At 42.0% G+C, this 530,393-nt stretch overlaps 1 protein-coding gene across 8 annotated transcripts; it reads right to left on the bottom strand.

Annotated features, from left to right (window-relative positions):
- Nucleotides 1-114,837: 114,837 nt before the first annotated feature.
- KDM4C (lysine demethylase 4C) lies at nucleotides 114,838-498,200 on the bottom strand. 8 transcript variants are annotated; one of them, XM_061629542.1, is made up of 23 exons: nucleotides 497,854-498,193; nucleotides 487,448-487,517; nucleotides 485,015-485,179; nucleotides 477,245-477,420; nucleotides 475,536-475,650; nucleotides 468,023-468,216; nucleotides 455,553-455,602; nucleotides 446,522-446,625; nucleotides 433,982-434,119; nucleotides 330,061-330,251; nucleotides 323,222-323,460; nucleotides 321,941-322,257; nucleotides 318,814-318,925; nucleotides 302,341-302,522; nucleotides 299,771-299,984; nucleotides 298,187-298,263; nucleotides 257,805-257,860; nucleotides 229,270-229,378; nucleotides 179,812-179,997; nucleotides 167,387-167,557; nucleotides 126,248-126,367; nucleotides 119,517-119,609; nucleotides 114,838-115,990 (listed from the first exon to the last, which is right to left on the bottom strand). In XM_061629542.1, exons 3-23 carry the CDS (start codon nucleotides 485,156-485,158, stop codon nucleotides 115,814-115,816), a joined length of 3,165 nt encoding a protein of 1,054 aa, XP_061485526.1. In that variant the 5' UTR covers nucleotides 485,159-485,179; nucleotides 487,448-487,517; nucleotides 497,854-498,193; the 3' UTR covers nucleotides 114,838-115,813. The 8 variants fall into 8 exon arrangements, with proteins under 8 accessions (XP_061485526.1, XP_061485515.1, XP_061485521.1 ...); XM_061629531.1 differs by having other exon boundaries at nucleotides 497,915-498,193; XM_061629537.1 differs by having other exon boundaries at nucleotides 485,015-485,176; nucleotides 497,915-498,193.
- Between the last annotated feature and the right edge of the window lie 32,193 nt (nucleotides 498,201-530,393).

Below are 530,393 nucleotides of genomic sequence, written 5' to 3'. Positions count from 1 at the left end.
AATGAATTCCCATGGCCGATTACTAATTTTTTAATGCTTCAGTGCCTGATTTGTATTTTGCTTCAAATGTCTTTCTTTTTGAACATTAGGCTTTTTTAAAGGGTCACTAATCAACGGGGCAGACAGAACATGCAACAAGCTCCACCAGCTGCGAGATACTGCCAACCGACTGATGTTTTCAAGACCTGGACCGTACATTGTCAGAAGATGAAAGCAGAAATACTGATTTAAGGAACACGTGAAAATAAGTTCTAGCTGTTCAGTTTAACCTCTTGAAAGTTCTACAGTCCAACTCTAGCCTCTAGTGGACATTCACTCACATCACAAAGCCCCAGCACAGCTTATGTTCAAAAGAGAACTTCGTAAGTAGTTAATCAGCTGCTGAATCTGTGTTGATATTCTGTGCATGAAAACAAGGCATCTACTTGAGTAATCCAGCATGACATGTTTTTCTCAATCATTTGTCTCTCACCTCAATCTCAGTATTACATGAAAAAAACAAAGTTATAATGGGATCTGAAGGATAAGCCATAAACACAGGCACTTTTGAGGTGGTCATATATACAGCCTGGCCCTTAGAATCTCTGCATCATTAAAATCAATCAACCAATTATTTTTTCTTAACCAAGGTTATTACTCTGCCTTTCCCTGTAAAATCTTCAGCACAATGTAACAAAATAAAATATAAACACAAAGATACACAAAGGTTTTAAAAAATGGCCGAGAAAACAATTCAGATTAAAATGCCAGAAATATTTTTTTTAATTGGCAGATCAAATGCCTGTCAAAAGAGAAAAGACTTCAGACAGAAATAGAAGACCTCAGAAAGAAAAGAGTTCCACAGTCTGGGCATGGCCTCATAAAGACCCCCACCTACATTCTGCCATTGATGGAACAGAAAGGAGAACCTCTAGGAACGTAGGAGGCTGCCTTCTACTGGATCCAACCAAGTGGTCCATCTAGCTTAGTACTGTCTACACTGACTGGCAGTGGCTCTTCAGGGTCTCCCAGTTCCATCTGGAGATGCTGAGGTCTAACCTGGGACCTTCTGCATGCAAAGTAGTTGCTTTAGTACTGAGCCACCGCCTTCTCCCCCTTCTCTTCCTCCAGGAGAACTTAATGGGTGAACAGGGTCTTAAAGACCTAAATGGTTTGGTCATCATCATCATTTTATTGTATTTGACTAAAAGCCACCACAACCTGAAAGAATATATATATATATACAAAAACAAAGTACAAACAAATTCAATTTAACGAGTCCCCTGTACACAGCGATTGCGTTCAAGGTATTTGCCCGAATATGTTTTGCTGCCTTAGCGAACAGGGCTGTTTTATATGTAACATACGGGTCGCAATCTGACAGTAACCAAGAAACTTTCACATAAGGAGTCTTGCCCTGTAAAGCTGTCAAAATCTGTCCCAGGAATCTCTCCCTAGGGGTCTGATATAGGTGGCAAAACAGTAGGTAATGAGGGATATCCTCTACCTCTCCCCCTCCACAGATACAGATCCGTAGGTTTCTTGGAATTCGACTATATCTTCCGTCCAAAATGGCCGAGGGCATAGTTTGTAGTTCTGTAAATGCAACTCTCAGGGAGGAGAAAGTGAGCATTTGTAGGTATTGGGCTCTTTCGTGGTTTGATTTCAACCAACAATGCCAGTGGGAGAAATTTGATAATTTAATTAGATCTAAATCCTGATTGTTATCCAGCCTGTATAACCAGTCTCTCAGTTTATTTTGGTAGTGGGATACTTAAAGGGCATCACCCAAAAATGAAGAGGAAGTCAAAGAAGCTATGGCAACTGACTCTTAGAAACAACTTGACTGCAGCCAGCTGAAATTTCCAGGCACTTTTTCACAGGCGTCCCCACACTGAGGACTCTCAGCAAGCTACTCCTGAATTCTTTATCTTGGATTTTAATAATATGAGCTGGAAAAGAATCCAGATCTTTCAGCCATCCATACCTTAAACCCTCATCAATGATCCTTCAGACTCCCTTCCCTCTCACCCATTTAAGTAGCAGCTGCTCCTCCAGTGCAAGCAAGGAGGAGAGGAGGACCAGGCAGAGCTAGGAGATGTAATTTCCCCCCAAGACTATTGTCAGTACTTAACCCTTGAGGCAATTATGTTTCCTGGTTTGATTCGTACCTGGTGTGCTGCTACCCAGCATAGATGAGGAGAAAAAGTCTTTCTTTCTTGCTACCTTCCATTGGACAGTGTTGCTGGAGCAGCAGCCAGATTAGCAGGCGGAGAGGGTCATAAGTATGGACTTGAGGGCTATATGTATATGTGTGGTGGCTAATGGGGGGCTTTCTTTCAGATATCACTTCAGGGTGAATCTGGTGACATAGGAAGGTGTCTTATACAAAGTCAGAGTATCAGTCCATTTCACTGATAGGTCCATCCATTGTCTACATCGGGTGGGGAAACTTTTTCAGCCCAAGGGCAGCATTCCTTTGGGAGCAAACTTCGGAGGGATGCATACTAGTGGTGGGAGATGCAAAAGTGGACAGAGCAATCGATGTGACTCTTACCTTTGTACAGGAGGTTACATTCCAGCTAGGTAAAAGTCTGAGGTTTCTACACACACATACCACACATCTCTCTATTCTTTTTCCAGGAAAGCAAGAGGGCATTATCACTGTTCACGGAGACATCCCAGCCAGGCAAAAACACTCAAGGGACTCATCTACACAGGAGCATTTCTTTGTAGCAAATACACTGCTTTTACCTTCGCTATTCATTTGCACTGTCTGCAGTTCCTGCTCAGTGATAGCTGCCAATTGTTTTTTCCTATTCACACAAGTAGGCATTCCTCTGGAAAGTTAGTCTTGCTGTTTCCTTGTGGTCCTGCCCTCCAATTATACATTTCCACTCCCTCTGGTTGCTAGGTGACCGAGCACGTTCAATCTGTTCTACCAGCTGCAGTAGGTTCCTCAAAAAAAAAACCAGAAGTACAAATATCTGTGTTTTCCCAGGCAATGGTTGGTAGAATACAGATGAAATACATATCTTTGTTTAAGCAGTGTTACGCTTTTGTGCACAAGTTAGGGGGAAAAGAAAATAAAGACACCATTTGCAGCAACATAAAAAGGCCAGCAGAATGCAGGAGAGCAACTGGACATTGGTTGTCAGCCCACAGGAAACAAAATGAAAGAAAGGAGGAGGAGATAGTGGGTATGGAGAGGGAACAATTGACACACCCACCTAAAAGCATCGGAGCAAAATGTCTGCAACCACTAGAGAAATGGAGTGGAGACTTTTCCCCTCCCCTTTTCATATTATCAGCTGGTTGGGTTAGTACAGATTTACAGAGGGGAAACTGCATGATAACTTCTGTTTGCCAGTAACATCATGTGAACCATGCAAATTTAAAGATGTGAATAGCACCAAACACACAGTAAACCACTGTGTAGATGAGCCCAAGGAGATTGTGTTCTATAGAAGGGTGCGTGGTCTGGAAGAGTTCCGAGGGCCAAACAGAAAGGCCTGGAGGGCTGCAATTGGGGTCCCATCCTGCACTTGTCTAGGGTTTTCAGGCAGGAATCTTGCCCAGTAAGGATTGAACCTGGAACCGTTCACATGCAAAGCATGTGATCTACCATTGAGTTATGGTGCTTCCCCAACAAATGTGTGAAACCCTCTGAGAAATGTTGCTAGTTGTCATCAGAGATCAGTTGGCTTCTCTCCAAATTTGGTACACTTTATCTGGGGAGAAACCTCCAAATTCACTTCAGGGCAAATTCCTATCACAGCTCTAACAAGACGAAAAGCCCTATGCAACTCTAAGAAGCATTTGCATGGGAGATGTGTTAGGCTCAAGACATATAGTGAAAAATGGGGTATAAATTTCTGAAACAGACAAATAACCAAAAGAATACTGGTAAGAGAATGTGTCTCATTATGTTCAAGAGAAAATGTCCATGCAAACACAGTGAACAGCTACACAATGACAGAAATGACAGATCTGATACATGTGGAGAAGCGATACAAGAGTCTTGCACTTGGAGGAGGGGAGAAGGAGAGCATGTACAGTGTCATCCAATATGAATCCACTCAGAAGTGATTTCTACTGAATTCAGTGGGGTTTACTCCCAACTGTTTATAGGTCTACAGCCCTACATAGATATGAACTAGGATGCAACAAACATTTGAAATGAAAGCAGATTGGTCTGGATCATATTTTATGTTAATAGGAAGTGTTTTCAGCTAAGCTTTGCTGATCCAGGGACGCAGAGAGTTGTGCTTGCAGAAAGGGAATGGAGGCTAAGCTTTACTTAGAACCTAACTCAGAAATGACAAGATTAAGGTGGAGAGTAACAGAAAAAACTAGACCTTAAATTTCCCTGGGGATTTTCGACAAAGGTAAGAATACAAGCAAACGATACTGGAGATCTTTTGTCATTTCAGGCAAATGGATCAATGAAGAGTAAGTTAGCAGCAGTAATGTCTGTCGGGTAATTTTGGAAGAAGTCTCTGTGTTGCAGAGGCATCATCATCAGCTCTACCCCTGGGCCCTACAAACATTAAGATGGCTGTAAAGAGGTATAAATAGAAACAGGAACACGGTAAGTGAAACCTACGAAGTGAATTTATGCAAGGGATTTAAGGCAGATAACCTCTAAGGCACAATGGTTCTTGAAGCACTGGCAGTCACTTAAAGAATTCATAGTCCACAAATTTTTAACCAATTTGTCTATTATATTTAAGTAAGTGTTCAGTTTATACAAACTTCAAAAACACAATTTATATTGAGATACTAAAGGATGTTTGAAATGCAATTTAACATAATTGATTACTCATTCTCAGAAGAAAAATGCCATATTTAATATTTTCTTGTTCATTCCCAGTTCCAGTAATGCCAAAAGAAAGAGGCAGAGTGATGTCACAGAGTGATGTCACACAGATGTCACTGCCAGATCTAGGCCAGAGAGACCCGAGTACTCCTCTTAATCCAAGAGGCTGAAACCAGAGCTATTACATCACACTAGCTTAATATAGGGCTGCCCTGTAGGGTTTTGACCACTTCCTGTTTTAATAGGAGACAATCTTAGTAAAGAGGACATGAATTGAATTGAATTGAAACTTTTTTTTACCCCGCCCTTTTTCCAAACTGGAACTCAGGGCGGCTTACAAATAGAACTACATGTAGTTAAAAACATAGAAAAACATACAATTAAAATACAATTAAACTATGCACAACCTTAAAACCGTAAAAGGCACTTAAAAATCTAAAAACAATTAAAAATAATACAAATAATAATATAAAACAATAAAACAAGCCTTGTAAAGCCCAATCCTAAACACCTTCTATCCCAAAAGCCTGTGGGGAAAAAAAGTCTTTACTTGCCAACGGAAGGATGGCAAGGAGGGGGCCATTCGTGCCTCCCTAGGAAGGGAGTTCCACAACCTAGGAGCAGCCACTGAGAAGGCCCTATCTCGCATCCCCACCAACTGCACTTGCGAGGGTTTTGGGACTGAGAGAAGGGCCTCTCCTGAAGATCTCAGGGCCCGGGCAGGCTCATATAGGGAGATACGGTCTGACAAATAGCTGGACCTGGGCCGTATAGGGCTTTAAAGGTAAAAACCAGCACTTTGAATTGTGACCGGAAACAAACTGGCAGCCAGTGGAGCTGTTGTAACAAGGGAGTTGTATGGTCCCTGTAACCAGCCCCTGTTAATACTCTGGCTGCAGCTGTACCAGTTTAAGTTTCCAAACAGTCTTCAAAGGCAGCCCCACGTAGAGCGCGTTACAGTAGTCTAAACAGGATGTAACTAAGGCATGCATCACCATAGTCAAATCAGGCATTTCCAGGAACGGGCGCAGCTGGCGCACTAGTCTTAACTGGGCAAAGGCACTCCTGGTCATGGCCAAGACCTGGGCCTCCAAGTTCAGAGCTGAGTCCAGGAGCACACCCAAACTGCGAACCTGTGTCTTCAGGGGGAGTGTAACCCCATCCAGCACAGGCTGAATCCCTATTCCCTGATCTGTCCTTTGACTGACCAGGAGCGCCTCTGTCTTGTCTGGATTTAGTTTCAATTTGTTCGCCCTCATCCAGTCCATCACTGATGCCAGGCACTGGTTCAGGACCAGGACAGCTTCCTTGGCTTTAGGTGGAAAGGAGAAATAGAGTTGGGTGTCATCTGCATACTGATGGCACCGAACACCAAACCCCCGGACAACCTCTCCCAGCGGTTTCATATAGATGTTAAATAACATGGGGGACAAAACTGAACCCTGAGGGACCCCATAGGTCAACGGCCAAGGAGTCGAACAGGAGTCCCCCAGCACCACCTTCTGAGTTCGTCCCTCCAGAATGGAATGGAGCCATCGTAACATGGTGCCCCCAAGTCCCATCCCAGCAAGGCGGTCCAGAAGGATACCATGGTCGATGGTATCGAAAGCCGCTGAGAGGTCCAGTAGAACTAACAGGGACACACTCCCCCTGTCCAGCTCTCTGCGAAGGTCATCCACCAAGGCGACCAAAGCTGTCTCTGTCCCATAACCAGGCCTGAAACCAGACTGAAATGGATCCAGATAATCCGTTTCATCCAAGAATCTCGAGCTGGGCGGCCACCACACACTCCATTACCTTGCTCAAAAATGGAATGTTGGAGACTGGCTGATAATTTCCCATTATGGAGGGATCCAGGGAGGGCTTTTTCAACAAAGGCCATACAACTGCCTCTTTTAGGCACGATGGAATTCTGCCTTGTTGTAAAGAGGCATTAACCACTCCCCTCACCCACTCGGCCAGTCCCCCTCTGGCACTTTTGATAAGCCAGGAAGGGCAAGGATCCAGCAGAAAAAAGTCCCAGGTAATAAAAGTTTGAGAAGCAATACAATAAGTTGAGGTTTCTCAAACTCTTATCACAGTGATGGTACTCAATTCAAGGGACCTTAGGAAGTTGCTCTATACCAAGTCAGACCATTGATCCATCTAGTTCAGTGTCATATTTGCCAGAGATGGGGAAACCTGTGGCCCTCTGGATGATGCTGGACTCCAGCTCTCATTGTCCACGAGCTAGAGGAAGCCCCAGCTGACGAAGCGTCAAGGCCCCAGCTGACAAAGCGTCAAGGCGAGTTAAGCAGCAGAGCGAAAGGAGGGTAAGTAGCTCCCATTTATTCCATTATTAAATTGAAGTAAAACAGCTCAGAGCAATAAGTAATAAGGGCAGCCCAAGGTCACCCTGAGCTAGGAGCCAAATCCTGAAAGAACCTATATCTTAGGAGACAGATCCTAGGAGAAGGAAGCCCATAGAAAGCTAGTTTTCAACACCACCCTAGCAGGAAAGCTTCAGGGGACACTGTAAACAAGGCTAAATTCCAGTCGGAGAGAAGGGGGAAAAGGAAACTCCACCGACACATACAGGGAGAGAGTCAGCTCAGTCCTTGCTAAAAAGGGCAGCTTCAGCCTTCCTGAAACACAACCACAAGCTCTGTTTCCCTAGGTTAAAGAAAGGTCAGGCTGTTCTAGATGGGAAAACAACAAACACAAAAGACTTGCCTGGAAGGCGCAGCCCCTTGATTAGATTAAAAGCAGCCAAAAGCTTAAACAGCCCCGCCCCTCGCTCAGGAAGGAAGGAAGCCTGAGAGAATACTAAAGAGTTAAGCCCCAGCTGATAGCCATCAGCCTCAAGTAACACATCATTGGCTGGCAGCAGTAGCTGGGAGGAACCAGCCACACATATAAAGTCAGAGCACCCTAGCGAGGGAGCCTGCTCCACGAGCTAGAGGGAGCCCCAGCTGACGAAGCGTCAAGGCGAGTTAAGCAGCAGAGTGAGTTCGGCAGCAGGGTGAGGAGGGCAGGGCCCCCCACTCTGCCCGTCTGTTCCCTGACCTCAACTAAACCGCAGTCTCCAACCCACTGACGTAATAAACCTTAAACAAAACTATGCAGGTAAGAAGCCAGCAGGGGTGTGGGGGCTTTCCAGTGTTTTGCACCGCCTGCAGCATGTACGACTATCTGCCTGTTGGACAGAAGTCGTGGGTGTGCTCTCGGTGCAATGAGCTCCTGGCTCTGCAGGAACGACTTCATTTCCTTGAGGCCAAGGTGGCGGACCTGGAAAAGCTGAGAGAGGCAGAGAGGTGTGTGGAGGAGGCCTTCAGGGACGTTATAGCTGTGTCCCACTCCAACGATGATAGCTCTCCTGCTATCATGGACAACGATGGTCTCGGGGAAGGAGAGCATCCAGCTGAGGAAGAGGGAAACGATCCCTTAGAAGGGACCCATTCCTTGGGGGATGAGCAGCTATCCTCTCGTGCCGAGGATATATCTCCAGGGGGTGGAAGGATCCTTGTAGTGGGTGATTCGATCATTAGGAACATAGACAGTGGGGTGTGTGATGGGCGTGTAGACCGCAAGGTGTTTTGCCTGCCTGGTGCGAAGGTTGCGGATATCGCCCGTCGTTTAGATAGTTTGGTAGACAGTGCTGGGAAGGAGTCAGTGGTCGTGGTGCACGTTGGCACCAACGACATGGGGAAATGCAGCCGTGAGGTCCTGGAAGCAAAATTTAGGTTGCTAGGTAGGATGCTGAAAGCCAGGACCTCCAAGGTGGCTTTCTCTGAAATGCTACCAGTTCCACGCGCAGGACCAGCCAGACAGGCCCAGCTTCGCAGTCTCAATGCGTGGATGAGACGATGGTGTCGGGTGGAAGGGTTCGGATTTGTTAGGCACTGGGGAACATTTTGGGACAAGCTGGGCCTGTACAAAAGGGACGGGCTCCACTTGAACCAGAACGGAACCAGACTGCTGGCACTTAAAATTAAAAAGGTAGCAGAGCAGCTTTTAAACTGACTGAGGGGGGAAACCTGACAGGAGCTGAGAAAGGTCCGGTTCGGAATAAACCTCCCCCCTGGGATAAAAACCAAAGAAATGATGAAATTTTAAAAGGGGTAGGCCTAGAAGTAGGCATTGTGAGAGCAGGGGCACAGGATATAAATTCAGAAGAGCAAAATTACCACAGGCCTAACCACAAATGCCAAAGACACTTGAAGAGAGACACTGCTTACAAGTGCCTGTACGCTAATGCTAGGAGCCTGCGAACCAAGATGGGAGAACTGGAGTGCTTGGTCTTAGAGAAGAGCATTGATATAGTGAGCATAACCGAGACCTGGTGGAATGGAGAAAACCAGTGGGATACGGTTATCCCTGGATATAAACTATATCGGAAGGACAGGGAAGGACGTATTGGTGGCGGAGTCGCTCTATACGTGAAAGAAGGCATTGAATCCAGCAAGCTCGAAACCCCAAAAGAGGCGGACTCCTCCACAGAATCGTTGTGGGTGGTGATACCATGCCCCAGGAGGGACTTAATACTGGGAACGATCTATCGTCCCCCTGATCAAAATGCTCAGGGAGACCTTGAGATGAGATATGAAATTGAGGAAGCATCCAAACTAGGAAATGTGGTAGTAATGCGTGACTTCAACTACCCGGACATAGACTGGCTGCATATGTGTTCCAGTCATGACAAAGAAGCAAAGTTTCTAGATATTCTAAATGACTATTCCCTAGACCAGTTGGTCATGGAACCGACCAGAGGGACGGCAACCCTGGACTTAATCCTCAGTGGGGACCGGGACCTGGTGCGAGATGTAAGTGTTGTTGAACCGATTGGGAGCAGTGACCACAGTGCTATTAAATTAAACATACATGTAACTGGCCAATTGCCACGAAAATCCAACACGGTCACATTTGACTTCAAAAGAGGAAACTTCACAAAAATGAGGGGATTGGTAAAAAGAAAGCTGAAAAACAAAGTCCAGAGGGTCACATCACTCGAAAATGCTTGGAAGTTGTTTAAAAACACTATATTAGAAGCTCAACTGGAGTGCATACCGCAGATCAGAAAAGGTACCGCCAGGGCCAAGAAGATGCCAGCATGGTTAACGAGCAAAGTCAAGGAAGCTCTTAGAGGCAAAAAGTCTTCCTTCAGAAAATGGAAGTCTTGTCCGAATGAAGAAAATAAAAAAGAACACAAACTCCGGCAAAAGAAATGCAAGAAGACAATAAGGGATGCTAAAAAAGAATTTGAGGAGCACATTGCTAAGAACATAAAAACCAACAACAAAAAATTCTATAAATACATTCAAAGCAGACCATCTAGGGAGACAATTGGACCCTTGGATGATAAGGGAGTCAAAGGTGTCCTAAAGAACGATAAGGAGATTGCAGAGAAGCTAAATGAATTCTTTGCATCTGTCTTCACAGTGGAAGATATAGGGCAGATCCCTGAACCTGAACTAACATTTGCAGGAAGGGATTCTGAGGAACTGAGACAAATAGTGGTAACGAGAGAGGAAGTTCTAAGCTTAATGGACAATATAAAAACTGACAAATCACCGGGCCCGGATGGCATCCACCCGAGAGTTCTCAAAGAACTCAAAGGTGAAATTGCTGATCTGCTAACTAAAATATGTAACTTGTCCCTCGGGTCCTCCTCCGTGCCTGAGGACTGGAAAGTGGCAAATGTAACACCAATCTTCAAAAAGGGATCCAGAGGGGATCCCGGAAATTACAGGCCAGTTAGCTTAACTTCTGTCCCTGGAAAACTGGTAGAAAGTATGATTAAAGCTAGATTAACTAAGCACATAGAAGAACAAGCCTTGCTGAAGCAGAGCCAGCATGGCTTCTGCAAGGGAAAGTCCTGTCTCAGTAACCTATTAGAATTCTTTGAGAGTGTCAACAAGCATATAGATAGAGGTGATCCAGTGGACATAGTGTACTTAGACTTTCAAAAAGCGTTTGACAAGGTACCTCACCAAAGGCTTCTGAGGAAGCTTAGCAGTCATGGAATAAGAGGAGAGGTCCTCTTGTGGATAAGGAATTGGTTAAGAAGCAGAAAGCAGAGAGTAGGAATAAACGGACAGTTCTCCCAATGGAGGGCTGTAGAAAGTGGAGTCCCTCAAGGATTGGTATTGGGACCTGTACTTTTCAACTTGTTCATTAATGACCTAGAATTAGGAGTGAGCAGTGAAGTGGCCAAGTTTGCTGACGACACTAAATTGTTCAGGGTTGTTAAAACAAAAAGGGATTGCGAAGAGCTCCAAAAAGACCTCTCCAAACTGAGTGAATGGGCGGGAAAATGGCAAATGCAATTCAATATAAACAAGTGTAAAATTATGCATATTGGAGCAAAAAATCTGAATTTCACATATACGCTCATGGGGTCTGAACTGGCAGTGACCGACCAGGAGAGAGACCTCGGGGTTGTAGTGGACAGCACAATGAAAATGTCAAGCCAGTGTGCGGCAGCTGTGAAAAAGGCAAATTCCATGCTAGCAATAATTAGGAAAGGTATTGAAAATAAAACAGCCGATATCATAATGCCGTTGTATAAATCTATGGTGCGGCCGCATTTGGAATACTGTGTACAGTTCTGGTCGCCTCATCTCAAAAAGGATATTATAGAGTTGGAAAAGGTTCAGAAGAGGGCAACCAGAATGATCAAGGGGATGGAGCGACTCCCTTACGAGGAAAGGTTGCAGCATTTGGGGCTTTTTAGTTTAGAGAAAAGGCGGGTCAGAGGAGACATGATAGAAGTGTATAAAATTATGCATGGCATTGAGAAAGTGGATAGAGAAAAGTTCTTCTCCCTCTCTCATAATACTAGAACTCGTGGACAAAGTACTTCTTTACTCAGCGCATAGTTAAACTATGGAATTTGCTCCCACAAGATGCAGTAATGGCCACCAGCTTGGATGGCTTTAAAAGAAGATTAGACAAATTCATGGAGGACAGGGCTATCAATGGCTACTAGCCATGATGGCTGTGCTGTGCCACCCTAGTCAGAGGCAGCATGCTTCTGAAAACCAGTTGCCGGAAGCCTCAGGAGGGGAGAGTGTTCTTGCACCCGGGTCCTACTTGCGGGCTTCCCCCAGGCACCTGGTTGGCCACTGTGAGAACAGGATGCTGGACTAGATGGGCCACTGGCCTGATCCAGCAGGCTCTTCTTATGTTCTTATCAGCCCTTACCATAATCTGTGCTGGCTAAGGCTGATGGGAGGTGGAGTCCAATAACATCTGCAGGGCCACAAGTTCCCGTCATTAATCTATACTGAAAAGCAGCAGCTCTTATGTTAATTTGCTCCAATGGTAGGGAAGCAACAAGTGTGAAGAGGAACAAAATCATGCACAGTGTGTGTAAAGAAATTTAAATTATCTGCCAGTGGATATTTATACAACAGATACTGGTTAGGATGGAAGAAAAGGGAGAGAATTAAAATTAAAATTAGATCTCATGTGGATGGCTGAGACTAATACTCTGGCAAAGTTGAAGACTTGCTAACTGTTCTGAAGTGTTTGACCAAAGCAGTGAAAAGTATATGAAGCAATTTGGCATGATGATGTTGATTATTCCACATCAATAGATGTGTCTCCAGAAAAGACAATTAAATGTTCCACTTTAAAAATGATTTCTGCCATCCACCCACTTGAAGATGGAAACTCAGCAAAGTCCAAGCAAAGGAGAAACATGCTTAATTGTTTTGTATAATGAATGTCTTTGGTTTTGCTCAGTGCTTAAGAAAAACAGTTGTGTTAATGCATATAATCTATCTAGCCTGCTAACTAGCTTAATCTGCTGCACAATATGTTTGTGGTTGTGGAGGAGTAATCTAGTAGTGACAAGTAGAGGGCTTATAGCATAAAACAGAACCACCAAAAACAGCCACAGTTGATTGATGATCTAAAACTATTTAGCTCTAGTAAAGATGGGGCCTGTCTAAATTTATTTAATGGCCAATCAAAGCAGAACAAATTAAGCAATTTGAAGCACTAAAGAGGATCTGGAGTGGTGGCCACAGTTATAAAAGCTGCAGAAAATACTGCCTTCTTTGAGACCATAAATGGAAAGTTTTATTTTATACTAACAAAACTCAGATGAAAGGGGGGAAATCAAATATAGAATGCTGTTCCGGCAGTACTGTGGTAGAGGGACCATACTATCATCTGTAATATTATAATCTGGATCAATATATTCATCCCAAATCTTAATGCAGAATAGGTGGCCAACATATTCCCTGATCTGTAAAACGTTTTTCGTTTCCCCAGATTTCATATAACAAACCATAACCAAAACCCAAAAATATACTGCCCGAGAACATGACTTTAGCTTAATTCAAGTTAGCTGATGTGGCGATGACCACTTGAAGCATAGTCACCAACTTCCCATGGTGATTCCAATTTAGTAAACCATTGTGCAAAGGTGGGGGCAATTTCAACCATGTTAATGCTTCAAAAAAATTTATTGGTTTGTATTTCTGTAGTTAAAATTGTCTAGAGTACATGTGGAAGTGCTTCATACAAACAGCTTTAGATATGGAATTGCCTTGACATGGTTGCAACTCAAGTGTTACCCACATAGCTGCCGACACATATGAATTGGACCTAAGAAATCATACAATCATAGAACTGTAGAGTTGGAAGGGGCCTATAAAGCGATTGAGTCCAACCCCCTGCTCAATGCAGGAATCCAACTTAAAGCATATCCAACAGGTGGCTGTCCAGCTGCCTCTTGAATGCCTCCAGTGTTGGAAAGCCCACCACCTCCCTAAGTAATCAGCTCCATTGTCATACTGCTCTAACAGTTAGGAAGTTTTTTCTGATGTTCAGCCGAAATCTGGCTTCCCGTAACTTAAAGCCCATTATTCCGTGTCCTGCATTCTGGGACGATTGAGAAGAGATCCTGGTCCTCCTCTGTGTGACAACCTTTCAAGTACTTGGACAGTGCTATCATATCTCCCCTCAGTCTTCTCAAGGCTAGACATGCCCAGTTCTTTCAGTCTCTCCTCATAGGGCTTTATTTCCAGTCTGGATCTTCCTCCTTGCCCTCCTCTGAACCTATTCCAGTTTGTCTGCATCCTTCTTAAAGTGTGGTGTCCAGAACTGGATGCAGTACTCAAGATGAGGCCTAACCAGTGCCGAATAGAAGGGAACCAATAGTTCACATGATTTGGAAACTGTACTTCAGGAAAATCTGAACCTAAAATTAGGTTAATGCAGCCTAAAATAGGATTTGCCAGCTATGTAACACTGTTGGCTCATATTCAGCTTGTGATCAACAATTCCAAGATCCTTCTTGTATGAAGTATTGCTGAGCCAAGTATCCCTCATCTTATAACAGCATTTGGTTTCTTATCAGTAATTGCTGATGAGACACATAACACTTCAGCTAACATTCAGATAGCATACAGACTTTAGGGCAAGGGCAGCCAACATGGTGCCCTCCAGATGTTGTTGGACTCCAACACCGATCAGCCCCAGCCAGCATGGCTAGTGTCAGGGATGATGACTTGTAGTCCAATGGCATCTGCAGGACACCATGTTAGTTATCCCTGGACTTTAGGGTGTTTCCTGAAATAATCAGACATTGATTATAGTGCATGGTCTGACAGTACATGAAGCCTTGCTGAAGCTAGGGAAGTTTGGGTCTAGTAAGTGTCTTGGTAGGAGACTGCCTGGAAACTCATGTATGGTCCTCCAAATTCCATTATCGAAGAAGGGGTGATTATCATTTTCAGTAATAACCATTCTGATATATTTCTTCTATGTTAAAGTTTTTTGTGAGGAACAGGGCCAAAGCATAACAAAAACAGTACCAGTGTCTGGATACCCATGAATAGAAAATGTGTGATCATATTAGCATAGGAAGGGCCCTGCTGGATCAGGCCAATGGCCCATCTAGTCCAGCATCCTGATCTCCCGGTGGCCAACCAGATGCTCATGGGAAGCCCACGAGCAGGACCTGAGCACAAGAGCACTCTCCTGTACTGTGGTTTCCAGCAACTGGTATTGGGAAGCATACTGCCTCCAACCGTGGAGGCAGGGCACGAAGTATCCACTGATAGCTTGATCCTCCATGAACGTGTCTAATCCTCTTTTGAAGCAATCATTGCCTCTTGTGGAAGCGAATTATATACTTCACGCGCTGCATGTAAAACTACTTTGTTCTGAATCTTCCAATAGCTTCACTGGAAATCCACAAGTTCTAGTGTTCTGGCAGAGGAAGAAAACCTTTTCTCTGTCTACTCTCTCCACGCCATGAATAATTTTATACACACTTCTATCTTGTCACTTCTTACTTGCTTTTTTTCTAAACAAAAAAACCCCAATGCTGCAACCTTTCCTCATAGGGGAGTCACTCCATCCCCTTGATCTTGGTTGCTCTTTTCTGAACCTTTTCCAGCTCTGCAATGTCCCTTTGAGGGGAGGCGGCCAGAACTGTACACAGTACTCCCAAATGCAGTCACACCATAGATTTGTACAATGGCGTCATGCTATCAGAGGTTATATTTTCAATTCCTTTCCTTTCCTAGCTGATGTGTTTTCCATTGACCACGTTAGCGAAACAAGACTCAAGAAGGGGAAGGATAATAAACGTTTTGGCCGCTTTGGCCGTGAGAGGAGTCAAGAAGAAGAGGTTCAGCGACTGCTGAGAGAGACGCGGGCAATTTTAAATATTGTATTGAGGGTGGGGGGCCTGCCTGATCGGCAGAGGGGAGGGGGACATATGCAGGCCAGAAGGGAATGTTGTGGGAGGGATGGGGAGCCATGACATTGTGAGGCTAGGCGGCAGATCCTGGAGAGGTGCAGGTGGCAGGCCATGCCAACTTAGGGGAACAAGGGATCGATGCATCATATCCATCCCCTGTTCCAGGCCTGTTCACAACCAGAAGATAACTGGGGGATGTAAGACTCCATCCAATCTTCGACTGCTGTTGTGTAACGCCAGGTCTGTAATTCAGAAAACATCACTCATCCATGATCTTATCCTGGATGAGAATGCAGACCTGGTGTGTATTACGGAGACCTGGCTGGATGAGGCCTCAGCTCCCATACTTGAGGCCATGTGCCCAGCAGGTTTCCAATACGCACAGCAGCCGAGGATTGGTAGGTGGGGAGGAGGAGTGGCAGTTATCTATCGAGAGTCCTTGGTATTCACCAGACCCCCTCTCCACGAGACCAAGTTTGTTGATTGTATGTACTGGAGGTTGGGACCAAAGGGCAGTTTAGGGATTCTGCTTGTGTACCGCCCACCCCGCTGCACTGCAGACTCCCTGACCGAGGTGCTCGAGGTGGTCTCGGGTGTACGGTTGCTTTCCCCCAACTTATTGGTTTTGGGGGACTTCAGTGTGCACGCTGAGACCACTCTCACTGGAGCCCCTTGGGATTTCATTGAAACCATGACTTCTTGGGACTTCCGGGAAGGGTGACTTCGCTTGTGCCTGCTTTTTGAGACGAGCTCTCGTCTCAGAAGAAGATTTTTCAGTTTTAAAATCAGTCAGAACGTTCTTTTTGACTGGTAAAGATTTTCTCCCGGGCAGGGAGAAACGTAGAGATTAACCACAAAAGCCTGTTTTTGTTGGGGGGACTGGATTTCATTAATTTATGAGAGAAGGTTCAGCCAGCAATGACGGACGGACTTCCAAACAAGCTCTAACTGATTTAGTGACACGTTTATCTTTCCTTCAAAGAAAAACGGACTTTAACAGGCAAGCATCCTTCTTTCTATTTTTTTTCACTTGGTTTAAACTGTTGCAGCAAAAAGAGATTTGTCAATGAATCAGCTATAAAGAATTTCTGGGTGAGTTATAACTCTTCTCTTTTATTCACAAAATTAAGGAGGAAAGAAATTGAAAAAGCTTATCTTTGTTTTTATTGCAAAAAGCTGTCCTGGAAGTGCATTCTAAAGATACAAACGGAAGAGGGATTTCTATTCCGAGGAGAAAAATAAAATAAATTTGATTTATGAACTTTGGAATATTATATGTCTGGGACTATTTTCTTTTTCGTCTATTTCATTTTGACGAATCTGCTTGTTCACGACGCCACTAACTGTTTTGATGCTGGGAACTAAATTTGTTTTGTATTCCTGAACATATAAGAGATAAGGCACGCTGTTCTGCCTACACTGTGATGTCATCAAGCCTGGAACATTAACCCAATTGTTGCTGAAATAAGAAGTGGTGTTTTTTTTTCGTGGTTTTAAGAATGGCAATCAAGAAAGTGGCTGAGAATCTGGAAGTAATTATGTTTCAGAAAATAATGGATGAGATTGAGATAACGAAACAAACCCTGAGACAGGGTAGAAAGGAGATGAACATTGAATTGGGCAAAATGACGCAGGAGCTTAAAGAAATAGGGGATCTTGTGAGAGAGGAGATTGATGAGATCAGAGATGAGAAAAGAAAAATTAAAGGGAAGATACAAGCCCTGGAGATTGGAATAAATGTGGAAGTGGAAAAAGATCTGGAGTTTATGGATATTAGAAACAAAGTTTACTGTCTGGAATTCAACGTTGTCTCTGGAGAAATTAATGAAGATATTAGAGATAAAGTTATCAATGTCTTGGATAATTTTCTGGACTGGAATGATGTGATGGAGCTTGACATAGAAAAAATCTATGGAATTAACTACAGATATGTGACAATGGAAAAACTCTCAAGAGATGAGCCAGTGCATTTTGTAAAAAAGAAGAACAGAGATATGACTTTACAACAATATTTCAGCAACATATTCAGAATTGATGGCAAGGAAATATTTGTGATAAAGGAAATTCCCATCAGACTCTTATTATATGACTATGGCTATGACAGCAAGATTAATATGGGATACTGATAATGGAAGAATGGATACTGAAATTACTGGACTTAACAGGACTATTGAAGATGGAAGATGGAATTAATATTGATAATGGAAGAATGGCTATTGAAATTATTGGACCTAACAGATTTGATGAGATGGATTAATCGATATGTTTATTTGGACTATGGCTATGACAACAAGATTATTATGGGATACTGATAATGGAAGAATGGCTACTGAAATTACTGGACTTAACAGGATTATTGAAGATGGAAGATGGAATTAACATTGGTAATGGAAGAATGGCTATTGAAATTATTGGACCTAACAGATTTGAACAAGATGGATTAATCGACATGCTTATTTGGAGAAAAATTGATAGATATATTTCTCAAAGAATTGAAACCTCTCTTTGACTTTTTGTGGAAAGAATAAAGTAATGTTTATGAGATTTGATGATTAATTAAGATAACTACTGGAGGAAAGTGATTTTATAATATAATTTAAGAGACAGGATTGTTATATATTGTAGACCTATAACTGATCTGCGACAAATCGGAAGTCAACATTTTATTTTACTGTTTAATTATTTTTGTTTTGTTTTGTTTTTTGTCTTTGAAAATTTGAATAAAAATTAATGATAAAAAAAAAAAGAAACCATGACTTCTTGGGAACTGCACCTAAGTAATATAGGTCCCACCCATGTGGGATATGATTGAACTTGTATTTGTCTCGGGAGAGGAGGGAAGTGTTCTGAAAATAGGGGCTGTTTCTTCTAACCCTGTGTCATGGTCAGATCACTATTTGGTGAATATGGACTTCTCAATGCCACATACGCAGGGGACAAGGACCTATTAGGATGGTCCGCCCCAGACGCCTGATGGAGCCTGAGGGATTCCTGAATGCGCTGGGTGATTTGGAGCTAACTGAAAGCCGCCCAGTCGAGACCCTGGTGATGGAGTGGAATAGGGAGATCACTAGGGCAATAGACCAGGTGGCTCCGAAACGTCCTCTCCCCCTGAATAGAGCTCAGACCGCACCCTGGTATACACCACAGTTGCGGGGTCTGAGACAGGAGGTGAGATGACTAGAACACCAGTGGCGGAAATCTTGCACTGAAGACGATCGAACACTGGTTAGAGCAGCAATAGCGGCCTACCAGCGGGCAACAAAGGCAGCAAAGAGGCGATTCTTTGCTGCCTTTATTGCGTCGGCAGAGTGCTGTCCCAGGAGGTTGTTCCAAGTGGTCCGAAGCCTGGTCGGTCCAGTTGCTCAGGAACCTATGGAGCACTCTAAAGCCTCCTGCGACGCATTTGCTAAACACTTTGCTGATAAAATCGAACGCCTGAAGAGCATGCTTCCGTACGCCGTGGTTACAGATAGTGGGCCAGAGTCGGCCAGTTGCATTCCGGTCTGTTGGGATCGGTTTCAGCCTCTTCCCTCTGAGGAAGTGGACAAGGTGCATTCTACCGTGAAGCCAACCACTTGTTTGCTTGATCCTTGCCCTTCATGGCTCATCATGAGTTGCAAAGAGAAACTAGGCGAAGGGATCAAGGCAGTGGTAAATGCGTCCTTAGAAGAGGGTGCAATGCCATTAGCCCTCAAGGAGGCAGTAATAAAGCCCATCTTAAAAAAGTCCTCCTTGGATCCCCAAGAATTGAACAACTTCCGTCCAGTCTCTAATCTACCATTCTTGGGCAAGGTGATTGAGCGAGTGGTGGCCAAACAGTTACAGACACACTTGGATGAAGCAGATTATTTAGATCCTTTCCAATCGGGCTTCAGGACTGGACACGGAACTGAAACTGCCTTGGTCGCTCTGGTGGATGATATGAGGAGGGCATTGGATAGGGGAGAACATACATTCCTTGTCCTCCTCGATCTCTCAGCGGCTTTCGATACCGTCGACCATGGTATCCTTTTAAACCGCCTGGAGGGATTGGGAATAGGGGGCACTGTTTTACAGTGGTTCCGTTCCTATCTCTCCGGCAGGTGTCAACAGGTAGCATTGGGGGAGGAGGTTTCAGACCCTTGGCCTCTCAATTGTGGAGTGCCACAGGGTTCTATCCTCTCCCCCATGCTATTCAACATCTATATGAAACCGCTGGGAGCTATCATCAGGAATTTTGGGCTGCAGTGTCACCAATATGCGGATGACACTCAGCTCTATCTCTCATTTAAGTCCTCACCAGAGGCGGCTTGAATACCTTGTCCAAATGCTTGGAGTCTGTAAGTGGATGGATGGGAGAGAACAGGCTGAAGCTGAACCCGGACAAGACCGAGGTATTGCTTGTGGGTGATAAGAGAAGGTTGGGAGACTTAGACTTGGTACTTAATGGAGTGAGATTACCCCTGAAAGACCAGGTCCGTAGCCTAGGGGTCATTCTTGACTCCCAGCTGTCCATGGAGGCTCAGGTTTCGGCAGTGAGCCGGGCAGCTTGGTATCAATTACATCTGATACAGAGGCTACAACCCTACCTTCCTGTACATCTGCTCCCACGAGTGATACATGCCCTGGTCTCCTCTTGCTTAGACTACTGTAATGCGCTCTATGTGGGGTTACCCTTGAAAACGGTCCAGAAATTGCAGCTGGTACAAAATGCGGCGGCACGCTTGATAAAGCACAGCCGTCGCCGGGATCATATCACCCCAGTGTTGATCGATCTACACTGGTTACCAGTTGTTATCAAGGTGTTGGTATTGACCTTTAAAACCCTATACAGTTTCGGCCCAGTTTATCTGAAGGACCGCCTGCAGTATCACCAATCATGCCGCCTAACGAGATCAGCCTCGCAAGACCTTCTCTCGGTCCCACCGGTGAAAACAGCTAGGCTGGTGCAGACCAGAGAGAGGGCATTTTCGATCATGGCCCCCACCCTCTGGAACTCGCTTCCTTTTGACCTCCGTCATGCCCCCTCCCTGATGAGTTTTCGCCGAGCCTTAAAGACCTGGCTATTCAGGCAGGCCTATCAGATTTCTGAGGGGGATTAGTTTTAATAGTATTTATTGAAGATGGTTTTAGTTGAATTGATGCTGATGTTGTGTTTTGTTGATTATGTTTTATTTTATACTGTACTGAATTGTTGTATTGTATTGTTGTACGTCGCCCAGAGTGTCCGTTTACTCGGACAGATGGGCGACTAATAAATAAAATTTTATTATTATTATTATTTATAATGAATCCTAGCATGGAATTTGCCTTTTTCACAGCTGCTTCACACTAGATCAGCATTTTCACTGAGGTATCCACCATGACCCCAGGGTCTTGCTCTTGGTCAGTCACTGCCATTTCAGATCTCATGAGCATATATGTGAAATTAAGAGGGTTTTTTACCCTGGCATGTATCACTTTACACTTGTTTACACTGAATTGCATTTGCCATTTTACGTTCAAAGACGTCCTTTTGAAGTTCTTTGCAATCTCTTTTTGTTTTAACAACCCTGAACAATTTAGTATCATCAGTGTTGGTGTAATGAAATTTGTTGCTGTATGATGCACACTTTTTGGTTCAGACTCCAGAATCTGAAAGTACACCATTTCATTTCCTTATCATGAATTACCTTTTTGTATACTCAGGACAGATCCTGATAGCAGAACATCTGGTGTATAAAGGAGCTTTATGGATCTCAGACAAATTCCCAGAAATTGCGAACTGACTCTTGCACTTCAGTGCCAGTAAACTACATTCAGAGATTCATAGCCAGTCGGATGCTAATTGACTTCAATAATAATTGCACATAGTAAATGCCCAGTGCCCAACAGCAAAAGCCAAATTGCTGCACAGATCAAGTAACGAAGAAGAATTTCATATCTGAAATGGGATATAAAAGCTATTATAGAATATAACCTGGTTCAGTGGAATATAAGATTTGCCATTCTGGATTATATTGCTGATGTGTCAGAAATGATATTCTGCCTCTAGCAGTTCTTTCTGTCTGACAAATCTTCATCATGTAGCACCAATAATAAGGGGAGGAGGGTTGTGCCAAGGGTAAACGCTTTGCTCTTGGAAGTGTTACTGTCTAGAGAAGGCCTTGCCATTTCACTCAGTAGTTAGAAACACTGCCTGAGTCCAAGGACCATCCCACTCCCTAGCATCTTGTTCTTTTGCAAATTCGCCATCACCAAGCTTGCCTGTTCTCTTTTTCAGCCTCTCCTCTTCTGAAGGACTTGTGCTGACAGCGCACAACATATTAAGTATTTTCATCCTAGGTTACTTGATCTTCAGAGTGTTTTCATTTAAAAGGCATCATGCATCTTCATTTAGATACTTCTGTTAAACTTTCTAATTAGAACATAATTAGGTGCGCTGACATCTAATTGCTTTCTCTTATGGCTTTAAATCAAGAAGGGCTTTGGAGTGTGGCTGGCCTTCAAAAACAAAACCTTCTCGAAAAGGACAGTTGCCTTTATGCATTCGTATTTAGCTGGGGCCAGCCCCTTTAAGAAAAAAAAAGAAGCAATCTAAATACATGCATAGCATGCTTTCTACAGCTGCTATGCGGACCATATCTTTTGTAGCAGGGACAGGGAACCTTTTTCATACCAAGAGTCACATTGCCTTCTGGGGGCCACATGCCAGTGGAGGGCGGAGAGAGACAAAGGCAACAGTAGGTGGAGCCAGGAATGTAAATGTCACCTGTGTGCACTAGGCTACTTTTAGACACATCAGAAGAGCCTGCTGGATCAGGCCAATGGCCTATCAAGTCCAGCATCCTGCTCCCACAGTGGCCAACCAGATGCCTTTGGGAAGCACACAAGGAGGGCCCAAGCGCCACAACCCTCTCCCCTCCTGCAGTTTCCATAGGCATACTGCCTCTTACTGGTCAGTCACAGCCAGTTCAGCCCCCATGGACGTATATGTGAAATTAAGGGTTTTTTGCCCCAATGTGTATCAATTTACACTTGTTTATGTTGAATTGTATTTGCCATTTTACTGCCCATTCACTCAGTTTGGAGAGATGCTTTTGGAGCTCTTCACAATCCCTTTTGTTTTAACCACCCTTAACTATTTAGTGTCATCAGCAAACTTGGCCACCTCACTGCTCACCCCTCACTCTAGATCATTGACGAACAAGTTGACAAGCACAGGTCCCAACACTGATCCTTGGGGGACTCCATGTTCTACATCCTTTCATTGGGAGAACTGTCCATTTATTCCTACTCTCTGCTTCTTGTTTCCTAACCAGTTCTTGATCCACAAGAGGACCTCTCCTCTTATCCCATGACTCCTGAGCTTACTCAGGAATCTTTGGTCAGGTTCACACTCACACAGTCTTCTGTATCCAAGCATGCAAGAGGCATGATCAGAGTTCAAGGTCACATTCTAGCCAGGCAAGCACACCCAAGGTACAAAGGGGAGTACTCAGCCAGCCTTCACCTACCCACCTTCTTACATACAACCAGCTCAAGGGGTGGCACTTCCTGACAGTTTCTTCCTTAGCTTCACTGTTGTCATTACAGAACTTAGCAGGGAGGAGAATGGGGACAAAACTAGAATTCGTTGGCTCTGCCTGTCATTGGCTCTGGCTCCACCTACTGTTGGTCTCCCTGCCTTCTGCTCTACCAGTCCCAATGGGCACCAGCCACCAGTGCTCTGACAGAAGAGGGGGTATAACCTAGGGAGAGTGCCAACAGCCAGATAGGAAGGCCTGGAGGGCCTCTTTTGGCCACCAGGCCTGAGGCTCCCCACCTCTGTTTTATGGTTGATCTCTCTGTTTAACAAAGTAGAATAAGCAGCTGTAATTTTAAACCTCCAGACATATCATTTTAATCAATTAATAACATTTATATCTCATCTTTCTTGCAAAGCATATACAAGTGGAACCCGCAACAAAGTGTTGCAGTGTGAAGTGTTCCGGGTCTGAGTTCCAGGCAGCCAGCCATGTCCTTTTCCTGGTTACTCTATCCCAGCCTCCCTTTTCCCATCTCAGCATTCTGTGGCAACTGAGCATGCTCAGTTCTCGCAGGACTATTTTCTCCCTTAATTTTTCCCTTTTAAATATTTTTGGTTCTCTTGCAAAACCTGGGATTTCCCAGAGCCTGCTGATACCTTCTTCTTGTATATGGATGGTGCCAGTTTGGCTACATAAGGATCCACACACACAAAATGGATTTTCTATTAGTGTATAGAATATCTGCTATTGTGGCAATAACATTTATAGTGTTAAGAGTAGAGAGACTATGTGCTGATCTGGGATAATTCACAGAGTTTTAGAAAAATAAATGGAGGCATGAGGAAAGGCACAAGGCTAAGGCTATACCTCTGTGCTGTGTTCCTTTTTCCAAGGTCATAGCAAAAAATATGAATCACATGCAGAAGGTACCAGGCTCATTTCCTGGCATTTCCAATCAAAAGGATTATAGGCAGCAGGGTTTACTTACTTAGGCTGCAATCCAATACATACTTACCTGGGAGTAAGTCCCATTAAACCCAATGGAGCTTACCTCTGAGTAGACATGTTTTGGATTGCAGCCTTATTTACTTGCAACAGCCTGTTAACAAAAAAAAAGTCTCTGGGCAGTTTACAGACCTCTGCCAGAGACCTTGGCAAGCTGCTGCCAGTCAGAAAAACAGACAGTCCTGGTATCAATGGACCAATAGTCTGAACTCAATATAAGAACCTAAGAGGAGCCCTGCTAGATCAGAATAAAGATGCCCTTGGGAAACCCACAAATAAGGGATAAAAGCAATAGCTTCCTTCCATCGTTTAGTTATTTATTTTATTTATTATTTTATTTATGTCCCGCCCTTCCTCCCAGCAGGAGCCCAGGGCGGCTCAAGAAGACAGCTCCCAAGTTCAATTCAGTTAAAAGGATCAAGTAGTATTTGATGAGAAAGACACCTACCTGTGACCTGTGGAGATGCTACCCATCAAGAGTACATAATACTGAGCTAGATGAACCAATGGCCTGATGCTATGGAATGTACCCTTGTTTGGTGTTTACTTCTACTCCATTAGGGAAGCACTGATGGATGGAGCTGTGATCACCATGAGCTATCACATTCATGGGCAGATCCTCCTTCCAAGTCCCCTGTCCCACCAGCACAAGTACATGGGAATGGAGATTATACAGATGTGGCTATTGGGTTTGTGTGCAGCTCAATTGCTTTCAAAACCCCATAATGCTGGCCATAATACATAGAAACCTTTATAAGTTAATTCAGGGAATGCCTGTCTACAAGTGGATGCTGCTGCTCCAGTACTTGAACCCGTGAAAGCTGGTAGTGATGTGGGTAACATCCACACCAGACATTTAAAGCACATTTATAGCATTTTAACAGTCATGGCTTCCCACAAAGAATCATAGGATAGTAGTTTCTCCTTCACAAAGCTACATTTCCCAGCACCCTTAACAAACTAAGAGTTCCCGGAATTCTTTGTGGGGAGCCATGTTTTTTAAATATGCTTTAAATGTATGATGGATGTGACCATGCTACTGGGACCTTGTTACTTAGGGGTCATATTTTGGTGTTTTATGCTGATGTTTTATGATTGGAGAAAGGGTGGAATGATCATTGTTTCTGTTGGTGTGAATGAGATTGTGCTTATTTATTGGGCTCATCCAGATGACTGTAAAATGTGTGACATGATCGCTTTGTGCATGTTCGGTCACTTTTTTATTTTTATTTTATTTTTCGGTCGCTTTTGCACATTTTCACACAGTTAAATCCACTCCTGCAATACCGCAAATCATGCAATTTGCGTTTTTAAACCGGGAATCATCCGCTGTACCTTCAGGCACTCGGATGCAATACTGTGGACTTTACAGCTGTGGGCATTTGATGGGCGGTTCTTGGGCGGTTCCCCATATCCCTTTCCTCATTCTCAGCCAATCATGTATTTCCACTGTTGCGCATGTGCGCAAATGTCCGGGGAAAGCCCAGGAAAAAGGAACCTATCAGAGCAATGGTGTGGCGTGCGGGGCCCCCCTGCAACTTCTACTGCGCAGATGCAAAAGAGCACATTTGCGCAGAAGCAGCAACAGCGGTTAATTTTTAGCCAGCCTGCAAACTGGGCAGCCGCTCAGGGTGAGATCTGCAATTGTGGTTGTTTGTAAACTTTTTCAAGGGAGAAAATGTTTATCTTTGCCTAACCTCCACCTCCCACCCCTCACCCCCCGCATCAAATGCCCTTCTTGAACGTATTGGTCTTTGCTTCCAGGCATCCAGAGTTGAGGAAGAGGGGGGGAGAAGAGAAATAGAGGCTTTCCTCTTGGATTACAGATACTCAGGCACCCTTAGTCAATTTTACTTTCCTGCCTGCAAGGCTACTCTCTTTGAGTCTTGTCAATTTCAACCACAGCCTGCAGGTTCTCTGCAGCCCAGCTGAACTGAAAAGCATACAGTTGCTTTTGCGAAATATCGCAAATACAAGCAAAAAACCCACAGGAACTATTGGCATATAAGTGGCTTGCTAGAGCGTCTCAGCCACCTGCAACCACAGAGACTGGTGGTCTACCTTCCTAGACATGACACATTGTTACTTGCTGTTCTGGAGAAATAAGTGGAATTGCAATCATGTGTATCTCCAGAAACGTTAAAGGTAGAAAAGCATACAGTTGGCTTTGCGAAATATCGCAAATATAAACAAACAAAAATACAGGAATTATAGGCATATAAATGGTTTGCATGTTTCTTTTATCAGAGGGAACACTGCAAAGCCTGTGCTGGTCGCTTCGGCCAGATAGGCGACACAAAAATTAAATTTATTATTATTATTATTATTCAGCACAGATTGACACAGCAGCACGCGGGGCTGTTTGCCCGCATTCCCTGCCCAAGCTAAGAGCAGCCACCCGTGGTGGTGGGACTGTTTGCTTCCCTCAGGGGCAACATTCCTGCCACTGAGCTGCATAACGGTCCGGGGCTGAACCCTGCAGTGAATGAGCCCAAGGGTTACGGGGGGATTCGCCCGGCGATTACAAGTGCTGATCCCTTGTGCTGCCCACAATCCCCCTGGATGGTCAGGGGCACCTGGAGACACCCCCCCCCCAGCCGGCGCTGCTCCAGAGTGATGAGCGACAAGGAACTCCATTACAGCCACTACTACCAAACCATCAGGAAATTCAAACTTTCGCGCTCATACGTTCAAGCGCATGCGCCTTGTTGTGCTTTGTTGCAAAGGGGAAGAGGAGCATACGTCATATTTTTGCGGACCAATTGGCTGATAGGGGGGAGTGTTATGGGCGGAGCTGGGAAAAAGCAAGAAGAAGTACGGGTCCTCTCGCTGCGTGTGTGGGCGCAAAAAAAGCAGGTTTTTTTATTGGGAAAGAGCGAACAAACAGGCGAAGTGAGGACTGTCAGATGACAAACCAGATATGGAAAACGTGGATTATCCCGCTCCGTTTGGATGAGCCCATTGCCCACTTTTCTCCCAAAATATGGGAACCCAAAGTAGCTTAAAAAGTAGCTTACAATTTATATTAAAAGCCACCACAATCATACAAAGACACAGTAGTGTAGTGGCAAATTCAAAAGTGCAGGGTCCCTTCATTATAGTCATGCCACACTCCTCAAGTCACATCCCCTTTCCACTTGCCTTCGTCTCCCTTGCTTTCCCTGTCACCTTGCCAGTCCACACTCCGCTACAACAGATATCCCTAGGAGCCAGTGAATATGAAAGAGGAGGCTGTGTGTTGGCTACTGATAAGAGTCTTCTCAGTGGCTGACTCACCTTATTTCACTCTGATTGGCTGCAATCAGCACAAAAGGATGACATTTCTCAGTGGCTTGCAAGCTCCCTGTTCATACTGATTAGCTCAAACATGGGGACCTGGCTGGAACCTTGCTTCCAAAAAAGTAACAGGTCTACAACTCCCTGCATCCCTGCACGACTACACCCCTGCAAATACATTGGGAAAACAAAAACATAACCATATAAACAAAACCTTCAAAAGCTCTGTCCAAGTTTTAGGGCCATAATCAAGTGATGCCATTGTTCCATTTTTAAAACTTGCTGAAATAAATCTGTTGTCATTTAAGTCCTAAAATTCTGAAGTGTCTGGCTGATACGGTCTGTTCTTATAAGGGAGATCTACACTTCACCGTGGTTTGATTCAAATCCAAGTTTTCCATTTTGTAACTCACACATCTCCAGAATAAGTATGCTTGCTAACTGGTTGTTAAAACAATGTAAAACATATTGGCTTGCAAGCGTATGGAGCAATTATAACTATCTAGGGGTATATCTTTTGTCATGCATGACTTTTGCATGACAGAATTATAATCTACTTGAAGCAAGGAGACCACTTCTCTCTCTCTCTCTCTCTCTCTCTCTCTCTCTCTCTCTCTCTCTCTCTCTCACTCTCTCCATATACAAGAATATGGCCAGGATTCAAAAAATCATGAAATGTGTTCCATAATGAGTCTGAGGGGGCTTTTAAGGTTGGCTCTCCACCCACCGCCATTGTTTGTTCTTTTACCTAGCAAAGCAAGTTTTGGCCTAGTTCAGACATAACTGTCATAATGAGGACGAACAGACTTTTGCCTCAGGCCTATGGGCCCTCTCCTTACTCTAGCATGGGGGAGAGAGGACTTAAAAAGTTTTCAGTCATGGTTTTGAACAAGCCACATATTCTGGTTCCACCCAACTATGAGAAATTGGTTTGTTCTAATCGCAGCTAGTTTGCAAAACAGGATCTGAAATCACATTTGAACCTGATTTGCTTGAGCAAACTGGTTAGAACAAACCACAATTTCCCATATTTCAATATAACAGGAAACTGTAGCTCTTTCAAACCCAAAACCAGAAATTGTAAGCTTCCCCCATTCAGGCAGAAAAGAAGAGGAAGGGGAGGAGCAATAGACAAGCCCAAGATGCAACCCTGCTCATCCTCATAAACTAACCTGTGATTTAACATTATGTATGAACTAGGCCTTTAATCCAAGCCTGCCTGAGGGTGAAAAATTAGTCTCAAGAGATAAAGGGTTGTATTCAACAGTATCCTCAAGCGAGCAGAATGGAGTTCTGCTCACTCAGCAGGACTTCCCCTTCCTCTCCTCTCTCCTCCCCCACACTTCACACATCCCAAAATCTGCTCTGGGCAGATTTGGGGAGAGTGGGGGGGAAGAGAGGAAGGGGCAGTCCTGTTGCACAAGCAGACACCCACTTGTGTGACATTGATTCAATTCTCTGTGTAGGGTTTATTTGCATGCTTGTTTGTATTAAATTCAGGTTTTAATTAAAACTGTCATATTTAATGTATACTTCCTATTGCTGAATTTTTAAAACACCGTTTTTAAAAGATTTGTATCCATCCTGATATACTCACTTTCAGTAGTGGTGTACGGTAGGGCCTAGTAGTCCTGCGAACACTGGTGCCACAGTTGCTTACCTGTACAGGGCTGGGGGGGTCAGCCCTCTAGCCAGGTTGGACAAATGGGTACACTGTTCCCTTCAGAGCTGGGCTTCCCCCCCCCCATTTATTTACTTGTTTATTTTGGAAAATTGTCTTTTAATTTGTGACGTGATGGACAATAGAGTTACCAGGTCTCCAGTTTTTGGCCAGAGTCTCTGTTTTTTGGGGGGCCCTCCAGCTCTCCGGCTACCACCCCTTAATCTCCAGACTCTCAGCTTCAATTTTTTAAAAAAATAAGTTTCTAGGTGGTCTGGTTCCCGAGATATACACCAAAACGTCAACTGCCCCCCCCGCGCGCAACTGTTTTTTACAGATCTCTAAAACAATTCCTTGCTCTAGCTACAACTCCCATCAACCCAATCCAGTGGCCATGCTGGCTGGGGCTGATGGGAGTTGTAATTTTAAAAAGTAACTTTTCAAAGCTCTGGCTGTAACCACACCCTTTCAGGATTGCAGCCAATGAAGCCAGGATTGTGACTTGTTGCTCCAGGCATGCCTAGGCTTAATTTCAATGTCAGAAAATGGTGGCTTTAAGATTTTTGCAGTTTGCGTAAGTAATATGGCTTAACGTTGTTTTTTCTCTTCTGTCCAAGAGTCAGACCCTGGGCTATGAAATATGAAAGTATTCAATCCAGTATCTGCTTTTCTGAGAGCAAAGCAATTCTAATCCCATGTACCTGGAGTAAACCCCATTGAACTCCCTTAGAACTTACTTTTGAGTAGACATGGTTAGGATTGTGCTGTAAATTAATGGGACTTTTGAGTAAACATAGCGCAGACTTGTGTTTGTGTTGTAAATCTTTCTCTCCCCCTCCAACCCTATTTTTAAAGAAATTAGACAGGGTTTGTCGCAGTTTTTATTATGTAGGAAACTAATACTGATTTTTTTAAAAAATATTCCTCAATGACCAACTGGTTTAACAATAAACTATTATATGGGGTGTATTTTTACACCTGCATATATATGTGTGTGTGTAGGGTTGGTGATTGGAGACCAAGGCAGCTCACAATAAGAAATAAATCACTTTAAAAACCAATAACCATAAAAAGTATAAACAGTTGGAAAACAGCTTAAAGTGGCATGATTCCAAATTTTGAGTTGGATGAATTAAGTTTATTTATTTATTTTTATTTATTTATAATTTGATTTATATCCCGCCCTTCCTCCCAGTAGGAGCTCCGGGCGGCAAACAAAAGCACTAAAAACACTTTAAAAATCATAAAAACAGACTTTAAAATATATTAAAACAAAACATCTTTAAAAACATTTTTAAAAGCTTTAAAAACATTTTTTTTTAAGGAAAAGGTTTAAAAACATATCAAAAAGCAGTTCCTGGAAGATTGGACACTGAAGGAAGATTGGACACTGAAATTACTGGACTTAACAGGACTATTGAAGATGGAAGATGGAATTAATATGGATAATGGAATAATGGCTATTGAAATTATTGGACCTAACAGATTTTGATGAGATGGATTAATCGATATGTTTATTTGGACTATGGTTATGACAATAAGATTATTATTATTATTAACGAGATGGATTAATTGACATGTTTATTTGGAGAAAAATTGATAGATATATTTCTTAAAGAACTGAAACCTCTCTTTGACTTTTTGTGGAAAGAATAAAGTAATGTTTATGAGATTTGATGATTAATTAAGATAACTACTGGAGGAAAGTGATTTTATAATATAATTTAAGAGACAGGATTGTTATATATTGTAGACCTATAACTGATTTGATCTGCGACAAATGGGAAGTCAACATTTTATTTTTTTGTTTAATCATTTTTGTTTTGTTTTGTTTTTTGTCTTTGAATGTTTTATGATTTTGTTTTGTATGTTTTATGAAAATTTGAATAAAAATTATTGTAAAAAAAAAAACATATTAAAAAGCAGTTCCAACACAGACTGGGATAAGGTCTCAACTTAAAAGACTTGCTAAAAGAACAAGTTCCTTATCACTTCAGGGTACAGTTTTCCCTGGTTGAGTAAGCCCCATTGAATACATTGGGACTTGCTTCTGAGTAAACAAACATAGGAATGCACTATAAATATCTTTACAGGTTGTATAAATAATAAACATATTTGATAGTCATGCTTATATGTCCAGCTGCCTCTTGAATGCCTCCAGTGTTGGAGAGCCCACTACCTCTCCAGTAATTGGTTCCATTGTCGTATGGCTCTAACAATTAGGAAGTTTTTCCTGATGTCCAGTCCAAATCTGGCTTACTGCAACTTGAGCCCATTATTCCGTGTCCTGCACTCTGGGACAATCGAGAAGAGATCCCGGCCCTCCTCTGTGTGGCAACCTTTCAAGTACTTGAACAGTGTTATCATATCTCCCCTCAGTCTTCTCTTCTCCAGGCTAAACATGCCCAGTTCTTTCAGTCTCTCCTCATAGGGCTTTGTTCCCAGTCCCCTGATCATCCTTGTTGCCCTCCTATGAACCTGTTCCAGTTTGTCTGCATCTTTGAAGTGCAGAGACCAGAACTGGACGCAGCACTCAAAATGAGGCCTAACCAGTGCTGAATAGAGGGGAACTAATACTTCATGCAATTTGGAAACTATACTTCTGTTAATGCAGCCTAATATAGCATTTGCCTTTTTTGCAGCCACATTACACTGTTGGCTCATATTCAGCTTGTGATCAACGACAATTCCAAGATCCTTCTCACATGTCGTATTGCTGAGCCAAGTATCCCCCATCTTATAACTGTGCATTTGGTTTCTTTTTCCTAAGTGTAGAACTTTGCATTTATCCCTGTTGAATTTCATTCTGTTGTTTTCAGCCCAATGCTACAGCCTATCAAGGTCCCTTTGAATTTTGTTTCTGTCTTCCACGGTATTAGCTATGCCCCCAAATTTGTATCATCTGCAAATTTGATAAGCATGCTCTGTACCTCCTCATCCAAGTTGTTAATAAAAATGTTGAAGAGCACTGGGCCTAGGACCGACCCCTGTGGTACCCCACTCATTACTTCCGCCCAGTTTTGTCATGCTGTGTCCCTATAAGTATCCAATTTCACACTATGGTTGTACAATGCTTCCTTTACATTTTAAGTATGCCTTGGGGTGGTCATGGTTCTCCATTGTTTTCATCCTGAGGGGCAGATAGGCTGAGAGATGGTGAGTAGCCCATGGTCACCCACTACACTTTATAGCTCATTTCCATTTTGAAAAATTAATTAAAACAATCTACATGAAGGCCAAATTTATTAAGTGGATTCACACAATACATTTAAAGCACATCCAACTCGCTTTTAAAGCGCCTGACTTCCCCTAAAGAATTCTGGGAAGTGTCACTTCCCCCTCACAGTTATAGTTCTCACCACTCTTAACAAACTGCAGTTCCCATGATTCTGTGGTGGGATTCATGTGCTTCAAATGGGTGTTGAATGTGCTTTAAATGAATGGTGTGGATCTGCACTAGGTATGATGTTCATTCAAGAGTGAATTGAAAAGAACAATTTTAAAAGATACTTCATACTCTTACTCATTTCTCAGACCTCTTTCTGAAGTAAAGGGTCAAATCTGTAAAAAAAGTTTGGAGCAGCCATGTTAAAAGATAAGGGCAGGTTATTCCAGGCAGGGGGTTGCCAACCCTGCTTGGATATGGATGTCTTTGCAGAAGAACACTAGTCAAGGTTTACCAACAGCACAATCCAAGCTATATCTACTTAGAAGTCAGTCCTGTTGAGTTCTATGGGGCTTAATACCTTAGTAAGTGTGTTTAGAATTGCAGCCTTCAGGAACATCCATCTTTACTCCCCAAAGCTCCCATCAAACATCTCATAATCAACAGGGGAACACACTGACTGACCGAGATGAAATAAAAGGAAGATGGAAGCAATACACTGAAGAACTCTATAAAAGAGATGGCAGGATGACAGATTCATTCACGGAGGAACCCTATGATGAAGAACCAGAAATTTTAGAATGTGAGGTAAAAGCTGCTCTTAAAATACTTGAAAGAAACAAATCACCAGGAACAGATAGCATACCAATAGATGTGCTACAAGCTACTCAGACTGAATCTGTCCAAAAATTTGTCAACAAATATGGAAAACTAAACAATGGCCCACAGACTGGAAGCATTCAATATATATCCCAATTCCAAAGAAAGGGGATCCCAGAGAATGCAGTATTATCGAACTATTGCCTTAATATCCCATGCAAGTAAAGTAATGCTCAAGATTCTACAACAAAGGCTCTTACCATATATGGAGCAAGAAATGCCAGACATCCAAGCTGGATTTAGAAAGGGAAGAGGCACCAGAGATCATATCACAAACATACGTTGGATAATGGAACGGAGCAAGGAATTTCAGAAGAAAATCACCCCGTGCTTTATAGATTACAGCAAAGCCTTTGACTGTGTAGATCATGAAAAACTATGGAATGCTTTACAAGAAATGGGGGTGCCACAGCATCTGATTGTCCTGATGTGCAACCTATACTCTGGACAAGAGGCTACTGTAAGGACAGAATATGGAGAAACCAATTGGTTCTCAATAGGAAAGGGTGTGAGACAGGGGTGTATTTTATCACCCTATTTGTTTAATCTGTACTCAGAACATATCATACGGAAAGTGGGATTGGACCAAGATGAAGGAGGTGTGAAAATTGGAGAGAGAAATATCAATAATTTAAGATACAGGTGGGCCCCGCTTATACGGCAGGTTCTGTTCCGGACTGCCGCCGTAAAGCGGAAATCGCCGTAAAGCAGAACCATTGAGGACAGGGTTATCCTAAAAAGATTATGCTCAGGATGCTTTTATGTGCTATAAATGCTTCCCATTCGGGGTGTGTGTGTGTTGAAATCCCCCATGTGACATGTCATAGCAATGAAAGGGGCTTTGCCCACACACGCACACACGAGCTCACGAGACACATCACAGACAATGTCCATGTGGAGAACAGGTTGGTGTCTTTGTGTCTTCTTAAAAATATATAAAAAGAGCTCTTTTGCTGGATCATAGCAAAAGCCTATCTAGTCCAGTGGCCAAACAGATATCTCCAGAAAGCCATAAGCAGTAGTCCACTCCTGTTCCTTGCCCTCTAGCAGGCGGAATTCAGTGGTAGGCTGCCTCTGAACCTGGAGGTTCTATATACCTATCATTTATAATAGCCATAGATAGACTATTTTTCCTTGCCTCTGTGAATTTGTGTAATCCCCTTCGCAACTCTCCAGGCTGGTAGTTCTCGTCATATCTTGTGCCTATTAATTATATAAAATAATGAAATGTTACATGAAGAAGCCCTTTCTGTGGTCTTTGCTGAATCTTACTCATCAATGATATTGGATGACCCAAAGTTCTAATATTAGATGAAAGAAACTCCCCCTCTATCCAGTTTCTCTCCAAGCCCTTGATCTTAGCTGCCTCTTTCTTGCTGCTTTCCCATGATGTCCTACAATTCAATTAACTGCACAGGTAATACATGAAGTTGTAGGGCTAACTCCCATCAGCCCCAGCCAGCATGGCCACTGGATTGGGCTGATGGGAGTTGCAGTTCAAACAAGTAACTTTTCTAAGCTCTGCCCAGAAGCCCATGCTTCTGGCCCATGTCTTTCGTCCACCAATCAGAGGAGCAGAAGACTTCCCCTGCTCCCTCTGTTAACAAACGGCTCGCAAAATTCTTGAAACTTTAACAATCGGCTCTTGCGAGCCCGTACGAGCCGGCTCCAGCACTCCACTGGACTGGACCCACTTCTGTGAAGATGGTCTTCACCATCAGGACCTACAAGAACTTTTTGAGTTCCTGCTTAGGGGACTTCTCTCAGAAGCCCCAGTTGTCAGGATCATCGTGCTGCAGCCTAAGTGTGTTGATGGCATCAGGGTTTGTTTCATCTTCAGAGTACTTTGAAGGGAGAAGCCACAGCCTGGCCTATGATTTGTCAGCAGAATCGCCCACCATACCCCCCCTTTGGGCCCTTCCCCTCTTGCTAGGCAAGCTGGACACATTGAACAGCATCATCCCACGCCTTTGGAGATAGACAAAGAGCCAGTGTTGCAACACACACACACACCGTAGCTACCAAAGGGAGAGCCTCCAATGGGGCTCGGTCACCTGGGAGGACATGGTCCTTTTAAAATGGTTGAGGACAGCAAGCAAGGGACCTCTCTCTGCTAGTTGAACTCCATGGTGGGTGGGTGGTGGCAGTCTGCCTCTTTGACGTAGACCAGCCCCCTGATTCTGAGATGCTGTTTCCTCCCACAAGACCTGAGATGTTACACAGGTATCAATAGTGAGGATGAAAGAAATCAGGCACCCAGCAGCATCAGTTCTCTTCTGGAATATGCATCAAGACTCCCCAACCTGAAGGATAGTATCTCACCTTTATTTATTTATTTATTTGGAATATTTATAGCCCCAAGAGGCTCTCAAAGCAGTTTATAAAAGACTCTCGCACAGGGGTAGTCGTCCAGGGTCTCAGGAGGTCTTAGACCTGTTTTGGGAACAGGGTAAGAGCAGTCCCTATGACTCTAGCATCTTGCAAGCCAGTCAGCATGAAAGGGGAGTGTGTTAGCCACTGAGAAGACCCTTCTAACATGCTTTCTTATCCTTTCCTGCTGACTGGAACCAATCAGAGTGAAAGGAGGTGAATCAGCCACTGAGAAGACTCTTCTCAGTAGCTAACACTTCTCTTTCATGCTCATTGGCTCCTAGGGACATCTGCTGTGGTGGTAGAAGGCATTAACAAGGATCTCATTCTTAACCCTGCAGCAAAAAAGGGGGAGGGGCGTGGTTGTGACTCTCATGAAGGGACACTGCACTACTGCTCTCGTGGTAGTAATCGTATTCAAGTATCAGGAATCAGAAAGACAAAGAATGTGGTGTGTCCCTATGGTGCTAGGGTTATTCAGATGCCATTTCTTTGGTGTTGCCTGACCTCTGCCTACTAGGCCACAGGGCTCATTGAGGTCTACTGGGGCAAGAGATTGGGGCTAAGCAGCTGGATCTTGCTCAGCCTATGATCCTTTAATTCTGAAAGAAGCATGATTCAAAGAGAAAGGAAAAGTCAAAAGGATAAATAATGCTAATGAGTATGGTCAGACAGCCAAAGGAAAACATAGGTATTATACTGATATTTACATTTACAAAGCAGTAGGATACCCGGAGTATCCAAACTACAAGGTAGAAGTGCTAGTAGTATTACAGAAATCATAAGAAGCCTGGAAAGACTGGCTTCTCCATAAAGGGTTCCTCCACCTGCATGCGTACATGCACACATGCGTGCACTCACACGCACGCGCGCACACACACACACATATATACACAGAAAGAAAGAGATAGACCTGCCCTGCTCCTTTGCTGTGCACACACAAAAAGGCCAGATTTTCCCCTCTCAAATAAAGAATCCAGACCCAGGAGTGGAGTGGAGAGATTTTTCCTTCTTTTCCACTCCCATGCCAGCAAAATATGATTTGGGGGGCAGTTTGCCACTATTCCTCTCCTTGAAAAAAATCAGTATATCAGTAATAAACCCAGACCAGTCACAGAGATTTACTGCTGCTTTCAAAGGCTGTCCATAGGAAAGAAAAGAAAAAATCATGCTTCCTGCAGCTTTAATTTGCTGCTTGCAAAAGGGAGGAAATAGCAAAGCAAACTCAAAGAACAGGAATAGGCAGGTTGCAAATGCTTGCATCTTAGCTCAGACTGAATACATGCATCTGATTGGTTTGGGAAGTCATTTATAATCCTGCTCAATGCATTTCTGAGGGACTCCTGATTGGTGCCTTTTCTATCCCTCTTTAGGCACCAGGCAAAGACCTTTCTTTTTACTCAGGCCTTTGGTACCCCAGCTGGCAGTTGAGGACAAGAGAGGGGCTGGCTTGTGCAGCTGTGGCAAGCTGAGCAGGCTCTAGTGAGCTGGGGAGGACTAGCCTCAGAGGGAGGCAGTGGTAAACCCCGTCAATACCGCTTACCATGAAAACCCTATTCATAGGGTCGCCATACGTCGGGATTGACTTGAAAGTAGTCCATTTCCATTTGGTATGCTGTCTTAGTCGTTTCTGGTTGGGTTTAAAATTTTGTATATTGTATGTTTTTCAATTTGTTTTATATTGTTGTTGTTGTTATGTGCCTTCAAGTTGACTACGACTTACGGCGACCCTATGAATCAGCGATCTCCAACAACATCTGTCGTGAACCACCCTGTTCAGATCTCATAAGTTCAGGTCTGTGGCTTCCTTTATGGAATCAATCCATCTCTTGTTTGGCCTTCCTCTTTTTCAACTCCCTTCTGTTTTTCCCAGCATTATTGTTTTATATTATATGTTTTTAAAATGTGTGTAAGTCGCCTAGAGACCACTGGGTATGGGTGACTAACAAATAAAATAAATATTAATAGTAGTAGTAGTAGTTTAATCCATTGGGGAAAGTAGAAAATAAATTCAAATTGGAGGTTCACAGGGGTCCACCACCCTCCATAAGCCACTCTTTTGGAATTTATTGTTTAAAAACTTTTTTTTACCCCTGGAGACATAGGGATGATTTTGATTTGCTGTGCTGCCCAGAGATGATTGGCGAGCATAGGAGATGGATAGAAACATGGCCAGAGTGTCTTTAAATGTGAAGTAATGCACTGAATATGATTGTATGGAACAGGAATTAGGCTATAGCTTGGGGGTTAGCAGTGCCCCACTTGCACTAAGTAAGGGGTCCCCACTGCAATGCATCTCTCCTTGACAGTTGCAGAACAATTATAACTTTGGCTGGTTTCCCTCCCCACCTCACCATCAGCCTTGAAGCGCGAGGGTGCCCTGTAGAACACAGCTAAATTCTGACGCTGTAAAAATGTTCCATGTATAGCCCAAGATGTACCTGTCCTCCATCTACGTATGAAAATATCATACAGCTAATAGAAAGGAGGGTGCAAGATGGGTAAGAACTGCTCCTTTACCTCTAATCAAATGAAGAAGTTTCCCTTTCAATTTCCGTACAGCCCTTCCATTTTCTAAAAAATGGAAAACTCTGTGAAACTTGTGAAGATATTTTTCAATCAGCACATAAAGGCAGCAAGCAGAGGGAATCTCCTATACACAGCATGGGACCATCTCTTGTTTTGGAATAGAAGTTCCAAGCGCATTCTCCATGGTCACTGCTGGAAGTTTCATCCATACAATGGCAGGCAAAGTAATTGGGAAAACGTGGCTGCACCCGACAGGCTTTGCATTTTCACAGCAGATTTGCATCAGATTGCCTTAATCTGGGAAACCCTTGATCACCAGTTGGAAAGACAGCTGGTGCACTTTGCTGAAGCTGAGTTTGGCCGCTAGGGAATGCCACATCATCAATGCATTTTAAGTGCACCCATCTATGCTGACATAAACTGAAGCATCAGCCACAAGGCAAGTTCCCTGAAGTTTATTGCATAGTTTCACCGCACAGTGGGAAAACAAATGGGACAAAGGGATAGGAATGGTTCTGGTTAATCCTTTTTTCCCCCTTTGCTTCCTCCCCCCCCCATATAGTTCAATTTAGTTTTGAGCTTTATAGCCTGCTGGTGCTGCTCTTGGGATTTACAGTGTTTTATATTCAACAGTCGGTTAAGCTGTGAAATTAGTTAAGATGCCTTTATGAGGTCCTCAGCACTCTGGTTCCCTTTCTGTATTTTTCATGTGCGAGTCAAAGTAAACAAAGCATCCTTCTGGGTGGCTGGGGAGGGAGAATTATGTGCATTCAATGGGGTGATGAAATGAACCCGCCTGCCACTATTGTTGTGGTTTCTGTCGGATTGCAGGTTGTACCAAAATCCACATAAAGAGCTTGATACCGCGTGTTAGCTTTAAAAAAATCTTACTGTCAGAAAGCTGCAGTTAAATCGTAGCAGTGACCTTTCATTCAAACGACAAGGCTTTTCCCCAGCAGCCATATCATTCCACATGCTGTATTCTAGCCACATACAATGTATTAACAGCTTTAATACTTTCAAAACACTTTACCCCCAGAGTAAGTCTCAATTGCCTTCTCCATAATATCCAAATTGACAGCATTATTGTTATGATACCTTGACGCATTCTAGGGAAATAAACAATATGCATCACCTAACAGCTTACAGTGCAAAATATTTGCAGTGTACAAAAGGATTCTTTCCAGAGTAGATTTCCACCCTGCTGCGCATGGGCAGAGCAATCCTATTTTTACATTATGCCAGAGGAGAAAATGACCCACTGCTGCTCTGGGAGAATAGCAAGCAAATCCAAAGCTCGCTCAGCACAGCAGGAGAGAGGGAAAATGTAGAGGACAACAATGATGGGAACTATTATTATGCATGACTCAGTATCCCTAGAAACACTGCCAGTGTGCCCACCAATCAGGGACTGTGCTGGCAATGGCACCCACATGCTGCCCACACACAGAGGGAGCCAATGAACTCACCACTATGGGGGAGTGCCACTAACACACACCCCTGCATCACCATACACGCAACAGCGCCACCACCGCGCTGTCAGCCCTGGGGGTACAGCCAATCCTCAGGCATCCCTACAGGCAGAGATGCAAATCCCCTTATGCTGCTCACAGCCACTGTTTTGGAGCACAACACAGAAAGGGGAGCAGATACACAACAAAACAGCCACATAGCTTCCTTGGTGGGATGCCTGAATGGAGCACAGATCATGCTCCAGTGACATGATGTACAAGACCCACTCTGGGAGGGGAAAGATTCTTCTGTCAAAAAGCCAAAGAGAGGAGCCAGGACATGCAAGAAGACAAATACTGACAACAGCAGCCTCCAGTGGCTCACTGCATAGGGCACAGATTTAGGAAGCAGAAGGGTGGCCCTCAAGACAATGAAATTTAGGAACCAGGTATGAAGAACCAGGAAAAGCTCTGCCTGTTTTATGTGTATGTCTGTAACCCTAACACTACTGTATATACAGGATTACTTACGCACAATGCAAAACTCTTAAGAATGAATCATACACAACACAAGCTTATATGAGGATTCATAATCCTGTCTACATGACAGCCACACATGACTTGTGCCACAAGCAGAATTTTACTGTGGATGAGTTCACTAGAGAAAGAACTTTCCTTCTGCTAGAGAATGCGGCTGAAATTGAATACATCTGTAATCCACTTTGGAATTATAAAGTGACAGTGACTCAAAATGAGAAAAAAATGTGTAGCAGCTCTAACTCCCCCTCCTTCTCCTTCTTTGGAAAAAAGGGATAATTATATGGCAGTGTTTCTTTGCCCTAATCTGTTTACAGAAAAATTGAGAATGCATTACACAAACTAAATAACTCCCCCATATTTTTGTACTCCAAAATTTGCAGTTAATTAAACTAATTTGTCTGTTTTTGTGGGTTGGGAACTCTTGCTGTCATCCTTTCCAATCACTACTTATTTAAATTTCATCCTTGGCCAGTTTCATGATAATGTTTATCTGCTCCAGAGGATTTGAAATGAGAGTAATACACTGCCTTCCCATTTAATTTCTTTCTTAAAGCTGAGAAAACCAAGCATCAACTGGCCAGTTAGATAACAAAATTTCCCTTGTAGGTTATTTGCTTAAGATAGCTGTGGGCTAATTTAATTCTTGAGTTACTTATTTACTGGTTCTGTTCGGGATTCCCTGCAGTTAAGAATGAACTGTGCATAGAAGGTTGTAAGGAGAGAGAAAAAGGACACTATCTGGAATTTTTGTCCAGGAGGATCAGGTTAAACAAAGAAAAGAGAAAAGAAAAGAGGTGGGGAGACAGTATCGAGGGGAATACATTGTTTATTTTCTTCCTAGCATACATTTAATCTTCCACCTACCTGAAAGAAAATGAATTCTGAATTATTTTGCATACTTAGCGTTTGGAAATATTTGTTTTGCATAATCAAGTCATAAAGAAAAGGGCACTTTTATGCCAAAGTGACACTTCACAAAAATAAGGATTCTAGACTACTGCTTTTCTGCTTCCTAATTATTCTTTTTCCTCTCTTGTTAGAGAATCCTAGCAAGAAACACAAATAGGAAAGAGGCATAGGAAACAAAGATGTGTGCTGTTCTGTTCTGTTTGTTTGTTTGTTTGTTTGTTTCAAGCAGCTTTACAGATGGCAATAAATTAATTCTCATTCTATTGCCTTAATACAAGAGGTGGGTTGTTGACCTCACCTGCTGTACAACAAACAAATAAAAACAGTTGAATGGGGCCCATATATTGATTTTGTGGCATATTTGATCATTAACAACACAATAAATAAACAGCAACAATACTTAGCACACAAAAAGTTGAGGAAGCCATGCTGATCCATTCGAAAAAAATCAAAATCACTTGGATCATACCTTCATTCAACACCAGTTTCAAGCCAGCATTCACTCCCCCTTCCACCTTCTGCTTTGCTTAACCTCTAGCCTAATGGAGAATTCTATGAACTCCAAAGCTCGCACACCATTTGTGGTTCCTCCTTCAGGGTCCCTGTTCTCTTCAATGGGCAATTCCCTGATTTTCTCGCCCTTTGCCCCTGCCCCAACAGGCTATGTCTACTAACCACCACCAGTTTCGCTGCCACCAGGACCTTTATCTTAGGCCCAAATACACCTTAGATATGCGAGGATGTATGTGTGAATACCACAGTTGCGTGACTTTATGTTCCCTTGGTAAAGTAACTAAGTCTCAGGCATGGGATGACAAAAACACAAACATTTATTAATACCATAAGTGAATATAATATTACAGAAGCTATTAATCTTACACTTCACTAACTAATTAAAATACCCACTACCTCACTATTACTAACACTAAGCCCTATACTCTATGGACTGCCTTCAAGTCGATCCCGACTTATGGCGACCCTATGAATAGGGTTTTCATGGTAAGTGGTATTCAGAGGGGGTTTACCATTGCCTCCCTCTGAGGCTAGTCCTCCCCAGCTGGCTGGGGCCTACTCAGCTTGCCACAGCTACACAAGCCAGCCCCTTCCTTGTCCGCAACTGCCAGCTGGGGGGCAACTGGGCTGCTTGGGACTATGCAGCTTGCCCACAGCTGCACAGGTGGCAGGGCACGTAACTCCTGAGCCACTCGGGTGATTTTTAGCTGGCCCTTGACACCCAGGAGACATGAGTAGGGATTTGAACTCACAGACTCTGGACTCCCAGCCAGGCTCTCCTCCCCACCTCCATCAAATCCCACCACTCATAAACAAACTATCACTTCAGAATGAAATCTCTATCTAAATGGCAAGCTGCCGAGCACTCAGATATGAAATCATCCCCCAGTCTCTCAGCCAATCACATGCAGTACTCACCAACATTCTAACTCCCTCCCTCCCATCACTCACTACTTACCATAAACACAGCAATAATTATACAGCCATGAGAGTGGCTGTATACTATATCCAGCGTGGATTTTTCACATTCTGCAGTGTTAAATTGAAAATACCCCCATGCCATTCTGATTCTTCCCATAAGCTTATTTCAAAACAAAACCTTTTGGTCCTGAACTCAGAAATGCTTGCTTAACAACCCTCTCAATTTTCATGGCGCTACACAAAACAGTCAGAGAGAATAGAGAGTTCAAAGTCTAAAAATAACGGGGGGAAACCCAGAGCCCTTTTGGACTTTTTTCTCTCGGAGTTCTCATAATCTGTTGAAATTCATTAAAAATCAGCCATATTCACAGAGTACCTGTGATCCTGTGAATGACCTTGCCCCATACTCTGACCTTCATCTTCTGCAGTTTAAAAGTTAAAAGAACGACTGGCTGATTTTTAATTAATTTAAGAATGTTTGGCTGGAACCCAATTATAATGTCAGGCATGCTCAGTAAGAACCAACTGTCAGTGTTCTAAAAGCCAGACTCACAGCTGCTGGGCTTGCCTAATCAGGGGGCAACACCCACACCAGACTTTGATTTCACTTGAGACAGTCATGGCTTCCCCCAGAGGATCATGGGAAATGTAGTTTGTGAAGGGTGCTGAGAGGAGACTCCTGTTCCACTGAGAGAGCTCCAGAGGCCAGAGTGGTTTAACAGTCAGCCACTCTGAAGGTCTGTGAGGAGAACAGGGCGTCTCCTAGCAACTCTCAGCACCCTTCACTAACTACACTTCCCAGGATTCTTTGAGAGAAGCCATGACTGTCCAAAGTGAACTAAAGGCCTGGTGTGGGTATGACCAGGGACAGCATTGGTTTAAATTTGGGTGGGAGGCTATATGTGCCTGCTGTAGAATAAAAAGGTGGGGGAAACACTGAAAAGCAATGATACTGTTCACAATCTTTTCCTTTCAGAAAGGAAAGGGGCTTCCCTTCTGCCTAGTGCCCACCCACCCAATCTCCTCCCCTCACCCTCCTCCTCCCTTCCCTGCTCCTCCCCTGGGTCAGTGTTGGAGACCAGGATTCGAATCCCCACACAGCCATGAAGCTCACTGGGTGACCTTGGGCCAGTCACTGCCTCTCAGCCTCAGAGGAAGGCAGTGGTAAAACCTCCTCTGAATACTGTTTACCATGAAAACACTGTTCAAAGGGTTGCCATAAGTTGGGGTCGAAGGCAGTCCATTTCCATTTTCAAACATGATTGCACAGAAATAAATCCCATTGAATTCAAAAAGTATGCAAATGATCAAACCCACCCTCCTCCTCCCTCCTATCCCCTCCCTCTTGCCCCTTCCCTCCCTCTTGCCCCTTCCCTCCCCCTTCCTTTGCCCCTCCCTACACATCCCCATCACCTTCCAATCCCCTCCTTCCCCCTCCCCTTCCACCTCCTCATGGTCAGTTTTACCTATCTTAAGCATGGTTGCACGGAAGTAAATACCACTCAACTCTATAAGCATGCAAATGATCAAACCTGCCCCCCTCCCCCTTCCTTTGCCCCCCTTCAATATGTCCCTTCCCTTTCCCCCTCATCCTCCCCCATGGTCAGTTTTTCCTATCCTAACCATGATTGCATGGGAGTAAATCCCATTGAACTCAATAAGCATGCAAATGATCAGACCTGCTTTCCCCCTCCTTCCCCTCTCCTCTCCCTTCCTCCTCCCCTCCCCTCTTCTCCCCTGACCACTGCAGCCCTCCCTCCCTGCCCCCCTGGTTGGTTTTACCTATCCTAAGCATGATGGCACAGGAGTAAATTGTACTAAACTCAATAAACATGCAAATGATCAAACCTGTCCTCCTCCCCTCCCCCTCCTGCCTGCTCCCATCCCAGTCCTGCCCTCTGCCTTTCCTCCCCTCCCTCCTCCTCCTCCTCTTTACCCCCTGTGGTCAGTTTCACCTATCTTAAGCATGATTGCAGGGGAGTAAATCCCACTGAACTCAATAAGCATGTGAATGACCAATCCATTCTCAGCAAACTTGGAGAGGAACCCATTTCTTACCTCCTGGATTAAAAAGCAGGGAAATTCACTAATAGGCAAAAAAATCCATCTGATTTTACATCTAACTGCAGTTTCAGATCCAACTGTAAATGCACCCAAAATAGAAATAGAACATAACCTCCAGTTTGAAACACAAAAGGCTGTCTTCACCATCATATGACACTGACCAATAAAAAGGCTTTGAAATTAATAAAAATAAATTTGACACAGATTTCTAAGATGAATAATGAGGGAAATAAAATTTTCTAGATTAGATTCTCTGTAGAAACAATAGTAACACAGGAATGAAGCAAAGTAAGAACACCAACAAACATACAAAAATGCAATTCTCCATCTTTGGAGATGGCACGTGTTGCCACCACTCACCATATGCTCAGAGGCATATGTTACCAAATTCTTCCAAGCTACACCAAGTGGATTGGACTGTGAAAGACCAACCCAAATTGTGTTTGCATTTTGACAGATTTGTAGGGCAGTCCAATATCTCAGAGAGGAGGTCAGGTCTCCTGCTCTCCTGGTGCATTCACTATAGCTGCCCAATTTCCCTGCTTTTTAAAGTTTGATAGAAATATCTGTGGGCTATAGGTATGTTCTTAAACCACAAGGTTTTTTGCCTATTAGTGAATTAAATAATTTAGATTGTATGCTAATGCAAAAGATTGTTGTTGATGTTGGTAGTGGTGGTGTGTGCGCGTGTTTGTTAAATAATTATTACCAAAAGGTCTTCAAGGAGATAATTACAAATGGGAAGTGATGAATTGAATAAAATTCCTCTTTCCTTTAATTACTGAAGACCTGTCTTGGCCACACATCCAGAATATCTTCAATGATGCATTATACTCAACTCAAACCAGCATGTGTTCACAGAAAGAGAAAGACATACATGACTAATGTGTTGAACAGATGTGACCCAACCACTATCAAAGTCTCTAGCCCAGGGGTAATCAATGCAGTGCCATCCAGAAGTTTTGGGTACAACTCCCATCAGCCCCACTCAGCCTGGCCAAGGGTCAAGGATGCTGAGAGTTGTAGTCCAAAACATCTGGAGGATACCTCATCTAAAGAGGCAGGGATAAGACTATTAAACTACCTTACATCACAAGGTAGATCGCCACAGTTTGTGGCCTATAGAAATGGAGAGAATATTACATTATGTGGCCTGACACTGAGCATTGGACAAGGAGGATTTTGCATATGTGACACCCATGACAAATGAGACGCTAACTAAAGCTCTACTTGAAAGCTCCAAATATTTTGGACTGCACAATTAAGGCAGGCTGCTGTGGTGATGTTAGGGACAATAGCGGACCCCATAAGCAGCAGTTTAATTCTGCCACATAGCCACGTTGGCCCTACATCAACAGATCTGCCCCCTTTCAGAGCTGTCAGTTCTTAAGAACTGCTTAAGACCCAGTATTGTTGTGCGCCTCCCCAATCTCTGACCGGTAAGATTTCCGGGGTCCCTGTGCTCCTCCAGGGTTTGGTTTCCTTTGGGAAGAAGGTCAGCGGAGACCACGGTGTCTTTATGAAATATGGTTTATTTACTTACACACATTCCATGAGCTTACGATGGAGGAGGTTCAAGTCATCAGCAGTCCAATATCCAGCTTTTCCATCTGGGTTGCAGGAGGCACCCCAAATGTCATGGTGCAGAGAGCCAGTCTCTCTGCCTGCCTTCAGTCACCAGCTTTTCTCTAGACACAACTAAAAACACAAAACTCTCCTAGGCTCCAGGAGGGTGGGGGCTCTCCTGAAGAGTTTCGATGACAAAAGGATCTTCCTGGCTCATTAATCAGTTGCTGGGCACCTAACAGGCCCATTAACTACCTGGCCACTCTATTTGTTTGACAAAAGAAATTCATCTGGCTAGCAGAGCCAGTCCCAAGGCACAGGATTCCAAATCAGAGGCTGGAAAGGGGACCCACAGGAACCATCCATTCCAACCCCCCCCCAACTCATAACAGTATCATCGACTCAGGCAAGATTTAGCCTTCTCTGCTGTGGTATTAGAAGAGCCTAGATGTCAATGTCCATGCTGAGGCTGCCTCTAGTGTTCTGGCTCGGGACTTCATGGCCTCCATGACAACCATGGGGCTGTCTTAAGTTGTCACTGGCCCGATGCATAGGGCAGGGCATACCCTTGACTTAGTTTTTGCTCCAGATGGAGGAAGGGGTGTTGTGGAGATGGGGGGGTGGATGTCACCCCATTGTCACGGTCAGACCACTTCCTAGTGACTTAGACTTATGGCTCCAATCCTCCCCTGCAGCAGTGATGGACAGTTTAAGATGGTCCACCCCCGGAGACTAATGGAATCCACTGGATTCCTGAATGGTGTTCAGGGTAGAGTGTCCAGTGGATAGAGCAGATGACCCTGTTGAAGCCCTTGTCACTCTGTGGAACAGTGAGGAGTGTTGGGCTCTTGACAAGGTTGCTCCTGAGCACCCTCTCCGGCATTATGGAGCCTGGTTTGCACCTTGGTACATCAGTGAGCTAAGGGCAATGAAACAGGCTAGAGTGCAGGTGGTGAAACACGTGCTGTGAAGCTGATCGGGCACAAGTAAAACATCATAACTGTGCCTACTGTGCAGCGGTGAGGGCTGCAAAGAAGGCCGTCTTCTCGTACCCTCAAGTAGCCGTCCAGTGGAGATTTTCCGTATTGTCAGGGGTCTGTTGACATCAACTCCAGGACATGGAGTTTTAGACCCTTTGGATGCCCACTGTGAATTGTTTGCAAGGCACTTTGAGAGTAAAGTTGCTCACCTCCATAGTAATCTTGATGCCTCATCTGCATCTACTGTAGTCCCCAGTGAGGCGTCCAGTGTAACGTCTGCTGCAACTTCTTGGGAATGGTTTCAGTTGATGCAGCTTGATGACATGTACAAGGTGCTTGTGATGATGCGGCCAGCAATGTGTCCTCTTGGCCCTTGCCCTTCTTGGTTTATTAAAGCTTGCTGAGAGGGTTTGGTTCCAGCCGCCCTGAAAGAGACAGTGACCCAACCACTCCTGAAAAAGCCCACCCTGGATCCATTGGTTTGCAACAACTACTGTCCGGTCGCAAATACCCCCTTCTTAGGGAACTTGATTGAGAGGGTTGTGGTGCTCTTGGATGAAACAGATTATCTTGACCCGTTCCAGTCTGGGTTCAGGCCTGGTTATGGGAATGAATCAGCCTTGACTGCCCTGATGGATGAGCTTTATCAGGAGAAGGACAGGGGGAGTGTGACCCTGTTATTCTTACTTGATCTCTCAGTGGCTTTTGATATCATTGACCATGGTATCCACCTGGGCTGACTTGGTGAGATGGCTATTGGAGGCACAGTGGTTCTGATCTTATTTCCAAGGTTGGTTTCAGAGAATAGTATTGGGTGATTGTCTTTCAGCCTCCTGGCAGTTGTGGTATGGGGTGCCACAGGGTACCATCTTGTCCTCCATGCTGTTTAACATCTATATGAAGCACTTAGAAGCTGTCATCAGAAGATGTGAAGTAAGGTGTCAGCAGTATGTTGACAATACTCAGCTCTATTTCTCTATAACATCTGAATCAGGAGAGGCCGTGCAAGCCCTGGACCACTGCCTGGGCTCAGTGGTGGGCTGGATGAGGGCCAATAAACTGAGTCTGAATCCTAACAAAATGGAGGTGCTGTGGGCTGGTGGTTCCTGAGTTTGGATAATTGGTCAATTGTCAGTTTGGATGGGGTCGTACTCTCTCTGAAAGAGCAGGTCCATAGTCATACCACCATATGCCTGCGCTTACAGGAAGTGACAGGAAAAGCCAAATGGGCATTCTTTATACAATTTGTCTAAGTTTGCTTGCCTTTTTTCTCCTCCATTCTCTAAAAGTCTGGAAGGATTGTGATGAATTATAGATCAAATGCATTACAAACTGCTGTCAGTTCTCTCAGGTGGTGCTCCTGGATCCATCTTTGTCACTAGAGGCCCAGGTGACCTCCGTGGCTAGGAATGCCTTTTGCCAGCTTTGTCTGGTAAGACAGCTGTGGCCTTATCTGGATCAGGATAGCCTGACCACTGTTGTCCATGCACTGGTAACCTTCAGGCTGGATTACTGTAATGCGCTCTATGTGCGGCTGCCCTTGAGGTTGGTCCGGACGTTGCAGCTGGTGCAAAATGCTGTGGCGAGACTGTTCACTGGGGCAGGGTATCACCAACATGTCACCCTGCTGCTGAAAGAATAGCACTGGCTACCTATTAGCTACTGGACTAAGTTCAAGGTTCTAGTTTTTGTGTACAAAGCCCTATACAGCTTGGGACCAGGATACCTGAAAGACCGTCTTATCCCTTATATAGCTAATCAATCACTACGCTCTGCAGGTGAGGGCCTCCTGCAGATACCATCTCCTCAGGAGGTCCGTTCTGCACATCATAGGAAATGGACCTTTAGTGTGGCGGCACCTACTCTTGGAATTCCCTCCCCTTAAATATTAGACAGGCACCATCTCTGTTATATTTTTGGCACCTACTGAAGACCTTCCTTCTTCAACAAGCCTTTTAATTAGAGACCTTATCCCAGTCTGCATATGTGTTGGAATTGCTTTTTAATGGTTTTAAACTTTCTTTTTTTAAAAAAAACAGATGTTTTAAAAGCTTTTAAAAATGTTTTAAATTTGTTTTGTTTTAATATGTTTTTGAAGTCTGGTTTTATGATGTTTTTAGTGCTTTTGTTTTCCGCTCTGGGCTCCTACTGGGAGAAAGGGCGGGATATACATCTAATAAATAAATAAATAAAACAAGATTTTGCCAGTGCATATTTTCCCTTCACTGCAACACTGTCATGGGAAAAACTGCATTTGCAAGACTTCTGGCTTCCTCAAAGTTCTTAAAGGGGCCAGAGGAAAAATTGAGTTAGCAAGTGTACAAGTAGGTATTGGCGATCTTCCAAGTCCCAAAACTAGCTGCCACAGAATCACAGTCAAGGTTGACTGTTGCTGGCCACGCCAGGCCTAACCTAGAAGCCTAGTTTATAGTGCTGCCAGATCAGGGGAAGTTAAGGGAGCCTGAGAGGACAATATAATGAAGGAACATCTGGCTTGCTGCAAGCCCTAGGTTGCTCATCACACAGGACAGGACAGGACAGCACAGATCTGAAAGTTCTTGGTTCTTGCACTGACTAATTCCATTGCTGCAGACAGAGCCAGCTCCAAAAGGCAGCCAGGTGGGGCTCTGGTCGAGGGGCCCTGGGGCTAAGGGCACCCCTGAGGGTCCCCAGCACTCCACTTCTGTGATTCACAGCAGAATCGCATGAGCACATCCCTGTTATCAGCCAAGGTGGTAGCAGAGGATTCAGCCCCTTAGGGAAACCTCAGCCGCCATCTTGGTTAAGGGCAGCACATGCAGCCGCACAACACAGCTGAGAAAGGTAGGTTGAGTGAGGGAATGGTGGGGGCTCTGAATCTTCCACCCTGTGATATGTGGCAGCGATCCTGCTGCAAATCGCGGAAGGGGAGTGCTGGGTCCCAGGACAGGCTTGTGTCCAAGGGCCCCAGCATGCCTTGGGCCTGCCCTGGCCACAGAGCTCTTGAAAGAAAACTGATCCTTTCAGTAAATAACAGAGTGGATTTGGGGTGTTTCTCTGGTGGGAATGCTGTGCCCGCGGAGACCACTCAAGAAACATTTCCACTCTTCTTCTGCCAAGAGGCACAACCTCCACGAGCTAGAGGGAGCCCCAGCTGACGAAGCGTCAAGGCCCCAGCTGACAAAGCGTCAAGGCGAGTTAAGCAGCAGAGCGAAAAGAGGGTAAGTAGCTCCCATTTATTCCATTATTTAATTGAAGTAAAACAGCTCAGAGCAATAAGTAATAAGGGCAGCCTAAGGTCACCCTGAGCTAGGAGCCAAATCCTGAAAGAACCTATATCTTAGGAGACAGATCCTAGGAGAAGGAAGCCCATAGAAAGCTAGTTTTCAACACCACCCTAGCAGGAAAGCTTCAGGGGACACTGTAAACAAGGCTAAATTCCAGTCGGAGAGAAGGGGGAAAAGGAAACTCCACCGACACATACAGGGAGAGAGTCAGCTCAGTCCTTGCTAAAAAGGGCAGCTTCAGCCTTCCTGAAACACATCCACAAGCTCTGTTTCCCTAGGTTAAAGAAAGGTCAGGCTGTTCTAGGTGGGAAAACAACAAACACAAAAGACTTGCCTGGAAGGCGCAGCCCCTTGATTAGATTAAAAGCAGCCAAAAGCTTAAACAGCCCCGCCCCTCGCTCAGGAAGGAAGCCTGTCTTCCTGCCTTCAAAGGAAGGAAGCCTGGAACTTCCGGGAAGGGTGACTTCGCTTGTGCCTGCTTTTGGGACGGGCTCCCGCCTCAAAAGAAGCTTATTCAGATATAAATCAGTCAGAACATTTTTTTTTTGACTGATGAAATTTCTCCCGGGCAGGGAGAAACGTAGAGATCAACCTCAAAAGCCTGTTTTTGTTGGGAGTACTGGATTTCATTAATTTATGAGATAAGGTCCAGCCAACAATGCCGGACGGACTTTCGAACAAGCTCTATCTGCTTAAGCGATACGTTAATCTTTTCTTTAAAGAGAGAACGGACTAACAGGCAAGCACCCTTCTTTCTATTATTTTTTTTACTTGGTTTAAATTGTTGCAGCAAAAGGAGATTTGTCAGATTGATCGGCTTTGGACAGCTTCTGGGTGAGCTATAACTCTTCTCTGTTATCCACGAAATTAACAGCTTATCTCTGTTTCTGTCGCAAAAAGCTGTCCTGGAAGTGCATTCTAAAGATATACACAGAAGAGGGATTTCTATTCCTGATTTCTATTCCAAGGAATATTATATTGTCTGGGACTATTCTCTTTTTGGTCTATTTTATTTTGACGAATCTGCTTCTTCACGACGCCACTAACTGTTTTGATGCTGGGAACTAAATTTGTTTTGCATTCTTGAACATAGAGAGATAAGGCAGGTTGCTCTGTTTATACTGTGATGTCATCAAGCCTGGAATATTAACCCAATTGTTGCTGAAATAAGAAGTGGTTTTTCTTTATTTTTGTTTTGCTTTGTTTTCGTGGTTTTAAAAATGGCAATCAAGAAAGTGGCTGAGAATCTGGAAGTAACTATGTTTCAGAAAATAATGGATGAGATTGAGATAACGAAACAAACCCTGCGACAGGGTAGTAAGGAGCTGAAAATTGAACTGAGCAAAATGACGCAGGAGTTTAAAGAAATAGGGGATCCTGTGAGAGAGGAGAATGAGATCAGAGATGAGAAAAGAAAAAATAAAGGGAAGATACAAGCCCTGGAGATTGGAACAAATGTGGAATTGGAAAAAGATCTGGAGTTTATGGATTTTAGAAATAAAATCTATTGTTTGGAATTTAACGTTATCTCTGAAGAAATTAATGAAGATATTAGAGATAAAGTTATCAATGGCTTGGATAATCTTCTGGACTGGAATGATGTCATGGAGCTTGATATAGAGAAAATCTATGGAATTAACTGCAGCCATGTGACAATGGAAAAACTCTTAAGAGATGAGCCAGTGCATTTTGTAAAAAAGAAGAACACAGATGTGACTTTACAACAGTATTTCAGCAACTTATTCAGAATGGATGGCAAGAAAATATTTGGGATAGAGGAAATTCCCATCAGACTCTTATTATATGACTATGGCTACAACAGCAAGATTATTATGGAATACTGATAATGGAAGATTGGACACTGAAATTACTGGACTTAACAGGACTATTGAAGATGGAAGATGGAACTAATAGGGATAATGGAATAATGGCTATTGAAATTATTGGACCTAACAGATTCTGATGAGATGGATTAATCAAAATGTTTATTTGGACTATGGTTATGACAATAAGATTATTATAATTATTAACGAGATGGATTAATTGACATGTTTATTTGGAGAAAAATTGATAGATATATTTCTTAAAGAATTGAAACCTCTCTTTGACTTTTTGTGGAAAGAATAAAGTAATGTTTATGAGATTTGATGATTAATTAAGATAACTACTGGAGGAAAGTGATTTTATAATATGATTTAAGAGACAGGATTGTTATATATTGTAGACCTATAACTGATTTGATATGTGACAAATGGGAAGTCAACATTTTATTTTTTTTTGTTTAATCATTTTTGTTTTGTTTTGTTTTTCGTCTTTGAATGTTTTATGATTTTGTTTTCTATGTTTTATGAAAATTTGAATAAAAATTATTGTAAAAAAAAAAACAAAGGAAGGAAGCCTGAGATAATCCTAAAGAGTTAAGCCCCAGCTGATAGTTGAGCCATCAGCCTCAAGTAAGACATCATTGGCTGGCAGCAGTAGCTGGGAGGAACCAGCCACACATATAAAGTCAGAGCACCCTAGCGAGGGAGCCTGCTCCACGAGCTAGAGGGAGCCCCAGATAACAAAGCATCAAGGCGAGTTAAGCAGCAGAGCAAGTTCGGCAGCAGGGTGAGGAGGCCAGGGCCCCCCACTCTGCCCGTCTGTTCCCTGACCTCAACTAAACCGCAGTCTCCAACCCATTGACGTAATAAACCTTAAACAAAACTATGCAGGTAAGAAGCCAGCAGGGGTGTGGGGGCTTTCCAGTGTTTTGCACCGCCTGCAGCATGTACGACTATCTGCCTGTTGGACAGAAGTCGTGGGTGTGCTCTCGGTGCAATGAGCTCCTGGCTCTCCGGGAACGACTTCATCTCCTTGAGGCCAAGGTGGCGGACCTGGAAAAGCTGAGAGAGGCAGAGAGGTGTGTGGAGGAGACCTTCAGGGACGTTATAGCTGTGTCCCACTCCAACGATGATAGCTCTCCTGCTATCATGGACAACGATGGTCTCGGGGAAGGAGAGCATCCAGCTGAGGAAGAGGGAAACGATCCCTTAGAAGGGACCCATTCCTTGGGGGATGAGCAGCTATCCTCTCGTGCTGAGGATATATCTCCAGGGGCTGGAGGGATCCTTGTAGTGGGTGATTCGATCATTAGGAACATAGACAGTGGGGTGTGTGATGGGCGTGTAGACCGCAAGGTGTTTTGCCTGCCTGGTGCGAAGGTTGCGGATATCGCCCGTCGTTTAGATAGTTTGGTAGACAGTGCTGGGAAGGAGTCAGTGGTCGTGGTGCACGTTGGCACCAACGACATGGGGAAATGCAGCCGTGAGGTCCTGGAAGCAAAATTTAGGTTGCTAGGTAGGATGATGAAAGCCAGGACCTCCAAGGTGGCTTTCTCTGAAATGCTACCAGTTCCAGGCGCAGGACCAGCCAGACAGGCCCAGCTTCGCAGTCTCAATGCGTGGATGAGACGATGGTGTCGGGTGGAAGGGTTTGGATTTGTTAGGCACTGGGGAACTTTTTGGGACAAGCCGGGCCTGTACAAAAGGGACGGGCTCCACTTGAACCAGAATGGAACCAGACTGCTGGCACTTAAAATTAAAAAGGTGGCAGAGCAGCTTTTAAACTGACTGAGGGGGGAAACCCGACAGGAGCTGAGAAAGGTCCGGTTCGGAATAAACCTCCCCCCTGGGATAAAAACCAAAGAAATGATGAAATTTTAAAAGGGGTAGGCCTAGAAGTAGGCATTGTGAGAGCAGGGGCACAGGATATAAATTCAGAAGAGCAAAATTACCATAGGCCTAACCACAAGTGCCAAAGACACTTGAAGAGAGACACTGCTTACAAGTGCCTGTACGCTAATGCTAGGAGCCTGCGAACCAAGATGGGAGAACTGGAGTGCTTGGTCTTAGAGGAGAGCATTGATATAGTGAGCATAACGGAGACCTGGTGGAATGGAGAAAACCAGTGGGATACGGTTATCCCTGGATATAAACTATATCGGAAGGACAGGGAAGGACGTATTGGTGGCGGAGTCGCTCTATACGTGAAAGAAGGCATTGAATCCAGCAAGCTGGAAACCCCAAAAGAGGCGGACTCCTCCACAGAATCGTTGTGGGTGGTGATACCATGCCCCAGGAGGGACTTAATACTGGGAACGATCTATCGTCCCCCTGATCAAAATGCTCAGGGAGACCTTGAGATGAGATATGAAATTGCTAAGAACACATTGCTAAGAACATAAAAACCAACAACAAAAAATTCTATAAATACATTCAAAGCAGGAGACCATCTAGGGAGACAATTGGACCCTTGGATGATAAGGGAGTCAAAGGTGTCCTAAAGAACGATAAGGAGATTGCAGAGAAGCTAAATGAATTCTTTGCATCTGTCTTCACAGTGGAAGATATAGGGCAGATCCCTGAACCTGAACTAACATTTGCAGGGAGGGATTCTGAGGAACTGAGACAAATAGTGGTAACGAGAGAGGAAGTTCTAAGCTTAATGGACAATATAAAAACTGACAAATCACCGGGCCCCGATGGCATCCACCCGAGAGTTCTCAAAGAACTCAAAGGTGAAATTGCTGATCTGCTAACTAAAATATGTAACTTGTCCCTCGGGTCCTCCTCCGTGCCTGAGGACTAGAAAGTGGCAAATGTAACGCCAATCTTCAAAAAGGGATCCAGAGGGGATCCCGGAAATTACAGGCCAGTTAGCTTAACTTCTGTCCCTGGAAAACTGGTAGAAAGTATGATTAAAGCTAGATTAACTAAGCACATAGAAGAACAAGCCTTGCTGAAGCAGAGCCAGCATGGCTTCTGCAAGGGAAAGTCCTGTCTCAGTAACCTATTAGAATTCTTTGAGAGTGTCAACAAGCATATAGATAGAGGTGATCCAGTGGACATAGTGTACTTAGACTTTCAAAAAGCGTTTGACAAGGTACCTCACCAAAGGCTTCTGAGGAAGCTTAGCAGTCATGGAATAAGAGGAGAGGTCCTCTTGTGGATAAGGAATTGGTTAAGAAGCAGAAAGCAGAGAGTAGGAATAAACGGACAGTTCTCCCAATGGAGGGCTGTAGAAAGTGGAGTCCCTCAAGGATCGGTATTGGGACCTGTACTTTTCAACTTGTTCATTAATGACCTAGAATTAGGAGTGAGCAGTGAAGTGGCCAAGTTTGCTGACGACACTAGATTGTTCAGGGTTGTTAAAACAAAAAGGGATTGCGAAGAGCTCCAAAAAGACCTCTCCAAACTGAGTGAATGGGCGGGAAAATGGCAAATGCAATTCAATATAAACAAGTGTAAAATTATGCATATTGCAGCAAAAAATCTGAATTTCACATATACGCTCATGGGGTCTGAACCGGCGGTGACCGACCAGGAGAGAGACCTCGGGGTTGTAGTGGACAGCACAATGAAAATGTCGACCCAGTGTGCGGCAGCTGTGAAAAAGGCAAATTCCATGCTAGCGATAATTAGGAAAGGTATTGAAAATAAAACAGCCGATATCATAATGCCGTTGTATAAATCTATGGTGCGGCCGCATTTGGAATACTGTGTACAGTTCTGGTCGCCTCATCTCAAAAAGGATATTATAGAGTTGGAAAAGGTTCAGAAGAGGGCAACCAGAATGATCAAGGGGATGGAGCGACTCCCTTACGAGGAAAGGTTGCAGCATTTGGGGCTTTTTAGTTTAGAGAAAAGGCGGGTCAGAGGAGACATGATAGAAGTGTATAAAATTATGCATGGCATTGAGAAAGTGGATAGAGAAAATTTCTTCTCCCTCTCTCATAATACTAGAACTCGTGGACATTCAAAGAAGCTGAATGTTGGAAGATTCAGGACAGACAAAAGGAAGTACTTCTTTACTCAGCGCATAGTTAAACTATGGAATTTGCTCCCACAAGATGCAGTAATGGCCACCAGCTTGGACGGCTTTAAAAGAAGATTAGACAAATTCATGGAGGACAGGGCTATCAATGGCTACTAGCCATGATGGCTGTGCTGTGCCACCCTAGTCAGAGGCAGCATGCTTCTGAAAACCAGTTGCCGGAAGCCTCAGGAGGGGAGAGTGTTCTTGCACTCGGGTCCTGCTTGCGGGCTTCCCCCAGGCACCTGGTTGGCCACTGTGAGAACAGGATGCTGGACTAGATGGGCCACTGGCCTGATCCAGCAGGCTCTTCTTATGTTCTTATGCTCTTAACCAAACCTTTTGCTCCAACCTTTTACTCTGTTTGGCTGATTTAAACAGCCACTGCTGTCTGCTGTTTTGCCTTTTGTGCTATTTTTTCCAAACCTGATGTTGCTTGCTGAATCTGTTGAATTTATCAGGAGTTGCCTTGATTATGGATTCTCTGCCCACTCCAACCCCGGTCAACAGGCACTAACAAATTAAAGAAATAATCCTCTCATGGTCATGCCACTGTTGTCATCATGAGGGAAGACTAGATTGGTCACTGCTGAGTTGCTTCACAGGAAAACATCACATTCTCTGTCCCTTCTGGTGCTGCTAAATTCCCCAGCGATCCTTATGTAGGGTGGAGCTTTTAAGGTACCAGACAACCTAGTCAGCTTTTTTTTTTTTTTACAATAATTTTTATTCAAATTTTCATAAAACATACAAAACAAAATCATAAAACATTCAAAGACAAAAAACAAAACAAAACAAAAATGATTAAACAAAAAAATAAAATGTTGACTTCCCATTTGTCGCAGATCAAATCAGTTGTAGGTCTACAATATATAACAATCCTGTCTCTTAAATTATATTATAAAATCACTTTCCTCCAGTAGTTATCTTAATTAATCATCAAATCTCATAAAGATTACTTTATTCTTTCCACAAAAAGTCAAAGAGAGGTTTCAATTCTTTAAGAAATATATCTATCAATTTTTCTCCAAATAAACATGTCGATTAATCCATCTCGTTAATAATAATAATAATCTTATTGTCATAACCATAGTCCAAATAAACATATCGATTAATCCATCTCATCAAAATCTGTTAGGTCCAATAATTTCAATAGCCATTATTCCATTATCCATATTAATTCCATCTTCCATCTTCAATAGTCCTGTTAAGTCCAGTAATTTCAGTGTCCAATCTTCCATTATCAGTATTCCATAATAATCTTGCTGTCATAGCCATAGTCATATAATAAGAGTCTGATGGGAATTTCCTCTATCCCAAATATTTTCTTGCCATCAATTCTGAATAAGTTGCTGAAATATTGTTGTAAAGTCATATCTGTGTTCTTCTTTTTTACAAAATGCACTGGCTCATCTCTTGAGAGTTTTTCCATTGTCACATGGCTGCAGTTAATTCCATAGATTTTCTCTATATCAAGTTCCATCACGTCATTCCAGTCCAGAAGATTATCCAAGCCATTGATAACTTTATCTCTAATATCCTCATTAATTTCTTCAGAGATAACGTTAAATTCCAAACAGTAGATTTTATTTCTAATATCCATAAACTCCAGATCTTTTTCCAATTCCACATTTGTTCCAATCTCCAGGGCTTGTATCTTCCCTTTATTTTTTCTTTTCTCATCTCTGATCTCATTCTCCTCTCTCACAGGATCCCCTATTTCTTTAAGCTCCTGCGTCATTTTGCTCAGTTCAATTTTCGGCTCCTTATTGCCCTGTCGCAGGGTTTGTTTCATTATCTCAATCTCATCCATTATTTTCTGAAACATAATTACTTCCAGATTCTCAGCCACTTTCTTGATTGCCATTTTTAAAACCACGAAAACAAAACAAAACAAAAATAAAGAAGAACCACTTCTTATTCCAGCAACAATTGGGTTAATATTCCAGGCTTGATGACATCACAGTATAAACAGAGCAGCCTGCCTTATCTCTCTATGTTCAAGAACACAAAACAAATTTAGTTCCCAGCATCAAAACAGTTAGTGGCGTCGTGAAGAAGCAGATTCGTCAAAATAAAATAGACCAAAAAGAGAATAGTCCCAGACAATATAATATTCCTTGGAATAGAAATCAGGAATAGAAATCCCTCTTCTGTGTATATCTTTAGAATGCACTTCCAGGACAGCTTTTTGCGACAGAAACAGAGATAAGCTGTTAATTTCGTGGATAACAGAGAAGAGTTATAGCTCACCCAGAAGCTGTCCAAAGCCGATCAATCTGACAAATCTCCTTTTGCTGCAACAATTTAAACCAAGTAAAAAAAATAATAGAAAGAAGGGTGCTTGCCTGTTAGTCCGTTTTCTCTTTGAAGAAAAGATAAACGTATCGCATTAATCAGATAGAGCTTGTTTGGAAGTCCGTCCGGCATTGCTGGCTGGACCTTTTCTCATAAATTAATGAAATCCAGTCCTCCCAACAAAAACAGGCTTTTGAGGTTGATCTCTACGTTTCTCCCTGCCCGGGAGAAATTTCATCAGTCAAAAAAAAAATGTTCTGAACAACCTAGTCAGCTTTGTGGCCTCCTTTTGTATTGTGTAGTCAGGATTTCTCCATGCCCAAGATACATGATTGCTGTCTTACACACCGTCCTTTGCTTGCTTGGCTTGGCTTCATGTATGATGATGCACTACTCTTGTATAAGATGTAAACCATCCTTTGTTTGTACTGCCTTCAAGTCGATTCCAACCTATGGGGACCCTGTGAATACGGTTTTCATGGTAAGCAGTATTCAGAGGTGGTTTACCATTGCCTCCCTCTGAGGTTGAGAGGCAGTGACTGGCCCAAGGTCACCCAGTGAGCTTCGTGGCTATATGGGGATTCGAATCCTGGTCTCCATCCTTACCTCTAATTTAAGAAAAATAAATTCTGCATGGTTCAAGTGACTTATTATGCAGCATTAGAGACACCCCTTTTGAATGAGTTTTGTTAAATTATTTCTGCATCATACTCTAATATGGAGTTGACTGCAAGGAGAGCACCGAAGGACAGGACTTCCTGGACACATGCCTCTCAGAGCCCCAGGTAATCTTTATTAGCCTCCCATATGTATGCTGCAAAGCAATCTGTCCTGTTGGGAGGAATCTTTGAACTCCACATCCTCCTTTTTTAAGATAAAACATTTATATATTTCTTTCAATTTATCCCCACCCCCTGCTAACAAACTTACTGAAGTAATACCACTGAGACATAAAAGTCTCCACAGTGGAACTAGGATTGCTGTCAAATGCAGAATTTCACATCAACTTAACCTTGAGATGCAGAGCACCTTCTGTAAAATGAAGTTATAGAGTGTTACATGGAATACACATATTATTTTCTACAGTCCAGAAAAAGCTCTGTCATCTAGAACAGGAGTGGGCAGAAGGTTGAACAGGATCTATTAGTAGATCTCTGATTTGCTGTGGAGTGGCACAGTTTCTGACTCTCATTTGTTTAACAACAACAAAATGACTTTCCTACCTAAATGTATTATTTATTTATTTATTTATTAAATTTATATCCCGCCCTTCCTCCCAGTAGGAGCCCAGGGTGGCAAACAAAAACACTAAAAACATTCTAAAACGTCATAAAACCATCATAAAAACAGACTTTAAAATACATTAAAACAAAATATCTTTAAAAACATTCTAAAACAACAAAACATATTTAACAAACATCTTTTTAAAAAAAGCTTTAAAAACATCTTTAAAAAGCAATTCCAGCACAGACGCAGAATGGGATAAGGTCCCTACTTAAAAGGCTTGTTGAAAGAGAGAAGTCTTCATTAGGTGCAGAAAAGATAAGAAAGTTGATGCCTGTCCAATATTTAAGGGGAGGGAATTCCAAAGGGTAGGTGCCGCCACATTGAAGGTCTACTTCCTATGTTGTGTGGAACAGACCTCCTGATAAGATGGTATCTGCAAGAGGCCCCCACCTGCAGAGCATAGTGATCAACTGGGTATATAAGGGGTAAGGTGATCTTTCAGGTATCCTGGTCACAAGCTCTATAGGGTTTTGTACACCAAAACCAGAACCTTGAACTTAGCCAGGGCTGCAAAAATGAATAAAGCTAACTAGGAGTGGACGTTTGTGTGAAAGGATTGTGAGCTCAGTTCAGTTCTAGCTCTAAAAACAATTTCCTGGGCTCAGAGGCACCCTGTTCTTATGTCTTTGGCACCTGGTTATGGTTGATAGATCTTGGGGTCCTAGTAAAAAACCAACTATATCCAACAAGCCTGAAGTCTGCCCATACCTGATCTAATAGGTGTGCTGGTTTTAATGTACATTTCATCGCTTCCGTTACCAGATTTAATGATTGATGCTATCGATTACACATCCACAAAATCAACATTATAAAGGCCAATCCTAGCCTTGCTCTCTGACCATTCAGTTAAGAGCAATTAGGTTGGCCTTCTCAGTGGTGGCCCCATGTCTCCCTCAAGAAATCTATTTGGTCCTTCTCACTACAGAGTTTTAGATAGGAAAAAAAGTGTTTTCTGTACTTCCATCATTCTGTGATGTTGGTACCTGATTTTATTTGTTTTATTTGCTGCTGTTTTTGTTTTGTTTTTAGCAATTATGATGTGGTTTCTACTGCATTTTAACTGATGGCACACCATATTAGGAGGGTTTGCCCTGAAAGGTGGGTTATAAATAACTTTTTTAAGATTATAAATTAGGGCACCCTATACAGAGCTACTACACTCTCAGCTGTATTCCTATGTCTTCACATATACCCATCACTCTCTGCCGTCATGCCAATCTTACCACCTTTTCTGAGGCTTTAATTTGATTTGTCTTCTCTCAAAACTGAAAATGATGGAGTATATTCTGTGAAACTATTTTGTTTAGTAAATGAATAGCCACATCAAAGCTAAGGATAAAGTAATACCATTGCAGACAGTAGCCCGGTCTCTGGTACCAGTTGAGCAACTCTTCCAACTGTCCAGCAGCCAATGTTCTGATAAAAATTGAACAGTTGTATTTGCAGTGTAATTGCAGCCAAAATTAAAACAGCTGCATTTGCAAGGCAGTCATTGTGCAACACTTTTTTTCTGGGTAGTAAAGAATCAGCCTGACTTTCATGACATGTGTGGACAGGGGTGTAATCATCCAGTGTCTTTACTTTTTTGGGAGCTGGGTCCTGGCCGGGTCCCTATGCCTCCAATGTCCTATGAGCTAATCAGCATGAAAGGGGAGTGTGTCAGCCACTGAGAAGAGTCTTCTAAAGCAATATTCAAGCCTGGCTAGTTAATTCTATAGTCTTAGAAGGGTGTGTGGCTGTGAGGAGCCATGGCCTGGCTATTATGGAGGGATCCTGCACTTCCAAATTTGCCACTACACTACTGTGTGTGGATGTCATTAAAGAAACACAAGACATTTGCTTAAGAGCAAAAGAAAAATAAGATTGAAAAAGATGGTCATAGGATTTTCTTCTTAGTTTTATCATTAAAATAGTATGTTTTTGGTGTAGAACTGCTGGCATGCTTTTATTTTCAATACGTACAAAGAAAGTGTACTAGAAATTCCTTGCGCAGAAGAATGAACAGTAGTTAATGAGCTCTGTCGATCCATAATGAAAACCGCAGAAGTAAGATTTCTGAAATTGCTGGTGAATAGATAGCGCTGAGTCCTGTGGTTCGAGGTCCCTGACCTGCAGCATGAGCCCAGTGAAGGAAATGCGGGAGCAACACTGTCTGAAATGGGTGCTGATGGGAAGGATGTCTATCATACTATTAACGGATATCGTGAAAAAAGAGTCAAGTGAATTTTAATCATTTGAAATTAAAATGCACCACACACCACAGCTTCCCCTGGAGTCTGTGAAGAAACTAGTTGGCTGCTCATTCACTTTGTATAGAACAGAGTGAAATTGAGGCAAAGTAGCCCAATGTGTGTTTTCAGGAAGTAGATCACAGGAAAAAGGTTTCCGCCCTTGTCATCTCATCTTCGAAGCTTCTTCCAGAGAACGTAGTCTGACCTGGTAGAATGGAGCTTCTGGTTTGTCCATCTAGCACAGGATTCTCTGCTCTGACTGACAGCAGATCACCATGGTCTCAGGTAGAGGTCTTTTACATCACCGTCTACCTGATCCTTTTAGCCAGATATGTCAGGGGTTGCACCTGGGACCTTGTGCGTGCAAAGCATGTGCTCTGCCAAACAGGTATGGCCCCTCCCCAAAGTTGTCCATCAAAGTAAGTGAGAACAGGGAGTGAGCAACAGAGAGATAAGCGCACCGACCTTCCCGATGGGGGATCTTAGATCTGGGGGTGAAATATGGCTCTCCAGCCCTTTCTAGCTATCTCTCAAGACTTCCTAGCCACTCACCCCCTCCGCAGACTATACCCTTCAGTACTCTGGCTGTAATGTCTCCTTGAACTCTGATAATGCCTCTTCCTTGTTTGAATGGAGGTACGTAGAAACGACTCCACTGTACAAAGAGAAAATGTACATGCATTGCTCTGCCCATTTTTCCCTATGGCCACCTATAGCTCTAACCCTGAAGGTTGTCCAGGAGGGAATGAGGCCCTCACACTGAAAAAGGTTCCTCACCCCGACTTACCTGCTGGATCTTCCTTTTATTATACTTATGCAAATGATTTGACACTTGAATTTATTTATTTGATTTGTAAAAAGATATCCTATCTTTCAGGGATTTTCTTAAATCTCCAGGTGGCTTGCAACTTTTAACAATGTTGTTGTGTGCCACCCCAATCTCTGAGCGGTGCAAGACTTCCAGAGGTTCCTGTGCTTACCCGGGGTTTTGCTTCCGTGGAAAGAATATAAGCAGAGACTATGGTGTCTTATAGGATATATGGTTTTTATTTATACACATTCCAACCTGAGCTTAAGATGGGGAGGTTCACAGCATTAACAGTCATCAGATCTTGCTCTCTATTGCCCATACCTTTGGGAGTCCAGACAGCAAGCAAGCCTCTCTGCCTGTCTCCAGTTCCCAGCCTTTTTTCTGGACTAGATTAAAAACACAAGCCTCTCCTTGGCACTAGGATGGGGTGGGGGGAAGGGCCTCTCTCCTGAAAAGATTTCCAGTAACAGGATCTCTCAGGCTCAAAATCTATTCACCTGTTCATGGGCACTTGACAAACTCATTAGCTCACCTGGCCATTCTATTAGATTAACAAAGATGACTAGCCTGACCAGAGGAGCAGATGCCTTCCTTTGCAGGCTGTATCTCTTACAGGCACACAATTATAAACTAGAAAGGGTCTCACAGATATCATCCAAACCCATCCCCATGATCCTATAATAATATAGTGTAATATCTACACCTCAACAAAATAAACAAACACTGCAGATTAAGGAAGAGGACATTGCAGATAAAACAGACGTAAAATCAAGGGATATGAATATATTAAAAATAAAAGGTGGGTGGGGGAGATAACCTCTTGGGAGGGAAGGGAAGATAGAAAAAAAGACCAATAACAATTCAGCCAGGATAATCTATGATAAAAATAATCTACAATAATAACAAAATAAATTATGCATATATATATTTGATATAAAACTCATGGGAAACTCAACACGCTATGCAGCAATAGTAATTTGTACTTTTAATTGGATTATCATGGCTTTTATCTTAATTTCTAAGCTGTCCCCCCCGTGCTCCTGGCAGGGGTTAGGATTCACTGGAGAGGCCTCAACCCCAGGCTTCTGCTGGCCTCTGTTGGTAGGTGACTCCACTGCTGCTGAAGCCCCCCACAGCACCTTCCAAAAGTGTGACAATGCACATATTACTGCTGGTCGTATTCCTGACGCAGTAGCTGGCATAAGGCCCGGAAACAGGGCATTATGGGGTAGAGGAAGGCTACCAATGGATCTTCTCCTGGCTCCTGCCTGATCCAGTCTCTTGTACTGCATCAGTCTAGAGGCAGTGAAGCAAAACTGGGGGGAGGGGACCACTGGATGGCACCTTCCACCTTGGTTGACAGAAACCAGCAGGGCTATGGATGCAGCACCCAATTCACTGCTCCGGAACACCACCATTACCATCCCAGCCCTGGTAAGGATTGCTCTGTCCTTCATGGGGTATACATCTTTTTAATAAATAATATTTTAAACAAAATGCCAATAGCAATAATTGATGTGGTTGTCTCCTTGGTAAAGGAAATAAAAACAATAATTGCTTGCACGAATTGAAAATTTGTGTTTTAAATGATATCAATAATGAAATCTTTTTAGGGCCCTGAGCATGAAAAACAGATGCCCACATGCCAATCAGTGTGCTGAATTTTGAAAAAGCAAAAGCCTTGTGAAATAGTTTATCGGGTATTATTTAGATTTATTATTAGATTTATTTGGCAAAGGAAACCAACCAGCTCGGCAATCTCACTCCTTTTGAGTTACCAGAAATGTTGCATAGCTACCTTAAAATTTAGCCATTTCACTTGGCCTTATTTACTTCCTTTTAGTTGCTTTAAGACACAGCTTCTCTTTCCCTTCCCAACTGAGATTTTGCTTCCCCTTGACGCATGTGGGATTATTGATAATTGAACTCTTTTTTTAGGCAATTGTGTTGTGATACGTTCCCAGGTGAGCAGTCTCAAGATGACTCATGCTGGTTCCACATCTGATGGCACCATAGTGTTTTCACCTGCCTGATTACACAGCACATCAGAGAAAGGCACTGATGCTCCCTAATTGGTAGAATTTATAGCAACTTTACCCTTTGAAGATTGTAGCCCTCACAGACATCGATTGAAGCTGAATCTTAAAAAAAGAAGAAGTGGTAGAACAACCCAACATCTTATCCTAATTTTAGGCTCCAGAAGCACAATGTGTGTTCCTGGTGGATTAGCCAGGAGCTTCTTACAGCAGTTTTCGTAGCTTATTAAGAGAGAAAACTCGTTACACCATCTCTGGCCTCTGCCACTGTTTCAGCATTCAGTATCTAGAGGTGCACTGCCAGCTGCACACTTAAACTGTTTCACTCGGACTGTACTTTATAATTTAGCTGAACAACTTTGCCAGACCAACTTTGCTTGCTTATGCTGGCAGCTAAAATCAGGGCAGGAAATTTGTTTATTTTTTAGAGTCATATTCCACCTTTCTTCCAAGGAGCTCAAGGTGGCAAACATGGCTTTTCTCCTCATTTCATTTTCCCAACACCCTCTGAGGTAGGTTAGCTAGTGATTGTCCCAAGGCTACCTTGTGAGCTTCATGGCTGAATGGGATTTGAACCCCGGTCTCCCAGGTCCTAGTCCGACACTCTAACCTCTACTCCATACTGACTCTCTATACACAAGCTCTTCAACAGAGCCAGTTACAGAAACAGAAGGAGTAATTCTAGACCCAGAGTGTGTATGGTTTGACTTATCTGCCATCCCATCCCTTCCACGGCCTCAGAATCTTTCCCATCTTTAACCCAGAATTAACTGAAGAAAGTAAAACAAGAACTAGTACAATGGCCCAGGAGAAAAAAAATCTCAGCATTTAATGCCAGCCCCCAGCCCTGGAAAGGACAATGCTGATGTAAATGGGGCTGCCGGTGTGCTGGAGGTTCAATAAAATATCTGTTGCCACATCCACCATTCATATCCCTGTGACTGCCCAGATGTCCAAAACATCTCAAAGAAACCAGCATTTTGCAGGGGGGAAATAGTAAACATACTCCACGTTTCACTGAAGATGCAGATTTATTCTTCTTTTGACATATAACCTCCTAGATCAGTGATTCTCAAATGGTGCTCCGCTGCACACTGGTGCGCCGCAAGAGGTGGCTAGGTGTGCCGCGAATATTATGAAAATATATTTTAAAAATGAGAAGAAACCCATTTGTATAGAGATTTATTACATCCATGATCAATTAATAGCTAGGCTAGGCCCTAAAATATATTAATATATTTTTAATTTTGTACACAAAGTGTGCCAGAAAATTTCTATATGTTTTACAGTGCGCTGCAAACCAAAAAAGTTTGAGAACCACTGTCCTAGATCAATGCATTCCTTTCCCCTTAGTTTAACAAACAACATGTAATGTATTTGCTCCTGAAATTTTAGGAACGATCAATGACCATTCAGTGTTGTGTTGACCCACTGCTGCTAAATTGACCTAGACAAACTTCTATTGAGCAGAAACATTTTCTTCCGGGCCTGGACAAATGGTCTGATTAATGATCTATTGAGTTGCTTCCCTTCTTTATTTGCCCCACTGAGAAAAGAAAAACCACTCTAAAATTACCTTTGTTAAGTGGGAGATCTAACTAGAATAGCCACTTTTGTCAGTTTCAGATTGAGTTTAATGCTCCTAGAGGCAGGGTTGCCCTTCAACTTAGCTGTTACTTTTTTGTCTCATAAGGACAACACAACCTGAACCCCTGGAAATCTTTGTGGGGACATCTTGCTCTTCTTCTTACATTTGGTTAAGTGGCTGGTTAACAATGGGCCAGGATCATTGATTGCTTTGGTCAGAAATGTCCGATCCTGTTTTGGAAATAAGCTTCTAATGTACAAAACTGCAATCTACAAAACACAGGTTTACTGTTCCTAAACTTGCTGTAGGATCTTAGGGCATCTGTAAATAACTGAATATGTTGTTTAAAGAAAAAGTCATGCGTTAGTGATAGAGCTTATATTTGGCATGCAAAAGGTCCCAGGTTCAATCCCTGGCCAATAAAACAGTTAACATATGATGAGAAAAACCTCAGCTGGAGACTCTGCAAGAGGTACTGCCAGTCAAAGTAGGCACTACTGGACTAGTTGGACTAATGATTTCACTCGGTGCAAGGCAGCTTCATATGTTGTTTTTCTTTTCCTCTAAATGGAATGGGGAACCCATGGCCTCCAGATGTTTTAGTCTCCAACTTTCATCAGTCCCAGCCAACATGGGGAATGGTTGGGGAGATGGGAGTGAGAGACCAGCAGTATCTGGAGGGCCACAGGTTCCCCACCCGTCATTTACATCAAGGTGCTTTTAGTTTTGCCTCCTTCCAGTCAAAAGTCTCAACAGCTGCCCTGGGCTCCTACTGGGAGGAAGGGCAGGATATAAATCTAATTAATAAACAAACTTTAAAAATAGCCACAGAATCCATACTGCACGCAACTCCATCACTTCACAATCTTGTTCCTTTGTTGCTGTTTTAAAATATGCAATAGAGATGGATAGAACATAAACCATAAGAAGCTGCCCTAGCTACTGAGGGCTTATCCACACAGGAACATTACTTAGTACTAAAGACACTGTTTTTACCTCCGTTTTCTATTTGCACCATCCACAGAAAGGGCTCAATGCCAGCTGCAAACGTGGTGTTTTCTATTCACATTGAGGGGAAGGATCAATCACGCAATTTCCTAATGACCATGCCCTCTAATTTAACATATCCACTCCCTCCAGTTGCTTCGCAACCAAGTATGCTCAATTTGTTCTACCAGCTGCAATAGGTTCCATTAAAAAAAAAAATAACCTGGAAGTGCTATTAGTTGTATTTTCACTGGTATGATTCAGCTGAAATACAAATCTTTGTTTGAGCAGTGTTATGCTTTTGTGCACAAGTTAGGGGGGGAAGAAAAATACAGGCACCATTTGCAGCAACGTTAAAAAGGGCCAGCAGAATGGAGGAGGCAAGTTGCTTGTCAGCCCACAGGAAACAAAATGAAAGAAGGGAGGAGGAGATAGTGGGTGTGGAGAGGGAAACAATTGACATACCCACTGAAAGCATCGGAGCAAAGCATCTGCAAGGAGGAGCACAGCACTGTGGAGACAGTTTTTTGTCCACTTTTCATATTATCAGTGGATTGGGTTAGTACGGATTTACAGGGGGGAAAATGAGTGATAGCTTCTGTTTGCCAGTAACATCATGTGAACCATGCAAATTAAAAGGAGATGTGAGTAGCACCAAACACATAGTAAACCACCATGTACATGAGCCCTGAGTCTGACCATTGGTCCATCTAGCTTAGTATTATCCACAACGACTGGCAGTAACTCTCCAGGATTTTGGAGTGGGGTCTTTCTCAGCGCTGCCTGGACATGCTGGGGACTGAACCTGGGACCTTCTGCACACAAAGCAAATGCTCTACCAGAGCTATGGCCCTTCCTCCACTGAGCTACAGCCCTTTCCTTGCCATCTTCCAAGTAATCAGTCACAGGCAGAGTTATGTATTTGATCTGAAGATGGTACTGAAAAAGTCAATTACATTTGCTCAGATGGATTAGAAAGAAGTTTGTTATGAAGGCACTGACATTGGTGCTCATGAAGAGTGCTACTAACAGAACAGGTAGCATAGTGAAGAGAATACATTTCAGAACCGGATCCTACAGCCGTTCTTGCCTCAGATCAGCTGTTGTTTTCAAGTTTCTTTAGAAGTTGCCCACTGTTTGTACTAATTAAATAGAATGATAAGGGAATGAGGCAAGTACTGTAATTCAGCAGATTATAGGCCAGAGTTATCATAAGAAGAATTAACTATAGTGTGGAGTACATCTCCTTCTCAGACGCATCACAATGCTGATTGGTCTTAAAAGTTGAGATTTCACTTAAACATCCGTTTCCCAAATGTTATTATTATTTATTACAATTATACCCTGCCTTTCTTTTCATGAAACCCAAGGTGGCTTACATATGGTTCCCAGGTGGTCTCCCATCCAGGCATCGACCAGACCTGCTTCAGCAGGGAGCTGGCCTTATGTGCCTTCAGACTAGAAACACTACACTACCCTTGATCTTAGCCTAAAATGTAGCCTAGAAACATTTGTTTCTAAAATGAACTTAGGGGGTTCTCATGGCCCTTGCTACACAAGCACATGCTGAAAGCCCAGGTGAAGAGATCTCAGGGTTGTACAGGCTAGCCCTGTCCTCCTACTGATGACACACATGAAAGCCACACCCCACAGCAGCTGTTGATTTGGTGGCCATGTCCAAGCACCCTAAGTGCATATGTCACATAAAACACATGCTCTCCTGAGCATGAGGGGGACATCTGGATTGTCTCAGAAGTCCCCCTTACTGGTGGAGCAGTCCATGCATAGGGCTCTTCACACAGCCACTGAATGAGTGGCTGCCACATGTAGCATTTGTTAATGAGGCTAGCTGGCACAATCCCATATCCCATGTGTGCTGGAAGTGTATGATGGCTGTTATGTGAATTCCCCTGTAGCAATTTCCTAAGCCAGCCTTCACCAACCTGCTATCTCCCAGATAATTTGGACTAAAGCTCCCAACAGCCCCAGATAGCATGGTTGTGCTTCCATTAGCCCCAGCCCGCATGGCTGTACTCCCATACTCATACAGCTGTGCTGACTGGGGCTGATGGGAGCTGTAGTCTAAAACATGTGGAGGGCACCAGCTTATCACCAGTTGTCCTAAGTTTTTCAGGTAGAAAATGCTGCTGTCAAGCCTGATCTCAAGCCTGTGGATGTCTGTGGCTTGTTGTCTCATGTGAGTTCCACAGACTGTGAGGCAGGGATGGGAAATTTGTGACCCACCAGACTCCAGCTCCCTTTGTCCCTGACCATTGGTCATGCTGGCTGTGGCTGATGGGAGGTGGAGTCTAACAACATATGGAGGACCACAGGTTCTCCATCCCTGCTGTGATGTATGCAAGGCATGATAGAACCATTCGGGAGAATTAGGCACTATTGATGAACCTGACATGAACCCATCCAGTTTTAACTTCCTGTGTCAAAGGGATCCCAAGGCAGAACCAATTTGAAGTACTGCAATATGCCTGATGAAGACAGCTTTTAGGAATAGAGTTGCTGAGCTGTTGGGAGATAATTTGTCATTGTAGAATCCAAGGCAATCAATCCATGTTCCATTTCCTGCCTGGACCTTATAAAGCCAAAACTGACTTATCAGGTGACCAAGTTAGTCAAGAGCGTAACTACTGTGGTAAGACAGATATAAATCAAGGTCTTTGTATCTGGTAGCAGTGTCACCCTTACCAACTTGTACTGGAAATAAGTGTAGTGCATTATACCCCCAAATCTAGATGCAAAAGTTTGCCTTTGCCAAATCCAGGCTAAAAATATAACTGAAGTGTTCCAAGTATGCGGTTCTGACAAACGCCTCCTTGATTTGTAGAACTTTGAGGACTGGTCTGTCTAATGTCCATTTTTTTTAATTGCCTCCCCCTGAACATGTTGAACACAGTACAATATATGAAATTGGGAGCTAAACTAAAAGGCCACCTTCATCCTGGTAAAAAAACACTACCATGAATATGTACCACCCAAGCGGACGAGTTCATCACTAATGTAAAGTAAAGAAGAAGAAGCCATTTACCTGTCATTTGGACTGCTACATTTCCAGATCCTGTTAAACACAATAATTAGACTGCAAATTGGCATTGAACAACAAATGTAGCAAAATTGCAGAGCCCGATTTTTTACGATGCTTTTTCTTTCCTGCAGATTTTGTCTTCCTTACAATCGGTTTCCAGGATAATTGTGCCTCCCTTTGTTGAAAATGATGACTGTACTTACCTAGTGCCCTGTAGAAAGTGAAACTGCATGCCTCAGTGAATTCTATCATCATTTCACCCCCTAATGAGAGAGATTGTTTGCAGGCAGATGAAATTAAATTGTAAGCTCTATTGACTTCAACAACAGGTGCCATTTGTGAAGACCCAAAGGGAACTATTGAATTGTCAAAAAAGATTTAACTCTTCCTGGCACAGAAGCATCAGCTAATATTTCCTTGGTGTTTGCACATCACACAGCATTAGCTCACGCAAACATCCACCGCTAATAGTTGAAACAATAGCTTCACTGGGAAAATGGCCAGAAAGAATTGAATTAACCAGGAATGGATTGCCTTTTGTTTCCTGATTTTCAAGTTGCAGCCATCAAGATAGAACAACAGGAGAAACAGAAGCTTAAAGCTGCAATCCTAACCTCACTTGCCTAGGAGTAAACCCCACTGAATTCAATAGGACTTACATCTGAGTAGACATGGTTAGGATTGCGCCACAATACTCACATGCACAAAAGACAAACTGACACTTAACTATGGCTTTGGGTTGAAGGAGGAGGGAGGGAGGAATCTTCATCAGCTAAGAAATTGTAAGGAAGCTCTTCAGAATTTTGATTCCACATATTGCCCATGTCAAAATTTATCTACTAGAGAAGTTAAAGATGAAATGAAAAGGACACTGAAAACACAGTACAACTTCACCTATTGACTACCATTGAAAAAGTTTGCCTCATATATTAGTTACTTAGTTATTTCCTTCCCTTCTTCCCAGAAGGAGCCCAGGGTAGCAAACAAAATACTAAAAATACTCTAAAATATCTTAAAAATAGACTTTAAAATATATTAAAACAAAACATTTTTAAAAACTTTTAAAAAGATGTTAAAAAGATATTAAAAGGTGTTAAAAAGTTTTTAAAATATCTTAAAAAGCAATTCCAACACAGGCACAGACTGGGATAAGGTCTCCACTTAAAAGGCTCATTGAAAGAGTAAGGTCTTCAGTAGGTGCTGGAAAGATAACAGAGATGGTGCCATAAATGTGCATATCTGTTCCCACCAGGTTACATAGATAGGAGGAACAGAAGATGAATTAAAAACATTAGATGGCTTTGTATGTTATGAGAAGTTCCAGATGAAGAAGAGTAAGATGTGTGTGGCACATGAAAAGTAACTAGCACTTTTGCCCCTCTGATAATGTACAAATTCTAGATGTAGGGATTAGGGCTGTGTACAACCACTTTGGAGGAATCCTGAATTCCGACCTGAATCGGGTCAATTTGGTCTGAAGCAGGAACAGTCCCAAACATGTCACAGCAGCTCCAGATCATTTTGAAATAGGACAGATCTATCTGGAGTACTTTGGACTAATCCAGAGGTCAAAACACCCTCTAAAACAGCCAGCCAGCCAGCCTTCTCCAAAGTGTTGCAAAACAACACCATATGAGGAGAATGCCAGGGTGGGGAGAGGGGGCGAAGGGGAATTGGCTCATTGACAGCTCTAGCCTCCAATCCAGGGCTCAAAACTCACCCACAACTCTTTAATCACAGTGCTTGGGGGAAGAATGATGAACTGTTCAAACCAGCAGCTCACTCTCACTGCCTTTCACTCTTTTGTATGAAGATCAGAAAGAGTTTGGTGGGTTTGGTGGCATGTCTTGTCCAATGTCATTGGATGAGTTTCAGTTGCTGGGGCCTGAAGATGGATACAAGGTACCTGGTCAGGTCCATGCAACCACCTGTGTCTTGGACCCTTGCCCTTCATGGCTGATAAAATCAGCCAGGGAGGTGACAGCTGGGTGGGCCAGGGAGATAATTAATGCTTCTCTCCAAGAAGGAGTGGTCCCAGACTGCCTAAAGGAGAGAGTGATAAGACCACTCCTGAAGAAACCTTCCCTGGACCCAGAACAACCTACTAACTTTAGACCAGTAAAAAATGTCCCCTTCTGGGCAAGTTTCTCGAGAGGGTGGTTGCCAACCAGATCCAAGTACTCTTGAAGGAGACAGATTTTCTAGATCCATTTCAATCGGGATTCAGGCCTGGGTTTGGTACAAGAACTGCCTTGGTTACCCTGTACAATGACCTGTGTCGGGACAGAGTTGTATATGGGGGGCACTGCATTGTGGTGGTTCCATTCTTATTTGAATGGCCAGCTCCAGAAGTTAGTTCTTGGGGAGCATTGCTCAGTTCTGTGGAGTCTTCAGTATGGGGTCCCACAGGGGTCGGTTCTGTCCCCCATGTTGTTTAACATTTACATAAAATGCTGAATAGGGTCATATGTTTTGGAGTGCATTGTTATCAGTATGTTGGTGACACAAAGCTCTATTTCTCCTTTTAATCTTCTGCAGGTGAGGCGGTGGATGTGCTGAATCAGTACTTGGTTGTGATAATGGATTGGATGAGGGCCAATAAACTGAAGCTTATTCCAGACAAGACTGAGGTGGGAGGTTCCTCTGACTGGCTGAGTGGTGTGCAGCCTGCTCTAGATGAGGATACACTCCCTCTGAAGGAGTGGGATCATAGTTTGGGGGTTCTCCTGGATCCACCGCTGTCGCTTGAGGCACAGGTGGCCTAAGTGGTGTGGAGTGGCTGATGGCCCAATGCCCCCCTATCTGGTAAGGGATAACCTGGCTACAGTTATCTATGCTCTCGTAACCTCAAGGTTCGATATTGCAGTGCGTTTTATGTGGGGCTGCCTTTGAAAATGGTTCGGAAGCTTCAATTAGTGCAGAATGCAGCTGCCCAACTGTTGACAGATTCAAGGTGAACACAGCATATAACACATATCCTGTTCCAATTGCATTGGCTGCCTATACACTTCTGAGCCCAATTCAAAGTGCTGGTTTTGACCTCTTTATGGCTCAAGACCCCAATATCTTCTGGAAAGCCTCTCCCAATGTAAACCTACCCGAACCCTGAGATCTTCCTCTGAAGCCCTCCTCCAGGTTCCCCTTTGAGGGAAGCTTGGAGGGTAGTTACAAGGGAGAGGGCCTTTTCAGGTGTGGCTCCCCATATGTGGAATATGCTCCCCGGTGAGGTCCGCCTGGCACTGTCATTGACATCTTTTCAGTGCCAGGTAAAGATGTATCTTTTCTCCCAGGCATTTGATAGATTGAGATGTTTCATTTTTAACATGCTGCCAAACCTTCCTGTGGCTGCAGGGGGGTTGCTATTGCTATTGTTTTGTTGATGTTGATTGTTATGTTTTTATAATCTGGTTTATTTCATTTGTTTTAACATTGGGTAAGTTGCTTGGGGACCTTCGGGTATCAACTGACTAATAAATATAATAAATAAATTGTTGTTGTAGTTTCTTCAGCTTGCCTTTTGTCCATATTTCAGTATCCTATCCAACCATTCATTCATTCGCGTGTGTGTCTGTGTGTGTGGTGCTACAGACTTTGAAGAAGCACGAATATAGGGTGAAAGGGACAAGTGAGCTAAGCGGAAGGAACGTCAAGCAAATCCTCCTCATCGCGACTGTCTTCCATCTGGAAACCTATGTCCTCACTGTGGGAGGCTGTGTGAATCTAGGATTGGCCTTCACAGTCACTTGCAGACCCACCTTTAAAGATCTTATCTTGGAAGACAATATTAGTCACAAATGATCCCTCTGTGTGTGTGTGTGTGTGTGTGTGAGTGTGTGTGTGTGTGTGTGAGAGAGAGAGAGAGAGAGAGAGAGATCTCCCTGTTTGTTTTGCATCCTTTCCCAATCAATCCAAGTCTCACCTTTATTTTTATTTGTTTTAAATGTTTGCTGTCTGTGTCTTGGCCTTACTAGTTATGTAGGGAGTATCACTTCCCTTCCCCCCCACTATAGGCCCAATTTTTTAGTTTAGGTTTGGATTTTATTTATAGTTTTGTTCTGTTTTTTGTGCCTGTTTTTATAACAAACTTAAGGTAGCTAATACCCCTTGATCTACCTATCAGAGATTTGGCAAGGTTAATCCCATCTTGGGCGGCTGCAAGGTCTCCAAATTCTATCCACCTAACTATCCAACAAAGTTACAGTCATTTTGATTTCCTAAAGCAAGTCAATGGGATGACCAAAGATTCAGGGTCTGAATCGGATTGGATCAGGCCTGCAAACCAAACTGGGAGAACGGGGCTTGCACAACCCTAATAGGGACAACTTTGTCAGGAAGTGTTGGGCTCGAACTAAGAACCTGTAAATCTATGTGCACTGCAGTTAGTCCATGTGATGAACTAGCATACTGTAGATTGGAGCACATCTCCCTATGCCAGAGACAGGAAGCCTGTGGCTACCTAGATGATGATGATACACACAGCCTTCCTTTCTTCACCCAACCGTAGGTACTAAAAGAAACAAAGTAAATATTGCAGTGCAGATGTTCCTGGGTCTTTTCCCTAGTCTTCTGTATGTTTTCTCACTGGTTCATTTCTGCCCTTGTCAGGTAGTGAGTCAATCACTGCAATCTTTCTGGAGAATCCTCTCCATCTGGAGCATAATTTGATATTTCAGTGATGTGAAGAACAATTAAATGCTTAAGCATTACATAACATAAAATGTCTCCTTGGAGATGAAATATATGTGAATAATCATGTCTTATGGTCATGGTTAAAATTATTTAATTTCAACTTGCAAGTAGAGAGATTTTGCAACAGCATGATATATTTGATCCAATGAAATAATGCAACCAGCATTGTATCACATTAGTGGCAATTTATTTCCCCTGCCAGAAGGGGAAGGATATTCCAGCTGTAATAAATGGATGTATGTCTCCCACAACTATTTCTTTCTCCTAAAATATTCCCCATTCATTTATTGATTGAAAGAATTTTACACTGCTCTTCTGCCAAAAGCAGTTTGAGAGTGGCTTACATGACTGCCCTCACCAATAGGCTTGCAATCTAAAAAACATGACACAAAAGGAAAAAGGGATGGGAAGGGAAGAGGGGAAAAAGAAAACTCATACACCTATCCTTAAAAAGTAATTCTTATAAGGATCAGCTGGAGATACTTCACAGTAACACTTTAGCCCTATACTTGTAGAACTCTCATGTGTGTTTGAAGTATAGGGCTACTGTGTTACTGTGAGGTCTTTCCAGCTGGTCTATATAAGAGTTACTTTTTATTATTTATTTATTTATTATTGCATTTATATCCCATTTTTCCTCCAAGGAGCTCAAAGTGGCATACATGGTTCTCCCTCTCCTAATTTAATCCCCTCAACAACCCTGTGAGGTAGGCCACCTCTCCAGTTTCATTTGTCTCTAGTTATTATAGCCGAAATAGTAGACCTGCATGCAGCTGAAGATGGAAGAACTTCCTGAAGGAGGCATGATTATATCTCTCATGGGCCCCCTTGAGGTATCCTCTTTCTTGTGCATTGATGATGATTTGTGCTCATGATGTTATCAGGGCAGTCATATGCAAGCCCATTTTCAATACTATTTGTACCTGCAAAGCTGTTGGACTGGTCATACTACTTTGTTTCCAATTGGTGCATGTCCTGTAACTTCCTGCTGAAATCCCATAACTGTTCATACCACAAATGTCTGGGGGGGTTGTCCTGCTTTTATCGTGCAATAGCCTTGCTAGACAGCAAGCATGTGGTAGCATTGGGGAAGATTACAGAACTACTAATAAAACAGAATAAATCCACCACTAATCACTATTATTATGCCTATAACATGTTGCAGAATACACCTGTCAAAAAAAAAAAAGCTAGTCTGAAGGGCTCATATTCTCTCTCTTCCTAATGGTCTGACAGGTAGGACATTTCAAAGGTAGGCAGATTTCCTGGTCCATCCCAATCTTACAAACATCCCAGTCTTTCAAAAACAGAGGTACTTAGGATTTAATTATCTCCTGAACACCCAATACAAAAGCGTAGCATTTTCACACTCTGAGTAGATGCAGACAGCGTCACCCTACCAATGCCCTAAACAGGACCATCTCCTACGCATGTTGTTATAGAACATAGTCTCTTTGCTGGAAAACAAAGCCTTATTTGCTTCCACGCTGCACGAACTTCCAAAGCCAGTTCAGACGCATAGGGCTGGTCTGTTATGTCACCTGGTATAAAGGAGCTTTGGAAACCTGCCCCATGCACCACAGCATGGATCAGGGCACCTGTGACCGGGGTGTACCAAGGCATGTACAATTCCCTGATACAGGTATGATCTATGTCCATGAAAGATGAATTGAGACCTGCTTTGTTTTCTCGCTGGGAAATCAAGGGAGCAGTATGGTGTTGGTTAAACTTAGGAGTCCTTTTCCTTTTTCTGTCAAGCAGCTGGGAAAGTCCTGTCTCTTTAAGTCCGGACACAAGCAGTTGCCCAAGTATGACTCACTCCTGGAAAGTAGCAAATAGATGTGTGTGTGCTGGTAACGAACAAAAGCTCTTTCTCCAGGAACTGATCCTCAGATTCACTCCATTATTCTTTGGCAGAAGGGTAGGGGGGAAAGGATAGAAAAATTTATTGCCTGCATTTGCACAAAAATCATGATTTCCTAATGCAGGTTTAAATAGACAACCAGCGGGTTTTCTGCATAACAAGTATTTTTGCCATTTTTCTGTAACACTGGTTGAGTATGTATGAGTGCACACAGGAAAGAGCAGCCCAGAGAGCCATGCTGGCATTCCTATTACAGGCATTGTCTGCTGCCTCCTGGGGACAGCCCAACCACCAAGTCACACTAGCAAATAGCAAGTGGGTTGCATGCTACCTGGTGAGATAATGCCTGTTTCATTCGGGTAAGAAGAAGGAAAATGTGTTAATAACATCTCTGACATTTAATGATGTTTCTTTCATTTTTAACACATCATTGCACAGATATTGAATCCATTCATTTTGGTAATGGACTTTAGTTCTGTAAAGCGTTCTCCTCTTAAAATAAATATATAAAGGCAAACAATAAGAAAGGGGGGACGCAAATTGCAACTTGGTACTCCCTGCCTTCCCCCATTCCAGTATAGTACATGGGTTTGCATGTTATAACCTTTGCTCTGTTACATTTGCTTCCCTCCATCTCTGAGAAATACCAATTCCGCCCCCTAGTCCTATTGTCTGGGGTCCTAATTTTCAAATGAAACTGCATATAGGTCAGACCTTTTATTTCAAAATAAACAGTAAACTGTTTCCCATTGTACCAATATATTTGAAGTCCAGGTGGAAACATCTTCAGCTTAACAATACTTCCTCTACTCCCAAGAAAAATTATTCCTCTCAGGGCGACGACGTTTTGTTTGTCTGTTTACACAATCTGTGTTTTGTCATCCTTCTATGACCAAAACTTCACAGGCTGTGTGGCGCATGTACTTGCTTTTCATTGTGAAATCATGTTCCATGCAAAACTCACCTGAAGACTTAAAGGTGCAGTAAGAACTGCAGAATACCTCTCTCTTAGACATTCACTGGTTCATTGTTAACTTGTTCCTTAGTAAAACACATAACTGAGCTCATAAAACATGCCTCTTGGGGATGAGAGAGAGGCCCCATCTGCACTATGCATTTAAAGCAATATCATACCACTTTAAACAGCCATAGTTCCCTCAAAGGATCCTGGGAATCCAGGATTCCCAGACATCTCTTTGGAATGCTGATACAATGCATATTTATCTGCATTTTCATCCATAATTTACACCTCCTTATGTTCCTTCAACTCTTTTTTCCCCACAATTTCCATGCAAACAACAAAAAGAAAACATCATTGTACGCTCATAAAAATCCCCAGCAAACATATTTTGCCCAACATGAAGATTTCACCAAAAGGAGATTCATGCGCGATTGTATATACAAAGCAGTCTTTAATTGGAAAATGAACTGTCTTCAAGTTGTTTCCGACTTATGGAGACCCTATGAATAGGATTTTTCATAGTAAGTGGTATTCAGAGGTGGTTTACCATTGCCGTCCTCTTTAATTAGACAGTGACTTTTCAGGGCTTATTTCTCTGGCTTTTTATTTGGCATAAACACCATCTCTTTCTGCGGGAGTGGGATAGGCAAGTTGATGGGCTCCATGACTGGGGATATAGACCATTCACTGTTATGGATATAGAGATTAGGGGTTGGAAGCATGGACCAGGGTTAAGGTTAAGGGCTGAGGCAGAATGTGTTTTGTCTTTTTCGCAGTCCATGGTATGCGCAAAGCTCTCCTCCAGCACCACATTTCAAATGAGTTGATTTTTCTCTTATTCACTTTTTTCACTGTCCAACTTTCACATCCATACATAGAGATTGGGAACACCACGGTCTGAATTATCCTGACTTTAGTGTTCAGTGATACATCTTTGCATTTGAGGACCTTTTCTAGTTCTGTCATAGCTGCCCTCACCAGTCCTAGCCTTCTTCTGATTTCTTGACTATGGTCTCCATTTTGGTTAATGACTGTGCCAAGATATTGATATTCCTTGACAAGTTCAATGTCTTCATTGTCAACTTCAAAGTTACATAAATCTTCTGTTGTCATTACTTTAGTCTTTTTGACATCCAGCTGTAGTCCTGCTTTTGTGCTTTCCTCTTTAACTTTCAATAGCATTCGTTTTAAATCATTACTGGTTTCTGCTAGTAGTATGGTATCGTCTGCATATCTTAAATTATTGATATTTCTCCCTCCAATTTTCACACCTCCGTCATCTTGGTCCAATTCCAATTTCTGTATTATATGTTTTGCGTATAGATTAGACAAATAGGATGATAAAATACAGCCCTGTCTGACACCCTTTCTGATTAGGAACCAATCGGTTTCTCCATATTCTGGCCTTACAATAGCCTCTTGTCCAGAGTATAGGTTGCACAACAGGACAATCAGATGCTGTGGCACCCCGATTTCTTTTAAAGCATTCCATAGTTTTTCATGATCTACACAGTCAAAGGCTTTGCTGTAATCTATAAAGCACAGGGTGATTTTCTTCTGAAATTCCTTGCTCCGTTCCATTATCCAACGTATGTTTGCTATATCTCTGGTACCTCTTCCCTTTCTAAATCCAGCTTGGACGTCTGACATTTCTCGCTGCATATATGGTAAGAGCCTTTGTTGTAGAATCTTGAGCATTACTTTACTTGCTTGGGATATTAATGGTTAGCTGACAAGAAATCTTGAAAGGAATCAGTGGAGTGGAATGATACTTCCTTTTGAAGTGCTGGTGCACGCCCCCCTCATGGCATTTGAATGAAATAAAAAAATCCAATATATTCTCCATTTCCATCAGTGCAAGATTTGCCACCCATAAATTAACAATGAAAAATACTTTAGCAATTTTGGTCAGACTGGTAGCGTCAGCTGCCTTCAGAACAATCTGAGTCTGACAATGAAAACTTGAGTGGGAGGAATGGTCTGTGGAATCTGAAAGCAATATAATTTGGAATTATGGCAAAAGCATTACCAATCTTATTTCAAAAGCCTGAATAGAATTTGATTGGACTGGGATTCCTAAACCAACTTCCTATATAGTTACCATATAAAGTACAATGGATTCCTGCATTGAGCAGGGGTTGGACTCGATGGCCTTATCCAACTCTATGATTCTACCATTCTATAGTAAACCAAACTGTGGAGTGGGATTGTGGAAGTGAACCCAGTGTGGTGTTGTGGGATCTTTTAATGCATTAATTGTTCTATGCAACAAGAGCTGGATCAGAGGTTAGAATCTTGAACTAAAGCAGGTTACCCAAAATGATGGTACCTCCAGAGGTTGTTGGGCTCCAACTCCCATCAGTCCCAGCCAGCATGGTCAATGGTCAAGGATGATGGGAGTTGAAGCCTAGCAACATCTGGATTCTGCTTACTGAGAAATAAGCACCAATGAGCATCTACACACCTTTGATGTCAGTAACTACTTTGGAATGAGGTTTGATTGGCAATGACCTCTTTGACCTCCTTCATCAGATGCATTACGTGGGCTGTTGATGATGGGGTGGGAGAAGGCATGTATCCAGAACAGAATGAGACATGCTGAAACCCCATCGGACCATAGGATGAGACACAAATGGGGATAACCAAGTTAATTTGTTGCGTCCTAAAGGTAACAGGGTTGCAAAAGATCACCTCATTACATAGACAGAAAACAATATGGGTCCCAGTTGACTTGTAGGGTGAAAGCTGCATATACTGCATATACAAGGCCTGAGAAACATCCAGATCTGTTCATTAATATCATTTCTTCAGCATCATAGCATGATTGTCATTTGAAGCTTCTTTGTTTATGAACTGTGTTGGGAGATTAAAACACCCCCTTGCTGACTGCTGACTGCTACTTCTTTTTGATATATCCAAGTTTATGTCCATTCATTTTTTCATGCAGGAACTATCCCACTTGACTCAAGGAGAAATACTGATGAGCATTTTTGGCAGGGGATGCCGCCTGACTGACTTCAGTGGTCATGAGGGTGAATGCGAAGGAGCTGAATGAGAATGTGATAGCACAAATAGTTGTTTGCTCCAGTGAGAACATTGCCAGAATTGGTAAAGTCAGTGGTGGCTGGTGCCTACTAGACCTGATGGGGCTGCTGAGATGTGTCAGGGGTGTGACCAGTGAGAGGTCATAGGGTGTGGCCAAATTATTCTGTTTTTTTCCCCATCCTCCCTTGCAAAGATGCTGTAGACACTTAAGCATCGCTGTTTTACAAACAGTTAGCAATGCAGCTGAAAAATGTCTTCTTTTGGTTCAGGAGGGGTCCCTGCTGTCATAGTTGCTTCTCTGTTGGGAGAAAAGTTGTGTGGCTTCCGCCTGTCCTGGTTCTCTCCCTATCCTCCTCCTTTGCAAATAAACAGTGGACACTTAAACATTGCAGTTTTATTAATATTTAGCACCTATGTTTCTTGGTTGAGAAGAGGTCCCTGCTTATCAAAATTTCTAGTGGAAATTCATGCCACAGTAACAGTACATTACTCAAAGGTCACCCCTCCACACTGAATTCCATAGGGATTGCTCCATGGTAAGTATGTACAGGATTGAAGCCTGAATTGGTCAGTCTGAAAGGTTCCACACAAGACTCTTAATAAGGGACCCCATACATTTCCAGATCTATGGGAAAATATTATCCCCACCCCATTCTACCAGCTTATTCATTTCTACATCTTTCCAGAATGTGTAATAAAAGGAAGTGGACCAGGACCTGGGAGTGTGTGTCCTAGGGCCAGTCACTGTCTCTCAGCCTAACCTACCTCACAGGGTTGTTATGAGGATAACATGGAGAAAATGAGATCTACGTATGCTACCTTGAGCTCCTTCGAAAAAAGGTGGAGTGGCTATAAAGGTAATACTGATAAATATTTTTTTAAAAAAATCTATTTCCAGCCTGCTTGTCCCTGATTTTCAGCTGGGGTGGGGGCTGTAGGTTTGGAATAATGAAAAAACCCAACCTAACAAACAAGCCCTGGTACAGGTTCCAAAATAGGGTGACCTTCTACTAGAAAGGAACACATGAAATAAAGTACCACAAAACACCTCTTGTGCCGTCTTCAAGACTAACACATTTATTCTGGTATAAACTTTCATTGGCTACAAAAGATACTCTGAGCATGTGCAGTTTAACATTTTAAACTGACAACTCGTTTTTGCTCACATCCTGCCTTGGGCCAGTTACCAACTCTCGGCCTTGTTTTTTTATATATAGGACCGCACTGCAATCTATTGATGCAGACAGAGATCTGAAGAGAACACCACAGTTTTTAGTTGGTCAAGTCACCCATTTATAGTGTAAAATACTCAGAAGTATGTCCAAAGGGATTTACTCCCAGGGAAATGGGATTAGGATTGCAGCTTTAGCAAAGGGAACAAAAACTGGACTGAAACAATGTTCCACTACCTCCTCCCAACTTTCCAATGGCTCTCATGGGTAAACAAATTTACAGGGGAGGAAGGCAGCCACAGCCCCTCCCCCTAAACAACTCATGGGCAAACAAACTTGCGATTGGGACCTGGGAATTCAGAGATTTATGGCCACATTTCCCCCCTTCCAACTTTCTAAGAGCCCCTGTGAGCAAACAAAACTAGCAGAACAAGGAGTTGGGTGGAACTTCAGGATATGTACTTACCGCAACCTCCTCCTAACTTTCCAAAAAGCCTTTGTGAGCAAACAAGCTTACAGAAGAGTCTTTAATTCAGTAAATCACCATTTTACAGTGAAATCCTAACTATGTCTACTTAGAACGAAGTCCTATTGAATTCAGTTGGGCTTGCTTCTATGTAAATGGGGTTCAGATTGCAACTTCACCGATAGGGCAAAAGCGGGATTGGAGCAACGATCCACCACCTCCTACCAACTTTCTGACAGCAATCTTGTGGGCTTTTAGAATAGAAAGGTGGGTGGAATATTAGGAGAGTGGAGAATTACCTCAGCCTTCTGCTCCCAACTTTTCAAAAGCCTTTGGGAGTAAACACACTTGCAGAAGAGGAGGACAACTGCCAAGCGCATGGGGGGCAAGCATGCAGGGAAATTGGAAAATAACTCTCCTTCACCAGCTACCCCTCTCCCAACACTCCATCAAATGAAGGGGCATAGACTACAGTCTACCATTTATCCCAATCCTTCTATAGTATCCCCCAGCCCATTCACAAAAATAAATGCAAATAGCTTAAGAAGTTTTTTAAAAAAGATAAATCTTTAGTGTAGAAAGGGACTCACATTGTCCACTGTTTTTCTCTCTCTCTATTAACAAATACTAATTAAAAAACTGTCACTCACTCCCCTTCCCCCAATCCTGCAAGAAAAACAAGCTGTTGCAGCAAAGCACACACAGAGTCAGGCTGACATTTCTCCTCCAAATTGTTTCCCCATCCATGCCCCAAAATGCATGCAAATAAAATAAAAATTCTCATATTTATTATAGAAAGAAAGACTAAGACTCACACTAGGTCCAGCGTTTCACTCTCACAGATCTGAGCATGCTCCGAACCTATGTATGATTCTGATATAGGCTAAGACCCCCAAATGGGACTGTTCTTGAAGCAGCCTAGACCCCTCTCTGGCTCCTCCCTAATTTCCCATAGTGCCGGTGTTAGATAGGTTTCATAACAACAGATGGAGTGGGAGCCTTCCTAGAAGGGCTGACAAGCATCCAGAGGCTCTTTGCCACAGTTGCACTTTTGGATTAGGATTGGCTGAGTGGTATACAGAGCTGATTGGCCAGAGAACAAGAAGCTGATTAACCAGAAGGCAGTAGATTGACAGAAATGTTTGCAGCTTCTCTGAGTTCAAACAGAAGTATAAAATGTTTGTGGAATAAGAAAGAGTGTGGGGCTTTGAAATTTTGGGTAATTATTTTTTTAAAAAATATGCTTGATATTCTCATTGGGAGGGCTATGCCCCTGTAGCTCAACCACTTTACCACTAGGTAAAATGACAAATGAAGGATTTATTTGCAAAGTTTTGTTCCTTGATGGGTGCTCTTTTTGTGTGTGGTGGTGGTAAGGCAGAGTGGTGAAGTGGTTAGAGTGTTGGACTATGACCTGGGAGAACAGAGTTCAAATCCCCACTCAGCCATGACTCTTGATGGGTGACCTTGGGCCAGTCACAGTCTCTCAACCCAAGCTTCACGGGGTTGTTGTTAAGATTAAATGGAGAGGGCAACTATGAATGCCACCTTTAGCTCCTTGGAGGAATAGTGGGATAGAAATGCAATAATAATAAATAAATCATAAATAAGGCATGGCCAGAGAGTAGCTGTTTCTGGTTTGCTACTAAGCTGGTGGGTTTTGCACACTGCTGGAGCTCAAGGATTCCAAGTGGAACATTTGGCTTCCTGTTCCAAACTCACATCCGTCTCAGAAGGAGAGGTGCTCGTCAGCACTTGCCCTCAATTTGGTATTATCATCCTCCCGCTGTCATCTTTGCACTATCAATAATTGATCTTACAGTATCAGATCATTTAGTGATTGCATTTTAACTCAGATTGCTAATCCAAAACACCTCCAAGCATTTAATTAAAATTTTCCCTTTTAAAGCAGTTGCTACATAGTGAGTTTTAATGATAGGCTCTTGCTTTTGATGAATACATATTACTCTGGTTAGTGGTAATGAGGGCTGCTTGAACGGAACAAGGAAGAGTTATTCCCATTGGATGTTGTTGCATTTAAATAAACAATCATCAAGGTATTTTCCCCTCTACTATATCTAGTCTGCTGGTTATTCATTTCTTGCATCTATCCAGACATTTTCAAGGGAGGGCAAAAGTGCCACAGGAGTGCACCTCATTAACTTTCAGGACTTCTGAGATAAATACACTTTAGCTGCTTCTCACACACAAACCCGTACAGCTAACTCCCCTCCTTTGTCCTTGGAAGTTTCTACAATCTGCCCGTGACTACCCTCCAGGGAGGATTCAGGAAGCCGAGATGCTGAGAAATAAGGGAAGAGGATGAAAAGAGTGGGGAAAGGAGAAGAAAAAGAGTTTCCCTTTTTACATTGTTGCTTAGTGCAGGAATGGCCAAGAGTGGTGCCTCAATGTATAGCAAGGATAGCCAAAGTAATGCCCGCCAGGTGTTCGTGGACTACAACTCCCATCATCCCTGGCCACAGGCCATTCTGGCTTGGGCTGATGGGAGCTGGAGTCCAACAACATCTGGATGGCACCATGTTGGCTAGGGATGGGTTAGAATTTTGAAACCATTCACGTTTTAAGCAGAATTTATCAACTTCACACTTTCCAAATCAATATGAGAACCGAAACACAGCAGTCCTTAGAAATTCACATTTATTAGAATTTTGTAATTCAGTTCGCCAACTAAACAATTATTACAAAAATGCATATATGAGGAGAAAGTGTGCATAAGAATGAATATATGAGTGAAAATAGCACGCAAAAATGCATTAGATAATGAGAAGTGGCTTGCAAAAAATGTGTACCTTTGTTAAAACTGCTTATAAAAATGTGTTTATTAGGAGCAATTAGCAGTAAAATTTTGAATTTTTTTCATGAGAATTTTGTTTTAAAAAATGCAAATCACTGCAGAAATGGGGAGAACTGAATTTAAGATTGGAAAAATGAGAAACTGAGAGAACTGTAACTGACAGGTCTTTCCATCCCTAATGTTGGCTACCTCTGATGTATAGGATTCCCTATTGTACTGTAAAGTATGATGGGGATGGGGGAGGTCTACTTACCTAACATCTGTTTAGTTGCAGATTTCCAGAGCAGCAAGGAAACTCTTCCCCAGACACCTTGCCACTATTCCTCTACATACTAATGAGGCCTGAAGATCATTTGGAAGCATGAGCTCTGCTCTGCCTCCATCCATAATCATCCATCTCTGTCTTCAGAATACTCACTCTGGTTATTGGATTCATAGGGTGGATGATTGAAAGACTGAGTAGGCATACGCAGAAAATGTTATATGTCAGACTATATTAAGCAAGCAGTATGATCCAAGCTGTAAAAGATGCACACATCATAGAGGGTTTGACTGGAGGAAATAAAGAGCCTGGAGCAGTGAGAATGGCAGCACCTTTAGCTTTTCAGGGAAAGCCTGGAGCAGGTGTGAAGAGCCTGTTGCTCTGCAGATGTTGTTGGGTTCTCAGCCCCAGCCAGCATGACCACCAACGGTCAAAGATTATGGGAGGTGGAGTCCAGTAACATCTGGAGAGCTACAGGTTCCCTAGCACTAGATTAGAGCAAAAGAAATGTATATTCTCTTGCATTTGGATTGGGACCAAGGTCTTTGCAATCCAGCAAACTTCAAGTTGTGTTCTCCTTTGTGGGATGAAGTGTGCTGTCTCTAATGATGTTGTAATTTACATTTCCAGGACCATGTAGGTTGGGAGTTCCATCAGTACTTCCACCAGGTGAGTAAAGAACAGAAAATGTTTGGCGGTTGTACCTCAAGAAGGATATTGTACACCAGGAAAAGGTGCTGAAAAGAGCAACCAAAATTATCAGAGGGCTGGAGCAACTCCTCTGTGAGGAAAGGCTACAATTTTGGCAGTTTTAATTTACTTTAGGGAACAAAGCAAGAAAGGGGGAAGTAATAGCAGATTAGAAAAATATTATGGTGTGGAGAAAGTGGACTTGAGTCCCAAGCCATCTAATGAAACTGACTGGATGAGAGATTTGGGACAGATAAAAGGAAGCATTAATTACTTACTATTTATTATTTATTTTATTAATTGCATTTGTCTGTCACCTCATAAAACAAGTTCTTTAGGCAGTACGTATGAAGCACTTTGCAAAGCACATGGTTCATCTATGGAATTTGCTACCACAAGATTAGTGATAACCGCCAACTCTGCTGGCTTTAAAAGAATGTTAGACAAATTTACGGAGAGTATCAGCAAGTACTAGTTATTATGGCTATGTGCTGCCTTCAGGTTCAAAGGCAGTGTGGGTTGCTGGGAAACACACGAGAGAGGACTAATGCCCTCATGTCCTGCTTGTGGTCTTTCCAGAGGCACTGTGGAAAACAAGGATGTTGCAGGGGGGTGAGGTTAGTCACTTATTGTGAGGCTTTGCAGCCAATTGAGAACATAAGAGCTCTGCTGGATGAGACCAAAATGCATACCTCCAGTGAGGTTTAATTAGAAAAGAGGGGGATGAGGGCTCAAGCATTCCTCTCTCCCCCTCCCATATTCCTCATGCATTTAATTGAAGGATTCACTCAAAAGGTTTTCATTTTATTTCTAAAGTGGAGTAATTCATCACAGCTACTCACTCTCCTCCCTTCTGGTGACAGAAGAAGGTTTTGTTTAAAAAAAAAACCCTGGAAGGTTTGATGTGAAAACTAAAATCCGCATGCAAGCCCCAGATAAATAAGTTCAGTGAATCAAACATTCCCAAAGTTTTTGAGATCTTGACAGAACTGTTATTTGCTGCAGAGAGGCCATAGCACCTCAACTAATGTGAGTCTGATCTGCATTTTGTTTATATATATGGAAGTACAACAAAATTCTGCAGTGTGGAATGCTCTTGTTCAGGGTTCCAGCTAGCCAGCCATGTACTTTTCCAGAATGGTACATTCCACACATACTCAGGTTTTACATTCACACACCCCCAAAGTCACTGAGCATTTTGTGCCCACTGAACATGCTCAGTCTTAATTGGACTGGTTTGATTACCCTCCCCATTAGATCCCTTCACTACTCAAGATTGGGTGTTGAGATCTCCCTCTTGTGTGCATGTAGATGGTGCTATTTTGGCTACATAGCGATCCACACTTAAATAATTTGTTGGTTATTTGCATATAGAGAGCTGGAGGAGGAGAGGTGTGCAGAAGCTGGAGAAAGAACTGTGAGTGGAGGAGTGTCTTATTTGCCACCCCCCCCCCGAAACTCACCAAACTGAAGCTACTGTAGCCTGAAACTGGGTGTGGGCAGTGCAGCTGAATGGGACACAGCTGTGGGCAACCTAGGAAAACTCTGTCCACCTTGGTGCCTGCCCATACAAGAGAAGCCAAGGGTGATGTCAGCAGTTTCCAGAAACTCTCTTTGTTGTTAGATGTTGGATGGGGGGTGAGCTGTGGCTGGGCCCTGGGGTGAGAGCCAGGGTGGATGCAGGGAGTCCTGGGTGAGAGCCAGGAGGCTGGAAGGGGAGGGGGTTTCAGAAGGAATTGATATTGGTTTATATTAGTAATTTGTATTCACATTGTATGCGTGTTTTTGTAACATTTGCTGTTTAAGTTGTCTGTGGGTTGTTTTGGTTTTTTTTATTCTGTAAACTGCTCAGATATATTTTTATATATTACACCCTACAGAAGTGACTACATATAAAATATATAAATAAATACTTACCCAAGAGTTGACTGGTGCCCTACAGAAGTTGAACACAGGTATCATGGGAGGTCTGTGTGACTCCAAGGCTGCGGGATGGGGGGGGGGAGACCAAAGGCAGTGGGTTGTATCCAATGTTAGTCATACTCAGAGTAGACACAGTGAAGTTAATAGACATGACCTTAGGTCCATTACTCTGAATTCTACTGACACTCCTCTGTCCTTTTCTGTCTTTGTTTTCTTATGTAAAACTATTTCCCTCCCATTGGGAAAAATGGGAGAGAAATAAAAGGGAATACATTATGCCAGCTCTAGGCCTTGCATAGTTTATTATCTGGCTTGGGTCATGTTGGGGGCCTCAGAAATCACTGGATCCTTTTGATCCAAACCTTTGCCTGATCCTCCACTAGCACATTCCCAAACTGCCCCTGACACACACATTCCATTTCAGCCCTGCCAATAGCAGAAATCTGACATCATCAGTAGGGCTAGCATCGCACGCAGTGGGGAGAGGAGGGAATCCAACACATCTCTTCTCTGAAGCGTGACCTCTCCCCCTGCCCTTGAAGATGGAGAGTTGAGGCTCCCTATAGCCTCCAAGGAGCATAAGATTACAAGGCCCACAGATGGATCCCTTCTAACTCTTGTTTATCAGTAGATTGCCAGTGCAAAAGAGTTTTTTTTTTAAGTAGTAATGTTTGTGCTACTTTTCTTCCCAATACCTTAAGTATTTTCCTGTTTCTGAAATGTAAGCAGACACAGAAGGTTTGCTCCCTTTCCCATTATGTGAGAAGATTAGGGACCAGGCAACAATGAGCATCATGTGTAAATGGAAGCATTTGATCAGTAGGCTGCCATTGAACAGTTCTAAAGATCTGCTCCAAAGGGCTGCTGGGTTATTTGTAGATTTCTTTTAAAATAGAGAAAAGATTTGGGTTTTCTTCAACTGACTGAGCCTCAAGATAGTCTCTGTTAGAGGACTTCAGTTTACAAAACCGGCATAAACATGCTGCTGGCCTGGATCTGAACTGTACTACAATTTCTCTTGCTCTTCTCTTGCTGGGATTGTGTCTCACCATGCCTTAGCATATCTGAAAGGCTGGTTCTCTCACCACTTTCTGAATCCCCTTCAAGTTCCCCAATCCTAACATTCAAGGTTTTTCTACTCCTGATTGTGTATATTCCCCTTTCATCTCTCCACATTTCCCTGATGATCTCGGCAAGGTTATTCATCAACTTTCAGCTGTCTTCCCACTCCTGTTTTCATGCCTTCTCTTCCTGGGCTACTGCCCATCTTCATTCAACCTTCCCAGAATCTCATATGTTCTGTGTCAGTTAATCCTCCTGTGCTCCTCACCCTCATCTTCTCTCTCTTTTCCTCCCTTTGAAGTAAATTAGCTGAATGCTGAAAGTTTAGTTAACTCACACCATATTTGAGGCCTGCCTAAAACCTCAGCAACATGTTTATGTGAGGTGTCAGCCTACAGGCCAAAAGAGAGGGGATTGTCCCCTGTCACATAGGCAAATTGATGCTAATGAATTGGGGGGGTGTCTGAGAGGCATTTCCTCTTCCTGTGAGTTAGGGATAGAAGGATCTGTCCATTTCGGTTCACTTCATTTCTCATTTTTTTCCCATTATAAATCCAGTTGTTCACATTTCTGCAGCCATTTGCACTTTTTAAAAATAAAACATCCTCATGAAAATTCGTCAGCATTTTAGTGCAGATTTCTCCCAACAGACACATTTTTATAGGCAGTTTTGACCAACATACACATTTTTGCAAATAATTGACCCTACTATAATCCACTTTTGTATGTTGTTTTCACTCATATATTATTAATTTTTGTGCACAATTTCCCATAACATATGCATTTTGGTAAACATTGGTTGGAGGACTGTGAATTTTGAAGGATGTCTGTGTTTCAGTTCTTATATTGTTTTGGAAAGTGCAAATTTGATAGATTTGCCTTTAAATGCCAACTGAATCAAATCCCCCCGCCCCATGAACCTCAGACTATAATCTGCAATCAAGGATTTGAAAAATGATCTAGTTGAGTTAATTGCATAAGAAACTTGCATTTTCATTTTTAAAATATTTTAGTTATGCAATTTATCTTTATTCCTATTGTTTTGTTTTTGTGCCATGTACTATTTGAATTGTTTAAATAAATTGTATTTTTATTTCCTTAATTAATTAATTTCTTTATAAGGCTGTATCCGTCTCCCTACTTGTGCTACAGCTCAGTGCATGATACTGAGGGGCTGAGCCTAAACAAGGCAGTCCTTATAATGAAAGTTTTGAACAGGCTACAATTATTTGGATCCTTTTGGGCCTCTTTACAGAAAGATTTCCAATGACATTTTCATCTACGACATATTTAATATGGTATGTTCTGTAAAAGTTGGGAGGGGGTGTCTCTGAAGCCCATCTTGATTCCTGTAACCATCACATCCTCCTCCTAGGGCAAATAATCATAATTATAATCATAAATAAATTTCTTACCTGCCCTTCAATATGAGATCCCAGCGTGGGTTTCAACAATTTAAAAATACAATATGAAAATCAGTTAAAACAAATTATAGTAAAAGGAATAGAGTGGTTCATAAAATATGCATCTCAGGTATCCAAGACTAGGATAAAGAGGTATTTCTTCAGCAAATGACACAAACTATGTAATGAATGTGCCAGATGCACCTCTGGGCAGAAGGAATTCCACAGCCTCAGGGCCGCCACAGAGAATGCCCTCTTCCAGACCGCCCCCCTCAAACATCTTAGGGTGGTGGAATTAGCAAGGGCTCCCCTCTGCAATCTTAATTCTAGGAGGATCTGTAGGGAATGAGGTGTTTTTTTTAGATATTTGGGGTCTAAGTCATTTGGATTTTGAACACTAATGTGAGCACCTTCAGTTGGGTCCAGAAATGGACTGGCAACCATAATAACTTTGGCACTGACTATGTATTTATGAATTCTAAAGGCCAAACTACATGTTACACTGGAGTCCCCATCTTCATACTGTGTGGAAACATGAACTGTGGCCCATTTCTACTGCAAAGTCCTTTGTTGCTTCTCTCTGTCCCCACTCTAATTTCTCTCAGCTTTCGGTCAGGGTAACTACAAAAGGCTACAGCAAAGAAATACACCTCCAAATGAATCTAAATAAATGAGCTATGCTACATGGTATGCTCCACCCACTGCCATCAGGTAAATATGACATCTTACAAATACAATCTAGATATGGAGAACACATGGCGTAGATCACAGCAGTGCCAAACTCCTCACAAGAAGAGCATTTCTCTTTCTCTCAGGAAACGCAAAATCTTTTCTAGGTAATGTTCTATTTGGTACATGTACTAGGGAACAGAAGACATAGGCATAAATTAATGCCTGTCCTTTGCTCATGTCCCTCAGGGCCCCTAATGACATAGCAATGATGCAGCAAAGCAAACAACATAATTTTTAGCATACCAATAACCGATTTGACTTTCTGAAAAATTAAATTGGGAAAACAACATGTTTCTGGTGGGTAACCAAAAGCCTCTGGCCTCTTGCTTCCTCCTACAAAGCATCAGCAGAGAAAGCTAATGATGTGTGTTCATGGTCTGTAGAACAGCTGGAGGAAACTTCTCATAAACCCCCGAGGTTCCAGCAAACACTATATCAAAACCAAGGTCTAACTGAGATACAGTGGAGACAGTTACAGTATATATATGCCATTGCCACTACTTTAGGCCCTGTTTATACATTACCCCTAGAGTGGCATGGTACTTTTAGCCATATCTATATCTTCTGCTAGTGTGGGCACTCATCAAAAAGACGAAGGATACTTTCTCCATTTTTTTAAAAAGGGGACAAAAAGAGGATAAAGATTTGCATGAAAACATATAAGCTGATTTTATATGTATAGATGCCAATTTAGAAACAATTACATCTCACCACGGTGGGGACAAGTGTGACCTGGTACTGACCTGGGTGCTTGTTCAGTCTGCTGTCCAGGTGTAAACTGTCAATGAGAAACTTCAAAGCCCCTGCTCTCCTCCTTATTTCCCTTTATCTTTAAACCGGACTTCAGCCAGTCAGCTCTTCAAACAGGGGACTGTCCAATGTACAGTAAAAGTAGGCCACCTGGCCACCCTATCTTCTGCCCACATGGCTAAAGTGGGTTGTGTGGCAGTTATGTACCCCACCAGCAACAGACCGGATGGGTGATGCTAGCAGGGTATGTAACCACATGATTTACCCTATCCACATGGATGGAAATACAGCGTTGTAGAAGAGGTATCAACCATGCTGTTTCAGATAACAATTGAATAGACCCTAAGATGGGTTTAAAAAAGGAAGTGAAGCAGGAGGGAGCAGAGAAAAGGAGAGCCATCTATCTAGCAACCAGTATATCATTAAGGGGCCCTTTGTTGAGAAGAGTGTCTGTGGTATATAATGAAAATGCCATTAAGGAATAAATTCATGTGTGTCTGTGACTCCAGGAACTGCCTGCCTGGGGGGAGAAGGATGTGGTAGAGAATCAGGCTACGGGAGATTCAGGCTACAGGTAAATCAAGTCAACTGCAATTACTACTACTTTCATTTTCTAAACCACTTAAGTAAGGGCCTAATTGCATAAAACAATTAATTTTGCTCTGCAGAGCTCAATTAAACTCCTCTGAAATCTAGGATAATAGCATTGTTGTAGTAGAGCCATATAAAAGATGACATATACTCCCTCCCAACTCTTTCTATCCCCCCTTCTTTCAACAGAAAGTAAGTTTTGTCTCTAACAAGCTGAGACGCAAAGCATCTTTTAGAACAGGGCAACAAAGGTTGCAGATTTATCAACAGCAGGAGGAGTTCTGTTGTAGTTGCTGTCACACAGTATTATAAATAGACATTTTCTTTGTTGGCCAAAGAAAAGAACTTTACAATGACTCCTCTGCATTACAGAAAATAGCTTCCTAATCATATCATAGTGGCATCTTTCACTGATGGATAACAGGAGGAGGGGAGGAGATTTATTTTAGCTTTCCTTTCCACAGATATAATTTTTTGCTGAAAAAGTGGTCCTGCAGAGCAGCTTTTCAAGTGCAGGAAATGTCCACTTGGCTTCTGTTGTTGGTCCATTTCTCCAGCCGCCTTACGCTTATAAAATAAAACATTATTTTAGGTGGATAACATTATGCATAGTCTGGAGAAAGTGGATAGGGAGTAGTTTCACTCTGACATAACACTATCCAGGGTCATCCAATGAAGCTGAATGTTGGAAGGTTCAGGACAAAGGACAGTTCACAGTTAAACTATGGAATGTGCTGCTAGAGGATATTGTGATGGCCACTAACTGACTTTAAAAGGGGGTTAGTTAGATACATTATGGAGGATAAATGGCTGCGTATAGGGCTGTGCATAGGCCTCCAGATCCGCCCTGTGGCCCAACCTGTGCCTCCCACCTACCTGCCCCACCCTGGATCCATCCCTGAAGCAATTTATTGGCAGTGCTAAAGGTTTTTAAAACTCTAATTTAAAGATATGGTTGGGAGGGGGCAGAGAAGAAGCGGTGTCTCCTTTTCCCCTGCTCCTGACTGAAAACAGGAGAGTTCGATCCTGCAAGTTGCGGCTTCTTCGCAAGTGGCTTCCCTGCTTGCTAGTGAAGCGGCACCAATCAGCACTGCGCAGGATCGAATCCTCTGCTTTCCATCTGGTAATCAGCAGAATTCAATCCTGTGCAGTGCTGCTTCAGAGAGGCAGGAAGGAGAAGTGGGAGGGAAATGCTCACTTGCTTGCTCACACGCATGCACATACACACACAGCTGTTTACTAGAGGCAAAAATGTGATTGTACACATCAGGGGCAGGAATGCTTCTTATATATATATATTTTATATATTTAAAATATTATTTCATATATATGTGTGTGTATGTGCGTGTGTGTGTAATAGTCACTTTCTCTTTTTACTCAACATAACTATTCTTTCCCTCTCACTCCCACACAGCCCGGTTCTCCCATTCCTGCTAGCCTCCGTTACAGTGATGGTTTTATTTCTGCCTTTCCGTCATTTGTCCAGCAGCGCAATGAATGGGTACATGATAGATGGTTAATCAAGTGAGGATTGATGTGAAGAAATAGTAATGTTGAGTCAGAGACTCAGGTGAGTAACAAGGGAAGTCAGAAAGCTTCCACCTTCAGTCCCCTGAACAATCATCCATCTCTGGCCAAGGTTGTCACTGGAATGAAGAAGAGAGTGCAGAGAACAAGGAACTACAGGGCACAGAATGAGAAAACATTTGAGGGAGATGCAGAAATCAGAGGACAACAGGCGCTGGGAAAAGCAGATCCCTGCAGAGGGAAAGACACCCCAACACAACACAATAGGAAGAAGAATGAAGCTTAAACTGCCTTTGAACCTCTTTTCTTACACCAACATGTGGCCGTTGTTGGCACAGAATAAAAAGGAGAAAGGCATTTCTACTTTGCACATGCCGACATAGCAGTGCGGGAGGGGCATTGCATCACATAACCATCGCTTAAAGCCTCACATGTGGAAACAGTGTCTATAAGTGCCTGACTAGTTTCAGTGTCAGCATTAATGAGAGGAAACAAGAAACGGGGGCGGGGGAGAGCTGGGCTAATGCCTTTCTTTATTTCCACCTTTGGATAATCCATATTCATGCTGTGTAAATGGCAAGCTTTATAAGATCCTTTAGAAACAAAACCAAACAGGCACCTAGCCTACATTGTCAATACTATCTTTTCCTGCCTTAAGCACAATTCTAACCATGTCTTCTCAGAAGTCCTATTGAATTCATTGGTGCTTACTCCCAGGTAAGTAGGGTGAAGACTGTGGCCTTAGCCACTTTTAAACTGTGGGAAGTTTATGTATCCAGGCGTTTGTCTAACTTGTCCATGGGCCTTCCCCCCCTCCCCGCTTCTGCATTTCCATTTCTGCTGTCATTAGCACTCTCCAGCGCAGCAGCCTCTAGGAAATGTCCCATTAACTAAAATGCATTGTGTGTTCTGAATTTCCTATTATATTCAGTCATTTCCACAGCAGTCAGTGTCTTGTTATATTAAGGCATGCAGGATAGCTGAGCTGGACTTTCAGGCAAAGAGCCTTTTTGGTGTTTTGAAGGGGAAAAAACCCACCCAACAATATCCAAAGCCTACGCATGGGATGCAGCTAGAGGAAATGTGGGTGACATTATAGAAAAGTCATTATTGTAAAATGTGACTGCAGAGTCACAGATCAAACTTTTAAAGGCAATTTGCCATATTTCAGGCTTGAAACTGTATAAAAATGGAGACAATCAGAAATTAGAGCAGAATTACTGCCCACATTTTTCAAGAAGAGATAATGTTTTAGGCTAAATGAAACACATTACCCTGAAGGAATCTGCTGACTAAAAAATTCTCACAAATGGAATGTATTGGCCATCCTTGGGAAAGATGGAAGGGGAGCTCAGGTGTTTGACATACTTGCATTAACACTTCAACAACAATTGTGCTATTGGATGGACACACAAGCACCTAAGCTCCTGGTCAAACGACAATACAGGTGGATCCGCAGTTGGCTACAGAATCGTACTCAAAGAGGGCTTATCAGTGGTTCCTTCTGAAACGGGGGGGAGGTAATGAGTGAAGTACTGCAGGGCTCAGTCCTGGGTTCAGTGCTCTTCAACATTTTTATTAATGACTTGGATGAGGATATGCAGGGAATGCTTATCAGATTTGCAGACGATAAAAAATTGGGAGAAGTAGCTAATACCTTTGAAGACAGAAACAAAATTCAAAGGGCTCTTGATAGGCTGGAGCACTGGGCCGAAGACAACAGAATGAAATTTAACAGAGATAAGTGCAAAGTTCTACATCTAGGAAAAAGAAACCAAATGCACAGTTATAAGACAGGAGATACACAGTTCAGCAATATTACATGCGAGAAGGATCTTGGGATTGTTATTGATCACAAGCTGAATATGAGCCAACAGTGTGATGTGGCTGCAAAAAAGGAAAATACTATTTTAGGCTGGATTAACAGAAGTATAGTTTCCAAATCATGTGACATACTGGTTCCCCTCTATTTGGCACTGGTAAGGCCTCATCTTGAGTACTGCATCCAGTTCTGGACACCACACTTTAAGAAGGATGCAGACAAACTGGAACAGGTTCAGAGGAGGGCAGCAAGGATGATCAAGGGACTGGAAACAAAGCCATATGAGGAGAGACTGAAAGAACTGGGCATGTTTAGCCTGGAGAAGAGGGGAGATATGATAGCACTGTTCAAATACCTGAAAGGCTGCCACACAGAGGAGGGCCAGAATCTCTTTTTGATTGTCCCAGCGTGCAGGACATGGAATAATGGGCTCAAGTTACAAGAAGCCAGATTTTGGCCCAACATCAGGAAAAACCTCCTGACTGTTAGAGCAGTATGACAATGGAACCAATTACCTAGGGAGGTGGTGGGCTCTCCAGCACTGGAGTCTTTCAAGAGGCAGCTGGACAATATGTTTTAATTTAGATTCCTGTGTTGAGCAGGGGGTTGCACTCAATGGCCTTATAGGCCCCTTTCAACTCTATGATTCTATTATTTAAAATATAAATAAATACAGGTTGCTGATGACAGCAAATTCAGGGTGGTAAGAATGAAAAGGGAATGCAAGAAGCTCCAAAAAGATCTCTCCAAGCTGGGTGAATGGGCATTAAACTAGAAAATGCTATGCAATGCAAGCAAGTCCAAAGTGATGCACATTGGGACAAAAAAACTGAACTGTACATATATGCTTATGGGGTCTGAACTAGTGGTGACTGACCAGAAAAGGGATCTTGGCGTGATGGTGAATAGCTAGATGAAAATATTAATCCAGTGTACGGCAGCTGTGAAAAGGTGAATTCCATACTAGAAATCATTAGGAAAGGAATTGAAAATAAAACTTCCAATACTATAACCACATCTACAAATATAATGTGCAAATGCACTTGGAATACTGTGTTTAGGTCTGGTCTACACACCTCAAAAAAAAAATTGTGGAGCTGGAAAAAGGCAATCAAATATCATGGGGCTGGAACAACTCTCCTAGGAGGAAAGGTTACCATGTTTGGGACTTTTTAGTTCAGAAAAAAGGTGTTAACAGAGGCATATATGATGGTGCAGAGAAACTGAATGGAGAGACCCAAAGGTCACCCAATGAAACTGAATGATTCAGGACAGACAAAAGGAAGTACTTCTTCACACAACATGTAGTTAAACTTTGGAATTTGCTATCACAAGATGTAATGGCGAACAACTTGGTTGACTTTAAAGGGGAATTAAACAAATTCATGGAAGATTAGGCTATCAATGGCTTCTAACCATGATGTCTGTGTAGCGCTCCTCTCACTGGAGAATATATGCCTCTTAACATCAGTTGCTGAGGAGCACAAGTGGGGAGAGTGCTGAAGACCTTTCTTTTCCAATTAGCCTTTTAAGTATGTTCTAATTTTAACGTTGGTTGTGTTGTGTACATGTGTGCATGGATTAGTGTGGTGTGAATGTTGTATGATTGGTTGTTTTGTGGTATGAAGGTATTGAATAATTGTTTATGTATATGTAGTCGCATGATTGGAAGGACTGACTAACCCTACTGGACCTGATTACCCATCCCTTAATATTTTTTACAACATCTTTGACCTTTTCAACTGGGCTTGTTGATTGATTGCGGAGGAGATAGGGGCATGTGTAAACCAGGGAGGGAAGAGGAGGGAGGGGTTGGGGGCCAAAGTATAACAAGATTGGGCGGCAGGCGCTGGAATGGTGCTGGGGGCAGACCATGTCAACAGAGAGGAACAAGGGATAGATACATAATATCCATCCCAGGTCTGTCCAGAACCAGAAGGAAGCTGGGGGACACAGGATTCCTACTGACCTTCCACTGCTGATGTGTAATGCCAGGTCTGTAGCACAAAAAACATCTATCATTCATGATTTGATCTTGGATGAATGTGCAGACCTGGCATGTATTACGGAGACCTGGTTGGACGAAGCCTCAGCTTCTATTCTTGAGGCTGTGTGCCCACCAGGCTTCCGTTACGCACAGCAGCCGAGGGTCAGAAGGCGGGGAGGGGGAGTGGCAGTTATTTATTGAGAGTCGTTGTTCTTTGCCAGACCTCCCCTTCGTGGGACTAGCTTTGTTGATTGTATGTACTGGAGGTTGGGCTCGAAGGGCAGTTTAGGGATCCTACTCGTGTACCGCCCGCCCCGCTGCACGGCAGACTCCTGGGCCGAGGTGCTCGAGGTGATCTCAGACGTGCGAATGTTGTCCCCGGAGCTGTTAGTTCTGGGTGACTTTAACATACACGCTGAGACCACTCTCACTGGAGCTCCTCGGGATTTCCTGGAAACCATGGCTTCCTGGGAACTGCGCCTTAGTAATACTGAGCCCACCCATGTAGCCGGTCATACTCTTGACCTTGTATTTGTCCCGGGAGGGGAGGGTAGTGTGCTGAAGTTAGGGGCTAATTCTTTTACCCCTGTGTCATGGTCAGACCACTATCTGGTAAAGATGGATTTCTCAATGCCGCATGCCCTCCGCAGGGGTAAAGGTCCTATTAGAATGGTCCGCCCCAGGCGCCTGATGGATCCAGATGGTTTCCTGACAGCGCTTGGGGAATTGGAACCTGCTGAAGGTCACCCGGTCGATGCCCTGGTGATGGAGTGGAATGAGAGGATCGCCGGGGCGTTAGACCGAGTGGCTCCGAAACGTCCTCTCCCCCTGAATAGAACTCAAGTAGCACCATGGTACACACCACGGTTGCGTACTTTGAGACAGGAGGTGAGACGACTAGAGCGCCGGTGGCGGAAGTCGCGCTCCGAAGATGCTCGGACACAGGTTAGAGCAGCAATAGCTGCCTACCAAGTGGCGGTAAGGGCAGCAAAGAGGGAATTCTTTGCTGCCTCTATTGCATCAGCTGAGTGCTGTCCCAGGAGGTTGTTCCAGGTGGTTCGAAGCCTGGTCAGTCCAGTTGCTCAGGAACCCTTGGAACAGTCTAAGGCCTCCTGTGACAAATTGGCAAAGCACTTTGCTGATAAAATCAAACACCTGAGGAGCTCGATTCCGTGCGCCGTGGATACAGTGAGTGAGCTAGAGTTAACCAGTTGCAAACCGGTCAAATGGGATCGATTCCGGCCTCTTCCTGCTGAGGATGTGGACAAGGTGCTCTCATCTGTAAAGCCTACCACTTGTCTAAATGACCCTTGCCCATCGTGGCTCCTTATGAGCTGCAAAGAGAGATTGGGTGAGGGGATCAAGGCAATGGTTAATGCATCCTTGCAAGAGGGTGTTATGCCACTAGCCCTCAAGGAGGCTATTATTAAACCCATCTTAAAGAAGTCCTCCTTGGATCCCCAGATTTTAAACAACTTCCGCCCAATTTCAAACTTACCATTCTTGGGCAAGGTCATTGAGAGAGTGGTGGCAAATCAGTTGCAGACACACTTGGATGAAACGGATTATCTAGACCCATACCAATCGGGTTTCAGGACTGGACATGGAACTGAAACAGCCTTGGTCGCTCTGGTAGATGATATGAGGAGGGCACTGGATAGGGGAGAATTCACCTTCCTTGTCCTCCTGGATCTCTCAGCGGCTTTTGATACCGTCGATCACGGTATCCTTTTAGATCGCCTGGAGAGTTTGGGATTGGGAGGCACGGTTTTTACGGTGGTTCCAGTCCTTTCTCTCTGATAGGCGCCAACAGGTAGCATTGGGTGACGAGGTTTCAGACCCTTGGCCTCTCAATTGTGGTGTGCCACAGGGTTCTATCCTCTCTCCCATGCTATTTAACATCTATGTAAAGCCGCTGGGAGAGATCATCAGGAGATTTGGGCTGCAGTGTCACCAATATGCGGATGACACTCAGCTCTATCTCTCATTTAAATCTTCACCAGAGAGGGCTGTGGAGACCATGTCCAAGTGCCTGGAATCCGTGAGTGGATGGATGGGCAGGAACAGGTTGAAGTTGAACCCCGATAAGACCGAGGTACTACTTGTGGGAGACAAGGGAGGGTTAGAAGATGTTGACCTGGTGTTTGGTGGGGTAAAGTTGCCCCTACAGGACCAGGTCCGCAGCCTCGGGGTTGTTCTTGATTCCAAGCTGTCCATGGAGGCTCAGATTTCGGCTGTGAGCCGGGCAGCTTGGTATCAATTACACCTTATACGTAGGCTGCAGCCCTACCTCCCTGTTCAACAGCTCCCGCTCGTGGTGCATGCCCTGGTCACCTCTCGATTGGACTACTGTAATGCGCTCTACGTGGGGTTACCCTTGAAAATGACCCGGAAATTACAGCTTATACAGAATGCGGCGGCGCGCTTACTTACCAATAGCCGCCGACGGGATCACATCACGCCAGTGTTGTTTGACCTACACTGGCTGCCGGTTGTTTTCCGGGCCCAATTCAAGGTGTTGGTGTTAACCTTTAAAACCCTGTACGGTTTCGGCCCAGCTTACCTCCACCGCCACCAATTATGCCGCCCAACTAGATCAGCCACACAAGGCCTTCTCTCAATCCCTCCAACCAAAACAGCTAGGTTGGTGGGTACTAGGGAGAAGGCCTTTTCTGTGGTGGCCCCCACTCTCTGGAACTCCCTCCCATATGATCTTCAACATGCCCCTTCCCTAGATGTATTCCGCAAGGCCCTGAAGACGTGGCTATTCTAGCAAGCCTTTGAGGTCATTGGGTAAATCACCATGATTCTGTCATTTATCGTATGTTGTTATTATAATTGCTTTTATATGTATTGATGACTGTCCAGTATTTTACCTATTGTTATTAATGTGATTACATCTGTTATTGTATTTTATCTCTTTTAATGTACGTTGCCTAGAGTGGCTAATTGCCAGATAGGCGACAAACAAATTAAATATTATTATTATTATTATTATTATTTTTCCCAGCATACATCTGTATTGGAATTGTGTTTATACCTGCAGCATAGAGAGTGTGGCTACTGTGAGACAAGATCCTTGACTAGGTGAGCCTTTGGTCTGATCCAGCAGCGCTCTTCTTATGTAGTTAATTTGCCAGGATTAAACTGCAATTCCCATCCTGTGCTCTCAGAAGAAATCATGACAAGAACTTGTAAAGAGTAGTATGGGCTGCTAGTTCAAAAGCTGCAGGTGTATCTATGATGCCTACACCGTGCACAACAGCAATGAGGAAGGACTAAAGACATCATCAATTGTTTTTAAATTTGTATATTTGTTTTCAATGTTTTTAATTGTTGTAAACTGCCCAGAGAGCTTCGGCTATGGGGCGGTATACAAATGTAATAAATCATCATCATCATCAATTCATGACTTCACTGGTGACTGTTGATTTCTGCTCTGGTGCTATATTGTGGCATATGATCCACATAGCCCAAGTTGTAGCATCCCTTTCTATGCCATCAGCTGATGGATGCAGAGTCCTACCAGTCAGTGGCCTACTGTTACAGGCTTCCCTGCTTCCTTTTCCATCGCCTCTGAGCGTGAACTTTCATCTCATCATAGCACAATGCTGTCTGTATGCAGTCAATGATGAGCTGAAAGCACTCTACATGTGCTCAGCTCTCACTCTAGCAGTCACAAACTCTTGCACAAGGCCTTTAAAAATCTGAAGCTGGCCCTGCCTAGAAGTCTATTCAAAATTAGCAACATTTCACAGTAATTTGTCCAGATCAAAGGCTAATAAGGCAATATATACATGTGCACACACATGCATTCTCTCTCCACCACCACCCCACACAAGGGGATGCTGCTCCAGCTCACTACCCTTTGCTTGCCTACCCTGCCACCTAACCCCCTCACCCAAACCACCCTTCCACTTAGAGCTCTCCAAAAGACTTTCGTAATTTCCCCTCACTTTTCCTCCCCACCGATGCCAGAGAGCCAAAGAAACGCGAACCCCACCTACCACTCCACCACCCTCACCACACCCTCTACTGCCCCCATGCCTTGCCAAACTCCCCCTTCCCTTACATCTGCCCAAGCCTCCCCGCCTTTAGACCTTCTTCCCAAGGAGAAGGGAATCAGAGGAGGGAGGTGGCCAGCTGAGGCGAGCCATGCAGGAACACTCAGGACAGGCTGGGGCAGCTCCTCATCAACCGTCTTGCTCTTCCTCCGCTTCCCTCCTCCTTGCCCTCCACTGCTGAGGCTGAAACAGCATCATCGGCGAGGTGAGCAGAGCAGTACAGTTGCTGAGGAGCTGCCCTGGCCTGTTGTGACTGTTCTACTGCCAGCTTCACTAGCTGCTGTGATGGCCCTGTAGCATTTAGAAGGCTGCCGTCATTTTGTAATTCACAGTGGGATGACAGCCTTAGAAAAACATTATATGTAACACACACAGAGAGACTACTCAGAAACAAAACTGGATCTGAGCAGTCCTCTGTCCCCAGATTGCACAGCGTACTAAGAACCGTGCATAAGACAAGTTGCCTGTATCAGACAGCCGCCGGTTATGTTCACTGTGGGGAAAAGCGAGGCCGTGAGATAAAGAGATCCAAGGAGAGAAATTGTGCTAGCTAACAGGGCCATCTGAAAGGTGTAAAGCATGAAATCCTGATAAAAAGAAATGCTGCAAAGTGGCAAATGATGTTCTTACTATACTGACTTCAGCCAAATGCACTGGGGAGAATGGATTACATGGTCTGACAAAAGCAAGGGCATCCCAGAGCAGAATGAAGGCAAAATATCAAAGGCTCAGTTCATACCTTCTCTGAGCATCCACTGGGCCAACCCTTGACTTTTGTTTACCTCAAATTATCAAATGTCATTCTAAGTAGATAGAATCTCAGAACTGGCTGAAAAGGTATGCAACTGTCATGTTACGTGCAGAATGTCGCCTTGTTTTTTTGGTGCAAAATAGGTAAGTGGCATTCTTTTTCTGGTTCGATGCAGAGGCTGGCTGTTCGGCATGTAGGCCTTCATGCACAAGGAAGGGATCTTTGCCGTAGGGCAACTTGGTCATTTGAGTGAATTAAAAAGGAAGGAAGGAAGGAAGGAAGGAAGGAAGGAAGGAAGGAAGGAAGGAAGGAAGGAAGGAAGGAAGGAAGGAAGGAAGGAAGGAAGGAGCGAGGCAGAATCAACTGTATACAAAATTGTTATTTGTGAAGGTTTTTTTTTTTAAAAAAAACACCACCATATGTTTAAATAGTATCCAGTCTCAAGCAAAATATAAACATAATGAACTGCTGTGCAGATTTCTTAAAAATATATTTGGGACATAATGGGTTGGATCTTAGCTTTGCCTCCTGTAGACAGAAAAGCTCCTTCTGTCCATGGAAGATGTTTGATCCAGTGTGGGGATTTCTCTGGCTGAGGAAGAGAACTTTTGCAGATTCCTCTTTTTTTCTGCAGCCTCCAGCACCACCACCCACACTCTTCTACAGAGTGCCCTAATCCTCCAGAACAGTGTGGGAAATGGGATTGAGGACTGCAGGGGGAGGGAGAAATCAACAAAAGCTGCCTCCCCTGAGTGGAGCTCTGCTTAGGGGATGTTCCTGCCCAAGGCAGCAAGGTCTGGATCTAGCCCAATGGATTCATCATCTGTACGGTCAAAAGAAATCAGAGGCTATACTACAGGGATTATTGGAGAGAATGCAATCAGCTAGGTGGGTGTTCTTGAATCTGGGATCATTGGGATCAGTTGCAGGTGGGAACTACAGCCAGAACAAGGGCAAAATAATGGAGCCTCAAGGGGTAGCAGATGGAAAATACTGCTCTGTTGACTAGGTGAAGTCAGAAAGCCAGGCTCCTAGTATTTATGGCAGTTTTGAACAATCAAGATATAACACAGTAGCTACCAATCACAGGGACTGATGTTGTACACCTCTAATCCGAAAGAAGGCTCTGAAGGAAGAACATGCACAGGTCCCAGGCAGCTCAGTAGCCTATGGCCCAGCTTCAGGCTACATAGTTTGTATTAAATCACTGACACCTTTTCTGTTTAAGAAAATAGTATATTGTTCTGCAGGTACCATAACAACATATTTTCCTCAGCAATTGTGAATAGAAAGAGATCAGAAGGATAGGGCCCACTGCATGGACGCTATACATTTCATAGTTTAAATATGCACTGTGTGAAGAAGTACTTTCTTTTGTCTGTCCTGAATCTTCCGACATTCAGCTTCACTGAATGTCAGAGTTCTAGTGTTACACGCATAAGAGAAAAATGTTTCTCTATCCACTTTCACCACGCCATGCACAATTTTATAGATCTCTGTCTTGTCACCTCTTACTTTTGCTCTAAACTAAAAAGCCCCCAATGTTGCAGCCTTTCCTCATAGGGGGGGTCACTCCATCCCCTTGATCATTTTGGTTGCTTTTTTCTGCATCTTTTCCAGCTCTACAATGTGCATTTTGACATGGAGTGACTGGAACTGTACACAGTACTCCAAGTGCAGTCGCACCATAGATTTGTAGAATGGTATCACGATATCAGCAGTTTTATTTTCAATTCCTTTCCTAATGAACCCTAGCACGGAATTTCCCTTTGTCACAGCTGCTGCACAGTAAGTTAACATCTTCATTGCGCTACCTACCATGACCCTAAGGTCTTGCTCCTGGTCAGTCACTGGCAGTTCAAGCCCCATGAGCATATATGTGAAATTAAGATTTTTTTTACCTTTGTATGCATCACTTTATACTTGTTTACATTGAATGGCATTTGCCATTTTACTGCCCGCTCACTTAGTTTGAAGAGGTCCTTTTGGAGCTCTCTGCAGCCCCTTTTGGTTCCCCTGAACAATTTAGTATCATCAATATTGCTGTAATGAACTTTGGTTCTATATGACACACACTTTTTGGATTCAGACTCCAGAATCTGAAAGTATATAGTTTCATATTCCTTATCATTCATTACCTTTTTCCATAAACAGGACAGATCCGCTTTCTCCACACCATACATAATTTTATATACCATACTTTGTCTCCTTTTCCTCACCTTTTCTCTAACGGGGAGTTGTCCCATCCCCTTGATCATTTAGGCTGCCCTTTTCTGAACCTTTTCCAATTCTACACTATCCTTTTTGGGGTGAGGAAACCAGAACAGTGCATAGTACTCCAAGTGCATCCACACCATAGATTTTTATAATGGCACTGTGATATTGGCTGTTTTATTTTCAGTTCCTTTCCTAATGATCCTTAGCATGGAATTTGCCTTTTTCACAGCTGCCATGTACTGTTGATGCCAGATACTCTACCATAAGAAACATATGTCATCCCTGATTCTTTTCTATACATTTTCTGTGCTTTCTAACATATCCTTCTATTTCTTTCAGTAGCTAAGAGCTCAGTATACAACAGATGCAGAAAGGGAAAGGCAGCCACCTACGTTTTAAAAAGTGTTGTAACCCATGGAGCAAAATCATCATCATAATTGCAAGTTTTAGTAAATTTAATTGGAAGATTAATCAACTGGTAGCACAACCCTATAATGTCTACTTAGAAGTAAATCCCATTGTGTTCAATGGAGCTTTACTCCTTGGAAAGTGCATGTGGGCTTGCACCCTAACTCATTATTGGTTTCATCAGTGGGAACCAAATTTAAAGTGCAATCATATAAACATCTACTTGAGGTCAATAAGGCTTACTAGGTAAGTGGATATAGAACTGAAGTCTTAATCAATGAGGACAAATTTTAAATCGGAAGGGATATGAGTTAAGGGCATGTATGTTTAATGCTGGAGCTATATCGGTTCTGGTGTTTGTAATAGTGAATGTTTTGAAAGTTAAAGTCTGAATGTTAGAAAATATGCTTTTCTAACGATTGCTGATGTTTATCTTAAATGCTTAAGCTAACGTACACTTCAATATCACAAAAAGGCATCAAGACTGAGGGTTGTTGAGGGTTTTTTTTGCAAATATGCAATTCATTTAATACATTAGTTAGATAAAGGGCAGACAATCAACTAAAATGTCAAATCAATGGAGAGTCCTAGTTATTGCTAGTTCAAAAGTATTTTTGATGTTATTCGTGACAATCAGTAACAGGGTTCTTATTTTCTCTCTTTGCCTTCCCCAAACTCACCATTTAGTAGCAGAGCATCAGCCTAGAAACCAGACAGAGTACTTCCTTTTCCAATTTAAATAAAGTAAAATAAATAAGAATGTCTGTATAGATGACATATGATCAATCACAGAGGAAACCCATGAACTTGTGGGTTTCTAATCTTCTCCTCCTGGGGGTTACTATGCCTATTCCCTGAACATTCATGAAGAAATTAATAGCTCATTTAGCTAATAATTACCCTTCTGTGGTTCCTCTCAATTGGTTTCTCGGGAGTTTTTAAAAAAACTTTAATAACGGCCATTAATTCCTTTCTACAGAAGGCGGTCTGTTCTTTTTACAATTTCAACAAAAACACCTGTTTGGCAAAAGAAAATTGACTACCCAATGGTTTACATCTATTTTCCAGAGAATGCTCATTGGCATGCATAATAAAGAAAACCCTATAGTCACGACTTTGGCGGGTGGGGGGGCAGGACAGACATTTCACCAAACCTATCTGCTTAGCATGAGTACATGTGCCCAGATTGTACCTGGAGAACTGATTTGAAACTGAAATCAATTATATCCTATTGTACATAAAACAGCCAAAAAGCCAACCCTTATTATTCATAATCTTCCTCAGAGTGAATGTGTGTACCTTTCTTTTGGTTATTTCCAGAGTGGAAGGAACAGGAAGAGTCCCTGAGTTATCTTGTACCTTGAAAACTAAGAACAGCGTAAAGTGAGATGACCTATACTAATGCCATCTCACCCTTTCTCCAGACAGCAATGGTATTATTGGAATGGCAATATGGAGTCGACTGAAATTGCTCTGGAATCCATGTTCAACTGTCCTGGGTAAAGACACCAATGTGGAAGCACCCTAGAGGATTGAAAAAAGGCTGTATGGGAACTCACCCCTTTCTGAAGAGAGGACATTTGCTTCCATTACTAAAAAGTCGGATGCAGCTAACAGGCATGTAAGATTTAGTAACAACTTACATTGGCCGTTGCCTTCCTAGAATAGTAGAGTTGGAAGGGGCCTATAAGGATATCAAGTCCACCCCCCTGCTCAATGCAGGAATCCAAATCAAAGCATTCCTGACAGATGGCTGTCCAGCTGCCTCTTGAATGCCTCCAGTGTCGGAGAGCCCACTACCTCTCTAGGGAATGGTTCTCTTGTTGTATGGCCTTGCTCCAAACCTTCACTGTCCCAGCACATATTACAAAAGACATATGTGTGTTCATAAATATATATGCACACAGCTGGGAAGCCCTCCTAACTACAGCTCCCTGATGCATATAATGACTAATTTTCCTTTTTTTGCAATGTAACATTTTCAAAATACGTGTTTATCTTCCTGCACATTACATTTTGTCTGAGCTATTTGGTCTAGCCAGAAAAAGACCGTATGTCCTGAAACTGTCCTGAGTTGTCCAGTACCAATTACGACAGCTGGGACATGCTGTAGGAGCTCTGTTATTCCCAGTATTTAGGTACCTGATATGGCCCAAACAGGATGTGCTGAATGCATACAGAGAGTGCTGCTGGAAGATGTGACAAAGGAAAAGTACTCATTTTGTAAAGTTGTCACAACTTGGCTTCTTAAGAGTAAACATAAATTGTCTCCATCCTAATGTAGTTCCTGGAAAGCTTGTCTTTTAAATCAAAGTGACAAGAGTCTCATCCGATCAGAAGGCAAATCTGCTAAGCTTGTCATTTTATGCCAGTAGCTAATATTTTCATTCACATTATACAGTCACAAGAGTCGCTGTACACTATAGTCAGCGTGGATTTTTCACATTCCACAATGTTAAAGTAAAAATACCTGCATGCCATTCTGATCCTTCCCATAAGCTCATTTCAAAACAAAACCTTACAAAACTTATAGTCCAGAACTCAGAAATCTTGCTTAACAACCCTCTAAGTTTTCATGGTGATACACAAAACACTCCGAGAGAATCAAGAGTTCAAAATGTAAAAAGAGAGGGGAAAAACCCAGACCCCTTTTGGACTTTTTTCTGTCAGAGTTGTCATAATCTGTTGAAATTCATTATAAATCAGCCATGTTCACAGAGTACCTGTAATCCTATTACTAACCTTGCCCCATACTCTGGCCTTCATTTTCTGCAGTTTAAAAGTTAAAGAAATGCCTGGCTAATTTTTAATTAATTTAAGAAACTTAGCATTGAACTGAATGATAAGGCCGGGCATGCTCAGTAAGAGCCAACTGTCAGTGTTCTAAAAACCAGACTCATAGCTGCTTGGCTTGCCTAATCAGGGGGCCACACCCATACCACTTATATTTCAATTTAGACAGTCATAGCTTCCCCCAAAGAGTCCTAGGAAGTGTAGTTTGTGAAGGGTGCTGAGAGGAAACTCCTATTCCCCTGACAGAGCTCCAGTGGCCAGAGGGGTTTGGCAGTCGGCTGCTCTGACTGAAGCTCTGTGAGGGGAACAGGGAGTCTCCTAGCAACTCTCAGCACCCTTCGCTAAGTACACTTCCCAGGATCCTTTGGGAGAAGCCATGACTGTCTAAAGTGGAATAAAGGTCTGGTGTGGATATGGCCAGGGACATTTTTGGTTTAAATTTGGGTAGGAGACAACATGTGCCTGCTGTCGAATAAAAAGGTGAGGGAAACCCTGAAAAAGCATACTATTCACAATGTTTCCCTTTTGGAAAGGGTCTTTCCCTCTGCCCAGTGTTGACCCACCCAATCTCCTCTTCCTTTCTCCCTCCCCTTCCCCTTCCTGCCCTCCTCCCCTCTCTATCTCTTCCCTGCCTCTCCTGAAGATTAGTTTCACCTATCCTAGGCATGACTGCACAGGGGCTAATGCCATTCAACTCAAAAAGCATGCAAATGATCAAACCTGCCCTCCCTCCTCCTCCTCTGCCCTCCCTTCCCCTCCCCTTCCAATCTTATCTTCCGCCCTCCCTTTCCCCATGGTCAGTTTTACCTATCCAAGACTACAACCTGGGAAACCAGGGTTCAAATCCCCACACAGCCATGAAGCTCACTGGGTGACCTTGAGCCAGTCACTGCCTCTCAGCCTCAGAGTGTTGCGCCCCAGGTGCAAGGGGAGTTAGATCAGGGAGAGGAGTCAGATGAGGATGAGGTCTCTGGGGGCATTGAAGGAGGGGGGACTGCCAGCTCGCAGACTTCCTTGGCCAGCACCGCCCCGTTTGTGAGCTGCCTGAGCTGTTGGGAAGCGACCCTTTGCACGCACCAACCCCACCCACACTGGAATCCCCGCCCGGCACTTCAAACGCTTCCCCGCCAACCAGCTTCCCGCTCCCTGAGGTCATGCCATCACCTAGCGAAACCCCACTGTTGGATGGGCCATCGGAGGCTCACCCCCCTCACCCTGCACAAGAAGGCGGACTTTCAGAGGGTGGAACTTCAGAGAAGCTGTCATTTACGGGTGAAGACCTTCTGTACTTAAACAGGTGACCACCCAGGCTCTAGTGCTGAGTCAACTGTCCCCACATGCTGCACAGACTGGTTAGGTAGACTAATTAGGGAAAGTAGTGAGTTAGAATAGACAGGTTTATGAAGTGCACTGCTTTGGATGTAACCATCACACTAATAAAATGAGAATTAAACCAAACCTCACCTCCGTCTCATGTCTCAGGCTCTGGGCAGGCCACAGAGGAAGGCAATGGTGAACCACCCTTGAATACAGCCAGAGCTTGGAAAAGTTACTTTTTTAAACTACAGCTCCCATCAGCCCCAGCCAGCATGGCCACTGGATTGGGCTGATGGGAGTTGTAGTTCAAAAAAGTAACTTTTCCAAGCTCTGAATACTGCTTACTGTGAAAATTCTATTCATAGGGTCGCCGTAAGTCAGAATTGACTTGAAGGCAGTCCATTTCATTTTCAAGCATGATTGCATGGGAGTAAATCCCATTGAACTCAATAAGCATGCAAATGATCAAACCTGCCCTCCCCCCTTGTTCCCTCCCATCACCTCCCTTTTGCCCAATCCCTCCCCCTCCCCTTCCCTCTCCCTCCCCTTCTAATCCCCTCCTTTCCCCTCCTCCTCCTCCTCCTCCCGCTACCCTCTCCCCCTTCTTCCTTCCCTCTACTCTCCCTTCCCCCTCCTCCATGGTCAGTTTTACGTATCCAAAGCATAACTGCAGAGGAGTAAATCCCATTGAACTCAAAAAGCATGCAAATGATCAAACCTGCCCTCCCCTCCTCCTCCTCCTCCCTCCTATGCCCTCCCTCTTGTCCCTTCCCTGCTGTAGAATAAAAAGGTGGGGGAAATGCTGAAAAACAATGATACTGTTCACAATGTTTTCCTTTTGGAAAGGAAAGGGGTTTCCCTTCTGCCCAGTGCTCACCCATCCAATCTCCTCCTTCTTCCTCCCCCTCCCCCTTCCTGCCCTCCTCCTCCCCCCTTCCCTGCCCCTCCCCCAGGTTAGTTTCACCTATCCTAAGCATGACTGCACAGGAGTTAATCCTATTGAACTCAAAAAGCATGCAAATGTCAAACCTGCCCTCCCTTTCTCCTTCCTATGCCCTCCCTCTCCCCTTCCTTTGCTCCTCCCCTCTCCTCCCCATCCCCTTACCCTCCTCCCCCCTGGTCAGTTTTATCTATCTTAAGCATGGGAGTAAATCCCATTGAACTCAATAAGCATGCAAAGTATCAAACCTGCTTTCCCACTACCTCCCTTTTGCCCCTTCCTTCACCCCTCTCCCTTGCCTTCTAATCCCCTCCTACCGCTCCCCTCTCCCATCCCTGGGGTACATGTTACCAAATTCTTCCAAGCTACACTGGAAGTAGATTGGACTGTGAAAGACCAACCCAAATGGTGTTTGCTTTTGTACAAATTTGTAGGGCAGTACAATATCACAGAGAGGTCAGGTCTCCTGCTCCCCTGGTGCATACACTATAGCTGCCCAATTTCCCGGCTTTTTAAAATTTGATAGAAATATCTGTTAGCTATAGGTACATTCTTAAACTGCAAGGGTTTTTTTTGCTTATTAGTGAATATTACTTCTAAGTTATAGCGGCACACCCCAATTTTTGCAATTTTCCTGTTTACTTCTAATGTTTTATCCCACTGTGTTTTGTGAAGCTCAAGGCAGTGTTCATAGGATTTGAAGGAGGTCTCCCATCTAGGCTTTGACCAGACTAGATCTGCTGAGCTTCAGCAAGGTTGCTTCACTTGCATGACTGGGACCATTTTTATATTCACATGTGAATGCCGATTATCCCAGAGAAATTTTGTGAATGCCCCCAAACAGATCTGTCTCTCTCTTGCTTTAATTTTATTAATTTACTAAATTTATATTCTGCCCTTCCTCCCAGACATTTTCCGACAAATACTAGTCCATGTTAACAATTATGTTTAGGTGACATTCACAATGTGAATGCTGACATTGGCTCAGTTTTTAACATTCACTGCATGGGTACGTACACACACATGAGAGTGTCATGATTTCTGAAATAATGTTAGGCAATTTGGATTCTAAACTTATGATCCCCAAAAGGAAATACAGCAATAAACCTAGCATGACTGCTCATCTGGAATTTATACTCAGATCAAAACTGAATTCAGAGAGTTTATGGAGACATTAAATTCGCCCAGACTCCTTGCGCTTCATGAAATCATATCCATGGCGGTAGCTCCAAAAATTGCCCTCGACGCTTTCCATCAACTGATCCTGTTTCTACAGAGAGATTTAATGCCCAAATTTCGGAATAAAGACCATCATCCCACAGGCAAATCCAAACCGTGGTTTGACAAAGAATGTCTGGCCTTAAAAAAAAAAGCTATCAGCCAAGTTTACTCTATATAGAACCAATAATTCTCAACTCCTGCTTGCTGACTGTTTGGAACTGAAGAAAGCCTATAAGCGTTTAACTGCACAAAAAAAGGCTCTTGCACAAAAGGAAAGCTGGCAATCTCTCTTAAAAGCCTGTAAACAAAGGGACTCGAGGGCTTTTTGGAAACTGGTTGCAAGAGGCTGGCCTAAACCCTCAACTAATTTGGACTTTTACATCTCCGTGAACATTTGGGAAGCACATTTCACTGAGATTTACGCCTGTGAGCATTCTGACCATCATCTACCTCTGATTGATTCACACGAATATCCTGAATGGCCACCAGTAACTGCTAAGGAAATCCTTTCCCTTATACATACTCTGAAACCAGGCAAAGCCCCGGGCTCAGACAACATCCCCGCTGAGGTATTTAAAGCCCTCCCAGAATGGTGGGCTCCATTATTGGCTGCCCTATTCACCTCCATTGACAGAACAGCCTGCATTCCGGAGGACTGGGGCCTTGCCAAATAATTCCTATCTACAAAAAAGGCTCCCGCAATGATCCATCCAATTATAGACCTATAAGCCTCCTTAATATCGTCAGCAAGCTCTATGCTTGACATCTTCTTGAGAAATTACAAGATTGGATAGTCCAAGACCATATCCTAGCTGAAGAACAGGCTGGCTTTAGAGCGAATCGCTCCACCATAGACCATTGTTTAGTCCTCCAATACATGACCAAAACCGGTGGTGCCTTATACTCAGCTTTTATTGATTTCAAATCTGCTTTTGACCTGGTTCCCAGAGACAGGCTTTGGGACAAACTGGAGTCCATGAATATTGCCAAGCGCCTCTTCCTACTTATTTGCACTTTATACAGCAACACCTTAGTGCGTATCAGATGCAATACTGCCGGCCAATTTTCCAGGCCTATCTCTACTTTCAAAGGTGTTAAACAAGGGTGCATTCTGGCTCCTACCTTGTTCAACTTATATATCAATTCCTTGACTGACTATCTTATTCCGCACTGCTCCCATCAGCCAAGACTATCTCAAAGGCCTCTCTCCATCATCATGTATGCTGATGATGTAGTTCTGCTATCGCTAACATTTATTGGTATAAGACGTCTACTGCGTGCTCTCCCTTTTGTCAGAATGAGCTCTTGTCAATTAATTACACCAAATCGAAGATTCAATTTTTTTCAAGGAAAAGGACTATCCACCGCTGGCAGATTAATGGCCATCAAGTTGAACAGGTGTCTACTTTTAGATACCTAGGGATAATGTTCCATTTGTCAGGCTCATGGCGCCACCAAGCAAGCAGAGCTATTTTAAATGCCCAAAAAAGCTCGAGAGCCCTCCACTCCTTTTTTTATTCAAAAGGCGGCCAGTATGTACCCTCAGCAATTCGCATCTTTGCAGCAAAAGTCATCACCCAGATGCTCTACAGTTCGCAAGTTTGCACCTATTCCACTTACGCCCCTTTTGAGTCAGTCCAAACCCGATTTCTATGCTTCCTTCTCAGTATACCGAGCTGTTCCTAACTACATTCTTCGTTTAGAAGTTGGGGCCCTCCAGATAGAAAAGCGTATTTGGATGAGCAAGATAACATTTTGGTTAAAAATGCTATTCGCGCCAGTCAGCCTTACCTCACTTATATTCATGGATTCTTTCCAGTCCAATTGGAAACGGTCTTTGCAAGACGAATTGCTCAGTCTAGGCTTTTCGATCTCGTCGATCTCTACCTTAGAACATCCCAAAGCAAAAGCCCTAATTTTCCAACAGCTTATGGATATCAATTTCCAAAATCACATAACGTAAGCTGCACCTCACTCCCATCTCAGGTTCAATTCAAAACCATTCAGCGCCACCTGCTATCTAACCACCTTGACAACACCAAAATTTAGGATAGCTTTTACCCGGGCTAAATTTAACGTTCTACCTTCGGCTTACTTGGAGGGGAATTTATAAAAAAATCAAGTTAAGGAGCGGCTCTGTCCTTGCGGTGAAGAGGCAATCGAGACAATTGACCATGTTCTTCTCCATTGTACCTTTTACCGCGATCTATGTTTTGCCGTTATTACCTCTATCCTGCAAAGTATCCCCGGCCGGGATGAGGGCTTTTATGTCCAATTTCTTTTATCGGACGCCACTTTAGAAGTGACCGCCAAGGTGGCAAGCTTCTGTGCGGCGGCCATACATTGCAGAAGGACTCTGACCACTGAGCACTAATATAGTACTGACTTCAACAGGAATTTACTTCCAGCACTACTTTGGGTTAATTGTTTTAACTGTTTTTACTATCAAAGCTTTTTCGTTTTTATCTTCTGATTTTGTATCTTTGTCTGCTGGTCTAAAAACCATAACAATAAATATTCATTCATTCAGAGAGTTTATCCCTGTTGTAGCTAGTTAGAAATTGTTGTTGGACTGACATTCATAGGAAACATTATTTTTTGGTAAAGCTAAAAGTCACCTAGGTTTGTAGAAATCCTAAAACACATCTTGCTAGACTGTGAAAATACACAAGCATATTCTGCGGTCTCTTGTGCAATCTGACAAGATTAACACTGCCAGGCAAAGGAAAAATGAAAAAACCAGAGATTGTGTTTCAGTGATCAGTAAAAGCTAGGTCTGTACTAAAGTCTGATTTAAATGCTATGCTGGGTATGTTTTGAACAGCCTTACCTATGTGTTTTTCCACACAGTCACTTCTGTGACTGACTCCCTAGCCTAGTGTCTATGTGTGCAGCATAACAGGGATTGATGGCCCAGGTATGCATTGCATTGGTGTGCTAATTGTATACACAAATATGTACAATTGGATGGTTATCTTTTATAAATATCAAGCCCATTTATTAAAAAAAAGGCCTCTTGTAACCCTCACGAGTAAGGTTTAAAAAACCCTAACACGCATGTCTGGCATCATGTTTAAACTGGACCTACGTTCCTTAGATTGAGCAAAAATGTGTAATCCCTATAGTCCAGATTACATTGCTACACCCCAACATTAGTAAGCAAAGGGACATCATTTATTTATTTCAAACACTATTACATTTTTAGACTATTATTTAAAAAGGGAAGACCATATTATATTACTATATTACATTCGTTCAAAACTAGTCTGCCAAGCAAAGATATGTAAACTCCAATTTTACAAACACAATGAAATACATTTTATTGTACAAATTGCCATTTCCTGCCCACCCCAAGAGCATCATGAAAAGAAGTTTAAAAATAGATGCCAAAAATTTCCCTCTTTAAATATACACCCACCATCCTTTCCTGAAGATTTCCTTCTTTAGAAGCACCTGCCCCATATCTTAACAGATAACCTCCCCCAATCCCATTTCAACAACTGAGTCATGGCCAGAGAGTACTGAAAGCAGGGAAGGCATAAAGAGTGCAGGAAGCACTGTACAAAGTTATGACAGTACAGCAGCATTTGTGGATCTCAATGCTGTTTATACTTGCATTTGTTTTGGAAAAGCTTTGAAATTATATAATATAAAAAAAGCTATTTCATAGCAACAAAAAAGGCTGAACCTATCTGTGGAAAATGTACAAGTCATTGCAAATTCTAGACTCTGGAGGCTGAAGGAAGATCCACATCTAGATAAGTATAACTTCTCTTGCAACTGTCAGTGGGAGGCAAGACTAAGAGCTCATCAATTTGTGATACTGTGGGTTCTTATGCATGTTATTGGCAGGGACTCTCATTCCCAATACGACACGGATCAATCCTTGATGTGAACCAGACATACAGTTCTTAACATATTAGCCCACCAAATTTGGGCCCTTTAGTTAAAAAGGGCTCTCTGTGTCTGTGTCAAACAGTATTTTTAACCACAAGCTAGATGGCTGACAGTAAGGATAGATCTTCAAAATGATGATGACTTCTATCCTTCTTTTACCCCACATTTAATAATTGCGTACCCTCCACACACAAAGAAAAAGAGCAAGGGAGCATGAGTTCACTTTTTCTTTTATAGTCCCTTCTGGCACTTCTTTTGGAATGAGGTTTTCAGGAAACTGCGATATCCAGGGTCATCCACATATTCGTTCTTAAATCTGGAGCTCAATACCCTCTGCCTCTTCTTTTCACCTTGTATAATGTCAGCTCCATAGAATGTGTCTTCAAACCTCATATCAGAAGCTGTAGACTAAAAAGAGACATTCACTATCGGGTATATTTCATTGACAGAGACTGCATAAAACAACACTATAAAATAGTTTTCTGACTTTGGTATAAAGACATCTCTTCAGATTAACATAAATCTCATTGACCTCTTCAAGAGCAAGAAAGTCCTTTCGATTTAGTGGTCATAATTGTCCTCAGTTCAAGTTCTATACATTCATACATTAATCCAGGCAATGTGTGGAGATTAACTGCAAAAGTCAATCAAGGTAATGCATATACAGATCTAATGTGGATTAGCTTTCTGGTACATTTACAAACCATGAATGTAATGGATCTACCAAGCGGGTGGATGTTTGAAAGCACCCTGAATCATATTGCTCAGCATGGAAACAAAGGGAGAAGCAACCATGCCGGGAAAGATATGCATAAAAGGTGTGCATGGGGTCAGGTCATTTTGACCTTGGCCAGAGAGATGTTTATTCAAACCCAGTTCCTTCTTATCCCATGGATGGCCACAGAGGTTCTTGACTTCTCCTTTTGTTTGCCTGGCTCCCTTGTCTTGTTTGCAGGTAAACCTTTACTTATATGCAGGCCTCTTTCAGGGTCAATGGAATGGCTGACAGGCTCCTGCTTCCAATAATAATTGCTGCTTCCCTCATGGCTCCTCTCTCTGCTCACTCTCTACCTTTTTCCTCCCTCTTGTTATGATCTCTGTTCTTGAATTTGGGGGCTACAGGAAGTGTTGGAAATTTTCGTTATTACCCAGCAACCAGATTGACTCTGGAACCACACTAGGATGAGATGGAATTCAGTGGGATCACCTATTGCAGGAACACTCATGATGCATGGATTCAGAGAAAAAGTTTAAGCACATTGCTTTCTGGCCAGATTAAAAGACATTCAGAAACAGGATTGAGAGGGGGCAAAGAATAGCTTGCACTCTCTACAGGTTGACTGTCAGGCTTCTTCAGAGAAGCTCACTCCCCACTGTGGCACAACAGTCCAGATAGCTGCAGGCAGGCTTCAAATAATTTAAGTTGCTTTGCTCAGTAACTGCATTTCTGAGAAGTCCTTTGTGTTTTAGAGGATGCAGTTTGCATTTAGGTGAAGTTAATTAGTTTTTTAAATATTGATATATACCTATGCCCTATTTTAATTCCAGTGTTTTCATGATTATTGATCTTGTAAATCAAGTAAATTAACATTAAACAACAACATGTGGCACCTTACAAAACTAACAATTTTATTATGGCATAAACTATTTATTTACAAGTACAACTCGGTCACACTGATGACAGAGGGTAGCAAAGAAGATAGCCACAAGATATCCTACACAGAGGACACCAGACATCAGGCTTGCAGGATGTTCTTCATTTTTTACTAGAACCTGGATTCACCAATGTCTGGTTCAGGACATACATTGAGAACTAAAGAATTCTGAGCCCAGGAAATTATTTTAAATACCAGAGTTGAATGGAGCTCACAATCCTTCCACACAAAAATCTTCTCCTTGTCAATAGTATTTTTTTCTCTAGGGGTTTAAGTTTAGGATGGGAGTAATTTTGGTGCCATTCTTAAACATTTGGGAATAAGAAATCCTTCTTCAAAGTGCTGCTGCCACCACTCTGACACACTCTCCATGTGGTAGTAATGGAGGTAGAAAGGGCCACCTTGCCAGTGTACTCAAGATCCACAGCTTCCCTCTCTCCCTTGGTAAAGTCAGAAAATAGCTCTCCATGGCAGTATGGTTTGCCAGGCTGAACTAGAAGAGAGACTTAATTGACTTATTGTCAAAATATTTTCATGATGAACATAACATTACCAAGGCCAGATGCAAGAGCCATGTCTGGATTCTGGGGTATTCCGGGATTTCAGGGAAAATTATAATAATTTAATTAACTCCCCTGAAAAGTTAACATTATTACAGATCAAAAGTATAAATCATCTATAAAGCTACCACAATTTCAAACAAACAGCAGAATGCCATTATATCTGCAGTGCTATTCTAAGTTAAATGCAACAATAAAACAGATTTACAGTACATCTAGTTAATTATAAATCCCATTATGAATACTCTATAAAACAATAGTTAGTAATGGGCCGTTTTCCTCAACATATAGAAAAGAATAATCTTTCTTATGCATACTACTAGGTACATACTGAGGTCCTACAAACTCCATTTCCAGATTCTGAAACTTGCAGACTAGAGATTTCTCCAGTTAATGCAAGATAGATACAATACCTATTTCCTGGTCTACGAGGTCATCTACCTGACAGTACCTTGTCTATAAGTGGACAATATGTTTAATAAGAGTCTTGTTGTTTTGGAAGGAAGTACAACATCCCATTCTTATTCAGCATATTGTTATAGGTTTCAGCTGTTTGATACCATGAATGAGTCTATAGTTATGGTTTTGCCAAAAGAGTTACTAAATGCAAGTAAGGTATTTAACTAAGGAAAATGTTCTTTCAATGGCTGTAGATGATTTTTGATTATTGGACAATTCACCTACAGGGACTTGTGCTCTACATGTTGGCCTGGTTCCCATGTCACTTTAAATCACAGTTAAACTAAACTATAGTTTAAATGCTAAAGCACACTGAAATTATGTGTTCTTCATTACTACTCTGCTCCTGTCACACTGCTGGGAATCAAGTCATGATCTGACTCAGCATTATGATAACAAGACTTGTTCTTGGCTTACTATTTATTGTTTATTTAGACAGAAACAAACCATGAGCCTTGATTCAGATGTAACGCTAAGCCACACGATGGTTTGTTTCCTGGCAGCAGTAGGAGCAGGGACAGGGACACAGCAAAGCACCTGTGATTTCAGCAGCAACAACATGCTGTATGTTCACATTTAAACCATTGCTTGGCCTAACTATGGTTTCAAGTGACATGCAAATGAGGCTGATGTGCATGTTTGAAAAGAAGGTAGTTTATAGTCTGCATGTAAACAAAAAGAGGGGGAGAGAGATTAGAGTTCAGCTGTAAAGTTATAAATTGAAGTGCAACCTTAGGGAGGCTACAACAGCTACTCTCGGGGAATCTGATTTGGGACTAAGGAAATTTGCTGCCTGATGTAGAAGTGTCTATTTGCTTCCACTATGCTATGCTTCTATATTTGCAGATAAAGCAAATATTGGAAAGACACTTTAAATCTCCGTTGCTCTCATATTCAAAGGAAATTAAACCCCATACAGCTATCCGTGGAACTTATCTGGGAAATGAAAAACACAGTCATAATATGGCAGAGGCAAGCATAAAATCCAGAAGGCTTTTCCTGGGCAGAAGTGTACATGTATAGAGTTCTTCCTGCTTTTACCAGAATGATTGGTTTGTGACAAGTTGCCATAAGGGAACATCATGAGATCTAGGGAGAAAGTGTTTGCAGCTTGACCTTCAACATCTAACCCTAAGCTATAGCACAAATTGAAAAGAAACACATAAGCACCACATCTTTATGAAAAGTGTGAGAGTTTCAAATATTAATTTGTAGTATTTTGCCCAAATTTCTAGCACAAACTGCTTTGCAGATACTTACAAATCGAGCTCTCACTCTTTTGGGCAGCTCTTCATCAAGAGTGTAGATTTCTTCCCTTTTTGTTGCTATCTGAGAACCATCTTCAAACTCTACCTAATTGTAAAAACAAAGGAATTCTTCAAACTATAATTATCTGCATTATTTGAGGTCCTATTATAAGTATGGGATAGCACAGATAATGAAATACTTTAGCTATCCAAGGTTCATCTACACATAATTAATATACATCTACGCCCCCACACCCTTCAACAAAAGAAATGACTCACTTTATGAGGTGGACCAAAGACTGCCTTTTAACCTTTTTCTTCTTTCTTCAGGTAAAAACTACTTGGAACAGCTGCTGCTGCATTTTTAAAAAAACCCTTTCCTTAAAAGAGTTAATAACTGTTAGTGAGTGTGACTGCTTCTGCACACTTTGAAAAGTGGAGCTGCAAATGTTCCTGGGTCATGCAATGGGGGTGATGACATGCCTTGCCTTTTCTCTGTACAATGCTACTCTGTGCTATATTTATATACTGCTCGGGTATTTTTTAAATGTAGAGTGGTTTATACATTTTGAAATAAATGAATGCAATACAGCAAGTCATCACTGCCATCACACAACCCAGGGCCCAACATACCCAAATAGTTAAGCAGCATGTTAAAACCGCTTAATACATTTGCTTCTAATTTTCCAAGTGATAAGAAGTAATCTTTCTGTTTTCAAGGTTGTGGAAGACTTATGTCAAAAGGAGGAAGGTATGAGTGATACTAAAGGAAATGCCAGTTAGCAGAATTATATTGAATCTGATGGAACTTCTTTTAAAATAGTCTGTTCAGAAGATGAAAAGCTTTATCATGCTTAGGTTTAGATCTAATCCAGCATGAACCCCTTTAGCAGAAAATGAGAAAGGAAATGGAGCTAGGTGTGGGGAATGCTAAATTATTCTGCTGCTGCACTAAGCTGTGCTTCCCAGAAGTTTTAAGTTACTTTTTTGACACCACTTTTCAATTCCTAGACATGGACATCTGGTAGTTCTACAATTGCTGTCTGTGCTCCTGACCAAATTTGTTAAAAAAATCAATTGCATGCTTTGGCAATACAATAAATTCAGAGAGATGAAACATTTGCATACATATAGTAGGAAGATCTATGCCTTATTCAAATGTGTGTAAAGCCTGCCTATGATGAAGACCTTCTTAGCAGTGCTGCATGCTGCTGAGATCCATCTTGCAGCTACCCAAGGTGGGGACTTTAGTGTTGTGGTACCTGCCACGTGGAATGCTCTGGCCTTAGAAATAAGGCATATGCTGACAATTTCATGTTTTGGAGTATGCTAAAAACTGTTTTGTTCACCCAAGCATTTTCAGAGTAGTTATATTAGTCATATATATTACTGGTCACTGACCAATGGTCAGAGATTATTGGAAATGTAGTCCAGCAACATCTGGAGGGCCACAGGTTCCCTATCCCTGATCATCTTATCTAACAGCAAGGCCTAAAGCAACATGACATAACTGACCTATAAGGCCTATGGCTTCAAAGACTGAAACATTTAGTCCGATTATATTATGTAAAATAGAGCATGAGTGAGCTCCTTTCTAAATGAAGGCATAATAGACCACACAAAAGCAGCCAAGGTAATCTGGAAGAAACCATCTTGCTATGCATTTTCAGCCTTTCCATTGAGGATTCAGTCATGTGTCTGCCACCCCAGTTAATTAGAAGTGAAATTCTATTCTGTGCTGGAAAGTATTCCCAAACTGTAGACATCTAATAAAAAGTAATGGTTCCTTCAAGTTATTCAATAGGGGTTTATGGCAGAGTGCGTCAATAGATTATCTCAAATGAGTTCAGATCTGAACTAGGTATTCATTGGCGTAATATAGACCAGTAAGTTTGTCAATCACTGTCCATATTAATTTATATTGGCCCCAAGAGATATACATACACAGTAATAAAAACCACTACTGCAATAATGTCTCAATAACATTTGGTATTTAGTTCTCTCCTTGTGAATCTCGTGCATTAGAGCATCATAAAATAGTGGTTTAATTGGAATTGCTGGAAAGCATTTGATTAGGTACACGGGTAATTTAGTTGTCTTCATAAGCTCACACATGCAAATTAAAAAGGAACACATAAGCAAAATTGTAAGACACAATGTTTAGGGCTCAAATTTTCATTCAAAAATACAGCCCTGATTTTGTACACAATTACCAATATATCTTCAAGTGATAAAGGGAGACAGGTTTACAAATGTCATGATAGTTGCTTAAACAGATCTTTTAATATCTTAGCAACTGTGTGTTATGCTGCTTTGTGAATGTACCTACGTCCTTAGATCTACTATGCTAAAACACTGACCATGTCATGATTTTCCATCATACTTCAGCATCTGAAAAAAGTAACATGGAATTGCTGACTAAACATAACTAGTTCAGACCAAAGCTCTATTTGGGTATTAACACTGATACATGAGCACGAAGTGGGGCGGTGCCAACTAGCTCCTCCTCTTGATGTCCATTAATAGAATGTAAGCCTTTGTGCATACAGGCTTCCACGCAATCTGGTCCCCAATTGCTCAAGGTTCCAGATTACAAATTATGTGGAAGCCTGTACATGCAAAGGCTCCTCCCTTCAGAAGTTTGCAATTCTATGTGCAGACACCAGGGGAGAGCACATAGGGGGAGAGATTACTTGGTGTTATGATATCTATAATTTGGGGCTTTTTCATTCTTTGATTCATCTCAGTGAACCAAAGCTTGAGAGAAGTTGCAATGAACCCTGGGATAACTGCTCCTTTCTGTAAACTTGAGCTGTTTGTAACCTTTCAGTTATGTTTAGCTTGCAGGAGTAAAAAACAGACATCCTGACTCTCACATAAACCAAAAGGTCCTGAGTTTCTATATCATCAGAGGAAAGACGCTTCTAGCAAACAATGGGACCATCTGGGTGCGGGTCGTGAGATCCTTTGACCTCAAAGGGTTAAGGCACTGATCATCCAAAACCAAGAATTTGCAGTAGTATTTCTCAGGAGACAAAGTCTTATCAGTAAACACATCTGGTACAGCCAGACCTTCACCTGCAACCCATGTCAGCACTTCCCCCCAGTTTACATGTTCTCAGTGTAATTCAGATATACATTTGATGGGTTCAGGCAGCACCTCCTCAGGGCTCCCACAATCCTGATACCTTACACTGCTCTCTAAGAACATCACATTGGGATGATCAGACCAAATAAAGGGTGAGAAACTCTTGCTATCTAGCTGTAGGTTGCAGAGTTTGGCTCCCGGGCTAAATACAGAAGTCTTATTCTTGACTTTGAGTTTATTTATTATTTATTTATTTATTATTCAATTTATATCCCGCTCTTCCTCCCAGCAGGAGCCCAGTTCTGACATTCTCCAGGAAAGGTATCCATCTATGCATTCCTTTCTATCTCTTGAATGTGAATTCATGTGTTTTTATGCCAGAAGTGTGTAGCAGGAACTTCTTTCTTAATCTTTCTCAGCTCTAGGGACTGTGTGTTGCTAGGTAAAACTCTGCCTGTAATCTCAACTGCAGATTCCGTATACAATTTTCCTGTTTCCTTTTCTAACAAACCAAGTTCTATTTTACTTTTCTGTGCTTTATTGAATGTTCTGAGGGTGGGTGAACACACAAACAGCGACATGAGATTTTAGCTCCTGCAAAAGGTTTCACTGCATATTTGGGCTGCATCTGAATTTCTAAGTAGGTGTACATGCATTTGGGGATTCTCACATACACATGTAATATTGGTGCAGCCCCACTTCCTGTTCACATTGTTATAATAACAATGAGAAGAATGTCCGAATATGGCTGTAGTTTTGTGTACATGAGAAGCAAACTACATGTTATACTGTAGCTACATGTAACAAAGCCCTGTGGATCCTCTTTAATCTTACAAAGCATCATTGAGAGAGTTGTACTACATCAGAAAAAGAACAAGAAGGAAAGGAGAGATTAACACTTTCCTTGCCATTTGTTTTCTCACTTAAACATCCCCAGTGTTGGTTGCTTCTATCTATGACAGCATCAAACCCATGTTTATCTCTCAGACAGGGGCCTGGAACAATGGTGGGGTAAAACCAGCTGAGAACAAGTTTGACAAAGAATGCAACTGGCAGGGGATGTGTTCAGCACTTCTGTTCCTCCTCCAAAGGGAATCATCCACTTTTCAAGACAGAAAATGGCACCAGGATACCTACAGCTGAAGTATTTTCCTCTGAGGAGACTGTAATACAAGGTGTCCTAAACAACATAAAAGTTTCTCCCATTCTTTAATTTCTCCATCTTCCATACAGAAATGTCTCCAGAACCCTACAGCAATATTATGGTTTACTAGTTTAAATTACTTTTTAAAAATGCCATGTTTTCTCCTATCATATAATCTTTCAACTTTTCCTTCTTTTTAGCATAATCTAATTGCTAGGTGATAGGACACACAGTCCCAGGAAATGGGTAATTATGGCTCTCGTGTGACCTTACAAAAGGCACTTAACCAGTCTATTTACCTTGCTCTTGCTAACAGGAAATAATTTCACTCATAATATGGCATGCCTGCTTACCATGAATAACTGTTTTTAGTGGCCACAGTTGTTAAGAACAATGGCTAATTTTACATCATCTAATTTTATATCTCTTAAAATGACTTTGCACCAACATTTCAAGTTATTTTCATTTCCCATCTGTTAAAGTATTCATACTTGATAGCATTTCTTCTATGAAATACAAATCTGAATGACACAATTCAGAAGTTTTTACCACAGCATATTGCAAGGCTAGTAATACCACTGTGAGGAATTGACCCCACCTGCTGCAATTTTATGACTAGGGTGGGCCAGCTGTAAGAGGCCAGGCACCAGAACAGACCAGGATAATTGGCCTAAATTTCACATTTCATGATGCTCTTGAAGAGCAGCTCTTCCAAGCTACTATTAATTTACAGTTGTTGAAGGGTATCTTAAGAACATGGGAGCCATGGAGAAAAGACCATTAAATTGGCCTTCTGGCCTATAAGCTTTGACTGAATACTCCCATTGTGAGCTGTAACTAAACGCTGATCCTGACAAGACTTCCTTCCTCCTCCTCCCCCATCCAAGGACTATGCAACTGACACAAACAGGAATTGGTGGTTGTTATTTTACTTTTACCTTTTCTGCTGCTTCTTTTCTTGGCCCTGGCTGGTGGCATGAATATTTACTGCTAAGTTTCCACATTTATAAAACCTTTACGGAAAGTGTCCAGTGTGAGCTAATCAAGAATTTCTTACAGCAGGCTCAATAGAGCTGACATCTCCTGTGTCTTCACCATTACTAAAGAAGAGGTGAAGACTAGAGCACTGCTATAAAGCTCCCTCCTTTTTCTTATGCATGTTGCTGTATTAACAATGATACCCTATGTTCTGCTATTACATTTCACCTGAGAAGAATCTTGTCAGGACCCTACCCCTGCAGAGGACTAGACACGTGATTCCTCTGACTTTCCCCATACACAGATACAGACACACACAGGATCATCCTCATCATTTGGAGTGGGAAATGGTGGGTGGGAAAATGGATTAAGTATCCCAATGCCCTTATTTTGTTGCCTATTAACTCCTGATTGTCACCATCAGAAGCAGCTCCTCCCAAAACATCTGTTGAGTTATCATTACAAACAACATCTGTGCAGCACATTAGTCTTCTTCAGGAATTTGAAAGAACACACAAGGGCCAAGCTGTGCAGGGGACACACACATGGGCTTTGGTCCCAACATTTCCATGCACATGTCCCTTGCCCGATCCTCTCCCAGCTTTGGTATGTTTAGCACAAAGGTTTGCAGGGAGATTCTAACCACTCAATGCTATTAGAATCTCCCTTCGATTGAGACCTTTGAACTAAATATGCAAGAGGAGAGGAGCTAGCATGTACAGAGATGCTGGAAGCATAGCTTGCATGTAACTTCTTCCCCACTTTAAGCTCACACCTGTTCTTTTGAACACCTAAAGAGGCTGTAAGTTGGGCCTCAGCTGCAGATTTTTCAGTCTGGCATTTGAGTATTCTAGTCCTCCTTCCAGCACGCTCAGCTAATGCACAGGATGCACACCATACTAGACAGGAAATACTAAATGGAAGTTGAGATGATCAGTGTTCACAAGGATACAGGGCCATGAAATGAAAATATATGGCTTCCCATTGTGTGTGTACCTGTGCACGCGCATGTCTGTGTGTGTGTGACAGAAGTTTACAGAAATGTGTCACCTCATAACAACATTATACCTATGAATTCTGAATGATTAACATTACCCTAGGCTGGCAAGTCTGAAACCACTTAGCTTTGAATATTCCAGTGAGCACACTGTGTTCAAACAGCTGGAGATCTGAGTTCACATTCTACTTTTACAGACACGGAATTGGGTAGAATTAGTGACTCTGGTTTACTGACCTTAGACATTTTCTGCATAACCAAGTCATTCCCCCACCTCTGAACCATTTGAAGCAAGACTGTCAAAGGCCCAAGCAGAGTGAAGCTAGGAAACAGTCTCAGCTGGAGATACACAGATAGAACCACATGAACTGGACAAAATCATCTTGGAGGCTGTCAGTTGGCTATCCCTGTCACAGAGCTTTCTATCTAGCACTGCCAACATAACACTAGGCATATAATGAGCACCTGGGGGTGGGGAGAGGAAATCCCACAACTGAATGAAGGTTTCTAATACACAGATCAGTAAAACAAACTTACATTGTACATATAAGCTATGTTGGTTCCTAGATATTTGGCTCCATAAAGTTTTCCATCTGGCCATTTCACTTGAACAACTTCTCCCTCTGCAGGTGGGCCTAGCTTCAGGCAGTCTCTGCTCTGTTTCAAAACAAAACAAAGATATATCCAGTCAGTAAGCAGGAAGTTAACATTTGGAACTATCAGGAAACGGCTCTGCCGCATTTCTCTTCATTTCTCATTTTCCCAATCTTAAATTCAGTACTCCACATTTCTGCAGCAATTTGCAATTTTGTAAAAACAAAACTCCTCATGAAAATACATTAGCATTTTAGTGCAAATTTCTCTTAATAAACATTTCTGTATGTAGTTTTGACTAATATGTACATTTTTGCAAGCAATTTCTCCTAATATAATGCATTTTTCTATGTTATTTTCACTAATATATTTCATTTTGATGCAAACGTTCCTCTTATATTTGTATTATTGTAAACATTGGTTGGTTGTAGAACTGCATCACAAAATTCAGATATTTGCAAATTTCAAAAAATGACTACATGTGGATTCTTACATTGTTTGGGAAAGTGCGAATTTGATAGATTCAGCTTTAAATGCAAACTGAATCAAATTTCTCCCCTGTCCCTACTATGAGATGAAGAGTGCCCCAAGCCTGCACTCCTAACAGTACATGAGAGCAAGGCCAACATAACATTATGTTTCAAAAAGCACAAGCTGATTCTGGTGATTATATGAGAAAATGTATCACAAAGAAGAGCCATGCTTTTTACCAACACTCTTCCATCACCGCTTAGAACACAAAAGAAGGGTAAGACTATAGGATTCCCCCCTCTATTTGTTCATTACCCAGAGGTCAATGTGTTTTATCTTTTTCAAGGCTAAAATATGTCATTGGGCTCTATTTCTGTGGAATATTCATACTTCCTGTTCCCCATATCTCTTTTTTAAAACAGTTTTCCCTCTCATGCTTTTGGAGTGTTGGAGTGGAGGGATTTAATATATTCTAAATTTAACTTTACAATAACCATGTGAAGTAGATTAGACCAGGGGAGAATCAAGTCTGCCTAAAGTCACCCTGTGAGCTTTACAGCTGAGCAAGGATTTCAAATCTCCTGTATCTCCAACATCCAGGCAAGGCTGCATGCCCTGACCACAGTCCTAAGGCGCTTCCAGACAGTCTGTTTATTGAGCATTCATCCTGATTTGTTTGTATGAGATTAAATGATGTTGCATCAAAGCAAGTGGTATCCCACGTTTTCCAATGCATTTTTCAGTTATTTTCTTTATAACAAGAAGTCCAATCTTGTAGGGAAGTAGGTTTACTGCACAAGATCTCCCAATCAACAATATTGGGCAACCTCAATTTGCTGGAATGTGGTTGAATACAGTGACACTCTACAACAACCCTTTCCTCAATGCATTGTTTCCTAACCCCAGTTGTGATGGAGTCAAGGAAGCTCACTCCCATATACACTGGCTTCCATGTGGTGGTGACATGAAGGCAAGGATGAAGAGAAGGCAAGATGAAATGAATCCATCAGCTTCGCCCTCATGAATTTCAACAGCAAGATTTCAAATGTTTGAAAATTCTGTTTAAAAAACCCTTGTTAGTAATGACATGATTACACAAAACAAATCCTATGTACTCTATTTCTCTGTGCAGTGAAATTTCAATGTAGAACAAATTACGTCAAGTAGTATTGAGAGCTTGCTTCCCTGATGCAATGTAGATGATGACTCGTAAAATAAAAAGATATATTTTCAAAGTATACAAGGCATGAGGTGACCTGGGAGTAACACTGTTTACTCTGTGTTTAAAAAAAAGAAGTTGCTCCCTCTTCACAGTACATATTTTTGAAACATAATTATTTCAGAAACAGCAGGCATAAAAACTAACTCACTCTCTTCTGGGTCCCAAAATAACATGGGTTGATATGTGAATACATTGCCTTTCAGTATCCACTGTAGAACTGGATTAATGAAAAATACTGTGATATGCTGTTCCACAGTCCTAATATTCAGTGCCTGCAAAAGTCTCCACAGCTGATGTGGTTCTTATGTTCAGTAGCTAAAGCAAGACCTTGGAGGGTGGGGAAAGTGAAAGTTTTAGGCTCTCTTATACTGACAAAGTTAGGAAATTGTGTTAGGGCAAGGGCCATGGCTCAGTGATAGAGCATCTGCTTTGCATGCAGAAGGTCCCAGGTTCAATCCCCGGCATCTCCAGGTAGGGCTGGGAGCAACCTCTGTTAAAAATCCTGGAGATAATACTGAACAAGATGGACCAATGTTCTGACTCAGTATACGGCAGCTTCCTGTGTTCCTGGATTTAAAAAAAAAACACAAATATCATCTTTGTAAAATATGAAAAACAGAGACTGGGTAAAGAGACTCCCTTTTACCAAAAGGTAACTTACTGTGGCATGCAAATTACCATTTCAACAAGCCTATGCAGTTGTTTACCATTTTCTTGAGTAGCCACTAGCAAGTTATTTTAATAATTGCTCTGCATTGCTTTTAATTTTTTATATTTTTATGTTTTTATATTGTTGTACACCGCCCAGGTATTTTATGTGAGAGCAGTAAATACCAATAAGTATGAACAAGCAAGCAAGCAAGCAAACAAACAATGTGTGATGTATAACTTGTGACCATATACCTTCCCAGCAGGTAGAATGTGAGGGATACCACAAATCAACAGCTTCCCATGTAGCTGTGTGTCCATCCGCATAGGTTACCAACTCATATGCAGTCTTCTCTATTTACCTAATAAAACTGCATTTTGGCCTTAAGCGTGCAATTATTCCTCTGTTCTCCAGGCAAATTGCATAATAGTGTAAACTGTTATGCAGATCAGCATACACCATGATTCTAAGTAGGAGATTTGTTTCCCCGGAGAGCCATTTCATATTTAATGAAATATATACAATCTGACCCACTCTCACTTCAGTTGGGAAGTGAATACAAGTATTATATAGAAAAATACAGCATGAAATCTCTATGTATATAGTATATCAGCTTTCATTTGTAGAAATTAAAAGACAAGACAAAAAACAAAAACCCTAAAAAAAACCTATGAATATTAGAAGGAAATAATAGCACAGATGTGTCCCTGGTAAGTTGTTGGCAATCTATGAAGAATTAAGAATGCCTTTCCCAGTTAAAACATAGGAAGACCATTGTCACTAAAGTATTGTTATAAATTTTATTTTAAATTTATTTTATTCTCTATTCTTCTAATACAAAGTGAAGACTCACACTCACAAGAGGGTAATGAAACAGGAGAGAAGCAAAATATTTAAATTTAAGTGCTGCATGATGATATATAAGTGTTGCCAGAATACGATCTCAATCTCAATGGGGAAAATGCCACCCCTAGCTTTATTCAAACTGCTGGAGAACAGCTTTCAGACACACAGTGTTAATGGTTCTCAAAGCTTTTGTAATCAGCCAGTATTCTATGTGTATATGTGTGTGTATGTGTTGTAAACCTCGCTCCCTCTGGTGGTAGATTCAACCAAGGCAAAATGAGTGCATGACTTACTTGGGCAAGAAGGATTCTAGGCGTCAATGACAATATTGTCATGTATATGGATGCTGCCACAGGTTTCCCAGACTAATAATCTTGCCTGAACAGCTGTTCTTTCCATCCCACTGATACTATTGGATGTGCATGCTGTGAAGCTCCTTATATCAAGATGAAGAAAATCAATTCCCATTTTGATAAGATTAGAACTCTTTTCTGCAGTTGATTGGTAAGCTCATTTCTACAAACTGCTCTGCTACAGTGGGGCTTTGAAATAGATGGGAAGGTTGACATGTTACTTTGCAAGAGAGCTACCTAGTGTTTGTCATTCTAGTGAGGCTGATCTACCAGCATGTATTGCTGATTAGTAGGGAAATGTGTGTGCGTGTGTGGGGCATCCTGGCCATCAAAAAAATACATACACAAAAACATGTACCTATCCAGGTAATATGGTGGTAAATATAACAGTGTTTTTTTGTACTGATTATGAGATGGAGAGAATAAGATGCTGAAGAAAAGCTTTTCTGTCATTGATATGATAAAATATGGCATTTGAGGCAATAGACAAACATTCTAGGCAGTCTTGGTAGTGAGTCACCTAGCCGTTGGCCATGGTGAGGGACTGGATATAGGTGATGCAACAGAGGGTGAATGGTTATGATGTAACGAGACTCTGTGATTGCAAAGAGAGGGAGGATAGGAATACACAACAGCTTTCCATGGTCTCTAAAGTTTAGATGGAAAGGTTGTGAAAGTGACCAGGGTACTTTTTGCTATCTTATTTTTACAAAGATTGCAATCTTTTCTATTTGACTGAGTCTAGCAACTACCCAGAGCTTGGAAGATTACTTTTAAAAAGTAATAAATTACAGTTACAATTACTTGACCAAAAAGTAGTAATTACAGTTACAATTACAATTGCTCTGAAAGTAACTGATTGCTTTACTTTTACTCAAAAGTAATCGCTAATTTCAGTTACTTTTTTAAAAAAAGCCTACAAGGTGCTGGCCTTGGCTGCTGCACATCTAAGTAGCCTAAAACAATATGAAAACTAAACACACACACATAGGGGGTAGTAGAAGGGTTCAAATCCCCACATAGCCATGAAGCTCACTGGGTGACCTTGGGCCAGTCACTGCCTCTCATGAAAACCCTATTCATAGGGTCACCATAAGTCGGAATCAACTTGAAGGCAGTACATTTATTTTTTATTTTGAAGATGATGATTATGATAATGCAGCATTTCAAATTAATTCTGTATGAAAAGCATTCTATGTCAAGCTTGGAAAACCAAGGAGGAGGTATAAAATGTAGACAAAAATACTTTTGACAAAATGCCGTTTATCCTTTATATCTATATCTATAATTAGCAATACAGCTGAATGATGTATGTAAAGTATTTTTTATCTTTCCCTTTTCTTTTTTATTAGTATTTTAGTACTACTGCTAAAGTTCTGATGAAAGAATTAAGCATTCATTAGCCAAATTCAAATGATTAGAACACATCACATAAATTCCACTGAAGTTGGAGTTTTTGCTATAGAAAAGGCAAAAAACACATACCCTAAGATAGCCCAATAGACAATCAGAACTAATATAAAACCCTATTGCTTCTCAATTGCAAATGTTGCAAGATCTAAGGTAACTCTAGATCATGTGAGTTCAGGTGATGCATGTTATGTAAATTTGTATAGATATTACCAGAGATTGTCAACAGTCTGAGATGTGTGTGCGCCAATGTGTGCGTTTACCTAAGTGGCAGGCTTTTACCCTGCACTGAGACCACTGAGACTTAAGACTTAGTAAAATAAGAAAAGCTATTTTATTTATAGAAATACATAGTAGATAGGAAAGGCATACCTAGTTCTAACTAACTAACTAACTAACTTGGAGGCGCAACACTCAGGTTTGGGAGTTGCCCTCATGGCTCAGGAGGGAGAGAGCAGAGACAAAGTTGTCTCCTCTCTCTTGGATTACTTTATTGCTTAACTGCATTCTTTGTTTGTCTCTGTAATTCTCACTTTTTTTTTACCCACTGTTTGAATGTCTTTTGGGAATGCCTATTGATATTTGTTATCATTTTGGGCTGATTACCTTCAGCTATTATCTCACCAAAGTTGCATACACATGATAGATTTAAAGCACATTTCCTCCACCACCCCAAAAAAGAATCCTGGGAACTGTAGTTTGTTACGGGTGCTGGGAATTGTCCCCAAGATTCTTAGGGAAAAGCCATGTGCTTACATGTATGGTGTCTACTGGGAGACTCTTACGGATTGATTCTATACTCCCAGAAGTAAATCCTATTGACTGCTATGGGAATTATTTCCAAGTAAGTATGCTTGGAATTGCAGCTTTTAGGTCATGCTTAATAGCCACCTTGTATCAAATTGAACAGAATACAGTTTCCAATCAGATTTAAACACTAACCACTTAAACTGGTCAGAGTGTCATTCCCTCTATTTCTGAAGCTCAGGCTGGAAGTGTTGTTGCTTATGTAGCCATGGTATCACCATCCATACCACACATAATAAGGAGTATTAGTGGGCAAGAGGGAACCCCAAGTGTTGCAGAATACAAAAAAGTGGGAGAGAAAACAGAAAGGGGATGACTCCCAAAACAGCCCAAATGAGTACTGAGCATGCTCTGTTACGGAATGCTCAGTGGCTCTGTGAGTGAGTGAGAGAGTGAGAGTGAGAGTGAGAGAGAGTGAGTGAGTGAGAGAGAGAGAGAGAGAGACAGAGAGAGAGAGAGATGTCTCAGCTAACAGAAAATTATAGAACAGGAGAGTTGGAAGGAACCTATAAGGTCATCAAGTCCACACCCCTGCTCAATGCAGGAATCCAGGTTAAAGCACACCTGACAGGTGGCTGTCCAGCTGCCTCTTGAATGCTTCCAATGTTGGAGAGCCCACCACTTCCCTAGGTAATTGGTTCCATTGTCATACTGCTCTAATGACTGACAGTCCTTTTTTGAGTGTTGAAAGGTGTTTCAAATAAAATTCTAACTTTTATAATAGTCCAGATTTTTTTAATGTCCATATGATTGATGGGCATGCTGGAAAGAAAAATGACTCACTAAGGCTACATCCACACCAGACATTTATTCCACTTTAAACAGTCATGATTTCCCAGAATCCTGGCAAGTGTAATTTGTGAAGGGTCCTGAGAGTTGTTAGGAGACCCCAATTCCCCTCACAGAACTCCAGTCACAGAATTGTCTGAGAAGAGGGGCTGACTGTTAAACCACTCTGGACATTGGAGCTCTGTCGGGAGGAGTCTCCTAATAACACTCAGCACCTGTCACAAACTACACTTGCCAGGATTCTTTGGGGGAAGTCATGACTGTTTAAAGTGGCATAAATGTTTGGCGTGGGTGTGGCCAAAAGGTAATCCAGCGAGTTCATGGCTTTGGTAAGATATGAACTCAGAATGTCCCAGCTGCACCCAGCATGGAACTACACTTTCAGCAGCAAACACCAGAAAACCAACTAAATGTGTGCTGTCAATGTGCAAAGCATTTGCTGGGGTGCATTTGGGGAGGTGAAGCAGGAGATAGATGGAAGGGGCTGTTTTCCATGCCTGCCACTTTACCAGTGCAATGCCCCATATTTTTTCTTATTGACCTCCATCAGCTAGGGGAAAGTGGCCAGGGAAGGGGTTGCAGATAAAAAGTTTCAGCAGCAAATTACCCCCTCTCATCACTTCTCCCTAACAAAATGCCCCCCACATCAGTAGCAGACACCAGCAGGGAAGTTCTTTTTTGAGTTGTAATTCAGCTCTCATTCTGTTAATTCCCAAACTACACCAGTGGTCATTTTGACCTACATACATAGGGAGAAAGACAGCGTAAAGGGTGTGCACAAGGGGGAGGGGATAACAAAGGATTTAGGACTTAAAGATTTAATATTCCATGAGTAGAAAAAAATACCCCATGCAAATGTCTATATTATTGCAGAAAAGTTCAGTTCTACATATGTTTGCCATCTTTTCCTCAAGCACAACTGTTTTTGAGATAATAGTCTTATTCTCTCTTGCCCTTCACCAAAAAGCCATGTTAGTTGTCCAGTATATGAAATGACTGAAAGCAGGCGCAGCCCAAGACATTTTGCTACTTGAAGCAGAACAGCAAATGGTGCCTTGCCCCCAAGTCAAGGTCATAGTACCATAGCTTGAAAAGTTATGTTGGCATTTGAGGCAGAAAATCTCAAAAGTACCTCTTCCTGACAGTAAATATACAACAACCAAAATTAAAATAGCTAATAATTTGTTGCATGGTGCCCCAAATTAGTTGCTTGGGGTAGTCATCTCTTGCTGCCTAGTGAGAGTCGCTCTATGAGAGGCACATAACTGAAGCAAAACACACAAACAGAAGTGTAAGACTGCACCTACCTCCTAGTCTCTTACCAGTTCCCAATTTTCACTTCAGAAACAAAACATTTTACTGCTCTTGTCCCAACGGATTCCAGATAATCCTTTCCTGTTTGAGCCTCGCCCCCTTCTTTTCCTGTTGGCTCACATCTAATCTGGACTGGACTGCTTATCTAACACAGCAAGCTGACCATTAACAGATGGGAATAAAACAGACTGACAAAAAACTAAAAACAGACTCAAAACTCCAACAATATTCCAGAGAGAGGGAGAGCCACGTGAGAAAACTTCTCAGGTAAAACGGGGGGGGGGGATGAGCGGCGGTGGCAGTAGGATGCTCCTGCAACCTCGCAGCGGGCATGAGGGGGAGACAGCAGCCACGTCAGGTGCAAGTACTGTGTGAAGAGGAATTATTTTTCAGGGGATCCGGCACCTTGGCCACCAGAGACACACAGAGAGAGGTACAGGATCTCAAGCCGCTGGGATGCTCCTGCAACCTTGCGGCAGGCGCAAGGGGGGACAGGCACAGGGGGACAGGCACGAGCAGGGGCGCCAAGACGAGCAGAGGGGGTGCAAGGACAAGTGGAGGGGATGCAGAGGGGGTGCAAGGACGAGCGGAGGGGATGCAGAGGGGGTGCAAGGACGAGCAGAGGGGGTGCAAGGACGAGCGGAGGCGGTGCAGAGGGGGTGCAAGGACGAGCGGAGGCGGTGCAGAGGGGGTGCAAGGACGAGCGGAGGGGGTGCGGAGGGGGTGCAAGGATGAGTGGAGGGGGTGCGGAGGGGGTGCAAGGACGAGCGGAGGGGGTGCAAGGATGAGTGGAGGGGGTGCAGAGGGAGTGCAAGGATGAGTGGAGGGGGTGCAGAGGGGGTGCAGAGGGGGTGCAAGGATGAGTGGAGGGGGTGCAGAGGGGGTGCAGAGGGGGTGCAAGGACGAGCGGAGGGGGTGCAAGGACGAGCGGAGGGGGTGCAAGGACGAGCGGAGGGGGTGCAGAGGGGGTGCAAGGACGAGCGGAGGGGGTGCAAGGACGAGCGGAGGGGGTGCAGAGGGGGTGCAAGGACGAGCGGAGGGGGTGCAGAGGGGGTGCAAGGACGAGCGGAGGGGGTGCAGAGGGGGTGCAGAGGGGGTGCAAGGACGAGCGGAGGGGGTGCAGAGGGGGTGCAAGGACGAGCGGAGGGAGTGCAGAGGGGGTGCAAGGATGAGCGGAGGGAGTGCAGAGGGGGTGCAAGGATGAGCGGAGGGGGTGCAGAGGGGGTGCAAGGACAAGTGGAGGGGGTGCAGAGGGGGTGCAAGGACAAGCGGAGGGGATGCAGAGGGGGTGCAAGGACAAGCGGAGGGGATGCAGAGGGGGTGCAAGGACAAGCAGAGGAGGTGCAGAGGGGGTGCAAGGACAAGCAGAGGGGGTGCAGAGGGGGTGCAGAGGGGGTGCAAGGACAAGCAGAGGGGATGCAGAGGGGGTGCAAGGACAAGCGGAGGGGGTGCAGAGGGGGTGCAAGGACAAGCGGAGGGGGTGCAAGGACAAGCAGAGGGGGTGCAAGGACAAGCGGAGGGGGTGCAAGGACAAGCGGAAGGGGGTGCAAGGACAAGCGGAGGGGATGCAAGGACAAGCGGAGGGGGTGCAGAGGGGGTGCAAGGACAAGCGGAGGGGGTGCAAGGACAAGCGGAGGGGGTGCAAGGACAAGCAGAGGGGGTGCAGAGGGGGTGCAAGGACAAGCGGAGGGGGTGCAAGGACAAGCGGAGGGGATGCAGAGGGGGTGCAAGGACAAGCGGAGGGGATGCAGAGGGGGTGCAAGGACAAGCGGAGGGGATGCAGAGGGGGTGCAAGGACAAGCGGAGGGGATGCAGAGGGGGTGCAAGGACAAGCGGAGGGGATGCAGAGGGGGTGCAAGGACAAGCGGAGGGGATGCAGAGGGGGTGCAAGGACAAGCGGAGGGGATGCAGAGGGGGTGCAAGGACAAGCGGAGGGGATGCAGAGGGGGTGCAAGGACAAGCGGAGGGGATGCAGAGGGGGTGCAAGGACAAGCGGAGGGGATGCAGAGGGGGTGCAAGGACAAGCGGAGGGGATGCAGAGGGGGTGCAAGGACAAGCGGAGGGGATGCAGAGGGGGTGCAAGGACAAGCGGAGGGGATGCAGAGGGGGTGCAAGGACAAGCGGAGGGGATGCAGAGGGGGTGCAAGGACAAGCGGAGGGGATGCAGAGGGGGTGCAAGGACAAGCGGAGGGGATGCAGAGGGGGTGCAAGGACAAGCGGAGGGGATGCAGAGGGGGTGCAAGGACAAGCGGAGGGGATGCAGAGGGGGTGCAAGGACAAGCGGAGGGGATGCAGAGGGGGTGCAAGGACAAGCGGAGGGGATGCAGAGGGGGTGCAAGGACAAGCAGAGGGGGTGCAAGGACAAGCGGAGGGGATGCAGAGGGGGTGCAAGGACAAGCGGAGGGGATGCAGAGGGGGTGCAAGGACAAGCGGAGGGGATGCAGAGGGGGTGCAAGGACAAGCGGAGGGGATGCAGAGGGGGTGCAAGGACAAGCGGAGGGGATGCAGAGGGGGTGCAAGGACAAGCGGAGGGGATGCAGAGGGGGTGCAAGGACAAGCGGAGGGGATGCAGAGGGGGTGCAAGGACAAGCGGAGGGGATGCAGAGGGGGTGCAAGGACAAGCGGAGGGGATGCAGAGGGGGTGCAAGGACAAGCGGAGGGGATGCAGAGGGGGTGCAAGGACAAGCGGAGGGGATGCAGAGGGGGTGCAAGGACAAGCGGAGGGGATGCAGAGGGGGTGCAAGGACAAGCGGAGGGGATGCAGAGGGGGTGCAAGGACAAGCGGAGGAGATGCAGAGGGGGTGCAAGGACAAGCGGAGGGGATGCAGAGGGGGTGCAAGGACAAGCGGAGGGGATGCAGAGGGGGTGCAAGGACAAGCAGAGGGGGTGCAAGGACAAGCGGAGGGGGTGCAGAGGGGGTGCAAGGACAAGCAGAGGGGGTGCAGAGGGGGTGCAAGGACGAGCAGAGGGGGTGCAGAGGGGGTGCAAGGATGAGCAGAGGGGGTGCAGAGGGGGTGCAAGGACAAGCAGAGGGGGTGCAGAGGGGGTGCAAGGACAAGCAGAGGGGGTGCAGAGGGGGTGCAAGGACAAGCAGAGGGGGTGCAGAGGGGGTGCAAGGACAAGCAGAGGGGGTGCAGAGGGGGTGCAAGGACAAGCAGAGGGGGTGCAGAGGGGGTGCAAGGACAAGCAGAGGGGGTGCAAGGCCAAGCAGAGGGGGTGCAAGGCCAAGCAGAGGGGGTGCAAGGCCAAGCAGAGGGGGTGCAAGGACAAGCAGAGGGGGTGCAAGGACAAGCAGAGGGGGTGCAAGGACAAGCAGAGGGGGTGCAAGGACAAGCAGAGGGGGTGCAGAGGGGGTGCAAGGACAAGCAGAGGGGGTGCAAGGACAAGGGGAGGAGATGCGAGGACAAGCAGGGGGCACCAGGACAAGCAGAGGGGGTGGGCGAGCAGGCTGAGGGAGGCAGGACAAGCGGGGGGGCAGGACGAGTAGGCCGGAAAGGGTAACACATACACTCATCTCCACAGCTCTTCACCTCCATTCTGCTGCTTCTGCCTTCTGTTCCTCCTTGCCCTCCAGCACTGTCTGGCTCTCCACTTCCTCCCTCGTGCCTCCTAACATAGAGCACAAGGGAAGAGCTACACTGCGCAGAAGCCCAGTTTGAGGCACATGTCTTTCCTCCACCATTCCACCAATCACAGCAGCAGATGATTTATATTTATTTATTTTATTTATTAAATTTCTATACCACCCCATAGCCGAAGCTCTCTGGGCGGTTCACAACAGTAAAACATCAATATACAATAAGCACAAAGAAAACTATTTAAACATATTAAACTACGAAAATACTAGCAATGCTGAATTAAAATGTTAAAATGCCTGGGAGAAGAGGAAGGTTTTAACCTGGCGCTGAAAAGATAGTAATGTTGGCGCCAGGCGTACCTCAACAGGGAGATTGTTCCACAGTTCGGGGGCCACCACTGAGAAGGCCCTTTTTCTTGTTGCCATCCTCCGAGCTTCCCTCTGAGTAGGCACCCGGAGGAGGGCCTTCGATGTTGAACGAAGTGTACGGGTAGGTTCATATCGGGAGAGGTGTTCCAACAGGTTTTGTGGTCCCAAGCCGTGTAAGGCTTTATAGGTTAAAACCAGCACCTTGAATCGAGCCCGGAAACATATAGGCAGCCAGTGCAAGCGGGCCAGAATCGGTGTTATATGTTCGGACCGCCTGGTCCCTGTTAACACTCTGGCCACTGCATTTTGCACGAGCTGCAGTTTCCGAACCGTCTTCAAAGGCAGCCCCACGTAGAGCGAATTACAGTAATCTAATTTAGAGGTTACCAGAGCATGAACAACTGAAGCGAGGTTGTCTCTGTCCAGATAGGGGCGCAGCTGGGCCACCAACCGAAGTTGGTAGAAAGCGTTCCGTGCCACCGAGGCTACCTGAGCCTCCAGTGACAGAGATGGATCTAAAAGGATACCCAAACTATGAACCTGCTCCTTCAGGGGGAGTGCAACCCCATCCAGGACAGGATAAACATCCACCATCTGGTCAGAAGAACCACCCACTAACAGCATTTCAGTCTTGTCTGGATTGAGCTTCAGTTTATTAGCTCTCATCCAGTCCATTGTCGCGACCAGGCACCGGTTCAGCACATTGACAGCCTCACCTGAAAAAGAGAAGTAGAGTTGCGTGTCATCAGCATACTGGTGACAACGCACTCCAAAACTCCTGATGACCGCACCCAGTGGCTTCATGTAGATGTTAAAAAGCATGGGGGATAGAACTGACCCCTGCGGAACTCCATACTGAAGAGCCCAGGGTGCCGAGCAATACTCCCCATGCACTACCCTCTGGAGACGACCCACTAAGTAGGAGCAGAACCACTGCCAAGCAGTACCTCCAACTCCCAAATCAGCAAGTCTCCCCAGAAGGATACCATGGTCGATGGTATCAAAGGCTGCTGATGAGTCAAGGAGAATCAACAGAGTTACACTCCCCGTCTTTCTCCCGTAAAAGGTCATCATACAGGGCGACCAAGGCTGTCTCTGTGCCAAACCCAGGCCTGAAACCCGATTGAAATGGATCCAGATAATCGGTCTCATCCAAGAGTGTCTGGAGCTGGTCCGCAACCACTCGTTCCAGGACGTTGCCCAGGAATGGAACATTTGCTGCCGGCCTATAGTTATTAAAATTTTCTGGATCCAGGGAACATTTCTTCAGAAGTGGTCTCACTACTGCCTCTTTTAGGCAGTCAGGGACCACTCCCTCTCGCAATGAGGCATTAATCACTTCCCTGGCCCAGCCGGCTGTTCCATCCCTGCTAGCTTTTATTAGCCAAGAACGGCAAGGATCCAATACAGAAGTGGTTGCAAGCACCTTGTCAACGTCCTCAAGCTGTACCAACTGAAATTCATCCAAAAAATCAGGACAAGACTGTGTTCTGGATACCTCATTTGATTCAACTGTGATAACATTTCCCCTGCTTCCCCCCCAGTAACGTCCAAATGTAATGCAAAAAAGTTACATTTGCAGCTCAAAAGTAATGAAATTACCACTCGTTCTGTTACATACAAAATGTAACGAAGTTACCCACTCATTATGCAAAATAGTAACGAATTACAAGTAACTCATTTCTAACGAGTTACTTCCAAGCTCTGCAACTACCAGCCATGACTTTTATTATTCAGGCAAAATGGCTCAGGCAAGCTATGTTGAACTGCCATTGATAACTCTCTGGAAACTTTATTGGCTGCAGAATACACAGTAGCCTACCTCCTGACAAACTGTAAAAAAACTCAGAAGTTTGAAAACCTTTTATTCCCTGAGGCCATTTTGCTTCTCCTTTCAGAACGCTGGTAGAACAGGGAGAGGGAGCTAGTTCTCTCTGCACATGTGGTACATAGTTATTGTCCATAATGTTAATTTTTAAATATTAATTAAAAATCAACCACTGGGTTTTTTAAACTTAAAAACACAAAAAGCCCCACCTCACATGATGGGGCTATCAAATGAAACTACAAGTGCTGTAGTTTCCATCTCTTTTTTAAAATGTGAGGGGGGAAATTCATGAGAACACCTGGAAAAAAGTTCAAACCACTTCCAGGGTTTTTTTAGTCCACTTTTTTTACTTTAATCTGTGTACTCTCCATGAGTTTTTTGAATATCACCATGAAAACTGGCAAGGAAGTGTTTCTGAGCAGAACGGAATAAGGTTTCTGCCTTTCCGTTGTCAATTTTCCTTATGTGAACCATGAGAAGGGCATGGGGGGTAATTACAGTTTAACATGGTAGAATGCAGTTTTTCGCATCAGCTATAGTAGACATGCACTCTTGTGCATGTATAATTTATAGTGGGATAATGACTCTGCAAGGAAAATTGTTAGAGACTCTTCAGAGCTGAGAAAGTATGTAAAGTTGACCAAAGTGTAGACCAGTGACACCTAATATGGCCATTGCTAAAATGGTTTATCATGGATATGTAATGCATGCAAAAGTATACTCCCATCCCTTTCCATTTCTGACAAAACTGTAAGTGAATTATGTATTGGAAGCCACAGCTGTTCAGTTTGTTTTGTACCATTGGCTCTTAAAAACAAAAAAGGAGGGCTTGAGATTAAAAATGTACCATTGGTCTCACCTGAAAGGTGATTTTCATAGGAAGGGGCCATCACTGTGGGAAATAGTTCCACCTATCGTGCGAAGGCAAGAATGTTTTTGAAGTCAAGACTAGGGACGTCATGCCCCTCCCACTCTCCAGTTCATTCGTAGCGAGTCTAAAAGAGATATCTAAAAATACAAGAACAAGGCCAACAGGCCCGCCAGGAAAATAACATAATAGTCACATGCATAACAACATGACTCTAACATAACTTCATAACATAACAGAACTAAAAGTCTTGACTTCACTCTTACATTTAAATATAATATGGAAACAATAACATGTAACCCATTGATAAAATCGCTAGTTATCCTCCAACTGGGAGGGTCGTGATGGCCCCTTCCTATGAAAATCACCTTTCAGGTGAGACCAATGGTACATTTTCCATAGGAAGTGGGCCATCACTGTGGGATGTACCAAAGCAACCCATATAGGGAGGGACCACCCACATGTTAATACTCATTAAGAACCTGTTGCAACACTCGTCTGCCAAAAGAAGCATCAGCAGAGGCATAACGATCAATTTTATAATGTCTTATAAACGAGTGTGGGGAAGACCAGACTGCGGCCCTACAAATATCGGCAACAGGAGCATTAGTAGCAAAAGCAGCCGAAGTGGCAGCTGACCTAGTAGAATGAGCTGTTATACTAGCAGGAACTGGCAGCTTCAGGGACTCATATGCTAAGGTAATGCATGCCCTTAACCAACGGGATAAGGTAGGATTGGATACTTTAAGCCCCATAGACCCTGGATGAAAGGATACAAACAGAGACTCCGTTCGTCGAATCTCTTGGGTCCTAGACAGGTAGGTCTTGAGAGCCCTCCGGACATCTAACGAATGCCAAGCCTTTTCAAGAGGATGGGTAGGATCCGGGCAAAAGGAAGGCAACACAATGTCCTGGTTGCAATGAAAAACTGAATCGACCTTGGGACGAAAGGAAGGGTCAGTCTTCAGCACAACAGAGTCCTTATGGAAGACGCAGAGGTGTCTAGCAGAAGACAATGCGCCCAACTCCGAAACACGTCTGGCAGATGTGATTGCAATCAGAAACAGGACCTTGAAGGACAGTATGCGTAGGGGCACAGTCCTGATGGGTTCAAACGGAGGGCGTTGCAAAGCCTGCAGGACTTTCGGCAAACTCCATGAGGGGAACCGATGGACAACAGCCGGAGAACGTAGGGCGACTCCCCTCAAAAAACGTTTGATGAACGGATGTGAGGAAATATGATCTCCAGGAGAGGACACTGAGAGAATGGATGACAGAGTAGACGCATGTCGACGTAGAGTGTTGGGTCGAAGTCCCATCATAAAGCCACTATGGAGAAATTGGAGCACCTGGTGCACATTGGCCTGGGATGGATCGTGGTGGTGGGACTGACACCACTTGGAGAAAGCCACCCAGGTATGTTGATAAATGCGAGTGGTAGATGGTCTTCTCAAGGCCAAAATAATATCAATCACAGCGTCAGACAGTCCAGCTGACCTCAAGTGTCTCCATTCAAACGCCACGCTGTTAGATTGAGCCAAGTAGGGTCCTGGTGCAGTACTGGGCCCTGGGATAGGAGGTCTGGCGTTACTGGAAGTGTCCAAGGATCCATCATTGACATTGGCAGAAGATCTGAGAACCACGGTCGGCGTGGCCAAAATGGTGCTATCAGAACCAGCTGTGCCCTTTCGGTTCGCGCCTTCCTCAAGGTTTTGGCTAACAATGGTATGGGAAGAAAGGCGTACAATAGACCGTCTGGCCACGGTGTTGTCAGAGCATCCACTGCTTCTGCTGTTGAGTCCAGGTATCGAGCAAAGTACCTTGGAAGCTGGCAATTGTGACTGGAAGCAAACAGGTCGACTGAGAGGGCGCCGAACCGACACTGGAGACGATGGAAAATGGCTGGATGAAGTTTCCATTCTCCCGGGAAGACCTGTTGTCTGCTGAGCCAGTCTGCTGTCACATTCCAAATCCCTCTGAGGTGCTCTGCTTTCAGGGATTGTAGATGTTGTTCTGCCCAGACAAAGATGAGGGAGGCTAAGTCCTGCAGAGGACGAGACCTGGTGCCCCCCTGTCTGTTCAAATGTGATTTTACACACGTGTTGTCTGTTCGAATGAGCACATGATGCAAAGGGAACAGAGACTGAAAATGACATAGAGCCAAGTGGACAGCCTTTAGTTCCAGCCAGTTGATGCTTCGAGATTGCTCTGCGTTGGGCCAAACCCCCTGAACGTACTGGGAGTTGCAGTGGGCTCCCCAACCTATGAGGCTGGCGTCTGTGGTCACGACGGTTCTGCGGGGTTCTCTGAACGACGTGCCCTTGGAGAGGTGTTGAACCTTGGTCCACCAGCGGAAGGAGAGGCGCAGAGCGGGGCTCAAACGAACTTTGCGATGGTTGGAGCTGGCAATGTCTTTTTGAAAAGGCAACAGAGTCCACTGAAGGGGCCGAGTGTGAGCTCGAGCCCAGGGCACAATGTGGATTGTGGAGATAAACATCCCGAGCGCTCTGGCGAGAAGCATGACGTCTGCGGATGTTTGTTGCATCAGGGACCTTGCGATGCTTGTGATGGCAGTGATGCGATCTGGAGCCAGGAAGACCATTGCCTGCAGGGTGTCCAACATTGCCCCAAGATGTAGAAGGCGTTGGGTTGGTTGGAGATGGCTTTTGTCGAAGTTGACAAGCCAGCCGTAGGTCTGCAAAACATTGAGGGTGATCATTAAATGATGATGAGCCAGCTCTTCAGATTTGGCCCGTATGAGCAGATCATCCAAATATGGGTAGATATGAATCCCTTGGGTCCGAAGGTAAGCCACTAGGATGAGTAGCACCTTGGAAAATACTCTTGGAGCAGAGGAGAGGCCAAAAGGCATCGCTCTATATTGAAAATGTTGGTGGCCAAAAGCAAACCGAAGAAACTTTCTGTGGGCTATGCAAATGGGTACATGGAGATACGCTTCCTTAAGGTCGATAGAAGCCAGGAAGTCTCCTTCATGCAGACTCTCGGTAATGGAATGGAGAGATTCCATTTTGAACTTGCGGTATGTTACAAAACGGTTGACAAACTTGAGATCCAATACCGCCCTCCAAGATAAATCTCGTTTTGGCACAGCAAATAGGAGGGAGTACACCCCTTCCGATCTCTCAGTTGTGGGAACTGGCTCTATTGCCGCTATGTGCAAGAGGTGATGTATAGCTGTCTGCATGATGTTGTGCCTGGCTGGTGCCCTTGGGCAAGGAGACGGGTGGAATCTGTCTGATGGGGTTGCCCAGAACTCTATGGTATAGCCATAAGTGAAGAGGTCCCTGATCCAGGAGACCTTAGTAAGGCGCAGCCATCGATCTCCAAAATTAAGTAATCTGCCACCTATGGGGATGGCGTTAATACTACTTGTGTAGGCGAGGACCTCCCCTATATGAGGACGATGAGTTGCCCCTGCGCCCTTGGTACTGACCTCTGCCCTGGAAGCGTCGGTTCCAGGAACCCCTGAATGCGTTGGAATCATAGGGTCTGAAATCGCGGCCTCGTCCTCCTGGCCGCGTTCCTCGAAAAGGCTGGTTAGAACGAAAGGAGGGAAATCGCCTGAAGGGCCTGTGGTCGATGTTCTTGACTGTGGCTAGAACCGGTTTATGGGCGTCTTTTGGATCAACCAGAACTGCCTTTAGAGCTTCCTCGCCGAAGAGTAGAGATCCGGAGTAAGGAGCCTTGGACAGGTTCAATCTGGCCGCTGAATCAGCTTGCCAGTGGCGAAGCCAGAGGGTACGACGAGCGACTATTTGAGTCGTCATGGCTCGTGCCCCTAATTGGGTGGCATCCAAAGTGGCATCGGCCACAAAGGCTGCTGTCTTACGTAATTTCAATAGTGCTCTTTTGAAGGCGACAGGATCAGGGTTATCATCCTCTAGAAGTTCATCCATCCACATCATAGATGCTCTGGAGAAGATGGAGGCTGAGGTGGAGGCACGCATGGCTAGGGCAGTGGCCTCGTGGTTCTTGCGGAGGGCGAAGTCTATTCGACGTTCAGTAGTATCTTTTAGGTGGGATTCCCCTTCCCTGGGCAAGATAGATCGTGAAACAAGGCGAGCGATCGGTTCATCTATGCCAGGGACATCTAACTTGGTGGCGAAGTCTGGGGCTAGGGCGTAAAGTCTGTCAGCCATGTTCTTGAAGCGTCTAGCTTTGAGCGGGTGGGCCCATTCTTCGGAAGCTAATTTAGCAATTGGGTCCGGCACCGGGATGTAGTGTTCAGTAGGTGCAGGGGATTTGAGGACCTTGGCCCCTTTGAGAGTTGGAGCGGACGAAGTTGAGGGCGCAGTCTGGAGACCAAGGGTATGAAGTACCCTACGTGCGAGCGGTTGGTAATCTGAGGTATTGAACAAGCGATACGATGTATCCTCCTCATGATCTGAATAGTCGCTCCAGTTGTCTCCTTCAACATGGTCAGTGAAAGTTAACTCCTCCGCATACGAGGCTTCGTCCGTACATCTGCCTCTGGCTACATCGAAGGGATCTGGCGAGCAGGAAGGATGAGCAGCATGGAACGCGCGTTGGTCCATGTTGAGTGGGGGTATGGCAGGAACTTGTGGTAGTGACTGCATTTGGGTGAAATAAGCCAGCATGGCTTGGAGTTGGGAGAGGAAATCAGGAGACAGCTGCAGACCAGATGTGTGAGATGATGTGCCTGGTGGGCTGTTGGAACAGATGTCTGAGGCGGTAAGCCAGAGGTAGGTTCGTTAGGCGAACCGTGAGGGGGAAAGCCAACAAACTCTTCCTCGTCAGAGGCAGTAGCAGGAGAATGGAAAATATCACTTATGTGTGTCTGTGCTGTGGTGGTTGTTGGCACAGAGACATAACGAGGGCGCTTTGGTTTACTATGGCTGGAAAGATGTTTTGTCTTAGCCAGTGCTTTGGCATGTCTGGTCTTAGACGTGTTAGTATGTTGTGGCTTGGCTGATTGTGGCATGTCTGGCTGATCTGGCACCATGTGTGTTGATGGTGACATGCCTGGCTGTTCTGCCATCTTATATGAACCTGGGTGCAGTACACTGCCACGGAGGGGGCAGGATGTAAAGACCCGAACTGGCACAGCGTACTACCACGGAGGGGGTAGGATACACTGGCAGATGGCGAATGCACTGCCACAGAGGGGGCAGAATGCACAGAGGTATCAACGTTAATATAATATAGGCTGTTTTAGAGTTGGCACACTCAGATTAGTGCTGTGGGCTGGGTTTTTGGCTTGTTCACGGCCCCATAGGGGGCAGGATATGTAATGTAAATCAGATTTAATACAAGTCAGCCACTGATATTAAAGCTCCAGCCTTGATAATGTAATCCAGCCACTAGGATTAAAGCTCCAGCCTTGATAATGTAATCCAGCCACTAGGATTAAAACTCCAGCCTTGATAATATAATCCAGCCACTAGGATTAAAGCTCCAGCCTTGATAATACAATCCAGCCCACTAGGATTGGAGCTCCAGCCTTAATAATACAATTCAGCCACTATGATTACAGCCACAGTAAAAATGTGTGTAAATCAGCCTTGTGTAAGTTTGTCAGCAGCACATATACACAAACATACAGATAGATAGCCTGCAGGGGAGGTATCCGAAGCTAAATAGATGGTAACAAAAAAGGCGGGAATTTTGAATTTCAAAAAATGGCGCCCAGAAAAAAACGGGCGGGAAAAAACGATCAAAAGGGGGCTGAGGGAGAAGGAGCAATGGCGGCCGTCGCAAGCGAACTGGGGGAAGGGCTGGCCAGCACGGACTCGCCGAAAGCCGCAGTAGCGGTTGGAAAAAACTCTGGAAGAGCAGGTAGAGGAAAAAACGGCAGCCGCCGCAGAGAGAGCCGCCGTGCGGTCTGTAAAGCCCTTCGCAGTGGGATTTAAGCCACGTAGCGAGGGCGATCTGCGGTAAAGTAGTAACGGCGGGAGCCGCAGCTGCAAGCTCCCGCTGAGATCGGATCAGCCGCAGCCGCGGCAACGATCAGGGGGGGAGGGAGGGGGATTCCCCTTCCCTCACAAGCGATCAAAAGCGATAAAAAAAAAAAGAACCGCAGCCGCGGTCACTGAGGGAACCCCCTGGCTATGGGGGGGGAGGGGGCTTGAAACTGCAAAAATAAAGAGAGCCGCAGCCGCGGTCTCAGAGGGAGCACCCCAATCAAGGGAATAAAAGAAATTAAATAGCCCTGAGGAAAGGGGGAAGAGAGCCGCAGCCGCGGTCTCTGAGGGGATCCTCAGTAGGCTAGACACAAAAAACAGAAAAAAGGTTTTGAAGAGAAAAAGACAAACAAATACGAGACTTAGCTAAATGCTACGTGAAATTCCAATCTTGTTCGTACGAAGGCAAGAATGAACTGGAGAGTGGGAGGGGCATGACGTCCCTAGTCTTGACTTCAAAAACATTCTTGCCTTCGCACGATAGGTGGAACTATTTCCCACAGTGATGGCCCACTTCCTATGGAAAACAGGCCTTATAACAAGAGGGGCTACAGATAAACAATGGTAAAATAAAAATGCCCAAGTTGATTTGGGCTGTAATGAGTCTAAGGATTCATTTGGAAACAACTGGCAGAATTGTGATAAGTGAGTGTGGGTTGTATGCACATACGTATAGAGATGTGAAGGCCCAGAAAAAAACTGGAGAAATTTGGGAAAAACCTGGAAAAACATTTCTCCCCATTTCTCCCCCCCCCAATTTTTCAAGGGAAAAATGCTTCAGAAAAAAGGGGGGAAATCCCTAATTTTTCCATTGGTTTTTTTTTCACATCTCTACATATGTACAGAAGAAACCCAGGGCAGTAGGCAGAATGTAGAGCTGATGAGTTTTGATTGGTACCTCGTAAGAAACTTGGAGCACTAGCTGTCATTTATAGTGTTCACTGACAGGAAGTTTTCACTCTAAGGCCTTTAGATTCAGTTTCTCTTACAAGCAAAATGTGCAAGGTAATTACATTAGAAATTTCCTTGAGCATGCTAGTTATCTCTTTAACATTTTCTGTGCTTTTATTGTTTACTATTTATTATTAATATATGAATTGATATAGTTTCCCATCAATAAATATTCCTTGGGTGGGTTATAAATAAACAAAACAATGACAATACAACATTGTATTGTTATATATAATATATTATAGTGTATGGTACAATATTGTACAGTAGGGCCCCGCTTTACGGCATTTCACTGATGCAGTGGCTTTCAATCAGGGGAAATTCCCCGTTTTAAAGCCGATTTTGCCGTTTTGCGGCATTTTTGCGTCATTTCGCACGGCGCAACCCATTAAAGTCAATGGGTTCCGCTTTACGGCGATTTCCGCTTCAAGGCGGGGGCCTGGTCCCTAACCCGCCATATAAGCAGGGCCCTACTGTACTGGGTCCCAGGCTATGGTCTGAAGGCACATGAGGCCAGCACCCTGCTGAAGCTAAGCAGGGTCGGGTCTGGTCAGTGCCTGGATGGGAGACTGCCTGGGAACCATATGTAAGCCATCTTGGGTTTCTATCATGAAAAGAAAGGCGGGGTATAAATGTAATAAAATAAATAAATAAATAAATAAATAATATATAACTGCTATTATCATGTTATCGTTCAACTAAAGGTTCACTTTATACATAGCAACATTCATTTTCAAAGAGCATAATAAGAGCCTTAATGGATCCAGCCAAAGACCCACCTAGTACAGCACCCTATTCTCACAGTGGTCAACCAGATGCCTATGTGGAAATTCCACAACAGGCTCTGAGTGCAAAATCACTCTCCCCACTTGTGATTCCCAACAGCTTGTATTTAGAGGCATATGGCCTCTGAAGCATTATGAAACCCAAGACCTGGCAATGTGCCTGTAGTGAAATCCACTGTACTTGTCAGAAGAAGCATCTCCACATGCATACAGAGTTCATTCATCTTGAAGTTGACAAATGAATTTTCACAATGGAAAGATATAGGCTCTGTATTGGGCCCAGTGCTATTTAAGTTTTTGATTCATAATGTGTAGTCAGGAATAAACAGTGAAGAAGCCAAATTTGCAGATAACCAATTGTAAGCTGACTAAGAAAATCCTGTAGGATCTCTGAATAGGCATCACAATGGTAAATGAGTAGCATTGTTATTGATGTTTATAATCTTCTGAATGAATGAATGTTTATTGTTACAGTCATAGACCAGCCAAACAATTACCGAATAAAATATTCCCTTAATACATGTTAAAAAACAAAGAAAATGAAACATAAACAGTTAGTCAATACAATCAAATACAAAACTAAATTTAGGTCAAAAGAAACAAACTTCTATATGGATTAAGATTCCTGGGACATCAATTTTCTGCGAATTTCTAGCTCTGCCACAAAAAAGTTAGCGACCTTGCATGTAATAAAAGAATCTTTATCTGCCAGTAGGTACTGGGCATAGAAGGATGTATCTCTACCTTGAAATTTCTGAATAAGGGGCAAGATAAAACGACCTCTTGGGGCATCATAAAATCTACAGTCTAATAGGACATGCTCGACAGTCTCAATGGCTCCCGAATCACAGGGGCAGAAACGTTCTGAAAAGGGGATTTTTCTATACCTGCCCTCTAAGAGAGCAGAGGGTAATACGTTTAATTTAGCCAGAGTAAATGCCCTTCTGAGTTTGGGCATGTATAGATGGAGTAAATGTTGAGCCATGGTAAACCGTTTCGGGTACAGATTAGAAACAAGCCGGTGTCCGGAAAGAGACACAAGGGACTGATAATCTACATCTAAGATTCTCTGTCTAATACTGTCCAGAGCTTTCATATAGCCCAGTGCCAAAATACTTGTTGGAGAAAATCCCAATAACGCAAGATGAATAGTGAGGGATTTCCTCCAACTCGATTGGAAGTTGTCTATTAGTACCAGGGGAGAGAGACCTACTGGTTCAAAATTTAGCTTCAGCCAGTATCTGTATTTGAGGATCCATATGCGCGACTCAATAGTGGGCATGCCTGTAACAAAACGAAGTTTAATATTCGAAACACGGGGGGGGGGTACCTAATATACTTCTCAGGAATTTAGACTGAATTTTCTCAAAAGAGGAAAAGGTTCTATAGGAGCTTACTTGAGCCCCATAGAGCAATTTTGAGATAACCTTAGCAGAAAAGACCCTAAGAGCCGAACGAATATACTGACCACCGTTTGAACGAAAAAAGGACAGCAGGGCCTTAGAAGTTCTTGCAGCTGTCGCACAGGCACTCGACGCCTGCAAGTGCCAACGGCCGGAGGAATGAAGAGAGATTCCTAGATATCTATAAGATGAGACTTGCTCAATAGGGGAATCATTTATCATCCAGTGATATTTTAACCTCCTTCGAGAAAACACTACTATCTTGGATTTATTATAGTTAATCTCTAGTTGGTCTTTCGAACAATGGGAGGAAAGAGCTCTTAACAGGCATCGAAGACCCACACGGGTGAGAGACAGTAAAACTGCATCATCCGCGTATAATAGTATTGACACCGGTCTGTTAGCTAAGGAGGGGTGGTGGGAAGAACAATGCGACAGGGTTGAAATTAGAGAGTTAATATACAGATTGAAAAGGGTGGGAGCCAAAATACAGCCTTGTTTGACTCCTTTATGTATGGAAATAGAGCTAGAGAGTAAACCAGCACGATTACATCTGATCCGTATAGAGGTGTCATAGTGAAGAGCACGGATCAGGGCCAGTAAACGTCTATCAATGGAAGTGGATTCTAGTTTATCCCAAAGGATCTCTCTAGAAATAGACTCAAAAGCCGCCTTAAAATCAATGAAGGCGGCAAAAAGGGAGCCTCCTGGACGAGCTGTATATTTTTCAATTAGGTGTTGTAGAACCAGGACATGGTCCAGAGGGGAACGCTGTGTCCTAAAACCAGCCTGTTCCTCCTCCAGGATACTCTCCTGCTCTATCCAAGAAAGCAACTTATAGAGCAGGTGGCCTGCATATAACTTACTTATTGTATTTAAGAGAGAAATAGGCCTGTAATTATCTGGGTTGTCGCGGGAGCCCTTTTTAAAGATCGGGATAATAATGGCACAGCCCCAGTCTTCTGGAATGTATAGGGATTGATCTATGCTGGTGAAAAGAGCAGCTAAAATCGGCGCCCACCACTCCACATTAGTTTTAAACACTTCTGAGATGATTTTATCCGGCCCTGGAGCTTTATGGGGCTTCAGCTTTTCGATTAAAGAGGTTAGTTCTTTAATAGGTACTGAGGGCCATAAAGGAAGGTCCTCCAAGGAGGCCTGGGTCTTTTTTGAATTAGCTAGTTCAGAATCGTACTTAGATCGAAAGTAGGATTCCCAGGTAGTTACAGGGATGTAATAATTTATTGAATTGAGGTTAGAACTAGTTGGCCAACCCCCTGATACAAGTTTCCAGAAGGTAGTCGAATCATTAGACCTGGATGCAGCAATCAAAGATTGCCAGAGATGAAGCTGGAATACTCTTTTTTTCCCCCGTATTAAATTTTTATATTTCTTTTTTAGCGCCAGGCACTCGGCTGGTAAGGCGGCAAGATCTTGCTGCCTATATACTCTGTAGCGCTGTAATAATAGACTCTTAAGCTTGACACAGTCTTGGTCAAACCATGCTTTTGAGGCCCTATACTGAAAGGGAGTATTTACAGGAGGATTAGATTCTAGATGTGAGAGAACTTCCGATATCAAATGCTGATATGCGGCCTGCGTAGGTACACCGAAGTCAACCGCTAAGAGTTGCTCTCGGTAACTAAGGAGACAAGGTGAATATAAAAAAACATTCAGATCCGCTTCCAATTTCTTCGACCATCTAATACGGGAAGTTCTGAGATCTGGGTCTGTTTCCTGGTAACCGGATGATCAAAATGGATCGAACAATTACAATCCAACAAAAGGGATAGCGGAAGGTGGTCACTACCCGGACGAGACTCTACTGTACAGGATAGGATCTTACTGTATAATTCTGTGGAGATGATAAAAAAGTCAATCGTAGAGGCACCTGTCCCTGATAGGTAAGTGAATTCTCCGAAGGAATCACCTTGTATGGTGCCATTTAACGAGACAAGGTTCAATCTAAAAATTAGTTGTATGAGACATAGGCTGGCATAATTAAGGCCAAGATCTTTAAAGCATCTAGAAGGGAAGCAGCAAGGCTGATCTGAAAGGGGGGGAGATTCATGGAAATGGGCAAATAACATTTCGTAGTTAGGTCCCAGTCTCGCATTAAAATCTCCTGCTAGCACTAAACTCGCCGAAGAATTTAGCACTGTCTGTTCATCTATAAAAGCCTCTAGGTCATTAAAAAGTTTATAACTTTGTTGCTTCCGGCGAAACGGAGGAAAATAAACATTTATTAATAATAATGAAAAGCTAAAAAACTTGAGGGATAGAGATATTGCAAGGTTAGATAAAGTAAACAAAGGGGAGGCGCTGGCATTAAGCTTCAAGGCAATCAATATCAATAAGCCACCCTTAGGTCGGCCACCTTTTTTGCTTGGTATGGCCTCCAACGAGTGGGTTGAGTAGCCATCATAAACTAGCGGCTCAGTGCACCATGTTTCTTGAAGTAAAATTATATCGTGTTCATTTAAATATTTTCTTAAGGAGGGATCTACTTGTTTGTGTCTCCATCCACCAATGTTCCACGATAGAATTCTTAGTGGGGATGGCCAGGAAGAGACTTCTGGTCAAAACTTCGGATTGATTGAGAGACTAGGCGTAAACTCACAATTATTAGAGATAGCGTCAATTAAAGGTGGGTCAGTCTCAAGGGATTCGATTTGATCTAAACTTGAGTCGATTCTACTGACATTAGAAATGACTATCCTAGGGAGAGATAAAGGGTTCCGATAAGCTGGGAGTGTTTTTTGGGGAGAGCCTTCTTCTGCGGGGTAGAGCATTCTCATGTCGGTCCAGGAGAGAGATGGCGGAAGGGACAGAGAGTCCTGATTTGGTTTGGAGAGGGCATCTGCTGAATCCAACATCGGGAAGTTTAATGTAGTTGAGATCGAACGAGAACTGTGTGCTTTGTCGGATGACTCCTCCTTAGGCAGTTGTTTTAGGGAGGTAATTAATTTGCAAAGGCTTGAAATTATGTCCAATTGGTCATGAGGAGGTAACAGCGCATAGACTTCAAATAGTTCCTTTTCTTCTGCGCTGGGTTCATCGTTATCAAGAGTACAGTGGACGGTATAGCCTAATTCTGTCTCCGCTACCGTATGATGGAATTTGGCAGACTTGTCCAATGTCTGCAAGGGAAAAGATCTCACTGGGTTCGCATCAGAAGTATTTGGATGCCCAAGTGATAACTGAGGGACAGAGTTCCGTGCAGTCGGGGAAGAAGGAATGGATCTACTAATAGGTTGAGGTGGAGCAATGTTCTCAAAAAGTCTATGTACTAGAATGCCAGCAGACAACAAAACATTTCTGTTTTTAAGAATCAAACAAGTATGCAAGGGCAATCTAAAAGTAACAGCCATACGAATGAGGGGATAAGTAAAGTCTAGATACATCACTTGAATAATATCGTCAGTTCCTAGGTTGCACAGGAAAATTTTTTCTAATGTTCTTAGAAAGTGAAGTTTGCGGTCAAAAGGCGAAGCATATCCCCGGGGTCTGTAGTAGTTAGTAAAAATAAGTTTATGCCGATTAAGAACTAACGACCACTTAGGAGTTGAGGGGCAGCTATTTGGAGCATTAGGTTGCTGAGAAGACTCCCCTTTTGAGCTCTGAGAGGCTTATTGGGTTCTGAACTAAGTTTGCATCGATAGGAATTGAAGGGAACTGAGAGGAGGAAGCCCATCTCAGAACTGGAGTGTCCTCTTTAAATTTTAAATTAGAGGAAGGAAGTTTCCGTCTCTCAATCTTCTTAGAAGCAGGAGCTGTATCCAATATTTTAAAAAGTCTGGCGAAATTCATTTTGCTGACAGGCTTGGAGTTTGTATGCTTGATATTCTTGGACTTCTTAGCTTCGGAAGTCCTCTTAGCCAGGGAATGCCGTTTGAGACGTTTTTTCAGTTTGTTACCTGGCAAAGTCCCATTCCTAGATTTCATTGGAGCAGTTTGAGAACCTCTAGAGGAAGACTCTGGTTGTCGGATAAGTTTTATGGCTGCTTCTACTAGAGTGGAGAGAAGAATATTCGTTTCAGACAGAAACGTCTTCATATAGTCAAGGTCCTTAGCCAGCATAACGAGGCAGCATTCTATCGAAGAAATATTTGGAGAGGTAAAACCATCTCCATCTTTTAAGGAGTTAGAGGAAGTGCACTCATCCATAAGGAAGGAGGTTCCTTTAAGAGGCTGATGTCGAGAAGAGCTTGACAAATCTTGATGTCTCACTTCGACTGCCTGAAAAGATCCGGGCAGCAACGAGCCCTCTTGACAAGGTAAATTCTCTGCCTCCTCAATCTCTAGGGCCAGGTTAAGCTGATTTGAAGCTTGAGACGTATGATGTAACACTCTATTTAAGTCCAGGGACCAGTCCAGAGGAAAATTTGGCTGAGGGGAGGACATTTGCGATTGTAACTGTTGAGCCGACGTAAATACCAATTGAGGTGGCGAGGCGGACTTTGAAGTCTCCTGCAAACAGTCCTCCCTACAAACAATCCTTTCTGGGCATAAGGTAGGCTCCAGCTTATCCAATAATACTGTTTCTGATTTAGAGCCAAAAAAGGACACTATCTTGGTTTGTTTGAGTCTTCCGAGAAGAGTCTCGGGAGCCGTTGGCGCCAGGCCCAGTGTTTTATAATCCTTCCTTGTTAGTACCATACTTTATCCACAGCAACAATAACACAAAAAGTGCCAAAGCAAAAGCTAGAGATATACTAGAGGTAATAAAAAGAAAAAAGGCTGAGGGAATTTTAAAGAACTAAAGTGGCCTTGTCTAGGCTTGTCCAACTGTAAGTAAAATAAAAAACTCCTAAGTGAGTATAGCAGCGAAAATTCAAGCTGTTATCAAACTAGGCTATATTAGGTTAAAAATAGGTCAAAAGTCAAGGGGCTAATGAGTCTAAAAAGAACTTAGCAAAGATAAAAAGGGCAAAACGCTGCAGGATGTCTCAGGTTGCTTACCGGCAACGTCGCCATGTTGGAACTTTTTTCATCTTATAATCTTCTAATTGGCAACTTCTGAAGGCAACATTGGCCTGCCTTCAATCAAGGTGCACATATGGCTCACTTCTGGTTTGGATTTTAATCCAAGCCAGAGAAGAACTCCTGCCTCCCTGAATGCCTGCATTCCGTTCCACTTACCTGGTCTGGCAACATCAACAACAGCAGTGGCAAGGAATCGTTTCAGAAGCCACAACATGGAAGCCCAATATACATTATTGATTTATTTTAATGTACATGGATGGGGCTTTCCATTTGTCTTTGGCTGAATGATTCTAAGATATACTACTTTTGCTACCTTTTGATATAAAATGAAATTGAATGAAGAAATTTAAAGTCTTACCAACTTTATAATGGGCAATTCACTGTAGTAACAGAAAATCTAATGATTGTTTTATCAAGGGTTTATACTGGCAATATATCGAAACAAGGGTTGAAGAAGAAGAACTAGGAACTGTCACAAAGAGTAAGCTTGTATTGTTTAAAATCTAGGGGGGAAAGAAGGGTTCCTGTACCGAAGCTGTAAAAGTGACTGGATTGAGGTTCCCTGAGGTAGGAAGAGTATCCCTCAGGATTGAACTGAAATGTCAGCAACTCCATCCAGTTAATGCACTAAATGCAAGCTGTCCATTCTGCTTAAGCTAGTTCTGTGTGCATTAGCTTGAAACTTAGGTGTATGTGATTAAGCTTTCACCGTTGTGAACATAAGAACATAAGAACATAAGAAGAGCCTACTGGATCAGGCCAGTGGCCCATCTAGTCCAGCATCCTGTTCTCACAGTGGCCAACCAGGTGCCTGGGGGAAGCCCGCAAGCAGGACCCGAGTGCAAGAACACTCTCCCCTCCTGAGGCTTCCGGCAACTGGTTTTCAGAAGCATGCTGCCTCTGACTAGGGTGGCAGAGCACAGCCATCACGGCTAGTAGCCATTGATAGCCCTGTCCTCCATGAATTTGTCTAATCTTCTTTTAAAGCCGTCCAAGCTGGTGGCCATTACTGCATCTTGTGGGAGCAAATTCCATAGTTTAACTATGCGCTGAGTAAAGAAGTACTTCCTTTTGTCTGTCCTGAATCTTCCAACATTCAGCTTCTTTGAATGTCCACGAGTTCTAGTATTATGAGAGAGGGAGAAGAACTTTTCTCTATCCACTTTCTTTTTTTTTTCATTAATTTTTATTCAAAATTTCAAAAACAAAAAACAAAACAAAACAAAAACAATCAAACAACAAAATAAAATGTTGACTTCCGATTTGTCACAGATCAATTATAAGTCTACAATATATAACAATCCTATCTCTAAAATTATATTATAGAATCACTTTCCTCCAGTAGTTATCTTAATTAATCATCAAATCTCCTAAACATTATTTTATTCTTTCCACAAAAAGTCAAAGAGAGGTTTCAATTCCTTGAGAGATATATCTTTCAATTTTTCTCCAAATAAACATGTCGCTTAATCCATCTGATTCAAATCTGTTAGGCCCAATAATTTCAATAGCCATTCTTCCATTATCTATATTAATTCCATCTTCCATCTTCAATAATCCTGTTAAGTCCAGTAATTTCAGTAGCCATTCTTCCATTATCAGTATCCCATAATAATCTTGTTGTCATAACCATAGTCCAAATAAACATATCGATTAATCCATCTCGTCAAATCTGTTAAGTCCAATAATTTCCATAACCATTCTTCCATTTTCAATATTAATTCCATCTTCCATCTTCAATAGTCCTGTTAAATCCAGTGGTTTCAGTATCCATTCATCCATTATATTAAGTCCAGTGGTTTCAGTATCCATTCATCCATTATCAGTATCTTATGATGATCTTGCTGTCATAGCCATAGTCATATAACAAGAGTCTGATGGGAATTTCCCCCATCACAAATATGTCCTTGCCATCAATTCTGAATATGTTACTGAAATATTGTTGTAAAGCCTCATCTCTGTTCTGGGTACATCTCTGCTCTGTCACATATTTGTAGTTAATTCCATAGATTTTTTCTATGACAAGCCCCATCACATCATTCCAGTCAAGAATTCTGAATATGTTACTGAAATATTGCTGCAAAGTCATATCTCTGTTCTTCTTTTTTACAAAATGCACTGGTTCATCTCTTAAGAGTTTCTCCACTGTCACATATCTGTAGCCAACTCCATAGATTTTTTCAGTGTCAAACTCCATCACATCATTCCAGTCCAGAAAATTATCCAAGGCATTGATAACTTTACCACCAAAATCTTCATTAATTTCTTCAGAGACAACTTTGAATTCCAAACAGTAAACTTTATTTCTAAGATCCATAAACTCCAAATCTTTTTCCAATTTCACACTTGTTCCAATCTCCAGGGCTTGTGGCTTCCCTTTAATTTTTCTTTTTTCATCTCTAATCCCATCAAACACCTCTTTTACAGAATCCCCTATTTCTTTAAGCTCCTGTGTCATTTTGTTAAATTCAATTTTCATCTCCTGTCTGCCCTGTCTCAGGGTTTGTTTTGTTATCTCAATCTCATCCATTATTTTCTGAAACATAATTTCTTCCATGGTCTCAATTACTTTCCTGGTTGCCATTCTTAAAACCACAGAAACAAAAATTATTTCAGCCACAATTGGGTTAATATTCCAGGCTGCTGATATCAGTGTAGACAGTACAGCCTGCCTTATCTCTATGTGTTCAGGAATACAAAACAAACTTAGTTCCCAACATCAAGACAATTAGTGGCGTCGTGAACAAGCAGATTCGTCAAAATGAAATAGACCAAAAAAAGTTTTTTCCCCCTCCTCGAAATAGAAATCCCTCTTCCGTTGGTATCTTTAGAATGCACCTCCAGGACAGCTTTTTGCGATAAAAGCAAAGAAGCTTTTTCAATTTCTTTCCTCCTTAATTTCGTAAGTGAATGAGAAAAGCCATAACTCACCTAGGAATTCTTCACAGCTGATTCATTGACAAATCTCTTTTTTAACTGCACCAATTTAAACCAAGTGAAAAAAGAAAATAGAAAGAAGGATGCTTGTTTGCCTGTTAAAATCCGTTTTTTCTTTGAAGAAAAGATAAACGTATCGCTATAATCAGCTAGAGCTTGATGGAAGTCCGCCCGACATTGCAGTTTGAACCTTTTCTCATAAATAAATGAAATCCAGTCCTCCCCACAAAAACAGGCTTTGTGGTTAATCTCACGTTTCTCCCTAACCGGGAGAAAATCTTTACCAGTCAAAAAAGACGTTCTGACTGATCTTAAAGCTGAAAAAGCTTCATCTGAGACAAGAGCTCGGCTCAGAGGCAGCACAGGCAGAGCAACCCTTCCCGGAAGTGTCTATCCACTTTCTCAATGCCATGCATAATTTTATACACTTCTATCATGTCTCCTCTGACCCGCCTTTTCTCTAAACTAAAAAGCCCCAAATGCTGCAACCTTTCCTCGTAAGGGAGTCGCTCCATCCCCTTGATCATTCTGGTTGCCCTCTTCTGAACCTTTTCCAACTCTATAATATCCTTTTTGAGATGAGGCAACCAGAACTGTACACAGTATTCCAAATGCGGCCGCACCACAGATTTATACAACGGCATTATGATATCGGCTGTTTTATTTTCAATACCTTTCCTAATTATCGCTAGCATGGAATTTGCCTTTTTCACAGCTGCCGCACACTGGGTCGACATTTTCATCGTGCTGTCCACTACAACCCCGAGGTCTCTCTCCTGGTCGGTCACCGCCAGTTCAGACCCCATGAGCGTATATGTGAAATTAAGATTTTTTGCTCCAATATGCATAATTTTACACTTGTTTATATTGAATTGCATTTGCCATTTTTCTGCCCATTCACTCAGTTTGGAGAGATCTTTTTGGAGCTCTTCGCAATCCCTTTTTGTTTTAACAACCCTGAACAATTTAGTGTCGTCAGCAAACTTGGCCACTTCACTGCTCACTCCTAATTCTACGTCATTAATGAACAAGTTGAAAAGTACAGGTCCCAATACCGATCCTTGAGGGACTCCACTTTCTACAGCCCTCCATTGGGAGAACTGTCCGTTTATTCCTACTCTCTGCTTTCTGCTTCTTAACCAATTCCTTATCCACAAGAGGACCTCTCCTCTTATTCCATGACTGCTAAGCTTCCTCAGAAGTCTTTGGTGAGGTACCTTGTCAAACGCTTTTTGAAAGTCTAAGTACACTATGTCCACTGGATCACCTCTATCTATATGCTTTGTGCTTACAAAGTGATAGTTTTCATAAAGAACATGACTACTGTAATTAGTATTAACAACTCAGCAACAGACAAGCTTATCCTAGAAACATATACAGTGACAGAGATGAGAGCAACTAATATAATTTATCTACTCACACTATTAAAACTAATGGGAAGAGGAACTCTGGAAATGTGCTGCAAATATCTCAAAAGCCTGTTAAGACTACATCTAGCTTGGAAGAACTGAATGTGCATGGCTGTAATGTGCTAATTCAAATTGCTTGAATGGAAGAGACTGGTTTTTGAAATGCCTAATTGTCAGAACACTAACTGCAGGAGAAGAGGAACTTTCTGGGAGTTGAGATGGAGCTTTATATGCCCATCTACTGTGGGACCCCAGCAGATTCACCAGCCTTCTGCCTTGCCCCTGCAGAAACCTCCTTGATAATGTATAACTAACTTTTCCTCTCTCTTTTTCCCATTCCCCTCCACTCTTTGCTACATATCCCTTTCTACAGGGGCAGATATTACATCCATACTGGTGACATGTGAAAACATTTAGTTCACCAAGCATGTTTAACATGCCCCTAATGAAAGTCTGAAAAGCAATGTTAATTCTGCGGGATATTTTACCTTTATGCAAAATCCTATTATAGCCATATCAGCGATTAGAGATGCGAAGACCGGGGGGGGGGGCGGATAGAAGAAGAAGAAACGTTTTCAATATAAATGGGAAAAATAGGGAAGGGAGCAAATTCCCAACCCCATTTTTCTTTTTTTTTCTGGTTGGGGCGTGTGTGTATGAATGGCCTCTCAGAATTAGTTTTTTGATTGTTTGTAGTACTGCATTTCTTTATTTAATTTACTTATAAGTTTTCTTAACCACCCTTCAGCATAACATCCCAGGATGGGTTACAACAACAAACTCCATAATTCTTGATGTTAAGAAGCAGGGTTAGTTGCTGAATGAATGTGCCAAGCAGGTTTCACCAAGGCACATCCATTCATAGGTAGATTAAAAAGTAACTGAATGGGAGACAGCTTTCCCCTCCGCTCTAAGGAATGTTGTATTCCAAGGCCTGTGTGTAAGCTCAGGCTGCAGTTAAAGGCTATGTTCACTCTAGGCCATTTGTGCATATGTGAGTTGCCTTTTCTATGTGCACATTGTGCACCTTCGTCCACACAAATGCTTTCAACGTTATGCCTCCAAAGTATATATTGATGTTTCCTGTCTCCACTAGTGGGTAGTGCTTGATGAGATAAATTCATGCTGTGGGTTGCTGTCCTCTCCCCTCAATTAGTACCACTACCTCCTCACCCATAAATTCCACAAAACCTGATGTTGTTTTGGACATGCAAGCAGCGTTTGAATGTGTTACTCCAAGCCAGGATACATGAGATCCCTTGTAGGCATGTGAGCAAGTATTTCAGTACTTATTGTAAAAGAAGGAATAAATTAAACACTACAAGCATCAAAGCACTTAATACATGCCCTGCCCTATTGTTGTAATATGTGTTTTCCAATCTTCTGACAGTGGAGGTGTATTTTCTCTTGGTATTAAAATTTGAGGCATACTTCCCTCTTACATCTGAAAAGTTTACTTTTCATGCAAGGCCAGAGGAGCAGTGCATCATGCAAAGATGCAGTGGATAGATCCCTCTGCACGTGGGAACACTGGGCTCACAAGAGTCATTGTTTCATTATTTCTTGTAGCACACTGGCAGTTCTCTCATGTACACTAATGGCCCTTGGCACTGAGTTTGTGAAGTACTGTACAGTATACATACATGTTTTAGAGAAGCAGCCATTGGATGCTCATGTTTATGCTCAGTTATGGAAATCTGTGGGGAAGAAGTCCATTGGGGTGGGGTGGGGCGGGGCTTTTATTTTTAAATAGAATCTCAAATGGCCATGTTATTACACTGACATTTTTGTTCAAATGTATGATCACAAAAAATATGCACTTTTCCATTACAAAAAAAGCCAAAGACAGTCATTTTGGTGCTTTGTGAAATTTAGGTGTATTTAAAAAAGCAGAAATACTCTTTAGAAAATTTCTGTGATGTACTTTTGCTGTCACATTTCTAAATAGCTCTCTTCCTTTTTTCATGGCTGGTGATGAATTTAAAGCACTGAATGATGGGGCTTAATCGTCACCATTCTCATCTCACTGAAGGCTCTCTCAGGTCCTCTATTTGAAAGGATGTAGTTACATTAGTGTCAGCATAATTCTGTTAAGGACTTCGTGTACCAATGTTAGCTTTTTTTTAAAAGGAAAAATTCCTTACATTTCTATTCATGTTGTGCTCTTTCGGGTGAGGAAACATCCATTTTGGAAAAGACTGGTAGACCAAAAACATAAAAAAAATCAGTAGCTATGTCACACTTACTTGGATTGACAGCCTGAGTCATGTAGTAATAAATCTTTTATTACTGTTCTTGACTGCTGCAGCTTGCAGGCTGAGTTTAACTGAACAGTGCTATGTATTCCACAGAAGTATATCATTGAACACAAACATGTTGACTGCACAGAACAAGAACACATGAATATTTGGAATACGTCCTCTGGGGAGTCCTGAAAATGCAGCACCGTCCAAAGACTGAGATACATTTCAGAACTGGTATTTTACAAACGGAAATAGCAATATCATAGAATCATAGAATCATAGAAAAGTAGAGTTGGAAGGGGCCTATAAAGGCCAACCCCCTGCTCAACGCAGGAATCCAAATCAAAGCATTCCCGACAGATGGCTGTCCAGCTGCCTCTTGAATGCCTCCAGTGTCAGAGAGCCCACTACCTCTCTAGGTAATTGATTCCATTGCTGTATGGCTCTAACAGTTAGGACGTTTTTCCTGATGTCCAGTCAAAATCTGGCTTACAGCAACTTGAGCCCATTATTCCATGTCTTGCACTCTGGGACGACCGAGAAGAGATCCTGGCCCTCCTCTGTGTGACAACCTTTCATGGACTTGAAGAGTGCTATCCTATCTTCCATCAGTCTTCTCTTCTCCAGGCTAAACATGCACAGTTATTTCAGTCTCTCCTCATAGGGCTTTGTTTCCAGTCCCCTGATCATCCTTGTTGCCCTCCTATGAACCTGTTCCAGTCTGTCTGCATCCTTCTTGAAATGCGGAGTCCAGAACTGGATGCAGTATTCAAGATGACGCCTAACCAGTGCTGAATAGAGGGGAACTAGTACTTCACATGATTTGGAAACTATACTTCTGTTAATGCAGCCTAATATAGCATTTGCTTTTTTTGCAGCCACATCACACTGTTGGTTCATATTCAGCTTGTGATCAACGACAATTCCAAGATCCTTCTCACATGTAGTATTGCTGAGCCAAGTATCCCCCATCTTATAACTATGCATTTGGTTTCTTTTTCCTAAGTGTAGAACTTTGCATTTATCCCTGTTGAATTTCATTCTGTTGTTTTCAGCTCAATGCTCCAGCCTATCAAGGTCCCTTTGAATTTTGTTTCTGTCTTCCACAGTATTAGCTATGCCCCCCAATTTTGTATCATCTGCAAATTTGATAAGCATGCTCTGTACCTCCTCATCCACGTCATTAATAAAAATGTTGAAGAGCACTGGGCCCAGGACCGAGCCCTGCGGTACCCCACTCGTTACTTCTGCCCAGTTTGAGAAGGAACCATTGATAAGCACTCTTTGAGTACGATTCTGGAGCCAACTGTGAATCCACCTGATAGTTGTTTCATCCAGCCCACATTTAGCTAGCTTGCTAATCAGAATATCATGGGGCACTTTGTCAAGAGCTTTGCTGAAGTTGAGATATATTATGTCCACAGCATTCCCACAGTCTACAAGGGAAGTTACCCGATCAAAAAATGAGACAAGATTAGTTTGGCAGGATTTGTTCTTCATAAATCCATGTTGGCTCCTAGTAATCAGTGCATTGCTTTCAAGGTGCTTACAGATTGACTGCTTTATAATCTGCTCCAGTGTTTTTCCAGGGATTTATGTTAGGCTGACTGGTCTGTAGTTCCCCGGTTTCTCCTTCTTGCCCTTTTTGAAGATAGGGACAACATTAACTCTCCTGCAGTCATCCGGCACTTCATCAGTCCTCCATGATTTCGCGAAGACTGTCTTGACTATAAATGCAATGCAGTAACCATAGCCAGATTACAAGCTCCCAGTCAGAATTTTCCCACTAATGGTTAGATTCCAGTTCAAAGCACACTGAATTTACTTACAGTGTAGCTCAGTAAGCAGTGCTTGAATGTGGACTTGAGAAACCAGGATTCAAATGCCAATTTTGACTATGAAAGCACTGTGATTAATATAAATCCAAAAACAATTTCTCCATATGGATTGTGTCAATGAATTAAATAAGGATTATGGTATAAATTATGGGTTAGCTCCACTAGTGTCAATAAGTCTTGTTATTTGAGCATTTCCAGACTCAGCTTCCTGCATATTCATTTGGTGCTTATATGCTAAACAGACAAAGCTATCCTCTTGAAAAGGCAAGTTTTTATGAACGCGCTGCATGGCTCCTGTTTCCAGAAAACATGCTCATTACTGGTCCTCGCAAAATGCTGGTAGGATCTGTGGTCTGCTAGGATCCGTGTTCATTCCTGGCATGGAGCTCCCATGAGCATCCAGAGGAAGTAGGTAAGGCAGTATCCTGGAGTAGACAACCAGAGCAGGAGAATGACAAGCAGGGGCAGTATCTACTCAAAGGTTATGATACAGGATAAAAAAAACCAGAGGTGGTCAGAGACACATCCCAGCTGAGCCCTTATATAGCTCCTGAGCCTCTCTCTCCCAAGCTCTGTCCTCTTGCTGGAGAAGGAAGATTCTTAAAGAGGCAGCTCTCTGGCTTAGCAGTCCTCAGCTGTTCATTATCTCTGGCTCTTGGGACAGAGGGTAATGGCTCCATGGTAGAGTCTGGCTCATGGGATGTAGTCCCTGGGAGATCAGGTTTGGGGTCCCAGATTCAGATGGTCCCTGGTTGCTGGACTCAGGCTGTGTCACTGCTGGCGCTATTGACTTAGGTGGCCTTTCTGTCTCTGTGCCAGTGTCTAAGCCACTGCTGGTAGTCTGGGTCATGACAGATGTGAGGAAAGACTACAGAATAAAAGTGATTGCCACATGTGGACTTTGAGGGTCTGTTCCCCTTCAAAAATTTAGGATTTAACCTACAATGGCAAACTGTTCTGGTCTTACGTACAGTGGCTGAGAACTAGAGGAGTTCACATATATAATCCACATGCACACTTGAATTTTCCTCCAAGTTTCTCCTTCTACAAGGATATCACAGAACCACCAAAAAGCTCTTTAAACTTCTGCAAGTTAAAAATAATTTGGTGTAATGCTGGAGATGCATTCATTAATCAGTCTCATTGATTTCAACAGGACTTAGTAACAAAGTTGGACCATTGGATTTGGTAAATGTTACTATAAATTTTAACACACACACTAGGAATAAAGACAATGTTTCCCTGACTTGTCTGAACCAAGGAACATATGGTTTTGGGGAGGGCTGCAATTTTCCAAAACACCAAAGTCTGTACAAACATGAAATGGTGGCTTGTATTGCATAAATGCAATTGTGAACTGAACTGAAATTGTGCAGTGGCTTGAACACATAAAGCAAAAGCAGAAAGCTTTTGCTATCTTTGTGAGCTAGCCGAACAGGGAAACAGATTAGAGAAATAGCTTCTTCAATAGGCAGCAACATTGCCATCACACAAAATTTGATGAATAAGTCCTCCCAGTGGCACTAACACCTGATATGCACATTGCATGGATTAGGAAGGCAGTTTAGGGAAAAAATCCTCCCCGTTACTGATGCTACAGGTATATTATCTAATGAAAACACACAAAAAATTCTCTAAGGAATCTGAAAGTTCTTTGGCATTTCCTTCAAACAATTACATGTTGTTCTCTACTATCTGAGAAGCACTGAGGCATATCCAGGCTTGATTGCATTTTTTTTAGCTCCAAATCAAACTATCCCACTTGTGTGGTAAGCACTTTTCCTCTCTCCCACAGGTCAAGCTTTGATACAGGTGCAAACAAAAGAGGGGTTTCTACTAAGGAATATAGCCTCATACGTGGAATATCTTGATGTTTCTTAAATCAAGGCATCCTCAATCATTAATGATGCTTTTTATAATATCCCAAACAAAGGGGTAGCTTTTCAAAGGACCATAGTAGGAATTTAGCTGCATGGCTTCCTTTATCACCAGTAGGAGGTGAACAGCTAAATCTCTCACATGCTGCTTTGAAAATGTCCCACTTTGAGTGTTACACTTCTAAAAAGGTATTAGACCTTTTTGTAAATAAGGATTTAGCAGGGAAAACAGCATAATCTACGCTAATAACGTTTGAAGGGCAACTTTGCTTCCTGAAACAAACTGTAAAACAAAGGCAGAGATCAGCATGCACATCTATAGGCAAGAGAAGATATGCATTTGTGATAGCATACCTCCCCCAGCATGCCTTGTTCTCCACATAGGCCCTTTGTGCTATAGCAGGTTTGCAACATAATGGTTTAGGCTGAAAATCATAATCTTGGCCAATGCCACTCTCTCACCTTCATTGTGCTCTATCCAGTGACAGTACAGAGAACAAAAAAAAGAGGGAGGGCTGTGCTTTTTCTACACGCAGCATGTTCTCCTGTACACTGTATGTTTGCAGTTAGCAAAGGAAAATACATGACTAACTTTTTTTATCCCTTAGTACTATCTATCTGCTAAATTAGGACATCGGAGCCAAACAATGCTCCCTGCCTCCAGTAGTCAATTATCTTTATAGTTCTTCAGTATTAATAAAACTAATTTTTCGTATAGTAATTATGCACAAACTGAATGTCACATTCAAATCTCTTTGTTGCCAATCCTACCATGTGAACAAAGTTCTGCAGCCTGTTTAATTATTTGGCACTAGAATCAGACTCAACTCCCAACTTGACCATTTCAGAACCTGTGTCAATTACATCCTTATTCATTGCGCTTGGAACCTCCTAGATGAGAAGGTGTACAAACCTCTATCAAAAGTTTCCATTTCTCTAAAAGAAACCTAAATGCAGCAGAAGAGACTCCAGGAAAATAGGTTGTATGGGCAGACATTGGCAAAGCAAGTCTGGTATCCAAGTCAGGCAGACATCTTTTACTGGCTAGTCTTCTAACACTTGGTGAGGATTTTATAAGCAAGCTAAATTTTGGTGGCATAAACTGTCATATAATATAAAAGATTCAAGATGATGATTAATCAATCACCTATATCACAAAGTACAAAAAATGTGTCAATAAAACAGTTCAACAATGAATAGAATTAAAATCCTCCTGAGTGAATAACTTCAGAAAAACAACTATCTCAAATTATATACTCTGTACTGGCTCCAGAACACAACAGCTAGCTCTCAGGATGGTGATACCTTAGGAGTTTTAAATTTATTCTTTCATGCCCTTTTTGTATTTTTAAATATCTAAAGAAGGATACTAAGCAATATTTTTCTTTTCTGAGGCATAAAGGAGAGAAGGAGGAAAAGCCTGCGGAATAAAAGTATTGCTGCCATATTCTGGCAATGCCTATGGAGCCTGAAGAATTTTGACAGGAGGCCCGACATCAGCCAAAGATTCAGCACTATAAGGATTAAAAAAGTACAAAGGGACCAACCACAAAATCAGAAAGCATGCAGGCTGTGTAACACACAAGGCAAGGTAAAATCATGCCCAGAATTTAGAAAGAAATGAGTATGCTGTCCCATATAAGAAGCATGAAATTATGATTAACTTTTGTAATAAAACTATGGTTCAACTGAACAAGAGAAACATGCACTGAAATGCATACTGTGAAATGCTACCAACAATGCTGTTTCCCTTCTGACATAGTATCGTTAGACAATGGAATGTTACAGACACTACATCAAAAGATGTAAACAAGCCATCATTCTAGATTCATGAGAACTGTTCTGCCTGTTACATATTTGAACACAGATTTTTTTCATTTCATCAAGGAATTTTGTTATATTATCTCTCAGAGACACATTACAATATGTGGAATTCCCACTCTCATATCTTTTATTAAAAACATACTTCTTATTTAATTAAAAGACTTTGGAAGATTAGTTTTGATTCATTTTACGAAACAGGGGATACTAATTAAAACAAACAAGGTTGGGAAGCCCCTGAGAAAGTAATAATTCTCTCCAGCAAGAAATAACAAACACAAACAGAATATTAATTATCCCTGTTGAAAAGTCAGAAGAAATAGTCCAATTTTACTTACTTAACTTTCAAAAACAATTAAAAATCAGTTTCTTAAAATAAATACTTACCACAATGTCTTCAGGGAAGGTGTCCCGGCTGAAGGAACCATCATCAAACATGACTTCATAGAAAACTTGAGATGTAACTTCTATTACTCTGCAGCTATAGTATCGTGTATTCCTGTGTTTCGCTACAACGGTTTGCCCGACTGAAACTGCTTTTTCGAAGGCTTTGGTTTTCTTAAAAGCAAGGATGAAGCACACATAGTTATTTCAGATACCAAGCTTGTCTCACTTGTTTCAATCCACTGAGACTGCACACATATGTATTGCCTTGATTGAGAGAAGCAAGGTTGACTGGAATTCATGAAAAAGGCCTTCTATGCCATAGCCACAACTATCAGAAAATAACTGTTTATAGACATCCTCCTTAGCTTAAGCCTCTAGATTCTAGAGTCAAGAACTTGCACAGAAAAGGAAAGACATTTTATGTCAGCAAGCTTTTAACTGAAATTGAGATAGTGTGATTTTCTAGTTTCAAATGTTTTATTAATGACTGCTTAATAGGCCATCAATTTGGCAGATATTGCAGTGGATGTACATGGAAAGAGAGAGCTGTGGCTCTAGTATCTTTTTGCTTTGCTATGTCATCTGGTCTCTTTCTTTCTTCCCCCCTTCCCAATAATCCACAGCTGGTGCTCTTTTCTTGCCAAGCCCCAGTTCCCTACCAGCACACTCTCCTCTTCCTCTATCCAGTATCTATCCGGTAGACAGTGCCACTTTCATTGCTGAAAGGAGACAGTATTTATAATGCAAGAGGGTTTGCCTAGTGGGCCCTTATCACCAGTGATAATTCTCCAAAGATTTGCTCTGCAATGTCTCTCACATTCCTTAAAGAGTTCCTGAAAGGAGAATTGCTGATGTCATTACCATCAACTCTAAACAGAAAAATGGCAGCAGTAGAAGCAGATGGGGAGAAAGCCTTCCCGCTTTCTGTTGTTTGCACTGCAGCACTTATAAACTGTTAAAATGTAAGAGGAAGAGGGGGAGCATGTTTCCGGGGGTTGGGGAGGGGCTTCTTGGAACGAGCAGGGGAAGCCACTCACTCAGATATCTGATTTCACCCAACTTTCCCCAGGAAAAATCAGATAACTACAAGGCAATTCAAGGAAAGTTTGGGAGAGCTCACCCATCTGTTCCTCTCACAAGATGTAGCCCTTTCCACGTTGGGTATATGTTACAATTTACTAAGCCTATGGCTATAGCTTGGTAATAAACTGTAGAGACAACAGGAAATGTTTAAATGTATAACCAATTTAGAGAGGAAGATATTTTAAAATTAGTAATCTACTAAGCTGAAAAATATGTGACATATGCAAACTGATTACTTATTCCCTGCCCTTTATTACTTAATGATTGTAACCTTTGAAAACAGCAAACTATTCAAAGTGCCTATAAGATAAATATATCAAAATACTGTGAAACATTAAAGAAGAAATTTTGGATTGAGCCATGTCTCCTTGCTTTAACGCTGCAATACATACTGGATTAAATTTTGAAATATGGACCGCTATCAATATCCCACTGTTGGCTATGGAATTATAGTTGCATATATAGTTGTATCCCTAAAGAGATAAATGCTCCCTGAACCTAGCCCCATACTGCTTGACTGCAATGACTTCGCTCTGTCCCTGCCAGCTTTAAACTATTATAGTTAAGCATGATATCTGCAGTGACATGAATGCTAACCAGGGGTCACACCTAACCAGTTTGAAACAGGAGTTAGAAGACAAAGCTACAAGGTAGCTCATTCTTTCTGGGTGAAAAATGGAGCAAGCAGCCAAAGAAGAGTCAAGGCCCCCAATGAATCTCCTCACTTCTTAGCCCTCCAACCAGTACTGTAGTTAACCTTCCTTATTAGGTGGGGTAGCCACATTTCTAGCTGGGGGATTGGAAGAGAGAAGCACATAGCGCCTGCTAATCATCCTACCCTTACTTATGGAGAGGACATGAGGGACAGTCCAGAGGAAGGGAAAGGCAGTGACCTCCCCCCATCCATCCAGAGTGTGTTGGTCAAGGTAATAGACAATATAGTATGAACACCAGAAATTACATGACTGGCATTCTTTTTTATCCATAAGTAAAAAAGGATGTTAAGGGTACACTGAACAAGGGGATTCCAAAAGGTGTAAAACAAACCAAATAGTTTATATTATAACTAAGACATTAAAAACCAGTGTGGAGCTTGTTTTTTCAAAAATTCAGTTTTAATCTTGTATCACAGCAACACCAATACGAAAAAAAGCAGGTTTAGAAACAGCAAGAGAGCATTGCAATGCAATCATAGTCAAGCATCTAGGGAGAGTGGTGCTGAGAACAATATGAATAACTTTCTTGCTGATGTCAATAAAATTGAGTCCTCAACTTTGTAAAATATTTACTGTATTACTATGTCTATTTCCTTTCATAAACTTATAAAAATGCTTGATAAATGCGCAAGAAAGCTTCCTGAATGGTAGATTCACACTTTAGAATAGATGCAGCTTTTGTTTTTTTGTAGAATTAAAGTAATGTAAAAATTTATCAAAATTAAGGTTAGTTGTCCTTTCATTTCCAAATGCAAGAAAAATTAAATTTGCTCAATGCTTGTGAGTCACTGTACCCTGAAAAGGCCTCATGCTGAGTTGCATATATTGGATAAATAAGAAATTAGACCCGAGTTACAGCCTAGGTGGCCAGCCAGCTAACTGTAGCGTAGTGCTTCTGTCCCTCTAGGGTTGTTTTCATCCTTTGCCATCAAGTATTTAAGAAAATTAAGAAAAAATAGCCACTGTGATTGTGATTATAGCGAGTGCTTTATAAAAGTGTAACTTAGGGTAGATATTTTTTCACTTTATCTCTTTATTTCACCCTTTAGCAATAAGCACCCAATACTCATTATAATAACTGCAGAATCAATAATCTCATTATAATAACTGCAGAATCAATAATATCTTAGTTCTTATTGCAGAATAAACAAACATACTTCTTTATTGGCTGGCTGGGTAGAGAACACAACAGAAACTGAAACAGAAAAGCAGAGCATAGGAAAATCTAAGGGGTGGTGTCTAACTCTAGCCCATAATACAAAGTTCTAATATTTTACTCTTCAAAGGTCATGTTTCTTTACAGACTGATTTTTTCAGTGTCACCACCTCTGAACACCGCTTACCATGAAAACTCTATTCATAGGGTTGCCCTAAGTCGGAATCAACTTGAAGGCAATCCATTTTAAAGAAAAGTAATTGTAGGGTGATTGTGATCATGAAAAATCCACCCTCAGGGAAAGTCTTGAGTGAGCAGACTTTTGAGGGCTCTTCCAGATGAGTCTTTTGTTGTGCACTTGCCCAGCCTTATTCACTGAATTTTTCAGAAGGTCCTATTCTTAAATTGCTCCCGTTCTCAAAACAAAACATTCTTTAAATGAAGTTGCTCATTGTCTGTTGTGTCACAAATTAAAAAGATAATCCCCCCAAAAGCCAGAAGAGACACAGCTCTAGGGGGCAGTGCCCCATTTGACCTCCTGGCTACAGGGGCTGTCTGCAACTGAAAGAAGCTGAATCAAAAGAGGAAAATGATAATAAACTATATCACTGCATATAAATGCAGAAGTGATGCAGAATTCAGCAGTGGTCAGTAGCACTCACAGCCAGAGTTACCATCAGTACCTAGCATTCTTGGGCAGCTTTGCTGATGGCATGCATGTGTACTACATTGAGTGAGCGCACGTGCCTGCCATCAAGCTGGCAGTAGGGGCATCAGCCCCCTAGAGAAGCCTCTGCTGCCATCTTGGTTGATGGCAGCTGCATGCACAGCATGCAGGGCATTCACAGAAAGGGAGGAGAGGTAGGTGGAGTGGGCGTGTGCCACAGGCCTGCATGGTCTGTAGGGAGGCTGGGAGCTCTGTCTCTGCAATCTGTGGCAGGGTCAGGAGTTGACTCTGCTAAGGATTGTGGAAGGGGAGCGCTACCCTCACACCTTAAGGAGGGGCCCTTTAGAGGCCCTTCTGGGCCACAGGGTCCCTCGGCCAGGGCCCAACCTGGCTGCCCTTTGGTGCCAGCCCTGCTTATGATAAACAACACAGTATGGCACTCCAGCCTTTGGAAAGAAGGTCAGCTTCTCAGCCCTTAGAAAGGTTGGCTTCCAAATAGTTCCCTTTTGATATGACAAAGTCACTGTAGGATACTTTTATTTTGCCAGTTTTACATTCAAAATATTTCTTATGGCCTTGATTCACATGTCACAGCAGTATCTATGTTATCACATCTAGGAAAAATCTGAGAGTCTACAAGTTCACTGAAAAAGTAAACACTAGTGTGACTGAAACAAAAACATGGATGTATTTTATATTAATTTTGTAGCTACAGTCGTGGCTGGTGCCCATTGGGACTGCCAGAATGGAATGCAGATGGACCAACAGCAGAAGGTTGGTACAGCCAGAGCCAATGATAGGCAGATCCAACTAACTTTAGTTTTGTTCCCATCCTCCTCTCTGCTGAGTTTTACAACAGCAAAACTAATTAGGAGGAAGTCAATAGGCAGTACCACAACCTGGGCTAACTGTAAGTAATGAGGTTAAGTAAGGTTTGGGCTGGCTAAGAACAGACTGAGGTTGGTGGAGCAGTGCCCCATTTGCCCTAATGGACCAGCCTCTAATGTGTAGCTATATGAATTGTAAAAAGCATCAAAGCTGTGTGTATTCCAGACTATGATCTTCATGTACTGAATAGTTCTCATATTCTGCTTGAGCTAAACTAGATATGCACGTGTTTACCACCCTGGGATACTTTGGGAGGAAGGGCAAGATAGAAATCTAACAAATGAATAAAAGAGAATGTTACATGTGTGCTGGGGACCTAGGGTTATTTTTTTTAGACCAGAAGGAGCGGACAGGGTATAGGAATGAAACCCACACCCTCCTCTATCTTACATCCCAAAGATCTTATACTTTAATTTTTTTTCAACATCTGGGCACTGATACTGGAGGTGAGATAGCTAGAGGGAAGTATCTTAAAAAAAAGAAGAGGCGACTTTAATTCCCATCCCCTGCCTGTCCCTTGAAGCATTAAATGTTAATTCCACTAAGTGGATGAACAAAAGAGATAGGACCTGTTCAGTGATGGTACCATGACTGTGGAACATGCTTCCAAGGATGGCCCTTCTGACCCAATCAACGGCTTGCCTTCCAGGGAGCAGTGGGGAAAAAAATCGTTCAGGAAGACTCTGGGAATCAGGACGCTATTGCTAATTCCAGAGGAGGAGAGTGGAAAGAACCTGCAGCTAATTGACTGTGCCCAGCCCACAGATGAGCTATGAAGGTTGCTGCAATGCAGAACGTTTGGGGTCTCCATGAGGGCATCACCCCCTTTAATACTGTACCGTTGAATGTATTATCCAGGCAAGAGAGAGAGAGAGAGAGAGAGAGAGATGCCCAATACCACTCAGTATGAGAAATTGAACTGGTATTGAGTATGGGCCTACCTGGGCAAGAGACGGGAAGGGAGTGGTTGCGTTGGCTGCTATGTATTTTTGTAGGCTAAGTGTTTGTTCCTTATGGTGGTTTGGCTGCAGATAAGTTATCTGTATGGTTTGTGGGAATGAATCAGAGTGGGATTTAGACATGGAGGACTGTTAAGGACATATTTGGGAGGGGTTATTGGGGGGTGTAGCTCCTAGTATAGTAGTTTTAATTAATTAACTAATGATGCTGTTTTGGGAGTTTGTATTTTGTATTTGATTCTTAACTCATAATGGTTATGTTTAAGAGAATACTTTTATTTTTCTGATAATTATGCTGTTTTGAATGTTTTTTATATTTGGCTTGAATTTGTAATGTTTTCTTTTAATATTTTGTGATGTTTTGTTCAATGTTTTAATCTAGGTTGTAAACCGCTTTGAGATTTGTTTTCCAAATAATATAAAGCGGTATAGAAATGATATAAATAAATAAATAAATAATAGGCAAAAAAACCCCTTGAGGTTTAAGAACATACCTATAGCCAACAGATATTTCTATCAAACTTTAAAAAGCAGGGAAATTGGACAGCTATAGTGAATGCACCAGAGGAGCAAGAGACCTGACCTCCTCTCTGAGATATTGGACTGCCCTACACATTTGTCAAAATGCAAAGACAATTTGGGTTGGTCTTTCACAGTCCAATCCACTTCCGGTGTAGCTTGCAAGAATTTGGTAATATGTGCCTCTGAGCATATGGTGAGTGGTGGCAACACCTGCCATCTCCAAAGATGGAGAATTACATTTTTGTATGTTTGTTGGTGTTCTCCTTACTTTGCTTCTGTTCTGTGTTACTACTGTTTCTACAGAGAATCTAGCCTAGAAAATTATATTTCTCTCATTATTCATCCTAGAAATCTGTCAAATTTATTTTTATTAATTTCAAAGTCTTTTTATTGGTCAATGACATATGATGGTAAAGATAGCCTTTTGTGTTTCAAACTGGAGGTTATGCTCTATTTCTATTGTGGGAGCATTAACAGTTGAATCTGGAACCACAGTTTGATGTAAAATCAGACTGATTGTAATATGTTTCTTTCTTTCTTTAAAATATTTCTATCCCACCCTTCTACCCTATAATAGGGCACTTAGGGTGGCTTACAAAAATAAAATCAAACATGTACATAATAAAATTGTAAACAGTAAAATCACAAAAACATTAAAATAAAGTTAAAATACATAAAATACAATTAAAATACATAGAATACAACACACACACACACACACACCACACATACTAAAGGGACTACAAAGGTAAAATTTAATGCAGAAAGCATAAAATCAGCATCAGGCTCTACCTTCAATCCCTCCCAAAGGCTCTCCGGAACAAGATTGTTTTCAGAAGTCTCCGGAAAACCAACAGGGAGGGAGCAGAGAGAACTTCTTGGGGTAGAGTATTCCAAAGCGTGGGGGCCACAGCTGAAAAAGCTCTCTCCTGCGTGCCTGTCAATCTAACATCTTTCACTCTAGGCACGCAGAGCAGACAAAAGGCAGATGATCTTCAATTCCAGGCAGGTACATATGGGCGTAAGCAGCCCCTCGGGTACATTTGTCCCAGGCCGTTTACAGCTTTAAAGGTCAGAACCAGCACTTTGAATTGGGCCCGGAAACAAACTGGGAGCCAGTGGAGTCAATAAAGCACAGGGGTAATATGCTCCCTGTGCCATGCTCCAGTTAACATTTTGGCTGCTTTCCAAACCGTTTTCAAAGCAGCCCCACATAGAGTAATCAAGCCTCGATGTCACCAATGCATGTGTCACTGTGGCCAAGTCAACTGCCTCCAGGAACAGACACAGCTGGTAGACCAGTTTGAGTTGGCCAAAAGCACTCCTGGCTACCACAGCCACCTGATATTCAAGCAGCAGGGCAGGATCCAGGAGGACTCCCAAACCGCAGACCGGCTCCTTCAAGGGGAGTGCAACCCCATCCAGAACAGGTTGCAATCCTGTCCCTGATGCAGTTTTTCCCTTGACCAGAAGTACTTCCATCTTGTCTGGATTAAGTTTCAGTTTGTTAGCCCACATCCAGCCCTTCACAGCCTCCAGGCACCAAAATTTAAGTGCTTTAAGATGAGCACTCCCTCCCTGCAATCAGGTGGTAAGGAGAGAGAAAGCTGAGTGTCATCAGCATATTGATGACATTATACTCCAAATCTCCTGATGACCTCTCCCAGCGGTTTCATATAAACGTTAAAGAGCATGGGAGACAGAATGGAACCTTGCGGTACCCCACAGGCCAACGGCTAGGGGGTCGAGCAGTAGTCTCCCAGCACCACTTTCTGGGTCCTGTCGGTCAGGTAGGACCAGAGCCACCGTAAAACAGTGCCTCCCATTCCCATCCCAGCTAGACGGTCCAGAAGGATACCATGGTCGATCATATCGAAGGCTGCCAAGAGGTCCAGCAGTACCAACAGGGATTCACTCCCCCTGTCTGATGCCCGGCATAGGTAATCAAGCAGGGCGACCAAGGCAGTCTCTGTCCCATGGCCAGGCCTGAAAAGGTTCTAGATAGTCCGATTCATCCAGGAAAACTTGGAGCAGAGCAGCCACTACCCTCTCAATCACCTTGCCCAGAAAGGGGAGATTAGAGAGTGGGCGAAAGTTGTTAGGATTTGCAGGGTCTAACAAAGGCTTTTTTAATAAAGGTCTTATCATAGCCTCCTTCAACAATGTTGGCATAGAACCTTCCTTTAGGGAAGTGTTAATTAAATATGCCAACCAGTCAGCCACTCTCCCTCTGGCAGATTTGATTAACCAGGATGGGCAAGGGTCAAGGGAACAAGTAGTGGCCCTCGATTCTCCCAGAATCCTGTCCACATCCTCAGGCTTCACAAGCTGAAAAGTATCCATAGAAAAATGACAAGAGGAAGCTTCGGGGACATCTGGCACAACTGTAGTTAATGAGGAGTCCAAGTCAGTCCGAATGCGAGCAATTTTATCTGCAAAGTGCCTCGCAAACATGTCACAGCGAGCGATTGAGGGCTCAGAGTCTAATGTAGGGCCAGAGCCCAAAAGACCCCAGACCACCCAGAAAAGCATCGCCGGACGACACTGAGTACACACAATGGTGGCAGAGAAGTGCACTTTCTTCGCTGCCATCACTGCCACATGATAGGCTCAAAAATGGGCTCTAGCCTGTGTTCGATCAGAAGTGGACTGAGTTTTTCTCCATTGTCGCTCTAGCCGTCGTCGCTGCTGTTTCATCAGGCCCAAGGTTTGAGTTAACCAAGGTGTATTATGGGCCTCCCCTGGTGGGAGAGGGCGCTTTGGAGCAATAATGTCCACCGCCCGGGTCACCTTCGTATTCCAGAGATTGACCAGGGCTTCAGTAGTATCGCCAGCCATGCTGGGAATTTTATTTATTTATTTAATTAAGCTTATATACCGCCCGACTAGCAACAGCTCTCTGGGCGGTGAACATTAAAAATACAATAAAAATAACACAAAACTGTACACAAAACTGTACAGTCTAAAATCAAAATATAATAATTTACAATTAACAGGAATTAAAATGCCTCAGAGAAGAGAAAGGTTTTAACCTGGCGCCGAAAAGATGATAGTGTCGGCGCCAGGCGCACCTCCTCGGGGAGACCATTCCATAGTTCGGGGGCCACCACTGAGAAGGCCCTAGATCTTGTCACCACTCTCCGGGCTTCCCTATGAGTCGGAACCCGGAGGAGGGCCTTCGTAGTAGACCGTAGTGTACGGGCCGGTTCATATCGGGAGAGGCGTTCCGACAGATATCGTGGTCCCGCGCCGTATAAGGCTTTATAGGTAAGTACCAACACTTTGAATCTGGCCCGGAAGCATATTGGAAGCTAGTGCAAACGGGCTAGCACAGGTGTTATATGCTCAGACCGCTTAGTTCTTGTTAGCAGTCTGGCTGCCGCATTTTGCACTAGCTGTAGCTTCCGAATCGTCTGGGAATATCCCCCAGAGCATTCAGGAAGCCTTCTGGATCCATGAGTCTCCAGGGGCAGACCATCTTAATCAGCCCTTCACCCCTGCGAAGGTTACTGGGGGCACAAAGTCTAAACCTTGACAGGTAGTGATCTGTCCATGACAACAGAGTCACTAAGAACCCCTCCACCCTCAGATCACCTTCTTCCTGTCCCAAACAGAACACAAGATCAAGTGTGTGTCCTGCCACATACGTTGGTCCAGATGATATTAGAGACAGCCCCATGGTTATCATGGCAGCCATGAAGTCCTGAGCTGGACCTGAGAGTCTAACCTTGGCATGTATGTTGAAGTCACCCAGGACCAGCTCCACCAGTTCAGGAAGAGAGACTGTTGGGCAGCGGGGTGGACAGTACACCAACAGAATCCCCACTCTGTCTCCCTGACCCAACGCCAGGCACACACACTCAAAGCTGGAGGTGTTAGGGACAGGGTACCTGACATGGGAGATAGATTCTCTGCAGACAATTGCAACCCCACCTCCCTGTCCCCTTGATCTACAGTTTAATTTGTTCTAACACCCAATTATTTGTCTTTTTCGTAGTCCATGGTATGAACAAAGTTCTCCTCCAACACCACATTTCAAATGAGTTTATTTTTCTCTTATGCGCTTTTTTCACTGTCCAACTTTCACATCCATATATAGATACCAGGAACACCATGGTCTGAATGATCCTGACTTTAGTGTTCAGTGATACATCTTTGCATTTGAGGACCTTTTCTAGTTCTCTCATAGCTGCCCTCCCCAGTCCTAGCCTTCTTCTGATTTCTTGACTATTGTTTCCATTTTAATGGCTGTGCCAATGTATATGGAACGCTTCCAGTATGTGGGCCATTATTTAGTTTTCCATATTTGTTGTTGTTGTTGACATATTTTTGTCAAAATTTGGACAGATTCAGTCTCAGCAGCTTGTAGCAACTCTATTGGTATGCCAACTGTTCCTGGTGATTTGTTTCTTCCAAGTATTTTAAGAGCAGCTTTCACCTTACATTCTAAACTTTCTGATTCTTCATCATACGGTTCCTCTGTGAATGAATCATCCTTGCCTCTCTTTTATAAAGTTCTTCAGTGCATTGCTTCCATCTTTCTTTTATTTCATCTCGGTCAGTCAGTGTGTTCCTCTGTTGATTACTCAACATCCCAACCCTTGCTTTAAATTTCCCTTTAATTTCTCTAATCTTTTGGAATAGGGCTCTTGTTCTACCCTTTTTGTTGTCCTCTATTTCTATACAATAACCATTATAATAGTTCTCTTTGTCCCTACGTACTAATAGCTGTATTCTTCAATTTAGGGTTCTAACTGTGTTTCTATCTCCTTTTGCTTTTGCTTTCCTTCTCTCTTTAACCATTTTAAGAGTTCCGTCAGTCATCCACTGAGGTCTTTCTCTCTTTTTAACTAGAGGTACTGTCTTTTTGCATTCTTCCCTGATAATATCCCTGACTTCATTCCGTAGTTCTTCTGGTTCTCTGTCAACTATGTTTAAAGCCTCAAATTCCTTATTTGATCTTTATATTCTTCTGTGATGTTATTTAAATTGTATTTTGGCATTACGATTGCTTTGTTCTTCTTTAGCTTTAACTCTGATTTTGATATGACCAGTTCATGATTTGTACCACAGTCTGGTCCTGGTCTTGTTTTCTCAGAAAGTATGGAACTTCTCCATCTTCTACTACCAATTATATAAGTTTGATTCCTATCTTGACTATTTGGTGATGTCCATGTGTACAGTCGTCTTTTCGGTTGCTCAAAAAATGTGTTTGCAAGAAACAAATTATTGGCTTTACAGAATTCGGTAAGTCTTTCTCTTGCTTCATTTCTATCTCCTAAACCCCATTTCCGCACACTCCCTAGCTCTTCTCTGTTCCCTACTTTTGCATTCCAGTCCCACATGATTATCAGCACATCTTGTTTTGGTGTGTGATCAATTTCTTCCTGTACTTCTTCATAAAATCTCTCCAATTCCTCTTCTTCCGCATTTGCCATTGGAGTGTAGCCTTCGATGATGGTTATGTTAATAGATTTCTTGTTAAATATCATTGATATAACTCACTCAGACCTTGCGTTATAGCTCTTAATTGTTTTTGCTACATCACTTCTCACTATTAAAGCAACCCCGTTTCTTCTTAATTTCTCATTTCCTGTGTAAAATATTTTGTAGTTGCCCGATTTAAAATGTTGCATTCCCATACATTTTAATTCACTCACACCAAGTATTGTAATGTTGATATGTTGCTAGGAGGTTTAGTAGACCGCAAAGACCACAGATTAGTAAGCAAAGCTTGCCATGAGTCAGCAGTATGGTGTGGAAAGGAAAAAAGCTCAATGAAATTCTAGGCTGTTAAACAGATGTATAGGGTTGTAGTCAACTAAATCCTACTCAGAGTAAACCCAATGACATTAATGAACCTAAGTTAGCCATGTCTATTAACTTTAATGGTCTACTCTGAGTAGGACTAGCACTGACTACCACCCATAGTGTCCAGATCACAACAAAGAATGGTAGGATCCTACAGCTTAATTTTATCCCATCTTGGAGCAAGGGTATGTCCAAATGGTTTGAAGTGGTATAGCATGAACTTCATTTGAGCTAGGTTCTTTCTCAAGCTCTGACCTTTTTTTGAATGCCAGAGCTCAACTCTAGATCATAAGATATGAAACAATTAATAACTACATACATGCAGACTGTCATTTTCTTAGCACTGAGTAAAACACCCACATGTCTGGGTATAGTGTTAAAATCAACAACTCTCCTTCTAAGAAATTAATTAACCACTTTAGGCAACTAGCATTCATTGTATGTCATCCAGTCCTTATAGTCTTGGCAATTTCTCACTGTTTTCTGACAGTCAGGAACTGGTTACGGACAGAAGTATTAATGGTCAGCAAGCTTTAGAATTTGAGTTAATTGAGTTCAGCCTGATAACAGTATTCTTGTTTTTAAAAAATGACAAAAAGAAATTCAATCATGCAAATCCTTACCACATTTTGACCGACTTTGTGCCTGAAACATGTGATATAGACAACATAAGGCCAGTCATCTGGTTCCATCAGCACCCCTGCAGCATGAGCACATGTAACATGGAAAGAAGCTGGACAACGTCCGTAAGAACACTGGATGCAGGCACCAGATATTTTCTTAATTCTTTGTCGGCAGAAGATACATTTCTGTAGGCACAAAACAAAATTCCCAATGAACTTGTTTTTTAATATCTGCCAAGCTGATGCTTCTGTTTAATTAGCTATTCCTAAATTCACACATCTATGTTCTTAGACTACACCCACCTCTCACAAATATTTTTGGTTGCATTTCCAAAGAAAGTTAAACTTGGATGTGCTGTAAAACATATACAACCAGCTGGTGGATATATACCCTGTCCTGGATGGGGTTACACTCCCCCTAAAGGAGCGGGTTCGTAGCTTGGGAGTTCTTTTAGATCCTTCCTTGTCACTAGAGGATCAAGTAGCCTTGGTGGCACGGAATGCGTTCTACCATCTTCGGTTGGTAGCCCAGCTACGTCCCTATCTGAGCAGAGAGGACCTTACATCAGTGGTACATGCTCTGGTAACCTTGCGACTGGACTACTGCAATGCGCTCTACGTAGGGCTGCCTTTGAAGACAGTTCGGAAGCTTCAGCTAGTGCAAAATTCGGCTGCCAGACTGATAACAAGAACTAAGCGGTCCGAACACATAACACCTGTTCTGGCCCGCTTGCACTGGCTTCCAATTTGCTTCTGGGCTAAATTCAAAGTGCTGGTTTTGACCTATAAAGCCTTATACGGCGCGGGACCACAATACCTGTTGGAACGCCTCTCCCAACATCAACCTGCCCGTACACTGCGCTCTTCATCAAAGGCCCTCCTCTGAGCTCCGTCCCACAGGGAGGCTCGGAGGGTGGTTACAAGAACTAGGGCCTTTTTGGTGGTGGCCCCCGAACTGTGGAACAGTCTCCCCGATGAGGTATGCCTGGCGCCGACGCTGCTCTCTTTTCGGCGCCAGGTTAAAACCTTCCTCTTTTCCAGGGCTTTTAATCTAACTTAATTCTGTTTTAAATTGTATTGTAATTGTTTTTAGATCTCCCATTCTCTGTACTTTGTGGTTCGTTTTATTGGATTTTATTGTATTTTGTATTAATCTGTTGTTCACCGCCCAGAGAGCTATGGTAGTCGGGCGGTATATAAATTTAATAAATAAATAAATAAATAAATAAATAAATAAATAAATAAATAAATATATCAACCATACAGTTAAATACTTATGCTCATTGGGAATTTTCTCCAAACTGAAGTCATAAACAGAAAAGACACAGTAATGTAATAATGGGGCATGCATGTTTTTTTTTAATTAATGTTTTATTAATTAGTGGTTAAATTGTAAGTCTGGATATTTATATTTTTTCAAAAAAACTATATGTAGGCCATCTTGTGAGGGCAGCGTCTCATCACTTTTCCTCTTTTACTATTTTTACTATACTAAGGTATTTTAAAGATGTTTTATTGTTTTTGTTTGCCACTATGGGCTCCTTCTGGGAGGAAGGGGAGGATATAAATTTAACAAGTAACAACAACATCAATATACATAACAAAAATAAATAGGATTGCACTTTTATTGGGTATTCTGTCTTTGGTGGTCACTCACCTAAACTATGAGGAGAGAAGCCACAGAGCTGATAACTTAAACAAGTGGGTAGGCTCCTATGAAGAAGGGGGTCCTCAAGATAACCTATAAAGCCCCAGATAGCCTGGGATCAGGTTAATACAAGCACTTTGAATTGTGTGCATAAACAAACTGGGAGGCAAAATACATCCGCTATTTCCAAATGTTTTTTCAGAAGCAACCCCAGATATAACCCATTGCTGTAATCTAACATAGATGTTATCAGGGCATGAAAAACCCTGGCAAGATCATGCTTTTGTAGAAGATATTGCAGTTTGGTGCACCAAACTGCTCTAAACCATCTAAACCAGCCTTTCCCAACTAGTGGGCCACCAGGTGTTGTTGGACTACAACTCCCATCAGCCTCAGCCAGCATTGCCAATGGTCAGGAAAGATGGGAATTGTGGTCCAACAACATCTGGTGGCCCACTAGTTGGGAAAGACTGATCTAAACTCCACTTCAGAATCCATGACGTCCCAGGTCTAATAACATCCCAAGTGGCAAACTTGATTCTTAAGGAGTACAATCCCATCCTGAACAAAGTAGATACACCACCTTCATCATTGTCAACTGAACCATCTACCAACAATACCTCTGTCTAGTCTGGATTTCATTTCAACTTGTTAGCCTCATTTGTTGGGTCACCAATAGAAAAGTAAACATAGACCAATCAATAAGTAATCTACCAATTTACTAAAAAATATTTCCCAACATTATGGCATGGAGGAGTCTGAGGGATCCTGCTAAACTGTGAATGCAGTAATTATATTTGTTTTACCATACTGCTACAGAGAGAATGAAATGCAACAACATTCTGTAATGGCATTCTATAATTATATATAGAAACTAAACCAATTTAAATAAATCTTAGAGAACAATGTGGTTAGCACACTCTTTCAAGGCAGCTGGAACTACTCCCTCCCGCGATGATGTGTTGACCACACCCTGGATCCACTCAGTCAGACCCCCTCGGCAAGCTTTAATAAGCCAAGAAGGGCAAGGGTTGAGAAGACACGTTGCTGGCCGCATCATCGCAAGCACCTTGTCCACGTCATCAGGCCGCATCAACTGAAACCTTTCCCAAGAAATTGCAGCAGACGTTGCACTGGACACCTCATTGGGGACTACAGTATATGTAGATGGGGCATCAAGACTTCTACAGAGGTGAGCAACTTTACCCTCAAAGTGGCTTGCAGACAATTCACAGTGGGCCTCCGAAGGGTCTAAGACTCCATTTCCTGGAGTTGATGTCAACAGACCCCTGACAATATGGAAAAGCTCCACCGGATGGCTACTTGAGGATGTGATGGAGGCAGAGAAGTGGGCCTTCTTCGCTGCCCTCACCACCACAACAGTAGGCATGGTTATGATGTTTTACTCGTGCCCGATCAGCCTCACAGCACGTCTTTCACCACTTGCGCTCTAGCTGTTGTTGGTTTATTAAAGTATTTATATGCCACACTTTTCATAAAAGTAAATCAAATCAGCTTACAACATACAAAGATAGGATACAATTAAAAAATCATTAAAATGTCATTAAAAACTAAAAATAAAAGCATCAATAAATATTGTATGTGTTGGGGGCGGGGGAGAAATTCCTGTTGAAATGCCTAGCAGACATCTCCAAAAGTAGCAAGATAAACATATGTTCTCTGTATTAGTCCCATTCGTGATGTGCTTCTTCAAATATATAAAACTGATCCAGGGCAGGGCAGGAGATCCTGTTGGCAGCCCTGAGGTTCTGAACTGCTCCTAGGAAGCTTCTTTATATTTATTTTCATCTCTGTATTTAACATACATGTATATATACGACATTAACTATTTAATAGGAGACAGCATTTTAAAACTGATTTACTGAGATGCAGCTCTGAAAGGATTAAGTTCTGAGCGGTATCCTACAAGCAATTTACTGAGGAAAAATGCAAAGAATTCTTTATCACAAACTGGGTGCCTGCATCTCTTAACCAATAAACCTTCCATCCTTCTGAGACTAGCTAGCCTGCCTGCTGATATCAATAAGCTAAAAGATAAATATTTTCTTTTCTCCTACAAACCATAAAAGAGATAATTTAAATTAAAAACACACACATTCCTCCTCACCATGAGAGATGGAAATAGTCTTGAGGCAGCCAGTCACATTTAAATCTTGCATGTTCAAATATTTAAAAACAGGAATCTTGTCAAACCCAGACAGAAAATTCTGGTGGTGATACAAGTACTCATATCAAAATTTCATCCACCTTGACGCTGGCCTACTGGCATTTCAACAATGTGCAGCACTGTGTCTTAAAGATATGAAACAGGAACCAACCAGAGTCTCTGGGCAAGAGGAGTCCATGGTTAATTATTTAGGCGAATGCTCTCTGCTGCTTGGTGAGAGAATGTTAAAGTTTTGAAGTATGTGGGTAATGGCAGGGGGCACTGCTATTTGTCTTATGTGCTGAAGTGGAACCATTGCAGAGGTACACAGCTTATGTGGATAATGTGCTCTAGGAAGCCTGTGCCATCAGGCGGCATTTCCACATAATTCTCTAGTGAACCACAAAAAGGTTACCCCTTATGTTAGGCTTGAAGAAAAATGACTTTATGAATTTCTGGAGGAGAGCAATCTATGGATCATCAACTATTTTCATAGGAACATGCAGTAGCCCAGAAGTAGAGCCCGTTCAGATAGTAGTTCCCTTAATACTTCCCCCTGATTCTCCTAAGGGAGTTATCAGAAATGGTCTTTGGTCACCCTCTCTCACTCAGTTCTCCCATGCCAGATGGGAAGAAGCTAATGCATATTTGAAGAAAGCATAATCTTCCAGTTCATGGGAGATCCCATATTCCAATAACCATGTAATATCCCAGCTTGGGCATACCCTATGATCTGGACAGCAAGGAAGGGTGAGAAATGTCTTACAGGGAGATCTAAATGTGAAGTCAAACAATAAAAACATGACTAGATTCCCCCCTAAAAAGGTATGCAGCACTCTTGTATGGAATGTTAAAAGGTGCAGGGCTCAGTTCCTCTGATTTACACATAAGATGGTCTTTCTGCATATTTCTCCCAGAATTCACACATAAGAAGTCCCACGTAAAATGAAATTACACTTGTACATAGTGACCGAAAATTGTATTAGCCCCACAATCAGGGAAGACCTTGGGGGGCCTACTCCAACAACAGGAATCAATGCAATCCTATGTCGCTATATACCTAACCCGTTCTTACATTACCCTGTCAGAGCAAAACTGTGTTTATGAACCAGTCAAGAGCCTATCATTGCAAGGAACTCAAGAATCTTAGTATTATTGAGATCACAGTTCAACACTGTTATTAAGTTCCTAACACCCCACTCCTACCCCAAGATAGCTAGGAAATCAATTTCTAATGATTCCTGGTTATCTATGCAGTATTTGGCAAAGAGACATAATTGACTTTTAACTATATGCATTCTTAAACTATTACCTTACAGGAGTATTATACAACCACGAGAGTGGCTGTATACTGTAGCCAGCATGGATTTTTCACATTCTGCAATGTTACATTGAAAATACCACCCATGCCATTCTGCTGTTTTCCATAAGCTCATTTCAAAACAAAACCTTACAAAACTTATAGTCCTGAACTCAGAAATGTTTGCTTAACCACCCTCTATGTTTTCATGGCGATGCACAAAACACTTAGAGACTCGAGAGTTGAAAGTGTAAAAACAAGAGGAAAAAAATCCAGACAGCTGTTGGACATTTTTCTGTAAACAGTCTCATAATTCATTGAAATTAATTAAAAATCAGCCATGTTCACAGAATACCAGAATACCTGTAATACCTGTAATCCTGTTACTGACCTTGCCCCATACTCTGCAGTTTAAAAGTTAGCTGATTTTTAATTAATTTAAGAAATCTAACACTGAAGTCAATTATAAGCATGGGCATGCTCAGTAAGAACCAACTGTCAGTGTTCTAAAAGAAAGACTCACAGATGTTTGGCTTGGCTAATCAGGGGGCCACACACATACCAGATATTTATTTTACTTTAGACAGTCATGGCGTCCCCCAAAGAATCCTGGGAAGTGTAGTTTGTGAAGGGTGCTGAGAGTTGTTAAGAGACTCCTATTCCCCTAATAGAGCTCCAGTGGCCAGAGTAGTTTAACAGTCAGACCCTCTTCTGGTGATTGTAGCTCTGTGAGGGGAATAGGGTGCCTTCTAACAACTATCAGCACGCTTCACAAACTACACTTCCCTGGATTCTTTTGGGGAAGCCATGACTGCCTAAAGTGAAATAAAGGTCTGGTGTGGATGTGGCCAGGGACAGCTTTGGTCAAAATTTGGGTGGGAGACTACATGTGTCTGGGGTAGAACAAAAAGATGGGGGAAACCCTGAAAAACAATGATATTGTCCACAATGTTATCCTTTTGGAAAGGAAAGGGGCTTTCCCTCTGCCCACCCATCCAATCTCCTCCCCTCTCTCTCCTCCTTCCTTCCTACCCCTACCCTTCCCCCTTCTCATCCCCTTCCCCTCCCTGCTCCTCCCCCAGTTCAGTTTCACGTATCCTAAGCATGATTGCACTGAACTCAAAAAGCATGCCAATGATCAAATCTGCCATCCCCTTCTCCTTCCTCCTATCCCCTCCCTCTTGCCCCTTCCCTCCCACTTCCTTCAACCTTCCCACCCCCTCCCCTGCAATCAGCCCAAATAACAGAAACTAGACATGTGCTGTGCTGATCTTGTTTTAGCAGGGAGGAAGCAAAAGTATTAAGACAGATGATATAGTACAGATAGTCACTTTAACTATGTTTGATTTACTTTGCAATTTTAGTGAAGCATTTTCTTTTGCTTCTGTTTCTGTGAATACGTGAAGTACAGCAACACTTAGCATAATTTACACTAAAAAATCTCCAAAAACAATTGTGGAATAATGGCACTGACTATTCCGCAGAACAGTCTCTAATGGACATGAGGAGTATCTCAGTTTGCACAAGATAAAACAATGGGAGGTAAAATATGTTCTAGCAAATATCTAGGTGTGCTCTGTTTTCAATTTGCCATGCCCACCCTTCCTTAAGTGGGGTGGTTTAAGCATAGCAGGCTGAACACATGCATCTTGGGCAAGCCATGTTTGATTTTTCAACAGCTAGATTAATTGCTTAAGTAGCAACATATTGTAATCAGTCTGATTTTACATAAAACTAGTTTCAGATTCAACTGTTAATGCACCGAAAATAGAAATAGAACATAACCTCCAATTTGAAACACAAAAGGCTGTCTTCACCAGCATACGAGACTGACCAATAAAAAAGCTTTGACATTAATAAAAAATAAATCTGACACAGATTCCTAGGATGAATAATGAAAGAAATATAATTTTCTAGTTTAGATGCTCTGTAAAAACAAGAGTAACACAGGAAAGAAGCAAAGCAAGAGGAACAACATACAAAAAATGTAATTCCCCATCTTTGGAGATGTAGTCCTGATTGCCGGTGTTGGCACCAATCACCATATGCTCAGAGGCACATGTTACCACATTCTTCCAAGCTAGACAGGAAGTGGATTGGACTGTGAAAAACCAAACGAAATTGTGTTTACATTTTTATACATTTGAAGGGCAGTACAATATCTCAGAGAGGAGGTCAGGTCTCCTGCTCCCCTGGTGCATTCACTAGAGCTGCCCAATTTCACTGCTTTTTAAAGTTTGATAGAAATATCTGTTGGCTATAGGTACGTTCTTAAACTGCAAAGAGGTTTTGCCTATTAGTGAATTGATATATATGAGCAGGCAGGAGAGCTAAAGGTAGTGTCAAACTGAAAGGGCTGGATCAGATTATAGGTTTACCAGATCATTTGGTAAGAACCAGTCAGAAGGAAGACAATGGGAATATAACATAAGGAAACTAGAAGGAGAGTTAGGACAGCAAAACAGCTGGGTTTGGGGAGGGGGGAAGAGACGTTAGCTGGATGGTAGCGTCCAAGTGGGCTGCTGTCTAACATTCCCTTTTGAACAGCTCAGTGTTGAGCTGGCTCCTGGAATCAATCAGAGGACAGCCAGGTCAGGCCCCAGAGACACAGGTATTGTATTATCTGTGGTTTTCCTCCTATCCGCTCTAGATTATTTGGTTGCAATTTTGCAAGTTTTAAATGTTTATGATTTTCAATGAAGTTGGGTCCACTCATTGCAATTAATGCATCTGTAGCTTCATCGTCCTCAAAAGTGTGCCTTCTTTCTCTGCCCATCAAGTGTGCATATTCTACCATTAATGCCCTAGGTATCCACAAGTTGGCATGACATGTTAATATAGGAATGCATATAGACTTCAAATGAATTATTGATATCTATGCCTATTATGTGTCTATTATTAATATATTATGCAGACATACATCTACGCATGCTATCATTATTTATTTAGACCATTTCTGTGCCATTTAATATATAAAAATATCACTAAGGGTTTTACAGAAAACTTAAAACAACTTAAACAAATGTTAAAAAATACACAATGTTACATATACAAATGTTACAGTAGTACAAATTACTATAATAAATATGAAAAATGAATGGAAATGAACTGCCTTCAAGTCGATCCCAATTTATGGCCACCCTATGAATAGGGTTTTCATGGTAAGTGGTATTCAGAGGGGGGTTAATTCCTTTTCTCTTACCCTAGGCTTCTTTTGTATGGGCTGCCTGCAGCTGTGTCCCATTCAGCTGCACTAACCACACCCAAGCTACAGCAGCTTTAGTTTAGTAAGCTTCCGGGGGGGGGAATGGCCAATAGGACAACCCTGCACTCACAGTTTTCTCTAGTCTCTGCATACCTCTCCTCCTCCAGCTGCCTTTTCTTGAAGTGTTTTGGCCACATATTGACATCTGCAGCCTTGCAAGTGAGACAGGTGTACCAGATCGGCAGAGAGGCAAGGCCCTAGCACAGCTGATGTAGAAGGAAATTTCCCTGCAGTAACCAATAATCATGTATATGCATGCCTAATTAATCCTCTGGAGCCTGTGCTATATCTAATGCAGGGAATGTCTCTAAATTTGGTCAGTAAATATTCCTTGTGAATAATGGATGACCTCCAGCACCATAGTCAGCACCCTTGTTTGCATTTCCTGGGAAGCACAAGCTCAGTCCCTACAGTATGCATAGTTATACCACTTCAGACATTCTCTTATTGAGAAATGATACCCATTGTGATGAAAAATGTACTATGACTAAGGGCAACTTATTATGTGTCTTTTGTTATGTAAGGACCCCTATCCAGCCCTGTCCTTAATAATATTACCCTCTGTGTCAGAGTTCACACCCATCAGGAAGCCCCTTCCCTATAAATGGGAACACTTCAGTTTTCAACTTGTTCTCATAAGTTTGACACTTGCCAGGTTGCTCCATGTCATTCTAAGTTTGCTCTGTCCTTGTGAATCACTGTGGGAGCAAGCCTTTCTTAGCTGATGAAATCCCAATAAATCTCTTCTCTTTGCTCATCCTTCCACAGGAGAGGTAACCCTGACTGCCACCCGAGTTACTACTTGCTATCTTTCACTTTTTTTACAGACCTTGCCCATCTATAGCTCTCGTGGGACCTAGTCCACTTATGTGCATAACAACTTTTCCCTTCCTGGTTTATTTGCAGTTCTGCTGAATCTTTAAATCAAGATAGAAAACATTGGCATTTATTGATCATTGCTAAATCCCTCCCCCCAAATAATATCCCTGGTAACATTTGGTTTATTAGATTTTCCAAGGCAATTCTGTCCATTGCAACAACATCTGTGGTGCACAATCCAGTAAAATCTCCAGATAAATAGTTCCATGAATACACAGGTAAGATAACCATTCACATGTATAGTAGGTATGCGTAGAGCAGCCTTTCCCAACCAGTGTGCCTCCAGATGTTGTTGGACCACAACTCCCATCAGCCTCAGCCAGCATTGCCAATGGTCAGGAAGATGGGAGTTGTGGTCCAACAACATCTGGAGACACACTGGTTGGGAAAGGCTGGCGTAGACACATGAAGATATCTGGTAACAGTTCTGAGCTTACCATAGAAGTAATATTCTTATTTTTATATGCTTTAAAATAAAATTTGTTTGCTGTAGACTTCTAGCATAAGCTCACTGACAGCCTGGGGAGCAGACAGACGAGGCATGGAAAATATTTGGAATTTGTTCATTTATCTTATTGAGACATGGCAAGAAGTAACACATACCCCATATTTATAAAGGGGTGGAGAACAGGGAGAATGGAAAAGAAATTGAGCAGAAGATATTTTTTTTAAAAAAAAATAACTATCATATCACAGCTATTTTGAATATTTACTCTACTACATGAATTGGAGTTACTTTTACAGTGCAACCCTGTACATGTTTGCTCAGAGGTAAGTGCCAATGAGTTCAGAGTGGCTTACTCTCAGGTAAATGTGTGTAGGATTGCATTCTTAATCACAGTAAAAACATTGTTGATGTGAAAAAATGTTATCAAAAATAATAAAACCAGAACAGACATATCCAGTTATTTCAAGCAGAAATGGGTACAAGAAAATATATATATATGGTCCATTAATGCATTCATATGGTTTATTTAAATCAGAAGGCCTCAGAAAAGTGAAATTCTTGAATAATTTCCTTACAATATATCATACAAACAAAGAACCTCTTTCCATTTTTTAAAAAAGGATGGAATGTTTTCAAGCAGTTAATAGAAGCTGGGGAAGAGACTCCACAACTAGAAATGAAGTACTGGGCGGAATGGATTGGTTAAATTCTAAAATGATTTATGTTGGATGGCTTGATAGAAGATATTTATTGCTGATCACAAAATGTAGTGATGGACCAGAAATGTTCTGCGGATTAATACTGACTAGTGTCACTGGTGGCTCTCCTATTTTGCTGAAGCAATATGACTCGAGTTATTTGCTTCAGCTATCTGTGTTTTATTAAAACTGCTTCTTATCCTGTATATCTTAGACATATCCCACATTCATCATGTTTCTGCCCTCAGGTTTTAGGACCTGTATTCTGGTTGACCATAGCCTGTGTTCGAAAAAGAAGAAGAAAGGAGAAAGAAGAAGAAGAAATGAAAATAATTAGATTTTTATCCTGCCCTTCTTCCCAAAAGAGCCCAGGGCAGCCAGAAGGTACCCATCAGAATTATTTGGGCTTGGAAGAATGGTTGACACCAGTTTCAAGGTGAAATTCTGGAGGTTCCTGACCAGATGACACCTCTATGGAACACTGAAGGAAAAGCTAGAATAGTGGCATTTCTAAAGGGGTTCCCCATCACTAAAACTGCTTGAGTGTGAGGAGTGGGGATAGCTGACCTTTGGGTCGTCCTAATACAACAATATCTAATGAGATATGGGATATAAATACCCCTCGCTGGATTATCACCTTGTAGTGGTGAGTGGGCTTGTGTGTTCCAATGAACCCTATGAATGATGCTGTCGGGAGTCATGTACTCCCAGCAGGGTCACCCATGGCAGTAAGGTCAAGGGAGAGGAACCAGACAAAGAACGATCCAAGAATATCCTCAACGGCAGAACAGGCAGAGGATACAATGGCTGTGAAGGCGGATGAAGGCTGCAGCAGATAAAAGACTTCCAATAGTCGTGGTATCCATGCCATTGGATTAAAGCCTTTTTCTTTCAAGATTGCATGTTGATTGTTGTGCGCCAATCTCCCTACATAAAACAAATTCACGCACAGACGCCTTCTAACCAAACCAAGACCAAACCAAAAGTCCCATGGTGAATGGCGATGGGGGCAGGACTGTAAAATCTGGAAACCCCTAGTAATGGACCAGCACATGGGCAGTGGATACAGACTTTGCCATTCTGGCTCAAGGACCGAGGCAGTTGAGTAGTTCAGCAGCTATATCCACGACTGAGCAGTCCTATTCAGGAACCACTCTGCTCACCCTGTATGGGGAGGGGGCTAGAAAAGGTGCCCTAAACATTGTCTGCCTCATCTCTCTCCCTGACTAGATTACCGCGTCCAGTAAAAGATAATTGAATTTTGGAACATGGATTATACGGACATTGCTAGACAATTACAGATAGTGAATGTCCTGACCACAGGACTGCCATCATCGTGAGGGAGTTGAGATGTTTTAATATTGACATAGCAGCACTCCAAGTAACTCGAAGAGCAGGAAAAGGACAACTGAAGGAAAAAAGGAGGTTATACCTTCTTCTGGAAAGGACTGCCTGAACAAGAACAACAAATACATAGAGTAAGCTTTGCTATTAAAAATAATCTTGTGAAGCTCTTGTCAGAAGTTCCTATTGGCATTAATGAATGACTCTCAATGGAATTCTACTTCTGACTAAATGTGCAGAGCATAATCTTGTTATTACAAACACACTCTTTCACCAGAAAAATAAATTTAAAACATCATGAAAGCACCCTTGGTCAAAACACTGGAATCTCCTGGATTACGTAATTGTCCATGCCAAAGATTGCCATGATATACTCCTCACTAGGGCCATGACGAGTGCTGATGACTGCTGGACAGATCACTGATTAATTCAGTTCACTATGGCCATTAATATTGTTCCTCAACATAGGCTCCAAGGAAGAAAACCAAAGTGTAAAATGAACATCCATGCCCTTCAAGATCCTATTAAGGTAGCCTGCTTTCAAACAACTCTCAAGAAGCATCTACTGACGGAACTCCCTGAAAATGTCAAGGAACACTGGATTAAACTGAAGATATCCATTATTGCAGCGAGTGAACAAATTATTGGATACCAAACTACGAAACATCAGGATTGATTTGATGAGAATGATAATGATATTGAACATATCATCGACAAGAAAAAGAAAGCCTTTCAGATATGGCAGAAAGACATTAACTGTGCTGCTAAGAAAAAATATATATGCCAGTGCAAAAGCTAAGGTCCAAAGAGAACTTATGAATGCCTGGTGGATAAAGAAAGCTCAAGAAATCCGGCATTTTGCAGATGCTCACGATGCACGGGGCTTTTTTAATGCCACAAAGGCCATCTATTGTTCAACAAATTATGGTACAAATCCCTTACGTTCAATGGATGGTACCAAACTTCCTAAGGATAAAGAGTCTATTGCACAGCGTTTGAAAGAGCATTACCATGACTTCCGTAATCGTAATTCTATTGTGGTCTTCTTGCAAATTCCACAACAATAAACTAGAGACGAGCTTGCAGTATCCCCTAATTTGGAGGAAGTCAGTAAAGCCATCAATCAAATGAAGAACAACAAAGCTAGTGGACCTGGTGGGATTCCTGCTGAAGTCTTTAAAGAAGGTAGGCCTGAATTTACACAACTTCATAAGCTCATTGAAAAAATCTGGATGAAGGAGGAGATCCCGGAAGACTTTAGGGATGCCATAATTGTTGGTCAGTGAAGCAGGCTGTGAGACTCACAGACAGGGTTTTTAGCAAAGAGAGTGAAACCTGAAGCAGAAGGGTTAAGCTGTGAGAACAGAGTGCCAGGTTTGCCAAGGTCAGTAGCTGGCAGGGAAGCCTGATAAGGTGGGATGCTTGGAAAAACTCAGTGTGGGGGAAAAGCTGTCTGTGAAGAGAACTGTGTCTAATGTCTTTGCCTAGTAAAGACTCTTACAAGAAACTTGCCTGGCCTGGCTTATTCCTGTTCTATGCGACTCTTGGATTCCATCCTTGTATGATCTATACACGCACACGCCAACAGGGGTTATGGGCCCAGCTTATCATACAAGGTAGCGGGTTCGAGAGCAGTTGACGTGACGTTGGTGCAGAGAGAAACAAAGTGCAAGAAAGAGGCAAGTAAGAGTGGACAACATGGCTGTAAACCTGTTATCCGGGATGCCAATGGAGAGGCTGAATGCCGTAAACTACTCCAGCTGGAAATGGAGAATGAGAGCAGTTCTGATTAAAGATTTGAATGATGTCGTAGAAAACCCCCCTCCGGCAGCTCCTTCAGCAGCGTGGTTGAAGAAAGACGAGAAAGTGAAGGCTTTTATTACTCTGGGGCTGTCTGATTCACAACTGTTGCTGGTGAGTAATGAGCCGACAGCTAATCAGATGTGGGAGAAGCTAAGAGCCGCTCATGTGCAGCAAACTGCTGGGAGCAGGCTGTGTTTAGCACGGAAACTTTATCAGATGCGTTTTACAGATGAAGTGACTATGACAGAGCATCTGGCTGAATTTCGTAGATTAAATGCTGAGCTGCAAGATAGAGGAGTGCATCATAGTGACATTCAGATGGTCTATATACTGTTATCTTCATTTGATCAAAAATGGGATGTCACGGTCTCAAGTCTGGAAAGTTTACCCGACGGACATCTGAATTTGGACTTTGTAGAACAGAAACTTCAACAAGAGTGGAATAGAAGACAAGAAAATAAGAAAACAGAGTTAAAAGAGACTGTGGCTGTACAACAACAACAAAATCAAAGAAGCAGGCAAGAGAATAAAATATGTTACTTTTGTGGGTCCCGTGGACATATACAGAGACATTGTTTAAAGAAGAGAAATAACAGGGACTTTGAAAGTCAGAGAACAAGCGTGAACTTTGTTACTAAGGAGGACAATAAACTCATTAACTCTAAGTGGCTTCTCGACAGCGGAGCGTCTAATTGCCTGATCACAGACTCTAGTTTATTTTACACTTCAAAGCTGGCGCAGGAGAAGATTTATCTGGCTGACGGATCGACTCAGGACGCGATTGCAAAAGGCACGCTCAGGTTGAGTAATTTGGGAACTATATTAACAGATGTGTTATTGGTTTCTGGTTTAAAATATAACATTCTATCAGTAAGAAAATTGGCTCAAATAGGTTGTAAAGTTACATTTGAAGGGGATAGATGTTTCGTGAGAAAGGATGGTGAAATATGCATGCAAGGGAAATTACAGAACCAAATGTTTATGGTTGAGTGCAATCTTGATAAACCCACGTGTGCTTGGATAGGAGTTAATAAAGATAAACATGATAATTGTTTACATGAATGGCACAGAAAATTAGCACACGCACATTTCGAAAAGGTACAAAACACCCCAAAGCATAGTCAAGATTTGAAATTAACACATTGTGAGCATGTGGATGAGTGTGAGGTATGCTATAAAACAAAAATGACTGTGACTCCGGTAAATAAGAGCTGTGAAAGCACGACCACTGAACCCTATCAGCTCATACATGTGGATTTGGCTGGACCTTTCCAGTGCTCAAAAGGTGGAGCAAGGTTTTATTTAGTGATTGTGGATGATTTCTCCAGATTTACACATGTGTTCTTATTGAAAAAGAAAAGTGAAGCAGAAGAGAAATTGAAGGCATTTATACAGAGAACAGAGACACAATATGGGGTTGTTATCAAAAATATCAAATCAGATCAAGGTGGGGAATTTACCAGTAATTCATTTAAAACATATTTGGAAAAGAAGGGAATAATACAGAGTCTCACTGCTCCCTTCAGCCCATCCTCCAACGGAACTGCAGAGAGGAGGAACCGGTCATTGCAGGATTCAATGAGAGCCATGCTAGCAGATGCAGATATGAATAACACTTATTGGGGTGAATGTATTCTGTACACTGTTTATATTCAGAACCGTCTCATGCACAGAACAATAGGTATGTCTCCCTATGAGAAACTGACTGGAAGAAAGCCCAGGATGAAACACATAGAACGTTTTGGGGCAAAATGCTGGGTACATATTGCAAAACAGAAAAGGCATGGTAAATTAGGCTCAAGAGCTCAGGCAGGACGCATTTTGGGATTTCAGAATTCATATTATAGAGTTTGGTTGCCTGAGAAACAACAGGTAGTGTTAAGCAGAAGCATAAAGGTGATAGATAAACCTTGGAGAGACAGTCAAACAGTTATACTTGATAGTGCAAGCAAGCAGGAAGCAGCAGATGTTCCTTTTGGGCAGCAAATTCCATTAAGAACTGCATTGACTGATCTAATACACGGTGGCAAACGTACTGTAAAAAGGCTGAGAGGTGAAGACATGGCAATGCAAGATACAGAAGTGCCAAGTACAAGTGCAGACACAGGTGCAGGTCCAAGTAAAATAGAGAGTGAAGAAGAAATGGAAATAGATAATGTTAGGAGATCAGAAAGAAAAACGAAAGGTCAACCACCTCAGAGATTCACATTTAATGTTACACAACAGAATAATGAGACAGATGAATATCCAGTAAAATGGGAAAAAGAAGGACCAATAGATAAAGAAACAATGGATCTCATGTGGAAGTTTTGTGTTGAGGAATGAAATATAAATGTATTATCAAATAAAAGTGAACAAAAATGACTCTGTAAAATCTGTGTGAATAAAGAAATAAAGAAACAAGAACTGAACTGAAAATGTAAATAGAAACTGTGAAGAAAACAAACCATGTACTGTATTGTAATGAAAAGTTAATATTGTAGAAATGTAATAATGAACAATGAAGTTTTGTAATCTGTGAGTCTCAGGTGGGGGCTGTTGGTCAGTGAAGCAGGCTGTGAGACTCACAGACAGGGTTTTTAGCAAAGAGAGTGAAACCTGAAGCAGAAGGGTTAAGCTGTGAGAACAGAGTGCCAGGTTTGCCAAGGTCAGTAGCTGGCAGGGAAGCCTGATAAGGTGGGATGCTTGGAAAAACTCAGTGTGGGGGAAAAGCTGTCTGTGAAGAGAACTGTGTCTAATGTCTTTGCCTAGTAAAGACTCTTACAAGAAACTTGCCTGGCCTGGCTTATTCCTGTTCTATGCGACTCTTGGATTCCATCCTTGTATGATCTATACACGCACACGCCAACAATAATTACCATTTTAAGAAGGGTGATAGAACAGATTGTGGGAACTATTGAAGTATCACTCTTCTTGCTACCACAGGTAAACTCCTTGCAAGGATCCTCCCAAATCACCTCCTGCCAATCTCAGATATATGACGTTTATTGATCTAAGGCCTTTGATACTGTGATCGAACCGTTCTCTGGACCATCCTTCTGAAAACTGGATGTCCTGATAAATTTGTGAATATTTTGCAACTCCTTCATGACAACCTGACAGTGACAATTTTGGATAACAATGGCTTTCAGAGCGATCCATTCAAAGTCGGATCAGGTGTAAAAAGGGAAGTGTCATTGCTCTTATGATTCTACACCTTATTGAGGGGAAACTTCCTACAGGTGTGGAAATCATATATCGAACAGATGGAAAGCTTTTTAATCTCAGTAGGCTGAAAGCAAAAAGTAAGGTAATGTCAACCTCTGTTGTAGAACTTCAATATGCCGATGATAATGTAGTCTCTGCACATTCAGAGAAAGATCTTCTATCCTAAATGTCTTTGCAGAAGTATATGGAAAGCTTGGGCTCTCATTTAATATTAAAAAAACCCAAAGTGCTTCATCAACAGGTGCGAACTAGTCCCTCTGTAGCACCATCAATCCAGCTTAATGGTGTGACGCTGGAGAATATTGATAAATTCCCTGATCTTGGCAGCCATCTCTCTGTAAAAGCTGACATTGATGCTGAAATTCAACATCGTCTGAGCTCTGCAAGTGCCGAATTCTCCCAAATGAAGCGTAGAGTGTTTAAGGATTGGGATATTCGCAGGGAGACCAAAATGCTTATTTACAAAGCCATTGTACTACCAGCCTTACTGTATACCGGTGAAACATGGACCATTTATAAACGCCACTCACAACTTCTTGAAAGATTCCACCAACGCTGCCTCTGAAAAATTCTGCAAATTACTTGGGAAGACAGACGGACTAATGTTACCATTTCGGAAGAAGCAAAGACTACAAGTGTTGAAACAATGATCCTTCAACATCAACTTTGCTGGACCAGCCATGTTGTTCGAATGTCTGATCACCGTCTTCCAAAGCAGCTAATTTACTCCCAACTTAAGGATGGAAAATAGAATATCAGTGGATGGCAAAAGAGGTTTAAAGATGTTCTTAAAGGGAATCTAAAAAATTGTAACATGAACATCAAGAACTGGGAAGTCTTGGCCCATGAACGTCCCAAATGGAGGTTGGCTATTATCAAAGGTGCTGTGGACTTTGAAGAAGCACAAATACAGGGCAAACGGGACAAACGAGCTAACCAGAAAGCACGTCAAACAAATCCTCATCGCGACCATCTTCCATCTGGAATCCTATGTCCTCACTGTGGGAGGCTGTGTGGATCCAGAATTGGCCTCCACAGTCACTTACGAACCCACTGTTAAGGACCTTATCTTGTAAGACAATCTTACTTGGCTACAAGTGATTGCCAATAGAATGGAAATGGGATACAAATACAGAAGTTTACGAAATAATATTCAGGATTACGTAAAAAACACCAAAAACTCATCAGAAATTAGTTTTATAACTGCAAAACAATGCCTTCCTTTTTGCAGATGATATAAACAGATGCTGAAGTACCCAGTTAACAGATGTTTACTACCAGATAAGGCTCCATATGGTAAAGTGAGAAACCTGCAACTGGCCAAAACTGAAACAGCAACACATAACTGCACAGCAAGGAACCATGTGTGTTGTGCTTGGCTGGTTTTTCACCTGCTTTAACAACAGAAGTAGAAATACAATATAGCTAATGGGAAACAGAAGAAGAAACAGACACCCCTTTTTATAGAGAAGTAGACTTAGAAGTTGAGTTTTATTTTTGGGGCTGCTTTAAACGTTTTCCTATATGGAAAATTCATTCATCAATGTAAGTATCTAATATTGCTCATATGAAAATAGTCTCTTTTTTGATGCAATTACATCTATTTGAGAGCCACAGCATAAGGATTTCCCATGTGTATTCTCATGCAATTTTAGTCTTTCTTACAGAGAGGTTATTTCCATGTTATTAAAAAATCATGCACTAAGTCAACCCAGGCCAACAGATTTAAAGAGATAAAACCTAGCTAGCCACTAGAGTCAACAAAGAATTTTACAAGAGTAAAATTAATTCCTGATTAATTCCTTGGATGTGTCACATTTAGTGTAGTACAGGAAACCATTTCACTTCCTTACAGCCTCACAAGTTTTACTGGAATTATGTGACAGTCCCTCCTACACACTGTTTGTAACTTTCTCTTGCTGTTACTTATATTAAAAGCTATAAATAGGATATGGACTAATTCAGTAGCTTTGTAAATTTTGTAAAGGTGCTGGAACAGAAAGCACAAGTGATTCATGTTTCCTGAAGAGAACTATATGTTTCCCTTACGGTTGGGATACTTGGGAACCTGGTATGGGGAAAATTTGAAATACATGACTTCTCCCTCTGTACATTACCCCAGAAGCATGGAAAGTGCTTACACAACTTGTACTTTCTGTTTCAGTGCTTCTCTATAGAACATGAAGCCTGTAGAAGTGGATTCATACAAATTAACATTACTAATTTTAAGTATATATATGTCATCTATATTTATATAGATGATAATGCTTTAAGGATAAACAAAATGTTCAGCATTGGGGAATGTGCTCAGTTATTTTCTGACCGCTGGAATATTGGTATTTGATTCAGTAAATCTCAGTCTTCATTCTTTTTAAAGCAACAACAGTGACTTTAGCTTTTTTGGCTGTGTGGTCTGCTGCAAGTGTTTGACAGAGTTGCCAGTTTGAAGACTATTCCCTACAGGTTCTCCTGCCCTGGAGGTATTTGGAGCTGAAGCTCTGAGTAATCTGGAGCTGAGAATGACAACTGAATAATGAGTGGAGCTGTAAGTAATCAGGCAAATGTCTGCACTGGAGGTAGCTTTTTACTTAACAAATCTTTCAGCAACCCCAGAAAGTGTATTCTGGAATCATTTTAATGAACTGAATACAAAGGGGGGGGGAGGGGAGACTACCAAACTAGAAGTGACAATTTTTTTTAAAAAAAATCCATCCTCTCTATTGCTGCTGCTGTCAGTGTCATTTTTAGGGCCAAGAACTATGATTGACTGGACTGCGCGGAGAGGTATTTCAAGACTGTGTCAATTTGATTAGCTATGTTTGCTTCTTCCCATGATGCACAGAATAAATAGGCACTTCTGCAGATCATCAATAACCAGAATATACAACCTGTGATACATCTAGGTTCCACTGATATGTAGTATGATATGGAGTAAGCAAAGGTATTTGTCTGTATGACTGAACTTCAGTTTAGGATTCCAGTTGATATCACATTTTGTTTTGGCTTGGGACTGCTTTTCATGATCGTTTTTGTACTTAGGTACAAATACCTGAGATAGGCATAATGTGCACAAACATTTCCTTTCCTTGTTTAAAAGGAGAAAACTATAAGCCTTTGGCTCATTAAACAGGTTTATCTTTCTGTCATCAACCACCTTTTCCCAAAAAATGTTATGGTTCCATATTATACTTTCACATCACTATATCTAAAATCCTGAAATCTCTCCTCTTCCAACTGTCCCTCCCAAAGTAAGCTTCTGCATGAATAGGACACAAACTGGGCTGAAGCTTGAGCAGTAAGTCCGCTGCCTGAATGTGTGAGCCAATATGTCAGCATGTATGATCTGGATCTGATTAGAAGGCAGGAAAACTGTCTCAATCCTTTGCACATTTTCCACCAAACCAGCAAAGCTATAAAGCTATTATGTATGCACATTTATGAACTGCAACTATAACACTATAAACCTGTATCTCTTGTTACAAATTTCAAAAGTATTTTTCTGCTAATTAAAATGCTGTGTACGTTTCTATGAAAGGAAAAATATTAGCTTTTCACAGCCACCATAAGCAACTTGAGCTACTGTGATATCTACAATTACTGACAAATTACAATTACTCACACGGATAAAAGTTACCCCAAGGCACTGAAGTTGGCTTCTGATAGATCTCTAAGCAGGCTGCCTTTGATCTTCCAACTTCATTGTAAGAAGCTTACAATCGAAATCTTTTAGGGCTATTGGAAACAACAGAATCTTCTCAGGATCTCTCATACTATCAGTACTGGAAAATCAAAGGCTGAAGTACTTATGTCAACAGTTCTGTATGTTACATTATCTTTGAAGTCAAGGCACTTCTTTAATGTGTTTAAGTACAGATTAGCAACTTAATTATAGGAATGGCAGTTTCTAAATGAAAACCACTTGCTATTTTGCTTTGAGTCTTTCTTTGCTATAACATCATTTTACTAAATCTGCAAGAGAAAGGATGTAAAAACTTTGGACAACTGGAAGTCAAGATGTGTCAACAGCTCTGAATATCAGAACAAGCATAATTGTCCAAATACACCCTTGCTGTATCTCTGCTAATGGAAAAGATGTATATCACCAACCTATTGGACCACTGAAACAAAAATACATTTCAAAGCAACAATTAGTTTCCAAAACAGAAACTAACCATCCATAGAATGTGATTGCTGTCTGTGCAGCACTGTTTTTAAATCTTAGGTTTTAGCCCTTTATAGAAATGGACTTTTGCTATTCTATCAGCTCAAGGAATTATGAACTCACTCAAGCAGTCTTAACTCCCCATGATGGTTACATATGAGGTTTACTTCCTGTTTTTAATAGACTTTTTGTAAATTCCAGCTGTCCCAGTATACAGCAATGAGTTCATTACCTGTTTCAGATTTACTGTGCTTCCTTCTCACTCTAGTATTGTGTTAGATAGCCTTAATCATGGTTTTCCCCGCACAGACTCTTCAGCAGGGGTAAATCTGGCACAGCTGCTTTGCTTAATAGTGTTGATTTAACCTTTGCTCAGCTGTATGCCCAGAGATGCAATCTCATTTAAGAATCTTCCCAAGGGATGTGCTGTTCCCCTTTTAGTACATCTAAGGCCGACTCAGCTATCTTATGCTTCCGGCCTAGTTCATCATCAGCCACCTGGAACCAATTAGAAAGCCTGGGTGGTCATCTTCTAGCCCATTGTTTCCACCCCAAGGACAGACTCATCCCATCATGATAAAATTCTAATAAATGCTGTAAATATTCTACAGCATTCCATGCATTTCAAAAGGTCAGAAGGAACTACAATAATTACCTAATGATTCTAATTTCCTGCACAACACAGACAATTTCATGTAATAATTTCTGCAATGGGAAAGAGTTCTTCCCTACTGTATAATTGTGTTCTGTATGAACTATACAAGTACATTTTTGAGCATATACAAATTCATTCAGTAATATTTACATGCATTCAGTTCTTAAGATGCACAAACTATGGGAACAGCCACTTGCTGCTACATTCAACAGAAAGTACAGATTTCTCCTCTTCCACATTCTCGGGACCATTCCAACCAATTTTGCTGAGAGCATTCAAAAGCTGAAGCCAATCACTCCTCCTTGATGCGTGTGGCTGTAGGATTCACATATCTGCAACTGTTTGTGCTATACCAGTGCTTCACATTTCTAGGCAAAATGTCTTCGGAATAGCTATACAACTAAACATGCGATGTGTGAAGTGGTCTAGAGGCTGCTTCTGTTAAAAGATATGTCTTGAAATACGAGAAATTGCTACTATTACATAAGGGATGTGAAGATCTTGCTAAGGTGGTGCTTTCATGTATTGTATTGCATTCCTAAGTAGTATAGTGATGATCAGTAAGAGCTACCATTAAAAAAATAAATAAAAGCGAGCCATATTCTTTATCTGTAATGCTTTTCTAAAGATTGCTAGATTTGATGGCCTGAAAACTTAGTGCCCATTTATTTTTCCAAAGTGCCCACGTTATCCTACAAAGAGGATAGGCTTGTCATAATAAATTAGACCTCTCAGCATGGACTATTTTTTTACTGATAACTCAGTGATAGCACTTAGCAGCAGCAGCACAATGGAAATTACTGTGCTCCAAACGCCACATACTAGTGTTTCAAAATGCAGAGCTCTTATATATTTCAGTTAAGTGCAGCAGTTGTATCAATACAAAAGAATGGATTGGACAGGTATGAATAAGGAGGTAAGATTAGAGAATATGTGGACGGAAGCAAGCAACATAATATTATATGAGAAGACAACAGAGATAAAAAAGAGGCAAAAACATAAATATGAAGAAAATATACAGGTATTGATGTTTTAAGAATGGTAACGATCAACCACAGCATCTTCACATGCAAGATGATCCTGGATTTTTGACTCAACCACCAGTTTCATTTTTCTCACCAAAATGGCAATATTTGCATGTTTATAGCCCAAGGTTTCAGTAAATCCAACAGTACCTCTGTTAATTCAATATTATTGTTGTTACCCTATGTATGGAGAAAGAGATAGGCAGCCCTATTTTCAAAGCATTGCACCAGCACATACCCCACTGAATGCATGGGGCATGCAAGAGCAAAGAATTTCAGTTTCTGCAACCTAAGAGCATTATTAATTATTGGTTGCAAGTCCCTCATATGTACAAGATAAAGGGTTATAGTCAGCTATGTCCTACTCAGAGTAGACCTACTGAAATTAATGAACCTAAGTTAGTAATGCCTATTAAATTCAGTGGGTCTATCCAAATGGATGAGACATACATCCTGCCACTCTGCCCCGCCCCACTCACCCCCAGCATCACAGGGAGGGAGGAGGCGAGAAAAAAGGGTCCTCCCCAAGTGGAAGGATAGAGTGCCCACCATGGCAAAAGCCTCCCGGAGCAGGGCCAGACCACAGAGGAGGAACAGGCACCATACCACAAGAGACAGGCTGCAGGCAAGGGTAGGTAGAAAATCTGCTTTGTTCCGGCCGGGGGGGATAAGAATTAAGTGGATATTTGTCCATTACCTTGCATGAAAAAAGTCCCAAGTTGAACCCCCGGCATCTCCAGGTAGGGCTGGGATACACTCCTGGCTGAAACCCTGAAGAGCCAAGTCAATGTAGACAACTGAGCTAGATGGACCATGGGTCTGACCAGAGCTTGGAAAAGTTACTTTTTTGAACTACAACTCCCATCAGCCCCAGCCAGCATGGCCACTGGATTAGGCTGATGGGAGTTGTAGTTCAAAAAAGTAACTTTTCCAAGCTCTGGGTCTGACTCAGTATAAGGCAGCTTCCTATGTTCCTAATGACATCCGAAGCATATTGGGAGGGAAGGAGGCATTTTAGCCAAGTTCTATTCTTTAACAGCTACATTTTTATCCTTTGATAAATAGGCCTTCCTTCTAATTTGGAGTCTTCCATTTTGCAACTCAGAAAGGCTCACTGTCTGAATGAAATGCATGACCTGTACAATCACATACACAACCTTAAAAAGCAGCAATTTTTTCACCATATACCTGTTTGCCTGTTTAGTACTAATTACAAGAGGACAGTTTGCTATCAAATTTCGGGTAATATAAGAATGTCAAGAATGAATTACAAGGTTGTCATTTTAAATTCACTATTTGTGGTTCCTGTCATTCTGATGGGATAAAGCACAGATCATAAGTATAACAAATATCCCAGTTTTATGCCAGTTACTCCCTAACATCCTACAGTTCAATATGCTCAGTCATTCATAATCATTTTCAAAGTGTACACAAATGTTTAGATTCAAACAAATATATTTAGGATTGGAATGCACAATATTATTCTTTACCTCTAAGATATTCGAAAATAATTTCTACTGTTAATTAGATTCTTCCAAGAGCAAACTTGTGGCAGTGGTGAGATTTCACAGCAGAGCATCAACTACATCCAAAGTTCTGTAGAAGTGAGAGGTTGAGAAGCTCTCTCTCTCACTCTCTTTTCCCTTCCATTTTGAAAAAAGAATACTTCCCATTGACACCAATGGGAGAAAGATTTGGGAACCTTTTGGGAATGGATGTTGTGTGAATGAAGGGGCTTAAGATCCTGCAAAACACCCTCCCCCATTTCCTTCCCACCACCAGCAAGCAAGCTCCACAGGTATACAGGGCAGCCCCAAAGGCATGAGTGCTGCACTACTAGTGGACCTCTCTCTCCAATAGCAGAGCATCACTTATGCAGTTTCCAACACCCTCTCTGCCAGATTTAGATGGCCTTATCATTGCCTTGACAGCGTCACAATAGGATTGGATCATGTGCTATGTGGGTTACCAAAAGCAAAAGTCAAAATAGTACATAAAAGTTTTTTTTATTACTTAGAATCATTAATCAGATGTTCCTTTGGGTTCAGTGGGGCTTACTTTTCAGGCAGTGTGCCCAGGATTTCAATGTGGTATTTTGCAATCATTTTAATATATATGTTTTTGAATAAATACACGGATGACCTTTGAAAAATACATAAAATCAGCAGAGACAGTATCTGTCTGATGAAAAGCTGTGATGTAAGTGCAACTTTCTAAGAGGAAGACAACTTAAAAGATATGTGGTTTGTTGGTTTTTATAAAGATACCAGGGCTGATTTATTACATTACAGAACACTTCAAGAGTTTTGAGCATTAAATATGGGTCAAGAATCTCTAAACGTGTCAAGAACTGACATTCATTAAAATAAATCACACAAAATGACACTTGTATTATAAGTTATGACACTACCATGGCTCTCATAAATAAAGAATGAGAACTTTCACAGGAAAAATATCTTCCTGCACTATGCTGCATATTTTGACATACTCAATTCATCATTGTAGAAGTCAGGCAGAGCACAGTCTGCTGTAGTCAGGAAGCTCGTTACCTCATTAAAAATTATAGTAGGTCTAGAACTCCACTTATTTATTTATTTGTGTTAGAAGAAGGGAAGGGAATAATATTTGTTTTGCTTCTCTGAAGCCATTTGAACATCCTTTTTAGACTACAGCAGGATAGGTTTTACAAGCTGATCTAAGTACAGTGTAAATATAACTAATATGGCAGGTGGTACAAAGATCTACTTTATGACTGAAAGGAAAGCCTGTTGGTCCAAATCCACCCTGCATGTCCTTGTTACTGTTCCTGCAGCCTTCCACATGTTGGAAGTGAACTCCCACAGAGCAAAGCCTGTTGAACTCAAGAAAGTCCCCACAAAATTTAGAATCCTGATCTTCCGAGGTTTCAAAATGGACCATTGGTCTCACCTGAAGGGTGATTTTCATATGAGGACTGCCATCATGTGGGTTATAGCTCCACCTATCGTCCGAAGGCAAGAATGTTTCTGAAGTCAAGACTAGGGGCGTCACGCCCCTCCCATTCTCCAGTTCATTCGCGAGTCCAGAGAGATATCTAAAAATGTAGGAAAAGAGGCCAACGGGCCTACCAGCAGGAAAATAACACAATAGCGATATCCATAATAATATGACTCTAACATAGCAATATAACAGGAATAGCAGTCTTGACTTCACTAGGAAAGCAAAATATAATAGCGTAACAGTAATACATCCTCCAACTGGGAGGGTCGTGATGGCTGTCCTCATATGAAAATCACCCTTCAGGTGAGACCAATGGTCCATTTTCCATATGAGGACTGCCATCATGCGGGATGTACCAAAGCAGCCCATAACAGGGAGGGACCGCCCACATCCTAATCATCATTAAGAACCTGTTGCAACACTCGTCTGCCAAAAGAGGCATCAGCAGAGGCATAACGATCTATTTTATAATGCCTTATAAACAAGTGTGGAGTAGACCAAACAGCAGCTCTACAAATATCAGCAACAGGAGCGTTGGTAGCAAAAGCAGCCATAGTGGCTGCTGACCTAGTGGAATGAGCTGTTATACTAGCTGGAACTGGAAGCTTAAGGGACTCATAAGCTAAGGTAATACATGCTCGCAACCAGCGGGATAAGGTGGAATTAGCTACTTTATGCCCCATAGAACGTGGATGAAAGGATACAAACAAAGACTCAGTCTGTCGTATATCCTGGGTCCTGGACAGGTAGGTCTTGAGAGCCCTCCGAACATCCAACGAATGCCAAGCCTTCTCTAGATGATGGGTAGGATTCGGACAAAATGAAGGAAGAACAATGTCCTGGTTGCAATGGAAAACTGAATTGACCGACTCGACTTCCGGGAAGGGTGACTTCGCTTGTGCCTGCTTTTTGAGACGAGCTCTCGTCTCAGAAGAAGCTTTTTCAGTTTTAAAATCAGTAAGAACGTTCTTTTTGACTGGTAAAGATTTTCTCCCGGGCAGGGAGAAACGTAGAGATTAACCACAGAAGCCTGTTTTTCATTAATTTATGAGAGAAGGTTCAGCCAGCAAATGCCGGACGGACTTCCAACAAGCTCTAACTGATTAAGCGATACGTTTATCTTTTCTTCAAAGAAAAATGGACTTTAACAGGCAAGCATCCTTCTTTCTATTTTTTTTTCACTTGGTTTAAATCGTTGCAGCAAAAAGAGATTTGTCAATGAATCAGCTATAAAGAATTTCTGGGTAAGTTATAACTCTTCTCTTTTATTCACAAAATTGAGGAAAGAAATTGAAAAAGCTTATCTTTGTTTTTATTGCAAAAAGCTGGCCTGGAACTGCATTCTAAAGATACAAACGGAAGAGGGATTTCTATTTCGAGGAGGGGAAAAAAAATTGATTTATGAACTTTGGAGTATTATATGTCCGGGACTATTTTCTTTTTGGTCTATTTCATTTTGACGAATCTGCTTGTTCACGACGCCACTAACTGTTTTGAAGCTGGGAACTAAATTTGTTTTGTATTCCTGAACAAATAAGAGATAAGGCAGGCTGTACTGTCTACACTGTGATGTCATCAAGCCTGGAATATTAACCCAATTGTGGCTGAAATAATTTTTGTTTTCGTGGTTTTAAGAATGGCAATCAGGAAAGTGGCTGAGACCATGGAAGAAATTATGTTTCAGAAAATAATGGATGAGATTGAGATAACGAAACAAACCCTGAGACAGGGTAGACAGGAGATGAAAATTGAATTAGGCAAAATGACGCAGGAGCTTAAAGAAATAGGGGATCTTGTGAGAGAGGAGATTGATGAGATTAGAGATGAGAAAAGAAAAATTAAAGGGAAGATACAAGCCCTGGAGATTGGAACAAATGTGGAATTGGAAAAAGATCTGGAGTTTATGGATATTAGAAACAAAGTTTACTGTTTGGAATTCAACGTTGTCTCTGAAGAAATTAATGAAGATATTAGAGATAAAGTTATCAATGTCTTGGATAATTTTCTGGACTGGAATGATGTGATGGAGCTTGACATAGAAAAAATCTATGGAATTAACTACAGATATGTGACAATGGAAAAATTCTCAAGAGATGAGCCAGTGCATTTTGTAAAAAAGAAGAACAGAGATATGACTTTACAACAATATTTCAGCAACATATTCAGAATTGATGGCAAGGAAATATTTGTGATAAAGGAAATTCCCATCAGACTCTTATTATATGACTATGGCTATGACAGCAAGATTAATATGGGATACTGATAATGGAAGAATGGATACTGAAATTACTGGACTGAATAGGACTATTGAAGATGGAAGATGGAATTAATATTGATAATGGAAGAATGGCTATTGAAATTATTGGATCTAACAGGTTTGATGAGATGGATTAATCTATATGTTTATTTGGACTATGGCTATGACAACAAGATTATTATGGGATACTGATAATGGAAGAATGGCTACTGAAATTACTGGACTTAACAGGATTATTGATAATGGAAGAATGGCTACTGAAATTACTGGACTTAACAGGATTATTGAAGATGGAAGATGGAATTAACATTGATAATGGAAGAATGGCTATTGAAATTATTGGACCTAACAGATTTGAACGAGATGGATTAATCGACATGTTTATTTGGAGAAAAATTGAAAGATTTATCTCTCAAGGAATTGAAACCTCTCTTTGATTTTTTGTGGAAAGAATAAAGTAATGTTTATGAGATTTGATGATTAATTAAGATAACTACTGGAGGGAAGTGATTTTATAATATAATTTAAGAGACAGGATTGTTATATATTATAGACCTATAGCTGATCTGCGACAAATCGGAAGTCAACATTTTATTTTATTGTTTAATTATTTTTGTTTTGTTTTTTGTCTTTGAAAATTTGAATAAAAATTAATGATAAAAAAAAGAAAACTGAATTGACCTTGGGGCGGAAGGAAGGATCAGTTTTCAACACAACAGAATCCTTGTGAAAGACACAGAGATGGCGGGCAGAAGACAATGTGCCCAGTTCCGAGACTCGTCTCGCAGATGTGATCGCAATCAGGAACAGGACCTTGAATGACAACAGACGTAAAGGCACAGTCCTGAGGGGCTCAAACGGAGGGCGCTGTAAAGCCTGCAGCACCTTTGACAAACTCTATGAGGGAAAACGGTGGACTACAGCCGCTGCGCGTAGAGCAGTGCCTCTCAGGAAGCGTTTGATGAATGGATGTGAGGCAATAGTGGCACCAGCGGAGGACACTGAAAGAATGGACGACAGAGTGGACGCATGTCGATGTAAGGTGTTGGGTCTGAGTCCCATCATGAGGCCCCTATGAAGGTATTGCAGCACCTGTTGTATTGTGGCATGGGAAGGATCGAGGTGCTGGGTCTGGCACCACCTGGAAAATGCCACCCAAGTATGTTGATATATACGGGTGGTGGATGGTCGTCTTGAAGCTAAGATAATGTCAATAACAGCGTCAGACAGTCCAGCCGACCTCAAATGTCTCTGTTCAAAAGCAACGCTGTTAGGTTGAGCCAAGTGGGATCCTGATGCCACACTGGGCCCTGGGATAGAAGGTCTGGCCTGACGGGGAGCGTCCAGGGATCCATCACTGACATTGCAAGGAGATCTGAGAACCACAGTTGACGGGACCAATATGGTGCTATCAGAACCAGCTGTGCCTTCTCGCGCCGCGCCTTCCTCAAGGTTCTGGCTGACAGTGATATTGGAGGGAAGGCGTACAGTAGGCCATCTGGCCACGGTATTGACAGAGCATCCACCGCTTCCGCTGTCGTGTCCAGGTATCGTGCGAAGTACCTGGGGAGCTGGCAATTGCGACTGGAGGCAAACAGGTCGACTGAGAGGAGGCCGAACCGCCGCTGGAGAAGATGGAAAATGGTCGGATGAAGTTTCTATTCTCCCAGAAAGACCTGTTGTCTGCTGAGTCAGTCTGCTGTCACATTCCAAATCCCTCTGAGATGTTCTGCTTTCAGAGATTGTAGATGTTGTTCTGCCCAGTCGAAGATGAGGTAAACTAGGCTCTGCAGAGCACGGGACCTGGTGCCCCCCTGTCTGTTCAAATGTGATTTTGCACACGTGTTGTCCGTTCAAATGAGAACATGGTCCAAGGGGAACAGAGATTGAAAATGAAGCAGAGCTAAGTGGACAGCCTTTAGCTCCAGCCAATTGATGCTCTGAGTCTGCTCTACTATGGTCCAAACCCCTTGCACGAACTGGGAGTTGCAATGGGCTCCCCAGCCGATTAGACTGGCATCTGTGGTGATAACAGTCCTGCGGGGTTCTCTGAACGGAGTGCCCTTGGTAAGATGTTGGACCTTCGTCCACCAGCGGAATGAAAGGCGCAGTGCGGGGCTCAAGGGAATTGTGCGATGATTTGAGCTGGCAATGTCCTGCTGAAATGGCAACAAGGCCCACTGAAGGTGGTGGGTATGAGCTCGAGCCCATGGCACAATATGGATGGTGGAGACCAACATTCCGAGCGCCCTGGCTAGAAGCATGACGTCTGCAGTTGTTTGGTGCATCAGAGACCGTGCGATGTCTGTGATAGCAGATATGCAGTCTGGAGACAAGCACACTGTCACCTGCAGGGTGTCCAACATTGCCCCTAGATGTTGTAGGCATTGGGTTGGTTGAAGGTGCCTTTTGTCAAAGTTGACTAGCCAGCCGTAGTCCTGCAAGACATGGAGCGTGAGCGTTAGATGGCGATGAGCCAGCTCCTTAGAACTCGCCCGTATTAAAAGGTCATCCAAATGGGGTAGATATGGACCCCTTGAAGCCGGAGGTAAGCCACTAGTATGAGTAGCACCTTAGTAAAGACTCTCGGGGCAGATGAGAGTCTGAATGGCATCGCTCGATATTGAAAATGCTGGGTGCCGAAAGCAACCGAAGGAATTTTCTGTGAGCTATGCAAATGGGCACATGGAGATACGCTTCCTTTAGGTCAATAGAGGCCAGGAAGTCTCCTTCTTGTAGGCTTTCTGTAATTGAGTGGAGGGATTCCATTTTGAACCTGCGATACTTTACAAAACGGTTAATGAACTTGAGGTCCAGTACCGCCCTTCATGACAGATCTCGTTTGGGCACAGCAAATAGGAGGGAGTACACCCCTTCCGACCTCTCTGTTGTAGGGACTGGCTCTATCGCCACTATGTCTAAGAGGTGATGTATGGCAGTCTGCATGATGCATTGCCTGGCTGGTGCCCTAGGACAAGGGGAGGAATGAAACTTGTCTGAAGGTGTTGCCCAAAACCCAATTGCATAGCCATAACGAAAAAGCTCTCTGATCCAGGCGACCTGAGTCAGGTGCAGCCAATGATCTCCAAACAAGAGCAGTCTACCCCCAACCGGTATCGCTTCAGTATTGTTTGTGCTGGCGAGACCCTCCCCTATATGAGGACGTTGAGGTACCTCTGCGCCCTCGGTACTGACCTCTGCCCGGAAAACGTCTGTTCCAGGTTCCCCTGAAGGGGCGGGAATCATAATTTCGGAATTCGCGGCCTCGTCCTCCGGGCCGCGTTCCTCGAAAGGGCTGGGAGGCGCGGTATGGGGTGAAACGTGTTGATGCTTGGCGGTTCTTGCGTGAAACAACACGTTACGTTTGGATGTAAGATGGTAAAGAATCATCACAGAGGCTTGAGAAAGTTTAAGAGTCTTTACTTAGACATTGAGGCCAAAAGCTTAAAAGTGGATACATGTAGAGTTTCCCCCCCCCTTCAAGGAGAAGCTCTCAGTTCAGAGACAAGACACAGACAGCACAGCACAGAACAACAATAGAAAGCAACTAGAACTTTTTCCCAAGCTGTTATCACCCGTTACCATGGCAACATGTCTGTTTCCCAGGCCAGTCTTAGCTGATAACAGCTGCTCCTGCAGACACATGCTTGTAACTCTTTCAGACCTGATGAAAACATCCTTAGGCAGTACGGCCTAATGCCAACAGTCCCCCCTTTTCATCATGTCTGTATAGCCATTACAACAATTACATTACAGTAATACATTTCTACAATACAAAGTAATGCATTTCAATACAGTGCATCATACATTTCCAGTTCAGTACATTACAGGACATCTCAGTACATTTTCAAAACTTTATCAATCAAATTTCGGTTGCACACAAGTCAGATACAGTGTCTCAGGGTCCATCTCAACCTCTTTGTGCATCCCTGGACTGGTTATTAATCCCACAGTAAATCTTTCTGGCGGTTTTCCAATGTTAGATCTCTCAGAACGTCTCAAAGGCACTAGAGCTTCTGCTTTCTCAGCCCCCCTGTTTGAGCTGCTGCTTGGCTGATATTCCATTTCCTCAGCCTTGCGTTTCTTTGATCTCCGCTTCCCACAAATGAGTTCATTTAATGCATCCCTAAGTGGAATTTGTGTGCCTTCCACTTTTATATCTAGTTCTGGTTTAAATGCCAATGCTGGTGCTTGTGCGTCATCTGACCCTGTGAGAATGACTGTTTGCCTTTGATCCCAAGGCTTTTCTGAGACTTTAATGCTTCTGCTCAGAATTAATTGCTGTGTTTCCGGTATCCAAACTCTGAAATATGCATTCTGAAACCCCAGAACAAATCCCTGTTGTGCTCTGGGCGCAAGTTTGCCTCTTCTCTTGTTTTGCGGTATGTGTACCCAGCAACGTGCCCCGAATTTCTGAATGTGTTGCACTTTCGGCTCTCTCCCAGTGAGCTTCTCGTAGGGAGACATTCCAAGTGCATTGTGTAACACCCTGTTGTGAATGTAATTCGCATACATAATTGCCTCTCCCCAGAAAGAATTCCCTAAACTGGAATCCATTAACATGGCTCTCATTGCTTCCTGAAGCACCCTGTTTTTTCTCTCAGCAGTCCCGTTAGAAAACGGGCTAAACGGAGCTGTGAAACTCTGATTTATTCCCTTACTCTCGAGGAAGTCACTCAATGCTTTGCTTGTGAATTCCCCTCCCTGGTCTGAGCGTATAGCCCCCACCGTGGTGCCATGTTGAGTTTCGATTCTCTTTATGAACAGTTTCAGCTTCTGCTCAGCTTCACTTTTATGCTTGAGCAAATAAAGATGAGTGTAACTCGAAAAATCATCTACTATGACCATAAAATACTTAGCACCTCCTCGTGAAGTGTTTATTGGCCCTGATAAATCAACATGAATGAGTTCATAGGGAGCTGATGTGGTCCTTTCAGCCTCCCGGTTTATAGGTGCAATTGTCATTTTCGTTTTATGGCATGCATCACAATCCAGAATTAACTGTCCACAATCTTTCAAATGCATGTTTTCACTATGCATCGGGGTTTTCTTTATCGTGTCAAAGTTTGCATGCCCCAGCCTCTGATGCCATTCATGGACGCAGCCTTGATGTGTCTGTGCCTCAGCGTTTAACACAGCACACCCTGCTTGATTGCTCTTTATTACAAACTAGGAATCATTCAGGCTTCCCTGCAAGCACACTTGATCTCCCCTCATTACATAACATTTGTCTCTGTCAAACAACACTGAAAACCCACAACTGGTCAGTTTTCTCACAGACAACATGTTATGAGACAGTTCTGGTACAAACAAACAATCTGACAGTATTCCAAGCTTATCAAATCTCACCAGTCCACGAGCCTCTACATTCTTCCGCCATCCATCCGCCAATTGAACAAAGTCCTGCTCATCTGTAGATGTATAAAACAAACTCCTGTCTTTGATTAATACATGGGACACACCACTGTCAAGAATCCAGTCAATTTGTCCCAAATCTTGAGGCTTCTGTTTACAAACAAAGTTCACACTTCCCTGCTTCCAGCCTCCGTCCCTGGAGTTGCGCCTGACTGCACAGTCTCTCTGGAGATGCCCACGAGCTCTGCAGACATAACAAGCTTTTAGCCGCTGCTGCTCCTGCTTGCCATCCTGCTTGCTTCTGGCTGCCTCCTCCAGCACGGCACATTTCTTCTCCTTTTGTCTCCTCTGCCATTCCTGGGTCAGTTTTTCCTCAATAAAGGCGACATTCAGCCCCCCATCTGGCAGAGCTTCCATTGCCATGACAAAAGTATTCCAATTCCCATCGAGTGAAGCCAGGATCAAATAGGTCTTCTAAAGTTCACTGTGTTCGACGCCTCGGTCCGTCAACTCAGCAAACAAGCGTCTGAATTCCGTGAGATGCTCACTCATATCGCACTCACCCGTGAAGCGCATCTGGTACAGCTTCCGTGCCAAACACAATCTAGATTCCGCGGTCTGTTGCACATGAAGGGCCTCCAACACGTCCCACATCTGTTTGGCGTTTGTAACATCTCTCACGTGTAGCAGTTGAGAGTCTGATAGAGCCAGAGTAATAAAAGCCTGCGCCCTCTCATCATTCCGTACCCAGGACGCTTTAAGGGGCGCAGGGGGTGTTCCTTCATTAGCTTCCCATAAATCGTCTTTTATCAAGAAAGCACGCATTCTTGGCTTCCAACTGCCATAATTCTTTTCCGTAAGTCGTTCCATTGGCAAGCCTCCAAACATGTTTACAGCAGCCATCTCTGCTCACCTGTCTGGCACAATCAATCAAGCTGCCCTCTGGATCTCCGTCTGCCGTTCAGACCAGCCACTTACTCCTGTGTAACGCGCTGTGGATCTGGGCCCATAACCCTGTTGATGCTTGGCGGTTCTTGCGTGAAACAACACGTTACGTTTGGATGTAAGATGGTAAAGAATCATCACAGAGGCTTGAGAAAGTTTAAGAGTCTTTACTTAGACATTAAGGCCAAAGGCTTAAAAGTGGATACATGTAGAGTTTCCCCCCCCTTCAAGGAGAAGCTCTCAGTTCAGAGACAAGACACAGACAGCACAGCACAGAACAGCAATAGAAAGCAACTAGAACTTTTTCCCAAGCTGTTATCACCCGTTACCATGGCAACATGTCTGTTTCCCAGGCCAGTCTTAGCTGATAACAGCTGCTCCTGCAGACACATGCTTGTAACTCTTTCAGACCTGATGAAAACATCCTTAGGCAGTATGGCCTAATGCCAACAAAACGTTGGAAAGGCCTGCGATCGACGTTCCTGACAGTGGCCAAGACAGGCTTTCGAGCGTCCTTGGGATCAACAAGCACAGCCTTTAGGGCTTCCTCGCCGAACAGTAAGGAGCCGGAATAAGGTGCCCTTGATAAATTAACTCTGGCTGTAGAATCCGCTTGCCAGTGACGAAGCCAGAGGGTCCATCGAGCGACTACCTGAGCTGCCATAGCTCATGCTCCCAGCTGATTCGCGTCCAAGGTGGCGTCAGCCACAAATGCTGCTGTCTTGTGCAGTTTCGTCAGTGATCTCCTGAGATCGGGGTTGGGATCATCTAGCAGGTCATCCAACCACATCATCGCTGCCCTGGCAAAGATGGACGCTGATGTAGAAGCTCGCATGGCGAAGGCGGTGGCCTCGTGGTTTTTGCGCAATGCAAAGTCCAGCCTCCGCTCGGTGGCATCCTTTAAGTGAGACTCTCCTTCCCTCGGCAAAAGGGATCTAGGAACAAGACTGGAGATGGGCTCGTCAATGCCAGGGATGACTAGTTTGCTAGTGAATTCCGGAGCCAATGAGTAGAGCTTGTCTGCAAGGGCATTAAAACGGCGAGTTTGCAATGGGTGAGACCATTCCTCATAGGTCAGCTTAGCCATAGGGTCTGGTACCGGGAGGTAGTGCTCCGCTGGTGTGGGGGATTTTATGACTCTGGCCCCCTTAATTGTGGGGGTGGCAGCTGCAGGTTGTGCAGACTGCAGCCCAAGAGTGTTTAGGACTCTGCGGGCAAGGGGCTGATAGTCAGAGATATCGAACAGACGGTAGGAGGTATCCTCTGCGTGCTCCGACTGGTCACTCCATTCATCACCTTCAGCTTGCATAGCATATGGAGAGTCTTCCGCACAATGGACGTCATCGACAAACCTGCCTCTGGCAATATCGAAAGGATTTGGAGACAATGATGGATCTGCCTCATTACGGACGTAGCGGTCCACACTGCACTGAGGAATGGCAGGGACTTGTGACGGTGATTGTGTTTGGGTGAAGAACGCCAGCATGTCTTGAAGTTGTGTTAGAAACTCATGAGACAGCTGCGGCCCCACTGAAGTAGATGGTTGCGCTTGTAGAGGCGATGTTAGGGACGGCTCAGGAGGCTGTGACGATGAGCAAGCCCTAGGTGGTACTAAGGAAGAAGGGTGGCTGGCAGCTGGATGGTCAGGAAAACCAGCAAAGTCTTCTTCGTCAGAGGAAGCAGTCGGGGAATGGAATAAATTTGTTTTTTTTTTTTAATAATTTTTATTCAAATTTTCCCAAAAACAAACAAAACAAAGTCAAAAAGACATAACAATACAACAACAAAAAATAAAAATAAAATAGTTGACTTCCGATTTGTCGCAGATCAGCTATAAGTATATAATATACATCAAACCTGTCCCTTAATGTATACATACAGAATCCCTTTTCTCCATAAGCTGTCTTAATTAATCGTCAAATCCCAGTATCATCATTTTATTTTGATCTTTCAACAAAAAGTCTAAGAGAGGCTTCCATTCCTTAAGAAATGTATCTGTCGATTTTTCTCTAAGTAAACATGTCAATTTATCAATTTCTACTAAGTCCATTAATTTCAATAGCCATTCTTCCATTGTTGGTGTTGATTCCATTTTCCACTTTTGTGCATATAATAATCTTGCTGCCGTAATCATATACAATATTATTCTTCCATATTTCTTTTCTATTTGTTTATCCATAAAACCCAATAAAAAAAATTCTGGTTTTGACTGAATATTTATCTTTAGAATTTTTTGCATCTTCCTACCTATCTGTGCCCAAAATGATTTTGCCTTTTTACACAACCACCACATATGATAAAATGATCCTTCTTGTTGTTTACATTTCCAACAAACATTAGAAACATTACTATACATTTTTGACAACTTTTCTGGAGTCATGTACCAACGGTACATCATTTTATAAAAATTTTCTTTAAGATTATAACATAGTGTAAATTTCAAACCTTTTTTCCACATATTTTCCCATTGATCCATTTGTATGTTATAACCAAAATTTTTTGCCCACTTTACCATACACTCTTTTACTTGTTCTTCCTCCATATCCATTTTCAATAAGAGTTTATACATTTTCACAATTATATTTTCATCATTTGTACACAATCCTATTTCAAAATCAGATTTACTTATTTCAAACCCATACATTTTCTTGTCCATTTTATATCTTTCTAACAATTGTAAATAGGCGAACCATTGAAAACTATATCCTTCCTTTGTCAGTTGTTCTCTCTCTTTCATTATATATTCTCCATGTACATTTTCTAATAGTTCTTGATAAGTTAACCATTTCTCTTTTCCAGCCATTTCTCTTCTGTAAAACGCTTCTTGGCTTGAGACACATAATGGTATTTTCGAATAAAACCTTGGTTTATATCTATTCCATATTTTCAACAGAGGACGTCTTATAAAATGATTGTTAAAGTCTACATTTACTTTTACTTTGTCATACCATAGATATCCATGCCATCCCCACTTCAAATTATGACCCTCCAAATCCAATAGTCTTTTATTCCTCAATAAGATCCATTCCTTTATCCAGACTAGACAGCAGGCAGCAAAATAAAGTCTCAGATTTGGTAATCCCAGTCCTCCTCTTTCTTTGGCATCTTGTAGTAGTTTAAATTTAACTCTTGGTTTTTTTCCTTGCCATACAAATTTAGAGATATCTTTTTGCCATTGTTTAAAAGGTAAATCAGAGGATATTACAGGTATTGTTTGAAACAAAAACATCATTCTCGGTAATACATTCATTTTTATCACAGATATTCTACCCATTAATGACAGTTGTAGTTTATCCCATTTTAGCAAGTCTTTCTTAATCTCTGTCCATAATTTTTCATAATTATTATGAAACAACTTTGAATTTTTATTTGTCATAATGATACCTAAATATTTCAACTTTTTCTCTATTGTAAAATCTGTCTTGTCCATTAACACTTTCTGTTCCCTTAAAGTTAAATTTTTCACCAACATCTTTGTTTTTTGATTGTTAATCTTAAATCCTGCTAACGGTCCAAATTCTTTTAATTTGTCCATCAATACATTAATTCCTTCCAAAGGATTTTCTAGTACAATTATCAAATCATCAGCAAATGCTCTCAATTTATATTCTTCTTTTTTTATCTTTAATCCCGAAATTCTTTTATCTTGCCTTATATCTCTAAGCAGCACTTCTAAGACCAGAATAAATAAAAGGGGAGATAAAGGACATCCCTGTCTTGTACCCTTTTGTATTTCACATGAATCCGTTAAATCTCCGTTAACAATTATCTGAGCCTTCTGAGATGTATAAATCGATCTAATCCATTTTATAAAATTGTCTCCAAAATCCATTTGCTCCAAAACCTGAAACATAAATTTCCAATTCAAATTATCAAATGCTTTTTCAGCATCTAAAAAAATCAAAGCTGCTTGTTTATCATTTCGTTGTTCTAAATATTCCAAAACATTCAAGACATTCCTGACGTTGTCACGTAATTGTCTTTTAGGTAAAAACCCTGATTGATCTTCCTGAATAAATTGTTGCAATATTATTTTCAATCTTTCTGCCAAGATCATTGTAAAAATTTTATAGTCATTATTCAATAGAGATATTGGTCGATAATTTTTTGTTTTAGTTAAATCTTGCTCCTCTTTAGGTATTGTTATATTAGCATTTTTCCAACTATCCGGTATCTTTCCCTCTTGCAGAATAAGATTCATTGTAGACTGTAAAGGTAGTAAGAGTTCTTCCTCCAAACATTTATAATACATTGCAGATAACCCATCTGGTCCTGGTGCCTTTCCTAATTTAATTTTGTTTATAGCTTCAGATATCTCTCTTGACGTAATAGGGCCATTAATAGCTTGTCTCTGAAAGTCTGTAATTTTAGGCAAATTCTGTTTAGATATATACTCTTCTATTTTTTCAGATGGAATTTCCTGACATTTGTACAATGTTGAATAATATTGATGAAAAATCTTTTTAATTTTTACATTATCTGTCAACGTCTCATCTCCTTGTATCTTTAAAATAATATTTTTGATGTTCTTTTCTTAATTTATATGCTAACCATTTCCCAGGTTTATTTGCAAATTCAAAAGTCCTTTGTTTAGCAAAATTTAGTTTTCTTTCAATTTCTCTAACTGTCAGCATTGATACTTGCTTCTGTAACATTTTAATTTGATTTACAATAGAAACTTTAGTTGGATTCTTTTTCAATTCTTCCTCTTTTTGTTTTATTTCTTCCAAAATTAATTGCATTTTCTGTTGTTTCTTTTTTTTTAATTCAGTTACATTTAATAAAATATCCCCTCATAAATGCCTTACTTGTATCCCAAACGATATTTTCACTTGTTCCTTTATGTAAATTATGTTCAAAAAACTCTTTTAATTTCTTCTTACATTCTTGTACTACTTTGTCATTCTGTAATAAAGATTCATTTAGTCTCCATCTAAATCCAAGATTTTTCTTTTTTAAAGTTAATATCACAGGGTTATGATCCGAAAAAGTTTTTGGTAATATATCCATTTTAAAAGTATCCTTCGCTAAAATTTTAGACATCCAAATCATATCAATCCTCGAGAATGTTTTGTGTCTTTCTGAGAAATAAGTAAATTCCTTTGCATTATCATTTATATATCTCCAGGTATCCACCAATTCTAAATTTTCCATCAGTTCAAAGCAAATCTTCGGTAATTTACCCTGTGTCTCTTTGATATTTTTTTCAGAAAGCCTATCAATTTTTGGTGAGATTACCCCATTCCAATCACCCATAACACACCAATGGTCATATGAAAACTCTGACAATTTTTCCATAAGTCCTGTGTAAAACCTTGTTTTATCTTCATTGGGGGCATAGATACCCACTATCAAAATGTTTGTACCCTGTAGAGTAATTTCAACCCCCACAAATCTACCACTATCATCCAGTAATACCAATTTAGGAAGCAATTGTGGGTTAATGTAGAGAACAACTCCATTTTTTTTTTTTGGTCCAGCCGAAATAAATTCTTCACCCAAATTTTTACAAATCAAATATTTGGAATCTTTCTTCTTAATATGAGTTTCTTGTAAACAAATTATATCCAATTTTAATTTTTTCAAATAATGAAACACTTTCTTTCTCTTCTGCGCTGTATTGGCTCCATTTATATTCCAAGTTAGATATTTGTAATCCATCTTTAAGCGTGTATTTTAAAATGTGCCTGATGCTCCTTTTAATCCATCATCTTCCTTCCCTTCCTCTGCATATCTTTGTTGACTTTGTTTCCCAGGAATTATATCCATATCTTTGAGTTTATCTTCATCCATGTCTTTTGAAGCTTTTCTCAAGAAGTCCCTTGCTTTTTGAACAGTATTCAATCTATATTTCTGTTGTCTGAATGTAAAGATCACTCCTTCTGGAACATCCCATCTAAATTGAATTTTGCGTTGCTTAAGTTTCTCTGTAAGGAAAGCATATTCTTTTCTCTTACGTAAAAGTCTAATAGGAATTTCTTTCATCACCAGTATTTCCTTACCATCAATTTTAAAGGTATTTTTAAAGTGTTGCTGTAATACCATATCTCTGGTCGTCTTCTTTATAAAATGAACAAGCACATCTCTTGGAATTTTATTCATTGTTGCATATCTGGAATTAATTCTATACACTTTGTCTATTTCAAATTCCATCCGATCTTCATTCAAATCCAGAAATTTTACTAGAGCATTAACAATTTTATCTCTGATGTCTTCACCTGTTTCCTCAGGAATTGCACGGAATCTCAAACAATGTTCTTTATTTCTCATTTCAGTCACAGCCATATAATCCAGGTTTTTTTCTAATTCCAGATTTAATATATCTGTTCTATTCTCCAAGATTTGTACCTTTTCTTTAGTGTTTTTTGCATCCTCCTTTATTTGCCCAATTGTCCCTTTGATCTCATCCACTTGTGTTTTAATATAGTCTTTTATATCTGTCAGTTCAGTTTTCATTTCCTGTTTTATATCATTAATCCCTTCCATTATTTTTTGAAACATATCTGGGGGTATAGCCCCTTCCTGTGGATCAGTAGAACCTCTTCGCTCCTGGGCCTTAGTTGCTTTTCTAGTTGTCATTTTCAAGAGAAGCCTTTAATTTCTGATATTAATCACTGTTTCAAAACCTAGAGGCAGTCTATTTCTTTTTTTTTTCCTCCACCAACAAAAGAGTTAATATTCCAGGCCTGTTATTGAAGTCCAGCCAGCACAGCACAGTTCTTATCTACATCCAAGAATGCAAAACAATTCTGGTTGCCAACACCAAACAATTAGTAACATATACGAGCAGCAGATTCGTCCAAAGAGAAATAGTCCAAAGAGAAAAATAGTCCAAAATATAATAATTACCTCTCATCCGTTTTTAAACTTTAAAACTCCAAATTCAGGCCAGCTTTTTGTCGTAAAAAAAGTATATAAGTTGTTTACATTTTCTTTCTTCCTTAATTATATTTAAAAGAGAAAAAGTATGACTCACCCAGGTTTCTCAGTTGCTGATTCGTAAACAAATCCCTTTTATTGCAGTAATTTAAGCCGAATGGTAAGATTTAGACAGAAGTAGGCTCGCTGGTTAAGAACGTTTTTTTTTAAGAAGAAAAAAGAACGCTTCGCTTTTTTCCAGTACAGCTTGCGTGGAAATCCTGACTCCGTCTTCAGCCGATCGGCATGCCTTCTTATCTCAGGAATTTCCTGATCAATTCCAGCCGCCGACAGCTCAACGAAGTCTTGTGGAAAATCTGATCGGTTCTCCTATACCTTGGAGAACATTTAAGCCAGTCCAAGATTCCTCTTGGCTGGCTTTTAACCTGAAAAAAGCTTCCTCTGAGGCAGAGCTCCCTCAGAGACAACCACCAGCCAGCACTACTTCCGGGAAGTCCGGGGAATGGAATAAATTTGTTAACTGTTCCTGGCCCGCCCCCTCGGAGACCGGGACAGAGATGTAGCGTGGCCGCTTAATTGTCCTGTGGCTGGACAGGTTTTTAGTTTTGGCAACCGCTTTAGAGTGCTTATGCTTGGCCGCCTTGGATTGTTTTGGCTTGATGGCCTGAGTTGTCGCTGGCTGTTCTGCCATCGTATATAATATAGGGGGTTCAGTACACGGCCATGGATGGGGCAGAATGTACAGACCCGAACAGGCTCAGTACACGGCACACAAATGGGGCAGAATGCACTGGCAGATGGCTAAGTACACGGCCACGGATGGGGCAGAATGTACAATGTCAACAGCGTTGGTACACAGCCACGGATGGGGCAGAATGTACAGTTCAAACAGCATTTATATAGTATCGACAGCCTTTTACAGTTCAAACAGGTTTTGTATGGTATCAACCGCCTTTGTACACGGCCATGGATGGGGCAGAATGTACAGTCCAAACACCTTTGTATGGTATCACCAGCCTTTGTACACGGCCACGGATGGGGCAGAATGTACAGTCCAGACAGCTTTGTATGGTATCAACAGCCTTTGTACACGGCCACGGATGGGGCAGAATGTACAGTCCAGACAGCTTTGTATGGTATCAACAGCCTTTGTACACGCACAGATGTTGTATAGTAGCAAGAGCCTCTGCACACTAAGATCGATCAGCCTGGTGCACAGTCAGTGCAGTATTAATAGTCTTGATGAAACAGTCACAGGTGCACAGTCAGTGAAGAGATGAGATTGTACTGGTTCAGATAGTAGCAGTAATCGAATAGTTGCCAGGGCCAGCAGCAGTAGCAGATTTAATGAAGGAACCTGTGAAGACTATAGGATCCTATCTGCAACACACACACAAAGGGCAAATCACACAGTGGGAGCTGACAGAAGGCCTGGGCTCTGCTATCCACACCCTGTGGAATAGAGACCCCCCTTTGCAATACCAATGGGCTAGCAGAAAGAGCGGGGAAAAATGGACAAACAAAATGGCGCCCACAAAAAGGAGCGGGAAAATTGGCCAATCAGAAAAGGCTTGTGGAGATGAAGAAGCAATGGCGGTCTCCTGGTAGCACCAGCGAATGAAAAGACGGCCTCCAATTTAAAAAGGAGACGCTCTGGAGCTGCGGGGCTGAAAGGCTTGATCGTGGCTGTAAAAGCCAGGAAAAAGAGTCTGCCACAGAGGCAAGACGGCCAGCAGAATCCCCTAGTGATTGTAGGCTTAGGGAGACTGAGTAAGCTGCAGCCGCAGCCTGCGGGCGACCGGCGCAGCAAGATTTAAAGCTGCCGCAGAGCGAGCCGGGGGAGGCGGGGCAGTGATAGTATGAGGAGCCGCAGTTGCAGGCTCTAGGGATAAACTGCCGCGACAAAAAAAGCCACGGTCGTACCGGGAAGGCAGCGACCCAAACGGCCAGGAACTAAAGATAAAAGGAAGCCGCAAGAGCAGGCTCCTGTGGGGGACGTGACTTCGAATGGGCACGAAACAAGCGGCGTGGAGAAGCCGGGAGCTGCAGCTGCAAGCTCCCGCCTGAGAGAAGAGAAAACCGCAGCCGCGGCCTCTCTGAGAGCCGTTAGGCTAAAACCTGGGAAAGAAAAAAAAGGAAAACGGCCCGGGCAAGGGAGAACCCCCCCCCAAGGATTCCCCAGGAAAACGAAACAAATGATGTTAAAAACAAGACAGAGGGAAGGGAAGTGTGAAACACACAGACAACAAAACTTCCACACCCTGTCAGACAAATACACAAATAACACAAAAGACTTAGCTAGAAGCTACGCTATCAATATCAAACTTGTTCAGTATGAAGGCAAGAATGAACTGGAGAGTGGGAGGGGCCTGACGCCCCTAGTCTTGACTTCAGAAACATTCTTGCCTTCGGACGATAGGTGGAGCTATAACCCACATGATGGCAGTCCTCATATGGAAAACACACCGGCAGCCTTTTCCAGCACATGTTCAGCCCCCAACACTGTTGAAATTCCTTAAATATATAACCAGCATAAATTCCTAGACAGTACAGTGCTATTTAATTGTTTTCATACTGTTGAATTTCATTTATCACAACAGTGCAAATGGGAAACATCTCATGTTGAAAAAGCCAATGTATATATTTAGAAACAAGTTTTGGAAGCCTAGGGAAATAGTGTTGCTTTTAGAAATATTGTGGCAAGCCATACAATACAGAAGTAGGTTTGGATCGCTTTTCAAATGCATAAGAAAGCTCTTGCATGTATACTGACTTTGACAAATGACTACTGTTCTACCTTGCTCTGAAGTCTTTTATGCCCTTCCTCCCCTCTGTTCTTATACATTGTCCTGCCACCTGTACATATCTTGTCCAGATATGCAGCCCAATCCTATGTAGGTTTACTCAGAAGTGAGGCTTTACTATGTTGCATATCAGTAGACTATACCATTCCTACAATGTACATTGTCTTCTGGTTAAGATTTGCCCACTGAAAGCTTTATTCAACCTTTTTTGTTATTGTTGCAATAATTCTCCAACCTAAAAACACATTCCCAATAACTCTGGTTGGTATTTCTTTTACATCGGGGGAGTTTATGTAAGATTAATTCTCATTTACATTTTGGTTGCTGCTGCTTAATTATTCCAGAATACTCTCTCTAATAAAATGCATCATTTGGTAGAATGAATATTACATTTCTGACTAATTTTATGAAATGTGCATTTTAAATGTAATCCCTTTGAGGAGAGATGGGCATGTGTAACATACCTGTTTTTGGCAATTTAGTTCACATTTATGATGGAAAGTATCTTCAGCATAAAACTTATTTGTAAAAATGTACATTCAGCAGCAGCATTCTCTCTTCTCTGATAATATGTTAGTCACAGTTTTCCAGCAACAAATGTGTGGAACCAATCTGTTATCAAACTAATTTACTCTGGATATCACTCAGCAATATTATCTGTTTCAGTAGCAAGTGGGGGAAACATAGGCTAGCCTGTGATGAATGGAGCACTTGGCTATTCTGGTCAAGCTAGACTCAAACAAGATTTAAGCAGTTAGACTGGATTTGCTGCATTAAGAAGCATGATAATGCTGCATTACTGTAGGCTTACTGTAATCAAAACAGCAAGCAACAATTGATTATGCCACCCTGGGCTCCTGCTGGGAGGAAGGGTGGGATATAAATCAAATAAATAAATAAATATTATAACAATAGCTAAGTTGCTGCCACAGTCACTTCACTTTACTCTGATTTTAAAATAAAATATCAAATAAACAAATCTTTTTAGTTTTCTAACAGTTGTGCATTGGGTTCCCAAACCTTTGCATATTTTTATATAATTTATTAGGGTTTTCACATTATTACAATAAAATTGTACAATCCCTTATTCCCTCCCCATCCACCCCCTTCCCAGCTCCCCTACCTCTCTCTGCCCTCATGCCCTCCCTTTTTTCTCAAGTTCAGTTGTTTGGTGTGTTATATAGTGTTCAGGTTCATATGCTCAGATAAGGGTTAAGGTAAATGAGTGTCAGTGTTTTGCTGGAGTCCCAGGTTAACAGCTGTTGGGTTGGAGAAGTATCCATCCCTGCACTGCATTGTGCCTCCCATTTATTTCAGTTATGGGTTGTACTCAGCAAAGAGTTCTAGCACCATGTTCAATGGGCTTACTCCCGGGAAAGGATGCAAAAAATTGCGCTTTAAGCTGTAATCCTAACCCTACTTACTGGAACTAAGCCCCACTGAATTCAATAGGACTTACTTCTGAATAGATATGGTTAGGATTGTCCTGTTAAGTCTTCTTTATGACAAATGATTGTAAGCTTCTTTCTAATAAATTAATTGCTTAATAATGGACAGAATACATGATACATATTGATTAAGTACTCTTGGGCTGATGTATCTATTGATTTTTTTTAACAAATGACCTATATATACTTTCAATGGCTTTAACAACAACCAAAGTATGGCTATGAACAGAGCTGGGCTTTAACTCATCATACAAATCATACAAGACAGTATGTGAGTGTCATGGGAAGTAGACAAAGAAGACTTTTCTTATTTTGCTGTAGATTCCTAAAATTGTGTGCATAGATGCAGGGAGCTCTATACATCAGACCTTTAAAAAAGCAAACTAGTGAAATGTGTTTGGAACTGGCATATTCCATTCTTTTATTTAATTTGAAGTCAAGAATACTTTTAATGGAATACACACAATTCTAGTTTCAAAGTCCTTGTGACAATCATGTTATATATTCTTAATATCAATTTTCTTACTATTACAATTGTGATGCATTCACTTTTACAGATTCAGGTTTCAAAAAGTGTAGTTATAAAACAACAAACCTTGGTTACAGCTCGTGGTTAGTTAGGAGAGAGCTTAGCCACGAATCCTGGTTCGGACATGCTAACTAACCTTGGTTTGGCACTGTGTGACAGTAAAAACAGCAGGGGAGGAGCAAAGCTGCTGCAACCTCCTCTCTAGCGGCATCTACATTCACACAGTCTTGGTAAGCCATAGTTTGACTTACAGTGTTGTGTGAACCAGATCATTAAGGAGATGTAACTTGTAACATATACTGTATATTTTAGACCTTAAAATCCTATAGGGAGAGTGGCAAAAGGCTGTATGGTTAATTATATTTTGTGTATGATTTTAATGAATCTAAAGTAGCTATTGTATCATCTATATTTTAGCAAACCTCTAATTGAAAATAGGTAGCATTTATTCTTCATCAAACTATTTTAATATCACTTTAAAAACATTTTTGAATTATGGTTAAATACGCATGAGTGCTCTCCCCTAAAACAGAAAATGTGTGAAAGTCAGCTAGTTAAAGTGTAAGTTAATGTTCAGTATAATGACTTTCCTTGATTTTGCCGCCTACAGCAATATTTTTTAAAATGCTGAAAGTTAATCAATACTTGCTTATATTTCAAGAATTGCATGACAACAGTAGCATGCATCACTGTCAAGCATTTTTCCACTGCTAGAAACAAGGGTCTCTATGACCGTTCTAAAATGCATACAAAATTAAATCAAAGATAATAAGCAGGATCTGTGCAGTTCTACTTTTAAAAAAAAATACATTAAAATATTTTAAATGATGAAATACCTATGCTTTTACAGGTAAGTCACATTTGTCCAACACAAAGATTCCATTTTTTACACTGGCATACCACAGTGACATTTCTAATTTTTAGAAGATTTTCCCATTCAAGGGTCAAGACTATAATCTTTGGTTTCAAGCTTACTATTATTTGCCTTCCAGAGCAAATTTTCAAGCATATGTGTTTCTACATACACTGCTTTAGCCTTAGCCAGATACTGAAAGGCTTGTAGATCAGTCATCACTGCTGTGTAATTCTATTTTCAAAATAATGTTCTTCACTCAGAATATACTCATGTTTATATTAGATTCACTTCTCAAATACAAATTTGAGGTAATCAAAAGCCCAAGGGTAACTTCAGTCTAACCAAAACTCATTTTCTACCTCTGTTTGAAGAAACAGATCTGAAATGTAAAAATAATACGAAACTGTATGGAGGAGAGGAAAAAGGCATTGTTGGTCAAGATATAGACAGAGGTACAAATTCCAATGCCATTTACTCTGCTGAAAGCCAAGAGGAATTTTAAAAAAAACAGAAACAAAACAATGCTCACACAATAGCACAATCAGACCCAGAGGTTTGTATCAAATTATTGTTTTAGCCACAGCTGTCTGGATCTATACAGAAATATACAGCATTGCTCTACTCTTCAACATTCTGTGGTGCAATGAGTCAAATTTTATATCAATCCAATATTATCACACATTTGTGGTGGCTTGTGCTAAATCATAATATTGGAGAAGCTTTTAGAGCTGCTTGGAGTGTACATTGTTTAGTGTGTAGAACACTGTTCACAATCCTTTCGGTGAGGACAAACTGGGACCTCAGGGTGAAGGGCAGGTAATAAATTAAAACAACAACAACTGTATTGTAAGAAAATGCTAATGCATGCCATCAAGTCACAAGATCACAGAATATTTGAATGATAAATGGAAAAAAATACAAATTTAAAAATAGGTTCTTTCCTCTGCCCCTCTTTGTCTTCTGCTTCAGTTTCTCATCCTGCATTCACTCCAGGGGTGGTTCATGGTTCTTCTCTCTAATCTGTCTCTTGTTTTTCCAAACTCACCTGGCCACCATTCACCTGAGAATAAAAATGCCTGTGCACCCCAGAAGCCATAGGATTTCAGAGGAAGAATGTTTATGTATGACAAAGACCATCTGGTATCCCTGTCCTAACCTCCCAATGTCCATCATAGTCCATTCACACAAAACTGAAGAAATGTAGATATATAGAATATTATAAAGATAATACTGCATTACGTGAAAAAATAAAAATAACCAAGTAGTATTAGAAATCAACCCATTATCAGCTTGCAACAAATATACATGCACACATATATAAGCTATGGGTTTTATGTTCTACTGAGAGTAGGCCAATTGAAATGAATTGACCTAACTTAACCATGTCCATTAATTTCAATGGGTCTACTCTAAGTAGGACTAATACTAACTACAACCCTATGGAAGTATCATCTACTTTTCATCAAACTATATACACAAAACTGGACATGCTTTCAGGTAGGAAGTTACCAAGTATATTTCATAGGATATTCCACTTTGCCACTATTTTCACAAAACAATCTAATTCATAGCTGAGCTAAACAAATACCAACATAATTATGCCCATCCTTTACAACTTTACTACATAATTTGTTAAAAAGATAATCATATGTTTTAAATTTCTTATCCTTTTTTTGCCAATTGTACATTAGAGAGGAATGTTAGCTAACACCATGCAGGAACATTAAAAAGGGAAACGTTCATACTTGGGTTTTGCATAACTATTGTTTGTTCCAGTTTTTTAAAAAAAGAGTTCATTGGAATGGGAAGCAGCTTTGAGTTCCACCACTAAACTATAGTTCAATTGCACTTGGTTATGATTTTAAATTTGTTTTTCATCTTTTTCCACATGCATATCAAAGCTTCACTCAAAACGTCTGGGACTTTACAAAGATGGTTACTGGTAATGTAGGAGCCTGAAACATATGAACTGTTCATTGCTTGAGTAAATAAAAAGCTGTTTATGTCCTTTTCCTCCCTTAAGGGATGTTAACACATTAGATTTTTTTAAAAAATATAAAGTATTATTTCTGCTGCACATGATCCTACCAGGCACTTCAAGTGTGTAATAAACATCTGTGCTCGTGATTTGAACAACTGCTGGCAATTTCCTTGTTTTTAGGTATGGAAGATTCGTATTTCAAAATGAATTGATATGTGAAATGAGTACAAGGGTACAGAGACCATATAAATTCGCATATGCTATGTTCCATTTAGGTTCATCAGACTCCTTACGAAACAGCCTTACCCAGGGGAGAGGGAATTATTGGCTTGACACACTCTCAGAAACCAAAGATAAGTCATCTCCAAGGAATGTAGAAGATGAAATATAGAGAATGGGGATTTCTCCTAAGTTTGAACGTTAATGCTTACCTAGCAACAGAAGAGACTGAAAACACCCTCCATTGGCAGTTCACTGCCAAAACTGATCAGCAATAACTGGGGAAACTAAAATTGTGAAGTCACAATCCTGTCAGCCAAGGAAGGTGTTTTGGGACTGATATTTCTAGGCAAATTTTGGGACACATTTTCTTAAAAGCTATAATGGTTTACAACAATGATTTGTGTTCCTCTACCTATTGAGCATGTGATTGAATGCAATAATGAACTTGCAGCGCAGAACTTTAGTTCTCACGCATTTTAACTGCCATTTAAAAATATAATTAATTGAGCAATCTCTGACATTTCTACATCATCTACGAAGTTTACTACACATTCTTACAACCATAAAATATCAGAATGGAAGTTTGGACCATTACTACTCACCAGTTTTAACCTCTGCAAAGGTATACTGCTTGTGTCAACTGGTGTCCTCTCTATGACATTAACAAATCTCACTTCTGGAATAGCAATTGCACACATAACATGAGCCCACCTATAAATAATAGCAACACAAAAAAGAAATGCATTAAACCATTAAAACATAAAAGTTAAAAATATAGTCATTTTCCCACAGCTTTTTTCTGACTTTATGGTTTGCATAAAGATTTTAGATCTAAACTTTAAACTTTTGTGTACTATTTTGTAGAATGTTCTTTAAGAATGAAAAGTAAAACACATTAAAGGAATGCCATGAGAAACCTCATAACTAAAATTCTATTTTTTCAAACTGAAATATTTAGGCGTTATTTATACCATGTAGCACACTGTGTTTTTCAAAAGAACAGGAGCAGCAGCAATAATACTACTACACAGTGGCTCAGATCAAACTACTTTAGGCGTGTCAAAATGCTTAGGTATACCTAGTAACGTTTTCTGCTTGAATGGCAGACTCAATTAATGCCACATCACAAAATACTTTTGAATCTTCCCTCAGTTTCAAAATATATTTGCCATATGAAACAGAGCTGCTGTTCAAGAAACACAAGTCAAAAGCTCCCTTATAGACTTCTTTGATTCCAGTCTCATTCATATATACCAGGGTCGCCAACCTTTTTCGACCAGTGGACATATTTCAAATTTTGTGAGAGTGCTGAGGGCAGCAGTCACAACATGGCTGCCATGCGTAGAGTTCCCATATTGCCTGGTTAGCCAGGTTTTACCCGGATTCTAGCCATGCTACCTGGTGCCTGCTTAGCCCAGTAGGTGGCTCGGATTTCCAGCTTTCGTTGAGAGAAAAAAGCAAGTATCTAGCCCTTGTGGATCCAGATGCAAGGCTTAATGTGGAGGCAGTTTTCTGCCCATTTTGTGAGAAATCAGCCTATTCCCACCTTCCATTGTTGGTAGCCAATGAGGGACACCACAAGTGTCCTAGGAAAATCAAGAGTTTTTGACTGCCTGCCACATCTGCAGAATCTAGCAGGTTAGAAAATGGCACATGCTCACTTGATCAACACATGCAGCGCCACCCCTTACCAATAGACTTTCTGGTTGTTTCAGCAAGGAGAAGCAGCCTTCATCTCAATTGCCTCTGTGTCTCAGGGTATGTGTCTTAAGCGGTGAATGCAATGGGAGAGACTGCCTGCTATTATAAAGGATGGAATAACGGGTTTTTAATCCACTAAATGCTCCGTCCCCAAACAAATACAAATATAAAAGTAGGCCTCTCTGTAGAAAAGGCTGGGATATGTTTGCATTTTTTGGCCCTGCCCTCACCCTGTTAATTGGTGCTTACTCCCAAGTCAAGTTGGGTGAAGCGCAGGCTCTTTCATCCTGTTGCCCAGCACGGCCTCTGTTCAGCAATTCAGAAAAGGATAAAAAGTATTTTTGATACATTTTCTTCTACAAAATGACTGGCAGGCATTCCCCCACCAAATATCACCCTACTTCATTTCCTTCCCAGGGATGGGTGGGTGGGTGTGTACACATACACACATATATACATACACACAGACTCTACATATATTCAGTGCAGTGGGGGATGCTACCTTTCCCCCCTTAAGACCAATAGGAATGAACCAATCCACCCCACACTCACCAACTTGGGAAGTTATTTGCTTACTGTGTGGTATATTTTGCTCTTGGTGCTACATATTTGCCTGCTGGCAGTGGCTGAAATCCCTTATTCCTAATGCCAAATTAATAGAGGCAAGCTTAGAATTTAGGGCTGTAAAATGCAATCAGCACATATTTACAGGATCAATTTTCTTTATTACTATTTCACATATTCAAAGCCCAATTCTTGTTTTTGCAAGGACTGGGGAGAATTTCCATCATTTAAAATTTGAAATGAAAATGATTGGTTTGTAGCTATCTTCTTTTATACAGCCAAATTTCAAACATTATATATTTTGCTATGTAAACCACTTTGGGAACTTTTGGTTAATAGCAGTAAATAAATATTTTTACTACTACTGCTATTTTTGTCAGGACTCCATATACATTGTATACTCAAAATACTCTGAAGTTCAGGCAAACCTTGCTGCCCACCAAGGTTCTCTTCTTTTTAGTGGCATACTCTAAGAGAGCCAGTGTGCTGTAGTGGTTAGAGTGTTGGACTACAACCTGGGAGACCAGGGTTCAAATCCCCACATAGCCATGAAGCTCACTGGGTGACTTTGGGCCAGTCACTGCCTCTCAGCCTCAGAGGGAGGCAATGGTAAACCACCTCTGAATACCGCTTACCATGAAAACCCTATTCATAGGGTCACCATAAGTCAGGATCGACTTGAAAGCAGTCCATTTCCATTTATTTAAATACTCTAAAGATAGAATACATCATTCCTAATTACTTGCTGTAAGCATAAGCTGTAGGCATAAGGGTGTCTTCAGGTACTTCAAACGTATGAGGGAGTATAGTCTACTGACGAAAAGGATTCTGTGACAGCACTGCTTACTTTGAAGCTAATTATATAAGACTATTGACTGATATATATATATATATATATATATATATATATATATATATATATATATATATATATATATATATATATATATATATATATATATATATAAAATATATTGACTATATTAAAATCTTGATTTTTATCTGCATTACAGGTTGGAGCGCTCATTTCACATTTCCTAATTGTTGCTAAGACAACCTCTTGGTCACAACATTACTTTTAATTGACTGTGTATTTTTACTGTTTTTGTAGTAAAAACAGTAAAAATACTGAGGGCAGGATATAAATCCTCTCAATCAATCAATCAATCAATCAATCAATATTTCACAGTGTTGGAAACTAGAGTCTAGGCATTTAATAAGGCTGAAAATGTAAGTCAAAAAAAGATTCCTCATATCCTCCCCCAGTTTTTGGTGGGAATTACTAGGCACAAAAACAAAACAACTGGCCAACACAACTATTGATATGCTTGATTTGCATAATTAGCAAATTTGCCTGCTTGGATTTGTGGTACTGGAATATGGCAACCCTAGCTATAGGGCATAACACAAAATTGCTGTTATGGGGAACATGGCAAAACACAAAATTGGAGAGAGTACAGTCATTTCTGCTTCTCCCTGCCCATCCCTGACAACCTCATGTTTACCATGGGAAGTCAGCTATGTCCTGCTGGTCCTGATTTTGGAGATATGTTCTTAAAAACACAAAATCCTGTTTTCCCCAATACCAATATTTCACTAATGTAGGCTGCCATCCTGCAAACACTTACCCGGGAGTAAGCCACATTATACACAAAGAGACATATTTCTGAAGTAGACATGTGTACCATGGTACTATAAGTTACCCGTACAGTAAATTCTTCCTGAGTGACTTGGACATCAGCTCCTGCAAAGCAGGAGGCATGCTTAAGCCTCTTTGCAGTTTTCATATTTCTCTTTGGGGGGCGGGGGATTCATTAACATTCACCTTTACTTTTTGTGGGGTAGGATTTGCAGGGAATAACTCCTAGGAGGACCTGAAATCAGACAAACTCACCACAGAATAGATGCATACTAGTTGTTAGGAAAAAAGAAAGGAAAAACTATGGAGATTCCAAAGACTGACAGAAAATAAGACAGAAGCAAGAAAAGTGCTCTAAATGGGAGGGGCAAACAGAAGCTCTTTAGGACCCCAGGAGCTCCTATTGCTTGGTGCCCAAAAAACTTACTTATCAATCAGCTCCAACTTCACTCATTGGCTAAAAAACATTAACCGGCAGGAGCAGCCAGGCTGGCTCATTTCACATTTTTTAAAAAATGAAAGCTCAAAGTCTGGAGCCCTTGCCTTTGAAGGCCTTTGTGAGCACCATGGTGCCAGCAAGTGCCAAGTTGGTGACCTCCGACATAAACCCAGTACTTTGAAAAGTTGGGTGAAAAAATGGAAATTTTACTCACCGTGAATTTCTATTTGTAGATAGTGCTGCAGGACATTCCTCAGTAGGGATGACTCCTCCTACTGGTCGTGACAGGCAGGGTCTCTAAGCTTCTTTGTAGCCTCTCCTGTGGGAGGAGTCGTCCCTCTCTCCAGACCGAACTGACAGAGCCAGGAACCCTCCTCAGGCCCCATATCCACATCTTTCCAGACGTCCCTAGAGTGGAAGCCTATACCAGGAGAAGCTGAAGAAAAGCGACAGACCAACACGGAACCAACGTGCTGGAAGACAGGTCACACATGAAGGGAAACACACAATACTAAACAACGTGTGCAAATGTAAGGCGCTGGCAGAAGCCCCAACTCCCCCACTCCCCCTCCCGCTCCAGAAGGTTGAAGCAGAGGAATGAGAGGTGGGTGGAATGTCCTCCAGCACTATCTACAAATAGAAATTCACGGTGAGTAAAATTTCCATTTTTGCTAGATAGTGCTGGAGGACATTCCTCAGTAGGGATATGACAGAGCAGTGTACTAGGACTCCGGGTTGGATTCCTCTAGCTAGGAGGCAACACCTTCTGGAGCACCTTCCTGCCAAATGCAGCATCAGCTGATGAGAATGAGTCCATTTTATAGTGCCTGATAAAAGTGTGTGGAGAAGCCCATGTAGCCGCCCTACAGATATCCATTATGGGGAACCCCCCCTAAACGCTGCTGAAGCCGCTGCCCCCCTAATAGAGTGTGCTGTGGTACCCAATGGAGGTTCCCTACCCAGAGCTTCATATGCATGTGCTATAGCCGCTCTGAGCCAGCGTGAGATAGAGTAGGTTGTTACCTTACACCCCTTTGATTTCCCAGAGAAGGCCACAAAGAGGGCCTCAGACCTCCTGAACTCTAAGGTACGATCCAGGTAGAAACGAAGAGCCCTCCTCACATCAAGTGAGTGCCACCTACGTTCCTGGGCACAGGAGGGACCGGGGCAGAATGGAGAACCACTTTCTGCGACCTATGGAAAACAGAATTGATTTTAGGTAGGAATGCCGGGTCTGGTCGGAGGACCACCTTGTCCTGGTGGAACACGTACAGTTGAGGGTCCAAAGATAATGCCCCCAACTCGGAAACTCTGTGGGCCGATGTAATGGAAACCAGAAAAACTGTTTTGAATGTCAAGAGGTTCAGAGAGCAGGTAGCCATCGGTTCAAATGGCGGTCCTGTCAACGCCGTCAGCACCCAGGTAAGGTTCCAGTTTGGAAACCTGTGAATCATTGATGGGGAAACCATCTTAAAAAAAAAACATTTAAGGAATGGGTTGGAGGAAAGCGGGGGGGCCCCCAGGCATAACAAAATGCTACTAAGAGCTGCAGCTTGTCTCTTGATTGTGGTCGCGCTCAGACCCTTATCTAGGCCCGACTGGAGGAACCCTAGGGGACCCCTGATGTCTCGAGACCAAGGTTCCACTGTATTTGCAGAGCACCAGGACAAGAAAACCTTCCACGTGGACGAGTAAACCCAGTTCGTGGACTGTCTACGCGAGGCCAGTAGCTTGTCGAGCACTTTCCCCTTAAAGCCCTTACCGCTCAACCACAACCGCTCAGTCTCCAAGCTGTTAGCCGGAACAGCTCTGGTCGAGGATGGCAGACTGGTCCCTGAATCAGAAGATCCGTTCGAGAGGGTACCTGCCAGGGTGTCTTGACTGACATGTTCAGTAGGTCTGGAAACCAGGGACGTCGAGGCCAATGGGGTGTCACTATAATAAATTCCGCCTTCAAGGTCCAAACCCGCTGGATCGTGCGTTGTATCAGCCCAAACAGAGGAAAGGCGTACAGGAGGCCTTGTGGCCACGGTGTGACTAGTGAGTTTGTGCCGAGCCTGGTGACACGGATTTCTTGTGAAGAACGTGTCTAGCTGTGTGTTTGCGGGTGTGGCAAAGAGATCCACTACTGGTTCTCCCCACCTGCGCACCACCTGTTGGAAAACTTCTGGGTTCAGTTGCCATTCTGCCTCCTTGATGGCTGTCCTGCTGAGCCAGTCGGCTACAAAGTTGTTTGTGCCTGCCAGGTGTTCGGCCTTCAGAGAGGCAAGATGCCTCTACGTCCATTTGAACAGGCGCTCCGCCTCGAGCATTAGGCTCTTCAATCTCGTGCCCCCTTGTCTGTGGACATAAGATTTCGCCGATGAGTTGTCGGTGCGTATGAGGAGATGCTTCCCCTTGATCTCTGGGGCGAAGACCTGTAGCCCCAGTCTGATGGCCCGTAACTCCAGTATATTTATATTGAGCTCCGCCTCCATTGCAGACCATGTCCCCAGGTCTACACTGTGGTCCAGGTGAGCCCCCCATCCGTACAAGCTCACATCTGAGCTCATGATTATGCGTGGAGGATCTTCCAGGCTGACTCCGTGGGCCAACCTCTGAGGTTCCAGCCACCACCGGAGCTCTGTCTGTACTGTTGGAGGCACGGAGACCGAGCGTCTGTGTCATAGGAGAATTGCCTCCTGGTAGGGCAGAAGGATCTGTTGTAGAGCTCTTGAGTGAAACTGGGCCCACTGAACTAGGTCGTATGCCGACACCATGGACCCCAAAAGCCGAGCTAGCCTCATCAGGTCCAATGCTGGTGCAGCAACTGCTTCCTGAAGCAACAGCTGAAGTCTCAAAGCCCTATCTTCGGTGAGCCTCATGCGGAAAAGTTGCATGTCCAGGATCGCCCCCAAGAGCGGAATAGTTTGGGATGGGGTCAGCATGCTCTGCTCCAAGTTCACTATGAAGCCCAGCCCTTGGAGCCATGATAGAGTGAGATGGGTACCTGTGTGTGACTGGTCCCAGGATGGTGCTCTCACCAAGATGTCATCCAGATAGGGATGCACGCATATCCCCATTGTTCTGAGATGTGCCACCAGAACCCCCATTACCTTGGTGAAAACCCTTGGTGCTGAGGAAAGGCCGAACGGCAAGGCCCTGTACTGGAAGTGTCTGTTGTTGTCTGCAGATTGGAATGTGTAGATACGCCTCGGAGAGGTCCACAGAGGTCAGCCATTCCTTTTGTCGACTAAGAAAAAAAAATTGAATATACCCCTGAGTTCCTCTCTGAGGGAACTACTGGCTCTATTGCCCGGATGTTCAGCAGGTGCTGGATACCTGCCAGGTAGCGCAGGTGCTTCTCCGGCCTTCGAGACCTTGGGGTGGGTCGAAACCGGTTGTGTGGAATGCGAAGAAACTCTATAGCATATCCCGTGGACACCGTGTCCAGCACCCATTTGTCTGAGGTGATGCCTCTCCAGCGGGGGGCAAACTCTAGAAGCCTTGCTCCAGCTCCGCGAGAGGCCTCTGGCAACCGCCAGTCAGGAGGAGGAGCCCTTTTGGACTCCCTTCTGGTTCCTCCCTGAGGAGAATGGGGTGCCTCCCGGTTTAGAGGAGGAAGCGTGTCCACCCCCTTTGTCTTGTCTGCCCCAGCGAAGCCTGTTGGAATGCTGACTGCGAAATCTAGAGAGCTGTTTTGAGGAACAAAAAAACTGGTTCTGCCTGCCCTTCCGTTCCTCTCTTCTGGCCATAGGGAGTGCTTTCTTCTTGTCCCTAGTTTCCACCAGGTGGGCCTCTAGAGGCTCCCCAAACAGCTTAGAACCTGAAAAAGGTAGGGCAGTGAGGTGGGTCTGTGACTCTGAGTCCACAGGCCACTGCCTCAGCCAAATGTTACGCCGTGCCACAGTGGAGGCAGCCATAGAGCGCGCTGCAAACTGTAGGGCATCCATGGATGCGTCGGCTGACAGGGCCGAGGCGTACGCCACTTTCTTTAACCCATCCTTTACAAATTTTGGGACATCGTCCCATGCCCCAAACTCTTCAGCCCACATAAAAACCGCTCTGGAGAAAACTGAGGAAGTGGCTGCGGCTCTGAAGCCTACTGCATCTGCCTCAAAGCTCCTGCGAAGAGCCCCTTCAACTCGCTTGTCGCACTGGTCTTTAGGCCCCCCCTCCCCTTCTGTTGGGATCACTGCAGAGCTAGCAAGAGCAGCAATAGGCGGGTCCACTGTGGGAAAATGCAGTCTTGCCATGATCCTGTCGGCAAAGATGTAATGTTTCTTTGCCCACTTGGCAGGTGGCTTTGGTTTGCATGGTGATGACCATTCAGCATCCCACACGTCATCAAACGCCTGGGGAAAGGGAACTGAAACCTGCTTAGTGTCTATGGAGGGGAAGGCCTTTTTTGCACCTGCTGAGGCTGACTGAGTGGGTGCATCGCCTCCCGCCTCAGCCTCTGGCAGTTGTAGCACTCTGCGGGCCTTGGAAAGGAGCGGCTGAAAAACCTCTGGAGCAAAGAGTCTGGGTTGCATCTGGGTGACTTCTATTTCCTCACCCAAAAGCTCCCCCTCTTCCCTGTCCTGCTCAAGTAGTTCTTCAGAATCTGATAGTACCACCTGTGGCACAGGAGCCTGCCTGGGCAACTGTGCCTGTGCCTGCCGATCCCGAACCATTGAGGATGAGGGACCTGCATGAGTCTGTGGGGAGGAACGCCTTGCTACCCCCCCAATGCGCTATGACCCGGGTGCTCCTTGTCACCCCTGGGTGCATCCTTAGCTGGCTCACTGTGTAAAATGTAGGAGGGTGGGGGTGAGCCCCCCCGCCTCATGTCTTGCTTGGAAAGGGAAGAGGACCTGGAGTGGCTGTCTCTTAAAGATGAGCTGCCATGCCTGTCCTCCCTGCTGGAGCCTCTGGAGGAGGATAAGCGCCTCCGCTTTCCCCTGTGGGGACGCTTCCTCAAATGTTTGCGCTTCTTACTTTTACGTCCGTGTGAGAGAGAGCCACTGACTTCAGAAGCAATGAGCTCTTTAACCCAGGTCATAAATTTGGGAAACAGAGTGGGGGGGGGAAAACATCCATACCTTCATCTAGGAGATTCATCCCCCCACTGTCTACACTCTGGGACGGAGAGAAGACTGATTGCTGTGAGTCCTCTAGGTCCCTTGCCTCCCCCACGTGGCAGGGCTCTTGGCGGGAAGGCGGAGAGGAAGCGGGTGAGGCCATAATATGGCGGCCTTGACTCCCTGACGCTGAGGGAAAAGCGCGGGAATCACTTTACAGGCGAGCCGTGTTAGCGGGCGCCGCTCAACCCCCTGCTGAGACATTCTCCCACGACGAGGCAAGCCTTTGGTGAAGTGGGGGGGAGCCAGGAGCCGCGATCCCACTGAACGCGAGGGTTGCAGAAACGCGGCTCCGCGGAGCGAGGTGACAGACTCCCGTCTGGGCGGCTGCTGCTCTGCTGGTATGCTGCAGCTAGCCGCGCTCTGCCCTTCTTCGGCCTCCTTTCCGACGCCTGTGAACCCAGCCGGGTTCAGCCTAGCCTCACAAACCCCAGCCCCACGGAGTAAAGGTAGGGAAGGAGAAGGAAACAGGCAGGGAGGAATAAAACCAACGTAAGGAGAGGAGAAAATTAGCATAAGAAAAAACGCTAAGAGGAAGAATCAGAAAGCGAAAGAAGCTCTAATAGAGAGGAGAGATTAACTCTAGACCTTCACTGACCGCAGGCAGGGCCGGTCTGGAGAGAGGGACGACTCCTCCCACAGGAGAGGCTACAAAGAAGCTTAGAGACCCTGCCTGTCACAACCAGTAGGAGGAGTCATCCCTACTGAGGAATGTCCTCCAGCACTATCTAGCAAATATCCTAGTCTAGTATTAGAGAAACATGTTAGCTGAGCTCCAAAGGGCCATATGCAGAGCACTGCACATGCACAATGACTTTGCCAACCCCCTCTGTAAAGTTCCTCCTGAAGGTCAGGGGATCCTCCAGAGCAGAAGTCCCTGATCTTTTTGGCTCCAGGTGCACATGTGAAAATCTAAGAAACCACAAAATATTAATTACACAGATGAAGAACTGGTGAAGCTAAGATACTCTTCTTCCAAACATATAAAACACAAAACAAAAAAGTAGGCAATAACCTCCCCACCCCAAAAGTTGCTCCCCCAAACAATCTCCCAAAACCAGAAAAGTACCAAGGGCACCATGATCTAAGGGCACTATGGTGCCCATGGGCAACACATTGAGGACCCCAGATCCAGAAAAAGCTTCAGTATGATAAAGGTTTTCCACGTGGGCTGTAATCTGCTCTCACTTGACTTCTCTGTCCTTGTTATGTTTGTATTATTTAAAACAAACAGAACAAAAACTCAATAAAATTATATTTATATTTAAAATGGTGTGAGATACAGCAGAATGGAAATTGCCACAAACACACATAGAATGGAAGTAGGAAACACTTTCTGTTTGCGCACAAGAGGACTGGATCCTGGCCACTGGTGATAAATAAATACCATATTTATTCTGAGGCCCTTTAAAATATTGTTTTAAAGCTATATCAGACAACACAGTATGAATAGCTGTGGGGAAGCATTCCTCACTACACTGAGATAATCACGCACACTGAAGAAACAGCAGAAGCTGCTTAGTCCTGGTGACAAGTATAACTTCCCTAAACCCCTAGTTAATGTGTTTGATGCAGACCAGCTGGCCAGTCAAGGTGTGCCGGCAGTAACTGGCTCTAGCGCAGTGGTGTTGTGATGATTCTTAAGTGCAGACACTTTTCATTACATCCTCCATAACCTTGCCTTCATGGCTTTCTTATACACCAAAAATGAATTTTTGATCAATGCAGACATTATGGCTTCAGTACAAATAGTGTTTCTCACCCCTGTCCCACTTTGTTCAATAATCAGTCTGATGAAGACTTCTGATGAACTGGGATTGCCTACAACAGTGCCTTTTTATGATAGTGCTGTGACTTTGGAAATCCATTCTTTTAGGAGATCATTCTTCACTGCCTGCTATGTTTTCCTGTTTCACCACACGTTGAAAAAAGTCTCACATCTAGGCAAGAAATGAATGAATTTTAAATAATGTATAAATAACTTAATATGGACTAGTAGATACAACTCATCAGAAATGTATCAGACGAGAAAACCAGTAGGTGTTTATAGGAAATGATGGACTCCTGGAATCCTATGTGAAAATATTGGTTTGCTATGTAAATGGCAAGTCGAGTCAAAATACAAAAATAGCAAAATGCAGTATTGTGAAAAGTCATTCTATGCAACACGTATGGACGTAGGATTCCTCTATAAATAGAAACCACTCCAATGTTTTTCATTCATGATTCTGCTTTTAAGATAGCATGTGCACAAAAATGATTGTAATTTTCAAACATGCCCTTTGTGATCTCTTAGCTGTAGATACCAAAGAAAAGTGTTGCATTCAATTTAACTGACATTTTCTTGATCTATCTTTTGAAATCTGTTTACTTCCGTCAGCATTTCATTATGAGATACTTGATGCTTAATTAACATTTAGCTAAAAATCTGACTGCAGAGAGATTATAACAACTATTTCTAACTGATTTAAAATACTGGGCAGATGCATTACAAATTTATCTGTACAGCAATACTAAATTTGAGAAATAAAAAAATTAATCGACGTTAAGCTGAAGTTCCTTGGTTGAGACATAACTGGCACAAAGATCCTGACTTGTAACTTGTATCTTGTATGTACCAGGAGAGGAGGTGTGAGGGCAAAGTACCAGGTATAATAATAATAATAACAACAACAACAACAACAAGTAGTAGTAGCAGCAGTAGTAGCAGCAGCAGCAGCAGCAGCAAGTAGGAGAATAATAATCTGAACTGGGCCACGAATCATTTATACATGCCTTATGTACATCTATAAAATACTACTCAAAGATCTGAATGTTACCAGACCTGCTAGTGCATCACTGCACACATTTGATTGTTCATGCATATTTCACATGTATTTTGCTAAAAAGCTAATTTTGGAGGGACTAGCAATACTACTCTCAAGATCTTCATGAAGACATAACTGCATTGGCTTTGATAACTTTGCTTAATTTGGAAAATTTAGCTCAGACCAACCTTAGTGTATTGTTCTAAAGAGCTAAGAATAAACACACTACAGTTGAAATTATAATATTTATGTATATAAAGGCTTAAAGAGGAAAAGCCAATATAACATGATGTAAGAGCAACAAAAGCAATGTTGTGGCTTGAAATACCACTATAGAAAAATAAAGAAAAAAATGATTTTTGTCACAGAGATAGAGGGAAGATAAGGTTAGAGCATTGCCTAACAGGAAACTCTGAAGGGCAGCCTTTAAAAACCTATGGGGAAAGAGAAAGAACTAGAAAAGAAAAAAGGCTACATGCAAAGTAGTAATTAAATTAAAAACTGTTATCTATGTTTGTTTTTAACATTTTGCTAATTTTATGTTTTTTATTGATAATTTTCTTACATACATTTGTTTTTTAACAGTTTCGTGAATTTTAGCTGTATTTTATTGATAATTTTATAATGTGCACACTCAAGAGTGTTGAGACTGAACATTCTATAAATCTTTCTAAATACAGTAAATAAATAATAAAAGGTAGCTTTCTTGTCTCATGAGAGGAGAAAAATAAAGGAGCTTAAGAAATTAGAACAGTTGGAGTGCAAATATTACCTGTCCCAATGGGGAAGGAATAGGATGGTGTTGTCAGTCTAAAAATCTGTCACTGTGACAAGCGGGATCTTGCCACAAAATGGCCAAAGATGGGAATCACAAATTTTGTTTAGGATTCCTTTGCATACACTTCATAAGGGATACTCCCTCTTCCCAGTACAGTTCAGGCAATGACATGGTGGCTGATAACACAGCCCTTGAGCCTAAGTCCAATTCCCTCCTCTTGGTTGCTCTGAACCCTGCTCAGTTAGTTCAAAGTTAGACAAATATCTCTCTTTAAAAAGATATTGGCTGGTTTCTCTTCAGAGGGTGCTAACCAATCCCGAAAAGAAAATCACAAACACAGCTTTAAGCCAAGGAAACAAAGGAATGGTGAAGGCAAGGAAGGGGTCTAGCTACGGTCTAAGCAAACTGAAAGGAAGAAGCCCTTTTCCACAGTTCAGCATAGGGGCAGTGTGTGCCTTAGAAAAGAGTAGCATGTACAGGCGGGCCCCACTTATATGGCAGGTTCTGTTCTGGACCCCGGCCGTAAAGCAGAAATCACCATAAAGCGGAACCCCATTGAGTAAAATGGGGCACGTCGTGCGAAAATGATGCAAAAAATGCCGCAAAAGCGGCTTTAAAATGGGGAATGAAAGACGCCGCATTAGCGGAACGCCGGGAAGCAAGGCGCCGGGAAGCGGGGCCCTACTGTACCAATCTGCTGGAAACATTCCAACAACCTAGACCAGAATTGTGTGAAGCAGACCTGCTGTCAAGGATTGTACTAGAATGGTGTGAGACAACCTTCCAGGCTGAAGGCTAAACAAAGTGGAGATGCCTTGTCCATCTAATCATAGGAAAAGCTATTGATTAATCTTGCTCTGAATCTGAACTGAGTCCTTTCACAAATATCTAGACATGTACCTGATTGATGTTTCAAAACAAAAGGAAAAGGTGGGAAGTTCCCGAGATTTCCAGAGTGTAAATTAATTGTCATTCCACTGAGTGAAAAGCACCAATAGAAGGTTTCTGCCCATTCAGTCTTCAGCAAGGTTCCCTTGCCCCACTAATGAAAGGGGTTGAATTACAGAGACTTTAAATAAATGCAAACATACTATTCTTGGTTTTATTAACACAGTCTTTGAGGAATGTGCCCTCGTCCTGCTAGAAGGGGAGGAGTCTTGGTAAAAAGGATTATTTCATTTTATTAAGAGTACGGTATACTTCCCAGATTATACTTCTTTATTCTACCACATAATTATTTCACAATTAAGAATGTTCACATTTTGATTGATATTGGATTCTAGAATTAAGTGAGTCAGGGTGAAATCTGCTTGTGCCTGGCATGTGTGAGATTATCATTAAGTCTTTGCCTGTCCACCACAATGACCCTCTATCACAGGGAGAGCCAACACAGTGCCCTCCAGATGTTGCACATTGCAACTCCTATATCCCCAGTGAGCATTGCCAATGTTCAGTGATTATGGGAGCTGTAGTCCAAAACACCTGGAGAATACCATGTTGGCTACCCCTGCTCTACCATCATGACTCAGAGTGAAGTCGCATCACACATAATCTTAGGACATGTGCAAAGTTGCAGCTGCTTCTCAGAAATTTGGTAAGAATGCTATATTTTATACCCAAATGCTATTCAGATTAGTTTACACTTTACACTTATTGGGACATCAGAACAAGCCTCAGTCTTGCAATTCCCTTAAACACTTTGAGAAAACTTTCCACCACATTGGTACCTCTGTACATATATTCATACACAAAAATGCCATCACCTACATGTTCCTCCTACACATTTTTGCAGAAGATGGATCATATGGGTGGGGTGTACTCATGCAATGGATTCAGTTTACACACAACATTCTCCATGTAGTGGGGTATACAAGCGCCCACACCCTATCACATGTAGAGCCTGCATGCTGTGGCATTGTACACACCATTGTTGAGCCTCTGCTCACCCACGAGGGCATGGGAGAGGGAAGACATGAGCTTCAGACTCCCCAGCTGCCAGGAGGTGCGGAAGATGCAGGAGTGGTGGAGTCTCAACAAGACCTTGGGAGGGAGAGTGAGGTTGAGTTTGGGCCAATTCCCATGGATGGCGTGATATCCGAAGAAGAGAGCGCACCACCCCCAGACAGATCAGAGGAGCCGTCAGAGGCTGCCTCTGAGCGTGCATTAACTCCCCCTTCACCGAGTGGCTCGAGGGAGCCTCCAAATGCGTCTCCACCCCCCAACCTAGAGCCTGTTGCTAAGGAGCCGGCTCTTTCAGATGAGCCGCTGGAGGCACACACCCCGTCACCCTGCTCGCGATGCCATGAGAAACGGACTGGACAGAGGTCGGACTTGCGCAGGAGTCAGAGATTACAATCAAAGACTTTCCCCTACTTAAGACTGCAGCTTTCCGGTTTACGCTGCTGAGTCAACTTTCTTCACACGTTGCAGAGCATGTCTAGAGTGTAGTTAGGGAACTCTAGTGAGCTAGCGTAGAGATTCTTATGAAGCACACTGCTTTTGATGTATCCATTACTTTAATAAAACAAGATTTAATTGCACCTGTGTCTCAGCCTCGTGGATCTCGCTCTGAACGGGACAGTCATCTTCAGTCAATTGAATTTTTTTGGCAATACACATTTTTCATGGGGGAAACATCTTAATAATACCACAAAAAGAGCACTGAGTTAGTGGTACAATAAAGAGTTTGGGTCGCCATAAGTCATAATTGAATTGAAGGCACATAACAACAACAACAACAACAAACAAATGGACAAAAATGTAAATGCTTCCATTCAGGGGTCACCGGCCTTTTTGAAACCATGAGCACATTTGCAAGCTAGATAAACATTTGTGGGCACCACACACACACAATACAATATATTCTACCGATTACAACAGAACACTTCTTTGAGCCTAATTTCAACCGGGAGAGAGGGACCAGTAGGTGCTTGGGAAAGCTTCTCCAGGTGTGCTCACAGGTGCCAAGTTGGTGAAGCTTGCTTCAGTTTTAGCCTTTGAGAAACTTCAGTATGCTGTATTTTACTACAGAATCTTGGTCTTACAAACAGCATGGATTATTTTCAGAGTCTGTTACAACAAGTAACAGTAGAAAACCAACCAGCTCAAGATTCTGAACAATTCTAAATGGATTCAGGTTGATTATTTTGTTAATAAATGGTTGTTTCTATCAAAACTTTAGCGATATCATATTAAGAACTATAATCAAAGAATTCCAGAGCTAAAGAAAAATATATTGAACATGAGATAACGCTATAATCCTTGTCCATGCAAACAATGACAAATGAGCTTTCATTCGCTTCTTTTATACTGTCATCAGCAAAAGCTGAGTGTAGAATGCTTAAGCATGAGAGGATGATAAAACAAAACATGCACATTAGCTCAGGAAATGTATTAACAAAGCAGCAGAAACTTAACATAGCAACTTAATTGGAAGCTACCTGCACTTTTCAGTTGAACAAGAGAAGTTCATATGTTAGTTCATTTTTGCAGAGATAAAGAAATACTGTACAGTAAATTACATTTTGGAGCTCACTTTGCATAAGCCTGCTAATTGCAATTTAAAACCCAACACTAAATTTAGTGTCTGCATGAAAAGGTAACCCAGTACCAATCTTTTATTTAAGTTTCCATGGGCATTTCTAAAACTCAGTAAATTCCACTTCTCTTTGACAGAATCATTTCATTGGTGATCACTCATGGCCGAATAAGATTGTCTTACAAGATAAGGTCTTTAACAGTGGGTCGTAAGTGACTGTGGAGGCCAATTCTGGATCCACACAGCCTCACACAGTGAGGACATAGGTTTCCAGATGGAAGATGGTCACGATGAGGATTTGCCTGATGTGCCTTCCGCTTAGCTTTCGCCCTGTACTCATGCTTCTTCAAAGTCCATAGCACCTTTGATAATAGCCAACCTCCAGTTGGGACGCTCATGGGCCAAAGCTTCCCAGTTCTCAATGATCATGTTACTTTTTTTAGATTAGCTTTAAGAACATCTTTAAACCTCTTCTGCTGTCCACTGATATTTCGTTTTCCATCCTTAAGTTGGGAGTAAAGTAGCTGCTTTGGAAGACGGTGATCAGACATTCGAACAACATGGCCAGTCCAGCAAAGTTGATGTTGAAGGATCATTGTTTCAACACTCAGTCTTTGCTTCTTCCGAAACGCTAACATTAGTCCATCTGTCTTCCCAAGTAATTGGCAGAATTTTCTGGAGGCAGCATTGGTAGACTCTTCCAATAAGTTAGGAGTGGCGTTTATAAATGGTCCATGTTTCACGGGCGTACAGTAAGGTCGGTATTACAATGGCTTTGTAAATAAGCATTTTGGTCTCCCTGTGAATATCCCGATCCTCGAACACTCTACGCTTCATTTGGGACAATGCAGCACTCGCAGAGCTCAGACAATATTGAATTTCAGCATCGATGTCAGTTCAATTCACAGTATCAAAGGCCTTAGTCAGATCAATAAATGCCATATATAAAGGTCAATTTTCCTCCTGGCATTTTTCTTGAAGTTGTTGTGCAGTGAAGATCATGTCTACTGTCCCCCTGGAAGGGCGGAACCCATTTTGGGATTTGGGGAGGGCATATTCTGAGATAGGTAGGAGGCGATTTGCAAGGATCCTTGCAAGGATTTTACCTGCGATAGCAAGAAGAGAGATGCCTCGATAGTTCCCACAGTGTATTCTATCACCCTTCTTAAAAATAGTGATAATTATGGCATCCCTAAAGTCTTCCGGGATCTCCTCCCTCATCCAGATTTTTTCGATGAGTTTATGAAGTTATGTAAATTCAGGTCCACCTTCTTTAAAGACTTCAGCAGGAATCTCATGAGGTCCACTAGCTTTGTTACTCTTTGTGTGATTGATGGCTTTACTGACTACATCCAAATTACGGGATACTGCAAGCTCGTCTCTAGTTTGTTGTTGTGGAATTTGTGAGAAGACCTCACCAGCCACAATAGAGTTACGATTAAGGAGGTCATGGTAATGCTCTTTCCAACGCAGTGCAATAGACTCTTTATCCTTAAGAAGTTTGGTACCATCCACTGAATGTAAGGGATTTGTACCATAATTTGTTGGTCCACAGATGGCCTTTGTGGCATTAAAAAAAGTCCCATGCATCATGAGCATCTACAAAATGCTGGATTTCTTGAGCTTTCTTTATCCACCAGGTGTTCTTAAATTCTCTAGTTCTTCTTTGGACCTCAGCCTTTGTACTGGCATAGATTTTTTTCTTAACAGCACAGTTAATGTCTTTCTGCCAAATCTGGAAGGCTTTTTTTCTTGTTGATAATATGTTCAATCTCACTATCAATCTCATCAAACCAATGGATGTAATGGAAGTCTTCAGTTTAATCCAGTGTTCCTCGACATTTTCAGGGAGTTCCATCAGTAGATGTTTTTTGAGAGTTGATTGAAAGCAAGCTTACTTAATAGGATCTTGAAGGTGTGGATGTTTATTTTACACTTTGGTTCTCTTCCTTGGAGACTACGTTGAGAAACAATATTAATGGCCATAGTGAATTGAATTAATCAGTGATCTGTCCAGCAGTCATCAGCACTCGTCACAGCCCTAGTGAGGAGTACATCACAACGATCTCTGGCATGGACAATTACATAATCCACGAGATGCCAGTGTTTCAACCGAGGGTGCTTCCATGATGTTTTGAATTTATTTTTCTGGTGAAAGAATTGTGTTTGTAATAACAAGATTATGCTCAGCACATTTAGTCAGAAGTAGAATTCCATTCAAGTTGCTATTGCCAACTTCTTCTTTCCCAATGGTTTCTGGCCATAAATCAAAATCACGCCCAACTCTTGCATTGAAATTACCCAGGAGGATAATTTTATCCCTCTTAGATATCCCTGATAAGATGGTGTCTAGCTGGATATAAAAAATTTCCTTGATGTCTTCATCAGCATCTAATGTTGGTGCATAAGCACTTAGAATAGTTGCCTGCTGGTTTTTGGTGAGTTTTAAATGGAGAGTTGAGAGTTATTCATTAATGCCAGTAGGAACTTTTGATAAGAGCTTCACAAGATTATTTTTAATAGCAAAGCCTACTCTATGTATTTGTTGTTCTTGTTCAGGCAGTCCTTTCCAGAAGAAGGTATAACCTCCTTTTTCTTCCTTCAGTTGTCCCTCTTCTGCTCTTTGAGTTACTTGGAGTGCTGCTATGTCAATAATAAAACGTCTCAACTCCCTCGTGATGATGGCAGTCCTGCGTTCAGGACATTCACTATCTGTATTGTCCAGCAATGTCCATATATTTCACATTCCAAAATTCAATTATCCTTTGCGACAGCTAATTGGTGACGCCACTGGATGCAGTAATCCAGTCAGGGAGAGAGATGGGGCAGACTATGTTTAGGGCACCTTTTCTAGCCCCCTCCCCATACAGGGTGAGCAGAGTGGATCCTGAATAGGACTGTTCAGTCGTGGATATAGCTGCCAAACTACTCAACTGCCTCGGTCCTTGAGCCAGAACGACTGAGTCTGTATCCACTGCCTATGACTAGGGGCTTCAGGAGTTCACAGTCCTGCCCCCATCGCCATTCACCATTTGGTTTGGTTTGGTTGGAAGATGCCTGTGTGTGAATTTGTTTTATGTGAGGAGATTGGCGTGCAACCATCAACACACAGTCTTGACAGAAACAGGCTTTAATCCAATGGCATGGATACCACGACAATTGGAAGTCTTTTATCTACTGTTATATATACGTTGTTATCCTCCACCTGTTCTGCCACTGAAGATATTATTGGATCATTCCTTGTCTGGTTCCTCTCCCTTGATCTTACCGCCATGGGTGACCCTGCTGGAAGTAAATGACTCCTGATGGCATCGCTCATAGGGTTCACTGGAACATGCAAGCCCACTCACCACTACAAGGTGGCAATCCAGCAAGCAGGTCTTTGACAGATAGACTAATCAAAATCATAAAAAACTGGACTGACAGGCACATATGTAAATAGAATGAAGGGGGAGGCTCATCTTCTGCAAACTCTCCATCAGGAAACTTCTGAAAAAAAGATGCCAAACAATTCTCCAGAAATGCCAAACGTACACACAGCAGCAGTGGTGCAGGGCAGGCACACATGTGGTTTGTACATGACAGCCACTACTTTTGCCTCTATCTACAGTATATATTAATACTGAAACACAAAAAGGACATGAATCCATAGAAACAATCCTTTTTTCCATGCCCTCCACACAGAGAAGACAAAAAGCTGCCATGTCTGCAGTACACATGCAAAGCTGCCAAAAATCAGTTGCCAGAAAATCAGAAAAAATATCACAGACATTGAATAAGCAGGGCGGGGTCTTGCACAAACTAGATGTAAAATAAATAACAAAGGGTCAGAATGAAGAGTCAGTCTGCATCCTAACGAGTTTCTCCATTATCTAAGATATTATTTAAATCTAAAAAACAGGAAAAAGTAAAATCGCTAAGGATACAACTTTATTGAAGATTGTGAAAAACAAAAACGTAAAGATAAAGATCTTTAGAATTTTATTATTCAGTGCTAACAAGTGAAAACATATGAACATTTTCTGAAATATTTATTCCAATCTTACCCTAACCCTTTCCACAAAGAAAGTATGTATACACATTTATCTGCAACAGAATTTTGTTTAGCTTTCCCTTCAATACATCCTTGCATTTAACTACTCATAGCAATAGGTCACCAGGAATTCCACATAGGTGAGTTTGCAGAATTCCATTCAGAAGTGGTAGTGGGATAAGAGAGGGGCACAGATTGCTCTGCTCCTCCTCTACTACTTTGTTAGCTGCTATGCTGGTTGGGGAGGAAGTAAAGTTTCTTCCTCCATGGCCAGCACAGAAACACAGTGGGTTGGTGGAGGTGGGACAGATTGCTCTCTTCCGCTTCTGCCAGCTTATCCCATTTCTGTCTTGGCCACGGAGGAGGTGAGGCTCATTCCTCCCCAGCCAGTGAAGAAACCAGGCAAACTAGCAGAGTGAGTTATTCCTCTTCTGACAGACTACAATATTTCTGTGCTGGACATGGAGGAGGCAAAGCTCCTGCCTGCATGTCCAGCACAGAAATCAAGGAGACTAGCAGTAGAGTCATGAATTACTCAATCCCTCTGCTGCCAAGCCGCTGAACTTCTATATTGATCATACAAGAGGTGAAACTTCTTTCTGTGCACTCAGCACTGAAACCAAGCAATCTAGCAGACAAACCAGGGAGAGATCCAAACCTCCTCCACCAGCCTGCTGCATTTCTACCCTTGAAAAGCTTTTATTAACCTATTTATTTATATATTCATGTAATTAACCCATTTCAGTCGGGTTTCAGGCCTAGTTTTGGCACGGAAACAGCCTTGGTCACCCTGTATGATGACCTCTGTCGGGAGAGAGACAGGGGGAGTGTGGCTCTGTTGATTCTCCTTGATCTCTCAGCAGCTTTAGATACCATCAACCATGGTATCCTTCTGGGGAGACTAGCTGAGTTGGGAGTGGGAGGTACTGCATTGGGTGGTTCTACTCCTACTTGGCAGGTCGCCTCCAGAAGGTGGTGCTTGGGGAACATTACTCAGCACCCTGGACTCCCCAGTATGGGGTTCCACAGGGGTCAGTTCTGTCCCCCATGCTGTTCAACATCTACATGAACCATTGGGTGCGGTCATCCGGAGCTTTGGAGTGCGTTGCCATCAGTATGCTGATGACACGCAGCTCTATTTCTCCTTTTCATCTTCTTCAGGTGAGGCTGTCAATGTGCTGAACCAGTGCCTGGCTGAGACAATGGACTGGATGAGGGCTAATAAACTGAGACTCAATCCAGACAAGACTGAGATGCTGCTAGTGGGTGATTCTTCTGACCAGATGGTGGATGTCCAGCCTTTCCTGGATGGGGTTGCACTCCCCCTGAAGGAGCAGGTTTGTAGTTTGGGGGTTCTCCTAGAACCATCTCTGTCACTTGAGGCTCAGGTAGCCTCGGTAGCACGGAATGCCTTCTACCAACTTGGGTTGGTGGCTGTCAGGCCCAGGATGCGACTCAGGAACCAGACCAGAGGTTGTAGTTAATTCGTGTTTTATTAGAGTAATGTCCAACAAAGACTGCGCTTTCTCATGAAGCAATACAGGGATACAGGTCCTGCGACATTGGGAGAAAGTTGACAGAGCAAGGGGCTGCTTCCCGCCTGTTCTTTAAGAAGGGGCTAAACGGGCGTGCAACCTTTCGCTCCTCCTTAACTCCCCCTCAGGTACTGCCCGCCTTCCCCCCCTTCTCTCCTGTCTTTTCAACCGTCTGCGTGTGCGTGGTGAGGGGGGAGGCATCACCTCCTCCTCTTCTGAAGTGTCCGATTCCCCTATGGGTGATAAAGAAGGGGCTGAGGGTAAACCATCTCTCCGCCTTTCTGCTGTGATCAGCCCTCCCTCTTGCTCTGAGCTGCGGAGAAGGGAGGGCCTGGGAATGTCTGGGGGGGATTCTAAAACTTCAAGGCTCTCAGGCTCCCCGTTGCTAGGCGACCCTATCTCTGGCATGTCCTCTGTTTCGGCTTCGCTCCACAGAGGGTAAGTTCCTCCCTCCTCCCTCTGCCAGCCATTTGAATCCTCTTCTGACAACCCCCCAGGAGCCCAGCTCATCCTCCCGACAGTGGCCCAGCTACGCCCCTATCTGGACAGGGATAACCTGGCTTCAGTTGTCCATGCTCTGGTAACCTCCAAGCTAGATTACTGTAATGTGCTCTACGTGGGGCTGCCTTTGAAGATGGTTTGGAAACTGCAGCTTGTGCAAAATGCAGCAGCCAGATTCGTAACAGGGACCAGACGGTCCGAACATATAAAATCGATTCTGGCCCGCTTGCATTGGCTGCCTGTATGTTTCCAAGCTCGGTTCAAGGTGCTGGTTTTAACCTATAAAGCCTTACACGGCTTAAGACCACAATACCTGATTGAACGCCTCTCCTGACATGAACCCACCCATACACTACGCTCAACATCCAAGGACCTCCTCTGGGTGCCTACTCCAAGGGAAGCTCGTAGGATGGCAATAAGGGAGAGGGCCTTCTCAGTGGTGGCCCCCAAATTATGGAATGATCTGTGTGACGAGGTGCACCTGGCGCCAACACTGTTATCTTTTCGGTGCCAGGTCAAGACTTTCCTCTCCCAGGCATTTTAGCATGTGTTTTTAAATTGTTTTTAATTTTCTTTCTTTTTTAATTGTGTTTTTAAATTGTTTTTTGTTTTAAAATTTGTATATTTGTTTTTATTGTTTTTAATTGCTGTAAACCACCCAGAGAGCTTCAGATATGGGGCAGTATATAAATATAATAAATAAATGAATTATATATCAACGAGAGTGGTTGTATACTATAGCCAGCATGAATTTTTCGCATCTGCCATGTTACACTGAAAATACCCCCATGCCATTGTGCTGATTTCCATAACCTCATTTCAAAACAAAATCTGAACTCAGAAATGCTTGCTTAACAGCCCTCTAAGTTTTCATGGTGATACACAAGACACTCAGAGAGAATAAAGGGTTCAAAGCGTAAAACAAGAGTAAAATAATCCAGACCACTGTTGGACTTTTTTCTGTCAGTGGTCTCATAATTCGTGCAAATTAATTAAAAGTCAGCCAAGTTCACAGAGTAGCTGTAATTCTATTACTGACCTTGCCCCTATTACTGACCTTCTGCAGTTTAAAAGTTAAAAAAGTATGTCTGATTTTTAATTAATTTAAGAAATTTAACATTGGAGTCTATGATAGTGCACGCATGCTCAGTAAGAACCAACAATAGTGTTCTAAAAGCCAGACTAACACCTGTTTGGCTAGGCTAGTCAGGGGGCCACACCCACATGACATTTGTTCCACTTTAATCAGTCATGGGAAGTTAATTTGTGAAGGGTGCTGATAGTTGTTAGGAGACTCCTATTTCCCTGACAGAGCTGCAGTGGCCAGAGTGGTTTGGCAGTCAGCCCCTATTCTGATGATTGTAGCTCTGTGAGGGGAATAGGGTGTCTCCTAACAATTCTCAGGACCCTTCACAAACTATACTTCCCAGGATTTTGGGGGGAAGCCATGACTGTTTAAAGTGGAATAAAGGTCTGGTACGGATGTAGCCAGTGACAGCTTTGGTTTAAATTTGAGTGGGAAACTACACATGTCTGCTGTAGAACAAAAAGGTGGGGGGAAACCCCCCAAATAATGATACTGGTCACAATGTTTTCCTTTTGAAAAGGAAAAGGGCTTTTCCCTCTGCCCAGTGCCCACCCACCCAATCTCCTCCCCCTCCCTATTCATAACCTTTGTTACCTGCCAGGCCAGCCCTCTTCTTGTGAATGCACAGGGTCAAGGGTTTTTGCTTTCTCCCTTCACCCGTGTCTATCCAGAGTCCTTGTATGTCAAATGTTAGTTCACCTAAGCTCACAGGTTATCAACAGCAGTTGTCAGAAGGCAGGCAGATGATACAGGAGACCCCACTCAGGGATTCTTGAGTCTTGGGAGGTATCAGAAATTTTCTGTTTAGGAGTCAGACTTTAAACAGCAGAGTAATCTATATAATATATGCTACTTATTCATATCTTGCACACTACAACTAATAAAATGCATTCTAGGTGGCCTTAGCCAGCACTGCAGAAACAGAAAAATAGAGATACATATCAACAAGAACTAAGTTGCTAGATATCCAATTAACATCAAAGTATAAGACTTTGAAGGCACATCTTAGTTAAAATATGTTACAATAGCTTGAAGACCAAGTTAAACTCTATATCAGCCTTGTCCAACCTTTGGGCCACAGATGTTGCTGGACTGCAACTCTCAGCAGCCCCAGCCAGCATGGCAAATGGTCAGGAATTATGGGAACTGTAGTCCAGCAACATCTGTGGCTCAAAGGTTGGACAAGGCTGCTCTATATCATATTACAGAGCCAAAGTTACAAAGTACATGGAAATACATGTCATGATACATCACCCATCAGATGTCATGGATGGAATTGTTCTCTTGCATTCTCTTCGACCCTCACTCCAGCCAGAGTGGAGGGTAATGAGTGCTATAAAGCCTGGCCTTTTATATACTTCTGTATCAAAGAGGGGGCATGTTCCCATGGCCTTATCCATTGCTGCCCTTTCTGTTGCACCTCTCCTCTGTTGCCTCACTATGCCTTCTCATGTTAACTAGTATCAACATCTAGGCAACTTAACTATCTGCAGGTGTCATCCTCGCCATATAAGGAGCTTCCTCTTACTTTATGTTGACATTTGCCAAAACACATTGGCTATCTGCCTGGATGTCTTATACTATGCGTTAACATTCTCATGCAAAACACTGCTTTGTTCACAAAGGAGGGCAAAGCTCATTTTTAAAAGGAAAACTTTTATACTCTTTGTAACGTAGGCATCAATAAGCTATAAGCTAAGCAAATGAAAGTAAACATAAGCACATGTAAACTATTTCAGCAATATTTTACAGACATTTTAAGCCAATACTTGGGTTAGCCTGTTATACCTTCTTCCCATTCCCTCCCCCTTCCCCAAGTCACTTTCACCTATCCTAAGCATGATTGCACAACAGTAAATCCCATTAAAAATAAGCATAAAAATGATCACGCCCCCCTCCCGTCCTTCCTATCTACTCCCCTCCCCCTTCCTTCCCTTCAATCCCTTCCTTTCCAATCCCCTCCCCCTCCCTCTCCTCCCTCTCCCTCCCTCCCCTGCGGTCACTTTTCACCTATCCTAAGCATGATTGCATGGGAGTAAATCCCATTGAACTCAATAAGCATGGAAATGATCAGACCTGCCTTTCCCCTTCCTCTCTCCCCTCCTTTCCCCTCTTCCCTCCCCTTCTCTCCTCCTTCCCCCTCTCTCCTTCCCTTTGCCTTCCCCTTCACCGTCCTCCCTTCTTCCTCTCCTCCCTCTCTTCCTCCTCCACTGCACACTCCAGCCCTTTTTCCCTCCCCATTCCCCCTTCTCCTCTTCCCCCATGGTCAGTTTCACCTATTTTAAGAAAGACTGCATGGGAGTAAATCCCATTGAACTCAATAAGGATGTAAATGATCAGACCTGCCTTTCCCCTCCCTCCCCCTCCCTCCCCCCTCTGCCCTCCCTCCCCCCATGGTCAGTTTTACCTATGGTAAGCATGATCGCTCAGGAGTAAATACCACTGAACTCAATAAGTATGCAAATGAACAACCCTGCCCTCCTCCTCCGCTCCCCCTCCCACCTGCTCCCATCCCCCCTCCACCCATCTGCTCTTCCTCCTCCCCTCTGTCTGACCTCCCTCCTCTCCCGTGGTCAGTTTCAGTTATCCTAAGTATGATTGCAGGGGAGTAAATCCCATTGAATTCAATAAGCCTGCAAAATGATCAATCCATTCTCAGCAAATTTGCACAGGATCCCATTTCTTATCTCCCAGATTAAAAAGCAGAGAAATTAACTCATAGGCAAAAAACCTTGCAGATTAAGAATGTACCCATAGCCAACAGATATTTCTATCAAACTTTAAAAAGCAGGGGAATTGGGCAGCTATAGTGAATGCAACAGAGGAGCAGGAGACCTGACCTCCGCTCTGAGATACTGTACTGCCTTACAGATTTGTCAAAATGCAAACACAATTTGGGTTGGTTTTTCAGCACAATCCACTCCACTTCCTGTGTAGCTTGGAAGAATTTGGTAACGTGCCTCTGAGCATATGGTGAGTGGTGGCAACACCTGCAATCAGGACTGTATTTCCAAAGATGGAGAATTACATTTTTTGTATGTTTGTTGGTGTTCTTATTTTGCTTCTTTCCTGTGTTGCTACTGCTTCTACAGAGAATTTAACCTAGAGAATTATATGAATAATCTTATTATTCATCCAATAAATCTATGTCAAATTTATTTTTATTAATTTCAAAGCCTTTTTATTGGTCAGTATCAGATAATGATGATTGGATTGTGAAAGATCATCCCAAATTGTGTTTGCATTTTTACAAATTTTTAGAGCAGTAGAATATATCAGAGAGAAGGTCAGGTCTCCTGCTCGTTCACTATAGCTGCCCGGTTTCCCTTTTTTTTTTAAAGTTTGATAGAAATATCTGTTGGCTATAGATATGTTCTTAAACTGCAATGGTTTTTTGCCTATTATTGAATTTATATTCCACATGCCAACAAAGATTTATGTTCCCCTTTTACTCATAAGAGGGGCTAGTAAGGAGGGATGGAGTGTGCACCACTAGTTCCTCTTAAGTATAAAAAGCAAGTAAGTTTTTTTTATAGGCAACTCTTAGCACTTACTAACAAGGCTAACTAAGGCTGCAATCCAATGCACCTCTAGTGAGAAGTAAGCTCCATTGGGTTAAATGGGACTTACTCCCAGGTAAGTGTGTATTGGATGGCAGCCTTAGTAATGTCAATGCCCAATATAAAGTGAGCATCCAAGTGGTTTTAGTTTCTGTTAATATATTTGCCATCCAGCTTCTAAGCAGAGTCCACAAGAGGGCTTTGTCAAACTTTTTAACTTAAGTCTTATCTGGGCATTCTTCACTTCTCTGTTGAACAACATGCGAGCAAGGAGAGGCGCTGTGCTGAGTAGCCCTCCCCCAATGTTATGCACTCCTCCCACTATGTCTTCATGTACAGCACAAACGTCTGTAGCAAGGGAACCTTTTGCATATATGAATGATTAGGATTGCGGTTTCCAGTTTCCTCATGCATTCAACTATAATGAACAAAAAAACCCTCGCTACAGAAGCTAATCTGTAAGCATGAACATCGGTGGAATCATGTGCAATGACAGCGGTAGGACTACTCTGCATGGCCCTGTTCCTTGCTCCCATGTTGGTCAACATGGGAGCGAAGAAAGCGCAACCAGGACAATTATGATGAAGTCATCCAGACTAATTGTTTTAGGGGACCAACACTCATGTCCAGGTTGACTTCTCTGGCACAGCTTGGAATTTCATTAGCTCCATAAGAACAATGAATCTATCACAACTAATAATGGCATCCACATGATTATTTCATTTGTACAGGAAGTCAATATCATAAGGGTAAGAAACCATTTACAGTGGATACCCTGCAAATATGGCAGCTCCTAGACACTGGAGCTTCACCAGAGTATGAGAAATATTTTCCATAAACAACATAAGATCACTTTCATTTAGGTTGGCTTCAATGGCTAGGACATAGTAGGTATGTGGAAATTTCTGACACTATATGTAGTGTTTTTATGGTGTTTTACACACTGATTTTAGTATTGTTTTACCCATCCTAAATCCACAGAGTGAAGTGGATTAGAAACTGAAATTGAACAGATTTGGGTATTTCTGGACAAGGTATGAAGTAGATAGGAAATTATTTACTGTAAAGTAAAATACAACCACCACCAAGGGAATAAACGATGAAAAAGTAGGCAGTATTCAGCCAAGGAATATGCATTCCATGAGATATTGTGAAATCCAACTGTATAACTGGTTTTCTAAAAATAGCACTAGTTATATATGTGCTGTTTTTAAATAAGGTTTGTTACTAAGATAATCTGAAAATATTTCTTCATTATGTCCCCAATTTCACATTGCTAGAAACTGAAACTGAATGATCGTGAACAACTTTCTCCATGATTACCCCATGTTTTTCATAACCATGCAATGAAACAACTAGAAAACAGTTCCAGTTACAGACAGTACACTGGTCTACATGAACCACTGTTAATAACAATAAGGTAACAAATTAGAAGCTGAATGAAGTTGACTTTACTAAGTTGATCAGTCCTGACTACAAACCCCATTGGGATGAGCTTCATATGAGAGCTCCCGTATCTGGGATCTAGAGTGCAGCCAATCCCTGCCAAAAGTGGGTCTTGAAGTTGGCACTGCAGCGCTGACTGCAAGCCACACTTTCAGCAGGGTTCTTCCTTTGCAGCCTGGCTTGTGTTCAGGCTGGGCTATGAAGGAAGAAAGGAACGAATCAGGAGACCCTCTCCCATTCTTTCCTTTAAAGTTGGGTCACCTAATGTCATAGTGACATCAAGTAATTGAAAGGTGGGCAGCCCTGCCCATCTGTCAAAGTGGTCCATGGGGGTGGGTAAGTTCAAGATTGGCCCATCAGTCAGATCCTGTTTCCCCCACCCCTGCTTTACTGGATAAGGCACTTACTTTCTGTCAGTAGTTTGCTTGAGTGCTCCACCTCTCAAATTACACAGACAGCATTCCTATGAAAGAAACAGAAAGAGAATTAATCTAATCTAAACAGACAAAAGCTGTGGTTACACACTTGAATGTAAGGTATTATTTATTTATTAATTGATTTATATCCCGCCCTTCCTCCCAGCAGGAGCCCAGAGTGGCAAACAAAAGCACTAAAAACACTTTAAAACAACATAAAAACAGACTTTAAAATACATTAAAACAAAAATCTTTAAAAACATTTTTAAAAAACTTTCAAGACATCTTTTAAAAAAGGTTAAAAACATATTGTATTTAAAAAGGTTTAAAAACTATTAATAAGCAATTCCAACAGAGACGCAGACTGGGATAGGTCTCAACTTAAAAGGCGTGTTGAAAGAGGAAGGTCTTCAATAGGCGCCAAAAAGATAACAGATATTTAAGGGGAGGGAATTCTACAGGGTAGGTGCTGCCACACTAAAGGTCTGTTTCCTATGATGTGCAGAATGGACTTCCTGATAAGATGGTATCTGCAGGAGGTCCTCACCTGCAGATCACAGTCATTGGCTGGGTACATAAGGGATAAGACGGTATTTCAGATATCCTAGTCCCAAGCTGTATAGGGCTTTGTACACCAAGACTAGAACATTGAACTTGGCCTGGTAGCAAATGGGCAGCCAGCGCAATTCTTTCAGCAGTGGGGTGACATGCTGGCAATATCCTGCCCCAGTGAGCAGTCTCGCTGCTGCATTTGGCACCAGCAACAGCTTCCAGACCAACCTCAAGGGTGGCCCAACATAGAGCACATTACAGTAATCAAGCTTAGAGGTTACCAGTGTGTGGACAACAGTGGTCAGGCTATCCCGGTCCAGAAATGGCCACAGCTGTCTTACCAGCCGAAGCTGGTCACAGGCACTCCTAGCCACGGAGGTCACCTGGGCCTCTAGTGACAAAGATGGATCCAGGAGCACCCCCAGACTACGGACTTGCTCTTTCAGAGGGAGTACAACCCCATCCAAAGCAGGCAACTGACCAGTTATTTGATCTCAGGAACCACCAACCCACAGTGCCTCCGTCTTGCTAGGATTCAGACTCAGTTTACTGGCCCTCATCCAGCCCACCACCGAGTCCAGGCAGCGGTCAAGGGCTTGCATGGCCTCTCCCGATTCAGATGTTACGGAGAAATAGAGCTGGGTATCATCAGCATACTGCTGACACCTTGCCCCAAATCTCCTGATGACCACTCCCAAGGGCTTCATATAGGTGTTAAACAGCATGGGGGACAAGATGGTACCCTGCGGCACCCCACAGCACAACTGCCAGGGGGTCAAAAGACAATAACCCAAAGCTATTCTCTGAACGACCCTGGAGATAGTATCGGAACCACTGTAAAACAGTGCCTCCAATACCCATCTCACCAAGTCAGCCCAGAAGGATACCATCGTCAATGGTATCAAAAGCCGCTGAGAGATCAAGTAAGAGTAACAGGGTTGCACTCCCCCTGTCCTCCTGATAAAGGTCATCCACCAGGGTGACCAAGGCCAATTCAGTCCCATAACTAGGCCTGAATCCAGACTGGAACGGGTCAAGATAATCTGTTTCATGCAAGAGTACTTGCAACTGCTGCGCCACAACCCTCTCAATCACCTTCCCTAAAATGGGGGCATTTGCGACTGGTCAGTAATTGTCGCAGACCAATGGGTCCAGGGTGGGCTTTTTCAGGAGTGGTCAGATCACGGCCTCTTTCAGGGCAGCTGGAACCACTCCCTCCCGCAATGATGTGTTGACCATGTATAAATAGTTAGTGCTGCAAATGACTGATTTTGGAGGGACACTGAATTTTGCAGTGTTAAGCTTCTCAGTGTGGAGGTTCTCCAAATGTTTTTAAATCATGTCCCTTTAAAAAAATTGTGAGGCTTCTGAGAAGATATCAACCTGGAGACATTCTTCGGAAGCTGAAAAAGCATTTGTGCCAGGTTTGACTAAAGGTAAATGAAGCCAAAACATGATGCTAGAGTTGGTTGATATCAATTATTGATACTACTGATGTATTTATTTGGCAATGATATTCCCAAATCCAGGTGCTGTTTGTACAGGACATGTTTTTCTTCCTTTTTTCCCATAGTAATTGAGGGGTATGCCAATACTGCCATGGTTTGCCAATTTAAGAGACTAAATTCAGTTCTCAGGTGAGGGCAGGTAAAACATATGTGAGTTCATCAGCTCCCAACACTGACAAAATACAGATCAAATGAATCACTTATTCTGTATGATAAATATAAGTATCTGTTTTAGACATTCCCCAACTTTCCTCATAAAGTTTCTACACAAGCATTTAGTGAAAAGCAGCAACCAACCTGCCTAGTATTCTAGTACTGTTGTTTAGGATTGGCATGCAGATCAACTGGCCACTCAGATATTGTCATATCTTCAAAAGGTGTAGCTTACCTTTCTTATTTCATGATGGTGTGACTAGTTAGCAAGGGCAAAGAAGGCAGCTTGTCCTCTAGTTCTGCAAAACTCAGGGTTCAAACCTAGCTGCAATGCAAAACGTCTCCCACTAGCTAACTACTCCAAATAGGAACACAAGCAGGCAGCAGTGACAAAGGTCAGTACCTAGCCGGTTGGTTCAGGAAGACCCAAGTTCTCATCTTCACTCTGTCATGAAGCTCATTAGGTAACATTGAGCCAAGCAGACACTCTTAGCCTAACCTGCCTCTTAGGCAGACTCGCTGAGGGCCGTTGCGGCTGGGGCTGGGAGGATGGAGCTCCTGCTTCGCAATCCCCACTAGTATTGGGTCATGGGCCGCGACCAGATGGTGGCACAGATTGCGGAACAGGAGCTCCATTCACCCAGCCAACATCACCCCGCACATATGCCCAGTTGCACCAACTCTTGGATTGGGGGGGAGGGTAGAGTCTCATATCACATGACTAGATTTCTGAAAGTTTCAGTCTGAAAAAGGCTCTTCATGAGACAACATCTCAGAGAGAGTTCCAGACTGAGACAAGGCCTCAATTTGGCCTAACAGACTTGAAGGATTTACAGGCTGACTAGGTAGGCTAAAAGGATCAAAGTCTCTAGACAAACTAAAATACAACCAGGTATTTTGCCAATTTTGTGCCCAGGACCTTATTCCAGACAGTGTAGTAAATTAATATACACAATCCTTATTGTGGGAAACAACTAGGCAACCACTTGGTAAAGAGTCCTCATTATCTCCACTATACCATAACTGTAATCTAAACAAAATCTTATAATGGACAATAACCATTTTGTCACAGAAGGCAAATCATAGTCACCACTATTATAATGGTGGAACTCAGCCCCTCAGTTATGCCTTCTGTGGAGGGAGGGAGAATTCAAAGACAGCAGAAGACATTTGGAACTTTTTCAGATGTTGTAAACTCCTTTTGGCATCTTCATCAGATTTTTTTACTCTTTTTTTCACAATAAATTAGCCATTTAATAAGCATGAGGTAAGCTATCTATGGTATCATCTGATTCTAAACGGTATGTGATTTCTTATTAAACAAGGTATTTATTACTTTTTAAATCTTAATTTCTCATTTTCAATTTGAGGTTTGCCTGATCAGAAAGTTGTAGTCATAGCCTTCTCAAAATGTAATCAAATTCAGTTAGCAACACTTTCAGCTTAACATATTGTGTTAAGGGCTTTCCATGTTCAGTCAAGTTCCAAAATGTTGGGAGATTGCAACTGTTAAGGGCCATACCCTTAACAGACAGGTTATTTAGGAAATATAAATATGGTATGGTATCCTGTGTTTGGCTTGTTCAAGCTTCACCTTGGGATTGGATGGCAGTGGCAGGGGGTGGAACTAAGTCCCTGATTTGTCTGTTCACTGGAATAGACACATGGAGTATATTCTACTGATTCTACTGAAGCTACCATTCTATGTTACAAGCACAACTGGCAGCAAATGCCATCCACACAGAATGGCAGAGGAGTTAAGTTTACATATAAGACGATACTAATAAATTTTTAATTTTAGTATATCTCTTGTCATATACTACAAATGAAGGGAGAAAATATGTGGGTTAAGAGGGTGGAGAGAAGATTTAAGTTACTTAGCAAGTTTCCATGGAGATGGGTGGATTTGTGGGGAGATAAAAGAAAGAAGAGGTGATAAAAGTATTGGATATAGGGCAGGCAATGGGTTATAGAAGAAAACTGAATCGTGGACACTTGCCCATCGGCCTCAATTTGTTTGGCAGTGAACCAAACAGTTTGGTAATGGGCCATACTAGACATGAAGCAAGAAATTAGGATATCTCATTATTTTTAAAAAACAATATAGGAGTGGCAGGGGGAATCAGGTAAGGGCCATATCACACCATACTTTCCTAATCTCCTCTCCCCCACTGAGTACCTGAAATGTCCCCCTCTTTAGCAGGTTTACAGAGGCATTTTCATCAAAAAATGGTTTGTGTGGGAAAAGAGTTAATCTGTCCCTCCTTCTAGTTCATTCTGATTTACCTGCCAGCAGCTGCTATTAATTTCTGAGCAAACAGCAGGAGAACCCGTCAGATATTTTCTTCAACACATCTAGTTGTACCAACAAATGACTATAGAATGAAGTTTTTCCATATTGGCCAGCCAAATAGGTGAAATATTTAAATTTGTTGGAGCTAGCACATCTGAAGGAGTTCCAGTTTCTTTTAACAGTTGCACTTCAGATAAACTCAGGTGATTTCTCTTTTTTAAAGGGACGCAGGTATTAATTCTGAGGTAGCTGGTGCTTGTACTTATGGTGGCTGGTTATAGGAGTTGGAACTTTATTCCAGTTGCATTTTCTAGGGCATAATGTTCTTTCAGAATACCTTTTGATTTTAGGGGAAAGGCTCCAGTTGGGTGGCATTATCTCCTTACACCAGTTTTACATTGAGTTTAAATTTTGCCTTATACACTTGGCCACAGGGAAAGCTCATGTGTAAATAGTAGTAACTAAGTTCAAAAGATCTAATAAGAGGACTTTCTCCATTCAAATAGCATCTGAAGATAGGAAATATAGTTTTATTGACCAGTCACACAACCTTGCATATCCCCCCAAAAAACTATCTATAAATTAAATATATAAACACCGTAATCCTATACCAATTTACTTGGGAGTAAGTTCCAATAAACTCATTGGGATTTCATTTCAAATAGGAATGCACTGGAGGTGTGATATACCTCTCTGCAGAAGAGTTGAATTTTCTTTTAACTTCGAAGAGATATTGAAAGCAATGTAAGGAGTTAACAAACCTGCAGCTAGAACCAATGCTATCACTCCATGTTTAACCCACATTGGAGAAAAAAATCTGTATTATACTTTTCATGTTGCTAACTTTAAAACACCAGTCCTTCTTATTGCCTCACTCACTGTACGTCACCCACTTTCCTCTATAGTAGTGCCTCTTAAATATTTGTAGGTTCTTATCTCATACTCCCAAATGTTATCTTCTTTTCTCCAAGCTGTATGTGTTAAGCTCCCCAGCTATCCATGAACATAGTCATTTTAAATCCTTCCTTAATATTTGTTGCTCTTCTATGTATTCTCTCTCTTCTATCTATGTCGTTATCATAATGAGGAGCTATAATCCATATACAGGTGTAAGCTCTCATGTAGCCATATTGAAGCTCTGCTGAGAAGCATTATGATCCACACACTAGTGGAGAAGCTATTGAGCAAGGAAACAGTAAAGAAACTAGTTTCTCAACTAGTCATCTGTTAAATGCATTATTAAAGCCTTGTAATTCTCTGGATTATTTAAGATATTTGAAATTCCACTATGTGAAAGATACCAAATTGAGGAAGCAATACTGCCTGATTCCAATGTTACTTGACCAACTCTTCCACATTACAGGCACTGCTTCCTTGCAGCCATATGCAAGCTAGCTTCTGCTTTCTACACACCATTGAAACTGGCCTCACTACAGTTTAGCTTAGTGATCACTCGTGACCGAGTAAGAAATCTTTCCATGGGACTTTTGTTATGGAAGATGCCTGTGCGTGATTTTGTTTTACGTGGGGAGATCGGCGCACCACAATCAACACACAATCTTGACAGAAAAAGGCTTTCATCCAATGGCATAGGTACCACAACCATTGGAAGTCCTTTATCTGCTGCAGCCTTCATCCGCCTTCACAGCCGTTGTAACACACATTGTTATCCTCCACCTGTTCTGCCATTGAGGACATTCTTGGATAGTTCTTTGTCTGGTTCCTCTCCCTTGACTTTACCGCCATGGGTGACCCTGCTGGGAGTACATGACTTCCGACGGCATGGCTCATAGGGTTCACTGGAACACGCAAGCCCACTCACCACTACAAGGTGACGATCTAGTGAGGATCGTCCCCGATTATCTCCTCGCTACTAAATTACAAGGCTTTTACAAAGTCCAAATTGATTTTGACCACTCTACTCCCTTTGATAGAGTCGACCAACCTCTCCCCTGTGCTTTACACTTTCAGATCTTTGTTCTCAACTGGTTCTCTTCCTACTTATCAAATCTCTCATTCAAAGTTTCTACCGGGAGAATCTCCTCTGTCTTCTCACTCTCCACTGGGATTCTTCAGGTTCTGTTATGGTTCCCTATTATTTGCTTTCCATACATTATCCTTTGTTTTCATTAATATCTATATATTGTCATTCACTATTAGGCAAAAAAACTTGTGGTTTAAGAATGTACCTATAGTCCACAGATATTTCTATCAAACCTTAAAAAGCAGGGAAATTGGGAGCTATAGTGAATGCACCAGGGCATCAGGAGACCTGACCTCCTCTCTGAGATATTGGACTGCCCTACAAATTTGTCAAAATGCAATGACACTAGCTGTTGGAAAAAAGAGGGTGCATGTTTTCAGCCTGCTATGTTTAAACCACTTCATTTAAGGCAATTAAAAACAGAGCACATCTAGAATTTTGGTAGAATATATTTCACCTCCCACGGTTTTATCTTCTGCAAACTGAGATACTCCTGATATCCACTGGAGACTATTCTGCAGAATAGTCAGTGCCATTATTCCACAATTATGTTTGGAGTCTTTTTAGTGTAAATTTTGCAAAGTGTTGCTGTACTTCACATATTCACCAAAATAGAAACAAAAGAAAATGATTTCCTATAGGAAATTACACTAAAATTGCAAAGTAAATCAGCCATATTTAAAGTGACCATCTGAACTATATCAACTGTCTTAATAATGTTGCTTCCTCCCTCCTAAAACAAGATTAGCACAGCACATGTCTTCTTTCTATTATTTGGGCTGATTGCAGATGTTGCTACCACTCACCATATGCTCAGATGCACGTTACCAAATTCTTCCAAGCTACACAGGAAGTGGATTGGACTGTGAAAGACCAACCCAAATGGTGTTTGCATTTTGGCAACTTTGTAGGGCAGTCCAATATCTCAGAGAGGTCAGGTCTCCTGCTCCCCTGGTGCACTCACTATAGCTGCCCAATTTCCCTGCTTTTTAAAGTCGACTGGACTTATGGCGACACTTTGAATAGGATTTTCATGGTAAATTGTATTGAGGTGGTTTTACCATTGCCTTCTGCTGAGGCTGAGAGGCAGTGACTGGCCCAAGTCACCCAGTCTGCTTCATGGCTGTGTGGGGATTCGAACCCTGGTCTCCCAGGTCATAGTCCAACAGTGACCTGGGGGAGGGGCAGGGAAGGGAGGAAGAGGGGGAGTGGAGGAGATTGGGTGGGTGGGTAGGTGGGCACTGGGCAGAAGGGAAGACCCCTTCCTTTCCAAAAGGAAAACACTGTGAACAGTATCATTGCTTTTCAGCATTTCCCCCACCTTTTTATTCTACAGCAGGCACATGTAGCCTCCCACCCAAATTTAAACTGAAGCTGTCCCTGGCCACATCCACAACAGGCCTTTATTTCAGTTTGGACAGTCATGGCTTCTCTCAAAAGAATCATGGGAAGTTTAGTTAGTGACGGATGTTGAGAGTTGCTGGAAGATGCCCTGTTCCCCTCAGAGACCTTCAATCAGGGCGGCTGACTGTTAAACCAGTCTGGCCACTGGAGCTCTGTCAGGAGAATAGTAGTCTCCTCTCAGCACCCTTCACAAACTACACTTCCCAGGATTCTTTGGGGGAAGGCATGACTGTCTAAAGTGAAATAAAGGTCAGGTGTGGGTGTGGCCCCCTGATTAGCCAAGACAAGCAGCTGGGAGTCTGGCTTTTTGAACACTGACAGTTGGTTCTTATGGAGCATGCCCAACTTTCAATTGAATGCAAAATTTCTTAAGTTAATTAAAAATCAGCCAGGCATTTTTTTTAACTTTTAAACTGCAGAAGATGAAGGTCAAAGTATGGGGCAAGGTCAGTAACAGGATTACAGGTACTCTGTGAACATGGCTGATTTTTAATGAATTTCAACAGATTATGAGAACTCTGTCAGAAAAGAAGTCCAAAAGGGGTCTGTTTCCCCCCCTCTCTTTTTATACTTTGAACTCTCTATTCTCTCCGACTGCTTTGTGTATCACCATGAAAATTTAGAGGGTTGTTAAGCAAGTGTTTCTGAGTTTTGTAAGGTTTTGTTTTGAACTGAGCTTATGGGAAGCATCAGAATGGCATGGGGGTATTTTCAATTTAACATTGTGGAATGTGAAAAATCCATGCTGGTTATAGTATACAGCCACTCTTGTGGCTGTATAAATGAATGTGGTCCAATGCAGTTGTATGTATTTTGTTACATTTCCTCCTGCCTTTTCCTTCTTCTTCCTCCCTCCACTGTCTCTTTTCTTATTCCTCAGGTCATGGCCTACGTTTAGACTGTAAGATCCTCGGGGCAGGAACATGTTTATGGCTAATATAACTTTGTGAAGCACCAGATACACACTAAACTGTGCTAAATAATTAAAGATCACATCCAATGTAAGTTCTACTCAAAGTAAACCCACTGAAATTACTATACATGACTAACTTAGGTACATTAATTTCAATGGGCATACTCTGAGTAGAACTTAGTTGGATACAACCCTAAATAATTAAAAGCTGCTGACCGCTGAACTGAAAAGAAAATGTAACTTTCAAACTCTGTCATCATTGTCTTTGAGGGGAAATAAACCTTACTGGAAAAATGTTTTTATTAGCTAAAAATGTGCATGATCTAGACTTTTTGAGTACATTGTAATGGCCTTTGGGCTTTTATTTCCCTTTTTGATAATGATTGGAGAAGGATCAATGCATGTTGTGTTTTCCTTTGCCATGTTGGTAGTATGTTTTTTAATTTATGGGTAGGAACTACACTGGCAACCCTAGCTGTCTTTTAAAAACGTAAATAAATAATAACTGGAGATATAAAATGACCTGTGAATACTTGCATGTTTAAAAATTAATGCTGCTCAGTGGCGCTTGAGTGCCTTGCATATTCCATTCCTACTGACAATAAAGCTACCACATTTCCCAGAGCCATGGCTGACAGATAGAAAACCAAAACAAATCAAAGATACAACTGTATAATTCTTAATAACTGGATTTATACATCTTAACATTTTACTACCGACTTCTTAACTTTTTTTCTTCCCCCCACCCTCAAGACCAGTGGCTCCTTCAGATATAAAATCTCAACTGGACAGCTGAACACGTTTTCTGTTATTAATACAAAAAGTAACACCAATCCAACCACATGGAACTTAATACTTTCAATGTGGTATTTATCTACTGGTTATGCAGAAAAAAAGGAACTCCCTAAGTAGCTGAATTAATCTGGCTATTATTCTTTTTTAGTACTAATGACACAAACCAAAGCCTCTACTTTTGAAGATACTGGTGGTATTCATGTACATTTTCTTCTGACTTCATATTTATGTATATTTTCCCCTTTGTTGCTTATATGTTTCTTAAACTGAAGCTAGTTGAACATGTAGAACAATATGCTTAATAGTTGCCTTTGATCCTATACATTGTAACCAATTTCCTACCACTTTCCTGCTAAAAGCCTCAAGGCTAACATAGATTGCTTGTTCTATCTACCCTGCATATTAAAAGGATACTTTGCTAGCCTTCTTATCTTAATGAAGGAAGCATACACACACACACACACACACACACACAGAAAGAGAGAGAGAGAGCGCTTGGAAGTAATTATTTACTTGTAATCCATTACTTTTTTCAGGAACGAGTGGGTAATTCCTTTACATTATGATTGTAATAGAACTAGGACTAAATTTATTACTTTGGGGGAGTAATTGTAACATTTCCAGCATTATTTTTGGGCATTACATGGCGGGGAGAAGACTTCTGCTCCTCTGATTTGTGGATGAAAATCATGTGTCTCAAACTGGGCTTCTGTGCAGTGTCGCTCTTCCCTCATGGTCTGTGGGTGGGTAGGAGGTGATGAGGGAGGAGGTGGAGAGTGAGATGGGGTGGAGTGGAGAAAACAATTGTTTAAAAAAATGGATGGTGGCGGTGAAGAATGGGAGTGGAGGGGAAAAGGAGACGGAGGGCAAGAACATGGATAAAGGAGGAGAAGGAGGCAGCAGAATGGCAATAAAGAACTGTGGAGATCAAAGATGACAACATGTGTGTGTGTGTATATATATATATACACACTGTGTTTGCACTTGGCACACAAAGTGGCCTCCACCACCCCCTCTGGCTACTGTGCTGCATTTGCAGTATTTTAACTTTTTTGCACCTCAGGGGAAAATGTTTGCTTGGGTGAGTGTTCCTTAGTTGGTGGCAAGATAGAGTCTGGGAGGTGGTTAAGTGAGAGAGATTGTGCTTGCTGGCTGAGTGGGGAGGACGGTTGCACTTGGTTTTGTTGTGGGGCAAGAGCAACTCCTGTTTTGTTCTTTTGTTTGTGCTCCAGAAGGGAGATAGAGCTAGGGTCCTCCAGATGGATAGGCTTGTTTACCTTTACCTGTGATGCTCTGACTGACTTCCTTCTGTCGCTAGACTGTTACGTCTTTAGGGAAGCTTACCTGCCCCTCCTCCTTCCGCCCTTTCCATTCCTTTGTCCTCTGACTGTCCAGGAGACAGGAGACATCCCTTTGTCTCTGCTCTCTCCTAGCATGGGGCTAACTCCCACACCTGGGCGTTATGCCTCCAACTTAGTTAGTTAGTTAGAACTAGGTATGCTTTTCTATCTACTATGTATTTCTATAAATAAAGTAGCTTTTCTTATTTTACTAAGTCTCAAGTCTCAGTGATGCTGATGCAGGGTAAAAGTCTGCTTTCTTAGGCAAACGCATGCACACGATGGCACACTCACATTTCAACATCTGCTGTTACTCTCTGCTTGCTGTGGTGCTCCTTTTAAATGAAATTAAGCAACACAACTACACACAGCGCAACAGGTTTGACGTACAAAGATCTGAGTAGTGGCCTCTGCCTCCCCCCCCATCTCCCTTACCAGCAGAGAGACCACCATTGCTGTCTTATGGATGAAAAGATTTATTCTACTACCTCTGTATGTGTGTTTTTATTTTTAATGTTGTTTTAGGCTACTTAGATGTGCAGCAGCCAAGGCCAGCACCTTGTAAGTGTTTTTTTTAAGTAACTGAAATGTAATTGTAGTGATTACTTTTGAGAAAACGTAAAGTAATCCGTTACTTTCAGAGCAATTGTATTTGTAACGGTAATTACTGCTTTTGGGGGCTATGTAATTGTAACTGTAATTTATTACTTTTAAGAAGTAATCTTCCAAGCTCTGTATATATATATATACATATACGTGTGTGTGCGCGTGCTTGCATTCTTTCTAGGCATTAGGCCAGAGACTCTGGGAATGACTGATTGCGAGGATGAAGGCCACAAAATAAATAAAGGGATGTTGATCAAAGGGATGTTGATGAACAAACTACAATAATAAAGTATAAGTCTGAGGCCCTTAATCTATAGTGAAGGGCAAGATGATCTGCAACTTATAGTACCTATCCATACCAAATGGAAGCCTTGATGCTAAGATGATTGGTTAAACCAGATTATTGATTACTTTGTTGCCATCTTGAACAGAGACAGGGAGAGTATACTGATACATTTATGACTCAGTCTCAGTTTTCTTGGTGGTGGGAAAGGAGGCCCAGTGAAGCCTTCAAACAGACTCTTGGATATAAAGACACCCCAAATCCAGTCTCTAGCTGCCCAATACAGTCCTTCCTGGCCAGAAGGGTTTCCATTCCTGTGTGAGAGTATGTTTTAGGGTCTTCGGCTTCTAGCATTTATTCTTCACTTTTCTATGGGTGACTCAGAATAAAGAAAACCTTTAAACTTCTCAGTTTCTGCATATTTCATTAGGTTCCACACTGCAACAATCCCGTATTTTGGTGTGATCAGCCGAGCTCTGGGTCTTTGGTAACTGCTAATTCCCCTCACACTAGCAGATTATTGTTAATGTTTGCAACAGCCAATGATAATGCTATATGCGTTTTTTCTGTATCTTCCACAATACCTAAGGTAAATTTAGTGAATGAAATCTCAAATCAAGGCTCAAAAACAATATACAGACAACATTTAAACTGACAGGAAACCAATTCTGAATTTCTCAGAGGAAATATCATAAAACAGACACCGCAAAAACATTTCGCAATGCTATAAATAATATTTTACAAGTAAAAAAAAATCAATTAAAAGCAGCATGTAATTAATAGTATTAGAACTGTAAAATGGTGAAGAAACTCAACTAAGCAGAAGTTAAATAATATATCATGGCATTATATTTAGATTACACCATAATAACCTGTGTTTTCTTTACCTGAAAGGAAACTGCTCTCAGGGAAGCAGAGATAATGGGCCTTTATCAGCCCAAACAGAAGAACAGATTGCTTCAGGTAAGTATATATATTTGATGGAATAGTTTCAGGCAAGTGTATTATGTATGCTTGCAAGACTAGAAGTGACAGATAACATATCCAGTTAATTGTGTATTAGGTAACCTACCTCTGCCACCCATGACAAAGAGCCCTGACCTTAGTAATTGCTATCATTGTCAGATAAGTGCTCCTAAAAAGTGCACGCCAACCAAGTGCGACAGAATAGACTGAGTTTTTTTTTACAAGCATCTCTTATCAGATCAGGTCAGAAGGTTATTTCCTCATCAAGCACATCCTATAGTGATTATATCTGAACATAATCTTCAACTTAAATAGCCTCATTAAAAGCTATGAAATTTATGGAGTGTAAATGTGGGGAGAGTCTATTAAAATGAACAAAAAAACAAGTAAGCATGATCCTCACAGTAAATTGATTTTTTTTTTTTAGTCAATTGTTTTTCTGGCAGCTGTGTGAGAAGAAAAATTCGGAAATCATCCTAAGGATCAAATATTTTCTGCAGGTTTCTATATTCCATTTTAAAAAATCAATCTTATTTGGGGCAGGGGGAGGTGTTCTACAACCTCCAAATTTTGTGTGGTTATAGCATGGAATGAAACTTTATGTCTCAGCTTTCTCTCTCTCTAGAAACAGGTTTGCAATGGATGAGCTGACATAACCTTAAGTACAGAAGAGAGAAGGGCATTTTCACAAGTTTTTTTCCCATTGATTTCATTCTGTTAGAAATAATGGTGTTCCAATGACACTTTCAGAAGGCGTTAGTATATTTTTTAAAAAAATCAAAAATGATCTTAAGTTGTTTGTTTAAAATGCACAAAATTCTTGTTTTAGCAATTTTCTATATGGACCAAAGGTCAGTCTCACCTTCCACATATCAAGGAGTAAACTGGGTAGTTTCAAAACTGTCCTGGCACCTACAGATTTGGCTCCTTTAACAGGAATGGTTACATCTAAAGCTATGCTCTGGGGGTTGGGGAGCCCTTGAAAAATCAATACATTTAAAGCATTTCTGTCAAAGAAGTATTAAAGTACTGGATAAGGGTAGTATATGATCTGTTCTTAATAATATATAGACATCTGTCTGAAACGCTAACTACCATTCTCATGACTTAAAATTCTTCAGGAGCTTCACTGTACGTCAGTGTTTCTTTGATACAGACATTGTATTTCCTTTCTCAGAACCTACTTTAGCAACAAAGTAAAAACCACACCTTCCCTGCAAGAAATCATGTATAGGTGAATGCACACAAAGGCCCCACTTACAAATTACGACATGAACCTGCTCTCTGCTCGTGGCACACTCTGGTCTGTATTAGAGAGAAACACAAAGGGAACTTTTAGTCACTCTGGAAAAATAGCCAAATTTAACGGCAATATTTTGCCAGAATCTCTGCCAGGGCTGAACATGTATGTGCTTATCGTGCAAAAACTCTATGTTCATCCTTGATGAGACCACAGCACCCCTCCCCCAAGCTGGCTAAACTAGATGTGCTCAATATGACTTTTATACTGTGTTTATATATATATATATGTTTATGTATATGGATATTGTTTATGTATTTTGCTTTGTAAATTAATTTGATATGTTTTTAATTGTACCTTGTGTATTCTATTGTAAACCGCTTTGAGATCTTTTAGATAGTAAGTGGTCTATAAATGGAAACAACAACAATAAAATTATCAGCACAGCATTGTTGGTGGTGAAAATACAAGCAGCATGGGTAGCCAGTTTTTTGGAGCTGTATGCATGTTTCCTCAGATTCTAACCCCATCAATTGCACTGCTTCGTACAGCTATGATTGTAGCCTCGGGTGGCTAGTTAATGGGCCTCATCCTCAGTGACAACCTTGCTGCAAATGAATCTTGTGAATTGGGCCAAGTCTATCATGGGCTAGTGACAATCCCTCCTGTGGCACAAGTTTCCCCTGAAAGGAATCAAGTGCATCACTTTCAGCTATATAAGATTATCATCACCATCTATGTATCTCTAAAGATGCTTTGTCTTCACTGATTTAGGGAGCAATCAAAACACAAAATCTGTCAGGATGGGAAGGGGGTTGGAATAGGCGGCTCTCCAGCTGAGCCAGCTGAAGTCCTGGCTCAGCTGGGCTCAGCCAAAGCTGGGGTAAGTCCCAAAAAAGGGGTGTTCTTGGGATGTGGCAAGGGCAGAAGAGACATATCCATATTCCAAACTCCCTTCAACTTGGGTCATATGACCTAGTAACTCAGAAGAAGTTACATTAGCAAAAAGGGTGGTGTAAGTCAAACTATTTTAAAAGCTTGTTTTCTGTCTGCCAGGCTTGGGGGCTGGCTCAGCTGTCAGCAGCCCCGCTCCTGGAAGGAGTTTGGAAAAGGGGTATCTTACTCCAGCTTAATTTAGACCAACGTAAATTATGCAAGCTTCCTACAGTTGGATCAATCTGCCACTCACAATACTGAAATTGTTAGGATACTATCTGATAAGCTGGAATGCTGAAATTTGGGACATAGGTAGTCTCAAATACTGCAAGTACTAGAAAATCTTCAGAGTGGGATACTTGTACATCTCCCCTTCAAAATGGACTCACAGTGTTCCCAAGATGGTTAAGACAGCTCCAGACCACCAAGAAAGCTGAAATGTGGCACTTACAGAGTCCAAGGGGGTGGCCCTGAGCAAAGAAGAGCTGCTTAATTGTTCCAACTGAGATTCCTGACACAGAGCAATCCAACTTGTGTGTGCCCAGTGGGAGCGAAGCCAGCAGAGGCTGACTTGGCAGAACATCCAGCTGCCACTCGGAGGCCTCTTGGTGGGGAGGACTCTGTGCCAGCAGACCACAGTGGAAGGAAACAAAATACTTGTTTTCTTCCACCATCCTTTTCCTGGCATACCAGCTACCACAATGGAGAACTGCAGGAGGGAGCTGCACGGGACCTGGATATTCCTTAAGTTCCCCCGTCAGCCCCTCCTCTGACATGTCCCCTTAACACCCCATTTGCAGGCCTTCTGCTGGCTCCCCTCCAACTGAGCCAGCCAGGATGAGGAACTTATGCTGGCATAGCTGGGACCTAACCGGCTTAGCCAGAGATCTGCCAGATCCAACTCGCCTCAGCCCGGCATAAGCAGCAGTTGGACTGCATCTCAAAGCTGCTTATTTTCCCTTCCCACAGGGAGTAAATACCAAGGTCTTTTACTTTAGCCAGTAAATACCCAAGACCAAAATACTCAAGACCACTGTTTATACAATTATGGAGTCAGCTGATTCATGCAGTGCTTCATCTCTAGTGCCCAATTTGGAGTCATATTGGGATCTTTTGAGGACTACTAGAAACCAATTGGCTGAAGTCTTTATACACTCTTCTCAGAATTGGAATAGGGATTTCATTTTTTAAATTCTGGTTTATTATAGACATTGAGGCTTTCCTGTTTTAAGGAGCTAAAGATTTTTTGTTTATATTCACCATTTCATACCTTCTGCTGAGAATCATGAAGACAGCAATGGATTTTTTGAAAATGGCTGAGAACATTAAAGGTAGAGGTTCTTTACTTGAACCATGTGATCCACTGTCAATCACACGGCTAATTTTAGTATAAGTAGCTTCTTATATATTTTTTATTTTCTTCTAAGCATTGTAGCTTTAGGTAACAAAGCTAAGGCACCCATGTTTGAGCAGTGTGCCACAAGGATACTTCAATCCTACATGTACAATATACTATGTTCCCTTGAATGTCAGTCATTATTCTTCCTGACTTTACTAGCAGTTTCTGCTCGAAATGTTTAAGATTAATGAGGCATTTATTCTCAATCAAGAACCTATGCGTGAATATAGTTTCACTTTCAAGAGCAAGACAGATGAATTATTAAACCTTTTTTGGTCTTTTATTTCTTGGGATGATGTGCAGCTACTCCCACCTTTTTTTTAAGCAGTACCATAACAAAGATGGATTCAATGTCACTCTTCTTCTGTCTCAACAATTATTACAAGTCACACATTAGACAGTATAGAATAAAATAAAAATGTGCATAATCTTATGAGTGGGTGTGACACATCCTGAATGATGCAGGAGTTGAAATGAGGTGTTGCAAGCTTTGCTAAAGGGAATGCCTGGGGTGATGGCTATAGGATGTCAAAGTACTCAATCATATGTACCTTTGGTATTCTGCTTATCTGCAGCTGTCACTTCTAAAATGAACAGGAAGAAAAGAGTAAGAGCTGGAAAGCAATGATTCTGTAATTGTGTTTGATCCTACATATCATGAGTAGTGCTATACACTTGTCTATTAAGATTTTAAGATTTACCTTCTGCCTTTCAAGTCTGCATCTGTGTGATGCATATTCAAAAGGTCCTAGCACTCATTATTTATTTATTTATTTTATTTATACTATAGCCAGTGTGGATTTTTCACATTCCACAATGTTAAATTGAAAGTACCCCCCATGCCATTCTGATGCATCCCATAAGCTCATTTCAAAACAAAACCTTACAAAACTTATAGACCAGAACTCAGAAACGCTTGCTTAACAACCCTCTCAATTTTCATGGTGATACACAAGACAGTCGGAGAGAATAGAGAGTTCAAAATCTAAAAAGAGAAAAAAACCCAAAATGCCTTTTGGACTTTTTTTCTGTCAAGAGTTCTCATAATCTGTTGAAATTCATTAAAAATCAGCCATGTTCACAGAGTAACTGTAATCCTGTGAATGACCTTGCCCCATACTTTGACCTTCATCTTCTGCAGTCTGAAAGTTAAAAAAAAGCCTGGATAATTTTTAATTAATTTAAGAAATTTTGGCTGGAACCCTATGACAGTATTGGGCATGCTCAGTAAGAACCAACTGTCAGTGTTCTAAAGGCCAGACTCACAGCTGCTGGGCTTGCCCAATCAGGCAGCCACAGCCACACCTGACCTTTATTTCACTTTAGACAGTCATGCCTTCCCCCAAAGAATCCTGGGAAGTGTAGTTTGTGAAGGGTGCTGAGAGGAGACTCCTATTCCACTGACAGAGCTCCAGTGGCCAGACTGGTTTAACAGTCAGCCACCCTGATTGAAGGTCTGTGAGGGGGACAGGGTGTCATCACCCTTCACTAACTACACTTCCCAGGATTCTTTCGCAGAAGCCATGACTGCCTAAAGTGAAATAAAGGCCTGTTGTGGATGTGGCCAGGGACAGCTTTAGTTTAAATTTGGGTGGGAGGCTACATGTGCCTGCTGTAGAATAAAAAGGTGGGGGAAACACTGAAAAGCAATGATACGGTTCACAATGTTTTCCTTTTGGAAAGGAAAGGGTCTTCCCCTCTGCCCAATGCCCACCCACCCAATCTCCTCCCCCCCTCATCCTCCCTTCCCTGCCCCTCCCCGGGTCAGTGTTGGACTATGACCTGGGAGACCAGGGTTTGAATCCCCACACAGCCATGAAGCTCACTGGGTGACCTTGGGCCAGTCACTGCCTCTCAGCCTCAGCGGAAGGCAATGGTAAAACCACCTCAATACCATTTACCATGAAAACCCTATTCATACGGTTGCCATAAGTTGGGGTCGACTTGAAGGCAGTCCATTTCCATTTTCAAACATGATTGCACAGAAATAAATTCCACTGAACTCAAAAAGAATGCAACTGGTCAAATCCACCCTCTCTTCTCCTCCCTCCTATCTCCTCCCACTTGCCCCTTCCCTTCCCCTCCCCTCCAATCCTCTCCTTCCCTCTCCCTCCTCCTCCCCATGGTCAGTTTTACCTATCTTCAGCATGATTGCATGGGAGTAAATACCATTGAACTTTATAAGCATGCAAATGATCAAACCTGCTCTCCTCTCCCCCTTCCTTTGCCCCTCCTCCTCCAATCCCCTCCTCCTCCCTTTCTCCTTCCCTCTCCTCTCCCCTCCCCCTGCTCTTCCCCCATGGTCATTTTTAGCTATCCTAAGCATGATTACATAGGAGTAAATCCCATTGGAATCAATAAGTATGCAGATTATCAGACCTGGCTTTCCCCTCCTTCCCCTCTCCTTCCCCTCTCCTTCCCCTCTCCTCTCCCTTCCTCCTTCCCTCCCCTTTTTCTTCTTCCTCCTTTCCTGCCCACTCCAGCCATCCCTCCCTCCTGCCCCCTGGTCAGTTTCACCTATCCTAAGCATGATTGCAGGGGAGTAAATCCCACTGAACTCAATAAGCATGCAAATGATCAATCCATTCTCAGCAAACTTGGACAGGATCCCATTTCTTACCTCCCAGATTAAAAAGCAGGAATATTCACTAAGAGGCAAAAAAACTTGCGGTTTAAGAATGTACCTATAAGCTCACAGATATTTCTATCAAACTTTAAAAAGCAGGGAAATTGGGCAGCTATAGTGAATGCACCAGGGGAGCAGGAGACCTGAACTCCTCTCTGAGATATTGGACTGCCCTACAAAGTTGCCAAAATGCAAACACCATTTGGGTTGGTCTTTCACAGTCCAATCCACTTCCTGTGTAGCTTGGAAGAATTTGGTAACGTGCCTCTGAGCATACTTGACTCTTTCAAGTGGTCCACTATCTGCTGAAAGGCCATCAGGAGGAATTTCCATTTCCCCGATGGATTTGCTCCCAACTCAACCAGTCTGCTTGACTGTTGTCCTCCCCTCTGAGATATCCTGCCTGGATTGAGTCCAAGTAAACCACCTCCCATAGGAACAGTAGTGAGGCTTCCCTCTGGTGCTGAGCCGACCGTGTGCCCCCGATGATTCAAATGAGATAGATAGCCACATTGTTGGTTCTGACAAGCACCGCCCCCAACTACCTCGATCTTGCTAAGTGCTTTAGTGCTAGGCAGATCACACACAGCTACAGAAGACTGATGGGGAGTAAGGACTCCTGTGTCAGCCAAGATCCTTGGATCATCTGGCCATCATGTATAGCTTCCCATCCTGTGGAGGTGGCACCCGATTTGATGAGTGTTCGTCTAGGGTTGCAAAACGGAATTCCCCTTATAGATTGGGTTTGTGTGTCCATCATAGTAGGGAGTGACGAACCTTGGTGATAGCAATAGCCTTTGGTGACACCTGGCCGCTATGACACTTGGAAGGGCAGTAGCAACGTCTGTAGGGGACGCAATGGTGACATGCCCTAGGAGTGGTTTGGAATGTAGAAACCATCAACCCTAGGGCTGCTGCTCACTGTATGGGGTCCACTGATGTAGAGGCCAGAAGATGTGACATCGCTGCACATGTCTTGCTTATTCTATCCTGTGCCAGTCTAATAATTCCATGCACTAGGTGAAGAGATGGGAACAACTAGCTCTTGGGATTATTGATTAAAGGCTGTGGTCCTTCAGACAGGCTAAGGTAATGTATAAATCCTCCCATGATTTGTGGATCAATGAGGATCGAATAAGGAAATCTTCCAGGTAGGGAAAAATATGTACTCCCTGCGTCCTGAGGCATGACATCAGGGTCACCACAACTTGTGAAGACCCTGGGGGCGGATGACTGAGCGAAGGGCCTGGGCCTGTATTGGAAATGGTCTCCCTCTACCATGAACCTGAGGTAGTGTCAGTGATGTGAAAAAATAGGGGTAGTAGGTATGCCTCCTTCTATTTGAGGTGAGGTAAAGGGTCCGTGTGAAACTTGTGGCATGTGACGTACTCGTTCAGGTTCTGCTGGTCGAGTACCACTCTGAACAAACCGTCTTTTCTCCAACTGTAACGAAGAGTGAGTAGTTTCCCGAAAATCTCTCTCCTGTGGAAAATAGGTTCTATTACTGCTATCTGCAGCAGGTGAGAGATTGCCTGGTGGATCCTGTCCCTTTTGTGTAGAGATGTTGAGCTGGGAGATGGTATAAACCCTGGGTGAGGAGAGGATGTGAATTCAAGACATAGCCCATGCTGGAGGATCTACACCCACTGGTCTAATTATATGTCCCTCCATTGAAGGGTGAACCAGTGGATGTGACCTCTCACCAGAGTAGTGCTGGCACCAGAATTGTTGCTTATTTTCACACGATAGGAACCCAAATCCGGTCCTGTTGGGGAACTGCTGTTGGCCCCTGACCTGGCTGCTCTGTCAATTCTAGAAGGGGGACTGGGTCAAGCCTTCTTAGCCCTTCCCGATGGCCTGGAGCCTCAAAAGGGCTGGGACGTCTGATAAGGATGAGGGTTCTCCGAAAGGACCTTCTATCGTCTCTTTTCCTGGTTGAGGGACTTCTTCTTTTCTTTAGATTCCAGGATGTCTGCGAGACTGGCATCAGCAAACAGCTTACCTCCTATGTAGGGTTCTGAGATGAGAGTAGAGTGAGCCATGGGATCTGCGTCCCAATGGCACAACCACAGTGTCCTTCTATGTAGATACCCGCCACCAGTGACTGTGTTGCAAATTATGTGGCGTCCATCGATGCATCAGTCATGAAGGTCTTTGCCCGGGAGATTTTCAGCAGGGACTTGCTGACTCAAGCTGGGTGCTGTGGGTCGTCCCATAAATCTTCCCACCAGAGGAGGGAAGACCTAGCAAATGCGAAGAAGTCTGATATTGCCCCACTGATAATGCAATAGCCTCATGGATTCTTTTGAGGCCCTGATCCATCTTGCATTCTGTATGGTCCTTAGATGGGCAACCGAGTCCTTTGGGTTTAAGGACGGGCTTAACCATTTACTATGGGAGCATCCCCCAGCAGGGCTTTTAGCTGATCCATAAGCTGCAGCTGCAGTGTATAATATTTATTGGTTGTCGGAACTGACTTCTTAAACTGCAAAGGGACATTGAATCCCAATTCGATTAAGGACGGGAGTTTCAGCACCCTAAATTTGGGTTATTGGTCCAGACACATGACAGAAACCCTAGATGCATCTTGGGCTGGCGAATCTGCTGGGGAATTCAAACTTGGTGCTCCCATTGCCTTGCACAGGAGGGAAAGAAAGTGGGTTTCTTGGAAGATCCTGTTGGTAGAAACCTCTTCAGCTTCCGAATCCCCGCTCCACTCTTCCTCGTCTGGAACAATCAAGTTATTGTCTGGGTCTGTGCTCTGCTCTTCCACATAGCCATGGTGCCTGAGCAGCTGCATGTGAATCCAGTGATGTGTGGTTGGTTGGTGGTGGTCTTGAAGCTGCAGATGCATGCAGCGGGTCGGAAGCCTGAATGTGCTGAGCCCTCCCCAGTTCTGGGAGGAGGGTCTAGCAGCCCCCCTGTCTTCTCCAGGACATAATGAAGAGACTGCTAATGGAGTTGGTGAGCATGGCCACATGATGAATGCGCATCCCCCACTCAGACTGGGAGCCTCTTGAAATCCTGAGAAGTCCTCAGGAGAAGATGTGGGGGAGAAAATGCAGTTTAAAACGTAGGTGCCCCCCCTTCCTCCTCAGAGAGGGGTTCCTGGTCTCTTGCAGTCTGCAAGCAGAGCTGTGGGTACCTTGCATGGCCGCTGTACATCTATTACCATCATCCTGGCATATATCACCATCCTGCCTATTTGCTTCCAAAGAAGATTCCTCTGAAGCCACCCTGCCCAGTTAATACATGCCTCAGCAAACTCCTGCCTGCTTGTGGAGGGGCAGGCTACTACTGAGTCAGCAGCTGTCTCTGGCATCTGGCGGTCTGTGACTGGCAGGAGTGGTTTGGCCTTCTTGGTGGGAACCGCTGATTCTGTTGTTGCCTTCCTCATGGATGCAATGTATGGTGTGGGGCTTATGGGGGCAGTCTTAAAATGGAGGCCTGTGGCTGAAGCTGCAGGCCTGCATGGAGGCAGGAGGCTAAATGGCAAGCTGAATTGGGCCTGCCGTGACCTGTGTTGATGGCAAGTGGGCTGTTTGTGGCCACGAAAGGCTCCGTTGGGCCTGGTGTGGCCTATGCTGAGGATGGGCAATGGGAGGGGCGGAGGCAGCGAGGCAGTGGATGGCAGCTGCAAATGGCTCCATTGGGCCTGTAGTGGCCTTCAGTGGGACTATTGCGGCCTACTTATTTATTTATTTTTTATTTATTTAATTCAATTTTTATACCGCCCATAGCAAGGCTCTCTGGGTGGTGTACATCAAATAAAAATATATTTACATTCAATTTAAAAACCACCAAATCAACAATTTAAACATATAACAAAAGCAAGATTAACATAATAAACCCATATTAAATACAAATCAAAAGTAATTCAAAGAAAGAGATGGAACATAAAACTATCTTTACAACATTAAATACAAAAGCTAAAATTATTAAAAATTATTAAAAAGATATTAAAATAATAAAATATTAAAATGCCTGGGCAAAGAGGAAGGTTTTCACCTGGCGCCGAAAAGATAGTAAAGTAGGCGCCAGGCGTACCTCGTCAGGAAGGGTGTTCCATAGTTCGGGGGCCACTACCGAGAAGGCCCTCTTTCTTGTAGTCACCTTCCGGGCGTCTTTCTGAGTAGGCACCCGGAGGAGGGCCTTCGATGTTGAGCGTAGTGTACGGGTAGGTTCATATCGGGAGAGACATTCCATCAGGTATTATGGGCCTACTGCAGCCTGTTCTGAGGATGGATGATGGGGGGCAGGAAGGCAGATGCGGCAATGTAGCAGCTTGGCAGCCTTCATTGGGCCTACTGTGGCCTACTGTGAGGATGGGTGATGTGGGGGGAGGAAGGCGGATGCAGCAATGTAGCAGCTGCGAATGGCTTCAGTGATGAAGAGGTGATGTGGGGTAGGTAGCCAGATAGCTGCTGGCGGTCAAGGGATGCTCCCCTGTGTTTGCTGCAGCCTCAGTTGAAGTGGGGGGGGGAGAAAAGGAAATCTGCTGCCTGGAGTTTTAGTTGGGCAATAACACCCACGGGCATGGGAGAAAGGATCAAAACGACCCAAGAGGAATATACAGACCTGAACCAAGAGAGCAGACAGCAAAGTCAATCATCTTTGGTGAAGGCAGAAAGAACTGAGATAAGGAGCCACAGGAAGCAGGAAGTCCCTGCAAAATTGAACAGCACTCTTTCCGCCTTCAACCGCTAGGTGGAGCTAGCTACCCCACCTGAGGTCATCTTTACTTGCACAGGAGAACTCAACTTTCAGAGTTTTGAGACACCCCCTCTCTTAAGGAAGGAGTGTATGAATGTTAATGTATCTCTGTGTGTGTGCATGTGTGTAAAACAACAGCTCTCTTGACATAGTAGGAGAGAGACAAAATATTAGCTGAAGGTTACCAGCACCTTGAGGCACAGGAGACCTCTCTCTGGGGATCTGATGTGAGTTAGTAGGTCTGCTGCTCATTGCCTCCTCCTGTGTAATACTTGTATATGTCACAATTTCATATGTAAGCTTGAGAGGATGGATGACCATGCACTAATGAGAAAGGCTATGCATGTGTTCCCATGGTTATGGTTCGAGATATATGCTGCACACAGAGGTATCAGCATTAAAATTAGTGACTCTAGTCCAGATTTAGGGTATAACATCATCCCAGGACTGTGTTCTAATTTGGGAGGCAGAGACTTTGTTAGATAAAAATATCTGGGTTCCTTAACAGCCCTCACCATTTTGAACATAATCAGGCTGCCCACATAAGGAAATTCATGATAATTCTCCCTAGTAGCGCTTAAAGGTGCCACACCTGTCCTTCCACTGAAAGAAAACTGACAAACTTGTTGTTAAAGCAGCAGTGCTGTCTAACTCTGTTCACTGAACTGAACTGATAATTACGTTCTGACTTAAAAGACACCCTGTCAGTTCCCAGGATTGACTTTTGCCATTCACCCTCCCCTCTACACACACACACACCCAAATTCTGCAGGAGCTGCAACAAAAGCAGTTTCATAAGTCCTGGAACTTCTGATTGCCTGATAAGGAACCTTTCACAATTTTCTCTGGTGGCCAGAAAGAGAGGAAAAATTCAATTTTACCTGGAAAGAATGCCTACCCTGCTAAAATGAAAACATATTACAGATACAGAAATTGACTCTGGGCACATTTTAATAGCAATTCACCGAGCAAACATTGAACTACCTATATATGTGAATCACTATTTTTGTAATAATCTGTTCTAAATTGGTATTTGCCATTTTATTTCCCTGCCTTGGTTAATATGCACACCATATCTGCTACCTCCTGTTTTGTTCTTTACCAACAGCTACAAGGAATCTAAAAACCTGTTTACATTATCTGGTCCTCCAACCTGTTCACTCTACCTCTCTCTTTTATTTTTCATAAAATAGTAAGAAATTACATTGGTGTGAGAAATACCAATATATTCTAATATAGTCAGGTGAGAGGGTGAGAGAAAGTAAAAATGTATGTATCATGAGAAGCTTCTTTACAGCCTTTATTACTGATGTTTGGCAATGCTCTACATTCCAATTCATGCAGGAGATAGGATAGCTCTCCAAATGTATAAGAGGGAGCTACGCATGTTGCAGGGAGAGGAGTCAGTTAAGGAAAGTTGTACATACATGAAATAATTACCACAAACTGGAAAATGGTGGAACTGGAAAAACAGCAGACCTTCTAATTTCTGACATGTCATCAGGAATTGCCCATAGCTTTTCAAGCACGCTGTCATGACTTTCAAGGCTAGGAAGCTGAATTCTGTGCCTACATTGTGAAGAATAACTACATATATTTCTATCTCTGCTCATGATTCTCTATCCTGATCCCTTGTTATAGCCCATCACATGGGGGGGTGTTCCCTCACTCTGCATATACACACACACAGGATTCCACTCCCCCCCCGCCACCGCTCCTAAGGAACAGCAGCTGTCTCAATTAGGCTGGAAATAGATTAGAGTGTTTTCCCTCCAAGAGAACAGAAGGTGGCTTGGAAGAAGTATTGTTGCCTGCAGTGTGAATACTCATCCCATATATGTCTATGATCAAGTGGTTTTGCAAATGTTTTGTGGTAATTCCACCTGTTTGCCAAAGGTGATGGTGGAACAAAGTTTTATTTATTTATTTGATTTATTCATTGCCTTACACCATCATCTCAAGAAGACAATAAAACAGGCAATGTACTTCAATATATTAAACACATTAAAAATAAAATATCAGATGATTGATCACTACTGAGTTGGCACACAATAGTCAAACACTTCTTCCCCAATAACCTAAGCATAATCACAAGTAAAAATTAACCTGTTAAAAGATACCAGAGCAGCAGCAATACTGAAGTTAACAACTGAAAGCCTGAGAGAAGGTCTTTGGCCTCGCATTGAAAGATGTTAATGTAGGCACTAAGCAAACATTTTTGGAAGAGCATTAGATCGACAGGGAGCCACGACCAGGAAGCCTTTCTGTTGTTGCCACCCATCAAACTTCTGCTGGTGGGAGCACTTGGAAGTTCATGGCTGAGTACATAATGGGTAATAAAGGTTCTAGCAAATCAACTTCAAATTTTAGACTCCCAGGATCTATGGAGACCATGCACCTCACCAGATCTGTTCCATGCTTTCCTTAAGTGCTTTTCACTGGAATGTGTCCTTGAACTGTGAAAATCCTCTTATTTGCTTGGATGGACGGGTGTGTGGGATGTAGGTGTATAGCAGGGGTGTAATGACAAGGGTCCTAGAAATCTTTGACTATTGCATGGCTGGAATGTAGCCTACTGTACAAAGGTAAAACTCACACTTGTTGCTCTGACCACTTTTGCCTATGGCTACATCCCCCAATGGCATATGGCTCCCTAGAAGGTTCCCCACAAGAGAATAAGGCCCCAAGGCTGAAAAGGATTCCCCACCTCTGACTTGGTGAATGGGTTTGATTCATGCTCAGTGTACAGCTACCACAGTTATGGTGGAAAGAGGATTTGATTTAGATTCAGATTAACTGAAGACTGAAACACAACAGTGATGGGATGGGAGATCCGTTGAATTCCTCTGCAAATGAAACCTGGTTCGCATCTGTGTTATTGCTTGAGTCCCTGATTGCTTCCACACTAGAGCTCTTCAATGCTGCTGAGGCATTGTTTTTCTATTATTATCTGAAAGTAAGATTTAAACAGAATCCACACTGACAACAATGCTGTTCTGCACAACCAAGATCCTTCTGTAAACAATTATGCAAAATTCTGCTCAGCAAAGGTCCATTCTAATGTTAATTAAGTTTCCGAACTGCAGGTCTTACTTGGTTTATTGTTTTCTGTTGGAAATAACAGGGATTAGTGAAGAATAGCCTCCTCATTGCCCCTTGAACAGCCTTTCTTGGAAGGCAATTCAAAACATGTTTACTGAGAAGTAAATTCTCCAGTCCCCCTCTAGGATGCATACCTTAACATGGTGAGGGGGTTTGAGAGTGTGGAAGAAGCTGAGAGCAATGCCATCAGGAGTCTAGACCAAGAGGCTACACTCCTAGCAGGGGCACCCATGGCGGAATGGTCAAAGCTGAGACACCAGACTAAGATGCATCAAAACTCAAGAGGAAGGCAATGGTAAACCACCTCTGAATACCTCTTACCACAAATACCCCCTATGAACAGAGTATCCAAAATGCAACACAAGATGATGAGACCACCAGGTCAGAACGCACTCACTGAGCTACTGGGGAAGAACAAAGGACAAGTACGAATAGCGCTGTGACTAATGACGCAGGTGGGTCAAAGCCAAAAGGAAGACCAGAGGCTGATGCACACAGATGTGAAAGGAGAGTCCGGAGTTGTACGACGCACACAATAGGAACATGGAATGTGAGAAGCATGAACCAGGGAAAGTTAGAAATTGTCAAGCAAGAAATGGAGCATATCAACATTACAATACTTGGCATGAGTGAATTAAAATGGACTGGAGTGGGACATTTTCAATCAGGCAACTACAAAATATTTTATGCAGGAAATGAGAAATTAAGAAGTAACAGGGTTGTTTTAATAGTGAGAGGTGATGTAGCAAAAACAATTAAGAGCTATAACGCAAGGTCTGAGCCAGTTATATCAATGAGATTTAACAGGAAACCTATTAACATAACCATCATCCAAGTCTATGCTTCAATGGCAAATGCAGAAGAAGAGGAATTGGAGAGATTTTACACAGAAGTACAGGAAGAAAATGATCATACACCAAAATAAGATGTGCTGATAATCATGGGGGATTGGAATGCAAAAGTAGGAAACAAAGAAGAACAAGGAATGGGGAAATGGGGCTTAGGAGACAGAAATGAAGCAGGAGAAAGACATTGGATTCTGTAATGCCAGTCATTTGTTTCTTGCAAACACATTCTTTGAGCAACCGAAAATGGACCATTGGTCTCACCTGAAGGGTGATTTTCACAGGAGGACTGCCATCAAGCGGGTATCATAGCTCCACCTATCGTCCAAAGGCAAGAATGTTCTGAAGTCAAGACTAGGGGCATCAGGCCCCTCCCACTCTCCAGTTCATTCGCAGCAAGTCCAAAGAGAGATATCTAAAAATGCAGGAAAAAAGGCCAACAGGCCTACTAGCAAGGACAGAACACAATAGCAATTTTCATAATATGACTCTAACATAGCAATGTAACAGTATTAGCAGTCTTGACTTCACTAGTAAATGTAAACATAACAGTGTAACAGAAATGTATAAAAAAACGGAGAAAAATATCTAGGTATCCTCCAACTGGGAGGGTCGTGATGGCAGTCCTCCTGTGAAAATCACCCTTCAGGTGAGACCAATGGTCCATTTTCCACAGGAGGCCTGCCATCAAGCGGGATGTACCAAAGCAGCCCATAATGGGGAGGGACCACCCACATCCTAATCATCATTAAGAACCTGTTGCAACACCCGCCTGCCAAAAGAGGCATCGGCAGAGGTATAACAATCTATTTTGTAATGCCTTATAAACGAATGAGTGGTAGACCAAACAGCAGCTCTGCAAATATCAGCAACAGGAGCGTTGGTAGCAAAAGCAGCCGAAGTGGCAGCTGATCTAGTGGAATGAGCTGTTATGCTAGATGGAACTGGAAGTTTAAGGGACTCATAAGCTAAGGTGATACATGCGCGCAACCAGCAGGATAAGGTGGAATTAGCTACTTTATTCCCCATAGAACGTGGATGAAAGGATACAAACAAAGACTCAGTCTGTCGTATATCCTGGGTCCGAGACAAGTAGGTCGTGAGAGCCCTCCGAACATCCAACGAATGCCAAGCCTTCTCCAGAGGATGGGTAGGATTAGGGCAAAAGGAAGGAAGAACAATGTCCTGGTTGCAGTGGAAAACTGAATTGACCTTGGGACGGAAGGAAGGATCAGTCTTCAGTACAACAGAGTCCTTGTGAAAAATACAGAGATGTCGGGCCAAAGACAAGGCGCCCAATTCCGAAACTCGTCTTGCAGAGGTGATCGCAATCAGGAACAGGACCTTGAATGACAATATACGTAATGGTACGGTCCTAAGAGGTTCGAATGGAGGATGTTGTAAAGCCTGCAGGACCCTCAACAAACTCCAGGAATGGAAACGGTGGGATACAGCCGGCGTACGGAGAGCGGCTCCCCTAATAAAGTGTTTGAGGAAAGGATGCGAGGCAATAGGAGCACCCGTGGAGGAAACTGAGAGAATGGACGACAGAGTGGACACATGTCGACGTAAGGTGTTGGGTCTAAGTCCCATTATGAGGCCCCTATGAAGGAATTGCAGCACCTGTTGTATTGTGGCCTGAGAGGGATCGAGATTCTGGTAACGACACCACTTGGAGAACGCCACCCAAGTATGCTGATATATACGAGTGGTAGATGGTCGTCGAGAGGCCAATATAATGTCAATAACAGCTTCAGACAGGCCAGCAGACCTCAAATGTCCCCGTTCAAAAGCCACACTGTTAGGTTGAGCCAATTGGGGTCCTGATGCCATATTGGACCCTGAGATAAAAGGTCTGGCCTGACTGGGAGCATCCAAGGATCCGTCACTGACATGGCAAGGAGGTCCGAGAACCACGGTCGACGGGGCCGATATGTTGCGATCAGAACTAGCTGGGCCCTCTCGCATTGCGCCTTCCTCAAGGTTCTGGCTAAAAGTGGTATTGGAGGGAAGGCGTACAACAGGCCGTCCAGCCATGGTAGCAACAGAGCATCCACCGCTTCCGCTGTCGTGTCCAGGTATCATGCGAAGTACCTGGGTAGCTGGTAATTGCGACTGGAGGCAAACAGATCCACTGAGCAAACGCCGAACTGACGCTGGAGAAGATGGAAAATGGTCGGATGAAGTTTCCATTCTCCCGGAAAGACCTGTTGTCTGCTGAGCCAGTCTGCTTGCACATTCCAAATCCCTCTGAGATGTTCTGCTTTCAGGGATCGTAGATGTTGTTCTGCCCAGTCGAATATGAGGTAGGCTAGGTTCTGCAGAGAACGGGACCTGGTTCCCCCTTGCCTGTTTAAATGAGATTTCGCACACGTGTTGTCCGTTCGAATGAGAACATGGTCCAAGGGGAACAGAGACTGAAAATGGAGCAGAGCTAAGTGGACAGCCTTTAGTTCCAGCCAATTGATGCTCTGAGTCTGCTCTGCTTCACTCCAAACCCCCTGAGCGAACTGGGAGTTGCAGTGGGCTCCCCAGCCGAGGAGACTGGCATCTGTAGTGCTAACAGTCCTGCGGGATTCTCTGAACGGAGTGCCCTGGCTGAGATGTTGGACCATCGTCCACCAGCGGAATGAAAGGCGCAGTACGGGGTTCAAGGGAATTGTTCGATGATTGGACCTGGCAATGTCCTGCTGAAATGGTAACAAAGCCCACTGAAGTCGGCGAGTATGAGCTCAAGCCCATGGCACAATATGGATAGTGGACACCAACATTCCGAGAGCCTTTGCTAGTAGCATCATGCCTGCGATTGGTCGATGCATCAGAAACAGTGCAATGTCTATGATGGCGGTTATGCGGTCTTGAGACAGGAACACCATCGCCTGTAGGGTGTCTAACATTGCCCCTAGATGTTGTAGGCGTTGGGTTGGTTGGAGATGACTCTTGTCGAATTTGACTAGCCAGCCGTAGGTCTGCAAGACGTGGAGCGTGAGCTTTAGATGGCGATGAGCCAGCTCCCTGGAACTCGCCCGTATTAAAAGATCGTCCAAGTAGGAGTAGATGTGCACCCCTTGAAGCCAGAGGTAAGCCACTAGGATGAGTAGTACCTTGGTAAATACCCTCGGGGCGGACGAGAGACCGAACGGCATCGCTCGATATTGAAAATGCTGGGGGCCGAAGGCAAACCGAAGGAACCTTCTGTGGGCTGTGCAGATAGGCACATGGAGATACGCTTCCTTGAGGTTGATAGACACCAGGAAGTCTCCTTCATGAAGGCTCTCTGTAATGGAGTGGAGGGATTCCATTTTGAATCTGCGATACTTTACGAAACGGTTGATGAATTTGAGGTCCAACACCACCCTCCATGACAGATCTCGTTTCGGCACAGCAAATAGGAGGGAGTACACCCCTTCCGACCTCTCTGTTGTAGGGACTGGCTCTATTGCCGCTGTGTCCAAGAGGTGATGTATGGCTGTTTGCATGATGCAGTGCCTGAATGGAGCCTTGGGACAAGGAGAGGGATGAAATCTGTCTGGAGGGGTTGCCCAAAACTCTAGTGCATAGCCGTAACAAAAGAGATCTCTGATCCAGGCGTCCTGAGTCAGACGCAGCCAATGGTCTCCAAACAGAAGCAGTCTGCCCCCGACCGGTATCGGGTCAGTATTGTCTGCGCTGGCGAGACCCTCCACGATATGAAGACGTTGAGGCACCTCTGCGTCCCTGGTACTGTCCTCTGCCTGGGAAACGTCTGTTCCAGAATCCCCTGGAGTAACAGAGATCATTAGTTCTGAAATCGCAGCCTCGTTCCCCGGGCCGCGCTCCTCGAAAGGGCCAGGGCGTGCGGGATGGGGTGAAACGTCTGAAGGGCCTGCGATCAACGTTCCTGATAATGGCCAAGATAGGCTTCCGAGCATCCTTGGGGTCCACTAGTACTGCCTGTAGGGCTTCCTCGCCGAAGAGTAATGAGCCCGAAAAAGGTGCCCTTGACAAGTTAACCCTGGCCGTAGAGTCCGCTTCCCAGTGACGAAGCCAGAGGGTCTGCCGACCAACTACCTGAGCTGCCATGGCTCTTGCTCCCAGCTGAGTTGCGTCCAGGGTGGCATCAGCCACAAACACCGCCGTCTTGCTTAATTTCACCAGTGACCTTCTCAGAGAGACAGGATCTGGATTGGGATCATCTAGGAGGTCATCCAACCACATCATAGCTGCCCTGGAAAAGATGGAAGCAGATGCAGAAGCTCGCATGGTGAACGCAGTAGCCTCATGGTTTCTGCATAATGCAAAGTCCAGCCTCCGCTCAGTGGCGTCCTTTAAATGTGAGTCCCCTTCCCTTGGCAAAAGGGATCTAGAGACTAGACTGGAAATCAGCTCATCTATGCCAGGGACGGCCAGTCTATTTGTAAATTCCGGAGCCAAAGAATAAAGTTTGTCCGCAAGGGTGTTAAAATGGCGTGTTTGTAACGGGTGACACCATTTATCCTTGGCCAGTTTAGCAATAGGATCTGGCACAGGAAGGTAGTGCTCTGCTGGTCTGGGGGATTTCAGGACCCTGGCCCCTTTAATAGCGGGAGTGGCAGCTGCAGGTTGTGTTGATTGTAGACCAAGGGTGTTCAATACTCTGTAAGCAAGGGGCTGATAATCGGAGGAATCAAACAGCCGATAAGATGTATCCTCCTCTTGTTCCGACTGATCACTCCAGTCATCACCTTCGGCTTGCATAGTATATGGTGGATCCTCCCTACAAGAGACGTCATCGACAAACCTGCCCCTGGCAATGTCAAAAGGGTTTGGAAAACATGATGGATCTGCCTGATTGCGTACATAGTGGCCCATATCCTCGGGTTGTCTGCGCGCACTCCGCTGAGGCATGGCAGTGACCTGTGACTGTGACTGCATTTGAGAGAAGAACGACAGCATGTCTTGTAGTTGCGATATGAACTCCTGAGACAGCTGCAGCCCCAGTGTGGGAGATGGTTGCGCTTGTAGGGGCAAAGATATGGGCGGCTCAGCAGGCTGAGAAGATGAATGAGCCCTAGGTGGTAATATGGGAGGAGGATAGCTGGCTGCTGGCTGGTCCGGAAACCCTGCAAAGTCCTCCTCCTCGAATGCAGCCAGAGAATTAAAAAGATTTGTTAAAGGTTCCTGGCCCATCTCCTCAGAAACCGGGACAGAGACGTAGCGTGCCCGCTTGGTTGTGCTGTGGCTGGATATATGCTTGGTTTTGGCAACCGCTTTGGTGTGCTTGTGCTTGGTTGCCTTAGATTATTTAGGCTTGGTTGCCTGAGCTGTCACTGGCTGTTCCGCCATCATATATTTTCGAGGGGGTTCAGTACACGGCCACGGATGGGGCAGAATGTACAGACCCAAACAGACTCAGTACACTGCCACGGATGGGGCAGAATGCACTGGCTCAGATGGCTAAGTACACGGCCACGGATGGGGCAGAATGTACAGTTTCAACAGCCTTGGTACACGGCCACGGATGGGGCAGAATGTACAGTTCCAAACAGGCTTGGTACATGGCCACGGATGGGGCAGAATGTACAGTTCCAAACAGGCTTGGTACACGGCCACGGATGGGGCAGAATGTACGGTTCAAACAGCCTTGGTACACGGCCACGGATGGGGCAGAATGTACAGTTCCAAATAGGCTTGGTACACGGCCACGGATGGGGCAGAATGTACAATTTCAAAGCGCTTCAGTAGTCACCCTCAGTCAGCAGTTTAAGTTGAGGAACCTGTGCAGGATTATAGGAAGCCTATCCTGCCACACACACACAGAAATGTAGATCTCGCTGTGGGATTTGAACTTGCAAATCTTGGCTCTGCTACCCACAGCTCTTCCCAACTAGCCCCCCCCCCTTGAAAATTGAACAGGCTAAACAGAAAAGGCAGGAAAGGAGGAACGAACAAAATGGCCACCGTCAAAAGAGCGGGAAAAATTCCCAATCAAAAAGGGCGTAGGGAAGAGGAAGAAGCAATGGCGGACACTGAGGAGTACCAACGAGCTCAAACAGGGCCAACCGGGAGAAACTGTCTCAGCAGAGCGGCCTCAAAATACGCTCTAAAGCCACAGGGCTGAAAGGCGCAATGCGGCTTTAAGGGTCAGCCAGAAAACTCACTGCCGAGGAGGCAGGAAGGTCTGTGTGATTCCTACAGCCGCAGGGACACAGTCACAGCTAGTGGGGGGGGCGGATCAGCCCAACGACAAACTAACGCTGCGAAGGAAAAGGAGTCGCAGCCGCAGGCTCCTGAAGGCAGTCGCAGCTGAGATTAAAGCGCCGTGGAATGAGCCGGAGGGGGAGGGCAGAGCAGCCTGACTAAAATAATGGCTGCTGGAGAAACCAAAAGAGCCACAGCCGCAGGCTCCTGGTGAGAGACTAAGGGAGCTGCCACAAAAACAGACGGCAAGGTTTTAAAAAGCAGGGAGAAATGGTGGCACAGAGCAGGAAGCTGCAGCCGCAAGCTCCTGATTACAAGCTGCGTCCGCCGCCTGAGGAAGGGAGAACAGCAGCAAACGAATACAGAGAAAAATAATCAGTACCACACACTTGAAAACAAAAGACAGAGGGAAGGAAACGACAAGGAAATACACACAGAAATCTCCACACTGTCACACAGATATCACACACAACGTATCTAGAAGCTATCGCTATAGACTATTTTCCAACTTGCATGGACGAAGGCAAGAATGAACTGGAGAGTGGGAGGGGCCTGATGCCCCTAGTCTTGACTTCAGAACATTCTTGCCTTCGGATGATAGCTGGAGCTATGATACCCGCTTGATGGCAGGCCTCCTGTGGAAAAGATGAACTGTACACATGGACATCACCAAATGGCCAATATAGGAATCAAATTGATTATATAATTAGTAGTAGAAGATGGAGAAGTTCCATACTTTTTGCGAAAACAAGACCAGGAGCAGACTGTGGTACAAATCATGAACTGGTCATATCAAAAATCAGAGTAAAGCAACAGAAGAAGAACAAAGCAACCATAATGCCAAAATACAATTTAAGTAACATCCCAGAAGGATATAAAGATCAAATAAGGAACAGATTTGAGGCTTTAAACTTAGTTGACAGAGAACCAGAAGAACTATGGAGTGAAGTCAGAGACATTATCAGGGAAGGATGCAAAAAGACAGTACCTCTCATTAAAAAGAGAGAAAGATCTCAACAGATGACTGAAGAAACTCTTAAAATTGTTAAAGAGAGAAGGAAAGTAAAAGCAAAAGGCAATAGAAACACGGTCAGAACCCTAAATGCAACAATACAGAGACTAGTATGTAGGGACAAAGAGAACTATTACAATGGTTATTGTACAGAAATAGGACAACAAAAAGGGAAGAACAAGAGCCCTATTCCAAAAGATTAGAGAAATGAAAGTGAAATTCAAACCAAGAGTAGGGATGTTGAATAATCAACAGGGGAACACACTGACTGACTGAGATGAAATAAAAGGAAAATGGAAGCAATGCACTGAAAAACTCTATAAAAGAGATGTCAGGATGACAGATTCATTCATGGAGGAACCCTATGATGAAGAACCAGAAAGTTTAGAATGTGAAGTGAAAGCTGCTCTTAAAATACTTGGAAGAAACAAATCACCAGGAATAGATGGCATATCAATAGAGTTGCTACAAGCTACTGAGACTGAATCTGTCCAAATTTTAACAAAAAATTGTCAAGAAATATGGAAAATTAAACAATGGTCCACATAATGGTCTCGGATATATTGTTGAGGTCCCCCAGACTAATAGTACTGGGGGATTTCAACATTCATGCCGAGACCACTTTGTCTGGCGCGGCTCAGGACTTCATGGCTTCCATGACAGCCATGGGGCTGTCTCAATATGTTAGTGGTCCAACACATGTATCGGGGCACACTCTAGACCTTGTTTTTGCTACTGAGCATGGGGAAAGTGATCTGGATGTGGGGAGTTTTACAACACTCCCTTTGTCATGGACAGACCACTGCTTGCTGAAGTTTAGACTTTCAGTAACCTCTTCCCTCTGCAAGGTTGGGGGACTTATTAAAATGGTCCGCCCCCGGAGACTAATGGATCCTGAAGGTTTTCAAAGGGCTCTGGGGGATTTTCCGGCTGATAGGACTGGCGCTCCTGCTGAAGCCCTGGTCGCTCTGTGGAATACGGAGATGACCCGGGCTGTAAACACGATCGCTCCTGCACGCCCTCTCCTGTGTAGAGCTCATACAGCTCCATGGTATACTCCGGAGCTGAGAGCGATGAAGCAAGATAGGAGGAGGCTTGAGCGGAAATGGAGACGAACTCCCGACGGATACAATTATGCGCTGGTTAGTGCTTCGACTAAGCTCTATGTAGGAGCAGTGAAGGCAGCTAAAAAACATCATTTTGCTGCCACTATTAAATCATCTCTTTGCCGCCCAGCGGAGCTCTTTCGAGTTGTCTGGGGGCTTCTCCATTCAAACCCTCCAGACACGGTGGAATCATCGGAGGCCCGCTGTAATCAGTTTGCCGATCACTTCCAGAATAAGATCTCATGTATCCGCCAGGACCTAGACTCTCAAGTTATAGCAGTAGATCCTAGTGAGATGTCCGGAGCACAGTCTTGTCCTGTTTTGTTGGATGAGCTTCAGTTGGTTCAACTCGAGGACGTGGACAAGGTGCTTGGACAGGTACGTGCAACCACTTCGGTACTGGATCCTTGCCCCTCCTGGCTGATAAAAACTAGTAGGAATGGAACAGGTAGCTGGGCCAAGGAAGTGATAAACGCCTCTTTACGAGAGGGAGTGGTCCCGGGCTGTCTGAAAGAGGCAGTGGTGAGACCACTCCTGAAAAAGCCTTCCTTGGACCCAGACAATTTTAACAGCTACAGGCCAGTGGCGAATGTTCCATTCCTGGGCAAGGTCTTGGAACGGGTGGTTGCTGGCCAGCTCCAGGCGCTATTGGATGAAACTGATTATCTAGATCCATTTCAATCGGGTTTTAGGCCCGGTTTTGGCACTGAGACAGCCTTGGTCGCCCTGTACAATGACCTATGTCGGGAAAAAGACAGAGGGAGTGTAACTCTGTTGATTCTCCTTGATCTCTCAGCGGCTTTTGATACCATCGACCATGGTATCCTTCTGGAGAGGCTCGCAGAGTTGGGAGTTGGAGGTACTGCTTGGCAGTGGTTCCGCTCCTACTTGGCGGGTCGTCTCCAGAAGGTAGTGCTTGGGGAACATTGCTCGACACCGCGGGCTCTCCAATATGGGGTCCCGCAGGGGTCAGTTTTGTCCCCCCTGCTTTTTAATATCTACATGAAGCCGTTGGGAGAGGTCATCAGGAGTTTTGGAGTGCGTTGTCATCAGTATGCTGATGACACGCAGCTCTACTTCTCCTTTTCATCTTCTTCAGGTGAGGCTGTCGATTTGCTGAACCGTTGCCTGGCCTCGACAATGGACTGGATGAGAGTTAACAAACTGAAGCTCAATCCAGACAAGACTGAGATGCTGTTGGTGGACGGGTTCTCTGATCGGATGGTGGATATATACCCTGTCCTGGATGGGGTTACACTCCCCCTAAAGGACCTGGTTCGTAGTCTGGGAGTCTTTTTAGACTCTTCCCTCTCACTTGAGGCTCAAGTAGCCTCGGTGGTTAGGAATGCGTTTTACCAACTTCGGTTGGTAGCCCAGCTACGTCCCTATTTGAGTAAAGAGGACCTTACATCAGTGGTACATGCTCTGGTAACCTCACGTTTGGATTACTGTAATGCGCTTTACGTAGGGCTACCTTTGAAGACAGTTCGGAAGCTACAACTAGTGCAAAATGCGGCGGCCAGATTGCTGACAAGGACCAAGCGGTCCGAGCATATAACACCTGTTCTGGCCAGCTTGCACTGGTTGCCAATATGTTTCCGGGCTAGATTCAAAGTGTTGGTATTAACCTATAAAGCCTTATACGGTGCGGGACCACGATACCTTGCGGAACGCCTCTTCCGATATGAACCGGCCCGTGCACTACGTTCTGCTACGAAGGCCCTCCTCCGGGTTCCAACTCACAGGGAGGCCCGGAGGGTGATGACAAGATCTAGGGCCTTCTCAGTGGTGGCCCCCGAACTATGGAACAGTCTCCCTGAGGAAGTACGCCTGGCGCCGACTCTGCTCTCCTTCCGGCGCCAGGTCAAAACCTTCCTATTCTCTGAAGCATTTTAAGTTACACTGATTTAATTTTAAAAATGTTTATTGTGTTGGATTGTTGCTTGTATTTTAGTATTGTTTTGTTATTTATTGTATTTTTATGCTGTTTTATGTTCACCGCCCAGAGAGCTATTGCTAGTCGGGCGGTATATAAATTTAATAAATAAATAAATAAATAAATACTGGAAGTGTTCAATATACATCCCAATTCAAAAAAAAAAAAGGAGATCCCAGGAAATGCAGTAATTATCGAACTATTGCCTTAATATCCCATGCAAGTAAAGTAATGCTCAAGATTCTATAACAATGGCTCTTACCATATATGGAGTGAGAAATGCCAGATGTCAAAGCTGGATTCAGAAAGGGAAGAGGCACCAGAGATCATATTGCAAACATACATTGGATAATGGAATGGAGCAAGCAATTTCAGAAGGAAATCACCCTGTGCTTTATAGATTACAGCAAAGCCTTTTTGTGTAGAATAGATCATGAAAAACTATGAAATGCTTTAAAAGAAACAGGGGTGCCACAGCATCTGATTGTCCTGATGCGCAACCTATACTGTAGACAAGGGCTACTGTAAGGACAGAAAATGGAGAAACTGATTGGTTCCCCATTAGAAAGGGTGTGATTCAGACGTGTATTTTATCACCCTATTTGTTTAATCCACATGCAGAACACATCGTACAGAAAACAGGATTGGACCAAGATGAAGGTGTGAAAATTGGAGGGAGAAATATCAGTAATTTAAGATATGCAGATGATACCATACTCTTAGCATTAGCCAGTAATGATTTGAAGCGAATGCTGATGAAAGTTAAAGAGGAAAGCACAAAAGCAGGACTACAGCTGAATGTCAAGAAGACTAAAGTAATGACAACAGAAGATTTATGTAACTTTAAAGCTGACAACGAGGACATTGAACTTGTCAAGGATTATAAATATCTCGGCACAGTCATTAACCAAAATGGAGACAATAGTTAAGAAATCAGAAGAAGGCTAGGACTGGGGAGGGCAGCTGTGAGAGAACTAGAAAAGGTCCTCAAATGCAAAGATGTATCACTGAACACTAAAGTCAGGATCATTCAGACCATGGTATTCCTGATCTCTATGTATAGATGTGAAAGGTGGACAGTGAAAAAAGCACGTAAGAGAAAAATCAACTAATTTGAAATGCGGTGTTGGCGGAGAGCTTTGAGGATAGCATGGACTGCAAAAAAGACAAATAATTGCATGTTAGAACAAATTAAACCAGAACTATCACTAGAAACTAAAATGATGAAACTGAGGTTATCTTACATTGGATGCATAATGGGAAGACATTTCACTAGAAAAGACAATAATGCTGGGAAAAACAGAAGGGAGTGGGAAGGCCAAAGAAGAGATGGGTTGATTCCTAAAGGAAGCCACAGACCTGAACTTACAAGATCTGAACAGGATGGTTCACGACAGATGCTATTGGAGGTCACTGATTCATAGAGTCACCGCAAGTCATGATTGGCTTGAAGGCACATAACAACAACAACAACAACAAATTCTCCAGTAAGTGTGCTTAGAATTGCAGCCTAAATTGCCACATTATCAGTTTCTGTTCTTGTGACAGGAAGGCTTTAATTAGTGGTTTCATTGCATTTTTAACAGCCAAACAGCACTAATTCCCATTAATTTTTTTTAAAAGTCTGGAATTTAAAAATAATTTAGTAATTATTAAAGCTTTCCCATCCCCTGCAGGAAAGGAAACCAACACTGGGACAATTAGGAGAGAATGTTCAAGGGACAATTAAGAAGGTATTCAACTGGAAGTTGCTACTCACAAGCTATTTCTCTGCTGTGTTAACAATCTCTCTTTACATGGCACATTGTGGTAAAAATAGGACAAGATGATCTCTAGCAGGATTGTTGTACAAATGGTCCTGCTTTTTGGCGTTACAGTAGATTACCTGCAACTCTGTTAGACACCAATAACCTATGTGGTGTTAATACAGCAATGATTTTCAGTCTGGTACTCTGTATTTATGAATTCAGCACTCACCCTTCACTGTGATCATCCCTAATATTTCAATCAACCCCTATAGGTATAAGAGGAGATAACATATTATTGGTAGTCCTGATTTTCTGGAAGACATGCCTCTGCAGTATTGAATTAGGTTGTCAAATTGTTGAATGCTACAAAAGTTATGTCAAGAAGGCTGAACTGCACCAGGAAATTCTGGAGCCACTTGGTTTGTCTGGCAGTGGCAGCATTATAACTGACAGGAGCCCAAAGAGGCAAATAATGTGAAGGTTTTCTGGTTTTTTTTTCAGATAAGAGATTAACTGTTAGTTGTTTTCTCAATTGACATTATACCACATATCTTATTTACCACATACCTATATGCAATCAAAAATTCAATTTGAGCTATAACAAGATTGTTAAAATAGAAATAGGAATTCTCTCAACTATGAGTGGAAGGACTGGAAGAATGCACCTTTATGTCTTTTTCACATACAATCAGTTATTCAGGAGGTTTAGTCAGTCTGCAGTGTGAGCAACAACTAAATAAAATGCATAACTTACTGCTGTCCAGGCTCCTCTTTTGCATCGAGAACATAGCCATCCATCATGGATTTCATGGGAAGGAACACCATAGCAACCTAAAATAAGAGCGTTAAGATGACAAACTGATTCTGTACTTCATTATCTTTCTAGCTAAACGGACAACTGAGCTATTAAAAAAAAGACTATATTTGCATACTATGAGATTGAAAAAAGTGGGGAATGAGCATTTCCCCAAGAGAAAGCTTGGCTGTTATACCGGCAGCTGAAGGGCTATCTTACCAACAGTTCTCAGTTCTAAAACCAGCATTATTACGTTTAACAATTTTTCACAATGCTAGACCATCAGTTTTGTAATCCCAGCTACTTTACCAGATGGTAAAATACGATCTGAACACGGCAGCCATAATTCTTCTTAACAGAGAGCTAGTATAGCATGGTGATTGATACTGCAATCCTGTGCACACTTACTTGTGAAAGTAGTTTCAGACTTTGATCTTTTAGGCAAAAGATCACTTTTTATCAAAAATCCAAGAAAAGGGTTACCAACATTTTTCAGCTAGTAGTTACATTTTGAATTTTGAGAAAGTTCTGTGGACACCAATCAAAAAAGGATTGCCACGGGAACCTGACATAACACAAAAATGCTGCTGTGGAGTGTGGCATAATGGCTGCCACATCTACAAGAGACAGGACCACTAAATGGTGTGGACATGACCCTCATCAGCCACAGTCACGCCTGCTCACAGAGATGAGCTCTTTACACCTCTCCTCTGCTCAAAACAGATGTGAAGGTGGGCATCCAATCCTGACATTCTATAAAATGTGGGCATGTTTTAGGAGAGACTACGTCAGTGCCAACTGAGGAGGAATTGAGGAGGAAGAGCAAACAGTCTGTTACGTATGATGGATTTTGAGGTGATATTCACTTAAATCTTTTTGCAAGCGCTATTGGATGTACTGGTGGGCAGAGTGGCTGGTGACCCTATGCACAATCAATTTTTACGAGCAGACATAAAGTGAATGGCACAGTCTACCTTGAACTGGCTCCCCACACCAATTCTGTTTGCACAGGCAGCATGACTGCCTCCCTCCATCTCCAGCTACATGAGGCTGCCGGTCAGTCAAGGAGAGACCGTCTTTGAAGGGCAGGGCTCCCCAGGCTGACCAACAACCTCAGGCATATGGGGTCACCTGTCAGCCAGGCATTGAGAGGGGAGTCTGTGAGAGCAGAACTGGGGCATGTAGCCAGTATGAGGTGAGTTGCGCAACTCACGCTGATTCTACTCGCAGAAATTGAGCAGGACTATTCACTTGCAAAAGAAACACTGCCTCAGTTGTTAATTCAGGGTGCATACTCTTGCCTATAAGTAAAAAGAGAAAATAGAAATTTTAAGTTACTGTCAAGTCTACTTACACAATTTACAATCTGGAATACATGAGTTCTATATAATTTCATTATGTTTGAATGTATTTCACAGATTTTCTCTATGTACAAGCTCAACTCAGGATATTCCAGTTGAATGATGATGGCTATTCAAACATTATTACATAAATTACAGAGTAGTGCACCTTCAGTATTTTAAATCAAAGAATAATATTTACTTGCATGGACCTGTACACAACACTTCACACAGGAAATCAGCAGGCTTGTTCCATCTTCTTCAATAAAGCCATTAGATGGATAGTTTTCAGTGTTCTCCTCACTATAAATAAAACATATCTCTGGAATAAGTGGTTTTGTCTTTTCGCTGGTCACAAATATTTCCCTTTGTTTTGTTGCTGAGCAAGTATAGTTTTCTTCATTAGGTTTGTCAGCCTGAAAAATATATTTTAAAAGAAAGATATTTGCTCTTTTTCTTTTCCTCAGTAAGTTGCTTTAAATGACAAGCAAACCAATTCATGTTGCTTCTAAAATATTCATCCCCAATAAGTTTTAGATATGTCACTGTTTTTCATTGTTGTAAAATTAAGTGTAAAGTTTAAGCAACCTACATGTATTACTCATTTAAAACTTTCACTGTATTCAGTTCTTATTACTAATTTTTACAGCTGGAAAAGAGAAAAGATAGCCATACACATACTGGCCTTGTTTGTATGCCACATTACACCACAGTTTACAAGAAACAATGATTTAATGTTAATTGTGGATGCACACTATTCAAAAGTTCCCACAGTGCTCCTCCCCTGTTCCTGCCACACCAGAAACAAGAGAAGTCAGGTAGTCCAAACCTATAATTGTGATTCCTTTCTTTGAAACAAACCACAAAATGGCAAGCTAAGAACAAACCTGTGGGAACTTTTAAGCAGCTTGCACCAATGTCCTGCTCATTCACATTATACCATAGTTTAGCTTAAACTATGGTTTAATGCAGTGGTTCTCAAACTTTTTTGGTTCGCGGCGCACTGTAAAACATATAAAAATTTTCTGGCGCACTTTGTGTACAAAATTAAAAATATATTAATATATTTTCAACTATGAATAAAAATAAACTATAGAAAACTATTACCCTATACAAATGGGTTTCTTCTCATTTTTAAAATATACTTTCATAATATTTGAGGCACACCTAGCCACCTCTTAGGGCGCACCGGTGTGCTTGGGCGCACCGTTTGAGAATCACTGGTTTAATGTGATGGGCAAACCAGGCCACTAACTCTCTCCTGGAAGGGTCAGCACCTCCAGAATGTGAGAAACTGGTCCTTGGAGCTGCTGCTGCTACTACTGCTACTACTTAAGAAAGCATCAATCCCCATCATACTGTGCAACAGCGGTCTATATCTGCTTTAGCCACACCTTAACTAGGGGAAGGCATGGGACTTTTGTCTCATCAGACTTCATAGCAATCTCATAATGAATGACTTTCTTCTTCAACTGCTGAGGGTGGTTTAAGACAAGAAGCACTTTACACTGGGTCATTGTGGAGCTTGATCCAGAACAGTGATCTGAGCTCAGGTTGGCCAGGATTTGTGGGTATGTCACACCGGTCTATCAACTACCCAGAGTGGCACTAAGCCCATTACAGCTAGGGATAGAGACTGTACTGATTATATTGTTGAGATGTGGTGGTGGGACACTGTGATAGGAGTGGAAGGCAAGAAGATAGCTCAAACTTTCTGTAATATCTGTCAATTGGGCAGGAACTTAGTTTCCATAAAGAGAGTTTACTGCTGGACATATATAATGGAATAAGAGTGGCAAGAGGGTAACTGCAAAAGACTGCAGAAAAAAAAAGTCACAGTTATCAATGTGACGCAGTGCAGGATCTTTCTAATTTTTTAATATAACTCCTTTGGGGGAAAAACCCTAGACATTTATGTGTGCTTATCTAATATATGAAGTGTCAAAAGTGCAATGAAATACAATGGCAAAAATTCCAGAGTTAAAACCATACAAGTGTGGCAATTTGAATGCTAGAAATCAAGAAAATGCAAAATTAACCATTCTGTCCGTCCATAGTCAGCAGGACAACCAGTTCTCTGCTATAATATGAGGTAGCAAAATGAAGAGACATTTCAACATGAAAACTGTACTTAAATCAATGCAATTATTCACTGAGTGGGACTATTAAAATAAAAAATGGAAATGGACTGCCTTCAAGTTGATTCTGACTTATGGCGACCCTATGAATAGGGTTTTCATGGTAAGGGGTATTCAGAGGTGGTTTACCATTGCCTTCCTCTATGGTTGAGAGAGGCAGTGACTGGCCCAAGGTCACACTTAAAAATATATGGTACAATCTAACCACTCCTCAGCTCACGTGTATAGGAGGGAGGGAGATATGGGAACCAGCTTCGCATGAAGAGAACAGGCTAGATCCAGAGAGGAGGTGAATTGTACCCTCAAATTAATATGAACGGAATTTTTACATATCAAACATCTTAATTAATGGAAATCTCTATTCCGTCTGTATCCTCTGTCATCATACACTACTAAAGCTATCAAGCTTACCACTGAGAGTAGGAATTGCTCAGTTCTCATTTCCTTGCTTTTTGACGGTGGGAATAACAATATCTATTTTGACAAGCTAGACGATAGACCATTTACCATTCAACCCTTTACTTGCTAAAAGGATAAAGATAAAATCTGCAGTTTTGTCACAAAGTAGCACTGTACAAATATTTGTGGTTGTTATGTTTATAAATACCTCTCAAATTATGTGAAGCTTCTTTACCTTGTAGTAAGGCTTGAGGAGCGTGCAGATGGCACAGCAGGGTTCCAATTTGGCAACAGCTGCATTGTATTCCTTTTCAGCAGTGAAATTTGGTACTCTGTTCTGCCAAAGGTAGACAAGAGGCTTGGCCCAGGACTCTGTTTCTTGTATTTCTTCTTCAATTAAGAGAGACTCCGGCAGCTCTTAAGAGAAAATGACATTTGAAAAGGCTGCATTCTGAGGGTGATGACAAACAACAATTTCAGTAGCAGCAAAAAGCAAATGGATGGCAACTCTATTTCTGAAAAAAAAAATCCATGTGAACAGATGCATTCAGATCGAAGAGGAGGCCTGCACTGCAAAAGCACAAAGGAGAATTTCCCCTCTTCAACTAATTATAGGTGCTCATTCCTGCTAAAAACAACATAAAATAGCATGTGAACATGTCTGTCATTGACAAGAAAGTATACTGTTTGGGAAAACTCTCATGACACTTAGTTGCTATGGGTTATGTTTTAAAGAAAAGAACTAGATTCTGTGGTACTTACGATTAACTTATTTCTGATTAACACCTACTTTGTATAGAAGAATTTACTGTTTGTCAAAATGCTGAAATGTCAGAGTCCTTCGAACTGTGACTACATGCATCTAAGCTGACAAAAGGTTTTTATAGATTGGTAATGATATATCTTTAATTTCTGCAGAAAAACAGTAAGCCAATCACAAAATGGCATGTTTCCTTTCCTACTAGTTTAGAAAACACTGCATATACAAGTTTTCAAAAAGGTTTCTCTCTCAATTGCTTGCTGAACAGTACTTCCCTATAGCTACTCTTCTTTATTCCTCCATGTCAGTATGAAAACAGGAAAAGCCTCACAGGATTCAGAGACTGGAGGCATCTACAGAGTAATGGCAGGGGGTAGGCCCTTTTGCCAAATGACTTTTCTAAAATTGCTCTGAAGCCTCAACCATTACGAAGCACTTTAATAATCTTTTTATTGAGAATCTATACTATATGTATCATTTAACAATTTTTCCAAACTTCTAATCACTAAGAGGCCCACAGTACCTCTGTATGTGCCCATGCATGAATTTGGAATTATAGACCAAATACGCTTGACTCCTACATTCCTCTTCTCAGCTTTGTGCTCAGTGGAGTATAAAATAAGAAATCCTGAAGACAAAGCAATATGCTATCTTTATCTTTGAGCTCCACATGGGGTTTAGATAATTAATTTTTTCTTACCAGTACAAATTATTTTATATTGAAACTGAACTTCATCACTGCTTTCACAGCCAGTTAAGGTGATGCTTTATTTTAAGTTACGGACTGAGAACAGGCTAAAAAGCAAAGCAAAGCAAACAAATTTCAGCAGGAAAATGTTTACCCAATATTGCTTCCAATTATGGAGCCATGGTAATGCTAAATCTCTATGTAAACCATATAAATGTGTGTATAGTTATTTATCAATGCAAGCAACCACGATTCTCACACGATTCTCTCTGTTATCCTTCTCTCCTTCTGAGATGTGGCCATTATTTTTTCTCAAGGTATTTATCAGCTTGATCTGCACAGGAAAGTTTAATGATAGACTATTTTTCTCAGCAACCTGTCATGGGTAAGAGAGTGTCAGGAGAGGGGGGAAAGGTGATTCACCTACACTTTGTTGAAGCAGCTGCTGAATACTAACTTTGGGGGAAATAACCTACTGGGCTTGCATCCTTTGTGGCATAAGTGTTCCTCTGAACAAGCTTTGATAGATCCAAATAATATTCAGCCCAAGAAATTATCATCCAGAATGTGATAGAAGTACATTAAGAATGTATAGATCTTAATTAAATCTTTTAAAAAAACTAACACAACTTTGCAGGATATCAGCATTTTAATTCTTAGTTTGTGTCTTCCTGACTGCAAAATGTGCTACAAATTACCCAAAGCTATGTAGAACTCTTCACTTGCTTGCTAGTGCCAGATCAAAATGATGAAAAACCTACTAATTTCAGTTCTGCAAATTATCTCATCAATATAAATGAATTCTATTTTAAGCCTTGCCTATCTGTAAGCCTATAACTCATTTTCCTGAAAAGAATGCACAAACATGCAAAGCAAAACATGACTCAAAATGGAAGTTAAGATGGTCTAATCAAAACAATAGTGCCTACACACAACTTTTAATCTTTTAACTTTTTCACAAGGTTCCATTCCTTATTATACGTACACAAAAAACCCTTGATAAATATTGGTCAGTCACAAAAGAAACATAAAATGAACATGCTTAGTCAAAGGATTTCTGTAAACAAAACATCCAATTGTAGATAAGACTGTTATTGAAATAAGTATGAGCTCTATTGAGAAGCTATATTCACATATAAAACCAGCACAAGAACAGAGCCTCTGATGTCACTCTCACTGATGAGCCCCAGTCCCTGGCATTCACTGTGGATGCCAAAGGGTGTGGCTAATTGGTATATGAGATGTCATGGGCGTCAGGATTATGCTTTCATTCCAATTTAGTTACAAGCCACATTATAGAGCTACAGCAGTGATTCTATAATTAGGACAATATTGCATTCTCTGTAAAAGAATACATAGTTATGTGTCCCATCACTATGAAATTTGGTATAATTGTGGGTGAGGGATACGGAGCCCAAGCCATTTTGCTACAACCCCACCACCCTCAGCTGCTACTTAGTGCATGCAATGCAGAGAAGACACCCAACATTTCAACAGGCTTCACCTAAACCATCCACAACCTTGCTAAGATGGCGGCAAAGTGTTACAAGACTTGGCAGGCTGAGCTTTGGGGGAGACCTATATTAAAGCCCCTCTCTGCATGGCCTGATCTGTAGGCAGGTGCTGCTTGGTCTGGTGTTCCAGATGACAAGTGACCTAAGCAGCTCTTGGTGGCTATGGAGTGCCTGAATGGGCAGCAGCCACAGCTCTCTTCTCTTCTGTCTGAAGTACTGTGGCTGCTGCACATCAGTCAGGTAGCTACTGGCAATGGAAGTTGGAGTGATGAAGCTGCAGCTGATGGACATGAGCTTGTTCCAGTGGCATAAATGAAAACCATGACTTATCGCTGGTTTATGAATCTTGCTTTAACCATGGCTTGTCATTATGTCTGAACCCAGGATCATGACTAAATCTTGGTTTAATTTGGTACTCTGCCCCAGCCACTCCCCAAATTACAGAGGCCTGAGGCAAGAATAACTAGAAAATGAAGCCACTCCCCAAGCTAAACAACTCTCTCTGGAACTTTTCCAGAAGTAGCCCTCCCTCACTCTGTTTGGCAATGGGTTCCGCTCCCCACCCAACTCCTCCCTGAGAAGTCCTCATTCCAGCCTACCTAAGCTTTGTGAAAAGAGAAAACCTTAAAAGTGAGTTCTGACTAATTTATTACCACAGACTGTATGTTGAAGGCCAACTTATATAATGCAGGCTGGCATTATTATTATAATACCTATGGAGGGTAAAACAAACCTCTGAAAAGGAAACTGAAGAATAGTGACCTTTTCGATTTCACACTTGAGTTTTTCCTCCAGTACTCCTGCTGCGAAATTCTTACATGTTGTGACTAGAAGGTACTTAGGGCCTAATTTACCAAACAATGACTACATCTGTAGTGCTAGCCTGATTGTCCCAAACTTCTCCAACTACTACAGACATTTAGCACAAGCTGTTGGATGCTAGGTGATAAAAGAACAGTTATTGGGCTGTGTGAATAATGACCCATCTTTGCTTGCCAGGTGGTCTTTGCAGAATAATTTGGTAAACCCTGGAAAGTTTTGCTGGAAGCTTGGAGGTACTGGTTGCGACTGACCAATGAGAATGCAGGGAGGAATCCTGCAGAAAAAAGTATTTTAGCCCACTAGCATTATGGATAGTTTTTGGTATAAAAGCAATGTTGTGTGTGTCTACGATGCAGAGAATGGAAGGATGATTTTTGGCTCAGGGCATGCCAAGAGTGGGTGAAAATCTCCAAGGAGAGTTCCATGTTGTGCTTGTGCAACTGGTGAATGGTTAATGAGCTGGTGAGGTTGTGGCAGCACAGGAATACCTAAAGGTATTTGGGAAATCAGACTGGTACTGCCAGAGGTGGTCCTGGCTTGTTCAACAAACCACCATTTCAGCAGCTCCCTGCCTTGTTCTGGGAAAGCTCAAGATCCGTCTTCAGAGTTACAGTAACTTTAAACTCCCCTCCCCCACTTTTAGCATAATTTTAGCTCCAGCAGGAAATACAGCACTGCTGCAAGCAGTCTCATAGCCACTCCCCCCCCCATGCTCTCCTTAGCCCTTCTTAGAGTGATACAGGAGGGAAGAGATGAAGGTGGCCAGGACAGCCAAACCAGGCCAGTGGAAGAAAATAGTGGGCCCAGGGGGTCACTAAGTCACTCCCTATCTCAGTTTGCCTAATGGTAGGTCCTGGGTGCACCCCCAAATCAAGGTGCATAGTACCACATTTCGTCAATTTATTTTGGCAACTGAGGTAGAAAATCCCACAAGCCTCTCTCTCTCCTCCCTGGCAGTAAAAATATAATAGTAATAGATTAAAAAATAGACATAGCATTATGTGATAATGTGGCTATTATATAAAGTGGCATATTATGATAACCGTATCTATAATTCACATTTAATTTGTTTCTTCCTTCTTTGTATTAAGAAGGCCTTTTGCAAAGGAGAAATAATTCCTTTGTCAGAGGAACCCTTTCCATTTGGAGGAAGAAAACCTTTGGATTCCAATCCTCTGCATCTACAGCCCTGTTCCTCTTGTCAACCAGGAGAGAAGGCAGAGGGGAAGGCAAATGCTTGCTCCTGGCTACACCAGCCTGGAGCTGGTATAGCAATCAGGCCTGATGCAGTCAAGTGACAGCTATGGGTCCAAATCCAGCAGATCCCAGGTCAGATCACCCCCTTCCTCAGAATGCCCTGTCTTGCAGCTTTTTGTGACCACTGCAATTTCATCCAAACCTCAGCCCCCCAGCATGGTAGATCAGGGATTTGGATTGTGCCCTAAATCCCTAACGTTTCCACATATTGCTCCTTCAAAGCCAACTCTCTCATATATGACCACAGGTTCACAGTAGCAAAAGTTTTAAATATCTGGTTTTCAGTTACTATATCCATACCTTTATACAACACATCGACACCAAAAACTTTTAACTGCTCCCTTCACAAGGCATTAATTGCCAAAAGCTGGACTAGTATAACACATTCTACGTTTGGGGAGAAGGCAAATATATCTAGAGCAGTTCAAAAAGATTATGAATAATTGCATTACCATAGAGTAATGCATCCTAAAAACTCCTACCACTCCAGTGCCTCTTACCTGGCAATATTCTGACAAGCATAATGAGCTTGATAAACATAATTTTCAAATATTTTATTTTAGCTATATCCAAGGTTAACAGCCATCCCCAATATATATATCTGGTGTGTGTGTGTGTGTGTATCTATCTATCTATCTATATATATATATATATATATATATATATATATATATATAACCCTGTACACTCTCTTAAAATGCAGCAATTTCATTTAACCCTCCCATATTTAAATCTTTTAATTACTTTACCAGATGGAATCTAATGTTAATGTAGCTTTTTTTCTGTAAAATTACTGGAAGATTCTGAAACCCACTCAATCTTGTCCCCTCAAGACATGCAAATATTACACAGATATAGATAATGGCTCAAAGATGTCTCTAATTTAAGGAGAGATGCTTAACAGCTAATTGAGGTACTGTAATTGGTGAATTTGTGGGCCAATCTCTCCCCTCCCCCCAAAAATCTCAGCAAACCCAACTATAGATCTATTCAATTATTCACAAAACTGAAGACGAGAAAAGAAAGAACTTCCCTGATTAGGAAAGACAGTTGTGCAATAGGTGACAAACTTTCAGCAGTGTTCTTTTTTTTAAGAATAGCTAAGGTAATACTAGGAATGTAAAATAAGATGGCTAATAAACTCAACTGGGTGCTATTACCACCAGAAAAAATTACTAGTCCTAAGTGCAGCTATGACAGGGTGTCATTACACATCATCAGCTTAGTCATTATAATCAGAGGCAGTCTGCTTCTGAAAAACAGTTGCCAGTAGCTGCAGGAGGGGAGAGTGTTCTTGCGCTCAGGGCCTGCTTGTGGGCTTCCATGGGCATCCGGTTGGCCACTGTGAGAACAGGATGCTGGACTAGATGGGCCACTGGCCTGATCCAGCAGGCTCTTCTTATGTTCTTATTATCCTATGGGATTTGGGCTCTAACAATTACAGTAGGCTGGTGCAATTATTTGTCAACCTCTGGGGTAGTTTGCATGGTTAGCTGAGCAGAGCCAAGTGGAGGTAAATTACTGATTCAGATAAAGTAGCTTCAACAGAATCAAAGCATAAAAACAGGAACATGTATAACTTTTGTTTAAAAGGGATGACTGAAAAAGCCAATTATCAATATTGCCATAAAATACAAGCATATATTTAGAGATACTGTGCAGGAGGGATAACATAAAAATGTGTTGGCATTTTATTAAGATTTTTTCTCTGTGGAGAAATTCAAGTATGATTCAATAGTGCTTCTGCAAGAAATTGTCAGTATACATGTTATTTTTCCTAAACTCCGAACTGGACAAACACAATTTTGAACATAAAATTACTCAAAAGCATTGAAGGGTTGTATGGATATCTGCTTCCAAGAGACACTGTAGGAGGATTCAAAGTGAGTCTGGGCAAAGGTTTGCTCATATATGTGAACCAAAAAGAATGGGATAAGCAGCCTTTGGAGTTCAAGTACATAAGATTTCAGCTAAGTATTTGTTGGAGGTGTAGCATAACAAAGTACAACACAGACTGCCAAAAAGCCAAAGGCTCATGCCAGTTTTAAAATGAGAGCTATTTTATATTTGGTTTTGACTTAATGTAATCCTATACGTTTCTACCCAGGAGTAAGTCCTATTAAGTTCAAAGTGTTTACTCCTAGGTAAATGTGAACAGGACTGCAACCCACAAGGAAAAACTGGTGCAGAATGTGAAAGTGGAAGATGAGGTAAGGTGATAATGAAGTTCCAGAAGTTGACATCTTATGAAGTGAAAAGAAGAAAAAGGAGCAAAATTCATGCACTGGATTTTGGAGAAGCAGATTCTAACTTTTTTTTTAGAAAGTTGCTTAATATGGGAAATTATAATGCACAGGTATGCTGTCTAGCTTCTTTAAACTATAAATATACTTTAAATATGGACCTGATATATAAAAAATTAAAACAATAATGCCCGCGTCTAAGTGTAGCTTCTGAAGTACCAAGATCCATGCAAAATTCAACACGAATAGGAAACAATACATGATGCTACTGATATGTGGGCTGGAGTCAGGTAAAGAAACCCATGAACCTCTCTCAGTTTTTCTACTTTGCTACCACAGAGCCCTATAATATTTAGTAGAATTACTATGAATGTTTTGCAGGGAGAATTAATATCAGCATGCCCAGTACTTGGAATGAACTAGTTCAGTTGAATGAAGTTAAATGAACTCATGCAAAATCTCTGAACTACACTTAAAAGCAGTTTTCATAATTGGTGGGTGAACTAAAGGTGAATTAAATTCATTTTGGGATACAACTCAAACAATTCCTAATTTACCCACCCACCCCCAGCAGAAGGCCCAGACTTTTAGCTTTCATTTTTTCAAAAAGTACATCCATTGGACATCTATAAAATTAGAAAGCAAAACATGGAGAAAATGTTCTGAGGCTTATTAGGCAGATACAGAGGTGCTACTGTTGATAAAGACACTTCACTGTTGCTAAGCAATCAGAAGGATTGTGAGGCATTTCCAGTATCTTGTCTGCTGAAGACATTTGTTCTCTTCCAACAGAAGCAGCTTGCAGTGAAAAGTGCAAGTGAATGCTACTTTGTGCTCTTAGCAGCTGTGTGGCTTGCACAAATTAAACAGGGTACGCCTTTTCTGTCGGAATTTGCTCTCTATTGAGATGCGTAGCAAAGTTGTGTATGCGCTGCGGAACGGAGAGTATTGAGCGAGCTTAGTGTGTGTGTTTGAATCTTTACTAAGATTCTACCTTCCCTGCAAATTAGTCAGACAGATACTTTAAGCCTTAAAATAAGAAACAACTACTTTATTCTGGAAGTACATGCTTGATAGGAAAGAGTCCTGTATCTAGCTTAACTAGCTATGCTGGAGAAACGAGCACTGGTCCCAGTACTCACCCTCATCCTGGTTGAGAGGAGAGACAAAGAGAAGATGTCTGCTCCCCTCTTGAGAGAAAAAGAAGAACTGAGAGAGGCGGGAAGGAACTGAGATCAACATTCCTTTGCTTATCAGCCTAGCAGGAAGGGAAGAGACGGCAGGATCAAAGAGATAGGTATAGCCTTAACCAGCAAGAGGTCTAGCTCTTTCTGGCTACCCTTAATAACCCCATGCAGCCTCAACCCACCAAGTTGGAGTTGAACCTCATACATTCCAACATTTTCTAGTATGAGAAAACAATTATGGGGAAAGCTTCACCTATTGACATCCTCTGTCCTGTATCTTATTACTTGTGTGTGGCCACTGATTTACTTTTGGACCCTTCACTTCAGCCCAGCAGCTTGTAACATTCTGAATGGACAAACTAGTTCCTTTTTATAACGAACTTTCCAAGCACTGAACATACCTGTGAGGGGCTAAATAACTCTCACAACTTTACACTAAATATGCTATTTATCTCTCTCCTCCTGCCCCCATCCAAGGAGAAGACGACACATAATGGGAGAGTCACATGGTTCTCTCTACTCTTCTTTGGGATCTGAGTGGTATCTTAACTTAAGAACATAAGAACATAAGAAGAGCCTGCTGGATCAGGCCAGTGGCCCATCTAGTCCAGCATCCTGTTCTCACAGTGGCCAACCAGGTGCCTGGGGGAAGCCCGCAAGCAGGACCCGAGTGCAAGAACACTCTCCCCTCCTGAGGCTTCCGGCAACTGGTTTTCAGAAGCATGCTGCCTCTGACTAGGGTGGCAGAGCACAGCCATCATGGCTAGTAGCCATTGATAGCCCTGTCCTCCATGAATTTGTCTAATCTTCTTTTAAAGCCATCCAAGCTGGTGGCCATTACTGCATCTTGTGGGAGCAAATTCCATAGTTTAACTATGCGCTGAGTAAAGAAGTACTTCCTTTTGTCTGTCCTGAATCTTCCAACATTCAGCTTCTTTGAATGTCCACGAGTTCTAGTATTATGAGAGAGGGAGAAGAACTTTTCTCTATCCACTTTCTCAATGCCATGCATAATTTTATACACTTCTATCATGTCTCCTCTGACCCGCCTTTTCTCTAAACTAAAAAGCCCCAAATGCTGCAACCTTTCCTCGTAAGGGAGTCGCTCCATCCCCTTGATCATTCTGGTTGCCCTCTTCTGAACCTTTTCCAACTCTATAATATCCTTTTTGAGATGAGGCAACCAGAACTGTACACAGTATTCCAAATGCGGCTGCACCATAGATTTATACAACGGCATTATGATATCGGCTGTTTTATTTTCAATACCTTTCCTAATTATCGCTAGCATGGAATTTGCCTTTTTCACAGCTGCCGCACACTGGGTCGACATTTTCATCGTGCTGTCCACTACAACCCCGAGGTCTCTCTCCTGGTCGGTCACCGCCAGTTCAGACCCCATGAGCATATATGTGAAATTCAGATTTTTTGCTCCAATATGCATAATTTTACACTTGTTTATATTGAATTGCATTTGCCATTTTTCCGCCCATTCACTCAGTTTGGAGAGGTCTTTTTGGAGCTCTTCGCAATCCCTTTTTGTTTTAACAACCCTGAACAATTTAGTGTCGTCAGCAAACTTGGCCACTTCACTGCTCACTCCTAATTCTACGTCATTAATGAACAAGTTGAAAAGTACAGGTCCCAATACCGATCCTTGAGGGACTCCACTTTCTACAGCCCTCCATTGGGAGAACTGTCCGTTTATTCCTACTCTCTGCTTTCTGCTTCTTAACCAATTCCTTATCCACAAGAGGACCTCTCCTCTTATTCCATGACTGCTAAGCTTCCTCAGAAGCCTTTGGTGAGGTACCTTGTCAAACACTTTTTGAAAGTCTAAGTACACTATGTCCACTGGATCACCTCTATCTATATGCTTGTTGACACTCTCAAAGAATTCTAATAGGTTACTGAGACAGGACTTTCCCTTGCAGAAGCCATGCTGGCTCTGCTTCAGCAAGGCTTGTTCTTCTATGTGCTTGGTTAATCTAGCTTTAATCATACTTTCTACCAGTTTTCCAGGGACAGAAGTTAAGCTAACTGGCCTGTAATTTCCGGGATCCCCTCTGGATCCCTTTTTGAAGATTGGTGTTACATTTGCCACTTTCCAGTCCTCAGGCACGGAGGAGGACCCGAGGGACAAGTTACATATTTTAGTTAGCAGATCAGCAATTTCACCTTTGAGTTCTTTGAGAACTCTCGGGTGGATGCCATCCGGGCCCGGTGATTTGTCAGTTTTTATATTGTCCATTAAGCTTAGAACTTCCTCTCTCGTTACCACTATTTGTCTTAGTTCCTCAGAATCCCTTCCTGCAAATGTTAGTTCAGGTTCAGGGATCTGCCCTATATCTTCCACTGTGAAGACAGATGCAAAGAATTCATTTAGCTTCTCTGCAATCTCCTTATCGTTCTTTAGGACACCTTTGACTCCCTTATCATCCAAGGGTCCAATTGTCTCCCTAGATGGTCTCCTGCTTTGAATGTATTTATAGAATTTTTTGTTGTTGGTTTTTATGTTCTTAGCAATGTGCTCCTCAAATTCTTTTTTAGCATCCCTTATTGTCTTCTTGCATTTCTTTTGCCAGAGTTTGTGTTCTTTTTTATTTTCTTCATTCGGACAAGACTTCCATTTTCTGAAGGAAGACTTTTTGCCTCTAACAGCTTCCTTGACTTTGCTTGTTAACCATGCTGGCATCTTCTTGGCCCTGGCGGTACCTTTTCTGATCTGCGGTATGCACTCCAGTTGAGCTTCTAATATAGTGTTTTTAAACAACTTCCAAGCATTTTCGAGTGATGTGACCCTCTGGACTTTGTTTTTCAGCTTTCTTTTTACCAATCCCCTCATTTTTGTGAAGTTTCCTCTTTTGAAGTCAAATGTGACCGTGTTGGATTTTCGTGGCAATTGGCCAGTTACATGTATGTTTAATTTAATAGCACTGTGGTCACTGCTCCCAATCGGTTCAACAACACTTACATCTCGCACCAGGTCCCGGTCCCCACTGAGGATTAAGTCCAGGGTTGCCGTCCCTCTGGTCGGTTCCATGACCAACTGATCTAGGGAATAGTCATTTAGAACATCTAGAAACTTTGCTTCTTTGTCATGACTGGAACACATATGCGGCCAGTCTATGTCCGGGTAGTTGAAGTCACCCATTACTACCACATTTCCTAGTTTGGATGCTTCCTCAATTTCATATCTCATCTCAAGGTCTCCCTGAGCATTTTGATCAGGGGGACGATAGATCGTTCCCAGTATTAAGTCCCTCCTGGGGCACGGTATCACCACCCACAACGATTCTGTGGAGGAGTCTGCCTCTTTTGGGGTTTCCAGCTTGCTGGATTCAATGCCTTCTTTCACGTATAGAGCGACTCCGCCACCAATACGTCCTTCCCTGTCCTTCCGATATAGTTTATATCCAGGGATAACCGTATCCCACTGGTTTTCTCCATTCCACCAGGTCTCGGTTATGCTCACTATATCAATGCTCTTCTCTAAGACCAAGCACTTAATTTTACTTAATTTATTATTTATTATTTATTTATTTAATAATTTATTATTTATTTATTCATTTATTATTTATACCCCGCCCTTCCTTCCAGCAGGAGCCCAGGGCGGCAACTTAATGAGGAGATGCAAGATGTGTGTTCTTCCACATGTACATTTTTATTAACCAGAAAGCATTATATTGATTCAGGATTCTGATGTTCCATTTCTCAATTTTTCATTGGCTTCTTGCTTCACTGGATTATTCTCTCATGGGTATTGGCAACAGGGAAGGACAGAAATATAAATCATTACATAAAAGTAGGAATAAAGATGGTTCTGCACCATTCCACTCTGGGTTTTTTTTTCTGTTCATTAACCTTGGGAATGCTTAAAGATTTATTTTTTAAAAAAAAAATCTGGGGCTGGATCATTTAAAAACTAAATCATTTAAAAGTTTAGTAGACAAAACAAAAGAAAGTGAAGAATCATGCCCCCAACTTTCACAGAGTTGCTGATTTTCTTTAACACATATACACACAACTTTGTCTTCTATTTGCCTTTGCACTTATCTGTGATTGTCCACCTGTGGGGACAGAGGCAAAAGAGAACAGGGCTCTTACACCTTTAACAGTTGTGTAGAAGAGGGAATCTGAGCAGGTGTAGTTTGTATAACAAACTAATCATGTAGGATTACATGTCCTCCTTTGTATCTGGTCACCCTAAATGCTATAAAAACAGGAGAATCAGCTGTAGTGCACAATCAGCTGTACTGTACAGCTGATTGCGCTGGAGCAGCAGCAGGCTTCAGGCTGTCCCACTTTCTGATGATTTTCGCTTTTCAGCAGGGGTCTGGAATGTAACCCGCCATATGAGCGGGGCCCTACTGTATTTCTTATCTATCTTAAGCTATAGTCTTGCACCCACATATATGGATTCTAAGCTCACCTCAATGAACATAGAATTGTAGCCAGAGTATCCAAACCAATAAATATAGGATGTTTTAAAAATTAACTTTAATTGAATTCTGACTGGCAGTTAAGAAAAATGCAACCTTATTTTTAAAAAAGCAGTAGGTTTAATATTTGCCCAATAGACATAGCCTCCCTTCCCAACTGAATACACCAATTACAAAAAAGATAAGGAATAAGTAACTATATGCTTGTTTTTGTTTCATGTGTAACATTAAACCAAACTTTAGCTTAGTATGAATGAGTAAATGTGAGGGCTCCAGGAGAGGACATTGTGGCCACTTGGCACCTCCCTGGTGTTTCTGCTGCTATGCTAAGCTGCGCTAAGCCATCAACCTGGACTTGTGGTTAAGCTTTTTCTGGATCAGTGGTTCCCAACTTTTATGAGAACAGGACCCCCTTTGTAAGCTGAAAAGGTTTGTGACCCCCCCATGCTACTTGTAATTTTAGTCTCTGTTAATTGAAAAAAAAGGTGCATGGCAAAATCACATCTCCACATATCCTTTTCCAGATAGGGACGCGTTGCTTTCTTTTCTTAATGCAAAGGTCCAATCAAATTGGTATCCCCCTCCCCCCCACACACAGCCTGAAGATGTACAGGCCTGTCTCCCAACACCAGTGGGTCACAGTGTTGGACTAAGAACCAGGTTCAAATCCCCCCCAGCCATGAAGCCCACTGGGTGACCTTGAGCCAGACACAGTCTCTCAGCCTGACCTATCTCAAAGGGTTGGTGTAAGGATAAAATGGAAAGAGGGGACACCATGTGCACCACCTTGAGCAACTTGGAGGAAAGATGGAATATAAATGCAATAATTAAATAAATAAATACATTTCTACTGCAATACCAGGATCCCAGCCAGCCAACCTGCTGAGCTTTATTTTGTTTTTTAAAAATAATAATAATAAGCAGCAATATGGTGGTGATGGGGATGCTAGACTGTGCACTGCAGACACCACTGTGGGCAGATTGAGGAGGGGGGTTAGTGCTTTTAGGCGTTGGGATGATCATCAGAACTAATGACTTGGTTAGTGCGCACTTGGGGAATGAGAGTGGAGCAGAAGACAGATTCGTGTATGCACACTCACAAACACACCTGCCCCTCCTGCAAGCATCTGCAGGCAGGCATGCATTTGGGCACATGGGAGGCGGGAAGCCCTCAACTGCTGCAGCATCTTGGAGACAGAGATTGGGGGGGCAGAGTGTAGATGAAAGAAAGGAGGGCCACTGGCACACACACGTAGCCTCAGAAATAGACGGCAAGCAAGTCCTGAGCATCCTCAATGCTGCTTGGCTCTGTCTGGGCAGAAGGCGAGATTTAGGCAGCCTCGCAAATAAGAATATTTTTTAAAAGGTGACAGTGAAGCAGGAGCCAAGAAAGACAGGCAGGATGGCTGCCAGGAGGAAGGGGGGAAGTGGCCTTTCCTTGCAGCCTTGCTTCTTTTTGCTTCACAAAAAGTCCTCTCCTCTCGTTCTGACCAAGGGCAGCAGCTGCGGTGACAGTGCAAGGAGATGGGAGTCGGTGATAGTAACCCTCTCCTTTTCCTGGTAGCTCTGTCCTCAGCCTCCTTCGGCATCTGCCATGTGTTTCATAGGCAGATGCCTGCCCAAAATGTGCCTGAAAGACACTCTGCAGCTTCAGCAAAAGTCCTCCCCTCTCATTTGGAGAAGGGGGAGGTGTCATCTGCAGCGGCAGTGGAGAGCAGACAGCGTTCAGGAAGTGAAGACTTTTTTAGAAAAAACAATGAATAATTCATTTTACCGTTCACGGCCCCCTCTGGATTACTTCGCAGCCCCCCTGGGGGTCATGGCCCCCAGGTTGGGAACCACTGTTCTAGACAAACCACAAGTGATAACCAAGGTTTATTGAACAGACTATAATCAATACAGATCATCTGTAGAGATATTTTAGAAAGGGAACAGAGTAAAAGTTCTTTTTGGGGTGAAAGAAGAAATAGTAAAGGGCCTTTTATTGGTAAAACTCTCATTCGTTGTGCTGTGCAATACCAATACATACCCACTCTTGCCTTATGAGTGCTATATAGATCTTACAAACATGTTTATATTTCTACCCTGAAAATACATTCAGGAAGCATTAAAAAATTTTGAAAACGTATGCCAGTTGAACTAACATGGATATGATTATCTTATATAATAGAATAGCAAATTTGCAGTAAGTCAGTCAATTTGCAGTAAACATGGTTTTGATAACATGACAACCCTATGCTTATTAATTTTCATACATTTAAGCTATAATGAAATTGTCAGACTGTAGTTTTTGCATTTCATTTCCATCTGACCTCACTGCTTATGTTTTTTTCTTTCCTATAGCTATGTATGTGTGTGTATATCTATATCTATATAGATATATAGATATATATAGATATAGATATATAGATATACCTGCCAACAATTGTAATGCACATATGGGAATGCTTTTCTGAACAAGACTGGGAATCTGTTTTCTTTTATGTTCGTAACTGAACTTGCATACAGAATTCAAAGTCTAATGAAAGGATGCTGATAACCCTTCTGATATTGCTCAGAACAAAAACAGTGAGTTAGTTGCAAACATGCACTTCTGCATGCAAAAGACATCTTATGCTCACAGAAAGGATGTTTTACACCTCAGTGTGACAATGTTGAACAAGCAAAGTGAAATTACATGCAAAGATGTTCTTCCACTTATAAAGGAGATTGTATAATCTCTTGCACAATCAAGACCATGGGAAACAGGCACAGAATCTTTCTATTAGAGCAAACACTTGCAGAAGCTCTTCTACAAATGTTTGTGGAAGAGCACCAGCAGTTACTTTCCTTCTTCTCCTAATTCCTTGCCTCCAATCCAGTATCTCTTTCACGAACCAGGGCAGTAGTGTAGTAGCAAATTCAGAAGTGCAAGGTCCATCGTGATAGTCACAGCCACACACCCTCCCCCCTTTTTTGCTGTGGGGTTGAGAATGAGATCCTTGTTAATGCCTTGTCTCACAACAACAGATGTCCTAGGAGCAAATCAGCATGAAAGAGGAGAGTGTTAGCTACTGAGAAGAGTCTTCTCAGTGGTTGACCCACTTTCTTTTCACTCTGATTGGCTCCAATCAGCAGGAAAGGACAAGGAAGCATGTTAGAAGACTCTTCTCAGTTGCTAACACACTTCCCTTTCAGGCTGATTGGCTCAGAGGATGCTGGAGACTTACGGATCCTGCTGGGACCCTGCTCCCAAAAAAGTAAGGAGTCTAAGACCCCTGAGACCCTAGATGATTACACACCTGAACCAAGATAATAAGCAAAATCTACTGGAGAATCAGTTGCTTATAAAAGAGAACAAAAACAGCAAATTTGTTCTCTGCTGATTCCGAAGATCTAGAAGTGGCCTGTTTAGCTCTGCTTGCTCTCATACAATGAAGTGTAATGTTCTGTGCCAAAGCTAATTGCTGAGAAATCCAACAAAGACTATCTGGTTGCCGAATGAGCTTTTATCCTCCATGTAGTATATAAGCAACATCATATTGTTCTGAGCTTCTTACAAGTCCCTTCTAATGTGTTTAGAAGGATTTAAAAGAAAAGAAGGGTGGGAAAGTAACAAACAAATTATATCATATTCAGGAAGCATACTGAAAGCTTTTAATGCAGCTCATTCTGCAACAGTAGAGTTTTTGGCACATGGTCAAATATCCTTCTGTCATTAGCACTGTGCAGCATTAAGTGTATGCAGATGCATTTATACTGGCTGAAAGATATATTATTAGAGGGTTAGGGTTAGGGTTTTAAAAGCATGCTCACCTTCATCGCTTATTGCTTGTTGTTTAACTAGTGTCATAGGTGATCTGGCAGGGGGTTTACTTAGTGGATGACGCCAACTTTTAGATGTTTTTGTTCTCTCTCCTTCAGTTACCTAAAAGAGACAACATACATTTTGTTTTGTTAAACATAGACCAAAAATGTTCTAAAGGAGTGGAAGACAAAAAGCATACACTCATCTCATTAGGGAGGGTAAATGTTGATCACTGATACTAAAGCATTTTGGGTATATTTTAAATGGAGTTGTAAAAGTGGCACAGAATTAAGATAGCTGGCAAACAGTACATATCCTCAAAAGCTTGCAGTCCAATGCAACTGGGTTGTTGAGGAAAAAAAGCAGAAATGGCAGCAGTGCTGTTGTTTTAAACTAGAAGTCCTTTTTGCCTATTAGTGTTGAAAATCCATGCCCACAGTTCTCAGAATTGTTTTGTCAGTGGAAAAATCAGGATCTCAAATTTCATGTACATTTTGCCCTTCTGTGATAGATTCTATGGAACCCTGTTCACATTGGTAGCTACCAAAATACTATTCTTTTGTAGAGAGCCTGAACAGAAAGAGAGCTATAGGTCAGCGTATGGGGGTTGAATGCACCTCCCTGCCAACAGAGCAGAATTGCAAGAGGCTAGAGACAGTCATGGAGCTGAGCCCATCCATGTGAGGCCCTCCTGCTGGAAAATCTTCTAGGGATGCGGGAGAAGACAGGGATATGTGCGCTGATGTAGCTAAAAGTGTCTCGTCTCTCCGCACCTTCCTTGAGGCATATCCACACCTGAACAGATTTTTAATGTTTAATGTATTTGTATGTTTTATTTTGTACGCCACCCAGAGTGGCTGGATAACCAGCCAGATGGGCAACTAATAAATTTAATAATAATAATACAGTCTGGTAGTGAGCAGACAAAATGGGATATTTTGCCATGACAAAAGGAGTAAAGAATAAAAGAGTGACCTTTTGTGATCTTTGATAAAATAATCAAAACCCCAGGGGATGGCTTCATGCCCTCTTCTCTACATAGTATATCTTGCCTAAATGCTGAAAAATGAGCCCTTTTTAAGGATATGGAACTTCAACTTCCTTGGTAACTGAAATGGCTACACGTGAAAAACACTGTTTATTGCAGTGGTTCCTAAACTCTGGCTCCAATACGCTAAAGGCTCTACTAGAAATCTGTGTGATGATACCAGGTTCTGGAACTGCTCTCTCATAATGGAATGGAGTAGAGAAAGTAAAATGTGGGATCAACATAAGGCTACACTAGTATTTCCAGGAAGAAGTAGATACTCTGCCAAGAATAAAAGTTAGAGATCCAATGGGTTGTATCCAATGTCAGTAATACTCGGAGGAGACCCACTGAAATTTATGAGTCCATTAATTTTAATGGGTCTACTTTGAGTAGAGTACATTTTAAGCTGACTGCCTCCCTATTGGGGGTCAAAGCTACATTTCTTTTATTAAATATATAAATAATAAATGCTAATCTTCTTATGATTATAGTAAATGTCTACACCAACATTTAGTTTACAGGGATTCTGCATGCCTATGCAAACTCTGTTCACTATAGAGTAGCTTTTCCTAACTTGGTGCCCTCCAGTTGTTTTGGACTCCATCTCCCATCAGCTCCAATCAGCATGGCCAATGATGAGGGATGATGGGAGGTGTAGTCCAAAATATCTGGAGGGCACCAGGTTGGGAAAGGCTGCTATAGAAGATGGATAACTATCAATGAATATTAATTAGTAATTCAAGTATTCTATTCCAGCTGCTAGATTACTCATAAAGCTTTGAATTCAGAAGGCTGGCAGAACTTGGTGGGGAATGGAATACTTTATTAGCACCCTGCAGCTGTCATACACTTCCTGAGGCAGCCAGGTCTGGCCACTTAAGGAAACAGGACACTGACCTGGAAGGAACATTAGCCTAATGCGGTACAGCTGCTCTTATGATTAAAGAATATGGCAGATTCATTAAACAAAGCAAGGTAGATGTGCAGAAAGGCAAAGAGACAGCAGCATCTCTATAAAATGTTTTTGTACAACTCAAAGACAGACACAGCATGCAAACACATTGGAAAATATTTGAAAACCCACTTAGGAATAGCTAAAAAGTACCCAACCAAATGAATTAAACATAAGCTGTAATGCAGAATCTCACCACTGAGAAGATGCTTATTAGCACTTTATATTAAAACAGAAGGACTGGCTTTGGGATTGTTAAATCTCATCTCTCTGTAAAACAATGATGACTTTGCTATTTATGTTGGTAAAAGGGCAAGTGCCGTTTTATTCTTAGCTCTAAAGTGCATTTTCCACTCTCTTAGGAACATCTGGCAATCCAAAATGGGTTGCTCTCTGTGGGTGCCAGAAGCAGAACCGGTCTCCAAGTCAGTGAATGCAGCTATGCTATTAATTCTTGGGAGTTTCATTCACATGAACATTTGCAACCAAACAATCAAAACAGGATGTTTTATAAAATGTGATAAGATAGGAACAACAATTGTGGGTAGTGCAGTGAGTTGCGAAGTTTCTAGTTCAATATTTCATCTCCACCAAAAGCTTGCTGGGTGATTTAGCTATACCCTACTATTTCAGCCTCATAAACACCTGCAGTATAGGGATTATAATGCTGATCTACCTTGCAGAGCTGTTCCCAAGATCACCATTTATAATAAACACACTGATCATTCTAAAGCACTATAACATGCTGTATTATTATTATTATTTCTTTCCTATGACTTACTGTAGATCATATGAGATGTCAAAGCAGTATATAGGAAGTTATTATTTGCCCAATTTTATTTAAAAGTAATTAGTTTTTTTCTTGTATTAATTTGCAAAATACTAGCCTTTCCTCTCAGTCATATTCAAAAACATAAATAATGTAACTCAGAGGCTTGTTATTAAACTGGAATGAGATGGAAGTATAAAGTACATTACATATACAATTGTTAAGCCAGAGGATAAAATATTTATAGACAATAGTAAAATTATATCTTGGAACTCTGTCCCAAACACCTAGAAATCCAAGAGTCAATTCATGCAATTCTGGATATACTTTAAGCAGCAAACAATGAATTTATCAAATATGCTCAAACCACCACCCCCTTCTTACTAGTGATATTTCTCCAGGCTCCAAGCCATTTTCACTGCTTTCAATATCACTGATATCATCCTCTTCTGTAGACAAGCTACTAGTTTCTTCTTTCTCCAAGCTCTCGGCTTCGGAAGAAGCGTACTCAAAAGCCTGCCTTGAAGTATTTGAAGTGATCAAATTTTCTTCCCGATAACAGCTAGCAGATGAAAGTAATGCCAGTGCAGATTCCTCAGAACAAAAATGCACAAAGGTGGGGTCTCCTTTCTCTTCAGCTTCAGAATGTATTTTTTTAATTAGAGGACCATGGCTAAGATGTGAGTTTGAAGAGTTGTGACCTAAAAAGAACATTTCAGCATGAAGGCAATACAGATATTATTAAAAAAAAAAACAATTATTAACATCGTGATCATGATATTGATCATGATATAGAAAACATAATCTCATCAGACTGTTTTTAGGAGGGAGCAGGTAAACTGATAATGGGTCATACTTTCACGAAACCGGGGGAGAGGAAGCTCACTTCTCATTGTGATTAAGGAGATGGAAGGTAGAAAAAACTGTGTTCGTAAGCTCAGCACTGATATTTTCTGGTGCCACTGGACTCTATCACTGGTCTTAGTTTAGCATAACAATCCAGTCCTAAACCATTGTTACAGAAACAGCAAGAATGGAGTACTGCTTGTATAGTAGTAATATCCTATTATAAGCGAGGAGGAGCCTACTACTTGTAGAGGTCACTGTGAGGGCCAAATGATAGTATTCAGCTTCTGCAGGGGGCAAAGATTATATGAAGGAAGATGCTGTTTGTGTCAAGTAACTGAGAGAATGAGAAGCATGAGATCTGTAGCTAATTCTTTTGTTGGCCCTTTAGCAGTTGACTTTATTTCTAAAGATACCTTATCTTTCAGTAGTTCATTATTTGTTTCATACATTGTTACCCACTTTGAGCCTTTTGAAAAACATGGGATAAAAATCTAAATCCCAAAGTAAATAGATACATGCTTGCGAGGCAGCTTGCCAATAGTTGTGCCTTCACCATTACACCTGCACTGGAACAATGTTACAGCTATACTAATTCTTAGTATTGACAAATATTAGTAGATAACTAGTCATGCCCCAACTTGCTGTACACTTCAAAATGCTCTAAATGTCCATGGATGTGAAATAGCACTGTGCAATCTAAGATGTGTAATTTTCCAACATGCAGCAATACAGCGCATAGCTTCTCACTTGCAGTTTTATGGGAGCACAATATCAACTGCCTACAATTCTATTGGAAATAAATACCATTCATCTCACCTGAGACCTTTTTGTTATCCAACAAATTCTGATCTCTCTGCATCCTTCTTACATCTTGTTCTTCCCCAGATGGTACTCCTGTGTTTACTGCCTTTACTTTTTCTGATGGCTCTTCTTTGACCTTGAAGCTATCTGCAGCTGCTTCAATGGCTGTGATTTCTGTGCCAACCACTATGGTTGATACCTTCTTGTCCTCTGGAGTTTTAAGCTTTTTTGACCGTGATCGGGTGTGCTGGAAGCTGTTATAAGAGACATTGCTGTCATAACAGAACGTCTGGCTAGGATAAGATAAAATATCTACCAATATAAATATAAATGCTTATAGGAGTACAAAAAAAAAAGAAAGAAACCCTGACAATTTTTCATCTCTGTGTGTATAGGTAGTGCTTACAATTTGTTAAGCAGTAGATTTAAAAGTTAAATTCCAACATTTGTTAACGTTGCTATAGCTCTTTAAAGCTAGATATTAAACAATCTCAAGTAACTCTGTTGAAGCTAGTTCCAAAACCAGTTACTTGGTGAGGCATTCTTTAGAACATGACAAAAACTAACTTAAGCTCGTTACAATGATCTCCCCATTGTCTTAAACTTTGACAGTGATGCTCAAATCCCAACCTGTAAAACATTTTGATTGATTATCCTTCTGTAATCTCATTTACAAAAAAAGAAACATTAATTTTCACCACTTGCAAATGCAGCTTTAGCAATAGCTACCAGAACCTGAATTAGGAAAAAAATCAAGGTTACTACTGCCATAGATAGCAATATTGATAGTAATAATATTTAGTAAGTAAAACAAAGCACAATCAATAGAAGGATAAAAGGAGAACAAAATTTCAAACAGCACTGCTCCAAAATTGGATTCTGTTACATGTTCATCTAGAATACAAATTGTGCAGCTCTTTTCACATTATGGTAAATTCTACTTCTATTCAAGGAAAAAATGCCAGTTTTCAATGAAAATATGCCTATCACTCATTGACCATAAGGAAGTTGCCTATCTGGAAACAAGCATATATAGAAACAGAAATGGATCAGTAACTTTTCATTTTCTTACAAGACACCATTACAAGGACTTAGCACTGATTCATGTTGTAGCCTAAAATTTTCTTTTCAATGTCAAAGCTCAGCCCAAGAACACAAAATCTTGAGAATCTCTGAGCATGTACAGAATGTCTTCCAGAACAGCCCCAGACATATCTAGGGCTAGAGGAAAGGGCTACCAGATCAGAAGGCATGTGTTCAAACCTGTATTAAAATTCTCATTTTAGACGTACTAAATGCTATGAGTATTCCTTCTTAATCCAATGAGCTTCTATACATGTATTCCCTTTTTGGCTGGATCTCCCATACATTTCCTATTGTTTGATAGGACTCATGTATGTATGCAATGCCAAACACCTCTGCTCTTAGTATACCAGCTGTAATATAGCTAACCACTCGCTCCCACCTTTAACATGTGATCAAAGCTGGCTCGTCACCATCTATCTAGCAATAACACATAGAAATATCTGTAGCACAAGTGTAGAAATTCATTACTGTCACTACTGTGATTTTCATCTCTGTACAAGTGTCTCATACCAAGGCAGTACTGGCACAACCTGTTGCCCAGAACACAAACATAATCACCTCACTGTTTTCCTTGAGATGGTATTTCTGTACTTATGGGACTCTATTTGGAAGGCATATTATTCCCAGAATTAAAATTATCATATTTTTTCCTTGACATATTACTACAGAGGTGAAACTGAACAAACAGTTTATCTTCATTTGGGGGACGTGCATCTCCTACTGTGTTTGCACTTGTGCCAAGTCTACTAATTAAATAGCACAGAAATACATCCACCAGTTTAGCATAGTGAATAAATTCAGCACACGCACTCATCTGATAAAACTTTCAACATAATTACTATAATGTCTCCACTTTTAATTTTAACTTTTAAATTGGGCTATCCAGATAAATAAGGGTTATACTGACAAGGAAATAATTTCTCTGCCAAGTGCAAATGGCAGTTGTATAATAAAGATGCCAAGTTCTGTAGCAATACAAGAGCATCATTATACAATTATGTGACACAGACATTAAAGCCCTCAGGTTCTCAGCTTGTGAATGCAAATATATATATGGACTGATGATTAAACAGTACACATTTATTTAAAGTAGAACATTCTTACTGTGGTTGGGTGTGTTTTGGGTGATGGTGGTTCAGAATCGGAAAGCAAGAAATCAGGAAGGGAGTGTCCAGAATAGTTTGTTCCAAGAAAAGTAACATACTACTGGGCAGAACTGTCCATTTGCCAAGAGAGTTCTTTTAGCAGAAAAAATTCAAGAGACATTGATCAGGCTGCTAGGTTGCTGCTAGGTTGCTCAAGCGGTCCCTGAGGGCACCCACAAACAATTATCAGCAGTCTTATTGTCACCCCTCCGGTGCATTAAGTCCCTTCCAGACTGGTGGATTTTTTGCAGGTGTATTCGACAACATGTTGTTGACTCAATAATAGTGCATAACTGGTGGATTTATACTGGACTGTCCGCACACCATTCTGCTTTATTAATTGTTCTGCAGTGCTCCCCCAAAGTAATCGCATCACTGGTGCCTGGTGTGGCACTCTTGCACTATAGCATAACAAAAGCAGACAAAAAACAACAACCCCAGAACATTTGTCCAATAAAACGTTACAGGTTTTTAGCAAGGAGGACATGAACTGATTATAAAGGAAGCAGTATGTCTGAAACTTTTGCAGGTGCAAACAGTATTGTAATTTGGATCGAGTATAATCACCCCCATACCATCATGAGTACAAATAATGAATGCACAATAAAAAGGACAACTGTAGAGGCCCTTTGCTAGTTCATTTTTTTAGTTCACATACTGTATAAATGGGTGTGCAGCAACACCAATGACAATTGCTACTCCATAGGCACTTGGGTTTGGGCCACAGAATCGTATAGCTAATGGTGGGAGGGAAACCAGGCACTTGGAATCCTAAACATTTGGTGATAAATATATGGTGTAAGGCCCATACATTGCCATGTTATATTCAGAAAGTAAAGGATCATCAGACAGCTGAGGGGGGTGAGAAAGAGAAACTGAACATTTCATTCCCATTATAGGTATTATGACAGCTAAAGGAAGAAGTAGACAGACAAGGAAGACAATGCTATCCTGTCACAGGGCATGTCCAGATGGCCGTTTTAAAAACAGAAAACAGATACACATTCAGTGAAAATAAAGCCCTGGCATTTCTCATGTACTAGAACCGCAGTCCTGCTCTGAGCCCACATTCACTGCTATCTGTAAGCCAAACTAAATGTGTCATTAATTACATTAATGCAATTAATTTGTACTTTTTGTTATGTAAATAGCAGCTGCAAGGGAAACTGATCATAGAAACCCCAGGGGACAGCAAAATAGATTTGAGCCCTTTCCCTCATGTCTTGATCCCAATGGAAAAACCTCTCCCCAGCACCTACAGCTATTTACATTGGGAGGAAAGCTCCCATTGGTGCTTTTGCTGCTTTAATATTAGGGCTGTGAAACTATTTTATCTGAAGTCCATATACTAAAATAAGGCAGGCCAAAACAGGGCTGCCAGATAAAATGTTTAGGGTGAAGCTGCTAAAAAACAATAGTTTAAAAAACTGTGACCAACTTTTTTAGATTTTTTTAGGCTGCTTGCCTTCTGTAATGTGCGTTTTTGTTTTTTATTATTGTTGATTTTGAAATAGCTCATTGTTTTTAATTTTTGAAAACTTCCTTGAATAATTTGATGGAACTTCAATGCCTTAAGTAAATAAATAGACTATTTTTATACCCATTGTTCAGCATTTTCCATAAGCCATCTGGTAAAAGGCATCCTATTGCAAAAATATAACATAATGGGAACCTAAAGTGTTAAAGCGTATTGTACAATGAAAGGTTAGCGGGCGTAAGTGTATACTGTATGAAACATACCCATCTGAGAATGTACCTCAGGAAGCAATTGCTCTCTAAATGACATGGATGTCATTTCAAACAAACTACTGAATTTGAGCTACAATCCTGTGACAAAAAGGGCGGATTAATATTAACAAATACATAAGAGTTTAGGAAAAGAATTTATGACAAAGCACCGAAAAGACAGTTACAGAAGAATGGTGTCATTTCAAGTACAAGGAGCTGCAGCATGTCTCAACCCTGTCTGCTCCCCTCTTCCAGCATGGCCATGAGGAGTTTGGGAGTCTTTGCTTCTGTTTTAGATTAACCACAGGTTGTTGTGTTGTCTGAACCTGGATAAGCTGTGGCTAACCTTGACTATGGTTTGCTGAACCAAGCCAACTTCAAACCATATTTTATGAAGCTGTTTAGAGTTTGGATGAGGTACTAAACTGTGGTTAATTAATATAAAGGGAAAGGAGGGGGGAACTGTGCAAGCCCAAGACTCACTGCAGTTCATTTTCATAATGCTAAGCCATTTGAGTGAGCACAGTCAATGTGTCCAGTTGTAGTAATCATACACCGCTGAAAAAGAAGTCTTACTTACAGTAACAAGTCAGATATTTGGCTTTATCAGAGGAAAAGGTGTAGTAACTAGTGAATAGTGAAAAAATGCTCTCAGAAAAGAATATTATTTTATGGCACTATCAGTGTTCATGAAAGCCAGTGTGGTGTAGTGGTTAGAGTGTTGGACTATGACCTGGGAGACCAGGGTTCAAATCCCCACACAGCCATTAAGCTCACTGGGTGACCTTGGGCCAGTCACTGCCTCTCAGCCTCTGAGGAAGGGAATGGTAAACCACCTCTGAATACGTCTTACCATGAAAACCCTATTCATAGGGTCGCCATAAGTCAGGATCGACTTGAAGGCAGTCCATCAGTGTTCATGGCACTTTAGGCTGAAACTGAACCCTGACAAGACCGAGGTACAGCTTGTGGGAGATAAGAGAAGGATAGGAGATATTGACCTGACGCTAAACGGGGTTAGATTGCCCCTGAAGGACCAGGTTCGCAGCCTCGGGGTCATTCTTGACTCCCAGCTGTCCATGGAGGCTCAGGTGTCAGCAGTGAGCCGGGCAGCTTGGTATCAATTACGTCTGATACAGAGGCTGCGACCCTACCTTCCGGTCCATCTGCTCCCACGGGTGGTGCATGCCCTGGTCTCCTCTCACTTAGACTACTGTAATGCGCTCTACGTGGGGCTACCCTTGAAGACGGTCTGGAAATTACAACTGGTACAGAATGCGGCGGCACGGTTGATTAAAAACAGCCGCCGCCGGGATCATATCACCCCAGTGCTGGAAGATCTGCACTGGCTACCAGTTGTGTACCGAGCCCAATTCAAGGTGTTGGTGCTAACCTTTAAAGCCCTATATGGTTTCGGCCCAGTTTATCTAAAGGAGCGCCTCCAGCATCACCAAATATGCCGCCTGACGAGATCTGCCTCACAAGACCTTCTCTCGGTCCCACCAGTTAAGACAGCTAGGCTGGTGCAGACCAGAGAGAGGGCATTCTCAGTTGTGGCCCCCACCTTCTGGAACTCTCTGCCATACGACCTTCGCCATGACCCCTCCCTGGTAGGTTTCCGCCAAGGATTGAAAACTTGGTTGTTTCAGCGGGCATACAAGTCTCCTAGATAATTTTAGTTTACAGTGTATAGATGTAGGTTGGTGGATTATAATTGTTTTATATGTTAAAACTGTATTATATGTTGTATTTTTAAGTATGTACACCGCCCAGAGTGGCCGTTCATTCGGCCAGATAGGCGGCCTAAAAATAAAATTTTATTATTATTTTTATTTACAAAATATTTTTATATTATAAAGTTAAGAGACTCTGATTCAACAGAAGAACGCATTGCAGGCTGTAATGTACAACAACTTGTATAAAATGACACACAAAAAAGATAGAAACATTTTTGTTTTTTTAAAAAAAATTCCAGAATAAAATGTAGGAGCTTCCATTACTTATTAACATTAAGTAAGTTGGGAAATTATCAGCAAAGTAAAGTAAAATGGTTAATAAAGTAAAATGTATCTTGCTGGTCAGAAGCACAGTTATATCTATAGTCATTTCTGACTTTAAAATATATGGATAAAATTAATACCCCATGCCATGAAAAGGTTTTGTTATCATAAACACACAACATATGTCTTCAGAACATGTCCAATTGAGAAGAAGCTCCAAGATGGTAAAAGCTGGACAGATACATATGCAGGACAATATTTTGGATTATTGAGTGGGAAAATCTGCACTGACAAATAGCTTTAAGAGTTTCACTATGATAAATTCAAATCCACTATTGAGCTGCAGCATAAATAACCAGGTACTGGCAGTACCTTTTGAACAGTCTGCCAACTAGGTATCTGCCTCTGTACAGGACTCTGGCCAGAGGCTACAGCACACTCAAGGATATATAAAGATTTTACAGCATTTGGAAACTTTTCTCACAATATCTAAAAGCCAGTATTCCACCCAGCTCTTCCCAATTGTGCTGTTCTGAATGCAAACACAAACTGGGATTCAGCAAAATAAAATAAATTAAAAATGCATATATTCATAAAAGGAAAACAACAAATACTATATTGATGCTCAGAGCCCCACATATATATATTTCAGTAATGCATTCTTATTAAACCTACAAAAGGAATACATTTCTTCAATGAATATTATCATTCTGACGTATGACTGTTTTGCCCTCAAGCTCACTCCTAGGCTTTAAGGAGACACAAATTATCTGTGATTTAAAAAATGAACAATTCAGGGAAATGACAGAGAAATGTGGAAGAGAGAGAGAGAAGAGAACACTAAAAAGAAGAGAAATTATATCATATTTAAACTTCAACTATATGGAGTTACCACCTGGAATATCTCTTTGCTTTCCTCCTTCTCTGCAACCAGGCCTTTACCTCAGGTGTCATTTCAGGGGTGGGTTTTGTATGATCAATGGAGTATACATCCTTCCCTTGTTTCCACAGCTGGTATCTGTCTGGTTGAAATTTCCTCACAAAGATATCCATTGATATAGTCACCATGTCTTTCCTGCAGGTACACTGGGAAGAAAGTAAACGAATATGTTAAAACAAGATCATATGCAAGAGGGAAATCCAAATAAAACCACAAAAGAAATCCACAGAATTGTCATGGAAATAGAACAAAGATTTTTCCGGGGGAGGAACTCCAGCAAAGATGATAATCAATGGAACTATCACAACAACGACAGTCTACATAAACAACTGAAAAGTGTCTCCTCATTTTAACAAGACTCAACATTCTAATTAGTGTTAAAGTTATTGCAGTTGAAATTGTCGAGCCTTTATGATATAATTTGGGATCACTTTCCATGCCACAACTACATGGAATATTGTAAGACTGCTGTCATTCACTTTTGGCTATTATGTGAGACCTCTAGAGAACAGGCAAAATATGTTCATTTTTCAGTGTTTGTACCTAGTAATTTACTGCTGAAGGAATGAAGTGCCTCTACTGAGGTTAGATGATATGAAAACTTTGTAGTGTCTGGTCTGTGGTGGCTATTTCACTTCAAGATATCCTTGAGGCTGCTTTAATCAAATAATGAATATTTGAACTTTCCGGAGCAGATCATATAGTGCACATATTTCAGGATGTCGGCTACTTTTCATGATAGTAAAAACATGAAAGAGTGAAGAAGCCTTCCAGGCTAGCTGAAAGTGACAAATATTATTTTAAAAATTTGAAGTTAAGAAAAACTCAATGAAAATGAATTCAATTAATTTTTTTTTGTAATTTTTTTGTAATTCCACTACCAAATTAATTATATTCCTTAAGCATGATATATTCCCAAGGGGTACCATTTGTTCAGTTTTGACATAACCATCCATAGATCACCTATATTTAAATAGCCGTATCTATATAGTTTTTACTACAGTTCCTATTTCTGAAACAAGATTTTTAAAAAATATTTTTGCACTTTTAAAACGCACACAGCACATATTTTCATGTTTACTCAGAAGTAAATCCCATTGACTTGGAACTTACTACTAGGTAAGTATGTAAAGGACTGCAGACCTATTGTATTAAAAATTGTATTTCCTTAGTGAGAATGTTTCTCCATCACAACACATCTAATTCATGCTTCAAACTTACGTGTTTTGCTTACTTACAAGAGAACATCAGAAATAAAATGTTTCAAATATCATGATTGACCAAGTTAACCACTCTCATTCATGCTAAGGAAAAATGATACTTCTGACTATTAGACCAGCACTCATTTTGTTTACCATGGACATTGGAGGTGGTGGTGGGAAAGAACTTCACAAAGGAATAATTGCACCTCACCTCCTCACCCCACCTCCCAAATCCTAGGAGATGAAATTCTCTTTGAATTCAAGGTACAGTGATAGGCAGGCATGAAAAATTACATAAGAGATAGTTTAAGAGATTACAGTATTTGTTCTGAGACTTCCTGCAGTTTGAGAAAGGATTAATATCTAAGCCACTGTTAATTTATTTATTGATGAAATATATCCCTTGTGAAATAATATCTAGATGTGAAATTATTCTTTAAAAAGATAAAAAGTTTTTCCCCAAATTACAACTGCTCATAATCCTTTTTTGCCAGCAGATTTTTTGCTGTGAGGACAATGTAGAGGACAAAGAAGGGTCTCAGTTTAACATGCAAAGCAAGAGTCTGAGAATGTAACAAATATGTATTGTTTTCCAGAAGACAGAGATCCCTGTTTTAAATACAACATTTTAAGACTATTCATAGGTTTTCATATACACCTACTGAAACATCTGTCACTTGAAAAATACTACATATTTGAGCTTCTATTCACTGGAGATTGGAAATATGAAAGTTGGACATCAGACAGTGAAAACAGAGGCATTCTGTAGAAACTTTTCATTTATTTTCCCCCAAATGTGTGAGAAATAAAAAATGGAAATTTTACTTACCGTGAATTTCTATTTGTAGATAGGGCTGGAGGACATTCCTGATCAGGGATGGCTCTTCCTACCGGTCAAGACAGGCAGGGTCTAGAAACTTCTTAGTCTCCTCTCCTGGGGGAGAAGTCACCCCGCTCTCCTGCGGCCTGTGAAGGTTGGGTCTTTTCTTCTCTCTGCTCAGAACTTCCTTTTACCTTTTATTTTTGCTGTTTTTTCTGCTTTTTGTCATTCTCCTCTCCTTAATGTCAGCTATTTCTCTTCTGTCTCCATCCTTTACTGTTTTCTCCCCCCCCGCCCACCTTCACATCATGGGTCCGGGGGCTTGGGAGGATCGTTCAGTCCAGCTGAACAGTTTGGCACTGTGTGAGGCATTCTTCAGAGCAATGGAGCGTGGCTAGCTGCAGTGCTTCAGCAACAGCGGCAGCCACTTTTGAAGGGAGACTGACTTCTTGCTCCGTGGAGCTGCATTTTCGCCACATTCAACTGAGCAAGATCGCAGGATTCAGCTCCCCCCTCCCCTTTCCAAGGAGAAGAACCAGTGAGGTGTGCTGCCTGGGGATATCTACTCCAGCCCTATCTAGCAAATATGCTGCATCCATAAACAATTCAAAAGGGAGTTTTATTTTTTTATTTAGTGCATTTGTATACAGCCCCATAGCCAAAGCTCTCTTTTAGAAAGGCATGTACCCAATCAAGTTAAAGTTGGCAACTTCTTAAGTCCCAGCTTCTTTAATGTAAAATTCCATAGCATATTTCTCCCTTTTTCTGGAATAAAATGCACAATTTGAAATGTTTTCTTTGGACTGTATCAGTACCACATGCTATTTGCCATTAGAACAATTTGAAGAGACTTTTGGTCTTACCATGAAAACGTTCTTCTCTGTGCATGTCAAAGATGATATCAGGTGGGTAAGTAGCTCCACCTAGTGGTTGAAGGCAGAACAGCACTGTTGATTTTTGCAGGAACTTCCTGTTCTGTGTAGCTCCCAGCTCAGTTCTTGATGACAAGCTAACTAGTATTGAGAGCACTGACAGGAAGTACAACATGAACCATCAAGCAACAGCACTCACACACTCTCTGCAAGAGGCCTACAAGGTACCCATGGTTGCAGCCCAGCCCTCCTAGGGATTGGCTCTGATATCATCTTTGACATGCACAGAGAAGACCGTTTTCACGGCAAGACCAAAAGTCTCTTCTCCTGTGCATGGAAAGATGATATCAGGTGGGACATACCAAAGCTGACCCATGTAGGGTGGGAATATTGCTGGGCTGAATTCATTGACAGTTGGAGAGGACATGCTGTAGCACTCTCCTCCCAAAGGCTGCTTCTGCAGATGCGTACATATTAATCTTGTAGTGTCTAATAAACGTATTGGGAGTGGCCCATGTGGCTGCTCTACGTATATCCAAGAGTGAAGCATTTCTTGAGAATGCTGCAGTTGTGGCTGCTGCCCTAGTGGAATGAGCCACTATCCTGGCTGGTTGTGCCAGTCACAGTGAAGCATATGCCAAGGTAATACATGCCTTGACCCACCTAGCAAGGGTGGAGGTTGAAACTTAGTTACCCATTGAAGCTGGATGAAATGAAACAAATAATCTGTCTTGCAAAAAGGCTTAGTTTTGGATATATATACTTTTAAGGCTCTTCTCTCGTCCAGTGAGTGCCACGCCTTTTCTGTGGGGTGCACAGGTTTAGGGCAGAAAGAATGGAGCACTAACTCTTGTTGACAGTGAAAGGTAGATAGAACAAAAGGAAGGTACAGTGCAAAGTACTACCCTATCCTTATGAAAAACACAAATTCTTATCTATAGATAGGGCATTCAGCTCAGACACACGATGGGCCGAAGTAATGGCCACATGGAACAGGACTTTAAAGGATAGCAAACGGAGAGGAACTTGACTTAGTGGCTCGAAGGGAGGTTTCTGCAGGGCCATTAAGACCTTGTGTAGGTCCCAAGTTGGGAAACGATGGACCGTCGGTGGAGCCGATATTGTTGCCCACCAAAGGAACAGGAATGGGTGAGAACCCAATGGTTTTTTGGGAAACTTAGATAGGATTGATGACAAAGTCGAAGCCTGATGTCTCAAAGTGTTTGGTCTGAGTCCCATTGTTAAGCCCTGCTGTAGGAATGAAAGGATCTCTGTAACACCTGCCTTACTTGTGTTTAAGCCTTGTTTCTGTGACCAAGGCAAGAAGGCTTTCCATGTGGCCTTGTATATTCGAACGGTGCCCAAATGATGGAGGCCATCATTGTCTGCACAACTTGCCTTGGAATGCCTTTCTTTAAGAGATGTTGCCATTCAATTTCCACACATGAAGAGCCAGCCAGCCAGGATCCGAATGAAGAAAACATCCCTGTGACAACAGATTGTCCCTGAGAGGAATTCTCCACGGGTGACCGACCGATAGGTCGATGAGTTCCGGAAACCAAGGTCTCCTTGGCCACCAAGGAGCCACTAGCAGAACCGTTGCCTGTTCAGCTCAGATTTTCTGGAACACTTTGGGAATGATCAGGAGAGGTGGAAAGGCATATAGCTGACCTGGAAGCCACTGGGCTGCAAGAGCATCTATTCCCTCTGCCTCCGGCGTCTCGCACCTGGCAAAGAATCTCTTTACTTGGTGGTTGAGGCTGGAGGCGAAAAGGTCTACTTTGATCCTGCCGAAGTGTGCCAGTATCGGCTGAAAGGCCAGAGGATGTAGCTTCCATTCCCCTTGATGTAACTTCTCGCGACTCAACCAGTCTGCTTTACTGTTGTCCTCCACTGAGGTATTCCACCGTGAATGACTCCAGATGTTCTTCTGCCCACTGGAAGATGAGTGAGGCTTCCCTCTGGAGAAGGGGAGAGCGCATGCCCCCCTGACGATACAAATGAGATTTGGCGGACACATTGTCTGTCTTGATGAGCACTGCCCCCAACCGTACGGTGCATGTGAAGTGCGTCAGTGCCAGGCAGATCACCCAAAGTTCCAATAAATTGATTGGAAGGCTGGCTTCCTCTTGTGACCATGTTCCTTGCACCATCTGATCCTTGCAAATGGCACCCCAGCCTGATAGGCTGGCATCCGACATTATCACTATACGTGGGGAATCGTGGAATGGTACTTGAGTAGATTGGGTTTGTGTGCCCACCATATTAGGGACAGACAAACTGCAGGTGACAATAACACTTTCCGATGCTGCCTGGCTGCTATCTCATTCTGGAACGGCAATAACGCCCACTGCAGGGGGCGAGAGTGATGACGTGCCTAAGGCGTCATTTGGAAGACTGCAACCATTGACCCGAGCACTGAGGCTAGATGCATGAGGTCTGCTGATGTGGAAGTCATAAGATGCGATACCACAACACGTACTTTGTTGATTCTGTCTTGTGCCAGCCATATTATCCCGTTGTAAGTTTATAGCGGCCCCCAGATGTACAATCCGACGGGAAAGAACTAACTGGCTCTTGTGGTTGATTAGGAAGCCGTGATCCTTTAAGCAGGCTAAGGTGATATGCAGTGCTTCAGCAACAGTGGCAGCCACTTTTGAAGGGAGACTGACTTCTTGCTCCGTGGAGCTGCATTTTCGCCACACTCAACTGAGCGAGATCGCAGGATTCGGCTCCCCCCTCCCCTTTCCAAGGAGAAGAACCAGTGAAGTATGCTGCCTGAGGGTATCTACTCCAGCCCTATCTATCTCTCTGGGGCTGATGGGAGTTGTAGTTTTAAAAAGTAACTTTTCCAAGCTCTGGATTCACGTGGTGGTGATGAAATGCCTTGTGCTACCATTTTACTACAGTAAATTTGTTATTACTAGTTAATATACATTTGCCATTTATGAAGGAGTCAGAGTTGGACTGCAGAAAAATAGAGGAGTCGGAGTCGAAGGTCTGGCGTACCAACTCCACAGCCCTGTGAGATGCTTCATATCACTGTCAGAGTCTCAAATATATTTTTGGATATTACAATTCTCTCTCAAGCAGACAAATTCTAACTAAAATATTCTTCTAATATATGTATGCAATAAAAAATGTCCTGCACGCCACCATGAGAATCAATGTGTAATACAACGGTTCATTTGTATGATCTGTCTTCATTCACCTCTGGAGAAATAGGAGTAAATAGTTTGCAGGATGTATATTAAGCACTGATGTATGGAAGAGAAATAGGCAGAATTCTGCACGTGATGTTAACTATGCCAAATATGAATTGCAATGGGGGGGGGGACTAAAAGAGCTCTTAGCAATCATTTATGTTCTTTTCAATTAACAAATAATTCCAAGCTTTCACTACCACAGAATATTAGTAAGGATCAGAAGAAGCATTCAATTATTGTTAAAACTGCAGAGGTTGTATCATTAAAGATTCATTCAGTCAGAGCTGCTAGTTTTTCTACAAAGCAAGAACAAAATATATACCTTATAAACCTCTTCTTACAGAGGCTGTAATGGAGTTGATTATACTTCCTATATTACTTACAGAATGAATGTTTGTCAGGTACTGCTTGCATGCGAAAAGGATTTAGAGCATGTTGCAACAATCCCCATTCTTCCCTAGCAGAATCAGAGAATTGTATATTTTTACAATGATCTTGCAGCAACTTGTATGCAATGCTGTAGAAACCTTTGATATCAGTTATCCATTTGTATAGGCTTTAATAAAACAAGTATTACTTTGGTAAAAAGCCTTGAAAAGTACGCCATGTTCACCAGTCACATACATGCAAAAAGAAATAAAAATGTTTGGCTTGCCACGTTTGCAGGATTTTTTCTCTACATTTTTAAACAAGGTCTATCTCGGGGGGGGGTAACACGTTATAGTGAATTATTGGTATTTTGGATAATAATAAAAATGTCACTCGTGTTGCCTGTTTGTATTATGTAAAGAGTTGCCATTGAGACCACTAACACATAACTTCCACAAATTAATAATTACTTGTTCCTGTGTGTTTCATGAACACTCAATCAATAGAAAAACTGACTCTGCTAATCTGGTATTGTAACCCAAGAAAGCTATACAAATAAAATACCTGGCAGACATTATTAAGCATGCCACTCTTTGCAAGTTAAAAAACAAGCAAATCTTCTTTAAGATCTTTCCATTTCCAGTAAAACAATATAGATACATGTATGTCATTGGGGTCAAGAATTCACCACACTGTAAATGACTGTAAATGTACAGAAACCTATACAAATGGTATATGAAGTCTAAATGACCTTATAGTTTTTTAAACATAAAAAATATTGTGCCATTGAATATTTTTACCATATTATTTTAATAACATAATGATAACAATTGCACAAGTATAAGAGAGCAACAATCATGAGTACTGGTAACACTAACTACAAAATTCACTCAACTTGCAACCAGTGGTGGCTGGTGCCTACTAGCCTTAGTAGGACTGCTAAGAGGTCACAGGGCATGGCCAGTGAGAGATCATGGGCGCATGGACAAATTGTTCTAGTTGGCTCCTCATTCTCACTTACAGACAATTAAGTACTGCTGTTTTACAAATAGCACCCAATTAAATTGTTAAATTTTACCCTTGTAGTCCCCTTTAGTACTACTCCCTATATATATATATGTATATATATGTGTGTGTACATTGTATTTTAATTGTATTTTATGTATTTTAATTTATTTTAAAGTTTTTGTGATTTTATTGTTTACAATTTTATTATGTACGTGTTTGATTTTATTTTTGTAAGCCGCCCTGAGTACCCTATTTTAAATAAATAAATAAAAATGTCTTGCTTTGGTTCAAAAGAGGTCCCTTCTGACACAGTTGCTTCCCTCCTAGGAGAAAAGTTGTCTGACCTTCACCTATTCTGTCTCCTTATCCTTCTCCTTTGCAAATAAACAGTGGTCACTTAAACACTGAGAGTTTATTAATATTTAGCACCTGTTGGTTCAGAAGGGGTCCCTGCTGTCACAATTTCCAGTGTGGATTTATGCCAGAATAACCATACGTTATACCGAGGAAAGCTCCCAACTGAATTCCATGAGGATTGCTCCCTGGTAAGCATGTACAGGATTGCAGCCTGAATTGGTTAGTCTTAACAGTGGCACATGGGATTGAGTTTTTAAATGCAATTGCTTAAAAAATAAAAATATAAATCCATTTTTTAAAATCACCATACAACCAACATAAGAATCTTAATAAAATTATTAACAGAAACACTGGATAGTCTTCAAAATTCAAAATATTTTACAGCAAGTTGTTAACTTAAAGCACTTATGAAAGCTAAATTGCTCTGGCAGCACCTGATAGTTGTCTACGTAAAGCATGCTCATTTGTATACATTATAAAATTCCACCAGATGGCGTCAAAGGCCTGTAACCTTGTTCTGTCTTGTAAAACAATAAATATTATGTTATTTTATCCAGAACTGCTATGTTCCATGTATTTCTGTACCATACCTCTAAATGTAGTCCTTCCAGTGTTTTCCGCTTCTGTATTACTGTTTGACATGCAACCACTGATAACATTAAAGGTTTTGTTTTTAAGTTAGTGTGACTATCCATAAATAAAGATAATAAAAATACAAAACAAGGTTGCTCTCTTTCGCCTATTTTACTTGCCTTTGCACTTGTACCTCTTGAGAATGCAATAAGACACAACCCTCTAATAAAAGGGGTTACAGTAAATGGTCAGACCCATTTGCTCAATCTTTTTTCTGACAACATAGCTCTGATATCTAATCCAGAGGAAGCAATTCCAGCACTAATGAAAGAAATCCAGACCTACGGAAAAGTGGCAGGTCTTGAGATTAATTTTCAAAAATCAGGACTCTTATGCTTTAATATGCTTCCAGAATTGACCCCAAAATTACAAGTAATCTCCAACTAAAGATATGCTCCAAGTCATTCAAAGATCTTGGAATGGTGATCCTGAAAAACCTATCCAAATTAATGCAATTAAATATTACTCCCACAATTAAGGAAATAATACGTATGCTAAAAGAATGGTCCCAATTCTCCTTATCATGGCTGGGCCAGATTGCAGCAATAAAAATGTCTATTTTACCTAAATTAAACTTTTTATTTCAATCCATTCCAATACTGATTCCTAAAAACAAATTAACACTTTGGCAACGAATTATTAACAAATTTATTCACCAAGGTAAAAAGCCCAGATTAATCAAAAATACTCTTTATAGGTCCCCCAAGAAAGGCGGTCTGGGCATACCCAACCTGCAACTTTATCATGATGCATCTCACCTAAAAAGCATAATACCTGTACTGCAGGTATCTACAAACAAATCTTGGACTGCAATGGAAAGAGTGGGCACCTCTTTACAAGAATCCAGAGGTCTCCCATTTGTGATTCATATGAAGAAAAAATTAGATCATATAACTAACCCATTTTTGAAAAATAATTTAACAATTTGGAAAAATTGGCAGTCAAAATTAACCCCCCAATTTCACCTTTGACCCCTATTCTCAATCATCCCATGTTTTATGAAAGGAATACATTTCAGCAGTTCAAAGATTGGGAAAAGGTGTAACTTTACCACATTAGAGATTTTTACATAGGTAGCCATCCCAAAATGCCTGACCAACTAAAATCTCAACTCAAGGAAATTAAAACATCCAGGTTTCAACTTCATCAAATTCACCATTTCATCACAATGCCAATTATCATCCAGCAAGTGACAAGACCCCTAACCCCCTTTGAATCTTTCCTTGCTCAACCTTGGGGAAATGGCAAGGGGGCGTTATCAAAAATTTATGGCATATTACTAGAGACAACAGTAGGTTCCTCTATAAACCATAAAGCCCCTTGGGACAAAGACTTTAGTCAAAACATCAGTGAATCTGACTGGAATGGTATTTGGACTAGAACCCCTTTCAAATCAGTTTCTTCTAGGATCCGTGAAAATGCACTGAAGCTGATTTTCAGATGGTACCTCACTCCCCACACCCTACATAGAATCAATAACAAGCTCTCCCCCTTGTGTTGGAGAGGGTGTGGGAAGCGAGGTACATTTTATCATATGTGGTGGTCTTGCGTGCTGATTGTTCCCTTTTGGGAGGAAGAATTTAATGAAATCAACAAGATTACCAATCAATCCCTTCATTTAGACCCATCTCTGGCTCTGCTACTGCTCTGAAGCCAACAATAAAATCATACACAAAACCTTGACAAACTTTCTTCTTATAGCAGCATGACTGGTGATGGCTGCTTCCTGGAAAACACTTGACCCACATATGATTCATAAATGGTATCAGGAAATATGGAAATTAGCACTTATGGAAAAACTAACATATAGTTCAAAAGCAATGAGACAAGGAACAGATGCAGACAAGTTCTATGAACAATGGTATAGCCTTATTGTTTTTGTTAGTCAAAGTGATGGGGCATGCAAACCTCCAACCTCACATGGTCAGATTTGGTGGTCCACATTGGGATAATTATCTGGAAAACAATTCAGGACAATAACCATTTAACATATGCTTACCTCCCTAGAGCATTATAGGTACCATAACTCCTATTGTGAACTGCACTATTTCCTCTTGTTGTTGTATAAGTTATTCTTGTTTTGTATTCTGTTCTACCCAAAACCAATAAAAACATTATTAAAAAAAATAATAATAATCCTGGAGTCTGGTAATTTTTTCTTTAGTTATATTAGATATCTCTTTATGAGCCATGTTCCAGAACCCCATTATCTTTGCACATGTCTACCAGAGATGAAAATAAGTGCCTTTAGTTGGGCATGCTCACCAACATAGTAGATTGTGGATGAGATACGTGACATGCAAACAGGCATCATATGCCATCTATGGAATATCTTTAAATCAATTTCTTTATGATTTGCAGACACCGTCTTGGCATATTTAAATGAAAATAAATTAATCCATTCTGTCCTTTCAATTCCACATTGCAGATCTTCTTCCCATTGCTGTTTTAATCCCATTAACTGCCCCGTTATTATATCTATTAAACTCCTATAGAATCTTGAGACAATCCCTTCACCTTACCTCCATGTCGAGCAAGGCTCTCTCGAAACTAGTGTATGGCCTACTGGCATGTACTTGAACTTGAAGACTTTTCAAAAACTGTTTTAAGCGATGTGCCTGCAACCAATTCAATCCCATGTCAGGTATATCTCTCCTAAGCTGAGCCAACAAAACAGGAGAGCCTTGACTATAAAAGTCCCTCAACTGAAAATAACCATATCCTTTCGCATTAAGCATACGTTGCTTGTGTTTCATTCATTAGTCCTGTATATTTTTGCATAAGAGTTGAGAACACAATGGAGATATTTTAGATTGCCATTTTTTTAATATATTTAACATATTTCTTGTGAATGAGTTATGTATTTTCTTAATAAATGCTTTTTACATCAGGAGAAAGGGAATTGACCATAGGGGGCCTAACCCTAGCATTTGTTTCTCTAATTAAATCCAAACCTTATTTGATTTCATAATAATAAAACTGAGCTGATATAATTGGAATGCGTCACAATAAATTTACAAATTATTTAATCCCCATATTCCTTTATTTATTTAGTTATTTATTTAGTTATTTACTGCATTTATATCCCACTTTTCCCTTAGAAGAAGCCAAGGGCAGCAAACAAAAACACTAAAAACACTCTAAAAACATTTTAAAAACATATTAAAACAAAATAGGTTTAAAAACGTATTTTTTAAAAAAAGCAAAGCATCTTTAAAAGCATTAAACCAAAACAACTTTAAAAACATATTTTTAAAAAAAAACTTTAAAACATCTACAAACATAATTTCAACACAGACACATACTGGGATAAGGTCTTGTTGACCTTAGGCTTGACCTTAAAACTCTTGTTGAAAGAGGAAGGTCTTCAGTACATTCTCATGGCTAATCATGTTTTTTTATTCTGAAATATAAATGAGTTCAGTTCTGCCATTTTAAAATAATTTTCTGATGGAGGATGGGGAGAACCTGAAACAAAAACAAAAATCTTGGCACCAACTTCATTTGGACTGATGCAATTCTTCCCAGAACCAAAAGGTTAAGATTTGACCAATGTTTTACCTCCTTCATTTTACCAATCAGCAGAAAATAATTTACATGTAACAATTTAAATATTTTCATTAACACTCCCAAATAACCAAAGGATTTGATACATATAGGCACTCCTAGCATCTTATATGTTTCCAGTTGTATCCATGGAGGCATATGAAAAAACATCATAGTCGACTTATCAAAGTTGACTTAAGTCCTGCTACATTAACAAATATCTCTTAATTCCTTTTTAAGAGCACAGGCTGTTCCCTCTTGTCCATTTAACATAAACAACATATCATCTGCATGCATACATATTTTAAAAATGTTCCCCGCCCTCCCCCTAGTATCCTTTTATCTCTATATTTTTTCGTAATCTATCTGCTCTAGGTTCCAAGGAGAGGGTGAAGAGCAACGGAGATAGAGAACAACCCTGCTTTGTATCTCTTTCTATCATCACCCTTGGACAGTCCAAATTATTTGTACAAACCACTGCTTCATTTTTCACATATAATTGCAATATCATTGATTGAAAGTTTTCTCCCAACTTATATTCATTTAAAACTTTGCATATGTATATGTGTGCGTGTACGCACACACACACACACAGGGAAGGTGTAATCCATGCTCCCATACTACATGTAGGCTCTGCATACTGCATTCTGATCTGAACCATACCCTGCAGCTTCCTACTTTTTGTAATGGCACTTTAAATTTGCCAGTGTTTTATAGTCTTTTATTTTTACAACACTCCCGTAAAGTAGGTCATAGTATAATTTCAGCAAAACAACAGAAGAGTCCTACCATCTTAAAGACTAAAAAATGTAGCATTAGCTTTTTTGGGCTAGAGTCCACTTCATCAGATGCACCATTCTTGGTAATAATTAAGCTTATGCAACTATCAAGGCAAAATTAGTATGGCTGGGGGCCCTGGGGCAGTTTCCAAAAGAGGGCCCCCTTCTCCTAGAAAGGAACATCAAATAAGGTACCACAAACAAAGTCTTGTGCAATCTTCAAGACTATCAAATGTATTGTGTCATAAACTTTTGTGAACTACACAAAATACTCTGAGCACATGCAGTTTCACAACTCTCAGCAAAACAAAAACATTTTGTCAAACTTAATAAACAAACAAAATACTCTGAGCATGTGCCATTTCACATTTTAAACTCACTTAACTCATTACCTTACTTATTACATTTATATTCCACTTTCCCCCCAAAGAGCTCAAGGTGGTGTACATGATTCTCTCCCTCCCCCTTTTATTCTCACAACAACCCTGTGATGTAGGCGAGGATGAGATCCTGCAACTGGCCCAAGGGTACCCGGCGAGCTTCATGGCTGAATTAAGATTTGAACCCTTGTCTCCCAGGTCCTAGTCTGACACTCTAACCAGCATTCCACACCAGTCCTCACACTGGCCTGTGGTCCAGTTACCAACTCTCAGCCCAACCTACCTCACATGGCTGTTGTGGAGATATAGGATAAGGAATAATATGCAAAAGGGGACTTTGTGCTTATATCACAGGCATCAATTTTTGGTTCTTTTTACCAGAGCGAAGCATCTCCCCCCCCCGCCACAAATTAGTGCAGCTCCAAGACTGATTATTGCATATTTTAGATACATAAATCATTTGTGTTCAATTGATTTTACTCCTGTTAAGAAAAATTAGAAATAAGAAAAATTTAGCCCTTGGTAGTCCAAAGTATCTGCTTATGAATACTATTTGCAAGAATAACAGTCCAATGCTTTAGGATTGTGCAAAGTCCTAATGACTTAAGGGAACTTGCTTAAGATGTTTAACTGCCTGGAAACCGTTTGTCTTAAAGCTTGTGATGCAAAACCACGATGTGTTTGAGAAACAGTGTGGTCAGCGAGGCAAAAGAATCTAATACTGTGCTAAGAAGTAGAAATGTTAACAGTTGGGAAAAAGGGGAACTAACAAACAAAGCAGGGGTAGTGAAGCAATGCGAAAGGGAGAGGGGCTCTAACGAAAATTAATTTGTGTAATTTGTGAAAGGTATAAAAAACCTTCTGCTTGAAGGGGTGGGTGTGCTCCTTGTTACCTCACCCCTTGTGTAAGGCATGGTGTACCTTTATTGCAATAAAACTCAGAGTGCCTTGGACTCGAAATACCCATGTAAAGTGATTACTGTCTCCGCCTGGAAGGACCATAACTCATTCTTATGACACTCCCAAGTTAGTGTGCCCAGGGATTGACTCCCAAGAACAGTTATCTTAGCCTTGCAGCCACTGGGGGTAGGGGACTGCAAAAAGGAGAGTGATTTTATTTTATTTTAAAAATGATTTTTTGTTTAAAAAACACCTTTCACTATGTTACTTTTACAGGTAAAACAGCAAAGAAGAGCATCTTGTTGGCTTTTAGAATAGAAAGGTAGGTGGGACATTAGGAGAGTGGAGATTTAACTGCAATCTCCTACTCCCAACTTTCCAAAAGCCTCTGAGAGCAAACACACTTGCAGAAGAAGAGGACAACTACCAAGCACATGAAGGGTGGTCATGTGGGGGAACTGGAAAATACCTGATTTTCACCAGCCCTTCCCAACACTCCGTCAAGTGAAGGGGCACAGACTACAATAATATCCCACAGCCCATTCATTAAAAAAATGCAAATAGTTTTAAAGGTTAAAAATATATATATTATAAAAAGAGATACACCTTGTCCACTGTTGCTCTTTCTCTGTTAACGAATGTCTTACCTTACTATATAATATTTTTCTAAGCATCATGTTACCAGTGAACACTTTTGTGCAGGCATGCACCTGCACAAAAGTGTTTACGAGTAGCACGACACTGCGAGACTGAGTGAGGTGGTGGCAACTTGTTTTTATTGTTTTATTTTATGTACAGTGCCATGTGCATCTATGGAGCTATATAAATAAATCATGGCGATTATGATGATAATTTCATTTAAAGCCTATGACATCTACAATGAGAGACCCGTAACAAAATGTTGTAGTATGTTTTGTTATTTAACAGCAGTTAAATACCACTTAATATTTCAAAAATCTGATAAGTGCAACTTACAAGAGCCTGTGGTTGAGTGCACTGAAAAAGCCAAAGACATGAAAGGCAAGATTCTCTCCTCTAACTTAGGTCTTAATTCACAAGCAAATTTTCTATTCTTAGTTTTTTAAGATTTAAAAATGAAAACAGTTTGAATACAAGTCAATGAAGCATAAAGTTACTGCACAAAACTTGGATGCTGAATTTGCCCTGGGAAGAGATCTAAGGGAACAATATAAACAGATTGACCTGTCTTGCAATCTCACAGGAATGAGGAATTTTTTACTGGGAATCCACAGCAACCTCAGCTCCACCTATGACCTACAATATTACCAATGGACTACACTATAGGGTTGCCATAAGAGTCTAAGGGCATGATCCAACTGCTATTTATGCTGGGCTGAGGGAAGCTGGATATGGCAGACCTCTGGCTGAGTCAGCTGGGTCCTGGCTCAGCTGGGCTACACCAGCGTAAGGCATGTCAGAGGAGGTGCTGGGGGAGAGGACCTAAGCAATATCCAGGTGCTGTTTGGCTCCCTCCCAGAGCCCTCTGTTGCAGCAGCTGGTACACCGGGAAAAGAGGTGGCAGAAGGAAACATATTTTCTTTCCTACTGCTGCGCCCTGCTGGGATAGCCAGCATCCTCCCCTGCCTGAGGTCTCTGAGCAGCAACTGGATGGGGCGGCCCTTTCCGCCACCTCCACTGGGTTCACTCCTGTCAGCCTCTGGCAACTTGGACTGCTCTGTAATACTTCTCAACAAAGACTACAGAGTTGCTGTAAACTGTTCAGACTTCGTCATGCAATATTCATCGTGAACTATATTACAGGGCTGTCATCAGCCACTCTCTCCCAGTCAGAACCCTTTCATGCAAGATGAGGGCAATGAATTGCATTTGCTTTCAAATTTGTGTCAAGCAGAGCTGTTTTTAACCGAAGCAGTTTGCCCAGTGGGGTGGAGCTCCAACACTAGCTTGCCAATAGCAGGGTCTCTGCTGCTTACTGGGTGGGGCGAGATGGCAGGGGGTTGGTGCAGTGAGAGCATATTGCCAGCAGCACTGAACTGGGTCTGCTACCGCACTTGCATGTCATCTTGCCCCTCTCCCTCCTGAGAAGCAGCAGCAATCTTGCTGCTGGAAAGCTAGAGTTGCAGTTCTGACCCACCAGGCAAGCCACTTCTAATATTTAAAAGGTTTTACACTAAGTAAGAATTCCGAGAGAAAGAGCAGGAGTTTTCTTTCTTTCTTTTTTTCTTTCTTGTGTGGACACACCACTGCCCACTCTAGAATAGAGTGGAATGCCATCCCACTTTTTTTTGGCAGACCTACAACCATTTCACTTCTCTCCAGGTGGACATAATTATATCTGGCCTTAAATTTCTACTTTCTTTTCCTCCCAGTTCTGGCACTGCTGCTTTGAAGCAATGGTGGACCAGAGACTGGGGCTTGAATGAAAGTGTGTTATGGACCAGAATCAGAGAGAAGCCATTATTTTACAAAAGTAAACTATCCTGACTGTGATGTTCTTTTCAGTTTTAAAGGAGGAGTCGGTCACAGGAGATGAGATGCCAATTAGTTCAGGACTACAAGTTTTGTAAGGTTTTGTTTTGAAATGATCTTATGGGAAGTATCAGAATGGCATGGGGGTATTTTCAATTTAACATTGCGGAATGTGAAAAATCCACACCGGCTATAGTATACAGAGTATATAGTATATTCTCTTGGTAAAACAGGGATAGCAAACCTGTGGCCCTCCAAATGGTGCTGGACTATAGTTCCAATTATCTCTGACCACTGACCATGCTCGTTGGAGCTGATGGGAGTTGGAGTCAAAGGTGGGAGGGATCACAAATTTTCCACCCCTAAGATAAAAGTTCCAAAGCTTTTAGCAACCACTGCTAACACATTAAGAACTTATTTTATAAACACTGGAATCTATAAAACTTATGAAGACTTTAAAACTTTAAAATTGCTTTTTAAAAATGTGTTTTTAAATTTGTATATTTGTTTTTAATGTGTTTAATTGTTGTGACTGTCCAGAGAGCTTTGGCTATGGGGAGGTATACAAATGAAATAAATAAATTATTTATTTATTAAGAAACTATGGGTTACTTATGGGTTCACTCTGCATTGCTAGCAGTACCTAAGAATAAAAGTCCCAGATACTGTGTGTGTGTTACACGTTGTCATATACAAGTTAAAGGGAAAATGTAAATATGGACGCTGAACACAGAGAAAAAAATCATTTAGGGATTGATAAAACATTAAATATTGCTTTGGTGTGGAGACTAACTCAGCTTACTGTATTTTCAAAAGGTGAAAAATCAATTTCTTATACTCTTACAGAAGCCTCAACAATTAAAACAATTCTGAATCATAAAGATTGCTGAGCGGATGCTGTCTTATTAACTCAAACTCTTACTTTTTGAAATTCTCTGAGCAATGTTACCCAAACATAAAACAAGCTACAGATTTCAGTAAAGTTAACTGCACATAAATGCCTTCAGGTAGAGAAGTATAATTTACTACAAGGCTTCCTGTTGTTTGGAAAATGGAACTCTGAATGCAAACACTAAATAAAAAAAAGAATATTCATGTAACAAACAATATGTCTATCAAACAGGCATATCCTTCTCTGCTTCCAACACTTCCCTTCAAATTCTAACATGATCCAACATGGAGCAATTTCTTGCAAACATCTCATGTGTAATCTTGTGGTTTCTGTCAGAAGACATCTTTTGAGATTGACACAGCACAAGCAGAAATTTTAGTGGCTATTTTGTCAATACCTTTCAGTACAGTAGGGCCCCACTCATACAGCAGGTTAGGTTCCAGACCTCCACCGGAAAGCGAAAACTGCCCAAAAGCAGATCAGCTGTAGCACAGGAGTCTGGACCCTAACCCACTGATCGCACCATAGGACCCCTCCTCAGGCGCGATCAGCTTGAGCGGGACTCTGGTCGTGCCAGAAGAGGAGAAGATTGGCTGTAGAGAGCTACAGCTGACCTTCCCCTCCTCGGGTGCGATCAGCTGGAGTGCGCGAGTCTGACCGCCCCAAGGAGGATAAGATCAGCTGTAGCATGCTACAGCTGATCTTCCCCTCCTCCAGCGCGATCAGCTCGAACGAGAGTCTGATTGTGCCAGAAGAGGAGAAGATCAGCTGTAGCACACTACAGATAATCTTCCTCTCCTCCGGCATGATCAGCTGGAGTGCCCCCGCTGGTGCCGTGTTAACAGAACGCCAAAAAGCAGGGTGCCGAAAAGCGTGGCCCTACTGTATTTTTCTTAGAAAGCTCACCTTAAAATGCACTTTTTCAGGAAAGTCTTCGGCAAAGGTGCTTGGCCCTCAAACCCAAACAAAATGAAATACAGCATTTCCTCACACTCATTAACTTTTCCTTTCCTAGTCTCTCCTTTTCTCCATTAGCAGCCTTTGCCTGTCTTCCCTTGCTTGTTCTGCCCCTCTTCCACTCTTTGCCATTCTATTTCCTTCATGGGACAGGAATTTGCTTTCTTTATGAAGCTCTTGTATATTGATATCACTGTATAAATAATTAATAATGGGAAGAGCATGTTTTGAACAATATGGCATGACACCTAAACTCTCTCAGGAATGATGTGTATATATGATGTGCATATAATGATATGTAACGGTCCAGATAACTTTGTGTGATACTCCTGTCACTTCTGCAGTTGAGCTATAGTTCACCCCTCCTAAACCAAGACTCTCTGGCATGTTTTTTTGTGAACGAGGGAGAGAACAGGAGAGTATCCTGCCGATCTTTTCTGACAAACATTGCAGGGTGCCAGGAAGGTGTTGAACTGGGCCTCCTAGCAGTCAGGCACTAACATCATACCTCCTGCACCACCAGCATTGGTAAGCCTAGCAGATTGAGCTTTGTGCTTTGAGGGGGCCATCTAGTCTGCCTAATAACTTGTCAGCTGATTCCATGGTCTAATCCAGTGATTCCCAACCTGGGGGCCTTGACCCCCAGGGGGCCGTGAAGAAATCCAGAGGGGCCACGAACAGTAAAGAAATGAAGTATTTATTAATTTTTAAAAAAATGTTTTCACTCCCTGGACACTGTCTGCTTCCCACTGCCACTGCAGATGACACCTCCCCCTTGCTCCAAATGAGAGGGAAGGACTTTTGCTGAAACGTCAGAGTGTCTTTGAGAAGCACCAAGGGCAGGCATCTGCCTACAAAATATATAGCAGATGCCAAAGGTGGAGATACCAGGAAGAAGGGATTACTATCACCGACTCCCGTCTCCTCACACTACCGTTGCTGACAACGCCCTTACTCAGAATGAGAGGAGAGGGCTTTTTGTGAAGCAAAAAAGAAGCAAGGCTGCAAAGAAAGGCTGCTTTCCCCCTTCTTTCTGGAAGCCAGCCTGGGGGGAGGGGGTCATGAAATTTTTGAGCTTATAAAGGGGGCCCCATACTTATAAAGGTTGGGAACCACTGGTCTAATTGCTGTTCAACAAGGCCTATTAAATAAATGTACTGCCTTCAAGTCAATTCCAACTTATGGTGACCCTATGAATAGGGTTTTCATGATGCTGAGAGGCAGTGACTGGCCCAAGGTCACCCAGTGAGCTTCATGGCTGTGTGGGGATTCGAAACCTGGTCTCCCAGGTCATAGTCCAGCACCTTAACCACTACGCCACACTATTAAGCTCTCATAATTTGAGTCTCAGCCTTTGCAACTTGGTTCTTGTGAGGACACTGCTTAAGCTCCACCTCCCTATCCTTGACTTCTGCCTCGCTTTAACGCTGTGTCTGCATCTGACCCTTCCAATTCTGCTGCTCTGGAACTCAGCCCCTCTCCCATTTTGCACCACGCCCCGATTCTGATTCACTTGGACTGACAGCCAGTTTCCAGGGTCTTGGGGCATGGCTGATCCTTGCCAAGGCCACAAGTAAATTTACATACAGAAAAGGAAGTGGAACACTGCACTTTCACTTTATAATTTCAAATTCTAAAATTAATCTTATTTGGTACAGTTATTTGTAACCTTTGGAGCCACCCCACCTCTAACAAATAGATGTGCCTCATTGCAAAAGACTTCTACATTATTTAAAAAGACTTTTCCATTATGTATACATTTAGCATGTGTTTTAAATTGTTTTAAATTGTGTTTTACATTGTTTTTAAAAGATGTGTTTTTAAATTTGTATATTTGTTTTTAATGTTTTTAATTATGGTAAAGCGCCCTGAGAGCTTCGGCTATGGGGCAGTATATAAATACAATAAATAAATAAATTCACATTTTCCAGGAAAGGAAGGACAAAGTGAAGGTAAATTAAAAAAAACCCTTTCTGCAATGATCTACAAATAATGTCACAACGTTCATCAAAATCATTTGAATTACTTTCTAGAAGTCTTTTATTTCTAAAAACACCAGACTGAATTGCAAAATATATTAATTTCATGACAAAAAGGAAATTTTTGGACATACAAAGCTTTAAAAAAACACTGGTTTTTAATTGGTCAGGTCACACTACTTAGCTTCCAAAAGGCTGGTTTTATCAAACAAGAATAAAAACCAGCTAGTAAGCTCTCTCTCTATAGTCATATCTACAATAAAAGTCTTTCTAGCAAAGCTTTTCTACAAGTGCTGCATTCATTTATTCATTACATTATTCACAGAGACTTGGACATCTACACATAAAAAGGTTAAAATTGTTATTACTGCATTGTTTTTAAATCTACAAAATATTTGACTCTTCATCCTTGAATCACAGTTGGAAAAACTAGATTAATTCTGCTTAAACTGAATTCAAGATAATATACAAGTATTCACCATAGAATTCTGTCTCTATCTCACTTGTGGCTTTCAGACTCAACAAAGACTCAACAAAATGTTCTGTATAGCATGCAGGCTGGTTTTTAGTCTTTAAATGTTCATTAATCACCCAAAATGTTAAAAACAATCTTTAAAATAAACCCAGCCGCATAATAAGTATCCTATTTCAACTATGTATTTATCACTCAGGCTTGCAGATTTCTGATTTCAGATTTCTAAGGGCACATTTTAAAACATATTTGCAGTTATCCAGAAATCAAGCATAAATAAAACAGCTGATATCAGTTCAGTACTTTGGCAGCAGTAAAGCCTATTCTAAGACAATTCTACCTCCCTCTGTCCAATTGGATTTCTGATGCCAGAACAGACATCTTGTACACACTGTACAGTTAAAAAAGACTATTAATATAAATGTGTAAAAAGGAAATAGCTACATGACAGCCCTTTCATGTATGTCATGAAAAGTGGCTGCCTATTGTGATCTATTCACTATCAAGACAAAAAAATGCAGAAATATATTTTACCTTCAGAATATAAAATATGAGCAAGTATCCATTAAAAATGCACCAGTCATTCTCTTGGCCATTTGACAGATTAAATTAGAGTGGAACACTTAGTTTGGAAGAACAGAACAAAAAATCAATATGAAATAGACTTTACTGTTCTAATTCTGTATGAAATAAATTTGACATAGTCTTAGCATTGTAAGGCAAAAGCCTTACCAACTCCTACCTCTCATTTTCCAACTACTGATTTCGAAGGAAAGGAGCTATATTTTTATTTAATGAAGGAATAAAATATTTTTGCCATACCATCACTATAAATGTGCGCTCCACGCTTGATTTCTACCATATGCTACAATTTCTGTTATTGCATTATTATTATTATTATTATTATTATTATTATTATTATTATTATTATTTCTAAAACTTCTATCCCACTCCTTCCTCCCAGAAGGAACCCAGGGTAGCAAACAAGGGACAAAACATCTTCAAACATCTGAGAAATAAAGCATCTTAAGAAACATTTTTTAAAAAAAAATCTTTAAAAACATCTTAAAGCAATTCCAACACAGAGGGAGATTGGGATAAGGTCTCTACTTAAAAGGCTTGTTGAAACAGGAAGGTCTTCAGTAGGAGCCAAAAAGAAAATAGACGTGGTGCCTGTCTAATATTTAAGAGGAGGCAATTTAAATACATTAAACGCAAGACCTTTTTGTCATAAATATTTCCCATACAAACATAATTTCATTCATTTTTTTATATGCATTTCCTCTGTACTTATTTATTCGGTACCACAGAGCTGGCTGCAGAATTTTGTGGGCTCCTAAACAAGATACCTGCATGGAGTCCTTTAAAGGAAATTGTATTAGGGGTTTTTTTTAAAGAAATAATAATAAGGCAACAGTGCTTGCTGCACGTCCCCTTCTGCAGATTGCTTTGTAAGATCCCAGAAGCCGAAAAAGAAGTTTTTGGTTTCAGCCTTCTAGCAAGCCCACCCAACACGTGTCCAGCAGAAAACAGGTGTTCTTCTTTACCACTCTGCTTGCTCAAGGAGACTGAAGAACAAGATCCTATCAGCTCCATATGCCATTTGATCCTTGCTAGGCTGGTAGCTGTAGTATCACTATCTGGCCATCTGCAGTGGTGGCACTGCAGCACAACCAAGGACATGGTTTTTACTGCTTGCACACTACCAGAGTGGCACTGGGAGTCAGGTGCTGGATCTTATACAATCACATCATAGACTTTTCCTTCTTTTTCAGTTTCAGTGGTCAGAAAAAAAAGATGGTACAAAACCATCTTAATTCTTGTAAAGGTTTCTTGTTGTCATGCTAGAGTGCAACAGAATTTTTAAAACTCGCTCTTAGATACATACGCTGATACTTTTTGATGTATTTACAATAGGGTTGCCAGGTCAGAAGCATCCCAAACCCTGAGATTTCAGGGGCAGAACCTAGTGATATCATGGGGTGGGCCCTAGTGACATCACAGGGGCAGGCCCTAGTGATGTCATTAAGCATGATACATTAGCATTAACCACAGTTGCTGTGATTCTAGTTTTCCTGCTACATTATTGTGCTCAGAAAGGCACTCGCTGTTGCTGCAAACTATACACTTTTTTGCTTAGGCAAGCCTACCCAGGCATGTAGAAGCTATTATGTTTTTAGCTGTTTTTAACTCATTGTTGGTTCCATTATTTTGAATGTTTTTAAATACCTGTCTTCAACTATTTTCACCAATAATTTTATTGTTTTAATCCAATCCCTGGGGCTCGTGGGAGTTGTAGTTAAAAAAAGTAACTTTTCCAAGCTCTGGATTCACGTGGTGGTGATGAAATGCCTTGTGCTACCATTTTACTACAGTAAATTTGTTATTACTAGTTAATATACATTTGCCATTTATGAAGGAGTCGGAGTTGGAGTCGGAGAGTAGAAAAATAGAGGAGTCGGAGTCAATGATCTGGCGTACCGACTCCAAAGCCCTGTTTAAAAGGTTACTTTTTTCATCCCTTTCTGCCAGTGCTTTAGTGTTTACATACCATTTTGAAGTACAGTACTTAAAGGCTTGCGCTTCGCATGAATTTTGAATAGCTAATAGGGTTATTTTTTATTTACACTACACATGATATAACTAAATTAGATCATTAAACTTTAACATTCCACAGAGGAATGATAACAGCTTTCTGATGATGTCAAAACAATGGGAATAAATCTTTTGCATCCACTGTTCTGGTGTAATTGGCATGCTACTTTACTGTGCAGATGCTACATCACCATATTATTACCATGGTGTTCCATCTTTAAGTAGACAATTCAGCAACATATGCTTGGTTAGGAATTAAGCTTTTTGCAGTGGGATATAGTGTACTGTTATTTCTCACTAATGGAATAATGCTTACTATTTAAGAAGCAGTGAATTACAAATGAGCTATCTCATAGAAAATGTGACAGAAGATAAGCCTTAACATGGGGTATATTTGTTTATTTAATGTACTGGGCTGCTCACAGTATCAAATACAATCATAATCATAATCATAATAATAATAATAATAATAATAATTAATTTGTTTGTCGCCTATCTGGCAATTAGCCACTCTAGGCGACGTACATTAAAAGAGATAAAATACAATAACAGATTAATAACAATAGGTAAAATACTGGACAGTCATCAATACATATAAAAGCAATTATAATAACAACATACGATAAATGACAGAATCATGGTGATTTACCCAATGACCTCAAAGCCTTGCTGGAATAGCCACGTCTTCAGGGCCTTGCGGAATACATCTAGGGAAGGGGCATGTCGAAGATCATATGGGAGGCAGTGCCAGAGAGTGGGGGCCACCACAGAAAAGGCCCTCTCCCTAGTACCCACCAACCTAGCTGTTTTGGTTGGCGGGATTGCGAGAAGGCCTTGTGTGGCTGATCTAGTTGGGCAGCATAATTGGTGGCGGTGGAGGCGCTCTTTCAGGTAAGCTGGGCCGAAACCGTACAGGGTTTTAAAGGTTAAAACCAACACCTTGAATCGGGCCCGGAAAACAGGTCAAACAACACTGGCGTGATGTGATCCCGTTGGCGGCTGTTGGTAAGTAAGCGCGCCGCCGCATTCTGTATAAGCTGTAATTTCCGGGTCATTTTCAAGGGTAACCCCACGTAGAGCGCATTACAGTAGTCCAATCGAGAGGTGACCAGGGCATGCACCACGAGCGGGAGCTGTTGAACAGGGAGGTAGGGCTGCAGCCTACGTATAAGGTGTAATTGATACCAAGCTGCCCGGCTCACAGCCGAAATCTGAGCCTCCATGGACAGCCTGGAATCAAGAACAACCCCGAGGCTGCGGACCTGGTCCTGTAGGGGCAACTTCACCCCACCAAACACCAGGTCAACATCTCCTAACCCTCCCTTGTCTCCCACAAGTAGTACCTCGGTCTTATCAGGGTTCAACTTCAACCTGTTCCTGCCCATCCATCCACTCACGGATTCCAGGCACTTGGACATGGTCTCCACAGCCCTCTCTGGTGAAGATTTAAATGAGAGATAGAGCTGAGTGTCATCTGCATATTGGTGACACTGCAGCCCAAATCTCCTGATGATCTCTCCCAGCGGCTTTACATAGATGTTAAATAGCATGGGAGAGAGGATAGAACCCTGTGGCACACCACAATTGAGAGGCCAAGGGTCTGAAACCTCGTCACCCAATGCTACCTGTTGGCGCCTATCAGAGAGAAAGGACTGGAACCACCGTAAAACCATGCCTCCCAATCCCAAACTCTCCAGGCGATCTAAAAGGATACCGTGGTCGACGGTATCAAAAGCCATTGAGAGATCCAGGAGGACAAGGAAGGTGAATTCTCCCCTATCCAGTGCCCTCCTCCTATCATCTACCAGAGCGACCAAGGCTGTTTCAGTTCCATGTCCAGTCCTGAAACCCGATTGGTATGGATCTAGATAATCCGTTTCATCCAAGTGTGTCTGCAACTGATTTGCCACCACACTCTCAATGACCTTGCCCAAGAATGGTAAGTTTGAAATTGGGCGGAAGTTGTTTAAAATCTGGGGATCCAAGGAGGACTTCTTTAAGATGGGTTTAATAATAGCCTCCTTGAGGGCTAGTGGCATAACACCCTCTTGCAAGGATGCATTAACCATTGCCTTGATCCCCTCACCCAATCTCTCTTTGCAGCTCATAAGGAGCCACGATGGGCAAGGGTCATTTAGACAAGTGGTAGGCTTTACAGATGAGAGCACCTTGTCCACATCCTCAGCAGGAAGAGGCCGGAATCGATCCCATTTGACCGGTTTGCAACTGGTTAACTCTAGCTCACTCACTGTATCCACGGCGCACGGAATCGAGCTCCTCAGGTGTTCGATTTTATCAGCAAAGTGCTTTGCCAATTTGTCACAGGAGGCCTTAGACTGTTCCAAGGGTTCCTGAGCAACTGGACCGACCAGGCTTCGGACCACCTGGAACAACCTCCTGGGACAGCACTCAGCTGATGCAATAGAGGCAGCAAAGAATTCCCTCTTTGCTGCCCTTACTGCCACTTGGTAGGCAGCTATTGCTGCTCTAACCTGTGTCCGAGCATCTTCGGAGCGCGACTTCCGCCACCGGCACTCTAGTCGTCTCACCTCCTGTCTCAAAGTACGCAACCGTGGTGTGTACCATGGTGCTACTTGAGTTCTATTCAGGGGGAAAGGACGTTTCGGAGCCACTCGGTCTAACGCCCCGGCGATCCTCTCATTCCACTCCATCACCAGGGCATTGACCGGGCGACCTTCAGCAGGTTCCAATTCCCCAAGCGCTGTCAGGAAACCATCTGGATCCATCAGGCGCCTGGGGCGGACCATTCTAATAGGACCTTTACCCCTGCGGAGGGCATGCGGCATCGAGAAAACCATCTTTACCAGATAGTGGTCTGACCATGACACAGGGGTAAAAGAATTAGCCCCTAACTTCAGCACACTACCCTCCCCTCCCGGGACAAATACAAGGTCAAGAGTATGACCGGCTACATGGGTGGGCTCAGTATTACTAAGGCGCAGTTCCCAGGAAGCCATGGTTTCCAGGAAATCCCGAGGAGCTCCAGTGAGAGTGGTCTCAGCGTGTATGTTAAAGTCACCCAGAACTAACAGCTCTGGGGACAACATTCGCACGTCTGAGATCACCTCGAGCACCTCGGCCCGGGAGTCTGCCGTGCAGCGGGGCGGGCGGTACACGAGTAGGATCCCTAAACTGCCCTTCGAGCCCAACCTCCAGTACATACAATCAACAAAGCTAGTCCCACGAAGGGGAGGTCTGGCAAAGAACAATGACTCTCAATAAATAACTGCCACTCCCCCTCCCCGCCTTCTGACCCTCGGCTGCTGTGCGTAACGGAAGCCTGGTGGGCACACAGCCTCAAGCATAGAAGCTGAGGCTTCGTCCAACCAGGTCTCCGTAATACATGCCAGGTCTGCACATTCATCCAAGATCAAATCATGAATACTAGAAGATTAAAGAACATATGAAATTGCAACATTAAAGTATAAAAAGGTAAAAGGGCTAGGAAAATATTAAAAAGGCTTTGCCTGGCATTCAAAAGACATCAGATTGGATGCTAGGCAAGTCTCACTGGAGACTTCATTCCACAGGTGGGGTGCCACAGGTAAGACAGCCCCCACCATGGTTCCCTTCCTCATTTCAGACAGCAGAAGCACTCAGAGAACAGCCTGTAAAAATGATCTCCATGCAATTCCTTCAGGTTCCCCAGGTCCCAAGCCATATTAGGCTTTAAAAAGGAAACTCCAACACTTTGGTGTATCCAACTAACTTATTCCATTAGCACAAGTACTTCCGCTTGCACAGCAGAACTTTCCCCCACTCCTCTCCACCACTGCGTAAATCTGTTCCCCCAACCCTCCAGAGCAGATCTGGGGAGGGTGTGGGATGCAGGTGGGGAGAGAAGAGGGGGAAAAGCTCTATTACACATGTGGAAATCCTTACAGTGACAGAATGAGTTTGTTGGATATATTGCCCTTTGAATTGTTCTCAGAAGTGGACCAGTAACCAACAGAGTTCTTTAAGCACTTGAGAGATATGTCCCAATGACCAGTCCCAACAAGCAGCCTACTTCTTTTCAACTAACGGAAGTTTCTAAAGGCAGTCCCACATAGAGCACACTGGTGTACTCAAATCTGAAGGTTGCCGGAACATTAATAACTATGCCAGGGGGGACAGAGTAAAAGGTATTCCACTTGCGCTTGCAGTAGGGATGGAATCCTCTCCTGTTTTACATTTTGTTTTTAAGTATGGCCCTCTGGTGGTCGTTAATGTTCCAATTTCTTTTTCTTCCAATATCTTTTCATTTTTCTGATCTCCTGTGATTTTTTTTTTGCTTTGCAGACAATTATCAATATTATAATCACTATTTATTCACAGGTCTCCACTGGGATCTATCTTTATTATGAACTCTGTAATGATTGCCTATTTACATTCCTTTTCGAATGCACTGTGAACAGATCAAGTCAGTGTCTCCCCTCCTTCTGCTTACAATCAACACCTCATTTCCCCCTGCTGCTTTCTGTCTGTTACAATCAGCACCTCACTGACATCAGTGAAAGGAAATACATATTTGAAGAGCTCAGATAGAGAGTAGACTGATAAAAGTATCACTCATACTATCGATAATTTCAAAGTGAATATTTTTTTTAATGAATAGGAAAAAAAGAAGAATGAACTGGGAACCAGCCACAGGGAGTTGTTACTTCAACATTCAAAGACAGAGAATATTAGGAATAATAATTAATCCGATGGCAACTCCGATTACTGCAGAAATGGAGCCCATCACTTGCCTCCAGTGACATGATCTATGAGCACCCCAAGAATGCAACTTCACCCACAACAGGTTAAACACCACATAACAGCATTTCCTTCCTGTCAGGATTGAGCTTCAGTGTATTGTACTGTTTTGGTGCTAGGCAGCAATTTAGCACTTCCAACTTTCAAATTAGATGTAAAGGTGAAAGAGTGGGATGGTGTAAAAAGCATTAAAGACAGGATAAAATTCTATCAAACCCCATAAACAAATGCCACAGGATCGAGTAACAATCCCTTAGCACAGCTATCTCCTGCCCTGGTGCCCTCTTAAGTTTTTGGAGTCCAACTCCCATCAGGCCCAGCCATATGATCAACAGTCAGGGATGATGGGAGTTGTAGCCAAAATATTTGGATGGCATCAGGTTGAGGATGACTACCCTAGAACCACTTTCTAGAATTTACCTTCTGTGTAGGAATGGAATCACTAGAACACCATGTCCTCGACAACCAACTCAAAAGTATATCTCAATTTATATGATCAAGAAGCCACCTCTAAGAAAATTAGCATAATTACACTGCCCTAGTCCTCCTCCCAGCATTGCTTATCTATCCATCAGGGCAACCAAGTACCAACGTCAGGTCTGAAACCAAAGTTAAATGGATCCAGATAAATTAGTGTCCTTCAAGAATGCCTGGTGTTAGGGACATCAGAATCTGCCTTGTCCAAGTCAAACCTGTGGTCCAATTAGTTCAGTATTGCTGAAACTGACTTGTAGTACCTCTCCAGGATTTCAAGCAGAAATCACTCCCAGCTCTACCTGGATCTTTCACTTTCATTTATAGCAGAGACTTGTCTGCAGCATTTTTGTTTTACACCTGATTCACTGAGGCACCACGGAGTACATTGGCAGAGGCGGGGGGATCCACGGTCTGGTTTGAGGCATATATCGCTTCACCTTGGACAAATTCAGACTCCCTCTGAAATGCCTTGCTTTGGGATTCATTCAGATTTGTAGTACATTTTATATTTACTGGACAGAATACTGTTTCTCCATAAAATGGAAAATTACTCTACATGCTGTTTGGTTTGTAGTGCCATAAACATTCATAATTTCAAAAATGAACACAATGCAGAAGGCAGAGAATTACAAGACCACCATCTACTTGTCTTAGTGGATTATTCTGGTGAAATACAGAAAGGCAACTTCTAAATATAACACCTCCTGCTACTCAAGCCCAGTAGAAGGACCACAATGATAAATACATGATATCTCATATCAATCTCCGCTACTTAGAGTTCAATTACACGCTGAATACTGGGAGAGTCAACAAAGAATGTCATCTACCCCCATAAAATACTGCAATAAAGCCCTACAATCAAATGGCCAAGTATTCTCCTCCATAACCTTTTATTGCAAGGGACTATGGCAGATATAGGGAAGCTTTGCTGAACAACACCTCCTATCATCCCTGGCTATTGACCATGCTTGCTGGAGCTAATGGGAGTTATAGTTTAGCAACATGTGGAGTGCCAAAGGTTCTCCACACCTGTACTATTGCATAGCCTCGATAAGAAGCAAAATGAAAAGCAGCAATTTATCACCCATTGGTATAATAGTGTGAACAATACAGTGGTGATAAGAAACCTCTGTCTAAAACTAGGAAGATAATCTAGACAATATTCTCTATTTTTAAAAGCAACTTATAACATGTGGGGGAAAATGCATGTTCTGTACAGCGATGGGAAAATATAGGCCTTAAAATTTATTTTTACTAATAAAACTGCCTGAGCTAAGCATTCGACCTGCCAATGATTTTCAGCAATGGTTTCCAGCTGAGCTACAAGGTTTGCAATCACAATTACAATGGTCTTATTTTCAAAGAATAAACACAGCCACACACCACAAGCCTGTCTCTTGAGGTAGACATTCAGCCACTATCCAGCCAGACCCCAATTACCCTATTGTGTGGTAATGCTAGGTTTTGTTCTCTAAATTGGGGACATGGAGTTCTTCTATTTTCTGTGGAGAAAACCACATACATGTGCCTAAGAGGCACATAAAAAAGAATTGAGATAAAATTTATGATCAGTAATCCTATTATCAATTCCTGGTATATACCATTTGTGAACGTAGTTTTCAGAATCATATGTCTGAAGGCCATCTTTAAACAACATTTTAAAAAACATTAAAAATCCAAGGACTTTCATGCACTTTAAAAATTAGCATGTCAGGAAAACTATCGGTTTGAATCTAATCACTGAAAAATAATTTTGTATGAGAATGGAGCTTTCTTTTTGTGGGGACAGGGCATTCAAACATGGAGTTTGCACATTTAGTCTAAAGTGGTGCATTCCAGCCACAAACATATTACAGAACTTTCATTTCTTTTCCAGCTTAAAATATCAAAGTCAGCTTTCTTTGTACTTGGAAAAAGATGAACTGGATTTTAATGTAAATATGCTTTGCAATACATAATTGGTACAATCCAGCCATTGTTAATCACTAATTTAGTTGCCCTGATTTAGTGAGATACAGAACACGCTTAATTTTTCCACTGATATTACTGGGTCTTAGAAGTGATAAACTTTGACTGGATAGGCTCTATGTATAAATATTTATACATCCATACATTAAATGTTACAGATCTCAAGATACCCAATTGCTAACTATATACTTCAAGGCAAGATGCCATGGGTGCAAGTTATGGCTTCACATTTAGCTGCAGGCATATACTATACATAACCCAAAAAAACAAAAACAACAGCTTTCATTAAATTTAAAACAGCTGTTTTACCTTCATTTTGTCCTATATATTATTTTAGGAGCAATAGATTTTAACTTTCCCTCTACCACATCTTTAAAATAGTACATATTTATGGAAAATAATGGTTTTTGCAAAGGCCACCCATTCAAAGTGATGCTCCCAAATGCGGAGGAGGAATCCTATTAGTTTTTTTATCCTACCATAACCTGGGAAAGAATGCTTATAGAGAAAAAAAGGATCCTCTAGGATGCATGCCTTAACATGGTGGGGGGGGGGGGTTGAGAGTGTGGAAGAAGCTGAGAGCAATGCAGTCAGGAGTCTAAACCAAGAGGCTAGATTCCTAGCAGAGTCACCCAAGGCGGAATGGTCAAAGCTGAGACACCAGACTAAGATGCATCCAAACTCAGAGGAAGGCAATGGTAAACCACCTCTGAATACCTCTTAACACGAAACCCCTATGAACTGAGTATCCAAAATGCAACACGAGATAGTGCTGGAAGATGAGACCCCCAGGTCAGAACGCACTCACTGAGCTACTGGGGAAGAACAAAGGACAAGTATGAGTAGTGCTGTGACTAATGACGCAGCTGGGTCAAAGCCGAAAGGAAGCCCAGAGGCTGATGCACACAAATGTGACAGGAGAGTTCGGACTTGTACGACGCACACAATAGAAACATGGAATGTGAGAAGCATGAACCAGGGAAAGTTAGAAATTGAGAAGAAACGGGGTTGCTTTAATAGTGAGAAGTGATGAAGCAAAAACAATTAAGAGCTATAACACAAGGTCTGAGTGAGTGATATCAATGAGATTAAAGGGGGAAACCTATTAACCATCATCCAAGTCTATGCTCCAATGGCAAACCCAAAAGAAGAGGAATTGGAGAGATTTTACACAGAAGTACAGGAGGAAATTAATCACACACCAAAACAAGATGTGTTGATAATCACGGGGGATTGGAATGCAAAGGTAGGGAACAGAGAAGAACTAGCAATTGTGGGGAAATGGGGCTTAGGAAATAGCAATGAAGCAGGAGAAAGACTGGTCATATTTTATGAAGTCAATAATCTGTTTCTCACAAACATATTTTCTGAGCAACCAAAAATATGACCATATACATGGACATCACCAAGTGGTCAATATAGGAATCACATTGATTATATAATTGGTAGCAGAAGATGGAGAAGGTCCATACTTTCTGCAAAAACAAGATCAAGAGCAGACTGTGGTAGAGATCATGAACTGGTCATATCGAAAATCAGAGTAAAGATAAAGAAGAACAAAGCAATCATAATGCCAAAATACAAGTTAAATAACATCACAGAAGAATATAAAGATCCAATAAGGAACAGATTTGAGGCTTTAAACTTAGTTGACAGAGAACCAGGAGAACTATAGAATGAAGTCAGAGACATTATCAGGGAAGGATGCAAAAAGACAATAACTCTAGTTAAAAAGAAAGACCTCACTGGATGACTGATGAAACTCTTAAAAGGGTCAAAGAGAGAAGGAAAGCAAAAGCAAAAGGAGATAGAAACACGGTTAGAATCCTAAATGCAACAACACAGCAATTAGTACATAGGAACAAAGAGAACTATTACAATAGTTATTGTATAGAAATAGAAGAGGACAACAAAAAGGGAAGAACAAGAGCCTTATTCCAAAAGATTAGAGAAATGAAAGGGAAATTTAAACCAAGGGTTGGATGTTGAATAATCAACAGGGGAACACACTGACTGACTGAGATGAAATAAAAGGAAGATGGAAGCAATACACTGAAGAACTCTATAAAAGAGCTGCAAGGATGACAGATTCATTCAGGGAGAAACCGTATGAAGAACCAGAAATTTTAGAATGTGAGGTGAAAGCTGCTCTTAAAATACTTGGAAGAAACAAATCACCATGAACAGATGGCATACCAATAGAGTTGCTACAAGCTACTGAGACTGAATCTGTCCAAATTTTGACAAAAATTTGTGAACTAATATGGAAAACTAAACAATGGCCCACAGACTGGAAGCGTTCCATATACATCCATTAGCCACACCTGGAGGGGAATGGGTTAATCTGTTAATCTGCTGGTAAACTGCAAAATCTCTTTGAAGCTGAATTTTTTTAAAAAAAACACTCAAGCTTCTCCCACCAGCTTTTACAGTAAAAAGGGCAGGGTTTGACTAACATTGTGTGCCCCCATTTTCAGAAGAGAGGTGGAGACACAGTGGAACCAGCAGAACAGTGAGTGTGTTTCTACACGAACACTATTTTGTGTGAGGGATTCACGCACATATCAGAACTTTAGGTCTGTGCCATTAAAGTGGGTTAAATCACTCAGTTGCCCTGATGCAACAAATCCACTTTACAAAAAACACAAACCCCCCAGACTTTTTGTGGTTATGAAAGTGATGTAGAAATGCACTAATAAGTCCAGAATAAACAAATGATTAACTGGAAAATGTGTGAACACCCTGCATGCAAACTAGGATGAATGCTCATTGTTGGATAACCTTCCTGGTAAACCAATCAGAACGAATGCTCAATAAAGACTGGACATAGTTAAACGACTGTGTAAGCTTTATGAAAGCAAACCAGGACAAATGCTGAAAAAACAGGTCATCTGGAGAAACCCAAGGACCTGCCACTGGTATATAACTTATCTAAAGCTTAGGCAGAGTTCTTTTATATACTCTCAATAAGCTACTGCCCCAGCCCGTATGAGTGGTAACAGCCCCACTCTTGATCTGCCTATAGTCATATGTGCAAAATGGGGAAAGACTTGCGTCTCCAGTTCTAGGTCTGTAAAAGATCTGCACATATTAAAAGTTAGGATGACTGTGTGATGGCACTTCTTTTCCCAACCAGTCATGCTTCAATTAGGTTCATCCTCCTAACAAGTTTGCTTAGTGAGATTATGGCAAAAATTTCAGGTAAATGATGGAATAGTGTGATACAAGTGCTCTTTTAAAAACTTACTAAAATTGATTTGTGGTTTAGGTAATAAATATTTCCTTTCAAAACAAATGAAAGGACATCTTTTAAATTGTTATTCAAAATATATGGGTGGTTTCACATTTCATGGTGACTATTGTACAAGTACCTATCTATGAGAAACACCACAGCGCAAAAAGTACTTGGTTTCTTAATATAATTGGTCTCAAATAAAATTATCTTCATTTTAACAATTGTGCCTTGATTGACAACAGATTCTACTCCACCCATGTGAGAACAACCTTGGCCAACTTGTCCAGGGATCTGAGCGAGTCCCCCCCCCACACACACACACACATTTGTTTAGATACTCTTTGGCTCTCATGTTGTCTGTCCGAACAAGAACATGGCATTATGCAATCTGGCACTGGAAGGCTAAGAAACCCAGCTGGATAGCATTCCATTCCAACCAGTTGATGCTTCTCTGTTGGTCCTGTTCCAACCAACCCCCTGAGCCATTTGGAAGACCAGATGGACATGTCAACCAAAGTGGATGGAATCCATGACGACTTTACGACCTTGTGAGTAAGTGGGAATAGAGACACTCCCAGCTGCAAGCTACACCTGTGCAACCACCATTTCAAATCCTCTTTCAACTGGGCTGGAACCAGAACCAAAATGTGAGACCAAAAGGCAATATGGTTCTGTCAAGGAAGAAGAAAGTGCTGAAGAGGCCTGGTGGGGGCACATGCCCATGGAACCAGAGCCTGGAAGGAGATGAGACATCCCAGGAGAGATCTAGAAACTTCTTCATAAGGAACTGGGAGATGACGGCATTTTGAACAGCACTCCTCCATGGCCCAGATCCAAAACTTCGCCATATCAATCACCACTCCACGCCAAACGCAAAGCTGGGACTAGCGAGCTCTTTGCCAGATTCACAACAAACCCATGGGCCTGCAGATACATTGGAGGGTCTGATCGACCTCTAGAAGGTATTGTTCCCTCAAGTATGGCCAAATTAGAATATTCTCCAAATATGGATGAAGAGATATTTCCTTCAACCAGAGGTATGCCACCAACACCACCAGGATCTTGGTGAACACCCAGGGAGCAGTTGTTATCCCCAAGGACAATGCCCGATACTGGAAATGCCATCAATTGTAGCAGAACCAAAGGAACTTCTGATGGCACAGGTGCACTGGAATATGGAGATAAGCCTCTGACAGGAATTCTTGTTCTGACAGAGCCTCCAGAATGGATCTGAGGGTCTTCATCTCGAAGTGCTATCTGCTCAAATAATTACTGAGCTATTTCAAATTGAGAATAGCTCTTATACCCCCTGATAATTTTTGGGACCAGAAAAAAAGATGGAGTAGACCCCAGACCCAATCACCGAATCTGGAAATGGCTTGACTGCATGAATCTCTGTGAGATGAGCAATGGCATACAAGAACTATTGATGTCTTATTGGGTTCTGTGAGTTGGGGACCAGAAGAACCTTGTCTTGAAACTATGCAAACTCTAGGTTCCTGGACCCAATGGTCTGAAGTAGTAGTTTGCCAAATCTGACAAAATAGCTGCAGCTGCCTCCCCCCCCCCATCAGAATAGAGGCCCGAGCCTGCTGAGAGTCAGGCATAGGAATTTTTCTTGAATCCCTTCCCTGCACTGGAGCTGGGAGGGCTGGAGAAACCGGCAGAGGAAGAGGTTCTGGTCTGTTTGAGGAATGCAATCTTTTGTTCCATCTAGTCTATAACTGTTGAAACGGGACTTGTTAGAACTGCGGGAAGAACAAAAGGAAAAGCGTCCCTTTGAAGTCTTGTTTAGTTACGATAAGGCCTTTTGTTTATCCTTAGTTTCTACAAGAGTAGCCTCCAAAGAGCTTGCCACCTTCAAAAACAGCTCTGGTAAGCCTAGATTGGGAAACAGCATCAACTTCCCAGTTCTGTAACCAGATGTTTCTACAAGCTAAAGCATTGGCTGCCATAGATCTAGCTTCAAATTGGAACACATCAAAAGCTAAATTTGCCAGGAAGGTAGCAGACAGGGAAATTTTCCTCAAGCCATTATGAACTTGCTTGGGAATCTGCTCAACAGAAGAGAGCTCCTCTGCCTGCTAAAAAACCATCCGTGCAAAACCTGAATTGATGGCAGATGCATGAAAGGCAGCTGCTGATGCTTCAAAGTCTCTGTGCAAAGTTGCATCCAATCTTTTGTCATAAGCACCCCTTGGCCCCCCTTCCACTTTCACAGGAATGACAACACAGGAAGATAAAGCCATGATGGAAGCATCCACAATGGGTATCCTAAGGCACTCCACAGAACTGTCAGGGACTCGATACATTCTAGTAGCAACCTTCTAAATGGGCTAGACTCAGCTGGAATAGGCTATTCAACTAGCCATACGTTTTCAAAAGACTCAGATAAGAGCACTGCCACAGGCACAGGAACCCCCTGTGGAAAGGCAACTTTGCCCCCCATTTAGAGAAGGTCCTTCCTCTGATTCAGCAGGGGGCTGTTCAAAAGGAAGCTTCAAAGTTCTACAAATCTTAGCCAGGAGTTCCTGAAAAGGGTCTGGCGAGGGGAACCATGGCTTGAGAAGAGGGAGCTAAACTTTTACCAGAAAGCTCCCTTTTCTCTTTATCAAACCGCACAGATAAAGATGTATTGGGGAGGGCTGCTGCCCCAGGGGAGGAGTAGCTGAGAGCACTCTGGACTGATAAAGTTCTGATATTCTGGCATGAAAAGAGATATCCAACTCTGTGGAATTGCCAGAACTGGAGAAGAAAAGGTCTCTATTCACCCTGTTGCATTTACCCTTGGATCTTCTCCAGGACTTATACCTTTGTTTGCCTTGCCTTCCTGAGGTAGAGTGGGACCTGTGAGGAGTGTGGGCATGACCTCCACGCTGATCCCCATCTAGGGACTGCCACAGCTGGCTATCAATGAGGCCCTGGACTCAGTCTACAAACCTTCCCAGGTCCGCCTCCCTTGATATCCCAGGAAAAAGCATTGGGGACTGGCATAGGACTCAACCCCCCTGGGCACCCCAATGGCCTGCGATACTTGGCTCCAGATGTGGTGATGAAGGACCAGGTCTAGTGACATCATTACTCAAGTCTTCTGAAGGACTGACTCCCTGAAGGGAGCAGATCACCATCCTTGTTATAAGCAGGGCCCTTGTGCAATGTCCATACACACTCTGTGCTAGGGATGATGATAAGACACGGCAACTAGCCAGACAAACCCAACAGCCTCCTCAGCTGGTGAAACAGGACAGCTTCTCCTCAGTTGCATCCCACCTGACATGATATTTACCTGCTGCTGTCTAGCAGCAAGGGTGGCCAAGGCTTTTACCTCCTCCCTTGCTACCATCCAAGGGAGTGCATCCACTGCAGTTTCCTCAAGCAGCCTCTGGTACTACCACTCTAGCTATTTGATGAGAACTAGGCCGCACAATCTCCTTCTCACCCTCACATGTGGAACCCTGAAGGTTCCCAACTAGCCCCAGAAGGAAAAGGAATAAAAAAATAGGATGAGGGAAACGGGAGGGGGGGGGAGACAGAAAACAGGAAGAAACTCCTTTTTTAAAAAGTTTAAAAGATGAAGCTCTGAAAAAAGAGTCAGGCAGCAAGAGACTAATGAAAACCCTGCCTATCCACTCACAGAAAGAGTCACTTTGGGAGGCAGGGGCACAGCTACTCCTCCAGAAGAACCACTGACCTCTGCCTGTTGACTCCTGTAAGCAAAGTTTGTAATGCCATCTGGAAGCCTCCTGTAAAAGTGCTTATATAATTTGTTCACTTTCAGAATACTTGGATAACAACACTTGGATAGCTTTCATTTAAACAATAATTTGTCCCACATACTTTCTTAGACACATTTATTCATTAATATAACAGGGAAGGACAGCATTAGGAAAACATAAGAGGAGAAGGTCATCTCTATGTCAATAAACAAAATGCTCCAGACACTTTCAATTATGTGACTTGGAATCAAGGAAAATACAAGAACACTACTTGTGAAACCTGACATACATTTCTAATATTACAAAAAATGTGGGGAGGGGGAAGAGAAATATTTGGCCTTATGAAAAACAGAAATTTATCTTACCTGTGAATTTCTGTTTAATGATGCTGGTGGCCAACATTCTTAATATCTGTGATGCTGACTCCCTCTGGTGGATCAGGCAGGAACATAAAAAATCTTCTGCCTCTTCTCCAGGGGGAGGAACCATCCCACTCGCCTGAGATCGGAGCTGGTAAGGTCTAATAAGACCTTCTGAGTTTTCCCCAGTAGTGAGTGCTTGTTGGGTAGTTTCGAGAGCTCTTCATGTGTGTTTTTCTTATTGCCTCCTCTCCTTATTTAGCCTCAACATCCTTATTCTTCCTTGTCTTTTATTTTTCTGTCACATTCTGTCTAGTGTCTTTTCCCCATGTCTCCCCTCTTGCTGTCCCTTAGCAAGGGAAGGAAGGAAAACTACTTTGCTTCCCTTTGGGGTCATTTTTAGCATCTTGCAATCATGGAAGGGCTTTTCTCCATGGCAAGACCAGTGGTGGGTTCCACTCACAAACAGGGATAGAGGAGAAAGTCTATTCAATTTACATTTAAAGGTGAATCTACCTAATTTCCCCTTTCTGAATCAATGCAAGAACCAAAACACAGCTATCCTTCAAAATTCTCTGAATCTTGTAATGCCATTCTCCAGCCAAGCAATTTGTACAATAATACATACATTAAGGTAAAGTGTGCATAAAAATGCATATATTAGTGAAAACATACAAAAATGCATAACATTACAGGAAATTGCTTTATAAAAATGTGTACATTAGGCAAAATTGCATGCAAATGTGTACATTAGAAGAAATTAACACTAAAATACTAATTTTTATGAGGACTTTTTTTAAAAAAAATTGCAAACTGATGTGGAAATGTGGGGAACTGAATTTAAGATTGGAAAAAGAAACTGAGTGAAATCAAAATGAACAGATTTGCCCATCCCTACACACAAAGTGGCTCAACGGAAGCACTGTTATGTTGGTCTTTGGGTTCCACCCAGATTCATTCATTGTTTGCTGCACCAGTGGGGCTTCCTCTTTAGCAGCAAAAAAGCTTTCTTCAGGTATGTCCACAGTAAAAGACAGAGAAAAGAAATGGTGGCACAGCTACTCAATGAGGATGGCAAAATGATAACACATGACAAAGAAAAGGCAAGATGTCCTCAATTCCTACTTTGGCTCAGTCTTCTCTCAAAAAAGGGGCTATGACCCTCCCGGGAAACATGAAGTAGAAGGGGCAGGATTGGAACTTGAGCTTGACAGACAAATGGTCAAGGAATACCTAATCACTTTGAACAAGTTCAAATCTCCAAGGCCTGATAAACTGCATCCCAGAGTATTCATGGAACTGGCTGAAGAACTCTCAGAACCGCTCTCTACTGGAGGATGGGTTTAGTGCCGGATGACTGGAGAAGAGCTAATGTTGTCCCTATCTTCAAAAAGGGCAAGAAGGAGGAACCAGGGAACTACAGACCAGTCAGCCTAACATCAATTTCTGGAAAAACTCTGGAGCAGATTACAAAGCAGTCAATCTGTAAGCACCTTGAAAGCAATGCACTGATTACTAGGAGCCAACATGGATTTGTGAAGAACAAATCCTGCCAAACTAATCTTATCTCATTTTTTGATCGGGTAACCTCCCTTGTAGACTGTGGGAATGCTGTGGACATAATATATCTCAACTTCAGCAAAGCTTTTGACAAAGTGCTCCATGATATTCTGATTAGCAAGCTAGCTAAATGTGGGCTGGATGGAACAACTATCAGGTGGATCCATAGTTGGCTCCAGAATCGTACTCAAAGAGTGCTTATCAATGGTTCCTTCTCAAACTGGGCAGAAGTAATGAGTGGGGCACCACAGGGCTAGGTCCTGGACCCAGTGCACTTCAACATGTTTATTAACGACTTGGATGAGGAGGTACAGAGCATGCTTATCAAATTTGCAGAGGATACAAAATTGGGGGGCATAGCTAATACCGTGGAAGACAGAAACAAAATTCAAAGGGACCTTGATAGACTGGAGCATTGGGCTGAAAACAACAGAATGAAATTCAACAGGGATGCAAAGTTCTACACTTAGGAAAAAGAAACCAAATGCACAGTTATAAGATGGGGGATACTTGGCTCAGCAATATCACATGTGAGAAGGATCTTAGAAATGTCATTGATCACAAGCTGAATATGAGCCAACAGTGTGATGTGGCTGCAAAAAAGGCAAATGCTGATATGATAGCACTCTTCAAGTACATGAAAGGTTGTCACAAAGAGGAAGGCCGGGATGTCTTCTCGATCTTCCCAGAGTGCAGGACACAGAATAATGGGCTCAAGTTGCAGGAAGCCAGATTTCAACTGGACATCAGGAAAAACTTCCTAACTGTTAGAGCCATACGACAATGGAATCAATTACCTAGAGAGGTAGTGGGCTCTCCGACACTGGAGGCATTCAAGAGGCAGCTGAACAGCCATCTGTCGGAATGTTTTGATTTGGATTCCTGCATTGGGCAGAAGGGGTGGACTTGATAGCCTTAGAGCCCCTTCCAACTCTACTATTCTATGATTCTATGAGCCCAGCACAAGGCCCTATATAGATCCTATAAGGATTTTTGAAGTATTTAATTTTCTTTGTGGGTCCCACTTTCAGTTGTGCTCAATGAGAACTCCTTTGTATCCCCCGGTGTGCACTTAATAATGAGGGTTTTCTGTTGTTTTTCTGACCCAGAAATGTTTGTGGCAAGATACATACGTGTAGCAGAACAATTAAATTAACCCTTCCATCCCAAAAGAATAGCTCCATTAAATTGCACAGTGAAATATTTCTGAAACACAAGTAGGGGGAAGCAGCAAGAAGGAGCATCTGTATACAATTATTATTATTATTATTAAAAACTCTGCCACAGGTATAGTTCTCAAAAACATATATCTGGATTATAGCCACCTAACAGGGCTAAATGGTTCTGGGTCACTATCTGAAATAGACTTTCAAATGCCACTATAATAGCTGCTGTTAAAAACAGCTTGCATTTCAAGCAGTGGAAGCTGCTATGGTAAAACACTTCAAAAGAAATATCCAGCTGTGCATGGCTCATGCCTATGCATACACACATACAGAGTTTGGATTTTGACCATAAAACCCCAGCTAGTCATTATAGTCAAATTAGCAAAATGCTCATAATTATGATGGGGAGAACTGCAATATATGTCTGTGCACATAATCACTTTCTTCACACTGTATCATCATTCGTGTTCTGTCAAGTGTAAAAAATATCCACTGCATGAAAGAGGACTCTGGATAACTATGTCACATCACTGTAAGTAATAAAGACACCTAATGGAGCCACATTTATAAATGCTGGATTGATATTTTTCACAGGTTATGATTTCTCCTACGTTACATACCCTCAAGCATTTTCCTTTGTATTTTTCACTCTTTTATAGAGGTAATAAGAGGGACCTTTTAAGAATGTGCAGTCCTGCTGCACCTATTTGTGCTTTAAAATTTAATAAGGATTATTTTGATGTGTTGGGGCTCAGTAGGTAGCATAAGTTTAGAAGGAGGGCTCAAATTCAAAATATTTGAGGAAAACTGTATTAATGCTGCAAAAGGCTATTTAGGCATCACTGCTGTCTATCTGCTTCATAAAAATGAAAAATATTATTTGGTGAAACTGATACAACATGAAAAAATATTGCTTGCAACTGTATTTGCAAACCATCTGGTCAGTGTTAAAAATTTCCTCATACAATGCTAGTTGAAAAAAATCTGGTATCACTTTAGTAAATAATTCAGTAATAGGCAAAAAAAACCCTTGCAGTTTAATAACGTACCTATAGCCCACAGATATTTCTATCAAACTTTAAAAAGCAGGGAAATTGGGCAGATATAGTGAATGCAACAGGGGAGCAGGAGACCTAACCTCCTGAGATATTGGACTGCCCTACAAATTTTGTCAAAATGCAAAGACAATTTGGGTTGGTCTTTCACAGCCCAATACACTTCCTATGTAGCTTGGAAGAATTTGGTAACATGTGCCTCTGAGCATATGGTGAGTGGTGGTGGCGGCAACACCTGCCATCTTCAAAGATGGAGAATTACATTTTTTTTATATTTGTTGGTATTATCCTTACTTTGCTTCTTTCCTGTGTTACTACTGTTTCTACAGAGAATCTAATCTAGAGAACTTTATTTTCCTCATTATTCATCCTAGAAACCTGTCAAATTTATTTTTATTAATTTCAAAGCCTTTTTTATTGGTCAATGTCATAATAGCGAAGAGCCTTTTGTGTTTCAAACTGGAGGTTATGTTCTATTTCCATTTGGGGTGCATTAACAGCTGAATCTAAAACTGCAGTTTGATGTAAAATCAGACTGATTACAGTATGTTGCTACTTAAGCAATGTCTCTAGCTGTTGGGAAAAACAAACTTGGCCTGCCCAAGATGCATGTTTTTAGCCTGCTATGTTTAAACCACTTCATTTAAGGAAAGCTGGGCACGGTCAATTAAAAACATAGACCACATCTAGAAATTTGCTAGAATATATTTCACCTCCCACCATTTTATCTTGTGCAAATTGAGACACTTCTGATGCCCTCTGGAGACTATCCTGCACAATAGTCAGTGCAATTATTCCACAATTGTTTTGGAGTTTTTTTCAGTGTATATTTTGCAAAGTGTTTCACATATTCACAGAAACAGAAGCAAAAGAAAATGATTTACTATAGGAAACTTCATTAAAATTGCAAAGTAAATCAAACATATTTAAAGTGACTATCTGAACTATATAACTGTATCTTAATACTGTTGCTTCCTCCCTGCTAAAACAAGATCAGCACTACATATGTCTTGTTTCTATTATTTGGGCTGATTGGGCTGATTGCTGCCACCACTCACCATATGCTCAGAGGCACACCAAATTCTTGCAAGCTACACAAGAAATGGACTGGATTGTGAAAGATCAACCCAAATTATGCACTCAACCCACAAGTTTTTTGCCTATTAGTGAATTTCTCTGCTTTTTAATCTGGGAGGTAAGAAATGGGATCCTGTGCAACTTTGCTGAGAATGGATTGATCATTTGTATGCTTACTGAATTCAGTGGGATTTACTCCTGCAATCATGCTTAGGATAGGTGAAACTGACCACAGGGGATGGGGAGGGGAGGAGAAGGAGGAAGGGGAAGGAGGGCAGAGGGAAGGGGAAGGAGGGCAGAGGGGAGAAGAAGGAGGGAGGAGGAGGGAGGAGGAGGAGGGAGGAGAAGGAGAAAGGGGAAGGAGGGCAGAGGGGAGGAGGGAGATGGGAGGAGGGAGATGGGAGCAGACAGGAAGGAACGGGGAGGAATAGGGCAGGTTTTATTATTTGCATGTTTATTGAGTTCAGTGGGATTTACTCCCATGCAATCATGCTTAAGATAGGTTAAACTAACCATGGGGAGGAGAAGGGGAAGGGAAGGGGGAGGAGGGAGGAGTTTGGAGGGGGAGGGAGGGACAAAGGAAGGGGATAGTAGGGAGGAGAAGTGGAGGGTGGGGTTGATCATTTGCATATTTTTTTACTTCAATGGGATTTGCTTCTGTGAAATCATGTTTAGGATAGGTGAAACTGACCTGGGGGAGGAGCAGGGAGGGGAGGAGGAGGTTGAGGGAAGGAGATTGGGTGGGCGGGCATTGGGGAGAGGGGAAGCCCCTTTCCTTGCTAAAAGGAAAACATTGTGAACAGTATCATTGCTTTTCAACGTTTCCCCCATGTTTTTATTCTACAGCAGGCACATGTAGCCTCCCACCCAAATTTAAACCAAAGCTGTCCCTGGCCACATCCACACCAGACCTTTATTCACTTTGGAGAGTCATGGTTTGGCGCAAAGAATCCTGGGAAGTGTAGTTAGTGAAGGGTGCTGAGAGTTACTAGGAGACACCGTGCTCCTCTCACAGAGCTTCAATCAGAGCGGCTGACTATTAAACCACTTTGGCCACTGGACCTCTCAGCAACCTTCACAAACTGCACTTCCCAGGATTCTTTGGGGGAATCCATGACTGTCTCAAGTGAAATCAAAGTCTGGTGTGGGTGTGGCCCCCTGATTAGTCAAGATAAGCAGCTGTGAGTCTGGCTTTTAGAACACTGACAGTTGGTTCTTACGGAGCATGCCCATCACTATCATTGAGTTCAATGCTACATTTCTTAAATTACTTAAAAATCAGCCAGGCGTTTTTTTAACTTTCAAACTACAGAAGATGAAGGTCAGAGTATGGGGCAAGGTTAATAACAGGATTACAGGTACTCAATGAGCACGGCTGATTTTTAATTAATTTCAACAATTTATGAGAACTCTGACAGAAAAAAGTCCAAAAGGGGTCTGTTTTTCCCTCTTTTTACACTTTGAACTTTCGATTCTCTGACTGTTTTGTGTATCGCCATGAAAACTTGGTGGGTTGTTAAGCAAGCGTTTCTGAGTTCAGGACTATAAGTTTTGTAAGGTTTTGTTTTCAAATGAGCTTATGGGAAGCATCAGGGGGTATTTTCAATTTAACATTGTGGAATGTGAAAAATTCATGCTGGCTATAGTATACAGCCACTCTCGTGACTGTATAATATTTAACAATCTATTATCTGCTCTATGGAAATAAGAAGGAAACCAAAAGCATAGAATTCAAATGCTGATGTTGAGTCTAAGTCGCTCAAACTAAATGGTATGAAGAAAATGAAAAAAGAATGGACATATCACTTAATTTGTTTGCTCTTTTAATACTGTGATACTTTAATTTACAGTCTACATTCATCCCACTGCCCAATCATTCTTTTTATCTACAATAAACTAAAGCCCTTTATTTTAAAAAAATAAAAATAGAACATCCTACAAGAAACTACAACTTCAGGTGTGTCAGTGTTCCTTTATGTTTTTATTTCTATAACACTCTAAAATCTGCAAGAAGGAATTCTGCCTCTGTACATTATTGTAATAGAGTAAAAGGCTGTCCATTTTCTTCCAACTATCTGCTTCCTCAGTGAGGTCAATGATTTGATTGAAATATCTCAAGGAACCCAGCAGAGTTGATATTACTTCCATTAAGACAGCAAAAGAAGGGGGGAAACGAATGACATCTGACTATAACCTCAAAGAACATGTATCAAATAATATTTCCTTAACATGCTCTCATAGGTTCGGCCAGATACAAGAATTTGGATTGGAAATTAATTCTTTATCAGCTGTCACAAACGTCCTACTTCATTAAAATTAAGAGCCATGATGTGCATGTTGCAACTCATCTTAATCCTTTCTGTATAAACTTCAGTAAGAAATAATATTAAATATTTAAATTATATGGAGGTAAAGTTTTATCACACCTTTAAATGTCTTTTTTATTATTACAAGATTCATAAACCAAGTCAGGATAAAGTATCATACTGCCTATTGCCTATATTTGTCAGTAATGTACACAATAAAGGAACATTATGATGGGGTGAAATGACTCTAGAGAATACGTTACGATGTAGTTTTTTAAAGGTTTAGTTATCCTTTACAATTGTTCTGCAAGCATCTCAGGCCTCTAAGGTGCTGAAAGACTCAAACTGAAGACTCTAGCAAAAGGTTTAAGGTGTTTTATTCCTTGCATCACCAGCACAACTTGTTGGCCTAGGATAGTATTCAATGCTAGTCCTACTCAGAGTAGACCCATCAATATTAATAGATATGGGTAACTTAAGTTCATTAATTTTAATTGGCATATTCTGAGTAGGACTTAACTGAATACTACCCTAGGCTGCAATTTAATACATGTCTACTCAGAAGTAAGCTCCATTGGGTTCAATGGGACTTACTTCTAGGTAAGTGTGCACTGAATTGCAGCCTTAATCTCTGTTGCTCTGAATGGCTACCTTGCAAATGGCTAGAAATTTGTGGCCATTTTAAGTTTGTTCCTAGCTTTCATGGAACTGGTTTTTGCCCCCTATACAAGGGGTGCAACAGAATATACAGATGTCTTCCTCCCTGATCAGTTTCTAATACAATCAAGTCATCTGGACACCCTCGGTTCTTATCATAGAATCATAGAATAGTAGAGTTGGAAGGGACCTATAAGGCCATCAAGTCCAACCCCCTGCGCAATGCAGGAATCCAAATCAAAGCATTCCCAACTCATAGCTGTCCAGCTGCCTCTTGAATGCCTCCAGTGTCGGAGAGCCCACTACCTCTCTAGGTAATTGGTTCCACTGTCATATGGCTCTAACAGTTAGGAAGTTTTTCCTGATGTCCAGTTGAAATCTGGCTTCCTGCAACTTGAGCCCATTATTCTGTGTCCTGCACTCTGGGACGATCGAGAAGAGATCCTGGCCCTCCTCTATGTGACAACCTTTCATGTACTTGAAGAGTGCTATCATAATTGCAGCCTTAATCTTGGAGAGGGACAGCTCAGTGCATAAACAAATTAATATTCATTAACGTTAGGATCATCCACTATGGTGCAAAAAAGAAAAACCTACTAATGAGCCAGATATTTTTACTGTTTTGTGTTAGGAAAACCCCACTCATGCGAAGTCTCTCATTCAAGGAGTCTGAATTCAGTCTTGTTCAGCCTTCCTTTTAATCTTTGCTCTATTTCTATAATACATATATTTGATCACTCTAAGCTCTATCTTGTTGCTAATTCAACATACAGTATAAGAAAACCCAGTCTTTGTTGTGGTGCACCATGGCTCTTGATTAAAGATCCAAAACTGTTGTTTGGGTACATATGTGTATCACTATACTTGTGTAGATGAGCACATGCTGTAACAAACTGGACTACAACATTTTAACACAATAGAATAAAGGTGACCTGAGGAGCCGATAAAGATCCCAGCTCACCTTATATAACTGCTGGCTCACCAGTGAGAGCACCTCATTGCCCAGCTGCTTCTGGCTGCCTAGAATCCCTGCCTGTGCCTGCTATATTTCTAACCCATCTCCTACCCACCAGCTCTGACAAATCTGAAACTACAGTAGGGCCCCACTCATCCAGCGGGTTACGTTCCGGACCCCCACTGAAAAGCAAAAACCGCTGAAAAGTGGAATTCATTGAACAGAATGGTGTGCGACGCCCGAAAACTGCCGTAAAAGTGGAACAAGTGCCATATGAATGGGGCTTTAGTCTAATTGCAAATAACTGAGACTGCCGCATTAGCGAAGTGCCATAAAGCGGGGCCCGACTGTACTCACAATCTTGGCAGGCCTGTCTCTTTAAATGAAGGTCTGCCCTAATCATGTGCTAAACCCCACCCACCCAGAACCTATCCTAATAGCCCAGCCCAAGGTGAGTGCTAGTACCAGAAGTGTGTTTGACTAGGAGAGGAATGGCACAGGGACAGCAGGGAAGTTCAGTAACCCAAACCCCATGCCTCTTTGGTAGTTTAAAACAGCCCCCCGTGTCCCTGCTTTAGACATGATTAGGGTAGACACATTATTACTGGTAAATTGTGTAAGACAATCACTACACATTTAACATGATCTGCTAAACTAGGGCTTCATGCATGAGCATCTGCAAGTCAGATGGAACTGCACAGAATGAAACAGAACCATACTGGGAACAAAACTGACATTTTGCAGTTTGAAGGAAATGAATGAATGCAAATACTGAAATATTTAAACTAATTTTATTGGCTTTATTTTGAGTATGAGATAAAGAAAAGTGAATATGATAAGCTAAGAGAAGAGCTGGAATCTGAATACTGGATTTTCAAATAAACACAGATGTTAAGAATCCATTGCCAACCATGCTTTGGTATAGCCTCTGGATAAAAGCCAATTCAATCAGCTTGTACTCTAAAGAGACTGAACAAACCCTTTGTGAAATATATAATTCTATCTAAACTTGAATATTGTAGATAAGAACATTGATAATTATCTTTGTCCCACGAGATTGAAAAACAGAATAGGCAAAATTACATTTTTTTAAAAAAGCCTGGCAGTTTAAAATAGTGAAGACGACCTTTCAAGCTACAATCCTGCCAACTTTCAGATGACTAGTTTGTCCAATTAAAGACTGTGGGCAGGATCACAAGAGCCCTGCAGGGAAGATACCTGACCTCCCCCTACATACACATGGCCTGCATCCCCCTGTGCCAAATTATATGCAACTCGGAAAGATTCCTCCCCCCCCCCATTTTCAGGAGAGGCTTTTGAGGGCACCAGCAGGAAAGCAATCCATAAAAGTCCCAGAGTGTGTACAGACCTTTGGATCAGGGCTGTTTAATTTTTACTATATTTGTTGTGTGGGATAAACACAGTGATATAACACTGTACAGCAACTTCTTATTGAAAACAGACAAACTATACACAGTTTACACACACTTGTACAATCAAACTGAAGTGAATTTTAAGATTGTAACTTTGAAGTCAGAAGAGCTACTTTTCCAGAAGAGTTCTGTGTAACCAGAACGCAGGAATTCTCTTTCAATAATGATACATGCATTTTGTTACTTCCTTAACCAACAGAGAATCTATGATTTATGATTTAGCAATTCTTTAATACTACATATTCCATATATTATTTGGTGGAAATGCAATAGCTGACATATATAAAAATGGCACCCAGCATTAATCATCATCATAGGCAAGTATATCTCCACTTTCTACAGCCATTGTCAGGTCACCAAAACAAGGAACAAAGAGGCAGGATGAAACCACTGTGTATGTCACATGGGCTCTCCAGTAAAAAGAATAAAGATCTATACTATAGTAAAAACAGCTATCTTGTTACTCTACACAATTAGAAAGAATTTATAGAAACACTCTTATCTGACAACTAACTTACAAGATCTGAACAGGGTGGTTCATGACAGATGCTCTTGGAGGTCACTGATTCATAGGGTCGCCATAAGTCGTAATCGACTTGAAGGCACATAATAACAACGACATACATCTCTTCCCTACCTCTACTGCATAAAGAAAGAGAGAACTAGAGATAGAGTTTGACTAAGAGAAAATGAAATTCTACTGGTAAGTTTGCATGATAGTGTGAAACTGCATATTACTGTCATTTTTGATTAATTTTAATAGCTAACCAAGTTTCACACTGTGTCATATTTCAGAATCCAATCACTTTGTTTCTTCTACCTTCTATCCCTCCTTGCATCCACACATAAATGAACCTTCACTGGAGATCAAACCAACAAAAAACATTTGGGCAAAAGAAACACTGCTTTATTTTGTAGATAACAAAGCTATTTACACTTTTCTTTCTGTTGTCTCATTACAATTTACCAGATCATACAGAACCCCACCAGAATAAAGTGATATTAGGACTGTATTTCAGAAGAAGTGGCGGGGAATTAATGCAAAAAATAAATAAAATTGGAAGCTACAGAATTAATCAGCATACCTACCATTAATCAAGTCACTTCAGGTAAAAAGTTTGCAATACGTAGATCATGCTGAGGTCTAAGGGAACATCCATTCACAGCCAGATCTCACTTTTAAGTGGTTTCATGAAGTTGTCTCATAAACAAATCAGACTGGCTACATGGCATCCTGATATCACACTATATTGTCTGAAACCACATTATCAAGAACAAGATGGCCAAAAGAATAATGTTCAAGCAGAAGATTGAGAAAACAAACAGCTAAATGGGACAAAATGAGATGAACGACAGAGAGAGTGTTTGGAGCTTAACCAGAAGCCCAGGTTTGGAAGACTCACTAAACTAAACCTTGGCTTAGCTCAGTGTAGTGTGGGAGTAAAGATAAAGACTGGGGGGAGGGGAAGGAAAAAAGTGGCTGCAAACTCCTTTATGGGAGTCAGCATTTTCACACAGTCCCAGTATGCCATAGTTTCATGGCTTGCAGTGATGTGCAAACTAGGCCATGATCTTGTTTTAGGGTTCTTTAAATTCACTACTATGAAGTATTATCATACTGTGAAATAGCTCCCACATGACTGCAGCCCTCTTTGATTCCTTCCAAGCCAACCTTCATCTTGCATACAGCCATGTGCATCCTTGCTCTAGAAATAAGAGCAACCATCACCAAAAGCTGCTTCCAAGGTTAGTTTCAGCAAAGGAATGGTTAGAATGAGGAACCACTTAACCCCTTCCCCTCTCATTTGTTTTCTACTCAAAATGCATTCCCCAGTTGTTTTTTGCCCCATGTGGGAAGGGAAAGATATTGATCAGGGATGTGGAACCCATGGCTCTCCAGTTGTTGTTGGACTCATCAACCCCAGCCAAAATGGCCAATGGTCAGGGATGGTAAGAGTTATGGTCCACCTACATTTGATGATGCATAGATTCCCCATCCCTAATATACTCATGCTTATCCATAGGACCCATGGAACAAAAAGCAGCTTGAGGGATTGATTATGAAAGTGAAATTGCTGGAAGGGAGGTTAATCACCTTCCTCCCCCAAGTCAGTCCTCCAATACTGATTTTAGCCTCCCATGCCTGCTTTTCATTAAAACAAACAAACATGTTAGGGGGGGTGTCACAAAACTGCCTGTAACGGCTATTTTACCCTAATTTAGTTAATGCAGACTAATCCTGGAGCAGCACTACATAGTCAGCTTGGGAAGGAAAGCCAAATAATCTCTTTCAAAAATCAAAGATTTACAGGTGTAAAATCATGCAAGTAGAGAGTAAGAAGAAAATATTAATAACAGCATGTAATTCAAACACCTGAATGATACACCAATTCTGCAGCCCGGATATGCCACTTCTGAAGTATGTATGTCAAAATATACATCACAAGGAATGTTGCTGGAAAGCACAACACTACAGTCCCAAAAGAGTTAATTACAGGTTAACAAATGCTCCAAAGGCATCTGACTGTACAATTAGCAAACATAAAAATAATGTAGAATATATGGAAGAGTTTGTTACAACAAACTTTCAGCAAATAAATTGTAATAAAGTTATTTGTATATAGCATTAAAATCTGGGGTGGTCACAAGTTTCTTACTAAATTTAAAACTCCTCTCCCACAGACAACAACTTCATAAAACTTCATTGCACTATTAAGGAGTAGCAATTATGTTCACCTGAATGCTCACTGCTTCTTCATCATCAGGTTTGTATACAATAGTCTGTGCTTATTTTTTACGCAACATCCCTACAGCTTAAAGTTGTGTCCAATACAAATGCATGAAGTTCTATTGCCCTCTGCTGATGAATGGGTAAAACTGGATATGAAAACAGAGTAGAAGCCCGAATAGACTTGTTTTGAATATCTCCTTTTATATATGACACTATTCACTAATAAGCAAAAAACTTTGCATTTAAGAACATACCTATAGCCAACAGATATTTCTATCAAACTTTTAAAAGACGGGTGATTGGGCAGCTATAGTGAACGCACCAAGGAGCAGGAGATATTGGACTGCCCTACAAATTTGTCAAAATGCAAACACAATTTGGGTTGGTCTTTCACAGTCCAATCCACTTCCTGTGTAGCTTGGAAGAATTTGGAAACATGTGCCTCTGAGCCTATGATGAGTGGTGGCAACACCTGTCATCTCCAAAGATGGAGAATTATATTTTTGTATGTTTGTTGATGTTCTTCTTACTTTGTTTCTTTCCTGTGTTACTAATGTTTCTACAGAGAATCTAAACTAGAAAATTATATTTCTTTTATTATTCATCCTAGAAATCTGTGTCAAATTTATTTTTATTAATTTCAAAGCCTTTTTATTGGTCAATGTCATATGATGATGAAGACAGCCTTTAGTGTTTCAAATTGGAGGTTATGTTCTATTTCTATTTTGGGTGCATTAACAGTTGAATCTGAAACTGCAGTTTGATGTAAAATCAGACTGATTACAATATGTTGCAACTTCAGCAATGACTCTAGCTGATGGAAAAAAGAGGATGCATGTTTTCAGCCTGCTATGTTTAAACCATTTAATTTAAGGCAAGGTGGGCACAGTCAATTAAAAACATAGAGCACACCTAGAAATTTGCTAGAATATATTTCATCTCCCACTGTTTCATCTTGTGCAAACTGAGATACTCCGGGTGTCCACTGGAGACTATTCTGGAGAATAGTCAGCGCCATTATTCCACAATTATTTTGGAGGTTTTCTTAGTGTAAATTTTGCAAAGTGTTGCTGTACTTCACATTGTCACAGAAATAGAAACAAAAGAAAATGATTTCCTATAGGAAATGTCACTAAAATTGCAAAGTAAATAAACATATTTAAAGTGGCCATCTGAACTATATCAACTGTCTTAATAATGTTGCTTCCTCCCTGTTAAAACAAGATCAGCACAGCACATGCCTTCATTCTATTATTTGGGCTGATTGTAGGTGTTGCCACCACTCACCACATGCTCAGAGGCACATGTCACCAAATTCTTCCAAGTTACACAGGAAGTGGGATGGACTATGAAAGACCAACCCAAATTCTGTCTGCATTTTGACAAATTTGTTGGGCAGTACAATATCTCAGAGAGGAGGTCAGGTCTCCTACTCCCCTGGTGTATTCACTGTAGCTGCTCAACTGCCCGACTTTTTAAAGTTTGGTAGAAATATCTGTGGGCTATAAGTATGTTCGTAAACCACAAGGTTTTCCCCCTATTAGTGAATTTCTCTGCTTTTTAATCTGGGATGTAAGAAATGGGATCTTGTGCAACTTTACTAAGAATGGATTGATCATTTGCATGCTTATTGAGTTTAGTGGGATTTACTCCCCTGCACTCATGCTTAGGATAGGTGGAACTGACTACAGGGGATGGGGAGGGGAGGAGGAAGGGGAGGGCGGAGGGGAGGAGAAGGGCAGGTTTGATCCTTTACATGTTTATTGAGTTCAGTGGGATTTACTCCCGTGCAATCATGCTTAGGATAGTTAACTGACCGGGGGGAGGGAAGGAGGGCTGGAGTGAGCAGGGGAGGAGGAAGAAGGAAGAGGGGAAGACAGGAGGGAGAGGAGAAAGGAAGGAGGGGAAAGGCAGGTCTGATCATTTGCATGCTTATTGAGTTCAATGGAATTTATTCCTATGCAATCATGGTTAGGATAGGTAAAACTGACCATGGGGGAGGAGGGGGAGGAAGCAGATGGGAGGGGCAAAGGAAGGGGAAAGGCAGGTCTGATCATTTGCATGCGTATAGAGTTCAATGGGATTTACTCCCGTGCAATCATGCTTAAGATAGGTAAAACTGACCGGGGGAGGGGGAGGGGGGGAAGGGGAAAGGGAAGGAGCAAGAGTAAGGGGATAGGAGGGAGAAGGGAGGGTGGGTTTGATCATTTGCATACTTTTTTAGTTCAATGGGATTTATTTCTGTGCAATCATGTTTGAAAATGGAAATAGACTGCCTTCAAGTCAATCCCAACTTATGGCGACCCTGTGAATAGGGATTTCATGGTAAATGGTATTCAGAGGTGGTTTTACCATTGCCTTCCGCTGAGGCTGAGAGGCAGTGACTGGCCCAAGGTCACCCAGTGAGCTTCATAGCTGTGTGGGGATTCAAACCCTGGTCTCCCAGGTCATAGTCCAACACTGACCCAGGGAAGAGCAGGGAGGGGAGAAAGAGTGGAGTGGAGGAGGTAATGTGGGTGGGCATTGGGGAGAGAAGAAGACCCTTTCCTTTCCAAAAGGAAAACATTGTGAAGAGCATCATTCTTCTTCAGCGTTTCCCCCCCTTTTATTCTACAGCAGGCACAAGTAGCCTCCCACCCAAATTTAAACTGAAGCTGTCCCTGGCCACACCCACACCAGGCCTTTAGTTCACTTTAGACAGTCATGGCTTCTCTCAAGGAATCCTGGGAAGTGTAGTTAATGAAGGGTGCTGAGAGTTGCTAGGAGATGCCCTGTTCCCCTCACAGAACTTCACTCAGAGTGGCTGATTGTTAAACCACTCTGGCCACTGGAGATCTGTCAATGGAATAGGAGTCTTCTCTCAGCACCCTTCACAAACTACACTTCCCAGGATTCTCTGAGGGAAGCCATGACTGTCTCAAGTGAAATCAAAGTTTGGTGTGGGTGTTGCCCCCTGATTAGCCAAGACAAGCAGCTGGGAGTCTGGCTTTTAGAACACTGACAGTTGATTCTTACTGAGCATGCCCGACACTATCATTCAGTTCAATGCTAAATTTCTTAAATTACTTAAAAATCAGCCAGGGATTTTTTTTAACTTTTAAACTGCAGAAGTTGAAGGTCAGAGTATGGGGTAAGGTCAGTAATAGGATTACAGGTACACTGTGAACATAGATGATTTTTAATGAATTTCAACAGATTATGAGAACGCTGACAGAAAAAATCCAAAAGGGCTCTGGGGTTTTTTTCTCTCTTTTTAGATTTGAACTCTTGATTCTCTCTGACTGTTTGGGGTATCACCATGAAATGTAGAGGGTTGTTAAAGCAAGCATTTCTGAGTTCCGCACTGTAAGTTTTGTAAGGTTTTGTTTTCAAATGAGCTTATGGGAAGCATCAGAATAGGAAGATAGGTATTTTCAATTTAACATTGCGGAATGTGAAAAATCCACGCTGGCTATAGAACACAGCCACTCTTGTGGCTGTATAATAACAAAACTCAAGTATCTGCTGCTCTAAGGTAATTCTAGTGGATAGTAAGTTGAGCTCTGTTTATAAAAGATTAACACAAAATACAATATTACAAAGGAGATATGAAAAAGAGGAAATCTGTAGTTTTAGACTTTTCTGCTCTGTGGGTTAAAAAATATACTGATCAAACTTAATTCTGAATATCTCCGCATATCTCTTACCATGAAAACCCTATGAACAGAGTATCCAAAATGCAACACGAGATAGTGCTGGAAAATGAGACCCCCAGGTCAGAAGGCACTCACCGAGCTACTGGGGAAGAACAAAGGACAAGTATGAGTAGCACTATGACTAATGACGCAGCTGGGTCAAAGCTGAAAGGAAGCCCAGAGGCTGATGCGCACAGATGCCAAAGGAGAGTCTGGAGTTGTACGACGCATACAATAGGAACATGGAATGTGAGAAGCATGAACCAGGGAAAGTTAGAAATTGTCAAGCAAGAAATGGAATGCATCAACATTACAATACTTGGTGTGAGCAAAGTAAAATGGACGGGAATGGGACATTTCCAATCAGGCAACTACAAAATATTTTATGCAGGAAATGAGAAATTAAGAAGAAACGGGGTTGCTTTAATAGTGAGAAGTGATGTAGCAAGAGCAATTAGGAGCTACAACGCAAGGTCTGAGTGAGTGATATCAATGAGATTAAATGAGAAACCTATCAACACAACCATCATCCAAGTCTATGCTCCGATGGCAAACACAGAAGAAGAGGAATTGGAGAGATTTTACACAGAAGTACAGGAAGAAATTGATCACACACCAAAACAAGATGTGTTGATAATCATGGGGGATTGGAATGCAACAGTAGGGAACAGAGAAGAATTAGGAATTGTGGGGAAATGAGGCCTAGGAGACAGAAACGAAGCAGGAGAAAGACTTACATGTCCAAGTGCCTGGAGTCCGTAAGTGGATGGATGGGCAAGAATAGGCTGAAACTAAATCCCGACAAGACTGAGGTATTGCTCGTGGGTGACAAAGGAAGGTTGGGAGACATCGACTTGGTGCTTAATGGGGTGAGATTACCCCTGAAAGACCAGGTCCGCAGTCTAGGAGTCATTCTTGACTCCCAGCTGTCCATGGAAGCTCAAATTTCAGCAGTGAGCCGGGCAGCTTGGTATCAATTACATCTGATACAGAGACTGCGGCCCTACCTTCCTACACATCTGCTCCCACGAGTGATACATGCCCTGGTCTCTTCTCGCTTAGACTACTGTAATGCGCTCTACGTGGGGTTACCCTTGAAAACGATCTGGAAATTGCAGCTGGTACAGAATGCGGCAGCACGCTTAATTAAGCATAGCCGCCGCCAGGATCACATCACCCCGGTGTTAATAGACCTACACTGGTTACCAGCTGTTTACCGGGCCCAATTCAAGGTGTTGGTGTTGACCTTTAAAACCCTATATGGTTTCGGCCCAGTATATCTGAAGGACCGCCTCCAGTATCACCAATCAGGCCGCCTTACAAGATCAGCCACACAGGACCTCCTCTCGGTCCCACCGGTCAAAACAGCTAGACTGGTGCGGACCAGGGAGAGGGCGTTCTCGGTTGTGGCCCCCACCCTCTGGAACTCTCTCCCTTATGATCTCCGACATGCCTCCTCCCTGTTGGGTTTTCGCTGAGCTCTTAAGACCTGGCTATTCAGGCAGGCCTATAGGAATTGTGGGGTGGATTAGCTTTTTGATATATTATTGGATGTTTTCTGATGTTAGATTAATTGATAATTGTGTTTTGATTGTTATTGTATTTTCATATGTTGTTGTAAGTCGCCTAGAGTGTCCGATAACTCAGACAGATAAGTGACTAACAAATAAAATTTTATTTTATTATTATTATTATTACTGAATTCTGTGAAGCCAGTACTTTGTTTCTTGCGAACACATTTTTTGAGCAACCGAAAAGACAACTATACACGTGAACATCACCAAATGGTCAATATAGGAATCACATTGATTATATAATTGGTAGCAGAAGATGGAGAAGTTCCATACTTTCTGAGAAAAAAGACCAAGAGCAGACTGCGGTACAGATCATGAACTGGTTGTATCGAAAATCAGAGTAAAGCTAAAGAAGAACAACAAACCAATCATAATGCCAAAATACAATTTAAATAACATCCCACAAGCATATAAAGATCAAATAAGGAACAGGTTTGAGGCTTTAAACTTAGTTGACAGAGAACCACAAGAACTATGGAATGAAGTCAGAGGCGTTATCAGAGAAGAATGCAAAAAGACAATACCTCTAGTTAAAAAGAGAGAAAGACCCCAATGGATGACTGAAGAAACTCTTGAAATGGTTAAAGAGAGAAGGAAAGCAAAAACAAAAGGAGATAGAAACACAGTCAGAACCCTAAATGCAACAATACAGCGACTAGTACGTAGGGACAAAGAGAACTATTACAATAGTTACTGTATAGAAATAGAAGAGGACAACAAAAAGGGTAGAAGAGTCCTGTTCCAAAAGATTAGAGAAATGAAAGGGAAATTTAAACCAAGAGTAGGGATGTTGAATAATCAACAGGAGAACACACTCACTGACCGAGATGAAATAAAAGGAAGATGGAAGCAATACACTGAAGAACTCTATAAAAGAGATGCCAGGATGACAGATTCATTCCCGGAGGAACCGTATGATGAAGAACCAGAAATTTTAGAATGTGAGGTGAAAGCTGCTCTTAAAATACTTGGAAGAAACAAATCACCAGGAATAGATAGCATACCAATAGAGTTACTACAAGCTACTGAGACTGAATCAGTCCAAATTTTGACTAAAATTTGTCAAGAAAAATGGAAAACTAAACAACAGCCCACAGACTGGAAGTGTTCCATATACATCCCAATTCCAAAGAAAGGGGATCCCAGGGAATGCAGTAATTATCGAACTATTGCCTTAATATCTCATGCAAGTAAAGTAATGCTCAAAATTCTACAACAAAGGCTCTTGCCATATATGGAGCGAGAAATGCCAGATGTCCAAGCTGGATTTAGAAAGGGAAAAGGTACCAGAGATCATATCGCAAACATACGTTGGATAATGGAACGGACCAAGGAATTTCAGAAGAAAATCACCCTGTGCTTTATAGATTACAGCAAAGCCTTTGACTGTGTAGATCATGAAAAACTATGGAATGCTTTAAAAGAAATGGGGGGTGCCACAGCATCTGATTGTCCTGATGCACAACCTATACTCTGGACAAGGGGCTACTGTAAGGACAGAATATGGAGAAACCGATTGGTTCCCCATCGGAAAGGGTGTGAGACAGGGGTGTATTTCATCACCCTATTTATTTAATATATACGCAGAACATATCATACGGAAAACAAGATTGGACCAAGAAGAAGGTGGTGTGAAAATTGGAGGGAGAAATATCAATAATTTAAGATATGCAGACGATACCATATTACTAGCAGAAACCAGTAATGATTTGAAACGAATGCTGATGAAAATTAAAGAGGAAAGCACAAAAGCAGAACTACAGCTGAACGTCAAAAAGACTAAAGTAATGACAACAGAAGATTTATGCAACTTTACAGTGGACAATGAGGACATTGAACTTGTCAAGGATTATCAATACCTTGGCACAGTCATTAATCAAAATGGAGACAACAGTCAAGAAATCAGAAGAAGGCTAGGACTGGGGAGGGCAGCTGTGAGAGAACTAGAAAAGGTCCTCAAATGTAAAGATGTATCACTGAACACTAAAGTCAGACTCATTCAGACCATGGTATTCCCGATCTCTATGTATGGATGGGAAAGTTGGACAGTGAAAAAAGCTGATAAGAGAAAAATCAACGCATTTGAAATGTGGTGTTGGAGAAGAGCTTTGCGGATACCATGGACTGCAAAGAAGACAAATAATTGGGTGTTAGAACGAATTAACCCAGAACTATAATTAGAAGCTAAAATGATGTAACTAAGGTTATCATACTTTGGACACATCATGAGAAGACATGATTCACTAGAAAAGATAACGCTTGGAAAAACAGAAGGGAGTAGAAAAAGAGGAAGACCAAACAAGAGATGGATTGATTCCATAAAGGAGGCCACAGACCTGAACTTACAAGATCTGAACAGGGTGGTTCATGACAGATGTTCTTGGACGTCACTGATTCATAGGGTCGCCATAAGCCGTAATCGACTTGGAGGCACATAACAACAACAACTGCAGAAGCCACTTTTGAAATAACAAAAAACTATTGAGCTATTACAGCAGGATTTTTTTCCTTTAAAGATGTATTCTCCACCACCCACTAAAAATGAAGTTATGTTTGAAGGGAAGGAGATAGCAAAATATGTTGCTTAAATATTAGGCTTGAAAAATATGTAAGAAAGGTTAGGAAAATATTCAGTAAACAGCACAATTTCTTACAATGCAGAAGACCACTTCGACATCTTGTATATAATCAATTTGGGGGATCTCTAGCCTTGTTTTGATTGTACATCAAAATTATACCAATGTAGCTCTTATGCTTAAATAAGATTTGGCACCTTTTCCTTTTAGGGTCTTATAGAGTTTTGTATAATAAATAAAAACTTGATTCTCATTTATAATGCAATAGCCACATGCCTTACCTCAGGGATGAACTTCTTTCAAAGGCACTCATCTTCCCAGGACTCAAACTCACAATATTTTGTCACTAGGAAAACCCATTTTTCTCCAGATAGTGCAACCGTTTCTATTACTATGGGGAATATTGTTGTGCTCATATCAGTTATGGCTTCAAATGCTCACAACAGCTCCCACCATAACAAGTGCCATTTTATGACATTTAAAAACACTGTTGAAGTTCTTTTAATCCTGTGTGGTCTCTATTGTACAGTTCCAGCACAGAAGTGCTTGGCTACAAGCATTTTCTCACATTCTCTCTCTCCCTCCCCTCCCCACCACACAATGCCTTACTGATTTCATTTCCAAGAACATTTAGCAGAGGGGGGGGAAATCATCTTTCTTATTATTCTAGCTAGATGAAGGTCCAAAACAAACCATTAATATAGGGATGGGAAACCTTTGGCCCTCTTGACATTGTTGGACTCTAGTTCCCATCAGCTCCAGCCAGAAAGGCCAGTGGTCAAGGATGATAGGAGTTGCAGTGGCTAACCTTTTTTGACTCAAGTGTTACTAGGGTTGTCAAGTATCTGGTTTTCGCCCAGGACTCGATTTTTGGGGGTCCTCTCTGGAAATCAAATGCGGTGTTCACCAAGGCATGCAGCTAATGAACAGATAAGGGCAGACCATAAATCTGCCAGGGGGTTAGCCAGCATGTTTTACCGTTTGAGAAGTGGTGAAGGAGGAGGCCGAGAAGTCCTTAAGGGAGTCCAAATGTCCAGAAACCAAGAGATCCAATCAGGCAAGGCAGGGTTCAAGACATGCGTTTAACAGGAGAGCTGGAGTAATGTCTGCAGCAAAGCTTGATGTTGACTCTAGCAAGGAGTCTCCCTTTTCTTCCAGCCTTTTGTACTCTGAGTGCTGGTCCAGGTGCTTGCAATCAGCCTGTGTTCTTGCAAGCGCTCCTGCTCCTTAATTGTGCTGATTGCCTTTGTTGCTGCAACACCTGTTGGTGTCTTCTCTCTGCTGGGGAAGGGGCAGCCTCCTGGTCGCTTCCTGATTCTGACAGGCAGGCTCTGTCAGGGGCTTGTCTCTGGTCTGGTGAAGGGCCCTGGGCAGTCTCCCTGCTTGTTCCCTCTCCTGGATCTACAGTCTCTCATTCCTCTTCCTCATCAGATAAATCCTCCGAGTGGGGCATGACACTTTTCCCCACTCCAGGGCCCTCCCCTGACCCTCTGGCCCTAGTTTGGCTGAGTAACAAAGGTGGAACCAGTGGACCAGAAGGGGGGCATGCACCTGAGACGCATCTTCCCAGGACCTTCATCCGGGCCATACCCCTTCCAGACTATCAGATACTGGAGCCAACCCCAATGTCTGTGGGAATCCAGGATCCGGGACACTTCGAACTCCTCCTCCCCACTGACACTGACAGGGTGGAGGCCATGGCTGAGCACTCAAGGGGTGAGGTGGGTGAGCCGGACTGAGCAACGACTGGTGGAACACCGGATGGATACACAGGGATGCTGGGAGTTTCAACTGGAAAGCCACTGGGTTGATCTGGCGGGTGATCAGGAAGGGGCCGATGTGTCACGCATCTAGCTTCCGGGTTGGGCCCTTGGGGCTGCAAGTACCTGGTAGAGAGCCACACCTGGTCCCTACTTTCAATGGAGGACCAGGCTGGCGATGACGATCCACAAAGAGTTTGTATGCTTCCTTTGCCTGGTCTAATTGGTTTTTCAGGATTGCCTGGATGGCCTGTAAGCATGAGACCTGTGGCAGGGATCAGCGAGGGAGGCGAGACTGATGGGGGAAAACTGGGAGTGATAGCCATAAATCACAAAGAAGGGGGTTTGTTGTGTGGATGCATGCAGAGAGTTATTATATGCAAATTCCGCCAGAGGCAGCAGATCCACCCAATTGTCCTCCTAGAAGCTGGTATAGCATCACAAGTATTGCTCCACCGTGGCATTTCTGAGTTCCGTCTGACCATCTGTTTGAGGATGATGGGCCAAGGACAAATGGAGCTGGACATCTAGGGTTCAAAACAGGGCTTGCCAAAATCGGGAGGTGAACTGGACTCCTTGGTCCAATATCAGATGATCTGGAAGGCCACACAGATGGAATGCCTGGGCAAGAAACATCCGGGTGGTCTCAAGAGCTGGGGGAAGTCCGGTACATGGGAGGAAGTGGGCCATCTTACTAAACAGGTCTACCACTACCAGAATAGTAATCATTCCCCTGGAGGCAGGCAAATCCGTGATGAAATCCAGGGAGACTGACCACCAGGGTCCTGAGGGAGTCAGGAGTGGAAGCAGGGGCCCCGGTGGCTTCCTGGGATGGCCTTTTGCCTGCTGGCAGATATCGCAGGTGGGTACGTAGTCCTTGACGTCCGCATGGACTCGGGGCCACCAGAACTCCCACAACACTAAGTGGAGGATCTTGTAGGTCCCGAAGGGCCCAGCTGGCTGGCTGTCATGGCACAGGCGAAGCACTTCTCCTCTTAGGAGCAAGTATAACCGGTTTCAGTGGTACACAGTGCCATGGTGTAGCAAGAGTGGACTATCAGTGCCTGGGGCTCCTGACGCAAGGTCTTGCAGGTGGTTTCACACATACGGGTCCTTCTGCTGGTGTTCTCTCACCCAGTCCAGTAGGGACTGGGGTTGCTGGGTGGCTGCAAAATTTTCTGGATGTGGGATGGGGCACAGGGGAACCTTGCTTGACTCCATCCGGTACTCTGGTTTGCAGGAAAGTGCATCCGCTTGTTTGTTCTGATGGCTAGGAAAGTAGGAGATGGTGAAATTGAACTGGGAAAAGAAAAGGGACCACTGGATCTAGTTCTGATTCAACCGTCGGGCAGTCTGCAAGTACTCTAGGTTCCGATGATCAGTCCATACTTGCACCATATGACATGCCCCTTCTAGATGGTGGCGCCACGTCTTGAAAGTCCTTGATTGCTAGCAGCTCTTTTCCCCAAATACAAGCATACCCCACTTAATGTCGCTTCACTTAACTTCACCTCGCTATAACGTACATGCTCCATATGCCACCATACCCCGCTTAACATACGCGTGATTTGCAATTACGGACACTTAATGGCATGACGCTGCTGCTATCTAGTGGCGATTGCAGTGCAGTACATGCATAGATAATTGCTTCACTTTAAGTACATTTTCACTTTACATACATGCTCTGGTCCCATTTCGTATGTTAAAGCAGGGTATGCCTGTAGTTTTTCTCTGTGGAGTCAAGTTTCTGGGAATGAAACCCACATGGGAGCAGAGTGTGTCCCTTGTCTACTGGCTGCAGCAGTACCTCCACTACAGCTTTGTCTGACGCCTCGGCTTCCACGATGAAGGGCCTAGCAGGGTCGGGTTGCTGGAGGATGGTTTCCAAGGTAAAGGCTTCCTTGAGGCGATGAAATGTCTGCTGAGACGTATCAGTCCAGTGGATCTTATCTTTAGACCGGAGCAGATCCGAAATGGGTGCAGTTAGCTCGGAGAAGTGAGGGATGAACCAGCAGTAGTAACTGGCGAAGCTCAATAAGCGTTGCATGTCCTTGATGCAGTGTGGGGGCTGCCATTGTAGTATGGTCTCTATTTTAGCCAGGTCCATCTGAATACCGGAGGGAGAGATCCGGTGGCCTAGGAAGTTGACAGTGGTCCGATCAAATTCACACTTTTCTAACTTGGTGAACAGGTGGTGTTCCCTCAGACGCTGCAACACAGCTTGGACGTGTTGCTCTTATTCTTGGGGGTGTCGGGAATAGATGAGAATGTCATCCAGGTAAATCACCAAAAAGTGGTCAAGGAAGTCATTCATAAAATACTGGAAGACTGCTGAGGCATTGCGTAGACCAAACGGCATCACAGTATACTCGAAATGCCCGTATCTGGTGCAGAAGGCTGTCTTCCAATAATCCCCCTCCCGAATGCACACTCGGTTCTAGGCTCCCATAGATCCAACTTTGTAAAGATTCGGCCCTCACATAACCGCTCCAGGACTTCTGGGATCAGAGGCAAAGGGTACCAGTTCCGAACAGTGATCCAATTAAGGGCCCGGTAATCATTGCAAAGCCAGAGCTCTTCACACTTCTTTACAAACAACACCGGGACAGCAGCTGGCGAAGTAGAGGGTCAGATAAAACCTTGGCATAGGTTCTTATCAATGAACTCCTGTAGGGCCACCAATTCAGGTTCAGATAAGAAATAAATCCTCCCCACGGAAATCATGGCCCCAGGTATCAACTCAATCGGGCAGTCATATGGGTGATGTGAGGGTAGCTGACCTACCTCCCGCTTCCCAAACACCGCCAGGAACTCCCTGTACTTGCTCAGCAGTTTGTCCAGTTCGGGGGCCTCTTCTGAGGTACTCATGGCCCACTCCGTCTGGGCCCAACAAGCCATTCAGCATGGTGGGGAAGGGAAGGATATCTGGCCCGTTGACCACTGAATGCACGGATCATGTTGCTTGAGCCATGCCAGACCAAACACTAATGGGAAGTGGGGGACCGCTGCCAAGTAAAATTGGATCTGTTCCTGGTGTCCTGCCAAGGTCATCTCTAAAGGCACAGTCTCCTGCACCACTGGTCCTGAGGTCAGGAGCAGCCTATCTATGGTTTCCACCAGTACAGGCTGGGCAGTAGACTGTTGTGGGACGTGGTGCAGGGTGGCAAAGGAAATGTCCATAAAATTGCTAGTGGAGCCTGACTCCAGCATGGCTTCCACTTGCAGGATGTCCTGTTCAGGGATCTTCAGGGTGATCAAAACAGTCAGGTGCTGGGCAGGGGACTGGCTGAATTGACAGGCTCTCTTGACTGTGACCTCACCCCAGTCTAGGGGCCTGTTGCAGCCGGGGTGCTGCTGTTTCTCAGGGTTACTGGTGGTGGGCTTGACTGGACACCATGCTGCAAAATTGCCGGCCACGTTGCCTGCACCGCTGCTTCTCTTCTGGGGAAAAGCGTGGTCGAGCCCTGCCCAGCTGCATGGGCTCCTCGGGTGGTGTTAGGTCCATGGGCCAGGAACCCAGGTTGGCTGGTGTGGAAACAGGGCCTATCTGGCCTAGCCGGTGGCGGGCCGAGGCTCGTCTGCTTTGCAATCTGCAGGCACAAGTGAATCAAGGCCTTCAGGGTTGCAGGGCATTCCACTCGAGCAAATTCATCCAGTAGTTCATCTGACAGCCCCTCTTGAAATTGATCCATGAAGGCTGCTTTGTTCCAAGCTAGGTCCTGTTACAGCAGACGGAAGTCAGTTACATAATCTATGAGAGAGTGTTGGCCTTGTCTTAACCAGCGTATGCGACGGTTTGCAGTGGCAGCTTGCACAGGGTCCTCAAAAGTGTCTCAAAGCTCCTGGGGGAAGGCAGTCAGATCAGTAAGCACCAGACTGACACACTTAGGTGGATGAACGTTACCTGGCGCCTTCTTTGTTATCTTTTCGGCGCCAGGTAAAAACCTACCTCTTTGCCCAGGCATTTTAAGCTTAAATTTAATTTTAATTTTAAACTTAATTGTAATTGTAATTTTTATTTTAATTTTGTATTCTAATTCTGTTCTTAAATATGTTTTATAATCCACACTTGTTCGTATTTTAATTGTGGTTTTATCTTGTGTACACCGCCCTGAAAGCTTGTTGCTATAGGGCGGTTTAGAAATGCAATTAATAAATAATAATAATAATAATAATAATAATAATAATAATAATAATAATAATAATAATAATAATAATAAATTAATAACTTAGCTTTTATTTTGAGGTGCCAATCCCAAAATTACAGTCTGGAAATTTGTTACATGTATGTCTGAGCTTTCTAAAAACAGACAAACACTATCATAGAATCATAGAATAGTAGAGTTGGAAGGGACTGATAAGGCCATCGAGGCCAACCCCCTGCTCAATGCAGGAATCCAAATCAAAGCATTCCCGACTCATGGCTGTCCAGCTGCCTCTTGAATGCCTCCAGTGTTGGGAGAACCCACTACCTCTCTAGGGCATTGGTTCCATTGTCATATGGCTCTAACAGGAAGTTTTTCCTGATGTCCAGTTGAAATCCGGCTTCCTGCAACTTGAGCCCATTATTCCGTGTCCTGCACTCTGGGATGATCGAGAAGAGATCCCGGCCTTCCTCTGTGTGACAACCTTTCATGTACTTGAAGAGTGCTATCATATCTCCCCTCAGTCTTCTCTTCTCCAGGCTAAACATGCACAGTTCTTTCAGTCTCTCCTCATGGGCCTTTGTTTCCAATCCCCTGATCATCCTTGTTGCCCTCCTCTGAACCTGTTCCAGTTTGTCTGCATCCTTCTTGAGTGCAGAGACCAGAACTGGATGCAGTATTCAAGATGAGGCCTAACCAATGCTGAATAGAGGAGAACTAATACTTCACGTGATTTGGAAACTATACTTCTGTTAATGCAGCCTAATACAGCATTTGCCTTTTTTGCAGCCATATCACACTGTTGGCTCATATTCAGCCTGTGATCAACAATCCCAAGATCCTTCTCACATGTCGTATTGCTGAGCAAAGTACCCCCATCTTATAACTGTGCATTTGGTTTCTTTTTCCTAAGTATAGAACTTTGCATTTATCCCTGTTGAATTTCATTCTGTTGTTTTCAGCCCAATGCTCCAGCTTATCAAGGTCCCTTTGAATTTTGTTTCTGTCTTCCATGGTATTAGCTATGCCCCCCAATTTTGTATCACCTGCAAATTTGATAAGCATGCTCTGTACCTCCTCATCCAAGTTGTTAATAAAAATGTTAAAGAGCACTGGGCCCAGGACCAAGCCTTGTGGTACCTCACTAGTTACTTCTGCCCAGTCTGAGAAGGAACCATTGATAAGCACTCTTTGAGTACAATTACTGAGCCGTGGATCCACCTGATAGTTGTTCCATCCAGTCCACATTTAGCTAGCTTGCTAATCAGAATATCATGGGGCACTTTGTCAAAAGCTTTGCTGAAGTCGAGATATATTATGTCCACAGCATTCCCACAGTCTACAAGGGAGATTGACCGATCAAAAAATGAGATTAAGTTTGGCAGGATTTGTTCTTCAAAAATCCATGTTGGCTCCTAGTAATCAGTGCATTGCTTTCAAGGTGCTTACAGATTGACTGCTTTATAATCTGCTCCAGAGTTTTTCCAGGGATTGATGTTAGGCTGACTGGTTATATATGCTTATACAAATATTTCTTCATACTATGTCTTGATATGTATCTGATTTCACACTATGGTTGTAGAGGAAATAATATACATTTTAAGTGTGCCCTTCTTCCTTGGGGTGGTCATGGTCCCCTTCTGTTTTCACCCAGAGGAGTAGATTAGGCTAAAAGATGTTGTATATAGTCCATGGTCTTCAATAAACTTACTAGCTTATTTCCATTTTAAAATTTAATTAAAATAATTTATATGCAGGCAAAGTATATGAAGTTATGCAGATCCACATAATACATTTAATGACATCCAACTTGCTTTTAAAGTGCATGACTTCCCCTAAAGAATCCTGGGAAGTATAGTTTCCCCCTCACAGCTTAACAAACTACAATTCCCATGATTCTGTGGTGGGATTCATGTGCTTCAAATGTATGTTGAATGTGCTTTAAATGCATGGTGTGGATCTGCTTTAGTATGCTGTGCATTCATTAGTGAATTGAAAAGAACAATTCTAAAAGATACTTTTTTAAAATAGGGGAAGGGCTGAAGCTCATGCTTTGCATGTAAAGGTCCAAAATTCAATCTCTGGAAAAGATTATTGCCTGGAATCCTGGAGAGCCAATGCTAGTCCATGTCATAGTACTAAGCTAGATAGTATCAAATAGCCTGAATCGGTAAAAGGCAGATTCCTTTGTTCTTAAAAGAGAAAAGAGACCCAAGGCCGACAGCTACTTTGAAATTTATTTATGGATTTTACTTACAACATTTATATACCACTTTATTGTAAAAAAAAATCAAAGCGATTTACAGAAGGAATTAAAGCAATACAATTATTGGCAAAAACAGTTAAAGACAGGTATTTAAAAACATTCAAAATAATAGAACCAACAATGTGTTAAAAGCAAATAAAAAACATAATAGCTTCTAAATGCCTGGGTAGGCTTACCTAAGCAAAAATGTTTTTCGCAGTTGCTAAAAGAGTACAATGAAGTGCCTGTCTAATGTCGATAGGCAGAGAGTTCCAAAGCATAGATGCTGCCACACTAAAGGACTGGTTTCTTACAAGAGCACAAGTACTATGTGGCACCCGTAACATGGAAAGCATACCTTGAACTTGGCCTGGTAGCAAATCAACAAACAATGCAAATTCCAGAGCAGAGGTATTATGTGCTGATAGGGTCTCGCTCATGTCAGCAATCACGCCGCAGTATTCAGCCCCCAGGTTAGGTTGTGCTGCATGGGGATTTCTGTGACCTTGGCTGACTGGCTGCCAGGTTTTTTTAGTTTGGGTTTTTGGTTAAGAACCCTGACTGGTTGTGGGATGCTGAGTTTTCTGCCTTACTTATAGGAATCTTGTTGTGGTTGGTATGGTATTGCATTTAAGGAAATCATCACTGTCTTTTTCTTTTTCTATTTGCATTTCATTGACCTCTGACCTCACTCCCTTACAAACATAGAAACAACAACAGTGGTTCCATGTGCTCAGCTCAACCCCTTTAAGCCCACTGATGATGCACCTTGTTGGTTGAATGATGGTTTGTTTCTTGCCCAATAGCAGTAAAAGAGAATTCACATACTGGGAAGTGTGGCTTCGGTTGCTGTTGTTCCCAAGCTACTGCCTGTGAAGGCAAACCAAACCATGCAGGTTTTCTCTCTGTCAATTATTACTCATTGGAGTTGGGTTGGCTGTCAGATTAAGTTTATAGCAGCCCACAGAGTATGCAGGAAAGGGTAGAGAATCTTCTTAACCCTTACTCATTTCTCAAGCCTCTTTCTGCAGTGAAGGGTCAAGTCTGTAAAGAAGTTTGGAGCAGCCATGTTAAAAGGTAGGGGCACAGCATTCCAGGCAGGAGATTGCCAACCCTGCTTTGATATGGATATCATTGCAGAGGATCCCTAGTCAAGCCTTACCAACAGCACAATCCTAATCATATCTACTCAGAAGTAAGTCCTGCTGAGTTCTATGGGCTTAGTCCTTTAGTGTGTTTAGAATTGAAGCCTGCAGGGGCATCCAACGTATCCTAAATCAAATCCTTTATTTGCATTACCCACAAGCCACTGGAATTGGAATATATAAAAACAATTAAAAGCAGATATACAGCTTAATCAAATTATCCTATTAAAATTCTAGCATTTATGTAGAATACCGACCAATAAAATTAATACATCCAATATCCATCATCATGAGAAAAATGGACAAGTAAAATTATCAACTAAAAAAAACTCTTATCACATTAAAACTCAAGATACCATTGTAGATCTTGCTCTAATGCCAACCCGCTTCATTCTCAATCCCGTTTTAACAGAGATTTAAGTACACCCAGCCATTAGGAGAATTAAGTGGTCATCAGAAGTTGACTTAGCTTTGATTTATATTTTATATACCGAGGATTTTTTAGCCATGCATGCCACTATCTTGTCAGCCAAATCAGCTACTGAGGTTATGAATTTATTTAAAACTTTGATGGGTAAATTACAGGATCATTACATCAATAAAGTTATGAATATTTATTTATTTATATTATTATTTTATTTATATCCCGCCCTTCCTCCTGGCAGGAGCCTAGAATACTGTTTTAACCAAAAACTTCAGTAACATCTAGCTGGTTTGATGGAGAATACAACAGGCTAAAAGCCAGCTGAGGAGGATTTATCGTAGATATAGGAACGCTAATTCAGGTTCCTTGCTTATTGAGTATGTTTCACATAGGCAAAAGTACAAACTATTGATAAAAGAGCATCCATCTTTACTCCTGAGTGCTCCCATCTAACATCTCCACAACACTAGGCTTCCTTCTTCCTACAATGGCCTTCTGGTGACTGGACTGGCCTGCCTGAGGGCATTTAAACCCTTCTTGCCAGAAGCAAGTAGACTAGATTAAATGTTCCCTACTCAGGCTCCCTAAGCAAGCGAGAAGGAATGACCCCCTCACTTCAGCTGGACTTGGGAACACCCTCACATTTAGCTAAGATTTCTATCTTAATTTCCAATCAGAGAATTTTTTTTTTGTTTGAGTGGTATGCTCCAAGCAACTGTGGTTGATGCTTAAAGTATCATGCTTAATGAAATCACTAAGGCCTGCCCCTGTGATACCAATAGGGCCCACTCCTGAAATCTCAGAGTTTGGGATGCTTCTGGCCTAGCAATCCTAGTTCAGATACACACACCAAGCAGTGCTTGGTTTTGACTCCAGCTGAAGTTCCCATTGGGGTAGCGTGTTTTAGGGATCAGGAGCTTGGCAGGTCCACACAAGAGTCACCAATACTTGTGTCTATCAGACCCCATGTGTTAACCCAAGAACCACACTGAGGGTTCATCACTTCTGATGACTGCATGCCAGCCCTCACATGCATCCAAACGCACACTTAAATGCATACACATGCACTCATGGAGCACAAACAACACACACATTTGGGGGAGCAGACAAGCATCTTACATGTATACATTACACACACTCAGAAGAGTGGAGGGGAACAGGCTGCACACATTTAAACATGCACCCTTATGTAGCACTGTGTTTTGCTATCTCAGACATTCTGTTGTGGAAAAGTCTTCTGGTGCCCTGGTAAAGACAGCAAAGCTGCTTTTTACTTTTGCAAAGGGCCTCTTCTCCATCTTATGCGGTGCCATTGTGAGCCGATCTTAGAGAGGAAACATGAAGAAACACTGCTTCCTGTTTCCTAAGCCTCTCTGAGACTTTCTAACAATGGCACTCAACTAAAGGGAGAAGAGACCCTTTTACAAAGGTTAAAAGAGGTGACAGGGAGAGGTTGAAACCTCTCCACCCTCACCAACAGGACAGTGGGGCTCAACAGCAGCCTCTGCTGGGGAATTTTTAAAAAAGAAGCCAAATCACTGAGAGGCTTCAGGAGCTACCAGAAATTGCTTGGAGAGGACCACACACTGTAGTTAAGCTACCCTATGGACTAGACTTGCCCTCCAAAAATTCCATGTAATCTCACCATTGAAGATGGCAAGTTAAAATTAAACACAGCAAAAACAAGCAGTCAAGGGAAAGAAAAGTAGAAAGGCATGTGCCAGTGAGCAAAGACAAGGTTGGCATGATTACATAAGCCAATTTACAAAATGTCTTTTGTAGAAATGACAAAGATCCACTTTACACTTTATAAAGTTAGCAGCAAAAAGTTATCCATTTGATTTTTGTTGACACTGAAGTTTTACCTTGACCAAAAATATAGCATCAAAGCAAGTGAGTCGTATGTTTTCTAATGACTTATTTTATTGATGGGGGGGGGATGTCAGAAAAATAGTACATGGCAGGGACGAACCACATGAACCTTTTGTTGAGCTAGTTATTCCTGACAGAGGACTGCCTACCAATAAAGTCCTTTTGCATTTTTAGAAGTCATTTGTTTAAAAATTTACAATTTAGGATAAACACATCATTTTATTTGAAAGTCCTCTAAAACTGCAGGGGAGATGGTGGGCTCTCCAACACTAGAGGCATTCAAGAGGCAGTTGGACAGCCACCTGTCAGGTATGCTTTAAGTTGGATTCCTGCATTGAGCAGGTGGTTGGAGTTGATGGCTTTATAGGCCCCTTCCAACTCCACTATTCTATGACTCTATGGAACAAGGGCTGCATTCTTATTTTTGTACTTCGGCAATACAAAATCTGTTTAGAAAGGATACTTTCTAGCACAAGCTTGCAACCAGCACAATTCCCACCACTCATTGCAAATATATTATCACTGTTGAGAAGAAAACAAAGAAGTGATGCTTGGTTAATTAATATACTAATACTAATTTGAGCCTTTTAATTTAATTAATTTATCTATCCCACTCTAAATCAAAACTTATCTCAGGGTAGGTAACAACAACTTAAATTATAATAAGACAACAAAAATATAATTAGAAGACAAAGCTGCCAATATTTGCCAAATCTGTCCCAGTGCAGATTTTACACTCTATATGCCTTTCAGAAGATAAAAGCTCTTCAGCCAGTGTGCTGTAAGACGGATAAAGTCAACAGCAGCCTACCCCAGGTGAAAGGGTATCCCAAAACCAGAGTGCCATTGCTGCAAAGGACCCTGGTGTGTCACAAGTCCTCTGACCTCTCTCAAAGATATTACCAGATAAACCTCCCTAGCTGAGCTCGAGATACCGGCCGGGCAGTACAGGAAGAGGTGCTCCTTCAGAGTAATTGAATCCTGAGGTGTTCATGGCTTTCATACACACATAGAGAGAGAGAGAGAGAGAGAGAGAGAGACAGACAGACAGACAGACAGACAGACAGACAGACAGACAGACAGACAGACAGACAGACAGACAGACAGACAGAGACAGGTCAGGGGTGGAGGTAGCTTGGCCAAAATAGCCTTGTGGGACAAATGAGGCCTTTGGAAGCCACAGCATAACTGCCATGGGACCAAAGAAGCCTCCCCCCCTCACTGCTCTCTGAAACTGGCCATAGATAAAGAAGCAGAACCACTGAAACACTGTGCCTGCAACTCCCAATCCACAGAGCTAGTCGACTAATATACCACGGCTGATAGCATCAAAAGAGATCAAGAAGAACCAACAAGAGTTGCACTCCTCCTGTCTCTCTCCTGATTAAGGTAATCAATCAAGGCAGCCAAAGTTGTTTTGTTACTAAAACTAGGCCTGAAGCTGGTCAAGATAATCAGCTTCCACCAAGCACCCTTGTATGACTACCACCCTCTCGAGCAACTTATCCAAGAAAAAGGAATTTGCAACTGGGCAATACTTATTACAATGTTCTCTGTCCTCTTGAGTAAGGGATGTACTACCCCCTCCTTCAAAGTAGCTTCTCATGCTTATGTAGACAAAATGCAAGAGAGAAGTACCAGCAGGCTTAGGGTAACCCTGAGGTACACACAAGTACAGAAAATCTGCAGGTGGGGGATGTAAGGATCTATTCTTACTAAAATTGTCCTGTTCTTCAGACTGAAACAGGTCTAAACAATCCATGTCATCCAGTATTACCTGGGGCTGGAAGATTACCTACGTTGGGAGAAACTTTGGAAGTGCAAACCTGTTGATTCTCTTGGGCCATTCAGTGCTTTCAATATTATTAACCATCCTTTTGGGCCCTTGTCTAGAATGGGAGTTGGAAGCATCATGGTCTGGCAGTGCTTCTACCCAGTGGTCAGATTTGAGATACTGGTGCTGGAGCACTTTTGCTTGATGACAGTTGTGCTCCGTTGTGTTCCCCATGCTATTTTATATCTACATGAACCTGCTGAGTGATGAGACTATCCAGTTATTTGGGATGAAGCATCATCAATACGATATATGTACATAAATCAAAATAATAAATAAATAAATACACTGATGATGTGCTGCTCTATTTTTCCCCATTAATTGCCTGTGCTCCCTGTTGCGTCTTGCCCTCCCCCATCACTTCCAAGCCATAGTAGCAGAGGAGACAACATGCAAGACAGGACTGTCAGTACTTCCAGCAAAGTATCAGATTAGCTGCTTGGGGCTACCTTTCACATTTGGAAGAAGGGGGGAGTCTGTGTTGGCTGGCACCCACCTGGTTCAGGGTCTGGCTGAGAGCCAAAAAGGATCAAAGCCTCCAGGTCCTAACATAAGCTCTCAGTCTAAGCGAAACCACCGCTAAAGCAATAGCACCTTGGGTCTCTCTGGAAAGCTTCAGCACGTGGGCAGCTAGTTGTCAGATCTGTACACGGAAAACTCTCAAGAACCAGGGAAATAGACAAATAAACAGTATCATATGAAACTCAATATTTGCTTGAAAACATTGATAGCTCTTGATGTTTTCAGTTCTGTTATTGTGAGGGCAATATCATTTGCCTATAAAGCTGACTTTATTAATGTGCATATTTTGAGAATTATTATGGTTAAAAAGTTACATGAAACATCAAAACAAATGTTTTCCCTGAGCAGGACAGGAATTACATCAGACCCCTCCCTAGTATTTTACTCTATTACTCCCACCCTGATCCTTCCCCCAAACTGAGACACAATGTCTATTTTTACCTTAATATACACAAATGCTAATTTAATTAACACAAATGCTTTGTACATTTATCTTTGGAAGAGCTCCAAAAGGAAAACAAGATGATCAGATACTAAGTAAAAAATAAAAAGGCCAATTCTTCTATAGCAGTATAATCAATTAAGCATGACATTATTAAAAAATGCCAAGATTTAATTAAAGAGTTCACATTACTTTGTTTCTTTGAATTCCAGTGAACTCAAAATGTTTTGTAATTCTTTTCAGAATAACACAGCAGTATAACTCCTTAATATTCTTAATAAGCAATTATACTTCAATGATATTATCTGAATATAACCAAATATTGATTCTGCTCGATGTAGAAGTTCAACTGTAAAACATCACTAGTAAATATCCAATTTAGTTTTGTTTCAGCGGAAATTTTGCATAAATGTGTAATTGCCTCCACATTCATTACCAAGAGTCAGATTACTCAAAGTAACTACTTAGAAGTATCAAAGGTTTTCATGTGCAGACACTCACTCTTGGTAGTGCTCAGAACTCATGGATTGTTCAGCTTTTATGAACGAGCACAACATTTTGCCTAGGCTGGATAGAACAGGAAAGGCACTGAGAATTCATCACTCATACTGAACAAAATTATGTACATGGAAACACTGAAAATAAGATTTAAATCTTAACATTCTAATCATTTTCAATACTGAACTAAATTTGTTAAGTAATATTGAAGGTTAGCTCTAATTTAACCCCAAAGACTTATTTTATTTATTTCTGTATGTTTCCATATATAGACCACTTACTTTCTGAAAGATCTCAACCATTCACACTTCCTAAATCTATGGATGCGTTCTCTTGCAATTAAGACTCTCTTGCTACTCCTATTCAAACCTTTGCTATTCAGGATTTAAAACATTTAAAAACATAATAATGTACATTAAGTGCTTTTTACCCCAAAAGAAAACATAAGATGTCACATCAATTTACCTGTTCACATTTCTATCCCACACTGCTTAACCAATAAATAACTTTCACAGTTATACAAGAAGAAGAAACTAAAGAACTTAAACATATAGCAGCAAACAAATAAAAAAATTAAAAGCAGTGGCCACAGATTCATATGAAAAGCAAAGGCTTTTCTGCACAGCCTTGGTTAGTTTGCAGATGCCTGTAAGGAGGCCAGTTAACTACATTTTCCTAGGAAGTACCCAGAAGGAGGATACCACCAATCCATGGCTTGGATAAAAAGAATGTTTCCTTTAAATGTCTTTTTTCCTTGAAATGTCAGACCTTGATCAGCCATATCACAAAATCCTTTTACCTCACAATTTCAAAAGATATTGGTCATGTAGCATAAAAGGCTGGCACTGAGAAATAAATTTGAAGCTGCCTTAGACTTATAAAACTAGTTGTGTGGTTCTTTAGATCCAGGCCAATGTACGTAAGCGTATAGAGTCATAACACAATGGCAGTGTATTAACCACATAAACTCAGTACAAATAAGATTCAATACACAGACAGCGCACGATATTTAAAGCTTATGTTTATATTATATAAAATTTTAACATACAACAAACAGCAATGTGTAATTACTTAAATGTATTTACACTGAATGCAGGTTCTCCAAGTCTAATAAAAGAATGTGGGGATCCACATTTTAAATGTAACACATTCTAAATTCTGAGAATCACAGTTTCTCATTTCAGATTCCAAGAAAAGAGTTGCAAACTATGAACACAAACATATCCATGCCTCCATCTGGTGAGTCTACAGCTCCAAACATTTTTGTCTGTCTGGAAATTAAGCTAAATAGAAGACTGAACAAAATATGCACTTGAAATTACAGTATATTATGGGGGGGTGTTAAATCCCAATTGCATATATTTCTATAAGAGCTCATTTATATTCTTGCTTAATAATTATAATAGAATTAGAACAGACGGAAGGCTACCAAACCACATTTTGGATATTGTACAAATCTTATAGTTCTCACAGGGAACTGGCAATGGCTCCCTAACAGGTTAGAGAGCCAGAGAGGAAGAGTAATTTCAATATGAATACTTAACAATTAGCCTTCAAAGAAATCCAAATCTGTATGAACATTAAAGTCATATAAAAAATGAAAATATGCTTTTATTTATTTAAAGTTGAGGACCAGATTGAGAAAGAGCACTCTAGCTATCTTCTCAAAATATCAGTTACAAGCGCTTAATCACTTAAAGCTTCCAGTTGAAAATTGTGCATATTTGGCTCTTTGCTGCAACATATGGTTGTGGTATAGCAGTATCTTTCTTTGCAGAAACAGACTATTTACTGCATACACTGACAGAGATAAGAAACAACTGTTGAGATTTCTCCTTTTGAGCAATCTGGCCAAAAGGAATTGCTGAATGTAGTGAACTGACTTAATTCGTTTTTATTCTTAATGCCCCTCTTCGTGCTGGCATTAAGGATGAATGGATGTGAGGGATTAGGGGGAATATGTAAAGCAATCCATCTGCTTATTCTGCTTTTAGCACTGTTGGAGGGGGGGAAACCTTTTACAGTTACAAGCTGTTTCTGCAAGAAACTTGCAATTTAGGTAGAGGGATTACTATTTCTCCCCTAAAGGATTATTTTTAAAAAGCATATCTAGGGTGAGAATAGTAATGTTACATATGTAAAACTGGCTTGTCTTTGACCAAATTGCTACCATGTGATCTGTAGCTATAGGTTCACATGCAGCATTCAATCAAGTATACAACATGCAGAATGAAAGTTTTCTTTCACCTTATACTAGTGTCGTATTCCATCTGCCACTTTACATGACATACTTGATTTAAAGTGTGGACACAAACATTAAGGAATTTGACCTGCTTTCAAAATGCTCTTATCACCAGTAGCACATTTATGCAGGGTTATTGTTAATGAAATAGCAGCCTTTAGTCACCTCTTCCCTTCCTGCCTGAGCAGTCCCACTTCTAATAATTATTACAATCATGCATGGTGTTTAATTTTCATTAAACAGATGAGTGAAGTCTCTGGTGATAAGTGACAAACAAGATCCTGAAGGATTGGCACTATGGAAATTTCCACTGGAGACACACATTATTTTTCTTGAGGGAACAGAATTCAACATTTTCATTATGCTGCTGCTGCTGCTGGACTGCCTTCAAGTCGATTCCAACTTATGGCGACCATATGAATAGGGTTTTCATGGTAAGTGGTATTCAGAGGGGGTTTACCATTGCCTTCCTCTGAGGCTGAGAGGCAGTGACTGGCCCAAAGTCACCCAGTGAGCTTCATTGCTGTGTGGGGGTTCGAACCCTGGTCTCCCAGGTCTTAGTCCAACATCTTAACCACTATACCACACTGTCTCTCTACATTATGCTAGTAAAATAAAAATGCAAGGGAAAATCATGATGTAAAAGTATCATCAGCCAAACCTTTGCTTATATTCATAAATACACATGTGCTACATATTCTCACTCATTATTAGAATTAAGAAAACCATAGTCAAGTGGCAAAGTGTACACATCACCCAATGACAACCTTAGTCATTAGTCCTTTAGAAGAAGCTGCATTCTACTATCTTTGATATATTGTTGCTATGTGCCTTCAAGTCGATTACGACTTATGAATCAGTGTCATACGGAAAGCGGAATTGGACCAAGATGAAGGGGGTGTGGAAATTGGAGGGAGAAATATCAATAATTTAAGATATGCAGATGATACCATACTACTAGCAGAAACCAGTAATGATCTGAAACTAACGCTGATGAAAGTTAAAGAGGAAAGCACAAAAGCAGGACTACAGCTGGATGTCAAGAAGACTAAAGTAATGACAACAGAAGATTTATGTAACTTTAAAGTTGACAATGAGGACATTGAACTTGTCAAAGATTATTAATACCTTGGCACAGTCATTAACCAAAAGGGAGACAATAAGAAATCAGAAGAAGGCTAGGACTGGGGAGGGCAGCTATGAGAGAACTAGAAAAGGTCCTCAAATGTAAAGATGTATCACTGAACGCTAAAGTCAGACTCATTCAGACCATGGTATTCCCGATCTCTATGTATGGATGGGAAAGCTGGACAGTGAAAAAAGCTGATAAGAGAAAAATCAACTCAATTGAAATGTGGTGCTGGGGGAGTGCTTTGCGGATACCATGGACTGTGACAAAGACAAATAATTGGGTGTTAGAACAAATGAAACCAGAACTGTCACTAGAAGCTAAAATGATGAAACTGAGGTTATCATACTTTGGACACATCATGAGAAGACATGATTCACTAGAAAAGACAATAATGCTGGGAAAAACAGAAGGGAGTAGAAAAAGAGGAAGGCCAAAGAAGAGATGGATTGATTCCATAAAGGAAGCCACACACCTGAACGTACAAGATCTGAACAGGGTGGTTCACAACAGATGCTCTTGGAGGTCACTGATTCATAGGGTCGCCATAAGTCGTAATCAACTTGAAGGCACATAACAACAACAACAAAGCCCCAGCCCACATTTCCTCCCAAGAACCTGACATAGCAATGGGAACAGCAAAGATCTCAGCCACTGCTGGGGGCAGACATGTAGCACCAAGAGGAAAAATACCACATAGTAAACAAATAACTTTTCCCAGAGTAGTTGACTGTGGGGTGGATTGTTCTGTTCCTAATTGGCCTTAACAGGGAAAAAAGTTGCACCCCTACAGGATTGAATATATATGTCTGCCTGCCTGTATGTGTGTATATATATATAGATATATGTGTACACATGCACATGCACACACATCCATCCAACCCTGGGGAGGAGATTAACTAGGATGATCTTTAATGGGGAAATGCCTACCAGTCATTTTGAAAAAGAATATGTATTAAAATACTTTTTAGCCTTTTCTAGATTGCTGAACAGAGGCTCTGATGGGCAACACAGTGAGCGAGGCTTCATTCCAATGCAATTTTACTTGAGAGTAAGCACCCTTTAACAGGATAGGGGCAGGGCCAAAAAAAGTAAATGCTAATACCTGAGCCTTTTTTACAGAGAGGTTTGCTTTTATATCTTGCATTTGTTCAGGGAGGGAGCGTTTGGCAGATTCAAACCTCTTTATACCATCTTCCATGATGGCAGACACTCCCACTGCATTCACCACTTAAGACACATACCCTGAGACACAGAGGCAGTTGAGATGAAGGTTGTTTCTCCTTGCTGACTCAACCAGAAAGTGGGCTGGAGTCTGTGGATAAGGGATGGAGCTGCATATGTTGATCAAGTGAGCCTGTGCAGTTAGTTTGCTAAACTGCCTTGATTCTGCACATGCAGCAAAAATTCTTGATTTTCCTGGGACAGTTGTGGTTTCCCTCATTGGCTAAGAACAATGGAAGGCAGGAGTAGGCTGATTTCTCACACAATGACTGGGAAGAAAACTGCCTCCACATTTTGCCTTATATCTCTGGATCTACAAGGGCTAAATCTATAAGGGCTGGGAATCTGGGCCATTTAATAGTCTAAGCAGGCACCAGGTAGCACAGCTAGAATCTGGGTAAAGCCCAGTAACCAGGCAATGTGGCAACCCTAGCCTATTGCCAAACTGTTCGCTTACCAGGCAAAAAGAGAAAATGTCACATTACAAAGGAGATCCATCCTTAGATAACCCATTTAATTTTTTACTTAAATGAAGTCACAGGGAAATGTCAATTACTTTTTGGGCAGCAGCAGGGAGGGGTGTTTTAACTCTTTTCACCTGAGTCAGGGCAATACCTTTATTAGGACAACTAAAATGTTACAAAATAAGTGTGGAAGCTTTTGAGTTTAGGCTAGAGGAAAGTAGGGTAGCCATGCATGAAGTCTGCATTTACTTGGGATATAGATGATGGGAAGCTCATCAGACTGTTCGGTTTTCTCTGTGCATATATTATGCACAATCCAAAGAGCTGTTCATGCTTAAATCCCACTGCAATCAATGGGAATTATATATTTAAGAGTACTCCATTTCCTCTCTATTATTCCCAATAAATGCAACAAATAAAATGAATGAATGCAATCGACAGAAATCACAAGCCTGGATTTTATTTAGAATAAATGACCTGCAATACATGCCAGACAGACCACTTTCATAATAAGACTTCCCATGTTTATTTTTTTAAAGAAAAAATGTGCTGCTGGCTACTAATATAGACAGCTTTTAAGCATGTAAGTAAATTTATGGAGGACAGGTTTATCAATGGCTACTAGCATGATAACTATATAGAGGCTCCATGTCTGGACGCAAGGTGCCACTGCATACCAGCTGCTGGGTGAAAGAGTAGGTGATGTCTATTGCCTTTACGCTCTGCTTATATGCTTCTAAAGAAGCATATGATTGGCCAATTAGGGAAGCAGGATATTGAACTAGATGGACTTTTGGTCTCATCCAGAAGAGCTTCTCTCATATTCCTAAACTGTTCAACAACTCATATTGTTGACCTCTGGCAATAAGATTAGTAATAAACATTAACTGAAGGTCACAATCCTATACAGAGTTAGTCAGAAAAAAAGATCAGCTGGAATCAATAGTACTTCTTTCAAGTTGAGGTACTATTCAATACATATCCAAAAGGTTATAAGACATGGCTTAATACTGAGACAGTCTATGTGTAATAAAGTCTAGCATTGTGGAAAAACAGAATGGCTGTTAGGCATTCATTTAATTCTATGCTTATTTAATGTAAACTTTGTGCCTGTAAGTATGATATTGTATAGCTATGTATAAGTTGTTTTAAAATATTAAATATCTACTGTGAACAGCAAGGTAACATAAATGGTTGCAAAAGTCATTTGGAAGGAGGGCAGTTGAGATATAACTACCATTCATATACTATTGCTATAAGGAGAAGAAGCAAATTCCATGACCCCGGGGTGTGACTCTCTGTCCTAGGGGACAAGTGCATGGATTCAGGATGGGAGAGTGAATTTCACTCAGAATCAACCCAGACATTCCTATTGTTCCTGAAATGCTAGCAGAAACTAGCAGAAAACCACTCAATTCTGGGTTGAGTCTGTTATGCCAGCATCTCTTCTCACTATAGAAGATTGTATTGCTCTCCTCTGAGCTGGAGGCCTCTTGCCCAAAAGTCCCAGTAGATCCATCGTCTCCCCTGCCCCACTGGAGTCAACAGCTGTTAAAGCAGGCTAGGTCCCATTTCGTTTTTTTTTAAAAAAGAGGCTCCTCTCACTAAAGGCACACCTACCCACCCAGATAAATAAATAAAGCTGCAGCTCTATTTAAGACTCATTCTGGGATTGTCTAGCGCTGAAGCAACATTCAGACTCTGTTCTTAAGATGTCTCGAGCTTGAGCTTCAAATGGAGCTATCCAAGGTGCTTGTGAATCCTGAACTTGCCTCACATGAATCTAGATTTTACCCTAGGCTGGCTCGCCCTGCTCTATTTTACCGGAACCAGAACTATTGCCTTGAACCCCGCCCCCTGCTGGTTGGGCTGGAACATTCACCATGCTGAGCCCATTGCCTGGAACAAAACAACAAAGAACATTCACACCTCGGCCTTCTTAATTTTATACAGCTGTTATGAAGCTGCAGACTGATTATTAGAAGCTATTGGCAGGTCTGCAAGTTTTTAGAAACCAGTTCTGGAGTTATAAACTGTCCCCCAAAAAGCCATTATGAAAGTGTGTTAGTTTTGCAGAAAATCTGTTGGCTCAGTAAATTTCTTAGCTTGAGAAATGAACATTTGCATTATTTTAAATTCAGAACAGGCCATGGAAAATTAGACCCTGTTACTTCCATTCACATTGGTTTGACAGCAATATAGCCCCAAATCCAAAATCTAACTTTAGGGAAAATAATGTTTTCCTTCTTTTTTATTTTTGCACAGATTATTATGTTTTCCGGTACTGAATAAATGAATAAGCCTAAATTTTCTAGATGATTGAGCTTACAATATTTTTTTCTCATTCTGTGAAGCTATACAATTTTCCAAATACCCAGTTCTACAAAATAGTTAACTTCTCTCAGTGGCCTGATTTTAATAAACTTGCTTCTAGATAACTATCTTGAAAACCTTAGCCTGGAAACAAGTTTAACAGTTAAGGAAGCAAATCCAAAAATAATATCCAGAACTTCAGCCACTTCAAGCTAGTACTGGGGAATGAGCAATTCTACTCTCTTCCATGAAAAACAAAATTCACCTCAGGTATCTTTCGATTATGAATGCAATATTCCTGAACACTCAAGATTAAAAAGAAAGGTCTGTTCTTTTCCTCCCATATTTAATAATAGCAGAAACAAAACTATGCTATGTTATCTTATGTACTCTTGTTACAGAAGAATGTATCTCTCAGGAATGTTTTGCACAATTTTGAGATGAAGAGTCATGTGTCACCTTTCCCATTCAATGCTGGTTTATGTAGCAGTTTAAAAGCACATCAACTTAATACGGAAGCATACCATATCCTGAAATATTAGAAAACTATTGATTTCCAGGATGTGGCAACTTTTCATCATACAGAAAGGCCACTTACCATGTGAAAACTGAGCGTCAAATCACCTTGTAGCATTCTTTCTACCTCAAAAATGGAAATATAAATATTCCTATACTGCAGTTGTGCAATACATCAGCTCTTCCACAGTTTTCATTAATTTCTCAGAGGGAAGAAGTGAATGAACGCAGTCGTCTTTGTACTGCTACTATATATGGTCATTCACTGGGGTGTAAAAGTGGTAACTATGCAATACTGGGAAACTTTGAAGAACATGCTTAACTATTCATTCCAGACACAAGCAAGTTCTGTGCTAGCGATTATCATCAGGCTAATACGTATCTTTCCTTAGCAAAGCAGAATATTTATCTAGGCTATCCTGCAAGACAGTATGTAAGCAAACTGCGGAAAAGGAGTGATCATGAAAAGCAATGAAGAATGATAAGCTGCTCCTATGGGCTGCAAAAGTGTAGAAGACAGAGACATGCACATAGACTTTTCTGTCTGTACACTGATAAGCAGATTGTGGCGTACACAATGAGGACTGGCCATGAGAGAAAGGAAAGAAATATGCTGATTTCTGCCTGCACAGGGAAGGATCATATCCTATGCAATTATACAGTATGTTTTTAGTGTTCAAAGCACTTCACATATTATTTAGAGAGAGCTTTCACAAACAGGCATTAGATATTTGCATTTGAAAAGGAGCATCATCGGACCAGATGCAATCACCACTGAAGCCAAGAAACATTTAAAAGTCTATACCATTTCATAGATTTATTACAAAGATATTTTGAACACATGCTGCCCATATATTTTTTAAAAAACTGAACATCAGAGATACGAAGCTCCGCTCGCCGCGCAGCTGATGAGCGGGGCATGATTGCAGGTGGGGGTGAAGACGCTGCCCCCATCTGTTAATGGGGCAACGTCGCGCATCGCGCCCGTGACGTCGGCGCGACGTGCAGCGTAAGGGGCGGGGACTATAGGACTATTTAAGTCCAGCCGCCCCTTCCACCTTCCTCTTCTGCTGCTCGACGTGGACGACGAGGGACAGAGTGGAGCGCAGCGCGGTGGGGCAGCGGCGGCTGTTCTGTTGGGGCCGCGCGGTCGGCGCCGTTTTGGGCGCTTGGTTTCTGCGGCGCATGGGCCTCATTGGGGGCCGATTTCGGCTGCTTTGCTGCCCCATGGGGGGGTGGAGCCGGCTCCGGCTTGAAGGTGCTGGAGAAGGAGCAGCTGTGGCTGGACCGGGCCTCGTGAGCGAGGCCTGCAAGGCTTGACAGGGATGGAACTCACTCACCCCCTGCTGGCTTGAGGTTTCTGTTTCACGGTGGCTTTTAGCAGCCGGTTTAAGCAAGCAATCCCCCCAATGGCTGGTTTGAGGCTTCTGGCTTCACGGCTGCTGGTAACAGCTAGTTTAAGCAAGATCACACCTTCAGGGGCGGTGGCTCATACTTTTACAGTAATTAACTTAGTATAGTCCTCACATAGGTAATTATATTATAACTATAATTTAGCCAGTTGGTTAAGCATGATTACACACACTTACAGTAGTATAAGTAACCAAAATAATTTTAAGCGAAAGAGCTGCAAGATTAATCATACTTTGCAGGCAATGACTTATTACAGTTGGTAGTTTCTAATATTAAATTGTGCTTGTCTTTTCTGTGGCTAATAATAATAATAAATAATAACAATGTACATGTGGTTTTGAACTAAGGATTGGATAACAGGAGCTGGGGGGGTTAATTAGAGAAATCCTACTTTATATGCACTGTTTATAATACTTATGACTAATGATTGTACTTGTATCCATTATTCTATGGTCAGGACAGTCGATGGCTTATGTTATTACTATTAATAATAATACTATCATAATGGTATTCATAGTTATAAGTGGGAGCCAAGGACTGGTAATGAGGGAGTCACATACAGTCATTGGGTATAAAATTAATAATAATAGTTATAATTATAAGTCAAGGGTGGATTTAAAGCAGCAATGCCACCAAGACAGGAAAAGGGGGGTCAAAGGTCCCCTCATAAAATGTGGGCCTTTGGGCAATTTTGAACCACACCCCCCATACGACAGCTGTAGGCTCGGAATCAATTACGAGAGAGAAGGCGGCACAAGCCTTTGGATGTGAGTTCTATTTGGTTAGGCTTATATTAGGTTCAAGGTACTTTGTGCTATTAATTTTATTACATGGTGGCTGAAAGGACAGTGATCCTTTCAAGTGTCAGTTACACATTCCGTGTTAACTCTGTGGCAGAACTGGCATTTATTCAAATTTGGTCCCAAGAACTTGGGCTCATATCAACAACAAAGCTTATGGCATTAATTATATTTAAGGAAGGACATGCAAATTTCTGCAGGGATTTGAAGGTCTAACAGACGATAGTATGGCTGGAGCAGTAGACAGGAATACAGAGGAAAGACAGAATACTTATTGGATTCTGATCATTTACAGGATCTTAGACGTTCTGAAACATGTGTTACCTTGACAGAATCTTAGATGCTGTTTGATGCAGAGGCTGCATTTTAAGATCCAGGCAGACTCTTCACCCCTTCCTGAGGATTTCACAATAACAAAACCTTTCTTTGTGGGATTTCTCACCACAATTACTTGATGTCATGCATAACATGCAACCCTTACATGGATACTTGTATTTGATTGGCGTTTGACACCCGCTAAGAGAAAGCTGCGGCAGGGGGGACCAAGGCTGGGATACAGGGCTATCTTTAGTCTCCGCGATTTAGCACAACTGGGTGAGCTGCAATGAACTAATAGTTGGTAAAGTGTACTTACTCATAAATGATTTCCTTCCTTTTTGCAGACGGATATGTGCAACAGGGAGATAGGAGGCAAGAGGCCTTCAAAAGGCTGCTTAGGGACAGGTGTCCCTTCCCCAGTTAGACTCCGGGTACTATGAACTTGGTTAGCAGGCTACCCGGTTTAAGGGGAGGTTTGTTATGTTATGGTGTTTGCCTTTTGTTTCCCAGTCTCATACCCCAACTCCCGGCTGGCCTTCATGGCCTCCAACTCACGGCTGGCCCTCATGGCCTACAATCTTCACCCCGTTTAGTCATGGCAATAACGGCTGTGGTCAGAATGTACAGAAGTACACTTGATCACGCCAGTCTTATTCAAAGGGGCAGGCAGTGAGGGGTCCACACTAGTTAGTCTAGGATCAGTGAGCTGCACTCCATCATCATAGTGGCAGAACATTACCTACGGAATGCTATAATTCTCGCATGGAGTGCTTCAGAGCCTTCCGTGAGGGGGCAGTCAGGAGACAAGTGGGCTCCTAAGCAGTGGGGCACTATCTGTCTGAGTGGATGTTCATAGGTATGGCAGCTTGTGGGAGGCATGTTAGCACCTGAGGTTTCAGCTTATAGTATGAAGGATCCTGCCCCGGTGCTCACATTTCTGTAACAAGATTGACTCTTGCCCGGGGCTGAAAGCTGCACAGGGGCAAGCTTGAACCGTCCCAGATGAGATCCTGGATTGGGACCATGAAGTGTTTCCTTTCGGCCCTCTTGATGTTAGGGGTCTTTTAAGGGGGTTATTATGCTATGATGGGGCTTGAACACCCATACTACGAATTCAGGGTTACGGCTGCCTTATGCACCGACCTGGCCGTGTGGTTCCCTTTCCTGCGGTTGCAAGCCTGGATTCGGGAAGGGGTTTTAACTATGAATGTTCCGGGGTTGGAAGGCGACTTTTGGACAGAAGGGCTCATGGCCTGGGGTCGGGTCTCATAACTCTTATAATTAGGAACACTAGGATTCATGGCCCTTGCCTGTCCCGTTGTTCTGGGAGAAGTTTATGCAGGGACTCTGAGAAGGCCATAAGCCTATCTATTGCCCTAGCATGATCACCAGCTATCAGAATGCAGAATAGGGCAGCAGGGGCAGTGTGAAGGGAGGCTAATCCCGTGAGCTGCGCACTGGAATTCCCTTGGATTCAATGGGTTACATTGCCCCCAGCATGCTCGCCAGCTTCAAGAAAACAGGTATTCAGGAATTCTGGGCCGGCAAGGGCTATATGCCAGAGTGGCCTTTCTGGTGAGTCACCTGCTGATATTCCTGATAGACAGCACGGCAGGAGAAGGGGCATGGCAGTGTGAACACATCGAGGTAAGCTTTCTTAGCCAGGCTGGCAGTTTTTTCCCTATCCCCATCGACCCTTCTCGCTGGACATTTTATGGGTGTAGTGGACCAGTGGGAAACGGTCTGTTCCTTCAGTTAAGACCCAAGCTATTCCAGGCAGTGGCTCATACACTGTTTTGGGGCTTTCAGGAGAAAAGAGGTGGTGGCTGGCTCTACGTGAGACCTCTCTCGACATGCCCTCCAGTTTTGATGTTTCCAGGGAGGGGGGGTTATGCTTGCTCAACGTGGAAGGTCTAGAACGGACCAGAGGTGTAAGGGAAGGCACGTACGGTTGACCTTGCCTCAGCACCCAATCTCTGCCGAAGGATATTTATTCACCCAGGCTAATCTGGACCCCCTAGCTATAGGCCATATATGCCTGTCTGGGTCAACAATACCAGTTTTGGCGTTAACGAAACAAGCATTGCAGGGGCTGGGGTATGACCCCTTCCAGTCTGGAACCTATTCAATTAAAATGGGAGCTGCTTCTATGGCAGCAGGTTTTTGGTTTCCTCCCGGCACTGGTACAGGACATGGGACTTTGGGCCTCTGATGCATATAATGGCTATATTCCCCCCTTTTAGAGGGCAGGGGGATGCGGCAGCCTCACAAACGAGCATTGTAGGGGCTGAGGTACGACACCTTACAGTTTAGTTTCCCACAGGCACTGGTGCAGGGCGTGGGACTTTGGTCCTCTGATGCGTACAAGGGCTATATTCCCCACTTTTAGAGGGCAAGGGAATGTAGCGGCTTCACAATCTTCATTGTTTTCACAGGTTGCTGGACAGGGATAGAGCAGATGCACATCCTAATATGCGGCCACAGCATGGTCTTCCGGGCAACCTGGAGGGCAGCGAATTCGAGCATGGGCTCGCAGTTGGGCCTCAGTAGAGGTGCTGTTGTGCAGTGGCTGGACCGGCAAGGAATGCATGGGGAGTGGCTCCTACCCGCTCTGTTCCAGCAAGGTGTGGTGCGGATATTTCCGCAGGCAATGGTCATCCACCTCGGTGGTAATGACCGCGGCGTGAAGCAGGGCAAGGCCCTCAGCGTACAGGCATGTAAGGACATGCAAGTGATAAGGCAGCGTTGGCCTTTGGTGCGTCTGATGTGGTCAGACATGGCACGGCATATAGGATCCAGCTGGAATTGATCATGCATGGAAGAAGGTCAACCGGCAAATTCGGTGGGCTCTTCTTGGGCAGGGGGGGTTGGCCATTCCGCATCCCTGCATTCAGCACTGGAAGGGTGAACTGTACAGGGCCAATGGCGTTCACCTGTCTCATGCAGGTAATGACTTATTTTGGGTGACCTGCAGGGGTGTCTGCGAGATACGTTTGGCAGTGGGGTAAAGGGGGACTAAATAGAGATTTGTCCCCCTTTTGTGGCGGGAAGGTGCGGGAAGGGAAATAGGTAAGGACAGCTAGGTGGCCCCCTTAGGCACCTTTGGAGGTGATTGGCAGTTCCAGAGGCCTGTCTCTCAGGGCTTTACGGCTCGAGGGCAGGATATGGGCTGCTTCTGGGGCCAACTTATCCTCATCTACGCAGGGGTTATACGGCCCCGGGTGGGGATGACGTGGGAAGGCCCCCCTACTCACCTACAAGGTGTGGCCGGGGTAAAGGGTAAGCAGATGGGCTTGCCCTTGCCCCAGCAGGGGCTGGTCGCCCGAGAGCTGTATGGCAAGCTACTTGCTTATAGACAGTTCCCGCACCTAGGTTTCCCTCTGCAGGTCACTTTAAATTGGGTTTTGTTTACTATAATTTAAATAAAGTGGCCCTTGTTCAACCCAAGCTGACGTCTCTGTGTTTTATTTCACCCCTCAACTACAATAGAATGTTCTTGTGTATCAAATAAAAGTTATTTACTAAAGGTATTCATGGCTATAAAATCAGCAGCCACAAACATTCAAGCTGCTGCTGATTTTATAACCATGAATGCCTTCAGTAAATATAAGTTTTATTTGATACACAAGAACATTCTAATCTCTGATGTTCAGTTTTTTTAAAAATTACCTAAACCATGCTGGATTTGTAAAACCTTGCTGTTCAAAGTCCACAAGAGCCAATCTGACTTCCGGATACTTTACTTTAGAGCATATATGAAAAAGGTGATAAGGAATTCTACAGTTGAGATGTCCCTTTGCCATTTGTGCATTCCAGTGATTTGATTGTAACAAGATCTGATGACAATTAGTAAATGGACTTTGGTGTTTCTTGTTTCAGTTCTAAATATACTTGTGATAAATATATGGGCAGCATATGTTAAAAATAGCTTTGTAATAAATCTATGAAACAGTATAGACTTTTAAATGTTTCTTGGCTTCAGTGGTGATTGCATCTGGTCCAATGTTATGCCTTTTCAAATGCAAATATCTAATGCTGCCTGTTTCTGTATCACTCTTTTTAGTCTGTCAAAATTCCAGGCATATTTGTTTCCCTATTCAAATATAAGTATAGTAGTACAAATACCATCTTTTATTTAGATGAAGCAGGCAAGATGTGGCTGTCCTCAAGGCAATTTTTTAAGTCAAAAAAATCAGCATAATAAATAACTTTTCCTCCCTTTAGAGATAGTCCTAGGTGCTTGAGGCTGCAGCAGAAACAGAAAATATCGTCACAAACGTCTCCAAACAGTCAAGCCGAAAATCTAAGTCAAAGTTTCATTTAACAGCCTGTCAGTTTTCTGATGTGAAGCTAATGAATGCAGTGGCAAACAAATCCATCAAGCTAACATCAAAACAACTGCACTTCATCCCACCAAAGGGGAAAAAATGAAATACAACCTGCAGGCCAGCACTTTGATCTAACCTATCTGCACAACAAAGGTCTCTAAGCGGCTAGGGCCACAGAATATGCATGAGCAATTATGGACTACATCTCACAAAATGAGCTAATCATTTTGGCTACTGTAATTTCAGAAGAAAAGACTGCCAAACATCTTCCTTGAGGTCCTAGTCAGTTCAATATGAGATCATCATGAGGGGGAGGGAGGCCTTTTTGAAGTACCCATAAAGCATACTATGCTCCATAGCAGTTTTAAACACTCTTTCCGTTGTGATACATTTATATAAGAAAAAGGCCAACAATATGAGATTTGGCAGAGGAGCATGGGGAAGGAGTTCTCTAGGTTTCAATGAACTGGAAGCACTGAGGATGTAATCCTGTACACAGTCATCTGCATTTTTGCCCCACTGCAATCTGTGATTAATTTTGTGTACATAGCTGGAACACGGATAAATTATCTCCTTTTAGCCTTGGGTGTTACGGTTAAAATGACGGCAATAGATGTGACATATATTGTTCTCCTTTTTAGTCCTTCATATTAAAAATCACCACCTTTTGATTCATTCAGTTCGTCACTTTATGCTGTTTTCACTAAGGTTTTAATTAACATAAAATTTATGGCTAGAGTCTACTGGCACCAATTCTATAGAATGCCAAAAATCAGGTGCAGGTGCTCCTCACACAGTGTAACTTTAAAGTTTACAACAAGGACATTGAACGTGTCAAGGATTACCAATATCTCAGTACAGTGTACTGTTAAGACACTGTAATTTGCATTCACGTCAAGATCAGACAACAAAACAAGCACCACAGTATCACCATGCCAAATTATCTGTAAGTTACTGAGCTCTGGTAGTAATGGCATTAACTCTAGGGGTTTTGAACATTAACAAATAAAAGTGGCTCCAAGTAGTAGAGCAAACATATTACCACAATAAGTTCAATTTATCTCTGTGATTTTTAATTTTTCTTGATTTTTCACACTGATTATCAATGGCTGAAATTTCAAGAAGCGATAGATGATTAGCTCACCCATTAGTAATCAATGTGAAAAATGAAAACAATTAAAAACCAAAGAGAGAAATGTGTCTGTATTTCTTTCCCAACATCCAAGACAGTGTTTTGCCTTCAATAGTTCACATAGTCTACAAGGCTTGCCTAAAGAACAATAGGAAATTGGGAACTGTTGCCACAAAAAGTGAAAACAGTTCCTGCTGTGCATATGGCTCTCTCCTCCCTTCTTTGAGCCTTCATCAACTGATTTTTTTACATACACATATCCTGGCAATGTTTGGCACTGATCAATAAAAATAGGTTAGATCTAAAGATGACCATCTCCCTATAGAAGATGTCTTCCAATCACAGGAGAGGTGTTTTACAACTTACACTAGTGTGTTGTGCAGAAAAAAGTGAAACTAATTCCAAATAGATTCTTACACTTGCTAAGAGCCTGTGCAATATCTTGCCTATTACAGCACAGTGTGAATTCCTGCAAAAGCTTTGTGGAATAGTTTTGCTAGCAACTATTTTTATTTTTGGTCACAGTTCTTTGTGACTATTTTTACTGGACAAAGACAAAAAAATCTTGTTTTGAAGGACAATGTTTACATTAAGAAGTAACATACAAAAAAAAGACTTCAGTCAAATTTCAGAATTACCTGATGCGTATCCCAATCTTTATTTTCTTCTTTGCCTTTCTTTAAATATATAATAAAACTGAGGTATTTTTTCATCCTCCAAGCGTTTGAAACACCTCACTAAAAAGTCCCAAGTATACTATAGGATTATTGTGATATCATAATATTAAAATTATTACATTTCTTATTGAAAAGGAAAATCAGGATCAGTAGATTTTTTTACATGTTTGTTGTAAGAGTGAATAAGAAATCAACGGCAAGGTAAGCAGTTTAAATGTGCAACCATTTGAAATCCCATCTTGAAAATAAAATCTACAAGGTATGTCTCTTAGGTCATTATTTGTATTTTTGCCATAAAACATATCACCTCCCTCCACAAATGCCTCTGCTGGCTTCAGACAAAATAAGAGAAAGACAGGATTTTTTTTAAAAAAAAAATTATTGTTCCTAGGACTGGCACTGGCTAAGTTTTATCTTAATACATAGCAATTATGAGAAAAATATTCAGAGAGGAAAAAGAAGAAAAATGTCCTGAATTTTCTATCACATACTTTCTAACTCCAGTTATTGACATTTGGAGAGAAGACAAATCATGATTCATTATCAAGCTTCTTAGCGTATCACCTATTGACCTTTCCATTGCAGTAAGAAATGGATTGTGTGCTTCTTTTAGTTTTCTTATATGCCTTCAAGTCAATTACGACTTATGGCAACCCTATATATCAGCGATCTCCAACAGCATCTGTCGTGAACCACCCTGTTCAGATCTTGTAAGTTCAGGTTTGTGGCTTCCTTTATGGAATCGATCCATCTCTTCTTTGGCCTTCCTCTTTCTCTACTCCCTTCTGTTTCTCCCAGAATGATTGTATTTTCTAATGAATCATGTCTTCTCATGAGGTGTCCAAAGTATGATAACCATGGTTTCATTATTTTAGCTTCTAATGGTAGTTCTGGTTTAATTTGTTCTAACACCCAATTATTTGTCTTTTTCGCAGTCCATGGTATGCGCAAAGCTCTCCTCCAACACCACATTTCAAATTAGTTGATTTTTCTCTTATCAGCTTTTTTCACTGTCCAGCTTTCACATCCATACATAGAGATCGGGAATACCATGGTCTGAATGATCCTGACTTTAGTGTTTAGTGATACATCTTTGCATTTGAAGACCTTTTCTAGTTCTCTCATAGCTGCCCTCCCCAGTCCTAGCCTTCTTCTGATTTCTTGACTATTGTCTCCATTTTGGTTAATGACTGTACCGAGATATTGATAATCCTTGGCAAGTTCAATGTCCTCGTTGTCAACTTTAAAGTTACATAAATCTTCTGTTGTCATTACTTTAGTCTTTTTGACGTTCAGCTGTAGTTCTGCTTTTGTGCTTTCCTCTTTAACTTTCATCAGCATTCGTTTCAAATCATTACTGGTTTCTGCTAATAGTATGGTATCATATGCATATCTTAATTATTGATATTTCTTCCTCCAATTTTCACACCTCCGTCATTTTCGTCCAATCCTGCTTTCCGTATGATATGTTCTACGTATAGATTAAATAAATAGGGTGATAAAATACACCCCTGTCCCACACCCTTTCCGATGGGGAACCAATCGGTTTCTCCATATTCTGTCCTTACAGTAGCCTCTTGTCCACAGTATAGGTAGCGCATCAGGACAATCAGATGCTGTGGCACCCCCATTTCCTTTAGAGCATTCCATAGTTTTTCATGATCTACACAGTCAAAGGCTTTGCTGTAATCTATAAAATACAGGGTGATTTCCTTCGGAAATTCCTTGGTCCGTTCCATTATCCAACGTATGTTTGCGATATGACTACTGGTGCCTCTTCCTTTTCTAAATCCAGCTTGGACATCTGGTGTTTCTCACTCCATGTATGGTAAGAGTCTTTGTAGTAGAATTTTGAGCATTACTTTACTTGCATGGGATATTAAGGCAATAGTTCAATAATTACCGCATTCCCTGGGATCCCCTTTCTTTGGAATTAGGATGTATATGGAACGCTTCCAGTCTGTGGGCCATTGTTTAGTTTTCCATACTTCTTGACAGATTTTAGTCAAAAGTTGGACAGTTTCAGACTCAGTAGCTTGTAGCAACTCTATTGGTATGCCATCTGTTCCTGGTGATTTGTTTCTTCCAAGGATTTTAAGAGCAGCTTTCACCTCACATTCTAAAATTTCTGGTTCTTCATCATACGGTTCCTCCATGAATGAATCTGTCATCCTGGCATCTCTTTTATAGAGTTCTTCAGTGTATTGCTTCCATCTTCCTTTTATTTTATCTCGGTCAGTCAGTGTGTTCCCCTGTTGATTATTCAACATCCCTACTCTTGGTTTAAATTTCCCTTTCATTTCTCTAATCTTCTGGAACACGGCTCTTGTTCTACCCTTTTTGTTGTCCTCTTCTATTTCTATACAATAACTATTGTAATAGTACTCTTTGTCCCTACGTACTAGTCGCTGTATTGGTGCATTTAGAGTTCTGACCATTTTTCTATCTCCTTTTGCTTTTGCTTTCCTTCTCTCTTTAACCTTTTTAAGGGTTTCATCAGTCATCCACTGTGGTCTTTGTTTTTAACTAGAGTTATTGTCTTTTTGCATTCTTCCCTGATAATGTCTTTGACTTCATTCCATAGTTCTTCTGGTTCTCTGTCAACTAAGTTTAAAGCCTCAAACCTGTTCCTTATTTGATCTTTATATGCTTCTGGGATGTTATTTAACTTGTATTTTGGCATTGTGATTGCTTTGTTGTTCTTCTTTAGCTGATTTTCGATACGACCAGTTCATGATCTGTACCGTAGTCTGCTCCTGATCTTGTTTTTGCCGAAAGTATGGAACTTCTCCATCTTCTGCTACCAATTATATAATCAATTTGATCCCTATATTGACCATTTGGTGATGTCCATGTGTACGGTCATCTTTTCAGTTGTTCAAAAAATGTGTTTGCAAGAAACAAATTATTGGCTTCACAGAATTCAGTAAGTCTCCTGCTTCATTTCTATCTCCTAAGCCCCATTTCCCCACAATTCCTAGTTCTTCTCTGTTCCCTACTTTCACATTCCAGTTTCCCATGATTATCAGCACATCTTGTTTTGGTGTGTGATCAATTTTCTCCTGTACTTCTGCGTTAAATCTCTCCAACTCCTCTTCTTCTGAGTTTGCCGTTGGAGCATAAACTTGGATGAAGGTTATGTTAATAGGATTCCTGTTTACTCTCATTGATATAGCTCACTCAGACCTTGTGCTGTAGCTCCTAATTGCTTTTGCTACATCACTTCTCACTATTAAAGCAACCCCGTTTCTTCTTAATTTCTCATTTCCTGCATAAAATATTTTGTAGTTGCCTGATTGAAAATGGCCTGTTCCCATCCATTTTAATTCACTTGTGCCAAGTATTGTAATGTTGATATGTTCCATTTCTTGCTTGACAATTTCTAACTTTCCCTGGTTCATGCTTCTCACATTCCATGTTCCTATTGTGTGCAGCGTACAACTCCAGACTCTCCTTTGGCATCTGTGCACATCAGCCTCTCGGCTTCCTTTCAGCTTGACCCAGCTGCATCATTAGTCACAGCGCTACTTGTACTTGTCCTTTGTTCTTCCTCAACAGCTCGGTGAGTGCCTTCTGACCTGGGGGTCTCATCTTCCAACACCATCTCGTGTTGCTTTTTGGATACTCTGTTCATAGGGATTTCGTGGTAAGATATATTCAGGGGTGGTTTTACCATTGCCTTCCTCTGAGTTTGGATGCATCTTAGTCTGGTGTCTCAGCTTTGACCATTCCGCCTTGGGTGCCCCTGCTAGGAGTCTAGCCTCTTGGTCTAGACTCCTGATGGCATTGCTCTTAGCTTCTTCAACACTCTCAAACCCCCTCACCACGTTAAGGTGTGCATCCTAGAGAGGGCTTCTTTTAGTAGGTTTTACATAAATTTAATTGAAAGTGTGCTCATACAATGGAAAAAATTCCATCGGTATTTTTTTTTTACCGTAGACATCAACAGCACTTGAGAAATGCCTCTTTTAATTAATTAGCCAATAAAGAATGAAGACTGCAGGAATGACAATGGTATAGCATATTATTTATTTGTTTGTTTAGACTATTTCTATACTGCTTAATATATAAAAATATCTCTAAGCGGTGTACAAAAAAATCCCACAAGTAGTATTATAAAAAGTACACAATAAAACCGCAATACAAATAACTCATACTTAATACAAATTATTAACAAGTAAATAGACTAACACAGCAAATTCCATCACACTTCCCTACATATCCCCTGCCCCGCTCTGTTCCAACAACTTGGAAGAGAGTCCTGTCGTAAGCCATGGTGCATTCATATAACATAGCTTATGTTATATTATAAACTGTTGCAGTGACGCTATCTGCAACATTTAAAGTTCCTAATAATCTCTAGCAAAATGGACATAGCAGTTAAAAGCAGAGGGATATTACAGGCAGCAAGCTGAAAAGCTTGTCCCTAGAGAGACAATGTGCATGGAGGGAAAGAGAGGAAGAGCTAAGAGAAAATATTGATTGGGTACCACCTTAGCCTTACATAAGGTCTATGGACAGGAAGGACTGTGTACTTTGCAGAAAAGAAGACATAGACAGTAGAGGTTGGGAGGCTGGAAGCTATGGGGCAGGAAACTAATAGGACACAGAAAGCTGCCTTGTACCAGATCTGTCTATTCGTCCATCCAGCCTGAACTAGCAGCAGCAGCTCTCTAGGTCTCAAATATTTTTCCTATCACTTGCTACATAATCATTTTTAATTGCAGATGATGGGAATTAACCTGGTACCTTCTGCATACAGAGCATGTACTCTGGTCCCTGAATTATGGTCCTCCTCAGGAAGGACTGTAGGGTTGCTAGGCCATAAGATTGCTAGGTATATAGTTGAGACCATGAAATATCTACTGTAACTTTAACAGCTCGTAAAGGGAGATTCTGCCATTTGTGGTTTTCCATCATTTCAGCACTGTGATCTAGTACGTCTGACACAGGCATGCCAAGAAGCCATAAAGAATGGGGGCTGAATTCCACATATTGGTTTGAGTTAACTAGCAGGGTTTTTGCTCATAGGGTCACAACTGAACTAAGAGTAATAAAAATACTGCCATGTCTAGAGTTGAGAAAACAGCTAGTTCTGACACAGGCAGACAGACACAGCAAAATAGTACAGATTCCTAAAATAGACCACTGACATTCTTTGACTCCTGAGTACAGAATTGGCACAAATGCTCAGCAAATGGCAACACAAAGTATGATATGAACTTCAAGATACTAACAAATGGCTCTTCAGTCTGCTCAAGATGAACAGAAACAGATGCTCTGCCAGGCTTCTTCCCATGCTCCTCAGCTGCTCTCACCCACCTGCCTGAGGCAAAGAGTAGCAAGCAGCTAAGGTGCCTAAAGGAAAAGCTCTGTTAAAGTTCTGCTAAAGCCAATGAATAGTCTTTTGGCAATCTCATAGTTTGGGAGTAAATCAGTGAGTGGGGCTAATTTTGCTGGCACTCTAATCCTTGAATACTTCAGTAGGCCCCTGTTAAAAACTAGTTGCTGATCATGGACATACATGAAGCAAACAGCCAACAGCTTAAAGTTGTGAGTAGGTCATGCAATACTAATTATCCAGAATGTTTCTTTTTGTACTTATGCAGTGAGAATCTTGGCCACAGAAAAACATACCAGTTTACTTTCAGATTGAAGTATTTTTTAAATGGAATCACTTCTAAGGAAATCTTCATTTGCTAAGAATGGGGGGGGGTAATCAAAACAGTATGTAAACATTTATGTTCAGCAGTTTTAATGTCTGCATATAACTCCTAGTTCAGCATAAATATTGCAGGCTTGGCACAAATTAAAGGAGACCCCAGCAAAACACATAAAGTAATTGTCACTGGTTCATCTGTTTTAGCAACATTCACAAAATGTACTCGGTTAAAGTAACTACAAAACGTTGTCCATAGAAAGACACTGTTCCAGCCAACTAAGCTGAATATAAGCTGCATTGGGTAAATAACAAAATCTACAGACGTCTGAGAAAATGGTCCATTGGACTCACCTGAAGGCTGATTTTCACAGGTACGCCTGCCATCAGATTGGGTACTACTGCCATCTAGCGTCCGAAGGCAAGATGCACTAGAGTTAAAACCTGGGCCTCGGGCCCCTCCCACTCCAGTCTTCATTTACGACGAGTCCGAAGTGGTATATCTAAAAGGAACAAAAAGCCAAAGGCCCCAGCAGCAAGGAAAACAGAGGAACGAAACCGGAACAGGAAACACCATAGAAACTTGCAGCCGAAAATACAGGTTTTAACTAAGAGAGAACATGACAGAGCACTAAACTTCTAGCATATAAAACATAAAAAATGGAACAAATCATCCAGAAATCCCCCACAAGGGAGGGACGTGATGGCAGGTGTACCTGTGAAAATCACCCTTCAGGTGAATCCAATGTACCATTTTCCACAGGTAGCCTGCCATCAGATTGGGATGTACCAACGCAGCCCCTTAATAGGGAGGGACTACAAACAGCTTACGAATCAGAAAGGACATGTTGAAGGACACGTCTCCCGAAGGAGGCGTCAGCCGAAGCATAGCGATCAATCTTATAATGCTTCACGAAGGAGTTAGGGGTAGCCCATACCGCCGCCCTACATATGTCAGCAAGAGGAGCATTAGTTAGGAATGCCGCCGTAGCGGCAGCTGACCTGGTGGAATGAGCCGTGACGTTAGACGGCACTGGCAGATCAAGGGACTGATATGCGAGAGAAATACAGGCTCGTAGCCAACAGGACAAAGTGGATTTAGAAACCTTTTTTCCCAAAGACCTAGGGTGAAAGGATACAAATAATGCTTCTGTCTGCCTGATGTCTTGGGTGCGAGAGAGGTAAACCTTGAGTGCTCTCCTAACATCCAGCGAATGCCAGGCCTTTTTGAGGGAATGGACCGGCTTTGGGCAGAATGATGGAAGTACAATATCCTGGCCACAGTGGAATACTGAATTGACCTTTGAACAGAAGGATGGGTCAACCCTCAGAATTACTGAGTCCTTATGAAACACGCAGAGGTGACGGGCCGATGATAAGGCGTGTAGCTCCAAAATTCATCTTGCAGAAGTAATAGCAACAAGAAAAAGGACTTTGTAAGATAACAGTCTGAGGGGTACTGAAGCAAGGGGTTCAAATGGAGGACGCTGTAAGGCTTGCAAGACCTTAGAGAGGTTCCAGGAAGGAAAGTGGTGTCGTACAGGCGGAGAAAGGCGGGCAGCCCCTCTTAAAAAACGTTTGATGAGCAGGTGAGCTCCCAGGGGGGCGGCCGATGAGGAGACGGACAAGATCGAAGATATGGTGGAGGCATGGCGACGCAGAGTGTTCAGTCGCAGTCCCAATGTCAGACCTCTGTATAGGAACTGTAGAAGATGTTGTACAGTGGCGTGAGATGCCGGAAAGCCTTTGGAGGTGCACCAGTTGGAGAAGGCACGCCAAGTACTCTGATCAATGCGAGTAGTTGACAGTCGTCTTGAAGCTAAGATAGTGTCTATCACCCCCTGAGAAAGACCAGCCGTATTCAACTGCGTCCGTTCAAAAGCCAGGCTGTCAGGCTCAGCCAGGTCGGGTCTGGATGCCGAACTGGTCCCTGGGTGAGAAGATCCGGCCTGACCGGGAGGGTCCAGGGATCCACAACCGCCATTGAGAGAAGGTCCGAGAACCAAGGTCTGCGAGGCCAATATGGTGCTATCAGGAGGATCCGAGTTCCTTCGTGTCGGAGTTTCGTCAGCGTCCTGCCCAGGAGGGATATCGGAGGAAAGGCATAAAGAAGCCCGTCTGGCCATGGCGCTATCAGCGCATCCACTGCTTCCGCCATCGGCTCTAGGTATCTCAAGAAGTAACGAGGTAGCTGGCAGTTGTGGCTGGAAGCGAAGAGGTCCACCGAGAGGGGGCCGAACCGGAGCTGAAGGAGATGGAACACTGCCGGGTGAAGCTTCCATTCTCCCGGGTTGATCTGCTGCCTGCTGAGCCAATCGGCGGTCACGTTTAGAACCCCACTGAGATGTTCTGCTCATAACGACAATAGATGGTTCTCAGCCCAGTCGAAGATTTGGGTCGCCTCTTCCTGAAGACTCCTGGACCTGGTACCCCCGTCTGTTGATATGAGATTTCACGCAAACGTTGTCCGTACGGATGAGCACGTGCTGTAGAGAGAACAGTGGTTGGAAGTGCCGAAGGGCCAGATGAGCAGCCCTGAGCTCCAGCCAGTTTATGTTGTGATTTAGGTCCTGTGTTGACCACACGCCCTGAACAAAGGTGGAGTTGCAATGGGCTCCCCAGCCCGACAGACTGGCATCGGTGGTGATTAAGTCTCTGGCTGGGTCCCGAAAGGGTGTCCCGTTGCTGAGGTGTGTTGTCGTTACCCACCAGCGGAAAGAGACTCTCAACGATGAGTCCAGCGGAATCACCCGATGGTTGGACTTGGCAATGTCCGCCTGAAAAGGTAGGAGGGCCCATTGTAGAGGTTTCGAGTGATGTCGAGCCCACGGGACGATGTGAATTGTGGAAATCATTGACCCGAGAAGCTGTGCCAGGAGCATGATATCTGCCCTTGGGTGATGTATCAGTAAAGTTGCCATGGCTGTGATGGAGGCGATGCAGTCCGGAGACAGAAAAAACATGGCTAACGACATGTCCAGTATAGCCCCCAGGTGCTGGAGGCGCTGGGTTGGTTGCAAGTGACTGTTTTCGGCATTGATCAGCCAGCCGTGAGATTCTAGAGTTTCTAGGGTGAACTGGAGTTGTCTGTGGGCCAAGTCCTGAGAGCATGCTCGAAGGAGGAGGTCGTCGAGATAGGAGTAGATGTGAACCCCCTGTAGGCGAAGAGATGCCACCATGGTGGCCATCACCTTGGTGAATACTCGAGGAGCCGAGGAGAGGCCGCATGGCATGGCACGGTATTGGAAATGGTGGTGGCCTAGTGTGAATCTCAGGAATCTTCTGTGATCCGGGCAAATTGGAATGTGTAAATACGCGTCCTTCAGGTCGATGGACGCTAGGAAATCCCCCGGTTGTAGAGCTTCCACAATAGACTCCAGTGCCTCCATCTTGAAGCGGCGGTACTTGACAAAGCGGTTGAGAAACCTGAGGTCTAGGACCGCCCTCCATGAGGAATCTCGCTTGGGGACCGTGAAGAGGACGGAGTACACGCCTTGCAGCCTTTCGGATGGAGTTACTGTCTCTATAGCAGCTATGTTTAGAAGATGGCGTAGGGCATCCTGCATAGCCACCCTGCGTGACTTGGAGACGGGGGAGAGGCAAAATCTGTCCGGGGGTTCCCTCCAAAACTCTATGTTGTACCCCTGGGTGAAGATGACCCTGACCCAAGAGATTTGTGTCAGAGAGAGCCAGGAGCTGGAGAAGAGGGAGAGTCTGCCTCCAATGGGAAAGGTGTCAGAACTGCCTGCGCTGACAGGCTCCTCTGCCGTAAAAGGCTGAAGTGGCTTGCCTGCCTTGGTATTGGGCTCTGGGCTGGAAACATTGTCTGGGCCAGGGTGCCTTGGGGGGACGGAAATCTGTAGGCCTGGTATCCCGTCCTCGTCCACCAGGTCGTCCTCTCCGAAAGGGCTGAAAGGAGCGGTAAGGAGTAAACTGCCAAAATGGTCTGCGGTCGTCTCTTCTGACTGTGGCTAAGGCAGGCTTACGATTGTTCTTGGGATCGACCAGAACAGCTTTAAATGCGTCATCGCCAAAGAGCATAGCGCCCGAGTATGGAGCCATGGACAAGTTAGTTCTGGCGGTAGAGTCAGCGTCCCAATGTTGAAGCCATAGGGTTCGACGAGCTACAATTCCAGCTGCCAGAGCCCGTGCACCTTGGTGGGTTGCGTCTAACGTGGCATCAGCCACAAATGCAGCAGCCTTGTGTACCCTGAGTAGACCCTTCCGTAGCTTGGCGGGATCCGGGTTAGGGTCGTCCAGAAGGTCATCTAGCCACATCATGGAGGCCCGTGAGAATATGGAGGCGGCAGCAGAGGCCCGGATGGAATGAGCGGATGCCTCGTGGATCTTTCGGAGGACAAAGTCGAGCCGCCTCTCCGAGGGATCCTTGAACTGGGAGTCTCCTTCTTTTGGGAGGAGAGACAGAGACACGAGATTGGAGATGGGTTGGTCCACTCCCGGGACGTTCAGGAATGACATGAAGTCCGGGGCCAGGGTATACATCTTGTTGGCCAAAGTGGAGGAACGGCGCGGACGTAGAGGGCGGGCCCATTCTTCTCTGGCCAGCTTGTTAATAGGATCTGGCACAGGGATAAAATGATCCACTGATCTAGGCGACTTGAGAACTCTGGCACCCCTCACTGGAGGAGCAACCGGTAGTGTTTTTTCTGGTTGAATGCCGAGGGTGTCCATTACTCTGCGAGACACAGGAATGAAGTCCGCCGGGTTGAAAAGGCGGTAAGAGTAGTCCTCATCTGGGTCAGATTCCCCACTCCATTCATCAGGGTCAGCCTGGAAGAAGTTTAAGTAGTCATCCATCTGTGAGGGTTCCACGCCCACTCTGCCCCTGACCACATCAAATGGGTTAGGTGAGGGTAGCGGGGCATCATCATGGCAGCCAAGTTGTCTTGCAGAGGTGGGCTGCCACGAAACTTGTGGCTGAGGGGATACATGTGGTAGAGGCTGAGGTTGATATAGGCACCCAAGCATCTCTCGTAACTGTAGCAGAAAATCTGGAGTCAACTGTATCCCTGCAGGTGGAGGAGCGGGTACAGCATGTTCCTGTGGAGGCACATGAGTCTGCACAGATGGAGTCAGGCGAATAAGAGAGGTGTCAGATTGGCGAGGAGTTTGGCTGGGGAAGCCTTCAAACTCTTCCTCTGAAGACTCCGAAGGAGACTGAAAGAGCACAGGCACCGCTGCGTGCAGAGGTTTCTCCAGGAGCGGGGGTGCAACATAGCGTGCCCTCTTGGGCGCCCCGTGGCCAGACAGGTGTTTAGTCTTGGCTAAGGCTTTAGCGTGCTTATGTTTAGCTGGTTTGTGTTGAGATGGGGCGATGCCCTGACGACCTGCTTTTGAGGTTTGTGGCACCTCAGGGTTCAGATCCGCCACGTCAGTGTCTGGATCACACACACAATGGGGAAGGTGCTGTGACAGTTCTGAGCTAGAAATAGTATAGAGCAAGATGCAGAGTAGGGGCCAGGTGCCAAGAGAACTATGACAAGGTTCACTATGGCATCCAAAAATAAGTGGGTGTACGCCCACCAATAAAGTACTAAGACCCCACTAAGCAATCAGGACTCCAAAATATAAAAGGGGAGTCGAGATGCAATATTGGCCACCAGCTAGGTACACACACACAATGGGGAAGGTGCGGGACCGCCAATTACACTGCCAGGAAAAAGGAAGCTTTTAAAAAGCGCAGCGTGGCCAGGGCTAGATACACGCACACAATGGGGAAGGTGCAGTACCGCCAAAGTGCACTGACGAAAACTAAGCCTCACACAGTGGTGCACATAAGGGGATACACACACACAATGGGGAAGGTGTGGTATCTCTAGACTAGGTCGTTCTAAAGACACAGGTCTCACATGCAGGAATACTTTAGAAAAAACACTTGAAAAACAAAATGGCGGCCGCGATATCGGGGAGCCTAAATAAAGGCCCAACAGGGCTGAGAGGGCAGCCGGGACGAGACGCTGCCTTATAGGGCCTCAAGAAGCCTCAGAAAGGAAAAAACTTCAAAAGTGCAAAAAACAAAATGGCGGCCGCGATATCGGGGTTGCCTAAATAAGACCCCAGGAGGGCTGAAAAAGCAGCCGAGCCTAAATAAAGCCCCAACAGGGCTGAGAGGGCAGCCAGGACGAGAGGCTGCCTTATAGGGCCTCAAGAAACCTCAGAAAGGAAAAAAAATTAAAAGTGCAAAAAACAAAATGGCGGCCGCGATATCAGGGTCGCCTAAATAAGACCCCAGGAGGGCTGAAAAAGCAGCCGTAGACCAAAAAACGCTGTCCTGGGGCGCAGGAACGGGCGGAGAGCCCGTGAGGGAGCCGCAGCCTCAGCGAAATAAGGCCCCAGGAGGATTGAAAAGGCAGCCGAAACTGAGCGGGGGGGGATTCGCAGCCGCGGGACCCCCACCCAACAAAAAAGCAGCAGCCGCCGCTTAAGTAGCCTCAGCGACGCACCCCCAAACAATCCCAAACGGGAAAACAAAAAAGGGAAAAAATAACGCCAAGGAGAGATAAGGAACAATATATTAGGAAAAAATAAGAAAAAATTGCACACCCTCCGAACACCGACGTGGGGAGGGAAACAAACAGGTGAAAAAAGGTGAAATGGAAGAAGGAATAAAGACTTATCTATCGCTCTGTCCAACAATTTAACCTGCCTCGGACGAAGGCAAGAATGAAGACTGGAGTGGGAGGGGCCCGAGGCCCAGGTTTTAACTCTAGTGCATTCTTGCCTTCGGACGCTAGATGGCAGTAGTACCCAATCTGATGGCAGGCTACCTGTGGAAAATGTTCCATCTACCCTTCTTTCACATCTTAAAATGTGATCTTATCTGTATGCTTATTGGCTTCTAACAAAAATAAACCTCAGAAACTTCCTAACGTGGATTCGTGGTGCAAAGTGGTGACGGATGAGTTAATCGCAGAGGGCAAGTCAGATAGGTCAGCTGTACCTCAATAATGTTCAACTCACAGGCAGACTGATGTTAATGTAGTAAGGCAAACAAAAGGGAGGTCCACACTCCGGTTCAGTAGTTTTCAGACCATGTTCTGGAGAACCCTGGGGTTCATCAATGAAATCTATAATGGTGGGCAAGCTTCCTTGAAAGAAAGGCTACACACTACTGCTCTTTCCTCCTCCAGGGGAATGCTGGATGTGCTCTAGCATTCACTGGTAGCTTACACGAAGCAACAGAGGTTCCCACCAAAAAACATGCCTGAAGCAAGTATGAACACTAGAATACTTAATATGAATGCCTAAAATTATTGATCATTTTATCTATACAAATGTCAAAACCTCTTGGTCTCCCTGGACTCCTGCTGGAAGGAAGGGCGGGGTATAAATAAAATAATAAATAATAATAAATAAATAAATAAAATATTTATATGATTTTGTTCAATTCCAATACCTTAGAAATTTTTCAAAGATATCTTAACAGTTTGTGTTTTTTTACTAGCCGCCCATTATACACTTACTGTCACAGCAGTCAACAGCATATTCCCAGTGTTTCTTTCCTTCATTAGGTTTTTGGTTTTTCCAAGCAACAAAACTAGGGATCCCCAAGGTAATTCATAACCTGTTATTTCTTGGATAAAACCCCAAATTCATTGTTAAGATAATTATTTATTTATTACTTATTTAATTTATATCCACCTTTCCTACCAGTAGGCGCCCCTGGCATGTACCATCTGACAAAATACTATGAAACAGTGTATACTCATGTCCAAGGTATGGAATATCCACACCTCTTATATGCAGAATACAGGATGCCAACATTAATAAAAGAGAATAATCTAGATGTGAACCACTTTGGAAGTTGCCAGAATATTTCATTAACTGAATTAAATGTGATGTTCTTACAATGAGAAATTTAGTATACCAAAACATATAGAAAAGAATGACAAAGAAAAAGCTTGAAGAATCTGGCTATTATTATCCCTGAAGCTTTAAGTCCTCAACAACTCTTTTTCAGTCAGGGCCAATTAAAACCACGCTGGTATTTCTAAATTCACACGTTCACTTTTTAACAAATTCTAATGTACAGCTTTATTCTAATAATGCTTGACTTACCAACTTGGCTACTTTTCCATAGTCAATCCATCTGATTGTTGCAAAGTTCGTTGACTCTGCACAATTGAAACCATGATTAAATCCTGCATGGTATCCATATGGGAAAGTGATCATAAACTCTCCTGCCTCCTGTGTGATCTAAAAAAACCAAAAAGGCAATTAATAGTATTGCTTCCTCTAGACTTCCCCTTTCTGCTGTGGTTCTGGATTACCAACACATCTGCATGGGCCACATCGACTGGATATATTGATTCAATGTTTCCTTAAAAAAAACAAAAAACCCACCAGCCTCTTTGTCTGTTTGCTCACATCTATCCTTAAACATCTTTACACAAAGGTTTTTCTAAGTGGTTCATAAGAAAGAAATTGGCCATTTTTCCTTGTCCCAAAGAACTACATATTGAATTACGTACTCATATTGTGACTTAGTCTGCATAAAAGAATAAATTGACACAAATCAGGAATACAGAAACAGAAACACACAGAAACCAGTGAGAGGAAATTTCAGTTTCATTTGCCATTCTTTACAGAGGACAGCCCTCTATTTTGAAGGGCTGTCTGAAGGAGGACTGTCTTCTCTTTGAAGGTGTCTTCTGTTTGAGAGCTGTCCAGTCCAAGCCTAGGATAAAGATATGGAACCATAAAAAGAGTGAGAAGGAGGTTTGAAACTGCTCATCAACCATTAGCAGCACCTGGTCAGCAGACTGAGCAGGCACACAAGTCACCTGATGTATTCCCCACTATGGTGATATATATTTCCAATTAAATTATAGTAATTATCTCTTTGTGCCTATACATACATGTTGCCATATACACATTTTATGTAAGTTGGTGATGCAAATTTTTAACGAGCCACCCTAATTTCATTCTCTCTAAAGCTCACTATACTTAAAGAAAAGAACATTCCTGGGACAACTAGAAGAATTAGAATTCCACAACAATATCTGACAATTGATAACGTTTTCCACCACAGATTTGATTGGCCATCTGTACAGAGAAAAACTTGACAAGATTTTTTTTCTGACATGCATTCCAATGCGTGATAAAGACTGTCAAGCTTGCTTATCAAGGAAGTAAAGTATTACTACTATAGTAAAGCTTTAACCACTAGGTGAGTTGGTTAGTAGACCCAGTATGGTGTAGTGGTTCAAGTGTTAGACTAGGACCTGGGAGACCAGGGTTTCATCCCCCACTCAGCCATGAAGCTCACTGGGTGACCTTGGGCCAGTCACAGGCTCTAAGCCTAACCTACCTCACCGGATTGTTGGGAGGATAAAAATGGGAGGGGAGAACCATATACATCACCTTGAGCTCATTGGAGGAAAGACAGGGTATAAATATAATAAATAAATAAATCTATCAGTAATTCGTAGGATATGGCCACCAAGTGGGAACGGACTCCCTTGAGCTATAAAGTCTAACAGTTAGATTTGGCTGTTATTCCTGCATTTTCTTCATGATTATCCGATTTTAAGTTTAAGATTTAAGACTTCTAATCAACTGTTTACGTATTTTGAAGGTTTAAATATTTATCATTTCTGTGAGGTTCTTTAAATATTCACTTACATTTTTGGTGCAGTTTTAATATATGAATAAAACTCATTTCATTGAAGACTGAGAAAATGGCTGTTTATTGCTAGACAGAACGGGGCAGAAACTGAGGAAAACTCATACTCCAGCCAATAATAATAAGCAGTTATAAATTTAAACCTATAGTGGTCAGATTACTACAGTGTGTTTGAGAGTTTATTACTGAATGTATAAAGAGGGCACTAAAGTGAAGTGTGTACCCATGCCATGCTGATTTTCTTAAAAATGGCTACGTGGGGATAAGAACAATGGAATTGTCTTATGAAAAAGCCAAAAATAGTTCCTAAAAGAAAGAGGATAACTCCAAGTGAAGGAACATTTTATTGCCCTTTTTGAAACACCATTATCAGTACAATAAATTTAACATTGTGAGAACAGATTAGCCATCACCCTCCCTAAACAAGAACGAGCAATCATTGAGAAAACAATACTGCAGTAGTGCAGAGCAACAGAACAAGCCAGTAAGTAGGGGGTGGAATTACAATCACAGAATAAGACAGAGCCAACCATGATGTAATACCATATTTTTAAGAATCTTGCAAATTTCTCGACATAAAGCACATGGTAAGCTGGGTATTTACCTATTCTCTCTTTTATGGTTGCCTAACCTCTCTTCCTCCTTCCACTCCTGACCCCCCCCAAGCAATTTTCCATAGGAGCTTCCCATTTTTCCCTCTCTAGCGTCTGTCGGACCTGCCCCACCTCAAGGAGGTCCTACTTTATCAGCATATCAGCAAGCCATTGTGCATTTCATTATGGCTCCCTGACAGATCCTCTGGTCTCGCAATGAATCTTTCCGGAGGAACGTTTTCTGCATTCTAAGCTTAACCAATAAGCACAATCTGTCTGAGTTGTCTAAACATACTTTCAGAACAAATATTTAACTACTGCTATAGTAAAACTGTCTTAAGAATTAACCTTTGTATTTACCAGTACCAGTATTACCATTGCAAAACATGTTTTTTGCCTAAAGGTAGCTATTTGAAACTCAGTAATGGTATAACTTCCATGCCAGTGGTTGAAATGAGGAACTACATAAGAATCATTTCATACCCTTGTAACTCAAAAAAACCCCTATGCTATAATTTTAGAAATTGTTTATTTATTGGAATACAACTTTTCTTGAAGGAGTACAATTTCTGCAGAAGAATACATGGATTTTGGGGACAAAGCATATAGTACCGTAAAAAAGACTGTAGTAAAACTCTGGTACTGCTCCAAATAATAAACCAGTTTTCTGAGAGAAGCAACTTTATTGACATAATGGCATCATTGTTGGAAGGAGCCTGAGGCCCATCAAGGACAGCTCTCTCAAAGGCCTGGATTCTATAAACTACCTCTTATAGAGACTGAATTAGTCCTCTCATAAAGCATCCGGCAAAAAGATTTAGCAGTTTCAGTTCAGCAACTCCTCTTAACAGCATGGCTCGAAGCCCACTCTTCACTCTGATCCTGTCTGGTAGTCAAGTTGCCATAGACAGTACTGTCCACTATTTTCACCTCCCCCTACCTATGATGAGACATTGCAATATTGATGGGCTAACCACATGTTCTCCTTAGTTGGTTAAAAGGGTGGTTCATATTGCATTTTTGAAAAAGCAACAGAATGGCAAACCTCACTAAATCCTGCTGTATGCATGTCTTGATAGGGAGCATAACACAAGGATGTGCTCCATCTGGTACCATGCTTTTACTGTGACTTCTGAAATGTATTTCATTACATAAATGATATGTATCTTCCCAACTGGCCCAGAGAGAGTGTTACTTCTTAGCTGAGCTTCACATATGGAACAAATATTTAGCAAAAATACTGCACTAGGCACTGTCTAGAATACAGAAGTTGCACATTTTTTGCACAGTGAATTAATGACATCCAAGAGTAAAATGTTTGCTCTTTTTCTGCATAAACATGGTCTCATGGATACTGCTTTGATCATGCCAAATGAAGACAGAAAATTGGTGTAAGGCAGGAGTGGGGAACTTGATGTCTTCCAGATATTGTCCGACTAACTCCCATCAGTCCCAGTTAGTATGGCCAATGAGCCAGGATAATGGGAGTTGGAGGTGGAGAGCAAGGCTTTATCTCTTGCTCATTCTTACTTTAAAATAATTAAGAGGGGGCCGAATTGTGTATAATCTGCTTGCATATTTTAAAAAACCTTTGAGCTTCACACCAGCCTTTCCTTTCTGGTGTTTTCGTCCCCCAATTACAGGTCTTACAAGATGAAGGTGTCCAAAATGTTCTTTGTGGAGTTTTGAAGAGCTCTGGGTTTGTTTGCTTTTAAATCAGAGGAAGCAGGGCTGGCGCCAGAAGGCAGCCAAGTTGGGCCCCGGCCAAGGGCCCCTGTGGCCCAGAGGGGCCCCTGAATGGCCCCTCATTAGGGTGGGGGATGGTACTCCCATTCTGTGATCCACGGCAGTGTCAGGTCCTGCAATCCTGCCTGCCACAGACTGCGGATAGGGAGCTCCCAGGCACCCCCCTAATACAGATACATCAGACTTCACTAAGCCCACACACATGCCCCACCTACCTCTCCCATCAGTGTGAATGCCATGCACGCATGCCTGCCATCACCCACAATGGTGGCAGGGATATCCCTAAAAGACTGATGCCCCCACTGCCATCTAAGTTGATGGAAGGTATGCACACTATGTGTGCGCATCATTCACACTACACGAGAGGTGGGTGGGGTGCAGGGCAGGCTTATTAGCCCCACGTCACCTATATCGGGCGGTGTTAGGCTACAGCACCATGGGCCGGGGCAGGCTGGTGCCCAAGGACCCACTCATGCCTGACGCTGGCACTGAGAGGAAGGTTGGGTTTTTTTTAAAAAAAAGAACTTATATGAAGCTTTTAATTGTTTTAAAACAAATCCTTCACTGATGTGTTTTAACAAAAAAAAAGCTAAGAACACAAGAACCCTGCTGATCAGTCGAAAGGTCCATCTAATCCAGCATCCTGTACTTGCAGTGGCCAACCAAATGCCTATGAGAAGCCTGCAGGCAGAACCTGACTGCAACACCACTCTCACCACTTGTGATTCCCAGGAACTGATATTCAGAGGCATTCTGCCTCTGACACTGGAGGTAGAAAATATCCATCATGGTTAGTAGCCACTGACAGAGAATACATCAGTACTCCAAAGGCAACATTCTGGACAGCCTCACTTCTTGCAGGGATCACTGACCTAGAGAAACAGAGATACAGGAAAACAGAGCTATACAATACAGGAGTGCAGATTCAACAGAGCAACACAAGGATTTGGGGTGATATTGACATCACACTTCAACTCGGAAGGAGGGAAAGACCCCCAAATCACGCTAATTTGCTCTCAACGCAGGGACAATGCACACCCCTATCTCAAACAAGAGTCCAGCACCTTAGCTCCTGTGCCACCAGTGCTCTGTATCAATCAGCTTTCCAGACTGAGTTCTATGCTTTAAAAAGTTCCATCTAGGCAGCAGTTGATCCCAACATATAAACCCTAGCCTCAGAATACAATGCCTTGAGAGCCTGCCAAAAAGGAGATAAAGGAGCTTTAAGGTCTACAAGGATCCACTCTCCCAGGCATTAGCAGTTCAAAGCACAGGCTTAGGTTACAGTCCACCCACACAGGAACCAGTTAATTAAACATGCAGGTGACTTCATTTCTGCTCTAGCAATAACTACATCTTTAGGCTTTTCTATAACAAGCTGCACACAGGACTCTTTCCCATTGCTTTCTCTCTCTCTTCCCCTTCCCCCAACATGCATACAAGCCGGCAGCAACTAACGATGCGCATGCACAATACTATCACCACTGCAGCTGAGGGAGTTATTGGGGGAAAGGGATTTTGTAGGGCAGGCAGTGAATGACGGGAAGCAAGGCTGCCAACAAAGGTCGCTGCTTTGTGTTTCTTCCACATTCCAGCCGAACGCAAGATACTGGCTGACAGAATACCAAGGAGCAGGGCAACTCACCGATGTAGAGGAAGAGCATAGCCCCTGGTTAGCTGCAACAACCGCAGACTGGTTCTGACTGTTTGGCAAAGAACTTCACAAATTCACGTGCAGCAGAAAAAATCCAGCATCCAAGATGGTTCCCAGGCTTATAAAACGTGGGTCCTAAAAGCCATCTTCGAGATCCCCCAGGAACCAGCTTTCTGGTGAGACTTTGGGGAGATTTGTGTGTGTTTGAATGGATGGGTGGAGTCCTCAGTGGGAGCCAAGAGGCTGAGAGATATTGAGTGGGGAAGTGTGAAGGAATTTATGTCAGTATTTATTTATTAATAATTTGTATTATATATATATTATAGTTTTATTGTGCATTTTTATAATACTTGTAGTTGTTTTACTTTTCTGTACACCGCTTTTTATATATTAAGCGGTATAGAAATAGTCTAAATAAATAAATAAAATATGCATGCCAGCCAGCAACTTGCCTCAGTAGAGGAGACAATGCCTGACTTTGGTCTGGCTCCCTTCCCTCGTACTGCTGCCTTTTGGAATTTCACCCCTGACCTGCCTCAGTTGCTTAAACTATGTTATCTGTCTCTGACTTCTGCCAGCTGCACTTGGCACTTGATCTGTGCTTTCCCTAAGCCACAATATCCAACTCTGGCCCCTCAGATACCAGAACCCCTGGAGATTCCAACCTTGATCACTTGGGTGTCTGACCTCACTTGATGTGGCACAAAGGCTTCATTCGCACTTAATGATAAACCACAATCTGAAATAAATTGTTGCTTACTGTGAATGAGCTCAGGAAAGGAGGGAGTGAAACAGGCACCATTGAGCAGTATGTGCTGGCACACTGGTCGTTTGTGGTAAACCACAGCTTATTTTAGACTACAGCTTACCATGATGTGCAAACCAGGCCACTGGATTCAAAGACCCTAAGGTTAGCTTTTATTATAAAAATGTTAAATTTCTATATAGCGTTACTATAAACTTTTAATAATATTAAAATGTATGTTATACTAACCAATACATGAACTTTACTTTTAATTAGCTTATGAGAGAAGAGGGGGCATATCAGTAAGTGCCTGAACTTACAGTTTATGTATGCAATATGGAGGCGTGTATATGTATAGATGTGATCAGAGCGGAAATACTGTAATTCTAGGTTTGCATTTTATGTTATACGTTTGTGTGTGCACATATAAATAATGGTACAGAGAAATTAAATAGAGCAACAGTATATCTTTTTTATAAAAATATGTAATGCTACCTTATAGTTTCATTACAAATTGGTAGTGATTGTATATTGTATCCTGGGAATATGCACATCGGTGTGCATGCTGAGATTATGATTGGAGTTTTGTGTTTTTTTTTAAGAGTGTGGCATGTGCATATAAGTATGAACATTTTCTGGGCCAACAATTCACAAATTTATCTTGTCACTCACCTCCACTGATGACAGTTTAGCAGGTGCACTATTGCAATAACCAGCAGTTCAGCTGTCACCTGGTAGGCGTAGACTGGCTTATCAGTGTTCAGCACGTTTCCAGTTCTATCACTCCAAGCCACAAGAGATCACAGCCTGATTCTCTCTATTCATATTCTCACAGAAGCCTATTAATTAGAACTACTGTTGGGTACAGACTGCTCTCTGGTGGCACAAGGTGACATATAATATTTAACTATCAGAAATGTTTAAATGGAAAACTGGAACATTCCTAGCCCTGGGATATATTTGTATGAACGGTGGTATATAAATACCTTAAATACATAAAAATAGTAGCAGAATGATAAACTCTGTGTGCTGAATGCTCCTCAGCTCCTGCAAAAATGAATCTGAAGATGTTAAATAGGAATCCTCTTGCCTGCACTACTTGATAGCCTTGCCTTTTCTCCTGTGCTAGAACATACCCTGCTCTGACTTCAGCTTGTGAAATACAAAATGAAAGCTCTAAATTACAGGGTTTTGTTTTATATGCACAGTATGGAGAAAATGGGTAGCTAACACAGATAAGACTAATAAAATCACTGTATGTCCCCAAGAAAAGATACCATTACAAAGAATGAAAGTATGTTCATGTTTACACTTCCTGAAGACACTTTCCTGGACTATGTGCATAGACCATGCTAGACCTGGCACAACCCAGGATCCTTTCTGATCCTCCTCTCCACTCTGTCAGTCAGACCCCTTCTGGAATACATCATAAATGGAGCAGTCTGAGAACATCTTTATCTCCATTTCTCCTTAACATTGCTGCTCCAGCCTGCAGAGACCCATGTAACTGTACATGTAAACGATCCTATTCTTTCTGTGATGCTGTTCTTTCTTTAAGTGTTGAACTTATTTAGAAATTATTTGTGTAAGATTAGACAGACATTACTGTTTATCTTCATATTAATGAAGTTCCTGGCTTTCTTCTATTCCTTCAACTGGAATGAGAAGCCTCAACTTGAGCAAGGAGCTTTAGCTGAAGATGATGTTACTCACAAGCCTGGTACCTCAATCTACCTGGTTAATTTGAGGGTATTAGGAGATCAGTCCTCCCCCCAAGAATACTGCCAATCTGGATGCCAAGTACCAGAGGATGTGATGTGTCTAGTTACATGATGTGGTGGCAGCCATTGATTATTTAAGAGGAAAATGCCTCTCAGTCTATTTCTACCTTGTAAGAAAGGCAGCCAAGTGGCCATTTGCTACATAAATTATATCCTTTTAAATCCAGTGAGAATTTACCCATCCTCCTTTCCATGTCTGAAATGTCCACTATTTGTATATCTAAAGAATGTAGTGTAGTAATATTCTTTGAAGCAACAAAAATATTTACACATCTGGAGCAACACTGAAACTGTTTTGTCAGATAAGAGAAGCCGTCTCTCCTCCTCCCCCCCCCAACCAACCACCAAATAGTTTCAACTAGAGAAAACTAAAAGTGGATAATAAGTCAGCAACGTTTAGAAATGTGGGACAAAGATTGGAGAAGGTAATGATTTCTTTAGTGATTCCAGACATTCCACATATGGAGAAGTCGAGCAAAATCTATGCCTAGCTAAAACTTCATCCAACTTGCTGAAAGGTTTCTTGGCATACAGGGCTGGCACCAGCCTACCCCGGGCCCCCGCACACGCACACCCCATCTCATGCAAGATTGTAGAGAGGGAGTTCCCAAGCATCCTCCTACTGCCGGTGCAGGCCCATGACCCCCCGAGCATGCTCCACCTACCTCTCCCTTGACGTAAATGCTAGTTGCGCTGCGGGCACAAGCCTGCCATCAACCAAGATGGCGACCAAGGCTTCCCTAGGGGACTGATGTCTTCACCGCCATCTTGGTTGATGGCATTAATGCGTGCTACACATGCACATCAACCAAGATGGTGGAAGGGGCATCAGTGCCTTAGGGGAAACTTGGCTGCCATCTTGGTTGACAGCAGGCTTGCGCCTGCAGTACAACCAGCATTTACGTCAAGGGAGAGGTAGGTGGAGCATGCGGGGGAAGGGTCGCGGGCCTGCGCGGCAGCACAAGGGATGCCTAGGAGCTCCCTCTCTGCAATCCATGCCACAGATCGCAGAAAGGAGCACTACCCACCCACCCTAAGGAGGGGCCCTTGTGACCCAGGGGCCCTTGGCCAGGACTCAACCTGGCCGCCCTCTGGCACTGGCCCTGTTGACATACCATGATACTATTGTGAGAAAGCTGTAGTTCCCTTACTGTTTGGCACCAGTATAAAGCCCAAATTCAGGTATGAACATACTACTCACCAGATCAAAGCATTTCCCTTAGCCACACCTGGATGGGAAATGGGTTGATCTGCTGATCAGTTGCAAAATCTCTTTCAACCTGAATTTTTAAAAAGCGCACTCAAGCAGTTCCCATCAGGTTTTACAGTTAAAAGGGATGGGATTTGACTAGCATTGTGTGCCCCCATTTTCAGAACAGAGAGGTGGAGATACTGGAATCAGCGGAACAGTAAGTGTATTTCTACCCTTAATCTCATTAAAGCAACAAGCACAATAGCTTCTCAAGTGATGACTACAGGACAACAAAAAATCATGTAGGGAAAAAGAACAAAAATATTTGAGCTCTTGGAAGCAGCTGCCAATTTAATCCTTTGCAGACCTAAAGAAAGATCAAAGCTCAATTCCTCATTTTCACTTGTTTTATATTCAGATGGCCTTCCTATTCTGAGAGCCTGCTATAGTTTGAATATTCACAAGAGCTGCAATCCTGATGGCAAAATCAGTGGCAATAGTTTGCCACAGCCAAGGTAATAGTTAAGCAGAAACTTAAACCATACACATGCTAAAGACAACCACATACGCTGCCTTGAGCTCTTTGGAGGAAATACGAGATATAAATGTAGTTAATATAAAGTAAAGTATAGGTTCTCACTAAAGATTAAGCAAATCTCAATTCACAGGTTTTTGATTCATTTGGAGATCTTCTGTAGGTTTAAAATTCAAAACAGAGCCTACCTTTCAGTAATGTGCAGTAAAGAAAAAGCTTGCACGTGAGCCTTTGATTTTTGCAGAAATATGTTTTTTAAATTGCTAGAGAGGGACCCACCTCATTACTTTATCTTTATCACATCCATATCCTATTTCCTTAAATCAAAAACTGATGGAGGGGGAAAAGCCAACAGGAGCTGAGGAGAATCTAGTTCAGAACAAATCTTCCCCCAGGCTCATTGTGTTTTGTTGCGCAAATTACTCTGGTATCTTCTCAATCAAAGGGGTAGCCAACTAGCCATAGCTTACAGCAGAAATGAAACAATAGTCAAGTAGCACTTTAGAGACTGTACACAGAAACAGAAATGCAAACAATGAAAAATACAAGAAAATATCCAAAAATAGTATTTTTTTAAAAAAGGCTAGATTTTGGCTAGACAGTTTCATGAAATACATAATAGCAGGGTGGGAATGAAATTGACATATTTATAAAAACTGACTAGATTTCCTACTAGCAATGATATAGGAAAATTTGCCACAAGAAAATTTGCATCTAAAAACAGTAGATTTTAGTGGGAAAATCATTAAATTAGCAGCAAAGGGGGAGATGATCTGCAGTGCATCACAATACTGTCCTCCCCGCCTTGCCTTCCTCCAGTTGCAACCTCCCTTCCCCATCCATCCATTCACATTCACTTCATTCATATGTTCAACTCTTATATTGCTGTGTTTGGTATCTACCCCCTTTTATCCACAAGGCAAAGATACTGTGGATTCTTGAGGAGAACTTTATTGATCACATCCAGTCCCAATCTTGGCCTAATCCCTCCTGCCCCTTTTTCCTCTCCTCCCCTCAACTACTGGGCCCTGCTCAAGACAAACTTTTTAAACTCAAACTTATTATTAACAGAATACAACACTGTTTGCATTCCCTTGGTAACTTTGCCCTGCCCCTCTCTTTGGATGCCTAAGCTGTATTTCTAAAAGCTCGAGTTAAGTTATTTATTTATTTATTTATTTATTATTTCATTAAACTTATAGACCGCCCCATAGCCGAAGCTCTCTGGGCGGTTCACAAGACAAGAAACATCAAAAATACAATAACATGTGACAATATAAAACACATTAAAAGTTTAAAATGTTAAAAATTAAACAATGTCAGCGCATACTAAACATATTAAAAAGCCTGGGTGAAGAGAAAATTTTTAACCTGGCGCCGAAAAGATAGCAACATTGGCGCCAGGCGTATCTCCTCTGGGAGATCGTTCCACAGTTCGGGGGCCACCACAGAAAAAGCCCTTTTCCGTGTTGCCACCCTCCGAGCTTCCCTATGAGTAGGAACTCAGAGGAGGGTCTTTGATGATGAGCGTAGTGTACGGGCAGGTTCGTAGCGGGGGAGGCGTTCCAACAGGTATTGTGGTCCTGTGCCGTATAGGGCTTTGTAGGTCAAAACCAGCACTTTGAACCGGGCCCGGAAACAAATAGGCAGCCAGTGCAGGCGGGCCAGAACCGGTGTTATATGGTCGAACCGTCTGGTCCCCGTTAGCAGTCTGGCTGCTGCATTCTGCACAAGCTGCAATTTCCGAACCGTCTTCATAGGCAGCCCTACGTAGAGTGCATTGCAGTAATCTAATTTTGAGGTTACCAGCGCATGAACTACTGAAGCGAGGTTCTCTCTGTCTAGATAGGGGCGTAGCTGGGCCACCAACCGAAGTTGGTAAAAAGCACCCCATGCCACCGAGGCTATCTGAGCCTCGAGTGACAGGGATGGATCTAAAAGAACTCCCAAGCTACGAACCTGTTCCTTCAGGGGGAGTACAACCCCATCCAGAACAGGTCGAACATCCCCCATCCTGTCAGGAGAGCCACCCACCAGCAGCATCTCAGTCTTGTCTGGATTAAGCCTCAGTTTGTTAGCTCTCATCCAGTCCATTGTCACAGCTAAACATCGGTTCAGCACGTCGACAGCCTCACCTGAAGAAGATGAAAAGGAGAAGTAGAGCTGTGTGTCATCAGCGTACTGATGGCAACGCACTCCAAAACTCCTGATGACCACACCCAGCGGCTTCATATAGATATTAAAAAGCATGGGGGACAGAACTGACCCCTGCGGGACTCCAAACTGGAGATCCCAGGGTGCCGAGCAATGCTCCCCAAGCACTACCCTCTGGAGACGACCCGCCAGGTAGGAGAGGAACCATTGCCACACAGTACCGCCCACTCCCAAATCAGTGAGTCGTCCCAGAAGGATACCATGGTCGATGGAAGTTTAAGTTACTGCAATGTTAGAAATTTGGGGACTGAAGGAAAATTTCATTAGGGGGCAGAATTATCATTTGCCCCCCCATTACTACACCCCTGTACTTCTCCCTTCTTTCTCCCCTGCTTTCCCCATCCCTCTCGCTGCCTCCCTGTGCTGATTTCTGTAATGAGATTTAACTATCTTGCGTAAATTGAACACCTTAGCTAAAATTTATGTCCATATAAATTATGATGTTAGACCTCCATGTATAGCTATTCAAACTTTGACACAACAGATAAAGATGCCAAACTTAAATAAACTCACTTTGTTGAAAGGAATTCCGTATTTTTTCAATATTGAGGGAGAAATTAATGTCATCTTGTGGCGTAGAAAAGCATCACATCCTTGAGAGCTGCTTGGGAAGAATCCTAGAAAAACAAAGATCAACAGACCAATATCAATCTACAATATATAGTCCAATTCTACCACAGTCAAGAGTTGAAAATTATGCCACCAAGCTAGGTGTTTCCCTGCTTCACCCTCTCCACAGACAAAAAGGCAGGACAGCGAAACAAGGAAAACCATAATATAGATGTCCTGACATGGCTTAAGTGATGCTACCCTTTACAGGAGAGAGAGGGAGAAGTTAACATGGGGATTCCATTTTCAGAAGCAACCCTGTGTTCCCTGTGATACATATTTCTGCCCTACAAGCATCTAAATAATAAATCAGGCTTATTGAATGCCCAAACTCTGTTGTCTACCTGAAAAACAGCAAGAATGTAATGAGCTGAAGTCCATCATGACCTCCAGGTGTACCCATTGCCTTCTCTGTCAGTAGTTTACAGTACAATGAGGGGCACTGGGCAGTTGGTGAAGTAGTAGAGCTATGGATACTGATTTCCTATAAAAGGAAATTGAACCCAAACTTTCAAGGGCAGGCTCAGGCATAAAGCACTCTTCCTCTGTGGACATTTGCCTATGGACTGGGCCTTTGAAGAGTTTTGTGTCTGCTGGATCCCTGAGGCAGAGAATTGTAGATTGGGAACCACTATCCAAGAAACTGAGGGCTGAGAGGTGACAGATGCAGGGTGCTCTCCCAGACAATCTTTTATATCCACAGCACTGATTCCTGGGCAGACTGGCATAGCTGCATAGGGAATCAATTGTAATTTCATGCCCAAACCATTAATTGTGAAAGCTTCATACAAAGAAAGTGAACAAAAATACACCAAACCTGACTTCATTTGCCCAGTAAACTCTTGTACAGCACTATCTATTTTAAGAAACAATACCACTAAAATGTTATCCTCAAATGCAGGAATGTAAAAGCTATCCTTTAGCCATATACTTTAAATGAACTCATCACAGTTTTAAAAAAATCTGTAGGTTTGTACTGCATTAAATAAATTAAATTTTAAATTAAAATCAATGAAGAAGGAAGAGTCTATTTAAATCTCCTTCTATATGGATTTGTAATCAGGGCCTGAACAAATGTGGTGACTGGTCATAAGTTAATTTAAATTGGAAACCCACTGGAGTAAGGTAATGCACTGTATATTAAGCCCAGCGTATCAGTTTAGAATATATATTTACAATGACCCTGGAAGATTATGCCCTATATCATCTCAGCAGAGGGGGTAGGTGAGGGAAAACACACACACACACCACACAAGATACATGCTTTGAAAGCCAATAGTCTATGAATGTGTTGAATTGGTTATATTATAAAAGCCGATACCATTTCTTGCACAAAATCCATACCCTGCAACATTTCATGGATGAAAATAAGAACATGCCTGTGCATAAATAACTGGGTGGGCCCGCCCAGATGTGGGCCCATGGGCATGGCCTGATGAACAATAGCAGGCAGAAGGCACATTCACAAAAGGTACTATAGAAGGGGATGGGGAAATCACCCATTAACTGCTTTGACATGATAAATAGTGTTATTGGGTAATTATTCCACATTAAAGTGATCTCAGCTATGTAGCCTATAATCTATATTTCAGATCATCCAGCATACCAAATTCATCCCAGACCTCAGTCTTGTAGGATTGGTAGTAATGAAGAGAAAAGTATTAAGGCTTTTGCTAATATATTTAGAACCTGTGTTCTAACTCACTATTCAGACCCAGGAACACACTGTTCATTGTTGTTTTTTTAAAGAATATCAAAATTACAAATTATACTAGTATTGTTAAGGACCACCTGATTTCTTAAGCGCCACTTCCATCACTGAGATCGTCTGATGAAGCGCTTTTGGTGGTCCCTGATGCCCCTGTGGTTTGGTCGGGCTTTACCAGGGATTGAGGCTTCAGTGTGGCAGGCCCTGCCCTGTCGAACTCCTTGCCAAGAGAAATCAATCAGGAGTTATTCCTGCTTTCTTTTAGAGATTTTTTTTCCTGTTCATGTAGGCCTTTGGAAACTGATTTTCCCCCCAACTAGTTTCTATTGACATGTTACTGATGCTTTAACCAATGTTATTATTGTTGTATTATTTTTTATGTTCAACATCCACCTTGTTATAGTTCCCATTCAAGTATAGTTTGTAAATATTTAAATACATAAAATGATTTAAGCATTTTTACAAAGACTGATATGGGCATGGAGAATGACACACATGCTTGCGTTGTGTAACACAGCAGCTCCAGTGCTCCACTTAAATCTCAAGGAAAGCTTAAAAATGGCTCAGGGGACTACCCTTCTGTGCAAGAAAAAAAATCCATTGAGCCTATTAAAAAAGGGCTCTCTGAACCATGAGTAGTTGCATGTGCAGACAACAGCTAATTAAATCCTGCTCAGAATCAATTATTAAGAACAGGAAGCAAAAGGTTAGCTGCCATTGCAGAAGCTGGGCTCATATGTTAGAGATCTGCTCCTGCTTTCCATGTCTCATCTCTTCAAACTTCAGTTGAAACACTACAGCTAACATCTTGACTTTCTTTTAATAGTTATACAATACACTTCTCTTTCCCCAGTTGCTTTTTGTTTCATTCTTATTCTATGTGTTTGCAGATGAGAGAAAGATCTGGTCAACAGAAGGGCATATAACTTGCATTTTGCACAAAGGTTTGGGGACTGAAAATATAAGAGGGGGAAAATCGCTCTTTTCATTTAAAAGGTACATTTTATTTTTATCAGGTTCTTTGCTTCAGCCTTGAGAGCCAGTGTGGCGTAGTGGTTAGTGTTGGACTACAACCTGGGAGACCAGGGTTCGAATTCCCACACAGCCACAAAGCGCACTGGGTGACCTTGGGCCAGTCACTGCCTCTCAGCCTCAGAGGGAGGCAATGGTAAACCCCCTCTGAATACTGCTTACCATGAAAACCCTATTCATAGGGTCGCCATAAGTCCGGATCGACTTGACGGCAGCCCATTTTTATTGAGCCTCAATGAGATGTCATACATATATGATACATATGTTCACCTGCACTGGCCTGAGGAATGAGAGCAGAGAAAGCCCTCAGTGCAAATCTTGCCTCCTCCATGGGTTCCATGCACAAAAATCAAATCCTGACTTATCAGCTAGGATATGTATGAGCTTCATGCAGTCACATGCAGCCCCTTGGCTCCCCCCTTCACATATAGAAAAACAAATCAGGAGGGTGCAGTTAACCATGTGTAAAGTGCTTTGGACACTATAAAGTGCTATATAAATGCTAGGTATGTGGTTGTAGACATGATGAGTCCTTAAATTCACAGTGAGGAAAAACTCATATTCATGCTTGACAGAACCTGAGAAACAAAGATGTATTGTTTAGCATATCTGAATTAGATAATCCTTTGTAACCAGCTCCACAGCCTTAGCAATAAAATATTCCTTAGAAAATGATGAATTGAGATAACAGGAAAGATGTCATCACATCAGTGATGAGAGAACAATGAAGTCTGATCAAATTCTCTGGAGCCTGTGAGGACTAATTATTGTGTCAAATTTTATTAAAATGCAGAGCTAATTAATTTTCTACACACTTCTTTAATCTTTGGAATCACCAAATCCAAAGAACCTCTTTCAAAAAAATAATCAAAAGCAGTTCCCCAAATGCTTAGCTTTATGTTATTCCACTGCTGAAGATACTGTTGGTACACATTTTAGACAAATAACCATAGGCCTCAGACCATATATTTCACTTATGCCAGCAGAATTATTACAACATAATAAAAATCTCCATTATGATTTATGAAGCCTCAATTCCTCCTGCTATATACCTTATTACAGTCATTTAAAGTGTATAAAACATTCCCTCCAAAAGAGGCAATAGAAGAGACAGAAATAAATTAGCACTAGGAACAAACTGAACCCTCTTTAGAGTAAATCAGTATAAATTTAAAGAATAAATGGATTGGCACATAAGAAATTTCATTCCTTGGATGAGTCAGTTCAAAGTCCCAATCCACTATAACAAAGTCGGAACATTTCAATCCACATAATGGGAAGAAATGGGAAGCAACTGAACACAAATACCCCCAAAGCATGGAGACTGCAGCCTGAAGATGTTGAAAAATTGTTCTGTAACTTCATAGGCAGCTGAAGCCAAGAAGCAAATATACTGCTGTACTCCAAAATAGCTTGACACATTACAAAACGTCCATATAATTTCTAATATATACAATAAAATTCTGCAGTCACGACCCCAACCTTACAAAGAATTCTTATGCCAGTAGCACAAGGGCTGGCATAAAGCGTACCAACTGATGCAGCTTTTGATATCCAGGTCTGAAGCTCCAAAAAGTAGCTCACAGGGCAGTTCAGGTGTTCAAAGAAATGGCACATAGCCAGATACCACAATGGTGATTATTAGCAAATAGTTAAACTTCCATTGAAATAAAAAGGCCATGTTACATTTTAAGCTGACAGCACCTTAACACTGCCACAACAGCTAGAGTGGTATTGTATTCTTGGCAACTGAGCAAAATCATATGGCCCTGCCAGAGGACATCACAGTCCTCCGTAGCAGTGGGTGAATCTATCATTTCATTGGCTCTAGTCCTACCTATCACTGGTATGTGCCTCCCACAACAATGGGGAATTTGTCCCTCAACAGAAAAAAAGAAGTTGCTTGCCCCTTATCTCAAACATAAAATACAAGTGCCTTGTATGAAGCAAATTGTCATATTGACAGATTGGAGTACAATTTCTCAACTATTATTCGCTGACTACATCATTCATTCATTGGCGATCACCCGTGGCCGAGTAAGATTGTCTTCCAAGATAAGGTCTTTAACAGTGGGTCCGTAAGTGACTGTGGAGGCCAATTCTGGATCCACACAGCCTCCCACAGTGAGGACATAGGTTTCCAGATGGAAGATGGTCGCAATGAGGATTTGTTTGACGTGCCTTCCGCTTAGCTTGTTTGTCCCGTTCGCCCTGTATTCGTGCTTCTTCACAGTCAACAGTACCTTTGATAATAGCCGACCTCCATTCGGGATATTCATGGGCCAAGACTTCCCAGTTCTTGATGTTCACCCACTCCCCACTACAAGGTGATGATCCAGCGAGGGGGCTGACTACATACCATACCATATATAATATTAAATCTGTTTCAGCTGCAACTTTGTTGAACATAACTGGACATCTTAAACAGATTTCTTATAAAGGTGTAAATGGCATTACAGGATAAATGAATGGCAACAGAGTATCTTTGTCACTTATAATTTACATAATTTGCTGCTCATCCTTCCATTTTCCCTTGTATTTTTGAGCCAATATTGTCAAACACTTTAAGAATTCTGTAATGTTACACAGGAACATAGCTAGTTTCAAAACTGCAATAACAGCTCACTTGAGATTTTTATTACATTTGTGTCTATGTAAAATTGAAAGAACTACGTACATGAGAAAGTACCTGAAGGGCAAAATCAAACTGCTGCCTTTATTAGATGCAAGTCTAATGTCTTTCAGATAAAATATTTGTAGGTGCCATAGTCAATCAAGTTTTCAAAGGATTCCAAAGATGAAAGCATTCATGCATAAAAGGCAATGTGATAATTATGATGGGCAGACAAGATAATGGAAAAAATCCTAGCCTTCCTTTAATTTTATGTATCAAGTACTGACTTGACCTAGATAACCTGCAATGCTTCACCACATTTACTGCATTATTTTAGCATTTTAATTATTTAGGAAAATTCAATTAATTCAGCAGGCATCTGGTAAGCAGGACCAACCTTCCTGCATCTCACAGCTTTTTTTAGATGCTGCAATTCTGCACAACACTTTTAATATAAATATGTAATTAAGCCTGAAATCTATTCACTCTGCAAGTTTATTAACCTTTGCTGATTATGCAAATTGTAGCTGTGAGGCTGTCGTGACATTTTCATCATTTTAAAACAGCTTGTTTTAGAATTTCCATTGTAATCTTTATGGACAGCAACTACAGCATGAAAATCACATACACCTCATTCCCGAATTCTGCTAGCAACAAAACAAAAATTGCCAAAAAAAAGATAAAGGAAAGATGAAACAAACAGTACAGTTGGAAGAACATTAAGATTTTTTTCTTAAACATTTATAGACTAATGAAACCACCTTCTATGTTCTAGTTAATTGTTCAAACTTAGGAACACACCATGTAGTTAAAAAAAATAATATCAAAATTACAAGTTATACTAGTACTGTTAAGATGATTTCAGCATTTTTACAAATACACTCCATGACAAATAGGGTCATGGAGAATGGCACACAGCAAGCTTTGTGGGGGGGAACAGCAACTCCAGTGTTCTATTCAGCATGCCACTTTTAAATCTCAAAGGAAGTTTAACAATAGCTTAGGGGACGACTTTTCTGTACAAGAAAAATATTCATTGTTCATGTATAACAACGGCTTTCTAAACCAAAGTCACAATAATCATAATGGAGCGACAAGTGTACCCCTACAGTTCTTAAAATTAGTGTTCATCTCATTGGGTGATAGCCAATTTTGCATGCACAAACTTCCATTCATACAATGAGAGTTCCCTTTCCTCTCCTCCACCCTGAAGATCCCACCACAAATCTGCTCTGGAGGGTCCTCCAACCTTCTGGAGCAGATTTGGGAGACACACAGAGAAGAAAGGAGGAAAAGGAAGTCCCGTTGCACAAATGGAAGTGTAATCCACTTGCTGACATTTGCAATTAGATGTTACCCATTGTTCAAGATTGTAGAACTAAGAATTTATGTTTTAATGGTATAGTGTTATACAGATTTATGATGTATGTACTCATGCGTGTTCTAACAAGTATTCACGTATGTTTTCTTTATAAGAGGCCTTTAATGCTTCAGAGAGCCAGTGTGGTGTAGTGGTTAGAGTGTTGGACTATTACCTGGGAGACTAGGGTTCGAATTCCCACACAGCCATGAAGCTCATTGGATGACCTTGGGCCAGTCACTGCCTCTCAGCCTAGGAGGGGCAATGGTAAACCCCCTCTGAATACTGCTTACCATGAAGACCCAATTCATAGGTTGTAGTAAGTCGGGATCGACTTCAACAGTCCATTTCCATTTTTTAATGCTTCCAATAAAGCTTCTAAGAATAAACTCCATATCTTTTCTTTATGAACTACCTTTACAATTCTGCAATATTGTCCTCAAATGTAAACCATTTTTATTGCCCTCACTGTATATATAACAGTTGTAAACAGCGTAAGGAATCAGTGTTTAGCTTAGAAAAGAATAGGCAAAGCTTGCTATGCAAAACAAACTGGCCAACAATGCACATTAAAGTCCAAAATGCCTGATCTCCTTGGAACTGCATGGAACAGAGCTCAGCCAGGACCTCAGTCTAGAAGAACACTCCAAGATCAGCACATTCCAATCACCAGTGTTCCCATCTGCACTAGATATTTAAAGCACTATCAAACCACTTAAAACAGTCATGGCTTCCCCCAAAGAATCCTGGGACCTGTAGTTTGTTAAGCATGCAGAGAGTTGTTAGGAGACCCCTATGCTGCTCACAGAGCTACATTTCTCAGAGTTCCCTGGAAAGAGGGGTTGATTGGTAAACCACTCTGGGAATTGTATCTCTCAGCACCCTGAACAACTCTCAGCACCCTGAACAACTCTCAGCACCCTGAACAACTCTCAGCACCCTGAACAACTCTCAGCACCCTGAACAACTCTCAGCACCCTGAACAACTCTCAGCACCCTGAACAACTCTCAGCACCCTGAACAAACTATATTTCACAGGATTCTTTAGGGGAAGCCATGATGGTTTAAGTGGTATAATAATGTTCTAAATGTACAGTGCATATGGGGCCTGTTACAAGATTAATGTCTTTCTGAACAAATGTTTATTTTATTTATTTATTTTAATATCCCACCCTTTCTTCCAGTAGGAACCCATGTTGAGAACCTGTGGCCAAGATAATAGTGTGAAAGAAGGAGGCCTGAGGAACTGATCCCAACAGCTGGGGGAAAGAGTACAAAACCCTGGGCAGAAGACAGCATTTTTGGGGCAAGATGGGCAACAAGAACTCTGCACCCACCAGGAGTAGTATGATGGGTCTCATGACACAGCTCTATTCCATCATCAGCATCCTAAACTTCTAGACTGGCCATCTAGCCATCAGAGCTCCTCTCCTTTATAACTATACCACTGCAAAATATGTACTAATGTGCTGATGTAGTGATGTATATTTGTCTGAGCGGGGTGCACATGTATGCATGAGAGCACCTTGATGTTCTGGACTGTATTTAATTAATGTGATGTTCTTACCTTTCCTCCATATGAAGAGTCTTGCTAGTTTTTTGAGAAGGGGCTGTATGCAAACAATAACCATATTTACTGCTTACCTTTCAGAAAACACATATACTGCATTGAGATATTTCTGCTGTATATTCCTGCTATAAGAACTACTTTTCATATTACCATTTCCATTCAGGACTGACCAGAAGGGAGGGGTAGTTTCTGGAGGGCATTACTAGTAGAGGAAGAGTTACAAACTTCCTTCTCCCATCCCTTCTCCAAACCTATTCCCTTCCTAGAGTGCTTTGAAACAGGGAAGGGGTTATTGGAGCTTTGTTATGAAATGCCACAGCATAATGTGTAGTTTCCCCCTAAAACTGCAATCTTGGAAGGATTCCAGCTGCTTATTTTACTTGCAAGCATAATACGCATACAAGAAGAATCCAGAAGCAGTATATATATCCAGTTTTAAAATGCTCCTAAACTTGTTATTAAATCTGAATATAAACAGAAATGACAATGTACTACAAAAATGAGGATATAAACCTAATACTTCTTCAAAGACAACATTATTTTAAAAAGCAATTCAAATGTCAACCACAACAGTTAGATTTTTTTTCCCTTAAAAAATAAGGGATCTTTGAACTGAATGTGTTTGATAGCATTTTTTTTGAAAAGTCTTACCTTGAGCTAGTCGTTCAAGTCGCTTTCCATGTTCTGGTGGGATAGCATACCTGAAATTTACATAAAAAGAAAATATAGACGAGTTTATACCCACAAGAAAAATCTGCACACTAATACAGCACACAAAATGTTAATTTTATAATTTTTTTAAAAGTACTTATCTTTCCAAATTAAAATTCAAAGTGGCAAACAGCAAGTTTTTTTTTTTAAAGTAAAACAATTTGAATATCAATTAAATCTAACCAGAAAAGCAATATAACAAAAGCAGTCTGCAGAATAATGGGGTGGGTAAAATATAATCAGCCTCTACAAAGAGATTGCCTAAAAAATCAAAGAGGTTTCAACAAGATGGTGGAATAAAACTAAGAAGGACCTGTAGGGCTAGCTTAGGGGTGTTTCATAATGACAGTGCCAATATATAACTTTGCAGCTGAAGAATTAAGTCTCAGAAATATTTCTGTATGTGTGTCCATAGACACTTAAGATGAATATAAAATATTTGTGCAGATAATTTAGCCTTTTGGGATGTCATTGTTATATGTTGTATATGTGTAATTCTGTGAATTATTCCAACAAAGTTTTACAAAGCCCTTTTATTTTTTTTCTCTGCTACAGCTGGCATCATGTTTGCCGAACTTGAAAGTGAGCCCATTTAAATAAACATTAATATCTGAAAGTGAGGTGCTGCTACCATATATTAAAAGCACCCATGCATCACTGAGAAGAAAAGTGAGTCAGCATGGAAAGTTGGTACAGCAGCTAGAAAGGCAAGATGAACTTGCGTATCTGTTCCAGTTGACATCAAGAAGCCAATACTCTGATGTGGTAGGGGTACTAGGAAAATGATTTAATCTTGACTTTCAAAATCAAGTTTGAAGGATGCTTATAAGTAATGGGAGAAAGGCTAAATGTATATTGTCTAGGAAACAATAGGCGAATGAATTTAAGTAAGCTAGTTCAGTATCACTTACACATTTAAAAAATGAGAGAGAAAGGGCAGGATATAAATCTAATACTGTAAATAAAATCTTGACTGCAGTTCTGGTTCTGAAGGCACCATTTATAAAGGACAATAATCTGTAACTATACAATCAAGGGGAGATAAGTAATAATTATACTGCAATTCTATGCATTCTCACCTAGAAGTAAGCTCTACTGAATATAGTGGACTTACTTCCAAGAATACATGCGCTGGTTTGTGCTCTCAATCCCATAGATCATGAAAGTTTCTACTGCATTTGCAAGCCACATTTTGACATAGAACAGAAATATTTTTTAAAGTCTGTATCCAAGTATGTCCTATTTTTTCCACATGTAAAAATATTAATAATACCTAACAGAAAAAACAATGGTGCATATCATATCTATTCTGTTTTCTCCAGAGAAAATGTTAATTGAATGCAAGTTTCATGGAAACTATTTAGTACTGTTGAAAGGCAAGGTGCCTGGATAAGTTGAGCACTATAATGGTAAATAATAAGCAAAACATCAGGCCCTTAGATGTGCTAAATACCTTCAGTGTTTTTAAAACATGCAACTTTAAGAGGATCTACATGTCTTACAATTTAGAGCAAACCATGGGACCTGCAACAAGCATGTTCGAGCTAACCAGCCATGTCCTCTTCCAGGATACCCCCACCCCTGGTCTCCTCCCCAACAGACATTATTCTGTGGCTACTGGTCATTCCTATTGGGCTGTTTTGGGGGGGACATTCTTAGGGAGGTTTTAACCTAAATATCTGGTGTACTTCTGAAAACTTCGGGTTTCCCCAAGCATGCCAAAACCTCCTTTTCGTTTCTCAGTGGTTCCTGTTTTGGCTACAATTCTGTTGGTTCTACGTAACTGAGTTCACTATTAGGACTGATATGCTGACTCTTACTGCTTCAAAGAGAGGGTTTGCCCTCCCCTTCCCCTTTATCAAAAGTTATCTCTGTGTAGTTTGGTTTAACCCTTCATTGACAGGTAGGGTCAAATGGCATCACAATAACTTTTACTATTTTATTTGTAGGGCTCTCTTGGAGTACATTTCACCCTGATACAAGAGTGATATAGTCCATTTTTCTAAGAACAGATTATGTTGCTATAAGATGAACAGCAGAAAGAGCAGACAGCCTAAATTCTAAAGGAGAAGGGAGGAAAACCTGCACACAAATAGTAATTGTTAATGTTTTTTAAAAAATCTTATCTTTGTTGATAGATGAACTAAAGATGAGATGCAAAGTATAGGTGTTGGTCTATGCAACATGCAGCTTATATTGAGACAAAAAGAGTATATCTATTTACAATATCTATAGTTTGCTTGTGAAGAAAGTACAGTATCAGCATTCTTTGCAGATCATAACACAATGTGTCAAATGATTAACAATTATGGAACTTCACAAGTCAATTCCTGAGTGCAAGTAAGTGTCAAATCACAAAAAGTCTCCTCTTTCACATCTTGAATGATTTGCCCTAAAGGCCAACACAAAGATTTTTCATTCCATCACCAGAAGTCTGCCTATGCTTTACATAGGCATCACTTGACCATAGTATTCACTTTTGCGTTTTCACAAGATTTAAGTTCAACATGAAAGTCTTCATATCCTAAAAAGATAGATCAGTCCTAGGGAGACAATATAAGTGGTCCTTAAAGTCTTTAAAAAATAAATAACTATCATAGTGGTTCAACCAGTAAACAAATCTATATGTAAATCTATAAATCTATATGTAATCTTTTATATAGCAAAGACAATACTGTCTCCATGTATTCTGGAAAAGCAACTTCAAACAAATTGTGTTATGTTCATTGTACAAATGTTACAAAGGTTCAAGGAAGTTACAACGGATTGGACCAATTGCAGCCCTTCCACAAATGAAAATGGCTGCAATACAGCAGGCAAGTTGATTTTGGCTTCCATCTGCAACCTTGTGTGCCACCTCCCACACTGTTCTGGTGGGTCCTCCAACCATTCAGAACAGATTTTCAGGGAGGCACAGGGGGACTGTAGGGAGAATTGATGAAACAGTCTGTTACTCACAGAATACTCCCTCAAAATGAAACTGCGCTCACAATTCTCTGGATCTAAGCTAAAGAGTGTGAAAATTATTGAAGCTTTCTACATTTCACAAATAAGTTCAAAAAAAAACACTGAAATAGAAATAAAGTGTATCACACATAGATATAGCAGATTTCCAGCAAAGGTGATATGGCATATCGGTCTGTACAAAGGGAGCAGGGACTTTTAAAAAAAGCTTTTTAGAAGTATGGCTTGCTTTATTGATGGTCCCAGTCAAAGAAGCTGACAGACCACAACAGTAATGTTAAAAACTTGGCCCGATAGTGCTATATAAACGATGCAGTTGTGTCAACTCTCACCTATAGTCTGAGGTGGTACAACCCAGGTTTCTTACCTCAGTGAGAACTAGGGCTCTATCATATTTATATTCCACATTTCCTCCACAGGAGCTCAGGGAGTATACATGGGATCTTATCCTCACAACAACTCTGATATAGGTTTGGCTGACTTACTTGCCAAAAGCCATTCTATGGACTTCATGGCTAACCAAGAAATCATTTTATAAGTAAAGGCATCCATTAAATTTAAAATTAAATGGCTTATTTTATTTAGATAAATTATAGTGACTCACATGAATGGGAAAATGGTGGGTTTTTCTGGACTACTCAATTTTCTATAGCTGGCCAACAGGATACATATTTCACATTTGGGTTGATCCCAAGCAACCAGTTTATTGAGTATTCATCCAGATTTGTTTGCACAAAGTTTGTGACGAGGTTATACGTCAGCTGTTTGCTGAGCATTCATTCTTAGTTGTTTGTGGTGAGGTTATGCGATGCTGTGCCAAACAATTATTAACTCACACATTCCAATGCATTTTCCCATCACTCTCCTTACTATGACCTCAGTTTTTTAAAAATAGGCTTGTAATACAAGAGTGTCAGATCCACATTAATTGTGTCACCTAAATTTGCCAGTATGTTACTGAATCCCATCTACAAAAGTCAGGAAGCCCCCTTGTTTTTGCTCCCTTGCCTTTACAGGTCTGGTCAGAACTTAAAAATGGGAAAACATCACCAAATCTTGCCTGTTTATATAACATAGCTGTTTCACAGCAATATTATTGACCAAAATGTAAAAGACTCATTTCAGAACCTCGCAGATTAAAAACAAAATCACAATCAACAAAATCAGCTTAGTAATAATATGAACACAGTACCATCATAAAGATTATATATATTCACTAATAGGCACAAACAAGTCAGGGTGGCAGAATAAAAATGCAGCATAAAACAAAAAGCCAGCAAAACATTAACTAAAAACAATTCACAAATAGGCAAAAAACCTTGCAGTTTAAAAATGTACCTATATACAGGAATACCCCACATTAACGTATGCAATGGGTCCAGAGCGAGTACATAAACCAAAAATGTACTTAAAGTGAAGCACTACCTTTTTTAACTTATTGATGCATATACTGCACTGCAATCGTCATATATGGGCGTAACTGATGTAAATAACGCATTTATAACGAAAATAAACACAGTAGGCCTTATTTTAAGAAAAAGTTTGTAGTTGGAAACTGATTGGGTGGTGGCGTCATGCCGTTAAGTGTCCGTTCTTGCAAAGCGAGCGTACTTAAACAGGGGAGTAGTGCTACTGTAAATATGTATATACTCGCAAGTGTCCATAAAGTGAAGGTCCGTATAGCGGGGTATTCCTGTACATATATTTCTATTGAACTTTACAAAGCAGGGAAATTGGGCAGCTATAGTGAATGTACCAGGGGAGCAGGAGACCTGACCTCCTGAGATATTGTACTCCCTACAAATTTGTCAAAATGCAAACACAATTTGGGTTGGTCTTTCACAGTCCAATCCACTTCCTCTGTAGCTTGGAAGAATTTGGAACTTGGAAAGGAGAGGGGAGACGAGGAAGAAGGGAGGAGGAAGGGAGAGGAGAGGGGAAAGAGGGGAAAGGCAGGTCTGATCATTTGCATGCTTATTGAGTTCAGTGGGATTTATGGCTAAGATAGGTAAAACTGACCATGGGAGAGGAGAGGAGAGAGGGGGAAGGTTGAGGAGAGGAAAGAAGGAAGGGGGAGAGGGGGAAGGAGGGGATTGGAAGGGGAGGGGGGAAGGGAGAGGCAAGGGGCAAAAGGGAGGTGATAGGAGGGAGGAGGAGGGGAGGGCAGGTTTGATCATTTGCAAGCTTTTTGAGTTCAGTGGGATTTACTCCTGTGCAATCATATTTAGGATAGGCGAAACTGACCAGGGGAGAGGCAAACAGATTGGATGGGTGGGCACTGGGCAGAGGGAAAGCCCCTTTCCTTTCCAAAAGGAAAACATTGTGAACAGTATCATTATTTCCCCCCACACACCTTTTTATTCTATAGCAGGCACATGTAGCCTCCCACCTAAATTTAAACCAAAGCTGTCCCTGGCCACATCCACATCACACCTTTATTTCACTTTAGACAGTCATGGCTTCTCCCAAAGAATCCTAGGAAGTATAGTTAGTGAAGTGTGCTGAGAGTTGTTAGGATATGCCCTATTCCCCTCACAGATCTCCAACATCAGAAGAGGGGCTGACTGTTAAAACACTCTGGCCACTGGAGCTCTATATGGGGAATAAGAGTCTCCTAGCAACTCTCAGCACCCTTCATAAACTATACTTCCCAGAATCCTTTGGGGAAGCCAGGACTGTTTAAAGTGGAATAAATGTCTGGCATGGGTTTGGCCCCGATTAGGAAAGCCCAGCAGCTGTAAGTCTGGCTTTTAGAACACTGACAGTTGGTTCTTACTGAGCATGCCCGGCCTTATAATTGAGTTCAATGCTAAATTTCTTAAATTAACTAAAAATCAGCCATGCATTATTTTAACTTTTAAACTGCAGAAGATGAACGTCAGAGTATGGGGCAAGGTCAGTAACAGGATTACAGGTACTCTGTAAACATGGGCGATTTTTATAATTAATTTCAACAATTTATGAGAACTCTGATAGAAAAAAGTCCAAAAGGGTTTTTTTTCCTCTTTTTACACTTTGAACTCTCGATTCTCTTTGACTGTTTTGTGTATCGCCATGAAAACTTAGAGGATCGTTAAGCAAGCATTTCTGAGTTCAGGACTATACATTTTGTTTTGAAATGAGCTTATGGAAAGCATCAGAATGGTATTTTCAGTTTAACATTGCAGAATGTGAAAAACACGTGCTGACTATAGTATACAGCAGTGGTTCCCAACCTGGGGGCTGGGACCCCAGGGGGGCCGCAAAGTAATCCAGAGGGGGCCGTGAACAGTAAAGAAATGAATTATTTATTAATTTTTTTAAAAAAGTCTTCACTCCCTCGACACTGTCTGCTTTCCACTGGCGCTGCAGATGACACCTCCCCCTTGCTCCAAACGAGAGGGGAGGCCTTTTGCTGAAGCACCAGAGCGTCTTTCAGGTGCACTAAGGGCAGGCATCTGCCTATAAAATACATGGCAGATGCCAAAGGAGGCTGAGGGTGGGGCTACCAGGAAGAAGAGGGGATTACTATCACTGATTCCCGTCTCCTTGCACTGCCACTACTGACAACACCCTTACTTAGAATGAGAGGAGAGGGGTTTTTTGAAGCAAAAAGAAGCAAGGCTGCAAAGAAAGGCTGCTTTCCCCCTTCCTTCCTGGCAGCCAGCCTGCCTCCCTGGGGGGAGGGGGTCACAAAAAAATTTCAGCTTATAAAGGTTGGGAACCACTGGTATACAGACACTCTTGTGGCTGTATAGTTCACTCTACTACTGTTGGCTCTGTAACAAGAGCCACAGACTTTTAAAATCAATTATAACAGGAATTCCCAAACTGTGGTCCATGGACCATAAGTGGAAGGGCCGGCCACAGGCATGCTGGGGCCGTTAGGCACCAGCCTGCCCTGGGCCCTGGTGCACGCCCCACCTACCTACCTACCTACCAGGTAGGCAGAGGAGCAGGAGGCCAGGCAGGCAAGCAGGTGAGTGAGGGGCAGGACGGCAGGCAGGCTGATGAACGAGTGGGGGCAGGATGGCAGGTGGGCTAGCAAGTGATCAGGGGGCAGGACAGCAGGCGGGCTGGCTGGCTAACGAGCGGGACAGAATGGCAGGTGGGCTGGTGAGCAAGCAGGGGTGGGATGGCAGGGGGTGGCGAGCAAGCAGGGGCGGGATGGCAGGGGAGCTGGTGAGCAAATGAGCGGGGGGGAGGCGAGCAAGCAGGCAGGCGAGCGGGGCACAGCGGGCAGGTGAGCTAATGGGGGGGACAGCAGGCAAGCCAGCATGGGGGCAGGATGGTGGGTGAGTGGGGAAAGAGGGTGAGCGAGCGAGCAGGTGGGCGAGGGCAAGTGGGCAGAGGGAGGGCGAGCAAGGGAGCCGGTGGGGGCAGGATGGTGGGCAGGTGAGGAGAGGCAGGATGGGGGGGCAGGTGAGCAAGTGAGCGTGGGGGCAGGGGGGCAGGCGAGCAAGCCGGCAGGGGCAAAAGGTGCGGGAGCAAGCAAGAGGGCACGGGCGGGCCAGCAAGCAGCTCCCTCTCTGAGATCCACAGCAGGAAGCCTGTCACAGAAGGGGAGCACTACTCACCCACCATAACAAGGGGCACTTCAGGGGCCCCTGTGGACCACAGAGCCATCAATCAGGGCCCCACCTGGCCACCCTTTGGAGCCGGCCAGGATCAGTGGCCCTGAGCTTCATTCCAGTGGTCTATGGAGTTTTGTGGATTTGTGATTGAAGATGGGAGATGGTACATATGTCATACTGAACACTCATATTTATTTTTAATTGTATTTTATTGCTTCTTCTATTTTTATATTGTATTTTACTGTATGACAATTAGAATTCTATGGAATTAAAATTGCCAAAATAGGCAGAAAAATCATTAAGTGGTCCACCAAGACTCTCAGCAATTTTCTACTGGTCTGTGGGGGAAACAAAGTTTGAGAAGCACTTAGTTACAACTTATAGTATAGAAGGCCATCAGATACACACTGATTTAATGTGACATTATTAATTTTTACAATATGATTGCAACTAGTTGATATGTTGACAATGGAGGCAAGCACAGCTAAAAAGCACCTCAGGATGAGAAATACTATTTTGCTGGAAACGTAACACATCTTAAAATAGCGGACAAAGCAGGGAAATACCACTTTCCCATTTTGATTTGTGATTTATATGCTGATTTTATCGTCAGTATTAGCCTTACTTGAGATTACTTGTTTAGAACATCTTGAAAATCAATAAGCAAGAACAGTTTGCTTTGCTGTGTCATAGACGAAGCAGAAGTTTCCATTTTATTCTAGGGCATTACCTTGAGTTGTATTCAATGCTAGTCCTACTCAGGGTAGACCCACTGAAATTAGTCATGGACCAAGCTTTGAGATTATTGAGATCCATGATAGGATTCCCCCATCTCTTAACAGTTTTGCAAAAGCATCTGGGGGAAGGAATTTAAATCATGACTATGATGCTGGAAGATTGGGGGAAGTAATTAAACACAAACCATGTAGCACCAGTTTTTAGATGACTGTCCCTCCTTTCTGACCTGCCTGTAAATCACAGGTGCCACATAATTTTTTTCTAATTGTGTTTTTGGTGTCTCAATATGGGTTGGAATGTTTTTTTTGTTTTGTTTTTAAATTATGCAGCAACCACCCTCCAGTGTAATTAGCTGGACTGAACCTCCTGCAATCAAATCTACATGTGGAGTACTAATCTGGCCATGATGAATGGCTCGTGGTAGTAACTGTGCAGTCCTATACATGTCTAAACAGAATCAAGTTTCATTGAATTCTGTGGGCCTTACTCCCAGGATAGTGCATATCAGATTGTACCCTAAATGAATTAGGATGGAGAGGAGGGGTCACCAACCTGTCACCCATGCATGCCAGCCACTATCAACAGCCTTCAAATCTGAGCTTTAATTTTTTTTAAAAGTGTCTAGCCCTCCTAGAAAGAAAATTATGAAGCAAAATCTGCAGATACCCTTCTAAGCAATTTATGTGATACAAGCCGGCCTTACTGCTCCTGCCTGTTACTGTTATTGTCTAATGAGCAAAGTCAGAGCTATAATTAATAAGTGAGGTGTTTGGACACCAGGCAATAGGAATCTGTCAGGTCCTAAAGACCTTCTGTTTCACTTTCCTTTTTAGTGTACTTTTCCTGCTTCTGTCTTTTTTTCCCCTAGTCCTTGGAATCTCCATAGTTTGCCCTTCCATGTTCCCTAGCAACTAGAATGCATCTTTCCTGTGCTGGGTTTACCTGAGATCAGGTAGTACCTGGAAAATATTTTCTGCAAATAAGCATGGGTGATTGTCAAAGCATCCCTATTCCCCCAAAAGGAAATGTGAATACTTTGCAAAGAGGCTTATGCATCTCTCCTGGTTTGCAGGAGCTAAAGGACAGGGACACATTAAGAATTCATTGTATCATTAATTTACAGTACAATGGTTTACATGTCTTCTCAGAAGAAAGTCTCTGAGTTTAATGTGGCTTAATTCTCTGCAAGGCAAAAAAAATGGAGGAGATCGGAAAAATGAAAATATATTGGAGGAAAAAGGAATTGGACAACCACCACACTTAAAAACAAAACGTAAAAAAAGAAGAGGATTCCATCCCTTCTCTTTACCAGAATTACATGTTGCATATTCTTCCATGATATCCATTTGAGAAAAAAAGTCTTTCACACAATGCAAAGCAGCTGCAGGTTCAGGTTGTGTAAAGGACTATCAGGAGAAGCAGCAGCTCAAAATCCTCCCTGATTGCTTTGGGTTGGAAACCACTTTAGTGGGAGGGGTGAGTGATTTTGAGTGAACAAATGGCTGGCAAAGAAAGGTTAAATACCACACACAGCTGTCTATCTGACAACCTGGAATCACCTGCAGCTATTCTGCATGGGGAGGGGTTAAGAGACCATCATGGGAAATTATCATAGAACAACTCGTGTCATTTGATCTTATGGTGGTTGGGAAGGAGGAAGTAACTTCAACTGCTCACCAAAGAGCTCACCTTTTAAATAGTAACAACTGCTCTATATAGTGAATTATATTTTATGATCAAAGAGTTCTGGTTCTAGAGGACAAAAGTGAAAAGGATACATAAATAAAACGAGGGACCTTTCGTGTTTTCACAATGTTTAAGGCTACTCCAGCTTTTAAGAATAGATCTCTGGTAGGAATAGTTGCCTCAGAATCACAGATGTTGGCTTACAGGAGCTCCCTGGATAGGCATAACCTCAGATGTTTTACTTCTGCAATTGCATGGGAGCTTAGCAACCTCTAGTATTACTAAGTGACCTCTAGGGTTACTTGAGCATCATATTTCTTTACCAAATACCCAGGACTACAATCCTAGAACATTTAGGTACCTTTAAATGTTACAGTACCACTATGGGAATGAATTCACAGAAAAGTGCTTCCCATGTTCCAGCACAATGCTGAAAGCGCATCTTTACTCTTAGAAATCAATTCACTCACTAGAACTTAAAATCAAATAAAATGTGTTTCAGTAATGTGATGCTGATAACATATACTTTTCACGTTAAAACAATATGAATATTGTTATTTATTTTATAATACTTTAACCTTGGATAAACCCAATATTTAAATATGAATTACCTATTTTTAAACATACCCAGCAGCATTATCTGAAAAGGTTGCTTTTCCTTACTGGAGTTATAGCACACTTCCGTTTATAAAATCAATCATTTCAAATCAGTGAGTACAATTAAAAATGAAAACCCCAAACATATGTTACACCAGTAATGTGAAGCTACAGTGCTGTACATCATTACTGTCAGGAAAATAATAGCTTTTTTGCCCATTTAAATGAAAGCAATTAGCCTTGAAATAGAAACTGGTCAACACACTAGTAGTTCTGCATAAAAGTAGTGCTATGTATTTGTTTAGTTCTTACTGCTTCGTTCTCATCTGAAAGCAACTGAAACCATTGACAGTGGAAATGTTCAAAATCACAAAATGTTGGCATTGACTTAATTTTCAAGAAGGAATCAAAAACATTACATCAAGTTCACGATGAAATTTCCCATATGCAGAACACATTCTTACTCCCCAATGCAAATTATATCATCTTGGAAATAAATCCCATGTCTTTGAATGGACTTACTTCCACAAAGCATGCTTTGGTAATACTGGATACATGCTTGAAGTGTAATATATAGCTCTCAATTTCACTGGAGGAAAATGGCCAAACAAGAGAAGACATGTAAAAATGTAACTGTGTTGTATGTTTGTAATGCATTCTTAGTTCTCAGCCATCCACCCTCATTCACATGTGTTTTCTCTCACACACAACCCCACAGCTGATCACCTCTGTGATTGTGTGGCTTCCTCATTTCTCTGCATCCCCTCCCACCAACTGACTACACATTCTGTCCCCAGGGCTTTGTCTCAACCCCAGTGACAAATACTTAACATGAATCAAACATTCTATGATCTCACAGAAAGTGACCCAATGATAGTGGGTGGCGAATTATAGAGAGAATTTAGCCTGTATTCAGGCATTTTAATTTGCATTCAGAAAAATTAGCTCAGTTTTTCAAATCTAAGTGAAGGCTACAATGTAAAACTACAGGGTAACTTTAAAAAGCTTCATTTTAAGCATAATATGGGCCTAGTTTAAGGTTATTAAGTGCAGCATGTAAGCTGAAGTGCAACAGTAGGTCTCAGTCCAAGTCCAAGTTTCAGCTCACAGTTCATTATAAAATCAGTTAAAAGCTAGTTTCAGTTTAAAATTTTCACAGGGAGTTAACCCCTTTTGAACACCATCCATAGTCTACTCCCCTGACAAAAATCCCCATTTCTGGGGGCTAAAGTGATTTAAATCCATCCCCCTTTCAATTTCCTGTTCACTGGAATATGGGGGAGAGATACACTTACTGTTCTTCTGGTTCCCGTGCATCTCCACCTTCCTTTTCTGAAAACGAGGCCACACAACGCTAGTCAAACCCCACCCCTTTTTACTCTAAAACCTGGTCAGATCACCTCAAGTGCATTTTTTTTAAAAAAAACAGCTTCATAACTGATTGGAAAATCAACCCATTGCCCCTCCAGGTGTGGTCAATGGAAACACTTGCTGTAGGCAACTAGTGTGCCCATGGCCTTAGATGAGCTCAGTAATTGAGCCACAACTCCTTGTGCTTTTCAAATGAGAATATCCTGATCTAGCTGGTTGCATCAGGAGCTGGGGAAAGCTAGCCAGGCCTATATAATAAGAACAATCTAGCAAGGGAGCCCACTCCATGAGCAGGAGAGGAGCCCCATCTGACTGTGTGTCTTTGCCCCGGTGACAAAGTGTCAAAGAAACAAGTGAGTTTGGCAACAAAGCAAGGAGATCAGACTCTTCTGCCCCTCCCCTTCCAAGTTAACTAACTAAACAACCAACAACAGGTATGCAGGTAGAAGTCTTCAGAAACCAATATTTTGCACAATTAATTTTCACAAAGAGTTAACTTGCCAAGATTTTGGTTCTCCAAAGTGGAGGTAATTAATACTGTAGAGATCCATATCTTCAGTGTGCCATGCAAACGTTGTCTTCCACATGCCAAAATACAGATAAGGAGTGTTGACTCCCTCAATTGAGATTCCACAATCTTCTTCTACAACATCCAATATAGTATTAAGATGAGCTATGTTCCATTCGTTAACATTCTGAAAAATAGATATAGGGGACACAACCAATCAATAAGTCAAACAAAAACATACCAACAAAGAAAACCTACGCAATCAGATTTTCACCAAGGGCAAAATGCAAGACAAGAAGGTAGCCATATCTAACTTGTCCCATTGATATCCACTTAACTTAACTATGACTACTTGTTTGGATTAAGGACAAATGGCAAATTCAGATGAATATTAAAAACAAAATTATTCTCTTGGCAGCAGTTACTATATTAGTAAGAACTACTGTTCACTCAAACATTGTCTAATACATTTGACTCAACAAGACAGCTCTGTTTTAATTGCCATAGCTTCAGACAATGTTTAATAAACATTGGTAGAATATTTTAATTGATGGAAGAAAGCATATTAAGTAATCTTTACAAACTGAGAATAGATTGAGTGGACATTCAGTCTGTCTCTGCTGAAACTAAAAATTATTAACCATTCACTTAACTCTTTGTTCAAAAGTGTTATGTGTTTATTAGCAAACAAAAATCTCCTCTAGATACATACACTTTCTGAAGTTATGCCTACAACTCTGAAAGCACAGCCCTTTGAATATCATACTGTAGTTTGGGGGTTTTTCCTGGTCATGCTTTGTCTGACCACAAAGATGTAGCCATAGCCAGACTTACATACCATATTTCCCCCAGATATATTTGTGCTCACAATAGTCTAAATACAATAGCTATAATGCATAGTAAAAATGATAATTACTACAGCATAAGACTAAAAAAATCAACAGTTAACAGTTTATTTAAAAGAGATGAAAGAAAATCAATTAGGCATATTTTTTACCAGTAGGTCAATTATCAATATCCCAAAGTAGCTCTAAAGCTGATGGCATCACCACACAATAACCAGCCACCCCAAAAACCTTTACACTTACACAAAAGCCACCATTCTTCTGGCAGCTCCTCCCTTATGAAGGCTCCTAGGGCACGGAAGTGGAGCATGGGAGGTAGAGCCCGTCATCAGGGAATTTCACACTTTAAAAAACATTGCTTTTCAACAAAAAGTTCTCAAAGCTGTTTTCATATGAAAAATGGGACAACTAACACACCATGGAATGTTTGGGGTTGAATCCAATCATGTTCTTCCACTTCTGGTAATGGAAAAGGGAGGGGAGGGGATTTTTTGCTGATTTTACCTGCCCCCCCCAAAAAAAAATTCTGCTCCAGAAGGTTAGGAGTCCCTCCAGAATAGAGTGGAAGATGGCATCTGCAGCTGAAGTGGGAAGAGGGAAATCAGCAAAAAAAATCACCTCCCCTTCCATTAGCAGAGGTGTCCAGTGGATTAAAAGAACAACTGGATTCAACCCCTTAATTTTAAATTTTTCACTGTAGTTTTATATTCACTCTTCAGATAAGACATTCATTAACTCTTATACACCTCATCGGGCAGATGGTATCAGTAGCTCCAGGTTTCCAGAATGCTGAAATGACAGTAGTTGATGGAAGTGCTGGGGAAATAGTGGTAAAAAAAAAAAATCTCCAGTTCTCTGCTTACTGTTGTGTTGCCTTCCTGGGCCTGCAATATCAAGGTAAAAATAACTCCCTGAAAGTGTAGCAGGCACCTTGGCACAGATAATTTAAGACCTTGATGTCCAAAGGGGACAAGAGGTTCTTCTCACACGGACAGAAGGCAACATTAAACGCATAAAATCTAATTAGCTTTGACCTATTGCTGTAGCTGCTACAGTGTAGCAAAATTGACTTTTTTCCCTCCCTCCCTGAGAAATGATTCCTGAGAAATTGGGGTAGTTGAAGTAAAATAACTTGAATCCAGAGAATTCTATGAGTGCATGGCAATGGCAGCTATTGCCATCCAGGGACAGTACCTCATGCCACATGGAATGCTGCTGCCTCAGAGGATCCCCAACATTCAGGAAGGGTAGAGGGTTAGTGTGTGAAGGGAGAAGCTGAAAATACAGCATGCAAAATTGAAGGAACCTCACAATTATTTAGATCAGGCATTCTCAAACTGTGGTCCATGGACCATCAGTGGTCCAGGAGCTTTATTTAGGTGGTATGCAGTGTATCTGTGGATTTGTGGACAGCATCCATCATATTAAATAGTCATATTGATTTTTAATAGTATTGCTATTGCTTTTTTATTTCTTATATTGTATTTTAATGTATTACAACTTGAATTCTATGAAATTCAAATACGAGAGTACACAGTTTTAAGAGAACTTCACAAGACTGCAAATTTTCTTGAATTTAGTTCAAAGAGGAGTTTTTAAAAAAACTGTAGATTTCAGTATCTAGGGCCAGGGCCAGAGGGCGGCCAGGTCGGGCCTTGGCTGAGAGCCCCTCCTTGGGGTAGGAGGATAGCACTCCTGGTCCGCAATTCACAGCAGTCTAGACTCCCAACCCTGCTGCAGATTGCAGAGGGAGAACTCCCAGGCCCCCCATACAGATTGCAGGCGTGCAACGCCATCCGCACGCTCCACCTACCTTTCCTGTTGTCTTGAATGCTGTGCACATTCCACACACATACCTGCCAACAACCAAGATGACAGCAGAGGCTTCCCTAAGGGGCTGATGCTCCTGCCGCCATCTTGGTGGATGGCAGGCATATGCACACGTAGCATAGCATACATGTGTGCCATCAACCAAGATGACGGTGGGGGCATTAGCCCCTTGGGCAAGCCCCCACAGCCATCTTGTCTTATGGCAGCCGTGCACACACAGCATTCAAGACAACAGGAAAGGTAGGTGGAGCATACGGGCGAGCACTGCGGGCCCTTCATGCCTTGCACCAGCCCTGTCTACAGCATTATATATCTATAGTAGCTTTTTACTAGAAGAACATTAGCAGACAAAGAAAGGTGTCAGGAGACCATTCAGGCAAAGTACTTGTACTAAAATAATGTTTGTCTGTCCTTCAAATATGATGTGTGCTTTTTTTCTTCTCAGTATAACAAAAGGGCTCCTGCCGGGAAGAAGGGCAGGAGATATATATCTCCTGCCCTTCTTCCCGGCAGGAGCCCTTTTGTTATACTGAGAAGAAAAAAAGCACACATCGTATTTGAAGGACAGACAAACATTATTTTATATATAAATGTATATATAAATTTATATATATATATATATATATAAATAAATAAATATATAAATATATTTATATAAATATATATTTATATATAAAAATATATTTATATATATAAATATATATAAATACATACATACATACTATCTTTAGTAGCACTGGTAAATGCAGTTGTACACACTCACCATCGAGAAAATAAAGACATCAATTATGGAGAAATAATTGGACAAAGACCAAGGGAAAAAAGTATGGCATAGGACTACAATTCAGTCTTATATCTCTTGAATTAGGCATATGATTTTGAACAAAACAGGAAGTAGAGTTCACTAGTGGCTGGTGACGGGAAAAGGTGCAAATATGCTAACTCCTTGTACTAGCTCATTTTCTGTAGTAGAAAGCACAAAAAATCTGCTGGGTTAGACAAAACCTAAGAAAAATATGTCGGTAATGAAAAACTCCATAGTTCAGCTTTCTTTGTAGAAATGCACAGTTTGTTCTAAATGACAGCTACTACCTTAGGATATTTCCAAGCGTACAGAAGAAGTCTTCATCAGTAAACAAAACAGAGAGTTATATCCATGACATACAATGCTATCAGAGCTTTCATGAAGTGCCGATATTACCACAGTAAATCTTGAAAGAAAAGTTTGCCTTGATTTTGCAACTTTCTAAACATAAAATCATTGGTTCATACCCCATCTTTAATCCTCTTTATTTAATGTACCTTAAAGATTTTAATAACTCAACTTTCCCCCATTCTTCCCCTTACCTCTGCCAAATGTTAGATAGCTAAATTAACCATTACATCCACATAAAACTAAGTTTAGGGGCTGTATACTTCTGATTACCAGAAACTGAACGCACTTACTGAGATGGACTATCTTCATCATGCTCTACTTGTTGTGAGCTTCCGAGTTGTGAGATTAGTTCAGCACACACACTCTGTATGCTTCAGAACTCCTTTAGCTTTTGCTCTGCAGGTGACTTGCAATAAGTATGTACTCTTTGCAAGCACAACAGAAGAAGCAAGCCTTAGCAATAAATTGGCTGACCCACTAAAATTAATGGACATTGACTAACTTTGATCCATTAATTTTAGTAGGTCTATTCAGAGGAGAACTAGTTGGATACAACCCACTGACACAGCTTACTTCTTGCAGGACTAAGAGGTGCAAAAACTACAGATGTATGCCAATGCCTAATTATGCACCTAATCTAGTTGCCAACTCAAACATAAGCACAACCCTCTATTCAGTTTGATTAGCCTTGGCGAGAACAAAAACCGCTTCTGACTTGCACTATCGTACCAATTATTTAATCTGTAAAGTAAAGGTGTCCCCGCACTTATAGTTTCCGAATCTTAGGGTGACGTCTTGCAACATTTACAAGGCAGACCGTATATATGGGGTGGGATTGCCAGTTCCTTCCCCGGCCTTTAATCTGTAGCCATATGCATATCTAAACCCTCCACCTTCATTTCTCATTTCTTAACTACCTCTCCACGCCCCTCCCCACCAACCATGTTCAGTCTCTCTCCCACAAGCTGTTCCACAGTTGTTTGTGCTTTGCTTAAGTTTGCTCAGTCTTGTGGTACCATCCATAGGAGTATACTGCTGCAACACTAGCAGCTCCCTTCCCTTGCCTCCCTTCTGCTTTTTGTTTTATTCAAGTGAGTTACGAACCTTGAGGTCCCTTAAGAAATTAATCAATTTTTAGAACTAATTGGAAGGGTTCTAAGGTACTCATGTTCCCAGCTTCAAGACTGCAAAGCACTGGTTCAAGGTCAGCCTGAATGGGCTGCTTACCTTTGATCCCTCCATCGTAGTCTTTTCCCTGCAGGGAGGACTACCCACCCAAGAATTCATGCCTAGTTAAGCTGGGAACTTTGGTCTAGCCACAACTGCACACCCTCAGGGTCATACTTAAACTCAGGAATTGTTCCTTTCTGTCTCCTCTCCTTGGAACAGGTAATTATTAGCATTTCAGTCTTTCCACTTCTTCCTATCTCCACCATTTCCTAAATCTCACTATCTTTCTGCCTTTGCATGGTCCAAATCCTTTTATATTTGCATTCAAGCTTTGCCTTTGTCATCTAGGCCTCCAGTTTAGCCTGCTGGATCCCAAGCACCAGTCCCCACTCCTCATACAGCAACCATAAGATTATCCACCTACCCGTTTCCATCACTGCAACAAGTCAAGTGTAAACTATTTACCCAAATATGAGTTTGGGTAGCTTGGGTACAATCATGCTCTAACTAACCATTTTACTCTTCAGTGATTCAAACCACAAAGGCATTTTACTCTCAAATGCCGTTTTAGTGCTGCAATTAAATATTTCTTTCTTTGAAGCCAAAATTGGGACTCGGTGGTTCTTCAAAATTCCTCAAATTAACTGAAGTAACTAATGGAACGGCGCAATCTTCCCCCGTGGTGTCCAACAGCTCTGACTAAAAGATCCCAAAATATCAATCCTCCACATTTACACATGTAGACGTGCATGTTCATGTAACACATGCAAGCTTGGTAACAGGGCATCTGGCCACTGTTGGAACTGCAGTACTGGACTAGATGGACTTTTAATTTGATTCATTATGAAAATTATGTTCTTGTATGCAAATCTTCAAACTAAGAAATAGCCAGTATTGCCCAGGAATCAAATTCACACAACTGAACAAGCTTCTGTAAATCCAAAAGTGTTTTGAAATTGTACTACTCAAACAGCAGTTTCCTATGCCACATGGGAAACCACTTTTGAAATAGAGGGGAGTTACAAAAGCAGATTTTTGTATATGGCACAGGGGCTGCTCTCCAAAGAAAAAAGAAATCAGTTGGATATATCTAAATAGCTCTTTGAATCCCTGATGTCGTATTCATAGGGAGCTTGTTTTCTACAGATTTTGCACTCATTTTAAAGCCACTCTGATTTAAAGAATTTAAACATTTCCATCATGCATAATGCAGCATCACACTAGAATGACTGTATATATTCTGGCTCTGCTTTTTTAAAAGGAAGCTTTATAGAATAAAAGTCTTAATATATTGTTGAAACTACATTGCCCTGCATTGCTTTTACTTTTGATAAGACAATTCACATATTTCATTTATCACATATGATTTCTCATGAGGAAATAATTATCCCAAGCACTTTTTTCTCTTCCATTGCCTCATTTCTAGACAGACTGTATTTCATCCATCCGTATTGAATACATGAAAATCCCTAATATGAATAAATATGAGAAATCTAGATGCTAAATTTAGAAGAGATTTTGCTAACACCACACCACACATGAAAATATATCTTTGTGCAAGGGTACCATCTGGTGGCTGAAGAAAAAAATGGAAGAAATAATTGACTTGCTTTTCAAGTAGGAATATCCTCCTTAAGATACACAGATGCCAAGACTTCTCTAACCACGTTTACCTCCACCTTCCTTTGCATATTATAGCATCCTACTCCTCTTTTCTAATATCCATTTAGTCTAGTACCACTTCCCCCTTGTGATTTTATTTTTTTCCAGTCTTTTTTCCTTTCTGTCTAACTCCCCAATATGGATTATTCTGTGTCTTTAGCTGCTCTGATACCAGTCACTTCTGTGTTGGGGACGTCTCATGCTTTCTTTGCAACATATTCTACTGGTTGTTATTAGAATGGAAAATAAGCTATTATGTTCCTCCTTTAGAGATGCAGAAGACATAAATATAGTTGTAGCCCAGTAACTCCCAAAAGGCTTTACAACTTTATAGCATTGTCAGTCCCCAAATAAAGTTTTGGACTGTTAACCCAGTTGCCTTAAAGGCCCAGCTGTATTAAAACGTCCAAATGCAAGGTATGTGAAATGAACTCAGATATTGCTGTTCCTCCTCCCTCCAACTTTGTGCATGTCTCTCTTCCATGTGTCTTCTTTCGAGGCCACCAGAAAAGAAGGATATTCCCCAACTCCAAGCATAGATCATTTGATGCTCTCACAGCATGTCCACAGAGGAAAACTGGATCACTGGTTAATGTGCTCTTAGCAGGACAATCCTGTGCTTGCCTACTCAGAAGAAAGACCTACTGAGCTGAATTAAACTAACCTGTCATCCCAGCTTCATGAAACATTCATAAGAGGCCACACTACACCCTGGGAAAACTGAACAGTCATCATACATAGTGCACATTCACTGAAAAGGATTTGGACAATATTCCAACTATGATTCTTATTTTTCATGAAAAATGATGTAAATCAGCTAATTTACAATGAATGAACACATACTTCATTATATATGCTTCCATTAATATCTGCTCCATAAATTGGTGCCACAAAAGTTAAATTTTTCCAGTATTTTCGTTCTAGGTCTTCATAGTCTAAATGTCTTGGGGTACAGTATCTGTACAGTAAGAAGAAAAAAGAAAATAGTTAGGAGCATAGGAAGCCGCCTTATACTGACTCAGACACATTGGTCCATCTACCTCAGTACTGTCTACACTGACTGGCAGTGGCTCTCCCGGGTTTCAGGCAGGGGTCTCTCCCAGCCCTACCTGGATATGCTAGGGGTTGAACCTGGGGCCTTCTGCACGCAAGGCAGATGCTCTACCACTAAGCTATGGTCCTTCCCTGTAGTTACAAAAGGTCAACAGTTATGTATTAAATAAATGGTTTGTGTGCCTTATATAACTGATATAATTGTTCAACTTTTTTCACATCTCATTACCCCTGAAGTGAACAAAGAGCTTTATATATTGGGGGGGGATATTCCTGCAAAAGTTATCTACAGTGCTGAAAAGTACTGAGAATCTGGCTCCACTTCCAAATGATATCCACTTCCTACAAGAACTGATTCAGCTCTTCAAGCCAACAAATTATGCTAGGAGGCTTGGTGTTCTCCTACCTTTCAACTGCACTACAGCAATGCAGATATAGGTAACTTTGAAACACTTCTAGCTAAGCTACAGGAAAATAAACCATATTGTCAAAAAATAGCATAGGAAAAAGTTTGTGTGTACTCATCTATTTATATCATTCTACAGTTTCATTGCACCATATGCATAAAATATAACCTTTTGAGCAAAATCATTTTTACATGCCGATTCCAAATGCACATGCCATTTTCTGTTATCTATGCAGTGTCATTTAATATCATTTCTTGTCTGTTTGCTTTCAGTGGGCTTATTTTAAATATCACAAATGTAGAAAGCTAGTACAACTACATGTGCCATAACCAAAGCATGAATTCTTGTAATAAGAGTAATTCTTGTTAACACTCTTCAAAACATGATGATCCATATTGCACTGACTAAACTAGTTTTATCTTTGCCTGAAAATCTTTGTTTGGCAACTCTGTCCAATATTGCTCTAGCAGATGGAATAGGGGTTCCCCTGCCTCCCCATGCTCCTGCACCCCTCCAAGTTACTCTGGAAGATCTACCAAGCCTCCAGAGCAGATTTTTGGAGCATGCCAGGAAGAGAGGAGGGGGAAGTTCCATTACACAAGCAGGTTGACAGCACTGGATGTCACCCAGTGCTTCTAAATTGAAATTAAAAAATGTTAATAGACTATTTAGTAATAGATTTAGGCAGCCTTCTAACAAAGAGGCAATAAAATCAAAAGCGTATCAAGATATTTTCTAAGATGAAAGATCCAAAGCGAACAGTGCTATCTTGAGAAAAGACATTTTCTGTAGAATAGCTTGCCAGGAGGATATGTGAAAAAACTGAGAGTGTAAAAATGTGAGAAATTTATTTTTATTAGCCCTTAGTAGTCACATACAGTATTAAGTGAATTTATTGAAGAAGCACATACATAAGCATGAGAATGCATGTGTATCTTTCTTTTATAAAAGCTTTTATTTATTTAGAAGTACAATCTACAGGTCACTTACATTATTCATGACTTAACTACTCTGAAGAGTAGGAACACTGTAGCCTAAGAGGGCAGCCACATAATATCCACCTTTTACAAAAGACAGAATGACTATACCTACTTGTCACTGTAGGCAAGTTGCCTGAACTCCTTCACAGTCATTGGCTTTTTCTGAATGTTGTACTGAGTGAAAAGCCCCGACTGACCAGTAACCATCTGCTGAATTGGAGCTGGTATAATCAGACCATCAATGTCGTCATAGCATTTCCTTGGCTTCCATTCCTTGGGAGGAATCACCTAGAAATGTAAAGGAACAGCACATTAACAGCAACAAGTGTAACTTAAAAGATTGCATAAAAGGATGAAAACCAATGTTTAATGAAATTCTATATGAGTAAACCCAGCAAGATCATATGGAAGAATCAAAGTTTATGTAAGAATCAGTACATTTGGTGGCCTAGTTGCAGAAGTTAGTGGCCAGAATGCTTCTTACCCACTCACATTTTCTATTCTTTTTCTTTGAACAGCAGCTCCCTGCTCTATCATACCAGAATTTCAAAGCATCCTGCCATATGGCAAAGAGAAAAAAGCCAAATACTTTGCTGAAAATGCAAAGGTAGTTATGAATTCTCTGATCCATGGCAGAAGCATCTAAACTATGTCCTCCAGATATTGCTAGGCTACAACTTCCATTATTCCTGATCATTGGCCATGCTGACCAGGGCTGATGAGAGTTGGATTGCAACAACATATTGAGCGCCACAGGTTAGCCACCCCTGGCCTACAGCCATAGTACCCAATGTGTTAACAGAGAGAGTATTTAATCCTGAATTTGCCTGTTTTCTCAAGACACTGACCAGCAGTGGTCAGACTCACTTCTGCAAACTGTTCACTGCTCTACAACACACCTTTCCATCTCTGCCATGGCTTGCAGCATTACCCAAAATAAAGAAATATATGTATATTGGCATATGGCCACCAGTTTTTCTTTTGTTGGCAAAAACCCCTGTATTTGTTTTCTAGGTGAGCATTAATACATAGAAGGTCTTCTTAAATGCTAGCTGACTGGATTCTCTTTATATTAAAGGTCTCATTTAACTACATAGAAATGAATAAGCCTAAAATGCATGACAATTTTAAGCAAGAGTTACCTGTTTTTAAATTGTTTTTTTAGTGTTTTTAAATTTGTATATTTGTTTTTAATGTTTTTAATTGTTGTAAACCACCCAGAGAGATTCGGCTATGGGGCGGTATACAAATGTAATATAATAATAATAATAATAATAATAATAATAATAATAATGGACTAGGCAGGTACTAATTTCAAGGTTTTACTTTCTTACTTTTTAGCCATCTCTTTTGAAGTGCCAAACACATATAACAGAAGTTTTAGCCATCTAAGGACTTCAGTAAAATGCTCTCCAAAAGTAATTATTCCACAAAATTTTCACAAAATGTATGCACACATAAAAAGGAATTAAACGTTGCTTTGGGAGGCAGAGAAACTGTGCATTTAAGATGTATGCATAAAAATCAAATATGTGCATAGCAATTCTCATTTTCATGACTATTAAGCATGCACTTGCGATTTGGACTACACAGTGTGAATATTTTAAGAACATTTACATGCTTTTCCTTGACTCAAAGTTAATGACAATTTTATATTTTTTTAAGGCCAAAGAGCACAAGATATTTTAATCCTCATAGTATCTCTCTTGGATCCAACATGAATAAATTTCTGATTATTTAGATAGCATCATACCACTGGGCTCTACCATTTTTAAAAACATACAGAGTCAATCTCTATCACAAAGAATTTGCAGCATTACGAGACATACATTATACAGTAAAAACCTGGTTCTGAGCAGAAAAATGACATCCAGACTTCACTAGTACAAAGTCACCAAGCAGATCACAACATGCCATGACAAGAGAAATATTCTATCCTATGCTTTACTTGTAAGAATCTGAAGGTTCCTGGTAGGTATTCCACAATTTCTAGCATATAAAATTATCTGATTAAGACATGTCGGAACACACATTCCCCTGCTCCCACCATTACTGAATAGCAAAGAGATAAATGATCGAATATTACCCTCGTACAATAAAAGAATTTATATGCTGCATTTGATATTGCATCCTCATCATGAGGCCTTCCCCCCACCAAGAAATGCATAACCCCCTTGCTCATGGCTTGAGAATTGTCAGGGTAACTCCAGGTGGCCTGAAACTTGATTCAACATGTGTGTGCACTGCAAAAACTTTTATGAAACACCACTGCAGCAAATAGAAAAGCACAGGACTTGCCATTGAAAGGTAGTTGTGGACTGACAATTTGAAAGTAGTCCAAAACTGAAAATGGAAACTTTAAATTGGCTTTATAACCTGGCTTGTTCTGAATCTGTTGACCCCAGCAGTTCAAATAAAAAGGAAACTATAAGTTAATCAAAGACTTCATGGCTTGTTTGTTTATAGAAAGGAACAAAGTTGCTGCATGCATGGCCAAAGGGTTCATTCATATAGTGAATCCACTAGGATTGGACCTTGGGGTGGATGCCCAGGACACCACATCCCATCCCGCCCTCAACCACCACTCACTGAAAGGTAGGAAACTGCAAACAAGCCCAACATCAGCATAAGCCTGTGCTTACTGAGACGCACACCAGTCACCATATATCCTCTTTTACTCTTTTTAAAAGGAAGGAAGGAAGGAAGGAAGGAAGGAAGGAAGGAAGGAAGGAAGGAAGGAAGGAAGGAAGGAAGGAAGGAAAGGAAGGAAGGAAGGAAGGACTACAGATCAAAGCAGGGGGAGGGGGAAACAGGACAAGAAACTCCAGCCATAGCTAGAGAAGAGGAAAACAAAGTTTAAATCCAAAATCCCCAAAGCAATGTCTTTTTTAGGACCAACACTGGCATCCTTTGGGTTTTTTGTGCGTCTTAAAGTTTCATTTCTCCTCCCCACTTCTCTTCCTGATTGAGTGAGAAGTTATTGCAGAGCAGGAAGTCTATGTTTATTTTTGCAACATTCAGACTTCAACCCTCAATGCATTTCTAGAGAGTAAACCTGCAATCTTATACATACTTTCCTAGGAGTAACCCCATTGAACTCAGTGGGGCTTACACCTGAGTCGATATGTATAAGAATGATATGTATAAGACCCACTGGAGAAACTAAGGTCACAATCCTAAATGCACTGACTCAGGAGTAAGACCCCCTGAACACAATAGGACTGACTTTTAAGTAAATATACATGCACCATAAAGTGACTTAGAGATGTTCCTGCTGGATCAGACCAATTGCCTGTCTATCAGAATAAAAGCATTGTGATTCAGAAAGATCAACCTGGTGCTTACAGGAAGCCCACAAGCTGGACATTAGCACAATATCATGGTTATATTGAAGATATATCACATTTTTATTTGGGCAAATATATAGTTGCTGGGTGTTTTGTAAAATGGGTGTTTTGATTTAATACATTCTTTAAGTGAAGGATGTTGAACCTCTGATTCTTGGACTTAGCCTCTTTTGATTTTGTTCAAAATCAAATTTGTTAGTGTGTAAGGTAACACTTGTTTTACTGGCATGCTTGAAGTGAAGACCTCCCCTTGAATGTAAGCATGCACAGCAGTGGTGGGAAACTACTATCAGTCTTTTTGACTGATCCAATGATTACTGCCCAGCTCGCTGCTGGAGACTGAGCTGAAGACACACTGAAACAAAGTTATGCTGCTGCTAACAGGTCTGCCTCCCTGTGGGTAGGATGAATTCCTTTATGAGTAAGAGATAGAAAAAGGGAAATGTAACTTGTATAATGTCTAAGTCTGAATTAATAGCACATTATATTGTAAGATTTACAATGTATACTAATATATAATACTGAGCTGTAATAAATAAGACAGCTGAGCGCTCCATTATGTGCATATGAACCAGTCAGGACTTTGACACTGACCTATGTGATTCTGATTTACTGGCTGAAGCCATATACACACGTACTTGTATGTATGAAATGGATGTATAAAGAATAGAATAACATTATATGGTTTATAAAAATCCTTCCGCTGTTGAATTCCTATTATTTTTCCTGTAATATCCCTAAACCTTAATATGTTATTTGGTAGGACCTCGACTGTAGTTCACCTAGACAGATACAACTGCTGGCAAAAACTATGGGAGCTCAGGTAACCACAATGTTTGTCATATAAGTTGTCTGTGTAGATAAGAACTAGGGGAGTACACAAGAACTCTCAATCCTGTACTTGCACAAGAAAGAGATGGTTCGAGGTCATTTCATTACAGATGCTCATTTTGTTATATACACACGTTAGATAAATGTACGTTGAGTGATGTCATGGAGAATGTGCACATAATCCTTCCATTAAAAGGTAATTGTGCAATACTATTATACGCTGATGATACGGTGTTAATATCTCAAACTCGCCTTGGACTCAATAGATTACTTACGAGATTTAACTCCTATTGCAAGGAAAATTCTCTAGAGATAAATTATTTCAAATCTAAGATCATGATATTCTCGAGAAGAAAAGACAGACACATTTGGAAGATGGGCCACACAATAATTGAACAGGTTAACTCGTACAAATATTTGGGGATCTGGTTCCAGGAGACTGGACTATGGAATTCCCATATTCTTTATTTAAAAGCTAAGGCAAATAAAAATCTCAGGGCAACTATAAGATTTTTTTTCACTAACGGAGGAAAATACATCCCGGCAGCAATACGGCTTATAAAATTTAAAATCATCCCAATGTTGACTTATGGTGCCCCCGTCTGGTTTCCTTATTATAAAGGAAATTTGGATGGAATAATATACTCTGCACTAAGATCTCTATTTGGAGTCCCTAGCTGCGTTTCAGGAGCTTCCTTATTATTAGAAGCTGAGATGAACTCCTTGTCCTGCCTTATATGGAAACAAATCATCTACTTCTGGATCCGTTGTTATAAATTACTAACATCTGAATCTTACCTGGCCTGCTTTTTTTAAATGACCCATTATCGAATGTAACATGGACAGCGAAGGTTACGGAGAAGCTAAAATCGATGGGTCTCCACCCTTCAGAAATATTAGATTTGGACTATCATAATGCTAGAACCATGGTTAAATCCAGACTAATAGACATCGACAACCAGTCTATAATAAGCTCAATGAATGGTCCTTGTTCTCCGAGGGCCTTGGGCATGAATATTATTCCAAATTCAGAAGGGATGAAATACCTATACTGGTTATTCGTCCCTAAATACAGACGGGCATTTACGCTAGCCCGATTCAACGTCCTACCATCAAACTTTCTCTCCGGTAGATATAAAAAAATACCGAGAATGTACAGGTACTGTCTTTGTAACGACTCAGAAATAGAGACCATCTCCCATGTTCTATTCTCTTGTAAACTATATGAGAAACCTAGAAAAGATCTTCTCTTACCAATTATATCAAAACTTCCCGGCCGTTCAATTGAAGCATCACTAATAATTGTTCTACAGGGCCACAACGAAAAGATCACCTTGACTGTGGCCAAATTTATCAACACAGCCATACAGATAAGGAAGAATTTTCCCTACCCTTAAATTAGAGGCTGGGAATCTAGGCTTTATCCCATCTTATAAACAATTTAATTTTATCCTAATACGACTTTACTGTGTATAGATATCGATCTAAGGAGATAATCAGATCGGATTAATCAATTAATCATTTTAATCTGTTTAAGTACATTTTATTAATAACTATTTAAATAAGTTTTAATGTCCTTTGACGGGATGTTCTTATGTATTTTATACTAATATTTGTATCTTTTCCGACTTGAAGGTCTATTGACTAATAAATATTTCATTCATTCATTCATTCATTCATTCATTCATTCAGGTAATTGTGCATGTTTCCCAGACAATCTATGTAATCACTAACAGGCTTTGGGGGATGTGCATATCTCAATGGCATCTTGTAGATTCTCCAGACAATATGCACATTCTCTGGTCAGTGTGCATAGCCTCCAAGAAACATGCTTTCTTTTCTATCTCTTGTTCAGAAGTGTGCAGCCTGCATCACCTGGGCTGCTTTTGGCTCACTGCCTAATCTTTAATAATAATAATAATAATAATAATAATAATAATTTAATTTATGTGTCGCCTATCTGGCCAATGGCCCATAACATACCCTCCCACTGACAGGTAGAGGCGCAGAAAGGGGGAGTCCAGATTAAGGATGGAAAGATTTATCCATTTCAATTATTTCAGTTCCTCATTTTTCCAAGCTTAAATTCTTCTCCACATTTCTGCAGCAATTTGCTTTTTTTAAAAAAACCCTCATGAACATTCTTCAGCATTTTAGTGTAAATTTCTCCTAACACACATTTTGTATGCAGTTTTCATCTTGAATGAAACAGATTATTTTGACCCATTCCAATCTGGGTTCAGGCCTGGTTATGGGACTGAATCGGCCTTGGTCGCCTTGATGGATGACCTTTATTCCCACTTCTGGCCTCCTTTCCATGCTGTTACTCTGTTGGGCAAACATTTTATCCTGTTTGGCAGCAGCAGCATGAGGTGAAAAGGGGAAGGTCTAAGGGGTTAGTGTGAGGAAAGTGCAGGGCGATTGGTGAGATATAAGGGGAGTGGGGTTGGAGGGTTGACGAGGTCTAGGGGATGGAGTTTGGTGGTGTCAGGGGCAATGACTAGGAGGGATGGGCAAGCAAAGCATGCAGGGACACAGCCCTCTGTGTGTGTCTGTATGTTTTTGTCCACACAGTATATATGTTATACTGAATAATGTTCTGTATAGCCCATTAATTTATTTTAGCTGTGAAATAAAAGCTAAGAAGAATATTACATTTATTGTATCTTACTATTACTATAATAAAATTTATAGTAATACTTACTATAAAAATTGAATGTAATACTTACTGCAGACATACTACATGATTTTTCAGTGTCAAATATGAAGCAATATGATCCCAGGAGGACAATTGTGCTTGGTTCTTTCTTTAGCTTTAGTCAAGATCTCATTAGCTGTATTCTGTTGCACTGGTTCAGAAAACACCTGCATACTACATTACACAAGTCTCCAATGTGCACAACAATAACCCAAGAGAGCTGTTCCTTTCTATTTATTCAAATACGTATCATTACATATGAAACCAAGGTATCAAACAAGGTATTAATCTTAATCTACAAAATATTTCACTGGGGAAAAATCCCCTAAGCAAATGCACATGTGACCCTTTGTATGCAGAGATCTGTCTGTTTCAATAAAGAGAATCGAGAATCCCTGCTAGTGAGGGGAGATCCATGAGGTCCATGCAAGAACAAGTGCAAACAAATACTTTTTAATCTGTTTCCAGTAGGAAAAGACATGCTACAAGAAACAAAATGAAAAAAGCACTTGATCTTGCAATAAAAGCATCATCAGAAACAAAAGTGTCAAAAGAATTTGTAAGTGACATTTTACAACTTGCACTGACAGGTTTTTTATTTTTTAACATCATTCATTATTCTTTTATTGAAGGGGTATCAGTGAGTAGTTTATAAATTGTAGCAATAGTATATGAATGCCAACTTTGACCCCAAGACATATATAATTTTATATTCACTGTCATGTATATATAAGGCACTGATAAGTGGAAGCGTGCAAGACCATACAAAATGTTTCTGCTGTTTACCTTGCTATTTGGCATAATACAAGGACAACTTTTTTTCAAAATATACTTAGCATCATGACCTTTGAAATGCTGCTTGTTCAGTCATCTGCATGTTAGTTTTATATATAACTATTTGACAGATCTTTGTAAGCTCTTTTATTTATTATACCCTGCCCTTCCTCCCAGTACATATAGATTAAAATTCATTGTTCTTTTATCTACAACATTTTAAGACATTTACCTTTGCCAGTCCAGCACGATGAGCACCTTTTGATTCTATGTAAGCCAAATACTTGTTAAATTCCCTGAATTCATCCATTGTAGGCTGAAAAGTCATAATTTTACAGCTTGGGTTTAGAGGAGGGTCCAATGATTGAGCAGCCATGTCTGCTCAATGTTATACCTGCTAATATGCAAAGAGACATTATTAGGGAGGATGAGGTGTATTTGAGTGAAAAATATTTTAAATGCTTTATAAATTATATTGTATATACCTAGACTCTTTACTGTGCATTGATTGCTTGTGCATTACAGATGTATGATGGGAAGACAAAGTTAGGAACAAAGATGGACAAAAAAAATGGAACAAGAAGCAATGTTGTGAACACAGTTCAAGAGTCTAAACACTTTCAGGACCTTAAAACTGGCTCAATGGCTAACAGACAACTAATGCAAATTCCTTAAGCACTGGCATGGTATGTACCCAGTAATGAACACCAATCACAACCTGGACTGTGGTGTTCTGCAATAGCTGCAGCTTCCAGATCAGCTGCAAGGAAAGCTTGTAAAGAACTCCTGGGGTCATCTCCAAACTCCTGGCCAGGCACAACCTGTGCCTCACTTACCAGGGCTGAGTTAAGCCAAACACCAACTCTTTAAGGTAGGTAGACTGCCACTACCCCTTAAACCTGGTCACCCACTCTTGGTCAAGGGGAAACCCAAAGTGCCAGAAATAGACCTGCCAAAGATTCCAAAAGACAAGAGCTACAGATGCACTCCTTGTCTTGGAGCCTCAAGGCAAAAATGCCCAGTTATATAGTAGTCTGTGGCAAAATAGCCAGGGTGCTAGATTCAGAGCCACAATCCCCCTGCAATGAACACGCACTGGTAAATAAAGGGTAGTCTTTATTAAAATACAATTATAAGCACACAAATATAGTAGCAAAGTAGTTCCTGAAACCAAACACCCAGTAGGTTAGGTAAAATACAAGGAATACACAGAGTTCAATCACAGGACAAAACTAAATCCATCTAACCTATGCTATACTCACACATTATAGGAAGACAGGCAGAATAACTTGTTGGTTCCACATCTTCCCCAGAGATATATGTCCTGGGTAGCATTAGGAAGATGGAACCCCAACCTCAGGTACACTAAGCAATAATGGGCAATGGCATCAAGCATTGAACTTTGCACGTTAGCATCAGGCCAAAATCTCAACTCTACTTTTATGGGGGAAAGCCCCACAACAGCCAGGAATTAATTAGCCAATCAGAAGGATTTCTGATGATGAAATCTTCTAGAGTTTTTGCACCTAACGGTCAGGGAGTTTCTCCAAACTTCCCAGGTCTGTGGCCTTGAGGTACCAGTCTCAAGCTGATAACTGCTTAATTAACTGGATTCACCTGTGAGAACTAAGTCTCACTACCTGATAGAGGCCCTCATTCAGGCAAGATGTTTCCCCCACAATTCCTTGCCACAGAACCATCTTTATTAGCAAAACCAGACTTTCTTTATAAAGCCCCACACAGAGAATATTACAATAGTCCACATGTGAGGTTACCAATGCATGTGTCTCAGTGACCAAGTTATCTCTGTCAAGAAAAGAGTGCAGTTGATGCACCAGCCAAAGCTGGTGATAAGTGCTCTTTGCCACAGATGCCATCTGTGTCTCCATTCACAAAGCTGGTTCCATGAACACCCCTAAGCTGCATACCTGTTCCTTCAGAGAGAGTGTAACACCATTTGCAAATAGACAAACTCCCCAATTCTCAGACCTGGGAACCAGCTTCAATCTATTGGCCCTTACCCACTCCACCACTGCATTCAGGTTCTGGTTCAGCTTAGGTCAGCTGAATCTCTCCTGAAAATAAAGCTGTCTCCAGAATACTGATGACCCTATGCCCCAAACCTCCTGATGACTATTCCCAACTGCTTCATATAGATGTTAAATAGCATTGGGGACAAAATAGTGCCTTGAGGCACCCTGTAGCTAAGCTGCCAAGATGTAGATATATAGTCCCCCAATGTTATTATCCAAGACCAGCTACACAGGTAAGAGCAGAGCCAGCGTAAAACAGTGCCTCCAACTCTCAACTCACAGAGACAGTCCTGGAGGATATCATGGTCAATGGTATCAAAAGCCACTGAGAGATCCAATAACAGCAACAGGGTTGCACTCCCCCTGCATCACCTTCAAAGGAAGTCATCTGTCAGGGTAACCAAGGCAGATTCTGTGCCAAACCCAGGCTTGAACTTCTACTTTATGAAATAAGATCTGAAGCCACAAATCATTAATTTAGGATTTCACAGAGCACAAGAGTCTAACAATAAATGTGCATCGTATTTTATATCTTTGCTGTTCAGAAGTGAGATACTTAGAAAAAATACATTACCATCTTAATAGCACGTGAGAGGGTGAATATTGTGGGGTGATTAAATATATAGTTTTACCTGATGACTTGACACCTGCCTTCTACATAACCCGAACAAACAGGTCACTTCCCAGCTATGTATAGGGAAACTGGAAGGGAGAGAGAGAGAGAAATAGAGGGAATGAACTTGTATTACTGCTAACTTATAATAAACTTCAATATATACTAACATAGCAATACCTTTTTACCAATTTATTTAAAAGGTACAACCTAAGTTTAGAAAATATTTTATTCTGAAAAAAGGAGGCAGCATGGAGAGAGGGTGGATCCAACTTCAGTATCGGAAATGCAACTGGCTATTAGGGGGGAAGGAGACAGGGGGCTTGGCATATGATGGAAGAACGCCCATGGACTGCCTATTGCAGGAAAGTCCACGGCATTGCATCCAAGCACATAGACGTTGATGCAATTGATTCGATACAGGAAAGCACATCGGTTTTTTGGTGGCATTTCTAATGTGGATTTGTGAATGCGAAATTCTGTACTAGCTTGCAATGTCATATGAACAACAATGAATTAATGACGACACAAAGCAGTAACATTGCAGATTATACAGTCATATAGATGGGCCCTCATACTCCATACCTATACTAGCATCAAAGACTCTCAAGGTAAGATCTACTGAGTCTCAGTAGTTTCTTTCCCTTTCCTCTCCCCCCCCCCGCAATAAAGCTTGGAGACTCTCAAGCAGGACAAGTGTTCCAATACTTCCAATCTCCATGTTTAGTTATTTAGTATAGAGGGAATTAAATCAGCAGAGAGTGACATCTCACTCTGATTTCAAGTCTGTTTTTTGGCACACACTGGTAACCTTATGGAAGGGGAAGGACGAGACAAGTATGACCCTATTAATTCTTGTTTATTTTAATATCCTCCATAGTATCCTTCTAGATAGGCTCTCCAAACTGAAAACACAGTGCTTCAGTTGTTCCACTCCAACCTGAAGGGTTTTACATCCAATGCAGATATGGAGGTGGACTATTGCAGCTGGCGCCCACCAGACCTGGTGGAGCTGCTAGGAGATCATGGGGGTATAGACAATGGCAGTCACAGGACTGTGACCAAGTTGTTCTGGTCTTCTCACCATCCTCCTCCCTTGTAAAGCTACTGTGAACACTTAAGCATTACAGTTTTAGAAACAGTTAACACCTACCTAAGCTGAAGTGTCTTATTTTGGGTCAGAAGAGGTCCCTGCTGTCACAGTTGCTTCTCTGCTGGGAGAAAAACTGTGTGGCCCCACCTGTTCTGGCTCTCTCCCTATCCTTCTTTATAAAGAAACAGCAGGCATTTAAACATTGCTATTTTATTAATACTGTCATTTCTAGTATTTCTAGTGACACCTGCCTTCTACATCAACCCGAACAAACAGGTCACTTCCCAGCTATATATAGGGAAAATTTCTAGTGTGGGTTCATGTCAAAGAAACTGTGCATTACTCAGACATAAGCCCTAGCTAATTTCATGGGGATGACTCCCTGATAAGTGTGTATAGGATTGTAGCCTCAGTTGGTTAATCTTAAATGTGCCACCCAGGACTGCAAACAAGGGACTCCATAAATTTCCAGACTTACAGGAAAATATTATTCCCCTCCTCCAGCTTACTAACTTTTACATCTTTTTTCCATAATGCAGAATTAATAAGAATATTAAGTCAACTAGGACCTGGGACACCAGGGTTGAAATCAGCCATGAAACTTATTGTGTGATCTTTGTCCATGAATGCCACATTGAGTTTCTTGGAGGAAAGGTTTAATGGATATAAACATAATTCTGATAAACAAGGAACAAACAAACAAAAGTTTCTCTCCAGCCTGTTCCTGCATTTGAACTGGAAGATGGGACCCACGTTTGGAATCATGAAAAAAGCTTAACCTAGAAAATAATTTAAAAACAGAAGCTGGAACAAAAGCAAGATATTCATGCCTATAAATGTTGGATGTAACATACAGATCCTTGGCAAATCCAATGTGTGGCTGTCTGCTAGGACAAGCTTGCCTGGGTCACTGGGTGGGATGTGCAGGCAGGGTACAATCCATGATCAAATACAAATGTACTGTAAAAGTCCACATTTTAGAGCAGGACAGATAATAATTAGGTAAGGCATCCTCTTAATCCAGTAAAAACTGAAATAACTAACATGTGGGGGCCATAATTACTAGCAGAGCAGAACCACCAGCCCCATCCACCAAATATACAAGCATGTATTTATAGATAACAGCAGCACTCTCATTTCAGTCATTATCTCCTCAACCTAACTTTCTGATTTTAATTTTTTACACAGTTTTATTGTGTATGATTGTTGTAAACCACTTTGGTGTTTGTTATGAATAGTGGTATCCAATATTTTTATAAATCAATAAAAAACAAACATTACTCACTCCCCACCTCTGGTTTAGACATAACTGTTTCCCATTTTGCAGGAAACTGAACTGATGGCAAAAGCTAGCTATAACAAACTTGGGAGAACTTGTCAGAAAGAATAGTGAGCCACATCATGTCTTCCAGTATAAATGCCTCACTAGAGAAGTATAGTAGTCATTTAGGCTTAACAGAACATAAAGCATATGCCATAGTCTATGTTTAATTACATGCTCCAGTTTCACTCTACGCAAAGCAGACTATAACGTTACATTGCTTCTGTATCTCATAACAAAGAAAAAAGGCCTCCAGACTCAGCTACAGTTAGCGAAATCTCACGTGTCCAAATTAGATTATGCCAGCTGTGACTTTCTTCTAAACAAGGGAAACCAAGAGGATCACCTTTTGTTGAGTGCAAACCTTCGCAACAAAGCTGTCAAGCTACTAAATATCACACGCTAACTTTCATTTTCAAAGCACAAAGACATGAGACAATAGCTTTAACTTTCACTGATTCGACAATAGATTGACAGTTGCCTGAACATATGTTGCACAAAACATTTAGTATACTATAATGTGCATTGGCATATTACAGACTATTAACATAAACCAACTATGTTTGACTAATGAAAACCATCCTCTAAAGATGAGGCTTCACTGAGCTGCATTACCAATGGAATAGATTAAAACTGTGGGAAACAAGTGAAGTATTAAACTTCAGCTGTGGTCCTAAGTGCATTACTTACATCTCAATTTGACTACTGTAACATGATGTATGTCGGTGTGTCCCTGAAAACCTCTTGAAAATTTAAATTAGTTAAGAATGTTGCCATTAAAAGCTTGACTGGGCCATGTGACCCTCCTATGTGAAACTTCCTACTCTAAGAAATCAGATCATCTCCCTCTATCTTCTGCTGGCATTTGAAAACTTTCCTTTCTAAACACGTATTTGATTCTGATGCTGTTTTGATTATTAATTGTTAATTCTTGTTCTCTGAACTCTTTTTTTAAATGCAGCTTTTAGTCAAAGACTGTACTTTATATTTATCTAGTTGTTTTAATGATGAAATTATTATTTTTTATTTTAGCTTTTATATTTTGTTAGCCACTTTGAGGGGAAAAGCAAGAATTTAAAAAAGTGTACAACGAAATAGTTTACTGGCTAAAAGTCTACTGTATACAGAACTTAAAAGCAGGGATGGAAAAACTTTGGCTCTCCAGATATTATTGGACTACAGCTCCCATCATGCCTGATTATTGGCCATGCTGGCTGGAATTGAGGGGAGGCGGAATCCAAGGAAGACCAAGGTTCCCCATCCCAGACTTACAGCATTTCAACTGCAAGTTCAAACATTCAAAGTTTGCATTTTTCATCAGGAAAAATTATAGAAGCAGAAGCTGCTTATAAATAGACAGTCCAATTAACCTCATATGACCTAATCTGTACAGATACAGGGAAGAAAAAGAAAATTAGATCTACAGAACATGAAAAAGTCTACACAAATATATATGAACAAGCCACACACACACACATATATATAAAATGCTGCGCAGACATAATCACTTTCACCACTCCTCAATACCTGTTTATGGAGCTCATACTGTATGACTGAAAAATTCACATAAGACTCTGCATACCTGTCACTGTGCCTTACAGGAGGCATTATTCTTTTCAGGAAGTGCTCATTTGGCATGAGTTTTATTGTTCAAGAGCTGTTTATCTTTCCGAACAGTAAGAGTGATTTAGCCTATTACGTCTCATTCTATAGAAAGGGATTTGCTAGGTTAACTGGAGGGACAGCACATGACAAGCATAGGATGCTTACAAGGGGGTGGGTTAGTGTGCTTGGTCATTTGTGTAAATGAGCAGTGTTCAGGTTTAATCCACATATAATCCCCTTTGGACTTCTTAAGGGTTGAACCATGTACAGCAACTGGTAGTAGTTTGACTCAGGCAAACTATCCTCTTTTAAAACCGCACAGACAAATGTAGAATAGTGGGTGACTCAAGACAGCAGTGAGAAAATTAATGAGAGATGACTCTAAGGAGTTTTAGCATTTGCTCTATGATTGCTACTTTATGGGAGTGAAAGGAGACATTGTAAGTCAATAAAATTACACTTTCTAGCAGGACATAAGAATCATATTTTAGCATGTGTTTTATATTGTTTTAAATTTTTAAATTGTGTTTTAAATAGTTTTTTAAAGATGTATCTTAACTTGTATTTGTTTTTAGTTACAGTAAACCGCCCAGAGAGCTTTGGCTATGGGGCGATATACAAGTATAATAAATAAATAAATAAATATACATACAGTGCTTTGATAGACTTAAGCTTCAGTAGTCCAGCATGTGATACCCTGACAGAATGATGTTTGTGTGCCTACAAAAACTGATGCAACATCAACACTTTGCTAGTGCAAACCAGTTGTCCTGAGGTTAGTTTGGGCGAAGGGCTGTTTTTCATTAATATCAATGTTTTACAAGTGCAAATGGGTCAGCTTGCTATGTGGTGGTGGGCTAGCCTCCGTTACAAGGCAAGCTTCATGGATTATATCCAAGGTTAGTCTTACTCAGAATAGACCTATTAAAATTAATAGGTATGACTAACTTAGGTCCAGATCAACTCTGAGTATAACTTTTTATTTCTTATGTGAATTCAAGTCGATTACAACTTATGGCGGCCCTATGAATCAGCGACCTCCAAGAGCATCTGTCATGAACCACCCTGTTCAGATCTTGTAAGTTCAGGTCTGTGGCTTCCTTGATGGAATCAATCCATCTCTTGTTTCACCTTCCTCTTTTTCTACTCCCTTCTGTTTTTCCCAGCATTATGGTCTTTTCTAGTGAATCATGTCTTCTCATGATGTGTCCAAAGTATAACCTCAATTTCATCATTTTAGCTTCTAGTGGCAGTTCTGGTTTAATTTGTTCTAACACCCAATTATTTGTCTTTTTCACAGTCCATGGTATTTGCAAAGCTCTCCTCCAACATCACATTTCAAATGACTTGATTTTTCTCTTATCTGCTTTTTTCACTGTCCAACTTTCACATCTATACATAGAGATCGGGAATACCATGGTCTGAATGATCCTGACTTTAGTGTTTTGTGATACATCTTTGCATTTGAGGACCTTTTCTAGTTCTCATAGCTGCCCTCCTCAGTCCTAGCCTTCTTCTGATTTTTTGACTATTGTCTCTAGTTATATACAATAGTCTTTGATTTGCAGTGGCAGTCATGACTGCAAGCCTTAAAATGGCAACATGAGGTAGGACTTCTCCCATTACGAATGTTAATAACCCTTGTACTCAGGGAAGGGGTTTCAAATTCAGCTACAAATCTCCACTTCAAGAATGTAAACTGTAGTATTTTAATGATATTAGCTGTTTAATTTAACATTAATAAAGGCTCTTCTGTGGCCTGTATTTCTCATGAATTAGAGGCAAGGATACTTCCTTCATTCCCAATATAATTAATGCCACAGAGGCATTCTGCAACCATTTCTTTATTTACATCAGTTGCTTGTAAAATACCAATGTAAAATATAACTTGATCATACAATCATAGAATCATAAGAGTTGGAAGGGGCCTTGTAGGCCATCGAGTCCAACCCCCTGCTCACAGCAGGAAATCCACAGCTAGAGCATCTCCCGCAGATAGCTGTCCAGCCTCTGCTTGAAGACATCCAAATATAATATAAATATAAATAATATAATATAATTATAAATATAATATAATATAAAATTATTATATTTTGATTTTAGACTGTACAGTTTTGTGTACAGTTTTGTGTTATTTTTATTGTATTTTTAATGTTCACCGCCCAGAGAGCTGTTGCTAGTCGGGCGGTATTATAAGCTTAATTAAATAAATAAATAAATAAATATCCAGTGAAGGGGATCCCACCACCTCCCTAGGCAGTCGGTTCCATTGCCGAACTGCCCTTACTGTCAAGAAGTTCCTTCTAATGTCCAATCTGAATTTACGCTCCTGCAACTTAAAACCATTAGACCTAGTCCTACCCTCTGGGGCAGCAGAGAACAAATCTGTACCCTCCTCTATGTGACAGCCCTTCAGGTACTTAAAGAGTGCAATCATGTCACCCCTCAGCCTTCTCTTCACCAGACTGAACATGCCAAGTTCCTTCAACCTTTCCTCATAAGACTTGTTCTCCATACCGGCTATCATCCTTGTCGCCCTCTTCTGAACCCGCTCTAACTTGTCTATATCTTTCTTAAAATGAGGCGCCCAGAACTGAACGCAGTATTCCAGATGAGGCCTGACCAATGCAGAATATAGTGGGACTATTACTTCCCTCGACCTGGAAACTATAGCTCTGTTTATGCATCCCAAAACCGCGTTTGCCTTTTTTGCCGCAACATCACACTGCTGGGTCATGTTCAACTTACGATCGTTAACTTACGAACAACTTATGATTGTTCCTAAAAGGTCCCTCTCAGGCATGCAAAAAAAAAAAAAAGAACACAGTGAAACTTCGAAGGAAATCACTGTTAACATTACTTATTGGTAACGTGTTTTAAATAAAATTTTAAGAAACACACATTTATTTCTTACTTTTATACAATGCACATGTGCATCATCATCATCACAAAATTCTGAGAAAAAATTGTAGCCAATATATGTATATGGCAGTTTAGAAGTCATCTGAATGCAAAACCATATGCACATTTAACAAGTTCCCATTTGGACATTCACAAATAGTAAATCATCAGTCAAGACCCAGAAGATTTAAAAAAAACAGGAGTAGGAAAAAGGCATCTCTTTGATCTCTGATTTATTCCATCTCCGAATTTCAAATTTAAGCAGAAGTTCCTTGGGGACATCAAAAACATTTAAAAGTTTGACTTTTAAAATTTTACTGACAACATTCCTTAAAAGAAAGGTACTGTTTTGCTTTGATCAAATATTAAAATGAAAAATTTAAAGTTAGAAAGTTTAAAAGTAATATATACCATTACTACACTGGTTAGAGAAATGTTTATAAAGAACTTTTTTAGATCTTTCTAAATGCCTTGCTAAATTTCACAATTACTAAAATTCTTTCCCTTGCAAATTTGCCCCATTTTGTTCCTCTGGAATACCATTGTTTTCTAAAACATTTAGGTAATATAATAATTTTAGGTACTGTACATATTGTCATAACTGAGGCTACATATATAAGGTCTCAGATATACATGACCTACATAAAACAAGCAAATGAGCAACTCATCACCTCCCTGGGCCCACTGGTAAGTGGATTAACAAAAAGAAAGCACTTTTGTCTTTTTTCTTGTAAAAAAAAAGTGCACCTGCAGAAAGAGAGAGATCATCAATTTACACCAGCTCAATTTTAATCTATTTTTTCACAAACAAGTAGAAATGCCACATTTCTGACCCAGCCTACACATTTTTAAAGGGTTAGCCTTGGATTTCACCCAGGCTCACCCATGATGATTTGGTGCCTGAGACTGAAGATCCGATAAATAATACTTCTAAACACATTACTGAACATGGTGCTGCTACACAACTTTGTGCATTTCATTGACTGGGTTGTGCCCAAAGGTCAGATCTGTCCGCCTCTTACTCTATCATCTTTAATGGCACCCAAAATCAGCCATCTAAAGTGATTGCCTCACCTTTTCTCATGGCAAGACTGTGGCTGTAAACACACTAGTCACCTATAGCAAAGGTTTTCCATTAGCCATACCTGGAGGGGAATGGGTTGATCTTCTGCGCAACTGTGAAATCTCTTTGAAGCTGAATTTTTAAAAATGCACTCAAACTGCTCCCACTGAGTTTTACAGCAAAAAGAGTTGAGTGACTACCATTGTGTACCGTTTTCAGAAGAGAGATATGCAGACACACTGGAACTGGCAGAACAGTGAGTGTGTTTATACCCTGTGTCTATATTTCATTCTTAGCACTTTAGCCAGTTCCAGTAGCATCATATCCTGTCCACATGCAATACATGACAACTAGCCTGGCTGAGAAGAAAATATTGCTGTTTCCTCTGCGTTCTTTAAAATGTGAAATTAGCAGAGAATATGGAAAATGCAGTCTCCAAATAACTTTTTTTTTAAAAGAAGGGGGAACTAAAAAAAGTTTCATGAAATCAATAAGCATTTTGTTTGTTTGTTTTACTGGAGTTTGGCACTTTGATTACTTGGTCTTATGAGCACTCCACTGCTTGAGTAGTGTAATCAGAAAGTTTTCAGAATAGGAAATTATAGTGCAGGAATGGGTGGAATAGGAGTGGGGGTACATAATAATTCTGCAGGGACAAAATATTGCAATGCGAGTACTGAGAAGACACCTGTATATCTGGATTATTTCAATCAACTGGGTGACAACATGCACATAGAGCAAAGTTTGGAAAAGTCCTCACAAAAAGGAATCTTGTAGCATTTTAAAGATCAATAAATTGTGGCATCAAATTTCGTGGATTCTAGTCCACAAAATCTTTGTACATGTATACGCTAAATATATTCGATTAAGGTTGAGGTGTTTAGCCATTGTACGGCTTATGTTGATGTCATGACTTTTGCTTCAATTATATCATTTTTACTAGAAAATATCCTAACAAACCTGAGGTTATCATACTTTGGACACATAATGAGAAGAAATGGTTCACTAGAAAAGACAATAACGCTGGGAAAAACAGAAGGGAGTAGAAAAAGAGGAAGACCAAACAAGAGAGATGGATTGATTCCATAAAGGAAGCCACAGACCTGAATTTACAAGATCTGAACAGCGTGGTTTACAATAGATGCTATTGGAGGTCGCAGATTCATAGGGTCACCGTAAGTCGTAATCAACTTGAAGGCACATAACACACACACACATACATCCTAACAGACTAGATGCTGCCTACACAGCATGAGCTTTATCTACTGTAGGGGTCATCACTAGATAATGATATCCATTATCATGCTGTGATATAGCTAAAGAGAAGATGCCTTCCTAGTGGTACAGTGTACTATAACTTTCAAGCAAGAGGTGGGTGGGGAACAAAATCTTTGTACTTCATAGGGTTTTTGAGAATTATAAGCATACAAAATCAAATATTTCAAAAAAAATTAAGGAATACACAACCATTTACCATAAGAAATATCTGGCAACTTCAATCAAAATCAAGTGTGACAACAGCAGTGGTCCCCCAGATCTGGATGCTTATACATGTCTCTTGATTAAAGTCTATACGTGACTAACTACCTTCATAGTTCCAAGAATTAAATCGAAATGAACACCATGAAAGGTAAAAAAAGAAAAGGAAAAGAAACACTGAGTGAGAAAGTGACAGCTGAGCCTTAAGAGTGGCTTTCCTGTGAGATTTCTTCTTCACGTGAGGACTCTCCATCTGGAAAGAAAGCCTGCTGTTGTTTCTCCCTACCCACTAGACATTTCCCTTCTCCAGAAAATTTTAGGTACAGGGACATCAAACACCTTCTTGGGTCTCCGCGTTTATATTCCCCGTCTCGTTACTATTAGACCTACTAACTTTGACCACGGAGAAGTACATCACTCCCACCATCTCAGCAATTTGCCCCACTCCTTTGGTCCATTGAGAAGTTGACTTCCTCACTTCCAACCAATCTTTCTCACGGGCCACTGCGTCCCTCGCTCTCCCTCCAATTCTTCGCACTCGCTGGAGGGGGGTCAGGCCAGCCCCTTCGCAATCCAGTCTACCCTCCTGCCAGGTTCCACAGCAGACCCGAACCTTAATTCCCTTATCTCCCGAAAATACCTGTCCGCTCCCCACCTTCCCCTGCTCAGCTTAGTCTCAACATCGCCGCCGCCGCCGCCGCCGATATGCCCTTTTTACCCAGCCCCCTCAGGCTCCCTTTCCTGCCCTCCTGAAGCTCAGTTACCACAGAACCTCCCTCATTATCCATGCCCTGACCTCATCCGGCCGGCGCCCCCTTCAGCGTCCCTTTCCACCTGTTACTCCTAACTCCTAATCATAGTCCTCCCTCAGGAGCAGGAGAACAGCCTCCTCCAGCCAAACCCCCCACCTGTTCCCCACCGCTTCATAACCTGGTACCTCCTTCCCCCCCCCTCGCCTGGTACCTGGACATGGAAGGATTCACAGCGCCAGGGCACGCGGAAGTAGGAGCCTACCAAGACCTACCGCACTTCCTCGACGCTTCCGTCCGCGGTTGTAACTATTTGCGCCCCCCTTCCTCGTTTGGTGGGACTTGTTGTTCTGTACGCGGATGACAGCTAGAGGCTGCGCACGCGCACCGCAATCAGTGAAGAGCTTCGCACTCGCAACACCCTCCTCTTTCTCTCTCGTCGTAAGCAACCCTGTGGAGCCACGTGACGTGAAACGCGACGGCGTTTACTTCCTCTCGGAGGTCACGTGACCGAAGGAGGTGTTTGCGCGACCTGCGCTGTATCACTGTTTTGTTGAGTTGAGCATTCCAAGGGGGGGGGGTCACACGAAAAGAAGGCCTGTTGTCGGCGTTGTGACGTCACATGGGGTCACCACGTGGGATGGTGGTAGTGGTGTCCTTTCGGGGGCGGGGCCTGAGGGAGTTGGCTCGCTCTCTTTCCTTATATATATTATTATATATATATGCTTGTCATAAATCCCCTGGTGTGACATTAGAAACGCGTACGCCAATGAAAGAGGCTGCAACAGACACTAGTTTCCTTCTTTCGTCCTTTAGCAGAGCGTTACAGAGTTTAGTTAGCGAGTGGTAGCACGCGCTTGTTTGGCTGTGTCTTGCTGTGCGCGCTCATTCCTTCCGCACACCGAACTCCGTTCAGTTTGCTTAGATTCCAGGGTGGCGCGGCAAAGCGCGCGACACTGACAGGTGGCGCGGAGGAAATCCTGTCGGGCACCAGCTGCCTTTGATAGTCGCGCATGTATGGCAGGAAGGCTAGGGAGGGCAGGTAAGACAGACCGAGGCACATAAAACTAGTCTGTCGGTAGAAATGCCAGTGCTTATTTTAAGGAAATTGTGGCTGATGTGTGTTTCATGTGTGCTACTCCTATACAAAAGTAGTGGATGCCCGTTAATTCAGGGTAATTCGACATCCTTAGACGGCCTTAACACTTTCTTAATCTGCCATACTAGGCTATTCCTCGGGTACATAAAATAGTGCTACGATTATCTAGCAAATCATTTTAATTAAGGTTTAGCCCCAAACCTGTTTTTAACACCACAATCAATCTCTAAAATATATGAGGAAATAAAAAAAATGATATGCTGAGTGAATAACCTTAACTGCCCCTTTCCACCATATATTTGGAAATAGTTTCTAGGTCAGAAGGTAGTTTTTCAGGGCCAGTAATAGGTTGTATTGGACCCTCCGCCACACGCACTTCTTGGGATCCCAGTCCTCGCATTCCACGTATATACACACACTCAGCAGACTAAAGTTTAATACCAACTACTGGGGTTATATTTTTGTTTAACAGGAGTTGTTTTTACATAAAATATAAAATGCACATTAAAATTATCAATAAGAGATAAGTTAAAATGTAGTAATATAAATAAAAGCAGTTAAACAGATACATTATAAAAATTGCATATTAAAATACATGTCAACTTTACCCATCTGGGTAGGCTGGGGTAGTTTTTAGCAGGCAATGAAAATGTTACAGTCAAAATAAAGAGCAGCAGCACCGAGAAAGAATAGGCAGTGGCTGCCCGTTGCAAGTGTGAATGATTGATGTGGCTGCAAGGATCAGCAACTCCACTCACTCCCAGTGTTCTGTATGGGCAATACAATGGTTTAAGAATACTCCCTTTGGGCACTCCAGCTACACTCTTCGTTTGAGTGACAAAGCACAGAGAAAGCACATGAAAAATCCTAAATGCATTGCATTCAAAAGTGGCATGATTTCTAATTATGTTCATTTCTAGCTTCTCAGCTGAATATGTTGTTTTGCTCAAAATAAAGACCTTTGACATGGTATTAATGCTGAAAGACAACCAAGTGTTTGGAGAAATCACATTGACATTCGTGATGGTAACAATCGTGATTGTAACAATCCCTTGAAGTGGGAGAGGATGTCCGGGCATGGACTTCTGTCCATAACTCCTTTCACATCTTAGCTTACAATTAACACATAGGTTTTATGAAAAGTTTCACAGTTCTTCACTGATACCTTTGAAAACTAGTTTCTCTAAGCATAAGAATGTTATGAACCCTGCTAGCTTGTAATTGAGACAAAAAGTGTTTGCAAACTATAGTAGATATTCATTTCAGGTTTGATGAATGAATGCATTTGAAACTTTTATTGTGCAAAGAGAAATTTATGATGCCACAGGGTTGCCATATTTTTTCCTAATGGAGGGCATGTGCCATTAATGTGTGCTGGAAAAATATGTACCTGTTGACTTTCTCTTTTCATGCAGCTCTTAAAGGCTCAAGTTGAGTTTTTATCACAGCCCACATCTTGTATTTTGATCATATTATGACTCAGCACACAAGGGTCAGCAGAGCTTTCTTTGTAGTCTTCTTGGGCTCCTTTTGGGAGGAAGAGTGGAATATAAGTTTAATTTAAAAAATGTTCCCTTCTGAGTTTGGGGGTCAGGTTCACTACATACATTGTTGAATTTTTTTTTTGCAAATAAATTATTTAGGTACATGAAAGCATAAAATTACTCCCTCTACAATTTTCTCAGGTTGTTCCAATTGTACGGGCCTGTAAGCCATGATCCAACTAATGTTAAGCATGGTGCAATGTGATGCACATATACCAGTCAGATATGCATACAGATTCTATGTATGTTTGCACTGAAGTCAGTCATACGGTGTTCAAGGGGATTAGGCTTAAATGTGTGTAATTGCATATACATGCATTGGCGATCGCTCGTGGCCGAGTAAGATTGTCTTCCAAGATAAGGTCTTTAACAGTGGGTCCGTAAGTGACTGTGGAGGCCAATTCTGGATCCACACAGCCTCCCCCAGTGAGGACATAGGTTTACAGATGGAAGATGGTCCATGACTAAGGGCTTCCTGATTTTACAGTCCTGCCCCCGTCACCATTCACCGATCGCCATGGGACTTTTGGTTTGGTTTGCTTGGAGAATGCCTGTGCGTAAATTTGTTTTATGTGGGGAGATCGGTGCACGATGATCAACACACAATCTTGACAGAAAAAGGCTTTGATCCAATGGCATGGATACCACGATGATTGGAAGTCTTTTATCTGCTGCAGCCTTCATCCGCCTTCACAGCCATTGTAACATACACATTGTTACCCTCCGCCTGTTCTGCCGTTGAGGACTTTCTTGGATCGCTCTTTGTCTGGTTCCTCTCCCTTGACCTTACCACCATGGGTGACCCTGCGGGGAGTACATGACTCCCAACGGCATCACTCACAGGGTTCATTGGAACACGCAAGCCCACTCACCACTACAAGGTGATGATCCAGCGAGGGGAAGTGCATATAGGATTTGTCTGTAAGATGTTAAATTCATGGCTGTGCAACCCAGTTCTATGAGTTTTTATACTAACGAAATGTACCACAATATTAATTTGGGCATGCTCCCAAGTAAATATTCATAATGATTGCCACTTGCTAGTCTCATTGATTTCAGTAGGTGATATCCAACTGTGGTATCTTACTTGCACAACAGACTTCTGCTTCCACATATGGGACTTACTCTTCTTCCCACCAGTATGCCCACCAAAATCTGCTCTGGTGGAAGTCTCTCCGGAACAGATTGGGGGGGAGTGGGTGATTGCAGAGGGGAGGAAAGGAAGAGGAAATTGCCAATGCCCAGTGTGGGAATTAAGTAAACCTTTAAATCTCTGCCAATGAAATTAGTGGGACAGTTTCTCATTGGTTAACCTTTGTTTGAATTGTTCTCCATAAACATAAACATTTGGCAGCTGTATGCTAAAAAGCCTGTATCCTGTAAACATTTTGATTGAGCAGGGGGTTGGACTCGATGGCCTTATAAGCCCCTTCCAATTCTATGATTCTATGATTATTTTGAATCTTTAGTAATTTTATTTAAATGCTTTTTCTGCTTCTGGCATAATTAAAGAATTCACATGAAAAACTTGTAATGTTAAGTTCTCTTCCAAAATCAAAATGGAAGAGAATTTTTTCATTGAAATTAACCCTAAGATTTTGGCCATGGGATTATATTAGATCACTGTACAATAATAATAAATGTAGTTAATGAAGTGCCTACAACAATTAAATGCTGTACATAGATATAAGCTTGGATTCCAAGATGCACAAGCAAAGCTCCACTCACATAAGGGGGGTTTTCTGCCCCTCATTCTTCACAGTCCCCCCCCAACAGCTGCACCTGAGGGTCAGTGGATCCTCCAGAATGGTAATGGAGGTTGCTTGAAGGGCTTCAGTGTGAAAGAGGAAGTGTAGGAAAGAATGAGGGTGAGCAACATTGCACAAATAGAAGTGACTTTTGCTTGAGCAAGGTGCTCTGCCATCCAAACCAGAGAATGTATTTATTCATGATCTTTAGATATGAGGAAATGTTCATTTCAACTGGTAGACATATGATTTAGCTTGCTAACCTTTCTATGAATAGCAGTTATGTGAATGGGTGTTATTCCTAACCTTATCATTGCACTTTGCTAATGTTACTAGAATGACTAGGTGGTCTTTTAATTATTTTTATTTATTTATTTATTTATTTAATTGTATATTTTGTGTGATAACACCAGATGGCAGTGATGAGGCAGCAAACATGGACCAGGATGGACTTGGAATTAGGCTATCATTCATTCTCTTTGTAGAAATCGTGTTTTAATATTTTTAGCTGGTGCCGTTATATGTTCATCTTGATTTAAGCATGTTAAAGCTTTATTTGATTTGTAAACTATATCATACCTCTAAGCATATGACTTCTCCACTGTATATCACACATGCTTATTATGGACAGCTGCTTTGACTGAACAAACACTGGTAATGTTCCTGCCCAGTGTCAGTTGCTAGGCCATTGCTAGTTAATGCTGGTTAATGAGCAGGAACTTTATAGCTGCTATGTATATATGTGCCGCCCTGGGCTCCTGCTGGGAGGAAGGGCGGGATATAAATCAAATAATAAATAAACGTACATCTCTTTTCTTTTCCAACTCTGTGCCTGAAAAAGTAGGATATGTTATATTTCAAGCTTAGCTATTTATGGTTATAGCTGGACACACAAATAAAATAGGCTACAAAGATGATGACCCTTTTCCAGAACAGATTTGCTCTGAATTTAACATTGTGAAAACACAGGTCCTGCTGATTGGGGAATGATCTAGTTAATGTTAAGCATGTTAAAATTGCACTGATTTCAGTGCATAAGCTTGTGCATAAATAGTCCCCATTGAAATTATTGGACACAAAGATGCTTAACTTTGGCTGGATTGTACTCAGTGGAACTTGCTATCGGATAAGGCTACAGTTCTATACTAGCTCACCTGGGAGTAAATCCCTTTGAACTCAGTAAGGGTTACTTCTGAGTAGAAATGTATAGGCTTCAGCTGTTAGTGTATCTTGATATTGCAGTCCAAATTTCCTTTCCCATTAGCTGGTATGTTATTTTATTTATAATTTACTTGCTGAAAGTCCCTGCACAAATAACAACCCATCATATAACAAAATGTGCATACTGAGGTTTTGAAAAAGCCAGAGCTTGGAAGATTACTTTTAAAAAGTAATAAATTACAGTTACAATTACTTGGCCCAAAAAAGTAGTAATTACCGTTACAATTACGATTGCTCTGAACGTAACTGATTACTTTACTTTTTCTCAAGAGTAATCACTACAATTACATTTCAGTTACTTTTTTTTAAAAACTCCTACAAGGTGCTGGCCTTGGCTGCTGCACATCTAAGAAGCCTAAAACAATATTAAAAATAAACACACACACACAGGGGGTAGTAGAATAAAAAAAATTATCCGTAAGATTAACATAATGGCATAACAGAATCTCACATCCCCCCAAGCAATGAAGATACCCCAACTCTTGAAATCAGATTTTACACTTGAAATGCTTTTATAATATGTTTCTGTTATGTCTCAAAAGAACAAGATGCTCAAAGAGCATGTCAGACAAGGAATGTCTTTTTATAGTCATTACGTTGCCACCAGTACTGAACAGGCGTTCTACTGCGGCGCTTGAAGGCATGCCTGTATTGTGCTGCAAAAAACACCGCAGCACACGTGGAAAGCCATGGAGTGATGACACTTCCCTGCTGGGAGACCTCAGGTACCTCACCAGTTCCTCCTCAGCAGTGTCCACTGCTGACTTCTTGCCCTGGGGCAGAAAGTTAAAGAAGTCATCTTCTAAGTCATCTCCTTCCTGGTCTTTATCTGAAGACTGATCACCGTCCTCATTAAGTACACCCATCTTTATTTCAGCTTTCAACAAGGCTTCCATTGTGTATCTAAGAAAGAGAGAGGATATGTTAACACATATATGTTAGGAAACCATCATCTGCTCTTCATTTCCTGATGCTTGTCATGTCCCCTGGTTCAGGGTCCAGCCTGAGCCTGTGGATGATGACATGGAAGGTAGGAAGGTGACCAAGTCACCACACTCATGGGGCAGCACAGCAGACCCTTAAGGATTACCTGCAGCAACCCAAGGTTGTGATGAGGAGCCCCAGGAAGAAAAGGCCCAGCCCCTGCCTACCACCTTAAGCCCTCTGATGCCTCCCTTGAGACAACATTTCCCTTGGAGTAATCCACCCAAAGGACTTCCCTAATGTTCTTACTTGTTAGTATGGGTGGCGGCCTGACACGATTCCAGCCAATCTAGTTTGAAGCGAGGGTGTAGGCAGGCTGCCAGAAGAAGCCTCTTGTCCTCCCAGATAGCTGCAAACCGCTTTCTTAGGGCTTCGCACACACCTCTCAGCAGCTGAAAACAGTATGTGTACCTCTCAGGTTTGTTTTCCAGTCCTTCTAACTTGCGGCCCAGATTGCAGAGCGTTGGTAGCAAATACCCCATGAACATGCCGTTCTCCCATTGCAGGATATCTAGGGACTGGGCTAGTGGCTCCATAATCTCTGTGGATTCCTGGACCACTTCAATCTCAGCAGCTGTGATCCTGGACAAGGAGCAGCGGTCCATTATGGCATGCATTTTTAGTGGCACAGTTGACAGGAGCTCATGTAGTTGCTTCAACGCATCAAAGGTGGAATTCCACCTGGTCTTATTCGGTACCTTCAGATACACACCATATTGCGCATGGATATACTCAGCAATCTGTGCTGACTGGTTCTGCTTGGACCACAACTTGCTGCACTTTCCCATCAAGGAATGAAACTGTTTCTTGAAAGGACCAAGAAGACTACTTTTGGAGGAGTCAGAAAGCATGGCCTCTATGTCTTGTGTTGCCACAAGGTTGAGGGTGTGGCTAGCACATCTCTGGTGTGGTGGTAAAACAAAATCCTCTCCTGAGTCTGCAGCTTCTTCCTCTGCCTCAGGTCCTGTGTCCAGGATCTCACAGATAGGCACAAACTCCACCTCAGCCTCCTCCTCCTCCTGGTTATCATCATCATCGTCACTGGTGCCTGCAGCTTCCACTGGTTCTTTGGCCATGAAAACTCTGAACGCTTTCACAAAGTTGGAGCCATTGTCTGTAGTAGTGCAGATAACTTTGTTGTGGATCCTGTACTGCACATGTACATCATGCAGTGCTTTTGAAAGGACATCGTATGTATGGCGCCCCTTCAGACGCTTACAAGCCAAGGCCCCGACCTCACGTTTCAGGGTAGTTGGATTGATCCAGTGGGCTGTTACCCCAAAGTAACTCTTCTTGCCATTGGTCTAACAATCTGCAGTGGTTGCTATATATGCCACAGCACCCATTCGGTTTGCAAGAGTTTCTCTCATGTGGCATACTCTCTTCTCAATTCTGTCTCTCAGAGTCTTGGCACATATGATGGTGAGATCTTTGGGGAGTCCAATGCGAACCAGATTAATGAATGATGGTTTGTCCACAGTCTGAAGTGGTAATGTCTCCTCTACAATGAAATCAATGATTCTCCTGTTGAGATTGCTCTGGGTGACAGGCTTCCTGCCAGATCCCCACCTCTCAAGGGTTGTCTGCTGCTGCTTCAGCATTTTGGGAGGAGGGATGTCATGCATTGGTTCAGGAAGGCCACGTCTCCTTGCCTTTATTGCTTCTTCAATTGCTCTCAGCTTCTCAGGGTGTGCCCTCTGAGGAAGAAGAACAAAGCATGAATCCAAGAAAAAATGGAAGAGGAACTTCACAATTTAAACATAAATAGACAATGGACACCCTTTGAGGACCAGCATGACAAAGGCTTACCTCAAAATGTTTCTTCACATTGGATGAGGAGGAAACAGCTGATCTCAGATTTTTGATCCTTGGAAGGCAGTAATTGCATCGTACAACAACATTTTTCCCACTCTGGCTCACAAATGTACAAGCTTTCTCAAAGCCAAACCATGGTACTTGCTGTTCTGCAGATGTGGCTGTGGGCAACTGGCACTGCTTCATGCCCTCCTCCTCCTCATGCACAGGGCCTCCTTTCTGAACCTTACTTTCTAGTTTTGCCTCCTCAGGATCAACAAGCTGTGACTCAAGTGGCCGCACTAACTGACTGCTGCTCTAAGCAGCAAAACCTGCAACAGGCGTCTCTGTAATAAACAAGAGATAATGCTCCTATATGGGTGAACTTCAGCTGTGATGTGCCCCCATCTCTTCCCCATGCTGCAAGATCCCCCAGTCAGAGTGGAAATAAGCAGGTCGATAGCACAATTAAAAGAGATCCTATTTGCATCATTTTTGCTCACTAAATAACCCTGCCTGGGCCAGTCTAACCTACTATCTCACAGGGTTGTTGTGAGAACAAAATAAGACTAGGGTTCAAATCCCCACATAGCCATGAAGCTCACTGGGTGACCTTGGGCCAGTCACTGCCTCTCAGCCTCATGAAAACCCTATTCATAGGGTCACCATAAGTTGGAATCAACGTGAAGGCAGTACATATATTTTTTATTTTGAATATGATGATTATGATAATAAATATGCAGCATTTCAAATTAATTCTGTATGAGAAGCATTCCATGCCAAGCTTGGAAAACCAAGGATAAGGTATAAAATGTAGACAAAAATACTTTTGACAAAATGCCGTTTATCTTTTATATCTATATCTATAATTAGCAATACAGCTGAATGATGTATGTAAAGTATTTTTTCTTTCCCTTTTCTTTTTTATTAATATTTTAGTACTACTGCTAAAGTTCTGATGAAAGACTAAAGCATTCATTAGCCAAATTCAAATGATTAGAACACATGACATAAATTCCACTGAACTTGGAGTTTTTGCCATAGAAAATGAAAAAAAATATAACCTATGATAGCCCAATAGACAATCAGAACTAATATAAAACCCTATTGCTTCTCATTTGCAAATCTTGCAAGATCTAAGGTAACTCTAGATCATGTGAGTTCAGGTGATGCATGTTATGTACATTTGTATAGATATTAGCAGAGATTGTCAACAGTCTATCTCTCTCTGGGACTGGGAATCTCTCTCTTTCTCACAGAACATGAGTTTGAGAGCTGGGGGACTGAGAGGAGGGCTGCAAGGACCCTACTTCTCACCTCATCTCTGCCAAGAACAAAAAAAATCAGCCTTAAGCCATTTATTATACGCCTAATGATTTTTTATTTTTATTATTATTATTATTATTACTGAGACAGTTTTTGTCCCACATACAATTCAGTCTTGTGATTAAACAGGACAAAAATACAAATAAAAAGAAAGATGGAGTTCAAATAAATATACAATAAAAAGCTAGCCGGCATTTTAAAAGGCAGGAGTGCTCTGTCTGGATAAATACAGCACACAGGTAGGCATGGGAACAAGGGGGAGAGTTCAAAAAGGGGGGGAAGGAAGAGCAGTAGGCCGACATTTCGGAAGTGCCTTGTGATTGATGGAGGGGGCAGCAGAGGCAAGGAGAGGCAGTGGGGGGGTAGAACGGTGCCACGGGGGGGCACACACACATACACACAAATCATCGTCACTCACCTCCACAGCTCTTCGCCATTCTGCTGCTGCCTTCTCCTCCGTTGTCCTTGCCCTGGCTTTTTCCTCCGGCGTCCATTTTGTCCTCTCAGACGCTAGCAGGCCCTGCCTATTCACCTCTTCCCTCGTGCATCCTAACACAGATCACGAGGGAAGAGAGAGTCTGCGCAGAGGTCCAATCAGTGTGAGGCACATGTCTTGTGTTAACCAATCAGAGCCAGGAGCTGTCTTCCCCTTGTTCCCGCCCCCAAGTAACGTGCAACCTAACGTGGAAACGTTAAAGTTGCAGCTGAAAAGTAGGGAAATTACTAGTCATTCCATTACTTGCCAAATGTAATGGAATTACCCACTCATTATTTAAAATTGTAACGAATTACAAGTAACTCGTTAAAAATAACGAGTTACTTCCAAGCTCTGGAAAAAGCCTGTTAATGCAATACAACATTCACAGAACCATATGTTTGTCACATACTTATAGAGATGTGAAGGCCTGGAAAAAATTAGGGGGGAAATGTCTGTTATTTATTTATTCCCAATTTTTTGGAAGAAAAAATGGAAAAAGGAAAAAAAAGAACGTTTCCATTTTTTCCCCAGGTCTTCACATCTTTAGGTACTTATCCCGGGAAACAAAGCTATGGCTCATGAACGTTGTGAAGTTTCTTGAATATTCTTACATTAATTAGTGTCTATATATAATCATGAATTATCTACTTTGTGGCCAATCTGCTGTGAAATATATTGTTTAAACAAAAAGTAACCAACTGCTCAGTGGGGGGAAATACAGTTCTAAGATAATTGATATAATTGCATTATTCACTCTACACGTTTTGAACATATTCTATTCACACCAGACATTTATTCCATTTTTATTCCACTTTAAACAGTCATGGGTTCCTTCAGAGAATCATGGGAAGTGTAGTTTGTGAAAGGTGCTGAGAGTTGTTAGGAGACCCCTATTCTCACAGAGCTACAGTTTGTCAGCGTGGTTTAACAGTCATTTCCTCTTCCCAGAAAACTCTTGAGAATTGTAGCTCTGTGAGGGGAACAGGAATCTTCTAACAGTTTTCAGCATCCTTCACAAACTACACTTCCCAGGATTCTTTGGGGGAATCCGTGACTGTTTAAAGGGGAATAATAGTGGAATAAATGTCTGGTGTGAATGTGGCCTAGCTAGCTCTGTATATCTTGCTGGACATTGTGTGCTCTTAGTGCACACTAGGTGGCAGTGTTCATTTGCCATTTGAATCAAATGACTCATGAACACTATAGAAAATTTGAATAATCCTCTTGGCTGTAGTAGTAGGGAGCCTGGCAATGCCTGTTATACGGCTTTTATCATAGAGAGGTCTTATTTTATTTATTATTATTAATTATTATTATTTATTAATTACACTTTTATACCGCCCCATAGCCAAAGCTCTCTGGGTGGTTTACAACATAAGAACAATATACTGTCATCACATTTGTTACAATTGATAGTAAAAGAAAATGAATATATCACATTTTAAATAAATATAACTGAACAATAAATTGCAAGCAATATACATATTTTCAAAAACAAAATATAACAATTATAAAAATATCTAGACAAAAATAAAAAATACCATACATCACATTATAAAACATAAACCGAACAATAAATCTCAAACAATACACAGTTCATCAAAAGCAGAACAAAAAAAAAGAATAACAATTGTAAAATATGTCTAATAACAGTTATAAAATATGTCTCAAACAAAGTTCTCTACTGTCCCATTGTGCTTCTCCCCACCTAACCACCATCTTCTATAACCAGTAGGACTATAAACATTTCTTCCATTGTCCTCTTTCTCCAAGACACCCCAAAACGACTTCATATACCTGGAGCAGAAGACACAAAAAGAAGACAAAATAAGTAATTGGCAACAGCTGCAGCACCACACAGAGTCCTTCCAACACACACACCATATTTTGGTCATATAGAAAAACACAAACAAGGTTAAGTTGTAACGCTATTTGTGATGAAAAAGGTGCAATCTTTCAACCCAGTTTTATTTAAAACTGTGGCTTATGAAAATCTACGAACACCTTGAAGTGTAGTTTGCTGGCCCTCTTGCAGAGCGTCCTGCACAAATGATTGTTCAAAAACAGCAAGTACTCTTTCAGTCAGTCATGCCTTTCCTTTTATAAATAGCAAGAACTTCCACTTCTATGAATGTTATGTCCACATCCAAATCCAGAATGTAGAAGTAATTGTGTCTAGAATTGAAATTTCTTTTTAAGTTCAGTAATCTCTCTACTTTCCACTGTGATAAATATGCTATTTTAATTTTATTGAGCCTCACTATGAGACATTTATTTTTTAAAATGTTTGCAATGTGTTATAAATCCTTTATTATTTTGTACATCAAATTTCAAAGCATGTAAATTAAAATAGTCTTTCATTTGAGCTTTTTTTCTTACAACACAGAACAAAGTATTTTATGACCCCTTCAAAAGCTCTAATAATGTAGTTCAAGGATTGCCAACCCATCGCCCGCAGGCGCCATAGTGCCTGAGAAGGCCTTGTTTGGTGCCCCAGCAGGTAGCTCAGAGTATGAGCTTTTGTTTTTTAAAAGTAAGTCTTTAGCCCTCCTAGAAAGAAAGTTATACAGCAAAATGTACAGGTACTCGTCTAAGTGATTTATGTGAAATGAGCTAGCCTGGCTCATTTCCTCATTTTCCCCTGAGTGAAGTCAGCTGTGATTGATAAGTGAGTTCTTTGAACACCAGGAAATAGGAATCCCTGGGGCTCTAAGGAGTTGCTGTCTTGCCCTTTAGGAGTAAAGAAAGTCAGCCAAGTGCAGGTGTTCTTGCAACCCTGTAATGGGAAAAACCCCAAGGTGGAATTCTCCCTCCCTCCTGCACAACTTTTAAAGATCCAAAAGACCTCTTGGAGACTGGGTCTGGCAACCACGGGGTCTTCTATATCTTTAAAAGTTGTGGAGGGGGGAGGGAGAATTCCACCTTGTGGTTTTTCCTGTTACAGGGTTGCCAGAATACCTGCACTTGGCTGACTTTCTCTTCTCCTAAAGATACAGGATCAGTCTCAGGGATTGAACCTGGCAACCCTATGCCCTATTCTTTTAGTGTAACTTTCTTATTTGTCTTTTTTTTCTGGTCCTTAGAATCTCCATAGTTTGCCCTTCCTTTTCCCCTAGCAACCAGCATGAAACTTTCTATGCTGAGCTCACCTGAGATCAGGTGGTGCCTAGAAGTTATTTTCTGCAAATACTGCTACACAATCAATGTGACTGAATGTTAAAAAAATCCCCCTCCCCTGCAAAAGGCAAATGTACAAACTGAAAACGGCTTAGACATGTTTCCTGCTTTGCAGGAGCTAAAGTCTAGGGACTCATTAAGAATTCACTGTATGGTTAAGTTACAGTACAGTGGTATACACGTCTACACAAAAGTCATTCTCTGTGCTTAATAGGGCTTACTTCCAGGTAAATGGGTACAGGATGGCAATGTAGGCTCTGGTTTCCCATGTTTGAGGGAAAACAGGATTCATCTACATTTAACAGCTGTATAGCAGGCAGAAATTCAACAGGTCAAGGCTTTTCTAGCATGGAAATACAATTATGAGAAAAGCTTCACCATGGCTACTCTCTAATTTTGTGCTATGCCACACCCCATGGTAGCCATTTTGTATCTGGTGCTCCCAGTATGCTCTCAAAATTTGAAATGTGCCCTCTGGTCCCAAGAGGTTGGCAGTCCCTCAGGTAGGTGATTTATCTGAGCCCTGCTTCTGCACATCACTATTTGACACTTAGAAAAGGCTGTGGAGAGATCCCTAATTTGAACTTTGTTAATCAATGGAAGAAGACTTGTGCAATGTAGTAGCCTAACGGAATTGGTTGTCTGCGTTGCTTCCCCATGTCAGTTCTTAAGTGCTGCTGAGACATTGCATTTTCAAAACAAACTGGAAGCTCCACAAGCACTTAATATAACACAGAGTAACTGTATTTTGCAGCAATGCTCTTCTTCATGACCAAGATCTTGTACTGTAAGTCAGCAAAGGTTCTCAAATATGTTAATTAATAGCTTCCTTCTTGTAGGTTCAGCCCATTTTATTGCTTCCTGGCGAGGAAAAGTGGGGGAGTAGTGATGGACAGGTGCATGCACGCCATACATTTAGAGTGTACTGAATACACATGTCATGCCCCCTGTCATGGCCCCGTCAGAGGACTCATCAGACGAGGATGACTCGGGAGTAACAGCAGCAGACCCAGAAGCAGCAGACCCAGAAGGAGAAATGGAGGAAACTCCTGAGAACCCAGCTCCTTCTCCCCCTCAGCTGCAGAGCACCCCAGACACAGCTGAAGCCCTTCAGTCAGACGCAGACAGTGAACAGAAGAGGGGCAGGCCTGTCCACTTAAGGCCAAAATGCTGATGGCTCACACCTGCTGACAAACCTGCTCCTTAAAAGTCAAAGCTTGGGTTCAGCTTGTTGCTGACTACAACGTCAGATGTGACCACTGTGTGTCTTCCTATTCCCTGAACCTTGACTTGGACTGATCTCTTGGCAAACTAGACCTGGACCTTCACTGATGTCTCTTCTGGATTTCTGGCTTGGCACGTAAGCTTTGAACGGTCTCTGCCCTTATCTTGCTTCCTCCTTGCCAGCCTGGCAGATTTATAGCTAAGCTGCCGGCTGAGGACTTACAGCCTGGCAATTACCAAGGAATCTCCAGCCCTGCCTGCACCCCCACCGACACTGCTGTCTCAGTGAAGAGCTGACACCCCCCCCTCAGAGGACTCATCTGAGGAGGAAGAGGAATGGGAGACCACAGACCCAGGAGAGGGGACAAGCAGGGAGACAGCCCAGGACCCTTCACCAGACCAGAGACAAGCCCCTGAGTCAGCCTGCCTGCCAGAATCAGGAAGCGACCAGGAGGCTGCCCCTTCCCCAGCAGAGAGAAGACACCAACAGGTATTGCAGCAACAAAGGCAATCAGCGTGATTAAGGAGTAGGAGAGCTCACAAGAACACAGGCTGATTGCAAGCACCTGGGCCAGCATGCAGAGTACAAAAGGCTGGAAGAAAAGGGAGATGCCTTGCTAGAGTCTGCTAGATTTATGGTAGCCTTTCCCAACCAGTGTGCCTCCAGATGTTGTTGGACCACAACTCCCATCTTCCTGACTATTGGCAATGCTGGCTGAGGCTGATGGGAGTTGTGGTCCAACAACATCTGGAGGCACACTGGTTGGGAAAGGCTGATTTATGGTCTGGCCTGATCTGTTCATTAGCTGCATGCTCAGTAAATCTCTGCGTTTGATACCGCATCATTTCCCCCAAATAATCCTGCAAAATGTAGTTAGAGGGTATTGGAGATTATAGCTCAGTAAACAGTTCCCACGATTCTTTGCAGGAAATAATGTGCTTTCAAAGTGCTTTCAATATATGGTGTGTACACAGCCTTAGACTGAATTCCTGTTACACCCCTATCTGAAATCCTGTTACACCCCATGGAACTCTCTGGGGCTTACATCTGAGTAGGCCTCTATAGGATTGAACAAGTTTCCCCAGTGTCAGTATCTGTTCTCATGGGGGAGAGTGCTTTAATTATTAGATTCCTCTCTCTTACTACTATTATTTTTAATAAGTAACAACTGGAAGGCTCAATTCTCTCAGAAGAGACAATGGAATAGTCTTGCTTCTCTTCTCTCCCTCTTCTCTACACAAGCTTACCTTTCTGCAAAGACCCAATTCAGGAGGAAAAGTGAAAGTACAGTGATTCCTAGTTATGCCCCTTTGTATAAAAATCTTACATATTGAAAGGACTGGAAAACTGGTACACATTTATATGTCTGGTGGTCACGTTCAAGCATTCTGGAAAACGGTAAAGCAAATGGCTTGCACCCCAAGAACCATGGGCAGAGTTCTGCTTATGCAACAAGGCTTTTACATCCCTCTGCTAAAGCCACCCTTGAAGGTTGCCTGGATCTTTTCAGCACAGGGCTGTAACTCAGCAGGGATAGAGGAGGATCTACAGAGCTTAGATGTTCTTATTCCCCCACCCTTGCATGGGTGAAAGTGTCTTCTGTTCCATGTGAATTCCAGGAATCACTTTACTTTCACTTTTCCTCCTGAATTGGGTCTTTGCAAAAAGGTAAGCTTGTGTAGAGGAGAGGGAGAGAGGAGAAAGTAAAGTTTGGACTTCAGATAGAGATTGTAGCATAGCAAAATCAGATTCTTCACCTTTTATGTCTACAAGGTAACTCTAGTTCAGAGGACTCAGCTTTGGACCTCTGGACCTGGATCAGGAATTGGTTAACCAGCAGGAAGCAGGGAATAGGAATAAATGGAATGGGATAGAAAGTAGAGTCCCCCAAGGATTGCAATTGGGACCTGTGCTTTTTAACTTGTTCAAAAAAATTTAGAGTTAGGGGTGAGCAATGAGATGGCCAGGTTTGCTGATTATATTAAATTGTTCAGAGTCATTAAAACAGAGTTTGTAGAGAGCTCCAAAAGGACCCTTCCAAACTGAGTGAATGCTCAGTAAAATGGCAATGCAATTTAATGTGAGCAAGTGTAAAGTGATGCATGTTGGGGCAAAAAAACTCTTAATTTCATATATACACTCATGGGATCTGAATTGGCAGTGACTGACCAGGAATGAGACCTTGGGGTCGTAGTGGATAGCTCAAAGAAAATATTGATCTGGTATGTGGCAGCTGTGAAAAAGGCAAATTCCATGCTAAGGATTGCTAGGAAAGAAATTTTTAAAAAGTCAATATCATAATGCTGTTATACAAATCTATGGTATAATGGCCTTTGGAATACTGTGTACAGTTCTGGTCACCTCATCTCAAAAAGAATCTGGGAAAAGTTTAAAAAGGTCAACCAAGATGATCAAGGGGATAAAGCAACTCCCCTATGAGGAAAGGCTGCAGTATTGGAGGTTTTTTAATTTAGAGAAAACATGAGTAAGAGGTTGACATGGCAGAAGTTTACAAAATTATGCATGCCATGGACAGAGTGAATAGAGATAAGCTTTTCTCCCTCTCTCATAATACTAGAACTCATGGACATCCAATAAAGCTGAATGCTGGAAGATTCAGGACAGATAAAAGAAAGTACTTCTTCACGCAGTACATAGTTAAGCTATGAAACTCACTCCCAAAGGAGGCAGTGATGGCCACCTACTTGGAGGGCTTTGTGATGTTCCTATATATTAGTGTATATATGGTAAGTGCTGGTTGTTTAGAGTATACATGGTAAGTAGTGAAAGAGGAGGGGGAGTGAATAGGCAATAGAATGCTTGATGATTGGCTGAATGTTTAAAATGGCTGACAGTATAAATGAAAGGATGACAGGTAAATCTGGGGGTATGTGAGGTGGTGAATTGTGGAATCTGGGGGGAGAAGAGAAAGAGTGGATTGCTTGGTGGGGTTTGAGAGAGTTGTTTGCCAGGAGAGAGTGGAGAAGGAGGGAGGTGGAGTTCGGATTAGTATTGAGTAAAACCATATGCTTATGTGCCTTAAGAAGAAATCTTGTTAATCTTGTTAGCTTTGTTATCTTTAATAAATACTTAATTTGGTTTGCCAAAGGCCTGATCCTTGGCTGGAGTTTCACAGACCAGAAGGGAGGGTAAGGTAATGACCAAGGCTGAAGGGGAACTGTAACAAATGGTGGCAGCGGTGAAGAGAATAACAATACCAGTATTCAGAGTCTCTGGGAATACTAGTATTGGGACGTTACTGGTGGTTGCCTAGCAGGGGGATCTGTTGAGATCTGTGCTAGAGCGGATAGGTAAACCATAAGAGAGTGTGGTCCGGACTGGTGGAGTCCCTGGTGGTGCCTAGAGACAGGCAGTAACCACGAGCAGGTAGGAACCTGACAGGGAGAGCCAGGGAGGGACGCCTCGCATGTGGTGTCAGTAGCGGTGGGATACGAACAACAGAGAATCCAGATACGAATACTATAGAATCCAGAACAGTGGTGTGGCAAACAGAAATAACAAAACAAGATTTCTTGTGAGAGTGACTGGCAAAGAGTGTGTGGCAAAGAGTGAGTGAACTCAAACACCATGGCTGAATACATAAAAATGAAAAGAGAGGAGCTGGTGGAGAAGTGCATAACATTCAATTTACCTCACGAGGGTAAAGGGGTAGATGAATTGAGGGTAGCACTTATAGGATTTGCTACTGCCCAGCAAAAACAACCTGTCAGGGAACAGACCCCAGAAGGATATTTAAGCAATCCCGCTTATATAGAGTACTTGAGAGAGAAGTTAAGATGGGAGGCTGAGGAAAAAGACAAGCAGAGGGAGTTGGAAGCTGAGAGATTGAAGATGGAAGCTGAGAGATTGAGGATGGAAGGTGCAGAGAAGGAAAAACAGAGGGAGTTGGAAATTGAGAGAATGAGATTGGGGTTTGAGGAGAGGGAGAAGCAACGAGCATTGGATGCTGAATTACAAGTAGAAAAGTTAAAATTTGATAGAGAGAAATTTCACTCTGAGGAGACAAGGAAAGACAGAGATGGAGCAAAAATAAAAATTACTCCAAAGGACTTTGCTGTCTATGAGCCTGATCAAGATCCTCAAATTTACCTCAGCACCTTTGAAAAAGCAGCTCAGTTGTGGGGGCTACCTGAAGATAAATACATACAGTATTTATCAAACCTGATTAAAGGGGAATTGGCTGAGGTATACCAATATTTCCCCTCAGACAGGCCCGTCACCTATGCTGAATTCAAAGAAGCAGTGTTTAAAAGATTCAGACTGGGGCCTGATTATTTTAGAAAGCTTTTCAGAAACTGCCAGATACAGACAGGGAGGTCTTTTGTGGAACTGGGAGCAAAGTTGATGGATATATTTGGAAAGTGGATGAGTAGTGCCAAAGCTCAGTCAGTGGAAGAGGTGAAAAGCCTCATGATACTGGATCAATTATACCATCAGTTACCACCAGAAATAAGGCTCCTGGTCAAAGACCGTTCCCCTACATCTGTGCAGGAGGCCGCAGAGATGGCAGATCACTTCGCCTCCAATAGAACTGGCTGGGTGGGGAAAACATCAAGAGAGTTTAAACCCAGACCATATAGTGCTGGCAGAAGGGATGTGGTTCCACAGCGAGTGAGTCCTCCATTAAAATCTGAAGGGCACAGGACACCCCAGAGTGGATCTGTGTACCCTAAAAGTGAGGAGAAATTATGCTACAAATGTGGTAGACCAGGGCACCTACGTTTTCAATGTGAGGTTGCCAACCCCATTAGTAATCCTGCTCAGACAAGGGCAGTGAAAACAGAGCCCAAGGCTTTAGAAACAGCGAAAAAGGTTCAGTTTTGCCAGATAAACTGGACAGAAGTAACAGACCTTGATTCAAGTCTGAGAGAGGAAGTGAGAGTACAAGGGGCAAATTATTGAGCATTGCTTGATACTGGTGCCGCTCAGACATTACTGAGGCCAGATTTAATAAAATCTGAGGTAATATTACCTCAGGAAACTGTGACTATCCAAGGAGTGAGGGGTCAACCAGAAAGTTTGCCTGTGGCTCTGGTGGAAATGACTTGGAGAGGCCGAGAGGGCCGATATAAAGTAGGCATTAATGTCCAGCAACAAGAACCAGTAATACTGGGAGGGATGTAATGGGCGCCCAAGGAAAGATCTATGTAGTGACCAGACAGCAGATTGGCAGAGAAAAAGAAGCCATATTAAGGGGGGCTGAAACAAACAGGGTGGAATCTGTTAACCAGCCTCAGGTCACCATAGCAACCACTAGCAGGCCTGCTGAAGAAGACAAACTGTATCAAGTGGTCTCTGGGGAAGAAGCAGAGCAATTCAGGGAAGAGCTGCATAAAGATATCAGTTTGAAGCAGGTAAAGGAACAAGCCCTGACCCAAGAGATTCCTTTCACTGACAAACTGAGGAATCAAGTTGTGTGTGAGAATGGGATTTTATATAGACTGTGGATGCCTGCTGAGAGAAAGGATGAATGTGAACCAGTGAAGCAATTGATAGTACCTAGCAAATACAGAACCAGATTGCTAGAGGTAGCCCATGATGTTCCATGTGCAGGACATCTGGGAATAAAAAAGACCAAGAGGAGATTGGCTGCACATTATTATTGGCCAAATATCTCCAAGGATGTAAAACAACATTGTCTATCTTGTGGAATATGCCAAAAGGTGGGAAAGAGTGGAGTAAAGACCAAGGCACCCTTAAAGCCCCTTCCTATAATTGGACAACCCTTTTATAGAGTGGGAATAGATTTGGTGGGCCCTTTTTCCAAACCCACAAGGCATGGCAAGAAATATCTAGTGGTGGTGGTGGATTTTGCCACCAGGTACCCAGACGCAGAAGCACTGAGATCTGTAGAAGCCCCTGTAGTGGCAGAGGCTTTATTAAAAGTCTTTATGAGGCTGGGTTTCCCTCATGAAGTGCTGACAGATCAAGGCAGTGTATTCATGGGAGAAGTGATGCAATGTATGTGGAAATGTTGTGGTCTAAAACATCTAAAGACCACTACTTACCATCCCGCCACTAATGGGTTAACAGAGAGATTCAATGGAGTTTTGAAGGGCATGATAAGAAGCTATGTGCAAGATCACCCACAAGACTGGGATGAACGTTTGGGATGCTTCTTATTTGCATACAGAGAAGTCCCTCAAGAGTCAACAGGCTTCTCACCCTTTGAACTAATGTTTACTAGAAAAGTGAGGGGACCTTTGGAACTGCTAAAAAATTCATGGGAAGGAACTCTGGGAGAGTACAAAACTTCTGTAGTAGATTTTGTATTGGAATTCCGCAATAAATTAACATCAATGATGGAAGTAGTGAAAGAGAATTTGAGTCATGCACAGGAGAAGCAAAGTTACTGGTATGACAGAACAGCCAGAGAACGTGTGTATGATGTGGGAGATATGGTTATGGCGTTCATACCCAGGAAACATGACAAATTACAGGCTAACTGGGAAGGACCATATACCATCAGAGAAAGGCTTGACACAGTGACGTATGTAATCACCACAGACCAATTAAACAAAAGCAAAGTGGTTCATGTAAATAGGTTAAAGCCTTACCATACCAGGGATGCAAAGGTGTTGCAAGTTACCTTATTCCCTGAGGGAAGTGGGCCTGAACTTCCAGATTTGGTACAGGAAAGCAAAGACAAAGGAGGGGTAGATCAAGTGGAATGGTCAGAGGAGGTGAAGGAGGAAGTAAAAGAGGAGATTCTGAGAGTTTTGAAAACCTATAGGAATCTCTTTAGCAACAAACCTGGCCAAACCAGTATAGTTATACATTCCATTGATACTGGAGATCATGCCCCAATCAGATCTGTTCCGTACCGTGTGAATGGGAAAGTTTTGAATGAGATCAAAAAGGAGGTGGAAGATATGCTGGAATTAGGAGTGATCAGGGAATCCATCAGTCCCTGGGCCTCAAGTATTGTCCTGGTTCCGAAAAAAGATGGAACGACAAGGTTTTGCATTGATTATCGGCTAATCAATAAAATTACTGTCCCAGATGCGTATCCTATGCCTAGGGTAGATGCTATGTTAGAGTTATTGGGGGCAGCAACCATTATCTCTACACTAGGTCTCTGTAAAGGATTTTGGCAAATGGAACTAGACGAGCAATCCAGAGCCAAAACTGCCTTCAGTACACCAGATGGGTTATATGAGTTTGTGACCTTACCCATGGGACTAAGGAACTCACCAAGTTCATTTCAGAGGCTAATCAATACTGTGTTGCGAGGCATGTCAGATTTTGCAGTGGCCTATATCGATGACGTGGCCATTTTTAGCAAGTCGGTGCCTGAGCATGTCCAACACCTGACAACAGTATTGGAGGCCTTAAGAAAAGCAGGCCTCACAATAAAAGCTAAGAAATGCCAGTTTGGACTAAAGGAAGTAATCTATTTAGGACATAAGGTGGGGAGTGGGAAAATCACCCCCTTATGGAGCAAGGTGGAGGCAATACAAGCGTGGCCGATCCCCTTAACCAAAAAACAAGTAAGGGCATTTCTGGGTGTGGCTGGATTTTATAGGAAGTTTGTGAGAAATTTTGGGGAAATAGCAACCCCCTTGCATGAATTAACAAAGAAGAAGTGTTCTGAGCGTGTGGTATGGACGGATGAATGTCAGAAGGCTTTTGATCTACTGAAGCAAGCCTTGTGCCAAGGACCCATATTAATAGCACCAGACTATGAGAAACCATTCATCGTGGCTACAGATGCGTCGGACCTCGCGCTGGGAGTCGTCTTGCTGCAGGAGAGAGAAGGCACCAGACATCCAGTGGTGTACCTGAGTCGCAAGCTGACGCCGAGGGAGAAAAACTATTCGTCGGTCCAGAAGGAGTGTCTAGCGGTTGTGTGGGGACTGAACAAGTTGCGCCCATACGTGTGGGGACGAAGATTCACAGTGACTACGGATCATCGGGCCTTGTTATGGTTGCAGACTATGAAAAACCATAACACTATGCTGCAGAGGTGGTCCTGGGCCCTACAGGACTATCAAGTGGACTTCCAGTTCATAAAAGGCAAGGACAATGTACTGGCCGATGGACTTTCCAGGCAAGTGGCTGGGACTGCAGTGACGTGACCAGACAGAGGAACAAAGAAAGACATTTTCCCCAAAGAGACTTTTATTTGTTAACGCGACGTATAAATCCTGGAACAGGAATAATACTCTGCCGTTGTTTAAGGGGGGGGAAATGTGATGTTCCTATATATTAGTGTATATATGGTAAGTGCTGGTTGTTTAGAGTATACATGGTAAGTAGTGAAAGAGGAGGGGGAGTGAATAGGCAATAGAATGCTTGATGATTGGCTGAATGTTTAAAATGGCTGACAGTATAAATGAAAGGATGACAGGTAAATCGGGGGGTATGTGAGGTGGTGAATTGTGGAATCTGGGGGGAGAAGAGAAAGAGTGGATTGCTTGGTGGGGTTTGAGAGAGTTGTTTGCCAGGAGAGAGTGGAGAAGGAGGGAGGTGGAGTTCGGATTAGTATTGAGTAAAACCATATGCTTATGTGCCTTAAGAAGAAATCTTGTTAGCTTTGTTATCTTTAATAAATACTTAATTTGGTTTACCAAAGGCCTGATCCTTGGCTGGAGTTTCACAGACCAGAAGGGAGGGTAAGGTAATGACCAAGGCTGAAGGGGAACTGTAACAAATGGTGGCAGCGGTGAAGAGAATAACAATACCAGTATTCAGAGTCTCTGGGAATACTAGTATTGGGACGTTACTGGTGGTTGCCTAGCAGGGGGATCTGTTGAGATCTGTGCTAGAGCGGATAGGTAAACCATAAGAGAGTGCGGTCCGGACTGGTGGAGTCGCTGGTGGTGTCTAGAGACAGGCAGTAACCACGAGCAGGTAGGAACCTGACAGGGAGAGCCAGGGAAGGACGCATCACAGGCTTTAAAAGAGAATTAGACAAAGATAATGGTATAAAAGGTACTAGCCTTAATAGCTATTCTCTGCCTTCACAGTTAGCGACAGTATGCATCTGAATACCAGTTGCTGGAAACCATAGGAGGGAAGAGTGCTCTTGAGCTCAGGTCCTGTTTGTGGTTTTCCACAGGCATTTGGTAGGCCACTCTGAGAACAGGATGCTGGAGTAGATGGACTGTTGGCCTGATCCAGCAGGCTCTTTTTATGTTCTTATGTATGGATGTGTGGAATTTAGGCTCAAATCCCTTTCTGGGCATGAAGCTCCTTGTATGTTCTTGAGGAAGTCACTATCTCAGAGCCCAAACCAGCAATGGCCAATTTCTTCAACCTGGGGAAGAGGTGGTGTTTGATGATTGGATCATTGAACATGACATAGTCCTTTGCTCTAGCCCCCAGGTTCTGAAACCAAGCCAATACTCCTCCCAGATTGTCCAAGAAGTGGATGTTCAGATCCTTATGCTTAATAGACTTTGTGCCTGACTTAGAAGACACCCACTAAGACTGCCATCTCTTGTTCTTTCACAAAAAGGACAGAACAAATAGATTATGACTTGGTATAGTATGGACTCAGGACTGTTGAAGCAATCTTGAAGTTACTGAGATAAGATAGCAAAGGTGAACAACTGAAATTTGAGCATAGAGAATGAAATGATTTGTAAACAAAGGCTACGAATCTGTGACATTTGTTAGTGTCTGTTTTGCTTATACTTTTGATAAATGGAACCAGCAACGAAATGTTGCATTGTAGAGTGCTCCTGTACAGGATTCCAGGCAGTCAAACTGTTTTCCAGGAAATCCATTCCATTCCCCCTCCTCCCCATTTTTCTGTTTTCTTTGGGGTCCCCTCAGGCTTGCTGACCCTCCCTCTTGTGTATGGATGGTGTCCTTTTACATAAGAATTGGCATTTGGAGAACTGTGTTCACTATTACTGCATATGATGATGATTTGAAATAAACAGTAGCAAATATTCCTTTTCAAAAAGTTGCTCTTAATGGTAAAGAAATGCTTTTCTCAATATATTTTCTCAGTGAACATTTTTCACAGCAATATAAGTGAATACCTCTGTGTAAGAAAAAGAAACTGCTGATCTGCTCACTTTCAAAGGCGATGTCTCAACCTTCTGCTGGCATAAAGCTGGAAATGATTAAATCTGGCCAAAAGCCCCATTTAATTGCCCAATAAGTCAAGATTGGGCAAGGGAAGTCCTTGTGCTTATTGCGTAGTTGCATGCTATAGATAACAAAATTAATAGTGGGCATTGTTAATAAGCAGTAGTTATTATTAACTGAACATATTCCTAGCCTGTATTTAGCACTACAAGGTGAGTACTATTTAATTAGATAACACTAAACACAGACTATCCCCAGTGTCTTAGGTTAGCATTATACTAAATGTCCTGTTGTACTAAGTAGAAGGAGATAAGAAAACTCTACTTTCATTGCAATATCGTTGTTTCTAATTTTCTTAAATTCTCATTTTGCAATACTTGCTGAGAAGGAACTTATCATTTTTAGGGAGTCTTAGGAGATTTTCAATTACAAAGGCAACTCCATAAGATAACAGTGCAGCCAGAAAAACTTTATATTTTGTAATAGATAAGGCAGAAATTCTGTCATCGTAGGCAGCACAGTCTGAGGTCATGGAGGGTACAATCCAATAAATTAATAGGCTTTTGTATAAAGAAAGCCAGCTTCTAACTTTACATGTATACATAAGGGCAAATATCACCTCCCACTTCTTTCCTGGACATGGAAAGGCAAATATACTGTCAACTGGTATACTTGTCAGAATAGCAAGAGCAGATGTCATTCTATGATGTAATTCCATTACCTTGTTGCAATGCTATGTTGGTTTGCTATTGCATCGGCTACCCTAAGTACGTGTCTTTTTATCTGGATCTACAGGTTCATGCTTGCTTAAACATTTATTTATAGAATATTTCTCAGTGAGGAAAATGCTTTACAATTCTTTTCCTAACCTTATATTACGATTTTACTTCCCTGTAAAACAGGTTAGATTGAGAGTGACCTGTCCAGAGTAATTCAGTCAGCTTCATGGTTTGGTGGGAAGTACAGGTAAATTATGGCAACATGTAGAAGGTAAGAAAAAGGAAGATGAAAATAATAATAATAAAATTTTATTTGTTAGTCGCCCATCTGTCTGAATTAACAGACACTCTGGGCGACGTACAACAATATAAAATACAATATAAAACATATACAATCACCAATCATAATATTAACATCAATTCATCTAAAACCATCCTTCAATTAATACAGTATAAAAACCTAACCCGCCCCAGAAATCCCATAGGCCTGCCTGAATAGCCAGGTCTTTAAGGCTTGGCGAAAAGCCATCAGGGAGGAGGCATGTCGGAGGTCAAACAGAAGCAAGTTCCAGAGGGTGGGGGCCATGATCGAAAACGCCCTCTCTCTGGTCCGCACCAGCCTAGCTGTTTTCACCGGTGGGACCGAGAGAAGGTCTTGTGAGGCTGATCTTGTTTGGTGGCATATTTGGTGATACTGGAGGCGTTCCTTCAGATAAGCTTGGCCGAAACCATATAGGGTTTTAAAGGTTAGTACCAACACCTTGAATTGGGCCCGTTATACAACTGGCAACCAGTGTAGCTCTATCAACACTGGGGTGACATGATCCCAGTGACGGCTCTGCTTTATCAAGCGTGCCGCCGCATTCTGTACCAGCTGCAGTTTCCGGACCGTCTTCAAGGGTAACCTCACGTAGAGCGCATTACAGTAGTCTAGTCGAGAGGAGACCAGGGCATGTATCACCCGTGGGAGCAGATGAATAGGAAGGTAGAGTCGCAGCCTCTGTACTAGATGTAATTGGTACCAAGCCTCCATAGACAAATAAATAAATGAATGAGGAGGAAGTTGTTACATAGCAATATTAGCCAAAATTGTATACCTGTTTTGAGGACCATGCAATGTCCGCAGTGCCCCCTTCTTTTAAAGTTTTATTGTAAAGCTTTCTTTTTTTTTTTACCAATATAATGCAACTTGTTTAATCACTGAAAAAATACATTATATAGAAAACCTATCTTACCTTTGAACCTGTTCTCATGGTTCTAGTCTGGCAACTAAATATATTAACTAGAGTCTATCTCTTTGGGGAGTGTGTAACCCAGGTGTGGGGAACATTTGGCCCTCCAGATGTTGCTGAACTAAAATGTCCATAATTCCAGACTATTGGTCATGCTTGTTGAGGCTGATGGGAGTTGTAGTTCAGCAACATCTGGAGGGCCAAAGGTTTCTTATACCTGGTATAACCCGTGTTCCTAATTAAGTACAAAAAGTACAATACGACAAATCTTAGGCAAGCATGTTCCAATAAAATTAAGTGGATGTAACCATGTAGCTGTGCCCTTCAGTTATATGTGCATTAAACTGCAGACTAGGTGTTTACCTGCAAGAAGATCCACTTGTGGGGAGGTACCTAAGTTTGCCATTCCATTATCTGGATCTACTTGCAAGTAAGCTCTACACCAGCAGGGACAAGTTCCCTGGCCAGACATGGCAAACATTGCATGAAATTAATACCTGAGGTACTGGTTACCTTATAAAAAATCTGGAAGTGGAGCACCAACTGGGGATACCACTCAAGATGAGATAGAAACAGCAGTAACACTCGAGCCTATTCAAGATGCATCATTTCTCTAACAGAGGGATTCAGAGAGCACTACATATGTAGCATATGGTGCCTCATTGGTGCTCTGGTCTCTTGTGATTTTTGTTTCCATTCATTCCCTGATTGCTTCTCCTGCGCACTATATAAAGATATCATTGTGTGTTTGTTTGTATGCTAATTAATTCCTGAAAGCTTTTTTAAAAAACTCATCAGCATCAAATGGGCATTAATAATTTGCTTTCTCTTGTCTCTGAGCAATTAAAGGTGCTTCCACTTCTCTCACTAAACAAAATGATGTGTTTACAGTAACAATATAGCACAGCAGAACAGTTTATTTATTTATTGCACTTGTATACCACCCCATAGCCGAAGCTCTCTGGGGGGTTTACAGCAATCAAAAACATTAAAACAAATATACAATTTAAAACTCATATTTTAAAAACAATTTAAAACACATATTTTAAAATTTAAAACAATATAAAAACAATTTAAAACACATGCTAAAATGCCTGGGAGAAGAGGAAAGTCTTGACCTGGCGCTGAAAAGATAACAGTGTTGGCGCCAGGCGCACCTCGTCAGCAAAATATTCCATAATTTGGGGGCCACCACTGAGAAGGCCCTCTCCCTTGTTGCCACCCTCCGAGCTTCCCTCAGAGTAGGCACCCGGAGGAGGGCCTTTGATCTTGACCATAGTGTACGGGTGGGTTCATATCAGGAGAGGCGTTCCATCGGGTATTGTGGTCCCAAGCCATGTAAGGCTTTATAGGTCAAAACCAGCACCTTGAATTGAGCTCGGAAACATACAGGCAGCCAATGCAAGCGGGCCATAATTGGTTTGATATGTTCGGACCATCTGGTCCCTGTTACCAATCTGGACGCTGCATTTTGCACAACCTGCAGTTTCCGAACCGTCTTCAAAGGCAGCCCCATGTAGAGTGCATTGCAGTAATCTAATTTGGAGGTTACTAGAGCATGGACAACTGAAGCCAGGTTATCCCTGTCCAGATAGGGACGTAGTTGGGCCACCAACCGAAGTTGGTAGAAGGCACTCCGTGCCACTGAGGCTACCTGAGCCTCAAGTGACAGAGATGGTTCTAGGAGAACCCCCAAGCTACGAACCTGCTCCTTCAGGGGGAGTGCAACCCCATCCAGGAAAGGTTGGACATCCACCATCTGGTCAGAAGAACCACCCACTAGCAGCATCTCAGTCTTGTCTGGATTGAGCTTCAGTTTATTAGCCCTCATCCAGTCCATTGTCGCAGCCAGGCACCGGTTCAGCACATTGACAGCCTCACCTGAAGAAGATGAAAAGGGGAAATAGAGCTGCGTGTCATCAGCATACTGATGGCAATGCACTCCAAAGCTCCGGATGACCGCACCCAATGGTTTCATGTAGATGTTGAACAGCATGGGGGACAGAACTGACCCCTGCAGAACCCCATACTGGAGAGTCCAGGGTGCCGAGCAATGTTCCCCAAGCACCACCTTCTGGAGGCGACCTGCCAAGTAGGAGTGGAACCACCACAATGCAGTACCTCCCACTCCCAACTCAGCTAGTCTCCCCAGAAGGATACCATGGTTGATGGTATCGAAAGCCGCTGAGAGATCAAGGAGAATCAACAGAGTCACACTCCCCCTGTCTCTCTCCCAACAAAGGTCATCATACAGGGCGACCAAGGCTGTTTCCCTGCCAAAACCAGGCCTGAAACCCGACTGAAATAGATCCAGGTAATCGGTCTCATCCAAGAGTGTCTGGAGCTGGCCTGCAACCACTCGTTCCAGGACCTTGCCCAGGAATGGAACATTTGCTACAGTTAAGTATGTAGTTGACACCAAGTATCTAGGAAAGCCCCAGTTTCCATCAAATATCCTCCCCATAGTAGGTGCTATACTGTACAATTTCCCCTCAATAACAGAGGAATCATGTAAGAGCATGCCTAATTGATCCTTGCAAATTCTACCACATTCTGTAACTAATGCAAGTATTCATTCTTATTTTGCATTAACTAAAGTAATGGAGGCAACCTCCAGCAAACACCTTCTCCCAGTAATTGGACTGTCTACATCTACATTTCTTGGAAAGTGCTGACACCTGTCCCAATGTAGACAGAGTTTATTTATTTATTTATTAAATTTATATCCCGCCTTATGGCCAAAAGGCCCTCAAGGCGGCTTACAAAAACATGAATATAACACATCATAAAGCATAAATACAATAATGCAATTCTCAAAATTAAATAACAAATAACATTATTAAAAGAAAAGAAAAAACATTTAAATGTGTCACAATAAGAGAACCAAACACTTTATAAAAAGGCCTAGATAAAAATCTTCAATTTCCCAGCAAATAAGTAGCATTTTTATTTTTAACATATAAATATACACAGTATATAAGTAGCCAAACAACAATAATAAACAACAAACTAATGAGAACATCTCAATATACAATTAAACAATCCCCACACACTTCACAACAGTGTTTAACAAAAATATGCTATAGTCCAAATAACAGCAAAAATGAATCTCCAAAATTAAATCTTGACCCCCAAAACAACTAAAAAACAACTAACCCCAGTAGTCTATAGACATCCCGAGCAGCAGGTTCACGCACACATACACACATACTCTAAGAATATGCTGTGGTTGATCCAGAGATCCCTTGTGACTTCCTTGCCACTGTCTGTGAAGAATCATATAGTGATGTGCTAATTACAACTTACTACCTGCCTTTTATCATTTAATGCCCCCTATGCCCAGTCATGTCCTTAATGAAATCACCCTGTATATCAGAGTCATCACCAATCAGGAAAGTCCTCTGGTCACCTCTTACTCCCCTTATTTGTTAGTTTTGTGGATTGGACACTTGCTAGACTGTTCAATGCTTCTCTGTTGCAAGACACTAAATCTCTGTGGATCACTGCAGGAGCCAGGCGTCCTCAAACCTAGCTAGACTTCTTCCTTGTTTCTCTTTCCTACTCCCCTACTTCCAGATTCTCACTCGCTGGATCGTCACCTTGTAGTGGTGAGTGGGCTTGTATGTTCCAATGAACCCTATGAGCGATGCTGTTGGGAGTCATGTACTCCCACAAGTTCACCCATGGCGGTAAGATCATGCTGCTTGTTTTTTTCCTCCCCTCACCCCCCCCCTTTTTAACTAATCAAAACATGTACAGGAAGCACAAGCCAGTGTTATGCAAAAGGAAGCTTTTTCTATTTTTCAACAATATTACAAGGATTCCTAGGAATACAAGGTGGAATCAGACTTTGACTCCGCTTTCTGTGAAGGCGTGCCAAGGGTAGAAATACACTCACTGTTCTGTCGGTTCCATTGTGTCTCTACCTCTCTCTTCTGAAAATGGGGGCACATGACTTTAGTTAAACCCTGCCCCTTTTCACTGTAAAACCTGGTAAGAGCAGCTCGAGTGTTGTTTTTTAATTCAGCTTCAAAGAGATTTTGCAACTGATCAGCAGATCAACCCGTTCCCCCTCCAGGTGTGACTAATAGAAATGCTTTGATCTAGCAACTAGTGTGTTTACAGCCTTAGGGTAGAGACACAGTTGCAGTTTTTGCTTCAGTGTGCCTCAGCCTCCATTTCCTGAACACGGGTACACATGACTCTGGACAAACTCTGCCCCCTTTTACTCCAAAAACTCAGAAGTTGCAGCTATAGCACACTCTACCTTGAAGTCAGCTTCACACAAATTTCAAAACTGATTGGTCATCAACACCATTGCCACTCCAGGTGTGTCCAATGAAAACACTTTGCTGTAGGCTCAGGCAGACACAATGACTGGCCCAACACTTTGCTGTAGGTAGTCCTAATCAGCAGCAGAGATGGGAGATGTGTCTAGCCTGGGCAGAGTTGTGTCAAAACACAGCCAGAGAAAATGGTTTGGCTGCTTTTGAAGCAACTAGTGTATCTACAACCTTAGTTTGCAATGTGCACAGTAGAGCAGTGACATATTGTTTTACTACTGTTGAGCTATATCTACCAATAATAGGTGCACTGCAAATGCTTTGGTTTGAAATATACTGGGTCATACTTTTAGTTGCCAAATTATATCTGCTGTTGTAATTTAGTCCGCAAAACTTGTTTGAAACACTGAGAAAGGAAGAAAAATGTGCATATACCACATTGAAACTACAGCAGTTATAAACGTTTCCCCCTGCATTTTTCACAGAGGTTCAAAGCTCAAAGCAGCATGCAATAAATGCAAATAAAATATTTCTGGTGTAATTGTATGCTGGAACTCTACATGGTCTGCTGATGTTCAATGTATCTTCATATGTTTCCTCTTTTAGTGGCACTACTGCCACTTTCATTTGTTGCTATTTCTATTAAGAAAAGTGTATTGTAAAGATGGACATTCTGTGGGGGTGGGATGAAGTCAGGATAGCTGTTGAAGCTCTGACAGGTGGGCAACACCAACCACATTTCATCCCTTCCCTCTATTACTGTGCATTCAGCAGTTAGGATGATCCGGGTTTTTCCTGCCTCCTAGTTCTCAACAGTGGCTTATATTGTTGGTGGTGGTTACAATTCTATTCACAACCCTCTTGCTCTTCCTGCTGCTAGTGGCACTGGGCTCTTCCCCTTGCTGGTAATTTGGTAACTTGTGACGTGGCCCTGAAACTAAGGACCACTAAATGGATACCCAGTTGAGTCATAGAATCATAGAGTTGAAAGGGGCCTATAAGGCCATTGAGTCCAACCCCCTGCTCAACAGAGGAATCCAAATTAAAACATACCTGACAGGTGGCTATCCAGCTGCCTCTTGAAAGCCTCCAGTATTGGAGAGCCCACCACCTCCCTAGGTAATTGGATCCATTGTTGTACCGCTCTGTCAGGAAGTTTTTCCTTTTGTTCAGCCGAAATCTGGCTTCCTATAACTTGAGCTCATTATTCCATGTCCTGCATGCTGGGACAATCAACAAGATATCCTGGCCCTTCTCTGTGGGGCAACCTTTCAAATACTTGAAGAGTGCTGTCATATTTCCCCTCAGTCTTCTCTTCTCAAGGCTAAACATGCCCAGTTCTTTCAGTCTCTCCTTATAGGACTTTATTTCCATTCCCCTGATCATCCTCTGTGCCCTTCTCTGAACCTGTTGCAGTTTGTTTGCATCCTTCTTAAACTGTGGTGTCCAGAACTGGATACAGTACTCAAGATGAGGCCTAACCAGTGCCAAATAGAGGGGAACCAATACTTTACACGACTTGGAAACTATACTTAATGCAGCCTAAAATAGCATTTGCCTTTTTTGCAGCCACACCACACTCTTGGCTCATATTCAGCTTGTGATGAACGACAATCCCAAGATCCTTCTCGCATGTTGTATTGCTGAGCCAAGTATCCCCCGTCTTATAACTGTGCATTTGGTTTCTTTTTCCTAGGTGTAGAACTCTGCACTTATCCCTGATAAATTTTATTCTGTTGTTTTCAGTGCTCCAGCCTATCAAAATCCCTTTGAATTTTGTTTCTGTTTTCCAAAGTATTAGCTATCCCTCCCAATTGTTTATCATCTACAAATTTGATAAGCAGTTCCTGCACCTCCTCATC

The sequence above is a fragment of the Rhineura floridana genome, chromosome 1 (genome assembly GCF_030035675.1).
Source record: "Rhineura floridana isolate rRhiFlo1 chromosome 1, rRhiFlo1.hap2, whole genome shotgun sequence".
Classification (NCBI taxonomy): domain Eukaryota; kingdom Metazoa; phylum Chordata; class Lepidosauria; order Squamata; family Rhineuridae; genus Rhineura; species Rhineura floridana.
This window is presented reverse-complemented; position numbering and strand designations above follow the sequence as displayed.

Coding starts and splice junctions, on each gene's coding strand:
- KDM4C (XM_061629542.1), bottom strand. CDS start 485,158: ATGGCTGCTCAATCATTGGACCCTCCTCTAAACCCAAGCTGTAAAATT. Junction 455,603..468,022: donor TTTGGAGAACCAAAATCTTG/GCAAGTTAACTC, acceptor TGTAAATTTCAG/GTATGCTATCCCACCAGAAC. Junction 299,985..302,340: donor TCCTCAAGCCTTACTACAAG/GTAAAGAAGCTT, acceptor TATATTTTTCAG/GCTGACAAACCTAATGAAGA.